We start from the raw sequence: 576,716 nt of genomic DNA, 5'->3' as shown, positions 1-576,716 counted from the left end.
TTAGGTATTTTCTAAGTTACTTGTAAAATTCAGTTGTGAATCCATCAGGATCTGGGCTTTTCTTTATTAGTTGCTTTGTTTATTTAACATATTTATAAATTCTTGGTTCAGTTTTGGTAATTCATGTGTTTCTATGAATCTGTCTATTTCCCCCTTATTTATCATCATATTAGAATACAAGTTTTTAAAGTAGGTATAGATGATTTTCTGGATTACTGCAGGTCTCTTATGATTGCAGTCTTTTCATTTATTACTGTGTGAGTTGTCTTCTCTTTTCTTTCTTTTTTTTGGTAAATTTGGATAAGGATTCATCAGTTTTATTTACTCTTTAAAGGAACAACACTTCAAGTCATTGAGTCTTTGTATTTGTCTCTAATTTATTAATTTCTGATGTAATCTTTATGATTTGCACCTTGTATGAATTTTTTGCTTAACCTGTTCTTCTTTTTCTAGAAGTTTTAGGTTCACCACTGCATCCCTATTTACTCTTGCTCTGTTTTCCTGATATGAGTATTTACTGCTATAAATTTCCCTCTTAGGGCTGCTTTCATTGTGTCCCACAAGTTCCAATTATCATTCAACTGTAAAAACTATTTAATCTCACCTCTGACCCATTGGTTGTTCAGGAGGATCCTGTTTAATTTTCATGAATTTATGAAGTTCTTGTGGTTTCTTTTACAATGGATTTTCAATTTTGTTGCACTATGATATCATAATATGTATGGAATAATTTTGACTCATTTTCATTTACTTAAGAATGTTCTATGAGCTAGCTTATGATCAACTTTGGAGAACTTCACACAGGCAGCTGAGAAGAATTTATATTCTATTTGTGGGGTGGAGCACTCTGTAAATACCTACTAAAATCATTGTTTTAAAATTTGACTCAGTTCTGACATTACATTATTGATTATTTGTCTAGTTTGTGTGCTTTTGTGACAGTGGGATGACATCCACCAGTGCAAATGTATTATATTTTTCATGCCCATTAGTGTTGTTTCATGCAGTTTGGTGCACTGGTGTATGATGTACCAAACTATTGTTCCCTTTACAAGGATGTAATTACATTATTTATCTCTCTTAATCAGTCCTGACTTGAAATTCTATTACTTTGTAAATATAATGATTAAACATGAGGGTTTTTTTGTTTCTTGCAACATGTAAAATCATTTCCTTTCCTTTGACTTTCATTCTATGAATTTATCTGTGAATTAAATATGATTATTTGATGTAGTATATTGTTTGATCTTGTTTCTTGATCCATTCTGCCAGTCTGTGTCTTTTGATTTGTGAATGGAGATCATTAACATTGATGGTTATAACTGATATACATTGATTAATCCTTGTCATGTTATTTACCTGTTGTTCTCCCACACACATTTATCCCTTTCTCTGTTTAATTGGTTATCTTGCCTGGTGGATTCCTTCTGTTGGGACTTATGGTGTTATGGTGCATGTTTTTTTTTTTTGTCTTAGATATGTCCTTCAATTCATTTTAAAGTATATGTTTGGTGGTTATAAATTTCCTTACATGTTTTTCGTCATGGAAGTATCTTATTCTCCATCAATTTTCAAAGATAGTCTTGAGTGATGAATCAATCCAGATTGAAGACTGTTATCCTGTAGAAGTTAAAATACTTTATTCCAGTCTCTCCTTGACTTGAGAGTTTCTCCTGAGAAGTCAGTTGTGATTCTAATAGTCTTTTGTTTATAAGTGATTTGTTTCTTTTCCCTAGCAGCTTTTAATATTCTATTCTTGTTTTGAATTTCTCAAATCTTGACAATGATACACTTGGCTATCAATTTAATTTTGATCATTGTTAATTGAAGTTCTATGTGCATTAATTATCTGTAAAATTCTTTTGCTCTTCTAGTGAAGGTTTCTGCTGTGACATCTGTAAGCAGCTTTTTAATGTTACATGTGTCACCTCTTGCTTTTTTTATTTACTCTTAATCTTAAATTATTCTTTGTTTCATCTAGCAATTACTGGATTGATTTCTCCTTTTTTTGAGAAACTTTGCTTTTCATGGTTGCTAACTGGGAGCTTTTCTTCTATAGATGAGATTCTGCTCTTCTACTGGCTTAATTTGTGTCAAATACTTTCAATAGAATTTAATCTGCATTTTGGATTCCATTTATTTCCTATATTGTTTCATGACTTCTATAATTTTCTCAAGGTCATCTATTTTTTGTGTCTGTATCTGCTGTACCATCACTATGTATGATCTTTATTTTGAACACAATCTCTGCAGTTATCTAAAAGATGACTTTTGGTTTTGTTTTTATCCAGAGCCTCATTATCTTTTTGTTACCACTTCAGAGACACAAGCAGGGAGGCTGTCAATCTGTCCCTCCTCCAATCTACAGGAACTCAGAAGCTGGCAGGAACCTCATGCATATCTTGTGTAGCTGAGCAGCAAGTAACATTCCTCCCTGGTTTGTCTTTGGTGAGGTCATGTCTGGGATTGCATCTTGTCTAAGTGTCTTCTCATTTTCTTTCATTTTTCAGGTTAATTTAGGATTATGCTTGTAATGGGTGTGCAGGTTAATTCTTGTAAAGTGCCTGTGGTAGATTGCTTCATTGTTAGTACTTAGTATCCTTAGTATTCTTAAGTAATGTCTACTTCTCTAAGGTATCTTTCAGGTATCTTTTTGGGTTTTAAATCTATTTGAAAATCCTACATCTTCAGTTTCTCTGATATGAGAAGTTGCTGCATCTTTGGCCCAATTCCTGGCAGTGTTAAAGAATTTTCTATGACTGTTAGTCAATCTCAGTCAAGGGATAGCATGGTGAAGTTATTTAGAACAATTATATCACTTTTGGCTGTAATGAGACCAATAGAGTCAAACACAACCTTACAGATGATCAACTGAGCTAACCATTATATTCCACTCTTAACCATATGAACAAGATTTTGGTTTATATAACAAATCAGAAAATTACATGCAATATTCAAGTCCTTAATACATCAATTTTTGCCTCAGGAGTTAAAACTAAAGTGAGGTAAGGAGAAAATAGATTAGTGGAATAAAAGGAAGAGATTAGATGTGAATTGGAGGAGAAAGGATCACCATGCTAACTTGGGCAAATTTGTGTAGAAGATTAGAGTGAAAGAAGAAAGGAAAAGAAAAAGTAACAGGATACTTAGAGCAGCCCAGAAGTGGGTGGGAGTGTCAGTGATTCCTTACCATCACCCCAGAAGAACCCAATAGCCAGCCAGCAGGAGTCAGTGGCCCTTCACCTAACCTGGTGGAGTTCAGAAGCCAGTAAGATCATTGTCAACACCTGCAGCCACCTACAAGAGATCATTAACTAGCCAATGGGAATGTTAATGACCCAGTCACCCACCAAGAGGAGATCAGCATCCAGTGAGACAATCAGTGTTACCTGACTCACAACCAGAAGATCTTGCAGCAGGACAGTAAACAACCCCTTCCCCCACCCAAAAGATCCCAGCAGCCATCCAGTGGAGATGCCAAGGACTGTTCCCTTTCATCTACAGGAACTCAGAAGCTGGCAGGAGCCTCATGCATATCTTGTGTAGCTGAGCAGCAAGTAACAGTATGAGAAACATCTTCCTCACACAGAAAAGTGCAGGAGTCTCATGCATATCTTGTGTAGCTGAGCAGCAGGCAACAGTGTGAACAACATCTTCCCCATACACAGAGAAGTGCAGCAGCCAACAAGTCACACATTATCCTTACCCAGCTAAAACAGTTCATCAATCTACAGTGGTCACTCCTCTACATCCAGAGGAGCCCCACAACTGGAGAGAAATTTGGCAGCCCCACCTCATTTCATGGAAGATCCATGAAGTCTTCCATTTCATGGAAGATCCACCAAGTAGCCATCTTGGTGGAGCATTTTTGAGCCCTCCCCTAACCTGGAAGACCTCAGTTGTCAGTGAGAGCATTGGTAACACCATTCCTTATGGGAAGGAGCCCACCATTTGGCAGAAAAGTCAGCAACCCCAATTCTCCCTCTGAGAGGAGAGGAAACCTACTAGTGGGAATTTCAGGGATTCCCCCCTCATACTCAGAGAAGCATAGAAGCTGGCAGGATAGTTGGCAACCCAATTCTTCTTGACATAAGGAGCACAGTAGCCATTCAGTGGGGACATCAGTGATCACACCCCTGATGCAGAAGAGCTCAGCAGCTTGTGGAATCAACAGCTAACCTTCATTCATCTTAGTATCCAGCAGGATTGTTAACAACTCCTCCATCCACCTGAAGTATCTTGTTGGACTGGAAGGAAGTTTAGCAACACTTCCTCCCATGCAAAAGGTCTCTTGTTTGGCCAACAGGAGCTTCAGTGACACTTTGACCTGCCTGGAGGACATCAGCAGGCAGGTGAGGACATGGGTAGACCTCCTTCTACCCAAATGACCTTTATGGGCCAGCAAGAGCATGGTTGATCCCTTCCTACACACCGAGGATACTTGTCTGGCTGGTGAGAGAATCAACAAAGCCACCCTAGTCAGAAGAACCCTGCTCATCCTGAGGGACCCCCAGTGACATGGATGGGTCTGGTTGCCTGGAAAATTAGAAATCACAGTAATAATATGACCTGTTTTTCTGTTCATCAATTGATGTCTCTCAGTTTTATGCTGTATATTTTTGCATTGCCTTGGAGCTGTGAAACTTGTATTTCATAGTCCCTTGTTATTTTTCATAGATCTTTCCTTTCATGATCACTGCTGTGGTCCTGCCTTCAACATTTGAAAGCATATTTTCAGTTTTGTAGAGGCATTTTGTGAGCTTTTAGTGGAATTTTAATTTCCTGAATAGCCCTTTGAATATATTCTATTTATTTTCTATATTTTTCCTTCAATGTTTCTAGCATTTTTCTATGTTCCTGTACTTATTTTATCATCTTCTATAGTTATGCTGACCAATTTTTTTAAGGGTGACATCAAAAAACCAAACAATAATAAATTCTGGAGGAACTATAGGGGTAAATGAACCCTTCTCCACTGTTAGTGGAGGTATAGACTTGTGCAATCTGTGGAAATCAATGTGAAGATTCTTCAAAAAACAAGGGATGTAGGTCCCATTCAATCAAGCTATTTCCCTACTTTTTCCAGAATAATTGAACACAGTATGCCATGATGACATATGTGCACCCATGTTTATAGCTGCACAGTTTGGAAATATTGGAAACAACCAAAATACTCACCAACTAAAGAATGGATAAAAAGATCCAGCCCAGAGGATGCCGGCCCTGCTGCCACCTCTCCCACCCAGGGCCCAACTACCACCGCTGGGGACAGAAGGAGCGCATCCAGCCGAGCGGAGGCCGGACCTGCTGCCGCCTCTCTCACCCAGGGCCCAACTACCACCATTGGGGAACAGCAGGTGAGCGTCCACCCAAGCAGAGGCCAGCCCTGTTGCCGCCTCTCATGCCCAGGGCCCAAGTACCACCTCTGGGGACAGGAAGGTGCACATCCAGCTGAGCGGAGGAAACTACAGTCCTGCCCTGAAACAGTGCAAATTGAGGAAGCTTTAGGTCTACCTGAGAGGAGCCTGGCAAGCCTCTTGTAATCCAGGGGCTGTGCTGCCCAAGGAGGGAGCTACTACAAGAGGAGTCCCAAGAGCTCAGGACATAAGAGTCAATTTACAACACAACCAGGGGAAACTCTGAAACAACACTTGAAACACAGTAATATAGGAAAATGACAAAATGAAAGACCAAAATGCAATTTCAAACACCCAACCCATCCCCCCAAGAAAGCATAGGAGCCATGTACATAGAAGAAAATACATGCCATATAACTGAAATACCTGAAACAATAGTAACAGAAATAAAGAAGCAGCTCCAGGAAGCTTTGAAGGAATTCAAACTAGAAATCGTATATCAGGTAAAAGAAGAAATAATAAAAGAAATGAAGGAGATGCTGAACATATCTAAAGAAGACACAGCTAAAAAATTGGAGGAACTAAACAAAAGTATAGAATCTCTGATGAGCAATATAGAAACAAACAGAATATATAAAACAGATGCAAAGAGATATACAGGAAATCAAAAGCAACATTGAACGTTGTAAAAACTGCCTGAATGAATGCGAAGATAGAATTTTGGACCTTGAAGACAAGATTGAAGCCAGTGAACAGTAAAGGAAAGATCTTTTAAAAATAACAAGAAATCAAGAAATAATAATACAACACCTGCAAGATGATGCAAAAAAAAAAAAAAAATAACATCAGGTTGATAGCGATAACCTATCCTTGGGATAACCTACACTTGATGAACAAGAAGGAGACAATACAAAGGATGTCAAGAGGATATTTAGAGAAGTAATTGCTGAACACTTCCCAAACACGAAATTGGAAACAGATATCAGGATCAATGAGGCATATAGAACTCCAAACAGCCATAACCAAAATAAAATTACAGCCAGACATGTAATAATCACCATTCCAGAAATCAAACAAAAGAATAGAATATTAAAAGCTATCAGAGAGAAAAGACAGATCACCTATAAAGGAAAACCTATCAGAATCACATCAGATTTCTCAACACAAACAATAAAGGCAAGAAGAGCATGGAGTGAAGTATTTCAGACCCTAAAGGGAAATGATTTCCAACCTAGACTGATGTACCCTGCAAAACTGTCCTTCAAAATTGATGGAGAAATAAGATACTTCCACGACAAAGAACAGCTGAAGAAATTCATGATCACCAAGCCAATCCTGCAAGGAATACTGAAAGACATTCTAGATACACTTAAGAAAAAACCACTTAACAAAGCAGACAATTAAATAGAACAGGAAGATAAAGATGCAACAGCAGAAATATAACATGTCACCAATAAACCTGCATATAACAGTTATAAGCATTAATGTAAATGGTCTCAATGCACTAATTAAAAGAAATAGACTGGCAGAATGGATCAAGAAACAAAATCCAACCATACGTTGTCTACAAGAAACCCATCTAACCCAAAAGGATACTCACAGACTGAAAGTCAAAGAATGGAAAACAATACTTCATGCAACAAGAACCAAAAAAAAAAAAAAAAAAAAAAAAAAAAAAAAAAGCGGGGGTAGCTATTCTGTTTGCAGACAATGTGAACTTCAAACCAATAGTGAAAAGAAGAGACAAATCAGGTCACTACATACTGGTTACAGGAAAACTTCAAGAGGAAGAGATAACTATCTTAAATATATATACACCAAATTCCAAAACACCCAGTTATATAAAACAATTAATATCAGAAATGAAAAACCAAATTAGCAGTAATACAATTATAACAGGAGATTTTAACACAACATTGACACCAATGGACAGATCAACAGGACAGAAAATCAGCAAAGAGATAAAAGAACTGAATCACACCTGTGAACAAATGAAATTGATCCATATACAGAGTATTTTGCCCAACAACAACAGAATACACATTTTTCTCAGCAGTACATGAGTCATTCTCTGAAATAGACCATATATTAACTCATAGAACATATTTTTAAAAATGCAAAAGATTGAAATCATCCCCTGCTTATCAGATCATAGCACTATGAAGTTAGTAATTAATGATAAAAGATACTGCAAAAATTCCATAAACACATGGAAACTGAATAACACACTATTGAGTAATCAGTGGTTCAGAGAGGAAATTAAACAATACCTACAAACAAATGAAAACACAATTACAATGTACCAGAATCTGTAGGATGCAATGAAAGCTTTCCTCAGAGGGAAATTTATTGCACTGAGTTCCCACATCAGGAAAACAGAGCAAATACAAATAAATAACTTGATACTACACCTCAAACAGCTAGAAAAAGAAGAGCAAGTCAAGCCGAAAGCCAAAAGAAGAGAAGAAATTATAAAAATCAGAGCAGAAATCAATGCAATAGAGACTAACAAAACAATACAAAGAACCAATGAATCAAAGAGTTGGTTCTTTGAAAGAATAAATAAAATTGATAAGGCCATAACCAAACTTGTCTTAAAAATGGGAAGAAAAAGCTCAAATTCATTCAATAAGGAATGAAAAAGGTGAAATCACTACAGACCCAATAAATATACAGAATATCATCAACACCTATATCAAAAACCTCTACTCTCAAAGGTTAGATAACACAGAAGATATAGACAGATTTCTAGAAGCATATGAAGTACAAAAGCTAGGTCAAGAAGAAGTAAAACTGCTGAATAACCCAATTTCTATTAATGAAAACAAAAATGTAATTAGGTCATTGTCTACAAAGAAGAGCCCAGGCCCAGATGGATTCACTGCAGAATTCTACAAGAAATACAAAGAGGACCTAATGCCGACACTCCTCAAATTCTTCAATGAAATTGAAAGGGAAGCAATCCTTCCTAAGTCATTCCTGGAAGTAAATATTACTCTAGTACCAAAACCTGAGAAAGACCCAACTGAAAAAGAGAACTACATACCAATCTCCCTAATGAACACAGATGCAAAGATCCTCAATAAAATATTGGCAAATAGGATGCAGCAAGTCATCAAGAAGATTATACACCATGACCAAGTGGGATTCATTCCAGGTATACAGGGAAGGTTCAATATATGAAAATCAATAAATGTAATCCACCATATCAATAGAGTCAAAAGTAAGAATCACATGATCATTTCTATAGATGCAGAAAAAGCTTTTGATAAGGTACAACATTCATTTATGATAAGAACCTTACAGAAAATTGGAATAGATAGTCTTTACCTCAACATAATAAAGGCCCTCCATGACAAACCAACAGCCAGTATCATACTAAATGGCCAAAAATTGAAGGCCTTTACTTTAAAATCAGGCACAAGACAAGGATGTCCCCTGTCACTGCTCCTATTTAATATAATACTGGAAATACTAGCCAGAGCAATTAGACATGAAAGAAAAATAAAAGTCATAAAGATAGGAAAAGAAGAAGTTAAATTATCACTATTTGCAGATGATATGATACTCTACATAGAACATCCCCAAAACTCCATTGAAAGACTCCTAGATATAATAAATAAATTCAGCAATGTGGGTGGATACAAAATCAATACTCAAAAATCAATAGCATTCTTATATACTAACAGCAAATCACAGAGAGAGAAAAAAGAAAAGCCACACCCTTCACACTAGCAACCAAGAAAATGAAATATTTAGGAATTACTCTCATGAGAGAAGTGCAAGACCTATACAGGAAAAATTGTAATACATTCAAAAATGAAATTGAAGATGATCTCAGGAAATGGAAAGACAGCCCTTTCTCATGGATAGGAAGTATAAATATTGTGAAAATGGCCATTCTCCCCAAACTGTTATACAGATTCAATTCAATCCTGATAAAAATACCATCAACATACTTCATAGATCTCGAGAAATCAATCCTAAAACTCATCTGGAACCAGAAGAGACCTAGAATAGCAAGGACAATTCTAAGCAGCAAAGACAAGGCAGGGGCATCACAAACCCTGACTTGAAGTTATACTACAAAGCAACTGTAGTAAAATCAACATGGTACTGAAATCATAACAGAGCCCAACACTAATGGAATAGATTAGAAGATACAACAACAACTACAAACATAGTCAACTACCTCATCTTTGATAAAGGGGCCAAACAGGTTCACAGGAAGAATGACAGACTCTTTAATAAATGGTGTTGGAAAAACTGGTTCTCCATATGCCAAAAACTAAAACTAGACCCATTCCTGTCACCATATACTAAAATAAAATCTAAATGGATCAAAGATCTAAATATTAAAACAGAAACACTAAATCTATTGGAAGACAAATTGGGTAAAAACCTTAAAGACATAAGGATAGGTAGAGAATTTATGAATTTATGAACAAGACTCAAACTGCACAGGAAATACTTCCCAGACTCAATAACTGGGATCACATCTTATTAAAAGGTTTCTGTACATCAAAAGAAATCTCTAACATAGTGAAAAGATAACCCACAAACTGACAAACAATCCTAGTGAACTGTCCCTCAGACAAAGGACTCCTGTCTAAAACATACAAAGAATTAAAAAAAATCAGACCCCCAAAATTCAAAGACCCCATCCAAAAATGGGCATTGGAGATCAATAAACAATTTTAAGATGAAGAAATACAAATGGAAAATAAATATATGAAAAAATGTTCAGCATCACTAGTCACTGGAGGAATGCAAATTAAAACCACACTGAGATTTCATCTCACTCGTGAAAGAATGGCCAAGATCAAGAAAACCACCAATAACAAATGCTGGAGAGGCTATGGGGTAAAAGGAACTCTCCTGCACTTTTGGTGGGAGTGGAGACTGGTGCAACCATTGTGGAGGTCAGTCTGGAGATTTCTCAGAAAGCTGGGACTGGAAGCACCATTTGACCCAGCTATTCCACTCCTAGGCATATTCCCAGAAGAACTGAAAGCATCATACCACAGTGATATATGAGCACCCATGTTTATAGCAGCACAATTTGTAACAGCCAGATCTTGGAAACAACCTAAGTGTCCATCAACTGAGGAATGGATTAAAAAGTTATGGTATTTTTATACTCAGCTATAAAGAATGATCACATTCAGACATTTATAAATAAACGGATGCAGCTTGAGACCATACTTATAAGTGAAATAAATCAAACACACCTGTATAAATACCAAATAGTTTCCCTAGTGTAAGAAACGATAAGAATACATGAAAGTACATGGTAATCATGATTCCCAGTCACACTGGTTTGAAGCCATATAATGTTTTCACTCATTATTTGGAATGGTTTTAATTTGGGTGTTTTTATTTTATTGTCTGTCATACTACAAATGACTATTTTGAAGAGAATAAGAGTGTAATAGCTAGTGCTGATTTAATATCTTCCTGTTTTGAAGCCCCATCAAGTTTTTGTTCATTTGTTTCCATTGGTTCTAACATGTGGTACCTTATTATATCTTAATGTATGTGATAGTATAAGCAAGTTTTTTATAGACAAAGAGATAATATAGAAATTGATGTTTGGTTTCTGCTAGCTGGTTCTAAATTCCCTGCAACAATTTCATTCTCTTGAATGGTCTCACACTGACTTGATACATTTGAGGCTATAGTATACGAAGTTAGACTCAAATATTTCAATGACAGAGTCACTGTGGTAACTACTATTAATGTCAAGCAATCTGGGGTGAAACACAATGATGATTAAATTTTTCAATTCTGACCAGTGTTGTTATATTGATACGTTCTTTTTTGTTAATCTCATTCTTCTCCCCCCCCTTTCTTTCCTTTTTTTAAAAAAAAATTAATTTATTTCTTAGTATCTTTTAACTGAGGGAAAATTAAATTAAAAATAGTGCGATAGATTATAGTAAATTTTTTGTTTCCCTATTAACCTGAATTGAACCCTTGTAGTGTTCTCCATATCTTGTTCTCACTGATTTTATTATATTGTTTCACTTAATAGTATCAAGGTTGAGGGTATAGGCAACTATTTGGAAGGCAACCAGATATTCTATGATGCCCGTTATTATTTGCCTATTATCTTCTTTGGAAGTCCTGTAAGCTCTCCAATGTGGTTTTATTGGTCTTATGTACAGTTTTGTTCAATTCTTTTATACTAGCTGATATAGGCTACTCTTTTTAGGATAACAAGAGGCATAATGGTAACCATTGTTGATCACCTAGTAATCCCCTCTTTATTTTTTTTTTCATTTTATCCTATGTCCACCCTCCTGATCTAAATGACTCTGTTTTGCTTTGTCACATTGGGTTTTTCTTTGGTCTGTCTTGTTTTGGTTTTTTTGTTTGTTTGTTTGTTTTTGTTGTTTGTTGGCCTTTTTTTCAATCTTTTTTCTGTCCCTCTCAAAGAAAAAGTTTTTTAAAACTGTGGAAGTAATGGAAACTAAAATGCGTGATTGTTAGTGTAAAAAAGAGAGGAAGGAAAGTGATCTCAAGGATATAACTGCAAGTTTATTTAAATGTATAGGAAAGACAACCATATTGCTGAGTTTTTCTTGGATCATTGAAAAGAACTGACTGCAATCTCACTGTATTAATCTCCACTTTGTATGCTTTAATTTTGTGATCTGGACAGCTGTTTGTAAGTTGACAATGTGTGATCTGTTAACTGGTGAATTCTTACTGTATGTTTTTTCTCTTGAAATTCTGTGTTGCTTCAAGCCTTTTATTGTCTTGCTTCATTTAGTTTTGTTTTTCTCTTTAAATAAAAAAAGAATGGATAAAAAGATGGACATTATTATATAATGGAGTATTACTCAGCTGTAAAGGATAAACTTGAGACTTTTATAAGTAAATGTATACAATTTTTTTCTTTTTTTATTTTATTTAAAAGGAAAAAGAGAAAAAAACAAAACAGTGTAAGGGTACAAGTAATACAGAACTACAAGAAAAACAGTAAGAAATCACCAGTTAATAGATTACACATTATCATCTTAGAGATAGTTGCTCAAGTCACAGTATCAAAGCATACAAAGTTAACATTCAAACAGATAGACTGCAAACAGTTGTGTTCAATGATCCAACCAAAAACATTAATATGGTCAGCTATTTAATACCCCTACACACACTTGCCGTTGTATCCTTTAGAGCACTTTAATGTATACAATTTGAAATCACACTCATAAAAGAAGTAAGACAGACTTCATTTTGTAAATATATGGCCTCACCAGAAGAAAAGAAAATGGAAGCGAGAATGAAATCCAAAATTTACAATACATTTTGGAAAATCAAAGAGAAACAAAATCCTCAAAAGAAAAGAACAACTGGAATAGAGAAAAGAGTAAAGAAAAAAAAGGGAGAAGTATATAGTAATATATATTACAGATACATACATACTTGTATATATATAGGTATATATATATATAGGTACAAAATAGACATAGATATACATATATGTGTTGTAGGTATAAAATAGAGATGTATACTGTTAATCTTTGTTCATTCTTCAAAAAGAGTTTATGCTTTTTTGTTCAGTTGTTTGATCATTTTTATGAGTTAATCTTGTAATCTGAACTACTTCAAAGGTAATAAAATGCAATATATTAACCAGTGTTAGTTTTCCATTTTGTTTTGAAATTATGTATATTGTTTTAATTCTTTTTTCATTTTAACATTAAAAAACAATAAAAGATAATCACAACCATTAGGCTAGAAACCACTTTCACGCTTATCTGAAACAAGATCAAACAATAAAGGAGACAAAAAAAGAAAAGAAAAACAAATGAGAGAGCGCAATTCAGAGATAGAGAAAGAAAAGAAAAAAATGCACTTTCAGGTTTTCCAGATTTGTTTCTACTTTGGATGGTAGACAATCTGTAGATACAGAATCAGGATTCATGTCAGTCTGTCCCAGCAAGCTGGCAGTAACTTTTTTATGGGGTAGTGGATAATCTCAGCAACCCTGCACTTTATGGTTGAAACCAGTAGCAGGAGCTGACCAACTACATAGCACCTTTGGGGCATCTGATGATAGTCTGATCCTTGCTGCCCACTAAATGGAACCAGCTGCAGTTGGAAGTTCTGATCTCAGCCATCCCTCTCAAATATGGCTCCAGGCCAATTGTTGTTTCCTGCTAGAAAAGTGAACCCTTTGCACTGCCATCCAGTGCATCCTCTAGGTACTCTCACCCCTTCACATTTGCTCTTCCCCTCCACTGGCATTTGTCCCTATGGAAGCTCCTAGGATCACCAACAATACTGAAACAACTAATTTCTTTTCATCTCCTGAATTTCCTTAGAAATTTACCTGATTATGTAGATTGGCAATTTGCTATATATATACATCTAACTTTATACTAGAACTACTGAAACAACCCATAGTCACCAACAAAGAATTGCTGAAAACCATGAGCTGTGGTCTAAACTCAGAGGAGCTGCATAACCATGAGCTCTAAGGAAACTGAAAGAAGCTAAATGATAACCCTGAATTGTCCATAGACCAATAAGCATAAATCAATAACATGACTACTGGCAGAATAAAATAGAAAGCCATTTTAAAAGTTCCAGTGAAAATTAATATTTGAAAGTTAAGATTAGACAATAACAAATGAGGTCTGGAGGACTGAATATCTCTGCAAGCAGGGAGGGATCACAGGTTCCTGAGGCACCTTGGCCTGTGGTGAGTGCCAAGCACAGTCTGCCCAAATCTCAGACTGTCCCAGACCCCCCAGGCTTCTGGGTGCAGTGAAGTGGAGCAGTGGGTTAGAGGCCACTACAGCCGCCTCCCCATCCCGGCTACACTTGGAGGTCTGCTGAGCTCCCGACGGGTGGGTGGGCCTACACTAGCCCCCGAGCCCAGCCGCGCCTAGCAATCGGTGTGCAGAGGAGGAGCTGGGCAGATCTGGAGGGCCTGCAAAAGCCCCTTCCTTTGTCTGGAGGACTGAATGTCTCTGCAAGCAGGGAGGGATCACGGGTTCCTGAGGCACCTCGGCCTGTGGTGAGTGCCCAGCATACTCTGCCCAAATCTCAGACTGTTCCAGACCCCCCACGCTTCTGGGTGCAATGAAGTGGAGCAGTGGGTTGGGGGCCACTGCAGCCGCCTCCCCATCCTGGCAACACTTGGAGGTCTGCTGGGCTCCCGACAGGTGGGCGGGCCTACACTATCGCTCGAGCCCAGCCGTGCATGGCCGTCAGTGTGCAGAGGAGAAGCTGGGTGGATCTGGAGTGCCTGCAGAAGCCCCTTCTTTTGTCTGGAGGACTGTGGATATCTCTGCAAGCAGGGAGAGATCACAGGCTCCTGAGGCACTGCGGCCTGTGGTGAGTACCCTAACCTGGCTGCGATTGAAGAGCTCTGGAGGTTCCAAGGGGAAGGTGGGTGCACAGTATCCCTGAGGCCTAGCTTGTCTGGAACTGCAGAGTTCTAAACAAGCAGAGGAGGGCCATTGGTTCTGCAGGCCGAATGGCTTGGGGTAGCGTGGTGCCAGAGTCTCAGTAGCTCCAAACATAGAAGGGGATTTTCAACAGATCCTGAGGAAGCTTTCAAATAACACTTGAAACACAGAAATATAGGAAAATGACAAAATGAAAGACCAAATTACAACCTCAAACCTCCAGTCCATCTCAGGAAACCCTAGGAGGAATGTATTTAGAAGAAAATATATCCCATCCACCTCATATATCAGACACAATAGCTACTGAAGTTGACAAGCAACTCCAGGCAGCTTTAAAGAAATTCAAACTCGAAATAATTTCCCAGATAAAAAAAGAAATGAAAGAGATTCTAAATATATCTAAAGAAAACACAGATAAAAAATTGGAGAAATTTAAAAAAAGATAGAATCCCTAGACGAGCAATATAAGAAACAAACAGAATACATAATGCAGATGAACAGAGATATACAGAAAATAAAAAACTCCACCGAAAGTTGTAAAAACCACCTTAATGAAAGTGAAGATAGAATTTCAGACCTTGAAGACAGGATTGCAGCTAGTGAACAGGAAAGGAAAGATCTTTTAAAAATAACAAGGAATCAGGAAACAACAATTCAACAACTGTAAGATGATGCAAAGAAGAATAATATAAGAATGATAGGGATTAATGAAAAAGAAGGAGACAACATAAAGGATATCAAGAGGATATTTAGAGAAGTAATAGCTGAAAATTTCCCAAGCATGAGATCAGAAACTGACATCAGCATCAGTGAAGCATATAGAACTCCAAATACTCATAACCAAAATAAAACTACACCCAGACATATAATAATCACCATCCCAGAAATCCAACACAAGAATAGATTATTAAAAGCTGTCAGAGAGAAAAGACAGATCACTTATAAAGGAAAACCTATCAGAATCACAGCACACTTCTCAGCACAAACGATAAAGTCAAGAAGAGCATGGAGTGAAGTATTCCAGATCCTAAAGCAAAATGATTTCCAACCTAGACTGATATATCATGCAAAACTATCATTCAAAATAGATGGTGAAATACGATACTTCCATGACAAAGAACAGCTGAAGAACTTCATGAACACCAAACCAACCCTGCAAAAAATATTGAAAGACAGTTTAGATACACAAAGGAAAAAACCACTAAGCAAAGAAAATAATTAAACAGAACAGAAAGATAAAGATGCAACAGCAGAGAGATAACATTCCTACAATTAACCAGCATTTAACAGTAATAACCATTAATGTAAATGGTCTCAATGCACCAATCAAAAGAAACAGACTAGCAGAATGGATCAAGAAACAAAATCCAACCATATGCTGTTTACAGGAAACCAATCTAACCCAGAAGCATACTCACAGACTGAAAGTCAAAGGATGGAAAACAATTCTTCATGCAGCAGGAATCCAAAAAAAGGCAGGAGTCGCCATTCTGTTTGCAGAAAGCGTGAACTTTAAACCAACAATGACCATAAAGAATAAAGAGGGTCACTACATACTCGTAAGGGGAAAACTCCAAGAGGAAGAGATAACTATCTTAAATATATACGCACCAAACTCCAGAGCACCCAGTTATATAAAACAATTATTAACAGAAATGAAAACTCAAATTATCAGTAACACAATTGTAACAGGAGACCTTAATACACCATTGACACCAAGGGACAGATCAACTAGATGGAAAATGAGCAAAGAAATAACAGAACTGAATCATACCTGTGAACAAATGGGTTTGATAGACATATACAGAATGTTCCACCCAACAACATCACAATACACATTCTTCTCAGGAGTACATGGATCATTTTCTAAAATAGACGATATATTAACTCACAGAATATATTTAAACAAGTGCAAAAGAGCTGAAATCATCCCTTACATGTTATCGGATCATAGCGCTCTGAAATTAGAAATTAATGATAAAAGATACTGCAAAAATCCCACAAACACAGGGAAACTGAATAACACACTCTTGAGTAAGCAGTGGGTCACAGAAGAAATTAAAGAAGAAATTAAACAATACCTAAAAGAAAATGAAAATGCAGATACAACTTACCGGAATCTGTGGGATGCAATGAAAGCTGTCCTGAGAGGAAAATTTATTGCACTGAGTTCCCACATCAGGAAAACAGAACAAATACAAATAAATAACTTGATGCTACACCTCAAACAGCTAGAAAAAGAAGAGCAAGTCAAGCCCAAAGCCAAAAGAAGAGAGGAAATTATAACAATCAGAGCAGAAATCAATGAAATAGAGACAAAGTAAACAATCCAAAGAATCAACGAATAAAGAGTTGGTTCTTTGAAAGAATAAACAAAATCGATAAGCCCCTAGCCAACCTTATTAAAAAAAGGGAAGAAAAAGCTCAAAGTCATGCAATAAGAAATGAAAAAGGTGAAATCACTACAGACCCAATAGAAATACAGAAGATCATCAACACCTATTTCGAAAACCTCTACTCTCAAAAGTTTGATAACACAGAAGAAATAGACAGATTCTTAGAAGCATATGAAGTACCAAAGCTAGATCAAGAGGATGTGAAACTGTTGAATAACCCAATATCTGCTAATGAAATTGAAAATGTAATTAAGTCCTTACCCACCAAGGAGAGCCCAGGCCCAGATGGATTCACTGCAGAATTCTACAAGAAATACAAAGAAAAACTAATGCCGACACTCCTCAAACTATTCAATGAAATTGAAAGGGAAACAATCCTTCCTAAGTCATTGCTGGAAGAAAATATTACTCTAGTACCAACACCTGAGAAAGACCCAACTAAAAAAGAGAACTATAGACCGATCTCCCTAATGAACACAGATGCAAAAATCCTCAATAAAATATTGGCAAATAGGATCCAGCAAATCATCAAGAAGATTATACACCATGACCAAGTGCGATTCATCCCAGGAATGCAAGGATGGTTCAACATACGCAAATCAATAAATGTAATCCACCATATCAATAAAGCCAAAAATAAGAATCACATGATCATTTCTATAGATGCAGAAAAAGCCTTCGATAAGGTCAAACATTTATTCATGATAAAAACTTTACAGAAAATTGGAATAGATGGTCTTTACCTCAATATAATAAAGGCCATTTATGACAAACCAACAGCCAGCATCATAATAAATGGCCAAAAATTGAAAGCCTTTTCTTTAAAATTGGGCACAAGACAAGGATGTCCTTTATCACCACTCCTATTTAATATAGTACTAGAAGTACTAGCCAGAGCAGTTAGGCAAGAAAGAGAAATAAAAGGGCTAAAGATAGGAAAAGAAGAAGTTAAGTTGTCATTGTTTGCAGATGACATGATACTCTACATAGAAGACCCCCTAAGCTCCATTGAAAGACTCTTAGATACAATAAATAAATTCAGTTATGTGGCTGGATACAAAATCAATACTCAGAAATCAATAGCATTCCTATACACAAACAACAAAATCACATAGAGGGAAATAAGAGAAACTGGACTATTCACATTAGCAAACAAAAAAATGAAATATTTAGGAATTACTCTTACGAAAGTAGTGAAAGACTTATACAGTGAAAACTATAATACATTGAAAAAGGAAATTGAAGATGATCTCAGAAAATGGAAAGACATCCCTTGCTCATGGATAGGAAGAACAAACATTGTGAAGATGGCCATTCTCCCAAAACTGTTATACAGATTCAATGCAATCCCAATAGAAATACCATCAACATACCTCATAGTTCTAGAGAAATCACTCCTAAATTTCATCTGGAACCAGAAGAGACCTAGAACCGCAAAGGCAATTCTAAGTAGCAAAGAGAAAGCAGGAGGCATCACAATCCCTTACTTGAAATTATTCTACAAACAACAGTAGTAAAATCAACATGGTATTGGAATCAAAACAGAGCTGAAGATAAATGGAATAGATTAGAAGATACAACCACAACTGCAAACACTCAACCACCTTATCTTTGATAAAGGAGCCAAGCAGGTTCACTGGAAGAATGACAGTCTCTTTATTAAATGGTGCTGGAAAAACTGGCTCTCCATTGCCGAAAACTAAAGCTAGACCCATGTCTATCACCATGTACTAAATTAAAATCTAAATGGGTCAAAGATCTGAATATTAAAACAGAAACACTAAATCTATTGGAAGACAAATTGGGTAGAAACCTTGGAGACATAGGAGTAGGTAGAGAATTCATGAACAGGACTCAAACCGCATGGGAAATACTTCCCAGAATCAATAACTGGGACCACTTCTTATTAAAAAGTTTCTGCATGTCAAAAGAAATCTCCAGCATAGTGAAAAGAAAACCCACAAACTGGGAAAAGATTTTAGTGAACTCTCTCTCAGACAAGGGATTCTTGTCTAAAACATATAAAGAATTAAAAAAACTCAGACCTCCAAAATTCAAAGATCCAATCCAAAAATGGGCATCTGAGATGAATACGCAATTCTCAGATGAAGAAATGCAAATGGCAAATAAATACATGAAAAAATGCTCATCATCATTGGTCATTAGAGAAATGCAAATTAAAACCACACTGAGATACCATCTCACTCCTGAAAGAATGGCCAGGATCAAGAAAACCAACAACAACAAATGGTGGAGAGGCTGTGAGGAAAAAGGAACTCTCCTGCACTGTTGGTGGGAGTGTAGACTGGTACAGCCTTTGTGGAGGTCTGTCTGGAGATTTCTCAAAAAGTTGGGATTGGAAATCCCATTTATTCCAGCTATTCCACTTCTAGGCATATTCCCAGAAGAACTGAAAGCATCATACTACAGTGATATATGTGCACCTATGTTTATAGCAGCACAATTTGTAATCGCCAGATCTTGGAAACAACCCGTGTCTATCAACTGAGGAATGGATAAAAGAGTTGTGGTATTTCTATACAATGGAGTATTATTCAGCTATAAAGAAGGATCACATTGAGATATTTATCAATAAATGGGCGCAGCTTGAGACCATACTCATAAGTGAAATAAATCAATCTCGCATGTATGATTACCGAATAGTTTCCCTAATGTAAGTAATGATTCAAATATATAAAAATATGTGGTAATCATGATTCCCCATTATGTGGCCTTGAAGCCTTATAAAATTTTCACTTATTAATTAGAAAGGCTTTATTCTGGGCTTCTTGATATGGAAATATTTGAAGCTATAGTATATGAAGTTTTATCCAAATATTTCAAGGAAAAAGACAGAGACTATGGTAACTACTATTCTTTAAAAAAATTACTTAGTTATTTCTTATGTTTATTTTAATTAAGGGAAAAATTTTAAAAATTAGGATATATAATAGTAACTCTTTTTGATTTCCTATTGACTTGTTTTGAAGTCCTGTAATACTCCCACGATCTTGTTTTGACTGATTAGACTCTGTTCCATTCTGTGTGATAGTATCAAGTTTGAGGGTATAGGCAGCTACTTTGAAGGCAATAAGATTCACAAAGATGCCCATTCTGGTTTGACTATTGTCTCCTTTGGAAGTCCTGTAATGTTTACAATGCCTAAGTTTTATTGGTCTTGTTCTCTACTGTTTTGTCCAACTTTATAATATCTAATGTGATAGACAATTCTTTCTAAGGAAACAAGAGACAACGTTGATAACCATTGTTAATAACCTTGTACTCTGTTCTACATCATGTGCTATGTCTATCCTTGGTATTGACTGACAGCTTTGTTTTGCCATATTTGACTTTATTCTCTCCCCCTCCCCCAAAAAAGTAATAAGAACTATGGAGTAATAAAATCCAAAATGTGTAAATTTTTTTGTAAAAAAGAGAGGGAGGAAAAACAAAAGAGCTCTAACGGATATAACATCAAGTGTGTTTAGGGGTGTTAAATAGCTGACTATATTAATGTTTTTGGATCATTGAACACAGCTGTTTGCAGTCTCCCTGTTTGAATGTCCACTTTGTATTCTTTGATACTGTGATTTGAGCAACTATTTCCAAGATGATAATATGTAATCTATTAACAGGTGATTTCTTACTGTTATGTTTTTTTTTTTTGATAGTTCTGTATTATGTGTAACCTTACACTGCTTTGTTTTGTTTTGTGTTTTTCTCTTTTTTCTCTTAAATAAAATAAAATAAAAATAGCATGACTACTGTAATTAGGCAGTCACTATTCATGCTGCTAAGTACCAATGGGAGCTAAAAAAAATTTGCAGTTACCCAACACACCATAAAGACAGTTTAGCATGTGTTGAAAACAGTAACTGTTTTGCCATTGAGTTGCAGTTCTGCTTGAGATACATATAAAGCCCACTACAGGAAGAAATACCAGCATGCAGTTACTTCTGCTTGCACAAACAGAAAAAAGTATTGTACAGATAGTCTATATGTTTTATCAAACTCAGAGAAAGTAAAAATAATAAACAGTACTTGTACAAAATAAATTCATCAGGAGGAAATTTGATATTGTTTGAATTTGTTTTTTGTTTATTTACTTGTTTGTTTGCTTCGTATCTACTAATTATCACATAGCATCTTATGTTCTTTGTTATTCAGGCAAAATCCCCAACACTTTCAACTGAAAGAAGGAAAAATTTGTCCTGGCTTAATATTTCAGAAATCTAAGTCTTTTCATGGTGAGTACTGTACTGTAAATATCTGGGTATAAGAAGATTAATCTGCCATAACAGAGTAAGAGAAAGATAACGGATGGGCCAAGGAGGGAAACTCATTCTTGCAAGCCATATGCACAATAACCTGCCTGTTATATACAGTTCCCATGTCCTCAGAGCAAAGACAGCTGTTATGATTGATACATTGTGTCAACTTAATAAATTTAGTTTATTGAGAGATTCAGCAGGAAGCCAGGATCCTTACTTTGTGAATATACTCATCCTATGCAAGAGGAAGGCACAGAGATTTTTTGAGTATTACAGCCACCCTGGAGAGGGTGTGGATGGGTTTTATTACAATATAAGGGAGGAAGAGGCTTGCTCTTCACCCTTTTGCTCTGGCTGCTACCTTAAAGTGTCATTCTAGTGCCATGCAACCCTTCTTGGAGCCAGCTGATTAAGGACTGAAATGTCCATAAACAGAGACTTAAATAAACCTTTCCTTCCTTAATTTTGAGTGTCAGGTGTCTTGTTCCAGCAATGACAATAAAGTAACCAAGACAACAGCTCTAGTATCCCCTTGATTCAATCATTTTTCAAAATCCATGACTATGAATCCATGTGGTTCTTTTCTGACACCTAAAAATAAACTACAATAAACATTCTTTCTTCTAACTACATTTCTCAAGTAACTCACCCTTTTTTCTTTTCTTTTTAAATTATTTTGATTTTTCACTATTTTATAACATTAAATTTACTGCATTCATTTATTCTTTCACTTCTCTGTTTTAATCAGGTATTATTTCAATCATTTGCTCTTCAACCCAACTTCTCTCATTTTCTATAATTTTTCTCTTCATTTATTTCTGCAAGTGTTTCTTTCCCAAACCACACTCTAATTTCAGTGACTTAACCAGATCTTCATGTTAAAATACATTTCAAGCTCTTTTTTATTTTGAGATAGTTTATTTTTAAATAAAGCCACCCAGAGTGGCTTTAAATTTGATATTCTCTTCTATAAGATTTTATAAAGGTCTATATGCCAAGTTGGTGCCACTATGTCCAATATTCATTCTATCTAATTTATGCTTTGCTTCAGATAGTTTTTTCCTTTTATTTGTTTATTGTAATTTCTTTTTATCAGTCTTTAAATTTTAGTGAATTTCTATGTTTACCACTTTTATTTTCTTAGCCTTGATTGTTGGTATCATCATACTTTCTGTAATTACTTTTTGATGTATTGATAAATTGGATTTGTTTATTTTAGGAATTGGCACTATTGCCTTTCTGTAAGCTACATTCAAGCTCATGACAGAACTACAAGAATACCAGCATGTTCTTTGAAATTAATCCATCCATTCCTACAGTCAAATTTAGAGAAATTTCTTCTTTGGTAACAACCTAATTCTGCTTCATGATTAGGGATTGCTTATAGCCCAAAATTTGGGACAGTAAAATCACTTTAACTACAAACTAAACCCAGATAAATGAAGTAAACATTGAATGTTAAATACTGCTTCTGAACATTTACTCTCAATAACAGCAGACAAATATGCTATAGACACACTATAAACACTAGACACACTCTAGAAATATCTTTAGCATAATGTGAACACAAAATAGAGTTGTCCTCTATTGACAAAATCAGAAAAGCCAACTCTACATAGTCTGGTCACTTATCTGAGTGACATCACTGTTAAAATTTTTACAAAACTTCAACTCATTCATGTTCTAAAATAATGTATTATATTTCAAATCCCAATAATTATGAATTATAAAGGCACAGAGAAAATATAACACAAAATCCATTGTGATCTGTGATGCATGCCACAGAATATACTTTATCCATTTCTCAGTTGATGATTATTTAGTTGTTTCCAAGATTAAAATATTACAAATAATTCTGCTATAAACTGAAGTGCACATATATCACTGTGGTATGATATTTTCAGTTCTTCTGGGAATATGGTCAGGTGAAGGATACCTGGGTCAAAGAGGGCTTCCAGTCCCAGCTTTCTAAGGAAATTTTAGACTGATTTCCACAGCAGTTGCACAAGTTTACACTCCTAGTGACAGTATAGAAGGGTTCTTTTTTCTCCACAGCCTCTCTAGCATTTGTTATTGGTGGTTTTCTTGGTCCTGGTCATTCTTACAAGAATGAGATAAAATCTCAGTGTTGCTTTCATCTACATTTCCTGTAGACCAATCATGCCAAACATTTTTTCATGTATTTATTTTCCAATGACATTTCTTCATCTGCGAAATGGGTCTTTAAATTTTGGGGACCTGATTTTTTAAATTCTTTATATATTCTAGATAGAAGCCTTTTGTTTGAGGCAGAATTGGCTAAATTTTTTGCAACACATAGGTTTCCTTTTCATTCTGTTGGAAGTTTCTTTTGATATGCAAAACCAGTTTAATAAAAGGAGATCTCAATGGTTGGTTGTGGTAAGTGTTTCACATGCAGTTTGAGTTTTGTTCATGAATAATCTGCATACCCTTATGTCTTCATGATATCTGCATACTTTTTCTTGGAGCAAATTTAGAGTTTGTTTTCATATTTACATCTTAATCCATTTTTATTTTAATTTGTTGCATTGTGATGGGCATGAGTCCAGTCTTAGTTTTTGACATATTGAGTGTCAGTTTTACAACACCATATATTAAGGAGACTATCTTTCTTCCAGTAAACATGTTGGGCCCCTTTGTCCAAGGTAAGGTGGTTGAATGTGTTAGTAGTTGTTGATACCTCTAATCTATTCCATTGATCTTGAGGTTTTTACTCCAGCACCATGCTTATTTTATCACAAAAAATTGTAGTGTAACTTCAAATCAGTGATTGTAATTCTGCCTGCCTTGCCTTTGTGGACAAGAATTGCCTCTGCTATTCTAGGATTTTCTGGTTCCAGATGAATTTTAGGAATGATTCCTCTAGATCTGCGAGGTATGCTAATTGCATTTTTGAGTGTTTTGTTTTTGCTTTTATTTTTTATTTGTTTGTTTGTTTATTTGTTTGTTTTAGGGTACTGGAGATTGAAATCATGACCCAGCATTTGACAGGCAGGTTCTTACGTCACCCAGCTAAATCCTCAGCCTCCTAATGGTATTTTGATTGGAATTGCATTGTCTTTATAACAGTATTCAGAAAAATGTACATTTTCACAATGTTTGTTCTTCTTATCCATGAAGAAAGAATGTATTTACATCCCACAGAATATATTATAACAAGAAATATGCTTCATAAATAGGCTTCATATATGAAAATACGGATGTATACATTAACCTTAGTGTATACATTCAAAAACATCAGAATAAGACAACATGGCTCGTTCAAACATTAATATTTCCATAGTAATTTATGCCAATAGTGAAGCATATGTATGCTACACAAAAAACTCAAAGGTATAATTAAAAAAATAAAGAACTTGATGAGTATTAACAACTGAAGCTTACCACACTTTTAAAAGGTAATTAGAATATTGTCTCAAATATTACACTCAGTGAATTTGAAAATATCTCAGAAATTGAAAATATCTTCCAATTTAATTCTGAAAGCAAATAATACCATGCCATCAAAATCAGATACACGTTTTACAATAACCACAGCTACAAATGTACTCAGTCACATCATTTTGACAAAGGGCCAAACATGTTAGTGGAAGAAAAATAGCCTCTAAAAAGTAGTGCTAGACAGAGGGGAGAACATGGAAGATAGATAACAACAGCTACAGAAGCTCTCTGAGATATCCTGCTTAGAATCCAGAAATGTTGCAGTGTGGTGAGTCCTAAAGAGGGGGAGATATACCCTGCCAACCCAGGAACAAACTAAGCTGAGAGAAACCAACTGGAAATGCAACCCCAGTGTTATGACCAGAACAGATAAAATCTCAGCACCAAAGAGGGAACCTGTGTCTCTGGAAACTGAGATTTGAATTTCCTGCTGCCACTGCTGCATCTGAATCAACATAACAGGGATAGAGATGTGAAAGCTGTGAGAGTGGGAATCGGGATGCAGTGAACCAAATTGAGAGCAGAACTGGCAGGGAGCCCTGCATCAACCTGTGGTGAATGAGAGGAACAGGAACCCCTTCATAGAAAAGGAGGCTCCAACAGAGGACATTCTGGAACTGGGCAGACTAGCCAGAAGAGCACTCTGCAGTGACTTCAGTCACATATTCCCCTCTCAAGCAGGATTGGTGGGGAATGCCTGACCTGGGTGATACCATGGACTAAAACCCAGTATGCTAGACCAAACCAAGTCCCTGTACCTGGTGGCGCACCCTAGCAGTGAGGCCTTCAGTAGGTTGACCTAGAGGGGCCGGCCCAGCAGAGGCTGTCCAGGTCTGTGTCTCCCTAGTACACTGCAGTGGGCAGGAACACCTAGGTGGTGCAACTCAAACTGTACCCCACAAAGAAAGAAAGAAACTGGGCCTCCTATATATGACTGTATGAAAGGAATAGAACATTTGAGAAGAGGAGGCAACAAGAAAGGGTCCTTGGCCCCCAATCGTGAGAACACTGATCCAGGAAAGTTAATGCAAAGGAGAATGAGGACAGAAAACATGCAATATCAGACATGTCACCAATAAACATAAAGCAATATCTCTGGAACCTTATAGACGAATTCAAAAGTGAAGTATTTAACAAAGTAAAGCAAGATATAAGTAGAATAGTTAGAGAAATGCTAAGCACCATCCAAGAAAAAACAGATGGTGGAATGGAAAAACAGAAAAAAGGTGGAGAATTGTTTGATGGAGAAAATAGAGAAAACATAGAATACATGATGCAGATTCAAAGAAATTACCAAGTAACTAAAAACTCATTTGAAAGCTAGCATAACACCTTGAAAGAAACTAAGGATAGATTATCTGAACTGGAGGACAGATTTGTAATGTGGAATCATGAAATGAAAACTTCTTACAAATAACAAGGAAACAAACAGCAATAATACAAAGGCTAGAATATGATAAAGGATCTATAACTTAAGAAATAAAAATATTAAGGAAGAAGTAGGGACACAAACAAATGAACTACAAAGGCTATTCACAGATATAATCCAGGAGAATTTTCCTAACTTAGTAAAAGGTAAAGATACTCAGATATATGAGGCATACAGGGCCTCAGCCATCTACAACCCAAACAGAACTACACGCAGGCATATAATAATCAAAATTCCAGAAATCCAATATAAGGACAGAATATTAAAAGCCATCAGAGACAAGAAACAGTTGACTTACAAGAGAACACTCATCAGAATTACAGCAGACTTCTCAGCACAAACCATCAAATCACAAAGAGCATGGAGTGAAATAATTCAACCTCTGAAAGATAATAACCCCCAGCCAAGATTGATAATCCTGCACAACAGTCCCTAGAAATTAATGGAGAAACAAGGTGCTTCCAGGATAAAGAGAAACTAGGGGAATATGCGGCCACCAATTCAGCTCTACAGAGAATACTGCAGGACATTCTAAAAGAGAAAAATAACAAGATTCCCAAAACAGGAACAGAGAGGCCACAATGAATGGAGTAGAAAGCAAAATAAAGAAGACAAACTGACAACTAATGACAGAAAAAGAGCTCAACAGAAATGCAGGAGAGAAGGTTGGATATAATTTCTAATATAGATGGCCTAGATACCCTAACTTCAGGGAAAAAATAGAGAATAGCAGACAGAATGGATCAAGAGATAGGATCCACTGAGAGGCTCTTTATAGGAAATATAATTAGCCTGAAGAAGGTTATATGGACCAAAATCAAACATCAGAAGATGGAACTTGATGTGATAGGGAACCAGAAAGTAGTAGGGGTAACTAGACCAGTATATATGGATAGGTTGAACAGAAGGGCTTTAAGAAATGAATAAATATAACTATAAATCAAGCCCAGGAGTGAGAAAGTTCAGAAACACTTTAGTAAATAGCAGGTTGCCCCCTAATACAAAACCGTGAGTGTTGGGGAGAGCCAAAAATACACAGTTCATCCTGGGGGAGTAAGAGAGAGGAATAGTCCTCAAAAAAAAAACAGCAGAAGATATAGCTAATAGTGTATCAGGAATTAAAACCCCTATTACTTGCACCACTATCCTTGGTTGGAGCTCATTCTGTCCTAGTTTGTATACAAGCATTGGATCTGAGGGGCACGGATGGCTGTCCATAACATAGGAGACATCTTTAATCCCCTATTAACTCAATCTGGATCCATGTATGACTTGTACTGTTATATCATGACTTATCTTAGTTAAATCTGACTTGTTTGATTGCTGCTTATTATTGACAGATTTTATTCAAAACCTGTAAGGTTGATGGCAACAAGTTGAGGACTACAGACAACTATACTGAAAATGACAATGACTATTTATAAAGTTGTATTTCTGTTAATTCTGTTATGTACTGATATGTTCAATTATACTTTATCTGATGAAATAGCCAATTCTGTTGATGATAACAAGAAACAGTGATCAGGATAAAACTCCTAATACAGCAGATTTATGTGTCTTTTTAGTTTTATATGTCTATAGGAAAAAGTTTAGCTCTGTCCTGCTTTCTTATGTTTTTCCTTCTGACATAGAAAGGATATAAATACATGTTAAAGCTTATGTAAAATCTCTAAACAGTTTATGCGCACTGATCTGATGATACATGATGAAATGAACAAAAACTTTGAAAGAAAGAGATTGGCACTGCAGTACCCAATCCTGATTCTGGAGTGTTCTGCTGTGAAATCCATCAATATTATTAATCTTTGTTCAGAAGGATTTTAACCTAATATGCTCTGTTAGGTCTCAACATAAATGAAGGTATGGATAAACGCATACATGTCTAAGTGTATAGGATTGAAAGCCATAATACTTAGTTTTTGCTGGATAGTTGAACAGAACTGTTTGCGGTCTCTCAGGTTGAAATCCCATTTATATGTTCCACTTGTGTACCTTGAACAACTATTTTTACAATATGTGTACATGAGCTAGTGATTTATTTGTGTCTATTTCTTTTATTTGAATGTATGTACTATTTCTGCCCATTTCCTATCTTGTTTTGTCTTTCTTTAAATAAAAATTATTTAAATAAAAGTAATTTAAATAAATAAATTTAAATAAAAATAGCAAAAAAAAAGTAGTGCTAGAAAACCTGCCTTTCTGTATGCCAAAACTGGGCCCATGCCTAACACCATGCACTAAACTAAAGTTTAAATGGATCAAAGATCTAAATATTAAAACAAATTTTGTACATGCAAATTTTTCCATGTTTCTTAGTAAACTGAATCTGTAGGGTCACATACATCTGTTAATAATATATTTTTATCTAGTGTTTCTAATTTACTGGAATATAAGTTTTCAAAAATAAGTTCTTATAATGTTCTGGATTTCCATGGTATATTTTTGTCATATGACCAGGAAAGAAATATTCAGCAAAATGCTTTCAAAAAGAATTTAATAACTCATTAATGAGAGCAAAGAATTTGAATAAAATTGATTATAAAATAGACATCCAAAATTGTTCAATACAGACAATAAAACAATACACCATATCAGGGAAATCAATGCTTACACTTTCAACTTTGAGTATAATGGTAATATGCAAAATAAACAGACAATAAGCAATCATTTTTTTAAACATTAATAAGCAAATGCTGACATTGAAACCAGAAAATAAATTTGTTTCAGAATAGATTAAAACAGTACCTATTATTCTACCTAAGTGAGATGCTAATAAATTTATACATGAAAGTTACAGTAGGACAACAGTGGGCTCTTGAGGGATCCATTGCAGATCAGATACCTTGCAAGCTTGAAGAAGACAGGCATGTCTTCTGTGACCCAGATTTCAAGACAAACAGCAACCACACTCTAAGTACAAGCCCCAAGGATTGATATTTTAAGTACATGTGAATCACCTTGAGGAATCTAGAAGTCACTAACACAACCCTTACAGGCAAATACTCTGTTCTGTATTTATACCTGCTTGCTATTTGATGTTCTTCCCCATTTGCTCCCAGTTGACCATAGTTCTGTCCTACTTTGTTGCCACCTGTCATGGAAGTTTTGATTTTCCCCATCTTGGACCTGCCTTACCTTTTGATTTTACTCTATAAAAGTCCCTAGAAAAGATACTCTTTGATACCCTATGTCTCCGTTTCAGACAGAAACTTTATTTCTCTCAATAAATATATTTCACCCTTGGGGTTTTTTTACTTAACTCAGTGTTGTAAGCACTTGCCTAACATGTGCAAGATCATGAGTTTGGTTTCAGATTAAAAAAAAGAATTTCATATACTTTATATTCAATAAAGAAAGTTACAAAAACTAAATGCCTCATTCAGTAAGAGAGTAAAAGATAGGAGAGGTTTTTGTGCCCTGTGACTAGCAGAATTAAAATTTTTCAAACAATTATGTTTGAAATTATGTATTATCAAAACAATGTAAAACTTCAATTATCACCAAAGTAGTAATAATATTATTCAAAGAACTTGAAAAAATAATAAAATTCATATTAAAACACATAGGCACAGAAAAACCAAAATAAAATTGATAAAAAACAGAGTGCTAAAATATCATAATGTATGATTTGAAAATGTGTGACCATAGTTACAATAGAAACATGGTACAAGAATACATGACTGGAATACAACATAGGACACACTCCCTTACAACACCCATGCAACAACATGCAAGATATCTGATTTTTTAAAATATGGCTGAAACATATTCAGAAACATAGCCTGTTTTAACAAATGGTTTTGAAATTTTTGGATGTTCAGATAGAAGATTGACAGTATATTCCTATTCATCATCCTGTACAAAAATCAATTAAAAATAATCCAAAGAGTAAAAAATAAGATCTAAATTTGAAACTACTAGGAAAATCCCAACTGGAACACTTCAAGATGATAGAAAATGACCCTCTCAGTAGAACTCCAACAACACAAGAAATTATAGTTGACAAATGATTACATCAATGTACACAACAAACAGTGAAAACGCAGCCTACAGATTGGAAAAAAAATGTTTGATGAGTATCCTGACAAAGCAATAACTGTCAGAATATTTAAAGACTTTTTAAAACTTGATAACACATGCTAAGTGAAATATGTCACATATACAAGTATTGCATGATTTAGCATATGTAAAACTCAAACTATATGAATAAAATGCAGAAAATTAAAAGGAAAAGAAGTTCAAATCATTCCTCCAATTATCTATCCTGTTGTTTCAAAAATAGTTTTATATCTATGCTAATTTTTTCATTTATGTTACTATTTTATTCAGAAGAATATTTTATGGTATTATATTTATTTTATTCTGTAGTGAATATCTTTTGTCTGAGTCTTGTACTTTAACTTCTTGATGACAATAATATACATAGTATAAACTTATTTTTTGTGCTGTTATGAAATTTGATATTATTGTTTCATAAAATAAAAAATGCCAAATAGGAAATCAATAAATAATAAATTCATTAAGCATACATTTCTCAAAACAAGTACAAAGTTATAAAAATTCATAAAATTTTAATGACCTTAAACATGAAACAAATGCAAAGAAAAGCTTCATCAAGATTCCAGAAATCTTGCTCCAGTTAAAATACTTGTTATCAACAGAAGAAAACAATATTGCCAATAAGAATAAATGGGCAAAAAGCCCTATATTTTGATTTTGAAAAATCCACATTACTGTAGCCACTAAGAAAGTCTCTATTTTGATTTCACAAAAATTTAATTATAGAGACTTCTTTCCATCCTGCTGTACCACTTCATAGCACACTATTAAAATTAAATTTGGGATATTAGAGATTCTTCCATTTATTTATTTATTTATTCATTCATTTATTTATATGTCTAATGTATTCTTAACATATAGGACACTTTCTAGCATACATCAGAAAAACAAAATCTATCAAACACACAAAATTTAAGTTACTGCCTTTGAATGAAGATAGAGCAAAAATGTCATGAGTCAGGAAACATCAGGTCTCTAAAAGTTATTACTAAATAAGAAATACATTTTTTATTCTCTTAAAGAAAGGAGTCCAATGAGAGTATTGTGATATTTACTAGTAAGACACAATAAACTTCTGCACAACCTTAAAAGCAAATATGTGTTAAGGCCATATATTCATAACTAGCAAGGATAACAACACAAAAATAATTATAGACAGAATTAGGAAATATATTCATAAATAGTTTTATTTTAGATTTTTCAAATTTCTATATATTTAAATAAGTGAGAAATTTGTGATTATTTGCTCCACTTTAATTGTCAAGTAACATATAATCAAGATAAATTGAGAAGTGCTATAACAGAAAGATTGTAACTCAGATTGTCTCCTAACATGTTTACATAATCCCACCTAAATTTCTATTTTGTTTACAGAATGCTGTCTTCCTTTTAATCCAGTTATTTACAATACAGCTGGAGAATGGTGAACTAATTTCAGTAGCTCATTTGAACCAAAGTTCCAAAGGAAAGAAGCAACTAACTAACATATGATCTTGCAAACAGAAAATTCTTTCCTAATTATTTATATTTGTACATTATTCATTTTGTATCATTTAAAAGGAAATATTCAGTTTGATTCTATGAAAATTATAGTTTTATAGAAGTAAAGAAAATTACATGAGAATTAGTATCACAATTTCATAACACACAAAAACATTTAATCATGAAATGGCTCTTTAAGCACTGAACATATTTTATTATATAAATGGAGAGCTGAACAATCTACTAAAATTAATTTCACATCAAAGACAGTAAAATGGCAAATTTTTTACTCAAAAGAATTATTTTTTACAAGTAATACAAAATTTAAAAAATAAACAGTAAGAAATCACTAGTTAATAGATTACATATTCTCATTTTAGAAATAGTTGTTCAAGTTACAAAATTGAAGCATATAAAGTGGATTTTCAAACAGTGAGAATGCAAACAGTTTTCTTCAATGATCCAAAAAACACTCAGTAATATGGTTATCTATCTTATACACTTAAACATATATGCAGTTATAACCTTTAGAGCACTTTCTTTTCTTTTCTTTTCTTTTCTTTTCTTTTCTTTTCTTTTGTAGAATGACAATTACACATTTTGGGTTTATTACTCCCACAGTTCTTATTACTTTTTTGAAGAGAGTAAAACAAAACACACCATATCAGAACAGAGTCAGTCAAATCAAAAGAATGGACATAATAGATAATGTAAAAACAAAATATAAGGTGATCAACAATGGTTACCATGCTGCCTCTTGCTATTTTAAGAAGAATTGGCAGTTATAATAAAATGGAACTAAACAATAAAGAATAAAACCAAAGCATTGGAGACACTACAGGACTTTAAAAGAAAATAATAGTCAATTGGAATGGGCGTCATAATCATTCTTATTGTCTTCACAGTTTTGCCTATACTTTTGAACTTGGTACTATCAAGCAAAGCAGAATAGAGGAAAATCAGTCAAAACAAGATGGTGAGGGCAATACAGGATTTCAAATCAAGTTAATAGGAAATGAAAGTAGGTTACTATAATGTATCCTGCTATTTTTATTTATTTTTCCCTTAATTAAAAAAAAGAAAAAAGTAAATAATTTCAAAAAGGGGGATTGAGATAAAAGAGGGCATAACAACAGAACAGCGCAGGTCAAAACATAACCATTTAAGCAAAATAGTGTTTCACCACAAGATATCCTGACATAAAAATAGTTACCATAGTGTCTCTTTCCTTGAAATCTTGAGTCTAACTTCTTATACTGTAGTACCAAACATATCAAGACACTATAAAACCATTCAGAGAATGACATTATTACAGGGTATTTAGAACCAATTAACAGAAAATCAACAATGATAAAATCCAGTAAGATACAAGCTTTTAAGACCAATGGAGACAGATGAATACAAGTTTGATGGGACTTCAAAATAAGATGATACTAAATCAGCACCAGCTATTATGATGTCTTGTTTTCCCCAAAATAGCTGTTCCTACCTACTGATCTTCTGTGCCTCATTTTTGTTGAGCTCTTTTTCTGTCGTTTGTTGTCAGCTTGTCTTCTTCATTTCATTTTCTGTTCCATTCATTATGGCCTCTCTGCTACTATTTCTGGAATCTTGGTATTTTCCTTTTTTAGAATATCCTGCAGTATTCTCTGTAGAGTTGAATTAATGGTTGCAAATTCCCCTGGTTCCTCTTTATCCTGGAAGCAGCTTGTTTTTCCATCAATTTCTAGGGACAGTTATGTCAATCTTGGCTGAGGTTATTATCTTTCAAAGCTTGAATTATCTCCCTCCATGCTCTTAGTATTTGATGGTTTGTGCTGTAATTCTGATGGGTGTTCCCTTGTAAGTGATCAGTTTCTTGTCTCTGATGGCTTTTAATAATCTGTTCTTATATTGGATTTCTGGAACTTTGATTATTATATGCCTGGGTGTAGCTCTGTTTGGGTTGTAGGTGGCTGGAGTCCTGTATGCCTCATACTTCTGAGTATCTTTACCATTTGCTAAATTAGGGAAATTCTCTTGGATTATTTCTGTGAATAGCTTTTGTAGTCCATTTGTTTGCATCCCCACTTCTCTTATGTTCTTAATTCTTAAGTTATAGATCCTCTTATCATCTTCTAGTTTTTGTATTATTGCTGTTTGGTTTTTGTTGTTGTTGTTGTTTTTTAACTAGTTTTTCATTTCATGCTCCCATATTACAAATCTGCCCTCCAGTTCAGATAATCTGTCCTTAGTTTCTTTCAAGCTGTTATGCCAATTTTTGATAGAGTTTTTAGTTTCCTGGTAATCTCTTTAAACCTGCTTTACGTATTCTATGTTATCTCTATCTTCTTCATCAAACAATTCTACCCTTTTTTTCTGTTCTTCCATTCCACCGTCTGTTTTTCTTGGGTGGTGCTTACCATTTCTCTAACTATTTGGCTTATGTCTTATTTCAGGTCATTAATAACTTCATTCCTAAACTTGTTTATGAGGCTCTGGAGATAGTGCTTTATGTCTATTGGTGCCATGTCTGCTATTGCATGTTTCTCAGGATTGGGGGCTGAGGACCTTTTCTTATTGCTCCCTCTTCCCATATTCTTTGTTCCTTATATTTAAGTGTTTATAGGAGGTGCAGCTTCCTTCCCTGTCAGCCACAGTCTGTTTGAATTGCACCAGCTAGGTGTTCCCACCCACTGCAACACACCAGGGAGATACAGACCTGGGCAGCCTATGCCAGGCCCACCCCTCCAGGTCAACCTACTAAAGGCTTCACCACTAGCATGCACCTCCAGGCACTGGGACCTGAGTTGGGCTAGCCTATTGGGTCTCAGCTAGCAGTGTCTCACAGGCTAGGCACTCCCCCCCCCAATCCTGCTTGGGAGTAGGATATGTGACTGAAGTCACTGCAGCATCTCATTCTGTGAAGTCTGCCTGGTCTGAGTATGTCCTCCACCTATGCCTCCTTCTCTATGGAAGGGTCCTGATTTGCTCACTCACTGCAGGTTGATGCAGGGCATCTGGCCAGTCCTGCTCCCAAAGCCTTCCAACACTTCCCATGCTCCAAGCTTTCATGCCTCTCTCCCTGCTGTGCCAACAGGGATGCAACAGCTGCTGCAGGTAATTCAAATCACAGTTTCCAGTAGTGTGGGGCTGGCTTCCATGCTGACACCTTATTTGTTCCTGCTGTATCACTGGGATTGTGTTTCCAGTTGGCTTCTCTTAACTTACTTCATTTCTGGGTTGTCAAAGAATATCCCCCCTTGCCTAGTGACCGGCACAGCCCCCCAATGAGACAGGAGACGCTCTTGTGGGTAACAGGTAACTGCCACTTTATTGAGGTGGGTTCTGGCTTATATATCTGACTGTGGCCAATCACAAGCTGCCTATCTCACTGTGGCCAATCACAAGCTGCCATGGAGTAAACATCACTAGTTGCCGCGGAGAAGTTTATTTGGAGAGGGACATAAACGCATTGCGGAAGCTGACTTGGCTCTTGGTCCTGGGCGGAGTATGTTGAGCGCCTGCGCCCGACATCTCCCCCTTGCTTTATAACTGACACAGGGTCTCCAGGGGTCAGTGCCCCTCGTGAAGTGTCACGCTGCAGTCATGACAGTGCCTCACTACTCGTTGGTGCTCTTTTGGAGGGTGCAGGAGTATTGTTTTATGAGCCCAACCCGCATGCTTATCAACTTGGAGACCGGGGTGTCTCCTGGCCAAGGACGAGACCCCCTGCGATGCTTTGCTCCACACCTGCGTCACGGAGCCATGCTGCCGGGCTTTGATCGGATTCCATGACCAGCAATGCTTGTTTGATACTTTGTCCCTATTCCTTTGTCTGCAAATCCGACAGAGCAGAAGTAGACTGCCGAATGAGGCAAGTGTAGCCATGGCAGCCAGAGCCCCTATTCCTGCCTATTTCTTTTATTGCACATGAGCTGGATCACAGGAAACTCGTCTGGGTCCGCCATAACTGGAACCGGTGTGAACTGGGATACCTGCATAACAACAGCTGAAAGTGTACTGTTATCCCAACATTGTAACATATAACAGGTTGTGGTGGAGCAATTTAGAAAAGTCATATTTGTGGTGTTTATGGTGGCCAGGGAGAATCCCCATAATATCTCCTGGGAGTATCCATCCAGGGTGTCACAGGTGGTAAACTGGAGGACCCTTGCCCAGATAGGGGTGCAGAAGGATCCCCGGGGCCTCTGAGCAGGGTTACTTTCTGAAATATTATTTTGAGAGTCTGAGGCCTCACTACTGGGAACTAAGCCTTCGAGGGTAACCATGAGGGTGGTAATGTTCATGGAATCCGAGGCGTCAAAGGTCTCTTATCCAGAGAGTAGTCTCGAGACGACCTGTATTAGCGCACCCTTAATCGTGGCGGGCTCGACTTGGGCCCCCTACAAGGGGTCAATCCAAGAGGAGAGGTTGGTAGTTTTTAGGGGAATGCATCCTGATAATGTAGAGGGACTGAAGCAAAGAGTGCTATTGAGGGAAAAGGAGGTGTTATACCAGTGACTTGAGGTGGAGTTAGCGTCTGGGATGCAGGGAAGATTGTGTCCACACCGAGAGGTGAAAAAGGATGGGGAGATGGGGACTAAGTGCTTGGACCGGTTGAGGGATCGGCCAGGCACGAACGATGTCCCAAAAGGTTTGGTTGGCTGCAAGAGCCGTACGAGATGCAAGAAGAAGGGGAAAAGGAGGCTACTAACCAGGGGAGTTGGCCAAGGTGCCATGGTTAATGGGAGTTGTGAGTGTACTTGCTTGGTCTGGCTTGTGAGGCTCCTGTTGGTTCCCCTGTTCTGTGGTTGACGTTTCCTCTGGGTCGGGGTCTGGGTTTCCTCTGGGTTTGCAGGGATGTATCAGGCATTCCGGGACCCAGACAGGTTCGCTGCCTTCTTCCTGCGGGAAGACACAGACCGCCCCTTTCACCCAACTAAGCACTGGGCTGGGCCTCTCCACACCCCATGCAGGAGGTCTTTCCAGCATACCCAACCATGTTTGGGTGTGACAGGGTTGGCATGTAGCTGTGCTGGTGTGGATCCTTGTGGGTTGATGTTTACAAAATTGTAAGTAAAGAGGGCGAGATTTAGTCTGGCCCTAGGTGTCGTGCCCTGGGCAATACCCTCCTTTTGTTTAGACAGAATAGATTTGAGGGTTTGATGAGCACGCTCAACTATGCCTTGGCCCTGAGGATTATAGGGGATTCCATGTCTGAGGGACACCTGCATTTTTTGGCAGAAGTCAGAAAATGACTTGCTGGTGTAAGCAGGGCCGTTGTCTGTTTTTAACTGCTTGGGTTGTCCCCAGGTGGCCCATGCCACCAGGCAATGTTGAATGACATGTCGGGCCTGTTCACCTGTCTCAAGGGAGGCGAACATCACTTGTGAGCAGGTGTCAATGGAGACATGCACATACTTGAGATTTCCAAATTCTGGGATGTGAGTAACATCCATTTGCCAAATGTGTCCTGGGAGGAGACCACGTGGACAAACGCCACAAGAGGGCGCCACATGACTAGTGACACACGTGGGACAGTCTCGCACTATCTGTCTAGCCTGCTCCTGAGTGAGCTGAAACTTATTCTGCAGAGTGCGAGCATTTACATGAAACCATGTGTGGAACTCTGAGGCCTGCCCTATGGCTGACAGAAAAATGTTAAGAGGGTGAGTAGCCGCATCGACCATGGCATTCCCGAGAGCTAATGGTCCGGGAAGGGAAGTGTGCGCGAATGTGGGCAGCGAAGAATGGCGCAGTCCTGTTTAGAATGAGTGTGTGGAGCTCTAGGAAAAGAGCATGGGCTTTAGAGGATTCCCTAATTGGGCCTGAAATTTCCAACACTTGTAAGGCGTTGACGACATAATGCGAGTCAGAGAGCAGATTGAAAGGTTGTGGGTACTGTTTAAACACTTCTATGATGATTTTTAGCTCTGTTAGTTGAGGTTGATCAGGCGCGAATTGGACAGCTACCGGTTGGTGATCTTGCACAAGGTAAGCACCAATGCCTGTTTTTGACCCATCAGTGAATATGGTAAGTGCATAAGGAATGGGTTTTGATGATGTGAGCTTCGGGAAGATTACTGGGTGTTCTTTCACAAAATGCAAGATGGGGTTATTGGGGTATTGGTTATTTATAGATCCTTCATAGGTGCACCTGAGGATAGTCCAGGAGTTTACACTGGACACCAGTATTTTGATCTGTTGTCGGGTATAGGGAACCTTAATGGAGTGAGGTGGATGACCGAAGTGTTGCATACATAGTTTAACACCTAGTGGCGCTAGATCCGCCACCATTTCTGGATAATAGCTGATGTTTTTGGCTGGTGACATTCTTGGGTGGATCCATAATAATAGTTGCTGTTGCATAAGTAAAGCAGTGGGTTGAGAAGCAGATTGCAGAATGCACAGCACAATTTGGACTCCCGGGGCAGCCCTCTGAAGGGTAGCCTTCTGAAGGGCTCGCTCCACTGAGCCAATGGATTCTCGAGCCTCAGGGGTCAGAAGTCTGGGTGACAACAGATTATTATCCCCTTTCAGCAGATCATACAAGGCTCGCAGTTCACTATTGGGTATGTTCAGGAAGGATCTGAGCCAATTAATATCTCCCACGAATTTTTGCAAATCATTAAGTGTTTTTATCTGATCAGTTCTATGATGTATTTTTTGGGGGGATATATGGTCCGGACGGATAACTGTGCCCAAAAAGGATTGAATTGTACCCTTTTGAATCTTTTCTGGGGCCATGACTAATCCGTGCCACCTTAGGGCTTGTGTCATGGTGATGAATGCTGCATCTAATTCAGCTTGTGACCTATGGGTAAGGAGGATGTCGTCCATATAATGAACACATTTGACATGCGGGTGTTTTTTCTTAATGGGGTCTAAAGCCTTATTCACAAATAACTGACACATGGTGGGGCTATTTTTCATTCCTTGGGGTAGGACTGTCCACTCATATCTCATATCTATGCCCTCTTGGTTTACTGTGGGCAGGATAAACGTGAATCTGTGGGTGTCCTCTGGATGTAGTGGGATGGAGAAAAAACAATCTTTAATATCAATAACAATAGTAGGCCAGTCTTGTGGTAGGGCTGTCAATAATGGTAAGCCCCATTGTACTGGGCCCATTATCTGCATTTGAGCATTTATGGCTCTTAAATCATGTAGGAGCCGCCATTGGCCTGACCTTTTCTTTATTACAAAAATGGGAGTATTCCAGGGTGACGTTGAGGGTTGGATATGGCCTAACTTTAATTGCTCTTGAATAAGTTTGGATGCGGCTTCTGCTTTGTCTCGTGGTAGGGGCCACTGATTTATCCAAATGGGGTCATTATAGACCCATGTCAATTTGAGAGGGGCAGAAGCCGAGCCAGTGACCTCCACTAAAAACCCAAACCTTGCCTCTGAGCATGTGGTTGTGCCTGGATGGGGAAAGGCCCTTGCAGGTCTTTGCCTAATCCTTTGCCTGGTTCATACCCTTGATTTTTAAGAATTCTCCTGGCTGTTTGAGAATATTCATTGCACAAGGTCAAGTCTAGGGCAGAGAGCACTTCTCTCCCCCATAGGGTAACTGGAAGCTGGAGAACATAGGGTATGAATTCTCCTGAGTGTCCCTCATTGTCTTCCCATTTAATTATCTGACTACTAATTTTAGGTGCATGAACTGATCCCAAGCCTTGCAGTGTTTGTTGTGCCGTCTGGGTGGGCCAGGTTAGTGGCCAGTCCTTTTCAGCTATAATAGAGCAGTCTGCTCCTGTGTCTAGCAGGATATTTTTCACCCATTGAGTGACGTTAGTATGGGGCACTCATCCAATCTAAGAACGAGGGCAGCAAAGGCTGGGTCTGATGATCCAAATCCTCTGTCTCCTCTAATACCAGACAATGATGGATAGTCCCCATGATGGCTGGGTAAAACTAGCATCTGAGCGATGCGGTCTCCTGCCCCTAAGGCTACTGGGCCTTTAGGAGCCTGCATCATCACCTGTATTTTTCCTGTGTAATCAGAATCTACAACACCCGGTAAGACTTGTATTCCTTTCATGGAGAGGGATGATCGACCAATTATCAACCCTACTGTGCCTTCCAGTAAAGGGCTGGACATATCTGTCTCTATGGCCTGTATCCCCATTTTCGGGGTTAATACAAGTCCAGTAGTGGCACAGAGGTCAAGTCCCCCTGAACCCGGAGAGGCTCTCCTCGGTTGACCTGCCCATGTTGGCATCATTGGCAGTGTCTGGTCTACCATATATTCTCTGGCTGGGTAGAAGTGGGCCCCCAATCCCGGTTTTTGGCCTCTCTGGGTTACGGCCCTTACCTGTGAGGGGCAGCCCATTTACATCAAAGGTGGAGCAGCACTCCGCGGTGGAGTGATTTCCCTTTTTACATCTGGGGCACTTTCGGTCTTCAGGAGGGGTGGGGGTTGTTCTCTTCCGGGTCCCCAAGATGGGCAGTCTCTTTCTATGTGTCCCTGTCTGCCGCATTTGAAGCAGCCTTCTTTCGGGCGGGCGCCATTTTGTGGTGCTGCTCTGCCTCCCTGACCTTCTTTAGTTAGCTTCATTAACATGGCTGCCAAATCTGAGTTGGTTAATGGCCCCCTGATCTCCCGACAGAGTTTCATCCACGCCTCAAGGGGCCTATTTTTGTATGGACTAATGGCAGAGTGACATTCTTTAGTACATTGCTCAAAAATGAGCTGCTTAATAAGTGGCATGGCTGTCTCAGCGTCCCCAAAAATTCCCCCTGCCGCCTCCATCATGCGGGCCACAAAATCTGAAAAAGGCTCGCTCAGGCCCTGCAAAATTTTTGTCAAGTGGCCTGAGACTTCTCCCCTAGCCGAGATCCATTTCCATGCTTGTATGGCTATTCTATTTATCTGTGCATACACCTCTTGTGGAAATATCAGCTGGTTATTGAGATACTGCCCTTGTCCTAATAACATATCCGCGTTCCAGGTGGCCTGATTGTTCCGGGCATTAGCTTGGGCCTGTTCTGTGGCAAGTTCAACATTCCAGGCTTTCCAATCAAGATATTGGCCTGGGCTGAGCACCGCCTTGCATAAACTGGCCCAATCAGCGGGTGTCATGGTGTTTGCTGCCAGGGCTTCTACTAGGGACAGGGTATATGCCCTGTTAACACCGTACATGATGCTGGCCTCCTTAAGGTGCTTTTTCACCTTTATACCTATAGGCAGGTGGGCTCTGTTTCCCTGAGCATCTACAGCAACCTGAAAAGCCTGGAGAAAATGGCCCAGGCCTCCTGGGTCCTCTCTTTTGACTTGATGCCAAAGGTCTTCCTGGAATGTCCCAGGGGACGTCTGGACCCATTGCGGGCAGCTACATAGCTGATGGCAGGGTTTCGGGTAAGCATGATAATCTGGCGGGTCGGGAGGTAGAGCTGTAGGTCTTATACAGGGTGGCCCTGGGATCCCGTACTCACTTTCATTGACCCATTTACTCTGAGAAATCATGGGTTGCAGCTCATTTATGGCCTCAGAGTAAGGCCCTCTCGACTGCGTATGTGTGACTTCCCCTCTTTTGGTGGTGTCTGCATCCGCCATTTTGTATACTTCTTCCTCCCCCTCATTATCTGACGAGTCCTCTGTTTCTGGGTTGGGTGTGGTCGCCTCGCCTGTGACACTGAGCTCACGAGATTGCTTGCAGGAGGATTCTGCCTGATGGTAACCAAGCGCCATGGCACCAGCCCTTATATGGTCATGACAAGAGGCGTCTGCGAGGCAGCTTCTCACTACTGCCCAAAGGGGTCTGACTCCTGGCTCCAGGAGGCCATTTTCTGCTGCAAAGTCAAGATCTCTTCCTAATTTATCCCAGCTGGGGATGGTAACGGACCCCGTGGGACCAAACCAAGGTGCTACCTTATCAACCTGATTGAGGAAGTTTTGAATTTGTTTTCGTTTCATTTGTAATCCCTTTTCTCTCAGTAAGTCACTTAAAGCAACTGACAGCGGCTGAGTAGCGGTGTTACCCATGTTAACGGGAAATTCAAGAGTTTCTTTTTATTTCTTTTTGTTTCCTTTTTTTTGGGGGGGGGGAACAACTTAATCCCCACGCCCCTTTACGGTACCCCCGTAGCCTGCCTATTTATGGCACCGGGAACTCTCTTTACGAGTTCCTCGACCCTTGCGACGCGTCCGCCCAAGGTTGCCTGATAGCCCCCACTATCTGGCCAGGCAGCACCCACTGCCTGTTGCATAGCCCCCGCTACCAACGTTGAGCAGTTTAACCTGTCAGCCCCCACCTGCCGCGTAGCCCCCACTATCGGCGCTTGACGGTTTTACCTGTTAACGTCTCTGTTCCGTCGGAGAGAGAGAGAGAGGGTGGGTCCCCATATGGGCCACCAGTTGACCGGTGCAGCCCCCCAATGAGACAGGAGATGCTCTTGTGGGTAACAGGTAACTGCCACTTTATTGAGGTGGGTTCTGGCTTATATATCTGATTGTGGCCAATCACAAGCTGCCTATCTCACTGTGGCCAATCACAAGCTGCCATGGAGTAAACATCACTAGTTGCCACAGAGAAGTTTATTTGGAGAGGGACATAATGCATTGCGGAAGCTGACGTGGCTCTTGGTCCTGGGCGGAGTATGTTGAGCGCCTGCGCCCAACAGCCTAGGACTTCCTGCCAGGCACCATTCCTGGATTTCAAGTGCAGTTTCTCAGAGAGCCTCCAAGGCTGCTGCTATCTATCCACCATGTTCTTCCAGACCACTCACAAGAATTATTATATCCCTTGTTCTGGAGTATTTTGTGAACCTATTAACAAAAATTCTCTATTCAAACTTTTAACTATAAAAAGAACATTCTAACAATCATGTGCTTAAATATTACTGAGTTACAAAAATGTAAGTAGAGTAAAAACAAGAGAAAACACTTTCTGAGCAGGAAAAAACATTTCTTATATTTATCTCTCAGACCAAATGATCCTGAAACTATCCTTTTGTCAATATACTAATTTATACAGGATTATGTGTATGACTTTACAAAATACTGCAAATTAGATTCAGCAAATTAGGAAAAAAGAATGTTGAGCAACAAAATGTGTAATGGCAAATGAAACAAAGTAATAATAACAAAATAACCTGAGCAAGATGAATCAATTAGTCTTTTTAATATTTTTATTTTAAAGATATTAAGATAAAAGAAGACATAACAAAGTAGATAAGAGCAGAACAATTTAAGCATCATGGTATTTCACCACAAGACAACCCAATATAACAGTAGCTACCTTAATGCCTCTTTTCTTGAAATAATTGAGCATACTTTCAGACACAATAGTATCAAACATAACAAAATAATATAATAGCATTAAAGAGAATAAAAGTATTACAGAGCATTCAGAACCAAATAACAGAAAATTAACAATGGTTACTATATTATCTCATTGGCCCTGAATAACTGAAAACATCATACCAGAGTAATATGTGTGCACCCATGTTTATAGCAGTATACTTTGTTATAGCCAGATCTTGGAAACAATCTAAGTGTCCAACAACTGAGGAATCAATTATAATTAATGTTGCAATCTTAGAAGATTCAAGTAATTTAACTATGTGGTGAAAAAAGAGAACATTAAAAGAAAGACAGAGAACATTTTCTCAATATTAGTCATCAAACAGTTGCAACTGTAATTTTTCAAGAGTGTTAGTGTTAGGGTTAACTTGTTACCTATAAATATCAGTGGTTTCCCTCTGCCTCTCTCATGTTAGTCTTTCCTCTTTCCCATTATATGAATTAGAATAAGTTTTCCTAAAAATTCTTTTGTGCCCACTCACCTTATTTACACTGCACAATTCACAAGTACATTTATAAATGCATGAACTAAAGGGAAACAATCATTTAAAGACACACTATAAATTATCTTGAATTAATTTATTTTGTCCTTTTTTGCCTTATTGTTTCTTTACAATGTTTTCTGCATTTGCTTAAAAGATTTGCCTTTATTGATAGAATGTTTATCTTTTCTTTCACTCCCTAAAGCATCTTAGAAGATAGCTTTATATCTTTAAACAAAATTCACGTCACAATTTACAATGTGATAGAGTTAGGATTAAAAAACAAATTTTAATTACTAAGAATGATACTCATTTAATTTTCATTCTAATCTCACATAGATAGCATTATAAGCTTTCTATGATTTTACACATAATAAAATTTGGGTAACACTCAATCATACCTCAATCTATACTCAAAATGAGTAAAAACCCATATGAATTTGTGGCCTAAATTTTAACTATTGATACATTATCTTTAATAAGTGTTTTCTTCACAAATCATTTAACTATGGAATATATATAATACACACATATAGATAATAGATGATAGACAGATACATGATAGATATATGCAAATTTATTCAGTATTTTTAAATCTTTTTTGAAAAAATATTAATTACATAGGGTGCATTTCAGTATTCCTTTAATGATTCAATAAAGAACATTTGTAAGGTATTTCTTGTACCTATATTTTAAATGGGGTTATATAATAAATAAATTAAGATACTACACTAAAGAGATATAAGAGCATCAACTTACATTTTAAGTTTTATATTATGTTTATGACCTATTATAATTATATTCAACTAGGTAATTTTGTGCATACATACTTTAGTATAATTATATTTACTTTCATTTCCTAGAATTCATTCCTCTACTTTCTCTGATTCCCTATGTACAAAGATTCTACCTCCTTTTACTTATCATCTAATCTTCAATTTGTTCATTAACTTATTTACTTTGTGGGTTTCTTATATCAAAGTAATCGCACAATGTTTAATTTTATAAGTATGATGTATTTCACTTAGAATTGTCATCTCAAAAGTCAATAATTTTCATATAAATGACTAACATTTATCCTTATTTTTGCCTGAGTGGCACTGCATTGTGTATTTATGCTACATGTTCTTTATTTATATGTAGATGCAGATGCAGGACACCTTTATAATCAGTTGTAAATTACACTGAAAATGGCAATTTACTGGCTAGTTTACAGTTCTCTTAGAGACATACATGTATTTTAAATTATTAATCAAATTAAACTGATAATAACATGAGAAAAATGAAACAAACAGCTAAAAGATTCTAAAACTGACACAAACAAGCAACTCAGGAATATGAATCAAAAAATAAGAATGCTAATAGTTAATGTGCAAAAAAAAAGCCATCATGCAAGTAAGCATTTATTCTATGTGGACTATGAAATATCTCTTCGGAAATCAGCTTATATGTAATAAAATATATTTTAAGAGTGCTATGTTATGCCATATATCCTTTACCTTGCCTTTCTTTTTTTTTATTTAAAGAGAAAAAACAAACTAAATGAAACAAGACAATAAGAGGCTAGAAGCAACACAGAATTTCAAGAGAAAAAACATACTGTAAGAGTTCACCGGGTAATAGATCACACATTGTCAACTTACAAACAGCTGTCCAGATTACAAAATTAAAGCATACAAAGTGGAGATTAATACAGTGAGATTGCAGTCAGTTCTGTTGAATGATCCAAGAAAAACTCAGCAATATGGTTGTCTTTCCTACACATTTAAATAAACTTGCAGATATATCCTTGAGATCACTTTCTTTCCTCTCTTTTTTACACTAACAATTGTGCATTTTAGTTACCATTACTTCCACAGTTTTTTTAACTTTTCCTTTGAAGAGGAAAAGAAAAAAGATTGAAAAAACGGCCAAAAAACAAAAAAACAAAGCAAGATGGTCCAAAGAAAAATCCAATGTGACAAAACAAAACAGAGTCATTTAGATCAGGAGGATGGACATAGCATAAAATGAAAAATAAAAAAATAAAGAGGGGGATTACTAGGTGATCAACAATGGTTACCATTATGCCTCTTGTTATTCTAAAAAGAGTAGCCTATATCACCTAGTATAAAAGAATTGAACAAAACTGTACATAAGGCCAATGAAACCACATTGGAGAGCTTACAGGATTCCAAAGAAGATAATAGTCAAATAATAATGGGGATCATAGAATATCTGGTTGCCTTCCAAATGGTTGCCTACACCTTCAAACTTCATACTATTAAGCGAAACAGAATATAATAAAATCAGTGAGAACAAGATATGGAGAACACTACAGGAGTTCAATTCAGGTTAATAGGGAAACAAAAAATTTACTATAATCTATCGCACTATTTTTAATTTAATTTTCCCTTAGTTAAAAGATACTAAGAAATAAATTAATTTTTTTTAAAAAAGGAAAGAAAAACGGGGGGAGACTGAGATAAAAAAAAAAGAATGTATAAATATAACAACACCGGACAGAATAAAAAAATTTAACCATCATTGTGTTTCACCCCCAGATAGCTTGACATTAATAGTAGTTACCATAGTGACTATATCATTGAAATATTTGAGTCTAACATCGTATACTATAGCCTCAAATGTATCAAGTCAGTGTGAGACCATTCAAGAGAATGAAATTGTTGCAGGGAATTTAGAACCAGCTAGCAGAAACCAAACATCAATTTCTATATTATCTCTTTGTCTATAAAAAACTTGCTTATACTATCGCATACATTAAGATATAATAAGGTACCACATGTTAGAACCAATGGAAACAAAAGAACAAAACCTTGATGGGGTTTCAAAAAAGGGTGATATTAAATCAGTGCTAGCTATTATGCTCTTATTCTCTTCAAAATAGTCATTTGTAGTATGACAGACAATCAAATAAAAACACCCAAATTAAAACCATTCCAAATAATGGCTTCAAACCAGTGTGACTGGGAATCATGATTACCATGTACTTTCATGTATTCTTATCGTTTCTTACACTAGGGAAACTATTTGGTATTTATACAGGTGAGTTTGATTTATTTCACTTATAAGTATGGTCTCAAGCTGCGTCCGTTTATTTATAAATGTCTGAATGTGATCATTCTTTATAGCTGAGTAGTACTCCATTGTATAAAAATACAACTTTTTTTTAATTTAAGAGGAAAAAGAGAAAAACACAAAACAAAACAAAGCAGTGTAAGGGTACACGTACTACAGAACTACAAAAAAAAACATAACAGTAAGAAATCACCTGTTAATAGATTACATATTACCATCTTGAAAATAGTTGCTAAAATCACAGTACCAAAGAATACAAAGTGGACATTCAAACAGGGAGACTGCAAACAGCTGTGTTCAATGATTCAAAAACATTGATATAGTCACCTATTTAACACCCCTAAACACACTTGCTGTTATATCCGTTAGAGCTCTTTTTCTTTTTTTTTTTTTTTTCCATCTCTTTTTTAAAACAAAATTTACACATTTGGGATTTTATTACTCCTTAGTTCTTATTGCTTTTTTTGGGGGGGGGAGAATACAGTCAAATATGGCAAAACAAAGCTGTCAGTCAAAACCAAGGATAGACATAGCACAAGGTGTAGAACAGAGTACAAGGTTATCAACAATGGTTATCAACGTTGTCTCTTGTTTCCTTAAAAAGAATTGTCTATCTCATTAGATATTATAAAGTTGGACAAAACAGTAGGGAACAAGACCAATAAAACTTAGGCATTGTAAACATTACAAGACTTCTAAAGAAGACAATAGTCAAACCAGAATGGGCATCTTAGTGAATCTTATTGCCTTCAAAGTAGCTGCCTATACCCTCAAACTTGATACTATCATACAGAATGAAACAGAGTCTAATCAGTCAAAACAAGATCATGGGAGTAGTACAAGACTTCAAAACAAGTTAATAGGAAATCAAAAAGAGTTACTATTTGTATATCCTAATTTTTTAAATTTTTTCTTTAATTAAGACAAACATAAGGAATGACTAAATAATTTTTTTAAAGAATAAGGGGAAGATTGAGATAAAACAGGACATAACAAAATAACAATAGAGGTCAAAGCATGACTGTTTCAGCAACCTAGTACCTCACCACCATATAACCTGACTTAATAGTAGTTACCATAGTGTCTGTCTTTTTCCTTGAAATATTTGGATAAAACTTCATATACTATAGCTTCAAATATTTTCATATCAAGAGGCCCAGAATAAAGCCTTTCGAATTAATGAGTGAAAACTTTATAAGGCTTCAAGGCCACCTAATGGGGAATCATGATTACCACATATTTTTATATATTTGAATCATTACTTACATTAGGGAAACTATTCGGTATTCACACATGCGAGATTGATTTATTTCACTTATGAGTATGGTCTCAAGCTGCGCCCATTTATTGATAAATATCTCAATGTGATCCTTCTTTATAGCTGAATAATACTCCATTGTATAGAAATACCACAACTTTTTTATCCATTCCTCAGTTGATGGACACTTGGGTTGTTTCCAAGATCTGGCGATTACAAATTGTGCTGCTATAAACATAGGTGCACATATATCACTGTGGTATGATGCTTTCAGTTCTTCTGGGAATATACATAGAAGTGGAATAGCTGAAGTAAATGGGATTTCCAATCCCAAATTTTTGAGAAATCTCCAGACAGACCTCCACAAAGGCTGTACCAGTCTACACTCCCACTAGCAGTGCAGGAGAGTTCCTTTTTCCCCACAGCCTCTCCAGCATTTGCTGTTGGTTTTCTTGATCCTGGCCATTCTTTCAGGAGGGAGATGGTATCTCAGTGTGGTTTTAATTTGCATTTCTCTAATGACCAATGATGATGAGCATTTTTTCATGTATTTATTTGCCATTTGCATTTCTTCATCTGAGAATTGCGTATTCATCTCAGATGCCCATTTTTGGATTGGATCTTTGAATTTTGGAGGTCTGAGTTTTTTTAATTCTTTATATGTTTTAGACAAGAATCCCTTGTCTGAGAGAGAGTTCACTAAAATCTTTGCCCAGTTTGTGGGCTTTCTTTTCATTATGCTGGAGATTTCTTTGGACATGCAGAAACTTTTTAATAAGAAGTGGTCCCAGTTATTGATTCTGGGAAGTATTTCCTGTGCAGTTTGAGTCCTGTTCATGAATTCTTTAGCTACTCCTATGTCTCCAAGGTTTCTACCCAATTTGTCTTCCAATAGATTTAGTGTTTCTGTTTTAATATTCAGATCTTTGACCCATTTAGACCTTAATTTAGTACATGGTGATAGACATGGGTCTAGCTTTAGTTTTCAGCAAATGGAGAGCCAGTTTTTCCAACACCATTTGTTAAAGAGACTGTCGTTCTTCCAGTGAACCTGCTTGGCTCCTTTATCAAAGATAAGGTGGTTGAGTGTGTTTGTAGTTGTGGTTGTATCTCCAATATATTCCATTGATCTTTGGTTCTATTTTGATTCCAATACCATGTTGATTTTACTACTGTTGCTTTGTAGTATAACTTCAAGTCGGGGATTGTGATGCCTCCTGCTTTGTCTTTGCTGCTTAGAATTGCCTTTACAATTCTAGGTCTCTTCTGGTTCCAGATGAAATTTAGGAGTGATTTCTCTAGATCTATGAGGTATGTTGATGGTATTTATATTGGGATTGCATTGAATCTGTATAACAGTTTTGGGAGAATGGCCATTTTCACAATGTTTGTTCTTCCTACCCATGAGCAAGTGATGCCTTTCCATTTTCTGAGATCATCTTCAATTTCCTTTTTCAATGTATTATGGTTTTCACTGTATAAGTATTTCACATCTTTCAAAAGAGTAATTCCTAAATATTTCATTTTTTTGCTTGTTAATGTGAATAGTCCAGTTTCTTTTATTTCCCTCTCTGTGATTTTGTTGTTTGTGTATAGGAATGCTATTGATTTCTGAGTATTGATTTTGTATCCAGCCACATTACTGAATTTATTTATTGTATCTAAGAGTCTTTCAATGGAGTTTAGGGCGTCTTCTATGTACAGTATATTGTCATCTGCAAACAGTGATAATTTAACTTCTTCTTTTCCTGTCTTTACCACTTTTATTTCTCTTTCTTGCCTAATTGCTCTGGCTAGTGCTTCCAGTACTATATTAAATAGGAGTGGTGATAAAGGACATCCTTGTCTTGTGCCCAATTTTAAAGTAAAGGCTTTCAATTTTTGGCCATTTAGTATGATGCTGGCTGTTGGTTTGTCATAAATGGCCTTTATTATATTGAGGTAAAGACCATTTATTCCAATTTTCTGTAAAGTTCTTATCATGAATAAATGTTGGACCTTATCGAAGGCTTTTTCTGCATCTATAGAAATGATCATGTGATTCTTATTTTTGACTTTATTGATACGGTGGATTACATTTATTGATTTGCGTATGTTGAACTATCCTTGCATTCCTAGGATGCATCCCACTTGGTCATGGTGTATAATCTTCTTGATGATTTGCTGCATGCTATTTGCCAATAATTTATTGAGGATTTTTGCATCTGTTTTCATTAGGCAGATCGGTCTATATTTCTCTTTTTTAGTTGGGTCTTTCTCAGGTTTTGGTACTAGAGTAATATTTGCTTCCAGGAATGACTTAGGAAGGATTGCTTCCCTTTCAATTTCATTGAATAGTTTGAGGAGTGTCGGCATTAGGTCTTCTTTGTATTTCTTGTAGAATTCTGCAGTGAATCCATCTGGGCCTGGGCTCTTCTTCGTGGGTAAGGACTTAATTACATTTTCAATTTCATTAGCAGAGATTGGGTTATTCAACAGTTTTACATCCTCTTGATCTAGCTTTGGTACTTCATATGCTTCTAAGAATCTGTCTATTTATTCTGTGTTATCAAACTTTTGAGAGTAGAGGTTTTCGAAATAGGTGTTGATGATCTTCTGTATTTCTATTGGGTCTGTAGTGATTTCTCCTTTTTCATTTCTTATTGCATGAATTTGAGCTTTTTCTTCCCTTTTTTTAATAAGTTTGGCTAGGGGCTTATCGATTTTATTTATTCTTTCAAAGAACCAACTCTTTGATTCGTTGATTCTTTGGATTGTTTTCTTAGTCTCTATTGCATTGATTTCTGCTCTGGTTTTTATAATTTCCTCTCTTCTTTTGGCTTTGGGCTTGACTTGCTCTTCTTTTTCTAGCTGTTTGAGGTGTAGCATCAAGTTATTTATTTGTATTCGTTCTGTTTTCCTGATGTGGGAACTCAGTGCAATAAATTTTCCTCTCAGGATGGCTTTCATTGCATCCCACAGAATCCGGTAAGTTGTATCTGCATTTTCATTTTCTTTTAGGTATTGTTTAATTTCTTCTTTAATTTCTTCTGTGACCCACTGATTACTCAAGAGTGTGTTATTCAGTTTCCATGTGTTTGTGGGATTTTTGCAGTATCTTTTATCATTAATTTCTAATTTCAGAGTGCTATGATCTGATAACATGCAAGGGATGATTTCAGCTCTTTTGCACTTGTTTAAATATGTTCTGTGAGCTAATATATGGTCTATTTTAGAAAATGATCCATGTACTGCTGAGAAGAATGTATATTCTGATGTTGTTGGGTGGAACATTCTGTATATGTCTATCAAACCCATTTGTTCACAGGTGTGATACAGTTCTGTTATTTCTTTGCTCATTTTCTGTCTGGTTGATCTGTCCTTTGGTGTCAGTGATGTATTAAGGTCTCATGTTACAATTGTGTTACTGATAATTTGAGTTTTCATTTCTGTTAATAATTGTTTTATATAACTGGGTGCTCTGGAGTTTGGTGCGTATATATTTAAGATAGTTATCTCTTCCTCTTGGAGTTTTCCCCTTATGAGTATGTAGTGACCTTCTTTGTCCTTTATGGTCATTGTTGGTTTAAAGTTCACGTTGTCTGCAAACAGAATGGCTACTCCTGCCTTTTTTTGGATTCCTGCTGCATGAAGAATTGTTTTCCATCCTTTGACTTTCAGTCTGTGAGTATCCTTCTGGGTTAGATGTGTTTCCTGTAAACAGCATATGGTTGGATTTTGTTTCTTGATCCATTCTGCTAGTCTGTTTCTTTTGATTGGTACATTGAGACCATTTACATTAATGGTTATTACTGTTAAATGCTGGTTAATTGTAGGAATGTTATCTCTCTGCTGTTGCATCTTTTTTTTTTTTTGTCTTCTTCATTTTTTATTGGTACCAGGGATCAAACTCACGACTGCCTGCTTGCAAGGCAGGCGCTTATGCCGCTGAGCTAAATCCCCAGCCCTGCTGTTGCATCTTTATCTTTCTGTTCTGTTTAATTATTTGCTTTGCTTAGTGGTTTTTTCCTTTGTGTATCTAAACTGTCTTTCAATATTTTTTGCAGGGTTGGTTTGGTGTTCATGAAGTTCTTCAGCTGTTCTTTGTCATGGAAGTATCGTATTGCACCATCTATTTTGAATGATAGTTTTGCAGGATATATCAGTCTAGGTTGGAAATCATTTTGCTTTAGGATCTGGAATACTTCACTCCATGCTCTTCTTGACTTTATCGTTTGTGCTGAGAAGTGTGCTGTGATTCTGATAGGTTTTCCTTTATAAGTGATCTGTCTTTTCTCTCTGACAGCTTTTAATAATCTATTCTTGTGCTGGATTTCTGGGATGGTGATTATTATATGTCTGGGTGCAGTTTTATTTTGGTTATGACTATTTGGAGTTCTATATGCTTCACTGATGCTGATGTCAGTTTCTGATCTCATGCTTGGGAAATTTTCAGCTATTACTTCTCTAAATATCCTCCTGACATCCTTCATGTTGTCTCCCTCTCTTTCATTAATCCCTATCATTCTTATGTTATTCTTCTTTGCATTGTCTTGCAGTTGTTGAATTGTTGTTTCCTGATTACTTGTTATTTTCAAAAGATATTCCCTTTCCTGTTCACTAGCTGCAATCCTGTCTTCAAGGTCTGAAATTCTATCTTCACTTTCATTAAAGCGGTTTTTACAACTTTCAGTGGAGTTTTTTATTTCCTGTATATCTCTGTGCATCTGCATTATGTATTCTGTTTGTTTCTTATATTGCTTGTCTAGGGATTCTATCTTTTTGTTTAGTTCTTCCAATTTTTTATCTGTGTTTTCTTTAGATATATTTAGAATCTCTTTCATTTCTTTTATCATTTCTTCTTTTATCTGGGAGATTATTTCGAGTTTGAATTTCTTTAAAGCTTCCTGGAGTTGCTTGTCAATTTCAGTGGCTATTGTGTCCGTTATATGAGGTGGATGGGATATATTTTCTTCTATATACATCACTCCTAGGGTTTCTTGAGATGGGCTGGAGGTTTGAGGTTTTAATTTGGTCTTTCCTTTTGTCATTTTCCTATATTTCTGTGTTTCAAGTGTTATTTGAAAGGTTCCTCAGGATCTGTTGAAAATCCCCTTCTATGTTTGGAGCTACTGAGCCTCTGGCACCGCGCTACCCCAAGCCATTGGGCCTGCAGAACCAGTGGCCCTCCTCTGCCTGCTCAGAACTCTGCAGTTCCAGACAAGCTGGGCCCCAGGGACACTGTGCCCCCACCTGCCCTTTGGAAGCTCCACAGTTCTTCAATCACAGCCAGGTTTGGGTACTCACCACAGGCCGCGGTGCCTCAGGAACCTGTGGATCCTCCCTGTTTGCAGAGATATCCACAGTACTCCAGACACACGTAGGCGCGGATGCAGGCACCTCAGTTCCGCCCAGCTCCTCCTTTGTACACTGATGGCTAGGTGTGGCAGCAAAACAGGCTGGGCTAGGCTGATAGTGTGGGCCTGCCCACCCGTCGGGAGCTCAGCAGTTCTCCAAGTGCAACCGGAATGGGGAGGCTGATGTGGAAGCCTCAAACCCACCTCTCCCCTTCACTGCACCTGGAAGCCTGGGTGGACTACAACAGTCTGGGCAGAGATATCCAGAGTCCTCCAAACACGCAGAGAGGCCGATGACGGCACCCCAGATTCGCCCAGCTCCTCCTCTGTACACCGATGGCCAGGCGCGGCAGCAAAACAGCCTGGGCTAGGCTGATAGTGTGGGCCTGCCCACCCGTCGGGAGCTCAGCAGTTCTCCAAGTGCAACCAGAATGGGGAGGTTGATGTGGAAGCCTCAAACCCCCCCTCTCCCCTTCACTGTACCTGGAAGCTGGGGGGACTCCAACAGTCTGGGCGGAGATATCCAGAGTCCTCCAGACACGCAGAGAGGCCGATGAGGGCACCCCAGATCTGCCCAGCTCCTCCTCTCTAAAAACACAACTTTTTTACTCATTCCTCAGTTGATGGACACTTAGATTTTTTCCAAGATCTGGCTGTTACAAATTATGCTGCTATAAACATGGGTGCTCATATATCACTGTGGTATGATGCTTTCAGTTCTTCTGGGAATATGCCTAGGAGTGGAGTAACTTGGTCAAATGGTGCTTCCAGTCCCAGCTTTCTGAGAAATCTCGAGACTGACCTTCACAATGGTTGCACCAGTCTACACTCTCACCAACAGTTCAGGAGAGTTCCTTTTTCCCCACAGCCTCTCCAGGATTTGTTATTGGTGGTTTTCTTGATCTTAGCCATTCTTTCAGGAGTGACATGAAATCTCAGTGTGGTTTTAATTTGCATTTGTCTAATGACTAGTGATGCTGAACATTTTTTCATATATTTATTTGCAGTTTGTATTTCTTCATCTGAAAATTGTTTATTCATCTCCAATGCCCATTTTTGGATGGGGTGTTTGAATTTTGTGGATCTGATTTTTTTTTTAACTTCTTTGTATGTTTTAGATAGAAGTCCTTTGTCTGAGGGACAGTTCACTAGGATTTTTTCCCAGTTTGTGGGTTTTCTTTTCACTATGTTAGAGACTTCTTTCAATGTACAGAAACTTTTTAATAAGATATGATCCCAGTTATTGACTCTGGGAAGTATTTTCCGTGTGGTTTGAGTCTTGTTCATGAATTCTCTACCTACCCTTATGTCTTCAAGGTTTTTACCCAATTTGTCTTCCAATAGATTTAGTGTTTCTGTTTTAATATTTAGATCTTTGACCCATTTAGATTTTAATTTAGTATATAGTGACAGGAATGGGTCTAGTTTTAGTTTTCAGCATATGGAGAGCAAGTTTTTACAACACCATTTATTAAAGAGACTGTCATTCTTCCAGTGAACCTGTTTGGCCCCTTTATCAAAGATGAGGTGGTTGACTGTGTTTGTAGTTGTGGTTGTATCTTCTAATCTATTCCATTGGTCTTGGGCTCTGTTTTGATTCCAGTACCATGTTAATTTTACTACAGTTGCTTTGTAGTATAACTTCAAGTCAGGAATTGTGATGCCTCTGCCTTGCCTTTGCTGCTTAGAATTGTCCTGGCTATTCTAGGTCTCTTCTGGTTCCAGATGAATTTTAGGATTGATTTCTTGAGATCTATGAGGTATGTTGATGGTATTTTTTATCAGGATTGCATTGAATCTGTATAACAGTTTGGGGAGAATGGCCATTTTCACAATATTTATTCTTCCTCCATGAGCAAGGGATGTCTTTCCATTTCCTGAGATCATCTTCAATTTCATTTTTCAATGTATTATAATATTCCCTGTATAGGTCTTTCACTTCTTTTGTGAGAGAAATTCCTAAATATTTCATTTTCTTGGTTGCTAGTGTGAAGAGTGTGGCTTCTCATTTTTCTCTCTCTGTGACTTTGTTGTTAGTATATAAGAATGCTATTGATTTTTGAGTATTGTATTCAGCCACATTGCTGAATTTATTTATTATATCTAGGAGTCCTTCAATGGAGTTCTGGAGGTCTTCTATGTAGAGTTTCATATCATCTGCAAATAGTGATAATTTAACTTCTTCTTTTCATATCTTTATGCCTTTTATTTCTCTTTCATATCTAATTGCTCTGGTTAGTATTTCCAGTACTATATTAAATAGGACCAGTGACAGGGGACATCCTTGTCTTGTGCCTGATTTTAAAGTAAAGGCCTTCAATTTTTGGCCATTTAGTATGATACTGGCTGTTGGTTTGTCATAGATGCCCTTTATTGTGTTGAGGTAAACACCATCTATTCCAATTTTCTGTAAGGTTCTCATCATAAATGAATGTTGTACCTTATCAAAAGCATTTTCTGCATCTATAGAAATGATCATGTGATTCTTACTTTTGACTCTGTTGATATGGTGGATTACATTTATTGATTTATATATATTGAACCTTCCCTGCATACCTGGAATGAATCCCACTTGGTTGTGGTGTATAATCTTCTTGATGATTTGCTGCATCCTATTTGATATTTTATTGAGGATCTTTGCATCTGTGTTCATTAGGGAGATTGGTATGTAGTTGTCTATTTCAGTTGTGTCTTTCTCAGGTTTTGTACTAGAGTAATATTTACTTCCAGGAATGACTTAGGAAGGATTGCTTCCCTTTCAATTTCATTGAAGAATTTGAGGAGTGTCGGCATTAGGTCCTCTTTGTATTTCTTGTAGAATTCTGCAGTGAATCCATCTGGGCCTGGGCTCTTCTTTGTAGATAATGACTTAATTAGATTTTCATTTTCATGAATAGAAATTGGGTTATTCAGCAGTTTTACTTCTTCTTGACCTAGCTTTTGTACTTCATATGCTTCTAGAAATCTGTCTATATCTTCTGTGTTATCTAACCTTTGAGAGTAGAGGTTTTTGATATAGGTGTTGATGATATTCTGTATATTTATTGGGTCTGTAGTGATTTCACCTTTTTCATTCCTTATTGCATGAATTTGAGCTTTTTCTTCCCATTTTTAAAACAAGTTTGGTTATGGGCTTATCAATTTTATTTATTCTTTCAAAGAACCAACTCTTTGATTCATTGGTTCTTTGTATTGTTTTGTTAGTCTCTATTGCATTGATTTCTGCTCTGGTTTTTATAATTTCTTCTCTTCTTTTGGCTTTGGGCTTGACTTGCTCTTCTTTTTCTAGCTATTTGAGGTGTCGTATCAAGTTATTTATTTGTATTTGCTCTGTTTTCCTGATGTGGGAACTCAGTGCAATAAATTTCCCTCTGAGGAAAGCTTTCATTGCATCCTACAGATTCCGGTACATTGTAATTGTGTTTTCATTTGTTTGTAGGTATTGTTTAATTTCCTCTTTAATTTTCTCTCTGACCCACTGATTACTCAATAGTGTGTTATTCAGTTTCCATGTGTTTATGGGATTTTTGCAGTATCTTTTATCATTAATTACTAACTTCATAGTGCTATGATCTGATAACAAGCAGGGGATGATTTCAGTCTTTTGCATTTTTAAAAATATGTTCTATGAGTTAATATATGGTCTATTTCAGAGAATGACCCATGTACTGCTGAGAAAAATGTGTATTCTGTTGTTGTTGGGCAAAATACTCTGTATATTGGTCAATTTCATTTGTTCACAGGTGTGATTCAGTTCTTTTATCTCTTTGCTGATTTTCTGTCCTGTTGATCTATCCATTGGTGTCAATGTTGTGTTAAAATCTCCTGTTATAATTGTATTACTGCTAATTTGATTTTTCATTTCTGATATTACTTGTTTTATATAACTGGGTGTTTTGGAATTTGGTGTATATATATTTAAGATAGTTATCTCTTCCTCTTGAAGTTTTCCTGTAACCAGTATGTAGTGACCTGCTTTGTCTCTTCTTTTCACTATTGGTTTGAAGTTCACATTGTCTGCAAACAGAACAACTACCCCCGCTTTTTTTTTTTTTTTTTTTTTTTTTTGGTTCCTGTTGCATGAAGTATTGTTTTCCATTCTTTGACTTTCAGTCTGTGAGTATCCTTTTGGGTTAGATGGGTTTCTTGTAGACAACGTATGGTTGGATTTTGTTTCTTGATCCATTCTGCCAGTCTATTTCTTTTAATTAGTGCATTGAGACCATTTATGTTAATGGTTAAAACCGTTATATATTGGTTTATTAGTGACATGTTATATTTCTGCTGCTGCATCTTTATCTTCCTATTCTATTTAATTGTCTGCTTTGTTAAGTGGTTTTTTCTTAAGTGTATCTAGAATGTCTTTCAGTATTCCTTGCAGGATTGGCTTGGTGATCATGAATTTCTTCAGCTGTTCTTTGTCGTGGAAGTATCTTATTTCTCCATGAATTTTGAAAGACAGTTTTGCAGGGTACATCAGTCTAGGTTGGAAATCATTTCCCTTTAGGGTCTGAAATACTTCACTCCATGCTCTTCTTGCCTTTATTGTTTGTGTTGAGAAATCTGATGTGATTCTGATAGGTTTTCCTTTATAGGTGATCTGTCTTTTCTCTCTGATAGCTTTTAATATTCTATTCTTTTGTTTGATTTCTGGAATGGTGATTATTACATGTCTGGCTGTAATTTTATTTTGGTTATGGCTGTTTGGAGTTCTATATGCCTCATTGATCCTGATATCACTTTCCAATTTTGTGTTTGGGAAGTGTTCAGGAATTACTTCTCTAAATATCCTCTTGACATCCTTTGTATTGTCTCCTTCTTGTTCATCAAGTGTAGGTTATCCTAAGGATAGGTTATCGCTATCAACCTGATGTTATTTTTTTTTGCATCATCTTGCAGGTGTTGTATTGTTATTTCTTGATTTCTTGTTATTTTTAAAAGATCTTTCCTTTACTGTTCACTGGCTTCAATCTTGTCTTCGAGGTCCAAAATTCTATCTTCGCATTCATTCAGGCAGTTTTTACAACTTTCAATGTTGCTTTTGATTTCCTGTATATCTCTTTGCATCTGTTTTATATATTCTGTTTGTTTCTATATTGCTCATCAGAGATTCTATACTTTTGTTTAGTTCCTCCAATTTTTTAGCTGTGTCTTCTTTAGATATGTTCAGCATCTCCTTCATTTCTTTTATTATTTCTTCTTTTACCTGATATACGATTTCTAGTTTGAATTCCTTCAAAGCTTCCTGGAGCTGCTTCTTTATTTCCTGTTACTATTGTTTCAGGTATTTCAGGCATATGGCATGTATTTTCTTCTATGTACATGGTTCCTAGACTTTTTGGGGTGATGGGTTGGGTGTTTGAGATTGCATTTTGGTCTTTCATTTTGTCATTTTCCTATATTACTGTGTTTCAAGTGTTGTTTCAGAGTTTCCCCTGGTTGTGTTGTAAATTGACTCTTATGTCCTGTGCTCTTGGGACTACTCTTGTAGTAGCTCCCTCCTTGGGCAGCGGAGCCCCTTGATTAAAAAAGGCTTGCAAGGCTCCTCTCAGGTAGACCTAAATCTTTCTCAATTTACACAGTTTCAGGGCAGGACCAGAATTCCCTCCGCTCAGCTGGATGCGCACCTTCCAGGCCCCAGCGGTTGTAGTATGGGCCCCGGGCAGGACAGGCTGCAGCAGGGCAGGCCTCCGCTAGGCTGGACTCTAACCTTCCGGTCCCCAACGGTGGTAGTTGGCCCCTGGGCGGGAGAGGCAGCAGCCACTTGGCTGGATGTGCACCTTCCAGTCCACAGCGGCGTTAGTTTGGGCCCTGGGTGGGAGATGCGGCCGCTGGTCCACCCTCTGTTCAGCTGGATGCGCACCTTCCAGTCCCCAGCGGTCATAGTATGGTCCCCAGGTGGGAGAGGTGGCAGCAGGGCTGGCCTCTGCTCGGCTGGACGCTCACGTTCCAGTCCCCAGTGGTGGTAGTTGGGCCCTGGGCAGGAGAGGCGGCAGAGGGCCTGCCTCCACTCAGCTGGATGTGCACCTTCCAGTCCCCAGGGGTCATAGTATGGGCCCCAGGCTGGAGAGGCAGCAGCAGGACCAACCTCCGCTATTCTGTACCCGTTCTTTTTTTTAATTTTATTTAAAAGGAAAAAGAGAAAAAACAAAACAAAACAAAGCAGTGTAAGGGTGCAAGTAATAAAGAACTAGAAAAAAGAAACAGTAAGAAAGCACCAGATAATAGATTACATATTATCATCTTAGAGATGGTTGCTCAAATCACAGTATCAAAGCATACAAAGTGGACATTTGAACAGTGAAACTGCAAACAGTTGTGTTCAATGATCTAAACAAAAACATTAATATAGTCAGCTATTTACCACCCCTAAACACACTTGCTGTTGTATCCTTTAGAGCACTTTTTTCCCTCTCTTTTTTACAAGAAAATTTACTGATTTACAATATTTGTGGATAACCTTGTACTCTGTTTTACATCATGTGCTATGTCTATCCTAGGTTTTTACTGACAGCTTTGTTTTGCCATATTTGACTTTATTCTCTTCCAAAAAAAGTAATAAGAACTAAAGAGTAATAAAACCCAAAATTTCCTTCACTGATATTTATCAATAAATTTATAAATTCTTCTTTATAGCTGAATAATACTCCATTGCATTGAAATACCACAACTTTTTTAACCATTCCTCAGTTGATGGACACTTGGGTTGTTTCCAAGATCTGGCTATTACAAATTGTGCAGCTATAAACATAGGTGCACATATATCACTGTGGTATGATGCTTTCACTTCTTCTGGGAATATGCCTAGAAGTGGAATAGCTGCAATAAATGGGACTTCCAATCCCAGCTTTTTGAGAAATCTCCAGACTGGCCTCCACAAATGCTGTACCAGTCTACACTCCCACCAACAGTGCAGGAGAGTTCCTTTTTCCCCACAGCCTCTCCAGTATTTGTTGTTGCTAGTTTTCATGATCCTGGCCATTCTTTCAGGAGTGAGATGATATCTCAATGTGGTTTTTATTTGCATTTCTCTAATGACCAATGATGATGAACATTTTTTCATGTATTTATTTGCCATTTGTGTTTCTTCTGCTGAGAAGTGCGTATTCATCTCAGATGCCCATTTTTGGATTGGATGTTTGAATTTTGGGCATCTGAGTTCTTTTAATTCTTTATATGTTTTAGACAAGAGTCCCTTGTCTGAGGAGAGTTCACTAAAATCTTTTTCCAGTTTGTGGGTTTTCTTTTCACTATGCTAGAGATTTCTTTTGACATGCAGAAACTTTTTAATAAGAAGCGGTCCCAGTTATTGATTCTGGGAAGTATTTCCCATGCGGTTTGAGTCCTGTTCATGAATTCTCTACCTACTCCTCTGTCTCCAAGGTTTCTACCCAATTTGTCTTCCAATAGATTTAGTGTTTCTGTTTTAAAATTCAGATCTTTGACCCATTTAGATTTTAATTTAGTACATGGTGATAGACATGGGTCTAGCTTTAGTTTTTAGCAAATGGAGAGCCAGTTTTTCCAGCATCATTTATTGAAGAGACTGTCATTCTTCCAGTGAACCTGCTTGGATCCTTTATCTAAGATAAGGTGGTTGAGTGTGTTTGTAGCTGTGGTTGTATCTTCTAATCTATTCCACTGATCTTCGGCTCTGTTTTGATTCCAATACCATGTTGATTTTACTACTGTTGCTTTGTAGTATAACTTCAAGTCAGGGATTGTGATGTTTCCTGCCTTGCCTTTGCTGCTTAGAATTGCCTTTGCTATTCTAGGTCTCTTCTGGTTCCAGATGAATTTTAGGAGTGATTTATCTAGATTCATAAGATATGTTGATGGTATTTTTACTGGGATTGCATTGAATCTGTATACCAGTTTTGGGAAAATGGCCATTTCACAATGTTTGTTCTTCCTATCCATGAGCATGGGATGTCTTTCCACTTTCTGAGATCATATTCAATTTGTTTTTTTTTTTTTAGTGTATTATAATTTTCACTGTATAGGTCTTTCACTTCTTTCAAAAGAGTAATTCCTAAATATTTCATTTTTTTTCTTGCTAATGTGAAGAGTGTAGTTTCTCTTATTTCCCTCTCTGTGATTTTGTTGTTCGTGTATAGGAATGCTATTGATTTCTGAGTATTGATTTTGTATCCAGCCACATTACTGAATTTATTTATTGTATCTAAGAGTCTTTCAATGGAGTTTAGGGCATCTTCTATGTACAATATCATGTCATCTGCAAACAATGACAATTTAACTTCTTCTTTTCCTATCTTTACCCCTTTTATTTCTCTCTCTTGTCTAATTGCGCTGGCTAGTATTTCCAGTACTATATTAAATAGGAGTGGTGATAAAGAACATCCTTTTCTTGTGCCTGATTTTAAAGTAAAGGCTTTCAATTTTTGGCCATTTAGTAGGATGTGGGCTGTTGGTTTGTCATAAATGGTATTTGTTATATTGAGGTAAAGACCATCTATTCCAATTTTCTGTAAAGTTCTCATCATGAATAAATTTTGGAGCTTATCAAAGGCTTTTTCTGCATCTACAGAAAGGATCATGTGATTCTTACTTTTGGCTTTATTGATATGGTGGATTACATTTATTGTTTTAAGTATGTTGAACCATCCTTGCATTCCTGGAATGAATCCACTTGGTCATGGTGTATAATCTTCTTGATGATTTGCTGCATCCTGTTTGCCAATATTTTATTGAGGATTTTTGTATCTGTGTTCATTAGGGAGATCAGTCTATAGTTCTCTTTTTTACTTTGGTCTTTCTCAGGTTTTGGTACTAGAGTAATATTTGCTTCCAGGAATGACTTAGGGAGGATTGTTTCCCTTTCAATTTCATTGGATAGTTTGAGGAGTGTTGGCATTAGGTCTTTTTTGTATTTCTTGTAGAATTCTGCAGTGAATCCTTCTGGGTCTTGGCTCCTCTTTGTAAGTAATGACTTAATTACATTTTTTATTTCAAGAATAGAAATTGGGTTATTCAACAGTTTTACATCCTCTTGATCTAGCTTTGGTACTTCATACATTTCTAAGAATCTGTCTATTTCTTCTGTGTTATCAAACTTTTGAGATTAGAGGTTTTGGAAAGAGGTGTTGATGATCATCTGTATTTCTATTGGGTCTGTACTGATTTCACCTTTTTCATTCCTTATTGCATGAATTTGAGCCTTTTCTTCCCTTTTTTAAATAAGTTTGACTAGGGGCTTATCGATTTTATTTATTCTTTCAAAGAACCAACTCTTTGATTCATTGATTCCTTGTATTGTTTTCTTAGTCTCTATTGCATTGATTTCTGCTCTGATTTTTATAATTTTCTCTCTTCTTTTGGCTTTGGCCTTGACTTGCTCTTCTTTTTCTAGCTGTTTCTGTTGTAGCATCAAGATAGTTGTTTGTATTCGTTCTGTTTTCCTGATGTGGGAACTCAGTGCAATAAATTTTCCTCTGAGGATGGCTATCATTGCATCCCCCTAATTCCTGAAAGTTGTATTTGCATTTTCATTTTCTTGTAGGTATTGTTTAATTTTTTCATTAATTTCTTCTGTGACCCACTGATTACTCAAGAGTGTGTTATTCAGTTTCCCTGTGTTTGCGGGATTTTTGCAGTATCTTTTATCATTAATTTCTAATTTCAGAGCGCTATGATCCAATAACATGCAAGGGATGATTTCAACTCTTTTGCATTTGTTTAAATATGTTCTGTGAGCTAATATATGGTCTATTTTAGAGAATGATCCATGTACTGCTGAGAAGAATGTGTATTCTGTTGTTGTTGGGTGGAATACTCTGTATATTGTCTATCAAACCCATTTGCTCACAGGTATGATTCTTTCTTTGCTGTTCTGTTCTTTCAGTTCAGTTCTTTCTTTGCTGATTATCTGTTTGGTTTATCTTCCCTTTGTGGCAATGGTGTGTTAAGGTTTTGTGTTATAATTGTGTTACTGCTACTTTGTTTTTTCATTTCTGTTAGTACTTTTTCATATAGCTGGTTGCTCAGGAATTTTATATATATATATTATATATATATAATATATATAATATTTATATATAACATTTATCTCTTCCTCTGGAAGTTTTCCCCTAACTAGTATATAATGACCTTTTTTATCTCTTCTGATCATTACTGGTTTAAAGTTTGCATTGCCTGCAAACAGAATAGCTACTCCCACCTTTTTGCGGGGTGCCTGTTGCATGTAGTAGTGTTTTCCATCCTTTGACATCCAGTCTGTGAGTATCCTTTTGGGTTAGATGGGTTTCTTATAGACAGCATATGGTTGGATTTTGTTTCTTGATCCATTCTGCCAGTCTGTTTCTTTTAATTGGTGCATTGAGACCATTTATATTAATGGTTATAACTGTTATATGTTGGTGAATGGTTGACATGTTATCTTTCTGCTGTTCATCTTTTTCTTTCCATTCTTTTAAATTGTGTGCTTTGTGTTGTTTTTTTAATTTGTGGTTTTTTTCCTAAGTGCATCTAAACTGTCTTTCAATATTCTTTGCAGGTTTAGCTTGGTGATCATAAAGTTCTTCAGCTGTTCTTTGTCATGGAAGTATCTTATTTCTCTATTGATTCTGAAGGACAGTTTTTCAGGGTACTTCAGTCTAGGTTGGAAATCATTTTGCTTTAGGATCTGGAATATTTCACTCCATGCTCTTTGAGGCTTTATTGTTTGTGCTGAGAAGTCAGCTGTGATTCTGGTAGATTTTCCTTTTTAGGTGATCTGTCTTTTCTCTTTGACAGCTTTTAATATTCTACTCTTCTGCTGGATTTATCGGATGGTGATTATTATATGTCTGGGTGTAGGTGTATCTTGGTTATGACTATTTGGAGTTCTATATGCTTCACTGATCCTGATGTCTGTTTCCAATCTGATGTTTGGGAAATTTTCAGCTATTACTTCTCTAAATATCCTCTTGACATCCTTTATGTTGTCCCCTTCTTTTTCATTAATCCCTATCAATCTTGTTTTTTTGCATCATCTTTTAGTTGTTGAATTGTTATTTCTCTATTCCTTGTTATTTTTAAAAGATTTTTCCTTTCCTGTTCATTAGCTGTAGTTTTATCTTTGAGGTCCGAAATTTTATCTTCACTTTCATTGAGGCAGTTTTTACAGCTTTCAATGGAATTTTTTATTTCCTGCATAACTCTGTGCATCTACTTTATGTATTATGTTTGATTCTTATTTTGCTGATCCAGGAATTCTATCTTTTTGTTTAGTTTCTCCAACTTTTAACTGTGTCTTCCTTAGATATGTTCAGTATCTCCTTCTTTTTTTATGTAATTTCTTCCATTACCTGGGAGGTTATTTCTAGTTTGCATTCCTTTAAAACTTCATGGAGTTGCTTCTTTATTTCAGTTGCTATTATGTCCAATATTTCAGCTGTATGGCATATTTTTTCTTCTATGTCCATTGCTCCTAAGGTTTCTTGAGATGGGCTGGAGGTTTGAGATTGTAATTTGGTCTTTCATTTTGTCATTTTACTATATTTTTGTGTTTCAAGTGTTATTCCAAGGCTTCCCCCAAGGTCTGTTGGTGATCCTCTTCTATGCCTTCAGCTCCTGGGACTCTGGCCACCCAGCTGGGTTGAGAGAGGGTCACTGGGGGTGAGGCATGCCGGCCCATGCCCAGTGCCCAGATCTGATGGTGCCTGCTCATCCAGAATTCCAGTGTCCTGCAACCACAGCCTGTAGTGGGAGGCCACTGCAGGCCTGCCCAGGACCCACCAAGCTAGTCCAGAAACACCCAGAAACCACAAAAGTCCTTCTCCAGGACTGAGTGAGGGTCCCAAACTAGTTGATCTCAGTGTGAAGTGCATGGGGCACTTAAGCCAGGCCACCCAGCCTCTGGATCAAGTGGCACCTGCTTACCTACTCAGAACTCCAGAATCCACCAAGAACTGCCAGGAGCACTTCAGGCCCACTCAGCACCTGCCAAACTGGTCCAGTGCACTGGGAAGCTACAAAGTTCCTTCTCTGGGGCTGAGTGAGGGTCCCAAACTGGTTGGACTTGGGGAAGGTGCACAGGGCACTTACACCAGGTGACCCAGCCTCTGGATCCAATGGTACCTGCTTGCCTGCTCAGAACTCCAGAGTCCACCAAGCACTGCCATGAGTGGGGAGGCCACTGCAGGTCCACCCAGGGCCCACCATGCTTATCCAGCACACTGGAAAGGCCACCCATTCCCTCCCTTATCCACTGAGATTCTGAATAGAATCAAATCCATGAGTAAATTGATATTTTTAGAGGATTTTAAAGTGTTCCAACCAAAAATATAAGGATGCACATTCTTCTTTGCTGCAAATAGGAGATTCTCTAAAATGGACCATATACTAATCCATTGAACATGCTTAAGTATAGGCAAAGGAATTACATAATCCCTTACATATTATCTGACAGTGGTGCACTGAAATTGGAAAATAAACTGAGAAAACTACACAAAAGCATGGAAATTAAATAACAAACTCCCAAACAACAAACTCCTCACTGATAAAACTAAAGAAGTTAAAAATCATCTAAATTCCAATGAAAATGCATATAACATGCCAGAAACAGTAAGATACATTGAAAACAATCCTAGTAGGAAAATAGATAGCAACAATTTCTCACATCAGGAAAACAAAATGAGCACAAATAAACAACCTAGTTCTACAAACTTCTAGAAAAAAGGCAGGTCCAGACCAAAGTTCATAGAAGGAAGGAAATTATAAATATAGAGCATAAATTAATGCAATTGAGACTAAGAAAATAATATAAAGAACAAATTAGTTTAAAATGTTGGCTATTTGCAAAAGCAGACAAAATTGCTATCAACTTTACCAAGAAATGTAATGGAAATTTTATAGTCATGCAATAAAAAATGAAAAGTGTTAAATTCTACATATCTTGTGTAAATTCAGAAGATATTCAATGTCTACTTTGAAAATCTTTACTTTCACAGGAGTAAAACACAAAAGAAAGGGGCAAATTCCTAGAAAAGATTAAACGATCAAAGCTGAGCCAAAAAGATACAAAAAATGTAATAATGTATCAGTTACTGAGATTGAAACCATAATTAAAAACTTACCAACAAAGGAAAACTAGTGTTCTGATGGATACATGCTGAATTCTTTAGAGAAGATCTAACACCAATACTCCTCAAACTCTTTGATTAAATTGAGAGGGAAGCAATTCTTCCTAACTCACTCTTGGAGGCAAATTTTACTATGATATCAAATCCAGACAAAGACACAACCAGAAAGCAGAATGACAGCCCAATCTTCCTCACAAACATCAATCATCAAGAACTCAAAAATTCAAATCATCAAGAAAATTATACACCATAACAGTGGAGTTTTTGCCAGGAATGCAGAGATAGTTCAAGGTATGCAAATCAATAAACATAATAAATCATATTAGGACCAGGGACTTAGCTCTTTGGCCTAAACCCCTGCCTAGCAAGTGCGAGGTTGTGAGTATGACCCACAGTAAGAAAAAAAAATACATCATATTAACAAAATCAATGACAAAAATCATGTGATCATTTCAATGGATGCAGAAAAACTTTTGGCAAAATTTGACATTCATTTGTTATGAAAATCCACAGAAAACTGAATTGCTATGCTGTAGCTCAATCTGATAAGAGCTATCTATAACAAATCAACAGCCAGCCACACAAAACTTGCCAGCTTTCATTATAAAAGTGGGAAGAAGACAAAGACTTCCACTATGTATTCCTGAAAATGTTAGCCAGAACAAATAGAGAGGAGAGAGTAATTTAGAGAAGATTCAACACCAGTACTCTGCAAATTTTTTGATGAAATTGAGAGGGAAGCAATTCTGCCTAATTCCTGGAGGCAAGTGTTACTATAATACCACTTTGTATTCCTAAAAATATTAGCCAGAACATACTAAATTTACTATAAAACAACCTAAGTAGAAATCTTGAAGAGATAGGAGGTAGCCAGAGAGTTCTTGAATAACACACAAATTGCTTGGGAAGTAGTCCAAACAATCAACAATTGGGATCTTATCCTATTAAAAAATCTTTGCACATCAAAATAAGTCACCAACAGGATGAAAAATAAATCCATAGTTTGGGAAATATTTCAGCCAGTTGTCCCTCAAAACACAGATAAAATTCAAATAAGCACTTCTCAAAGGAATAAATATAAATTTCAAATAAATACTGAGGAAATGTTCAGCATCAGTGGTCATTTGAGAGATGTAAATTAAACAACACTGAGTTTCCATTTTACTCCATAACAATGATTATCATCATAAAACCAAACAATAATAAATGCTGGAGGAACTGTAGGGGAAAATGAACCCTTCTCTACTGTTGGCAGAAGTGTAGACTTGTGCAATATGTGGAACTCAATATGGAGATTCTTCAAAAAACTAGGGCTCTAAGTCCCATTCAATCAAGCTAATCCCCTTCTTTTACCAGGATAACTGAAAATACCATGCCATCATGACATATGTGCACCCGTGTTTATAGCAGCAAAGTTTATATTAGGTAAGTATTGGAAAAAAACCAAATACCCATCAACTAAAGAATGGATAAAAAGATGTGGTATTATAATATAATGGGGTATTACTCAGATGTAAAGAAGGATAAACTTGAGACTTTTACAAGTAAAGGTATACAATTTGAAATCACACTCATTAGTGAAGTAAGTTAGACTTCATTGTGTAAATATGTGGTCTCTCCAGAACAAAAAAGTGGAAGAGAAAATGAAATCCAAAATTTATAATAAGTATTGGAAAATGAAAGAGAAATAAAGTGCTCAAAAGAAAAGTACAACTGGAATAGAAAAACAGTACAGAAAAAAGGGGAAAGTATATACATAATATATAGTACTGATACATACACATGTATGTATGTATATATATGTGTGTGTGTGTTTGTGTGTGTGTACAAATATATAAGTATATAGGTACAAAATAGACATATATATATATATATATATATATATATATATATATATATACATACACATATGTAGGTACAAAATAGAGATCTATACTACTAGTCTTTGTTAATTCATTAAAAAGTTTGTGCTTTTTTGTTAAGATGTTTGGTCATTTTTATGAGTAAACCTTGTAATCTGAACTACCTCAAAGGTAACAAAATGCAATATATTAACTAGTGTTAGTTTTCCACTTTGTTTTGAAATTATGTATTCTTTTATTTTTTTTCATTTTAACATAAAATATAAACAATAAAAAAACACAACCATGAAGACTAGAAACCACCTTCACACTCATACAAAACACAATCAAACAATGAAGGAGACAAAAAAAGAAAAGAAAAACATATGAGAGAGCAATTGAGGGATAAAGAAAAGAAAAATCATGCTTCTAGGTTTTCCAGATTTGTCTCTACTTTGAATGATAGATAATCTGTAGATACAGAATCAGTATTCATTTCAATCTATCCCAGCAAGCCAGCAGTAGCTTTTTGATGGGATAATGGATAATCTCATCAACCCTGCAATTTATGGTTGAAACCAGTAGCAGGGGCTGAGCAACTGACCATAGTACTTTCCAGACAACTGATGACAGTCTGATCCTTGCTGTTAGCCACTAGATGGAGCCAGCTCCAGATGTGAGTTCTAATCTCAGCCAGTCCCTCTCAAAGATGTCTCCAGGGGCATTATGGTAACCATTGATGATCACCTTGTATTATGTTTTTATATTATCTATTATGTCCACCCTTTTGACTTGACCAATTCTGTCCTGTTATGTCTCATTTGGTTTTACTCTCTTCCAAAAAAGCAATAAGAACCGTGGGAGCAATGAAACCCAAAATGTGTAATAGTCATTGTACAAAAGAGAGGAAAAGAAAGTGCTCTAAACTATATAACTGCATGTATATTTAAGTGTATAAGATAGAAAATGATATCACAGAGTTTTATTGGATCATTGAACAGAACTGTTTGCAGTATCATTGTTGGAATGTCCACTCTACAAGCTTTAATTTTGTGACTTGAACAATTATTTTTAAGATGGCAATATGTAATCCATTAACTAGTGATTTCCTACTGTTCATTTTTTTCTTCTGTAAATCTGTATAACTTGTACCCTTTCACTTTTTTTTTTCTTTTTCTCCTTAAAAAAAAAAAAAAGATTCATAGGTATATGACTGAAAAAAAAAAAAAAAAAAGAGATGTCTCCAGGCCAATTTCTGTGTCCTGCTAGAAAAATGAACCCTTTACACTCATTGCCAGCCGGTGCATCCTCCTGGTACCCTCATCCCTCCTCATTTGCTCTTCTCCTCTATTGCCATGTCTCTCTATGGAGGCTCCTAGGATCATCAACAATATAGAAATAATTAACTTAATTTCTTTTCACCTCCTGAATTTCCTCAGAAATTTACCTGAGTAGATAGATTGGCCATTCGCCACACCTCAGAGATGCAGTGTATATATCTAACTTTATACTAGCACTACCGAAATAACCCATAGTCACCAATAAAGAATTGCTGAAAACCATGAGCTGTGGTCTAAACTCAGAGGAGCTGCATAACCATGAGCTCCAAGGAAATTGAGAGGAGCTAAATGATAACCCTGAAATGTCCACAGACCAATAAGCATAAATCAATATAGGGACTACCATAACTGAGCAATCACTATTCATGCTGCTAAGTATCAATGGGAGCTAAAAGAAATTTGCAGTTGCCCAACACACCATAAAGACAGTTTAGCGTGTGTTGAAAACAATAACTGCTTTGCCACTGAGTTGCAGTTCTGCTAGAGGTACATAAAAAACCCATTATAGGATGAAATACCAAAGTGCAGTAATTATTACTTCTGTTTGCAAAAGCAGAAAAAGTATTGAACAGGTAGCCTACATGTTTTATCAAACTCAAAGAAAGTTGTTGGTGACCACTAGGAAGCAGTTCTGAGAAGAATTTAAATTTTACTAATTGGCTCTCTATGTTTATCAGTGAGTCTGTCCTAGGTCTCGGCCCCTTGCCTGGCAAAGGGAGTTTGATTCATAGTAATTGAACCTCTATAAATCACTGGTCCTGGCTGAGGCCTATAGTGGCCTGTGAGGCCAGAGATACCTCAAAGGGTAAGATAAGGCCACATCTGCAGACACTCTGGCTCTAACCCAAATTAACTAGCTAGAGACTACAGCTAAAAAGATTATTCCTACAGTCTCACTTCTACCATGTCTTCATGATAAGACAGTGCTACTAAATAGACTTGATTCATGACTTGGAGACATTCTTGAAGTGACTCACAAGGTCCTGCTCATTGCCTGCACTTTCCTCAGTTTCTCTGCCCTTTATCCTTGGTCCTAATATAAGTGGACTGATACAGAAAATCTTTTGTCTTAACTCTTAAAGTCTCAAGCTTAATCCTGGAGCCCTAAAAATCATACAATTTATTTCTTTTAATTAAGCCTCCACCATACACTCATTTGGGAGATCAGGAATCTAGGTCAAAACCCAATAGAAAGTAAAAATAATTAACAGTGCTTGTACAAAATAAATTCACCAGGAAGAAATTTGATATTCAGTTTTAATTTGTTTTTTGTTTACTTGTTTGCTTGCCTTCTACTAATTATCTTATAGCATCATATATTCTTTGTTACTCAGGCAAAATCCCCAACGCTTACAACTGAAAGAGGGAAAGGTTTATTTTGGCTTAATATTTCAGAAACCTAAGTCTTTTCATGGTGACTATGGTGTTGTAAATATCTGAGGGTAAGGAAATTAATCTGCCATAGAGAATGAGAGAGAATGGACAGGGCAGGGAGGGAAATACACCCTTGCAGATCATATGCCCAATAACCTGCCTGTTCTAAACAGTTCCTATATCCTAAGAGCAAAGACAGCTGTTTAATTGATACATAGTGCCAAGCTAATAAATTTAGAGCCTACTGACTGAGCAGGGACCCAGGGTCCTTACTTTGTGAATATCCTCATCCTATGCAAGAAAAAGCACATAGTTTTTTTAGTATTACACCCACCCTGGAAAGGGTGTGGTTGGCATTTGTACAATGTAAGGGAGGAAAAGAGGCTTGCTCTTCATCCTTTTGCTCTAGCTGCCACCTTTAAGTGTCATCCTAGAGCCATGCAATCCTGCTTAGAGCCAACTGATTAAGGACTGAAATGTCCATAAACAAAGACCTAAATAAACCTTTTTTTCCTTAATTTTGAGAGTCAGGAGTTTTGTTTCAGCAATGAGAAAAAGGTAACCAAGACAAGAGATATAGAACCCCCATGATTTTAGTAGTCTTATTGACATATTTAGTTTGAATTTAATTTATACTGGTCTGTCCACTCATGTCAGATTTGAGGGCACAGACATCTTGACCCAAAAATAGCAGGTTATACTATAGTAACTATCCTTACTTTCCTATTAACTTAAACTGAAATCCTACAATACTTACATGGTCTTACTATGACTGATCTTAATTGAACCTGAATCATAAGACTATGGGTTGGCCATGGCTGATTTTATTTGAAATTGGTATGCTTGTTAGTTTCAACTCTAAAAGTAGAGGCAACTACTCTGAGGATGACAAAATGTAAAGGATATCCATACTGGTATTAATTAGTAACAGCTCTCAAATCCTACAATGCTGTCAAAGTTAAGTTTTTATAAAAATAGGTGATACTATATTTAACTATAATAAGCCAGTGTTGTGGTCAAATCTATTGAAAATAACAACAGAAAACATAGTAACTGCAGAAGATCATCTATATTGTGATCTTATGTGTCTTATCCATTGCATGTTTTTCTAGGAAATTGTTTTGCTGTCTTGCTATGACTTGGTATTCCCTATAATACAGAGAGGATAGATATATATGTAGAAATTCACACATGGTTTTTTTTTCTTTTTAATTATTTATGGGAACAGATTATATAATGCAAGATGTAATGAACAGATACTCTGAGGAAGAGACGCTAAGAAACCTGAGGCTAATTTTGTAACATCATGATAGAAAATCTAGCAATACTATTGTTTGCTGATTAGAATGACATTGGACTGGTTTCTTGAGTTCAATTTCAGCTTATGTAGAGATGGGGACAGCTATCACAAAGAGAATGAGAGATGCGATGGTAGTTACTATTGTCTTCCCTAATTTGGAACTTGAGGACCTAAAAAGCCTCCAATGATTTGATTAGTTCTATAATATGCAATGAGTATATAAAGTGGGTGAAGATGGGGACAACTGTTTGTAAGAAACTAGAGACAGTTAGATAGACAATGAAGATCTCCAGTGGGCTTGCTGCGAAATCTGTATTTCTTTAAATTGGTTTTTTAACTGCTTTGTTCTGTTTTGATACATTTAATCTTTCCCTCTTTGAGATGTAAAACAAATGTGTAGGACTGATAACCATATTACTGAGCTTTTGTTCGATCATAGAACAGAAGGGTTTGTAGTGTCACTTTATGAATTTCATTCTAAATACTTTAATTCTATAACATGAACAGCTATTTCTAAGATGACAATGTGTAACTTATCAACCAGCAATTTCTTACCCTTTGTTTTTCTATAAGTTTGTATTATTTCTACCCTTTTTCTTTAATCTCCATGTATTCTTTTGTTTCCTTTTCCTAAAATAAAATTTTTTTAAAAAAGGATGTACAGGAGAATGAGTCATTATACCTGCTGATAAGAGATGGTTTCTCCCAGGGTGGAAGAGAGCAACTGTTTATGCTGCTGTTTATATGAAGAACAGAGCATTTTAGGACACAGAAATGAAACCGACACAGCTTGCTCTAAAATACCAACAGACTGTAAAGTCACTGCAACTTGCCTAAGAATCCAGCAGAAACTATCTTTCTGCAAATATGACTTCAGATTTTTGAATAGTACAAAGTGACTGGGACTTTGTATAAAATTCAAAAGGTTTCCAAGTCACAATAACAGTAATAGCTCAAACTGTCCAGTGATATAGATAAACCACAGCATCATAAGAAAGTGGGTATGGTGGCATAGTCTGTAATCCCAACACTCTAGAGGCTGAGGCAAGAAGATCAACCCAAGTTTGAGGCCACCCTCAGCTTGAACTATATAGCAAGACCCTGTCTGAGAAAATGAAAATTAACTCTTGATGCCAGCATTGCACTATGAGTCACTTCTGGCATCACACACTCTAGCTCCAGCCACCTCTAAGAACCCCCCCCCCATGACTACAGGCAGCTTTGAAGGAACATCTAGACTCAAGCTATAACACTAGATAATTCCAAAATCATCTATGGTTTATAGATTAGCTTTTTGTTATGTTTTCAGGAACATTTCTTTAATGTTATCTTCCAGCCTAACTACCTAGGTATTTATTTATTTATTTATTTATTTATTTATTTATTTCTAAGGCTCAAACCTAGGGCCTTGTTCCTGCTAGGCAAATTCTCTACCACTGAAATATATCTCTCAGTCCATGAACTACTTTCTTTATTAAAGGACTCCTCTATTCAGATTAACAGATCCTTTGTCTGAGGTTTCAGTTTATGTAGAAAAGTATCTTTTAGTCTCTTTTTAGGAGCATATGGGACTGGGTGCCAATGTTATGGAAGAAATGATGAGCTATCAATTTCCTCATCTTCTTCTTGTACCTCACCCTAATGTGCTATTACGCTGGTTAACTGAGCCAAGAGGTTCTTGTATTTAGCTTCTCCATAGAAGATGAGTTTATAACCACTATGTATGTAAACTTTGATGCAATTCTCTTGCGTTTGAGTCCTCATATTTTTAGTATATGCAGTATCTGATATTTCTCACTTCTAAGCCTTTTTTAGGTTTCTGCTTGATAGATTGACTTGCCTTTACTTTCCATTTCAGTCAGCACTTTTTATGCTCTGTTCAGTCAGCTGCCATTGCTCAATCTTTGTTTCTCAATCTAGACTATTATTGCTCTGGGTTAGAGATGTCAATGCCAGAGTTAGCATTTTTACTTTTTATTCTTCTTTTGGAATAGTTTCCAATAAAGGAGATGGAAATATCAGTCAGAGGTGGTTGGAGCTAGAGTGTGTAATGCTAGAAGTGACTCATAGTGCAATGCTAGCATCAAGAGCACTAGGATGTGAGTGCTACCCACCCTAAGTAGTCTGAATAAAATATAAGAGATAGAACTATGACTGTTCCTTGTTTCTTTGTTGTCTTCTGCCTGCCATGAACTGTTTCTCCTCTGTGATATCCCCTTGCCATGCTGATTATGGACAGAAACATGTACAAACTGTGAGCTAAATAAACACCCCTTCCTTTAAAAAAAAAAAAAAAGAACCCCCATGATTCAATCATTTTTCAAAATCCATGACTATGAGTACATGTGCTTCTTCCAGGATATCCAAACATAAATTATAATTCTTTCTTCTAACTACCATTTCTTAAGTCATTCATCCTTTTCTATTTTCTTTTTAAATTATTTTGATTTTTCATTATTTTATAATATTAAATTTACTGTATTCATTTATTCTTCCACTCCTCTTTTAATCAGATATTATTTCACTCCTTTGCTCTTCAACTCAGCTTCTCTCATTTCCTATGATCTTTCTCTTCATTTCTTTCTGCAAGTGTTTCTTTCCCAAATCACACTCTAATTTCAGTGATTTTTAAACAGACCTTTCTGTTAAGATATATTCCAACATCTTTTTTATTTTGAAATAGCTTCTCTTTAAATAGCTAACTTATCTAGGGTGGTTTTAAATTTGATATTCTCTTTTATTAGATTTTATAAAGGGCTATATGACAAGTGGTTGTCACTGTCCAATTTTCATTCTATCTAATTTATGCTTTCCTTCAGATATTGTCTTCTTTTTATTTTATTTGTTTATAATAATTTCTTTATCCACTTTTAACACTTTTATTTTCTTAGACTTGATGGTGATGTCATACTTTCTGTAATTACTTTTTGATGCACTAATAAATTGGATTTGTTTACTTTAGGAATTGGCCCTGTTGCCTTTCTGTGAGCTACATTCAAGCTCACCACAGAACTACAAGAATACCAGAATGTTCTTTGAAATTAATCCATCCATTCCTACAGTTAAGTTTAGAGAAATTTTTTCTTTGGTAACAACTTAATTCTGCTTCATGATTAGGGACTGTTTATAGCTCAAAACTTGGGACAATAAAGTCATTTCAGTTACAAAATAACCCAAGATAAATGGAATAAATGTTGAATGTTAAATACTGCTTCTGAACATTTACTCTCAGTAACAGCAAACAATTATGTTGTCAGTAGACACACTACAGAAATATCTTTAACATAATGTGAACCCATACTAGAAATGCACTCTAGTGACAAAGTCAGTGAAGCCAACTTTACAGTCTGATGTTTAAGCCACTCATCTGAGTGATATCACTGTTAAAAATTTTACAAAAATTCAACTCATTCATGTTCTAAAATAATGTTTTATATTTAAAATTCCAATAATTATGTTTTGGCATATAGAAAATCAGTTTACAGCACTATGTATTAAAGAGGCTATCATTCTTCCAGTAAACATGTTTGGCTCCTTTATCCAAGATAAGGTGGTTGAATGTGTTAGTAGTTGTGGTCATATCTTCTAATCTATTCCATTGATCTTGAGGTCTGTTTTTATCCCAGTACCATGCTTATTTTGTCACAGTAAGTTGGTAATGTAACTTCAAATCAGAGATTGTGATGCCTCATGCCTTGCCATTGTTGGCAAGGATTGTCTTTCTTATTCTAGGTTTCTTCGGATTGCAGATGAATTTTAGGAATGATTCCTCTGGATCTGTGAGGTATGCTAGTTGTAATTTGGGTATTTTGTTTTGGTTTTGGCTTTGGTTTTACTTTTTATTTGTTTGTTTCTTTGTTTGGTTTTGATACTGGGGATTAAAATCATGATCCTGCACTTCCCATGTATGCTCCATGGTTCTTAAGCCTGCCTACTCCAACTGCCCCACACCCATGCAATAACCATGCAACAACATGCAAGATATCTGATTTTTTAAGATATAGATGAAACATATTCAGAAATACAACCTGTGTTAGCAAATGGTTTTGAAAATTTTGGATAGTTATATAGAATTTTGAAAATATATTGCTACTCATCATCCTGTACAAAAATCAATTCAAAATTATCCAACAGTGAATAATAATATCTAAATTTGAAACTATTAAGAAACAGGAACATTTCAAGATGATAGAGAATGACCTCCCGCAACACAAGAAATAATAGTTGACAAATGTGATTACATCAATGTAAATAACAAAGAATGAAAACACAGCCTACAGATTGAAAATAAAATGTTGGATGAGTACCCTGACAAAGCAATAACTAGCAGAGTATTTAAAGATTTTTTTAAAACAACTAGAGAACACAGGCTAAGTGAAATATGTCACACATACAAGTACTGCATGATTTAACTTATGTAAAACACAAACTATATGAATAAAGTGCAGAAAACTAAAAGGAAAAGTTCAAATCATTCCTCCAATTATGTATCCAGTTGTTTCAAACAGTTTTACATCTATGCTATTTTTTTCATTTATGTTGTTACTTCTACTGTATCAAGAAGAATATTTTCTGGTATTATGTTTATTTTTTCTCTGTAAAAGACTATTTTTTGTCTAAGTCTTGCACTTTAACTTGAAGACAACAATACACCTGTTATAAACTATTATTGTTTTATTGTTTTATTATGAAATTTCGTATTATTGTTTCATAAAATAAAAAATGCCAAATAGATAATCAATAAATAATGAATAAATTAAGCAGGGATTTCCCAAAATAAGATTATAAAAATTGAAGAAACTTTTTTGAAGAAACTTTAAAATTTCTTAAACATGAAATAAATGCAAAGCAAAACTTAATCAAGATTCCAGAAATCTCACTCCAGTTAAAATACTTGTTATCAGCAGAATAAAACAATATTTCCAATAAGAATAAGGGGCATATTTGCTTTTGAAAATCCACATTAGTATAGCCACTAAGAAAGTCTCTATTGTGATTTCACAAAAATTTAATTATAGAGCCTTCTTTTCATTCTGCTGTACCACTTCATAGCACACTCTTAAAATTAAATTTGGGATATTACAGATTCTTCCATTTATATATTTATTTATTCATTCATTCATTCACTCATTTATTCATGTGTCTAACTATGTAGTTCAGAATGGACTTCAACTCACTATGTAGCCCAGTCTGGCTGTGTACCCTTGATCATCCTGCTGCTTTAGTCTCCCAACTATTGGGTATACAAATGTGTCCAGTCAAACCTGCACATACAGGTTTACTAATGTGTCGTTTACAATGCATTTGAATGGAAATGGGCTACATCCCTATCAACAAATTAATCAATAAAGAAAATGTTGCTTATATCATAATGAGCTTTTTAGCTTTGAAAATAAAATCAAGTCTATAGCAGCTAAATATTTCATATTAAAATAATTCAGATATGGACAAATAAGATTTGCTCTGATACATAGACTCTAACTAATACAAATGATACAAAATCAGAAATGAGACTATTTGAAAAAAAGATGTAAAAAGAAGTGTATAATGAAGTATAAGGAAAGTAAAGGAGATCTGGGGTGCCTTCATTGGCCTCTCTGTGTGTCTGGAGGACTGTGGATATCTTGGCCCAGACTTTTTGGGTCCCTCCAGGCTTCCAGGTGCAGTGAAGGGGAGAGGTGGGTTTGAGGCCTCTACATCTGCCTCCCCATCCTGGTTGCACTTGCAGAACTGCTGAGCTCCCGACGGGTGGGCCGGCCCACACTATCCCCAGAGCCCAGCCTGTTTTGCTGCCACGCCTAGCCATCAGTGTACAGAGAAGGAGCTGGGATGATCTGGGGTGCCTGCATCGGCCTCTCCATGTGTCTGGAGGACTGTGGATATCTCTGCATGCAGGGAGGGATCACAGGATCCTGAGGCACCGAGGCCTGCGGTGAGTACCGTAACCGGGCAGCAATTGAAGAGCTGTGGAGCTTCAAAGGGGCAGGTGGGCGAACAGTTTTGCTGAGGCCCAGCTTGTCTGGAACTGCAGAGCTCTGAGCAGGCAGAGGAGGGCCACTGGTTCTGCAGGCCCAATGGCTGGGGGTAGCGTGGTGCCAGAGTCTCAGTAGCTGCAAACATAGAAGGGGATTTTCAACAGATCCTGAGGAACCTTTCAAATAACACTTGAAACACAGAAATATAGGAAAATGACAAAACAAAAGACCAAATTACAACCTCAAACCTCCAGCCCATCTCAAAGAACCCTAGGAGCAATGTATATAGAAGAAAATATATCCCATCCACCTTATATATCGAACACAATAGCTAATGATATTGACATGCAACTCCAGGAAGCTTTAAAGAAATTCAAACTCGAAATAATCTCCCAGATAAAAAAAGAAATGATAAAAGAAATGAAAGAGATTCTAAATATACCTAAAGAAAACACAGATAAAAAATTGGAGGAACTAAACAAAAAGATAGAATCCCTAGATGAGCAACATAAGAAACAAACAGAATACATAATGCAGATGCACAGAGATATACAGGAAATAAAAAACTCCACTGAAAGTTGTAAAAACTGCCTTAATGAAAGTGAAGATAGAATTTCAGACCTTGAAGACAGGATTGCAGCTAGTGAACAGGAAAGGAAAGATCTTTTGAAAATACCAAGGAATCAGGAAACAAAAATTCAACAACTGCAAGATGACGCAAAGAAGAATAACATAAGAATGATAGGGATTAATGAAAGAGAGGGAGACAACATGAAGGATGTCAGGAGGACATTTGGAGAAGTAATAGCTGAAAATTTCCCAAGCATGAGATCAGAAACTGACATCAGCATCAGTGAAGCATATAGAACTCCAAACAGTCATAACCAAAATAAAACTACACCCCGATATAAAATAATCACCATCCCAGAAATCCAGCACAAGAATAGATTATTAAAAGCTGTCAGAGAGAAAAGACAGATCACTTATAAAGGAAAACCTATCAGAATCACAGCACACTTCTCAGCACAAACGATAAAGTCAAGAAGAGCATGGAGTGAAGTATTCCAGATCCTAAAGCAAAATGATTTCCAACCAAGACTGATATATCCTGCAAAACTATCATTCAAAATAGATGGTGCAATACGATACTTCCATGACAAAGAACAGCTGAAGAACTTCATGAACACCAAACCAACCCTGCAAAAAATATTGAAAGACAGTTTAGATACACAAAGGAAAAAACCACTAAGCAAAGCAAATAATTAAACAGAACAGAAAGATAAAGATGCAACAGCAGAGAGATAACATTCCTACAATTAACCAGCATTTAACAGTAATAACCATTAATGTAAATGGTCTCAATGCACCAATCAAAAGAAACAGACTAGCAGAATGGATCAAGAAACAAAATCCAACCATATGCTGTTTACAGGAAACACATCTAACCCAGAAGGATACTCACAGACTGAAAGTCAAAGGATGGAAAACAATTCTTCATGCAGCAGGAATCCAAAAAAAAGGCAGGAGTAGCCATTCTGTTTGCAGACAACGTGAACTTTAAACCAACAATGACCATAAAGGACAAAGAAGGTCACTACATACTCATAAGGGGAAAACTCCAAGAGGAAGAGATAACTATCTTAAATATATACGTGCCAAACTCCAGAGCACACAGTTATATAAAACAATTATTAACAGAAATGAAAACTCAAATTATCAGTAACACAATTGTAACATGAGACCTTAATACACCACTGACACCAAGGGACAAATCAACCAGACAGAAAATGAGCAAAGAAATAACAGAACTGAATCACACCTGTGAACAAATGGGTTTGATAGACATATACAGAATGTTCCACCCAACAACATCAGAATACACATTCTTCTCAGCAGTACATGGATCATTTTCTAAAATAGACCATATATTAGCTCACAGAACATATTTAAGCAAATGCAAAAGAGTTGAAATCATCCCTTGCATATTATCGGATCATAGCGCTCTGAAATTAGAAATTAATGATAAAAGAAACTGCAAAAATTCCGCAAACATATGGAAACTGAATAACACACTCTTGAGCAATCAGTGGGTCACAGAAGAAATTAAACAATACCTAAAAGAAAATGAAAATGAAAATACAAATACCGGAATCTGTGGGATGCAATGAAAGCCGTCCTGAGAGGAAAATTTATTGCACTGAGTTCCCACATCAGGAAAACAGAACGAATACAAATAAATAACTTGATGCTACACCTCAAACAGCTAGAAAAAGAAGAGCAAGTCAAGCCCAAAGCCAAAAGAAGAGAGGAAATTATAAAAATCAGAGGAGAAATCAATGCAATAGAGAATAAGAAAACAATCCAAAGAATCAACAAATCAAAGAGTTGGTTCTTTGAAAGAATAAATAAAACCGATAAGCCCCTAGCCAACCTTATTTTAAAAAGGGAAGAAAAAGCTCAAATCCATGCAATAAGAAATGAAAAAGGAGAAATCACTACAGACCCAATAGAAATACAGAGGATCATCAACACCTATTTCGAAAACCTCTACTCTCAAAAGTTTGATAACACAGAAGAAATAGACAGATTCTTAGAAGCATATGAAGTACCAAAGCTAGATCAAGAGGATGTAAAACTGTTGAATAACCCAATCTCTTTTAATGAACTTGAAAATGTAATTAAGTCCTTACCCACCAAGAAGAGCCCAGGCCCAGATGGATTCACTGCAGAATTCTACAAGAAATACAAAGAAGACCTAATGCTGACACTCCTCAAACTATTCAATGAAATTGAAAGGGAAGCAATCCTTCCTAAGTCATTCCTGGAAGCAAATATTAATCTAGTACCAAAACCTGAGAAAGACCCAACTATAAAAGAGAACTATAGACCGATCTCCCTAATGAACACTGAGATGCAAAAATCCTCAATAAAATATTGGCAAATAGGATTCAGCAAATCATCAAGAAGATTATACACCATGACCAAGTGCGATTCATCCCAGGAATGCAAGGATGGTTCAACATACGCAAATCAATAAATGTAATCCACCATATCAATAAAGCCAAAAATAAGAATCACATGATCATTTCTATAGATGCAGAAAAAGCCTTCGATAAGGTCCAACATTTATTCATGATAAGAACTTTACAGAAAATTGGAATAAATGGTCTTTACCTCAATATAATAAAGGCCATTTATGACAAACCAACAGCCAGCATCATACTAAATGGCCAAAAATTGAAAGCCTTTACTTTAAAATCGGGCACAAGACAAGGATGTCCTCTATCGCTACTCCTATTTAATATAGTACTGGAAGTACTAGCCAGAGCAATTAGGCAAGAAAGAGAAATAAAAGGAGTAAAGATAGGAAAAGAAGAAGTTAAATTATCATTCTTTGCAGATGACATGATACTCTACATAGAAGACGCCCTAAACTCCATTGAAACACTCTTATATACAATAAATAAATTCAGTAATGTGGCTGGATACAAAATCAATACTCAGAAATCAATAGCATTCCTATACACGAACAACAAAATCACAGAGAGGGAAATAAGGGAAACTGGACTATTCACATTAGCAAGCAAAAAAATGAACTATTTAGGAATTACTCTTGGTGCCTGGCCATAGGTCTGCAGAGGAGGAGCTGGGCAGATCTGGGGTGCCCTCACCAGCCTCTCTGCGTGTCTGGAGGACTCTGGATATCTCCGCCCAGACTGCTGGAGTTTCCCCAGACTTCCAGGTGCAGTGAAGGGGAGAGGTGGGTTTGAGGCTTCCACATCAGCCTCCCCATTCCAGCTTCACTTGAAGACCTGCAGAGCTCCCGATAGGTGGGCTGGCCCACACTACCAGCCTAGCCCAGCCTGTTTAGCTGCCATGCCTGGCCATAGGTCTGCAGAGGAGGAGCTGGGCAGATCTGGGGTGCCCTCACCAGCCTCTCTGCGTGTCTGGAGGACTCTGGATATCTCCGCCCAGACTGCTGGAGTTCCCCCAGGCTTCCAGGTGCAGTGAAGGAGAGAGGTGGGTTTGAGGCTTCCATATCAGCCTCCCCATTCCGGCTTCACTTGGAGACCTGCTGAGCTGCAGACGGATGGGCGGGCCCACACTATCAGCCTAGCCCAGCCTGTTTAGCTGCCGTGCCTGGCCATAGGTCTGCAGAGGAGGAGCTGGGCAGATCTGGGGTGCCCTCACCGGCCTCTCTGCGTGTCTGGAGGACTCTGGATATCTCCGCCCAGACTGCTGGAGTTCCCCCAGACTTCCAGGTGCAGTGAAGGGGAGAGGTGGGTTTGAGGCTTCCACATCAGCCTCCCCATTCCGGCTTCACTTGGAGACCTGCTGAGCTCCCGATAGGTGGGCTGACCCACACTACCAGCCTAGCCCAGCCTGTTTAGCTGCCGCGCCTGGCCATAGGTCTGCAGAGGAGGAGCTGGGCAGATCTGGGGTGCCCTCACTGGCCTCTCTGTGTGTCTGGAGGACTCTGGATATCTCTGAAATGAGGGAGGGTCCACAGGTTCCTGAACCATTTTGGCCTGTGGTGAGTAGCCTAACCCGGCTGCGATTGAAGAACTGTGGAGCTTCCAAGGGGCAGGTGGGCGCACAGTGTCCCTGGGGCCCAGCTTGTCTGGAACTGCGGAGTTCTGAGCAGGCAGAAGAGGGCCACTGGTTCTGTAGGCCCAATGGCTTGGGGTAGCGCAGTGCCAGAGTCTCAGTAGCTCCAAACATAGAAGGGGATTTTCAACAGATCCTCAGGAAGCTTTCAAATAACACTTGAAACACACAAATATAGGAAAATGACAAAACGAAAGACCAAATTACAACCTCAAACCTCCAGCCCATCTCAAGAAACCCTAGGAGCGATGTATATAGAAGAAAATATATCCCATCCACCTCATATATTGGACACAATAGCCACTGAAATTGACAAGCAACTCCAGGAAGCATTAAAGAAATTCAAACTCGAAATAATCTCCCAGATAAAAGAAGAAATGATAAAAGAAATGAAAGAGATTCTAAATATATCTAAAGAAAACACAGATAAAAAATTGGAGGAACTAAACAAAAAAATAGAATCCCTAGATGAGCAATATAAGAAACAAACAGAATACATAATGCAGATGCACAGAGATATACAGGAAATAAAAAACTCCACTGAAAGTTGTAACAACCGCCTTAATGGAAGTGAAGATAGAATTTCAGACCTAGAAGACAGGATTGCAGCTAGTGAACAGGAAAGGAAAGATCTTTTGAAAATAACAAGGAATCAGGAAACAACAATTCAACAACTGGAAGACAATGCAAAGAAGAATAACATAAGAATGATAGGGATTAATGAAAGAGAGGGAGACAACATGAAGGATGTCAGGAGGATATTTAGAGAAGTAATAACTGAAAATTTCCCAAGCATGAGATCAGAAACTGACATCAGGATCAGTGAAGCATATAGAACTCCAAACAGTCATAACCAAAATAAAACTACACCCAGACATATAATAATCACCATCCCAGAAATCCAGCACAAGAATAGATTATTAAAAGCTGTCAGAGAGAAAAGACAGATCACTTATAAAGGAAAACCTATCAGAATCACAGCACACTTCTCAGCACAAACGATAAAGTCAAGAAGAGCATGGAGTGAAGTATTCCAGATCCTAAAGCAAAATGATTTCCAACCTAGACTGATATATCCTGCAAAACTATCATTCAAAATAGATGGTGCAATATGATACTTCCATGACAAAGAACAGCTGAAGAACTTCATGAACACCAAACCAACCCTGCAAAAAATATTGAAAGACAGTTTAGATACACAAAGGAAAAAACCACTAAGCAAAGCAAATAATTAAACAGAACAGAAAGATAAAGATGCAACAGCAGAGAGATAACATTCCTACAATTAACCAGCATTTAACAGTAATAACCATTAATGTAAATGGTCTCAATGCACCAATCAAAAGAAACAGACTAGCAGAATGGATCAAGAAACAAAATCCAACCATATGCTGTTTACAGGAAACACATCTAACCCAGAAGGATACTCACAGACTGAAAGTCAAAGGATGGAAAACAATTCTTCATGCAGCAGGAATCCAAAAAAAGGCAGGAGTAGCCATTCTGTTTGCAGACAACGTGAACTTTAAACCAACAATGACCATAAAGGACAAAGAAGGTCACTACATACTCATAAGGGGAAAACTCCAAGAGGAAGAGATAACTATCTTAAATATATACGTGCCAAACTCCAGAGCACCCAGTTATGTAAAACAATTATTAACAGAAATGAAAACTCAAATTATCAGTAATACAATTGTAACAGGAGACCTTAATACACCACTGACACCAAGGGACAGATCAACCAGACAGAAAATGAGCAAAGAAATAACAGAACTGAATCACACCTGTGAACAAATGGGTTTGATAGACATACACAGAATGTTCCACCCAACAACATCAGAATACACATTCTTCTCAGCAGTACATGGATCATTTTCTAAAATAGACCATATATTAGCTACAGAACATATTTAAGCAAATGCAAAAGAGTTGAAATCATCCCTTGCATATTATCGGATCATAGCGCTCTGAAATTAGAAATTAATGACAAAAGATAATGCAAAAATTCTGCAAACACATGGAAACTAAATAACACACTCTTGAGTAATCAGTGGGTCACAGAAGAAATTAAAGAAGAAATTAAACAATACCTAAAAGAAAATGAAAATGCAGATACAACTTACCGGAATCTGTGGGATGCAATGAAAGCCGTTCTGAGAGGAAAATTTATTGCACTGAGTTCCCACATCAGGAAAACAGAACGAATACAAATAAATAACTTGATGCTACACCTCAAACAGCTAGAAAAAGAAGAGCAAGTCAAGCCCAAAGCCAAAAGAAGAGAGGAAATTATAAAAATCAGAGCAGAAATCAATGCAATAGAGACTAAGAAAACAATCCAAAGAATCAACGAATCAAAGAGTTGGTTCTTTGAAAGAATAAATAAAATCGATAAGCCCCTAGCCAACCTTATTTTTAAAAAAAGGGAAGAAAAAGCTCAAATTCATGCAATAAGAAATGAAAAAGGAGAAATCACTACAGACCCAATAGAAATACAGAGGATCATCAACACCTATTTCGAAAACCTCTACTCTCAAAAGTTTGATAACACAGAAGAAATAGACAGATTCTTAGAAGCATATGAAGTACCAAAGCTAGATCAAGAGGATATAAAACTGTTGAATAACCCAATCTCTGTTAATGTACTTGAAAATGTAATTAAGTCCTTACCCACCAAGAAGAGCCCAGGCCCAGATGGATTCACTGCAGAATTCTACAAGAAATATAAAGAAGACCTAATGCCGACACTCCTCAAACTATTCAATGAAATTGAAAGGGAAGCAATCCTTCCTAAGTCATTCCTGGAAGCAAATATTACTCTAGTACCAAAACCTGAGAAAGACCCAACTATAAAAGAGAACTATAGACCGATCTCCCTAATGAACACAGATGCAAAAATCCTCAATAAAATATTGGCAAATAGGATGCAGCAAATCATCAAGAAGATTATACACCATGACCAAGTGCGATTCATCCCAGGAATGCAAGGATGGTTCAACATATGCAAATCAATAAATGTAATCCACCATATCAGTAAAGCCAAAAATAAGAATCACATGATCATTTCTATAGATGCAGAAAAAGCCTTCAATAAGGTCCAACACTTATTCATGATAAGAACTTTACAGAAAATTGGAATAAATGGTCTTTACCTCAGTATAATAAAGGCCATTTATGACAAACCAACAGCCAGCATCATACTAAATGGCCAAAACTTGAAAGCCTTTACTTTAAAATCGGGCACAAGACAAGGATGTCCTTTATCACCACTCCTATTTAATATAGTACTGGAAGTACTAGCCAGAGCAATTAGGCAAGAAAGAGAAATAAAAGGGCTAAAGATAGGAAAAGAAGAAGTTAAATTATCATTCTTTGCAGATGACATGATACTCTACACAGAAGACCCCCTAAACTCCATTGAAACACTCTTAGATACAATAAATAAATTCAGTAATGTGGCTGGATACAAAATCAATACTCAGAAATCAATAGCATTCCTATACATGAACAACAAAATTACAGAGAGGGAAATAAGAGAAACTGGACTATTCACATTAGCAAGCAAAAAAATGAAATATTTAGGAATTACTCTTACGAAAGAAGTGAAAGACTTATACAGTGAAAATTATAACACATTGAAAAAGGAAATTGAAGATGATCTCAGAAAATGGAAAGACATCACTTGCTCATGGATAGGAAGAACAAACATTGTGAAAATGGCCATTCTCCCAAAACTGTTATACAGATTCAATGCAATCCCAATATAAATACCATCAACATACCTTATAGATCTAGAGAAATCACTCCTAAATTTCATCTGGAACCAGAAGAGACCTAGAATCACAAAGGCAATTCTAAGCAGCAAAGACAAAGAGGAAAGCATCACAATCCCTGACTTGAAGTTATACTACAAAGCAACAGTAGTAAAATCAACATGGTATTGGAATCAAAACAGAGCCGAAGATCAGTGGAATAGATTAGAAGATACAACCACAACTATGAACACACTCAACCACCTTATCTTTGATAAAGGATCCAAGCAGGTTCACTGGAAGAATGACAGTCTCTTTAATAAATGGTGCTGGAAAAACTGGCTCTCCATTTGCCGAAAACTAAAACTAGACCCATGTCTATCACCATGTACTAAATTAAAATCTAAATGGGTCAAAGATCTGAATATTAAAACAGAAACACTAAATCTATTGGAAGACAAATTAGGTAGAAACCTTGGAGACATAGGAGTAGGTAAAGAATTCATGAACAGGACTCAAACCGCACGTGAAATACTTCCCAGAATCAATAACTGGGACCACTTCTTATTAAAAAGTTTCTGCATGTCCAAAGAAATCTCCAGCATAATGAAAAGAAAGCCCACAAACTGGGCAAAGATTTTAGTGAACTCTCTCTCAGACAAGGGCCTCTTGTCTAAAACATATAAAGAATTAAAGAAACTCAGACCTCCAAAATTCAAAGATCCAATCCAAAAATGGGCATCTGAGATGAATACGCAATTCTCAGATGAAGAAATGCAAATGGCAAATAAATACATGAAAAAATGCTCATCATCATTGGTCATTAGAGAAATGCAAATTAAAACCACACTGAGATACCATCTCACTCCTGAAAGAATGGCCAGGATCAAGAAAACCGACAACAAATGCTGGAGAGGCTGTGGGGGAAAAGGAACTCTCCTGCACTGCTGGTGGGAGTGTAGACTGGTACAGCCTTTGTGTAGATCTGTCTGGAGATTTCTCTAAAAGTTGGGACTGGAAATCCCATTTATTCCAGCTATTCCACTTCTAGGCATATTCCCAGAAGAACTGAAAGCATCATACCACAGTGATATATGTGCACCTATGTTTATAGCAGCACAATTTGTAATCGCCAGATCTTGGAAACAACCCAAGTGTCCATCAACTGAGGAATGGATAAAAAAGTTGTGGTATTTCTATACAATGGAGTATTATTCAGCTATAAAGAAGGATCACATTGAGATATTTATCAATAAATGGGCGCAGCTTGAGACCATACTCATAAGTGAAATAAATCAATCTCGCATGTGTGAATACCGAATAGTTTCCCTAATGTAAGTAATGATTCAAATATATAAAAATATGTGGTAATCATGATTTCCCATTAGGTGGCCTTGGAGCCTTATAAAGTTTTCACTCATTAATTCGAAAGGCTTTATTCTGGGCTTCTTGATTTGAAAATATTTGAAGCTAGAGTATATGAAGTTTTATCCAAATGTATCAAGGAAAAAGACACTATGGTAACTACTATTAAGTCAGGTTATATGGTGGTGAAGTATTAGGTTGTTGAAACAGTCATGCTGTGACCTCTATTGTTATATTGTTATGTCCTGTTTTATCTCAATCTCCCCCTTATTGTTTTAAAAAAAATTATTTAGTCATTTCTTATGTTTGTCTTAATTAAAGAAAAAATTCAAAAAATTAGGATATATAAATAGTAACTCTTTTTGATTCCCTATTAACTTGTTTTGAAGTCCTGTAATACTCCCACGATCTTGTTTTGACTGATTAGACTCTGTTCCATTCTATATGGTAGTATCAAGTTTGAAGACATAGGCAACTACTTTGAAGACAATAAGATTCACTAAGATACCCATTCTGGTTTGACTATTGTCTTCTTTGGAAGTCCTGTAATGTTTACAATGCCTAAGTTTTATTGGTCTTGTTCTCTACTGTTTTGTCCAACTTTATAATATCTAATGAGATAGACAATTCTTTTTAAGGAAACAAGGGACAACGTTGATAACCATTGTTGATAAACTTGTACTCTGTTCTACATCATGTGCTATGTCTATCCTTGGTATTGACTGACAGCTTTGTTTTGCCATATTTGACTGTATTCTTCCCCCCCCCAAAAAAAAGTAATAAGTACTAAGGAGTAATGAAATCCAAAGTGCGTGAATTTTGTTGTAAAAAAGAGAGGGAAAAAAAAAAAGAAAAAGAGCTCTAACGGATATAACAGCAAGTGTGCTTAGGGGTGTTAAATAGCTGACTGTATCAATGATTTTGGATCATTGAACACAGCTGTTTGCAGTCTACCTGTTTGAATGTCCACCTTGTATTCTTTGATACTGTGATTTGAGCAACTATTTTCAAGATGATAATATGTAATATACTAACAGGTGATTTCTTACTGTTATGTTTTTTGTTTGTTTGTTTGTTTTGTTTTTGTTTTGTTTTGTTTTATTTGTAGTTCTGTATTACGTGTACCCTTACACCGCTTTGGTTTGTTTTGTGTTTTTCTCTTTTTCCTCTTAAATTAAAAAAAAAAAAGGAATTACTCTTATGAAAGAAGTGAAAGACTTATACAGTGAAAACTATAATACACTGAAAAAGGAAATTGAAGGTGATCTCAGAAAATGGAAAGGCATCCCTTGCTCATGGGTAGGAAGAACAAACTTTGTGAAGATGGCCATTCTCCCAAAACTGTTATACAGATTCAATGCAATCCCAATAGAAATACCATCAACATACCTTATAGATCTAGAGAAATCACTCCTAAATTTCATCTGGAACCAGAAGAGACCTAGAATCACAAAGGCAATTCTAAGCAGCAAAGACAAAGCAGAAGGCATCACAATCCCTGACTTGAAGTTATACTACAAAGCAACAGTAGTAAAATCAACATGGTACTGGAATCAAAACAGAACTGAAGATCAATGGAATAGATTAGAAGATACAACCGCAACTACAAACACACTCAACAACCTTATCTTTGATAAAGGATCCAAGCAGGTTCACTGGAAGAATGACAGTCTCTTTAATAAATGGTGTTGGAAAAACTGGCTCTCCATTTGCCGAAAACTAAAGCTAGACCCATGTCTATCACCATGTACTAAATTAAAGTCTAAATGGGTCAAAGATCTGAATTTTAAAACAGAAACACTAAATCTATTGGAAGACAAATTGGGTAGAAACCATGGAGACATAGGAGTAGGTAAAGAATTCATGAACAGAACTCAAACTGCACAGGAAATACTTCCCAGAATCAATAACTGGGACCACTTCTTATTAAAAAGTTTCTGCATGTCAAAAGAAATCTCCAGCATAGTGAAAAGAAAACCCACAAACTGGGCAAAGATTTTAGTGAACTCTCTCTCAGACAAGGGCCTCTTGTCTAAAACATATAAAGAATTAAAGAAACTCAGACCTCCAAAATTCAAAGATCCAATCCAAAAATGGGCATCTGAGATGAATACGCAATTCTCAGATGAAGAAACGTAAATGGCAAATAAATACATGAAAAAATGCTCATTATCATTGGTCATTAGAGAAATATAAATTAAAACCACACTGAGATACCATCTCCCTCCTGAAAGAATGGCCAGGATCAAGAAAACCGACAACAAATGCTGGAGAGGCTGTGGGGAAAAAGGAACTCTCCTGCACTGTTGGTGGGAGTGTAGACTGGTACAGCATTTGTGGAGATCTGTCTGGAGATTTCTCAAAAATTTGGGATTGGAAATCCCATTTATTCCAGCTATTCCACTTCTAGGCATATTCCCAGAAGAACTGAAAGCATCATACCACAGTGATATATGTGCACCTATGTTTATAGCAGCACAATTTGTAATCGCCAGATCTTGGAAACAACCCAAGTGTCCATCAACTGAGGAATGGATAAAAAAGTTGTGGTATTTCTATACAATGGAGTATTATTCAGCTATAAAGAAGGATCACATTGAGATATTTATCTCTAAATGGGTGCAGCTTGAGACCATAAGTGAAATAAATCTATCTCACATGTGTGAATACCGAATAGTTTCCCTAATGTAAGTAATGATTCAAATATATAAAAATATATGGTAATCATGATTCCCCATTAGGTGGCCTTGAAGCCTTATAAAGTTTTCACTCATTAATTAGAAAGCTTTATTCTGGGCTTCTTGATATGGAAATATTTGAAGCTATAGTATATGAAGTTTTATCCAAATATTTCAAGGAAAAAGACAGACACTATGGTAACTACTATTAAGTCAGGTTATTTGGTGGTGAAGTACTAGGTTGCTGAAATAGTCATGCTTTGACCTCTGTTGTTATATTGTTATGACCTGTTTTATCTCAATCTCCCCCTTATTCTTTAAAAAAATTATTTAGTTATTTCTTATGTTTGTTTTAATTAAGGGGAAAATTTAAAAAATTAGGATATATAATAGTAACTCTTTTTGATTTCCTATTAACTTGTTTTGAAGTCCAGTAGTACTCCCACTATCTTGTTTTGACTGATTAGACTCTGATCCATTCCGTATGATAGTATCAAGTTTGAAGATATAGGCAAGTACTTTGAAGGCAATAAGATTCACTAAGATGCCCATTCTGGTTTGACTATTGTCTTCTTTAGAAGTCCTGTAATGTTTACAATGCCTAAGTTTTATTGGTCTTGTTCTCTACTGTTTTGTCCAACTTTATAATATCTAATGAGATAGACAATTCTTTTTAAGGAAACCAGAGACAACGTTGATAACCATTGTTGATAACCTTGTACTCTGTTCTACACCATATGCTATGTCTATCCTTGGTTTTGACTGACAGCTTTGTTTTGCCATATTTGACTGCATTCTCGCCCCCCAAAAAAGTAATAAGAACTAAGGAGTAATAAAAGCCAAAATGTGTAAATTTTGTTGTAAAAAAGAGGGGGGAAAAAGAGCTCTAACGGATATAACAGCAAGTGCATTTAGGGGTGTTAAATAGCTGACTATATTAATGTTTTTGGATCATTGAACACAGCTGTTTGCAGTCTCCCTGTTTGAATGTCCACTTTGTATTCTTTGATACTGTGATTTGAGCAACTATTTTCAAGATGATAATATGTAATATACTAACAGGTGATTTCTTACTGTTATGTTTTTTTTTTAAGTTCTGTATTACGTGTACCCTTACACGTGTGTGTGTGTTTTTCTCTTTTTCCTCTTAAATAAAATTTAAAAAAAAAAAAGAAAGAAAGAAAGGGCAGCAGCCATTCAGCATCCAGGAGAACTGAATAATGCTCTCGGATTGGCTACGTGCAAACCTTTGGCCCCGTCCCCAGAAAAACAGCTCTGGAAGATACTTAGTTTGGCCAAATTGTGGAGATTTCCACAAATGATTATTAGTTAGGTTCTAAGGATAAATCTACCAAGGACTAAGCCCACAAATGACTGTACACGCGACTTGGTTGGGGTGTACTCTAGGAATTAAACCCAGAGATTTTGCATTGAACTATGCCCCCAAAACTTTCTTAAATTTTGAGTTTTGAAGCAGTGTGTTTCTCACTAAATTGCTGAGTTGAGCAGGTTGAGCTTGAACTTGAGATTTTTCTGCCTCAGCTTCCCAGAGTATGGTGATTACTGGCTTGCACCATTGCACCTGGTATTCTCATTATTTTAATTTACATTTCCCTAGTAATTTCTAAATGGTGATCTTTCTTATTGTCTTATTAGCCATTTGTATTTCACCTTTGATTAAGTGTTTAGTTAAATATTTTGGCCTTTTTAAATCGAGTCGTGGTACCTTCTTGTTGAATTATAATGGGTCACTGTATGGGTTGAGTATCAGTCTTGCCATAAATATGACTGGAAATATTTTCTTGTAGCATTTATATTTTAATTTGTGTAGTAATGTTTGAAGCCCAATTTTGAAAAGTCTAATGACATTAGTTTGTCTTTTTCTTACTCATATCTCATGTTTTTTTGCCTTGTATCTATATACGTTTGTCCCAGTCCAAGGTCACAAAGACTTTTTTCTAGCAGTATTACAATGTTAGCTTTTGCATTTAAGACTATAATTCATTTTCAGCTAGATCTTTTGTACTGTCCAAGTTTATCTTGTCATTTTAAAAAATTTTGATTTTTATTACTGCAGTGTTTGTAGTATATCATGATCACTTTCGTTGTGGGCAATTTGTATACATACATAACACATCAAATTCTTTTTGAAAATGGTTAAGCTTGTGTGTCTGATTGATTTATGACAGCACCACATGACTCTTGGAAGCAGCCTATGTGTCCATCAACAGATGAGTCATTAAAGAAAATCTGACCCTTATGCATGAAGAAATATTGTTCTGCTATAAAGAGCGATAAACTTGAGTCACCTATAGGATGCATCATGAGACCATAACTACAGTATAAATTTAAACTTAAATACTTGTGTGTGGCTATTCAGTTGACCCAGCTCCCTTTGCTGAAGAGACTCTACTGTTATTGTTGATTTGTCCTGGTACCTTTGTCAAAAATCAGTTTGTTTATATCAGGAATCTCAATTTTATTTCATTAATTTATGTGTCTGACCTTCTGCCAACATGTAACTAATTGATTTTCCTAATGTATACTATCAGAAACTCTTAAGTCCTACAATTTTGTCCTTTATGAAATGATTTTGTCTATTATCGGTCCTTTTTGTATTTGTATATACATTTTTAGATCAGCTTGTTAGTTTTAGTAAAGATTTTTATGATTCTGACAAGACTTGCATTGCATCTCTAGATAAATTTGGAGAGAATTGTCGTCTTAGCAATGCTGATGATTCCAATCCATAAACATGAAATGAATTTCCATTTTTTATATCTTCTTAAATTTCTTACTCTTCAATGTGCAAATATTTCATTTCTTTTGTTAAACTTATTCATATCCCTTTTGATGCTATTGTGAATTGAATTGTGTGCTTAATTTTATTTTCACATTGGTCTTCTCTAGTTATAAAAATACAATTTACTTTATATACTAAAAAAAAAAAGTAAAGGAGATCCTTGAAATGATTAAAGTGTGTTGTGCGGATATCACAATGAAACTCATTGTGTATAACTAATAGAAAAAATTGCTAAACATAAGAATTGAAGAAAGATGCTTTAATCATTGGTGATTTTTGTGGATAGTAGTATAATAACATCCTAATCATGTCCATCTCCAAATGCCTGGAACCTTACAATATGGACATCTAATCATAGTTGTCTTTGCAGACATAAATATAACTGTGACCTTAAATGTCTCAAAAACTGCCTTTAATATCCCACTGTGATCATATGTATCCTTAACATATAGAACATTTTCTAGCATACATCAGAAAAAGAAAAACTATCAAAGCACCCAAAAAAGAAATTATTCAAAGCTACTGGCTTTGAATGAAGATAGAGCAAAAATATCATGAGTCACAGGAAATATCAGATCTCTAAAAGTTATTACTAAATAAAATATACAGTTTTTTATTCTCTTAAAGAAAGCAAACCAATGAGAGAATTGTGATATTTACCAGTAAGACACAGTAAACTTCTGTACTACCTTAAAAATAGGTATGTGTTAAGGCCTTAAATTTATAACTAGCAAGGATAACAAAATAAAAATAATTATAGAATTAGAAAAGATATTCACAGATCATTTTATTTTAGATTTTTCAAACTTTTATATATTTAAATAAGTGAGAAATTTGTGATTATTTGTTCCACTTTAATAGTCAAATAAAATATAATCAAGATCAGTTGAGAAGTTCTATAGCAAAAAGATTGTAATTCAGATTGTCTCCTAACAAGTTTATATAATCATTCCTAAATTTCTATTTTCTTTCCAAAATACTTTCTTCCTCTTGATCAGATTCTTTAGAACACAGCTGGAGAATAGCAAACTAATTTCAGTAGCTCATTTGAGCCAAAGTTCCAAGGAAAGAAGGAACTCACTACAATGCGATCTTATCAATAGAAAATTCCTTCCTAATTATTTATATTTGCACATTATTCACTCTGTATCACTTAAGAGGAAATATTCAATTACATTCTATTAAAGTTACAGTTTTTATAAAAGAAAAGAAAGTTACATGAGAACTAGTGTCACAATTTTGTAACAGACAAAAACATTTAACCATGAAATGGCTCTTTAAGCACTGAACATATGTTATTACTTAAATGGAGAGGTGAACAATCTACTAAAATCAATTTCACATCAAAGATAGTAAAATAGCAAATTTTTCTCACAGAAATTATTATATTCCTTGTTCTGAAGTATTTTGTGAACTCTATTAATGAAAATTCTCTATTCTAAATTTTAACTCTGAAAAGAATATTCTAACAATCATGCATGTACCTAAATATTACTGAGTTACAAAAATGTAAGTAGAGTAAAAACAAAATAAAATCACTTTCCAAGCAGAGAAAAACATTTCTCATATTATCTCTCAGGCCAAATACTCCTGAAACTATTCTTTTGCTGATACACTAATTTACACAGGATTAAGTGTATGACTTTAAAAAATACTGCAAATTATATTCAGCAAATTAGGAAAAAAGATTGTTGAGCCCCAAAATATGTAGTGGCAAGTTAAGCAAAGTAGTAATGCCAAAATAACCTGAGCAAGATGAATCAATTATAATTCTTTTTAATTTTTTATTTTAAAGAGATTAAGATAAAAGAGGACATAAAAAAGCAGATCAGAACAGAACAATTTAAACAACACAGTATGTCACCACAAGCCAACCCAATATGATAGTAGCTATCATAACGTCTCTTTCCTTCAATTAGTTGAACAAAACTGCATATGCAGTAGAATCAAACATAACAAAACAATATAAAACCCTTAAAGAGAATGAAAGTAGTACATGGCATTCAGAATCAAATAACAGAAAATGAACAGTGGTTACCATATTATCATTATCCCAGAAGAACTGAAAACATCATACCACAGTGATATATGTGCAACCATGTTTATATCAGCACAATTTGTAATAGCCAGATCTTGGAAACAACCTAAGTGTCCAACAACTGAGGAATCAATTATAATTAATGTTTCAATCTTAGAAGATCCAAGTAATTTTTTTCTTTTTCATTTTTTTATCGGTACCAAGGATCGAACTCACAACCGCCTGCTTGCAAGGCAGGTGCTTATGCCGCTGAGCTAAATCCCCAGCCATCCAAGTAATTTAATTACATCGTGAAGAAACAGAACATTTTCTCCATGTTATTAGTTATCAAACAGTGGGCAACTGTACTTTTTAATGAGTGTTAGTGTTGTCATGTTGTGTTTGATGCTACATTATACGAGGTTATACTCGAATATTTCAATAAAAGAGACTGTTATGTCAGGTTATCTTGTGGTGAAACACTATGTTGCTTAAATTGTTCTGTTCTGACCTGTGTTATTATGTTGTTTTGTCCTCTTTTATCTTAATCTCCTTTTTTAAATTATTTTAATAAAAATAAAAAAGTATTAGCAGTAGGGTTAACTTGCTACCTATAAATATAGGTAGTTTCTCTCTGCCACTCTCATATTATTTCCTCTTTCTCATTATATGAATCAGAATAAATTTTCCTAAAAATTCTTTTGTGTCCACTCACCTTATTTACACTGCACAATTCACAAGTACATTTATAAATTCATGAACTCTGGAGAAACTATCATTTAAAGACACACTTTAAATTATCTTAAATTAATTTATTTTGTCCTTTATTACCTTACTGTTTCTTCTTTACAATTTTTTTCTGTATCTGCTTAAAAAGTTTGCCTTTCTTTTTGTTTGTTTTTTCTTTCACTCCATAAAAATTATTAGAATATTGCTTTATATCTTTAAACAAAATTCACATCACAGTTTACAATGTGATACAGTCAGTATTTAAAAAAATAAATTTTCATTACTAAGAATAATACTCATTTAATTTTCATTCTAATCTCATGTAGATAGCATTATAGCTGTCTATGATTTTACACACAATAAAATAAACAATCATACCTCAATCTATACTGAAAATGAATGAAAACCCATATGAATTTGTAGCCTAAATTTTAATTATTGATATATTATCTTTAATAGATGTTTTCTTCACAAATTGTTTAACTATGGAATATTTCTAATACACACATATAGATAATAGATGATAGGCAGATAGAAAGATGATAGATATACATACAAGTTTATTCAGTATTTTTAAACTTTTTTTGAAATAATAATTACAGGGTACATATTCAGTATTCATTTAATGATTCAATAAAGAAAATTTGTAAGGTATTTCTCATAACTATTTTAAATGGGGTTATGTAATAAATAAATTCACATACTATAATGAAGTGATATAAGAGCATCAACTTACATTTTAAGATTTTATTACCTTTTATTATGTTTATGATCTATTACTCAACCTAAGTAATTTTGTGCATACATACTATGGTATAATTATTTTTACTTCCTTTTCCATTTATCATTCATTCCCCTACTTTCTCTGATTACCTATATCCAAAGATTCTACCTCCTCTTTCTTATCACTTTATCTTCAATTTGACCTTTAACTTATTTATATTGTGGATTTCTTATGTAAGAGAAATCACACAATGTTTAACTTTATATGTCTGATGTATTTCACTTAGAATTGTCATTTCAAAAGTCAACAATTTTCTTTTAAATGACTAAAATTTATCCTTCTTTATGCCTGAGTAGCACTTCAACATATATTCATGCCACATTTGCTTAACTGTTCATATGTAGATGCAGATATTTATAATCAGTTGTTGTAAATTGTACTGAAAATGGCATCATTTTACTGTCTAGTTTATGGATCTCTTAGAGACATACATGTATTTTAACTTATTGTTTAATCAAATTAAACTGTTAATAACATGAGAAAAATGAAACAAAAAACAGCTAAAAGATTCTAAACCTGACACAAAAAGCAACTTGGGTTTATGAGTCAAAAAATAAGAAGTGTGTTAATACTTCATGTGCAACTGGACAAGATGGTGGGTCTTGAACTGGCCTGCACAGGTCTCACTGCTCCCTGCTGGGTTTGGCAGACTTTGGAGTTCTGGGCCTGCCAGCACCATTGGTTCCAGAGACTGGGCATCTGGAGATGGGTGTCCCTGCACCATCCCCTGAGCCCAGCTAGTTTGGGATCTTGCTCAGCCCCAGACCAGAAAATGCATGGCTTCCTGTTACACTAGATCAGCTTGGCGGGTCTTGAGTGGCCTGCCCCACACTCAGTGACCTCTAACTTTGGAGAATTGGGTGGCCAGAGTCCCCAGAGCTGAGGGAATAAGAGACGATTTCCAACAGGCCCTGAGAAAGCCTTGGAATAACACTTGAAACACAGAAACATGGACAAATAACAAAATGAAAGACAAATTACAATCTCAAACCTCCAGTCCATCCAAAGAAACTTTGGGAACTATGTACATGGAAGAAAATATATGCCATACACCTGAAATATACAACATAATAGCAAATGAAATAAAGAAGCAAATCCAGGAAGCTTTAAAGGAAGTCAAACTAGAAATACTCTCTGAGGTAAAGGAAGAAATGATGAAAGAAATGAAGGGGATGCTGAACACATCTAAAGAAGACACAGTTTAAAAATTGAAGGAACTAAACAAAAAGAATTCCTGGATGAACAATATAAGAAAGAATACATAAAGCAGATGCAAAGAGATATACAGGAAAGCAAAAATTCCATTGAAAGTTGTAAAAGCTGCCTGAATGAAAGTGAAGATAGAATTTCAGACCTTGAAGACAAGATTTCAGCTAGTAAACAGGAAAAGAAAACTCTTTTAAAATAACAAGAAATCAGGAAATAAGAATTCAATAGTTTCAGGATGATGCAAACAAAAACAACATAAGATGGATAGGGACTAATGAAAAAAGGGACAACATAAAGGATGTCAAGAGAATATTTAGAGAGGTAATAGAAGAAAATTTCCCAAACATGAGATTGGAAACTGATATCAGGATCAGTGAAGCATATAGAATTCCAAATAGCCATAACAAAAATAAAAATTCACCCAGACACATAATAATCACCATCCCAAAAATCCAATGAAACAATAGAATGTTAAAAGCTATGAGAGAGAAAAGACAGATCACCTATAAAGGAAAAACCCACCAGAATCACACCAGATTTCTCAGCACAAACAATAAAGTCAAGAAGAGCATGGAGTGAAGCATTTCAGATACTAAAAGAAAATGATTTCCAACCTAGACTGATGTACCCTGAAAAACTGTCCTTCAAAAACTGATGGAGAAATAAGATAATTCCGTGACAAACAACAGCTGAAAAACTTCATGATCACCAAGCTAAACCTGCAAAGAATACTGAAAGGCAATTAACATATACTTAGGAAAAAACCGCTAAGCAAAGCACACAGTTAAACAGAATGGGAAGATACAGATGCAACAACAGAACTATAACATGCCAACCATTAACCAACATCTAATAGTTATAGACATTAATGTAAATGGTCTCAAAGGACCAGTTAAAAGAAACAGACTGGCAGAATGGATCAAAAAACAAAATTCAAACATACACTGTCTACAAGAAACGCATCTAACCCAAAAGGATACTCACAGACTGAAAGTCAAAGTATGGAAAACAATATTTCATGCAACAGAAACTGAAAATAAAGCAGGGATAGCATTACTGTTTGCAGACAATGTGAACTTCAAACCAATAATGAGCAGAAGAGATAAAGAAGGTGATTACATACTGGTATGGGAAAACTTCAAGAGGAATAGATAACAATCCCAAATATATATATACACCAAATTCCAGAGCAACAAGTTATATTAAAAAAGTATTAACAGAAATGAATACCATATTAGCAGTAATACAAATATAACACACTTTAACACACCATTGACACCAAGGGATAGATCAACCAAAGAGAAAATCAACAAAGAAAGAACAGAACAGAATCACACCTGTGAGCAAATGGACTTGATAGACATATACAGAGTTCCATCCAACAACATCAGAATGCACATTCTACTCAGCAGTACATGAGGCATTCTCTAACATAGACCATATATTAGCTCATAGAATATACTTTAATAAATGTAGAAAAATTGAAATTTTCCCTTGAATATTATGGGATCAAAGCACTATGAAATTAGAAATTAATAGTAAAAGAGACTACAAAAATCCCACAACACATGGAAACAATAACACTGTTGAATAATCAGTGGGTCACAGTAATAATTAAAGAACTTAAACAATACCTACAAGCAAGTGAAAATACAAATACAACTTACTGGAATCTGTGGGATGCAATGAAATCTGTTCTCAGAGGAAATTTTATTGCATTGAGTTCCCACATCAGGAAAACAAAATGAATAAAAATAAATAATCTGACACTACACCTTAAAAATCCAAAAAAAAGAAGAGCAAGTCAAGCCCAAAGCCAAAAGAAGGCAGAATAATATAAAAACCAGAGCACAAATTAATGCAATAGAGACTAAGAAAACAATCCAAAGAAACAATAAATCAGAGTTGGTTCTTTGAAAAAATAAATAAAATTGATAACTCCATAATCAACCTTATTTAAAAAGGGAAGAAAAGGTTCAAATTCATGCAATAAGGAATGAAAAAGGTGAAATCACTACTGTATTTCTATAGAAATACAAATCATCAACATCTATTTTGAAAACTCCTACTTCCATATTTTTGATAACACAGAAGAAACTGACAGATCCCTAGAAACATATGAAGTACCAAAGCAAGGTCAGGAAGATGTAAAACTGCTGAATAACTCAATTTCGATAATGAAATAGAAAATATAATTAAATCCTTATCTACAAAGAAGAGGCCAGTCCCAGAAGGATTCCCTGCAGATTTTACAAGAAGTACAAAGAAGACTTAATGCTAACAATCCTTAAAATCTTCAATGAAATTGAAAGGGAAGCAATACTATCTAAGTCATTCTTGGAAGCATATGTCGATGTCGCTCCTGGCCTGCAGGAAGAACACGCGACAGATTCTGACAGTGTGCAACCTTGCCTTTATTTGTCTCCACGTGGGCCCCGCGAGGCCTCCTCTCTGTCACCAGCCCTTTCTCGCCGGTGGACTTTCTCTATCTCTCTTTGTGCTTCCTCTGTGCTTCTCTCTTGTGGCGGGAGAGGCATTTACTTTTATAGGGTAACAGTGGCCAATCAGTTCAAAGCACGCGATGCGGGCTGATTGGCTAACATCAGCTGTTGCTAGGCAGACTATCTTACAGAGCGGGTTGTTTAAGTCGCCAGCACAATCAGGGGGCAGGAAGCAGGCGCCAACTTGACTCACTCAATGGGAGGGGCAATCTAGCTCAGGCTCCGCCCCCACCCACAGGCCCTACGTCCGCCAAGTAAGGCGACCGGTGTCGGCGGCTCCCAACATCTCCCCCTATTTTATTTACTTTGAATGAATGTATGCATCGCAGCCCGCCCTGGATCGAGTGCAGAGGCTTATGCCCTGTGTTGAGGCCCACCGTAGGCCCTTGGCTTGGACCCTGGTCGGCCGTCCCCGGGTCCACCAAGGCCTTGAGACCCTCGTCCTTTTTCCAGGGCCAGGAGTGAACTGGACGGAACCTGGATGCACATAGGCATGCACTCATGCCCCTCTGTGCGATCCCCTCGAAGAGACATCTAGATCTGGGCAGATTCTAGTAATCCAGCGGCTTTCGTGCAGTATGGGGTAGGGCCTGGCTTAGGTCGAGTCGTGCTGGGGAGGCACGCTCTTAACCGTCATTGACTCACCTACCCTGCTGTGTAGTGTCAATAGGGAAGGAGTGCTGAAGACCCGCCACATCTAGACCCGGTCGTAGGCCAGTCGAGCGAGCCATGCGTAAGCCTGGGGGTCATTGTGCCCATCACGGGCTGCTGCCAGGGCCGCATGGGCAACCAGGCGTACTTGACGCCGGGCCGCCGCAAGGCGCCCATTAATAAATGATGTGACCCATAGGAGCAAGCATGGTCCTATAAGTAAGAGCAGAAGCAAGGAGCACAGGGGACCTAACAATGGTAAAATATAGGGGAGCAAGCCATTCCAGGCTCCCCAAAAGGGGTTGTCTTGTAGTTCTTTTCTTCTCTTTTCTAGGTCTTCTTGCAGTTTCTTTAATCGGTCTCGAACGATTCCGGACTTGTTGGCATAAAAGCAGCATCTTTCCTGTAAGGCAATACAGATACCTCCCCTCTCTACAGTGAGTAGATCTAGGCCCCTTCTATTCTGCAGAACAACCTCTGCAAGGGAATCAATTTGATCTTGTATCTCCTGAAGGGTTCTCTCAACTATAGACATGTCTTCTATCAATTGCTTGGATAACTGAGTATATTTGGTTAATGAAACTCCTAGGCCCGCAGTCCCGGCGGCCAGGGCTCCAGTTATCCCCAGACCAGCCAAGAGAGGTAAAATCAGTACATCTCTCTTATGTCTTTTTATAAAGGTGTCCACAGCTGGGATGGGCATGGGTTGGTCCCCAGGGACAATACCAATGTCAGGCAACAAGTAAGCTAGGCCACATAGGCCGGTCCAATTACTGGGCAGGTAGGTATAAGCATGACCATTGCCGCAAGCAAATACTTTGCCAAAGGGGGCACATAGCGGCGAGCTACTACTTACATTGGTTATGGACTCACACGAGGCGACTGCCAGCGCTCCAACAACAATATCATAACTATTATTTTGTGGGTACTTTTGGAAACAGGATGCATTAAACTGTCCCATAAACTGGACCCGAAATGGAGGCCCATGTGAGCAATTATAGGGTGTGCTATAATTGTAAGGTTCACTTTCATAGTCTCTAAACGGCATGGCCAGCGGCCATGATTCTCCCATCATCATACACAGCCAACAATCGGAGGCCAGCCCTGGGTCAGTAAGATTGAGTGCTTTGTGGGTAGCCTCTAATATGGATTCAGTAGCGAGGTCAAGGTTAATGCCTCGGGATTTTGGGCGTAGGAGTGGATGGTAATTGACTTCAGGGAACGGATTTAATTGTTCCCATCGCTCGATGACCTGTTCCTGCCGGTACTGGTCTTGGACCCCTCCACCATCAGAGATGTGAACGGGAGCGGTCATAGACCAACAGACCGTTTCTCCAACCTCTCCATTACAACCCGACTGCATGAATGGAGAACTGCCTACAGCAGCGGGAATATGGTTAGGGGCAACAGGGCTTTTAGTTGTAGTTAGCGTTGCCATCCAATAGGTTGTACTCTTAAGTTTGCATTGTTTTGTCTCTGTATAGCATGTAACATGCATGGATTCCTCAAACTTAGTGCAGGGACATGTGGCGAGATCACCAGGTCCTGAGGGACTCACCTTAGGCTTAAGTATGCACTGATAGGATGGTTGACTAAATCCTCCTGCAGTGGAGGGGTACACAACTGAGAATGCTGTTTTATCCCCACAATCGGTCCCTGGTCCTTTTTTGGCGCTAGGTGGTATACTGCTTACCGTGCCACCTCCGCAATCGCACGGACTGCCAAGAAGGCTCGTGCGAAGATCTATTCCAGAAGCGGGGCCCCCCAGCCCCGCATGTACCATACTTATCCTGAGGAGTGCTAGGACAACGCCCCCAATGAAAAAAGCAGCCTTTTTCGGGTTCATCTGGCTGTCAGGCCTGCTGCTGGTCTCCGGCAGGACAGGATTAGTCTTCAGTCGAAGGGCTTGTCGCACGCGTCAGTCTTTCTGGGACCCACAATGGTTCTCGTCCCGGTTCCTGCGGGAAAACACAAACCGCACCTCGGTTCCAGCTGACTACTGGATCCGGGCCCATCCATTGTCCCGTCAGGACATCTTTCCATTTTACCCATCCCTTATTGCTAGGAGATGGATTACAATGCTCCATAGCCGGGGGGTGGTTGTTATTGTTCAGGTTTAAAAAATTGTATGTGAATAGTGCCATGGATAGCCGTGCCTTTGGGGGCAGGCCCTGGCCTACTCCCCCTTTTTGTTTACATAAGATTTCTTTGAGGCTTTTATGAGCTCTTTCAATAATTCCTTGGCCTTGAGGATTATATGGGATACCATGTTTTAAGTGTACTTCCATAGTCTTACAGAACTCATTGAAGGCTTTTCCTGTATAGGCTGGTCCGTTGTCTGTCTTTAATATTTTGGGCTTGCCCCACGCGGCCCAAGCCGCTAAGCAGTGATTGATCACATTAGATACCTTTTCACCTGTCTCTGCAGTTGCGAATATAATATGAGAACAGGTGTCCATGGAGACATGGACATACTTAAGAGATCCAAATTCTGTCATGTGTGTGACATCCATTTGCCAAATATCGCCAGGGATCAACCCTCTGGGGTTAACCCCCATTGATATGGCAGGCGTGTGTGTGGCGCATGAACCGCACAGTCGCACGATGTCCCGCGCGTCAGCCCTGGAGATGCGGTACTGGTTGGCTAGCGTCCTGGCATTGACATGGAATTTGTCATGGAACTGACGGGCTTGCTCTATTGGAGATAACATATTGAAAATCCATAACGGGCGAGTGGCCGCGTCAGCAGCCGCATTGCCCTGTACCATGGGCCCTGGTAGGTGTGTATGTGCTCTTATGTGAGTGATGTATATTTTGTTGTGTCTATTTATGAGCAATGTCTGGATAGACAAAAACAAGTTAGTTACTTTGGAGGTTGGTTTAATTGGGCCTGCAGTCTCAAGGACCTGCATGGCATTGACAACATATTTTGAATCAGAAACAATATTAAGGGCCCCTGGGAACTTCTCGAGGACGGTTTGTACAATTTGTAGCTCCACCACCTGTGGTTGATCTGGTTCAAACTGTATGTTAACTGGAGGCATGCCTGAGACCACATAGGCCCCTATCCCGGTTTTTGACCCATCAGTATAGACTGTTGTTGCAGGAGTAAGGGGTGCAGGGGCGGTGATTTTTGGAAATATCACCGGATGTTGAGTAATAAACTGTAGTATAGGGTCCTTAGGGAACTGATTGTCTATCTCCCCAAGAAATACACATCTCAGGATGGCCCAAGTATCTATGCAAGCAGTCAGAGTTTTTATTTGAGAAGCGGTATAAGGCACCCGAATAGCGTGAGGCATGGAGCCAAAATGCTGGATGGCTCTACTATGTGCCTCCAGAGCCAGAGAAGCAACTGCTTCCGGGTAATGTTCAATAATCTTGGCAGGTGAAACCTTAGGGTGCACCCACAGAAGTGGTCCTTTCTGCCAAATCACTGCCATGGGCTGGGAACTGGTCTGCAACAAGCAGACCTCAAAAGGCTGTTCTGGGTCAATTCTCTGTAATGTAGCTTTGCTTAGGGCCTCTTCTATCTTCTTTAGAGCAACTCTGGCCTCTGGGGTGAACTCTCTAGGGGAGGCAATATCCGGATCCCCTCTCAGGAGATCAAACAGGGGCTTTAAGTCCGAATTAGGGATGTGCAAGTAAGGTCTGATCCAATTTATATCTCCCAGTAACTTTTGCATGTCATTTAGGGTTGTAAGATTATCTGTTCTGATGGTTACCTTCTGTGGAGAAATCGATGTAGGGGAGACTTTGGTACCCAAGTAAGTCACTATGTCTCCTCCTTGAATCTTGTCAGGGGCAATATGTAAATTAGCCTTTCTCAGGGCCTTGACCAGTTGGCCTAGCATATCCTCTAACCTATTTATGTCCTTCGCACTGATCAGCAGATCATCCATGTAATGAATGCACCTAACTCTGGGGAAGGCTTTGCGTAGGGGGGCCAGTAGGGAATCAAGGTAAATCTGACACATAGTGGGACTGTTGGCCATACCTTGGGGCAGCGTTATCCACTCGTATCTGAGATCAGGGCTTTCTTGGTTAATGGTGGGTAAGGTAAAGGCGAACCTATGGGTGTCCTCTGGATGCAGGGGGATTGAGAAGAAACAGTCTCTAAGATCTATAACATAAACTGGCCAGGACTGAGGGATGGCTGAGAGAGCTGGCAGCCCCCTCTGGACCGCCCCCAGGGGCTGCATCTGCGCGTTGACCGCCCTTAGATCATGGAGCAGCCTCCACTTACCTGATTTCTTTCTAATAACAAAAACAGGGGTATTCCAAGGGGAGGTTGATGGCTTTATGTGCCCTGCCTGAAGCTGGGTTTTGACTATCTCGGTTAATGCTAAAAGCTTCTCCTTGGGTAGGGGCCACTGAGGTACCCAAACCGGATTCAGGGACTTCCAAGTGATCTTAATTGGAGTAGGCAGGAGAACTTCCTCATCGGCCCCTAGGAAAAACCCAGCCCGTGTCTACCTTCCCTTTTTTCTACAGGTACGGGAGATGTCCGGCCCTGCAGGGTAGAGCCCAGGCCCTTGCCAGGGACATATCCCTGATTCTTAAGTATACTCTTGGCTTGGGGAGAGCAGGTGGATGTAAGAGTGACATCCATCTGAGTGAGGATGTCTCTTCCCCACAAAGATACCGGCAGCTGTAGAACAAAAGGTTGAAAATGTCCTTGGTGACCCTCCTCATCACACCAAGGCAGGGTCACGGCACTAACCTGGGGGGCAGCCACCATCCCCAACCCTTGGAGTGTGTTATCAGCTGTATTGGTGGGCCAGCTAGAAGGCCAGTCCCTCTTGGAGACAATGGAGCGGTCTGCCCCTGTATCCAGGAGTCCTGTTATATTTCTACCATTAACCCTGAGCGAGAGCATGGGTCTTTTATCAAGAGTCATATGAAGTCCTTCAAAAATTTCTCCAGAGGAGCCAAAACCCTGATCCCCTCTAACCCGTTGTCTAGACTGGAATCTCTCATGGAGACTGGGGAGCAATAAAAGTTGTGCTATCTTATCCCCCTCATTAATCACCATGGTCCCTACATGAGATTGGACCATAATCTTAATGTTTCCTGTGTAGTCTGAGTCTATAACCCCAGGGAGCATGGTAAGGCCCCGGAGGGCTGTGGAGGACCGTCCAATCACTAAACCAACTGACTTTTCAGGTAGCGGTCCTTTGAAGGTGGTCCCGACCACCTGAACGCCCATATCGGGCGCTAATAGGAGTCTGGAGGCGACACAGAGGTCCACGCCTGCTGACCCAGGGGTAGCCCTTGTGGAGGGCTGCCACCTTGTGTTGTCCTGTCTAGGGGGCGGGGGCCCGTCCGTAAGGAGGGCCCCCTCTGGCCGTTTTTTGGCTCCTGAATCCCCCTGCCACTAATACGGTTTCCCTGGGCATCAAAAACTGATCTGCAATCTTTCGCTTTGTGTGTTCCCTTCCTGCATCGTTCGCACACGCCTATTGGCCCTTCCCGTGTATTAACACTGTGCGGACAGTCTCTCCTAATATGCCCTGGTTCCCCGCAGCCAAAACATCCTTTGGGCTTACGATCTCGCTTAGGTCCAGAAGCATCCTTAGCTTGTGCTGTCGCGGCTACAAAGGCCGCCGCAAGCTTTGCTGCAGTCATCTGCCCTCCAATCTCCCTACAAATCCTAATCCAAGCATTGAGATCCTTGTTTTTATGCGGGGCAAGAGCCGCTTTGCACTCTGTTGTGCATTGTTCAAAAATGAGTTGTTTGATCAGGGGCTTTGCCACCTCTTGGTCTGAAAAAACTTTATCGCCCGCGTCTTGCATCCTAGCCACGAAATCAACAAATGGCTCTGTGGCACCCTGCACTATCTTTGAAAGGCATAATGAGGCCGCCCCCACACCGTTCACCTGTTTCCATGTGCGGAGCCCAATATTAGAGATTTGGTCATACACCTCATTGGGGAACTGAGTTTGGTCATCCCTATATTTACCTGAGCCCTGGAGCATATCTTCGTTCCACCTTGCATGCCCCCTGCTAACATTCTTTTCTGCTTGCTCGATGGCAAACTCGGCATACCAGGCTTGCCAATCAAGATAACTACCCGAAGGAAGGCATGCCTTGGCCAGCTGCATCCAATCACCTGGTGTAAGAGGCTGAGAGGCAAGATTCTCTAGCATAGCTATAGTATAAGGAGCTGTGGGCCCGAAGGTTGTGACAGCGCTTTTTAATTCTCTAATCTGTTTTATTTCAAACGGTTCCCAAACATTGCGCCCTTGGCCTGGGGCCATTTGCACAGGATATACTCCATAAAGACCGTAATCCATTCCTTGCATCGGTGGATCCCCTCCGGGCCATCGTTCACCCCTCCATAACCGCCCATGAAAATATCGTCCGCCCCGCGGCGCAGCATCATAAGACGGCGGTCGCGACAGAGTGGAACGGGGCGTCACTTCCTGTGCCGGCTGAGAGAAGGGCGGGTTCCCTGTAGCGGCCTCTCGGCGGGGAGCCACTTCTGGAAAAGAGCTCCAGGGCGGGGCGGATGGCTCTCTGTCTCCTCCCCGCCAGAGAGCGCTCAGGGGCCCTTTCTCCTCTCTCTGCTTTTCCCGGGCGGCGCACGCACACAATTCCAATTCACGGCGCAACTCGGCATAGGGGTTTTTGGCCTCTCGGCTTCCTGCCCCACCTTCTGGTTCCTCCTCGCTATCTAAGTCGGAGGACTCTAGAGCTTGGGTGTCCTCTATCTTTCCCTGGATTTTTTCCCCCTGGACAGATCCCTCCCGAGAGCATTCCGACTTTGCCTGCTCAAAAGCCTTGCGTGCGTCTATGATTTCCGCGTCTCTAACTGCTGACGGGAACCCCTTCCCCTCCCCTTCAAGGCACGCATGTATCATTTCCCACAGGGGGCGAATAGCCGGCGAAATATCCCCTTCCAGTTCCGCCGAGGCGAGGTCCCCGCCTAACTTCTCCCATGACGGCAGGTTTAAATGCCCCGTGGGTAAAAACCAGGGAGCTACCCTATCTACCTCTGCTATGAATAGTTCCAGTGTTTTTTGACCTACCCTGAGGTCTCTAGCTTTTAAAAGCTTTCTAAGGGCCTTTACCAAGGGCCGCGCCTCCGCGCTCGGTAAATTACCCATCTCTAACCTCTAAGGGCTGTAACTCACCGCGTGTGACTTAAAGAACCCGTCACCTACGCGTGAGCCTGAGGGGAGTCTAAAAGCCCTGTAGGTGCGTGCCACCCAGAGCCCAGGCTTATCCCCAACTCACCTGTCCGGCAGCACCACGCTGGAGTGTTGCACACCACCGCCGTGTCTCGGGGTTGATCAGTCCCCGTGCGGGTCACCAAATGTCGATGTCGCTCCTGGCCTGCAGGAAGAACACGCGACAGATTCTGACAGTGTGCAACCTTGCCTTTATTTGTCTCCACGTGGGCCCCGCGAGGCCTCCTCTCTGTCACCAGCCCTTTCTCGCCGGTGGACTTTCTCTATCTCTCTTTGTGCTTCCTCTGTGCTTCTCTCTTGTGGCGGGAGAGGCATTTACTTTTATAGGGTAACAGTGGCCAATCAGTTCAAAGCGCGCGATGCGGGCTGATTGGCTAACATCAGCTGTTGCTAGGCAGACTATCTTACAGAGCGGGTTGTTTAAGTCGCCAGCACAATCAGGGGGCAGGAAGCAGGCGCCAACTTGACTCACTCAATGGGAGGGGCAATCTAGCTCAGGCTCCGCCCCCACCCACAGGCCCTACGTCCGCCAAGTAAGGCGACCGGTGTCGGCGGCTCCCAACAAGCATATATTACTCTAATAACAAAACCTGAGAAAGACCAAACTAAAAAAGAGAACTACAGACCAATCTCCCTAATGAACATAGATGCAAAAATCCTCAATAAAATATTGGCAAGTAGGATGCAGAAAATCATCAAGAACATTATAATCCATGAAGAAGTGGGATTCATCCTAGGCATCCAGGGATGGTACAACGTATGTAAATCAATAAATGGAATCCACCATATCAATAAAGCCAAAAGTAAGAATCACATGATCATTTCTATAGATGCAGAAAAAGCTTTTGATAAGGTCCAACATTCATTTATGATAAGAACCTTACAGAAAATTGGAATAGATGCTCTCTCAATATAGTAAAGGGCATCTATGAAAAACCAACAGCCAGCATCATATTAAATGGCGAAAAATTGAAGACCTTTACTTTAAAATCAGGCACAAGACAAGGATATCCATATCACCACACCTATTTAATATAGAACTAGAAATACTTGCCAGAGCAATTAGACAAGAGAGAGAAATAAAAGGGGTAAAGATACAAAAAAATGAAGTTAAATTATCATTATTTGCAGATGACATGATACTCTACATAGAAGGCCCCCAAAACTCCATTGGAAGACTCTCAGATATAACAAATTAACTCAGCAATGTAGCTGAATACAAAATCATTACTCAAAAACCAATAGCATTTCTATACACTAACAACAAAATTATTGACAAAGAAATGAGAAGCCACACTCTTCACACTAGCAACCAAAAAAATAAAATACTTAGGAATTTTTCTCATGAAAGAAGTGAATGTCCTATACAGGGAAAATTATAACACGCTGAATAAAGAAATTTAAGGGGATCTCATAAAGTGGAAAAACATCCCTTGCTCATGGATAGGAAAAATATATATTGTGAAAATGGCCATTCTCTCAAAATTGTTATACAGATACTATGAAATCCCAATAAAAATACAATTAATATACCCCACAGATCTAGAGAAAACACTCCCAAAATTCATCTGGAATGAGAAGAGACTTAGAATAGCAAAAACTGTTCTAAACAGCAAGAGCAAGTCAGGAGGCATCACAAGCCATGACTTGAAGTTATGCTACAAAGCAACTGTAGTAAAATCAACATGGTACTGGAATCAAAACAGAGGTGAAGATCAATGGAATAGATTAGAAGATACAACCACAACTACAAATACATTCAACCACCTTATATTTGATAAAAGGGCCAAACATGTTCACTGGAAGAACGACAGTCTCTTTAATAAACATTTTGAAAAATTGGCTGTCCATATGCTGAAAACTAAAACTAGAACCATGTCTAAATTACTATGTACCATGTCTAAATTACTATGCACCATGTACTAAATTAACATCTAAATGGATCAAAGATCTGAATATTAAAACAGAAACATTAAATCTTTTGGAAGACAATTTGGGTAAAAACCTTGAAGACATATGGGTAGGTAGAGAATTCATAAATAGTACTCAAACTATATGGGAAATACTTTCCAGAATCAATATCTGGGATCACCTCTTATTGAAAAGTTTCTGCATGTCAAAAGAAATTACAGCATAGTGAAAAGAAAATCTACAAACTGGGAAAAAAATCTTAGTGAACTATCCCTCAGAAAAAGGGCTTCTGTCTGAAACATATAAAGAATTTAAAAACTCAGACCCCCAAAATTCAAAGATCCAATTCATAAATGGGCATCAAAGATGAATACATACTTCTCAGATGAATAAATACAAATGGCAAATAAATATATGAAATAATGTTCACCATCATTACTCATTATAGAAATGCAAATTAAAATCATACTGAGATTTCATCTCACTCCTGAAAGAATGGCCAGGATCAAGAAAACAACCAACAACAAATGCTAGAAAAGCTGTAGGGAAAAAGAAACTCTCCTGCACCATTGGTGGGAGTGTAACCATTGTGGAAGTCAGTATGGAGATTTGTCAAAAAGCTGATATTGAAAGTCCCATTTGTTCTAGCTATTCCACTTCTAGGCATATTCCCAGAAATATTGAAAGCATCATACCACCCATGATATATGTGCACCCATGTTTATAGCAGCACAATTTAATAGATAGATCTTGGAAGCAATCTAAGTGGCAATCAACTGAGGAATGGACAAAAATGTTGTGTTATTTTTATACACTGGTGTACTACTCAGCTATAAAGAATGATCACATTGAGATATTTATAAATAAATGGGTGAAACAAGACATATTCATAAGTGAAATAAACTCACATATATAAATACCAAATAGTTTTTCTAGTGTAAGAAATGATAAAAATACTTAAAAGGATATAATCATATATTGCTTTGAAGCCTTATAATGCTTTCATTCCTTAATTGAAATGGTTTTATTCTGAGTTGTTTGATTTTATTGTGATGGTATGAACAGCTATTTTCCAGCAAACAACACATCATAATAGCTAGTGCTGATTTAATATCATCTTGTTTTGAAGTGTCATCAAGCTTTTGTTCTGTCTCCATTGGTCTTATCATGTATCTTATTGGATTTTATTATATGTGATAGTACAAACAAAAATTTTTATAGACAATGAGATAATATAGAAACCATTATTCATTTTCTATTAGTTGATTCTAAATACCTCATAATACTTTCATTCTCTTGAATGGTTTTACATTATCTTGATATGTTTCATGCTATAGTATACGAAGTTGTACTCAAATATTTCAAGGAAAGATACACTATGGTAACTACTGTTATGTTGGTTTATATCTTGTGGTGAAACACTATGTTGCTTAAATAGTTCTGTTCTGAACTGTGTTATGTCCCTTTATCTCAATCTTCCTTTTTATTTTTTTACCTAAGGAAAAAAGTAAATGAAAAAAATAGCAGTATATATTATAGTAACTTATTTGATTTCCTATTAACTTGATTTGAACCCTTGTATTGCTCTCACTATCTTTTTTTTACTGATTTTACTCTATTCTGTTTTGTTTGATAGTCTCAAGTTTGAGGGAATAGGCAACTACTTTGAAGACAATAAGATTTACTCTGATGCCCATTCTGGTTTGACTATTGTCTTCTTTTGAAGTCCTGTAATGTCTCCAATGTTTTGGTTTTATTGGTTTTGCTCTGTACTGTTTTATTCAATTTTATTATACCTGATTGTATATGCAATTCTTTTTAAGGTAGCAAGGGGCATTATGGTAACCATTATTGATCACCTTGTATTCTGTTTTTACATCATGTGCCAAGTCCATCCATTTCAGTTGACTAACTTTGTTGGGGTTTTTTTTTTTTTTTTTTGTCTCATTTGATTTTATTCTCTTCAAAAAAAATAAGAACTGTGGAGTAATAAAACCCCAAATGTGTAATTGTTATTGTAAAAAAAAGAGGAAAAGAAAGTGCTCTAAAGGACATAATTGTCTGTATATTTAAGTGTGTAAGATAGATAACCATATTGCTAAGTTTTTGTTGGATCATTGAACAGAACTATTTGTAGTCTCACTGTTTGAATGTCTACTTTGTATGGTTTAATTATGAAACTTGAACAACTATTTCTAATATGACAATATGTAATCTATTAACTAGTGATGTCTTACTGTTCATTTTTTTTTGAAATTCTGTATTACTGATATCCTTTCTCTGTTTTGTTTTTTCTCTTTAAATAAAATTTTTAAAAAATAGTTCATGTGCAAAATAAACCATCGTGCCAGTTTGCATTCATTCTATGTGGACTGGGAAGTATCAATTCTAAAATCAGCTTGTATATAACTAAATATATTTTTATGAGTGCTATGTTATGCCATATAGCCTTTACCTTGCCTTTCAGGTATAATAAAATTTTATTAACAGTATAACCTTGAACTCATGGTTGTTTGGCTGATAGGCATTGTTCAGAATGTAACCAAGAACTGCTTTTCTTTCTTTTAACAGCCCAGAAACAGTGGGAAAGTATCCACTAAGAAACAAATAACACATCTTCAAGGAAAGTGAAAAACAGAGACAGTTTCAAAAAATTTAGTCAGATGTAATGACATACATAACACATACTTAAAATATGTATCTGAATATATCTGCATCTGCCATCAACTAATTTGCTGACAAATAGTTCCCAGTTATACTGATTTTAGCTATTAAACTTACGATTACACATAATGAAAGATAGTCAATCACAATACATTTTTTTAAGCAACACCATAATTTTTAAACTTTCATGATACAGGACTTTTCATACTCAGCACAATTTTCTTTCAGAAGTCTGATTTGGTGAACTAAATGTCATTGATAATATAAATGGAGCTCACACTTGCAAGAAATCTAAAAAATTCAATGTCTTTATGTTACAGACAGAAATTAAGTATAATCAAATGTGAGTGCATTTTATTCATATCATTTTTAAATATATTTATTTCATACATAATTTTATATCATTTTATTGTCCTTTCTGTAACTGTATTTTATAATCACATTTGAAAAGTTAGAGTGCATTCTATATTTCTGATTTTCATGCTGTAAAATTACTTCTTCAACTGGACAATAACTGATGTTACCAAGTTTACTTAAAGTGCATCATAATATGTATCTGTGCCTGTAGTTAAGTTTAACTATAGAATCAAAAGACTTCCTAGAGCTAAAACTTACAGCAGATATTTAGCAACTAGATGAAAACAATATCATCAGTCAGGATCTGCTATTTAAGAAATTAATTTGTTGCCTAAATGGAATAGAAAAGAGGATAAAAGAAAGAAGAATGTGTGTGTGTGTGTGTGTGTGTGTGTGTGTGTACTCAAGATAAATAACTATACTACTAGTATCTGTGAATTCACCCAAACAGGTTTTGCTTTTTATTTTCAATGCTTAAATCTTGTAACATGAACAATTACTTCCAAGATAACAAGATGAAATATATTAGCTATGACTAATTTCCTATTTTTTGAAATTCTGTACTTCTTTTTTGATTTATTTTTAAAATTAAAAAATCATTTTGTTAAGTATTAAGTAATAATATATTTTACAATAAAAGTCAAGTAAATATTTTCTTCACATTTTATATGTCAATATTGAAATTACCATAAAATATAAGTATAGGCAATGTTTTATCATATAAACATTACTCATCATATAATTGATACATGAAACTGCAAAATCTTTATATTAAACTAAACATACAATAAATGAATTGTATCCTAGGGAGAAAATGGACAATGTGAATTTGAAAATCTTTCCAAATAATTGAAAATTTAGCATATTATCTGTCTTTGTCTTCAGGTCAGCTTGATCTTTTGTAGTTCAGATATACTGCTTCAGGTTCTTGACTGAATCCTACAAGTTTGGAATATCTAGAACTAAATACCTATCACTCTAACTTCTTACTTTATTTTGGCAAATTAATTCATAGGTCTTGTGATCAGTCTGCATCATCAGTAGTATCAAATCATAGATAGGCTGTATAAGAAAACTATCCTTGCCTCCTGAGTCCAAATTATAAAATAACAAAATAGTAAATTGTACACTGATTTCTCAACTTTTAGAAACAACCTGTTGGCCAGGGATTTATCTCAGTGATTCAAGCACTTACCTGGCAAGTGCAAGGTTTTGAGTTCAATTCCCAGCACCAACAAGAAAAGAAACTGTTTCTTTAATCATTAATTTCAGCAAATAGAGTACAGAAAAATTTCATTTCTTAAGATTGTTCCCTAAACATGTTCATGCAACTTATCATTATTATGAATCCAGAAAACAGTGAAATGATCTGAGAACTGAAATTACAAGTTAACTCATTTTTTTCTGAAGAATAGCCCTATTCTTTTACTATCAACAGGCTTTGTATTTTATGGAGCATTAATTATACCAGTTTCTGAAAAGCAATAAGAAAAATATTATCAGCTCACCTTTCAGGCCTGATAAGAAATGAGGACCTGGATTCATTTGCCTGCCACCTGGGGGCAGCCTTAACTATGCCTGTGAGTAAAATATACTTATAACTAAGTCTGCTTATTACACAAGTTGGAATTAAAAATCTATGCCAATGTTGGTAGAACTTAGGTTTTAAAATTTACAAGATTACATGCTTTTCAACTTCAGGTGTTAAGAAAGACTTGAAAAGAGCATTAAAATAGAAGATGCTTTGTAAAATAGAAGATTCATTTTGTTTCATTTGTTATAACATCTCTCAGTCATCCTCATGTTGCAAACAATGTGATGCCCTTTTAAGAGCTAATTAGTAGTTCACAGTTAACATCATCCTATGTTGTATATTTTTATCAAGGATTTAAAATTACACCTATTCAAATACATGCAATTATTAATGCTCAGCCAAAATTAAAAGATGTTGTTGGATAATTCTATCTATGCTTCTGAATCTACTAAATTCAAGAATCTACATTTAGCTAACATCCCAGGATATTCCATTAAAATTATAGCAGCCATAAATGAAATGGATGCTATAATAGTTCCCCATTGAGAATTATCTTCGGCATTTAACTTCATGTCAGAGGGGTCAATTCTCAGGTCCATCTCTTAACCTGTGGTTTGCCTTTGAAGTGCTTTCACATAATGTTACTTAGGTCTAAAATTCATACATTTTACATTCAAATATGTCAAATTCCAGAAAATCTAATTCACTCACTCTTGCTTCAGGTACATGGGAGTAAAAAGTTTAAGTTACATATAAGCAAAAAAGATATATCTTCTTTTTGTAGAATAAACAACAGATACAAACAAGAACCAAGAATCTTTTTTTAAATTTTATTTAAAGAGGAAAAAAAGAAAAACAGAAAAGGGAGTAGTAATAATACAGAATTTTGAAAAAGGTATAAGAAATCACTAGTTTATAAATTACATACTCTCATCTTAGAAAGAGTTATTCAAATTACAAAACTAAAGCATACAAGGTAGACATTCAAACAATGAGACGGCCAACAGTTCTGCTTAATGATCCGACAAATCTTAGTAATATGGTTATCAGTCCTACACACTTGTTGTTTATCTTTAAAAGGGTAAGATTAAACATGACAAAACAGAACAAAACATTTCATAAGGAAGCAATTTGAAAGAAACACAGATTTCAAAACAAGTCCACTGGAGATCTTCACTGTCTATCTTATTGTCTCTAGTTTTCTTCCAAATTCAAGAATTTACATTTCCCATATTCACACACATTGAATACATATTGCATATTATAGAACTAATCAAATCAATACAGGATGATGAAGGCTTTTAGATCTTCAAGATCTGATATTGGGGAAGTCAATAATGACTACCATAGTGTCACTCATTCTCTTCATAGTAGCTGCCCTTATCTTTACATATGCTGAAATTGAACTTAAGAGACTAGACTAATATCACTCTGAACAGTGAATGATAGTATTGCTAGATTTTTATATCATAATGCTACAGAATTAGCATTGGGTTTCTTAGTGTCTCTTCTTCAGAGTATCTGTTCATTACATCATGTATTATAAAATCTGTTCCCATAAATAGTTTAAAAAATTCTTCCCACGTGTGAATTTCTAACTGTATATGTATCCTCTCTGTATTATAAGGAAAAGCAAATCATAACAAGACAGCAAAACACATTCCTAGAAAAACACACAATGAAAAAGACACATAAGGCCACAATATTAGATAGTTACTATAGATATTAGATAGTTACTAACTATATTAGATAGTTACTATGCTTTCTTTTGTTATTTTCAACAGACTTGTCCACATCATCAGGCTTAATATAATTAAACATAGTTATATAGCTATTTTTATAGAAACACAACTTTGAAAACATTGTAGGACTTGAAAGCTGTTAAAAATTAAAACCAGTATGGATATCTTTTATATCTTGTCATCTTCAGAGTAGTTGCCTCTACTTTTAGACTTGATACTATGAAGTATATCAAATTTGAATAAAATCAGCCAAGGCAAAGCCATGGTCTAATGAATCAGATTCAAATAAGATCAGTCATAGTAAGACAATGTAAATAATACAGGGTTTCAGTTTAAGTTAAAATGAAATTAAGGATAGTCACCATAGTATAACCTGCTATTTTGAGGTTGTATGTCTGTGCCTCAAATCTGATATGGGTGGACAAAATAAATCCAAACTAAACAGAGCAATAAGACTACTGTGACATTTAAATTCTGATACACTATTAACAATGACCTCTGCCTTTTTTTATTGTATCAAGGCTATCTATATTAAAGATTATAGCTTACCATCTCTGCCTCATATCTGCTATTGCACTTTATTGCTATAATTTGTCCACCTTACTCCCTCATTCTACTGTCTGCCCCCATTCATTAAGTTCTCTCTGCCACTGTTGCTGGAATCTTGGTATTCTTTCCTCTCTCTCTGGAATTTCCCTTAACACTCTCTGTAGGGTTGGGTTGGTGGCCATGAACTCCCACAGTTCCTCCTTATCTTATTTCTCCATTAATTCTTAGAGAGTTTTTCTGGGTATATCAGTCCTGGTTGCAAATTATTTTCTTTAAGGGTTTGGATCATTTCTCCCCAAGCCCTTCTCAGTTTGAGAGTTTGTGTTGATAAGTCTGTTGTTATTTTGATAATTTTCCCATTGTAGGTTAGCTGCTTCTTTTCCTTTAGTATTCTGTTCTTTTGGTGAATTTCTGGAATCTTGATTATTATATGGCTAGGTGTAGATCTATTTTGATTGTAGGTGGCTGGAGTTCTGTATGCCTCATTTATCTGAATATCATTTCTTTTTCCTATGCTTGGGAAGTTTTCCTTTAATATATCTGTGAATATTCTTTGTATTTCATTTTTGGTTGTTCCTGCTACCTCACTCACATGCTTTATTCTTAAGTTATGCATCCTTTTGCTGTCTTCTAGCCTTTAAATTGTTTCTTTCTGGTTCCTCATTTTTAAGAAGTCTTTTCTTTCATGGTCATATATCATAAATCTCTCTTCAGGTTTCAAAAGGCTAACTTTAGTTTTTATTAAGGCATTTTGCCAGTTTTCAATGGAGTTTTTAGTTTCCTGGTAATTTCTTTGGATCTGTTTCTTGTATTCTAGGTTATGTTTAAATTCTTCATCAGAGATTTCTCTTTCTTTTCTGATTTCCTCCATTCTTCTGTGTTCTCTTGTGAGTGGCTTATCATTTCTTTAATTAATCTCTTTATATCTTGCCTCACTTGGATCAGAAGTACAGTTTTAAATTTGTCTATGAGGCAGAGATTTCTCTTTCTTTTCTGATTTCCTCCATTCTTCTGTGTTCTCTTGTGAGTGGCTTATCATTTCTTTAATTAATCTCTTTATATCTTGCCTCACTTGGATCAGAAGTACAGTTTTAAATTTGTCTATGAGGCCATGGAGATATTTCTTTGTATCAGCTGATGCTGTGTCTAGTATTGGATGGTTACTGTGCTGGTTCTCTTCTGTATTTACTTCTCTTGGGCTTATTTTCCCAGGTATGGCAGCTGGAGATTTCTTTTATTTCTATCTGTTGTCATGTTTCTGGTTTCTTTCAGACTGGTGTGTCCTGGGGGTCTCTGGCCCTCTTCATATTGCTTAGGGCTTTTCTGTAACATGCTGACTGGAGTTTTTGCTGCCCTCCCCAATTTGCTGTTATCTGAGGTAGGCAGGGATGCAGTGGTTGTGCAGGCCACCTTCCAGCTTCTGTGCCAGTCAATCTGCAAGTTGGGCTGTACCTTGTGGATGTCACAGAGTTGCAACAATTTTGTATCTGCTTATTGGGTCCCAACCAGAGGTGTGGTTCAGCCTCAGCAGTTCCTGCCAGTTTTCTCTGTGCCAGGACTGGCTGACTGATGTCACCATGGCACAGGGCTATGTGCACATCCAAGCTGTCCTCTACCAGACCTCTCTGAACCAGGGGCAACTATCTGATGTCACTATGGCACTGGGCTCTGCCCAATTCCAAGATGTCCTCCACCAGACCTCTCTGCACCAGGGGCAACTATCTGATGTCACCATGGCATTCCAGGCTCTGCCCAACTCCAAGATGTCCTCCACCAGTCCTCTCTCTGTCACTGATGCTGCTGTGGCACCGGGCTCTGCCCTATTCCAAGATGTCCTCCAGCCAGTGACAAGCAGCCGTGGGACCCAGTCCCTAGTATTCACTGGGACTTAATACAGATCTTCCTCTTGGGTCCACTGCACACTGCACCGTGTGTCTTCACTGCATTCCCAGCACAGCATGAATCAGTCAGAAAACTGCAATGTCCTGCTTCAGACCTCTGGAGCCTCTCACAGTCTCCTCCAGTGTATCCAGGTGGCTTTGGCTACTTTGCAGAGCCCCAGGTTTTAATTTCCAGCAGTTGCTGAGAGCCAATACAGCTTTTCCCCTGGATCCACTGCTCACTATGCTACAACCTCCCATTAAGGGTCAGGAATTCGCAGGCTCCTGTTATCAGCAGCCACGGTCTCAGTATGACCTTAGATCCTCTGGGCCTGCCTAGTACAGCACAGAATGGGGCTCAGTGAGCACATCAGGCTTCAGCTCTCCAACCATGCTTTTACTTCCTCTTCCTAGTTTTATTTTTCCCTTCAGGGGCTGCCTTGGTTAATAAGAATCATGATTCATTAGTCTGGTCCTCTCCATATTGTCATATTCTAGCATCTAATCTGATTTCTCCACAGAGACTCTACACCCAGCCCAGTAGCAAGCCACCATTTTCTGTTCTCTCCCTTGAACAATTATTTATAAGAGGACAATATGGAAACATCAGCAAGTGATTTATTACTGTTTATTTTTTCTTTAAAATTATGTACTATTTCTACCCATTTTCGATTTTGTTTTGTCTTTCTTTAAATAAATAAAAAAGAAATAGTTGACTATAACTTCATATACAATAGTATCAAACATAACATAATAGTATAAAAACATTCAAGAGAATGAGAGAATCACAGGGAATTCAGAAGCAAATAACAGAAAACAAACAATGACTACTATATTATCTCATTTTCCATGGAAAATTTGTTTATACTTTCACACATAAGGAACAACATAATAGAGCCAATGGAAACAGAAGAGCAAGAGCTTGGTAGGACTTCAGAGGAAGACCATATTATATCAGTACTAACTATTATAATGACTTGTTTCCCTAAAATTAGCTGTTAATACCATCACAGATAATAAAATCAAAAAAACAGGAAAAACCCATTACAACTAATGAATGTGATCATTGTTAGACTTCACAACAATGTAATGGGGAATCATGATTACCATAAACTCTTATATACTCTTACTATTTCTTACACTAGGGAGACTATACCACATTTATACATGTGAGTTGATATATTTCACTTATGACTATGGCCTCAAGTTGGGCCCATTTATTAGTAAATGTCTCAATTTGATCATTGTTTATAGCTGAGTAGTACTCCATTGTATAAACATACCACTTTTTATCCACTCCTCAGTAGATGGACACTTAAGTTGTTTCCAAGATCTGGCTATTACAAATGGTGCTGCTATAAACAAGGGTAAACATATACAGCAGTGTTGTGATGTTTTCAGTTCTTCTGGGAATATGCCCAGGACTGGGATAGCTTGGTCGAATTGGACCTCCAATCCCAGCTTTTTGAGCAATCTCCAGACTGACCTCCACAGTGGATGCACCAGTCTACACTCCTATCAATGGGGAAGGAGAGTTCTTTTTCCCCCAAAGCCTCTCCAGCATTTGTTTTTAGTAGTTTTCTTGATCCTGGCCATTCTTTTTGGAAAGAGATATGAATCTCAGGGTTGATTTAATTTGCATTTCTCTAATGATTAATCATGCTGAACATTTTTCATGTATTTATCTGCCATTTGTATTCCTTCATCTGAGAACTGTGTATTCATCTCAGATGCCCATTTTTGGATTGGACCCTTGAGTTTGGGGGATCTGATTTTTATTTAATTGTTTGTATGTTTTAGATGAAAGTCCTTAGTCTGAGGGACAGTTCATTAAATTTTTTCCCAGTTGTAGATTTTCTTTTCACTATGCTGGATATTTCTTTTGACATGCAGAAACTTTTAAATAAGTTTACTGTGTGATTTAATTCCTGTTCATGAATTCTCTACCTATCCCTATGTCTTCAAGATGTTTACCTACTTTGTCTTTCAACAGATTTGGTGTTTTGGTTTTAATATTCAGATATTTGATCCATTTAGATTATATTTTAGCATATGGTGATAGGCATAGGTCTAGTTTTAGATTTAGAGCTAGGTTTTCCAGCACCACTTATTAAAGAGACTGTTATTTTTCCAGTGAACATGTTTAGCCCGTTTATCAAAGGTGATTGAGTGAGTTTGTGGTCCTGGCTTTATCTTCTAATCTATTCCATTCCTCTTCAGATCTGTTTTTATTTCAGTACCATGTTGATTTTATTATAGTAGCTTTGTAGTATAATTTCAAGTCAAGGATTGTGATGCCTCCTGCCTTGCCTTTGCTGCTTAGAATTGCCTTTGCTATTCTAGGTTTCTTCTGGATCCAGATGATTTTATGAGTGATTAATCCAGGTCTATGAGATATGTGGCTGGTATTTTCATTGGGATTACATTGAAACTGTATAGTAATTCTGGGAGAATGGCTACTTTCACCATATTTATTTAAGGGATGTCTTTCCATTTTCTGAGATTATCTTTGATTTCTTTTTCAGGGTATTATAGTTTGCCTTCTTTCATGAGATTAATTCATAAGTATTAATTCATTAATTCATTAAAAGTATTTCATGTATGTGAAGGGTGTGGCTTCTCTAATTTCTCTCTCCATGATTTTGTTGTTAGTGTATAGAATGCTATTGATTTTTGAGTATTGATTTTGTATTTAGCTACATTGCTGAATTTATTATATCTAGGAGTCTTTCAATGTAGTTTTGGGGGTCTTTGGGGTACAGTATCATGTCATCTGCAAATAATGATAATTTAACTTCCTTTTTTCCTATCTTTACCCATTTTATTTCTATCTCTTGTCTAATTGCTCTGGCTAGTATTTCCAGTACTATTAAATAGAAGCAATGATAATGGACATCCTTGTCCTGTGCCTGATTTTCAGATAAAGGTCCTCAGTTTGGGGCCAATTAATATGATGCTGGCTGTTGCTTTGACATAGATGGCTTTTACCATATTGAGGTTAAAGATCATCTATTCCTGTATAGACCATCTATTTTCTGTAACATTCTTATCATGAATTAGTGTTGGACCATATCAAAAGCTTTTATGCATCTATAAAATTGATCATGGGATTCTTAATTTTGGTTTTATTGATATGGTGGATTACATTTATTGATTTATGTATGTTAAACTATCCCTGCATGACTGGGTGAATCCCACTTGGTCATGGTGTATAATCTTCTTGATGATTTGCTGCATTCTATTTGCCAATATTTTATTGAGGATTTTTGAATCTGTTGGGAGGTTCTCTTGTTTAGATAGGTCTTTACGTTTAGGTACTAGAGTTATATTTGCTACCAGGAAAGACTTAGAAAGAATTGCTTTCTTTTTTATTTTATTGAAGAGTTTGAGGAGTATCAGCATTAAGTTTTCTTTGTATTTCCTGTAGAATTCTGTAGCTAATCTGTCTGCCCTGGATGCTTTTTTGTAGGTAAGGATTTAGTTACATTTTCAATTTCAATAATAGAAATTGGGTTATTTGGCAGTTTTACATCTTCTTGACTTAGCTTTGGTACTTCATGTGTTTCTAGGAATCTGTCCATTTTTTCTGTGTTATTGAATCTATAAGAGTAGAGGTTTTTGAAACAGGTGTTGATGATCTTCTGTATTTCCATGGAGTCTGTAGAGATTTCACCTTTTTCATTCCTTATTGCATGAATTTGAACTTTTTCTTTCCCTTTTTTAATTAGGTTGGCTACGAGGGTATCAATTTTATTTTTTTCAAAGAACCAACTCTTTGATTCATTGGATTGTTTTCTTAGTGTCTATTGCATTAATTTCTGCTCTGGTTTTCATAATTTCCTCTCTTCTTTGGTTTTTGGACCTGACTTGCTCTTTTTGTTCTAGAGATTTGAGTTGTAGCATCAGGTTATTTATTTGTATTCATTCTGTTTTCCTGAGTGGGAACTCAGTGCAATTTATTTTCCTTTGAGGGCTATTTTCATTGCATTCCACAGATTCCAGGAGGTTGTATTTTTACCTTCATTTGCTTATAGGTATTGTTTAATTTCTTCTTTAATTTCCCCTGTAACCAACTGATTGCTCGAGTGTATTATTCAATTTCCATTGTTTGTTGGGTTTTTGCAGTTTCTTTTATCATTAATTTCTAGATTTATGGCACTTTGATCTGATTACATGCATGGCATAATTTTAACTCTTTTGCATTTATTTAAATATGTTTTGTGGTTTAGTATGTGGCCTATTTTAGAGAATGTCCATGTGCTACTGAAAAGAATGTATATTCTGATGTTGTTGGATGGAACACCCTGTATATGTCTATCAAGTCCATTTGTTCACAAGTGTGATTCAGTTCTGTTATTTCTTGGCTGATTTTCTGTCTGGTTGATCTGTCCCTTGGTGTCAATGATGTGTTAAGTTCTCCTGTTATAATTGTGTTATTATTAATTTGATTTTGCATTTTTATTAATACTTCCTTCGTATAACCTGGTGCTCTAGAGTTAGGTGCATTTCTTTTTAAGATTGTTCTCTCTTCTTCTGAAGTTTTCCCCTAACCAGTATGTAATGGCTTTCTTTATCTCTTAGGATCATACTTGGTTTGAAGTTCACATTATCTGCAAACAGGATAGCAACCCCTGCTTTTTTGGGGGAGGGGGTCCTTTTGCATTTAGCATTGTTTCCCATCCTTTGACTTTCAGTCTATGAGTTTTTTGGGTTAGATGAGCTTCTTGTAGACAGCTTATGGTTGGATTTTGTTTCTTGATTCATTCTGCCAGTCTGTTTCTTTTAATTGTGCATTGAGACCATATACATTAATGGTTGTAACTGATATATATTGGCATATTGTTGACATTATCTTTTTTTGATGTTGCATTTTTATTTTTCCAATCTGTTTAATTGTCTGCCTTATTTAGTGGTTTTTTCCTATGTGTATTTAAACTGTCTTCAGTATTCTTTGCAAGGTTGTCTTGGTGATCATGAAGTTTTTCACCTGTTCCTTGTCATAGAGGTATCTTATTTCTCCATCAATTTTGAAGGACAGTTTTTCAGGGTACATCAGTCTAGGTTGGAAATCATTTTCCTTTAGGATCTGAAATACTTCACTCAATGCTCTTCTTGACATCATTGTTTGTGCTGAGAAGTCTGCTGTGATTCTTTAGGTGGTCTGTCTATTCTCTCTGAAGTCTTTTAATATTCTATTCCTATGTTGGATTTCTGTAATGGTGATTATTATACATCTGAGTGTAATTTTGTTTTGGTTATGGCTATTTGGAATTCTGTGTGCTTCACTAATCCATATGTCAGTTTCCATTCTCATGTTTTGGAAATTTCCAGCTATTACTTCTGTAAATAGTCTCTTGGTATCATTTGTTTTGTCCCCTTCTGTTTCATTTATCCCAATCAATTTTATGTTGTTTTTCTTTGAGTTATCTTGCAGCTGTTGGATTGTTACTTGCTGACTCCTTGTTAATTTTTAAAAGATCTTTCCTCTCCTATTCACTAGTTGCAATCTTTTCTATGAGATTTGAAATTCTTTCTTCACTTTAATTGAGGTGGTTTTGACAACTTTCAATGGAATTTTTGATTATCTGTATATCTCAAGTCTGCTTTATGAATTCTGTTTGTTTCTTATATTTTCATCCAGGGATTGTATCTTTTTGTTTTGTTCTTCTGATTTTTATACTGTGTCTTCTTAGGTATGTTCAGCATATCTGTCATTACTTTTATCATTTCTTCTTTTACCTGGGAGATTATTTCTAGTTTGAATTCCTATAAAGCTTCCCAAAGTCGCTTCTTTACTTCAGTTACTATTATTTCAGGTATTTCAGGTGTATGGCATATACTTTCTTCTATGTACATGGGTCCTAGGCTTTCTTGGGTTGGACTGGAGTTTTGAGATTGCATTTTAGTCTTTAACTTTTTCATTTTCCTTTATTTCTGTGTTTCAAGTGTTGTCCAAAGCTTCGCCTGGGGGTGTTGTAAATTTGTCTCCTATGTCCTGGGCTTCTGGGACTCCTTTGGTAGCATAGGTCCCTCCTTGGGCAGTGAGGCCCCCAGATTAAAAGAAGTTTGTCACACATAGGTCAGATAGGCCTAAAGTATCCTCAAGCTATGCAGCTCCCCACTGTGGCAGCAAAGTTCCCTGGAATGAAAGAAGGCCACCAGGCACAATCCTGCCAAGCCCAATCCCTCTCCCTCTCCATCTCCATCTCCTCCCTTTTACTGTCCCTCTCCTTTCCCCTCCCCCTCTCCATCTATCTGCTCCTCTCCCTCTCCCTCTCTCTCCTTTTTCACTTTCTAGTGTCTGAGGTAGTTTTACCCTTTTCATTCCTTATTGCATGAATTTAAAGTTTTATTTCATTTTCTTATGAAGGTTGGCTTGGGGCTTATCAATTCTTTTATTCTTTTGAAGAAGCAACTCTCTGATTCATTGATTCTATGCATTTATTTCTGTTCTATTCTTTGTTATTTCCTCCCTTCTTTTGGCTTTGGGATTAACTTGCTCTTTTTTTTCTAGATGTTTGAGGTGTAGCATTAGATTGTGTATTTGTGTTTGTTCTGTTTATGTGATGTGAAAATCCACTACAATAAATTTTCCTCTGAGGACTGCTCTCATTGTAACCCCCAGGTAAGTTGCATTTATATTTTCATTTGTGAAGATATTGTTTAATTTCCATTTAACTTCCTCTATGATCTACTAGTTGCTCAGTAGTATATTATTCAATTTCTGTGTATTTGTGGGGGGGGGGTTTCAGTTTCTTCTTTCATTAATTTCTAGCTTCATAGTGCTATCAGATAAAATGCATGGATAATTCCATTCTTTTGCATTTACTTAAGCATTTGCTGTGGGCTATTATAAGATTTATTTTAGAAAATGGATTTTGGAGACCTGCTGAGCTCCCGATAGGTGGGCTGACCACACTACCAGCCTAGCCCAGCCTGTTTAGCTGCTGCGCCTGGCCACAGGTCTGCAGAGGAGGACCTGGGCAGATCTGGGGTGCCCTCACTGGCCTCTCTGCGTGTCTGGAGGACTCTGGATTTCTGCGCCCAGACTGCTGGAGTTCCCTCAGGCTTCCAGGTGCAGTGAAGGAGAGAGGTGGGTTTAAGGCTTCCACATCAGCCTCCCTATTCCCGGCTTCATTTGGAGACCTGCTGAACTCCCAATAGGTGGGCTGACCCACACTACCAGCCTAGCCCAGCCTGTTTAGCTGCCGCGCCTGGCCACAGGACTGCAGAGGAGGAGCTGGGCAGATCTGGGGTGCCCTCACTGGCCTCTCTGCATGTCTGGAGGACTCTGGATTTCTGCGCCCAGACTGCTGGAGTTCCCTCAGGCTTCCAGGTGCAGTGAAGGCGAGAGGTGGGTTTGAGGCTTCCACATCAGCCTCCCCATTCCCGGCTTCATTTGGAGACCTGCTGAGCTCCCGATAGGTGGGCTGGCCCACACAACCAGCCTAGCCCAGCCTGTTTAGCAGCCGCGCCTGGCCATAGGTCTGCAGAGGAGGAGCTGGGCAGATCTGGGGTGCCCTCACTGGCCTCTCTGCGTGTCTGGAGGACTCTGGATTTCTGCACCCAGGCTGCTGGAGTTCCCTCAGGCTTCCAGGTGTAGTGAAGGAGAGAGGTGGGTTTAAGGCTTCCACATCAGCCTCCCCATTCCCGGCTTCATTTGGAGAACTGCTGAGCTCCCGATAGGTGGGCTGGCCCACACTACCAGCCTAGCCCAGCCTGTTTAGCTGCCGCGCCTGGCCACAGGTCTGCAGAGGAGGAGCTGGGCAGATCTGGGGTGCCCTCACTGGCCTCTCTGCGTGTCTGGAGGACTGTGGATATCTCTGCAACCAGGGAGGGTCCACAGGTTCCTGAAGCACTGCGGCCTGTGGTGAGTACCCTAACCCGGCTGTGATTGAAGAACTGTGGAGCTTCCAAGGGGCAGGTGGGCGCACAGTGTCCCTGAGGCCCAGCTTGTCTGGAACTGCAGAGTTCTGAGCAGGCAGAGGAGGGCCACTGGTTCTGTAGGCCTAATGGCTTGGAGTAGCACGGCGCTAGAGTCCCAGTAGCTCCAAACATAGAAGGGGATTTTCAACAGATCCTGAGGAAGCTTTCAAGTAACACTTGAAACACAGAAATATAGGAAAATGACAAAACGAAAGACCAAATTACAACCTCAAACCTCCAGCCCATCTCAAGAAACCCTAGGAGCGATGTATATAGAAGAAAATATATCCCATCCACCTCATATATCGGACACAATAGCCACTGAAATTGACAAGCAACTCCAGGAAGCTTTAAAGAAATTCAAACTCGAAATAATCTCCCAGATAAAAGAAGAAATGATAAAAGAAATGGAAGAGATTCTAAATATATCTAAAGAAAACACAGACAAAAAATTGGAGGAACTAAACAAACAGAATCCCTAGACGAGCAATATAAGAAACAAACAGAATACATAATGCAGATGCACAGAGATATACAGGAAATAAAAAACTCCACTGAAAGTTGTAAAAACCGCCTTAATGAAAGTGAAGATAGAATTTCAGACCTTGAAGACAGGATTGCAGCTAGTGAACAGGAAAGGAAAGATCTTTTGAAAATAACAAGGAACCAGGAAACAACAATTCAACAACTGCAAGACGATGCAAAGAAGAATAACATAAGAATGATAGGGATTAATGAAAGAGAGGGAGACAACATGAAGGATGTCAGGAGGATATTTAGAGAAGTAATAGCTGAAAATTTCCCAAGCATGAGATCAGAAACTGACATCAGGATCAGTGAAGCATATAGAACTCCAAATAGTCATAACCAAAATAAAACTACACCCAGACATATAAAGGGCACCATCCCAGAAATCCAACACAAGAATAGATTATTAAAAGCTGTCAGAGAGAAAAGACAAATCACTTATAAAGGAAAACCTATCAGAATCACAGCACACTTCTCAGCACAAACGATAAAGTCAAGAAGAGCATGGAATGAAGTATTCCAGATCCTAAAGCAAAATGATTTCCAACCAAGACTGATATATCCTGCAAAACTATCATTCAAAATAGATGGTGCAATACGATACTTCCATGACAAAGAACAGCTGAAGAACTTCATGAACACCAAACCAACCCTGCAAAAAATATTGAAAGACAGTTTAGATACACAAAGGAAAAAACCACTAAGCAAAGCAAATAATTAAACAGAACCGAAAGATAAAGATGCAACAGCAGAGAGATAACATTCCTACAATTAACCAGCATTTAACAGTAATAACCATTAATGTAAATGGTCTCAATGCACCAATCAAAAGAAACAGACTAGCAGAATGGATCAAGAAACAAAATCCAACCATATGTTGTTTACAGGAAACCCATCTAACCCAGAAAGATACTCACAGACTGAAAGTCAAAGGATGGAAAACAATTCTTCATGCAGCAGGAATCCAAAAAAAGGCAGGAGTAGCCATTCTGTTTGCAGACAACGTGAACTTTAAACCAACAATGACCATAAAGGACTTAGAAGGTCACTACATACTCGTAAGGGGAAAACTCCAAGAGGAAGAGATAACTATCTTAAATATATACGCACCAAACTCCAGAGCACCCAGTTATATAAAACAATTATTAACAGAAATGAAAACTCAAATTATCAGTAACACAATTGTAACAGGAGACCTTAATACACCACTGACACCAAGGGACAGATCAACCAGACAGAAAATGAGCAAAGAAATAACAGAACTGAATCACACCTGTGAACAAATGGGTTTGATAGACATATACAGAATGTTCCACCCAACAACATCAGAATACACATTCTTCTCGGCAGTACATGGATCATTTTCTAAAATAGACCATATATTAGCTCACAGAACATATTTAAGCAAATGCAAAAGAGTTGAAATCATCCCTTGCATATTATCGGATCATAGCGCTCTGAAATTAGAAATCAATGACAAAGGATACTGCAAAAATTCCGCAAACACATGGAAACTAAATAACACACTCTTGAGTAATCAGTGGGTCACAGAAGAAATTAAAGAAGAAATTAAACAATACCTAAAAGAAAATGAAAATGCAGATACAACTTACCGGAATCTGTGGGATGCAATGAAAGCCGTTCTGAGAGGAAAATTTATTGCACTGAGTTCCCACATCAGGAAAACAGAACGAATACAAGTAAATAACTTGATGCTACACCTCAAACAGCTAGAAAAAGAAGAGCAAGTCAAGCCCAAAGCCAAAAGAAGAGAGGAAATTATAAGAATCAGAGCAGAAATCAATGCAATAGAGACTAAGAAAACAATCCAAAGAATCAACGAATCAAAGAGTTGGTTCTTTGAAAGAATAAATAAAATCGATAAGCCCCTAGCCAACCTTATTAAAAAAAGGAAAGAAAAAGCTCAAATTCATGCAATAAGAAATGAAAAAGGAGAAATCACTACAGACCCAATAGAAATACAGAGGATCATCAACACCTATTTCGAAAACCTCTACTCTCAAAAGTTTGATAACACAGAAGAAATAGACAGATTCTTAGAAGCATATGAAGTACCAAAGCTAGATCAAGAGGATATAAAACTGTTGAATAACCCAATCTCTGCTAATGAAATTGAGAATGTAATTGGGTCCTTGCCCACCAAGAAGAGCCCAGGCCCAGATGGATTCACTGCAGAATTCTAAAAGAAATATAAAGAAGACCTAATGCCGACACTCCTCAAACTATTCAATGAAATTGAAAGGGAAGCAATCCTTCCTAAGTCATTCCTGGAAGCAAATATTACTCTAGTACCAAAACCTGAGAAAGACCCAACTATAAAAGAGAACTATAGACCGATCTCCCTAATGAACACAGATGCAAAAATCCTCAATAAAATATTGGCAAATAGGATCCAGCAAATCATCAAGAAGATCATACACCATGACCAGGTGGGATTCATCCCAGGAATGCAAGGATGGTTCAACATACGCAAATCAATAAATGTAATCCACCATATCAATAAAGCCAAAAATAAGAATCACATGATCATCTCTATAGATGCAGAAAAAGCCTTCAATAAGGTCCAACACTTATTCATGATAAGAACTTTACAGAAAATTGGAATAAATGGTCTTTACCTCAATATAATAAAGGCCATTTATGACAAACCAACAGCCAGCATCATACTAAATGGCCAAAAATTGAAAGCCTTTACTTTAAAATCGGGTACAAGACAAGGATGTCCTTTATCACCACTCCTATTTAATATAGTACTGGAAGTACTAGCCAGAGCAGTTAGGCAAGAAAGAGAAATAAAAGGGGTAAAGATAGGAAAAGAAGAAGTTAAATTATCATTGTTTGCAGATGACATGATACTCTACATAGAAGACCCCCTAAACTCCATTGAAACACTCTTAGATACAATAAATAAATTCAGTAATGTGGCTGGATACAAAATCAATACTCAGAAATCAATAGCATTCCTATACACGAACAACAAAATTACAGAGAGGGAAATAAGAGAAACTGGACTATTCACATTAGCAAGCAAAAAAATGAAATATTTAGGAATTACTCTTACGAAAGAAGTGAAAGACTTATACAGTGAAAATTATAATACACTGACAAAGGAAATTGAAGATGATCTCAGAAAATGGAAAGATATCCCTTGCTCATGGATAGGAAGAACAAACATTGTGAAAATGGCCATTCTCCCAAAACTGTTATACAGATTCAATGCAATCCCAATAGAAATACCATCAACATACCTTATAGATCTAGAGAAATCACTCCTAAATTTCATCTGGAACCAGAAGAGACCTAGAATCGCAAAGGCAATTCTAAGCAGCAAAGACAAAGCAGGAGGCATCACAATCCCTGACTTGAAGTTATACTACAAAGCAACAGTAGTAAAATCAACATGGTATTGGAATCAAAACAGAGCTGAAGATCAGTGGAATAGATTAGAAGATACAACCACAACTACGAACACACTCAACCACCTTATTTTTGATAAAGGAGCCAAGCAGGTTCACTGGAAGAACGACAGTCTCTTTAATAAATGGTCCTGGAAAAACTGGCTCTCCATTTGCCGAAAACTAAAGCTAGACCCATGTCTATCACCGTGTACTAAATTAAAATGTAAATGGGTCAAAGATCTGAATATTAAAACAGAAACACTAAATCTATTGGAAGACAAAATAGGTAGAAACCTTGGAAACATAGGAGTAGGTAAAGAATTCATGAACAGGACTCAAACTGCACGGGAAATACTTCCCAGAATCAATAACTGGGACCACTTCTTATTAAAAAGTTTCTGCATGTCAAAAGAAATCTCCAGCATAGTGAAAAGAAAACCCACAAACTGGGAAAAAAAATCTTAGTGAACTCTTCCTCAGATAAGGGACTTCTGTCTAAAACATACAAAGAATTAAAGAAACTCAGACCTCCGAAATTCAAAGATCCAATCCAAAAATGGGCATCTGAGATGAATATGCAATTCTCAGATGAAGAAATGCAAATGGCAAATAAATACATGAAAAAATGCTCATCATCATTGGTCATTAGAGAAATGCAAATTAAAACCACACTGAGATACCATCTCACTCCTGAAAGAATGGCCAGGATCAAGAAAACCGACAACAAATGCTGGAGAGGCTGTGGGGAAAAAGGAACTCTCCTGCACTGCTGGTGGGAGTGTAGACTGGTACAGCCTTTGTGTAGATCTGTCTGGAGATTTCTCAAAAAGTTGGGACTGGAAATCCCATTTATTCCAGCTATTCCACTTCTAGGCATATTCCCAGAAGAACTGAAAGCATCATACCACCGTGATATATGTGCACCTATGTTTATAGCAGCACAATTTGTAATCGCCAGATCTTGGAAACAACCCAAGTGCTCATCAACTGAGGAATGGATAAAAAAGTTGTGGTATTTCTATACAATGGAGTATTATTCAGCTATAAAGAAGGATCACATTGAGATATTTATCAATAAATGGGCACAGCTTGAGACTATACTCATAAGTGAAATAAATCAATCTTGCATGTGTGAATACCGAATAGTTTCCCTAATGTAAGTAATGATTCAAATATATAAAAATATGTGGTAATCATGATTCCCCATTAGGTGGCCTTGAAGCCTTATAAAGTTTTCACTCATTAATTAGAAAGGCTTTATTCTGGGCTTCTTGATATGAAAATATTTGAAGCTAGAGTATATGAAGTTTTACCCAAATATTTCAAGGAAAAAGACACTATGGTAACTACTATTAAGTCAGGTTATAAGGTGGTGAAGTACTAGGTTATTGAAACAGTCATGCTGTGACCTCTATTGTTATATTGTTATGTCCTGTTTTATCTCAATCTCCCCCTTATTGTTTCAAAAAAAATTATTTAGTCATTTCTTATGTTTGTCTTAATTAAAGAAAAAATTCAAAAAAATTAGGATATATAAATAGTAACTATTTTCGATTTCCTATTAACTTGTTTTGAAGTCCTGTAGTACTCCCACGATCTTGTTTTGACTGATTAGACTCTGTTCCATTCTATATGATAGTATCAAGTTTGAAGACATAGGCAACTACTTTGAAGACAATAAGATTCACTAAGATACCCATTCTGGTTTGACTATTGTCTTCTTTGGAAGTCCTGTAATGTTTACAATGCCTAAGTTTTATTGGTCTTGTTCTCTACTGTTTTGTCCAACTTTATAATATCTAATAAGATAGACAATTCTTTTTAAGGAAACAAGGGACAACGTTGATAACCATTGTTGATAAACTTGTACTCTGTTCTACACCATGTGCTACGTCTATCCTTGGTATTGACTGACAGCTTTGTTTTGCCATATTTGACTGTATTCTTTCCCCCCCCCAAAGAAAGTAATAAGCACTAAGGAGTAATAAAATCCAAGATGTGTAAATTTTGTTGTAAAAAAGAGAGGGAAAAAAAAAAAAGGAGCTCTAACGGATATAACAGCAAGTGTGTTTGGGGGTGTTAAATAGCTGACTTTATCAATGTTTTTGGAACATTGAACACAGCTGTTTGCAGTCTCCCTGTTTGAATGTCCACCTTGTGTTCTTTGATACTGTGATTTGAGGAACTATTTTCAAGAAAATAGTTGTAATCTACTAGCAGGTAATTTCTTACTGTTATGGTTTTTTGTTTTGTTTTGTTTTGTAGTTCTGTATTGCGTGTACCCTTACGCCGCTTTGGTTTGTTTTGTGTTTTTCTCTTTTTCCTCTTAAATAAAAAAAAAAGAAAAGAAAAGAAAATGTCCCCTGTGCTGCTGAGAAGAATTCTGATATTGTTGGATGGAACACTGAATACATGTACCAAGTCCTTTTACTTATAGGTGTAATTCAGTCCTGTTATTTCTTTGCTGAATTTCTGGCTAGTGGATCTGTCTCTTTGTATCAATGGCATGATAAGGTCTTTTGTTTTAATTGTGTTATTGCTTATTTGATTTTTCACTTATATTAATATGTGTTTTATATAGGTCCATGTTCCTATATTTGTTAATACATATTTAAGTTGTTTTCTCTTCCACTTGAAGTTTTACCCTAACTAATATGTAGTGATCTTCTTTATCTCTTTTAATCATCCTTATTTTGAATTTGACATTGACTGAAAACAGAATAGCTACTTGTGATTTTAAGTAGGGAGAGATTCCTGTTGCATGAAGTATTGTTTTCCATCCTTTGAGTTTCAGTCTATGAATTTCCTTTTGGGTTAGATAGGTTTCTTGTGTACAGCATATGGCTGGATGTAGTTTCTACATCCATTTTGGCAGTGTGCTTTTAGGGAATTGAGGCCATTTTCACTAAGGGTTATAAGTGATATACATTGATTTACTTTTGATGTGTTATCTTTATTGTAGATGCCTTACTTTTCCATTCTATTCCCTTGCTTAGTGGTTTTTTCCTATGTCTATGTGAAATTTCTTTCAATATTCTTCGCAGGGTTGATTTGGTGGTCATGAAGTTCTTCAGCTGTTCTTTGTCATGGACGTTTCTAATTTCTCCATCTATTTTAAAGAACAGTTTTGCAGGGTTCTTCATTGTAGGTTGGCAATCGTTTTCCTTTAGCATATGAGATACTTTGCTCCATGCTCTTCTTGATTTCATTGTTTGTGTTGAGAAGTCTGCTGTCATTCTAACAGTCTTTCCTTTATGGGTGATCTGTCTTTTCTCTCTAACAGCTTTTAATATTCTGTTCTTACTCTGGATTTCTGGATGGTGATTATAATGTGTCTGGGTGTAGTTTTACTTTGATTATGGCTATTTGAAGTTCTATGTGCTTCACTAATCCATATATCAGTATCCATTCTCATGTTAGGGAAATGTTCAGCTATTACTTCTGTAAATAGCCTCTTAATATCATTTGTATTGTTCTCTTCTTTTTCATTTATCTCTATCAATCTTATGTTGTTTTTCTTTATCTTGCAGCTGATGAGTTGTTATTTCCTGATTCCTTGTTATTTTTAAAATATCTTTCCTTTCCTGTTCACTAGCTGCAATCTTGTCTTCGAGGTCTAAAATTCTATCTTCTCTTTCATTGAGGCCGTTTTGACAACTTTCAGTGGAATTTTTAATTTCCTGTTTATCTCTTGGAATCTGCTTCATATATTGTTTGTTTCATATATTGTTCATCCAGGGATTCTATCTTTTTGCTTTGTCCCTCTAATTTTTTAACTGTGTCTTCTTTAGATGTATTCAGCATTTCTTTCATTACTTTTATTATTTCTTCTTTTACCTGGGAGGACATTTCTAATTTGAATTTCTTTAAAGCTTCCCAGACTTGCTTCTTTATTTCAGTTCCTATTATTTCAGGTATTTCAGGTGTATGGCACATATTTTCTTCTATGTACATGGCTCTAGGCTTTCTTGGGTTGGGCTGGATGCTTGAGATTGCATTTTACTTTTGTGTCTTGTCATTTTCCTATATTTCTATGTTTCAGGTGATGTTCCAAAGCTTCCCCTGGTTGTGTTGGAAATAACCTTCTATGTGCTTGGCTTCTGGGGCTGAATGGAAGTTGCTGAGTGTGGTTAAGTAAGGCCCACAGGACCTTCCATGCCACCTTCAGTGTTCCAGGAAACTGGGCCACCTCCTAACTACTATAGTTGATGGTCCAAATCTGTCCCTGGCCTAGACTAATAATGCACTGGAACTCACCTCATGTGCCCTCAGCTCCCCTGATTGAAGAAGGCCACTTTGTTTGGTCTAGTCCAGCCTGCAAAACCTCCCAAGCCTAGTCTAGTGTGGCTGGAAACTGGACAGGCACTTAATTGCTGGGAGACATGATCTTAAACTCCCCAGGTTAATGCTGCTGTGCTGGAACTCACCACTTGCAGTCCCAGTTCCCTGTATTGAAAAAAGACCACTGGACATAGCCCAGCCAGGTTAGGAAACCTGCAAGAGCCCCAGTCTAGTGTGGCTGGGAGCTGGGCAGATCCCTAACCACTGGAAGCAATGATCTTAAACTCTTCCTGGGCCAGTGCAGGTGTGCTGGAACTCACTTCATGCATTCCTGGTTACCTGAATTGAAAGAAGGCCACAAAGTATTTATTTACTTCAGTTGTCATCATTGAAGAAACCTCAGCAGTGTCATTCCCAGTCTCTTCCATGTAAACATGCTCTGCTTGGGTTGGAGGCCAGAGATTGTCTTTTGACCCTTTGTCTTGACATATTTTTGGTTTCTTCTGAACAATTGTAACAAGGTTTCAGGCACTTCCCAGATTGGCTACAGTTCCCCTGAAGCAAGATTTTGTTTTCCTAGCCAGTGTTGTCTACAGATATCTGATAGTGGGCACTGAGTGCACTGGTGTAGATTTGACTGCTGCTTTTCTCAGCCTGCTTTGGCTACTGAATGGCTGCTGGAATGTGCATGAGGATGGATCTGCTTGCTGCCTCTCTGGTCTGAGTTGGTTATCCATAGGAACCTCCAATATATCCGATTTAAATAAGAATGGTATGGCAACCACTACGTTTACCAAAAATAGATTTTTAAGCTTCATAAATACCAAGTCCAATTAACCAGAAATTTCAAATTCCCTTGCCCTTACATAACAAGGATAAAATCTAAGTTAACAATCTAGTTTCCAGTTACATTTATGTAACTACCAATCTGGAAAGCAAATGTTGATAATTAAGTCTATAAATTATGCAAAGTAATCTTTAGGTGTTTCTTTCTTCCCATAATCTACACAGAGCTTCTTTCTGCTTCTCTACGTGTCCTTGACCTACCTTCAAGGTCTCATCCTTGTGGAAGGTGGTTAGTTGCAAAATTATTAAGAGGGGAGTCCAGAAGATTATGGCAGATAGATAGCAGCAGCCTCAGAGGCTCTCTGAGAAACCGCACTTGAAATCTAGGAATGTGCCAGGCAGGAAGCCCCAGGCAAGGAGGGATATTCTTTGCTGACCCAGAAATGAACTAAATTAAGAGAAGCCATCTGGAAACACAATCCTGGTGATACAGCAGGCACAGATAAGGTCTCAGCATGAAAGCCAGACCCGCACCACTGGAAACTGTGATTTGAATTACCTGCAGCCTCTGTTGCATCCCTGTTGGCACAGCGGGGAGAGAGGCATGAAAGCTCGGAGAGTGGGAAGTATTGAAAGGAGTTGGGAGCAGGACTGGCTGGGTGCCCTGCATCAACCCTAAGTGAGTGGACCCTTCCATAAAGAAGGAGGCTTCAGCAGAGGACATAATCAGACCAGGCAGACTTCCTGGAATGAGAAGCTGCAGTGACTTCAGTCACATATCCCCCTCTCAAGCGGGACTGATGGGGAGTGCCTGGCCTGTGAGTCACTGCTGGCTGAGACCCAATAGGCTGGCCCAACTCAGGTCACAAGGCCTGAGTGAAGCAGTGAAGCCTTCAGTAGGTTGATCTGGAGGGGCGGGCCCAGCATAGGCTGCCCAGGTCTCTGTCTCTCTGGTGCTACTGTGGTGGGCAAGAACACCTAGCCTGTGCAATTCAAACAGACTGTGGCTACAGGGAAGGAAGCTGGGCCTCCTATACATGCTTAAATATAAGGGACAAAGAAAATGGGAAGAGGGAGCAACAAGAAACGGTCCTTGGCCCCCAATCCTGAGAAACATGCAATAGCAGATGTGGCACCAATAGACATAAAGTGCTATCTCCAGAGCCTTGTAGATTAGTTCAGGAATAAAGTTATCAATGACCTGAAGCAAGACATAAGCAGAATAGTTAGAGAAATGCTAAGCACTGCCCAAGAAAAAACAGATGGTGGAATGGAAGAACAGAAACAAAAGGGACAATTGTTTGATGGAGAAGATAGAGAAAACATAGAATACATAAGGCAGGTTCAAAGAGATTACCAGGAAACTAAAAACTCTATCAAAAACTGGCATAACAGCTTGAAAGAAACTAAGGGCAGATTATCTGAACTGGAGGGCAGATTTGTAACATGGGAGCATGAAATGAAAAACTTCTTAAAAATAACGAAAAAACAAACAGTAATACAAAAACAAGAAGATGATAAGAGAATCTATAACTTAAGAATTAAGAATGTAAGAGTAGAAGTGGGGACACAAATGGACTACAAAAGCTATTCACAGAAATAATCCAAGAGAATATCCCTAATTTGGCAAATGGTAAAGATACTCAGAAGTATGAGGCATACAGGACTCCAGCCACCCACAACCCAAACAGAGCTACACCCAGGCATACAGTAATCAAAATTCCAGAAAGCCAATATAAGAACAGAATATCAAAAGCTGTCAGAGACAAGAAACAGATCACTTACAAGGGAACACCCATCAGAATTATAGCAAACTTCTCAGTGCAAACCAGCAAATCACGAAGAGCATGGGGGGAAATAATTCAAGCTTTGAAAGATAATAACCTCCAGCCAAGATTGATATATTCTGCACAACTGTCCCTAGAAATTGATGGAAAAACAAGGTGCTTCCAGGATAAAGAGGAACAAGGGAAATTTGCAACCACTAATTCAACTCTACAGAGAGTATTGCAGGATAGTCTAAAAAAGGAAAATACCAAGATTCCACAAATAGTGGGAGAGAAGCCACAATGAATGGAGCAGTAAGTGAAATGAAGAAGACAAACTGACAACAAACAACAGACAAAGAGCTCAACAGAAATGAGGCAGAGAAGATTGGAAGGTAAGAACAGCAATTTTGGAGAAGACAAGACGTCATAATAGCTAGTGTTGATTTAGTATCATCTTGTTTTGAAGTCCCATCAAACGTGTATTCTTCTGTCTCCATTGGTCTTAAAAAGTTGTATCTTATTGGATTTTATTATATATGATAATATAAGCAAAAACTTTTATAGACAATGAATTTATATAGAAACCATGGTTCATTTTCTGTCAATTGGTTCTAAATACCCTGTAATAATGTCATTCTCTTGAATGGTTTTATAGTGTCTGAATATGTTTGGTGCTACAGTACAAGAAGTTATACTCAAAGATTTCAAGGAAAGAGACACTACAGTAACTAATTTTATGTCAGGATATCTTGTGGTAAAACACTATTTTGCTTAAATGGTTATGATTTGACCTGCACTGTTCTGTTGTTATGCCCTCTTTTATCTCAATCCTCCTTTTTTTAAATTATTTACTTTTGAAATAAGGAAAAAATAAATTAAAAATAGCAGGATACATTATAGTTACCTACTTTGATTTCCTATTAACTTGATTTGAAATCCTGTATTGCCCTCACCATCTTGTTTTGACTGATTTTCCTCTATTCTGTTTTGCTTGATAGTACCAAGTTCTAAAGTATAGACATAACTGTGAAGACAATAAGAATCATTATGATGGCCATTCTGGTTGACTATTATTTTCTCTTAAAATCCTGTAATGTCTCCAATTCTTTACTGTTTAGTTCAATTTTATTATAACTGCCAATTCTTCTTAAAATAGCAAGAGGCAGTGTGGTAACCATTGTTGATCACCTTATATTTTGTTTTTACATTATCTATTATGTCCATCCTTTTGATTTGACTGACTCTGTTCTGATATATCGCATTTGGTTTTACTCTCTTCAAAAAAAGTAATAAGATCTGTGGGAGTAATAAAACCCAAAATGTGTAATTGTCATCATACAAAAGAAAGAAAAGAAAGTGCTCTAAAAGTTATAATTGCATGTATGTTTAAGTGTATCAGATAGATAACCATATTACTGAGTGTTTTTTAGATCATTAAACAAAACTGTTTGCACTCTCACTGTTTGAAAGTCCACTTTATATGCTTCAATTTTGTAACTTGAACAACTATTTCTAAGATGAGAATATGTAATCTATTAACTAGTGATTTCTTACTGTTTATTTTTTTTAATTTTGTATTACTTGTACAATTTTTGTTTTTTTCCTTTTTCTCCTTAAATTATTAAGAGGGTGTGTAAATATCTATTGTTCTTTCTCATTATATAATGATATAGTGACCTCATAGTGGATAATATATTTACCCTCAATTGAATACATCTGAATAGGAGTCTTTTCCAAACTTAAGCCCTCACTTTGCTCCATTGCATCACCAGATTATTTTGTATCTATTGGAGGTAGGAGGGACAGCTATTTCTGCCTTTTTCTTTGTGAGCTTTTATTTCTGTTTCCTACCTGTCAGCTCTTTCTTTTAAATTTCAGTGTATCTGTAGCTCATTTAGTGCTTTTATTTATGTTTTTCCTCTCTCTTCATTGCAGCATTACCTTCTTTCCAATGTAACTTCTCTTGTAACTTTTTAACTTTCTTGTAAGAGTAACCAAAAACCTAATGAGGTCTCTACTCTCATTGTATATAACCTTACTTTACACATACCTCTGAGATAGTCATTCAGCTTCTGTAGGGGTTATGAGTGATTTTTTAAAATTTGCTTCTTCCAACTTAACAGGGTCATTAATAGGGAGCAATGAATGGAAGTCCTCAGTAAGAATGGTTATCTTATGGGCTTCAGCAAAAGGAATCTGGCATATTTATTGTTGATTCCATCTTCAAGATAGCTGGGATTTTATTAACGTCTATCTGACTGTATGCAAACTCGACCAAGAAACTAAAATATATATTACCAAAGCATGAACACTAGAATAGAAAGACAGATTGGAAAAAAGCAAGGACCAGAGGATGTTTTTAAGAGATTGGAATAAAAATTGTAACTAGCTGGCTTTTAGACTTTTCTATGGGGGAAGCTGTGTCAGTCAGCAAAGATCAATGGTTGAGCCCTCTTTTTTCCCCTTCGTTCCTCTCTTGATCTCTCTCCCTGCTTCCTGTACACCACAGCATGAGCCATTTCTCTTCTCTAATCCCTCCCACAGCCCCTGCCTTAGAGCTGGCCAACTGCAAACTAAAACTAAAACTATGAGCCAAATTAAGCCTTTCCTCCTTTAGGTATTCTGTCCCAGTGCAAGTAAATTAAGATATAATTTTTCAATTTTTACTTTTATTAGTATATGTTTTCAGTACATAATGGTTATCTCCATTGCAAGGAGGCATAATATGTCTTAATTCTTTTTTGTTACTCCTTCACCATGGCATCTCCAAGAATAAATTAAATGGAAAAACGAAACTGTTAGGATCAACACAAAAGGACCAATGACAAACTACCATTCATTAAAAGCCCAATTTATATATTCTTCTGAAGAAGTCTGTGACTTTAAAGATGCTTTTGCTATAAATGCAATGACTGGCGGGAGCGCGGGAGTTAGCGTTGCGGAGCCATAGCCGGCCAGCTGAGTGAAGGGGCCATTGCGGCTATAATGCAGCAGGGTGATACATGCATAAAACCCATTCTCAAAGTCATGAACATCTGCCCCATTACGACAGGGAATAGTCCACCCTGTTATCGACTTTTTGTGAGTGATGGAATCAACACTCTGTCCTCTTTCATGTTAGCAACACAGATGAACTCGCTTATTGAGGAAGAACGAGTGGCTACCAACTATATTTGCCAGATTGACTGATTTATTGCTAACACTCTGAAAGATGGAAGGAGAATAGTTATTTTGATGGAGTTAAAAGTTTTGAAATCAGCTGACATAGTCGGAGTGAAGATTGGCAATCCATTGTCCTATAATGAAAGACAAGGGAACCCACCGGCAGTTCCTTCTCCAGTTGCAGCATCCAGTCCACTCACCAGCAGGCCCCAGCAACAGAACAGGCGCTCAGAAGTGGGTTCCTCTGTACCAAGACTTACGGTGCCTTAAAGACATTTGGAAAACCCGGAAGGTTGGGACTCTTGCACCTTTCCAGGGGAACGCAGTCCAAAGTGGTACCCATTGTCAGCTTCACGCTGTACCAGTCCAAGTAGACTATTTGTGCTCGTGTTACCAACAAGACAGATCCGTATGCGGAGCAATTCTCAAGGGAAAGGGAAGCTTTTTTCTCTAGAACTAGTGGATGAAAGTGGTGAAATCAGAGCTAATGCTTTCAGTGATCAAGTGGACAAGTGCTTCCCCCTCATTGAAGTGGACAAGGTGTACTATTTCTCAAAAGGCACCCTTGCAGATAGCTAACAAACAGTTCTCAGCTGTTAAAAATGACTATGAAATGACCTTCACTGGTGAGACTTCTGTGGTTCCCTGTGAAGATGGTCATCATTTTACCTACAGTTCAGTTTGACTTCACAGGAACTGATGATCTAGAGAACAAGTCTACAAACTCACTTGTAGACATAATGGAATCTGCAAGAGCTATAAGGATGCCACTAATATCACAGTAAAGTCTAACAACAGACAAGTTGCTAAGAGAAATATCTACTTGATGAACATGTCAGGGAAAGTGGTGATTGCTGCTCTGTGGGAAGAAGATGCTTACAAATTTGATAGTTCTAGACAGCCTGTGATGGCCATAAAAGGAGCCAGAGTTTCTGATTTTGATGGATGGAGCCTCTCTGTGCTGACTTCAAGCACTCAGGATTGCAGTAAAAAAGTGATTGACCAGCAGAATGGATTATACTGCTGTGAAAAATGCAACTGTGAAATTCCCAATTTCAAATACCACATGATCTTCTCGGCAAATATCACAGATTTTCAAGAGAATCAGTGGGTGACTTGTTTCCAGGAATCTGCTGAAGCTATCCTTGGACAAAACACTGCTTATCTTTGGGAACAGAAAGAGAGGAATGAGCAGGCCTTTGAAGAAGTTTTCCAGAATGTCAACTTTCGATCTTTCACATTCAAAATCAGAGTCAAACTGGAGACCTATAATGATGAGTCTCAAATCAAGGCCATGGTGATGGATGTGAAGCCTGTTGACTACAGAGACTATGACAGAAGGCTGATCATGAACATCAGAAGAAATGCAGGAATGTGACGAGAGTAGCACTGATTGGGCAGAAGTTTGAAAACAGACCTGAAATGGAGCTGATTTCTTATAGTTCCACCTCACCCACCATACAGAACCTCAGTTTTCCCCTCTGCAAACAATATGGGCCAGTTGGTAAAGAGAGGATGGTGCACTCAGAGAGTGGTGTATCAGCCATGGGAGTCCACAGTGGGTTGCAGAGACACAATCCCTCCCTATGTCTTCAGGCTTCTGTCAATTTTAGTGAGATTTCATTATCTCTAAGCAGGAATTATGTCACAAGTAATTGACTATAACTCTACAAACAATGAAAAAATTATGTCACCAGGCTTTGCTCCTCCAGCAGTGACATATTCACAACTGGAGGCTCTGGGAAGGGGTAGTGGTGAACCAGTTCTGAGTGTTTCTCCAATTCAAAGGCACTCTCTTTCTAGAAGTTCTGTATAGTTGTTAATGCTTGGAATGGCAATAGGGTAGAATTATTAATCAAAGGCATATCTTCATATCTGAAGACTATCCTTCCATCAGGGTTTAATAGATTTAATAGACTGAATCAGATGGGTCTGATATTAATCAAAATTGTCTCTTCTGAGGATGGCTGATAAGCATAGACTTGCTGTCCCCTGGGGACATCAGACAACTACAAAGCATTGCTTGAGTTTTCCCTTTAATTAGTGTTGCATTTTGTTTCATGAATGTACATTTTTCTTACCTGTGCATATTTCTCGCATTTATGTTTTATTTCTTGATTAAAGGTATGTTAAAATGGAAGGGACATTGAAAGGACAAGCCCTTGTTTCCTGTGCTTTGTTTAATAAACAGTATATCCTTTTTAAAAAATGCAATGACCATTTGTCTACAGATGCCCAGTGGGTCACTAAAAACCAGGCAAGGCTTGACATTTTTGCTATTGAATTCTTGAAGATTATTACATTAAATAACAACCCTAGTTATTCGTCTACCACCTTGTTTTGAAAGCTTACATCATCATTGTTTTGGGTCTCTTTGCTATTGTTATATATTTGTCTTTTTTGCTTTGTGTTTTTTAACAATCTGTTTCATTTTGTTTTGGTTTTCCCTCTAGTACAGAAAGGATAGATATACATATAGAGGTTTATACATGCCTAGAACTTCTCTTAATCAGTTTAAGAGAAATAATTATATTATACATGAATAGCTACATTAAGAAAAAGAGACCTTATGGTATTTATTTCTGATTTCTATCATGCTGTGAAAACCAGTAATGCTTTTATTCTTTGTTTAGAGTGGTTTTAGTCTGCTTTGAGTTATTTAACTTCATCATATGTGAAGGTATGCACAGCTATTTTGAAGAGAACTGAGAAGTTATGTTAGTCATTATTGATTGTCCTACAGTCTGGTTTTGAAGGCCTGTTATGTCTTCATCACTCTGTTCTGATGAATTTTACACTGTTTAGTTTGGTATGAATACAATGTGTGTGAAGATATGTACAACTATTTATAAGAAAACAAGAGACATTGTTGTACCCAAAAAAACAAGGCTTCAAGATCTAAAAATGTGGCAAGATGTCTGTTTTAATAGAGAACTTTTATTTAAACTAGCACCAGTGGCACACTGCCGATGGAGTTTGCAAAGCTATGCAACTGGGTTAGAATTTTAACATATTTTTATAGCCCATTAATCTGCAAGGTGAAGAGTGATGTGACAGAGCAGGAATGGGGAAGGCCTTTGTTCCCTTTTGCTTGGGGTCAGAGACATTTCACAGTTCATGGTTAGCCCTTTCTATCCTTGCTCTGCTAATTCTAGGAACATTTGTATCTCACAAAGTGGACAAAGGGTGACACAGCATAATTTGTCTCTCACAAAGGGAAAACGTTGATACAACAAACAGGTTACTAAGGTGATGACATATACAGAACAGTATAGTGACATGTCAGTTAATCTGTAACTATGTGGTCAGTGCTCCAGGTACGTGGTTACTAGGGTAATAAGCATAGCACAGAATGACAAAGCTCTTTGTGTTAATAACAATGTTTTTAACTTTGCGTTTTAGCTTTTTTTTTAATTAAAAAAAAAGAAAAAACAAAACAAAGCAGTATAAGGGTACAACTAATACAGAATTACAAAAAAAAGGTAAGAAATCACTAGTTAATATATTACATATTGTCATCTTAGAAATAGTTGTTGAAGTTACAGGGTTAAAGCATACAAAGTAGACATTCAAACAGTGAGACTGCAAAGAGTTGTGTTCAATGATCCAACAAAAACTCAGTAATATGGTCATCTATCTTAACACACCTAAACACACTTGCAGTTGTATCCTTTAGAGCACTTTTTTTTCCTCTCTTTTTTACAAAAAAAATTTACACATTTTGGATTTTGTTACTCCCATAGGTCTTACTACTTTTTTTGGAAGAGAATAAAACCAAATATAACAAAACAAAGCAGTCAGTCAAAACAAAGGATAGGCATAGCACATGATATAAAACAGAGTACAAGGTTATCAACAATGGCTACCATAATGCCTCTTGCTTCCTTAAAAAGAACTGCCTATATCATTAGGTATAATAAAATTGAACAAACTAGTACAGAACAACACCAATAAAACCTAAACATTACAAGACTTCACTAGAAGATAATAGTCACACCAGAATGGGCATCATAGTAAATCTTATTGCCTTGAAAGTAGCTGCCTAGACCCTCAAATTTGATATTATGAAACAGAACAGAACAGAGTCTAATCATTCAAAACAAAACAGTGGGAGTAATACAGTAATACAGGGCTTCAAATCAAGTTAAGAGGAAATGAAAACAGTGAATATAATATACTCTGCTAATCTTTTATTTTTTCCCTTAATTAAAATATTCATAAAAGAAATAAATATTTTTAATAAATAAGGGGGAGATTGAGATTAAAAGAAGACATAACAACATAACAATGCAGATCAAAGCATGACAATTTCAGCAACCTAGTGCTTCACCACCAAATAACCTGACAATAGTAGTTACCATAGTGTCACTTTCCTTAGAATATTTGAGTATAACTTCGAATACTATAACATCAAACATATCTAGACAGTGTGAAACCATTCAAGTGGATGAAAGTATTACAAGGCATTTAGCTAACAGAAAAAGAACAATGGTTTCTATATTATCTCTTTGCCTATAAAAATTTTTGTTTATACTATCACATATTATAAAATCCAGTAAGATACAACATAATAAAACCAATGGAGAAAAAAGAGCAACAGTTTGGTGGGGCTTCAAAACAAGATGATATTAAATCAGCATTAGCTATTATGATGTCTTGTTTTCTTCAAAATAGCTGTTCATTTCATCACAGGCAATAATATCAAGCCGCCCAGAATAAAGTCAATCCAATTAACAAGTGGGCACTTGGACTGTTTTCAAGATCTGGTGATTACAAATTGTGCTGCTATAAACATAGGTGCACATATATCACTGTGGTATGATGCTTTCAGTTCTTCTGGGAATATGCCTAGAAGTGGAATAGCTGAAACAAATGGGACTTCCAATCCCAGCTTTCAGAGCAATGTCCAGACTGACCTCCACAATGGTTGTACCAATCTACCCTCCCACCAACAGTGAAGGAGAGTTCCTTTTGCCTCACAGCCTCTCCAGCATTTGTTGTTGGTTTTCTTGATCCTGGCCATTCTTTCAGGAGTGAGATGGAATCTCAGTGTGGTTTTAACTTGCATTTCTCTAATGACTAATCATGATGAACATTTTTTCATGTATTTATTTGCCATTTGTATTTTTTCATCTGAGAAGTGTATATTCATCTCAGATGTCCATTTTTGCATTGGATCTTTGAATTTTGGGAGTCTAAGTTTTTTTTTTTAATTCTTTATATGTTTTAGACAGAAGTCCCTTATCTGAGGAAGAGTTCACTAAGATTTTTTTTCCCAGTTTGTGGGTTTTCTTTTCACTATGCTGGAGATTTCTTTTGACATGCAGAAACTTTTTAATAAGAGGTGGTCACAGTTATTGATTCTGGGAAATATTTCCCATGCAGTTTGAGTCCTGTTCATGAATTTTCTACCTACCACCATGTCTTCAAGGTTTCTACCCAATTTGTCTTCCAATAGATTTAATGTTTCTGTTTTAATATTCAGATCTTTGATCCATTTAGATTTTAATTTAGTACATGGTGATAGGCATTGGTCTAGCTTTAGTTTTCGGCAAATGGAGAGCCAGTTTTTCCAACACCATTTATTAAAGAGACTATCGTTCTTCCAGTGAACCTGCTTGGCTCCTTTATCAAAGATAAGGTGGTTGAGTGTGTTTGTAGTTGTGGTTGTATCTTCTAATCTATTTCATTGATCTTTGGCTCTGTTTTGATTACAGTACCGTGTTGATTTTATTACTGTTGCTTTGTAGTATAACTTCAAGTCCAGGGATTGTGATGCCTCCTGCCTTGCCTTTGCTGTTTAGGATTGCCTTTGCTATTCTAGGTCTCTTCTGGTTCCAGATGAATTTTAGGAGTGATTTCTCTAGATTTATAAGGTATGTTGATGGTATTTTTATTGGGATTTCATTGAATCTGTATAACAGCTTTGGGAGAATGGCCATTTTCACAATGTTTGTCTTTCTATCCATGAGCAAGGGATGTCTTTTCATTTTCTGAGATCACATTCAATTTATTTTTTCAATGTATTATAATTTTCACTGTATAGGTCTTTCACTTCTTTTGTAAGAGTAATTCCTAAATAATTCATTTTTTTGCTTGCTAGTGTGAAGAGTGTGGTTTCTCTTATTTTCTTCTCTGTGATTTTGTTGTCAGTGTATAGGAATGCTATTTATTTCTGAGTATTGATTTTGTATCCAGCTACATTACTGAGTTTATTTATTATATCTAAGAGTCTTTCAATGGAGTTTAGGGGGTCTTCTATGTAGAGTATTATGTCATCTGCAAACAATGATAATTTAACTTCTTCTTTTCCTATCTTTACCCCTTTTATTTCTCTCTCTTGTCTAATTGCTCTGGCTAGTACTTCCAGTACTATATTAAATAGGAGTGGTGATAAAGGACATCCTTTTCTTGTGCCTGATTTTAAAGTAAAGGCTTTCAATTTTTGGCCATTTAGTATGATACTGGCTATTGGTTTGTCATAAATGGCCTTTATTATACTGAGGTAAAGACCATCTATTCTAATTTTCTGTAGAGTTCTTATCATGAATGAATGTGGGACCTTATCAAAGGCTTTTTCTGCATCTATAGAAATGCTCATGTGATTCTTACTTTTGGCTTTATTGATATGGTGGATTACATTTATTGATTTACATATGTTGAACCATCCCTGCATTCCTTGGATGAATCCCACTTGGTCATGGTGTATAATCTTCTTGATGTATTGCTGCATCCTGTTTGCCAATATTTTATTGAGGATTTTTGTGTCTGTGTTCATTAGGGAGATTGGACGTTAGTTCTCTTTTTTAGTTGGGTCTTTCTCAGGTTTTGGTTCTAGAGTAATATTTGCTTCCAGGAATGACTTAGGAAGGTTGCTTCCCTTACAATTTCATTGAATGGTTTGAGGAGTGTTGGCATTAGGTTTTCTTTGTATTTCTTGTAGAATTCTGCAGTGAATCCATCTGGGCCTGGGCTCTTCTTTGTAGGTAAGGACTTAACTACATTTTCAATTTCATTAATAGAGATTGGGTTATTCAGCAGTTCACATCCTCTTGATCTAGCTTTGATACTTCATATGTTTCTAGGAGTCTGTCTATTTCTTCTGTGTTATCAAACCTTTGAGAGTAAAGGTTTTTGAAATAGGCGTTGATGATCTTTTGTATTTCCATAGAGTCTGTAGTGATTTCACCTTTTTCATTTCTTATTGCATGAATTTGAGCTTTTTCTTCCCTTTTTAAAATAAGTTTACATAGGGGCTTATCGATTTTTTTTATTCTTTCAAAGAACCAATCTTTGATTTGTTGTTTCTTTGGATTGTTTTCTTAGTCTATTGCATTGATTCCTGCTCTGGTTTTTATAATTGCCTCTCTTCTGTTGGGTTTGGGCTGGACTTGCTCTTCTTTTTTCTAGCTGTTTGAGGTGTAACATCAGGTTATTTGTATTCGTTTTGTTTTCCTGATGTGGGAACTCAGTGCAATAAATTTTCCTCCGAAGACAGTTTCCATTGCATCCCACAGATTCCAATAGGTTGTATTTGTATTTTCATTTTCTTGTAGGTATAGTTTAATTTCTTCTTTAATTTCCTCTGTGACCCACTGATTACTCAAGTGTGTGTTATTCAGTTTCCATGTGTTTGTGCGATTTTTGCAGTGCCTTTTATCATTAATTTCTAACTTCAAAGCACTGTGATCCGGTAACATGCAAGGGATAATTTCAACTCTTTTTCATTTATTTAAATATGTTCTGTGAGCTAATATATGGTCTATTTTAAAGAATGACCCATGTATTGCTGAGAATAATGTGTATTCTGATGTTAGATGAAACACTCTATTTATGTCTATGAAGTCCATTTGTTCACAGATGTGATTCAGCTCTGTTATTTCTTTGCTGATATTCTGTCTGGTTGATCTGTCTCTTGGTGTCAATGGTGTGCTAAGGTCTCCTGTTACAATCATGTTACTGAGAATTTGATTTTTCATTTCTGTTAATACTTGTTTTATACAATGGATGCTCTGGAATTTGGTGCATATATATTTAAGATATTTATCTCTTCCTCATGGACTTTTCCCCTAATGAATATGTAATGACCTTCTTTGTCTCATTATTGGTTAAAAGGTCACATTGTCTGCAAACATTGTCTGCTTTTTTTTTTTTTTTTTTTTTTGATTCCTGTTGTGTGAAGTATTGTTTTCCATCCTTTGACTTTCAGTCTGTGAGTATCATTCAGGGTTAGATGGCTTTCCTGTAAACAGCATATGGTTGGATTTTGTTTCTTGATCCATTCTGCTAGTCTGTTTCTTTTAATTGGTGCATTGAGGCCATTCACATTAATGGTTATAACTGTTATATGTTGGTTTATTATTAACATGTTATCTTTCTGCTGTTGCATTTTTATCTTTCTGTCCTGTTTAATTATCTGCTTTGCTTAGAGTTTTTTTCCTTTGTGTATCTAAACTGTCTTTCAATAATTTTTGGAGCGTTGGCTTGGTGATCATGAAGTTCTTCAGCTGCTCTTTGTCATGTAAGTGTCTTATTTCACCATCAGTTTTGAATGATAGTTTTGCAGGGCACATCATTCTAGGTTGGAAATCACTTTCCTTTAGGATCTAGAATACTTCTTGCTCTTCCTGACTTTATTGTTTGTCCTAAGAAGTCTGCTGTGATCTGATAGGTTTTCTTTTATAAGTGATGTGTCTGTTCTCTCTGACAGCTTTTAATAATCTATTCTTGTGTTGGATTTCTGGGATGGTGATTATTATATGTCTGGGTGTAGTTTTATTTTGTTTATGACTATTTGGAGTTCTACATGCTTCACTGAACCTTATGTCAGTTTCTGAATTCATGCTTTGGAAATTTTCAGCTATTACTTCTCTAAATATCCTCCTGACATCCTTCATGTTGTCTCCCTCTCTTTCATTAATCCCTATCATTCTTATGTTATTCTTCTTTGCATTGTCTTCCAGTTGTTGAATTGCTATTTCCTGATTCTTTGTTATTTTTAAAAGATCTTTCCTTTCTTGTTCACTGCAATCTATTCAAGGTTTGAAATTCTATCTTCACTTTCATTGAGGTGGTTTTTACAACTTTCACTGGAATTTTTGATTTCCTGTATATCTCTACATCTGCTTTATCTATTCTGTTTGTTTCTTATATTGCTCACCTAAGGATTCTATCTTTTTGTTTAGTTCCTCCAATTTTTTAATTGTGTTTTCTTTAGATATGTTCAGCATCTCTTTCATTTCTTTCATCATTTCTTTTTTTACCTGGGGATTATTTCTAGTTTGAGTTGCTTGTTTATTTCGGTTGCTATCATGCCCAATATTTGAGGTGTATGGCATAGATTTTCTTCTATATATATCACTCCTAGGGTTTTTTGAGATGGGCTGGATGTTTGAGGTTGTAATTTGGTCTTTCATTTTGTCATTTTCCTATATTTCTATGTTTCAATTGTTCGAAAGCTTCCTCAGGATTTGTTGGAAACCCACTTGTATGTTCGCAGCTCCTGGGACTCTGGCACCCAGTTCCCCTAGGATGCTGGGCCTGTGGAACCTGTGGCATTGCCTGCTTGCTTAGAACTCAGCAGTTCCAAACAAGCATGGCTCTGGGGAAAGTGGGCACATGCTTAGAACTATGGAGTTCTAAGCAAACAGGGCTCGGGGGAAAGTGCGCATTGCACTTACTCCAGGATGCTGGGCCTCTGGAACTGATGATGCTCGCCTGCTTGCTTTGAACTCCACAGTCCTCCAGACACAGGGATGCAGATGCAGCTGCACCAGACCCGCCTAGCTGTTCCACTGCACCCAGAAAGTGTGAGGGTCCCAAACAGGCTGGGCTCTGGGGACAGTGGGCACCTGCCTGCTTTCTTAGAACTCCACAGTTCTCTGAGCACAGCCGATATGGGGAGGTGGATGTAGGTGCCTCAGACCCGCCTAGCTGTTCCACTCATTTTTTTTTAACACAACAACATTATGATAACTACTGTGGATCTCCTGCTTTGAAATCTGTATCACTTACTTTGTTTTCTTCTGGTCTGCTTTATTCTGTTTTCTTATGTTTGGTTTTGCCCTCTTTAAAATAAAAAATAAGAAAGAAATAGATTCATAAAGAATGTAAGAGTCATGGGTTTAGGGAAAACCCCACCATTTTAGAAGACCTGTGAGGGCAAGCATAGTCATTGAGAGTAGTCTATGAATCTATAGATAAGGAGTTTAAAGTTTAAGGTCTACTCTATATGCACTAGGAGGCTAGCGAAGTGGAATGATGTGTGATCTGAGGAAAGTTGTAAGTAGAGAAGAAAGCCTGCACAGGAGCAAAGCCATTGAAACCACAACTTCTGGGAGTGCCATACAAGTGGAATGATCCAAACCCTTTGAAGATCACACCTTTCTACATATTACATTATATGCTAATGATGAAGGTATATGACTTATTGTTTGTCTGATTAAATTAGCTTTGTAACTTTCAAAGAAAATAAAACCAAGCAAAATAAAATAAAATAAATCCAATCAAAGCAAACCAGTGTAAGTGAAATGGGGCTTCAAAGCAAGAATATAGGAAGTCAATAATGGTTACTACAATGCTTGTTGTCTTCAAAATAGGCTGGTAATAACTTCAGATATAGGAAAAATCAAACAAAATAGGACAGAATATAACTAATAAATACAAAACACTGAACATAATAAAGGACTTCAAGACTAGATAATAGCAAATCTAAAATGGCTTTCATAATAAATCTTGTTATTAGAGAAAACATAGTAACTATGGAAGATCATCTATATTGTGGTCTTATATGTCTTATCCATTGCATGTTTTTCTAGGAAATTGTTTTGCTATCTTGCTATAACTTGGTATTCCCTATAATACAGAGAGAATAGATATATATGTAGAAATACACACATGGTTTTTTTTTCTTTTTAATTATTTATGGGAACAGATTATATAATGCAAGATGTAATGAACAGATACTCTGAGGAAGAGATGCTAAGAAACCCGAGGCTAGTTTTGTAACATTATGATAGAAAATCTAGCAATACTATTGTTCGCTGATTAGAATGACATTGGACTGGTTTCTTGAGTTCAATTTCAGCATATGTAGAGATGGGGACAGCTATCACAAAGAGAATGAGAGATGCGATGGTAGTTACTATTGTCTTCCCTAATTTGGAACTTGAGGACCTAAAAAGCCTCCAAAGATTTGATTAGTTCTATAATATGCAATAAGTATATAAAGTGGGTGAAGATGGGGACAACTATTTGTAAGAAACTAGAGACAGTTAGATAGACAATGAAGATCTCCAGTGGGCTTGCTGCGAAATCTGTATTTCTTTAAATTGTTTTTTTAACTGCTTTGTTCTGTTTTGATATGTTTAATCTTAAGATTAACATCTTTGTTATGTAAAACAAATGTGTAGGACTGATAACCATATTACTGAGCTTTTGTTCGATCATAGAGCAGAACGGTTTGCAGTGTCACTTTATGAATGTCATTCTAAATACTTTAATTCTATAACATGAACAGCTATTTCTAAGATGACAATGTGTAACTTACCAACCAGCAATTTCTTACCGTTTGTTCTTCTGTAAGTTTGTGTTATTTCTACCCTTTTTTTATCTCCATGTATTCTTTTGTTTCCTTTTCTTTAAATAAATAAATAAATAAATAAATAAATAAATCTTGTTATTTTTGAAACAGCTGCCCATGCTGTCAGATATAATAAAATCAAACAAAACAAAACAGAATAAAACCCAACCCAATTAAACAATGAAAATGATCCAGGACTTCAAAATAAGAAGATAGAGAATTAATAATGACACCAACATCATAAGATCCCTCATAGATGCTATATTGTATACTATTATCCTGCAATACATGAAAAAACTACAAGGTTTAGGCTTACAAAATCAGTGGAACACTAAACAGTACAAAAATTAAATTGTATTGTACCTCAATAGCTATCATTGCAGCCTGTGTTTCTCTGGATCAGCAGATTGCTTACAGAGTAGCACTTCTTACAGAGTGGCTCTTCCCATCCCATGTGTCAGGAGTGGCTGGCATCTGGTTCTCCCCTCAGCATCCCACACATGATACCAACTCACAGAAAGGGCTTGGATTCTTGTTGGCATCTTTTTCTTCTCCCCAGAGTCCTTTTCATGGAAAAAGGCTGGTAGCTAGATCTCCCCATGGTGGCCTATGCATGGCACAGACTTCCAAAGAGGTTTGGCTTTTTGTTTTCTTTTTCCCACAATCTGAGAATGGTGCTGACTCACAGGAAAAGGCTAGTGTCTGGATCTCTTCCCAGTGTCCAAATATGGTACCAACTGACTAGGAAGGACTGGCTTCTTGTTCTCCTCTTCAGTCCATAAATTGTGCCAACTCACAAGAAAACATTATGTATTGATCTCCCTTCATTGGCCTCTTCATGGTGCCAACTCACAGGGAGGGCTTGGCTTCTTGTTGGCTTCTTGTTCTTCTCCCCCACATTCTACAAATGGTGCCAACTTGTGAAAGACTGGCATCTGGATCTCACCCCAGTGGCCCAGGCATAGTAGTAACTCACAGGGAGAACTTGGCTTCTTATTGGCTTCTTGTTGGTTTTTTGTTCTCTTCCCCCACAGTCTGTGAATGGCAATAACTCACAGGAAAAGACTGGAATCTGTATCTGCCCCCCCCCCCAGCACCCTGCACAAGGCATCAACTCAGAGGGAGGGCTTGGCTTCTTATCTCCTCCCCCACAGTCTGCAATGGTGTCTACTCATGGGAAAAGGCTGGCATCAGAATGTCACCCCAGTAGCCCATGCATGACACTGTCTCATAGGGAGGACTTGGCTATTTGTTGGATTTTTGTTCTCCTTTCCCAGAGTTCATGAATGGCACCAACTCATTGGGAATAGGCTGGCATCTGTATCTCCCCACAACAGCTCACTCATGGTGCTGATTCACAGGGAGGGTTTGACTTCTTGTTGAATTCTTTTTCACCCCACCCCCTACCCCACAATCTATGAATGGCATCAATTCATGAGGAAAAACCAGCATATGCCTCACTGAAATTTAAATATATTTTATTTCCTTACTTTCTATCTCTACCTTTCAGAATAGAAATATTTAACTTGTGGCATTGTATGATGGAAGTGTTTTGCTTTTTTTTTTTTTTTTTGGTACAAGAGATTACAGCTAATTTTTGGTCTTAAATCTCACAGTCAGAATGTAAAATTTTCAGCCATCCTGAAACTCAGGTGGTATCAATCATAAAAATTGTAGCCATGGTGGAATAAAAAAGGAAGTTTGCTGTTGCTGCCTTCTCTTCCATGGACTGATACTTCTCTGTGATATCCCTTTTCCTTTGACACAATTGACTGTTACCTAAAACATCTAAAAACTTAGAGGTAAAATAGACTCCCCATCCTTTAATTTTGGGATACAGATATTGTGTCATTGCAATGAGTATGATGACATTTAATTTTACATATATCCTTAATTAAAGAGGTTGTTTTTCCTCAGAGTACATTTTTTGTTACATTATTACATCAAATAGCTGTAAGTGTTTGAAGTTATTTCTGATTCTTTTATTCTGTTGCCTTGATCCACATGCCTGTGTTTTTCCAGTATCATGCAGTTTTAATTACAATAGGTTTATAGTATAACTTCAAGTCTGTCATTGTGACACTGCCTGTTTTGCTCTTGTTATTCAAGATTTCTTTTTGCTCTTCTGTGCATCTTCTGATTCCATATACATTTAGGATTGATTTTGCTAGCTCTGAGAGAAATTATCTTGCTATACTTATTGAGATAGCATTAAATCTAGAGGTTTTAGAACTATTAATATTATGATGATACTTTATCACTCTCTAATGTTTTCCTGTTATTCTTTTTCCAATTTTTGTAATTTTCATTATAAAGCTATTTCTACCCTGTTTATGTGCCTAAGTAATCTTTTTGGTGCCACTATTACAAGTACTATTTTCCTAATTGCTTTCCCAGTGAGTTTGTTGCTAGTGTATTGGAGTATTGTTGCTTTTTTGTGTTCATTTCATTTTATTACTACATTGATGATTTTGGTTATCAACTCAAGATTTTTGTTGCAATATTTTGTGTCTTGAATGTAAAGAACCATGTCAGATGCAAATAATATTTTCACTTCATCATTTGCTTCAGTATCCTTGATTGCTTTCTCTTCCCTGAATGCTATGGCTGATGTATCAAGGTCTATTTTCAACAACAGTAGTGAAAGTAACATCTTTCATTGAATATCTTTATTCCTAATTTTACAAAGACAAATTTCAGGGTTTTTTTCGATTTATTATACTGTTTGCACTATATCAGTGATTTCTCATAAATTGCCTTCTTTCAATTAACATAAAGACAATTGAGACCTATATTCTTAATGTTTTTTTAACAATAAATGAATGTTGGACTTTGTCAAAGACTTTTTTATTTAAGGAGAACAACAAAAAAACAGAAAAAGGGTACAAGTAATACAAAATTTAAAAAATAAATGTTTAGAAATCACCAGTTAATAGATTACATATTCTCATCTTAGAAATAGTTGTTCAAGTTACAAAATTCAAGCATATAAAGTGGATTTTAAACAGTGAGAGTGCAAACAGTTTTGTTCAATGATCCAAAAAAAAAAAAAAACCTCAGTAATATGGTCATCTATCTTATACACTTAAACATTTATGCAGTTATAACTTTTAGAGCACTTTCTTTTCTTTTCTTTTCTTTTCTTTTGTACAATGACAATTACACATTTTGGGTTTTATTACTCCCACAGTTCTTATAACTTTTTTTGAAGAGAGTAAAATCAAATGTGACATATCAGAACAGAGTCAATCAAATCAAAAGGATGGACACAATAGATAATCTAAAAACAAAACACAAGGTGATCAACAATGGTTACCATACTGCCTCTTGCTATTATAAGAAGAATTGGCAGTTATAATAAAATTATAACTGGCAAAACAGTAAAGAATAAAACCAAAGCATTGGAGACACTACAGGACTTTAAAAGAAAATAATAGTCAATTGGAATGGGCGTCATAATCATTCTTATTGTCTTCACAGTTTTGCCTATACTTTCAAACTTGATACTATCAAGCAAAGCAGAATAGAGGAAAATCAGTCAAAACAAGATGATGAGAGCAAAACATGATTTCAAATCAAGTTAATAGGAAATCAAAGTAGGTTACTATAATGTATCTGGCTATTTTTTATTTACTTTTCCATTAATTAAAAAGATAAAAAGAAAAAAGTAAATAATTTTTTTAAAAAGGAGGGGATTGAGATTTAAATGGGGCATAACAACAGAACAGTGCAGATCAAAACATAACCATTTAAGCAAAATAGTATTTCATCACAAGATATCCTGACATAAAAATAGTTACCATAGTGTCTTTTTCCTTGAAACTTTTGAGTATAACTTCGTATACCCCAAACATATCCAGACACTATAAAACCATTCAAGAGAATGACATTATTACAGGGTATTTAGAACCAATTAACAGAAAATGAACAATGGTTTCTGTATAATCTCCTTGTCTATAAAAGTTTTTACTTATCATATATAATAAAATCCAATAAGATACAACCTTTTAAGACCAATGGACACAGAAGAATACAAGTTTGATGGGACTTCAAAATAGATGATACTAAATCAGGACTAGCTATTATGATGTCTTATTTTCTCCAAAATAGCTGTTCTTAGAGTGCTGAGAGCCTGGACCTGAGTGCACTTCTAGTTTCTATGACTTCTTTTTACTGAGGGCTGCACAGGATCCTCGGACACACTGAAGCAACACAATGAAATTGCACAGAGGATTTCAGAAGAACATGGTGGATAGATAGCAGCAGCCTAACCACAATTGAAATCTAGGAATGGTGCCAGACAGTAAGTCCGAGGCAAGGAGGGATATTTTTTGCTGACCCAGGAATGAACTAAATTAAGAGAAACCATCTGGAAATGCAATCCTGTGCCTGATAGCAGGCACAGATAAGGTCTCAGCATGGAAGCAGGACCCACACCACTGGAAACTGTGATTTGAATTACCTGCAGCCGCTGTTGAGTCCCAGTCAGCACAGCAGAGAGAGGCGCAAAAGCTCGGAGAGTGGGAAGCATTGAAAGGTGTTGGGAGCAGGACTGGCTGGGTGCCCTGCATAGACCTGCGGTGAGTAAGCAAATCAGGACTGTTACATAGAGAAGGAGGCTTCAACAGAGGACATACTTGGACCAGGCAGACTTCCCAGAATGAGAAGCTGCAGTGACTTCAGTCACATATCCCCCTCTCAGGCAGGATTGGTGGGGAGTGCCTGGCCTGTGAGACTCCGCTGGCTAAGACCCAACTCAGGTCCCACTGCCTGAAGGTGCACCCTAGAGGTGAAACCTTTGGTAGATTGACCTGGAGGGGTGGGCCCAGTAGAGGCTGCCCAGGTCAGTGTCTCCCTAGTACACCGCAGTGATGGGAACACCTAGCCTGTGCAATTCAAACAGACTGTGGCTGACAGGGAAGGAAGCTGGGCCTCCTATACATGCTTAAATATAAGGAACAAAGAATATGGGAAGAGGGAGAAACAAGAAAGGGTCCTTAGCCCCCAATCTTGAGAAACACGCAATAGCAGACACAGCACCAATAGATATTAGCGCTATCTCTAGAGCCTCATAGAAGAGTTCAGGAATGAAGTTACTAATGACCTAAAGCAAGACAAAAGCAGAATAGTTAGAGAAATGCTAAGCACCACCCAAGAAAAAAAAGATGGTGGAATGGAAGAACAGAAAAAAAGGGGAGAATTGTTTGATGAAGAAGATTGAGAAAACATAGAATACATGAAGCAGGTTAAAAGAGATTACCAGGAAACTAAAAATTCTATCAAAAACTGGCATAACAGCTTGACAGAAACTAAGGACAGATTATCTGAACTGGAGGGCAGATTTGTAATATGGGAGCATGAAATGAAAAACTTCTTAAAAATAACAAAAAAAACAGCAACAATACAAAAACTAGAAGCTGACAAGAGGATCTGTAACTTAAGAATTAAGAACATAAGAGAAGAAGTGGGGACATAAACAAATGGACTACAAAAGCTATTCACAGAAATAATCCAAGAGAATTTCCCTAATTTGGCAAATGGTAAAGATACTCAGAAGTATGAGGCATTCAGGACTCCAGACACCTACAACCAAAACAGAGCTACACCCAGGCATATAATAATCAAAATTCCAGAAATCCAATATAAGAACAGAATATCAAAAGCCATCAGAGACAAGAAACAGATCACTTACAAGGGAACACCCATCAGAATTATAGCAGACTTCTCGGCACAAACCATCAAATCACAAAAAGTGTGGGAGGAAATAATTCAAGCTTTGAAAGATAATAACCTCCAGCCAAGATTGATATATTCTGCACAACTGTCCCTAGAAATTGATGGAAAAACAAGGTGCTTCCAGGATAAAGAGGAACTAGGGAAATTTGCAACCACCAATTCAACTCTACAGAGAATACTTCAGGATATTCTAAAAAAGGAAAATACCAAGATTCCAGAAATACTGACAGAGAGGCCACAATGAATGGGAGCAGCAAACAAAATGACGAATGACAAACTGACAACAAATGACAGAAAAAGAGCTAGATTGGAAGGTAGGAACAGCAATTTTGGAGAAAACAAGACATCATAATAGCTAGTGCTGATTTAGTATCATCTTGTTTTGAAGTCCCATCAAGCATGTATTTTTCAGTCTCCATTGGTCTCAAAAGGTGGTATCTTATTGAATTTTATTATATATGATAATATAAACAAAAACTTTTATAGACAAGGAGTTTATATAGAAACCATTTTTCATTTTCTGTCAATGGTTCTAAATACCCTGTAATAATGTCATTCACTTGAATGGTTTTATAGTGTCTGGATATGTTTGGTGCTACAGTATAAGAAGTTATACTCAAAGATTTCAAGGAAAGAGACACTATGGTAACCAATTTTATGTCAGGATATCTTGTGGTGAAACACTGTTTTGCTTAAATGGTTATGATTTGACCTGTGCTGTTCTGTTGTTATGCCCTCTTTTATCTCAATCCCCCTTTTTTTTATTGTTTACCTTTTTTCTTTTTATTTTTTAATTAAGGGAAATATAAATAAAAATAGCAGGATACATTATATAACCTACTTTGATTGCCTATTAACTTGATTTGAAATCCTGTATTGCCCTCATCATTTTGTTTTGACTGATTTTCCCCTATTCTGCTTTGCTTGAAAGTACCAAGATCAAAAGTATAGGCATAATTGTGAAGACAATAAGAATCATTATGATGCCCATTCTGATTGACTATTATTTTCTTTTAAAATCCTGTAATGTCTCCAATGCTTTGGTTTTATTCTTTCCTGTTTGGTTCCATTTTATTATAACTGCCAATTCTTCTTAAAATAGCAAGAGGCAGTATGGTAACCATTGTTGATCACCTTGTGTTTTGTTTTTAGATTATCTATTATGTCCATCCTTTTGATTTGATTGACTCTGTTCTGATATGTTGCATTTTATTTTACTCTCTTCAAAAAAAAGTAATAAGAACTGTGGGAGTAATATAACCCAAATGTGTAATTTTCATTCTACAAAAAAAAGAAAAGAAAGTGTTCTAAAAGTTATAACTGCATATATGTTTAAATGTATAAGATGGATAACCATATTACTGAGGGGTTTTTTTTGATAACTTGAACAACTATTTCTAAGATGAGAATATGTAATCTATTAACTAGTGATTTCTTACTGTTTATTTTTTAAATTTTATATTACTTGTACCCTTTTTCTGTTTTTTTCCCTTTTTCTCCTTAAATAAAAATAAATAAATAAATAGCTGTTCCTACCACCTGATCTTCTCTGCCTCATTTCTGTTGAGCTCTTTTTTTGTCCTTTGTTGTCAGTTTGTTTTCATTTCACTTTCTACTCCATTCATTGTGGCCTCTCTGCCAGTATTTCTGGAATCTTGGTGTTTTCCCTTTTTAGAATATCCTGAAGTATTCTCTATAGAGTTGAATTGGTGGTTGCAAATTTCCCTAGTTCCTCTTTATCCTGGAAGCACCTTGTTTTTCCATCAATTTCTAGGGACAGTTGTGCAGAATATATCAATCTTGGCTGGAGGTTATTATCTTTCAAAGCTTGAATTATTTCCTCCCACACTTTTTGTGATTTGATGGTTTGTGCCGAGAAGTCTGCTATAATTCTGATGGGTGTTCCCTTGTAAGTGATCTGTTTCTTGTCTCTGATGGCTTTTGATATTCTGTTCTTATATTGGATTTCTGGAATTTTGATTATTATATGCCTGGGTGTAGCTCTGTTTTGGTTGTAGGTGTCTGGAGTCCTGAATGCCTCATACTTCTGAGTATCTTTACCATTTGCCAAATTAGGGAAATTCTCTTGGATTATTTCTGTGAATAGCTTTTGTAGTCCATTTGTTTATGTCCCTACTTCTTCTTTTATGTTCTTAATTTTTAAGTTATAGATCCTCTTATCATCTGCTAAGCCTTTGTATTGTTGCTGTTTGTTTTTTGTTGTTGTTGTTGTTGTTATTTTTAAGAAGTTTTTCATTTCATGCTCCCATATTACAAATCTGCCCTCCAGTTCAGATAATCTGTCCTTAGTTTCTGTCAAGCTGTTATGCCAGTTTTTGATAGAGTTTTTAGTTTCCTGGTAATCTCTTTTAACCTGCTTCATGTATTTATGTTTTGTCTATTTTCTCCATCAAACAATTCTCCCCTTTTTTCTATTCTTCCATTCCACCATCTATTTTTTCTTGTGAGGTACATAGCATTTCTCTAACTAATCTACTTATATCTTGCTTCAGGTCATTAATAACTTCATTCCTGAACTCATCTATGAGGCTCTGGAGATAGTGCTTTATTTCTATTGGTGCCGTGTCTGATATTGCATGTTTCTCAGGATTGGGGGTCGAGCTCCCTCTTCCCATATTTTTTGTTCCTCATATACAAGCATATATAGGAGGCCCAGTTTCTTTCTTTGTTGGTTACAGTTTGTTTGAATTTTGCCAGTTAGGTGTTCCCACCCACTGCAGTGTACTAGGGAGACAGAGCCCTGGCAGTCTATGCTGGGCTCGCCTCTCCAGGTCAACCTACCAAAGGCTTCACTGCTAGGGTTCACCTCTAGGTCCTGGAACCTAGTTTAGGCTAACCTATTCAGTCTTAGTCAGCAGTATCACACAGGCCAGGCACTCCCCACCAATCCTGCCTGAGAGGGGAATATGTGACTGAAGTCACTGCAACATCCTGTTCTGGCTAGTCTGCCCAGTCCCAGTATGTCCTTTGCTGAAGCCTCCTACTCTATGGAAGGGTCCCCAATCTGCTCACTCACCACAGGTCAATGCAGAGCTCCTGGCCAGTCCCGCTCTCAACTCCATTCACCATTTCCCACTCTCAGAGTTTTCATGCCTCCCTCCTTGCCATGCTGAATGGGACACAGAAGCAGCTGCAAGGAATTCAAATTGCAGCTTCCAGTGGCACAGGGTCCAGCTTCCATGCTGAAACCTTATCTGTTCTTGGTGTATCACTGGGATTGCGTTTCCAGTTGGTTTCTCTTAATTTAGTTTGTTTCTGGGTTGGCAAAGTATATCTCCCCTTGCTTAGGATTTCTCGCCCAGCACCATCCTTGGATTTTAAAGGCAGTTTCTCAGAGAGCCTCCGAAGCTGCTGCTATCTATCCACCATGTTCTCCTGGAAGTCAAAAGACTTTTTTCTATATGTATTGAATTCATTGTGTACATTTTTTCTTGTTACATTTATGTCAATCATTTATATAAGTTTACTGATTTATGTGTTGAATGAATTTTGGTTCTGATGAAGACTTGTTGCTCACAGTCTATGATATAGATGGTTTGTCACATTATTTTTACCAGTATCTAAAGGATTTTTTAATATATATTAGAGAGATTGACACGCACTTTTTTACTGCATTCTTATTTGCTTTTGAGTTGAATAATGTTAGTTTCTGAGAATGATTTTGGAAGCGATTGTTCCTCTCATTTTATTACAAAGTTTAGAAGTATTGATGTTAGATCTTTCCTGTAGTTCATATAGAATTTGGCTGTCAGTGCATCAAACCTTTTTTTAATATGTAGTTTATTTTTAAATTTCTGCCTCAATTTACACAGTTTTTCAAGGGTTTTATAACTTCTTGGTTCAGATGTGGCAATTCATATTTATCTAGGAATCTCTCCATTTATTCTAAGTTGTCCAACCTTTTGTCATAATTTATGATGTAGCTAATAGTAAATTTCTGAGTATCAGTGATGTTCATTGTGATTTAAACACTTTATTTTTAGTTGCATTAAAGCACTTTTACCAAAAATAATACTTAGCCAGAACATATTCTGTCTTGAAAACTAGAGATCAAAATGCTGGCCCAAACTAGACTGTAAATCTCTTACCTACATCACTATTTTTTCCTATGGCTATTCTGTAAGGCAAGTAAAACAAAAATATACCAATTGGCTCTGATATTATCTCCAGTTTTCAAAGGTTATTAATTTCTGATTAGGTATTATATTTGAGGAAACATGGTTTTAGTCTTTTCTACCCTTCATTGACTGGATTGGTTAAGTGTTTAACTTAGTGATCCATTTGAAACAAATAGTTCTCCAGTCTGAGTGGCAGGGGAACCACTTGCACTAAGTGGCACAAGCAAAAGTCCAGCCCAATGAACTCCACCTCAAAGTGCAACATTGGCACCTCATTTGGAACCTGGTATAGCCCCATCCAGCATGCCCAAACAGCTGAGAAGTTTTAGTGTGTCATATGACATGAGATGAAGGCTGGTGTGGTGTACTCCATCTAGCTTGGCATACAACTCAGAACATGGTAGAATCTTGACCAGCAGCCTTAAGCAGTCGGGAAGATTTGGAGTGCCAGGGAGGTTGTACTCCAGTGTACTTACACCATTTGAGGACACTTCAAGTGCCACTAGAGACTTGATAAGGCCTGCCTAATGATCCCCACTCAGATAAAGAAACTCACTGCAGTACAAACAGACATACTCAACCCAGGAATCAACTGAAATCCTGCATTTGGCTTTTGCAGGGAAATATAAGAAAATGACAAAATGAAAAAGTAAAATGCAATCTCAAACCTCCAGCCCATTGCAAACAAGCCTAGGAGACATGGACATAAAAGAAAATATAAGCCATACTTCCAAAACTTCTGAAAGGATAGCACCTGAAATGAAGAAACAACTCCAGGAAGCTATAGAGGTACTCAGATCAGAAATAATCTCCCAGGTAAAACAAGAATGATAAACCTAATAAAAGAAATGCTGAACTCATGTAAAGAAGACATAGTTTAAAATACTGAGGAATAGAGAAGGAAACCTTGATTGAACAACATAAGAAAGAAATAGAAGGCATGAAACAGATTCAAGTGATATCCAGGAAATCAAAAATTCCATTAAAAACGCAAAACTGCCTGAATGAATGTGAAGACAGATTTTCAGACCTAGAAGACAATATTGTAGCTAATGAACAAGAAAGTAAACATCTTTCAAAAGTAACAAGTAATCAGGAAATAACAATTCAACAGTTGCAAGATGTTGCAAAGAAAAACAATGTAAGCTTATAGGTGAAACAAACAGAAGATGAAAGCACAAGTTATAAAAACACTATTTACAAAAATAATCATGAAAAATTTTCCAAACATGGGAATGGAAACTGATATACAGATAAGTAAATCCTATAGAACTTCCATTAACCAAAATATAGATAAATCTTATCCAGACATATAAAAATCAACATTCCAGAAATTCAACACAAAACAGACTATTAAAAACTGTTACAGAAATGAGGTAAATAATCTACAAAGGACAACCCACTACAATCACAGCAGACTTCTCAACATAAACAATGAGGTCAAAAAAAGCATGGAGTGAAGTATTTCCAATCCCAAAGGAAAACAACTTCCAACCCAGATAGGTGTGACCTGCAAAATTGCCCTTCAAAACTGATGGAGAAATAAGATACTTCCACAACAAAGAACAGCTGAAGAACTTCATGACCACCAAGACAACCTTGCAAAGAACACTGAAAGATTTCTAGATAGACATAAAAATAACTATGAATCCATGAAAAACAACAGAAAAAAAAACACTAAACAATGCAAACAATTAAACAGAGGAGAAAGGTAAACAACCAAAAGTAGAAAAATAACATGACAAATATAAGCCAATATATAAGTTGTAACCAATAATATAAATGGCTTCAATTCACCAGTTAAAAGAACTAGACTGGTAGAATGGATCAAGAAACAACATTCAAGCACATGCTGCATACAAGAAACCCATGTAGCCCAAAAGGAAATTCATAGCCTGAAAGTTAAGAATGCATAACAATACTTCAGGCAACAAAAACTCCCAAAAAAATGGCAGAGGTAGCTATTCTGATGGTAGACAATATGAACTTCAAACCGAAAATGGAGATAAAGATGGTCACTACATACTAGTTAGGGGGAAACTTCAAGAGGAAGAGATAAAAATCCTAAATTTATATTCATCAAATATAGGAGTACTAACCTTTATAAAACATATATCAATATAAATGAAAAATCAAATAAGTAATAACACATTTATAACAAGTGACCTTAACACCTGTTTAACACAAAAAAAAAACAGATCAACTAGACATAAAGTCAGTAAAGAAATAACAGAACTGAATAAAACTTGTGAGCAAATGAACTTAGTGACATGTACAGAAGTGTACATGTTCCATGAACATCAGAATATACATTCTTCTCAGATTCACATGGAATTTTCTCTAAAATAAACCATAAACTACCCCAAAGAAAATGCTTAAGTACATGCAAAAGAATTGAAACTTCCCCGTGCATATTATATGATCAATGTGGCAGGAAATTAGAAATCAGTGACAAAGAAAATTGCAAAAATTCCATTAATACATGGAAATTAAATAATACACTCAAATAATCAATTAGTCACAGAACAAATTAAAGAAGAAATTAAACTGTATTTACAAATAAATGAAAATGCAAATACAACTTACTAGAAGCTGTGGGATGCAACGAATCAGTCCTCAGAGGGAAATTCATTGCAATGAATTCCTACACCAGGAAAACATAACAAACACAAATAAATAACTCAATGCTACATATTAAACAGCTACAAAAAGAAGAGAAAATTGAGTCCAAAACTAAGAAGGGAGAAAAGTATAAAGACTGGAGCAGAAAGTAATGCAAAAGAGACTAAGAAAATAATTCAAAGAATTAATGAATTGAAGAGTTGATTCTTTGAAAGAATAAATAAAATTGGTAAGCCCCTAACCAAACTCATTATAAAAAAGGACAGCAAACACTCAAATTCAGTAAATAAAGAATAAAAAGGTGCAATCATTATACTCCCATTTGAAATACAGAAGGTCTTAAATTCCTACTTTTAAAAACTTTACTCTTATATGTTCAATAACAGAATATAAATAGATTCCTACAAATGTATGAATTACCATAGCTAAATCAAGAAGACACAAATCTGCTGAATAACCTAATTTCAGTTAATGAAACTGAAAATATAATTTAAACCTTACCAAAAAAGAAGTCATAGTCCTAATGGATTCACTGCAGAATTCTAGAAGAAATTAAGACTTGATTCCAACACACAGCAAACTTTTCAATGGAATTGAAAGGAAAGCAATTCTCCCTAACTCATTCTTGGAAGCAAGTATTGCCTTAACATCAACATTAGACAAAGACCCAACCAAAAAAAAGAACTATAGGCCAGTCTCCCTAATGAACATAAATGCAAAATCCCCAATAAAAACCTGGTCAACAGAATGCAGCAAATCATCAAGCAGATTATACATGAAGACCAAATGGAATTCATCCCAGAAATGCAGGAATGGTTCAATATATTCAAATCAATAAACATAATAAGCCAAATCAATATAACCAAAGGTAAAAATCACATGATCATTTAAATTGATGCAGAAAAAGCTTTTTTTTAATTTAAGAGGAAAAAGAGAAAAACACAAAACAAAACAAAGTGGTGTAAGGGTACACATAATACAGAACTACAAAAAAAAAAATAACAGTAAGAAATCACCTGTTAGTAGATTACATATTATCATCTTGAAAATAGTTGCTCAAATCACAGTATCAAAGAATACAAGGTGGACATTCAAACAGGGAGACTGCAAACAGCTGTGTTCAATGATCCAAAAACATTGATATAGTCAGCTATTTAACACCCCTAAACACACTTGCTGTTATATCTGTTAGAGCTCTGCAGAAAAAGCTTTTGATAAAATCCTACACTTGATAAAATCCTACTCACAGTAACCAAATTGGAGTATATGGTGTTTATCTCAATATGATAAAAGCCATCTGACAAACCAGCAGCCAACATTATACTAAATGGACAAAAACAAGGATGCCCATTATCACCATTCCTATACAACATAGTGCTGGAAACATTAGCCAGAGGAGTTAAAGAAAAAAAGGATAAAGACAGAAGATGAAAAGGTAAACTATCATTATTTGCAGATGGTATAATACTCTATATGTAAGATCCCCAAAATTAAACTGAAGGACATCTATATATAATAACCAAAGCCAGTAATATAGCTGGATACAAAGTCAGCACTCAAAAATCAATACCATTTCTGTACACAAACAACACCCACAAACAACAAAAACAATAGAAACCACATCCTTCACAATATCATCCAAAATAATGAAATACTTATGAATTAATCTAACAAAGGAAGCAAAAGATCTATATGATAAAAATTAGAATACTTTGAAAAAAAAATCGAAGAGGATGTCTGAAACTGGAAAGACATTCCTTGTCTTTAGAAAGGACGAACACTGTGAAAGTGACCATTATTCCAAAGCTGTTAGACAGATTTAATAAAATTCTAATTAAAATGTCATTAGCATACATAGCAGATCTAGGGAAATCATTGCTAAAATTCATTTGCAACCAAAAGAGACCTAGAATAGCAAAGGCAATTCTAGCCAACAAAGGCAAAGCAGGAGGCATCACAATCCCTGACTTGAAGTTATACTACAAATAAATAATTTGATGCTAAATCAGCATGGTACTGGAATAAAAATCAGCATGGTACTGGGATTAAAAACAGATAAATGAAGATAAATGGAATAGATTAGAAGATACAACTACAACTACTAACACACTCAGGTAACTTATCTTTGACAAAGGGCCAAACATGTTCACTGGAAGAAAGACAGCCTGTTTAATAAGTGGTGTTGGAAAAACTGTCTTCTCATATGTCAAAAAACAAAAATAGATTCATGCCTATTAGTATGTATTAAATTAAAGTGAAAATGGATGAAAGATTTCAATATTAAATCAGAAACATCAAATGTGCTGGAAGGCAAGATATGTAGAGACCTTGAATACACACAGGGAATTCAAAAACAAAAAACAAACTGTACAGGAAACACTACCCAGAATAAGCACCTGGGATCTTATCTTCTGAAAAGTTTTTTTTTTTTTTTCATTTCAAGAGAAATTCCAACAGAGTGAAAAGAAAACCCATGAATTGGGAAAAAATTCTTAGCCAACTGTCCTCAGACAAAGGACTTCTATCTAAAACATATAAAGAATTAAACAAAATCTCTCCTCTGGAATCCAAAAGTGGGCATCTGAAATGAATACATATGTGTCAGATGAATACAAATGGAAAATAAATACATGAAAAATGTTCCATAAGGTTGATCATTAGAGAAATGCAAATTAAAACAACATTCCTTAAAGAATGGACAGGACAAGAAAACAATTAATGACAAATGCTGGAGTGGCTGTAGTGGGAAAGGAAGTCTTCTATACACTGGTGAGAGTGTAAACTTGTGCAGCCACTGTGGAAATCAGGGATTTCTTTAGAAAGCTGGGAGTGGCTATCCCATTTGACCCAGGTACCCTGCTTCAGGGTATAAAACAAATTTCATACTACAGTGATATATGTACACCCATGTTTATAGCAGTACAATTTGTACTAGCCAGATCTTGGAAACAACCTAAATTCTCATCAATTTATGAATAGATTTATCAAAATTGTGACCTTTTTATGCAATGGAGTACTACTTAATCATAAATAAGGATCACATCAAGGCTTTCACAGGTAAATGGATGTGACTTGAGACCATACTCATAACTCCAATAAATCAAACTCATATGTATAAATTCCTTATTGTGTCCCTAGTGTGAGAAACTGGATCACTAAGCTAAGTGAAACTGAATGACTAAATAAGATCCAAAATGTTCTGTAAATTTTATGAAAGGGTAAGAAACTGCTACAAGGGGAACAAATAACCCAGATGGAGAAAGGGAGAGAAGGAAAGGAAAGTTAAAAGGTATAAGTTTGTATGTGTACACTTAAAATAGCTCATTGTACTACTCTATTTTTGGAACAAAATAGCTAACATTCATAGGATTAGATCAATTTTTCCTGTTTATATCTGGCATTCTGAGTAGCTCATTTGAAAATAGCTATGCAAAATAACAACCTTAGTGATGTTCATACCACCTTGTTTTGAAAGCCTATATTGTTATGGTTTTGGACTTTTTGTTATTGTTATTTATTTGTCTCTGTTATGGATTAAAAACTGTTTTCCCTATAATACAGAAAGTACAGACATACATGTAGAGATAAACACATTGGAAGAATTTTTAAACTATTTATGGGAACAGATTATATAATGCATGATGTAATAAACAGATACTCTAAAGAAGAAACACTAAGAAACCCAATGCTAATTCTGTAGCATTATGATATAAAATCTAACAATAGTATCACTCACTGTTCAGAGTGATATTAGACTAGTCTCATGTTCAATTTCAGTACACATAAAGATAAAGATTAGTTCTATAATGTTCAGTAAATATTCAATGTGTGTGAAGATAGGGACAACTATTAGGAAGAAAACTAGACTCAATAAAATTGACAGTGAAGATTTCCAGTGGACTTGCTTTGAAATCTGTGTTTCTTTAAATTGTTTCCTTATGAAATGTTTTGTTCTGTTTTGTCATGTTTAATCTTACCCTCTTTAGGATAAAAAACAAGTGTGTAAGACTGATAACCATATTGCTGAGTTTTTGTTGCATCATTGAGCAGAACTGTTTACCATGTCATTATTTGAATGTCACTTTGTATGCTTTAATTTTGTAACTTGAACAACTATTTCTAAGATGACAATATGTAACTTATCAACTAGTGATTTCTTACTCTGTTTTTCTGAAATTCTGTGTTATTTCTACCCTTTTTTCTGTTTTGTTTTGTTTTTTCTCTTTAAATAAAAAAAACTGGTAGTCAACTTAATATCAACTAGACTACATCATCAGGGCACTGACCATAGATGTTCCACCCCAGGAAAGTTGTAGAATAAACAGAGACATGGAGAAGGAGAACCTATACATTGAATCGCATTAAGGCATTGAGGCATTATAGGGTCTCCTACATGTTGCTGTTTGAGCCATTAGGTTCCCCTGGAGAAGCTCTGGTCCTCACATTGAGCATTGCTTCCTGGCTCCGGAGGAGAAGACATATGCCACTTGGTCTCCATCATGAACTCATCATGCTGGCTTCCTGGCATGTACTCAACTGTACTTATCATCAGAGGGTTTGGGGTCTCCATGTCATGGAGGGTGGCTATAGTGATTTTCAGGACAGCCTTGCTCTTTGTTGTGAGTGTTCCATCTTGATTCCAATATAAAACACTCAACCTACCAGCAAATCTCCTTCATTCGGCTGGCAGCTTCCACTGCTGACCTTTTGGCCTTCCAAGCAGGGATCCATAAAAGAGACTGGTGTGAGTCCTTGGGGGCTCTAGACTTCCAGTTGGACTCAGGGGAGGCATTGTCATGAGCTTGCATCTTCATCTGGACTCATGGGGCATTGCGGTGGGATTCAGACCCTTGGCTAAAAATTCTATGTCTTTAATGCTGTGGATAGATTTCCTGCATTTTCTTGTGTTAACTCTAAGTGACCATCATAAAAATAATATTACAATCTCCATATCCTGGTTCTCATTGTTCTCACAACCCCTGACTACAACAGTCTCTTTTGTTTATTGATTTTCTTGGGGGTTTTTTTGTTTTGTTTTGTTATATTTTGTTATATTTTTCCCTCTAATATAGAAAGGATAGATGTACATGTATAGGCTTATACATGCCTAGATCTTCCCCCAAGTAATTTACAAAAATTGATTTTATAACATATGATGGTGTCAATAGTTACTTAGGGAGAACTGGGGAGTTGCCAGCAAGCAGGCAGGCGCACACTATCCCCGGAGCCCAGCCTATTTGGGACCTTGCACCCTCTGGGTGCAGAGTGAGGGCTGGGCGTGTCTGGGGTGCCTGCATCCACCTCCCTGTGTGTCTGGAGGACTGTGGATTTCTCAGCAAGCAGGCAAGCATCACCAGGTCCAGAGGCCCACGGACTGCGGTAAGTGCCCAAAGCACTCAGCCCGAAGCCCAGACTGTTCGGGACCCTTGAGCCTTCCGGGTGCAGTGAAGTGGCTAAGTGGGCTCCAGGCACCTACATCCACCTCCCCATTCCGGCTGCACTTGTAGAACTGTGGAGTTTCGAGCAAGCAGGCCAGCGCATAGTGTCCTTGGAGCCCAGCTTATCTAGAATTACAGAGTTCTAAACAGACAGAAGAGGGCCATTGTTCCAGAGGCCCAGCAGCCTGGGGGAACTGGGTGCCAGAGTCCCTTCTATATGAATATAGAAGTGGATTTCCAACAGACACTGAGGAAGCTTTCAAATAACACTTGAAACAGAGAAATATAGGAAAATGACAAAACGAAAGACCAAATTACAACCTCAAACCTCCAGCCCATCTCAAGAAACCCTAGGAGCAATGTATATAGAAGAAATGTATGCCATACATGTCAAATATCATCAGAATAGTTACTGAAACAAACAAGCAACTCCAGGAAGCTTTAAAGGAATTCAAACTCGAAATAATCTCCCAGGTAAAAGAAGAAATGATAAAAGAAATGAGATTCTGAATATATCTAAAGAAAACACACTTAAAAAATTGGAGGAAATAAACAAAAAGATAGAATGCCTGGATGATCAATATAAGAAACAAACAGAATACATAAAGCAGACGCACAGAGATATACAGGAAATTAAAAACTTCACAGAAAGCTGTAAAAACCACCTCAATGAAAGTGAAGATAGAATTTCAGACCTTGAAGACAGGATTGCAGCTAGTGAACAGGAAAGGAAAGATCTTTTGAAAATAATAAGGAATCAGGAAATAACCATTTAACAACTGCAAGATGATGCAAAGAAAAACAACATAAGATTGCTTGGGATTAATGAAAAAGAAGGGGACAACATAAAGGATGTCAAGAGGATAGTTAGAGAAGTAATAGTTGAAAATTTCCCAAGCATGAGATCAGAGACCGACATCAGGTTCAGTGAAGCCTATAGAACTCCAAATAGTCATAACCAAAATAGAGCTACACCCAGACATATAATAATCACCATCCCAGAAATCCAATACAAGAATAGATTACTAAAAGCTGTCAGAGAGAAAAGACAGATCACTTATAAAGGAAAACCTATCGGAATTACAGCAGACTTCTCAGCACAAACAATAAAGTCAAGAAGAGCATGGAGTGAAGTCCCAGATCCTAAAGCAAAATGATTTCCAACCTAAACTGATATACCCTGAAAAACAATCATTCAAAATCAATGGTGAAATACAATACTTCCATGACAAAGAACAGGTGAAGAACTTCATGAACACCAAACCAACCCTGCAAAAAATATTGAGGGAGGTTTAGAAACACAAAGGAAAAAGCATTAAGCAAAGCAGATAATTAAACAGAACAGAAAGATAAAGATGCAACAGCAGAGAGATAACATGTCAACAATAAACCAGCATTTAACAGTAATAACCATTAATGTAAATGGTCTCAATGCACCAATCAAAAGAAACAGACTAGCACAATGGATCAAAAACAAAATCCAACCATTTGCTGTTTACAGGAAACCCATCTAACCCAGAAGGATACTCACAGACTGAAAGTCAAAGAATGGAAAACAATACTTCATGCAACAGGAATCCAAAAAAAAAAAAAAAAAAGCAGCAGTAGCCATTCTGTTTGCAGACAACGTGAACTTTAAACCAACAATGACCATAAAGGACAAAGAAGGTTACTACATACTCGTAAGGGGAAAAGTCCAAGAGGAAGAGATAGCTATCTTAAATATATATGCACCAAACTCCAAAGCACCCAGTTATATAACACAACTATTAACAGAAATGAAAACTCAAATTATCAGTAACACAATTATAACAGGAGACCTTAACACTCCTTTGACATCAAGGGACAGATCAACCAGACAGAAAATGAGCAAAGAAATAACAGACCTGAATCAAACTTGTAAACAAATGGACTTGATAGACATATACAGAATGTTCCACCCAACAACATCAGAACACACATTCTTCTCAGCAGTACATGGGTTGTTCTCTAAAATAGACCATATATTAGTTCACAGAACATATTTAAACAAATGCAAAAGAGTTGAAATCATCCCTTGCATGATATCAGATCATAGTGCTTTGAAATTAGACATTAATGATAGAAGATACTGCAAAAATCCCACAAACACATGGAAACTATATAACAACACACTATTGAGTAATCAGTGGGTCACAGAGGAAATTAAAGAAGAAATTAAACAATACCTACAAGAAAATGAAAATACAGACACAACTTACCAGAATCTCTGGGATACAATGAAAGGTGTCCTCAGAGGAAAATTTATTGCACTGAGTTCCCACATCAGGAAAACAAAATGAATACAAATAAATAACCTGATGCTACACCTCAAACAGCTAGAAAAAGAAGACCAAGTCCAGCCCAAACCCAACAGAAGAGAGGCAATTATAAAAACCAGAGCAGGAATCAATGCAATAGACTAAGAAAACAATCCAAAGAAACAACAAATCAAAGATTGGTTCTTTGAAAGAATAAAAAAAATCGATAAGCCCCTATGTAAACTTATTTTAAAAAGGGAAGAAAAAGCTCAAATTCATGCAATAAGAAATGAAAAAGGTGAAATCACTACAGACTCTATGGAAATACAAAAGATCATCAACGCCTATTTCAAAAACCTTTACTCTCAAAGGTTTGATAACACAGAAGAAATAGACAGACTCCTAGAAACATATGAAGTATCAAAGCTAGATCAAGAGGATGTGAACTGCTGAATAACCCAATCTCTATTAATGAAATTGAAAATGTAGTTAAGTCTTTACCTACAAAGAAGAGCCCAGGCCCAGATGGATTCACTGCAGAATTCTACAAGAAATACAAAGAAAACCTAATGCCAACACTCCTCAAACCATTCAATGAAATTGTAAGGGAAGCAACCTTCCTAAGTCATTCCTGGAAGCAAATATTACTTTAGAACCAAAACCTGAGAAAGACCCAACTAAAAAAGAGAACTAACGTCCAATCTCCCTAATGAACACAGACACAAAAATCCTCAATAAAATATTGGCAAACAGGATGCAGCAATACATCAAGAAGATTATACACCATGACCAAGTGGGATTCATCCAAGGAATGCAGGGATGGTTCAACATATGTAAATCAATAAATGTAATCCACCATATCAATAAAGCCAAAAGTAAGAATCACATGAGCATTTCTATAGATGCAGAAAAAGCCTTTGATAAGGTCCCACATTCATTCATGATAAGAACTCTACAGAAAATTAGAATAGATGGTCTTTACCTCAGTATAATAAAGGCCATTTATGACAAACCAATAGCCAGTATCATACTAAATGGCCAAAAATTGAAAGCCTTTACTTTAAAATCAGGCACAAGAAAAGGATGTCCTTTATCACCACTCCTATTTAATATAGTACTGGAAGTACTAGCCAGAGCAATTAGACAAGAGAGAGAAATAAAAGGGGTAAAGATAGGAAAAGAAGAAGTTAAATTATCATTGTTTGCAGATGACATGATACTCTACATAGAAGACCCCCTAAACTCCATTGAAATACTCTTAGATATAATAAATAAACTCAGTAATGTAGCTGGATACAAAATCAATACTCAGAAATAAATAGCATTCCTATACACTGACAACAAAATCACAGAGAGGAAAATAAGAGAAACCACACTCTTCACACTAGCAAGCAAAAAAATGAATTATTTAGGAATTACTCTTACAAAAGAAGTGAAAGACCTATACAGTGAAAATTATAATACATTGAAAAAATAAATTGAATGTGATCTCAGAAAATGAAAAGACATCCCTTGCTCATGGATAGAAAGACAAACATTGTGAAAATGGCCATTCTCCCAAAGCTGTTATACAGATTCAATGAAATCCCAATAAAAATACCATCAACATACCTTATAAATCTAGAGAAATCACTCCTAAAATTCATCTGGAACCAGAAGAGACCTAGAATAGCAAAGGCAATCCTAAACAGCAAAGGCAAGGCAGGAGGCATCACAATCCCTGACTTGAAGTTATACTACAAAGCAACAGTAATAAAATCAACACGGTACTGTAATCAAAACAGAGCCAAAGATCAATGAAATAGATTAGAAGATACAACCACAACTACAAACACACTCAACCACCTTATCTTTGATAAAGGAGCCAAGCAGGTTCACTGGAAGAACGATAGTCTGTTTAATAAATGGTGTTGGAAAAACTGGCTCTCCATTTGCCGAAAACTAAAGCTAGACCAATGCCTATCACCATGTACTAAATTAAAATCTAAATGGATCAAAGATCTGAATATTAAAACAGAAACATTAAATCTATTGGAAGACAAATTGGGTAGAAACCTTGAAGACATGGTGGTAGGTAGAAAATTCATGAACAGGACTCAAACTGCATGGGAAATATTTCCCAGAATCAATAACTGTGACCACCTCTTATTAAAAAGTTTCTGCATGTCAAAAGAAATCTCCAGCATAGTGAAAAGAAAACCCACAAACTGGGAAAAGATCTTAGTGAACTCCCCCTCAGATGAGGGACTTTTGTCTAAAACATAAAAAGAATTTTAAAAAACTCAGACCCCCAAAATTCAAAGATCCAATCCAACAGTGGGCATCTGAGATGAATACACAATTCTCAGATGAAGAAATACAAATGGCAAATAAATACATGAAAAAATGTTCATCATCATTGGTCATTAGAGAAATGCAAATTAAAGCCACATTGAGAATCCATCTGACCACTAACTTGTTTTGACTGATTAGACACTGTTCCGTTCTGTATAATAGTATCAATTTTGAAGGTATAGTCAACTACTTTGAAAACAATAACATTCACTATTATGCCCATTATGGTTTGACTATTATCTTCTTTGGAAGTACTGTAGTGTTTACAAGGTTTAGGTTTTATTGGTCTTGTTCCCTACTGTTTTGTTCAACTTTATAATACCTAATGAGATAGACAATTCTTTCTAAGGAAGCAAAAGGCATATGGTAACCATTGTTAATAACCTTGTACTCTGTTTTTACATCATGTGCTATGTCTATCCTTGCCTTTGACTGACAGCTTTGCTTTGCCGTATTTGACTTTATTCTCTTCCAAAAAAAAAAGTAATAAGAACTAAGGAGTAATAAAACCCAAAATTTGTAAATTTTGTTGTAAAAAAGAGAGGAAAAAAAGTGCTCTAAAGTATACAACTGTAAGTGTGTTTAGGGGTATTAAATATATGCCCATATTAATGTTTTTGGTTGGATCATTGAACACAACTGTTTGCAATCTCACTGTTTAAATGTCCACTTTGTATGCTTTGATACTGTGACTTGAGCAACTGTCTCTAGGATGATATTTGTAATCTATTAACTGGTGATTTCTTACTTTTTTTTGTAGCTCTGTATTAATTGTACCCTTACACTGCTTTGTTTTGTTTTGTTTTTTCTCTTTTTTCCTTTTAAATAAAATTTTTTTAAAAATAGTTACTTAGATGATAATGATACATAGCTAATTTTTTATCATCTCATTTTGAAGTCCAACAATGCTGCTATTCTTTGTTTTGATTGGTTTTATTGTTTTTTATTTGATTTTAATATACATGAGTTTAATATACAACATTTTTTTTTTTTTTGGTACCAGCTATTGAAGAGCTATTCTGAAGAGAATAAGAGACATTATGTTAGCCATTGTTGATTTTCCTATTGTCTGGTTTTACAGGCTGGTAATGCTTTCATTTTTCTGTTTTGATCAGCTGTATACAATTTTGTTTTGTCTGAATTCATTGTGTGTGAAGATATGGAAAACTATTGAAAGAAAACAAGTCAAATTATGCTATCTGCAGTTGATTTCTTGTCGTTTTGAAATCCTGTGTCGCTTGCACTGATTTGTTCTGATCTGCTTTGTTCTGTTCTCTTCTGTTTTGTTTTGTTTTGTTTTGTTCTCTTTAAAATTTTTATTTTATTTCAATGAAGATAAAACAAAATGGAAAATGAGTAGAAATAGTACATATTTTCAAATAAAAAATAAACAGTAATAAATCACTTGATGTATACATATTGTCCTCCTACAAATAATTGTTCAAGATACAAAAAGTGAAACATTAAAATGGGGAATTTAAACAGGGAGACTGCAAACAGTTCTGTTCAACTATCTAATAAAAACTTAGTAATATGGCTATCAATCCTATACACTTAAACATGTACACATTTATCCATATCTTCATATATTGAAATTAAATAAACTAAAGCAGACTAAAAAGGCTCTGAACAAAGATTACTAGTATTGCTGGATTTCACATCATGACACTCCAGAATCAGCACTGGGTACTGTAGTGCCTTTTTTTTTTTTTTCTTCAAAGCATTTGTTCACTTCATCATGTGTCATAAGATAAATTCTCATAAACTGTTTTTATGCAAGCATGAGTCTTAACATGTATTTCTATCCTTTCTGTATTAGAGGGAGAAACAGAACAAAGGAGGACAGAACAAAATATATTCCTATAGACACCTAAAACTAAAAAGACATATAAAACTACTGTACAAGGAGTTCTACCATGGTCACTGTGTTGCCCATTGTTATCATCAATAGAATTGGCTATATCATCAGTTAAAGTATAATTGAATATATCAGTACAGTATTAATAGAAATACAACTTGTAGATAGTGTAGAACTAGTACAAAAACTGGTAGTAATCAAATCAGAATGGGTATCATAGTGAATCACTGTCATTTTCAGTATAGTTGTCTATACTCTCTGACTTGATACTATCAATCTAACAGTTTTGAATAAAATCTGTTAATAACAAGCAGCAATAAAGCAAATCAGATTTAACTAAGATCAGTCATGATATAACAGCATAAATTATATAAGGATCCAGATTAAGTTAATAGGAAATTAAAGAGGATTGCTGTGTTTTATCCTATTTTTGGGATAGCTGTGTGTGCTCTTAGATCTAGTGCATGTATACAAACTGGGATGGAGTAAGTTCTATCTAAGCAGAGTGGTGCGAGTAATGTTGGTTTTAATTCCTGATACACTATTATCAATATCTTCTGCTGTCTTTTTTTAAGACTATTCCTCCCCTTTCACTCCCTCAGGGTGTACTGAGTATTTTTGGGTCTCCCTAATACCCTCAGTTTTATATTGGAGGGGCAACCTGATATTTACCTAAGTGTTTCTGAACTCTCTCATTCCTTGGACTTGATCTCTAGTTGTATTTCTTTACTTATTCAAGCCTGTCTTTCCAACCTATCCATAAATACTGGTCCAGTTGCCCCTATTACTCTCTGGTTCCCTATCACATGGAGTTCTGATTTCTCACATTTGATTTTGGTCCATATACCCTTCTTCAGGTTAATTATATTTCCTATAAGGAGCATCTCAGTGGATACTACCACTTGATCCAAACTGCCTGAGATTCTCTGTTTTTTTCTTCTTAATTTGGTGTATCTAGGCATCTATATTATATATCCAACCTTCTCTGCTTCATTTCTGTTGTGCTCTTTTTCCATCATCACTTATATGTTTACCTTCTTCATTTTGCTTTTTGCTCCATTCACTGGGGCCTGTCTGCCACTGTTCCTAAAATCCTTGTGCTTTTCTCTCTCTTTGGAATGTCCTGCAGTATTCTCTGTAGGGTTGGATTGGTGGTTGCAAATTCCCCCAGTACCTCTTCTCTTGGAAGCATCTTGTTTCTGCATTAATTTCCAGGAACATTTTTGCAGGGTGCACCAATCCAGGCTGGAGGTTATTTTCTTTCAGGACTTGGAATACTGTGCTCCACTCTCTTCTTGATTTGATGGTGTGTGCCAAGAAGTTTGCCATAATTCCAATGGGTTTTCCCTTGGAGGTGATCTGTTTCTTGTCTCTGACAGTTTTTAATATACTTCTGTTCTAATACTGGGTTTCTGGGATCTTCATTAAAACATGCCTGGGTGTAGTTCTCTTTTGGTTGTAGGTGGCTGGATATCTGAATGCCTCATACATCTGAATATCTTTTCTTATGTTTGGAAGTTTTCCTTAATTATTTCTGGGAATATCCTTTGTAGTTCCTTTGTTTCTACCCCTGCTACTTCATGCACATTCTTTATTCTTAATTTATAGATCCTCTTGTCACCTTCAAGCCTTTGTATTGTTACTGCTTATTGTATTTTATTTTTATTTAAAGAGAAAAAACAGTAAAAGAGTACAAGTAATACAGAATTTGAAAAACAGTGAGAAATCACTAGTTAATAGATTACATATTATCATATTAGAAATAGTTGTTCAATAACTGTGAAGACAATAAGATTCATGATGATGCCCATTCTGGTTGACTATTATCTTCTTATGAAGTCCTGTAATGTGTCCAGGGTTTTGGTTTTATTGGTTTTGTTCTTTACTGTTTTGTTCAATTTTATTATAACTGATGACATAGGCAATTCTTTTTAAGACAGCAAGAGGCAGTATGGTAACCATTGTTGATCCCTTGTACTTTATTTTTACATTATCTATTATGTCCATCCTTTTGATTTGACTGACTCTGTTCTGCTATGTCACATTTGGTTTTACTCTCTTCAAAAAAAAGTAATAAGAACTGTGGGAGTAATAAAACTCAAAATGTGTAATTGTCATTGTACAAAAGAGAGGAAAAGAAAGTGCTGTAAAAGATATAACTGCATGTATATTTAAGTGTATAAGGTAGATAACCATATTACTGAGTTTTGTTGGATCATTGAACAGAACTGTTTGCAATCTTACTGTTTGAAAGTCCACTTTATATGCTTTAATTTTGTAACTTGAACAACAATTTCTAAGATGACATTATGTAACCTATTAACTAGTGATTTCCTACTGTTTTTTTTCTGAAATTCTGTATAACTTGTACCCTTTTTCTGTTTTTTTTTTCTTTTTCTCCTTAAATAAAATTTTAAAAACAGAAATAGTTGTTCAAGTTACAAAATTAAAGATACAAAGTGGACATTCAAACAGTGAGATTACAAACCATTCTGTTCAATGATCTGACAAAAACTTAATATGGTTATCTATCTAACACACTTAAATATACATTGTTATATTCTTTAGAGCAAGTTCTTTTCCTCTCTTTTTTCCAATAACAATTACACATTTGGGGTTTTATTACTCCCACAGTTCTTATTACTTTTTTTAAAAAAATAAAATTAAATGTGACAAAACAAACAGAAGCGGTCAAAAAAAGATGGACATAGCACATGATTTAAAAACAGAATACAAGGTGATCAACAATGGTTACCATAATGCTCTTACTATCTTAAAAAGAAATGCCTATATCATCAAGTATAACAAAATTGAGCAAAACAATGCAGAACAAAACCAATAAAACCAAAACATTGGAGACCTTATAGGACTTCAAAAGAAGAATAGTCAAACCGAATGGGCATCATAGTGAATCTTACTGCCTTCAAAGTGGTTGCCTATAACCTCAAAATTGATACTATCAAACAAAACAGAATAGAGTAAAATCAGTCAAAATAATATGCTGAGAGCAACCCAGGGCTTCAAATAGAGTTAATAGGAAATCAAAAAAGTTACTATTATATATCCTGTTATTTTTTATTTTTCCCTTAATTAAAAAATAATAAAAATAAATATATAAATTTTTAAAAAGAAAAAAGGGAAGATTGAGATAAAAGAGGACATAAACAACACAGGTCAGAACAGAACAATTTAAGCAACATAGTGCTTCACCACAAGATAACCTGACATAATAGTAGTTACCAGAGTGTCTATTTCCTTGAAATATTTGAGTATAACTTTGTATACTATAGCATCAAACATATAAAGACAGCATGAAACCATTCAAGAGGATAAAAGTATTAAAAGGTATTTAGAGCTAGCTAACAGAAAATGAACAATTGTTTATATATTATCTTTGCCTATAAAAATTTTGTTTATATTATCACATATAAAAAATCCAATAAGATACAACATGATAAATCCAAAGAGACAGAAGAACAACATTTTGATGGGACTTTAAAACCAGATGATATTAAATCAGCACGAGCTATTATGATGTCTTGTTTTCTTCAAAATAACTGTTCATACCATCACAGACAATAAAATCAAATAACCCAGAATAAAACCATTTCAATTAATGAGTGCAAACATTTTAAGGCTTCAAAGTGATATAATGGGAAATCATGATTACAACATATTTTATGTATTCATATCATTTCTTACACAAGGGAAACTATTTGGTATTCATACATGTGAATTCAATTTATTTCACTTATGAGGATGATCTCAATCTGTGCCCATTTATTTATAAATATTTCAATGTGGTTCTTCTTTACAGCTGAGTAATACTCCATTGTATAAAAATACCACAACTTTTTTATCCATTCCTCAATTGATGGACACTCAGGTTGTTTCCAAGATCTGGCTATTACAAATTGTGCTGCTATAAACATGGGAGCACATATATCACTGTGGCATGATGCTTTCAGTTCTTCTGAGAATATGACTAGAAGTGGAATACCTGGAACAAATGGGATTTCAAACCCCAGCTTTTTAAGAAATCTCCAAACTGACCTCCACAACTGACCTCCTGGCTGCACCAGTCTACATTCCCACCAACAGTGCAGGAGATTCCTTTTTGCCCACAGCCTCTCCAGCATTTGTCGTTGCTAGTTTTCTTAATGCTGGCTATTTTTTCAGGAGTGAGATGAAATCTCAGTGTGGTTTTAATTTGCATTTCTCTAATGGCTAATGATGATAAACAGTTTGTGATGTATTTATTTGCCATATAAAAAAAGAACATAAGAAAAAAGATATAATATTTGTCATTTATATTTCTTCACCTGACAATTGTGTATTCATCTTAGATCCCATTTTTGGAATAGATCTTTGAATTTTGGGGAGCTGACTCTTTTTAACTCCTTATATATTTTAGACAGAAGCCTTTAGTCTGTTCATTAAAATTTTTTCCACTTGTGGGTTTTCCTTTCTCTCTGCTGGAGATTTCTTTTGACATGCAGAAACTTTTTAATAAGAGGTGATCCCAGTTATTGATTCTGGGAAGTATTTCCCATGCGGCTTGATTCCTGTTCAGGAAATTTCTACCTTCTCCTATGTCTTCAAGATTTTTAATAAATTTGTATTCCAATAGAATAGGTTCCTGTCTTAATATTCTGATCTTTAATCCATATAGATTTCAATTTAGCATATGGTGATAGGCATGGGGCTAGTTTTAGGTTTTGGCATATGGAGAGCCAGTTTTTACAACAACACATGATAACTTGACATAATAGTAGTTACCATAGTGTCTCTTTCTTTGAAATATTTGAATATAAAGAGACTGTCATTCTTCCAGTGAACCTAATTGGCCCCTTTATTCAAGAAAGGTGCTTGAGTGTGTTTGTAGTTGTGGTTGTATCTTCTAATTTATTCCATTGATCTTCAGCTTTGATTGATTCCAATACCATGTTGATTTTACTACAGTGCTTTGTAGTATAACTTCAAGTCAGAGACTGTAATGCCTCCTGCCTTGTCTTTGCTGCTTAGAACTCTCTTTTCTATTCTAGGTCTCTCCTCTCTTCAGATGAATTTTAGGAGTGACTTCTCTAGATCTATAAGGTATGTTAATGTATTTTTATTAGGATTGCATTGAATGTAAATAACAGTTTGGGGAGAATGGCCCTTTCCATTTTATGAGATCATCTTCAATTTCTTTTTCCAATGTATTATAATTTTCCCTGTAAAAGTCTTGCACTTCTTTCTTGAAAGTAATTCCTAAATATTTCATTTTTTGGGGTTGCTAGTGTGAAGGCTGTGGCTCCTCTTATTTCTCTGTCAGTGATTTGTTGTTAGTGTATAGGAATGCTATTGATTTTGAGTATTGATTTTGTATCCAGCTACTTTGCTGAATTTATTATATCTCAGAGTCTTTCAATGGAGTTTTAGAGGGTCTTCTTTGTAGAATATCATGTCAGCAAGTACTGACAATTTAACTTCTTCTTTTCCTATCCCATTTTATTTCTCTCTCGTCTAATTGTTCTGGCTAGTATTTCCAGTACTATATTAAATAGGAGCGGTGATAAGGTACATTTTTGTCTAGTGCCTGATTTTAAAGTAAAAGGCCTTCAATTTTTGGCCATTTAGTATGATACTGACTGTTGGTTTGTCATAGATGGTCTTTTTTCTTTTTTTTTTTTTTTTTTTTTTTTTTTTGTCTTTTTCATTTTTACCGGTACCAGGGATCGAACTCACGACCGCCTGCTTACAAGGCAGGTGCTTATGCCGCTGAGCTAAATCCCCAGCCCCCTGTCATAGATGGTCTTTATTACATTGAGGTAAAGACCATCTATTCCAATTTTCTGTAAGGTTCTTAACATAAATAAATGTTGGAACTTATCAAAAGCTTTTTCTGCATCCATAAAAATGTTATATGATTCTTACTTTTGTCTTGGTCAATATGGTGGATTACATTTATTGACTTACTTATGTTGAAACATCGCTGCATTCCTAGGATGAATCCCACTTGGTTATGGTGTATAATCTTTTTGATTTTCTGCATCCTATTTGCTAATATTTTATTCAGCATTTTTGTGTCTGTGTTTATTAGGGAGATTGGTCTGTAGTTCCCTTTTTTGTTGGAGCTTTCTCAGGTTTTGGTACTAGAATAATATTTGCTTCCAGGAATGACTTAGGAAGGATTGCTTCCCTTTCAATTTCATTGAAGAGTTTGAGGATTGTTGGTGTTAAGTCTTCTTTGTACTTCATAGAATTCTTCAGTGAATCCATCTGGGCCTGGGCTCTTCTTTGTAGGTAAGGACTTAATTACATTTTCAATTTCATTAATAGAGATTGGGTTCTTCAGCAGTTTTACATCTTCTTGACCTAGCTTTGGTACTTCACATGCTTCTAGGAATCTATTTCTTCTGTTTTATCAAAATTTGAGAGTAAATGTTTTTGAAATAGGTGTTGGTGATCAGTATTTCTGTAGAGTCTGTAGTGATTTCACCTCTTCATTTCTTATTGCATGAATTAGAGCTTTTTCTTCCCTTTTTTAAAATAAGGTTGGCTAGGGGCTTATCAATTTTATTTATTCTTTCAAAGAACCAACTCTTTGACTTGTTGATTCTTTGGGTTGTTTTCTTAGTCTCTATTGCATTGATTTCTACTCTGATTTTTATAATTTCCTCTCTTCTTTTGGCTTTGGGCTTGACTTGCTCTTCTGTTTCTAGATGTTTGAGGCATAATATTAGGTTTTTTTCAATTTGACTTCATTCTGTTTTCCTATGTGGGAACTCAGTGCAGTAATTTTCCACTGAGGACAGCTTTCATTGCATCCCACAGATTCCTGTAAGTTGTATTTGTGTTTTCATTTGCTTGTAGGTATTGTTTAATTTCTTCTTCAATTTCCTCTGTGACCCACTGATTACTCAATAGTGTGTTATTCAGTTTCCATGTGTTTGTGGGATTTTTGCAGTATCTTTTATCATTAATTTCTAATTTCATAGTGCTATGATCTGATAACATGAAAGGGATAATTTCAACTTTTTGCATTTATTTAAATATGTTCTGTGAGTTAATATTTGGTCTATTTTTGACAATGACCCATGTACTGCTTAAAAGTATGTGTATTCTAATGTTGTTGGATGGACCACTCTGTATATGTGTATTAAGTCCATTTTTTCACAGGGTGATTCAGTTCTTCTCTTTCTTTGCTGATTTTCTGTCTGGTTGATCTGTCCATTGGTGTCAATGGTGTGTTAAGATCTCCTGTTAGAATTGTGTTACTGCTAATTTGGTTGTTCATTTCTGTTAACACTTGTTTTATATAACTGGGTGCTCTGGAATTTGGTGCATATGTTTTTAAGTTAGTTATCTCTTCCTCTTGAAGTTTTCCCCCAAAAGTATGTAGTGTCCTTTATGTCTTCTGATCATCATTGGTTTGAAATTCACATTGTCTGCAAACAGAATAGTTACCTCCGATTTTTTTTTTCTCCCTGTTGCATGCAGTGTTGTTTTCCATCCTTTGACATTCAGTCTGTGAGTATCCTTTTTGGTTAGATGGGTTTCTTGTAGACAGCATATGGTTGGATTTTGTTTCTTGATCCATTCAGCCAGTGTGTTTCTTTTAATTGGTGCATTGAGACCATTTACATTAATGGTTATAACTCTTATATGTTGATTTATTTTTGACATGTTATCTTTCAGCTATTGCATCTTTATCTATCTGTTCTGTTTAATTGACTGCTTTGCTTAGTTGTTTTTCCCTAAGTGTATCTAACCTGTCTGTAATATTCTTTGCAGGTTTAGCTTGGTGATCATGAAGTTCTTCAATGTTCTTTGTCATGGAAGTATCTTATTTCTCCATCAATGTTGAATGACAGTTTTGCAGAGTACATCATTCTAGGTTGGAAATCATTTTTCTTTAGGATCTCAAATATATCACCCCATGCTCTTCTTGACTTTTTTGTTTGTGCTGAGAAGCCTGCTGTCATTCCAATATGTTCTCCTGTATAGTGATTTGTCTTTTCTGACAGCTTTTAATAGTTTCTTTTTTTGTTGGATTTCTGGGATAGTGATTATTATATATCTAGGTGTAGTTGAATTTTGGTTATGGCTATTTGGTGTTCTATATGCTCCACTGATCCTGATATCAGTTTCCTATCTCATGTTTGGGAAATTTTCAGCTATTACTTCTCTACATATCCTGTTGCATCCCCTTATGTTGTGCCCCTCTTTTTAATTTATCCCCATCAATCTTATGTTGTTTTTCTTTGCATAATCTTGCAGTTGTTTAATTTTTATTTCCTGATTTCTTGTTATTGTCAAAAGATCTTTCCTTTCCCATTCCTTGGCTGCAATCTTGTCTTTCAGGTCTGAAATTCTATCTTCACTTTCATTGAGATGGTTTTTACCACTTTTAATGGAATTTTTGATTTCCGGTATATCTCTTTGAATTTGCTTTATGTATTCTGTTTCTTATACTGCTCATCTAAGGATTCTTTTTGTTTAGTCCCTCCAATTTTTTAACAGTATTTTCTTTAGGTATGTTCAGCATCTCCTTCATTTCTTTTTTCATTTCTTCTTTTACCTGGGAGATTATTTCTAATTGAATTCCTTTAAAGCTTCATGGAATTGCTTCTTTATTCAGTTACTATTATTTCAGTTATTTCAAACATATGTCACGTGTTTTCTTCTATGTAAATGGCTCCTAGGCTTTCTTGGGATGGGCTGGATGGTTGAGATTGGATTTTGGTCTTTCATTTTTTCATTTTCTTATATTTCCATGTTTTAGGTATTGTTTCAAAGCTTCCCCTGTGTGTGTTGAAAATTGCCTCCTATGTCCTGGGCTCCTTGGACTCCCCTGATAGCTCCTGCATTGGTCAGCAAGGCCCTTGGATTAAAAGAAGGTTGCCAGGCTCCTCTCAAGTAGGCCTAAAGCCTCCTCAAGCTGCACAGCTCCCCACTCTTTGAGCAAAGCTCCCCAGACCAAAAGAAGGCCACCTGTCATGGTCCAAGCAGGCTCAAATCATTTTAAGCCCTATCTAGTGAGGCTGCAAGCCCAGAGGGCCCCAACCCTCTTCAGCAAAGATCCCATACTCTCCCAGGGATCAGATGTTGTGTAACCATCCACCTCCTTGTGTGGCAAAGCTCCCTGGGCTGATAGAAGGTCACCCCTGTGGCCTACGTAAATCTCAAACCTCCTCCGCCCTCAGAGGAGGGAGACTGCTCCCTCCTCTAGGTGGTGGAAGTAGTGCTGGTGCTCTCCAGGCTGAAAGAATGTCACAGGCAAGGCCAGGGCAGGTTCCTGCAGCTCAGCTTAGCTCCCTCCTCCAGACGGCAGAGCTGCAGTGTGCCCTCCAGGCAGAGAGAAGGTGGTCAGCAAGGCCCTAGCAGATTCCCATGGCTCAGCCCAGCTCCCTTCTTCAGGCAGGGTAGCTGCAGTGTTCCCTCTAGGCCAAGAATAGGTAGTAAGCAAAGCAGGAGGAGGTTCCCACAGCTCGACCCAGCACCCTCATCCAGGGAAAGCTGCAGTGTGCCCTCCAGGTGGAGAGAAGGTGGTCAGCAAGCCACTACTTGTTATTTTTAAGAACTTTTTCCTTTTATGATCCCACACTGCAATTCTGTCCTCTAGTTTGGATAATCTATCCTTAGTTTCTTTCAAGCAGTTTTGCTAGCGTTCAGTGGAGTTTTTAATTTCCAGGTAATCTCTTTGAACTTGCTTCATGTATTGTATGTTTTATTTTCTTTATCAAACAATACTCCCTATTTTGTGTGTTCTTCCCTTCTTCCAATTATTCTATTTATATCTTGCTTTATTTGGTTAAATACTTCACTTTTGAACACATCTATGAGGTCCCAAAGACATTGCTTTATGTCTACTGGTGCTGTGTCTGATATTGGATGTTTGATGTCCTTATTCTCCTTTACATGTACCTTTCCTGGTTCAATGTGCTTAGGATTAGGGACTGGGGACCCTTTCTTGTTGCTCCTCTTCTCATATTTTTTGTTCCTTCCATATTGGTATATATAGGAGGCCTAGCTTCTTTCTTTGTTGGTTACTGTTTATCTGAATCATGCTGGCTAGATGCTCCTGCCCACTGAAGTGCGCTAGGGAGGTACAGACCCAGGCAGCCTATGCTTGGCCCACCCCTCTGGGTCTGCAAATCTGCTGAAAGCTTCATTGCATTAGGGTACACTGCCAGGTGTAGGGACTTGGTTTGGGATAGCCTACTGGGTCTCAGTCTGGAGTGTAACCCAGGTTAAGTGATCCTTACAAATTCTGCTTGAGAAGGGAGCAGCTGGCTGAAGTCACTGCAGCCCCTTGTTCTGACCAGTTTGCCTGGTCCCAGAATATCATCTGTTGTTTATGGAAGGGTTTCCATTCCTGTCACTCAGTGCATGTCAATGCCAGGTTCCCCACCAGCTCGGCTCTCAGTTTGGTTTACTAGTTTCTGTCTTTAGTGTAAATGCATCTCCACTGAGTTGAAACAGCAGCAGCAGGCTTTTGGGTAGTTCAGTAAGTTTCTGCTGCATAGGTTCAAGCACAGTAGTGGCTGTGAGTTCAAGTGGCAGTACTGAGACTGTAGCTGTTCCAATATAGCACCAAAACTGTATTTTTAATTGGTTTCTCTCAGCTTAGTTTGTTCCTGGGTCTGGAGGGCCTCCTCCCTCTGTTTGGGACTTGCCATGCTGTATTATTTTTGGACTCTAAGTTGATTATCTCAAGGAGCCTCTGTAGCCTGCTATTATCTATCCACCATCTTTTTTGAGTCCTGTTCTCTTTATAATAATAATAAAAAAGAAATAGTCCTCCAATTCTCTGATTTTTGTGGTTTTTTCCCAATTTTTAAAATTTCTGGGGGCTGAGGATTTAGCTCAGTGGCATAATCACCTGCCTTGCAAGCAGGCAGTCGTGAGTTAGATCCCTGGTACTGATAGGAAAAAGACAAAAAAAAATTCTGCTCTTATTAATTCCTTCCTTGAACAAGCTCTGGGTTTGGATTGTTCTCAGGTTTTTACAAACAAGATGTATTGAAGACAACTATGAAGTGGCTCTGAGCATGACAAAATTAACTAACTGGCTTTCTGTGGTTATCTGTGAGTCTGTTCTAGGCTTGGGCCCCTTGCCTAGCAGTGAGAGCTGATTCACAATAAGTGAACCTCTATGAATCACAGATTCTGTCTGAAGTCTTTTGTGGCCTGGGAGGCCAGAAATATCTCAAAAGGCAAGACAAGGCTATAGCTGAATACATGACTCAAGCATCAATCAACTAGATAGAGACTGCAGCTGTAGAAATTACTCCTACAGTTACTCCTACCATGTCATCATGAAGATATGAAGGTTCACCTAAGTTGGCATGATTTATTATTTGGAGACATCCTTGAAGTGTCTCCCAAAGTCCTTTCCATTGCCTGTGCTTTCCTTAATTTCCTCATGCTTTGTTTTGGACCTAATAAAAATGGACACTTCAAAGACATCTTTGTCTTAGCCCTCAGAGTCTTGAACTCAGCTAAAAAGTTTTGAACTTCTTGGAGCCTTAATATGATACCACTTCGCATTTTATTTAATACCATTTTATTTAATCCTTCACCATCAACCCATTTGTGATATTGGAGATCTGGGTCAGGACCTTATAAAGATGCATCTTTTTGTAATTTGCAATTTATAATTTATGTATTTGCACTTTTTTCCTCACAGGGATAAGTATTGCTATTCATTATCATCACAAAATTGCTTTCATTGTGCAACACTGCTCTGGTGTGTTGTACTTGAATTATCATTTAATTCTAGGAAAGTATTATTTCTTCCTTGTTTTCCTGTCTGGTCCATTGTGTAATCAAGATAATGTTTAATTTTAATTCTAATATATTTGTCTGGTTTCTTTTTTTTTTTTTTTTGTCTTTTTCATTTTTTATTGGTACCAGGGATTGAACTCATGACCGCCTGCTTGCAAGGCAGGTGCTTATTGCACTGAGCTAAATCCCCAGCCCCATTTGTCTAGTTTGTAATGTTTCTTGTGCTTGTAGTTTCTAGTTTTTCTGCCTGTGATGAATAATATGAATAGATTCTGTCACAGAATTGTGGGCACCAGAAAAAATTTCTTCTTCTTCTTCTTCTTCTTCTTCTTCTTCTTCTTCTTCTTCTTCTTCTTCTTCTTCTTCTTCTTCTTCTTCTTCTTCTTCTTCTTCTCCTTCTCCTTCTCCTTCTCCTTCTCCTTCTCCTTCTCTTTCTCCTTCTCCTTCTCCCTCTTCTGCTTCCTTTTTCTCTTCTTCTTTTTCACCTTCTTTCTTCTTCTTCTTTTTTTTCTTCTCCTCTTCGTCTTCCCTGCCTGCTTCCTCCCCTCCCTCTTCCTCTTGCTCTTCTCTCTCTCTATCTCTCTCTCTGTCTCTCTGTCTCTGTCTCTGTTTCTCTCTCTCTCTCTCTCTCTCTCTCTCTCTCTCTCTCACACACACACACACACACACACACACACACACACACACAGCTTTTTGTAACCTGTGCCTTTGCTGAATTTCTGGAATCATAATTATTGTATTTCCAAGTGAAGATTTATTTTGGTTATGGCTAAATGGAGTGTATATGCCTCACTCATCTGCATGTCAGATTCTTTTCCCATGTTTGGAATTTTTTCCACCATTTTTACTGTTTTGGCATTTTATAGCATTTGTGTTGACTTCTGTTTTTTCTTTTACATGTACCAGACGACTATAGCTTTCCATATACAGATCTTTTATATCCTTTGTTAAATGGATGACAACATTTTCATTTTTTGCCATTGTGAAAGCTGTTTTTCCATAATTTTTCTATCAGTGAGTTTGTTGTTTGTGTATAGGAATGCTATTGATTTTTGAGCTTTGGTTTTGTATCTAGTTATGCTGATGAATTTGCTTATTAAATCTAGAAGTATTTTGGTGGAATTTTTGAAGTTTTCAACATAGAATATCAGGTCATCTAAAAATAATGATAGTTTAACTTTTTCCTTTTCTATATTTATTCTTCTTATTTCTCTCTCTTGCCTGAATACTTTACCAAGATTTCCAGAACTATATTGGATAAGAATAGTGATAGTAGAATCCTTGTGTTTTACTGATTTTAGAGTGAAAGCTTTCAGTTTTTGACCATGTATTACACTTTTGGCTGTTGGTTTATCAGATAGCTTTTATCAGATTGAGGTAGAGTGCATCTATTATTATTTTTATGGTATTTTTGTCAGGAATAAGTGTTGAAAACTAGTAAAAGGATTTGCTGCATCTTTTGAGATAATCATGTTACTTTTTGTCTTTGGCATCATTGATGTGGTGTATCACATTTTTTGATTTGCATATGTTGAAACATACAGTGCATTCACCACTGTGGAGGTCAGTCTGGAGATTCCTCAAAAAGCTGGGGTTGGAAGTCCCATTTGACCCAGCTATTCTACATCTAGGCATATTCCCAAAAGAACTGAAAACATCATACCACAGTGACATATATGCACCCATGTTTATAGCAGCACAATTTGTAACAGCCAGAACTTGGAAATAACCTAAGTGTCCATCAACTTAGGAATGGATTAAAAAGTTGTGGTATTTTTATACAATGGAGTACTACTCCACTATAAAGAATGATCATATTGAGATATTTATTAATAAATGGGTGCAACTTGAGACCATACTAATAAATGAAATAAATCAAACTCGAATGTATAAATACCATATAGTCTCCCTAGTGTAAGAAATGATAAGAGTACATAAGAGTTTGTGGTAATCATGATTCCCCATTACATTGCTTTGAATCCTTACAATGATTGCATTCATTAGTTGGAATGAGTTTATTCTGGTTTGTTTGATTTTATTAAATGTGATAATATGAACAGCTATTTTGAAGAAAACAAGCCATTATAATAGCCAGTACTGATTTAATATCATCTTACTCTGAAGTCCTACCATGCTTTTGCTCTTCTGTTTCCATTGGTTCTACCATATTGTATCTTACTGGATTGTATTATGTGTGATAGTATAAATAAATTTTCTATAGAAAATGACATAATATAGTACACATTGTTCATTTCCTGTTATTTTGTTCTGAATGCCCTGTAATATTTTCATTCTCTTCAATGGTTTTATATTATTTTGTTATGCTTGATACTATTGTATATGAAGTTATGCTCAACGATTTCAAAGAAAGACATTATGGTAGTTACTGTTAATTATGGGTTGTCTTGTGGTGAAATACTGTGTTGCTTACATTGTTCTGTTCTGATCTGCTTTGTTATGTTCTGTTTTGTCTTAATTTCTTTTTAAAATAAAAAAGAAACATCAATGCATTCTTGGGATGAATCCCAATTTCTCATACTGTATAATCTTCTTGAGGATTTTCTGCAGGCTTTTTGTTAGTATTTTATTGAGAAATTTTGCTTGTATGTTCAATAGGGAGATCATCCTATAGCTCTACATTTTGGTTGGGTCTTTCTCAGGAATGGATTAAAGCCATATTGAGAGCACCTTCATATATAAAGGATAATTTATATGATTTCTCTAATGATTTAGAGAAAATGGCTTCCCTTTACATTTCATTACAGTTTGAAGAACATTGACATCAACTTTTCTCTAAATTTCTTGTAGAATTGAGCTGTGAATTAATCAGTACATGGTTTTTTCTTTGCTGGTGACTTTTTAGTTATATTTTAAATTTCTATAACTGATATTTGGTTATTCAAATTTTTAATTCTTCTTGATTCAGCTTTGATAAATCATGTTTCCAGAAAGTTTTCTATTTCTTCTGTACTTTCCAGCCTATATGCGTAAAGATTTTTAGCAGTAGGTATCAATGATCTTCTGAATTTACAGAGGATCTGTAATAGTTTCACCCTTTTCATACATCAACACATCACTTGGAGTTTTTTCTTTCCTTTCCTTAATAAGGTTGGCTAAGGGTATATATTTTTTCAAAGAACCAATTTTTCAATTCATTAATTTTTCATGTTGTTTTCTGAACTACATTAATTTTTTCTCTGATTTTATAATTTCCCTCTTTTTATTGAAAGAAAAAATCAAAACAGTAAAAAGGGTAGGAATATTATAGAATTTCAAAAATAACAGTAAAAATTCACTAGTTGATAAATTACATATTGTTATCTTAGAAGTAGTTGTTCAAGTAACAAAATCAAAGCATAAAAAGTGGATAATCAAACAATGACAATACAAACTATTCTGTTTGATAAACTAACAAAAATTAGTATGGTTATTTTTATTGCACACTTAAACATATATACAGTTATATATTTAGAGCACTTTCTTTCCATTTTGTTATTACATCTATTCAGTGGCATATGCACCTTCCTGGCAAGTGTGAGATCATGAGTTCAATCCCTGGTACAAAAAAAATCCCCCCTTACTATGGGTTTTGGTCTTGATTTTTCTATATGTCTGAGTTACAGTATTAGGTTGTGCATATATGATCAAAATTAATAAAGAATGTCACTACATACCTTTAGGGCATGAGATAACAAATGTAAATTTATAAGTACAAAATTCAGGAGCAACCAGTTATATATAACACAAAAAAATTATAAAAACAAAAAAAACTAACATGAAAATACAGTTGTAATGGGAAACTTTAGCATACCGTTGTCTTAAAGAGAGATTAACTGGATAAAAAGCACAAAATAACACAGCTGAATCAAACCTGTGGACAATCGGTCTATCATGTGTTTAAAAAGTGTCCCACCCAACAAAATCAGAACACATTTTCCTCAGATGTACATAGTATGTTCTCTAATATAGACCACATGTTAGCCTTTAGAACATTGCAAAGGAATTGAAGTTACAACATACATGTTATCTGACCATAGTGCAATGAAATTAGAAATTAGTGGTAAAAGAAATTGCAAAAAATACATAAACATATGGAAATGAAACAACAACTTCCTGAAAAAGTAATCAGTCACAGAAGAAATGAAACAAGAACTAATACTTACAATTCAATTAAAGTTGAGATACCACATACCAGAACTTGTGGAAAGCAAAGAAAGTAGTCTTAAGATGAAAATTTATAACAATGAATTTTCACATCAGGAAAGCACACCCCCATTTCCCTGTCCTTTGTTGTTGAATCTAATAAAAATGGGTGGCCCAAAAAATTCTTTGTTATCCTGCAAAGTCTCAAGCTCAGCTAAAGGGTTCTGACCCTCCTAGAACCCTAAAATCATATCACTTGTCTCATTTTGTTTAAGCCTTCACTATACACTCATTTGAGAGATCAGAGATCTAGATCAAGAACCTATAGATAATCCCCTAGCCAAACTTATCCAAAAAAAGGAAAGAAAAACTCAAATTAATGCAATAAGGAATGAAAAGAGTAAAATCACTACCAACCCTGGGGAGATACAGAAGACAATCAATACCTACTTTGAAAACCTTTGCTATCATAGGTTCAATAACACACTTGAAATGGACACATTCTTATAAAAGCATGGGTACCCAAGATTGGATCAACAAGATATAAAACTTCTGAATAAGCCAACTTCAGTTAATGAAATTGAAAATGTAATTTAAAAGTTGCCACCAAAAAAAGCCCGGGTCCTGATGCATTCATGACTGAATTCTGCAAGAAATGTAAGGGAGACTTATTGTCAACACTCCTCAAATTGTTCAATGAAATTTAAAGTATAGAAGGATCCATAACTCATTCCTGGAAGCAAGTATTATCCTGATACCAAACCAGATAAAGACCAAACTGAAAAAAGAGAACTACAGATAAGTATCCCTGATGAACATAGATGCAAAACTCCAAAATAAAACATAGGCAAACAGAATGCAGCAAGTCATCAAGAAAATTATACATCACAACCAAGTTAGATTTATCCCAGGAATGCAGGCATGGTCTAACATACACAAATCAATAAATATAACAATACACCATATCAACAAAGCCAAAAAAAGAGCATCATGATCATCCCAACAGATAAAGAAAAAACTTTTGAAATATCACTCATTCATGAAAATAAAATCTACATAAAATCAGAATAGTTTTATCCTATTCTTATAAAAGCCATATACAAAAAGCCAACAGCCAATATCTTACTAAATGAACCAAAACTCAAAACTTTCACTATAATATCAGGAATAAAACAAGGATGTCACTATCACCACTAGAAACATTAGCGAGAGCAATTAGCCAGAGAGAAATAAAAGAAATAAGAACAAGAAAAGAAATTATCATTATTAGCAGATGACACAATTCTCAGTATAGAAGATGCCCCAAAATTCCACTGAAAGACTTCTAGATACAATAACCAAATTCAGCAATGTAGCCTGATATAAAATAAATACTCAAAAATCAACCGCACTCCTGTACACAACTCACTGAGAGACAAATAAGGTAAACCACACCCTTAGTAATAACAGTAAAAAAATTTTAAAATAACTGAGAGATCAGTCTAACAGGAAGCAAAACACCTATACTTCGAGAATTATAGTACTCTGAAAAAAGAAATCAAATGGAGGATTTTAGAAAATGCAAAGACATTCTTCTTTCATAGATATAAGGAACAAACATTGTAAAAATGTCCATACTACAAAATTATTATACAGATTTAATGCAATTCCTATCAAAGTACCATAAGATAGTTCACAGATAAATCATTCTTAAAATTAATCTGAAATCAGAAGAGACTGAAAACAGCAAAGACAATTCTGGCCAACAAAAGCAAGGCATGAGGCATCACAATCTCTGACTTTAAATTATATTATAAAGCTACTATGATAAAAATCAACTTGTATTAGCAAAAATAAATAGACTTGAAGATCGACAGATTAGAAGATACAAGGACAACTACTTACATATTCAACTACCTTGTCTTCAACAAAAGAGCTAAGCAAGTTCACTAGAAGAAAGATGGCTTCCTTAATAAGTGGTTTTAGAAAAATTGGCTTTCCAATTTTGAAAGCTAAAACTAGATCCATGCCTATTACCATGCACTAAAGTAGAGTCAAAATGGATCAAAGATCTAAATAATAAACAGAAACACTAAATCTGCCAGAAGAAAGAGTACATAGAAATCTTGATGACCTACAGGGTAGGCAGAGTTCATGATCAAAATCAAACTGAATTGGAAATCCTTTCCAGGATCAACAACTAGGACCTCATTTTATTAAAAAGTTTTCACATGTCAAAAGAAATCTCCAAATGAGTAAAAAGAAAATCTATAAATTGAGAGTAAAAAAAAAATCTTATCTGACTCTCCCTTAGACAGAAGACTTCTACTTCCTACCTGCAAAGAAATTTTAAACATCAGACTTTTTAAAATTAAGACATAATCCAGAAATGGGCATTGGAGAAGAATACATACTTCTCTGACAAAGAAATTCAAATGGAAAATAAATATAATCTAAAATACTCAACATCACTGATCATTTGAGAAATGCAAATTAAAATAACACTGAGATTTCATCTCATTCCACCAAGAAGGGCTATCATTAAGAAATAAACCAACAACAAATCTTGGAGGAGCTGTGAGGGAAAAGAAACTCTTCTCCATTATTGATCAGAGTGTAGACTGGTGCAATTACTATGGAAATCAGTATGGAGATTCCTCAGAAAATGAGTAATATTACTCCACTGAATTTCTGGGATCATGATTATTATATATCTGAGTATAGATTTACTTTGATTGAGGCCAGTTGGAGTAATATATGCTTACCTTATAGCAGGTCCTTTTCCCATGCTTGGGAAGTTCTCTGCTATCACCTCTGTAAATAGTCTTTTTATATTATTTATTTGATTCCTGAATTTTCATTGACACTTTTTTTAAATTTTTCTTCTTTTATTGTAAGGAGAATAAAACAAAACAACACAGAACAGAATGAAGTAAAGTAAAACAATACAAGAAACAAAAGATTTCAGAAAAACACAACAGGAAATCAACACTGACTGTCATAATGTCTTTGTCTTCTTCAAAACAGTTGTCCATGCTTTTGCACACGGTAAGTTAATACACATTAAAATAGTATAAAAGCCATCAAAACACAAGACTGAGAGCCTTAAAGGCTTCCAGCGCAGACACTGCAACATCAATAATGGATACCATAATGTCTTTTGTTTTCTTCAAAGCAGCCATCCATATCTTCATACATTTTGGAATAAAATAATTGAAGACAGACTAAAACCAATCAAAATCAGCAATAAAAGCATTTTTGACTTTCAAATCAAAATGATAGGAAATCATCAATTGCTACCATGGTGACTTGTTTTCTTCACTGTAGTTGTTAAACTATCACACATATTACAATCAATTCCTGTAAACTATTTAGGCAAAGTTTTAAACATACCTAAGCATACATCTATCCTTTCAGTAGAGAAAAATAAAATAACAAATAAATAACTATATCTAAGAGCCCAAAAGAGTAACAGTGTAGGCTTTCAAAAAAAAGAGGTAGGAACATAATAATTTTTGTTGTTCTGGATAGTTATATTCATGTGTTATTTGAATTACCAGATTTATTCATGCAAAATTGAACTAATCCTATGAATGTTATGTATTTCTTCAAGAACTAATAGAAGTAGTAGCACATTCATTTTAGTAATCTCAAGTGTATGTATGTGTGAATTTATATCTTATTTCATTTCAATTCCTTCTTTTCTCTTTTACCCTATCTGAGTTTTATTTTTCATCTTTGAGCAGATTCTTATCCTTTCACAACATTTATTGAAGATTTGTATTTTATTTTCTCTATGTGTCTTACACTAGGGAGACAATATGGTACTTACACATGTGAGTTTGATTTAATTCACTTATTAGGATGGTCTCAAGACATTTCCATTTTCCTATGAAAGCCTCAATGTGGACTTTCTTTAAAGCTCAGTAATAATCCATTGTATAAAAATACCACACCATTTTTATCTATTCCTCAGTTGATGAGCACTGGGTTGTTTCCAACAACTGGCTATTTCAAATTATGTTACTATAAACATGGATGCACATATATCACTGTGATATCACAATTTTAATTTTTCTAGGAAAATACCCAGGAGAATAAGAGCTGTATTGAACGGAACTTCAAATCCTAGGTTTTGAGGAACCTCCATACTGATTCCCACAGTAGCTGCAGCAGTCAACACTTTTCTCCAAAGCCTCACCAACATTTGTTATCAGTTGCTTTCTTCATAGCAGCTATTCTCTATAGAGTGAAATGAAATCTCGGTGCTGTTTTATTTGATACTTCTCAAATAAAGAGTTATGGTGAACATTTCTTCACACATTTATTTGAATTTGTATCTCTTCATCTGAGAATTTGTATTTATCTCAGATGGCTATTTTGAAATTGGTTTTTGAATTCTGGGTGCCTCTTTTTTTTTTTTAAATTCTTGTATGTTCTAGATAGAAGTCTTTTGTCTGATGCACAATTGACTGACATTTTTCCAAATCATGGGTTTCCTTTTCACTGTCTTGGAGATTCCTCTTGACATGAAAAAACTTTGTAATAAGATTGATCCCTATTGTTGATTTTGGGAAGTATTTCCCATGCAGTTTGATTGTTGTTCATGAATTCTCTGCCTACCCCTGTGTCTTCAAGGTTTTTAATTAGTTTAGTGCGTGGTGAAAGATATGAGCATAACTGTAAATGTTTGGCATGCATACAGCCAGTTTTTCCAGCACCATTTACAAAAGAGACTATCTTTCTTCCAGGAATGTGTTTGGCACCTTTGTCAAAGATAAGTGGCTTAGTGTGTCTGGAATTGTTTCTGCATCATTTAAATTCTTCCATTGATTTTTGGCTATTTTTTTTTCTTTTTCTATTACCATGCTGTTTTTCTAACAGGAGTTTGGTTATATAATTTCAAATGATGTATTGTAATGTTTTCTGCCTTTCCTTTGTTGCCTAAGATTGCCTTTGTTATGTGAAGTCTCTTGTGTTCCAGATGAATTTTAAGATTATTTTCCCTAATTCTGTGAGATATGCTATTGAAATTTTGATTGGGATTGCATTGTATCAGTATAACGGTTTCAGAAATAAGGCCATTTGACTATAATGTTTTTCTTATCCAAGGGCATAGTAATATCTCTCCATTTTCTACTATTCGGTTCATTCTCCTTTTTCACAGTACTGTAGTTTTCAATTAGAGATCTCTTTTACATCCTTTTTTAGAGTGATTCCTAGATACTTCATTTTTTGGAAGCCATTATGAAAGGTGGTGTTTCCCTGATTTCTTAGTTTGTTATTTGTACACAGGAAGGCTATTGATTTTTGTGTTGACTTTGTGTCCAGCACATTACTGAATTTACTCATTAAATCTATGAGTTTTTAGAGGAGTTTTGGAGTCCTTTTTAGAGTATCATGTCTTCTGCAAATAATGATAGTTTAACTTATTTTTTTCCCATGCTTATTCTTTTTATGTCTCTTGGTTAACTGTCCTGGGTAAAGTTCCCAGGACTATGTTGAATAAGAGTGAACACAATGGACATCTTTGTCTTGCTCCTGATTTTTGTGAGATAGATTTTAGTCTTTGTCCACTTAGTATGATCTTGATCATTGGTTTGTCATAGATGGCTTTTGTCAGATTGAGATAATAACCATCTATTCCAGTTTTCTGTATAGTGTTTTATGTCATCTATTGGATGGTCATATGATTTTTGTTTTTGGCTTTGTTAATATTACATTTATTATATTACATTTATTTATTTAATTTATTGATTGACATATGTTGAACCATCCCTGATTCCCTGAAGTAAATTTCACTGGATCATGGTGGAGTCTTCTAGATAATTTCATGCATTCTATTTTCTATGATCTTTTTGAGGGTTTTTGCATCAATGTTAATTAGTGATATTGGCCTGTAATTTTCTTTCCTAATTAGATAGGTCCTAATCCAGTTTTGGTAGCTGGATAATTCTTGCATGGTAATTCTTGCATACATCAATTAATTTGGGAGTATCTTCCCTTTCAATTTCATTAAGGGGTTTGAGAGGTAGTGATATTAGGTATTCACTATATTTGTTTTAGAATTCAGCAGTGAATACATCAGGGTCTGGCCTCTCCTTTGTAGTAGGTTTTAAATTATTTCTTTAATTTCATTTATTGATACTGCTTTATCTAGGATTTTAATATCTTTTGGACTCTGCTTTGGTAATTCATATGTATCTAGGAATCTGAACATTTCTTCTATATTTTCCATCTTGTTAGAATAGAAGTTCTCAAACTATGTATAGATGATCTTCTGAATTTCCACAATCTGTTATTTCATCCTTTTCATTCTTACCTGCATGTATTTGAATCTTTTCTTTCTATCTTTTGATAACTTTGCCTAAAGGTTTGTCTATGGTATGTAATATTTCAAAGAACCAACGCTTTTATTGATTCTTTTGTTTTATTTTTTATAGTCTCCAATGCATTAATTTTTTACATTTATAATTTCCTCACTTGTATGAGATTTTGAGTTAGCCTTCTCTTCTTTTTCTTGAAGTTTGAGGTTCAACATTAAGTCGTTTGTGTGCATTTGCTCTGTTTTCCTTATATGGATATTTATTGCTATAAACTTCTCTCTGAAGACTGTTTTCATTGTGTCCCATAAATTTCAGGTGTTGTATGGACTTTATCATTAAAATTAAAATTTATCTACTGTCTTCTGTGACATATTTTTTTGTTCAGAAGGATGCTATTTAATTTCCATGTGTGGTTTCCGAATTGGATTGCACTGTGATCTGATAGCATGTATGAGATGATTTAAAATAGTTTGTATTTACTTAAATGTATCCTATGAGCCCCAATATGTGGTCTGTTTTGGAGAATGTCCAGAATGTGCAGATGAGAAGAATGTGTATTCTGAGTCATAGGGTGAAACACTCTATAGACATCTCCTAAGTCCATTTGCTCAAAAGTTTGATACTTAGTTCTAGTATTTCATTATTGATTTTTATTTTTTGTCTAGTTGATCTGTGCTTTTGTGACAGTGGGCTGGTGATATTTCCCAATAAAAGTCTATAAGGCTTCTTTGATTTTCATGTTTGTTAGTGCTTTTTATATAATTCAGTGCATTAATATGTGTTGCATGTATATTTATGATTATCCTTTTGTTGGGTTTTTTTCCTTTACTAAGATATAGTGACCTGCTTTATATCTCTTAATCAATCTTAGCTTGAGATCATTGTTTGCAAATAGAATCACTATGCCTGCTTTTGTTTGAGTTTCTTTTGTGGAATATTGTTTTCAATCCTTTAATTTTCAGTATAAAGTTCTCTTTAAATTAAATGTATTCCTTTTAAGAAGCACATTGGATCTTGCTTCTTAATCCATTTTGCCCATATCGTGTTTTGATTAGTGAATTGAGACCATTAACATTGATGATATGTATTGACATATCATTGTCATGTTATTTTCCTGTCTTTCCCCCCTGTTTAATTGCTTGTTCTGCTTGATAATTTTTTTTCTGTTGGTGTTCTCGTGTTTGTGGTCTTATCTCTAATATATCCTGTAGGGCTAGTTTGGTGGTTATAAATTTCTTCAATTGTCCTTTGTAATGGAGGTGTCTTACTTCTCCATTGGTTTGGAAAGACAGTTTTCTGGGTTACATAAATCTTGGGTGGAAATTGTTTAAGTTTAGTGCTTGAAATACTCCACTCGAAGCTTTTGATTTGAGGATTTGTGTTTAGAAGTCTGCTATATCCAATGGGTTTTCTTTTACAGGTGATTGGCTTCTTTTCTATACCTGGTTTTGATATTCTGTTGTGCTGCATTTCTGGAGCATTGATTTTTGTATGTGTATGTATAGATATATTTTGGGCATGACTGTTTTGTGTTCCATGTGCTTCATTCATTTGTATATCAAAATCTTTTTGTCTGTGTTGGGAGAGTTCATATATTGTTGTTTGTTTCATCTTGTGGCTGTTGGACTGCTTTTTTTTACTATGCTATCTTGAATGTGGGTGGGCACACATGTACATGCATACTGGGAATCACACTGAGGAGGCTGCACTACTGGGCAAGCACTGTACCACTGAGTACATCCTTGGTCCTTGGTTGAAACTGCATCTACTACATCTGATTTTTCCATTTTCACCCTCATTTAATCTGTGTGAATGCTATCAATGAAAATTTTATTTTATTTAGGTTTTTTGATTCAGGGTCTTAAAATGCATTCCATGCTGGCCTTAGGCTCACTTCGTATCATAATGTTCCAGGTTGGCTTATCATTTCCTCTATGTCATTGTGCTCTAGATTTGTCCTCGGTGGACTGGGCATCTGGTGTTGCATTTTCCTTTTCTTGTTATTTTCTATTTTATCTTGCATTTTCTGTTGGCATTTGCTGATTTCTTAGGGCATATTGTTTCATCACTAATATCAAGGATGGCCCTGGAAAATGTTTGTTCCTCATGAATGTATTGTAGAAGTAGATGGTTCTTTGTCTTTATGACTGTCCCTAGTTATTTCGTTATTACTATTTTTTGTTTGTCCTGTGGGTACTAAACTGTGGTGATGTTTATGACCCTATACAATCACACAAGGAAGCTTGTGGTATTTAAGATGGGTCGGGGAGAAGAAAAATAAGTTGAGTATAGTAGAAACAAAGCTAGAGGGTAAAGGATGATCCCCCAAAGGATGATTTGCGATGCTGGAGGAGGCAGGAGAATGAGAATTAAAGAGAAAGTGAAGAAGTGCTGAAGTGAACCAGAAAAAGAAGTGATAGTGTTCACTTACATGTTAGAAAAGCAAGAGATGATCGAGGAAAGAGAAAAACAAAATGAGTAGAAGAAAACAAAAAGTAAGGTAAGAGATCATAATAGTGAAATGCAAAACAAGAACAAAAGGAAGAAAGCAAAACAAAACAAAACAAAATATTGAATTGAATTGAACCAAAGGGAACCTGTAGCAAGGAAAGGAATCTGTAACACAAAAAGGAAAGCCAGTCAGAGAAATGAAGAAAAATAAATGTAGCAAAATTCCTTTGGTATCCAGAGTTCAGTGGTCATGTGTAAGTCACATCCCAGAAATGAACTGCGTACTCTTGCCAAGTTTCCCATGTGATTTGTGCTGATATAGAGCTTATCTTGCCCAGTGGATATAGGGGTTGGAACTGGTCTTATGTTGTTGAAGTTCTCCCAAGGCCCTTTAATAGAAAATGATGGCACTGCCCACTTCTGTTCCCCTGTTTGTGTGCTGGAGAAGGTTGTTTCACCTAACGTACCAACTGATGGCTCGTATTCTCCTTCTGCTTTCGCTGGTCCTGACTGCTACCTGTACCCAAGGTCTGTTCTCTCTGGTGCCATCTGGGCTAGGGTGTGCCCATTAGGTTTTTTTGATTTGGCCTTTTTCTGATGTGGGCATTCACAGGTATAAACTTTTGTCTTAGGATCACTATGTTGAACTGTGGTATGTTTAACTGGCTTCATTGTAGAAATCGTACAATTTTAAAATTTTATTTAAAGAACAGAAGAAAAAATAATATAAAAATGGAATAATACAGAATTCAAAAAATTTACCACTACAAATTCACTAGTTGATACATTACATATTGTCATCTTAGAAACAGTTGTTCAAGTTACAAAATCAAAGCATAAGAAGTCAATAGATTTTCAAACATTGACAGTGCAACCATTCTGTTCAATGATCCAACAAAAATAGTGTAATACGGTCATCAATCTTACACACTTACACATGCAGTTATATACTTTAGAGAACTTTCCTTACCTTTTACTTTTCCAATACCTCTTTTACATTTTGGATCTTATTACTCTTTCAGTTTTTTTTATTTTTTACAGTAGAGAGACAATTTGATATTTATATTTAATGTGAGTCATGTTTATTTCACTTATGAGCGTAGTCCCATTTTGCCTCCATTTACTTATTTAGGCTTCAAGACAATCCTTTTTATAGCTGAGTAATATTCCATTGTGTAAAAATACCACATGTTTTTCATCCATTCTGTAGTTGATGGTCATTTTGGTTGTTTCCAAGATCTAGCTATTACAAATTGTGCTGCAGTGAGCAGGAGTGTACATATATCACTGTGACATGACCTTTTCAATTTTTCTGGGAAAATCCTGAGGAGGGAAATAGCTGGATTGAATGGAACTTCCAATCCTAGTTTTTGAGGAATCTCCATACGATTTTCACAGTCGCTGCATCAGTCTATGCTTACATCAACAGTGGAAGGTGTTCTTTTTTTCCACACAGCCTCGCCAATATTTGTTATCAGTTGATTTCTGGATGGCAGCCATTCTTTCTGGAGTGAGGTGAAATCTCAGTGCTGTTGTAATTTGCATTTCTCAAATGACCAGTGATGGTGAACATTTCTCCATGTATTTATTTTCCATTTGTATATCTTTATCTGAGAGTGTTCATTTCAGGTGCCCAGTTTTGGACAAGATCTTTGAATTGGGGAGGCTTTTTGTTTCTCAATTATTTATGTGTTCTGGACATAAGTCCTTGTGTAAGAGGTTGATGGCTGAAATTCTTTCCCATTCTGCAGGTTTTCTTTTCACTTTGTTAGTGATTTCTTTTGAAGTGTAAAAACTTTTCAATAATATAAGATCCCAGTTGCTGATTCTTTGAATTATTTTCCACGCAGTTTGCATTTTGTTGATGAATTCTCTGCCTACTCGGGTATGTCCAAGATTTTTTTTTTTTAATTTTACTTAAGGAGAAAAGAAAAAAAAAGCAGAGAAAGGGTACAAGTTATACAGAATTGCAGAAAAAAAATGAACAGTAGGAAATCACTAGTTAATGGATTACATATTGTCATCTTAGAAATAATTGTTCAAGTCACAAAATTGAAGCTTGTAAAGTGGACATTCCATCAATGATACTGCAAACAGTTCTGTTCAATGATCCAATAAAACTCTGTGATATCATTTTCTATCTTATACACTTAAATATACATGCAGTTATATAGTTTAGAGCACTTTCTTTTCCTCTCTTTTGTACAATTTGGGTTTCATTGCTCCCACGGTTCTTATTACTTTTTTGGAAGAGAGTAAAACCAAATGTGACATAACAGAACAGAATCGGTCCACTCAAAACGGTGGACATAATAGATAATGTGAAAACATAATACAAGGTGATCAACAATGGTTACCATAATGCCTCCCGATATCTCTAATAGAATTGCCTATATCGTTAGTTATAATACAATTGAACAAAACAATAAAGAATAAAACTGACAAAACCAAAACATTGGAGACATTGTAGGTCTTCAAAAGTAGATAAAAGTCAACGAGAATGGGCATTATAATGAGTCTCATTATCTTCACAGCTGATGCCTAAATTTTCGAACCTGATACTATCCAGCAAAACAGAATAGGGGAACATCAGTTAAAAACCAGATGGTGAGAGTAATACAGGGCTTTAAATCGAGGTAATGGAAAGTCAAAGTGGGTTACTATAATATATCCTGCTTTTTTTTCCTTTAATTAAAAGGATAAAAATAAAAAAGTAAATAATGGAGTGGAGATTGAGATAAAAGAGGACATAACAACGAAACAGCACAGATCAAAACATAACCATTTAAGCAGAATAGTGTTTCACCACCAGATAATCCTGACCTAAAAGTAGTTACCATATTGCCTGTTTCCTTGAAATCCTTGAGTACAACTTCGTATACTGTAGCATTAAGTATATCAAAACAATGTAAAACCATTTAAGAGAATGACAGCATTACAGAGTATTTAGAATCGACTAACAGAAAATGAACAATGGTTTCTGTATAATCTCCTTGTCTTTAAAAGGTTTTTGCTTATACTATCATACATAATAAAATCCAGTAAAATACAACCTATTTAGACCATTGGAGACAGAAGGACAAAAGCTAGATGAGACTTCAAAACAAGATGATACTAAATCAGTATTACCTATTAAGATGTCATTTTCTCCAAAATAGCTGTTCCTATCATCCAATCTTCTCTGCCTCATTTGTGTTGAGCTCTTATTCTGTCAGTAGCTGTCAGTTTGTCTTCTTCACTTTGTTCTCTGCTCCATTCGTTGTGGCCTCCACTATTTCTGGATTCTTTGTATTTTTCTTTTTTTTAGAATATCCTGCAATACTCTCTGTAGAGTTGAATTGGTGGTTGCAAATTCCCCCAGTTCCTCTTTATCCTGGAAGCACCTTGTTTTTCCATCAATTTCCAGGGACAGTTGTGCAGGATATCTCAATCTTGGTTGGAGATTATTATCTTTCAAAGCTTGAATTGTTTCCCCCCATGCTCTTCGTGATTTGATGGTTTGTGCAGAGAAATCTGCTGTAATTCTGATGGGTGTTCCCTTGTAAGTGGTCTGTTTCTTGTCTCTGACAGCTTTTAATATTCTGTTCTTGTATTGAATTTCTGGAATTTTTATTATTATATGCCTGGGTGTTGCTCTGTTTGGGTTGTAGGTAGCTGGGGTCCTGTATGCCTCATACATCTGAGTATCTTTACCTTTTGCTAAATTAGGAAAATTCTCCTGGATTATTTCTGTGAGTAGCTTTTGTAGTTCATTTGTTTGTGTCCCTACTTCTTCTTTTATGTTCTTAATCCTTAAGTTATGGATCCTCTTATCATCTTCTTGTCTTTGTATTATTGCTGTTTGTTTCTTTGTTATTTTTAAGAAGTTTTTCATTTCATTCTCCCATATTACAACTGCCCTCCAGTTCAGATAGTCCGTCCTTAGTTTCTTTCAAGCTGTTATGCCAGTCTTCGATAGACTTCTTAGTTTCTTGGTAGTCCCTTTGAACCTGCTTCACGTACTCTATGCTTTCCCTGTTTTCTCCATCAAACAATTCTCCCCTCTTTTTCTGTTCTTCCATTCCACCATCTGTTTTTTCTTGGGTGGTGCTTAGCGTTTCTCTAACTATTTTGCATACTTCTAGCTTCAGGTCGTTGATAACTTCATTCCTGAATTGGTCTATGAGGCTCTCTATATGGCGCTTTATGTCTATTGGTGCGGTGTCCGCTATTGCCTGTTTCTCAGAATTGGGGGCCGAGGAGCCTTTCTTCTTGCTGCCTCTTCCCATTTTCCCTGTTCCTTATATATGCAAGCTTATATGAGAGGCCCAGCTTCTCTCCCTGTCAGCGACAGCCTGATCGAATTGCGCTGGTTAGGTGTTCCCACTCACCGCTGCGCACCAGGCAGCCTACGCGGGGCCCGCCCCTCCCAGCCTCCGTCAGGCTCTGGGATCAGCGTTGGGCCAGCCTACGGGGTCCGCCGGCAGCGTCACACAGGCCAGGCACTTTTCACAAATCCCACCCGAGAGGGGAATGTGTGGCTGGAGTCGCCACCGCACCCTGCTCCCGCAGGACTGCTGGGGCCCAGAAAGTACGCTGGAGTCAAACTGTGGTGGAGTGTCAGTTTCTCTCACTCACCTCGCCACAAGTCAGAACATGCCTCCCTGCCCGTCCTGTTTTCGACTCCGTTCGCAGACTCCTGTTCTCAGAGTTTCCGTGTGTCTCTCTCCTTGCTGAGCCGATGTAGAGGCAGCCAGCCACCGCGCGGCAGGAAACCCAAATCGCGGCTTCCAATGGCGCGGGGTCCAGCAGAGGCTTTTCTGTTCCTGTTTTAGCACCAGGACTGCATTCCAAGTTGGTTTCTCTCAGCCGACTTCGTTCCTGAGTCAGCAGAGCATAACTCCACCTGCTTATGTCTCTTTAGTCCGCACCATACCTGGCTTCTGAGCCTAGTTTTTCAGAGAGCCTCCGGTAGTTGCTGTTATCTGTCCGCCATGTTCTCCCAGAAGCTATGTCCAAGATTTCTACATCATTTGTGTTCCAGTAGATTTAGTGTTTCTGTTTTAATATTTAGAACTTTCATCCATTTTGACTTTAGTGCATGGTGATAGACATGGGCCTAGGTTTAGTCTTTGGCATGTGGAAAGCCAGTTTTTCCAACACCATTTATTAAAGAGGCAAAAGTAAACATGTTTAGTCCCTTTGTCTAATATAATAAGGTGGCTGAGAGTGTCTGTGGTTGTGTTTGCATCTTCTGATCTGTTCCATTGATCCTCAGGTCTGTGTTTTTGCCAGTACCATGCTGATTTTTTATCACTGTGGTTTTGTAGTATAGTTTCAAGTCAGGAATTGAGAAGCCTCCTGCTTGACCTTTGTTGCCCAGAATCACCTTTTGTATTGTAGGTTTATTCTGTTTCCAAATGAATTTTAGGAGTGTTTTCTCTAGATCTATTAGGTGTGTTAATGGTATTTTGATTGGGCGATGAATCTGTGTAACAGTTTCGAGATGTGATTATTTTCACAATGTTGGCTCTTCCTAGCCAAGAGTGAGGAGTATCCTCCCATTTTATAATATTCTCTTCAGTGTCCTTTTTTAGGGTGGCATGGTTTCCAACATATAGATCTTTTACATTTTTGGTGAGGTTTATTCCTAGGTATTTCATTTTTTATATGCTTTTCTGAAAAGCAATGTTTCCATAATTTCTCTTGGTGAGTTTTTGGTTTGTGCACAGGAATGCTATTGATTTTTGAATACTGACTTTGTATCCAGCTTGCTGCTGAATTTGTTTATTACCTCTGGTAGTCTTTTAATGGAGTTTTTGGGTCTTCTGCATAAAGTATCATGTCATCTACAAATAGTGATATTTGACTTCTTCCTTTCCTATCATTATTCCTTTTATTTCTCTCTCTTGTCTGATTGCCCTGCCTAGTGTTTCCAGAACCATATTGAATGGGAGTGGTGATAGTGGATATCCTTGTCTTGTTCCTGATTTTTGAGTGAAAGCTTTTGTCCATTTAATATAGTGTTGGCTGTTGTTTGTCATAGGCGGCCTTTATGAGATTGAGGTATATACCATGTATTCCAAGTGTCTGTAGGGTTTTTGTCCTGAACAAGTGTTGGACTTCATCAAAAGCTTTTTCTGCATCTGTTGAGATGATGGTGTGATTTTTGTCTTTGGCTGTGTTATATTTATTGATCTGTGTATGTTAAACCATCTTTGCCTTTCTGGGATAAATCCCACAGAGAACTAACTTTTCCTTCTTTAATTGTGGGTATTGAGAGGATTTGGTCTCAGCAATGAGAGAAAAGTAATTAAGGTAGTCATTTTATTATGTCCAGTTTCTGTTCAGTTATATCTTGTTTGAGCTCACCAAGCATTTTTTTGATTTTAAAAAAAATGTTATCCTTTAGAATAATTACCTACTGGCTTTTAATTTGCTTCCTCTCAGTGTCTCATGGATAAGATTTGGGTAAGTTGGGAGTGTTGGGAGGCATTTTGTTGCCTTGTCTGCATAAGGCTTTTCTATTTTTTTTTAATCTCCCTCTCTTTCCTCTCTCCTCTCTTGTTCCTGTCTCCTTTCCCTTTTTTCTTCCCTCTTCCCCCTTCCCTCTTTCTCTGGTTGATTATATTTGAAAATCTTTTATGAATGTAAAGATCTTTTGGGTGTTTGTGTACCTTGAGTGATGTTCTCTAGATGTGGATATTATGAGCCTCTGCTTCTTTTCTTTTGGGATGGGATTCTGCATTGTACTTGGCTAAGTACCCACTTCTCTGGGAATGACTCAGTATTGTTAATGACAGAAAGGAAACTGGGTCATTAGCCTTCAGAGATAATTATTAATAATAACTTGTCATTTAATTTAATTTAATTAATAATAACTGTGTCATTTTACAAATCATAATAAGTTCAGCAACAATAATACAGCATAAAACAAAATGAATATTGATATATCATCAGAACCAATACTGTATCAGCCTTAACTATAGGAAAGAGATCTATAGTTATCAGAGAAACACTAAACTGTATATCAGCCAACTGTTGATATATTGTAAATACACTAAATTTAATAACTTCCACCACTAGCCATAGAACATACTCAACAGTAATAGCATATGTTTATGTATTTAAAGATAAGTAATGCTTAATGAATATAATTGTAGTTATATCCTGGGCGAGAAAAAAAATGAAAGATCAAAATTTGAATCAATTGAAGGCAATAAGGGAAAAGTGAGAAGAATATATTGTTAAATAGAGGGAAATTAATATTTGGTAAAAGTTAGAATAGAATAGTAATAAAAAAGAAAACCTTAAACAAAAAAGCTAAAAGGAGAAGAAAAACTCCAGAACCCTGATTACAGATCACACACACACACACACACACACACACAGACAGACAGCGTTTTGCATTTTAGCAGGGTTTCAGGCTTTTACCCTAACATCCAATAATATACCATAGTCATACATAGAAAATGTGTTTCCAATATTCACATAAACACTGACTAATCAAATATTAATGCACAGCAGATATCTGCTAAATGCAGTAACTATATCTGTGCTAACAACAGTGTACTACTGACCTATAATATCATAGAGTTAAGTAACTACATTCTTAAAGCTTAATAGTTATGCCAGTAAGGATAAAGGAATTCAGCACCCAAAGAATGAAGAAAACAATGTTTTGTAAAGAGAAAAAAATAATAAAAATGATGATACAGAATTTTAAAGACAGGATAATTAATAAGTTGTACTTTGTTAGCTTGAAATAGTTGACTGTGAGTATAAGAAATAGGCAATAGAAAATGATCAGACTGTGATAGTATTCTTTCTGATTATCAGACTAGTAGCATAACTATATGAATCCTTTGTTCTTTTCTCCTCTTCTCTATCACAGTTGTTTTATCCTTTTCAGCAGTTTCTTCCCCTTTCACTTTCACAATATCTATTACATAGTTTGGGTCTTATTTATTATTTCAGGTTTTTCATTGGGGAAACAATATGATGTTTACACATGCAAGTTTGATTTGTTTCACTTGTGAGTATGGACTCAAGTTGCATGTATTTATGCATAAATGCTCTGAGGTTATCCTTTAGCTGTCATGTAAAAATATCACATCTATTTTTCTCCATTCCTCAGTTGATGGACATTCGGTTGGTTCCAATATTTGGTAGTTACAAATTTTGCTACTTTAAGTATTGGTGGTACCTTGTTTTTAATTCTGGGAAGATACCCAAAAGTTGAATGGAACCTCTCATCCAAGTTTTTTGAGGAATATCCACATTGATTTCCACAATGGCTGTACAGTGTATACTACCAGCAATAGTGGAGAAGGATTCCTTTGTACCCAGCACTGCCTGCATTGTTAATGGATACTTCTTGATGATAGTAATTTTTCCTGAAGTGAGATAGAATCTAACTATTATTTTAATATACATCTCTCAAATGACCAGTGATATTTAACATTTTTCATTTCTTTACCATCTGTCTTAGTTATTTTTTACTGGTCGCTGAGACAAAATACTTGATGACCAAAGCTGGGAAAGAAAGGTTTATCTCATAGTTTTTGGAGGTTTCAATCCATACTCAGTTGGCTCCAAGACAGGGTGGCAGTTTATAGTGGCTACAAACAGCAAGGCAGAAACCTGCAAAAGGTGAGACACACCTTTTTCCAGCCATTAGGTTACATTTTGGCTCCACCCCTAGACCAATGTAGCACTCACACCCTCAATCCAAGTGCTAGACAATGAACCAATTACAAATGCACAGTGCAAATGCATGAGGCCTGGGGGCCACCAACGTAAACCATGACACTCCATCCCTGGTCCCCTTTATACAAAAGACAGTCCATCTCCAAGAGTTGTCAAAGTCCTAATAGTTTCAGCATTGTTGAAAAGTCGAAGTCCCAAGTCTCCTCCAAAATCTATGGCAAACTCTTAACTGTAACCCCCTGTACAAATGAAACAAAGTTAAACATTTTTGAAATGTAAAGACACAAGATAAACCCATTCCAAAAGTTAGAAACGGGAATATAAAGCATTGGAAACAAAGCAAGTCCAACATCCAGCAGGGTAAACATTAAGTCCTAGAGTTCCATGCTCAGCATTTGCTCAGCATTTGAAGCAATTTGGTTGTAAGCTGCAAAAGGCTCGGGGGATTTCACCCCAGGGGCATTTTTAGAGATTTCAGCTTCTGCAGTTTTTTTTTTTTTTAATCCTCTCTGTTTGCTTTTTGTAGCTTTTCTTGGATCTCCCATGTTTCTGGCTTTTCCAAACTTTTTAGGACTCCGTTGCACTTTTGGCTTTATCCTTAACATCTTTACAAATTGCCCTCTCAGGGGCACACTGCTTGGCCTTCCAGGCCCCTTGCAATCGAGGTGGAAGCTGCTTACCCTTATAATTTGTGTATTTTCCTTGCACCTAAAATCAGCACCAAGGTTTGCTGTCAGCTGGAGCAGTAGCCAGGTTTTTTTCTCTCTTGGCTGTAGGAGTCCATTGCCTGGATCTTTGAGCTTTGTGAAGAAAAGCTTCTTTATGTTGCCACCATTGTGGAACCTCATGTGGCCTCCATTGCTATCCTGGAGCATCGTGTTCTGCAGCTTTCTCCTCTAAGTAAAAAAATTTTTTTACTTTGCAATTTTAAGGCTGCAAAGGATGGAGACCTCCTGCTTCCTGACATGCTCTGTGGCATCTTTTTATCTCTCTGTTTTTCCTTAGCAATCAGTGTCTTAATTCTGTCTTTAGACTCCACAACTTTCCAGGAATTTTCCTTTTTGCCAAATTCACAGTGGTGTAAGTTTTCCTGCTGGGCTCTTATCTCTTGATTTGCAACATAAACTGTTGTACCCCCCAAAACAAGGCCCCAGGCTGCTTATACATTATTTTTTTTTTTTTTGGTCTTTTTCCTTTTTATCGGTACCAGGGGTCGAACTCACGACTGTCTGCTTCCAAGGCAGGCACTTATGCCGCTGAGCTAAATCCCCAGCCCTAGGCCCCACACTGTTATTCAAGAAAAAGAAAAAAACTGGGGCAGGACATCTTTTTTTTTTTTCTTAAGACCGGTTTTACTTAAGCTGGCACCAGCAGCACAGTGCAGATGGCAGATGGAGTTTGCAAACCTGTGCAACTGGATTAGAAGTTTGACAGATTTTTATAGTGATTAAACTGCTGATGTGATGAGAGAATGGGGAAGGTGTTTGTTCCCCTTTGCTTGGGGTCAAAGACGTTTTGCAGTTGGTGGTTAGCCCTTTCTTTTCTTAATTTATAGCCCTTGGTCTGCTAATTCCAGGAACATTTGTTTCTCACAAAGTGAACACGGCATCATTTGTCTCTCACAAAGGGAACAAATGTTGATACAGCAAACAGGTTACTAAGGTGATGACGCATATAGTATAGCGACACATCAGTTAATCTATAACTATGTGGTTGGTGTTCCATGTACTTGGTTACTAGGGTGATAAGCATAGCCCAGAATGACAAAGCTCTTTGTCCTAATAGCAATCTTTTTAACTTTGCATTTTAGCTTTTTTTTTTTTTTTTGGCACAACAAAAGTTGGCTAAAAGCCCCAACAATAGCCATGCCATAGCCTCAACATTTGACTGCCTTGAAATTTTTTTTCCAGATTAATCAGTGCATTGTCCTTTGTCTTAGTCTCAGGCAAAGTTTCTGGGCATGAGCAAAATGTAGACAAACTTTCTGCCAGGCCATAACATACATCGTGGGGAGTCCAATAGCCAGTGCAGACCTTCCCAACAGAAACCTCCCAAAACTGGTCTTTACCATAAAGTTTTTTATCACCCTTTGGTCTCGTGAGCTCTGGCTAGAATCTCCTCTACAGAACAGTGTAAGTTGCTGCAGCTCTATGCATCCAGGCGACATGTCCTAATCTTTTCAAACTCTGCCTACAAGCCATTTCCAAAGCCTCTCAAAAAACATAGGCTGGTCCAAAGGTAGTGAGTTATCTCAATTGATTGTTCACAGTCAGTACAGATTGAACTCCTTGTTTACTCTTCCCCCTACTACTACTACTACTGCACTTGACTCATCTTAAAAAAAAAAAAAAACCAACAACAAACCAACATAGTCAGGTATAGTCACAGCAAATGGCCCCACTCCTGGTACCAAATTTTGTCTTAGTTATTTTTTACTCCTCGCTGAGACAAAATACCTGATGACCAAAGCTGGCAAAGGAAAGGTTTATTTCTGACAGTTTTGGAGGTTTCTGTTCGTACTCAGTGGGCTCCAAGGCAGGGTGACATGGCGGGGCCACAGTTCATCGTGGCTACAAACAGCAAGGCAGAAACCAGCAAAAAAGCAAGACACACCTTTTTCCTGCCATTACATAACATGTTGGTTCCACCTCCTAGGCCAGTGTAGCACTCACACTCCCAATCCAAGTGCTAGAAAATGAACCAATCACAAATGTACAATGCAAATGCGTGAGGCCTGGGGGCCACCAACATAAACCAGAACACCATCTATGTTTCTTTTAAGAAATGTGTATTTATCCCAGATGCCCATTTTTGGATTGGGTCTTTGAATTTGGTGGGGGGTGTCTGAAGGACAATTGGTTGAAACATTTTTGCACTCTGTGGGTTTTCTTTTCACTTTGTTGTTGTATTGTTTTGATTTGCAAGACACTTTTAATAGATGTGGTCTCAGTTGTTGATATTTTGAAGTATGATGGATGCATTTTGGGTTTTGTTCAGGAACTCTGCATATCCCTTTGTTTTCAAGATTTCTGCATGCTTTCTCTTCCATCAGATTTACTGTTTGTGTTTTAATATTTAGACCATAAATGCTGTTTGACACTAGGTTCATGCATGGTGATAGACATGTGTCTAATTTTAGTCTTTGGCATATGGAAAGCCAAACAGATTTTTTTTATCTTTCCCCCAGTGAACATGTTTGGTCCTTTTTGATAAGGTGGTTGAATGTGTTTGTAGTTGTGTCTGAATCTTTTAATGTGCCAGTGATCCTCGGGTATGGTGGGGGTATTTTTGTTTGTTTGTTTTGGTTTTTTTTTTTTTTTTTTTTTTTTGGTTTTTGTTTTCCTAGTATCTGATTTTACCCCAGTAACTGGGTAGTGTTATCTTTGTAGGGATTGTGATGCTTCCTCCTTTACCTTTGTTGCCCAGGATTGCCTTTCCTATATATGTGTCTTCTGTTTCCAAGTGAATTTTGGGAACATTTTATCTAAATCTGTGAGGTATGTTAATGGTATTTTAATCAGGATTGTGTTAAATCTTTAAAGCAGTTTGGAGAGTGTGACCATTTCACTATGTTGGGTCTTCCTATCCTTGAGAAAGTGATATCTTTCCATTTTGTTATTTCTTCTTTTATCTTGTTTTTCCAGGTATTGTACTTTTTTGTCTGATTTCTAAATTGCCTTTTTTTTTTTTTTTTGGATGTCATTGTGAAGTGTTTAGTTTCCTATCCCTCTCAGAGTGTGTTTGTGTGAGTGTGTCTGTCTCTACAGGAATACTTTTGATATTTGAGTCTTGGTTTTGTATCCAGCTGCAATGCTGCATTTACTTACTAAATCTAGATTTTTTTGGTGAAGTTTTTGGGGTCTTTTATGTATAATACCACATTGTGCAAATAACAGTAATTTAATTCGTTCCTTTCCTATACATAGCCTTTACTTCTCTCTCATCTAATTTTTTGGCTAATATTTCCAGACTATTGAATATGTGTGGTAATAGTGAACATTCTTGGGGGCTGGGGATTTAGCTCAGTGGCATAAGTGCCTGCCTTGCAAGCAGGCAGTCATGAGTTTGATCCCTGGTTCTGATAAAAATGAAAAAGACCAAAAAAATAATAGTGAACATTCTCTTATTCCTAATTTTAGAGTGAAAGGTTTCAGTCCCCCCTCCCCCCCATTTAGTATGATGCCAGCTGTAGGTTAGCCTTAGATGGCTTTTACTAGATTGAGGTAAAAATCATCTGTTCTGATTTTCTGAAGAGTTTTTATGAATGAGAGTTGGACTTTGTTAAAGTTTTCTGTATATCTATTGAGATGATCATGTGATTTTTGTCTTTGACTTTGCTGAAATGGTGTATTGCATTTATTGATTATGTATGTTAAAACATCCCTGCATCCCTGGGATGAATTCCACTTGGTCATGATGTATAATCTTCTTTGTTTGCTGCATTTATTGAGAAGTTTTGCATCTGTGTTCATTAAAGAGATAAGACTGTAGGTTCTTCTTTTTTGCTTGGGTCTTTGTCTGGTTTTGGTAGTAGGATAGCATTGACTCCAGGAATGAGTATCCCTGACTTGCTTCCTTTTCAATTTCCTTGAAGAATTTGAGAAGTATTGGGATTAAATCTTCTCTAAATTTCTTGTAGAAGTGAGCCATGAAACCTCAGGACCTGGGCTTTTCTTTGTTGGTAAGTTTTAAATTATGTTTCCAACTTAGTTAAATGATATTGGATTATTCAGAATTTTTATATCTTCTTAGTTCAGCTTTGGTAATTCATATATTTCTAGGAATCTGACCATTTCTTCAGTGTTTCCTACTTTATTCTAGTAAAGATTTTTGAGGTAGGCATTGTGATCTTCTGAATTTCTCAAAATCACACTTTTTATGCCTTATTGCATGAGTTTGAGTTTTTTCCTTTTTAAGATAGATTGCCTCGTGCTTTATCAATTTCACTTATTCTTTCAAAGTATAACTCTTCACTTCATTAATTCTTTGTATGTTCTCTTAGTCTCAATTGTTTTAATATCTCCTCTGATCACTATACTTTTCTCCCTGTATAGGCGTTAGGCTTAATTTGCCATTGTTTTTCTTGAGGCTTGAGGTGCACCCTTAGGTTGTTTGTCTTTGTTTCTGTCCTTTCTTATGTGAGAATTCATATTGTAAATTTCTTCTGAGGACTATTTTCATTGTGTTTCACAGGTTGCTGTATATTGTATTTGCATTTTAGTTTGATTGTAGACATTGTTTAATTCCATGTAACCCATTAGTTGTTCAGGAGGGTGTTATTTATTTCCATATGTTTATCAAGTTTCTCTTTTTTGTGGTTTATTTTGCAATTAATGTCCAATTTTATACTATCATCAGATAATATGTTTGCTTTAATTTGAAATCCTTTGCATTTACTTAAGCATGTTCTGTGTGTTAATAATGTTGTATTTTAGAGAACATTCTGTGTGAAGCTGAGAATAATGTGTATTATGATGTTGGATGGAACACTGTGTCAGTGTCTACTATATCCATTTGTGTACAGATGTGGTTCAATTAGTTGTCCAGTTGATCTATTTGTGACAGTGGGATTTTAAGGTCATCTGCTACAAATGATGTTGTCTGATTCATTTTTCATGTCTATATTATTTTGTCTTACGTAGTTTGGTACTCCATTTTCAGTGCACATATATTTATGACTATTACCTCTTCCTCTTGATGTTTCCAGTGTAGTGTGTAGTTGCTTTATCTTTTGATTGTTATTGATTTGGTGTTTAAATTGTCTGCAAATAAAATAGCCCTGCTCTTTTTCCGGGTTTTTGTTGCATGGAATATTGTTTTCCATCTTTTGACTTTCAGTGTATGAAGTTCTAATTTAAATGCATTTCTTGTATATGGCATGGTGTTGGATTTTTAAAAACCTATTTTGTCTATCTCTTTCTTTTGATTGGTGAATTGAAGCATTTACATAGACAATTATCTTTGTCATGTGGAAAACAGAATTATATCATTAATTAATGGATGTTGAGGAAGAGAGAAAAATGAGATTAAGGATCACCCTGAGAAGCAGAAGGAATTTAATTCATTAGATAAAAGTAACAGAAAGAGAACACAGAAAAAATACAGAGAGGAAAAAAATTGGAAGAAAGGCATTGAAAGTAGAAAATACAAAAGAAAAAGAGAAAAATCCCAAAGTCCTAAATTCCAGTGAACAGAAAAATACGTTCTTTGAGTATCACTCTGAAAATTTATGTGTCTTTTTAAAGAAATAGCTTCTTTCCAGGATTTATAGTCTCCAAACCCATGGGGTTTTTGTTGTTGTTGTTGTTGTTTCACTAACTTTATGATCCATGTGCTTTTTAAGGTGCCCCTCATTGGTAAGACCTTTTGTTCCTATGCCACTGTGTATGATAACTGTTCAAGTCCAGGTATGTCCTTGTTCACATTTTAGATGGAGAAAACAAGTAGACCACTTGTCTCTACTTGATGTGTAGTAAATGGTTTGGGTTTCATGCGGGCTGGTTGACTTACTACCAGTACTTATTGTTCCAGCTAGTTATAAAAGATATACATACTGATCTTGGCCTCCTACTGCGAACAAAAGGGTCTTCCTGGACTAAGTTTTAACTCAGGTGTTATATGTCTAGTCCCGTTTCTCTTATTCAGTCATTTTATTAAGATAACACTAGAAATCCTGAAGTACAGTTGTGCTGTAGTGTTATGTGGGTCAGTTATAAGCAATTATCCCTGCCCCCAAATGACCTGAAAAAATTTCTCTCCATATGGCAGGTGCTGCACTGGCTTTCTTCTCCATCTTTGATCTGCCATAAAGCAGTCACTTTTGCAGTAAATCCACCTCCTGTTATGTGCATTACAGTAGCAATGACCTTTTGGTGCGTAATGCTATTGGGCTAGTCTTTGTTTCTCCCTAAGTTGCCAACACTCAAAAGGAAAGACAAGTGGGAAGGGGAAAAGAGAAAAGAAAGTAGATAACTGTTATTAATAGTAATAACTATTATTAATCTCTGTTGGTTCATCAAAAAGAATACTTTGTGCTTTCATTGGTGAATTGATCATTTTTTTTCATGCCTATATCTTATCTGAACAATTACTTTCGAGATAAGAATATGCGATATTTTAAGATCGGAGATAGTGTTAATTTATTATTTTGTTTTGAAATTCTGTGTCATCATTTTTATTCTGTGCTCATTAAAAAAAATGATCAAAAAGGCATGCAGACTACTGAAAGCACTCTGTGTGGGTATTATTAATCATTTAAAGTGCTCCTAATTAATGAGTGGTAGGTCCTATTTCACGGTCCCCTCCGGAAAGGTTTGTGTTACTGCCTTGACCGCACTGTTCACCTAGGGCTGGGGAAATCAAGGGAATCAGTTTGCTTGTCACTTTAGCACAGCCTTTATCACTTTGACTTTAATCTGGAATTGACATGGCTCTGTGCACTGCAGGCTCGGTGGGGTTGACTTTTTTTCTCAAGAGACTCCACAGGACCAGAGGTCAGAGACTGAGAACTAACCTGAACCAGGACAGTATTGTGCAGTCAGAGGCAGCAGTGAGAACACAAAATATTTTCCCAAGTGAGCCACCCCATAGTCATTGGCAGGCGAGTGAGCCAGAGTGGTGGTCCCATGGAAGAGCAGATGGAGGCTGGGACCACCATTTTATCTCAAAATGCTCCAGGGCTTGAATTCTAGCAACAGAGAGTCCCCACGGTGACTTCAGTGTCAACCTCTGAAAGCAGAAGGAGGGAAGGAATGTCTAGTCATAGTACACAACTGGTAGTGGACAACAGGCTGGCAAGAAATCAGCTGTGAAGTAGGGGATGGAACCCAGACTCTAATCAGTGAATGCCAAAAGACAGGTCTTAGCCTCGCATAGAAATAGAAGCAGCTCCCTGGCCTGGGGTGGCATGCGGGCACCGTGTCTCTGTCGTAGGTCCAAAGGCACAAGCAGGCAAGAAGCCTTGGCTGGTGGTGGCGCAAGGACACCTCCTCACCCTCTGCCCTGTGACGGGTGGCACAAGCAAGCAAGCAAGCAGCCTGGGGCAGCGCAAGAGCATCACTGCCTGCCTGGTGATCTATAGGCAAATGACCTTAGCTAGCTGTGGTCGAGACCACTCCCTTGCCCTACCATCAACTGTTGTAAGAGGATTCAGGGGTGTGGCTAGGATTAGCACCTACCCCCTCCCCCACCCCTGCAGTCATCTTTGTTCAGACCTGGAACAATTAGCCAAATTGCAAATTCTGTCTTTAACTAGGGAACTATCACTGAACTGGGGAACCAGAAGAATCTTGTAAAATAAGATGTTTTCTATTTTTTTTTTTTTTTTTTTTTGGCAGGGGATATGGTTGTATAGTTTTTGACTTTCATTGTTTGTTTTTTTTCTCTGTGCTGCCTGTTTCTCACCAGCCTTTGCACACTCTCGGAGACTTGTGGGTGAATGCACACTGTCTCTAGTCTTTTTGTTCTGCCTCAAAATTCTTTTGCTTTCTCCTGCAGTCTTTCTTCCCTGTCTTCTTCTCCAACTTCCCAAAATTTGGGTGATCACTTTTAGTCCTTCAACCTTGCTTCTACTGTATTTCTCCTCAGATGTTCCTGTGTTTGTCCCCTACCCCTCTTAAGTTCTCCTGCCACACAGAATAAAATTACCCTATTGAGGAGAAACCCACTGCACAAAAGTTCCTAGTCTGTGTTGCAGGATGTTATGTAACTGCAGAACTTTGTCCTATGGTTAGAGATACAAAATTACCCGTCACCACAGACTACCAGTTTCTACAAAACACTTGATGATATTGTTATCAATAATAATCAGCTTTAGCCAAGATGTCACACTTATAATCAATTGTTCAGCCTCGTAGGAGAACACTAATAATCTGGGGTCAGATTCATTCCCAAAGCCCGGTGCTAAAAGACTGGGTGCCAAGTCAAATAGAGAGCAACACATCATCCTTAATAAAATGAAAAGATAGCATCCTGGGATAGAAACAAATATCAACAACTAGGTACCCACAGAAGACATCGCAGAGGAATAAACACTTCCTAGGAAAACTTTGATACCAGTTATAAAGTTACATTTTACAAAAATACAAAGCACAGAAAACAAAAGTGTTTGTTTAAAAAAAAAAGTGCAGCATAGAAAAGTAATGGAAATCATGATTGGGCAGCATAGGAAAGAAGGAGAACCCGTGAAACAGAAGCAAATAGAAATTCAAGAAATTTAAAATTCCATCATAAGTTTGAAAAGTTATATAAAAGGAAGTGAAGATAGACTATCAGACATATGATACAGGATTGAGTTTAGCAATCATGACAAGAAAGACCTCTTAAAAATAGCAAGGGACCACAAAAAAAAAAAAAAAACAGTGACAAAGTGATGCAGAAAAGACTTAACATACGACTAATTGGAGCCAATGGGGATTCAGGAGTTGGGACAAATGCCATAAAGAACCTGTTCACACTGTGATTGCTTATATTGTTTGATCTGTTTTGCATGCCTGTATCATGTAATCTGAACAATGGTTTTGAAGACAACAATATGAAATATAGTGAGTATTATTAATTTCCTGTCAGCTTGTTTTGAAATCCTGTATTGTTCAACTGTTTTGTTTTGTTTTTATTGTTCTGTTTTCTTTTAGTCTCTTTAAAATAAAAAAAAAAAAAAAGAATCTGTTCAGAGAAGTAACAGCAGAAAACTTGTTGAGCACAGAAAAAGAAATTTACCTGCAGACAAGTGAAGCTTACATAACTCCAATTAGTCATCACCAAAAGATCAACAACAAGGCATATAATAAACAATATCCCAGAAACTCAACAAAAGAACAAAACGTTAAAAGCACCCATCGGGGAAAAGAAAGCATCAGCTGTAAAGGAAAGCTCATTGGAATAGTAGCAGACCTCTTAAACAGAAACCCTTAAGTAAAGAGAGCTTGTGGTTAAGTATGTCACACCCTGAAAAAAAAAATCTTCCAACACAGATTGATATAGTCTGAGAGTAACTGCAGAAATTCATGACAACCAAGCCAGTCTTATGAAGAGCTCTGAAAGATATTCTAGGAGAAAAGAACAAAGCCCACAATTGCAAGAGTACCAATCGGAAGAAGCCAGAAAGCAGAGGAAGCAGTTTAATCACAGGGGAAAGACAGGAAACCATCAACAGGATAATTACATGACATAAGCCAATAGGTATCACCAATAGTCATAAATGCAAATGCTTTCAGTTCACTGATCAAAAGACATAGACTGCTGCATTCAAGAAACATATTTGGCCAAAAAGAAATTCATAGACTACAAATCAAAGAATAAGAACCAGAAAGTCAGAAAAAAACCCAAAAGCAGTAACAAAAACCAGGGTAGCTGTCCTATATACAGATGGTGCAGACTGATCAAATGAGATAAAGAAGGACACTACATACTTGTTAGGTGAAGACTCGAAAATCAGGAGATAACAATCGTAAGTATGTATGAATCAAAAGAGCAACACCTACCTGTGTAAAACAAATGTTCACAGATATGAAAAATCAAATAAGGACTAACACAGTTCTAATGGGGAAATCTTATTATCCCATTGCCACAAACAGGTAAATAAAACATCAGCAAAGAAACATCAGAACTGGGCTGGGGATTTAGCTCGGTGGCCTGGCAAGCCCGAGGTCATGAGTTCGATCCCCAGTACAAGAACAAAACAAAACAAAAATCAGAACTGAGCCAAACCTGTGAACAAATGCACTAAGCAGCTGTCTACAGGGTGTTCTACCTTACAGCATCAGAATACACATTCCTCTCAACCTCTCATGGTATGTTCTCCAAAACAGACCATATACTATCCCATAGATCATTACTAAAGTGAGTGTAAAAGAACAGAAATGACCTCATGCATGTTAGGAGAGGATAGTGCAATGAAATTGGAAATCAATGGAAAAGAAACCACAAAAACTCTGTGAAACATGGAGATTAAATAACACCCTCCTGAACAACTAATGAGTGACAGATGAAATTAAAGAAGAAATTAAACAGTACCTACAGTTAAAGAGTAATATAGCCACAAAGTCATGGAACATATGGGATGCAATGAAAGCAGTCCTAAGATGAAAATTAATGTCAGTGACTTCTCACATCAGGAAGACAGAATAAGCTCAAATGAGTAACCTGACGTTGAACATCAAACTTCTAGAAAGACAAGAAGAAATCAAACCCAAAGCTCCTGTAAGGGAGGAAATAGAGATATGGGCAGAAGCTAATGCAATTGAAACTAAGAAAACAATATAATGAATCAATCAAAGAGTCGGCTCATAGAAAGATGAAATAAAATTGATAAGCCTTTATCAAAAAACGAGGAAACAAAAGACTGAAATTTATGCAAGTAGGAATGAAAGGGTTGAAATCATAACAGGTCCTGTGGAAACACAGAAGACCATCAGTACATGCTTAGAGAACCTTTACTCTAAGAAGATAGAAAACACAGAAGAAATGGACAGTTTTCTAGACAACTTGTGTATTGCCAATGTTGTCAAGAAAATATAAAAAATTCCCAATAAATCAATATATCAGTTGGTGAAACCAAAAGTGTGATTAAAAACCTAACAGCAAAGAAAAGCCTGGTCCCTACTGAATTCTACAAGAAATTTGCAGACAATCAAACGACACCACTTGCCAAACTCTGTAAAGAAATTGAAAGGCAAATAGTATTGCTAGAGTTGTTCCTGGAAGCAAGTAGTACCGAGATCCCAAAACCAGAAAAGGATCCAACCGAAATGAGAACTACAGGCCACTCTCTGTACTAGCATAGATGCAAATCTCCTCAATGAGATGCTGGCAAATAGAAGGCTGCAAATCATCAAGAAGATTATATGCCATAACAAGTAGGATTCATTCCAGGGATGGTTTAACATACACAAATCAATAAATGTAATACACCATTTTAACAGAACCAAGGGCCAAAGTCATATGATTATCTTAGTAGATGCAGATAAAAGCTTTTGACAAAGTCTAACACACATTCATGATAAGAACTCTACAGAAAATTGGAATAGATGGACTTTATCTCAATCTGATAAAAAATCATCTATGACAGACCATAGCCCACATCATGCTATATGGGCAAAAACTAAAGCTTTCACTCTAAAATCAGGAACAAGGCAAGGATGTCCACTGTCACCACTCCTATGCCGCATAGTTATGAAAACATTTGCCAGAGCAGTTAGACAAGAAAAACAAATGAAAGGAATGAGGATAGGAAAGGAAGAATTTAAATTATCTCAATTTCCAGATGGCATGGTACTCTACAGAGAATACCCCAAAAAATCCACCAAAGGACTTCTCGATTTAATTACTGGATTCAGTCCCATTGCTGAATATAAAGTCAGTACATAAAAAAATCAACAGCATTCCCATGCGCGCGCGCGCGCGCGCACACACACACACACGCACACACACACACACAAACCACAGAGAGAGAAATGAGGGAAATAATGCCTTTCATAATAGCATCCAAAAAAATGAAATACCTGGGAATTGATCTAATAATGAAGCAAAAGATCTCTACATTGAAAGCTGCAGTACTCTGAGAAAGATCAAAGAGGATATCAGAAAATGGAAAGATGTCGCTTGCTTTTTGGTAGCACGAACCAACATATTAAAGATGGCCATCCTGGTTGGGTACAGTGGCACATGCCTATAATCTCAGCCCTTGGAAGGCTGGGGCCATGGAGGATTACTGCAAGTTTGAGGTCAACTTGGGCTACAAAGTGAGTTCTAGACTAGCCTAAACTGCATAGTGAAACCTTCTCTCAAAACAAAACAAAAAAAAAAAAAAAAACCAAAAAAAACCAAGAAAGGATCATATTCCTAAAATTGTTAGAATGTTTCATGCAATCCCAATCAAAATACCAATAGCATACTTCACTGAATGAGATCAAAACATTGCTAAAATTCACTTGGAACCAGAAGAGACTTAGAATTACATAAACAGTTCTGGGAAACACAGCTAAAGCAGGGTGATTTAGAATCCCTGACTTGAAATAATACTGCAGAGCTACTGTAGTAAAAACAGCATATTAATGGGGAAAAAAAAGACCTGAGGGTCTAAGGAACAAATCAGAAGGAGCAATAACACCTTCACATAAACTCAGCCACTGTACCTTTGACAAAATGGGGAGACACTTTTCTGGAAGAAAGATAGCCTCTTTAATAAATGGTGGTAGGCAAACTGGCTTTCTACATGCCAAAAACTAAAACTAGACCCATATCTATTATTATCTACTAAGATAAAATATAAATGGATCAAAGAACTTAAATATTAAAACAGGAACCCTAAATTTACTGGAAGACAGAATAGGTAGAACTCTTCACAACATAGGTGAGGGCAAAGACTCTGTGACCCAAACATTGGCTGTGTGAGAAATGGTACAAGCCATCGGTAAATGGGATCTCATCTTATTTAGAAGTTTTTGCACAGCAAAAGTAATCACCATCAGAATGAAAAGCCACCCCATAGAATGGGGGAAAAAAAAACTTAGGCGGTTATTCTTCAGAAGAAGAACCGATTGATATACAGACCATATGAGGATGGAAAAAAATCAGAGATCCCAAATCCAAAAGTGGACAGCTGACACGAACACACACGTCTCAAAAGAAGAAACGTAAAGGCAGATAAATACATGAAAAAAATGTTCAACATCACATGTTGTTCAAGAGATGCAAATTCAAACAATGCTGAGATGCTGTCTCACTCTGGAAAGAATGGCTTTCACTAAGAAATCAACCATAACAAATGCTGGCAGGGCTGTGGGGAAACAGGAACCCTTTTCCATTGTTGATGGCAGTGCAACCACTGTAGAAATGAGTGTGGAGATTCCTCAGAAAACTAGGACGAGACATTTTATTTGACTCAGCTATTCCCTTCTAGGTATCTTTCCAAAAGAATTAAAACCATCATATCACATTTATAGCAGCGCAGCATGTAATAACTAAATCTTGGAGACAACCCAAATGTCCATTAACCAATGAATGGATAAAAAAAGAGGTGGTATTTTTATACAATGCAGGCCTATTCAACCATAAAGAAGGATAAACTGGAGACATTTGTAGCCAAATAATGGACCTTGAGATCATACTTTAAAGTGACATAAATTGTACAGACAGGTGAGGAGTACCTTGTCTCTCTGGTGTGAGAAACTGAAAGTGTAAATATGAAACAAAATGTATACTAGGTGTAGTAGTAGTTGTTCAAAGGGAAAGGAGACTTGGGATGGAGTTTTGGAAAGGAAAAGAGAAAAATGAGTGAAAGGCAAAGGATAAAATAGAAGCGAAGCTTTATAATTAAGGAGCGGAAGAAAGGTGGATGAGGGGATGAGAATGGAAAAAGATAAAGAGGAACTAAGAGGTATCACTTACAGATACAAATTCCCTACAACGAATGTGGTCACTATGCATATCTGGATTGTACCAGTAAATTCAACTGTAAAACCAGAAACTGGAATTCACAAACGTTTATAGTCTTTTCCAAAAGGCTGTCCATTTCTAAGTCGGCTGAGTCCAGATATAGTAGTAGGGGTTGCTCGCCTGGCATCTAGATGCAGTAACACCTACTGCAGATCAATAGCCTCTTCCCACATCTCTTTTCCTTTGTATCCACCTATCGTTGCCCAGAGCCAAGAAAAACACCGTGGATCTTGTGAAGTGGCATGCATAGAAGTCTACCATGGTGTCTACCATGATGAAGTGATCCTTACACATTTGAGGAAACAAGTAGATACTGAGCTCTGTGTGAGGTCCTTTTGTGCCCCCTATTTTTCTCATTCTGCAGTGACACTGACTTCACCTCTACTTTCAGGAAACTGGAGGGACTCATCCTTGCTTAACCTGCAGTGGGTAGCCTTACTGTCTTCCTCTGTGGCAAGGCCTGCTCAGAGAGTTAAAACTGATACAGATGCTCCTTAGAGCAACCACGATGATGTTTGGTTGATTACCTACTTATTCACAAGAAACCCCAGGGCCAGAATACTTGTACCACATTGACTTTCTCACTGTCCGGACTGGCCCCCTTTCTCTCCAGGTCTGATTTGCTCTCCCTTGTTATTCTGTTCAGTGACAAGGCCTCATTTGTTCTGTGTCAAGTCAACTTTGGCTCTCCCAATATCATACACATCCTGTATGACAGAGAGAAGAGACAGAAGAGGGAGACTACCATTATGGTTAGAGGTAGGTGCTCTATGACAGGATGTTTTTGTCTTGCCTGTGGTAAAAACTGACTTACCTGAAACCCATGCATACTTAGCATACATAACCTGCTTGCATAACCCTGGGCTTCTCCTATACCCTTACACACAAGGGCCTGGCCAAGCAAATGTGCCTCATTTCACTGTGCCTCTCTCACTGCCATGATGATCCAGTCATGGGCTCAGGGAAGCAGGGGCATAAGAACCTTATGTAGAGCTCAAGTGTCTACTTGTTTACCCAGCCCTATCTCACCATCTTCTCCAACCCCCTTCTCAAAGTTATATAAGCTCCCACTTCCCCAGTCTCTTCCTCAAAGTTACATAAGTTATCTGAATGCCAGGTGGGTTTTGACATTACTTGTTTTGTTTTCCTCATCTTCATTTAAAGTCAGACAAACACCTCCCAGAATGTGAGATTTCTACCAGAAGATTTCTTTGAAATATTTTGTGTTGTCTAGCAGTTTTACTAAGGTAAAGGGATGAGTTGTTACAGTTTCCTTCACGGTAGGAGTTGGAGAAGTGGGGTTCTCCATCCTGCGTGACCTGGTCTGCTGCATTTTCTGGGCTTTGGTGTTACACTACCCAAACAGTTTGAGAGAAAAACATAACTCAGCTATGGAATCCTCTTCCTTGTTGTTTTGTTTTATTCCACTCAGGTTGTGAGCCAATAGTCCTCTCTCACTCATCTCTCCTGTCTCAGTCTCCATCTTCCTGTCTGTTTCCATTTCTCTCTGTCTCTGTCTCTCCCTTGCTACTAAAAAACTGGCCCCAATTTCCCTAACTTAGTATATGATTTTTCACTTCCTCTGCCAAATTGGAAGATAGAAGGGAAGTGGAGAAGTCATTTTACTTTTGCTTCTGTGGTCAGTTTTACATCAGTAGGGAACCAAACTGCCCAGAAAAACAGACACCTTTCCATATGCTTGTCTGTCTAGGCACAGTACATTAAGCAACATTCACACACTCCAGACTCTTACTTTGTGCACCTTCATGGTCATAAGGGGATTTTCCAGTCACTTCCTTCTTCCCTCTTTCGTACACACACTTTTCCCTATGGGAACTTTCTTTTCTTTGCCTATGTCCTCAGACTCTTGGGCTCAGCAAATGTTTCAGAAAACACAGTCCTGGTGCATGAAAAGTATTTGCCAAAGACAGAAGGTGACATGACACCAATGAGGCAGATAGTTTGGGGACTTTTTATAATAGAGTGCAATTTATTGAATATTTATGGAAAAGAGTGTGTGTTGGGCAGCAAGAAGAAAGGAAGGTCCTCATATCCCAAGTCAGGAGGTGCAGACTCACATGCTAAGATATAGACAGTTTATGCTAAGCCACAGCTACCAGAACAGCACACAGCCTTTTTGAAAAAGTATCAGCATATTTAGGTGTCAGTTGAGAAACTGTCTGGCTGCCATAGCCAACACAACACACAACACAAGTGACTCAATGTATCAGTGACTCTGTTTCTCTTTTATGGCATGGGACACAAGCTACACGTTCACCTGACAGACAAAGTATTATTGCAGCGAGTGACTGCAATCACATCAGACTGAGCCAGAATGCCTACTCTCTGTGTTGTCCCTGTTAATTGTTTCCTTTGCTGTGGATGCTTTCTGGTTTCATGTTAACCCATTAGTGTATTTTTTCTTTGGTTGCCTGTATTTTGAAGCCTCACCCAAAAAAACATCATTGCCTGGGCCTATAGGAGAAAATGGTTTCCCATATGAGATTGAGCTCTTTCTTACTTGGTGGTGGTGGTGGTGGGGGTCGTTATGCTGAAGCCTCCAATGTACTGTAAGTGGTTTTTATATTTGGTGAGAGAGAAGAGTGCCGCTTCACCCTTCAGCCTATGGTTATGGTGCTGCTGTATCCCCAGCACGTCATTATATTGAGTAAAGATTGTGCTGTGGACTGCTTTAGGTGTTTCTGCTACTTTACCTATAGGACTTCTTGTACTCTACAACATTCCGTTTCAGTTCCTTTCTCTGGTGCATCACAGCTTTCGCTGTAGAGATCATTCCCCTTCTTGGTTAAATTTATTTCTATGTAGTTTATTTTTTTTTATGTAGATAGTAAATGGGATTTTAAATGATTTCTTTCACTTAAGGCAGTTCAGATAGGACAACTTTACTGGATTGGTTTACTAGTGCAAACATTTTTTTGTGACATCTTTATAGAGTTTTCAGCTTATAGGTGCATGCCATTTGCAAACACCAATCATTTCATCTCTTCCTTTGCAATTAAAGATACAGATCATTTATTCTTCTCAATCTCTTTGGGTAGCTGTTCCAATTTCATGTTAGCTGCAAGTAGCCAAAGTAAGCATGTTTGTCTTTGTCCACATGTTAGAGGAAAATGTTTCAACTCTTTCTCATTCAGTATGATGTTATTGAAGTGAGTTTCTTATAGGCAGCAGATAGACAAGTCTTTTTTCATCTCTTCCTTCCTTCCTATCTTCCTTTTTCCTTTCTTTCTTTCTGTCACAGTGTTCGAACTCATGACCTTGTGCTTGCCAGGCAGGCACTTACGCCACTGAGCTAAATCCTGGCACTATTTTTTTCATCATTCAGCCAGTATGATTTTTTGACTAGATCATGTAAGCTTCTTACATTCTAGGTAATCATTGGTGGTAAGGACTTATTACTATGGTATCTTTGTTTTCTAGTTGCTCTGCAGATCTCTTCTTTCTTTCAGTCTCTCTTTTGGTTAAGTAATTTTCTACAATAGTTTGCTTTGCTTACCTACTTTTGCTTTTTCTTTTGGGACCTGGAAATTGAACTCATAGCCTTGCACTTGCTAGGCATGTGCTTTTGCTGCTGAGCTGTATCTTGGTGCCAATTATTTACTTTTTTAAAAAAGGTTACCTATTACAGACTTGGCTTGTGATTACATGAGCTGAGGAATTTCCATTATTTTCTGAGGTTTCTATCAAAAGTTTGCTATCACTTTCATAGCTGCATTAATCTCCCTGCCAAGGGTTGCTTTCACCGACTCCAACCCTGCTTTCCTGCCTTTCCATCGACATGTCAGTACATGTTAATTCATTTTGTTGTGCACATGTCCTTTATATTTTTCTTCACTTTATGTGTACCCAGAACATAATTAATAGGTCAGTTTGTTTGCTAACAGTTATGTTTTCTCAGAGGACTAGTCTTCTTTTCATGTGTTTACCTAAGAAACATTTGTAACGTTTTGTGGAACTGACTTATGCAGAGTATATTCAGATACCAGTTGCACATGAAAGTTGTAATAAGCCTCAGTTACTCAGCGATGTATAACTGGTACACAGTTACTGTTATTTGAAGATAGGGAGATGTAATTAATGAAACAAATATATTCAGATATTGTGGCTGAGAAGTGTGCCACTTGGTCATGTGTCAGTGAACTTTGCATGAATGTAACAAACACCCGAGGGAATCCTTTTGCACACAGAAAAGATACATACACCTCTGGGGGGTTTTGATGTTGAAGTCCATGACTGTTTCTATTAGTGTGGATTTGGGGAGCATATCACAATAAGAGCATGTGATGAGGCAAGGTGTTTACTTACTGACCAAGAACTAAGAAAAGCTGAAAGGGACAGGGTTCTCTTCTCTTTCAATGGGATTTTAAATGATTTCTTTCCCTTATGGCAGTTCAGATAGGACAACTTTACTGGATTGGTTTACTAGTGCAAACATTTTTTTGTGACATCTTTATAGAGTTTTCAGCTTATAGGTACATGCCATTTGCAAACACCAATCATTTCATCTCTTCCTTTGCAATTAAGATACATCTCCCATTCTTGGAAGGTATCATAGTAGTTCTTACCTCTTTCAGTAGTTCCAAGCTTGGGCATGGCAGAAGAACAGGGGCCCATGGATAACATTTCTCTTGAAACTAACATTCTTTCTCCTTTCTCCAAAGATTTGTGTTCATGCAAAATGCAAAATGCATGCAGTCCACCTCCAAAAATCCCAAGGATTGTTGTAAGTGGGGAATAGAAGTTAAGGTCAGAATCCTCTATGAGACTGAAAGCAAATTCACCCTTGAGCTGCTGTGAAAACTGTAATAGAAGTTAACAGTGCATCCAAGGTCCTTGCCACAAGCTAAACATTTACATTGTAAAAGAGAACAGAGGCATAGTAATGAATGGTTGCACCAAGGGAAAGGCAAAACTTGGAAGGGCCACCTTGGACCTTGCTTATCTGAGGTCCTTTAGGCCTCTCTTTTGGGCTGTATATTTCTGGAATCTCTTAATTTTCTGGGTTTTCCATCAAAAGGTTTGCTCTCACTTTCACAGCTTCATTAATCTCCCCAACAAGGGGTTGCTTTCATGGACTCCAACCCTGCTTCCTGTTGTACTCTAAGAAAATGTTGTACTCCCTTCATTACTTTGTGTATTATTGCAAACCTGCAATGTGGCTTACCAAATGTGTTTTTTTATCCTTTTTCCCTAACTAATATGTTAAGTGACCTAATTGATATGTTGAGCAATCCTCTCCTCTGTAAAGAATTGCAAGAATCTCCCTAATTGATATATTAACCATTGTTGCCCTCTACAAACTACAGAAGTTGTGCTAAAACAAACTAACAAGGGTTGTTAATCACTGTTAGGCGCCTCTATTCTCCGCTAAAGAGCTAAAGAAAACTAGGATGGCCCACTAATTTGCACTTGTTTGAAGTAACTTGCTTGTGTGCAGAGAGATTTGCGTATGAGTTTAACCCTTTACCTGACCTTGACACACAACCGCTGTTTTCTGTTCTGTATGGTGCCTTATTGCCTCCCTCTCCCCTCACCTATCTATCTAGGCCATAAAGAATTTGGGTTTCTGGTGACCTCTTCCCGACCCAGTGATGATCTGTCATAAAATGAGCCTGCCCCAATTTTAAGAACTGTTTAGATTCAAAGAAATTACCAGGAAATACTATGGCCCAAACCCCAATCTGTGCTTTCCTTTTGTTCTGTATGCATCAAATGAGTTAGATATCAGATCTTTGTAAAACTTAAGTTTCAGCTTCTTATAACTCTTGACCCCTTTGCACCCACTAGTGAAAATGAGCTGTCCTGGGATAATTAACTGTCCACTTTCTTCTCCAAATATTGCTGCAAATGTGCCATTCTAAGATAATGTTAGTCTGTAGGATGGGAGTAATTTGACAAGCACCAGGAACTCCCGAGATTGTCAGAGCTAAGTGGACACCAATACAGTTTCCAGACTCGGGTCAACAAGTTTGATAGCTCTGCAGGTTTCTTTGTTTCTCCCCCCACTTTTCCTCGAGCTCTTTTTAAAGTCCTCCCTTCAGTCTCGGGAGACAGTCTCCAAATGGCTCCTGGAGACTCATCGCCAGGCCTGGAAATAAAGCCTTTGCTACCTAAATTTTCAGTCTCTTGCTTCCTTGGATTTTATACCGGGGCCCGAGTTATAAAATTTGGGGGCTTATCTGGGATGGAAGCATGACCCCAGACTCATTTCTGAACATCTGAAAGTAAATACTCTGGAGGATTTGTTTGGGCCATGGTCAATGTGTAATTTGGAGGGGACATCCTCAATTTGGCAGTGGGAACCTCTCAAGGACAAAGTCAATTGGTTTTTCGGACAAACCGTCCATCTGTGACTCTGCCCTGGGTGGGGAACTGCTCTGTTAGGAAGGGGATGCCCTTAATTTGGGGAGTGAAACCTCCCGAGGACAGAGTCAATTGGTTTTTGCCATTTGTGACTCTGCTCTGGGTGGGGAACCACTCCGTTAGTTAAATTTGTTAATTCCTCCAGATCCCAAAATCTGACTAATTTTTGAGCAAAGGCCATTTTGCTGCAGCTTGTCTTGTCTTGTATGTCTATTTGTGTGTCCATTTGTTCTAATTGTTCTCCTTTTGGTTACCCCAAATCTAACAGAACATTCTCTCCTAGGAATCCCTTCTATGAGCCCAGAACAAACTAAGGGATTTAGTTCAGATTATGTTCAGAATTTTTGGACTTTAGAATTGTTTGCCTGTTTAAATTTGTTACTAACTTAGGGGCTTGTTGCCCATTTCTGTTGCAGGATCCATATGGCTTATTAGATTCAAGGTTCATAATAATAAAAATTATTTCCCTGAGCTCACCAAACTGTGCAAGAAACACCCTTTGTTTGTGTCTTTAATGTTGTGGCGCCTTGTTTAATATGTAAGTCTTCAATTGATTGCTTGCAATCTCAGCATGCCTTTTAAAAGGAATATTTTTCTTTCTGGTTAAAATGTAAACATATGTGCACATATATGTGTATATTTATGGTTTTTAAGAATCATATCAACTTTACCAAGTGAAAACCAGGTCATACTGTAATTGAGCCAGTTAAAAGATTATGTTTTTTTTTTTTAAAACAGCATTTTAATGTGATAAAAAGATATAAAATAATTAAATATGTTTTAGACTACTAGAAGGCGACTTCAAGGGTTTTGTTCAGAGTTTTAATGTTGTCTGAGAAGAGAGAGAAAAGGTAATTGACTGGTAATACTAAAAAGGAGGGACAAAGAAAGTGGTTTATCTTCAAGTAAAAATGTATGGCTATGCCAGAGTGTGAAAGAAGATAAAACTTGGAGGTATATTGTAAGTTATAGAAAGCTCGAGATGATGTAAATTTTATTTGTCTTGGTTTATAGTACTGAAAACAACAGGTTTGACAAGAAGTAAATGTGTTCAAAATTTGACAGTATTAGATCAGTTTTGGTAGATTTATTTATAAGATTCTAAACCTTTGCTGCAAGGTGTTTCCATTAATATGAGATTATAGATGATAATAAAGTTAAGATATAAGTTCTTACATGTGCTGTGGACATCTGGGAGATTATATGGCACAATTTTGTTACCTATGAAAGAGCCTCTTTTTGTTAAGTATATAATTTCAGCAAAATGATGGCCTGCCACGTGGGACAAAAGGTGGTGTACCATCTCAAAAGGCCTGCTCTCTGATCTGGAATGCCAAAACCCTGTTTTCCTTTTGTCCCACCCTGATTGGACATCAAGAGGTAAGGAGGTTTCCCTAGTATCGCCAGTCGTTCTTTTTTGCAACTCAGTCGGCCCCACATGTTAGAAAAAAAAAATTACAAAGGTTTGAGAGTTTTGAGAAAATGCCCCTCAGCCAGTTGATAGAGATAGCCAAAAGGTCTTTTAAAACAGGGAAAAATTACCATCTACTAGGAAATTTGTCCGGTGTACCCGAGTCATCATAAACTGACTTAGAGTTAAAACTGTTGAGCAAATAGAAACAGGAGATTCCAGAAGTCTGGGCAGAAGACGACCCTCCAGGGCTAGCAATTAACCAGGTTCCCCTTCTGGTGGAACTCTTACCCCAAGCACGCCCCAACTGCTTGTGGCAATACCCGATAAGCCTGCAGGCCCGGAAAGGGATTAAAGTCCACATACAGAGGCTAAAAGACAATGATATTCTCATTCCTTGTGTCTCTCCCTGGAACATACCCTTGCTTCCAGTCGAGAAAGGACAAATAACTATCACCCTGTAAAGGATCTCAGAGAGATTAATAGATGAGTTCTGAGTTTATACCCAACAGTGCCAAATCCTGAGAACACCTGGTACTCTGTTCTGGACCTGAAAGATGCTTTCTTCACTTTGCCTCTTACTCTGGTGAGTCAACCCTTTTTGCCTTCAAATAGACTGACCCAGATACAGGGGTAAAAAAACAGCTGACCTGGACATGTTTACCTCAGGATTACAAGAACTCTCCCACTCTTTTTGATGAGGCATTAGCAAGAGATCTTTTGAAATTTAGGGAAGAACACCCTGAGATAGTGTTCCTCCAGTTTGTGAATGACTTAATAGCCTCAACCCCCCTCGCCCCCCAGAAGCTTGTAAGCTTGTCGAGAGGCAACTGAGGAACTGTTAAGGACTTTGGGGCAATTAGGCTATAAAGTGTCAGCTAAAAAGGCCCGATCGTGCTGTCAGGCTGTGACTTATCTGGGCTACAAATTGCAAAAAAAAAAAAAAAAAAAAAAAAAAAGGAGGACTTTGTCTAAAAAAGAGTCCAGGCTATATTGCAGATCGCATTCCCAGAAACTAAGAAACAGGTGTGCGAATTTCTGGGAGCTGTTGGATACTCCAGGCTGTGGATTCTAAATTTTACTGAAACAGCTCACCCCCCATATAGCTCCCTTAAAGGAAAAACTCACTAAACTGGACTGATAAATGTGAACAGACCTTGCACTAAAAATTCTGGCCGCTGTGGCAATGCTACTAAAAGAGGCTAAGAAACTCACTTTTGGACAGAAGATTTCTATGGTGACCTCCCACAGTTTAGACTCTTATCAAAACCCCTCCCGAAAATGTGAGTGCTAGAATCTCACACTTTTAGGCCCTGCTCAGGGGCCCAGAATCAGTAGTTTTCAAGACTTCTTCAGCTTTAAACCCAGCCACCCTTATGCCTGACAATGACCTGAGAAATTTTACAGATGGAAGCAGCTTCATCCAGAATGGCAGAGGCAGATGAGTGGCCAGGGCAGCGGTGACCACCAAAAGGAGGTACTCTGGGTTAAGCAGTTAGAGCCTGGCATCTCTGCCCAAAAGGCAGAGCTTATTGCTTTGACTGAGGTACTAAAACTAGCCATGGGAAAGAGGTAAACATCTATACTGATAGTAGATATGCTTTTTCTACTATACCTATACATGGAGCCATCTATTAAGAGCAAGGTCTCTTAACCTCGGCCAGATCTAAGATTTAAAAAAAAAAAAAGGCTCCACAGATCCTAGATTTGCTGGCAGCAGTCTGGCTGGCAGCAGATTGCTGCTATTCACCTAAGTAAACAATTTGGCAGATCAGGCCACTCAAAGAGTAACAGTCACATCAGAGGGGATGGGCCAGCCGAGAAAGTACCTGCTCTGATGCGAGTCTCTCCGACCTTGTCAGAGCCAGTCTACACAAAAAAAGACTGCACTGGTTGTTGCGAGCCATCCAACATATTCCATCCCTGTGACTAAAAGGCAAGTGCAAAATTTCTAGGAGCCACAGGACTGATCCAGAGTTTGGGATCCTGGCAGAGGCCTGTTGCCTATCTTTCTAAGAGACTTGATTCTGTGGCAGCCAGATGGCCACCCTGTCTGCAGTGATTTCCTCAGTGGCCCCCTCATAAAGAAGGCTTAAAAATTGACTTTTGGACACAAACTCTTGTTTCCTCCTATTCGCTGGAGACTCTCATCAAGGCCCCACCAGACCAATGGATGTCTAATTCCCAAGCCATACATTATCAGGCACTATTTCTGGAAACAGCGGCTTGAAACTCGGCTACTTTGCTGGCTGAGGATGACCCCTCGTTGCCTCACAATTGTACTGAGGTCATTGATCACCTCACGGGACTTCAACCTTATCTAGTGGATCAGTTACGTCTATCAAGGTAAGCGGGTTGTGGGAGCTGCCGTTACACAAAATCTTAGGTTCTATGGGAACAAATCTTAGAGCCAGAGACATCAGCATAGTGGGCTAAACTTGAGAGGCCTCAAGTTGTCTTTATCAAAAATGGTGTTTATTGTCTTCTGGGGTCAAAAGATTAAAAATGCTCCCCAAATTTGGACTTGCTGGCTGCCATCTAGATGCCAAGGAGAGCAGCTACTATCTGCTGTACAAGCCATTGGGCAGAAGATGATCTTGTTATATGAGAAAATAATTTGGCAAATGCCACCTTCCAAAAGACAGCCAGAAAGCCCCAAAATCAGTGGGGATTGAGATAAGCTTGACATTACTGCTGATCCCACCTACTTTTTTGTCAGAGCCCATTTGCACTTGAAAAGACCAGCATCTGGTAGCTCAACTTCCAAGAGATCCCCGGGGGCTAATATCAAGCTAGCCCAGTCTGTGAGCTTCAGATGCCTCAGTGCGAATTGGTAAATCCAAAAGTACTGCAACAGATAGAAACCACTGGTTATCGTGGGACTATGCCTAGAAAACACTGGAAAATAGATTTTACAAAAATTAAAAAGCCTGAACTTCAAGGATATAAGTGTTTACTTATAATGGTTGATACTTTCACTAGATGGGTAAAAGCATTTTCTACTTAGTGTGAGCTCAGTGGCTGTGACAGTATGGTGAGTTTCCCCCTTGGTGGGTGAACAGGAGCAGTAGCAAAGACTCAAAGACTCCCGCCCCTCCCCTGGCAATTTGTATGACTTTGGTAAGTCTGACAAAAGTGTGGGTGAGTTTTTCCTCCATGAAGAGGACACCAGGTTGATTGATGAGAGTGCTGACAAAGCCTCCCTGAACTGGGAGGAAATTAAAAGGGCTGAGGAGACACCCAATGACACAGCTGAGGAAAATACTAAAGCCAGTAAGTCCATTAAGAACAAGTACAGGACATACCAAAATAGGGGACATTAAAAGTCTTACACCTAAAATTTCTGAAAAGATAGCAAGTGAAATAAAGAAACAAATCCATGAGGCTACTGAGGAAATCAGTAGGAATAATCTCTCACCTAAAGACAGTAATGATAAGAAAGAGTTCTCGGTATAGCTAAAAAGATATACAGATAGAAAAGTACAGGAGCATGGCAAAATGATGGAAACCAAGAATAAACAATATAGAAAAGTAAAATGCAGGAAACAAATTTAAAGAGACAATCAAGAGATAAAATATTCTATTGAAAGATGACAAAACCACCTAAATGAAACAGGATAGAATTTCAGACCTTGAGGACAGATTGCAGTAGTGATTATGAAAAGAAATAACTTTTAAAAATAATAAGACAGGGTCAGGGATTTAGCTCAGCAGCATATGTACCTGCCTTGCAAGTGCATGGTCATAAGTTTGATCCCCAGTACCAAAACAAACAAAGACAGCATGAAGTGACAGTCCAAAAGCTTTAAGACAATGCATAGAATACATGCATACAGATTTATGCACCACAATTTGTAATAGCTAAATCTTGGAAACAACGAAAATGACCATCAACTGCAAAATGGATGAAAAAGATGTGGTACTAAGGAGAAAATGGCGGCTAACTAGAGGATCGGGCGGAGAGTCTCTCCGGAGAAATCATATTAAAAGCTAGAATATCACAACATGGAGGGGGCCAGACAAATGGATAACGATTCTTATTAACCAAGACAGTGCAGCTGGAGGATTTAAAGTCGTGCTGAGACTGTGAAGGCTGAAAACGGGAAGATGCAAATCCCGCGCCTTTAAATCAACAACTTAACCCATGGACCCAACAGGAAAAGCTGTGTTGGCTTTTGACTGCCCCGCTACACCAGAGGAGATTGTGAAAGACTCTCGAGCTCCAAAGCCAAACGCTGCTCCGCACTGTGCTGGGAGTGCACGCAGCGCGGATTTCTGACTGCTCCGCGCCGTGCTGGGAGTAAACGCCGCGCGGGTTTCCGACGTTTCCGCACTGAGCTGGGAGTGCACGCAGCGCGGATTCCTGACCGTTCCACCCTGTACCGGGAATGCACGCAGCGCGGATTTCTGACCACTCCGCACTGTACCAGGCGCTGCTCGGATTTCTGACTGTTCTGCGCTGTACCAGGAGTGCACGCTGGGCGGATTTCTGACCGATCCGCGCTGTGCCGGGAACGTGGGAAAGGTGGGCAGCGTGGACCCTGGTGAGTACTGGAGACCCTGCGACTGCTGGGGTTGGCCAGAGAACATCTTGGAACGGGACAGTGCCCGCCACCACGGAGACATCAATAACACAGAGTCTGGTGGCAGCCATTTTACAGTTGGGCAGAACCTACAGCTCAGTGGCGTCACTGAGCCCCCTGTAGGTAGGGCTAGTGGAAGGCATCTTGGAATTGGGCAGAGCCTGAGTATGTGTTGGCTTCAGCCTCATACAGAGAACTGGTGGGAGACATCTTGAGTTTGGGCAGTTCTGCTGTGCTGGTGCTCCTGACACAGAGAGGTCTGGAAGAGAACAGCTGAGATTTGGGCAGGACCCTGTGCCATAGTGACATTAGTCAGCTGCTTCTGGTACAAAGAGAACTGGCAGGAGATACTGGGGCTAACCCAAGCCTCTGCTTGGGGCCCAATAAGCGGATACAAAATAGTCACAACTCAGTGACAACCAGAAAGTACAGCCTAACTTAGGAACTAACTGGCACAGAGGCTAGAGACTAGCCTGTACCGCCCCTGCATCCCAGTCTACCCCAGATAACAGTAAATTGGGGAGGACAGCAAAAACTCAAGCCAGCACGCTTCTGAAAGGCCCTAAGCAATTCAGAGAGGGCCAGAGAACTCCAGGACAATCTGAAAGAAACCAGAAACATGACAAGAGATAAAAATAAAAAAAAATCTCCAGCTGCCCAACAGGAGAAAATAAACCCAGGAGAAGTAAACACCGAAGAGAACAAGCACAGTAACCATCCACTACTTGACACAGCATCAGCTGAAATTAAAAAGTACCTACATGATCTCATAGAGGAATTTAAAGCTGTACTCCTGATCCAAGTGAGGCAAGATATAAAGAGACTAATTAAAGAAATGACAAGCCCTGCCCAAGAGAACACAGATGGAAGAACTGAGGAAATCAGAAAAGAAAGAGAAGCATCTGAAGAAGAATTTAAGCGTAACCTAGAATACATGAAACAGATCCAAAGAGAAAATCAGGAAACTAAAAACTCCATTGAACATTGGCAAAATGCCTTGACAGAAACTAAAGATAGCCTTCTGAAACTTGAAGAAAGATTTAGGACATATGAACGTGAAAGAAAAAGCCTCTTAAAAATAACAAGGAACCAGAAAGAAGCAATTCTAAAACTGGAAGATGACAAAAAGATACATAACCTAAGAATAAAGAATGTGAGTGAGGAAGCAGGAACATCCAAAAATGAAATACAAAAAATATTCACAGAGATATTAAAGCAAAATTTCCCATGTATAGCAAAAAGAAATGATATCCAGATAAAAGAAGCATACAGAACACCAGCTACCTACAACCAAAACAGATCTACGCCTAGACATATAATAATCGAGGTCCCAGAAATCCACCAAAAAAACAGAATATTAAAAGCAGCCAGAGAAAAGATGCAGGTTACCTATAATGGGAAATCTATCAAAATAACAGCAGACTTATCAACACAAACTCTTAAGTCAAGAAGGGAGTGGGGAGAAATATTCCAAGTCCTGAAAGAAAAAAATATGCAACCAAAGTTCATATATCCATCAAAACTCTCTCTAAAAATTAATGAAGAAATAAGATACTTTCAAGACAAGGAGGAACTGTGGGAGTTCGTGACCACCAATCCAACCCTACAGAGAGCGCTGAAGGACATTACAGAGAAAGAGAGGAAGAGATATCAGGATTCCAGCAACAGTGGCAGAGAGGCCTCAGTGTACGGGGCAGACCATGGAATGAGGGAATAAGGTGGACAAATTATAGCAGAAAAGTGTAGTAGCAGACATGAGGCAGAGACGGTAAGCTAGTCTTTAGTATAGACAGCTCTGAAACTATATTTTAAAAAAAAAAAAAGCAGAGGTCATGGCTAATGGTGTATAATGATTTAAAAGACACAGTAGCCCTAGTGCCATATTTAGATTGAATTTAATTTGTTCTGGTCTGTCCGCTCACGTCAGATTTGAGGACACAGACATCTTGACTCAAAAATAGCAGGCTATACCATGGTAACTATCCTTACTTTCCTATTAACTTAAACTGAAATCCTATAATACTTACATTGTCTTACTATTACTGATCTTAATTGAATCTGAATCGTAAGACTATGGGTTGGCCATGGCTGATTTTATTTGAAAATGGTATGCTTGTCAGTATCAACCCTAAAAGTAGAGGCAACTACTCTGAGGATGACAAGTTGTAAAGAATATCCATACTGGTATTAATTAGTAACAGCTTCCAAACCCTACAATGCTGCCAAAGTTAAGTTTTTATAAAAATAGGTGATACTATATTTAACTATAATAAGCCAGTGTGGTGGTCAAATCTATTGAAAATAACAAGAGGAAACATAGTAACTATGGAAGATCATCTATATTGTGGTCTTAAATGTTTTATCCATTGCATGTTTTTCTAGGAAATTGTTTTGCTGGCTTGCTATGACTTGGTATTCCCTATAACACAGAGAGGATATATATATATGTGGAAATTCACACATGGGTTCTTTTTTTCTTTTTAATTATTTATGGGAACAGATTATATAATGTAAGATGTAATGAACAGATACTCAGAGGAAGAGACACTAAGAAACCCGAGGCTAATTTAGTAGCATTATGATAGAAATTCTAGCAATACTGTTTGCTGATTAGAATGACATTGGACTGGTTTCTTGAGTTCAATTTCAGCATATGTAGAGATGGGGACAGCTATCACAAAGAGAAGGCGAGATGAGTTGGTAGTTACTATTGTCTTCCCTAATTTGGTACTTGAGGACCTAAAAAGTCTTCAATGATTTGATTAGTTCTATAATATACACTAAGTATATAAGGTGGATGAAGATGGGGACAACTATTTGTAAAAAACTAGAGACAGTTAGATAGACAATCAAGATCTCCAGTGGGCTTCCTACGAAATCTGTATTTCTTTAAATTGTTTTTTTAACTGCTATGTTCTGTTTTGATATGTTTAATCTTACCCTCTTTGAGAAGTAAAACAAATGTGTAGGACTGATAACCATGTTACTGAGCTCTTGTTCGATCATAGAGCAGAAGGGTTTGTAGTGTCACTTTATGAATGTCATTCTAAATGCTTTAATTCCATAACATGAACAGCTACTTCTAAGATGACAATGTGTAACTTATCAACCAGTAATTTCTTACCGTTTGTTTTTCTGTAAGTTTGTATCATTTCTACCCTTTTTAAAAATCTCCATGTATTCTTTTGTTTCCTTTTCTTTAAATAAAAAATTTTAAAAAATGTGGTACTTTATGATAGAATATTACTCAGCAATGAAAAAGGATGATCTTGAAGTCTTTATAAGTAAATGGAGGCAACTTGAGATTATCCTCATAACTGAAATAAATCACTCACATTTGTAACTATAGTCTCTCTAGTGTAAGAAATAAAAAACGGAAAGAGTAATAAGATCTAAAATATGATATTGTAATAATAAAAAGAAAGTGTTGAAAAAGAAAGAACAACTTGTATGTGTACATATGCAACTGTATATTTAAATGTGCCGGATAGATAACCATTCTACGAAGTTTTTGTTCATGAAACAATAGTTTGTGCTCTCATTGTTTGTTAATTTTTTATGCTTTGATTTTATAACTTGAACTACTAAGATAACAATATGTAATATATTAACTAGTAATGATTTATTATGCTTTTGAGATTCTGCTTCATTTCTACACTTGTTTTGTTTTTCAAAAAATTTTAAAATTTTTTTGGCTGGCTGTTGGTTTATCAGAGATAGCTTTTATCAGATTGAAGTAAAGGCCATCTGATTTACTCTATGGTTTTTACCATGAATGAGTGTTGAATTTTAATCCAACATTTTTTTTTTTGCATTTGTTGAGATGATCATGTGATTTTTGCTTTATTTTGTTGATATAGTTTATTACACCTATTGATTTGCATATGTTGACCTTTCCTGCATTCCTGGGATGAATCACCCTTATTCTTAACATATAACTTCTTTGTGATTTGCTTTCTACATGTTAATGTTTTATTGAGGATTTTTCCTAAGTATGTTTTTAGGGAGACTAGTTGATAGTTTTGTTTTGTTTTGTTTTGTATTTTTACCGGTACCAGGGATCAAACTCATGATCACATGCTTGCAAGGCAGGCGCTTATGCCGCTGAGCTAAATCCCCAGCCCTTTATAGTTCTTTTTTGGTCAAGTCTTTCTCTCGTTTTGGGATAAGGGTAATTCTTGCCTTCAGAAATGAGTTAGGGAGGATTGTCTCTTGCAATTTCATTAAAGAGGTAAAAGAGTACTGATGTTAAATCTTCACTTCATGTCTTGCCTAACCCTTCTGTGAATCCATCAGGACTTGAGCTTTTCTTTGTTGTTAAGTTTTTAATTATTTTTTAGTTCATTAACTGATATTGTGTTCATAATTTTTGTATCTTTTTTAGTTTTCATAGTTCATGTATTACAGGATTCTGTACATTTCTTCTGTGTTTACCATCCAATGAGAGCATAGATTTGCAAAGTAGGTGTTGATGATCTTCTGAATTTCCCCAAAATCTGTAGTGATTTCACTTTTTTCATTTTATATTGTATGAATTTGAGGGTTTTCCCCTCTTTTTGATAAGGTTGGCTGAAGGTATATGAAATTGATTTATTCTTTCAAAGAACCAACTTTTCATTAATTCTTTGTTTTCTTGGTCTCAAATGCATGAATTTTTGCTCTGATCTTTGTAATTTCCTCCCTTTTGGGGGCTTGACTTGCACTTCTTTTTCTAGAAGTTTCAGGTGTAGCATTAGGTTGTTTTATAAATTTTTTCCTCTTAGGACTACTTTCATGCATTCCACAGGTTTGGGTAAGTTGTACTTGCATTTTCTTTTTTATTTTTCTTTAAAAAGAAGTGCTTTACTTTAGGTGGTACCCAGTGACACAGCCTGCATTGGAGTCTGCAGAGCCGTATAACCAGGTTAGGTTACAGGGGTAATTGTAGATATTAATTTCTTCTTTAATTTCATCTGTGATCCACTGGTTGTTGTGGAGGGTGTTACTTCCATGTGTTTATGGAGTTTTTTTATTTCTTTTGTAATTAATTTCCAATTTTGTTGGACTATTGTCAGATGATATGTTTGGGTAATTTCAATTCCTTGGTGTTTCCCTAAGCATATTCTATGGGCAAGTACATAGCCTATTTTGGAGAATGTCCCATGTGAGTTGACAAGAATGTGTATTCTGATGCTGTTGGGTCGGACACTCTAAATGTACACTAAGTCCATTTGTTTGCGGGTTTGATCCAGTTCTATTTCTGAAAAATAGGACAATTAATGGTAGAAGAAGAGCCAGAAAGAAATGTTATCTTACAATAAACAACACAAACTATTTTAGGTTCTGAGAGAAAACAGATATAAGAAAATACTGTAGAGTTGTGCAGATAGTAAAATTATCCTTTGCAAATGAAAAAGAAACAACAAACTTTCAGATATAAGAAAATCAAGTTAGTAAGACCTTGTTTAAAAAAACAACTAAATCATGTTCTCTAAGCAAAAAATAATAGTTTGGAACTTCAAGAAAAGAAACCACCAAAATATGTAAAAATCTGGGCAAATATGACAGACAGGGTAGTTAACTCATCTTGAGTTCTAAACCAAACTGACTACTGAACATAATTTTAAAAATTATCAAATGTCATATTATGCTCATTATATTAAAAAAATAAATAGCATATATTTAAAAAGTAGAAATCAGAAAGGAAAGGCTTCCATTGTTCAGTCCAAGTGGTTACACATAGACAAAAAAATATTTCAAAACATGTTGGATATAACCACTGAGAAAATCAAACAAAGCTATATGTACAGCATGTAATGAGTTTGATCCCTGGTACTGATAAAAAGAGAAAAAAAATTAAGAAAACATTACAAATGACAAAAAAACAAAACATAAAAATAATAGAATTTCTGCTGTAAGTCCTTAAAAACTCAACTTTACCTTCAATGCCCTTGTCACTCAAAACTTGTAACAAACCAAATGTGGTGTTATACATTTGTAATCACAGCTTTCTGTGGAAAGCTGAGGCAGGAAGAGTATAAGTTTGGGCTTGGTATGGATAATTTTGCACTGTTTTACCTCAAAGGAAATGACAAAGGAAAAAGGTTTGGGATGTAACTTATAAAAAAACACCAATTCAATTAACAGTATTGAAATAGAACTAAAAAACTGCCAGAACAGATGACAAAACATGACTCAGTTAAATAATAATGTGTTTTAGGCATTATAATAAGGCAAAAAATAATGTGTTTTAATTGGAGAACAACAGTAGACTTAAAGCATGCTGAAATAAAAGAATACAACAGCAATATTGGATAATTATATCAAATATTTAAATAATTCACTCCAATTTTATATAAGCTTCTCAGAAGTTAAAATCTTTTCAAGTAGTATACAAGCCAACATAGTTCACTCTCTTCATTTATATGCAGTACACTATTGGCAATCCTTCCTTGCTAAATAGGGCAAGAAAAATAAATGAAGTATTATAGGAAAAGAAGATATCACACTGGACTTAAAAAGTGACATCACTGTATACATAAAAAGTTCACAAGAATTTCTGAAACTCCTTCAGAATACATGAATTTTTAAGGTCCTAAGAGACAAATCAAATCATTATTCTGTAAACTCAAAAGAAAATGAAAAGCTTTGTTTATAGTATCTGCACAAGACACAAAATGCTGAGAGAAATCAATACAAATAGATAAATGAAAAGACATTCTATACAACAGATGTTAGTTTAATAAATATGTAAATTTTCTTGACAATATAGCAAACACTGCAAGTATATTTTTCTATGTGTTGTATGTATTATGATGCTGGAACCTTGTCAGATACATATCAATATGTTACACAAATCATTAAATTCCCAATAAAATTTTCGTGTGAATAAAATTTTATTCTAAAATTTATATAGAAATACTATAAAGTACTTTTTAAAATTCTTTTAGGAAAAACTAAAAAAAAGTATTAATATATTAGTAGAGCCTATTATGTAATGATAGCAATCAAAATAGTGTATTGACATACAGACATATCTATCCTGATATAAATATACATAGTGTATAGCGTACAGATATAGAGTAGAATAGAAAATCTCTAAAAGAAATAACTAATACAAGTATCTCCCCCACCTTTTTCTTTTTCATTTTAAAGTGAAAGTGTAATCAAATACTGTTGTAGTTACTGGGCATCTACAGGGCAAAAAGTAGAAGGAATAAATGAATCTTTATATAAAGCTCAAAACTAAACTTTTTTTAAAATTTCTGTATTGTTTTTAAAATTAAAATCTAGCAGTTTCTTTTAAACTTAAATTATGCAACAATTACATTAATCAGTAATTGTCCATTTGGTTATTTATCTCAGACTAATTAAACATAACTACACAAAATCTGTACAGCTTTATTCATAATCACTTCAAACTATAAAGACAAATATCCTTCAATAAGTCTTAGTCCATTTGGGCTTCTGTAGCAAAAGACTATGAACAGAAGAAATATTTTTTATAGTTCTGGAGGTTGGAAGTCTACTTCAAGGCACAAGCAGGTTTATTTTCTGGTAAAGACCCCTTCTGACTCAAACAGCATGTGTTTTTTCTGGGTCCACAGATGGTAGAAGAGACAAAGTAAGGATTTAAGGGCTCATTTTTTAAACCACCAACTTCTTGATGAAACTATCTCTTACCAACCATCACTTGGGAATAAGGATCAACAATTAAGACTATAACAATGTCTAAATAAATAGTAATATATCTATATCTACAAATAGAAGTATTGATATATGACATAACTCAAGTAACATCTTGAGAGAACCGTATTTTGTGACAATAAGATGTAATAGACTATATATAACTCTTGCTTAAATGTCACAAAGTTTCTCTTATATAAGAAGCCCATAGTAAAATTAAACAGCAAAATAAAAAATATAGCTAATAGGAGGGAGAGAGACAGATCATGTTCAGCGGAAAAGAGGATCAAGAAAAGGAGCAAGGGGAAGGTAGGAAAAAAAGAAGGTAGGAAAAAATAAGTAACAAAATAAACTGGGATGTTACATATAAGCATCAACTGTACACAAAGAATATAAACATCATGTAATGTAAACATATACAGAAAAAACTTGATATCCTTGAAATAAAATTATAGGAACAAAGAACAAATCAATATGCAATCAGGGACCTGAGATAGGATTCGAGAATGGAACAGAGTTGGAAGTTTCTGGAAAAATTCTGTATAGATTGTATTGTCACTGATATTGAAATAACTTTTCATGGTACTTTTGCAAAATCCTGCCATTGTGAGAAAAGAAGTAGTGTGTATATAACATCTCATTATTTACTTCCTGGTATTTGTGACCAATTATGTGAAAATAATGTTTTTAGTACTTGAATTAAACCTACAGCCTTCACATGGAGCTGCATTAATTTCTCACATTGAGCTACACATTGATCTCTTATTTTAAGACAAGGTTTTGCTAAGTCACTAAATGGCTCATGTTGGGCTATTACTTGCATTTCTTCTTCCTCAGCTTCCACAGTGCTGGGAGACTACAGACTTGTATCATTATGTCCAGCTATGAAATAAACATTTAACCACAACAAATGTATAATATAATGTCCTAATAAGATATTAAATTGACAGTTACCATAATGTAAAAACCTCCTTGAACACAAATTGACTTCTAAGCATTTAGCATCTCCAGTTTACTATTGTACAAGGTGAAGTACCACTGACACTGGAGCCAGCCCAAGTTTGAATCTTCATTCTAATTTTTCATTCCTTTGATTCTATAGCCATAAGATGAAGATTCACTGCAAAGCTAAACAGGAAAATATATGGAAGATTCTTTGCATAGTACTTCTCACAAATACACAATAAAAAGTAGGTACAGTTAAATCATATTAAGAATCAAGCTAAAAATATATATTTGCAAAGCAAATCATCATCTGAAATAACATCAGTGTACAAAATGGACTACATAAGTGCAAAAGAAGTGTTGTTTCAAGTTGGTAATCTGAGAACATTAAGTTAATCTTATATTCCAATTATTCTGCAAAAATCCCACGAACCCTCCAAATTCAAACATTTTCCCAATCATAACACGCTCTACCACATGACTAAAACTATATCTCTAATGTCAAAGAAACTTTGTGTTAACTCAAAAAGATCTGTTTGTTTCTATTTAATGTGATATAGTCACTTTTTAAACATTCTATCTCTTCCTTTTTTCTCCCTTTATTATCAAATCCCATTTTTAAACTGATTTTGTAAGTGATACTTCATCTATTTTTCTATTTGCTTATTAGATTAACTACCATTCTTACATCATAAACACATATGTCCTTCTGATTTCTTCGAAACAAATTAAAACTTCTTACATTATTTTTCAGGTAAATTCTCATCTCTATGTTGTCCTTTCTGGATTTTGCTGTTTTCATAAAAACCCACCTCTCCACTGGGAAGATAATTAATGGGATATATGGGCTTTTTTTCCTTAAAGTTCTTCCTAATCTCTATCCACATTATTCCATCCCATATTATTTATGTTAAGCCCAAACCAATTTTTTCCCTTGAACTTGTATCTTTAGAAATATGCCCCTGGTATACTTGTAATAGAACAAATCTGTGTTCAACCAAACATTCTGCAAATTTTCAGACATGGTTTTGTTTAAAACTAATCAACAGCTCTATTACTAAATGTGAGACTATATGAAAATCTAACAAAACTAGAGTCACTAGATTCCAAGTCTTGTTATCTGTTGACTCTCCCAATGCTTTAGTCAGGCTAATCTTCTTTTTGAATATAAGTCTGAGTTAACAATTGTATGATCTAGTTGCATCAATCATCTATACTGGTTGTAACCTAACTAAAAGTGCCACCATTCTGTTGTAAGCCCCATTATCCTGACTTGTGTTTTAACTCTTGTTTCTTGTGAATTACACCCCTTCCAGAACAGCAATTTGGTCCCAGAACTGCCGTGGGTTGTAAAACATTTGCTGGCCACTAATTGCAAAACACTTGGTCCCGGGACTGACTGACTCTTGGTTGTAAAACAGTTTGCAGAGATTAACTCCTTTTTGGTATAAGCTCCCTCCCTCTTCTCTTCTTTGCAACTTTTCCTTTTATAACCCCCGCCCTTTGTAACAACCTGGTTACATAGCTCTGCAGATTCCAATGCAGGCTGTGTCACTGGCTACCAGCTAAAATAAAGCACTTTTTAAAAAAGATGTCTTGTCCCATTTTTTAAACATCTTAGGGCATTTTGGGGTACTACATTTGGGGTCTCATTCGGGACTATCTCAAGGGCCCCTCCCCAAATTATTCACTGATCAGCTTAACATCTGTAAGTATTTCATTTTAATTTTAGGTTTTTGCCCATTTGGGTGTGCACATTTGTAGTAGATGAACCCAGTGTTCTTTCTGCACCAGAGTGGGATGGCCTCTGGGGGCTTTTTACCCATTTGTAATTTGGGGGCTTTTTGCCCATTTGAATTTGTCTTTGTTACTAACTCTGGGGATTCTGCCCATTTGAATTTGTCTTTGGTTTCTGTTGCAGGCTCCATGTGGCTTACTGCACTCAAGGGTTATAATAAATATTGTTTCCCTTTAGGTCACCAGACTGTGGACAGAAAAGCCTTCGTGTGCATGTTCAGTGTTTCCTTTGTCTTTTGTGGTGCCTTGTTTTGTATTTTTGTTTTTGACTGGTTATTAATAACTATGGGCCAGGTACCATCAGTGTCTTTTTTCCTTTAACCCTGGTCCTTAATCATTTTGGAGATTTTAAGGATCCTGCCCCAGGGATACGGAGAACCCATAAATCCTGAGAGGCTCTGTATCTTCTGTGAACTTGAATAGCCCACCAGGGTTTCTAACTGGCCGCTGGCAGGTAGTTTCGGTTTGTCCACAGCTCAAGCTATCTGACAATATGTTTTCAGTCCCCCAGCCCACCTGGATCAAATTGTTTGGATTTGACCTCATTTATGACACCCCCTCCTGGCTTAAAAGATTTCTAAAGACTTCTGACCATCAACTTGGAAATCCTTTACTCCTGGCACCTCTAAAGGTGAAACCAAAAGCAGAGCTGCACCTGATTCTCCCTGCCAAAGAGCAAGAACTCCTGCTGCCACCCTAGCCCCAAAATCTTCATCTCCAGAACCAGAGCCCCATTCTCACCCTCCCAGCCCTATCCAAACCAGGAGTTATCAGCGTTTGAAACTGCCCGACTCCTCCACAACCCCCACCCTCCTTCCTCTATGGGAGATTCTTAACCCTAAAGATCCCTCTGCCCCAAAATTTACCTACGTTCCATTCACTACTTCTGATCTTTATAATTGGAGACAGCAGAACCCCCCTTTTTCAAAAGACCCTCAAGGTATTATTTCTCTTTTTCCACTCATTGTCCCACCTGTCAGCTGATTTTACAGGTTCTGTTTATAGCAGAAGAGAGAGAATGCATTCACACAACTTGGATGAATAGCATTGCATGATCCTGATGGAAACATCCTCTAATCCAGAGTACCAGAATGCTAATACAACTAAAGGAAAGGAAGCTCTTGATTGGAATCACCTGTTGTTTTTAGAAGCCCTTAAAGGCACCGCCAGACAATCACCAATTTGTCCAAGGTTTCAGAGGTAAGACAATTGGCTGAGTCTCCCTTGGGGTTTCTGGAAAGATTACAAGAGGCTTATTGCATTCATACACCCATAGACCCAGTAGTACCCAAAAATGCAAGGGCTACTAATATTGCCTTCGTAACCCAAACTGCCCAAGATACTAAGTGAAAGTTGCAAAAGCTTGAGGGATTTGAAGGAATGCCCCCCTAACCAGTTATTAGAGACTGCTCAAATGGTATTCGACAACTATGAAGATCTGAAAGATCAGAAGTTGCCTAAGCTATTAGAGGTACTGACTGAGAAAGTTACCAAGCCAGATGTGAAGCTTCATCCACCTCTATGGAAAAATCAATGTGCTTATTGTAAGGAAATGGGACATTGGTGAAGGGATTGTCCTAAGCTCCAAGTTAAACTAGAGAAGGATGCAAAGACTCTGTTGTTCCATGATTAGGAAAGTCAGGGCTCTCATGTTTCCCCCAGCCCACACTAACTTTGACTGTAGGGGCCAACCCATTGATTTCTTAGAGGACTCTGGAGCCTCTTGTTTGGTTCTAACCCGACCTATAGGAATCCCTAATGGAAGAAAATTAAAGGTATGAGGAGCCACCAGAATAGCAAAGGTTTATCCAAAGTTTCAAGTTCAGCTCACCAGGCAAGGGCAAAAGACCATTTCCCATGAATTCCTTTGGGTCCCAGAATGCCCATATCCCCTGTTGGGTAGAGACCTCTTGCATAAACTAAAAGTTCATCTCAGTTTTGAATCAGCCACATTAGCAGTGCAAATGGGGAATGGCTCACCTAAATTCCTTGAAACCAAGGTCTTTGTCCTTTGAGGCTCTATATGGGAGACCCCTCTCCCTTCATTCCTGAGGGCAAAAGACATTTATCATTAAAAAGTCCTAATGTTTTTAATGACAATGAGCTGTTACACCACTGAATATAGGAAATTCCTGGGGTTTGGGCAGAACATAGCCCTCCCAGTCTGGCAGTAAACTAAGTCCCTCTGGTGATAGAGCTTACACCCCAGGCCACCCCTATTTGGCTTAAGCAATATCCTATCAGTTTGCAGGCCTATCAAGCCATAGCCAAACATATATTGAGATTAAAAGAACATTGTATATTAAAACTTTGTGTCTTTCCCATGGAATATCCCCTTGCTGTCTGTTCAGAAGCCTGGGATCCAGGACTACTGATCAGTGCAGGATTTCAGAGAAGTAAACAAAAGAGTTGTAACTCTTTATGCCATTGTACACAACCCCACACTCTGCTGAGCCTGCTGAGCCCTGAGCAGACCTGGTACTCAGGTGTTGGACTTAAAGGTTCCTTTCTCTACCTTGCCTAATACTCCAGTAAGTCAACCCACCTTTGCCTTTGAATGGACAGACCCCTCCAGGAGTGTCAGAGCAGTTAACTTGGACATACTTGCCACAAGGTTTTAAAAATGTGTCAACTATTTTTGATGAAACCTTAGCTAGAGATCTCTTGGCTGCAGAGAGGACTATCCTGATGTAACATTCTTACAGTATGTCTAGGCTTTAACTTATTAATTTTGCAGAGATCATTCAGCCTCTTTATGATTCATTGAGAGGAGCCACGCAGGACCCTCTAGAGTAGTCAGACTCTCAAGACCAGGCTTTTAAATAGCTGAAAATGCCAGACCTGCAAAACGTTTTCCATATCGATGAGAGGTGAAGAGTAGCAAAAGGAGTACTGACCCAGAGTTTGGGACCATGGCAGAGGCCTGTTGCTTACCTTTCCAAGAGGCTTGATAGCATGGCAGCCAGATGGCCACCTTGTCTACAGGTGATTGTCTTGGTGGCTGTCCTGGTAAAGAAGCCTCCTGGTAAATTAACTGTTAGACAGAAATTCTTGTCTCCTCTTATTCACTGGAGACCCTCATCAAGGCTCCACCAAACCAGTGTCTGTCCAACTCCCAAGTCAGGCACTATCAGGCAGTACTTCTGGATCCAACTACTATCAGTTTTAAGAAGACAGCAGCTTTAAAGCCCATCAAGTAGGAGACTGATGATCCCATCATACAAGGAAATAATCTGACAGATGCTACTGCCCAAAAAGTGGCCTTAAAATCAGTGGGGAGTGAGGTGCCCCTGACATTCTCCCTGAGGCATTGGGATGTGAACTTATCCAACAGAATCATCGGTCCACTCACCTGGGAGGATCAAAACTTGCTGCCCACTTTCAAGATCGTTTCTGTATTCCCCAATTAACAAAGCTTACCCAGTCTGTGAGCCTCAGATGCCCCCAATGTCAACTGGTGAACCCAAAGCAACAGCAACAAATAGAAACCACTTGCTACCATGGGATTATGCCTGGAGAACACTGGGAAACAGATTTTACAGAGATGGGAAAACTTGGACTTCAAGAGTACAAGTACTTACTAGTAATGATTGATACTTTCACTGGATGGGTCAAAGCTTTTCCTACTAAGTCTGAATCAGCCCTGATAGTAGTTAAAACGCTCTTGCATGAGGTCATCCCTCAATTTGGACTCCCCTTATTCATGGGGCCCAAGTCTTGCAGATTGACTGGAAACTCCATTGTACTTACCAGCCTCAAAGTTCAGGACAAGTAGAAAGGATGAACCAGACTCTAAAAACAGTAATAACCAAAATGGCCTTAAAAACTGTTGAAAACGGGGTGAGTCTCTTTCCTTTTGACCTCTTGCATGTGCAATGTACCTCCTATGTTGCTGGTATTTACACTTTTGAGGCTCTATATGGGAGACCCCTCTCCCTTCATTCCTAAGATTTCTGAAGAAATGCTAGCTGATTTAGCTAACCAAGATTTTATTAAGTCCCTCCAGGCCATTCTGACTTCCATCCATCATTTATTCTGACAACATCCTCCACCTGCAGCCTATCCTGAGGCCAAATACCCTGCTGCAGAACCAGGAACACTGGTCCTCATCAAACGACATCACCAAGGGTCTCTCAAACCACAGTGGGAGGGTCCCTACATTGTGATCCTCAGCACTCCAACTGCCATCAAGGTTGCTGGGAAACCTGCTTGGATCCATCATTCCTACTTTAAGCTGGTCCCAGTCTCTGAAAATGACAAGCCTACAGATAACTGGACTGCTAAGCCCTTTAAAACTTAAGATTGCCAAACGTACGTAATAGTCTTGTTCCTTTGCATTCTTCCTTACGGAAAACCCAGGGGTACATCTCAAAACCCTCAATATGGAACTTGGAAAATCACTGATTACATCACTGGTGAGGTGTTGGCAACCAACACCACCATCCATGGTGGTGTTTCATAGATTTATGTATGTTATTAAATAGGGCCCCAAACCCACTAAATATTGTACAAAAGACAGCCCTAATCCAAGAACCACAGACGGAAAAAATACCATTGTGGAAACCTAGAAAACCAAAGCAAATTACAATACATTGGCTGGTATCTCTGCCCCCAAAAACAACTGCCAGCTACTTATGTTGGAACTGGGGTGTTTAGAGATTATCACACTGAGAGGTGCTCACAGTCCATGGAGACAGAATATTTTTGGAGATACTGAGGTTGTGAGTCTATATGTCCTTGGTGGGGAAACAAAGAAGACTGCCACCTTTTCCTCATCCGGGAGACCCCGTCTTCCTGCACCCTCAATAAATGTAACCTTATGACTTTCAGATGCAAAACCCCAACTGACTCTGTTTGGAAAGTGGGATTCATTATGGTATTAGGTTATGGGTCTCTGGATATAACCCTGGGAACACCTTTACCATCCAGTTTGTTCCTGGGCCTATCTGGACAGCCCCTGATAGGCCCATAGGCCCACAATCTCCCCAACCACCTCAGCTTCCTCTCACTTACACACCTTCCTTCCTCTCCCTCTGATATCCCCGCTCCTTCCCCCAAAGCCACCAACCCCTTGCTATCTGTCACTCTTGTACCAACCCTGAATCCTTTTCTACCTTTAGACATTGCTTACTAGTTTCTCAATCTTAGTGCCCCAAACCTCATTATTGACTGCCCATCTCAACCACCGTTCTATATGGACACCCCTGTGACTGTTATGATAAATCAGGTTTCAAACTCCTATGCAGATGACCCCACTTTGTTGGTGGAGTGCTAGACCCTTGCTCATGCTGGACAATGTACAGGGTACACCAGGAACTTGTGTTTACTCTGCCTCCTACCTCTTGTGCACTTCTCCTTATGCCACAGTCTGTAATCTAACCTCTTCATCCCTGATTTATAATCTCCCTTATCCTGCTAATCAGCACCTTGTTGCTCCCAACAGAATCTGGTTCACCTGCACTTCTGGTATAACTCCTTGTTCCATGCATCACCTGTTTACCCAGCACCCTGAGTTTTGACTATTGGTTCATGTCTTTCCTCAAGTGTATTGATACTCTGGAGAAAATGGTAGAAGTCATTTTTTTTTTCCTAGCTTAAATCAAAGGAGCTCTGTCTGATTAAAGAGAAATCCTATGTTATACCAATAATTATGGGGAATTGGGATGGCAGGGTCAATATGTGTCCAGCCTAGTAATTGGTGACCAAAATTATACCTGAGTATAATTGAGTGCACTTATCAACCAAGATCTAGCCACTTTCAATGACTTTGTCTCTAAGCTGGAAGATTCCTTGAGCTCCCTGGCTGAGATGGTTTTATAAAACTGATGCATATTAGATCTCCGGTTCTTGAAAGAGGGAGGTGTCTGTTTGGCTTTAGGAGAAAACTGCTGCGTATAAGCCGAGCATTCTGGGTTCATCAGACAGAACATGGCAAGCCTTAAAAAGTGATTGCAAGAAAGAGAACAAGAAAGGCAGGCCAAAAAAAAAAAAACTGGTTTGAGCATTGTTTCTCTTTTTCCCCTTCATTAAAAACTCTTATAGCAGCAGTTGCAGTGCCTCTGTTAGTCCTTCTGGTCTGTGTAACTATTGGGCCTTGCATTATAAACAAATTAGTAAACTATGTCAAATACTGAATTCAAAATGTTATGATTTTAAGGACACAGGATATGAACAAATGCCCTTGTCTAAAGTTCCTTTCCATGAGCCAATGATTTGACTCACTGATTAAAATCAATGGGGAATGTTGTAACCTAACTAAAAGTGTTGCCATCCTGTTCTTTAAGCCTGGTTACCATGACCTGTGTTCAACTCTTGTTTCTTTTGAATTAACCCCCTTCTAGAACAGCAGTTTGGTCCCAGAACCAACTGACCCCTGATTGTACAACATTTGATGACCACCAATTGTAAAACATATGGTCCCAGGAATGACTGACTCTTGATTGTAAAATGTTTGCAGAGATTAACTCCCTTTTTGTATAAGCTCCCTCCCTTTTCTCTTCCTTGTGGTTTTACCTTACATAACACCCCACCCGCTAACCTAACCTGGTTACACAGCTCTGCAGATTCCAATGCAGGCTATGTTGCTGGGTGCCAGCTAAAATTATGCTCTTCTTTTTAAAAAACGTCTTGCCCCACTTTTTAAACAACATCTTGCAGTCTTGTTTTGGGGTAAAATAATACTCAATGGAAAAACTTTTACTCACATGGAAAGCAAGGTGTAACTGCGTATCATAACTGGGTTATCTTATCATCTGGGTTTTCTGAGAAACTAGTGTAGCATACCATCTGGGTTTTCTGAGAAACAAGTAAAGAAAATGTATTAAACATACATAAACATTTTGGTTTGGAGGAGTACTGGGGATCAAACCATGTGCTTGCAAGGCAGGTACTTATACCACTAGGCTATATCCCCAGCAAAGTTTTGAAAATACAAAAATCTTGCAAAAAATTCAACCATTTCTCAGAAACAGAGTACTCCTTTGTGCTGAGCTCAAGACTGAGCATACACATCTGCTGACCACATGCTAGTATTTTGAAGGCCTTAATTTGAAACCTACTTGTAAAAAGCAATTTACTTTAACAATAAAACATGGGTGTTAAAATATTTTATATTTACTTCAATAAGCAAGTTGAGTTATAGAATCATGGCACAGACAGAAATAAATCTTCATTAAAATGTACTGAAAAGTAAAAAGTAGTTATTTGCTAACAAAGAGAAAAGAATATGCTTGAGTTCTCACTCACCTGCTATTTGAAAACGAAACAAAAACCTTGATGATTTAGAGAATTTGTGGATTAGGATCCTTTTTTAAATAATATAAATTTATTTAACTGAAACATATTATATGAGTAGTCTAAGCAATTTTAGCCATCCAATAGTTAAACTTCTAAATGATGTTGATGCATCTTTCATTTCCTGTATGTTCACTTAAAGATTTAATTTATTTCTGAAAAGTATACTCTTTGTTGATGACTGATGTGCTTTTGAGGTGGTGTGGGAAGAACTGAAGAAAAAACCCAGGCTTTTCAACTAACCTACATCCTAGCTCTTTTAAAACTGCATTCATATTTTCTTTTGAGGTAAGATCTATCACTAACTACTGTTGTCCAGACAAGCTCACGCTTCAGATATTGTCTCAGTCTCCTATACTGTGGGAATCAAAGCCATGTGCTACCACACATACCTAAAATTTTTGTTTAAAGAAGTTTGCCTTCACTTTGTGATCTTTGGAAACATTTACATGAAATTTCTTAAGCATTAACATTACAAATATCTAGATTGATTTAGCATTTCTTTTAACCAAAAATTGCAGTTTTTTAAATGAAATTATACATAGGTGACTAATACCCTGAGGGTTTTAATACTCCAAAATAATATTAAACTGTAAAATATTTCAACATCTTTAGTCTAGCATGCCAAAGTATGTAAAAACCATTTTAAAAAATATATTTCATTAATGTAACCATCAGCATTTCAGCACATTGGATTGTAAACTTTCCTGTTATAAATTTATATAACTTCCACATCGGATTTTATAATTCTTCAGTAAAGTTTTCTGGAAAACTCTTAGAACAAGGGATAGGGTAATGATACAGATCAAAAGCTTTATAAAGTAGAGGTAGAAAAGCCAAGTATTATTAAATTAAGTTATGTGGTTAAAAAAATGTTACTCATATGAAACAAAAGCTTTCATAGAATTTGTTAAAAATTCACTGGAAACAAATTATTTAATACTATCATTGCAACCCTCTCTCACTATGTTGTACAATTAGAGAAGTATGGAATTTCTATGTCATCTAACTTAATAAATAAATGTATCTGTTCTCTTAACATAGAAATCAACAATTTGAATCTCTTTCACAAAATAACCAAATACAATTAACAAGACTCATTAAATTTATAAAATGTTCTCTTTAAAGCCTTATCTTTACCCAGTATTTTGCTTTGTACTATTTTATATTTGCAGTAGTTATTTACTGGCTACAATCACAATAATTGCAACTTAGTAAGTGAAACCAAACAACATTTACTTTAAAAATAAGCATACTTTTTTGTAAGCAATACTTCATACTAGGCACCTCAAAAACTACTGTAGATATAAAAATTCAAGCTTTGTATTTTTCGTATACAATTATATACTGAAGTTTCTATATATTGTACATAGGTATGTACACACATAAAATACATATATTCATTAGATTTGAAAAGTAACAAAAACTGGGTCTTTACAGAAGTTTTTTAAAACTGAAACAGTGGAAAACCCTTTAAACATTAAAAAGTTTTAATAAATGTTTCTGTACAATTCTAAACAGATTTATGTATACATACAAAATGTAACAGGAGTAGTGCTTAAAATTACAGAACTCCTTAGTATTTAACGACAAGTAAGTTTGGATAAAACAATATTCAATTCACAAATATTCTCAAGCAATAAATATGCATTTATAAATAGTTCAAATCTGTATCAATATTATAAACAAAAATCACAAATTGGAAGTTTATTTTTTATGCGTAATCTTTTTTGCAACTTGGTTATTAATTCTCTTAATTTATTTCAGAACCACAAGTGTAACCATCATAACCTTGAAATAGTACAGAAAAACTAAAAAACTGTCTCACCTCATTTTTCACATAAAAAAAAAAAAGTTGGTCAGGAAAAAAAAAATTTTTTTAACGACTGAAATTTGTTAACCATCTTACAAAGAATTGCCAGATAGCAAGTAATATTTTCCCCAAGAAAATTCTGAAAGACTAAAATACAGATGAAAATTAATCCATTTGCCTGGAAATTAGAAAACAAAAACAGGAAAAAAAAAATGAGAGGATGAGAAAGAGGCTCATCTTCAAGTGAGTCTAGGTAACACTGACATTTTGTCAGCTCTACACATAACATTATTATTTTTTAAGATACAGAGGGGACAGCTTTTTTAATACTAGTGTAGAGGAAACATCCTCTCTGTCCAGTTACCTGACCCTCTGTTTTTATAAACTTGCATAGACATAGCTTTGAGTCAGCAGTTTTATGAAACAGCTACAAAACCAGTGATACAGATATTTCCTGGAGCAGAAAGGTCTTGATGTTCATGGAACAGTATTAAGAAGAGGAGGTTGATAATGATGGAGCCTAAAAATAAAAATAAAGTACATAAATTATTTTGTTATTTATAAAGCCTAAAGAATATCTTATTGTGCTTGGTTACAAACAAGTAATTTATGAAATTTATGAAACACATTTGCTAATAAACTCTGAATTTCAACAGACTATTCTTATTGTCTAACTGGAACCAGTTTCTTGAGATTCTATACCACTCTCTTCATAATTTTTCTGTACATCAAGACCTACATCACAATTTTCAGAATACTACTATATTGACTTGGGCAGGGTGACAATGGAAAATGAACCCAGAGTCTTGTGCAAGAGGTGAGTAAGTTAGAGACCTACCCCATTTTTAGATTAGCGTGTGTGTGCACGCGCACATGCGCTAAGATCTCTTTAACTTTTCAGTCTGTTCCCAAACTTGCAGTCTTTCACTGTGGCTTGACAACTCGTTAAGATAACTTAGTGGGAAACAAAAGCATGGTAGGAAACAAAAATATAGTGGGAAACAAAAGTATAGTAGGAAAATAACTAAAAAACTTAAGTAACATTTCATTAGTAATTATTAATATATTACGTATTTTACATAGTCCACTGATGTTACTTCTTTACACAAGAGAACTATTTGATACCAGTTATTATGAACTAAATTTTCAGAGCAAAATATCCTAGAATAATACTAGCAACAACTTACAATTATTGCATATTCCATTTATAATTCCAGTGAAAGCCAAAAGTCACTGCTGGCCCAAAGAATCTGTGTTTGGAGTTTATTGAAAAAAAAAAAAGCCATGCCACTCATGATGGTACATGCCTGTAATCCAAATATTTGGGAGGCTGATGTAGGAGGATAACTGCAACTTTGAGGCCAGTCCAAGCTACAAAGTTAGTTCAAGAGCAGTTGAACTTCATAGTGAAATCCTGTCTCCCAAAAACAGCAAAATACCCCAACAAACAAGTACACAAATGCATTTATGAGACAAATTATTCTTAAAAATTTACATGAATTTTACACTCTTAATACAGCTCTCTTAGACAGTCCATTTCATGAATACTTATAGGACAGATTATATTTTAAACAAATATATTAACGTGGAAAAAGCAAACATTTTAAAACACAGATCCAGATCCATTTTTTTCTAACTATGTAATTATATATTTGTTATTAGCAAATTAAACAGTCATTTTACTGAAAAATGTTTTATCAGCCAGGCTAAATAACAGAAAGATCACTGTGACATTGTAAAAGTTAACTAAGATTTTGCAATGCAATTATTGTAACTACTAGTTAAAGACATTCTCATTCAGTGGGGAAAATGGTAACATTTAGCAGCTTCAAGTTCTACTGAGTAGTGCAAAATTTAAATGTATAGTTGAATTGAATTTAAAAAGTAGCAAGAAGAAAAACAAATACTGCCACTTCACAATTCAGATGACATTATTATACTCACATGCCAAATTTACTTACCAATGTAAACTGGTCATAGACTTGCATCAGATCCTCCATTTTATATTGTTCTAGCACCACAAAATTTTCCAAATTTCCACTTGTTTTTTGTGCACAATCTTGGCAATGTACTATGTAGGTCTTTTGTGAACTGCTTTCACTAGTGACAAAAAGCAGATTAAATACCTCCACCTAATGACATAAAAGAGAAAAAAGCAATCAATAAAGATAAGACTGGTACTTGACTATTCAGAAATTCCTCAAATTTCACCCTTTAAATATTTTGATTACAAAAGTTTATTTACTAATCACTGTTCCAATTAGAATGTGCCTGTGCCACTGGCCTTCAGACTTACTACTCTTTTCAGCCAAAAACAATTTAATACTCCTCATTTTTGATACTAGTTGAGCCCATCAGAACTAATTAGCAAAGATATCCTTATTAGGTTAATCTATATAGCTAGTGAAATATTTTATCCTCAGATGAGAATCAGTATAATAGCTGATTTCAATTTTAAAAAAGGTGACATAAAAGTATACATAAATTTATAACATTGAAAGTGAGAGAAGGAAAAACTTAGGAAAATCCAAAACAAATACAATTATCTGTAAGAACAGATACCTCACAGATACTGCAATAATGAGCAGGTTCATTGTTTGACCGTTCATGCCATATAACATCTTTTCCTGCTGCAATAAGAGCTTCTCTTAATGTCTGACAATGCTTTAGAATTTTCAGAAGACAATACCTATTTAGTGGTAGAAATTTCAGACAATTAAATACTGAATATTAAAACAATACACAAATTAAATTATGTATCACATATAACTTAAATCTAAGTTTGAAAGTATTCATATAATTTTTTCATTTATCACGTAATAGGCTAACAATATGAAAGATCAAAGTTAAGATAACTCACATTTTAATATATAATACAACAAACTCATACAAAAACATAATCCTAATTTTTGTTCTAATATAGCAAAAGGGAAAACTTTTGTAGGAGTAAACTGATTCATCTCTGAAAGAAAGGGTTTGAATTTCAGGTTTAAACTACTATGATTATAGAAGGGTAAGCCCTGAGGAACAGTATTACTTATATAATCAATTACAAAATTATTATGTTAGTCATTAAAGACACAGCAAAATTAATTTAATTACAGTATCAAAGAAAATGTTGTGCTAAAAAAAGCTAAAAGGCAAAGTTAAAAAGATTATTATTAGCAAAAAAAGAGCTTTGTCATTCTGTGCTATGCTTATCACCCTAGTAACCATGTAACTGGAGCACCAACCACATAGTTTAAAATTAACTGAAGCATCACCATGCTGTTCTATATGTGTCGTCACGTTAGTAACCTGTTTGCTGTGTAACCTATGTTCCCTTTAGAGAGACAAATGATGCTGTGTCAAACTTTTTTCCTTTTGTGAGAAATAAATGTTCCTGAAATTAGCAGCCCAATGGTTGTAAATTAAGAAAAAAAAGAGCTATCCACCAACTACGAAACGTCTCTGACCCCAAGCAAAGGGGAACAAAGGCCTTCTCCATTCTTGCTCTCATCACATCACTCTTTACCTTGCAGTTTAACTGCTATAAAAGTATGTCAGAATTCTAACCCAGTTACACAGCTTTGCAAACTCCATCTGCACTGTGTTGCTAGTGTCAGCTTAAATAAAAGCACTCTTTTTCTTTATAAAAAAAAAAAAAAAGACATGTTGCCCTGTTTGGTTTTTTTTTTTTAATAACATTTTGGGGCCTTGTTTTGGGGGTACAACAGAAAAACCATTATTTATTTCATCTGGAAATAGTAATCCTTCACTTGTATTAACAGAACTGTTATACATTATATCTTTCCCATATACTTTTACTAACAATACAGTGAATCCTCAAAAATAATGCTCCTTTTCCTATAATTTGCCATCATAACTTAGTTTCTGCACATCAAAGTGGCTTAGAACAAAGCTAAAGCAGGTAACTTGTAAGGTACTTCAGCTCTGAACTTACACTGAAAAGGTGGAAATGAGTTTAATGAAAGTGCTGTTAACAGTATTGCTGAACATATAATTTTCCTAGGTCAAAATTAGAATAAAATAAAAATTAAAAAGAAAGTGTGTGGCCAAGGATTTAGCTCAGCAGTGTATAAGTGCCTGCCTAGCAAGCACAAGGTCATGAGTTCAATTCCCAGTACCAAAAAAAAAAAAAAAAAAGACAAAGAAAGAAAGAAAGTGTACAATAGTTGCTACTTCTTGCTCACCAGGTTCAATCAGCAGGTTGTCATTAATGTAACAAATCATTATCTCATGATCATATGATCATAGTATGATTATACAGTACAATCATAAAACTTGTTAATTTCTTGATAGTTAATTCTGTTTAATCTATTCTGAAGATATAGTCAGCTAACTGCACTACATTCCCAGCTCCCAAAATAATCAAGATAGTTGGACTCTGGATCTGTGACAAACTCTTATAGTCAACCATGCTCAAAATACAACACATGGAAAGCTATCACATGTTTACAATAGTAACTAACTCTTTTGACAGTAAGTAACCACAAAGATCAACATAAAATAAAACAAACAAAACAACAGAAACATGACAAGGCAACAAAAAACCTCCCTAAATTCCCAGCTCCACCAATCCAATCTAGGACACTGCTAGGATCACAATATATTAGACATGCAAGTGAGTTACTTGAAAAAATAATAGAAAAAGTCAAGAAACAGATGAAAGACATGGTGCAAATAGAGAAGATATAACTAAGCAAAAAAGGAACAACCAACCAAAGAGATACAAAAATGTTCAGAAGACACTAATGAAATATGAAGTGAGCTAAACAAAATAATGTAACACATAAATGACCAGTACACCAAAGAATGAGAGGTCATGAAAACACATCAATCAAAAATTTAGGAGATTAAAAATCATATTAAACTTATGTGTGCAGCAGGTCAATTAATGTGAGGACAGAATTTTATAACTAGGAAAACTGATGCATTTAAAAATCAAAGACAAGATATCAAGAGAACAAAAGAATGAGTCAAACAGTGATAGATAAAGACTAACCTAGAGGTAACTGGAATAAGTGAAAAGTTAAAAGTCAACATAAATGTATATAAAATTTGGTGGGGATCACTACAAAGCAGCTCTAAGCAGGATATAAAATTAACTAATTGGCTTTCTATGTTTATATACAAGTCTGTCCTAGGCCTCAGCCCCTTGTCTGGTGACAGGAGCTGATTCATAGTAAGTGAATCTCTATGAATCATTGGTCCTGACTGAGGCCAAAAAATGGTCTGTGAGGCCAGAGATACCTCAAAGGGCAACATAAGGCCACAGCTATGGACATTTGGCTCAAACATCAATTAAGTAGATAGAGACTGCAGCTGCAGAAATTACTCCTATAGTCTCATCCCTACCATATCTTCATGATAAAATGGTTCTCCTAAATTGATGTTGTTTATTACTTGGAGAAGTTCTCAAAGTGACTCCTGAGGTCCTGCTCATTGTCTACACTTTCCTCAGTTTCCCCGCTCTTTGTTTTGGACCTAATAAAGGTGGGTGGTTTAAAAGTCTTTGATTTAGCCCTCAGTATCTCAAATTCAGCTAACAGGTTTTGACACTCCTGGAGCCCCGAAACCATACTACTTGTCTCATTTTATTTAAGTCTTCGCTATATACTCATTTGAGAGATTAGAGATCTAGGTCAGGACCCAATAAAAACTATTCATGATAATGGCAGAAAACATGCCAAAGAGAGGTAAAGAAATGCATTATCATATAAGTGAGGCATATAAATCCCAAGGAGTCATACAAAAAAGAACTTCTTTATGTCACATTACATGCAAAGTTCCAAAAATCCATCACAGGGACAAAAGTGTAAAAGCTGTTAAAGACAGGCAACAGGGCCTAGAGATTTAACTCAGCAGCATACGCACCTGCCTGTAAGTGTAAGGTTGTAAGTTTGATCCTCAATACAAAAAAAAAAAAAATCACTATTAAAAAGGGCTGGAGATTTAGCTCAGCAGCATAAGTGCCTGCGAGTTCCATCCCCAGCACAAAAAAAAAAAAAAAAAGCAGGCAACAAATATTGCATAAAGGTAAACCCATTAGAGTTATAACAGATATAAATACACAAACCTTTAAGGCTAAAAGGGCTCAGAATGTAGTGTTTCAAGTCTTATAGGATAACCCTGACTTACGTATCCTACAAAACTACTTTAAATCAAATGAAGAAATAACAGTTATTCCACCACCATCAAACTAGCATTACAAAAAATTCTCCAGTGTGTCTTGCAGAAGAGACAATGAAGCAAACAGTGTCAATAACTCAGGAGGGGGGGGCAAAATAAAATAAAGGATACACCTGGATAAATGAGCTACAAACAAAATACAAAAAATAAGAAAATCAAGAACAAGAAAATAATAGTGACAGGAAAACTTTCAGTTAAAAACTCTCAATGTGAATGGCCTCAATACTCTGTCAAAAGACACAGCTTGGCACAAGGATTCAGGAAGAAAACCCAACAAGAAACATTTAATTTAAAAAGATACAGAGTTAAATCAAAAGTTAGAAAACAATGTATCATGGAATGGAAAATGGGTAAACAGTAAGAATTACTGTCCTAATTTCAGACAAACTGGACTTCAAGCTAAAACTGATGAGAGGATCTAAAGAAGATCACTACATATTGATTAGGGAATAACTGACAGAGTTAATAATTACAAGCACATATACATCAAAGCATTCTCTCTTCATAAAACAAATAATAATGACCATGCAAAATTAAACAGACACCAACACAATTGTAATGAGGTACATCAACATCTTACTGTCACAGATGGATAGGTCAAGTACCTAAAATCAAAAAAGAAAGTAGAACCAGACCTGTAAACCAACACACTTAGTAGATATCTATACACATCTTTCTGAACAGCACATGGGCCTTTGCTCTGGTCTCCGGGTGCAGCTGCTCAAGTTACCTGCATGGTGCTGTCTCCACACTGTCCGGTTCGGACCACTCCGCAGGCTCCTGACCACCGACCGCCTAGTCCCTTACGCGCACCTCAGAGTTCTCATCCCATGAGCCCGTTTTGGCCACGCCAGCCCCTACTTCTCAGCTCCTCTCCCTCCAGCCAGCCAAGGCTGGCCCCTTCTGCTCCTCACTGCCCTGATGGCTATATTGACCTTTGGGCCTCCATAAAAGGAGGACAGAGGCTACATCTTGAAGAGCTCCAGCTACCTTCTGAGCCCTCATGCCATAGGCAACTACAGATCCCTTAGTGACAAGTACAGTCTCATTGGCAAGCCAGAACCCCGTGACGTGCAGACAATAAGAGGTGACGTGCAGACCAGAAGGTTTGAGAGATTACTGCCTGAAAACATTGTGCACACCAAAATTGAGTGTCTGCACCTGAGAGAGGCCACTGAATTCCTAGGCAGCTGCGGGGCATCCCCTCAGAGGACTCCTAAGAACATGGCTCAGTCCTAAATTTATGCCTTGCCCAGTGTTGTCTACTGTTCTGTGATTTAAAGTCATATTAAGATGAGGATAAATTTATGCCAAATTCTGTAAATAAATCTGTTCTTTGCTTTGATGCTGTGTTACAACTTCAAGTTTTCTTTTTTGTGATTATTTTAAGTGACAAAATAGAATATAGCTACAAAAGCCAAGGATTTAGCTCAATAGCATAAGCAACTGTCTGGCAATCTCCAGATCCTGAGTTCAGTCCTCATTATCACCACCCCCAAAAAAGAAATAATGGTGGGAAAACAAATTTTCACATGCTGATGTTGAAATTAAACCCTCTCATCTTGCACAAAACTAAACTTAAGGAAATAAACATCTAAATATTAGAGCAGAAACGTTTGAAGACATAGGTAACAAGCCAATACCGTCTCAATAAATTATCTGCTCAAAAAATAATACAAAGAAACAACAAAGGGAATCACTTCAAGGTAAAAATCCTTGGCAAAAACTACATTGTAAAGAGACAACAGAACAGAAAATACATTTTGCTAGCTACTCCTCAGATAAAGAATCAGTATCTAAGGGGCTAGGGATTTAGCTCAGCAGCATAAGCACCTGCCTTGCAAGCAGGCAGTCGTGAGTTCAATTCCTGGTACCGATAAAAAAGAAAAAGACAAAAAAAAAAAAAAAAAAAAAAAGAATCAACATCTAGTATATATAAAGTACTTTTAAAAATGAAAACAAAATAGAAAAAAATCTTTCTCCACAAGTTAGAGACCCAGTCAAAAAATGGCATCAGAAATGAACAGACATTTTTCAGATGAAGAAATATAGATGGTTAATATATGGTTAAAAGATACTCAACATTACTGGCCATTTTGTTACAGCATAGTTAGTTAGAAATACTATGAACAATCAGACAGGACTGAGCCCTCAAAGGAACCAGTGCAGAAAACCTAATACCTTGCAATCTTAAGAGGAGACAGACATTTCTGCTTCAGGCCAGACCTCAAAACAAAAGATAAAACAAATGTGTAACCACATCCTAAGTGTAAACATAAGGGATTGAAATTCTAAATAGGTATCAGTCACCTTGAGGAAGCCGTAAGTCACTTTCCCAACTCTTTACAGAAAGAGTTACTACCTTCAAGCATGCCCCTTGTTGCATGAGTCACTTCCTGATTTGTTCCAATTTAATCAGTTTTACCTGAAAAATTAAATCTTATTTGGTCGACCATAGTGCTGTGCCAACTCAGGCCCATCTTGTGACTTCTCATTTTCCCACCTTAGACCTATGTCACTTTGTTGTTTTATTCCATGAAAATCCCTAGAAAAGAGAAATTTTGGCAACCCACTTGGACCTCTTTTGTCTTTCCCAAACAGAAGAGCTTTCTTCTCTCAATAAATATATTTCACTCTTAAAAAAAAAGAGGGAAGATGAAAAATATACCCAAAAGTTAGCAGACAACAGAAAGACTAATAAAACTAGTGAAAAATAAGAAGATAGTACAAATGGCATTTAAAAAAAAAAAAAAAACCCTGTTTGTTCTACAAAAGGGAAAAGAATTCAACAGGTAATACAAAGCATTTAGAATCCCCAATAGCCACACTTAGAAACAAACTTTCTATCACACAGGGTAATAAAAATCCCAGAAGTCCAACAAAAATCAGAATCTTAAAAAGCAATTAGAAAACAAAGCAACAAATCACCCATTAAACTATACTTCTCACCACAAACCTTGAAGGCCAGAAAACCCTGGAGAGAAGAGTTTCAAACTGTAAACCTTAAAACAATTTCCAACTAGAGTGATATATCCTTCATAACTATGTTTCAAAATTGATGAGAAACAGGACTATTTTCATGATACAGAGTACCCAAAGAAATTCGTGACTATCAAACCAGCACTCCAAAAAATTCACAGGATACTTCAGAAAGAATCCATAAAGCCAACATTTACAAAGGGTCTAACCAGCAGTTATGTAGTTAAGCAGAACGGAAAGAAAGGGAAACAGTAACAGAACATTAAGGCAAAGACAGAAATATGTAAACAACCACCAAATTAGTAACCTCTCAATGTGAATGGCCTCTGTCGTAGACTGGTAACTGAAAGGGTTGTTGGCCCAGCCAAAATCAAAAAGCTCCTGTCTCCCCTGCCCCTAGAGATTTACCTGTAATTCTATATCCCCCCACCCTTCAGAATCTGCCCCTGGCAACAAACCTGTGCTAAGAGATACCTGTGCATCTCTAAAGGCCTTAGGGCACTGCCCTAAGCTTAGGCTACTTACATTTCCCTATATTTCCCCACACCACATGTCTGCGAGAGAGATCGCCAGATTTCAGTGGCCGGCGTGCCAGTCATTTCTCTCCGTGTTCTCAGAATAAAGGCCTCTTTTGTTTATACTTCTCATCTTTTGGAAATATTTTTCATCTTTTGGAAATAATCCTATCAGTAACTGGTGGTTAATTTAAACATGAGCTAATCTAAGTGAGACACTGAGCATGGATGGGCCACCTGAGGATTGTTGCCAGAATAAAAAGGAGAGGAGAGGAAGAGTAGTGTTGTAATTTCTCCTAAGTGGTGGTGGTATTTAGAGCTGTTGATTCTCCTGGAGGAATTTATCATCCTGGCTTCCCTCTATTATAACCTAAGCCCCCCTAACTATCCTAAGGTCTGTTCTAAGGTATAAGCCCACCTGCTGCTTCCCCTCCCCTTCTCCCTTCAAATCTAACTAGGTTAAGTTTTAACTTCCTAAAGACCATAAAACAAAGGCCTGAGGTAATAGCTCCTGACAACCCGGGTCTTCCCTACCCAAAAAGACCCGGTAGCCCGTCACAAGTTGTGTTAATTGCATTAGATTGTATTAGATTGTACATTCTTCACAAAAATAGCTTCGTTTGTATCACAGTAATACCTGTAACTTGGCCTTACTGTAAATGTGTGTTTTCCTTTCCCTCTGGGCAAAGGATTGATATGTTAATCAATGCTCTCCTCTGTAAAGAATTGTAAAATCTTACCTAATTGATATGTTAACTATTGTTGCCCTCTACAAATAGAACAGTTGTGGTGCTAAAGTAAGGTAACTAAGGTTGTTAATTGCTGTTAGACCTCTCTATTCTTTGCTAAGAAAAACAAGATTTCTTCTTATCTAAACTTGCTGGTATTCAGGGAGACTTACAATTCCCTTTTCTGCTTTGTAGTGCGTCACAACCCCATCCCCCTCCTTACATTGTGTGACCAGCAGCTGTTTGTGGATTTACAAGATAAAAAGTCCTGACTTTTAGCTGTGAAGTGCACAGTCTCCAAATTGGCTCCCGGAGACTCGTCACCAGGCCTGGATTTTACCTAATAAAGCCTTTGCTTCTCAAATTTTAATTTCTTGCTTTCTTGGATTTTATACCGGGGTCTGAGTTATCACACCCTCAGATGAACTTAGCTTTGGGGGAAGATCTCTAGCAGAAGCTCTTCACATTAGTTTCCTGATATGTACTTGGCTGTTCTCATCGTTGGAGGAGAGCAGGACCTCACTGTCACTGAGGATGCCTGTGGTAATATTTGGGAGAACTCTGGCCCTTAGTTTGAGCATTGCTTCTTGGATCCAGTGCCGAAGCCCCAACCGGCTAGCACAGATCCTTCACTGTGTTGGCACAAACATTCTAGCTTCCACTGCTGACCCTGGGGCTTTCCCACCTGGGAAAGACTTTCATGGGTTATTGTTGTGGGACTTGGGTTTTCAGTTAAACTCATGCACATTATTGCCATGGGATCTCAGCTGGATTTTCTCGATCTCTAGTGTTATAGACAGATTTCTTGCACTCTACGTATTTGACTCCTTGGGTGACCACTATAAATTATGTGTCCTGTATGTAACTGTTCTCCTTGCAACCCCTGACTACAACAGTCTCAATACTCTAGTCAAAAAGATACAGAGAATGGGTCAAGAAACAAAACCTAGGGGCTGGGGATTTAGCTCAGCGGCATAAGCACCTACCTTGCAAGCAGGCAGTTGTGAATTCAATCCCTGGTACCGATAAAAAAAAAAAAGAAAAGAAAGAAACAAAACCTAATAGTATGTTGCATACAAAAACACATTTAACACAGAATCTTAATTCATACATCTTACTGCTGGGTGACTCATTTTAAAATGTTATGTTCCCTTTGAATGAACCACACTGGTGTTAAAAGCCACCTGGAGAAGGTTAACCCAAAAACAAAATCACAGAGAAAATCAAAGAATGGGAAAAAATATTCCAAACAGAACTCAAGAAAAGCAAGTGTACTAAAACACTATTCAGAAGAAAGAGACTTCACATCAAAATAGTTTGTAAGTGCCAGAGAAAATTAGTATACTTTGGTTAAGGGAACAACCAACAGGAATAATAACATACATTCATGAAAGAATAGTGCGCCAAACTTCATAAAACAAGTACTAAAGGGCATAAAAGACTGGAAAAACATTAAAAACTAGATAACAATAAAAAAAGAAAGTACAAGTACTAAAGGACATATCAGACTAAATAAACATAAAAAACTAGAAACCTAAAACATTTTTTAAAAAACAACTAGTTGCAAAATTCAATATTTTTTCCCTGATAATAATGGGATAATAAGTACAGACTTCATCATGATCTGGTAAGATGCACATAATAAACCAATTACAAGTTTCATATTGCAAGCTTGTCCTCTAAAATCAGGAACATACACAAGGAACGTAAACTATACATACTGCGAACTATCTACAAAAATAAGGGTGAAGAGGTAGTGGGGCTGGGCTGGGAACATAGCTCAGTGGCACAGTGCCTAGTGAGAGAAAGAAAAAAGAAAGAAGAGACAGGGATTTGGAGTGGAGGGAATGGAGAGAGACAAGGAAAGAGGTTAGGTAAAAAGAAAGGGAATTGAGATGTTTTATGTACATGTACCAATTCCTCATGAGTAAAGTAAACATCACCCACCAGAAACATTTACTTCTAAAAATAAGCTAATGTATTTGTTAAAAACAAAACTTTAAAAGTCAAAGACAAAACTCAGAAACAAGACAAAAACATCATGATATGGTCACAAAAACAAATACAAAGATCAACATAGCTGAACAAACGTAGAAACAACCCTAAGCACATTCAATTACCTGAGCTTTGACAAAGAGACTGAGAAAATGCAGCACAGACATGGTAATCTCTTTAATGAATAGTACCAGGAAAATTGGTTATCCATGAGCAGAACACTGAACCTGATCTAAACCTGCATCTTTTATAATGTACTAAGCTACAATCAAAATGGATCAAACAACTAACATTAAAACAAAACTTTTAACAGGACCGTAAAACTCAAGACATAGGAAATAGGTAAGGGCTTTTTAAACAGAACCCAGACTACATGCAAAATAGTACTGAGAATCAAAGATGTGATCATATCAAATTACAAAGGTGCCTAGCAAATAACCACAGAATGAAAACCCAAATTTAGCACACAAAAATACTTTTCATAGCTACTCCTCAAACAAGGATATGAAAACAAGTCAACAAAATAAACTTCCTCAAATAAACAACCCTACTGAAAAATAGGCAAATGAACAGATACTTCATGGAAGTATATTTAATAAGTAAATAAATAAGTAAACAAACAAAAAGACATTCAAATCACTGGACATTAAAGAGATGAAAATTAAGAATACTAAAGTTCTTCCTTACCAAACAGAATGGCTGCCACGAATAAGTTATAAGAAATATCAGCCAGGTTGCTGGAAAAAGAAACCTACACTGTCTATGGGACTATAAAATAGTACAATCATTATGGAACTTGGTGTAGAGATTTCTAAAGAAACTAAAACTGAGACTCTTTGACCGAGCTATTTTCCGTCTATGTATTTGCCCAATAAGAGTTAAGGACATAATATTGCTGCAGGCAGTATTAGTTAGTCTGTGCATCCATATCCTATGGACTGATATTCTAAATAGTTGCCTATCATCCTGAGGAAATCAGAAGTCACTCTTCCAATCGCCTATGGAAGAGTCTTTCTATGTGACTCACTTCCCCATTTGTCCTAATGCAATCAATTTTACCTGAACTATTAATCTTGGTTAATCTGAGTTCTGTCCCACTTTATGTCCATCTTCCTTGTAAGTTCCCAGTTTTGCCCATCTTAAACTCATCTCACCTCATAATTTTATTGTATTAAAGTCCCTGGAAAAGACTAAGAGTCCTTGGCAACCTGCTATGGACCCCTTCTGTCTCTCTCGGACACTATCTTTCTCTCAACAACTATATTCTACTCTTAACGTTTGTTGTTCCTAAAATTATTTCTTCAATTTTAGAGAACACAAACTCACGCTGGACATAGTAGGTCCAGAGTTTCATTCCCCTATGCTAATACTGTGTTTTATAATAGTTACATTTTAGAAGTCACCTATATGTTGATCAACAGATGAATGCATAAAGAAATTGTAGTTTTTACACATAATGAAAAAACTATGTGGGCATTAAGAAAAATGAGTCATTTATAGGAAATGAAAGCACCTTGGGAAGATATCATTAAGTGTAATAAATCAGACACATCAGTTAAATATTACATTATTACTTTTATAAGAGAAACCCAAATGATAAAGAGCAAAAATTTAAAAAATACACACAGGAAATACATAAGTCTCAAATAAAATGTGGCCAAGATTTAGAGTGATGAAGAAGGAAAAAGCAGTAGGAAAAAAAAATCACTGATACGTCTTATACAATGTACCACTAATGTACTTAAAATAAAACAAACAATTGTATACTTCTCAAAATATTTCCCAGTATTGAGAATCAAACTCTTGTGAGGCCTTATACAATATACAGCCTACCAATTACAAGCAATACATTTTTAATAAGAAGAGGACTAGTTTTAGCAACAAATTCACCTTATTTAATGAAAAAAATGGTTGAAACAGTAAATTTTATGGACATTTTGTTACTATGTTCTTGCTGGATCATTGAACAGAAATGTTTGCAGTGTCACTGTTTGAATATCACTTTGTATACTTTAATTTTGTAACTCAAGCAACTATTTCTAAGATATATAACTTATTGACTGGTGATTTCTTACTGTTTATTTTTCTGAAATTCTGTATTGTTTCTACCCTTTTTATATTTTTTCTTTAAATAATAAAAAAGGGCAATACATACTAGATAATTCATCAAGAAAAGGTAACTGATAAACATATGTACTAGGGGCACCCATCTTCATAGAACAAAACTACTGAAATTAAAACATCAGGTAAATATTAGCACAATCATGGGAGATTTTTTAACAGCTCACTTTTGAGAAGAGTCACTCAACTAAATAAAAAAACCAATAAAGAATTTTCAGAACTGAACCACACCCTGAATACATATAGTTAATGAATATTAAGAGTATTGTAAGGGCTGGGGATTTAGCTCTGAGGCATAAGCGCCTGCCTTGCAAGCAGGCAGTCATGAGTTCGATCCCTGGTACCAGAAAAAAAAAAAAAAAAAAAAAAAAACATTAAAAAAAAAAAGGGTACTGTACTAAGAGTACTCTACAAAACAGTATATATTCTTTTAAGCAGCACGTTACTTTTTCTAAAATAGATCATATACTAGTCCTCCAAGCCTGCTTAAGTAAATATAAAAGAACTGAATTCACTCCATGCACACACTCTGTACACTATGATGGAAATAAAAATCAATGACAGAAAAAATTTTGGAAAAGGCAGAAGGCTCTGGAAAATTATGGGTCACAGCAAACTTGAAAGTTTCTGGAAGTTAAAGACAATGACTGTATAACTCAGTAAAACTCTGGAAAACTTTAAAAACAGTTTTAAAAGAAATTTCACTGTGATCAGTTATAAAAACAGATCAAGTCCAGATAACTATAAACAGCTCAAACTGAAAGTAAGGAAGGAAATCATGACGATGAGAATGGACATCAATGAAGTTGAGACTCAAGAAAAGACCTAATTCTTCAAAACAGTAAGTAAAACAAAGTAATTCTATAAAAGATTCACCAAGCAAAGAAAGAAAAGACTCAAATCCATGCAATTAAAAATTACAAAAGTGAGATATTAGAAAATAGAAAGATATTCCTTGTTCTTGATTAGGAAGAGCCAACATTGTGAAAATGGCTATACTCCCAAAACTGTTATATAGTTCAATGCAATCCCAATCAAAATAACATTAACACACCTTACAGACCTAGAGAAAAGACTCCTAAAATCCATTTGGAAACAGAAGAAACCTAGAACAGCAAAGGCCATTCTGGGCAACAAAAGCAAGGCAGGTTGCATCTTAATTCCTGACTTGAAACTATATTACAAAGCCACAGATCTGAGGATCAATGGAACAGATTACAACTATGAATGTACTCAGCCACTTGATACAGGCAAAGAGTTCAGGAACAAATTGCAAACTGCATAAGTACTCAAAGAATCAAAAACTGGGATCTCAACTTATTAAAAAGTTTTTGCACTTCAAGAGAAATCACCAACAAAGGGGGGAAAAAAATCCCACAGAATGGGAAAGAATTTTGGCTGGAGCTACCTCAGGATATATATTCTTATATTCAGGACATACAAAGAAAATTTAAATATGAAGCCCTCTAGATTCAAAGACCCATTCCAAAAATGGGCATCTGAGATGAATATGCATTTCTCAGATGAAGATTAATGATGGAAAATAAAAACCCAAAGAAATGTTAACCATCACTGTCATTTGAGAAATTAAGAGTCCTGAGATTTCATCTCACTCCCCAGAGAATGGCTGCTATCAAGAAATCAACTGATAACAAATGTTGGCAACACTATGAGAAAAATGGAACACTTCTCCAACTGTTAGTAGGAGTGTAGTCTGGTACAGCCATGTGGAAATCAGTATGAAGATTCTCAAAAAACTATGTTTGAAAGTTTTATTCAATCCAGCTATTCCTCTCCTGTGAATTTTCCCAGAAAAACTGAAAAGGTCAGGTCACAGTGATATATGCACTTATGTTTATAGCAGCACAATTTGTAATAGCTAAATCTTGGAAACAATCAAAATACCCAACAACTGCAGAATGGATGAAAAAGATGTGGTATTTTTATACAATGGAATAATATTCAGTTATAAAAAGGATGATCCTGGCATTTATAGGTAAATAGAGGCAACTTGTGACTATCCTCGTAACAAATAAATTAGATTCACATTTATAAATATCATAGTTTCTCTATTATTATCATAGTTTCTCTAATATTACAATGGAAAGATTAGTAAGATCCAAAATATATAATGGATATTGTAATGATGAAAGGGAAAGAAAGGGCTCAAAAGGAAGAACTTGTAGATATACATATGTAGCTATATGTACATTAAAGTATGCAAGACAGCTAATCATACTAAGTTTTTGATAGCTCATGAAACAGAATAGTTTATGCTGTCATTGTTTGACTACTCATTTTTATGCTTTGACTTTATATCCCAAATAAGTACTTTTAAGACAGCAATGTATAGTTTATCAACTAGAGATGATTTTTTCAATGTTATTTTTTTTGAAATTCAGTATATTTTTGCCCTTTTTTTCTATTTTGCTTTTTTTAATAAAAAAAATTATGAAAGTGAGGCTTAGCATGGTAGTGAACCCATGCAGTTCTAGAGCACAGGAGGATGAGGTAAAAGGATCACCGTGAGTTTGAGGCTAGCCTGGCCTACAGAGTGAGTTTAATTCTAGCTAGAACTATGTAGTAAGACCCACTCTGTCAAAAACTTCTTTTGCAAAATTGAAATCTCAATGGATTCTCTTGAAATGCTAAAGATAGAAACTACTATGGAAAATTATATTCCAACAAGTTATCAAATTTTGAAGAAGCAGACAGATTCTTAGACACATAGAAATTACCAAAACTATAACCAGAAGTCAAAAATATACTTATTAACTCAGTCACCACTGGTGGAAGCCAGTTGAAACCAGAAATTGAACAGACATGCAGGACTGCTACATGGCACAGGCAAGACAAGGTAACGACTGAGGATGTTGATCCTCCTGGACCCCTAAAGTCATACCACTTATCTTATTTATTTAAGCCTTCACCATACATTCATTTGGAAATTTGGGGATCCAGCCAGTTCCCTGATACACAATCACTAAAACTGACTCAATAATAAAAAAAATTTGTCATTTTTAAAAAGCCCAGGACCTGATCAATTCACACTTGAATTATGAAGTATTTAAGGATATTATATCACTAATTCTCCTCAAACTGTTCAAAGACATAGGGATAAAGTACTCCAAAGTTCATTTTGGAGTACAAAAACTAGTATCACCCTAATCCCCAAATTAAAGGTCAAATTAAATTGAAGCACTATTAGGCCAATCTCTTTAATGTAAAGAGATGAGAAATTGCCAACAAAATATTAATGACCAGAACATAGTACATTATCAAAAAAGATCATACGGGCTGGGGATTTAGCTCAGCGGCATAAGCGCCTGCCTTGCAAGCAGGCAGTCGTGAGTTCGATCCCTGGTACCGAGAAAAAGGAAAAAGACCAAAAAAAAAAAAAAAAAAAAAGATCATACAAAAAGAAACCATACAGCATGATCAAACAGGTTTCATTTGAGACATGCAAAGATGGTTCAGCATTTATAAGCCTATAAATGTAATACATTACAAAAACAGAACCAACATCAAAAATATATAAGCATATAAAAAGAAGCAGCAAGACTTTTGAAAAAAATTCCTAAACAACAAACTTCAAGGACATCAGATTTAGAAATATGATACCTGAATATGATAAAAGCTATTTATGACAAACCAAATAGCCAACATTGTGCTAAGTGGAAAAACTAAAAGCATTCTTCTTAAAATCATGAGCGAGACAATTATATTTGCTTGTGTTATTCAAGATAGTATTTGAAACATTGCCACAGCAATTAGGCAACAGAAAGATATAAAAAGAATGCAGACAGGAAGGGAAGAATTCAAATTATTATTATTTGCCAATGATTTGACATTCTACATGAAAGATCTTAAAGAACTCCACAAAATCTTAAAAGTAACCAGGATTTTGTTGTTGTTGTTTTGTTTTGGTACAGGGGATTGAACTCATGACCACGGGCTTGCAACGCAGGCACTTAAGCATCTGAGCTAAATCCCTAGCCCTGAAATCACAGTAGCAAGATAAAATCAGCACACAAAAATCATTAGCATTTGTGTACAACAACAGCAAATAGTATGAAAGTATCATTCACAGTTGCTTCAAGAAAAATGAATTATCTAGGGAATTAAACTAACCAAGGAACTCAAAATGAAAACTATAGTACTCTGAAGAGGCAGAATTGAAGAGGACATCAGAAAATGTAAAGATGTTCCTGGCTTCTGGATAGGTACAACTAATACTGTTAGAATGTCCATACTTTCCAAAGTGCTACACAGATTCAATATAGTACCAATCAGAGTATCAACAGCATGTTTTACTGATTTGATAAAAAAAAAATTTCTAAACTTCATATGAAGAGACTCAGAATAGCAAAAAAAAAAAAAAAAAAAAACTTTGGGCAATAAGAACAAAATAGGCAGTATAGCAATACTTACTTCAAGCTATACTATAAAGCACTAGTGATTTTTTTAAAAAGTCATTGTACTGGAAGAAAAACAGACATGTAAATCACTGAGACAATACTGAAGATACCGAACATATTCAACTACTTGATCTTTGACAAAGGAACCAAAAGTATAATGTAGGAGGAAAGATAGCCTTAACATGTGGTGCAGGGAAAACTGTCTATCTTTAGAAGCATGAAATTGAACCCTTATCTCTTACTGTATATTAAGTTAAAATCAAAATAGATCAAGGATGAAACAATAAAACAGAAACATGAGACTGGCTGAAAGACAAAGTAGGTAAAACAAAGACACAGGATAAGGAAAGAACTTTCTAATTGGAACCCCAATTGCAACATATAAACCACCCTGTATTGTTATTGAGAGTGCAACTAATACAACTACTATGGATATAAGTATGGAGATTTCTCAAGGAGTTAAAATTAGAGATTCCATATGATCTAACTATCCCCTTGTTTCCCAAACAACAGAAGTCATCACGCTACAGTAATATTTGCATACCAATGTTCAAAGCTGTACAATCATAATAGCTAAATCCTGGAAAAAGCTTGTATACCCATAAATAGATGATAATATAAACAAAATGTGGTATCTATATATAATTGACTATGACTTGATTATGAAAATGACCAATAGGAGATGTTTGTAAGAAAACAGATGCATTTGTAAAACACATGTTGACTGAAATAAATCAGGTATGGAAGCTTTAGTAACTCCAATCAATGCAAACATATGCCATAACAAAACTATAACAATATTAATAAGTATGTAAGAGGTGACAGGGACACCAGAGGGTGAGGGTGACGGACACATAAGGGAACTTGAAAAAGAGCTGTAACATAAACATATAACCACTCAACATGACTGTAAACTGCACGAACTGCAAAAAGATCCACCCAAGAAATATTCATTTTTGTCCAAGATCTTTTTTTTTTTTTTTTTTTTTTTTGGTCTTTTTCCTTTTTATCGGTACCAAGGATCAAACTCACAACTGCCTGCTTTTAAGGCAGGCACTTATGCCGCTGAGCTAAACCCTCAGCCCCTGTCCAAGATCTTAACAGCATAACCTTTTCATATATATTTTTACTAACTTGATATGATTACTTAATCAATTTCTAGAAAGTTTCATACACTTCCTAAAATTCTGTTCTGAGTCATCAATAGAATTACCCTTGTCAAGATTTTCATTACTTTGCTCCTCTAAACACTGCTGACTCTAGTCTTTATTTTTAAAATTGTTGCATACTTTGAAGTGTTTGCTATAAACACATCTCACTTTTCCTTCAGCAATAAAGCCTCAGTCTATTTGTGCTATGAGAGCAGAATTTCCAACCCTGGATAATCTAAAATAAACAGAAATTTGTTTTTCAGTAATGTTACAGCTTATGTTTAGATGTCTCCCACCAAAGCCTAAGCATTTATACACTGGGTTTCTTCAGAGGTGACTGGATCTGGATTGTGTAACTGATCCATGGTGCCTTGCTGGCATTAAGAATATATGATTATGGAAGGATCCTGAAGATGGCAGCTTGCTAGGTAGCTAGGTAGAAAGTCTCTCTGGGAAAAACAACTTAGATGCCAGAATTTAACAATATGGAGAGGGCCATGAGTGGAGAGGGATTCTCACAACTCCAGGAGGAAACTAAGGGAAAAGAAAAATAGGAAGAGAAAGGAAAAAATGTGGGTAGAGGGCTGGAGCCAGACACGCTCACTGAGCCCCGTCCTGTGCTGTGCTGGGAGCACCATGGAGTCACATAATCTGGTGACACTAAAGCTGTGGCCACCAGTATTGGCAGTTGGTGAGCCCGGGGCCCTGGGTGGGAGGATGAAGTGCAGCATGGAGTGGAGCTGCATTAATTCTCAGTGAGTGCTAGAAATTGGGTCCCGCGGCGGGTGTAGCTGGCTGGAAGACATCTTGGAGTGGGGCAGAACCTAGCACTGTGGTGTCATCAGTCAGCTGCCCCAGGCCCAGAGAGGACTGGTGGGATCAGTTTGGGCTGAGTCACACCCCTGGTTGGGACCCAACAGCCAGGGATGAAACTGTCTTGACTGTGTGACATCTGCCACAGCACAGCCTAAGTTGCTGAAGGCACTTGCCAGCTGACTGGCTCAGAGAAGAGTGGTTAGCTCACAGCCCCTGCATGTACCTCAGATAACAGCAAACTGGAAAAGGCAGCAAGCCCCCACCCAGCACACTTCAGAAAAACCATAGACAATATGGAAAGTGTCTGAAAGCTGCACCACACATCTGTCTGAAAGAAACCAGAAACATGACAAAAGAAAAAAATAAGAGAAAACCTCCAGCTGCGGACCCTGGGAAAATAAGCCCAGAAGAGGTAAATGTAGAAGAGAATCAGGGCAGCAATCATGCAATATTAGCCACAACATCAGCAGACATAATGAAATACCTTCATGACCTCATAGATGAACTTAAAACTGAAATTCTAATCCAAGTGAGGCAAGATATAAAAGATTAATTAAAGAAATGCTAAGCCCCTCTCAAGAAAACACAGATGGGAGAATGGAAGAACCCAGAAAAGAAAGAGAAACCTTTGGTGAAGAATATAAATAAAATCTAGAATACATGAAACATATTCAAAGAGATTACCAGGAAACTAAAACCTCCACTGAAAGATGGCAAAATGTCTTGACAGAAACTAAAGCTAGCCTTTCAAAACTTGAAGAGAGATTTACAAAGTGTGATCATGAAAGAAAAGACCTATTAAAAATAACAAGGAACCAGGAAGTAACAATTCAAAGGGTAGAAGACGACAAGAGGAACTATAACTTAAGAATAAAAAACAAGAGCAAGGAAGCAGGAGTAACCATAAATGATTTACAAACCTATTCACAGAAATAATTAAGGAAAACTTCCCAAACATAGGAAAAAGAAATGATACCCAGATAAATGAGGTATACAGAACTCCAGCCAACTACAACCAAAACAGAACCCACACATATAATCAATAATCCATAAGAAATCCATAAGAACAGAATATTAAAAAAAAAAAGAAGCCAGAAAAAAGCAGATCACCTACAAAGGAAAAATAATCGAAATTATGACAGATTTATCAACACAAAGTTTATCAAATCGAGAACAGCCTGGGGGGAAACTGTCCAAGCCCTGACTGAAAATAAACTCCAACCCAGATTGATGTACCCTAAAAAAACTGTCTCTCAAAATTAATGGGAGAAATAAGATGTGTCCAAGACAAGGAGGAACTGTGGGAGTTCATAGCCACCAATCCAATCCTACAAAAAATACAGAAGGACATTCTAGAAATAGAGAAAAAATTTCAGGAATCCATCAACAGTGGCAGAGAGGCCTCAATGAATGGGGCAGGCATGGAGAAAAGTGGACAAATAATAGTAGAAAAATAGAATAGCAGAGATGAGGCAGAGAAGGTAGGCTATATCTTTAATATAGATAGCCCTGATACACTAACAAAAAGAAACACAGGCAGAGTAGATGAGGAGGCAGGATCCATCGAGATGCTCTGAATTGGAAATATTCTCAACCTGAAAGAGGGTTAATAAACTGAAAGTCAAAGATAAGAAAACGATGCTCTATGTGACAGGGAACCAAAGAGAAATAGGGACAACTCTTCCAGCAGCCATAGATAGGTTGGAAAATTGTGACACAAAAGTGCAGTGTAGAACTACCCAGCTAGAAGGATGGAAAACCTTGTGGCCTTACTAAGTAAAGGAGTACAGCTCAAGATCAAGCTCAGGGGTAAAAAGGTTCAGCAACACTCAGATAGATAACAGGTTGACCCCTAATCTAAAAACTAAAGGAGCTAGTGGGACCCAAAATATACAAAGCACCCTGAGAAAGGGACAAGTGAGGAATTGCTTTAAAAAGGAAGGCAGAAGACAGTGTATCAGGATTTAAAAGCCACAGTCATCTTATTGCTCTATTCAGTTTGATTTTATTTTGTTCCAGTCTGTCTACTCATACGAGACTTGTACAGACAGCAATCCTAAAAATAGCAGGCTATACCATGGTAACTATCCTTAATTTCCTATTAACTTAAATTGAAGCCCTGTATTACTAACATTGTCTTACTATGACTGATCTTATTTGAATCTGGTTTGTTAGACTACTGTTTTACCTTGACTGATTTTATTCGAAGTTGGTATGCTTGATAATATCAAGTCTAAGAGCAGAGGCAAGTACTCTGAAGATGACAAGATGTAATAAGATACCCATTCCAGTTTATTAACTGCTTTTGAAGTCTGTCAATGTCTCCAAAGTTGTTTTATTAAACGTTATGTAATGCTACGATCAATTATAGTATGACTGATGATGTATTGAAAATAACAAGAGGAAGCACAAAACTACTGTAGATCACCTAATATTGTGGGTTTATATGCCTTTTTCATTTCATTTCATGTTTTTCTAGGAATTTGTTTTGTTGTCTTGTTATGATCTGTTTTTCCCTAAAATACAGAAAGGATAGATATACATGTACAGATTCACACACAGGGAGAATTTCTAAACAGTTATGGGAACAGATTATATAAGGCATAATGTAATGAACAGATACTCTGAAGAAGAGACACTAAGAAACCCAGTGCTAAATCTGTAGCATTATGATATAAAATCTAGCAATACTATTATTCGCTGGTCAGAGTGATATTAGTCTAGTCTCTTATGTTCAATTTCAGCATACATAAAGATAAGGACAGCTACTACAGAAAGAATGAGAGACATTATGGTAGTCATTTCACCAATGTCATGTCTTGAAGACCTAAAAAGCCTTTATCATTCTGTTATGATCAGATTCGTTTTATAATGTTCAGTATGTATTCAATGTGTGTGAAAATAGGGACAACTATTTGGAAGAAAATTAGAGACAATAACATAGTCTTTCAGTGGACTTGCTTTCAAATCCATGTTTCTTAAAATTGTTTCCTTATGATCTGTTTTGTTTTGTTATGATTAATTTTACCCTCTTTATAATACAAAAAGAATACATGATTATTAAATTAGTCCACTGATAGGTTTAACACTGCCTTAACCCAAATAGCCTAACAGAATATAAAAGGTCTCCCCCCCCAAAAAAATGCTGCTAACATCTTTTGTTCACTTGCTTCTTCTGCCTTAAGATTTTCTGTCATGAATTTTCTCTTCCATAAATTTTTCTCTTTTGTGATGCCTCTCTAACAGGCCAAGATGCCTCAGAGTTAGCCAATTATACACTGAAATCTTTAATTCTGGGTCTGATGAAGAGTTTTTGCCATTTCATAAGTAGGAAAGTCAGTAAAAGTGCATGAGAAAGGATTGTGGAGGAGAAAGAAAGTGTATACAACTCACTCTCCTATTACAAGTTCGGCTTTAAGTATTCCTCCAAAAGTTCACATTCTGAAGATACCTCAAATCCAACAATATTTGTATGTGGTATCTCTGGGTCCTGAATGTATATGAATACACAACAGTGAATTTATACCCTTTTCAATACATGGTGTAAAAGACATTGGTTATTCTAATGAATTTAGGAAAAATAATTATAGTATAACATTTCTATGAATCATTTCTTGAATAATCTGAAAACTAAGGGAAACCTTGAATGAATACTCTCTTTCACTTGTTTTCAGCTAACTTTACAAATGCAACTGAGCAATATAATATTAATTTGCTCCTATCTTTGACATTCTTGACCCTTGACATATGGATCATTATAATGAAGATCTAAATTATTCCTTGGATACTTGAAAGCTGTTTTTGTTTAAACTGCTGAGCTCACCTGGCCCTGCAGAGGTCTCCAGAAGGTGATGTTTTTGATATTAGATACTGAAAACTCCAATCTCAGATTGCTAACTGCTAACATTATAAGAAGCTCATAAAATATTATCACAAATATACAGACCACTGTTATCTTTGTAACCTACTTCACCCTTATTCTTCATCCCGTAACATCTTCCAAACTGTATCCTCACAGAAACGGATTTGAGAATTGAATCAACTATCTTCATGCTTGGTCACCCTGCAAATAACACTTTGTAGCAAAACTCACTGGCCCCTATATTCTGCTATGGGAAAAAATTAAAATTAATACTTTGTCAGAAATATCATCCATATTGCTTTCCAATTGTTCCTTATTAACACTTCTCTTCAAGCCAAGAGGGTGTATTTTTGTTTTTTTCCCAATTACTTTTTAATACCATTAAGAATTGATCATACTTCTTATGAAGCAACTATGAAAATCTGTAAAACAAAATCCATACCATATTCTGTAACTTCAGAAGACTTAGAATCTAAGAAAAAAGGTGACTATCATTTCTCCATATACCTTTCCCATTCCATTTCCCACCTTGAACTACTTTTCCTGTTCTTTTTTCAGTTGTCAACAATTTATGTGTTACATATATAACTGTTTTTAACTGTAAAATTTAATGTTTTAATATAATATACATTATTTTTAAAAAGTAAATTGGTAAAACAAAGCTTTAAGCATTTATCTAGCAGTTGCAGTAATAGAAATTGCTACAAAAATAAATGGAATAGGGGCCGGAGACTTAGCTCAATGGCATAAGCACATGAGTTTGATTGCCAGTAGCAAAATGAAAAACAAAAAATTAATGGAATCACATTTTAAAGTAACTTATGTGCTAAGATTAAAAATATAACTTCTAAAGAGAATATACAACTCCCATATTTTATGTTTAATATATGTGCCATGTAAGCATAACTATCGCAATTATTAAAAGGCAAAAGGTAACTTGCCATAAATTGTAGAGTAAGTATGAAGAAAACACTTGGTGACAACCATGACAACAAGCCATGTAAAACACAGGGAATTGTTTATTAAGAATCTACACAGAATTTACCTAGATACTAAATTTCAGGATCAAATGAAGATATAGACAGAAGAATTACTTAGCAAAATTGTGCTCATGTAAAATTCACAGCAACAGATTCTATAATCTTTAAGCTTTCCTGCCTCTCACTTTCAAAGTCTGTTCATTATTACTTGTTTTCTATTGTTTCCTTCCTCTAACAGCAATCACAACTGTCAGGTATAAGACTCTCTGCTCAGTTCTGGGTTAACGTTTTGGCTGAAGATCTGCATTTTCAATACCATTTTCTTACACCTCTATTTAGTTTTTCTTTTCTTTTTTGGTTCTAGAAATTGAACTTACAACTTCGTACTTGCCAGACAGTCATTGTGCTGCTGAGCTCTATCCCCAGTCCCTCTACCTAGTTTCAAATTAAAATATAGTTCTCATAAAAATGAAGCTGCTCAAAGCCAAGGCAGGAAGCATCACAATCCCTGACTTTAAGTTATACTGCAAAGCAACTGAGTAAAATCAACATGGTACTGGAATCAAAACAGAGCCAAAGATCAGTGGAATAGATTAGCAGATACAACCAAAACTACAAACACACTCAACCACCTCATCTTTGATAAAGGGGCCAAACATGTTCACTGGAAGAACAACAGTCTCTTTAATAAATGGTGTTGGAAAAACTGGCTCTCCATATGCTGAAAACTAAAACTAGACCCATGCCTATCACCATGTACTAAAATAAAATCTAAATGGATCAAAGATCTAAATATTAAAACAGAAACACTAAATCTATTGGAAGACAAATTGGGTAAAAACCTTTAAGACATAGGAGTAGGTATAGAATTCATGAACAGGACTCAAACCGCATGGGAAATACTTCCCAGAGTCAGTAATTGGGATCACGTCTTATTAAAAAGTTTCTACATGTCAAAAGAAATCTCCAGCATAGTGAAAAGAAAACCCACAAACTGTTCTTAGTGTACTGCCCCTTAGACAAATTGATCCGGCCTGCAGATCAATCAGTGGGGTATCCCTGGAAGCGGAACGGGGATTAAATAAAAGACATAGGGGAGACAAAGAGAGATGGAAGCAAGTCGAGATAATCCGATCAAGCCTCCGTTTATTCAGGAAGTGATCACATCTTTTATAGGCCAACGGTGGGAGGTGGGACAGGAAGAGGCTAGGGGCATGAATACAACAGGGCCATCATCACATCTGGGTATGTGACATAAGCAGGAGAGGATTATGGTTAATGTAGGCAGACGCAGTGCCCATAGGAGAGAGAGACCAGGAGGCAGCAATAGGCTGTCGCTCGGCTCCCTACAACAAAGGACTTCTGTCTAAAACATATAAAGAATTAAAAAAAAATCAGACCCCCAAAATTCAAAGACCCAATCTCCTCCCAATCTTTTTTATTCTCTCCATCCTTCACACAAATCTTCTCCTTTTCAGAAGTCAGTTAGTTCCAATTTTTCTATGTAGCATGCAAAAGACATGGCATTAGCCACAATGTCCTCAAGGTAATTGCATGTACCACTTCTTATCCTTCTACAGCTATTCTTTCCACAACTCACTGATAACAAAGAATACATAAAGAAGCTGTAATGAATGTTTGTAAGCCTGCATGGCGTACTTAGCCCACTGCTTGGAATTAATACTATAAATATTAATTAAATTACTGAAGCTGAATAGAGTAGCATTGTTGATGAATAAAAGTACACATTCCAGAAGGCGTTGAATGATTCTAGAAAGTCATGACAAAAAGAGGTATTAATTCCAAGCAACAGAAGTTAGAAGTTATATCAAAGTTTGTAAGCAACTATTAAAAACAATAAAAATGAAACTACTTCTGTGTTAAGTAGCAGTTAAATACAAATGCACTTGAGTTTAAAAAAGAAAGATCAATCATAGAAATATAAAGGAAAAATAATTCCAGTAATGTAAGTGGGAAAAATCCCAGAATTTATATATTCAGCTTTGAAATAATTATTAAAATACAGATAATGCAAATTCAGTTATTAAGAACTCTCCACATTTAAAAAAATAAGAACTCTCCATATTATGGAAGGCTAGACTTAATAAACATAAAAGATTTTCACAGCTACACCAGAATCTCAAGTTGTATAGGCTTAATTGTGTTTTCTGCTTTTCATGTAACATCCGGAAATACAGCGTTTCCAACAAATTCCAGATGTTTTTAAAATATAAATCAGAACTCATTTCCTTCATCTTCCATACTTAGTTCCCCAAAACTGTCCAAAATTAAGACCTGAATTTGTTATCTGATTTCTTCAATAAGTAAACTTGCAATCATTAATTTTAGCTGGACTCATATCGATTAGCATTTATTTGCATAGAATTTGTCTAGCTCTACTAGAATATGAATTCTGCTTGAGTTTGTACATATATAACGACATAAAAATTAGTGTATGACAGATTTCTAAGGGTCTCAAAACATTTCTTGACATCACAAGTTTCGTATGAATCTTAAATCTAGGCAAGTGGTGGTTAATCTATGTTATGTATGCTGCAGCACGTCATCTGTGTTACTGAAAACACCACAAGGTTTCCCATCATTGATCTAGACCAATGGTACAGGTCACTGCATTCCTCCAAAACTATAGTTGAAGTAATGGACACAATTAACAAGACCACCAAGCATGTATATGAGAAAAATGGTCAGTATATTAAATGAAAATATATTATTGTAGATTAGCATTTGCATAAATGCTCTTTAAATTTCTTTGCAATTGTAAAATACAGATTATTTGTTAGAACAAAATCTTGCATTTAGTTCTGTTATCAGAAAGCCAGAATCACTTTTTGATGATACTGGCTTAAAAGTTTGGAAATAAGTCTATCTCTTTTTAAAAAAAAGAAGTAAACAGATAAAAGATTCTAAAATGATTAAAGAACATTATTGGTTTATCTCTGAAGTGCAAAGTTCTGCAAAATTTCTCTATTTTCTTCATTCTGGTAGAAGAATTCAGCAAGAAAGAAAATGTAAAATATGATTTGAAAGAAGTTATGTGGCTATGTGGTAAAAAAATTATTTTAAATAGAATTTGAAAAAATTTCAAATAGAACTGCTAACAAGTGAGAAATTACAAGAACATATCTAATTGATAATCTAGTACATTTTTAATGAAAACTTTAAGAAAGGAAGAGACAGATTAATCAGGGTAACTTCATACTTTATTCAAATTTTTAAAAAATAAACATTAGTTTATATGGTAAATATATTCTAATACCACATTAATACTGATGTAGGCATACCTCTAAGATAACAAAAATGTAGGAAAACTGACAGCAAGATTGTACAGTATGGATCTTCTACTAGAAAACACAATTATATAGCTGGTTATGAATCAGAAAAGCTCTGAGAGCTCCAAAGTCTATGCTAGAAACTATACTACATGGATGAGGTAGGAGATAAAATAAAGAAGTACAATTATCATTGTATCTAAGTGTCCCACCAAAGCCTCATATACTCGTAGTTGAGACTTTTCAGAGGTGGCTTAATCTACAATGTGTGAATATGAATAAATGGTATGTGATAAATGTATCAGCCCTCTGATTAGCACAAGTCTGAGTGAGGATAACTGGAAAGCCCATCCTGAGTGTGGGGAACACCAAACAAAAGGCTTGTGGCCTGAATGGAATAAAAGGGGAACAAAGAAGCAAGGCTTACTTCTGCTTTTTTCAGGGGCCCACCAGTCTTCACCTTCAACTTAGTTTCTGTTTCCTGGCTTCCTTTCATTACAAACTCTTTGGCCTCCTGATAGGAACTTGAGGTGGGGGTAAGGGTACTGCAAGAGAATAAGGTGTAGCAAAATCTGGCTGGGGAAGTGCTGCCGTGTTAATTACAACAAGCTGGACACATGCACAGAACAGCCCCCAAAACCTTGCACATGGGCCTCTCACAAGAACATGCAGGAGTTTTCAATTGGATGCTCTTCAGCTTGATGTCAGCCTGAGCCTTCAGAGCCCAGCACCACCTTGTAGGACCATTATGTAGAAGTTTTCACAGGTCTTAAGATTTAGACAACATAAAAACACACTTGGATGCCTTGAAGACTGATGTAATAGGTTTGCACGATAGCTCACACTGTGTTTTCCAGATGCAGCATGTACTTTTTAATCTTTGTTCTTACCTTCTTTTTCTCTTTACTGTCCCAAGCTTACTGAGCAAAGTTGGTTTCTGTCTCTTTACTTTTACTTTCTTAAATAAACTTTGCCTCTGTTTTTTGGTTGTTTCATTCAATTCTTTTTTGCCTTTGAATGTGTGTAATCTTCCTGATTCAGCCTCCTAAAGATGGGCGTTACAGGCATGTGTCATCACACTGAGCTATACAATCGGCTCTGTGTTGAAGACAAGAAGAACGTGGAATCCAATTCTGGAGAGGCAAGCACCCCAAGCTCAGTAGCACACTGCTGGAAAGTCACTTTTTAGAAACAAATTACCAGATAAAAGTACTACCCTGAGATTTTTGGCCCTCAATTTCTGCCTGGTGTGCAGACAACCCTTTTTAAGTCTTCCCATCTGATTCTGCAGATGGAGAGTTTATCCTTTCAAAAGCTCGTAAAACTCAGCTGAGAGAACCTCCATGACCAGCGAGTTCCTCTCAGGAGGAAAAAGAAAACAAAGTGAGAAACTAGTCAAAAATGGTGCTTCTGTTTTACCATACACAGATCTCATTGGGGAACAGGTATAACTACCATATTTAAACACACAGGAACAGCTACTATTATTATCCTTGTAGCAGGAACAACTAATACCCTCATTAGGTGTTGAAGAAAAAGACCATAGTTTTTGCTGTTAACAACCTCAACAGTCAATACAATAGCTGTAAAACATACAAAAGAGTCAAAACAGTCTTGCATGTACTTGTTTATCATAGGTAGGGAAGAGAGAAAATCAGAGAAATGGGGTGAGCTCAGTGAGTGCCTGGAAACAACCATGACTAGCTAAGAGGAAGACAAAAGGCACTTGTGGATTCAGTGACATTTTGTAGCATGCATAGGGACAAGAAACAGAGCCAAAGTCTTCTCCCAAGTCTTCTCCTTATCTCTCTATAAGTCAAAACGTCTTCATTTATAAATGCAATGAGAAGAACAAACTGGTTAAAATTAGAGAACAATCTGAATAGCACTGAGAGTGTGCTTTAATTTTGTTTTTTAGTTGCATGATTTTTTCCTCCTTATTCCTTTCTTCTTTCTTTTCCTTTTTGTATACATGAAAAGGAAAATAAAGATTAACCACAGTATCTTAGTGCTTTCACAGGTACATCAGAGTAAGCCTCCTCAAATATTGTTGATAAACATTAAAGCAATCATTACTTTAGTAGATTATAGCTTACCTCAATCTCCATTTACATTCACTCACTTTTTATCTTTTCTTTAGCCACAAATACTTTCTCTCAAAACTCCCTTCTATCATCTCTTCACTCTAGTTATAAGTTTGGCCCACTTTCTTTTTCTTCTTTCCTACTCTCAGGTCTACTCCCTTTTCTACAATCTATTTTCTTCCTCTCATCCTTTACATACCAACTTACCCATCAGCAGTAATACACCAGTTTTTGCAAATAACTGAAAATCAAATTTTAAATTAAGTGATTGATTCCTGATTGGCCACAGGATGCTGATATAATCAGCAGTGCTTCCTTCCAAATAGATCTCTAAAACAGAAAAACAGAATTTTCTACTCTAATTGATCCCATACTTCACCACGAAAAAAAAAAAAAAAAAAAAAACAAAACAGAAACTTGAGAAAACAAGAAAATAAGATGCTTCTAGACATTCTCAAGTGCCCCAAAGCTAGTCACCTGGAAAATGACATGGAAGAAGGAACCAAACCAAATGATTAAAACATTTGAAGGCACAAAAGATGGAACGAATGAAAAGGTCCACTGGCTGTCCAGTATTATGGATTACACCCAGATATCTCCCAAAATCCTTGAGTGTTTATACATAGGTTTTTTGAGAAGTGACTTGTTCATGGACGGTGACTGGATCATGGATGTACAATATTGGATTAGTCCTCTGATGGACTTACAGATGGTTGCAATGTTGAGAAGTAAAATCTGATGGGAGGAGGTGGCTCCCCATGACTATAGTCTTGAGAACACCTAGATATTACTCCTCCCTTCAGTACTTGTTGTTTCCAGCCCAACATGCCATGAATTTCTCTGCTGTGCCACTCTCCTTGGAGGCAACCAATTATAGAGAAAACTCTCTACACAGGCCAAAATAAGACTTTCCTCTTTGAGTATGTTCTCTCAGTAATGAAAAAGTAACTGAAAAAAAAAGTAACTAAGACATCCAGCAAGCTCAAAAATGAAATAAAAAGAAACTTACTTGATAAAATGGAAGACACAAACAAAAAATTGGTTAAACCCATCAGATGATACAAAATATAAATGACTAACATGAGCAACAGCAGTCAATATAAGGACTAAGCATTAGAACTAGAAGACAAGGTTGTTGCTGCTGATTATTAACTCAGGAATGTCTTTTAAAAAAAACAGAGAGAGACCATAAAAAGAGAATCAAAGAGTGGATACAAACTAACATAACTGTGTGTAAAAATTCAGAGTATAGCTGTTATGCTTTGTGTCTAGAACCTCCAAAGTCTCTTTCATAAGCCTCTTATTACTCCACAGCTTCATGCAGTCATACGAGATTTTTGGAGGCGGCTACATCCTGAGTGTAAGTGTATGATTGATTCATGTGTGAAGCTGGCATCCAGCAAACTAGGATTAAGGGAAGGTGACTGCTAGATCAGTTCACTGATTGGATAGGCATCACTCTCATCTCAGTAAAATGGATGCAATATAAGGAACAGAAAGAGGCCTGTCTCCTTCTCACATGTTTTTGCTCTGCCACAGCCAGGAATTACTGCCCCTCTACCCTCTGTCACTTTGCCTCAGAGCCAGTCGATTATGGACTGAAATGTCTACAAAATGTAGGCTAGATAAACTTTTCCTCCCCTAACTTAGCTGTTGGAGATTTTGTCTCAGCAATGAGCAAAGTAACTAAGATAACAGCAAAAAGAGTATTCAGCAAAATCTTGACAGGATGACAGGAAACTTTCAAAGTAAATAAGATATAGAGTCATGGTCAGAAAAGACCTTTTCTATAACACATGATAGTTAAAATAACAGAAGTCCAGCACAAAGAACTTATAGAAGCAATAAAAGAAATACCATAGTTCACAATTCAAACACTGGAATGCTTGGAGTGGAATTTCTCAGGCCTTTCATTAAACTTTCAACTCAAAATATATCCTGGAAAATGACCTATCCTATCTGATATAGAAATAAAGACACAAAAAAGAACCTCAAGAAATTGTGAATATCAAGTCAACACAGCCAAAAAAAACAAAACAAAAAAAAAACAAAAAACCACTCAAATTCCACACAAAACAAATAAGCCACCACCACCAAAGAGTTGATTAGTTAAGGAAAAGGAAAACGTAATGAAATCAACAACAGAAAAACACAATGACAGGATACCTTAAATGTTGTAATTCTCAAGGAAAATAATTCTAACTCTCTAAACAAAAGGCATAGAAAGGTAAATTGATTCCAACAAAAGCCAACTGTATGCTGCGTACCAGAGACACCTGTCATCTCTAACAAAATACATACACTGGGGACTGGGGATTTAGTTCAGTGGCATAAGCGGCTGCCTTGCAAGCTCATGAGTTCAATCCCCGGTACCAATAAAAAAATAAAAATAAAAAATGCAAATACATACATACACTGAAGAATAATGGAAGGAAAACATTCCATGCAGCAATACTTGGAAAGAAAGCAGAAGTAGCTACCCTGTCTTCATAGATGAGACAAAGAAAAGTGGCTCAATACCAGTAAAGGGAATAATTGAACAGAAAGATAATTGTAAATATATACACACCAGATGCTGATGCATCAAACTTGATGAAACAAACATTACAGAACATATATACCAGGTAACAATCAACACACTCAAATTGCAGAGAACAATATATCATTACCACAAATAACCAGACCAAAAAAATCCGCAAAAGAAGTATCAGAGTAGAAATAGATCTTCGAAATATTAGAGTAGAAATAGATCTTGGAACAAATAGACTTAATAGATACATCGAGCATCCCATTTTAAAAAATTCTTTTTTTCAGCAGCACCTGACATTTCTTTCAAAATAGATGATACATTAGGCCTTATAGTACACTTAAATAAACATGTGAGAACTGAAATAATATCATGCATATTTTCAGATCATAGCACAATGAAAACAGAAATCAGTGGCAAAAAATAATTAACAAAACTATGTAAACATAGTTTTGGGCATTAAATAATGCACTCTTTTTTTGTCTTTTTCTTTTTTATCAGTACCAGGATCGATCTTATGACCACACACTTGCAAGGCAGACACTTATGCCACTGAGCTAAATCCCTAGCCCCAAATAATGCACTCATAAGTAATCAGTAAGTTACAAAAGAAATTTGAAAGTTCATGGAATCAAATGATGTTGGAAGCAAAACATGGTAGAAGCTACAGGACACAATTAAAGCAATCATAGCAGTAAAATTATAGCTGTGAATTCCCACATTAAAAAATAGTGATCCAAAATAAATAATCTAATGATATAACTCAAAGTCCTATAAAACAAACACTCAAAACACTCCAAAACCAAAACTTGTATAAGAAAGTTAATTATACAGAACAGAGGAGAAATTAATGTGATATAAACTAATAATATGACAAAGGATACATAAATCAAAAAATTGGTTCTTGGGGGATAAATAAAATTGTTATCTCCTTATCAAACTTATTAAAAGACAAAAGATCCACATCAATGCAATTAGTAAAGAAAAAGGAAAAATGACAATGGTTATTGTCCCAAACCACATGGTAATACAAAACTACTTGGAAGACCTATATTCCAATACATTGGAGAATCTAGACGAAATGCATAAAGTGATCCCAAGATGGCTAATTAGAAACAGGGGAGGTTCTTGGAGATTCTTGAAAAATATTTAGTAAAAAAATATACCCCACAGGAGACGCAATCACAACTAGAACTAGCAAATTAATCTCAATCAAAAACCATCAAGATCAAGACAAATAGTACCACTGCTATTCTGTATCTTTGCTTGAACCTTTTGTTGAGAAACAGACATTTTGGAAGCAATTCTAACAGCTGCAAGACAATATTATTGCAGAGGTCATATTCCCAGGATAAGCTCTTATCGCCTCCTAGCTGGAACAGAAAACTCATTTTGGGAGTAAACAGTTGTTGTGGCCCACGGCATCTATAAATGGCAAAGAGAGAAAGAAAGAGACAGAAGAGAGAGACAGAGAGACAGAAACAGAGACTGACAGAGACAGAGAGACACAGAGAAAGAGGAAGAATAAAGAAAAAGAAAGAAAGGTGCTGTCCATACTCAACAGCATTTTGTCTACCCCCAGCAAAGGAAGCCTCCTTTGCTCATTCTAGGCAGAGAAAGGTAAGCACACTGGCAGGAATGCGCAAGGGTCATATCCCTGTAAGCCCAAGGGAAGCACAGGTTGAGAGATTAAACAGTCAATCTAGAGTAAGTAGTTCCTAAAAGCCCTAAAAGATCTAATCTACAAGAAACCCCAAGCACCACTGTCTCCTTAGTCCACAGCCAGTGAAAAGGAGCTTTTGTTCAGGGGTGGCTTGAGATGAGTGCATAAATGACAGGGGTCAGCTGAGGCAGAGAACTTCTATTTATAGAAGTTCTCTGCCTCAGCTGACCCCTGTCATATATATATAATATATTACTTTATATATATAAAAAACAGGCAAAGACTCTTAAAAGGAGAACTAGACTTTGCCCAGCAGCAAGCAGAAGAAAAATGATAATGTTAGATGCTCCCCTGTCTGAGAAAACACAATCATCATGGCAACAGTTCAAAGCTGTGCCCTGATAATGCATTACCTCCTTCTTCCCAGAAGCCCTTATAGCTTCTCCCTCCCAAAAGTCCAAACTTCCTCCCTGTCAAAGCTCAGGCAGATAAAGGTTACTCAATCCCCTACACTTTCATGAAATAAATCAGCTTTCATCAGAGCCCTTCCCTTTCAGAGTCTATATCAAGCAAAAATCTGCCCTTTGTCTGCAGGCGGCCACCACAGCCTTCTTTGTGGTGACTCCTTCCATGCCCTACCTCATTAAAATCTCTTATCTAGTTGCCTTCTCTCTTTTAATATCCTGCACTGCTCTAGATGGAGTACAGAGTTCCACTCAATCAGATAGGGCACTGGGAGGTGATATATTGCTGGAGTTTTAGCTAATGTATTTCTTTTTTTCTTTTTCTGGTACCTGGGATTGAACTCATGAACTCATGTTTGCTAAGCAGACATTTATGCCACTGTGCTAAACCCCTCAGCCGTAGGCAATGTACATCACATCCTTCTCTTTCTAAATTTATACCGGTGGCTGGATCATGGAAAAGAATCAAAAAATAGGCAAGAACCATGCCTAAAGCCAGGATTATAGCAAGGAAGTACACCACCACTTCCAAGAAATTCATAGCCTTCACACTTCCAGGCAGGCACATAAGCACCTTGGAAGCATGGGAAAAATCAATGTGGCTGCCTGCAAGTGGGCTAACACTATGCCAGAATGGGAAACTATATGTATACTTTGGCTATATGGCATGATAACATGGCATGATAACAATTGGGAGGCTGCTTATCTGTTTTACTGCCTGTATGTCTATTCTTTCACTCCAATTCATCATCTTTTGGTTTTATCGTTCATTTTAAAAATTTTTCCTTGCATCCTCATTTTTGCCTTTTGTATAAATATTTTATTTTTTTACTTTTTTAAACTTTTAAAAAATTATCACTTTTTCTTTTTTAACTTTTTGTTGTGCTTTCTTGGTCTTCACTTTACTTAAACTTCTTTCTCTTGTATTCTATATTTACTCTTTCTTTTCTTACCTATCCTCTGTTTTCCATCACCTCCTCTCCTGGGTATAAACTCCTTCATTTGGTCCCAGAGCTCTGCTTCTGATCAGGTGAAGTGAAGGGTGGTCCAGCATGCAGCTGGAGTCTGGCATGGAGCTCTGTCATATCTCAAGAAGCTGTTCCCAGTGTGACTGGGATTGAACTGAATGAACAGTCTTGGCTATGTAGCTGTGTTCCAGAATCCACAATTAACCAAGTTGGTTCACCCAAAGAATACAAAATATTTCAAAATACAGTTAAGCATTGTAACACTCAGCAAGAACAACAAATTTAGCAACATAAACAACAAACAACCTTCTAGTACTCAGAAGGTTGAAGTATGAGGATCATCACAGGTTTGAAGACAACATGAATTAATAGTGAATTCAAGCTTTGCTTAAATTACATAAGAACCTATCTCAAAAAATAATTAATTAATTACTTCTGAAACTGGAAAACAGATCACACAGATTAGGAACAGAAGTGCATCAACAGGTTGATGCACCATACTCAATGCGCATAACCCATATGTGTTTAGGAACATGGTAGCAGATCTCATTAATTTGTACAATTAATATGTGCTATTATAATAAAAGTGAGGTAAGCACAAGTAAGTGAATTAAAACTAAAAAAAAAATCAATTAGACAAATAGTTCTTCAGCAAGATAAAGAAAATGGGCAAATCCTTAAGGAGGTTAGAGAAAAGAGAAAGAGACTATGATAAAACCAGAGATGATAAAAAAGATACTGCAATTTAAACAACAGAAATAAAATAGGTCAGTAGAGATTATTATGAATAACCATTAGAGATTATTATGAATATTATGAAAAATTGGCTACATTTAAAAACATATACATTCACCATTTTAAGTCATTAGTAAGGAATATAGCAATGTAATAATCAGCATCGAGACAGACTCATTCAATAAAAAGCATACCATCAAAGAAAACTCAGGGTCATATTGCTCCAAGCTGAAACATTTAAAGAAAAACTAATGCAACATGCCTTAAATTATTAGAAAACAGAAAATGACAGAATTCTTCCAAACACCTTTCTCTATGAGTACCTCTGTTATAGGCAGCTGAGTTAGTTTAAAATACTATATGCAATGAGAGTAGGCAAAGTCCTCCAAGGAGCCAATGCAGAAGTCCAGATATCTTGTAACTAGGAGGGGACAAACACCTCCTTAATGGGCCAGACTTCAAGACAAAAGATCAAACAAATCTAGGACTGATTCTCTAAATAGTTCCCTATCACCCTGAGGAAGTTAGGAGTAACCATTCCAACCCTCTAGAGAAGAGGAATTGCTCTCTAAGAATGCCTGAATTCTAAGTGACTTTTTCCCCATTAGTCCCCAATTTAATCAATTTTACCTGAATTATTATCTTACTGGCTAACCAGAGTTCTGTCTTACGTATGCCCAACTGCCTTGTGAGTTCCCAGTTTTCCTCACCTTGAACCAACTCACCCCATGATTTTACTCTATACCCTAGACAGTGAATCTGCACCATCCTGAGCTCTGGGTAGACTTTAAAAACATGTCTTCTGGAGTTCAAGGACCCACCCAGAGCCCAGCCACATTAGGCTGTGCTTGGCAGGTTTCAGGCCTACCCAGCACATGCCCAGTGACTTCTTACCAACCAGGAAGCTCAGTGGAGGCAAAGGTAAATTTGGGTGATGCTCAGCCCCGGGAGACTTTTAAGATCATCTCTTCTAAAACTCAAGGACCCATCGAGAGCCCAGGCACACTAGACTAGCCTTGGGAGGTTTTGTGGACCAATTATATGAAGCCCAGGGACCTTCTTCAATTACAGGATTTGAGTGTAGGTGAAGTGAGTTCCAAGGCCATTGGTTTTTGTCCTGGGGGAGCTTCAACCCATCATCCACAGTGGTTAGGTACCTTTTCAGCTAGCTGAAACACTGAAGGTGGCACTGGAGGGCCTGCGGGCCTAACTGGACAGGCTAAGCAAGTTACATTCAATCCCAGGAGCTAGGGCATGGGGGATGATTTCCAAACCATCCAGGGGAAAAACTGAAACAACACTTGAAGCATAGAAATATAGGAAAATGACAAAGTGAAACACCAAAATGCAATCTCAAACCTCCAGCCCATCCCAAGAAACTTTAGGAGCTATGTTTCTAGAAGAAAATATATGCGACACACCTGAAATAACTGAAAAAATAACAACTGAAATAAAGAAGCAACTGCAGGAAGCTTTAAAGGAATTAAAGCTAGAAGTAATCTTCCAGGTAAAAGAAGAAATGATAAAAGTAATAAAAGAGATGCTGAACATAACTAAAGAAGACACAATTTAAAAATTGGAGGAACTAAACAAAAAGGTAGAACAATATAAGATGGATGAGCAATATAAGAACAATATAAAAAACAAACAGAATACATAAGGCAGATTTAAAAAGATACACAGGAAATCAAAAATTCCATTGAAAGCTGTCAAAACCACATCAATGAAAGTGAAGATAGAATTTCAGACCTTGAAGACAGGATTGCAACTAGTGAACAGGAAAGGAAAGATATTTTAAAAATAACAAGGAATCAGGAAATAAAGATGACAAGAGGATATCTAGAGAAGTAATATAGCTGAAAATTTCCCAAACATGAGAATGGAAAGTGACATCAGGATTAGTGAAGCACACAGAACTCCAAATACTCATAATCAAAATAAAACTACACCCAGACATGTAATAGTCACCATCCCAGAAATCCAACATAAGCATAGAATATTAAAAACTGTCACAGAGAAAAGACACATCGCCTATAAAGCAAAAACCTATCAGAATCTTATCAGAATTCTAGGCAAAAACAATAAAGTCAAGAAGAGCAAAGAGTGAAGAAAAATGATTTCCAACCTAGGCTGATGTACCCTGAAAAACTGTCCTTCAAAATTGATGGAGAAATAAAATACTTCCATGACAAAGAATTGAGGAACTTCATGATCACCAAGCCAACCCTGGAAAGAATACTGAAAGACAGGTTAGATACACTTAGGAAAAAACCACTAAGCAAAGTAGACAATTAAACAGAACAGAAACATAAACATTCAACAGCAGAAAGATAACATGCCAGTGATAAGCCAACATATAACAGTTATTAATCTAAATGGTCTCAACATGTAACAGTTATTAATCTAAATGGTCTCAATGTGTAGGGAGCCACGCGACAGCCCATTGCTGCCTCCCTGCCTCTCTCTCTCCTATGGGCACAATGCATCTGCCTACATTAACCTTAATCCTCTCCTGCTTAAGTCACATACCCGGATGTGATGATGACCCTGTTATATTCATCCCCATAGCCTCTTCCTGTCCCATCAGCCCACCTTTTCCCTATAAAAGATGTAATCACTTCTGGAATAAACAGGGGCTTGATCGGATTCTCTCTTGACTTGTTTCTGTTTCTCTTTGTCTCCCCTATGTCTTTATTTAATCCCCATTCCCCCTCCAGGTACACCCCACGGATTTATCCGCAGGCTGGATCAAGTGGCGCCCAATGTGGGGCTCCTGGCACGGAGGAGTCAACAAGGGAGCCGTTTGAGAAAGCCGGCTTAAAGTGAAAGTGAATTGAACCAAAGACCACGGTGAGGAATGAGCAAACTAAATCAAGCATTAAAGCTAAAAGCAAAAGGACATTAAATCAAGTACCGAGGCCTGTGCGGACAACTACCCAACATACCGCCCGAGTCATGGTGAGTGAATGGAGACCCCATTCCCTTTCCCGGACATGGGGCAAGCATTGAACAAACACGAAGTGTTCATGGGAGGCCTTATAAAGGCATGAAAGACAAGAGGAGTAAGGTTAGTACAAAAGAATTGTTGCAGTATTTTCAATTTATTCATAAGGCTTGCCCTTGGTTCCCCTTACAGGGTTCTAGAGATACCAAGAGGTGGAAAAGAGTAAGAGATGCTTTAAAAGATTATTATAGGGTTTTTGGCCAGGAAAAAGGTTCCAGTGACCACCTTTGCATATTGGAATTTAATCTCTGAGCTACTTGCCCAGCGGCATGCAGAACCTCAGATTGAGGAGACGGTCGCACAAGGCCCTCTAAGCTACACAGCCTTATAGTGCCCCTAAGATGGCGCCTGCCTCTGGCAGGCCTCGTGGCACTCTTAAAATGGCGCTTGCCTCACTTTCGCCACATCAGCATGGGTCCCTCCCCAAAATTGCATTTCTGGTGATGGAAACAAACATACCTCCCCAAGATGGCACTGGACAGCCGCAAGACGGCGCAGATGCTGCGCCGCTAGCTCCGTCAGTCATTCGGATACATATGCCATTCACAGTGGCTGCTTTAAAAGAATTAAAGACAGTGGTTGCCCAATATGGCTTTACAGCTGCTCTCACTCTTGCTGTTTTAAATTCTCTGGCTGACGGCTGGCTTTGACAAAGACTGGCCCGAGTGACTTTATCGGGTGGGGATAATCTTTTGTAAAAAGCAGAAAATACAAAAAATTGCAGAGACCACCAGGCACAATACACAGGCTGGCAATAGGTGAGACCTTAATATGTTAATAGTGGAAGATGCCTATGCATGGAGAAAGGCTCAAAAAGAGTTTAATCCAACACTTTTTGCTAAACAGCAGTTACTCAAGCATGGAGAAAGCTGCCTGCAAAAGATAATATGAGCTCCTCTCTCACTAGCATTAAGCAAGGCCCAAATAAATCCTTTTCAGAGTTTGTTGATTGTTTGATTGCTGCTGCTAGTGGAGACTTTGGCCACGCAGATGCAGGCACTGATTTTGTTGAACAGCTGGCTTTTAAAGGCGCCGGCACCGTCTGCTGGGCCGTTATCAGACCTTGTAAAAATAGAACAGGCCTAACAGGATATATACACCTTTGCTGTGGCTGCTGCATTGCAAGGGTTTGCAATTGGACAGTTCTTGTCTCAAAGGCATGAACAGGACTGTTTTACTGTAGAGAAACTGGTCATTTTACAAAAAGACTCCAGAGACAGAGATTCCAATGTCAATTACTTTGACTCATTTAACTGACCGGAGTGATACTGGTCTAGTCTCTTAAGTTTAATTTCAGCATATGTAAGGATGGGGACAGCTGCTAAAAGGAGAATGAGAGACACTATGGTAGTTATTATTGTCTTCCCCAATGTCAGATTTTAAAAACCTGAGAAGCCTTCATCATCCTATAATGATTTGATTAGTTCTATAATATGCAGTGCATATGTAATGTGCATGAAGATGGGCACAACTGTTTGGAGGAAAATAGAGACAATTAGATAAACAGTAAAGATCTCCACTAGACTTGCTTTGAAATCTGTATTTAAATTGTTCTTTTTTAACTGTTTTGTTCTGTTTTGATATGTTTGGTCTTGCCCTCTTTGAGACAGAGGACAGGTATGTGGGACTGATAAGCATGTTACTGGGTTTTTGTTGACAGGTATGTGGGACTGATAAGCATGTTACTGGTTTCTGTTACTGAGCAGAACTGCTGGCAATGTCACTGTTTGTCGCTTTGCATGCTTTAATTTTGTAATCTGGACAGGTATTTCTAGGATGACAATGTGTAACTTATTAAATGTTGATTTCTTACCATTTGTTTTTCTGTAATTCTGTATTAAGATCACTATAAAACAAGCCAGACAGATAGTAAAAAATTGCCTTTCTTGTGTCATGCACCTCCCAATTCCACACTTTGGGGTTAATCCTAGAGGACTTATCCCCAATGCATTATGGAAAATGGATGTCACCCACATTCCTAAGCTTGGCAATCTTAAATATGTTCATTTAACTATAGATATCTTTAGTGGTTTCATTTATAACTTTCCCCAGACTGGTAAAGCTACCAAGCATGTTATTAGCCATATGTTAACTACCTTATCAGTTCTGAGATGCCCACAACAATTAAAGACTGATAATGGTCCAGTCTATGCTAGTTCTGCCTTTGCTCATTTCTGTAAACATCTTAATATTGATCATATAAAAGGCATACCTTATAACCTTCAAGGTCAAGGCATAGTTAAAAGGGCACATCTCTCCCTAAAACTCACTGTTGATAAAATAAAAAAGGGGGGAATGGTGCTCCACAAGAAGGACACCTAAAAATATTCTATCTCATGCCTTATTCATCCTTAATTTTTAAAATTTGGATGATTCTGGACAACCAGCAGCCATGCGTTTTTGGCATTCTGAAACACAAAAGCAATTTGCTTCTGTACTATGGAGATACTGCCTGATTAATTCATGGCATGGCCCTAACTCTATTCTCATATGGGGACAAGGCTCAGTATGTGTTTACTCTCAACAAGACAGAGAGGCTAGATGACTACCTGAGCGCCTTGTAAAACAAATAGATAGTTCTTCAAAGACCCCATGCAACATCCAGGAATAATGTCATTTCCTGAGACACAATCCCCTGTGTTCTATTACAGGTGACACAACTCCCCAGAGCGCTATGCTACCTACTCAGCTTTTTCCTTGAGCTGTACCACACCCATGGTGGATTTAGACCCCTGCCAAACGGACTACAACTGCTGACAGCCATGCACACAACCCCCTGTGACTGCAGAGGAGGCTCTTCTCTGTCTGGAGGGACATAAACCAGCCAAATAAACTGCATCAGGTGTTATGTGACAAAAACTCCAAGAAATAGAAGAAAGACTTCAACAGCAATAACAACAAATGGCTGCCAACCCCTTCTCCTCAATGTGTGTGTGTGGGGGGAGCTTTTCCCTTACCCAGTGCCCCTTTTGGGTCTCCTAACTGCCCTATTGCTTCTCCTGTCTGTGAGTCCTTGTATTTTTCAGGGGATTACGATGCTCATTAATAACCAGATAGACGTGTTTATGACAAAGCCCATTCAGGTACACTATCATCAGCTGGAGATGGCAGATCAACAAACCTACTGGGAAGGAATTCCCACAAATGGCCCATATGACAATGCGGCCTAACTGCTCTAGGGCAATGGACAGGCAGTCAGAGACGGGCAACTAGGACATGCATGTTAATTCCATCGGCCACCTAAGACAGGCACAGGACCAACTGCTGTTCAGCGAGCCCATGACAGGTAAGGCCTAGTTGGGTTCATGTAATGAGGTCCTTGACCTAAGATAGACGTTGTCCTCACAGGGCCTGCCATACTCCTGATTAAATAATATAGAAAGGGAGGAGATGTAGGGAGCCACGCGACAGCCCCATTGCTGCCTCCCTGCCTCTCTCTCTCCTATGGCCACAATGCATCTGCCTACATTAACCATAATCCTCTCCTGCTTATGTTACATACCCGGAAGTAATGATGACCCTGTTGTATTCATCCCCATAACCTCTTCCTGTCTCACCAGCCTGCCCTTTCCCTATAAAAAATGTAATCACTTCCGGAATAAATGGGGGCTTGATAGGACTCTCTCTCTCGACTTGCTTCCGTCTTTCTTTGTTTCCTGTATGTCTTTATTTAATCCCCGTTCCCCCTCCAGGTACACCCATGGATTGATCCACAGGCCGGATCATCAATGCACCAATTAAAAGAAACAGACAGGCAGAATGTGTCAAGAAATAAAATCCAACCATATGTTGTCTACAAGAAACCCATCTAACCCAAAAGGATACTCACAAACAGAAAATCAAAGGAAGGAAAATAATACCTCATGCAACAGGAACCTAAAAAAAATGTGGGGGTAGCTATTCTATTTGCAGATAATGTGACTTTCAAGCCAATAATGATCAGAAGAGATAACGAAGGTCATTACATACAGGTTAGGGGAACACTTCAAGAGGAAAAGATAACTATCTTAAATATATATGCACCAAAATCCAGAGCACCCAGTTATATAAAGCAAGTATTAACAGAAATGAAAAACCAAATTATCAGTAACACAATTGTAACAGGAGACCTTAACACATCATTGACACCAAGGGACAGGTCAACCAGACAGAAAATCAGCAAAGAAATAACAGAACTGAATCACACCTGTGAACAAATGGACTTGATAGATACATACAGAGTGTTCCACCCAACACCAGAATACACATTCTTCTCAGCAGTACATGGGACATTATTTAAAATACATCATATATTAGCCAACAAAACATATTTAAATAAATGCAAAAGAGGTGAAATTATCCCATGTATGTTATCTGATCTTAGCACCATGAAATTAGAAATTAATGATAAAAGCTACAGCAAAAATCCCACAAACACATGGAAACTGAATAACACATTCTTTAAGTAATCAGTGGATCACAGGGGAAATTAAGGAAGAAATTAAGCAATACCTACAAACAAACAAAAATACAAATACAACTTACTGGAATCTGTGAAATGCAATGAAAGCTGTCCTCAGAGGGAAATTTATTGCACTGAGTTCCCACACAGGAAAACAGAACGAATACAAATAAATAACCTGATGCTACACCTCAAACATGTAGAAAAAGAAGAGCAAGTCAAGCCCAAAGCCAAAAGAAGGGAGGAAATTATAAAAATCAGAGCAGAAATTAATGCAACAGAGACTAAGAAAACAATCCAAACAATCAATGAATCAAAGAGTTGGTTCTTTGAAAGAATAAATAAAATTGATAAGCCCCTAGTGAGCCTTATTTTAAAAATGGGAGAAAAAGCAGAAATTTATGCAATAAGGAAGGAAAAAGGCGAAATCACTACAGACTCTGTAGAAATACAGAAGATCATCAGCACCTATTTTGAAAATCTCTACTCTTACAGGTTTGATAACACAGAAGAAATAGATAGATTCCTAGAAACATATTAAGTACCAAAGCTAGGTCAAGAAGATGTAAACTGATGAATAACCCAATATCTATTAATGAAATCGATAATGTAATTAACTCTTTACCTACAAGGAGGAATCCAGGCCCACACGGATTCACTGAGGAATTCTATAAGAAATACAAAGAAGACTTACTGCTGTCCCTCCTCAAACTCTTCAATGAAATTGAAAGGGAAACAATCCTTCCTATGTCATTCCAGGAAACAAATATTACTCTAGTACCAAAACAGGACAAAGACCCAATTAAAAAAGAGAACTACAGACCAGTCTCCCTAATGAACACAAAAGCAAAAATCCTCAATAAAATATTGGCAAATAGGATGCAGCAAATCATCAAGAAAATTATTACACCATGACCATGTGGGATTCATCCCAGGAATGCAGGGATGGTTCAACCTACATAAATCAATAAATGTAATCCACCATATCAATAAAGCCAAAAGTAAGAATTACATGATCATTTCTATAGATGCAGAAAAAGCTTTTGATAAGGTACAATGCTCATTTATGATAGAAAATTACAGAAAATTGGAATAGATGGGTCTTTACTTCAATATAATAAAGGCCATCTATGACAAACCTACAGGCAATACCATAGTAAATGGCCAAAAATTGAAGGCCTTTACCTTAAAATCAGACACAAGACAAGGATGGCCCTTATCACCACTCTTAATATAGTACTGGAAATACTAACCAGAGCAAGTAGAAAAGAGAGAAAAATAAAATGGGTAAAGGCAGGAAAAGAAGAAGTTAGATTTTCATTATTTGCAGATGACATGATACTTTACATAGAAGACCCCAAATCTCCATTGAATGACTCCTAGATACAATAAATAATTCAGCAATGTGGCTGAATACAAAACCAATACTCAAAAATTAATAGCATTTCTATATACTAACAACAAAATTACAGAGACAAAAATAAGAGAAGCCATAACTTTCACGCTAGAAGCCAATAAAAAATGAAATATTTAGGAATTATTCTCATGAAAGAAGTGAAAGATCTATATAGGGAAATTTATAATACACTGAAAAAAGAAATAGAAGAGGATCTCATAAAAGACATCTCTTGCTCATGGATAGGAAGAATAAATATTGTGAAAATGGCCATTCTTTCAAAACTCTTAAATAGATTCAATGCAATCCCAATAAAAATACCACCAACATATCTTATGGATCTGGAGAAATCACTCCTAAAATTCATCTAGAGTGAGACGAGATCTAGAATAGCAAAGACAGTTCTAAGCAGAAAAGGCAAGTCAGGAGGCATCACAATCCCTGGCTTGAAGTTATACTACAAAGCAACTGTAATAAAATCAACAGGATACTGGAATAAGAACAGAGCCAAAGATCAATGGAATAGATTAGAAGAACAGCCACAACTACAAATACACTCAGCCACCTTATCTTTGAGAAAGGGGCCAAACATGTTCACTGAAGAACGATAGCATCTTTAATAAATGGTGTTGAAACACCTGGCTTTCCACATGCCGATAACTAAAACTAGACCTATGCCTACCACCATATACTAAATTTAAATATAAATGGATTGAAGATCTGAATATTAAAACAGAAACACTAAATCTATTGGAAGACAAATTTGGTAAAAATCTTGAAGACATAAGGTAGATAGAAAATTTCTGAACAGAAATCAAACTGCATGGGAAATACTTCCCAGGATCAGTAACTAGGATCATCTCTTATCAAAAAATTTTTGCATGTCAAAAGAAATCTCCAGCATAGTGAAAAGGAAACTCACAAAATGGGAAAAAATCTTAGTGAACTGTCCCTCAGACAAAGAAGTTCTGTCTAAAACATATGAAGAATTTAAAAAAATCAGATACCCAAAATTGAAAGATCCAATCCAAAAACGGGCATCTGAGATGAATACACATGTATCAGATGAAGAAATTCAAATGGCAAATAAATACGGAAAAATGTTCATCATCATTAGTCATTAGAGAAATGCAAATTAAATCCACATTGAGATGACATCTAACTCCTGGAAGAATGGCCAGGATCAAGAAAACTACCAACAACAAATGCTGGAAAGGCTGTGGGGAAAAAGGAACTCTCCTGCACTGTTGGTAGGAGTGTAGACTGGTGCAACCATTGTGGAGGTCAGTTTGGAGATTTCTCAAAAAAGCTGGGATTGGAAGTCCCATTTGTTCCAGCTATTCCTCTTCTAGGCATATTCCCAGAAAAACTGAAAACATCATACCACAATGATACATGTGCACCCATGTTTACAGCAGCATAATTTGTAACAGCCCAATCCTGAAAACTGTCCATCAATTGACAAATGGATTAAAAAGTTGTGGTATTTTTATATAATTGAGTACTGCTATGCTATAAAGAATGATCACATTGAGATAATAAAAAAATGGGTGCAGCTTGAGACCATACTCATAAGCGAAATAAATCAAACTCACATGTATAAATACCAAATCGTTTCCCTAGTGTAAGAAATGGTAAGAATACCTAAAAGTATGTGGTAAACATGATTCTCCATTATATTGCTTCAAAGCCTTATAATGTTTTCACTAATTGGAATGGTTCTGTTCTGGGTTGTTTGATTTTGTCTTTGATGGTAAAAACAGTTATTTTGAAGAAAACAAGACAATATAATAGCTAGTGCTAATACAATATCATATTATTTTGAAGTCCCATGAAGCTTTTGTTCTTCTGTCTCCATCAGTTTATCTTGTTGTATCTTATTGGATTTTATTATATGTGATTGTATATAAACAAAGTTTTTTATACACAAGGAGATAATGTAGAAACCATTGTTCGTGTCCTGTTAGTTGGTTCTAAATACCCTGTAATATTTTCATTCTCTTGAATGGTTTTACACTGTCATGTTGTTTTTGATGCTATAATATACGAAGTTATACTCAAATATTTCAAGGAAAGAGACACTATAGTAACTACTGTTATGTCGAGTTATCTTGTGGTGAAACACTATGTTGCTTAAATTGTTCTGTTCTGACCTGTGTTATTATGTTGTTATGTCCTCTTTTATCTTAATCCACTTTGTTTTAATTTTTGTAATAAAAAAAAAAGCCCCTAGAAAAGACAGAGTCTCTGGCAGCCTGCTCTGGATCCCTTTTGGGTCTTTCACATAGAAACTTTCTTTCTCTCAATAAATATATTCCGTTTTTAACCTTCATTGTTTCTAAAATTCATTCTTCAATTTTAGAGAACACTAATCACAGCAGCCATAGTAGGTTAGGAGTTTCATTTCCCTATGTCTCTTCCTTGTTTCTAAATCCAAAGCTGAGTTGAAAACATTCAGTAAAATCTCATAAAACTGGAAAGTGCCAGAGATTTAGCTCAGCAGCATAAGTACCTGCCTGGCAAGTACAAAGTCATGAGGTTCAATTCCTAACACAAAAAAAAAAAAAAAAAAAAAAAAAAAAAAAAAAAAAAAAGAAAAGAAAAGAAAAGAAAAGAAAAAGAAAAACTAAAGCAAAAAAATGTTTCACCACTATCAAGAGAGGTTTATCATAGTACTACAATGCTAATTAAATGCTGTACATAGACATTAGTAAATATGGTATATGCTATCATCTATATGAAAGACAAATGCTATTATGAACACCTTATAGTCATTTCAGTTGATGTTTAAAAAAAGACATCTAATAAAATTCAACATCTGGCAACAACTTCAAAAAACTAGTCTCTCACAGTAATTCACAATATAATAAGCTATCAGGCCAGGGATTTAGCTCTGTGGCCTAAGCTGCAGGAAAGTTCATGATTATGAGTTCAAACCCAAGTACCAAAAAAAAAAAAAAAAAAAAAAAAAAAACCCAAAAATAGCAAAATATAAGCTATTAGCCTATCTTATACTAAACAGAGAAACCTTGAATTTTTTTATACTACCTGAAATATAAGGGTATGCATTTTTATCGCTTTTATCTAATATGGGAAGGAAATCCCAGTCAGATCAAACAAGCTAGAAAAAAAAAAAAGTGCATATGTGTTTGAAAAAAAAATGAACTATCTCTCTTGGCGTACAACTTGATCATAAATAGAAAGAAAATCTTCAGTATTTCACCAAATGAATTTTGAGAATAAATGAGTTTAACAAAGTTGCAGAATATAAAATCAATACACAAGAGGGAGCAGCCATTGGAAATTATTGAATAAGGCAATCCATTTACTACTGCTCAAAAACAAAAAAACAAAAAACAAGAATAAATTTAACCAAAGAGGTCAGAGATCTATACAATGAAAATTTTTAAATTCATAAAAGAAATTACGATTATAACACAAAAATGCATTCATAGATTTCAAGAACCAATATCACTACAATTTACAATTTCCATGTAGATTACACATGCAGTTCAACTTCTATCAAAATACTACTGGCATTCTTCACAGAATTAAAATATACAACTATAACATTTATGTAAAACCATGAAACAAAATTTAAATGGTAAAGCCAGGTATACTAGTGCACAACTGTAATTCTAGCCCTCTGGGAGTTTAAGACAGAAAACTGAAAGTTCAAACTTTAATTATATATTCTGTCTCAATATATAAAATTTTTGTTGGGACTAGGGGTTTAGCTCAGTGACACAAGCCTGCCTGGCAAGCACAAGGTCCTGGGTTAAATCTCCAGTACCAAAACACAAACAAAGAAACAAAATGTTTCTAAAGGATTAGGTTGAAAACTTGGCATACAAAAAGGGAAAACATTTGATACCCAAAGCCATCTTAAACAAAAATATAAATCAGGAGTCATTACTGAAAGGTTCTTGCTCTAGTATAAATTAGTGTACAATTATGGCAGTGGTCTAATGTGGTGGAAGGCCAAAGCAAGAATGCCTCCCACTTCCTCCTTCATCTTCAGCCCTAATTGCAACTCCTCTTCCTGTTTGCACACACAGAAAATTCTAATCAATTCCTGGAGCATCATCAATGCCTACTCTAAGCACCACCTCCAGTCAAAGTTTATATATGTACAAGACCCATATTCTAAACAAGGGGACAGCTCAGCCACCATGGGTTGTGTGCTCCTTTCCATGTCCTCACTGCAATAAACCTGTTTGTTTTGTACTTTTATTCTTTATTGTGCAGAATACTCTTATCAATTACACTTCCAGAAGTCAAAACCTACCATGCAACTCTAATAATCAAAACTATATCATGCAGTAGGTTTGTGACACTCATCTTGTAAGCCCAGCTACAAAGGAGATGTCAAGCAAGCTCCAGGATAAATGTGGCAATACAATGAGATCTCAAAAAACAAAAACAAAAACAAACAAACAAAAAAACCCCCACCAAAACCAAAGTAATAATATAAAGTATAATACCACAAACAAAAAAAAAGACATAAAAGATGCAAAAAGAAAGAAAAACTCACTGAGACCAAGGTCAGAGAATGCAAAGCCTAGGTTAATATACACATATATCTATCTCAAGTAAATTTTTTGACAAAAGTTTTAAGGATATATTTGGGAAAAAGACAGTATTTCCAATAAATAATTATCAGAACATTGGACATTTATATGCACAAAAATGAAATGCAAACCTCTACCCCTCATTAGTTAACAACATCAATTCAAAAAAAAAATGAATTGGAGGTCTCATCTCAACCTCTAAAAGTGCTAGAAAGAAAGAATGGAAAGACTTCAGAATATTAGGATTAGCAAGGAATTTTAAATCAGAACCTATAAACATAGGAAAAGAAACAAAAATAAGCAAGTGGGTTTTCAGAAAACTAAAAACCTTATTATTTGGAAATGAAAAAAATCAGCAAAGTGAAATGACAACCTACAAAAGGGAAAGAAGCATCTGCAAACTCAAAACATCTCAAAAGTAGCTAATATCCAGAACTCGTAAAGTACTCCAAAAACTTACTAGCCAATAAATAAATAAATAAAATAAGTAAATAAATAAATAAACAAACAAACAATAAATCTACGTGGGAGACAATTCCAGGGACTCTCCTTGAATGTAAAACAACTGTTATATGCAGAAAGCTGCCTATGGTATTTCCTTCTTTCTTCAATTGGCTCTAGGCATTGCAAATAAGGCTAGTCCAGGTACTGATATGTAATCTCTAAACCATCAGACAGCATCTAGTTTCCTCACATAGTGCTCTTGGTAGAAGATAAGAGGAGCAGGTGGGGGTTAGAGCCATTAACTCCAGGCAGGGTCAATTGGGTATGTGCTTCAAGGTAAAGAGGCACAAAAATTTACATATGAGAACCCAAAGTAACAGCTTTCTAAAACAATTCAGTTGCTACTGCAAATTGTTCTTAACAGTATATCCTTGTTTCTACCATTTTGCAGATATGCTTTTCTCCCTACCTCACTAGCCAGCTCAAGTTACTCACATAATTCCTCACTGTCACTCACCACTTTCTTTACAAGGTAAGTCCTGGGACAGCATTAGGATCAGGGCCTTGGTCTGCACACCCTCATAAGGACTGGATTTAGGGACCCCTGGCTGCCCTTTACTTGGAATATGTCTTGGTGTCTTTACTCTCATGGTGGGTTGCATTGGTGATGGTAGATTGGAATTAACTTGCTGGGATTCCAATAACATATCAATGTGATTATAAATATAACTTTTTGGATTGTGAGGAAAACTGGAAAAGGGATTAGATGCTTGGATAACTACTCAATATTTGCGATTACAATAGATCTATATAGACATTCTCATTAATTTAGTCGAGATATAATAAAGCAATGTTTAGTAAAACTAATGATCAGAGAAGTATAACTCAAAACCATAATGTAATATCTAATCTTTTTTTAAAAAATACACAAGGCAAAGAGTGTTTGTGAGAATAAAAAGATGGACCTATTGCACACTGCTGGAAAAGTTAATCAGTACAACCAGTGTAGAAATCACTATGAATGCTCCTTCAAAATATAAAACAGATCTGTCATACATCCTAATTTTCTCAATCCTGGGCATAGGGTCAAAGAAAATAAAACCAGCATGTTGAAAAGGCACCTGAGTTTCCATATTTAATACAACACTCTTCAAAACAGTTAAGAAATATAAAACAATTTAAGTATCCCTCAGTTAATGACTGGATTAAAAAAATGATAGACATATGCACAATGCAATACTATACAAGCGGTGCAGAGGAGGAACTGGGCGGATCCGGAGTGCCTGCAGAAGCCCCTTCCTTTGTCTGAAGGACTGAATATTTCTGCAAGCAGGGAGGGATCGCAGGTTCCTGAGGCACTTCAGCCTGTGGTGAGTGCCCAGCACAGTCTGCCCAAATCTCAGACTGTTCCGGACCCCCCAAGCTTCTGGGTGCAGTGAAGTGGAGCAGTGGGTTAGAGGCAACTACAGCCGCCTCCCCATCCTTCCCCCCCCCCCCCCCGCGCTACACTTGGAGGTCTGCTGAGCTCCCAACGGGTGGGCGGGCCTACACTATCCCCCAAGCCCAGCCTCGCCTAGCCATCTGCATGCAGAGGAGGAGCTGGGCGGATCTGGAGTGCCTGCAGAAGCCCCTTCCTTTGTCTGGAGGACTGTGGATATCTCTGCAAGCAGGGAGGGATCACAGGCTCCTGAGGCACTGCAGCCTGTGGTGAGCACCCTAACCTGGCTGCGATTAAAGAGCTGTAGATCTTCCAAGGGGCAGGTAGGCGCACAGTGTCCCTGAGGCCCAGCTTGTCCGGAACTGCGGAGTTCTGAGCAGGCAAAGGAGGGCCACTGGTTCTGTAGGCCCAATGGCTTGGGGTAGCATGGTGCCAGAGTCTCAGTAGCTCCAAACATAGAAGGGGATTTTCAACAGATCCTCAGGAAGCTTTCAAATAACACTTGAAACACAGAAATATAGGAAAATGACAAAACGAAAGACCAAATTACAACCTCAAACCTCCAGCCCATCTCAGGAAACCCTAGGAGCGATGTATATAGAAGAAAATATATCCCATCCACCTCATATATCGGACACAATAGCTACTGAAGTTGACAAGCAACTCCAGGAAGCTTTAAAGAAATTCAAACTCGAAATAATCTCCCAGATAAAAGAAGAAATGATAAAAGAAATGAAAGAGATTCTAAATATATCTAAAGAAAACACAGATAAAAAATTGGAGGAACTAAACAAAAAGATAGAATCCCTAGACGAGCAATATAAGAAACAAACAGAATACATAATGCAGATGCACAGAGATATACAGGAAGTAAAAAACTCCACTGAAAGTTGTAAAAACCGCCTTAATGAAAGTGAAGATAGAATCTCAGACCTTGAAGACATGATTGCAGCTAGTGAACAGGAAAAGAAAGATCTTTTGAAAATAACAAGGAATCAGGAAACAATTCAACAACAGCAAGACGATGCAAAGAAGAATAACATAAGAATGATAGGGATTAATGAAAGAGAGGGAGACAACATAAAGGATGTCAGGAGGATATTTAGAGAAGTAATAGCTGAAAATTTCCCAAGCATGAGATCAGAAACTGACATCAGGATCAGTGAAGCATATAGAACTCCAAACAGTCATAACCAAAATAAAACTACACCCAGACATATAATAATCACCATCCCAGAAATCCAACACAAGAATAGATTATTAAAAGCTGTCAGAGAGAAAAGACAGATCACTTATAAAGGAAAACCTATCAGAATCACAGCACACTTCTCAGCACAAACGATAAAGTCAAGAAGAGCATGGAGTGAAGTATTCCAGATCCTAAAGCAAAATGATTTCCAACCAAGACTGATATATCCTGCAAAACTATCATTCAAAATAGATGGTGCAATACGATACTTCCATGACAAAGAACAGCTGAAGAACTTCATGAACACCAAACCAACCCTGCAAAAAATATTGAAAGACAGTTTAGATACACAAAGGAAAAAACCACTAAGCAAAGCAAATAATTAAACAGAACAGAAAGATAAAGATGCAACAGCAGAGAGATAACATTCCTACAATTAACCAGCATTTAACAGTAATAACCATTAATGTAAATGGTCTCAATGCACCAATCAAAAGAAACAGACTAGCAGAATGGATCAAGAAACAAAATCCAACCATATGCTGTTTACAGGAAACACATCTAACCCAGAAGGATACTCACAGACTGAAAGTCAAAGGATGGAAAACAATTCTTCATGCAGCAGGAATCCACAAAAAGGCAGAAGTAGCCATTCTGTTTGCAGACAACGTGAACTTTAAACCAACAATGGCCATAAAGGACAAAGAAGGTCACTACATACTCGTAAGGGGAAAACTCCAAGAGGAAGAGATAACTATCTTAAATATATACGCACCAAACTCCAGAGCACCCAGTTATATAAAACAATTATTAACAGAAATGAAAACTCAAATTATCAGTAACACAATTGTAACAGGAGACCTTAATACGCCACTGACACCAAGGGACAGATCAACCAGACAGAAAATGAGCAAAGAAATAACAGAACTGAATCACACCTGTGAACAAATGGGTTTGATAGACATATACAGAATGTTCCACCCAACAACATCAGAATACACATTCTTCTCAGGAGTACATGGATCATTTTCTAAAATAGACCATATATTAGCTCACAGAACATATTTAAACAAGTGCAAAAGAGCTGAAATCATCCCTTGCATGTTATTTGATCAGAGCGCACTGAAATTAGAAATTAATGATAAAAGATACTGCAAAAATCCCACAAACACATGGAAACTGAATAACACACTCTTGAGTAATCAGTGGGTCACAGAAGAAATTAAAGAAGAAATCAAACAATACCTAAAAGAAAAAGAAAATGCAGATACAACTTACCGGAATCTGTGGGATGCAATGAAAGCCGTCCTGAGAGGAAAATTTATTGCACTGAGTTCCCACATCAGGAAAACAGAACGAATACAAATAAATAACTTGATGCTACACCTCAAACAGCTAGAAAAAGAAGAGCAAGTCAAGCCCAAAGCCAAAAGAAGAGAGGAAATTATAAAAATCAGAGCAGAAATCAATGCAATAGAGACTAAGAAAACAATCCAAAGAATCAATAAATCAAAGAGTTGGTTCTTTGAAAGAATAAATAAAATCGATAAGCCCCTAGCCAACCTTATTAAAAAAAGGGAAGAAAAAGCTCAAATTCATGCAATAAGAAATGAAAAAGGAGAAATCACTACAGACCCAATAGAAATACAGAGGATCATCAACACCTATTTCGAAAACCTCTACTCTCAAAAGTTTGATAACCCAGAAGAAATAGACAGATTCTTAGAAGCATATGAAGTGCCAAAGCTAGATCAAGAGGATGTAAAACTGTTGAATAACCCAATCTCTGTTACTGAAATTGAAAATGTAATTAAGTCCTTACCCACCAAGAAGAGCCCAGGCCCTGATGGATTCACTGCAGAATTCTACAAGAAATACAAAGAAGACCTAATGCCGACACTCCTCAAACTATTCAATGAAATTGAAAGGGAAGCAATCCTTCCTAAGTCATTCCTGGAAGCGAATATTACTCTAGTACCAAAACCTGAGAAAGACCCAACTAAAAAAGAGAACTATAGACCGATCTCCCTAATGAACACAGATGCAAAAATCCTCAATAAAATATTGGCAAATAGGATCCAGCAAATCATCCAGAAGATTATACTCCATGACCAAGTGGAATTCATCCCAGGAATGCAAGGATGGTTCAACATACGCAAATCAATAAATGTAATCCACCATATCAATAAAGCCAAAAATAAGAATCACATGATCATTTCTATAGATGCAGAAAAAGCCTTCAGTAAGGCTTTTATTTATTCATGAACATTTATTCATGATAAAAACTCTACAGAAAATTGAAATAGATGGTCTTTACCTCAATATAATAAAGGCCATTTATGACAAACCAACAGCCAGCATCATACTAAATGGCCAAAAATTGAAAGCCTTTACTTTAAAATCAGGCACAAGACAAGGATGTCCTTTATCACCACTCCTATTTAATATAGTACTGGAAGTACTAGCCAGAGCAATTAGGCAAGAAAGAGAAATAAAAGGGGTAAAGATAGGAAAAGAACAATTTAAATTATCATTGTTTGCAGATGACATGATACTCTACATAGAAGACCCCCTAAGCTCCATTGAAAGACTCTTAGATACAATAAATAAATTAAATAATGTGGCTGGATACAAAATCAATACTCAGAAATCAATAGCATTCCTATACTCAAACAACAAAATCACAGAGAGGGAAATAAGAGAAACTGGACTATTCACATTAGCAAGCAAAAAAATGAAATATTTAGGAATTACTCTTACGAAAGAAGTGAAAGACTTATACAGTGAAAACTATAATACACTGAAAAAGGAAATTGAAGATGATCTCAGAAAATGGAAAGACATCCCTTGCTCATGGATAGGAAGAACAAACATTGTGAAGATGGCCATTCTCCCAAAACTCTTATACAGATATAATGCAATCCCAATAGAAATACCATCAACATACCTTATAGATCTAGAGAAATCACTTCTAAATTTCATCTGGAACCAGAAGAGACCTAGAATCGCAAAGGCAATTCTAAGCAGCAAAGACAAAGCAGGAGGCATCACAATCCCTGACTTGAAATTATACTACAAAGCAACAGTAGTAAAATCAACATGGTATTGGAATCAAAACAGAGCCGAAGATCAGTGGAATAGATTAGAAGATACAACCACAACTACAAACACACTCAACCACCTTATCTTTGATAAAGGAGCCAAGCAGGTTCACTGGAAGAACGACAGTCTCTTTAATAAATGGTGCTGGAAAAACTGGCTCTCCATTTGCCGAAAACTAAAGCTAGACCCATGTCTATCACCATGTACTAAATTAAAATCTAAATGGGTCAAAGATCTGAATATTAAAACAGAAACACTAAATCTATTGGAAGACAAATTGGGTAGAAACCTTGGAGACATAGGAGTAGGTAGAGAATTCATGAACAGGACTCAAACCGCACGGGAAATACTTCCCAGAATCAATAACTGGGACCACTTCTTATTAAAAAGTTTCTGCATGTCAAAAGAAATCTCCAGCATAGTGAAAAGAAAACCCACAAACTGGGAAAAGATTTTAGTGAACTCTCTCTCAGACAAGGGACTCTTGTCTAAAACATATAAAGAATTAAAAAAACTCAGACCTCCAAAATTCAAAGATCCAATCCAAAAATGGGCATCTGAGATAAATACGCAATTCTCAGATGAAGAAATGCAAATGGCAAATAAATACATGAAAAAATGCTCACATCATTGGTCATTAGAGAAATGCAAATTAAAACCACACTGAGATACCATCTCACTCCTGAAAGAATGGCCAGGATCAAGAAAACCAACAACAACAAATGCTGGAGAGGCTGTGGGGAAAAAGGAACTCTCCTGCACTGTTGGTGGGAGTGTAGACTGGTACAGCCTTTGTGGAGGTCTGTCTGGAGGTTTCTCAAAAAGTTGGGACTGGAAATCCCATTTATTCCAGCTATTCCACTTCTAGGCATATTCCCAGAAGAACTGAAAGCATCATACCACAGTGATTTATGTGCACCTATGTTTATAGCAGCACAATTTGTAATCGCCAAATCTTGGAAACAACCCAAGTGTCCATCAACTGAGGAATGGATAAAAAAGTTGTGGTATTTCTATACAATGGAGTGTTATTCAGCTATAAAGAAGGATCACATTGAGATATTTATCAATAAATGGGCGCAGCTTGAGACCATACTCATAAGTGAAATAAATCAATCTCGCATGTATGAATACCGAATAGTTTCCCTAATGTAAGTCATGATTCAAATATATAAAAAATATGTGGTAATCATGATTCCCCATTATGGGGCCTTGAAGCCTTATAAATTTTTCACTTATTAATTAGAAAGGCTTTATTCTGGGATTCTTGATATGGAAATATTTGAAGCTATAGTATATGAAGTTTTATCCAAATATTTCAAGGAAAAAGACAGACACTAGGTTAACCAGTATTCTTTAAAAAAATTATTTAGTTATTTCTTATATTTATTTTAATTAAGGGAAAAATTTTAAAAATTAGGATACATAATAGTAACTCTTTTCGATTTCCTATTAACTTGTTTTGAAATCCTGTAATACTCCCACGATCTTGTTTTGACTGATTAGACTCTGTTCCATTCTGTGCAATAGTATCAAGTCTCAGGGTATAGGCAACTACTTTGAAGGCAATAAGATTCACTAAGATGCCCATACTGGTTTGACTATTGTCTCCTTTGGAAGTCCTGTAAAGTTTACAATGCCTAAGTTTTATTGGTCTTGTTCTCTACTGTTTTGTCCAACTTTATAATATCTAATGAGATAGACAATTCTTTTTAAGGAAACAAGAGACAACGTTGATAACCATTGTTAATAACCTTGTACTCTGTTCTACATAATGTGCTATGTCTATCCTTGTTTTTGACTGACAGCTTTGTTTTGTCATATTTGACTGCATTCTCTCCCCCCAAAAAAGTAATAAGAACTAAGGAGTAATAAAATCCAAAATGTGTAAATTTTGTTGTAAAAAAGAGAGGAAGGAAAAAAAAAAAAAGAGCTCTAACGGATATAACAGCAAGTGTGTTTAGGGGTGTTAAATAGCTGACTATATTAATGTTTTTGAATCATTGAACACAGCTGTTTGCAGTCTCTCTGTTTGAATGTCTACTTTGTATTCTTTGACACTGTGATTTGAGCAACTGTTTCCAAAATGATAATATGTAATCTATTAACAGGTGATTTCTTACTGTTATGTTTTTTTCTTTTTTTGTAGTTCTGTATTATGTGTAACCTTACACTGCTTTGTTTTGTTTTGTGTTTTTCTCTTTCTCCTCTTAAAAAAAAATACTACACAAGCAACAAAAGGATAAAATTCTGTCATCTGCAACAACATGGATGGAACTTAAAAAAAGAAAATGATAATTTTATTTGAGTGAAATTAAGTCAGGAATACAATCTTCAGTACCACATAAGAATGGATCTATAGAGTCTAAAAGAGTTGCTCCCAAGAAGCTGTAAGCTGAATGATGACTACCTGCTGTGGGTGTTTTGAGATAGATAGAGGATGGATCAATAGATACTAACTTATAATTGGACAAAAGAGAATACTCTGCTATACTCTGTGTAATACACTACTGATAAATATGTACTGTACATGTCAAAGGGCTAGAAGATTTGACATGAAGAGAAATGATAAATCATTAAGGAGATAAATGTTTATTAAACTAATTAACATCTATAGAACATGATATAGTACCATATCGACAGGTACACATTTTATATTTTCATGATTAGTTTTAAAAATTATTCTAAAAAAACAAACTCACAAGAATACCAGCTGTGCAGAGTGGGTAATGTTTTTGCATAGCTCTGAAATTAATTTGCTATGGACTAAGAATATGAGAGTGTGACTATTAGCTACTTGTTTAAAGACTGAAATTAACCACAATTTTCAAAAACTACTAAACAACAAAAGAGGCAAAAACACAACCAACTGAAAAGAAAGAAAATACAAAGGAAGTTTAGAAATACTAAAAGCTTCAGAATAGAAAACAATAAAATGATGTTAAATCTCTCATAATTAGCCTTATTTACATAAAGTACATTTACCTACTCAAATGAATTCAGAAAGGCATTATGAATAAAAAATAAGATCCAGGGACATATTTTCTGTAAGATAGTTACCTTACTTTAAAAGTGACACACAGAGTAAAAGAATGAAAATACATATTTCAAACGAATGGTAGTCACAAGAAAACAATAAATATAAAAGTAAATCTCAAATATAAAATTGTGTCAAGGAAAAAACAGTAATTATATAGCAAGAAATCCATCCTGTTCAAGAGTAATAAATGTAAATGCACATATGCAGTATCAGAACATCTGAATACAGACAGCAAATATTAAAAGCTGTAAGGGAGAAACTGATAATACAATAATAGCATAATACGTCAATACCCTACAAGGGTATAAACAGGAAGAAACTGTGATTACAAGGACTTGAAGAACATTTTATAATAAACTAGTTTACCCTCCAATAGCAGAAAATGATACATTCACCCCAAATATATATAAATATATATTGATCTCAGGACAGGCATATCAGACCACAAAGAGGTATTAACAAATTTAAGAATGAAATGATTCTAAGAATTTTTTCTAACCAAAGCTACAAATTAAGAATGCAACTGAAAGAATGCAAAAATGTAAAAATAGTCAGTTTTGTTGAAAAGCCACAGGGTGAAAGTGCAAAATTAATGAACATTTGAGTATCTTGATACAAACAAATATAAAAACACACGATAACTAAATGAATTACAATGGAACAAAATAATTAATAAAGTTATAGCTGTAAACACTTATATTTTAGAAAGACTGTTCAAATAATAACTTACATCTCATGAAAACAAGACAAATTACAATGTCTTAATTTTCTTTTTTCAATTTAATTATTAGAACAAATAACAAATAGCTTTGAAATATTGTAAGTGTTTTAAGAAATGAGTTTTACCTGAGGATAGGGAAAATATGAATTCGTGGATTATTAATGCAAATGCATCTATTCTTTGTACCATAAAAATCTGAGTATTTGGAATGGAAAAAAATATTTTTAAATGTATATATGCATAAATTTTTGATAAGCTTTTGAACTACTCTGTCCTTTGATATCAATGTAAATCTTCAACGAATAAATACCAAAAAGGCATACCCCTCAAAAACTGGGACTACAATACTTATACAAGGTACTTACTTAATCATTTCAAAAAGTTTTGGATCTGAGATTTTGATATTTCGTGCCATATTCCAGGAAAGATGAACCATTGGCACTACTGACTTCACACTTTGCAATTTATTCCATTCATACCGTTCCACTGCCAACTTATACTGGCAGGCTAGGAGGAAAAAAAATGGATAAAATAACACAAAATAATACACAAGCAAAAGGAGAAAAAAAACTATAATTACATCTCAGGTGGTAATTCTGAGAAATCTTAAAACACTGCCCCAATATTATGCTTTAAAACAACTGTAATTTAAAACCATTACATCATATAAAAACTATTCACAAATTATGAGACATGATAATAGCCTGATTTTACAGCTTATATATTGAATTCTTTCAAAGCATTCTTGATTCTACAATCTGTTTTGTAAATGTCTAAACTGAGCACCTTAGGAAGAAAAAAAAACCTGCCCAAACTCAGAAAGTTAACAATGTTAACTAGAAGCCTTCCGGATCAAAGCTCAGATTCTTTACCTTTTGTGTATCAGTTTGAATACTAAGGCATGTTGTATGTCATGGTTTATGTCAGTGGCCTCTAAGCCTCATGCCTTTGCATTATGCATTTGTGATTGGTTCATTGTCAAGCGCTTGGATTGGGGTGTGAACTACACCGGCCTAGGGGTGGAGCCATGATCTGCTTTAATGGCAGGAAGAAGGTGTGTGTCTCTCTCTTACTGTTTCTGCCTTGCTGTTTGTAGCCACGATTAACTGCGGCCTTGCCATGCCGCCCAGCCTTGGAGCCAATTGAGTATGGATTGAAATCTCCAAAAACTGTAAAAAATAAACCTTTCCTTTCCCAACTTTGGGCATCAGGTATTTTATCTCTGCAACAAGTTAAAAGTAGCTAAATCGCTGTATAACCAATGTTGTAAAATAGCATGCCCAGGTTCCCAATATTACAAAAAATAAAAATAAAATGAGTAATGACTATACTTTACTCTTCTGTAATCTTTATAATTAGTGTCACTCCTGCCTCAGATTCCATGAGTGCCTGGAATATACTAATACTTGAAATTTGAATTTAATCACTGTAAGATTTCCCACTTTTAGTGAGTTATTTTCCAACTGAAAAGATAATACCTATGAGAAAGGATCCTTTAAAACATGAAAAATGTTACTTGATCATTTGAATTACCTGTCAGTGGACCAACATTCCAGGCAATATTGTTGCACCACCCAATAGCCTGAACCCAATGCACAGTGCCTGCATTTATCCACACCAAATCTCCAGGTCGCTGAATAAACCTATACACAGGAACATTTGCTTCATAAAGATCTTCAAGGTTGGGCCACCAAGAACTCATTAGGAAATTCAAATTATTTCTGGGAGTGAAAAAAAAAGAAAGAATGAATATGCTGATTTAATTGTTTTTAATGTTTTAAAAGTTGGGAAGATCATTTCACAAGTTTAAAATATGGCACCAACATCTACTCCATTAAATGCTCAATTACCAAATTGCTACAACTAGAACTGTTTTTTTAACAATAATGACTTCAATATAAAAGGATCAACACCAAGAATAATAAATTACATAAAAACTGGTTGAACTATGTCATACTACAACTTTCAACTTAATGTTCAAAAGTCAATGTTTCAAGTTACATTTTAATTTGTCAGTGACTTAACTTTTGTCTTAATGAGATTTTGATTCATTCCCAAACAATCTGCTGGTATTTACATGTGACCCATTAATCTGCACACATCAACTTCATTGGATTAACAAACACCCAGTACATTGGTAGACACATTACCACTTGTGTCTCGTGGGTTATGAAGGTATAAAGTCAGGTAACTATTCATAATCCCTTGTCCATTTCTCTCTCAAACTGCTTAACAGATCACCTTCCAGCCACCATAAACTATGCAGCATTCTTCTACCATTGGGATATTTCTACCCTGGAGGCTGTGGAAGATGTACAAATACATCTGAAACTATAAGATAAATTAAATCTTTCTTTTCAGTTTACAGGTATTACAAACTGAAACTACATTCTCATACAGTGGAAACACTAATTAACAACACTGATATATGAGAAGTGGGCTCATCGTTGGGCTCTATCTAACCAAGCTATATAAAAGACTTTGCATTGTTCTGTAGAATAACTTTGGAAAGGTGTGGAGATGCTGACTTCAGTACCCATATAATGTTGTAAGCAGAGCCTGATAGGTGATTCTTTTAGGAATCTGATATGAATATAGACAGGAAAGGCTAGACTCAGACAGTAAGAACAATTTTACTGGCAGTGAGACTAATAGCCGTTGGTGTTATTCTCTAGCATTTTGCACTTGTCTCCATTTGCCTAGGGTCAGAAACTTTGCAAGTAATTAACATTAAAGTCAGTCAAGTATCTGATTTAGTGGATGAAATTTCAAAATACCTCAACATTCAGATAACAGAAAGGGTAATACTGTTAGCTGTTTTAACTAGATTTTAAATGAAAATCAGAGGACAAGCAAAGCAGAAAAGAACTAAAACACTTAATTAAAATTGTGGCCCAAAAAGAAACACATGTAATAATGGGGTCAAAGAAGTATGGCTCCTAAAGAGTTTACCACTATTAAAAACAAAACAAGTACTTTGAACAAGGATAACAAAAAAGATGCCTTGAGGAAATCTCAGAAACCAGCCAAGTTCCCTCCTATTACAGACTCATAAGTGGAAAATGGTATGGTTTTCACTTATGAAGAGTCCCAAGAGGGAACTCACACCCTTCTGGAGCTCACATTTTTATCAACATGTGCCCAGGATGGTAGATATGCAGTTATAGGGCTTAAAGTTTATCCTGCTAGGTTTCAGTTTTGCTTTTCTATCTCTCCATCCCTCTTATTTTGGAATACTATGTAATGTTTAAAGTACCATGGCATTATATGTTTGTCATTTTTTTAGTGTTTGACAATTAAAGAGTCTGTGTTGAACCTCAGAATAACCTTAAGTTTTTGTTTGTTTTCTAAATGGAAAAAGCAATAAAAATAAAGATACAGAATTACAAAAACGTTACAGGAAATTGACAGTGATTAATACATTATGTACATTGTTGTTATCTTCAAAGTAGTTACAAAGATTGTAATATATACACATGCATAATTGATCAAACATGTTTCTTTTCAAATGAACTAAGGAAAATTCCGTGGTGTACATATTTTAGCTATCATATGTATAGATGATAGCTTTTCCTTTCCTTCTTTTCATCCTTTTACCCATCTTGGCTGTTTTTTTACTTTTAAGCTATTCTTTCCCTTTCACAGTATCATAGATTTTGGGTCTTACTTTTCCTGTTTCTTACACCAGGGAGACAATACATTGTTTACACATGTGGGTCTGGTTTATTTCACTTACAAGTATGGACTCTGATTATATCCATTTACCTATTAAAGCCTCAAGTTTATCCTTCTTGATGTCTGAGTAGTACTCTATTGTAAAAAAATACCACCTCTTTTTAATCCATTCCTCTATTCCACTATGGAACTGTTGTTTTTAGTTCTACACAGAATAGATACGTTAATAGATACGTTATTAAATCATTGTTACCTATCTTTTATTTGGCTTATTTATATTTTGGGTTTTCAATATAGGAGAAATCATTCAATATTTAAGTCTGTGTGTTTGACTTATGATCTCAAGGTGAATCTACTTTTTGTAAGATGATTACAGTTTATTCTTTACGGCACAGTAATTCTCTACATTACAAAAATACCACTTTCTTTATCCTTTCATCAAGATTCAGCTATTAGGAATTGTGTTGGTACATACATGAATGTGTAAAGTAACTATTCCAGAAAGATACCCGGCAGGGAACTATCCAGATCAAATGGAATTTCTAGTTTTAGTTTCTTGAGGAATCTTCACACCAATTTACCTAAACTGCTGCACTAGTTTACATTTCCACAAAACTGTTTAAGGGTTCATTTTTACCCTTCAGCCTTGCTAGCATTTGATTTCTAGACAATACATATTCTTTCTGGAGTAAGAGAGTATCTTAATGTTATGTTAACTGGTATTTCCCTAATGCAATGATTAATACTTTTAATGTATATACTTCACATTGGTACTTCTCTATCTGATTCATATCTATTCATTTCAGTAGTCCTTTTATTTTTTAAAAGAAAATGGGTCTGTTAGTTGGAGGGTGAAAGGACTTTGCACTAGGACACTACAGCAGTGGGAGGTGGGACCAAGGGTCGTTTACCTTGAGGTCATTTTCCCCACCCTGAGGGCAACTTTCCTGTGGTGCTTTTTAAGAGTTCAAATATATACATGAAAAGTATATACCTGTACATCAGCGATGCCACCTTTACGCACCACCCCAGACAAAAGCTATATGCATGCCCTCCATACCACGTGTCCAGCAAAGAAAGCAGACCCCGATGATTATGCAGTTTCACTCCATGTTTTTAGAATAAAGGCCATGTTCTCTCTATAACTGTGCAGAAAATCCTATCATTTGGTTCCCTGATGGGGAAAGGCAGTGTGAATGACTCCTGGGGTCCTCTCAGGTTGAGTCTCTCTGCCAATTCACAGACTGGACCTCATTCTGGAATTCTTCATTCTAACATGCAGGAGCTGCTCAACTTGTCACCGCTGGCTTGCAAACACCATCGGCCCAATTCATTTACCGTAGATGAGCCAACCTCAATCTGAGGGTTTCTCCATGACCGTGGGTCAGTCCCACTCCAGATTACCCATTCTGTCCCTGGACTGAGGTAGCAGTTCTCACTTTCCTTGGAGGCAGAACCATTACTGTGGTCCTCCGGGACTCCACCTATCCCCTTTTGGTGATGGCCAGGGGTTACAAGTTGGACTTTATATTGTCTCTCTTTGACCGAAGCAAAAATCATACCATTTGGTTCCCAACTTTTAAAAAATTCTTTATATATTTTAGGGGTCAGTTCTCTAAGAAATACTGTAGTTAGCAAAAATCATTTCCTTTTCTGAAGGTTGTCTCTGCCATTTATTCTTTTGCTTGCACGACAAAAGCTTTTAAATTTGATATGATCCCATCTCTTAATCCTGGGTACTATTTCTTATGCTGTTCAGCAAGATCTTTTTACACCTATGTCTAAGAGTTTTATGTATTTTACCATCCAGAAGTGCTTCTGTTTTAATATTTGTTCTTATGCATTTTGATTGTGTTTAGTACACCATGAAAGAGTTTGGTGTGGATTCAATCTTGTGCATATGGATAGCCAATTTTCTTGAGACATTTATGAAAACAGCTATCTTTCCATCAGTGTATATTTTTGGGTCCTTAGTAAAGGGCAAAGTATTTGATTTTTCCCAGGGTTATTTCCATATCCTCTGTTCTGTTTCATGGATCTTTGTCTCTTTTTGTGCCCATACCATGCTGTTTCATGGAATACACTAATGTAATCCATAAAAAAATGTAGTGAGACACTACTATAGATTAAGAACTGATGGTCAACTTAATGCAAGGTGAATTAAATCACTATGGTGCTGAGCACAGATATTCCACTGAGGAAAGTTGCCAGGATAAACAGAGATGTAGAGAAGGAGAAGTAAGACATTAAGGTGTTGAGACATTGTACAGGCATTGTGGATTCTCCTATGTATTGCTGTTTGCTGGAGAAGCTCTGGTTTGCACATCAAGCATTGCTTCCTGGCTCCAGAAAGGAAGATGTGTGCTGCTTCTTCTCCAGGATAAACTCATCACACTGACTTCCTGGCATATACTCAACTGTGCTTATTGTCAGTGGGGTTTGGGACCTCTGTGTCACTTATGACAGCTGTGGTGCTTTTCAGGACAGCCCTGGTTTTTGTTTTGAGCATGACTTCTTGATTCCAGTGTAAAACCCTCAACCTACTGGCACAGCTCCTTCACCCCAATGGCATAGCTTCCTATCTTCCATCACTGACTTTTGGGTTACTAATTAATAAATTACTAATTCCCAGCACAGATCTGTGAAAGAGACTCACATGAGTCCTTGTGGGCTCTAGTCCTCCAGTTGGACTCAAGGGAGGCTCTGGACATTGCTATGGGATTCAGGCCCTAAGCTAAATATTCTATGTCTTTAGTGTTGTGGACAGATTTCTTTTATTAACTTTGGGTGACCATCATAAAATAATATTATAAACTCCATGCCCTGATTTTAATTATTCTTCTCACAATCCCTGACTACAACAGACAGTTTACATAACACTTTTATTAAGAAAAAAATTTGTAGTCGAAATTATTTCTAAAGTTTTACAACATGCTCTTTGGTTTCTATTTGTTCTTTAGAAGTATGAAAAAGAATGTTTTGGAATATGAAATATTATTCTTTGTAAGCCTAGTTGTGAGCAATAAGCTCAAACATTCCCAAATTCAAAACCCAGTTGGACAATTTAGCAAAAAACTATTTTAAAAAGGAAAGAAAAATAAATAAACCCAAACTAAACTAAACAACTAAACTACATTTTAAAAATGAAACCAAGTAAAAATTGAAAATGGAGCTCAGTACAAAAGCCCTAAGCTCAGTCCTCTTATGTAAAAAAGAAGGTAAAGGTTTAAAAATAAGGAATAAAGGCTTTAGTGGGTATACAAAAGACTGGCAAGTGAAATAACAAATTATGTTTTCTCTAAAATTCTAGAATTGTGATTAAAATTCAAATGGCAGACAAAGTGGCATAAAGAAGGAAGAAGATATGGAAAACTTATAAGCATTTCACATAAATCTCAGCCCCAATTTACCTATACTACAAAATTTTTTAAAGGAGGAAAAAAAAAAAAAGAACCAAGCAAGATAAATCAATGAAAGATTAAAGATCAATTGGTTTTTAAAACTTCAAAACAGTTAATACTCATATGGTTAGGTCAATTTTTCATGTCCATATCTGGTCATCTAAGCAACTCTTTTGAATATAACAGTACGCAAGGGCTGGGGATTTAGTTCAGTGAAGTTGTGAGTTTGATCCCTGTTTCCAAAAAAAAAAAAAATTTTAACAAGGGTTAGGAATGTGGCTTACAGGGAAAGTAGCTTAATATGAAGGCCTTGAATTCAATTCCTGGTATCACACCAAAACAAAATTAAAAATTTAAAAATCACAATAAATAAAAAACAATATGCAGGATTGCATCTTTAGGTTCCTATCAGCCTGTTTGAAAGACTATACTATTATTCTTTTAAGGTTTTTTGTTGCTCCTGTAATAGTTGTTTGCATGTCTCTTGTTTTTTTTTTTTTCTGAGCTTTTTTTTTCTCTATTTAAAATAAAACTTCAAAACGGTGATTTCTGCATAGAATAATACATTCACTAAAGAAATTACTAATTTCAGGAGGCATAATCCATATGGAAGTAACATTATAATAAAAATTTTTATCTAGCATTTTAAGTTAGGAAAAATAAATCTTTTAATCTCAAAGTAATTAACAAGGATTTTTTCATATTACCTTTCATTTTAACCTTTTTTAAAATTTCAAAAAGAATAAAATGATACAGAATTTGAAAATAAAATAATAGGAGCTTAATATATTATGTATTATTACCCTCACAGTAATTGTTTGGATTACAATATTATAAGACCCAGATAAAATAAGAATTATTTTAACTTACTATTTTTGTGACTTCTAAGCTCAAATTTTTAGATGCTGCCCACACCTTTGTAAAATTATACTGTGCTATTAGGAAAACTTCAGCTTGACAATGGCCAGTTTCTGGTAAGAAATTAGAACAAAAGTACTACTTATAAGATACAATTATGAATTTTTTTCTGTACTTGAATGGAGATTTCCCATATTACATTTCTTTTCTTTTCTTTTCTTTTTTTTTTTTTTTTTTTACTGAAAGCTACCAGTGTCCAGATATCAAAAAATAAAAATAAAAATAAAAATACAGGCCAAATTAAAGTATTTATTGATAAATGCTAACTTAAAAAAAAAACAAAACCTCCTTTCTTAAACTGAAGAAACTGAAGAAACATAAATTACATAACAGATTTGAATATGGCATTTTTGGTAGTATGAAGTAAAACATGAGTTATTGTTAGAACCATAACAGCATACCATGTATTTCAGAGTTACAAAAAGTGATTTTGAGTATTTTCAGCACAAATACTAAATAACATTAGATATTTAACCTGAGTTGGTATATACAATATATGTATGTTTTGAAAAATCATTATGTACTCTGTAAATATTAATGGGTCAGTCTGTCACTACAGTCTATTCATGCTTGGATTGTAAAAAAGAAACCTTCCATATCATCAGCCTGTTCATGCTTGGGCTACAGGCAAAGAAAGTTCCCAAAACTGTGTAAACACAAAAGTCACCCTGGGCCAGGAGGGTACCTGATGATGACCATGTCACACTCTGCTACGAGCACCTCACTCACCTGCAGAGACCCCTCCCCACTAGAACAACCCTTAAAAACTTTTTTCCCAAGCCAAACAGCAGAGCTGTCCAAAAGGCAGTCCTCCCCCCACTCAATAAAGCTTTTTTCTCACAGCAGAATATCTGGTCTGGCTTCGCATGGATTTTGTTCCATCAAATATGTTTATATTTCAATCACAAATTTTTTTAAATTACACAAAGGAAATGCACAGCTGGGGATTTAATTTGGTAGCATAGAACCCTCTTGGTGTAGATAAAAACCTAGATTCAACTACCAGCATCCTCTATTTTCCTCTAAAAAAGTCACTTTGTGGAATATCCATATGAATTCATTTTGAAGTAAATCTCACAATGAATAATGAGAATTCTGTCCAATTTTTATCATATGTTGTAAGCATACAATAAATTTGTGACGTACTCATTTGCATATTCAACCTTTCTTACTATTCACTCTGAAAAACGTATGGAGTTGTTTTGTTATAAGACACTTATTTTAAGCTAAAAAACAAAGCTTTACATAAGATTATGCTATAAACAAACTACAAGGGCAATTAATTTCAGAGGTCGTGACATTTTTGAAAAACATATGCCTTTCTTTTTGAAGGACGTTTATCAAATTATGTATTAACATGTTGATTTTTATCTTAAGCATTTTAGAAAAATAATTTTCTGGGGCGGGGATTTAGCTCAGCGGCATAAGCGCCTGCCTTGAAAGCAGGCAGTCGTGAGTTCGATATCCAGTATCGAAAAAAAAAGAAAAAGACCAAAAAAAAAAAAAAAAAAGAAAGAAAGAAAAATAATTTTCCATCCCTTTGACTTGTATTACTATGAGAAGCTGGTTTCATTAAGTGTTTAACATACTTGTCAAGCATAGAAACTTTGAAATCAAATTATTTATTGCTACTTGGCAATTATGTGAAGAACAACAGCAGCAGCTTCATTTAAAAAGGGGGGTGGGGCTGGAGATTTAGCTCAGCAGCATAAGCGCCTACCTTGCAAGAAGGCAGTCTGAGTTTGATCCCCAGTACTGATTAAAAAAAAAAAAAAAAAAGCTTCACACTTTGTCCCTCCCTCACCACTACTTTCTCAAAATTATGTTTAAAAAGTGTTTAGTTCTGAAACATACTTTTCACAGAAGTCATTCAGAACACCCCAGTAATCTTCAGGCACAACAAACCATTCACAGTCACCTGGACCAATATTTATGTTTACAGAACAGAAGTTGTTCTTTTCTTGGTGACCTAAAAAGGAAAAGGAAATGAAAGCCATGAGTACACTCTAAATTCAGTGAGTAAATGTCGTGAAAAACAACTGTTAGGTTTTGAAAAAGAAGGAAAAATTCCACATAGAACAAGGGCAGCGAATTAAATAGCATCATTTCATCACTGATTATTTCTTTTATCTCCATAAACTAAAAAATATTATTTAAAGAATTAAACCAGGATGGTGGCTTATACCTGCAGTCCAGTGGACCTTTGTTGGAGGTTATAGAAAAAGAACAGCAACTTGTAGCCCAGTCTGGTAATTTATGAACTTAATAAGGCCTATCTCAAAATTAAAAATAGAAATGCCTGAGTTATAGATCAGTTTGAAGACCCTGAGTTCAAGAAGAGAAAGAAGGGACAGGGGTTTAACTCAGGAATTCAAGCACTGCTTGTTAAGTGCAAGGTCCTGCATTGGATCCTAGATACTCTACCAAAAAGATAAAGAAAGAGAAGGAGAATGGAGAGAAAGAGAGGAGAAGGGAGAGAAACAAACGAGAGAGGGAGGGAAAAAGGGAGAGGAGAGGGAGAATTCTGCTGTAGTTTCAAAATATTTCTGATAAATTCAACCTAAAACTTATGAATAAAGGACTTACATATAAAACTTACACTACCATAACCCTATTTTAAAGATAAAGGAAAGTTCTCAAGTGAAAATTAGTATCATGTTCTTTTATAAACTTCAGTTCCTATACTATCCAAAACAAAGAGAAAGGTGAATCCTCATTCCACACTCATTTGGAACATACAATTTATGTGCTCAAACTAAGTATTTTCAAACTTTCTGGAGCCTAAATGAAAACACACCTAGAATTCAACTATAAGAATTAAACTACAGACTTATCAAACAAACAAAATATCAAATAATCCCATAAACCCTTTCAATAAATTCCTGTGGTTAAGTAAACATGCTTATTAAATGTCTTCAGAATCGGGCAGTAACAGTTCTTATCAAAGGAGATGTTCAAAAATTCTACAAAATGAATTTCATAATGCATATTAATAGCCAGTTTTGCTGATATGGAATGCTAATTCTGAACCTAAATGAAATGAAATGTTATTTGCCACCACTCTATCAAAATTGTACTTGTTGCATTAAGAGATGAAAATTGTGTTAAAGTCCTTTTTATTTTTATTGCCAGCAATTAAAAATTATAGAAACCAGTTCCCCTGTTTTTATATGTTTCTCATTTTATTCCTTGACATTCAAAGTACAATGTTTACTATGCAGTCCTTTAAAGAACTGTTTGCTCACTCCTATAATAGAAAAGTTTTGAAATTCACTTCTTCAAAAAATAAGAAAATGGAACACATGAGAAAATAATAGTATATCATGTATTTTAAATGTCAATGAGATTTTTATTGTATATGGTTTATGTAAAGTAGCACATAATATAATCTGGTTCTTTTTCACTGGAAATATGGCAGTGAACTGAAAAATACTATAAGCTTTCAGAGAATGAACTAGAAAGTTATTGTCATACTTCTTCCTTCCTTAAATGACCCAGCATGATCTTTCTCAATTTAAGTTAATATATTTTTCTGCTATTATACATATAATTAAAAATACATCAGGAAGACAATAGCCTGAGCTCATTCATAAAAGCTATAAACACTTTTAATCAATGAAAAGAATGTTAAAAATTACCCTAGCTTTCTTAGTTACAAATGGGAAAATGTCTGTGTATCTTCAAATTTGATTGATTCTACTCTTTCAACTATACCAAGTATATTTTAAAAAAATCACCTGGTGTTCTACTCCCTGGAACTTTCATGTATAGTTGAACTGTATTCATACCCAATATAGGATGACCAACATGACTTAGAAGGTTTCCTGCTGATACAACACGCACAAAAGCAGGAAGTTTAGTCAGCTCATGTAACTGTAACTTCCATCTGCAATAAAACAATGAAGTGTGAATAGTAGTAAGAATTAACCAGATCCTCAAAATTCATGATTCAGTCAAAATAAGTGACACCTATAAAGGTTATCTTAATCAAGTGATATAAATGTTAAATTTTTTCCAAAGATAAAAAGTTCTAAAAGAGAAATTACTGAAATTCATACAATTTTATAACCTAGGAAATTACATAAACATTGTATTAACTTTAAATTTGTAAAAATTAGATTTGACTTCCTTCAGAAAGAAAAAGCCTATACTTTAAAAATAAGTTTGAAATGTTAATTTTTTTTTTACTTATGGATTTATGTTTTTGAGACAGGTGTCATAAGGTATTTAATGTTGGCCTTGAACTCACAACATGACCAGGCTGGCCTTGAACTCTGCAATCATCCAGCCTCAACCTCCCAAGAATCAAAATTACAAGACATGCACTGCAAAGTTAACTTAAAATTAAGTTAAGATTTTTAACCAAAATCTATATGCCAGTACAGGAGGGGAAAAGAAACAAAAACCAGGAATAGAAACAAATAGGAAACTAGATAATTCCCAATTCCATAAATCCTTTTTATTCATTTCATGGAAATAGCAGAGAAACTGGGAGGCTTACTTTTTCTTATCAGAGAGGTCAATGTTGGTCCCAAATTTTATGGTTTTAAAAGGTCCTTTCCTTCTCTTCCCAGAACTAAAAAGGTAAAAGAAAAAAAGAAGAAAGATAAGAAAAAGAAGAAGAAAAAAGACAATATTAAAACCATGCCTAGCAGAAAAAAGTACTGATAGTACCTAAAAATTACTTACATATCTGAAGACGTAGATTCATTATCTGAACAGTCTTTCAGTTGTGTTTTTCTCTCATTTTCTTCCTATAAAGAAAAATATCTACACACTTAGTATTCTCTAAGAGGCTAATTCTGTAATACAAATAAATCAATCAATCATTTGCATGACAAATAATGCCTCTGTCTTAAAAACAGATTTTACAGGTATATTCCATAAAACATATTTTCAGTTATCATATTAAATACATAGGAATAAAAATGAAAAGCTCCTTACATAATATTCAACATTCTGTATTACCACAAATTAATATTACAAAATTTATCTGGTCTAGCAGAGATTCCAAATGACAAGGGAACACCTCCTTTAAATGATGCCAAAGAAATTTAAAAGACAGCTAAAACACACACAATAATATGCAAAAACTGACACATTATCATCAAAAATATAACACTGAACCTCTATTTTAGTATTGAAAAAGATTATTTACTTTTTGCCTTTAGACTTTGTGCTACAAGAAGAAAATCTGTAGATTCTTAATTTTTTTCTAAATAGGAGAAAATAAAAAATTAAAAATCAGTGATGTATCTGACAATGAAGAAATGTTTATTAAAATGTTGGTACATACTGTAAATTAGCAGAAGTATGATGCTTCTACATATAGAAAATCCACACTTTATAAATATACAAACTAAAAAAATTCAGATCTTTTATATTTGGGTTTAGGGTTACTGTTTCTTCCTTGTTGCAACCATATTAACAAAATTAAGGATTTCAGAAAGAAGTTTTCACAAGCAAAGTCTTCCCAACATAAACATGATATTTCATTATCATTAAAGAAAATCAAATATTGAATATAGAAATGTTTTTTAATAAGGATATCAAGATTATGAGAACCACATAAAAGTGAACGTGAAAAACAGACTAATATCATGTGGAAAAATAAGCTCAGGATGAATCCCTACACAAAACAAAAACTAACACTATGTGGGCCAAAGATTTAATTCAGTGGTGTAAGAAGCATTTGCCTCATAAGTGCAGGGTCATGAATTCGATCTCTTGTACAAAAAAAAAAAAAAAAAAAAAAAGGCTAAAATTTTTATAAAATTTATAAATCTGTTCCAAAGGTTACTCAATAGTTTTTAGCATGCATAATTTTAAAATTCAACAAAAACAAACAAAAACATCAACTTTAAAACCTCTCTACTGTGAGGATACCATGAAAAAAGAGAAAAGCAAAGATAACATAGTATAGAAAAAGCATACGCCAAAAAAATTTTAACAAGAATATGCATAAAGCCTCCCTGCATCTCTCATGGGACACCGGGGAGACACAAGATGCCAGCCTTTTCGTCAGACTCAGTGCCCGTCTCAGATTTCAGGGGAGAAGAAAAGGATGTCACCAAGAAGCAAGCCCTTCCTGCAAATCTGCACATGCATAGACCACCAGGGGGACAGCCAGATACCAGCCCCTTCTGGTAAGCAACTAGGAAATAAGAGCCAACCCCAACCCCAACCCTGTAAGGGACAGCTGATTCAGAGAAACACAGGCTGCCATGATAGCTACTGAAAGGCAATTTGATACTTGCAGTGTTTGGTATTTCAATAACTATAGATCTAGGGACTATCCATAGGACAACAGTACTCAGTGTGGTATGTATGGGGGATCTTCATTTTCATTATTGTGTTTGGTTGAATTCTGTTTTGTTTTGTTTGATTTTGTGATTTCCAATGGCTTGGACAGTTATTTCAAAGATTACAACATATATTATGGTAGCCATTTTGGATTTATCACTGTCATATTTTGAATTTTTTTACTGCATTCACTTTTTGTTTTTATTGGTTCTATTCCATTCTGTTTTGTATAATTTTTACCATATCTGAAGATATCTGCAGTTATTTTGAAGACAGCAGGCAGTATTATGGTAACTGTTGTTGATTTGCTATTTGATGTCCTATGTCAGTCATACTGGCTTATTATTATTAGCTTTATCCTGATTTATTTTGCTTGGTTTTATTCTCTTTAAAATAAAAATAAAAACTTTTTTAAAAAATATACACAAAAACCTTTACAACTTAATATTAAACATAAATATTATAGTTAAAGAAATTAAATGCACATTTAATGAAATATGCAGGTGGGTAATATTTCAATGAAAAGATGCTTAATGGCTTGAAAATGTAAAAAGGAAAAAGACAAAAAAAAAAAAAAAAAAGAAGATATATGATTTGGCTTGTGTTTAGATATCCCCATCAAAGCCTCGTGCCATCATAGAAGGGTTTTTTACAGAGCTGGAGAGATGTAGTGTATGACTGATTTGTGGTTCAAATTAGGATTAAGGGTTCTAGGACTAAGGGTGTGAATGTTTTCTGTCTTAAGACTGGATAGCCTGGATATAATATAAGACAGTGGAAGAGGGTTGCAGCTAATTACTTGTAGCAGGTGACCAGCTTACTTGCTCTTGCTGCCTTCTGCTCACTATGGACTGTTTCTTCCCTCTAATATCCCTCTGACATGCCAACCTGCCTTGAAGCTGGAATGAACTAAGGACAGAAACCTCTGCAAACTGTGGGCACATATCTGTATTTTCAGGGGTTTTTGTTTGTTTTTGGGATCAAACTCATGACCCTGTGCTTCCCAGCAGGCACTTATGCTACTGACCTAAATCGATGGCATGCCTGTATTTTCAGCACTTGGGAAAATGAGGCTGAAGAATCTTCAGTAAGGTCAGGGTCTGCCAGAACTACAAAACTCTGACTCAAAACAAAACAAAAAACACAAAGCAAAGCAAAGCAAAACAAAACAAAACAAAAGCATCTTTCTTTCTTTTCCTGTGTGTGAGGTATTTTATCTCTGCAACAAGCAAAGTAAAGGTCTGGGGATCTATCTCAGTGGCATTTTGTTACTTCGTCAATTTGAGATATATATCCATGTCAATTTGAGAAGTTTAAAAATTTAACTAAGGGAACCAGGAACTTTACTTTTTAAGTATCACTAGCATGTACAAGAAGGGCATAGAAATAGTGTGAAGGGTCTAGTGGCCTTCATGGAGGATAGCCTGCTCACAATATAATGGGGGTAAAGAGTTTTGTGCTTCTGCCACCTTGAAGCACTGCCTCTGTGCCTTGCCACCCTACCTTAGAGCCAAATGATTACAGACTGAAACCTCTACAAACAGTGAGCTAAATAAACCTTTCCTGCTTTAATATTGAGTGTTGAGTATTGTGTTCTGGCAACAAAGAAAAATAACCAAGAGAATCACTAAAAATAACACTATATTATTCCATTTATTATTTATTATTATTATTAACACTATATTTTTCCATTTAGTGACATATCATTAGAAGGTTAGCCACACAAATATGATACAACATATGGCTAGCATGGAAGGAGTCCTGGATACAAAATCCAGCACTGTGTAGGTAAAAGTAATTGGTAAATTGTAGGCTGGGTGGGTTATTTAATTGAAGTAATGTTAAAAAAAAAAAACTGGGGAGAAGCTAAAAATGGCAGATCAGTACATAGCAAATACAGAGCCTCCCTAGAAGAAACAACTCAGATGCCAGAAGAAAACATCCTTGAGAGGATGAGACAGAGGGAGATGGATCCTCTCGACCCAGGAAGAAACTAAAGGGAAAAGAGCCAGTCAAATGTGAGGTGATGGTGCCACCATCAAAGCAGCTCAGATTCATGGCCACAGTGCTCTTCTAGAGCCACTTCAACATGCAATTGCGGCATGCTCACTGCCAGAGCAGTGAAGTCAGAGGCAGTGGTCACGCTGAAGTCAGAGGCCAGTGAACCCAACAGAGAATGGAGCTGGCATGGAAACCTGCTCTAACTCACACTAACTGCTTAGAGTAAGACTCTCCCACAAGTAAGGGGTGACCAACTGACAACATGTTGGAATTGGGCAGGACAGGCATAAACTAGGAACAGCAATGATCTTAGTTGATTATTCCTTTCCCAGAGCAGATTGGTTGGATGTGCTTGGCCTGTGTCACACCCCTGGCTGGGATCCAAACCAACTCCATATGCGCAGCACACACTAACATGGTTAAGGCCCCAGCTGGTTGACTGGCCTGGAGGAGAGGGTCTAGCATATGCCGCCCCTGCTTGCACCTCAATGATCAACAACAAACTGGTAAGAGCAGAAATCCCTAACCAACGCGCTTTGTTAGTAACAAAACCAACAAGGTAAGGGGCTGGGACCTCCACTATACACCTGTGTGGAAGAAGCCAAAATCATGACAAGAGAAAGAAATAAGAAAAAGTCCCTAGGCCCCAACCCTACAAATATTGGTACAGGAGAGGTAAATACAGAAGAGATTGAGGACAGCAAACATGCAATATCAGACACGGCTTCAGCGGACATAAAGAGATATCTTTGTGACATCATAGATGAGCTCAAAACTGAAATATCAATTCAAGTAAAGCAAGATATAAGAATAACAATAAAAGAAATGCTAAGCACCTCTCAAGAAGACATGGATGGAAGAATGGAGGAACACAAAAAGAAGGAAAGAAATGTTCAATTAAGAATATAAACAAAACCTAGAATACCTGAGACAGATTCAAAGAGATTACCAGTAAATTAAAAGCTCCATCAAAAGCTGGACAAATTGCCTGAAAAAAAACTAGAGACAGATTAACAAAATCTGAAGATGGGTTTGCAACGTCTGGTCATGAAAGGAAAGATCTGTTAAAAGTAACAAGGAAACAGACAATAACATACAAAGTCTAGAAGACAACAAGAGGATCTATAATTTAAGAATAAAAAATGTGAATGAAAAAGCAGAGGTAAAACAAAGGAAATACAAAGGCTATTCACAAAAATAATTAAGGAAAACTTCCCAAGCATAGGAAAAGGAAATGATATTCAGATACATGAGGCATACAGAACTCTAGCCAGCTACAACCAATACAGATCTATACCCAGATGCAATAATCAAGATCCCAGAAATTCATAACAAGAACATAATATTAAAAGCTGTCAGGGAAAAGAAACAGATCATCTATAAAGGAAAACCCATCACAGCAGACTTCTCGACACAAAACCATCAAAGCAAGAAGAACTTGGAGTGAAGTAGTCCAAGCCCTGAAAGAAAATAACCTCCAACCCACATTGATATACCCTGAAAAACTGTCTCTCAAAATTAATGGAGACACAAGATGCTTCCATGACAAAGAGGAGGTTGCCTCCCCAATCTAAAAACTGAGGGAGTTGGTGGGACCCAAAATGCGCAGTATACTCTGGGAGTGAAAGGAGAGGAACTTTCTCAAAAGGAAGGCAGAGGATACTGTTAGTAGTGTATTAGGATTTAAAATCCACATTACCTCAAGATTCTGTTAACATGGATTATATTCTGTTCGTTTGTCTACTTGTACTAGATTGAAGGGCACAGACAGCTATCCCAAAAATAGCAGGATATAGTATGGTAATCATCCCTAACTTCCTAATTAATTCAATATGAGCGCTGTATAACTTATGATGACAGATCTTATTTAAATCTGTTTTATTAGACTGCAGTTTTGTATTGACTGATTTTATTCGAATCTGTTATGATTGGCAGTATCAAATCTGAGTATAGGCAACTACACTGAAGATGAAAAGATTCACTAGGATACCCACAGTGGTTTGATTAATACTTGCTTTTGAAGCCTTATAATGTCTCCAATGTTTCATTTTTATTTATACTGTTATGTACTGCTATATTCAATTATATTGGCCTGATGATATAGACAATTCTATTGAGGATAACAAAAGACATCATAGTAATCACTGTAGATCACCTTGTATTGTGGTTTTATATGACTTTTTTTCAAGTTTTTCTAGGAATTTGTTTTGTTTTGTCTTGCTTTGTTTTGTTTTTCCAATACAGAAAGGACAGATATACATGTAGAGACTCATGCATGTGTAGAACTTAAGCAGTTTATGAGAACTGATTATATAATGCATGATGAAATGAAAAACTACTCTGAGGAAAAGGAGACACTATACTACACAGTTCTGATTCCGTAGCATCATAATATAAAATCCAGCAATACTGTCATTCTTTGTCCAGAGTGATTTTTAGTCTGTTTTGTTTTGTTTAATTTCAGCATATGTGAAGATACAGACAACTATTTTGAAAAGAATGAGACACTATGACAGCCATTGTTGACTTCCCTATTGTCTGACCTTGAAGTCCTAAAATGCCTTCATCGTCCTATTCAGATCAATTTTATACTATGTTGTTTTGTATGAACTCACTGCATGTGAAGATATGGGCAACTATTTGGAAGAAAACAAGAGACAATAGAACAGATAGTGAAGATCTCCAGTTGTCTTGCTTTGAAATTTATGTCTCTTACATTGCTTTCTTATGTTTTGTTTTGTTGTGTTTAATTTTACTCTTTAAAATTAAAAAAAAAAAAAAAAACAGGATAAGTAAGAGCAGCTAAAATGATGAATGGAATCCATGAGTCCTTGTTTTGGATCCTTGGAAAAAAATTGTTTTAAATTTTTTTATTTTAAAAAAGCAAAACAGAAAAAAGCATAGAATACAGAATTTAAAAAAAAACACACTGACACTAGTTAATATAGTGCATACTGTTATATTAGAAATAGTAGTTTCATAAAAGATGAACAGAGGATCAAACAATAACAGCACAAACTGTTCTTTTTGATAACTAACATAGAATTAGTATAGTTATCTATCTTGCACACATAAACATACAAACATTTATATGTGTACATCTCCATACATATATTCTTTTCCTTTTTTCCAGGAAAAAAATATTTTGAACTACCAGAAATTGCACACAACACCTGTGAACATTCATATAACTTTAACAGTACAGCAAAGATCCAAGAAAACTTAATGGTAAAATTACTAACAAATCTTGTTTTTATCCCACCTCTTCTCAGCCATACTAGACTGAGGCTCTGGAACAAACAATAACTTAGTTCTCTGTTTGCTCCCTAAAACTAAAAGATGCAAAGTGGACCTTATCTATGTAAATAACCTAAGAACTAACAAAAACTGGTCTCTTTTTGTTCAATATGAGTAACTTCAGACATTTTCCCAAATACTGAAAAATAGGGACAACTACTTATTAGTTCGAGGAAAGCAGTTTTACTACGATGAACAAGTTGAAGAAAATTGTAAGTTAATGTATCTTGTAAACAATTATGAAAAATATCAAGCTGGACTCACGAACATATAAAGAAAAGATTATATGTTGTGACCCATCAGCTTAACACTTAAGGATACTATACTGCATGAAGATCAATCAATTTGATACTATTGAAACATGAAGGAAAACAATTCAAATGTGATCATCTCAAAGACTAAAACCCTCTGTACGTTAAACAAAAAACTTCAAAATAGTAACCAACATAAGTGAAAAGCCTACAGCTAACAGCCAACACCAATGAAACATAATAATAATTATTGACTTAAGAACTAAATACTGTTAAGATATCAATACCACTCACAATAATGTAAATATTTAATCTAATTTATCACAATACCATTTTTTGTAGAACTTTAAAAATTCACCTTAAATTTCACATGTAATACTACAAAGTCTTAACTGTGAAACAGTCTTGAAAGAAGAACATTAGAAGTCACAGGCCTGTTTTCAAAATTTTAGTATTCAAAACTATCAAGCAATGGCATAAAGACAATGCAATTAGTAAAACCAAATACAGAACCCAGAAAAATGAATCTTTATATGTATGGCCAAGTGATTCTTCACAAAGGAGTTAAGATAACTCAGTAAGAGAAAATCTGTTCAAATGATAATAGAAAAATGATATATTGCTGGGGATTTAGCTCAGCAGCATAATTGCACACCTGGCAAGTCCGAGGTCATAAGTTCAATCCTCAGCTCCAAAACAACAAACTAACAAACCAATGACCACAAGTCAGGGCAAGTATTTTGAGGGAAAAATGGATATCCACATGCCAAAGAATAAAATTGATCCCTTATCTGAGAATATACACTAAAATTAAATCAAAATAAAAGATTCTGAAGTAGAAATGAAATATACTAAGTTCATCATATATATGACTAATATTAAATAAGTAAAATTTTGAATTAAAACAGTAATTTTAAACATTTTCTGGAGATCAGTGATATTAAAAAATGACAAATAGAAAACTTTCAATTATTGTGAATATCAAACTATAAAACTTTTGAGTTTTAAAAAACAAGAATAGCCAGGGATAAAAGTAAGACTGTGAGTTTGATCCCTGGCACCAAAATCCATTTAACAATTAATGGACATTTGGGTTGTTTTCAAAATTTAACTATCACACAAGCACAGGTGTGCATATATTGCTGTGGTATGATGTTTTTAATTCTTCAAGAAAATGAACAGAAGAGAGATTTTGTTGAGTCTAATGGAACTTCTACTCCTACTTTCAAAGAATTTTCCCTTGCCCTCTTTGATAATTTCTTTATTCTATTTCTTTTTCTTGTTTATTTTTCTCTTTACTTTTTCTACTGAAAACTTTTATCCTTTGATTTTAAAGTTTTGTCATTAATTTTTTTCCTTTTTAAAAGTCCTCTACTTCTCATCTTTTCATGTTACTTTTATATAACTCTGTGTCACTGTTATTTGCATATCATATCATATATCCTATCCTCTCATATCATAAAATGTAAGATTTCAAATTTTCTTTTTTCCTTCCTGTTTCCAACCCCCTATATTTTTAAAAACATGATCACAAAGCCTTGTTACTTTTTAGATATTATTAATTTGCCCTATAAAATTACCACTAAAGTGTTTTCTAACACAGGTTGTTATAACCTAAGCCCCCCTAACTATTGAGCCTTGAAGCCTGTTCTGTATAAGCACCGCCTACTGCTTCTCCTCCCCTTTCCCCTTCACATCTAACTAGGTTAAGTTTTAACTTCCCAAAAGGCCATAAAACAAAAGCTGGAGGTAATAGCTCCTGACAACCCCTTGCCCTACCCAGTGGCCCTTCACAAATTGTGTTAATTGCATTATATTGTACTATTCTTCACAAAAAAGCTTCGTTTGTATTATAGCAATACCTGTAACTTGACCTTACTGTATATGTGTGTTTTCCTTTTCCCTCTGGGTAAAGGATTGATATGTTAATCAACGCTCTCCTGCGTAAAGAATTGTAAAATCTTACCTAATTGATATGTTAACCATTGTTGCCCTCTACAAATAACAGTTGTGGTGCTAAAGTGAGGTAACTAAGATTGTTAATTGCTGTTAAGACTTCTCTATTCTTTGCTAAGAAAAACAAGATTTCTTCTTATCTAAACTTGCTTGTATGCAGGGAGACTTGCTTGTTAGCACAACCCTTACTCTTGCTCTTCCCAAGATGTGTAATCACCATTTCTGTTTGCGCCACACCCCCATCCCCTTCCTTACACAGTGTGACCAGCAGCTGTTTGTGGATTTACAAGATAAAAGCCCTGACTTTTAGCTGTCAGGTGCGCAGTCTCCAAACTGGCTCCTGGAGGCTGTGTCACCAGGCCTGGCTTAAAATAAAACTTTGCTCTCCAAATTTTAATTTCTTACTTCCTTGGATTTTATACCGGGGTCCGAGTTATCAAAAGGTGAAGACATACTGCTCACATTTAGTGCATAAAAGCTGTGGGTCAATACCTCAGTTGTCTTCACCTGCAGACTAAACTGGATTTATTCCCTAAGATTAAAGGAAGAAGCTCTCTGCCTGCAGGGCACACCGCAGCTGCCCCACCTCGAGGAGGGAGCTGGGCCGAGCTGCAGGAACTTGCTAGGGCCTTGCTGACCACCTTCTCTCTGCCCACAGAGCACACCACTGCTGCCCCTGCTGGAGGAGGGAGCCCAGCCGAGCCATGGGAATCTGCTCTGCCCTTGCTGACCACCTACTCTGCCTGGAGGGCACACAGCAGCCCCACTGGGAGGAGGGAGCTGGCCCTGTTGCAGGAATCTGCTAGGGTGTTGCTGACCACCTACTCTCTCCCAAGGGCACACCACAGCTGCCCCATCTGGAGGAGGGAGCTGGGATGAGCTGCAGGAATGTGCTCTAGCCTTGCCTGTGAACTTTGTTAGGCCTGGAGAGCACCAGCACTACTGTCACATGGAGGAGGGAGCAGCCTTCCTTAGGAGGATTGAGGCCTACCTAGACCATAGGAGTGACCTTCTATCACCCTGGGAAGCTTTGCCACCCAAGGAAGTGGATGATTACACAACATACGATCCCCAGGAGTGAATGGGATCCTTGCTGTAGGTGGTTGGGGGCCTTCTGGGCTTGCAGCCACACGTGTTTGTTCTTAGTGGGATTTGGGTCTGCCTAGACCATTCCAGGAGGCCTTCTTTCAGTCTGGGGAGCTTTGTTGCGAGAGGGGAAACTGTGCAGCTTGACAAGGCTTTAGGCCTACCTGAGAGAGGCCTGGCAACATTCTTTTAATCCAGGGGCCTTGCTGCCCAAAGAGGGAGCTACATTACCAGAGGAGTACAGGAACCGGACAGGTAGGACACAATTTCCAGCATGCCCAGGGGAAGCTTTGAAACAACACTTGAAACACAGAAATATAGGAAAATAACAAAATGAAAGATCAAAATGCAATCTCAAATGTCCAGCCCAACCCAAGAAAGCCTAGGAGCCATGTACATAGAAGAAAATACAAGCCATGTGCCTGAAATACCTGAAATAATAGTACCAAAATAAAGAAGCAGCTCCAGGAAGCTTTAAAGCAATTCAAACTACAAATAACCTCCCCCATAAATGAAGAAATGCTAAAAGAAATGAAGGAGATACTGAACAAATCTAAAAAAGACACAGTTAAAAAATTGGAGTAGTTAAACAAAAAGATAGAATCCCTGGATGAACAATATAAGAAACAAACACAATACATAAAGCAGATGCAAAGAAATATACAGGAAATCAAAAATTCCATTGAAAGTTGTAAAAACCGCCTCAATGAAAGTGAAGACAGAATTTCAAACCTCGAAGACAAGATTGCAGCCAGTGAACAGGAAAGATCTTTTGAAAATAAAAAGAAATTAGGAAATAATAATTAAACAACTGAAAGATGATGCAAAGAAAAACAATGTAAGCTTGATAGGGATAAATGAAAAACAAGGGCACAACATAAAGGACGTCAACAGGATATTTAGAGAAGTAATAACTGAAAATTTCCGAAATATGAGATTGGAAACTTACATCAGAATCAGTGAAGCATACAGATTTTCAAATAACTATAAGCAAAATAAAACTATACCTACACATATAATAATCACCATCCCAGAAATCCAACAAAAGAAGAGAATATTAAAAGCTGTCAGAAAGAAAAGAAAATCACCAATCAAGGAAAACATATCAGAATCACAGCAGACTTCTCAGCCCAAACAATAAAGTCAAGAAGAGCATGGAGTGAAGTATTTCAGGTCCTGAAGGAAAATGATTTCCAACCTACATTGAAGTATGCTGCAAAACTGTCCTTCAAAAATCAATGGAGAAATAAGATACTTCCATGACAAAGAACAGCTGAAGAACTTCATGATCAACACGTCAACACTGCAAAGAAAACTAGAAGACTGTTTAGATACACTTAGAAAAAAACACTAACAAAGCAGACAAACAGAAAAGATAAAGATGCAACAGCAGAAAGATAACATGTCAACAACAAACCAACATATGACAGTTATAACCATTAATGTAAATGGTCTCAATGCTCCAATTAAAAGAAACAGACTGGCAGAATGGATCAAGAAACAAAATCCAACCATATGCTGTCTACAAGAAACTCAACTAACCCACAAAGATATTCACAGACTGAAAGTCAAAGGATGGAAAATAATACTTCATGCAACAGGAACCCCCCAAAAAAGCAGAGGTAGCCATTCTGTTAGCAGACACTGTGAATTTCAAAGCAATAATGATCAGAAGAGATAAAGAAGGTCACTACATACTATTTAGGGGAAAACTTCAAGAGGAAGAAATAACTATCTTAAATATATATGCACCAAATTCCAGAGTACCCAGTTATATAAAACAGGTATTAACAGAAATGTAAAATTAAATTAGCAGTAACACAATTCTAACAAGGGATCTTAACACACCATTGGTACCAAGGGACAGACCAAGCAGACAGAAAATGAGCAAAGAAATAACAGAACTGAATCACACCTGTGAACAAATGGACTTGATAGACATATTCAGATGTTCCATCCAACAACAACAGAATACATATTCTTCTCAGCACTACATGGGTCACTCTCTAAAATAGACCATATATTAACTCACAGAACATATTTAAATAAATGCAAAAGAATTGAAATTATTCCTTGCATGTTCTTGGATCCTGGCATTATGAAATTAGAAATTAATGATAAAAGATACTGCAAAAATCCCACAAACACATGGAAACTGAGAAACACACTCTTGAGTAATCAGTGGGTCAGAGGGGAAATCAACGAAGAAATTAAACAATACCTACAAGCAAATGAAAAAACAAATACAACTTACCAGAATCTGTGGGATGCAAGGAAAGCTGTCCTCAGAGGAAAATTTATTGCACTGAGTTCCCACATCAGGAAAACAGAATGAATACAAATAAATAACCTGATGTTACACCTCAAATATCTAGAAAAAGAAGAGCAAATCCAGCCCAAAGCCAAAAAAGGAGGGGAAATTATAAAAATCAGAGCACAAATCAATGCAATAGAGACCAAGAAAAGAATCAATGAATCAAAGAGTAAGTTCTTTGAAAGAATAAATAAAATTGACTAGCTGCTAGCCAACTTTATTTTAAAAAGGAAGGAAAATCTCAAATTCATGCAATATGAAATGAAAAATGCAAAATCACTATAAAAATACAGAAGATGATCAACACCTTTTTCGAAAGCCTCTACTGTCAAAAGTTTGATAACACAGAAGACATAGACAGATTCTTAGAAACATATGAAGCACCAAAGCTTGGTCAAGAGGATGTAAAATTGCTCAGTAACCCAATTTCTATTAATGACACTGAAAATGTAATTAAGTCCTTGCCTACAAGAGCCCAGGCTGAGATGAATTCACTGCAAAATTCTACAAGAAATACAAGGAAGACCTAATGCTGACATATGGCAAACTCTTCAATGAAATTGAAAGGGCAGCAATCCTTCCTAAGTCATTCCAGGAAGCAAATATTACTCTAGGACCAGAACCTGAAAAAAACCCAACTAAAAAAGAGAACAATCGACCTAATGAACACAAATGCAAAAATACTCAATAAACATTGGCAAATAGGATGTAGCAAATCAACAAGAAGTTATACACCAAAACCAAATGGGATTCATCCCAGGTATGCAGGGATGGTTCAACATATGTAAATCAATAAACGGAATCCACCATATCAATAAAGCCAAATGTAAGAATACATGATCATTTCGGGAGATGCAGAAAAAGCTTTTGATAAGGTCCACCATACATTTATGATAAGAACCTTACAGAAAATTGGAATAGGTGGTCTTTACCACAATATAATAAAGGCCATCTATGACAAACCAACAGCCAGTATCATACTAAATGGACAAAATTTGAAGGCCTTTACTTTAAAATCAAGTACAAGATAAGCATGTCCCTTATCACCGCTCCTATTTAATACTGTACTGGAAATACTAGCCAGAGCAATTAGACAAGAGTGAGAAATAAAAGGAGTAAAATAGGAAAAGAAGTTAAATTATTATTGTTTGCAGATGACATGATAATCTACATAGAAGACACCCTAAACTCTATTGAAAGACTCTGATATATAGTAAATTAATTCAGTAATGTAGCTGGATACAAAATCAATACTCAAAAATCAATAGCATTCCTATACACTAACAAGGAAATCACAGAGATAGAAATAAGAGAAGCCACGCTCCTCACTCTAGCAACCAAAAAAATGAAATACTTAGGAATTACTCTCATGAAAGAAGTGAAAGTCCTATACAGGGAAAATTATAATGGCCTTAAAAAAGAAATTGAAGATAATCTCAGAAAATGGAAAGACATTCCTTGTTCATGGATAGGAAGAATAAATAATGTGAAAATGGCCATTCTCCCAAAACAGTTATACAGATTCAATACAATCCCAATAAAAAAGTACCATCAACATTCCTCATAGATCTAGAGAAATCACTCCTAAAATTCATCTGGCAAGAAGAGACCTAGAATAGCACACAGTTCTAAGCAGCAAAGGCAGGAGGCATCACCAATCTCTGACTTGGGAAGTCATACTACAAAGCAACAGTAGTAAAATCAACATAGTACTGGAATCAAAACAAAGCTGAAGATCAATGCAATAGATTAGAAGATACAACCACAACTACAAACACATTCAACCACTTTATCTTTGATATAGGGGACAAACAGGTTCACTGGAAGACAAACAGGTTCACTGGAAGAACTCTTTAATAAATGGTGCTGGAAAAACTGGCTCTCTATATGTCAAAAACTAAAACTTGACCCATGGCTATAACCATGTACAAAATAAAATCTAAATGGATCAAAGATCTGAAAATTAAAACAGAAACAGTGAATCTATTGGAAGACAAACTGGGTAAAAACCTTGAAGATGTAGGAGTAGATAGAAAATTCCTGAACAGGAATCAAACCACAAGGGAAATACTTCCCAGAATCAATAACTGGGATCACCTCTTATTAAGAAGTTTCTGCATGTAAAAAGAAATCACAGTATAGTGAAAAGAAAACCCACACACTGGGAAAAAATCTTAGTGAACTGTCTCTCCGACTAAGAGCTTCTGTCTACAACATATAAAGAATTAAAAAAAAAAAAATCAGACTCCCAAAATTCAAAGTCCCAATCCAAAAATGGGTATCTGAGATGAATACACACGTCTCAGATGAAGAAATACAAATGGCAAACAAATACATGAGAAAATGTTCATCATTATTATTCATTAGAGAAATGCAAATTAAAACCACACTGAGATACCATCTCACTCCTCAAAGAATGGCCAGGATCAAGAAAACCATCAACACCAAATGCTGGAGAGGCTGTGGGCAAAAAGGAACTCTCTTGCACTGTTGGTGGGACTGTAGACTGGTGCAAGCTTTGTGGAGGTCAGTCTGAAGATTTCTCAAAAAGCTGGGATTGGAAGTCCCATTTGTTCCAGGTATCCCACTTCTAGGCACATTCCCAAAACTGAAAGCATCATACCACAGTGATAAGTGTGCACCCATGTTTATAGCAGCACAATTTGTAATAGCCAGATCTTGGAAACAACGTAAATGTCCATCAGCTGACAAATGGATAAAAAAGTTGTGGTATTTTTATACAATCGTGTACTACTCGGCTACAAAGAACGATCACATTGAGATGTTTATAAACGGGCTCAGCTTGAGACCATACTCACAAGTGAAATAAATCAAACTCACATGTATGAATACCGAATAGTTCCCGTATTGTCAGAAATGATATGAATAGAGCCGGGCATGGTGGCTCACATCTGTAATCCCAGCACTCGGGAGGCTGAGGTGGGAGGATCGTTGCGAGTTCAAGACCAGCCTGGGCTACAAAGTGAGCTCAAGTCCAGCCTGAACTGCATAACAAGACTCCGTCTCAAAAAGAAATGATATGAATACATAAATGTATGTGGTAATCATGATTCCTCAATATATTGCTTTGAAGTCTTATAATGTTTTCACTCATTAATTGGAATGGTTCTGTTCTGGGTTGTTTGATTTTATTGTCTGTGATGGTATGAACCATCACATGTTTTGAAGAAAACGAGACATCATAACAGCTGGTGCTGATTTAATATCATCTTGTTTTAAAGTCCCATCAAGCTGTTGTTCTTCTGTCTCCATTGTTTTGTCATGTTGTATCTTATTGGATTTTATTATATGTGATAGTATAAAAAAATTTTATAGGCAAAGAGATAATATAGAAACCATTGTTTGTTTTCCATTAGCTGGTTCTAAATACCCTGTAATACTTTCATTCTCTTTAATGGTTTCACACTGTCTTAATATATCTGATGCTACAGTATACGAAGTTCTACTGAAATATTTCAAGGAAAGAGAGTCTATGTACTACCACTATGTCAGGTTATCTTGTGGTGAAACACTATGTTGCTTAAATTGTTCTGTTCTGACCTGTGTTGTTATGTTTTTATATCCTCTTTTATCTCAATCTCCCCTTTTCTTTTGTTCTTCCTTCCTTTTTATTTTTCTTTCTTTCTTTTCATTATTTTTTTAATTAAAGGAAAAATTTAAAAATTGCAGGATATGTCACAGTAACTCTTTGATTTCCTATTAACTTGATTTGAACCCCTGTATTGCTCTCACCATATTGTTTTGACTAATTTTATTCTATTCTGTTCTGTTTGATAGTATCAAGTTTGAGGATATAGGCAACTTACTTTGAACACACTAAGATTCACTATAATGCCAATTCTGGTTTTGACTACTATCTTCTTTTGAAGTCCTGTAATTTCTCCAGTGTTTCAGTTTTATGGGTTTTGTTCTGTACTGTTTTGTTCAATTTTATTATATCTGATGATATAGACAATTCTTTTTAAGATAGCAAGAGGCATTATGGTAACCATTGTTGATCACTTTGTATTCTGTTTTTACATGTACTATGTCCATCATTTGTTTTGACTGACTCCATTTTGTTTTGTCACATTTGGTTTTATTCTCTTCAAAAAAAGTAATAAGAACTGTGGGAGTAATAAAACCCCGAATGTGTAATTGTTATTGTAAAAAAGAGAGGAAAAGAAAGTGCTCTAAAGGATATAACTGCATGTATATTTAAGTGTGTAACACAGACAACCATATTATTAAGTTTTTGTTGGATCATTGAACAAAATTGTTTGCAGTCTCACTGTTTGAATGTCCACTTTGTATGCTTTAATTTTGTAAGATGAACAACTATTTCTAAAATGACAATATATAATCTATTAACTAAAAACTGTTGGAAAAAGGCAACAAATCACATACAAAGGTAAAATCATCAAAATTATTGCAGGTTTTTTAAAGTTGCCAGTTACTCATCTGCAGCATGTAGAGAATTTTAAAAACTTGACTCTAAATTTAAAGGCCACTCAAAAAATAGACATCTGAAATGAATCCACATTTCTCAGATTGAGAAGTACAAATGAAAAAAAACTATGAAAACATTGTTCAGCCTTTCTGGTCATTCAAGAAAGGCAAATTAATATAGCTGAGATTCCATTTCACTGCTGAAAGGATGTCTATATTGAAGAAATCAAGTAACAACAAACACTGAAGTGACTGAGAGAACAAGAAACCCTTCTTCATTTTTGCTGGGAAAATAAACTGGTGTAATATGGAGTTTACCCAAAAACTAAACACTGAAATTATATTTGATCCAGCTATTCCTTGACTGGGTATCTTCTCAGCAAAGTTAAAGATACTACACTATATTAATACCCATGACAGGTGATGTTCTATTACATTCATTTCCATGTTTATAATAACACATTTCCTAATAGCTTAATCTTGGAGACATTAAACGTGCATCAACAGATGACTAAAAAAAATATGGTATCTCACCTCCTTTTTCATGCCTGTATCTTATAATCTGTACAACTACTTTGAAGGTAACAATATGTACTATATTAATTAGTGGTAATCTTCTATTATTTTGTTTTAAAGTTAAGTATCATCATTTATTTAAAGTATAAAAGTAATCCCCTAGATAATGACACCATTAAAAAATTTTTAAAATGAGGTATTGTCATTTTAAAAAGGGTCTGTCAAAAATAAGGAAAAATCTGAGTCATTTGTATGAAAACAGATAAACCTAGAGGCCATAATGTTAAATAAATAAGGTACACAAGCTTAACATCACATGATTTCTCTTGCAAGAGAACTCCATTATTTTATAACTGCAGTGCCAAATAAAAACAGACAATACAAAATAGCAAGAGGGATCTTCAACATATAGAAAGTAACCTATAAGATAAATGGAGGAGAGAAAGACGCAGACAATAAGATTTTTAAAAAGTAGGTATGTGGGGGCTAGAGATTTAGCTCAGTAGCACAGTGCCGGCCTGGTGTAAGGTCCTGAGTTCAACTCCCAGAACCTCCTCCAAATAAACAAACAAATAAATAAATAATAGACAGGTGCGATTGTAAAATCTTGTATATATACATGAAGTTCTTATGAGTAATGCAATCAGCATGTACTACACACACACAATGCAGTTAAAGCTCTGAAGTACAAGGAAAGGAGGGATGGAGAAGAAGAAAGGATGAGAGGGAAGAGGAAAGGGTCTGAAAAGAAACAAACTCAGAAAATCATATGCATGTATCACATCATCACAATAAATGTAATCATTCACTATAGACATATAATAATTTTTTTAAAAAAATTAAAACTTCCCAAAAATAAAGGGATAATTTTATTTCTCTATGAACAATGTATTTTGTTTTGTATCAGCCTGGTTAAATGTTTAAAAGTTTAATAATATGTAAATCACAAGTACTTATAAACCATGTAAGTATATAACAGATAGATAGTTATAAAAGTAGTAAGTTCTGTTAAACTAGGAAGGAATGGAAAGAAGAAAAACATACAAACTTACTCTCAGTGATTCCTGGAAGGAAGAGGCCTGGTACTGGGCATATTTAGCAATTGTGGTATGAGATCTATTACTTTCATAACGCCAGATTTTCTTTGTTCCAGTGGGATCCCAATTTTCATCAGCTGGTTGCAACAACTGTGTCCTTACTTCTACCATATGTTCATTGTTAGCTTCTACCAATGTTTTGGTAGAGAAAAGTCCAAGATCTTCATAAATAAATAAGTTTCATTAATGAATAAAATTGAATGCAATATAATAAAAATTTCAAATTATTTTATACACATATTTATGGCATTCCAGATTCCCTTACTCAAATCAAACTTGCACTGCAGTCCTTGAATTTAATCACCATCATATGTAACATATGTACATATGTAACAAGTGGAACTATGGGTGAGGTTTATAAGCTGTATCAAATATTTTATGTATTTCATATTTGAAACTTTTTATGATTTAACCTATATCCTTCAAGATCTATAACATTTTAAGTTAATATAAAATTTTACCATAGAAGTTGCCAGTAACCAAATATCATTTATATGTGTTTAAAGAAAAGAATTTCTATTTTGAAATAGACAAAAATTTCAAAATATTGGTAAGAGGGCAAAATAGAGATAAAGGTAAAGGTAGGCAACTGTAAAGACAGGAAATACAGATAAAGACACAGCTTAGAGATAAACAGGAAACGATAAAGACAGATAGGCAAGAGAGAGAAAAAGTAACACTAAGGTAAAGTTTAAAAAGACTGAGACTAAATTGAGTTTCTAAAGTTGTCCTAGGGTTAAAAAATCACAAAAGAATGAAAGAGAGATGACAGGAAGCAGGAAGACAGGCCCCTCTTAAGTGGGATGGGAGCCAGAGTTGGGGTGGGTAGGCGTTGCTTTGGAAGTAAATGAAAAAAGGAAGTCAAGATGTGCTATGTACATATACCAGTTCCACAAAAAGAACATAAAAATTATATACTTCAAACATGTACCAATAAAATGTTTTTAAGATTAAAATAAAAAAGTTCAGCCTTTTTTTTTTAACTTACCTAACTTAAGTGCTCCAGCAAGACCACGTATTACTGTAACAGGGTTTTTTGGATTTATACAAAATTGATGTAATGGAGGAAAGAAAGCATCACGTTTATTTTCCAGCTGTAAAGTTAAAATGTTTTTTTAGGTCTCAGAAAAACGATTAAACATTTAAGCAATTTGAATCATTTTCTCATCAATCAGGCATTTAAAAGTTATCATGAATAATTTTAAAACTGAATGGCTACCTATGATGGCACTTTATTCTTAGGACGTTCAACTTAAAAATCATTAAAATTCTATATAAATTTCTCTTTTAAAAATACATTTGTATGTGATACATTTTTAAAATACCACTTATCTCACACAAATGTTCATATAAAATATTTTTAAAACAACTTAGTTATTCAGGTATTTCTTAAATGTAGTATTTAAGAGTACTTCCATTATTTCTTCAGTAAAAGGTGAAATGTATAATAAATAAATTTTAGGGGTTTTTAAAATTTTTTTTAATCCTTTTTGAGACAGGGTCTCACTGTGCCATTCAGGCTGGCTCACTTTGCAGAGCAGCTTGGTCTCAAACTTGCAACAGTGCTCCTGCCTCAGCCTCCGAAGTGCTGGGATTACAGGAGTGTGCCACCCAACTTAACTTAAATGTTTTTTTTTTTTTTTTTTTTGTCTTTTTCCTTTTTATCGGTACCGGGGATTGAACCCACAACTGCCTCCTTGCAAGGCAGGTGCTTATGCTGCTGAGCTAAATGACCAGCCCCTAACTTAAATTTTAAAATCAGCCTTTTCAAAACTAGTATGAAAATTAAAAAAGGATTAATTAGGACCAATCATATTTCTTGTATTTATTCCTTCAGAGTTTTTCCTTAATTCTTTCTGAGTTTTTATTTGCAACTCAGTATCAACCTTCTTTTGTTGTTTTGTTTTGTCTTATTGTGCTATGTTGTATTTTTTGATTTCTTCAGATTGAGCTTTGTTACTGGGCCTCAAACTCCAGTTCCCATACCTGAACAGTGTATACTACCATGCCCAATTCCAAACCTCCACAAGAAGTGAATGCAAACAAAATTTAATTGTGTAAGCTGTTAAAAGAAAATCTGGGAAAAATGAGAAAGCTGATTCTCCAAAATTCTCTCATATATAGAAGTTCATTCTAAGTATCAAATCTTTATTACTTAGATTTTGTTCACTTATGCATTCAAAGGAAAACAAAAACAAAACATAGTATAAATTCTTCAGGAGAAATATAAATATCATCTTATTTATCTCATATCAACTTTCTGTATCAAAGGGCTATACTTCTGAATTGCAAACATGTATTTAATTTCACATGAAAATTTTAAAAGGCATTAATGTTAAATAATTTAATAAAAAATACTCATCACTTCGTTATCTTTCTGGAAGTAGAAAAAATCTTTTACTACAAAATCATAAATTAAATGAATTTTCTAGGTTCACACAAATAGGAAGTCAGACAATATACCCTTGACTATATATATATATACCAAAAGCTCACACTGCAAGAAATATCTCTAGCATAAGTATCAATAAATATTTGGCAAAGATTTAAAAATTTTTGTTCATGAAATACTTCTTAAAACACCAATGGCCAATGAACTTTTCTGCCAGAAAATATTTTTCATTTTATTGACTACATTTTTCGCTTCATGATTAGTTAACTCTAAATATAATCCCAAAGAAAATATCTGACTGAGTAAGTCTGTGTTTCAATTAAATATTACAAGAAAAATGTCATAGGGCAACATTCAAAGAGTACCATTCATTTATCATCCTTTGGAATTTATGTATTTCTGAAATTTTCAGCCAGTGATTATTGTTCATTTCTGAAATGACATCTGTATTAACATAAACACATATCAACAATCTAAACACAGATAAGTTGGTTCAAACATTTGATTTACTTCTTTCTAACCAACTGAGACTCACATAAATACTTGGTGTAGGTGGATTCAACTTCTCCTTTGGCAATGGAGGATATGGTGAAGCTGGAGGTCGTGGAGGTGGACATTTATCCAACAGAATGTGATTATTAGACAAAACATTTTGACCTTGATTCCTTTTTAAACACAGAAAAAGACGCATAAAAGAAATCAATTATATATTTTCAAAACAGTAGGGGCTGGAGATTTAGCTCAGCGGCATAAGCGCCTGCCTTGCAAGCAGGCAGTCATGAGTTCAATCCCCAGTACCGGAAAAAAAAAAAGGAAAAAGACAAAAAACAAACAAACAAACAAACAAAAAAAAAAAACCAGTAAAACAAACCTAAAAATTAGGGATGGTATGTTAGCAATGTACCAACAGATAATCACTTTAAATTACTCAGATAAGCTCCAGTTAGAGAGAGAGAAACAGGGGGTGGGGGGAGAATAGCTAATATTTCAGGAGGTATTTCCATTTTTTTCTCATTTAACTAACAAAACATACTTTAGAGAGGACACAAACTACAAAATTCCTGTTACTCTTTAGAAGCACATAATTTCTTTCCTAACTCAAGAAAAAAACCTCAGTTCTAATTTTCTATCATATTCTGCTCTTGGATTTTCTTAAATGTTAAAATACTTGGTAAAATAAAAGTTTAAAAATAAATAGTAATGATCTCCTTTGGTCTAAACATCATAGCATTCCAAAATATTTTTGCAAAAGTTTCTAAATGCAGAATGTTCAACACTTTTATAATATCACAACTGCTTTTATATATAATTACCTAGCTAATAATCAGCAAGATTCCAAAATTGACAACTTATAAAGTGATAGTCCTCACTATTCACCTTTTCTGCACATAATTATCATCTGAACTCGTGGATATTTTTTATCTTTAGTAAAAAGCATATTTGCTAAATTATACATTTGCTTATTGAACAAAAATTACTCACTTGAAGACCTATTATGCTAACATCATTACAAATTTCTGTTGCAGTAACAATACTGGAATGTTTCATGTATGCTATGCCTGCCTCAAACTCAACAGAGTCGTCCTGCCTCATTCTAAACATGGTAGGGGTTGGAATGTAACACCACACTCAGCATAAATGTTCCTAAATTCTTAGCATTTTAAAAACGTCTGGGGGCTGTGGGTTTAGCTCAGCGGCATAAGCGCCTGCTTCGTAAAGCAGGCAGTTGTGAGTTCGATCCGCGGTACTGAAAAAAGGAAAAAGACAAAAAAAAAAAAAAAAAAAAACTTCTGAAAACCTCTCAAATTATTCAAATTGTCAAATATAAATATCAAAATTCAAAAACAAGTGATTAAAATCTCAAAGCAAAAATTTCTTGGGAGTAAGAAAATAATAGGAAATAACTATTTCCAAAAAGTATCAATAATCACATTTGTTACATAGTAATTTTATTTTGTCTTTTTTTTTTTTTTCTTTTTTTCTTTTTTATTGGTACCAGGGATCGAACTCATGACTGTCTGTTTGCCAGGCAGGTGCTTAAGCCACTAAGCTAAATCCCCAGCCCCCATAGTAATTTTTTTTAACTTTGCAGAAAACTACATATCAAAGCACAAATTAACAGTTCTTTTGGTTTACTTTAATAAGCAAAATTCTTAGGCCTTTTGTTTGGATTAATAGGAGCCTAGGCTTAGACTGCACTATATGCGTTGGTTAGAGAAGTAATATATTGTAGTCACAAGTCATCATTAACTACAAGAAATTGTGATGAATTTTAAATTTATGTATTTTGTATGAAATCCCTTAGTTCCCTAATTGAAAGAGTATAGATCTACTAAACTACACCATATATTTACCTAAAATACTATAAACTAGTATGTATGTTTGAATACAATGAGCCACCAAGACACACATACATTACGAACGACATATAATACCTCTTTAGCCTTTAAATTTAAATATAGAAATTGATCCTAATTTACAAATCCCACACAATATTAAGGAATAGAAAATATCTTGCTGATGATCTGACTGAAATACCTTCATTATGACAGTGTAGTAAGATTATCATAATCTCTACATAGTAAAGGTTTGCTATCAGTGTTGAATTATAATCAGCTATTTTTATATTTTAAACAGAATAAGATTCAGTTTCATTATAAAGCTTGTTTCAAACCTAACATATAATCATACATGACCAATAATAAATCAAACATATGATGATGGTCCCACGAGAGTATAAACAGCAGAGTGAAGTCATGTCTATGTTAAGAGTGTACTTATCAACTCTATGATGTTTGCATAACAGTAATCACCTAAAAATGCATGACTATAATAAATATTTAAAACATCGTAAAATATGGGTTAAGATTTTAAATGTAGCAAAAAAGTCCCTTATGTTAAATTATTTTGCTGTTTATCTCATATAGTATCAGCAACTCAGAGAAGGAAATAGGGATTGGCAGCAGAACTCTGTAATTTCTACAGTTGTACAATAGAAATTTTAAAATGAATTTACTCTCACAGGACAGTAAAGTAATACAAAAACAAAGACAGCTATATCTCAAAAGAAAAAGAAAATGATGAGGCATGCACGAGGCATAACTGGCCAAATATTAAAATTATAATTTTTTTTATTGGTACCGGGGATCGAACGCATGACCATGGGCTTGCAAAGCAGGCACTTATGCCGCTGAGCTAAATTCCCCAGCCCTCTAAAATTGTAATTTTAAATCTCAAACACAATGTAGTAATCATTCCCCAAATGAAGTTAAACAATAGGCACATGAGAATAACTGATTAGTAATCTTTAGCTATCCAGAGGGTGAAGCAGAACAGAGGTGAGGATAGACTCTTTAGGTTTTAAATTAAAACAAAATTCTTAAATGGATGAATGAATGAGAAGAGAGGAAGAGAAAGAGAGAAGAAGAAGGGAAGGAAGGAAGGGAGAGAGAGGGGAGGGAAGGGCAGAGGAGAGAAGGCAAGGGAAGGCAAGGCTGTTTCTGCCACCATGACTGGTAGTCCATCACATCTTTTCATTCTCCCTGCATGTCCTGGTTCTCCTGCTTGTTTTATAACCTTGATTTTTTTATCAAATAGATTGTAAAACTAATAAAAATGAATACTATGCAAAAATTTCATCTCAAAGCTGTTTATAAAAGATGTATTTCTCAAGGCAGGGATTTATCTCAGCAGCATAAGCACCTACCTGCCTGGCAAGCATGAGGTCATGAGTTCAATCCCTAGTACCAAAAAACATAAAAGATATACTTTTCATATTTCATTAATTATTATAACCACAACTTTCAAACCTAATAAAACTCCTTTTGAAACTGTTATGTTAGAAATGTAAGCACAAGGTATTTTGCTATACTTTAAAAGAAAAAAACTGTATTCCATTTTTAAAGAAAATCGTATTTTCAGCCTCCTGATCAGGTTAATATGCAACAGTTTTCACTTATCAACAAACTTTTGCATAATTACCTGCATGCCTTCAAAGCTTCTGTTGAATTGGAATATATAGATACAGACATTGATGGTATGATCTGAGGACTAGCCTTGTGGCTAAATACAGGCAAGTCAACTTTTGTAGAGCTCTGTAAGTTCTCCGGTTCTTCTCCATTAATTGTGTGTAATGCACTCTGAGTACTTTTAAGGCTGCTAACACCGTGTCTTCTTGCCTGCTCAGTGGAATCTGGAGAAGGTGTTGCTGTGGAAATGGCTGAAGAGAGTAAATTATCAGACTTTGCATGAATAGTTGGACAAATATTATTGACTTTTTCACTAGTTGCAATACCCATATTGTCATTGGCTTCTCCCATCAACAAAGTAGAGAGCTGAGGATTGTCTGCAATTATTAAATTTGGTGACACAGATCCTGTATGGTTATGACTAGAAATAGTAACCGCTGTGACTTGATGGACATAATTAGGAAGTCCTCTGATACCAGCACAGCTATTGGATGTGTCTCCAGCATGCCTGCTTGTTTCAGAACCCAAGTATCTATTTCCTGAAGACTTTCTCTCTTTGGTAAAGGTAATATCTTCTTGTCCACCTGAGGTAGCAAGATGAGAAGAGAGGTGACTGCAAGCATGGCTCTGTGGTGCTGAATTTCTAGGCAGCTTGTGAAGTCCATTCTGATTCTGAACAGCTGCTCGGAGATATTGGGTAGAGCCATTAGGAAACAGAGGTTGTTCATCATTAGGTCCTGCCAAATATGAACTTTGATCTTTATGAAGCCCCTAAATTTGTTTTGAAAAGAAACAAAGAGTATTGGTTAAGAAGTTAAAGCAACTCAAGACTGCATACATAGAACACTGAGAATTAAAATGTTAAATTACAGCAAAATCATCAAAAATAAACAACTAAATATAAAACTTAAGCCAAATCCTCAGGTTGTGAAAGTTCCAATAATTACAAAAGCATAGTATTTCTGAATAAATAATCTGTCCTAGATGATTAATTTGATGGCTACATTTATTAGAACGCTAAAAAAAAATGTCTTGCAGAATGTTCCAAAACTTTTAACTGTTCAATTATGATTATTAAACATTTTCACGTGAAGAAAAATATACCCTCTGTTTAAATGGGAAATACACATACCAGAATTAACAAATAAAGTCATAAATACATAAGCAATTCATTTATAGTAACTGTAATAAACAAAGTATCTTAAATTTTTAAATTCTAGTAAACCTGTAACATACTATCAATAAACCTCAAGAGCAAAAATACTAAATTTCTAAGGACATTTTTTAAAAAGCTATTTAAATTTTCTACCTTCCTTTTGTCTTCATGGAAAGTGAAATTTGTCAATAACACTCTCAAAAACAACAAACATAATGCTCAGAAATTAAATAAAGCTCAGAAATTAAATACCTAAGTGACTTTTAATTCTCTGAAAATCTATTGGTAGTATTCAAATTACCTTCTAATATTTTAAAGTCTGTGAACTGCAAGGCAATGTTTCTGAAAAAAATAGGAATAATCTTTAAAACTAGCTTTTTTTAAAATGATACAAATAAATCTGGTTTAGTGGTTGAACCTATAATACTAGCTATTCAGGAAGTGTGGAGGTAGAAAGATTGTTAATTTCAAATCAGCCTGGGCAATCTAGCAAAACTGTGGTTGAAAGTACCACAGTTTCTAAATAGAATTTTTTAAGCAATATGTAGCTCAGCACTTTTGGATTCAGTCCCCAGTATTTTCCACAGAAGAGTAAAAGAAGAGAAAAGGGAACCCTTAATAAAGAGAATCAGAATGCAAATTTGTGCTAAATGCTTAGGAAAAGACCAACCTTTCTCGTGATTTAGATACATTCTTTTTAGATAGATGTCATTTCGAAAAGGATGTAGCATGGAAACAAAAAGTTTACTCATAATCATCAAATTCACTCACAAATGATCAGAAATAAGTGAATAATTAGAGTTGACTAATTAATTATGATAGCATATTAAAGATTTTTGAGGTATTAATTCTTTCAGTGTAAGCCCATGGTGCAGTAAATTCAAATGAAGACTTGAAAATGGACTGCAATGTTGATTATATTCCTCAACCAAAAATAAAGGTCAACAATCATGTTACAAAAATTTCTAGTCTCTGGACTAAAATTGGCTTCAATAATTAGCTAACCATTAAATTATTATGCACAAAAGAACCCAGGTAAAAATTAAAACAATAAAACCAACAAAAAGAGACACATGCATCAGAGAAATCAGAAGTAATGAAAATGTGTTTTTTTAAAAAGTAGCTCAGAGAAAACAAAACAGAAAAGAGTAGCAATAAACTATATAAAATAAACAATTCCCAATCAAAATTGGAAAATTTGAAAATATAACCAAATGTTACGAGAAACAGTCCCAAAATTATGAAAAACATTAATACACATCTAAGAAATTTATTAAAACTTTTAAAAATACATTTTTTGAGAAAGGGTTCAGACTGCATGTCTCAAATTCTCAGCAATCCTCTTGCCTCAGGTTCTCAAATGCTGGGTGGGTTTACAGGCATGTAACACCACATCTAGCAGATATACTCATGAAACTTAAATAAAATAATCACAAAACTAATAAATAAAATTGCTAAATGTCAAACATACAAAGACAACCCAAAAGGAAGAAAGTACTTATCACAATTTTTGTAAGTGACTTACAGAGAATGCTTAGTAGTAAATTACCAGGACTGACACAGTCAAAAAGCCAAATAGGGAATCAAATGAGTACACTTAAGAAGCAAATGAAATAAAGAGCCCCCTCAAAAAAACATCTACTGCTGTAGTACAGCAACAATAAAATACTAACAGAAATCACACACAACAGGGGCTGGAGATTTAGCTCAGCGGCATAAGCACCTGCCTTGCAAGCAGGCGATTCTGAGTTCAATCCCTGATACCAATAAAAATGAAAGAGACAAAAAAAAAAGAAATCACACACAACAAATCATGTCACAAAAAGGGATTGTTGTGGGCAGCTGAGTTAGTTAGAAATATTATAAGCAGTGAGAGAGGGATAGGTCCTCAAAGGAGTCAGTGTATAAGCTCAGATACCCTGCCATAGCAGGGAGAACCAGACACCTGCGGTTGGCTAGTCCTCAAAAGACAAAAGATCAAACAAATACACCTATATCCTGAGACTGATATTCTAAATAGTTCCCTATCACCCTGAGGAAGTCAGGAGTCAGGATCCCAATCCCATATGGGAAGAGTCACTGCTCATTAAGAATGCCCACTTTCTAGGTGACTGGCTTCCCATTTGTCCCTAATGTAATCAATTTTAACTTAATCTATGAATCTTATTGGCTAATACAGTTATGGCCCACCTTATGCTAACCTTCTTTCTGAGTTCCCAGTCTTCCCCCACTATGAACCCGGCTAGCCCCATGATTTTGCTCTATAAAAGTCCCTAGGCAGGGGACAGTCCTTGACAATCTACTCAGGACCCCTACTGTCTCTCTTCAGACAAAAGCTGTCTTTCATTTATAAATATATTCTACTCTTAACTTCCATTGTTCCTAAAGTTCATTCTTCAATTTTAGACAACACAAACTCGTGGACACAGTGATAGAATTTTCAGTCCAGATAAAAAGATAAGAAATATAAAATAAAACTGGCCTTTAAGAATGTGGAGAAAGACTCCATGACCTCTAGGATCTGGCTTTCTCTCTGTCTGACATGTGGTGTGGGGGCAGACATGTAGCTTAGGTTTGGGGTGGTGCCTAAGGGGCATTACTGATGCACAGGTAGCCCATTGGAATTCATTTCATGCCACAGGTAAATTGCCTAGGGGCAAGGAAGGTGACCTCAAGCTACAGTCCCTTGGTTTGGCCTCCCACCACTGAAGCTTCCCATCCAGGGAATAAACCTTTCACATAGTAGGTCAGGAATTTCATTCCCCTATATCAAGATGAATATCCCTTGAAATAATTAAAGTATTGTCATTTATTTATTTTTAAAACAAGAATATAGTAATTGTAACACCATACTGTGTACTTGTAACTTAAAATGAAGTAATACATATAGTAATAACCATAGAGAGAAACTAAAACTCAATTTTTAATTTTATAGATTTTTAACACAAAATTTGAAACCGTTACATACGAAAGATTTGTTTCACAATAGATTGTTTCACAAATCACAGGTTAGTAGAAAAAACAAGAAAAGAACAACAATGTTGCCAAGACAAGTAATTATAAGAGACCAATGAGTAAAGCATCAGGGGCAAAACCAAAACACTCACATTACATAAAAACAATATCAGCATTGGGGAATGTAATCTTCCCCACAAATGGGAGAGATCTTCAAACTGGACAAAAACACAAAGATCTAATTACAGTCATACATTCTCTAACAATGAAAATATATTAAACAAATGGGGTCCTTATGTTTTCTTGTGTATGGTAGATGTTTTTATATAGGCTGATTATAATTTCAGTAGACGTCATTTCATGCTAGCTGCTGTACACTAGCAATAAGAGTTTCGTTAAGTTTGTGTTATGCCCAAATTATATGACCAAACTACCTGTAATACCCTTACTATTCTGTATGCAAGCTTTATTTTTTGGGAGACCTAATTGATACGTTAATCAACGTTCCCCTCTGTAAAGAATTGTAAGTCCTTGGGAACCTAACCTAATTGATATGTTATCTATTGCTGCCCTCTACAAACAACAGATGTTGTGCTAAAATAAGTCAACAAAGAGTTGTTAATTACTGCTAGACTTCTCTGTCCTCTGCTAAGGAAAACATAGGTCTTCCTCATTCCTTAGCAGATTTCCTGATCCATGCCCACATTGGAAAATGTACTTTCTACAAAAAGTCAGGAAAGTTTTCAGGGAGACACACAGCTTTTGCAAACTCCAACTACACTGTGTCCTTTGGCCAGGATAAAATAAATTGGCGTTGCTTTAAAAAAAAAAAATCTTTTTCCCCATTTTGGACTCAAAGAAGGGGGCTATGGGGGGCTCATTTCTGGATTACAAGACTACCAAAGTATTACATATTGGCTAAACCAATTTTATATGACCTGCTTCACAGGCACTGTTTACAGCTGGAAGAAACATTACAAAACCGTATGAAAGATATACGTTGTCTTCATGGAAATAGAAGTATGTAAAGTAAAGGGATTTATGGAGCAATGCAACTCATAGCAGCAGCAGAGATGCAAAGATACTCTTAGTACTTAAGAAAAAGGGAGACAAAAAGAAAGAAGAGATCTGCAGTGCAACTAGAAAACAAAGATATAACAGTAATAAGTCCTTACCCACCAATGATTACCTAGAATGTTAGAAGCTTACATGATTTAGTCAAAAAATCATACTGACTGAATGATGGAAAAAAATAGGGCCAGGATTTAGCTCAGCAGAATAAGTGCCTGCCTGGCAAGCACAAGGTCAAGAGTTTGATCACTGTGAAAGGAAAGAAGAAAAAGAAACGAAAAAAAAAAAAGAAAGAAGGAAAGAGAGAGAGAGAGAGAGAGAGAGAGAAAAAAAGGAAGAAAGAAAGAAAAGAAGGAAGGAAGGAAGGAAGAAAGGAAGAAAGAAAGTAAGGAAGGAACAAAGAAAGGAAGAAAGAAAGAAGAAAGGAAGGAAGGAAGGAAGAAAAAAGGAAGGAAGATAGGGAGAAACGAGGAAGGAAGGAAGGAAGGAAGGAAGGAAGGAAGGAAGAAAGAAAGAAAGAAAGAAAGAAAGAAAGAAAGAAAGAAAGAAAGAAAGAAAGGAAGAAAGGAAGGAAGGAAGAAAGAAAAAAGGAAGGAAGATAGGGAGAAACGAGGGAGGAAGAAAAAAAGGAAGGAAGGAAGGAAAAAAGAAAGAAAGGAAGGAAGGAAGGACGGAAGGAAGAAAGAAACAAAGAAAGAAAGAAAGGAAGGAAGGAAGGAAGGAAGGAAGATAGGGAGAAACGAGGAAGGAAGGAAGGAAGGAAGGAAGGAAGGAAGGAAGGAAGGAAGGAAGGAAGGAGAAAGAAAGAAAGAAAGAAAGAAAGAAAGAAAGAAAGAAAGAAAGAAAAAAGAAAGGAAGAAAGGAAGGAAGGAAGAAAGGAAGGAAGAAAGAAAAAAGGAAGGAAGATAGGGAGAAATGAGGAAGGAAGGAAGGAAGGAAAAAGGAAGATAGGAAGGAAGGAAGAGATGAAAAAAGACTTGTCTATCTGCTGCCTATAAGAAACTCACTTCAGTAACATCATACTGAATGAGAAAGAGTTGAAACATTTTCCTCTAACATGTGGACAAAGACAAACATGCTTACTTTGGCTACTTGCAGCTAACATGAAATTGGAACAGCTACCCAAAGAGATTGAGAAGAATAAATGATCTGTATCTTTAATTGCAAAGGAAGAGATGAAATGATTGGTGTTTGCAAATGGCATGCACCTATAAGCTGAAAACTCTATAAAGATGTCACAAAAAAATGTTTGCACTAGTAAACCAATCCAGTAAAGTTGTCCTATCTGAACTGCCATAAGTGAAAGAAATCATTTAAAATCCCATTTACTATCTACATAAAAAAAAATAAACTACATAGAAATAAATTTAACCAAGAAGGGGAATGATCTCTACAGCGAAAGCTGTGATGCACCAGAGAAAGGAACTGAAACGGAATGTTGTAGAGTACAAGAAGTCCTATAGGTAAAGTAGCAGAAACACCTAAAGCAGTCCACAGCACAATCTTTACTCAATATAATGACGTGCTGGGGATACAGCAGCACCATAACCATAGGCTGAAGGGTGAAGCGGCACTCTTCTCTCTCACCAAATATAAAAACCACTTACAGTACATTGGAGGCTTCAGCATAACGACCCCCACCACCACCACCACCAAGTAAGAAAGAGCTCAATCTCATATGGGAAACCATTTTCTCCTATAGGCCCAGGCAATGATGTTTTTTTGGGTGAGGCTTCAAAATACAGGCAACCAAAGAAAAAATACACTAATGGGTTAACATGAAACCAGAAAGCATCCACAGCAAAGGAAACAATTAACAGGGACAACACAGAGAGTAGGCATTCTGGCTCAGTCTGATGTGATTGCAGTCACTCGCTGCAATAATACTTTGTCAGGTGAACGTGTAGCTTGTGTCCCATGCCATAAAAGAGAAACAGAGTCACTGATACATTGAGTCACTTGTGTTGTGTGTTGTGTTGGCTATGGCAGCCAGACAGTTTCTCAACTGACACCTAAATATGCTGATACTTTTTCAAAAAGGCTGTGTGCTGTTCTGGTAGCTGTGGCTTAGCATAAACTGTCTATATCTTAGCATGTGAGTCTGCACCTCCTGACTTGGGATATGAGGACCTTCCTTTCTTCTTGCTGCCCAACACACACTCTTTTCCATAAATATTCAATAAATTGCACTCTATTATAAAAAGTCCCCAAACTATCTGCCTCATTGGTGTCATGTCACCTTCTGTCTTTGGCAAATACTTTTCATGCACCAGGACTGTGTTTTCTGAAACATTTGCTGAGCCCAAGAGTCTGAGGACATAGGCAAAGAAAAGGAAGTTCCCATAGGGAAAAGTGTGTGTACGAAAGAGGGAAGAAGGAAGTGACTGGAAAATCCCCTTATGACCATGAAGGTGCACAAAGTAAGAGTCTGGAGTGTGTGAATGTTGCTTAATGTACTGTGCCTAGACAGACAAGCATATGGAAAGGTGTCTGTTTTTCTGGGCAGTTTGGTTCCCTACTGATGTAAAACTGACCACAGAAGCAAAAGTAAAATGACTTCTCCACTTCCCTTCTATCTTCCAATTTGGCAGAGGAAGTGAAAAATCATATACTAAGTTAGGGAAATTGGGGCCAGTTTTTTAGTAGCAAGGGAGAGACAGAGACAGAGAGAAATGGAAACAGACAGGAAGGTGGAGACTGAGACAGGAGAGATGAGTGAGAGAGGACTATTGGCTCACAACCTGAGTGGAATAAAACAAAACAACAAGGAAGAGGATTCCATAGCTGAGTTATGTTTTTCTCTCAAACTGTTTGGGCAGTGTAACACCAAAGCCCAGAAAATGCAGCAGACCAGGTCACGCAGGATGGAGAACCCCACTTCTCCAACTCCTACCGTGAAGGAAACTGTAACAACTCATCCCTTTACCTTAGTAAAACTGCTAGACAACACAAAATATTTCAAAGAAATCTTCTGGTAGAAATCTCACATTCTGGGAGGTGTTTGTCTGACTTTAAATGAAGATGAGGAAAACAAAACAAGTAATGTCAAAACCCACCTGGCATTCAGATAACTTATGTAACTTTGAGGAAGAGACTGGGGAAGTGGGAGCTTATATAACTTTGAGAAGGGGGTTGGAGAAGATGGTGAGATAGGGCTGGGTAAACAAGTAGACACTTGAGCTCTACATAAGGTTCTTATGCCCCTGCTTCCCTGAGCCCATGACTGGATCATCATGGCAGTGAGAGAGGCACAGTGAAATGAGGCACATTTGCTTGGCCAGGCCCTTGTGTGTAAGGGTATAGGAGAAGCCCAGGGTTATGCAAGCAGGTTATGTATGCTAAGTATGCATGGGTTTCAGGTAAGTCAGTTTTTACCACAGGCAAGACAAAAACATCCTGTCATAGAGCACCTACCTCTAACCATAATGGTAGTCTCCCTCTTCTGTCTCTTCTCTCTGTCATACAGGATGTGTATGATATTGGGAGAGCCAAAGTTGACTTGACACAGAACAAATGAGGCCTTGTCACTGAACAGAATAACAAGGGAGAGCAAATCAGACCTGGAGAGAAAGGGGGCCAGTCCGGACAGTGAGAAAGTCAATGTGGTACAAGTATTCTGGCCCTGGGGTTTCTTGTGAATAAGTAGGTAATCAACCAAACATCATCGTGGTTGCTCTAAGGAGCATCTGTATCAGTTTTAACTCTCTGAGCAGGCCTTGCCACAGAGGAAGACAGTAAGGCTACCCACTGCAGGTTAAGCAAGGATGAGTCCCTCCAGTTTCCTGAAAGTAGAGGTGAAGTCAGTGTCACTGCAGAATGAGAAAAATAGGGGGCACAAAAGGACCTCACACAGAGCTCAGTATCTACTTGTTTCCCCAAATGTGTAAGGATCACTTCATCATGGTAGACACCATGGTAGACTTCTATGCATGCCACTTCACAAGATCCACGGTGTTTTTCTTGGCTCTGGGCAACGATAGGTGGATACAAAGGAAAAGAGATGTGGGAAGAGGCTATTGATCTGCAGTAGGTGTTACTGCATCTAGATGCCAGGCGAGCAACCCCTACTACTATATCTGGACTCAGCCGACTTAGAAATGGACAGCCTTTTGGAAAAGACTATAAACGTTTGTGAATTCCAGTTTCTGGTTTTACAGTTGAATTTACTGGTACAATCCAGATATGCATAGTGACCACATTCGTTGTAGGGAATTTGTATCTGTAAGTGATACCTCTTAGTTCCTCTTTATCTTTTTCCATTCTCATCCCCTCATCCACCTTTCTTCCGCTCCTTAATTATAAAGCTTCGCTTCTATTTTATCCTTTGCCTTTCACTCATTTTTCTCTTTTCCTTTCCAAAACTCCATCCCAAGTCTCCTTTCCCTTTGAACAACTACTACTACACCTAGTATACATTTTGTTTCATATTTACACTTTCAGTTTCTCACACCAGAGAGACAAGGTACTCCTCACCTGTCTGTACAATTTATGTCACTTTAAAGTATGATCTCAAGGTCCATTATTTGGCTACAAATGTCTCCAGTTTATCCTTCTTTATGGTTGAATAGGCCTGCATTGTATAAAAATACCACCTCTTTTTTTATCCATTCATTGGTTAATGGACATTTGGGTTGTCTCCAAGATTTAGTTATTACATGCTGCGCTGCTATAAATGTGATATGATGGTTTTAATTCTTTTGGAAAGATACCTAGAAGGGAATAGCTGAGTCAAATAAAATGTCTCGTCCTAGTTTTCTGAGGAATCTCCACACTCATTTCTACAGTGGTTGCACTGCCATCAACAATGGAAAAGGGTTCCTGTTTCCCCACAGCCCTGCCAGCATTTGTTATGGTTGATTTCTTAGTGAAAGCCATTCTTTCCAGAGTGAGACAGCATCTCAGCATTGTTTGAATTTGCATCTCTTGAACAACATGTGATGTTGAACATTTTTTTCATGTATTTATCTGCCTTTACGTTTCTTCTTTTGAGACGTGTGTGTTCGTGTCAGCTGTCCACTTTTGGATTTGGGATCTCTGATTTTTTTCCATCCTCATATGGTCTGTATATCAATCGGTTCTTCTTCTGAAGAATAACCGCCTAAGTTTTTTTTTCCCCCATTCTATGGGGTGGCTTTTCATTCTGATGGTGATTACTTTTGCTGTGCAAAAACTTCTAAATAAGATGAGATCCCATTTACCGATGGCTTGTACCATTTCTCACACAGCCAATGTTTGGGTCACAGAGTCTTTGCCCTCACCTATGTTGTGAAGAGTTCTACCTATTCTGTCTTCCAGTAAATTTAGGGTTCCTGTTTTAATATTTAAGTTCTTTGATCCATTTATATTTTATCTTAGTAGATAATAATAGATATGGGTCTAGTTTTAGTTTTTGGCATGTAGAAAGCCAGTTTGCCTACCACCATTTATTAAAGAGGCTATCTTTCTTCCAGAAAAGTGTCTCCCCATTTTGTCAAAGGTACAGTGGCTGAGTTTATGTGAAGGTGTTATTGCTCCTTCTGATTTGTTCCTTAGACCCTCAGGTCTTTTTTTTCCCCATTAATATGCTGTTTTTACTACAGTAGCTCTGCAGTATTATTTCAAGTCAGGGATTCTAAATCACCCTGCTTTAGCTGTGTTTCCCAGAACTGTTTATGTAATTCTAAGTCTCTTCTGGTTCCAAGTGAATTTTAGCAATGTTTTGATCTCATTCAGTGAAGTATGCTATTGGTATTTTGATTGGGATTGCATGAAACATTCTAACAATTTTAGGAATATGATCCTTTCTTGGTTTTTTTTGGTTTTTTTTTTTTTTTTTGTTTTGTTTTGAGAGAAGGTTTCACTATGCAGTTTAGGCTAGTCTAGAACTCACTTTGTAGCCCAAGTTGACCTCAAACTTGCAGTAATCCTCCATGGCCCCAGCCTTCCAAGGGCTGAGATTATAGGCATGTGCCACTGTACCCAACCAGGATGGCCATCTTTAATATGTTGGTTCGTGCTACCAAAAAGCAAGCGACATCTTTCCATTTTCTGATATCCTCTTTGATCTTTCTCAGAGTACTGCAGCTTTCAATGTAGAGATCTTTTGCTTCATTATTAGATCAATTCCCAGGTATTTCATTTTTTTGGATGCTATTATGAAAGGCATTATTTCCCTCATTTCTCTCTCTGTGGTTTGTGTGTGTGTGTGTGCGTGTGTGTGTGTGTGCGCGCGCGCGCGCGCGCATGGGAATGCTGTTGATTTTTTTATGTACTGACTTTATATTCAGCAATGGGACTGAATCCAGTAATTAAATCGAGAAGTCCTTTGGTGGATTTTTTGGGGTATTCTCTGTAGAGTACCATGCCATCTGGAAATTGAGATAATTTAAATTCTTCCTTTCCTATCCTCATTCCTTTCATTTGTTTTTCTTGTCTAACTGCTCTGGCAAATGTTTTCATAACTATGCGGCATAGGAGTGGTGACAGTGGACATCCTTGCCTTGTTCCTGATTTTAGAGTGAAAGCTTTAGTTTTTGCCCATATAGCATGATGTGGGCTATGGTCTGTCATAGATGATTTTTTATCAGATTGAGATAAAGTCCATCTATTCCAATTTTCTGTAGAGTTCTTATCATGAATGTGTGTTAGACTTTGTCAAAAGCTTTTATCTGCATCTACTAAGATAATCATATGACTTTGGCCCTTGGTTCTGTTAAAATGGTGTATTACATTTATTGATTTGTGTATGTTAAACCATCCCTGGAATGAATCCTACTTGTTATGGCATATAATCTTCTTGATGATTTGCAGCCTTCTATTTGCCAGCATCTCATTGAGGAGATTTGCATCTATGCTAGTACAGAGAGTGGCCTGTAGTTCTCATTTCGGTTGGATCCTTTTCTGGTTTTGGGATCTCGGTACTACTTGCTTCCAGGAACAACTCTAGCAATACTATTTGCCTTTCAATTTCTTTACAGAGTTTGGCAAGTGGTGTCGTTTGATTGTCTGCAAATTTCTTGTAGAATTCAGTAGGGACCAGGCTTTTCTTTGCTGTTAGGTTTTTAATCACACTTTTGGTTTCACCAACTGATATATTGATTTATTGGGAATTTTTTATATTTTCTTGACAACATTGGCAATACACAAGTTGTCTAGAAAACTGTCCATTTCTTCTGTGTTTTCTATCTTCTTAGAGTAAAGGTTCTCTAAGCATGTACTGATGGTCTTCTGTGTTTCCACAGGACCTGTTATGATTTCAACCCTTTCATTCCTACTTGCATAAATTTCAGTCTTTTGTTTCCTCGTTTTTTGATAAAGGCTTATCAATTTTATTTCATCTTTCTATGAGCCGACTCTTTGATTGATTCATTATATTGTTTTCTTAGTTTCAATTGCATTAGCTTCTGCCCATATCTCTATTTCCTCCCTTACAGGAGCTTTGGGTTTGATTTCTTCTTGTCTTTCTAGAAGTTTGATGTTCAACGTCAGGTTACTCATTTGAGCTTATTCTGTCTTCCTGATGTGAGAAGTCACTGACATTAATTTTCATCTTAGGACTGCTTTCATTGCATCCCATATGTTCCATGACTTTGTGGCTATATTACTCTTTAACTGTAGGTACTGTTTAATTTCTTCTTTAATTTCATCTGTCACTCATTAGTTGTTCAGGAGGGTGTTATTTAATCTCCATGTTTCACAGAGTTTTTGTGGTTTCTTTTCCATTGATTTCCAATTTCATTGCACTATCCTCTCCTAACATGCATGAGGTCATTTCTGTTCTTTTACACTCACTTTAGTAATGATCTATGGGATAGTATATGGTCTGTTTTGGAGAACATACCATGAGAGGTTGAGAGGAATGTGTATTCTGATGCTGTAAGGTAGAACACCCTGTAGACAGCTGCTTAGTGCATTTGTTCACAGGTTTGGCTCAGTTCTGATTTTTGTTTTGTTTTGTTCTTGTACTGGGGATCGAACTCATGACCTCGGGCTTGCCAGGCCACCGAGCTAAATCCCCAGCCCAGTTCTGATGTTTCTTTGCTGATGTTTTATTTACCTGTTTGTGGCAATGGGATAATAAGATTTCCCCATTAGAACTGTGTTAGTCCTTATTTGATTTTTCATATCTGTGAACATTTGTTTTACACAGGTAGGTGTTGCTCTTTTGATTCATACATACTTACGATTGTTATCTCCTGATTTTCGAGTCTTCACCTAACAAGTATGTAGTGTCCTTCTTTATCTCATTTGATCAGTCTGCACCATCTGTATATAGGACAGCTACCCTGGTTTTTGTTACTGCTTTTGGGTTTTTTTCTGACTTTCTGGTTCTTATTCTTTGATTTGTAGTCTATGAATTTCTTTTTGGCCAAATATGTTTCTTGAATGCAGCAGTCTATGTCTTTTGATCAGTGAACTGAAAGCATTTGCATTTATGACTATTGGTGATACCTATTGGCTTATGTCATGTAATTATCCTGTTGATGGTTTCCTGTCTTTCCCCTGTGATTAAACTGCTTCCTCTGCTTTCTGGCTTCTTCCGATTGGTACTCTTGCAATTGTGGGCTTTGTTCTTTTCTCCTAGAATATCTTTCAGAGCTCTTCATAAGACTGGCTTGGTTGTCATGAATTTCTGCAGTTACTCTCAGACTATATCAATCTGTGTTGGAAGATTTTTTTTTTCAGGGTGTGACATACTTAACCACAAGCTCTCTTTACTTAAGGGTTTCTGTTTAAGAGGTCTGCTACTATTCCAATGAGCTTTCCTTTACAGCTGATGCTTTCTTTTCCCCGATGGGTGCTTTTAACGTTTTGTTCTTTTGTTGAGTTTCTGGGATATTGTTTATTATATGCCTTGTTGTTGATCTTTTGGTGATGACTAATTGGAGTTATGTAAGCTTCACTTGTCTGCAGGTAAATTTCTTTTTCTGTGCTCAACAAGTTTTCTGCTGTTACTTCTCTGAACAGATTCTTTTTTTTTTTTTTTATTTTAAAGAGACTAAAAGAAAACAGAACAATAAAAACAAAACAAAACAGTTGAACAATACAGGATTTCAAAACAAGCTGACAGGAAATTAATAATACTCACTATATTTCATATTGTTGTCTTCAAAACCATTGTTCAGATTACATGATACAGGCATGCAAAACAGATCAAACAATATAAGCAATCACAGTGTGAACAGGTTCTTTATGGCATTTGTCCCAACTCCTGAATCCCCATTGGCTCCAATTAGTCGTATGTTAAGTCTTTTCTGCATCACTTTGTCACTGTTTTTTTTTTTTTTTTGTGGTCCCTTGCTATTTTTAAGAGGTCTTTCTTGTCATGATTGCTAAACTCAATCCTGTATCATATGTCTGATAGTCTATCTTCACTTCCTTTTATATAACTTTTCAAACTTATGATGGAATTTTAAATTTCTTGAATTTCTATTTGCTTCTGTTTCACGGGTTCTCCTTCTTTCCTATGCTGCCCAATCATGATTTCCATTACTTTTCTATGCTGCACTTTTTTTTTTAAACAAACACTTTTGTTTTCTGTGCTTTGTATTTTTGTAAAATGTAACTTTATAACTGGTATCAAAGTTTTCCTAGGAAGTGTTTATTCCTCTGCGATGTCTTCTGTGGGTACCTAGTTGTTGATATTTGTTTCTATCCCAGGATGCTATCTTTTCATTTTATTAAGGATGATGTGTTGCTCTCTATTTGACTTGGCACCCAGTCTTTTAGCACCGGGCTTTGGGAATGAATCTGACCCCAGATTATTAGTGTTCTCCTACGAGGCTGAACAATTGATTATAAGTGTGACATCTTGGCTAAAGCTGATTATTATTGATAACAATATCATCAAGTGTTTTGTAGAAACTGGTAGTCTGTGGTGACGGGTAATTTTGTATCTCTAACCATAGGACAAAGTTCTGCAGTTACATAACATCCTGCAACACAGACTAGGAACTTTTGTGCAGTGGGTTTCTCCTCAATAGGGTAATTTTATTCTGTGTGGCAGGAGAACTTAAGAGGGGTAGGGGACAAACACAGGAACATCTGAGGAGAAATACAGTAGAAGCAAGGTTGAAGGACTAAAAGTGATCACCCAAATTTTGGGAAGTTGGAGAAGAAGACAGGGAAGAAAGACTGCAGGAGAAAGCAAAAGAATTTTGAGGCAGAACAAAAAGACTAGAGACAGTGTGCATTCACCCACAAGTCTCCGAGAGTGTGCAAAGGCTGGTGAGAAACAGGCAGCACAGAGAAAAAAAACAAACAATGAAAGTCAAAAACTATACAACCATATCCCCTGCCAAAAAAAAAAAAAAGTAAAAATAGAAAACATCTTATTTTACAAGATTCTTCTGGTTCCCCAGTTCAGTGATAGTTCCCTAGTTAAAGACAGAATTTGCAATTTGGCTAATTGTTCCAGGTCTGAACAAAGATGACTGCAGGGGTGGGGGAGGGGGTAGGTGCTAATCCTAGCCACACCCCTGAATCCTCTTACAACAGTTGATGGTAGGGCAAGGGAGTGGTCTCGACCACAGCTAGCTAAGGTCATTTGCCTATAGATCACCAGGCAGGCAGTGATGCTCTTGCGCTGCCCCAGGCTGCTTGCTTGCTTGCTTGTGCCACCCGTCACAGGGCAGAGGGTGAGGAGGTGTCCTTGCGCCACCACCAGCCAAGGCTTCTTGCCTGCTTGTGCCTTTGGACCTACGACAGAGACACGGTGCCCGCATGCCACCCCAGGCCAGGGAGCTGCTTCTATTTCTATGCGAGGCTAAGACCTGTCTTTTGGCATTCACTGATTAGAGTCTGGGTTCCATCCCCTACTTCACAGCTGATTTCTTGCCAGCCTGTTGTCCACTACCAGTTGTGTACTATGACTAGACATTCCTTCCCTCCTTCTGCTTTCAGAGGTTGACACTGAAGTCACCGTGGGGACTCTCTGTTGCTAGAATTCAAGCCCTGGAGCATTTTGAGATAAAATGGTGGTCCCAGCCTCCATCTGCTCTTCCATGGGACCACCACTCTGGCTCACTCGCCTGCCAATGACTATGGGGTGGCTCACTTGGGAAAATATTTTGTGTTCTCACTGCTGCCTCTGACTGCACAATACTGTCCTGGTTCAGGTTAGTTCTCAGTCTCTGACCTCTGGTCCTGTGGAGTCTCTTGAGAAAAAAAGTCAACCCCACCGAGCCTGCAGTGCACAGAGCCATGTCAATTCCAGATTAAAGTCAAAGTGATAAAGGCTGTGCTAAAGTGACAAGCAAACTGATTCCCTTGATTTCCCCAGCCCTAGGTGAACAGTGCGGTCAAGGCAGTAACACAAACCTTTCCGGAGGGGACCGTGAAATAGGACCTACCACTCATTAATTAGGAGCACTTTAAATGATTAATAATACCCACACAGAGTGCTTTCAGTAGTCTGCATGCCTTTTTGATCATTTTTTTTAATGAGCACAGAATAAAAATGATGACACAGAATTTCAAAACAAAATAATAAATTAACACTATCTCCGATCTTAAAATATCGCATATTCTTATCTCGAAAGTAATTGTTCAGATAAGATATAGGCATGAAAAAAAATGATCAATTCACCAATGAAAGCACAAAGTATTCTTTTTGATGAACCAACAGAGATTAATAAAAGTTATCTACTTTGTATATATGTAATCTTTTCCTTTCTTTTCTCTTTTACCCATCCCACTTGTCTTTCCTTTTGAGCTGTTTCTTTCCCTTTCCCTTTGACAATATCTATTGTACACTTTAGATCTTCTTTGTCATTTTTTTTTTTTTTAACATCCAGGAGATATCTGTGACCTTTACACATGCAAGTCTGACTTATTTCATTTGTGAGAGATCCAACTCTGGTAATTTTTTTTTGAGATGCCAGATATTAGAAAGACTAACATTCCTCATTGGTACCAGGTTCAGTGGTGCATCCGGATAATCACAGCACTCACAGTAGATAGCATCACGGTTTCCGTGAGTTCAAAAACCAGCCTGAGTGCCATGGCAAAACCCTGTCTCAAAACACATGAATAAAGAAATAAACAGACAGACAACAAATGAATAAATACATAAGCATGTCAGATGGAACTAGGAAAATGTAGATTATGGAGAACTATGAAAAGAAGATACATCCTATATACACTGCTGTTCCCAACATTATATAAATATTAGAAAGACTGACATTTCTCATTTGGTTCTGTTCATGCTGTTAGAAATAACCAATGCGTTTTTCAGCATTCCTGTACCCACACAGTCAAAAGATCAGTTTACTTTTCACCTGGGAGGGCAACTGCTGTTTTTTCCAGTTGTTCCCATGGGCTATTTACACAATGCTACTGTCTGTCAGGGAATGCTGGCTCTGTTTCTATTTTTCACTGATAATGTCTGGTTTCATTATATTGGTAATATTATATAAATTGATGAAGATGCTGCTGTGTTGTGCAGCAGTCTTTGAACATATGTCCAAGAAAGAAGATGAACTACAGATTCCCTAAAATTCAAAAGCCCTAGAGTACACTGGCTGGGCAAATTCAACTCTTCGCCCAACAACGTGCCGACCTTTCTACTCCCTTTACTTGTTTAGCTCTAGGCCTATAACCACTACCTTGGTTACATAAAAAAGGGGCACACGGGGCCATCCCTCAACAAGAAGCACACAAAAAGGCAAGGATCTTCATAGCACAAGCACAAGACCTTGGCACCCCTTGAACAAGCAGGCCAGTGCAATTAAATGTCATTGGCATTGGCAGAGCAAATGATATGAGATGGATACTCTAGCAAGTACAAGTATAAATGGGACCCCTGGGCTTTTGGGTCACAGCTATAGAAAAGAGAAAAAATAGATACCTCCAATTTGAGCCACAGTTTCTAGCTGTACACATGCCCTACTATGGGTGGAACCCCTGAGACTCTCAATTCACTTCGTGTATTGGCCTTCCCAAAGACCAGGTAGATGACCTGTTTTGCAGGCCTCAAGCTGCAAGAGCACAGACCCTCTAAGTTATGTAAGTGGCACATACATTTACAACAGCAAAGTGTTCAATCCAACAGGCTATTTACTCCCAAACGGTGGGTTGTATTGGAAGAAATGGCTATCTCTGAAACTACTGCTCCATCTCAAGTGACTGTCCAAATGCCTGTGATCTTCCAGGTCCAAGACAGGATGATCCCAATACACAAAAATACTTGCTTCTGTACAGGTGGATACCACAGAGGAGAATGGTATCTCCGGACTGCTCATGTAGGACAAACTGCCTGAACATAGTGTGGTGTGAGGCAGGAGAAAATCAGAGCAACTACTGGGCACAGTTGACATCACCTTGGCTAGCTGTAACTCAGAAGGCCTGCATGACATGCTATCCAAGTTTGCAGCACTTTCATCTGCCAAATAAAGCCTCAGATTGCAAGCACAGAGAAAATGGTTTACGAAAGTTAACAGATACAACCCTAGTTTAACATACCCACCTTAAATGACTGGAATGAAGTCCCTGGAGAAACACAATGAATCTAAATATGCACACAACTGGCCTGCATGCACCTGGTGTCTATGGCTCTGCCCTGGGCCCTTCATCTCCAGATTGTACATCAAGATATTATGAGGGCTGAGGATTTAGCGCAGCAGTGTAAATACCTGCCTGGCAAGCACGAGGTCACAAGTTTGATCCCGGTAACAAGAAAAGAAAAAATTAAGATATTATGCTAACTAAATTGGTACACAGAAAAAGATAGTTACTGTTTTGAATGCTATGAGCACCAAGCCATGAGAAAGTGATAATTAAAAAGCGAGGTGGATCCCATGGCGTTGCCTCAGGGGTAAGGAGTTTCTAGCCTATCTAAACAGTTCCCACCAACCCTCTTGGGCTCTGGCTTCATGGCTTGTGCACTGAGTAGGTTAAAGGGAACCACAGAGTCCACTATGAAGCAGCTCTGAGCAGGATTTAAAATTAACTAATTGGCTTTCTATGTTTATCTGAGAGTCTGTCCTAGGCCAAGGCCCCTTGCCTGCCGACAAGAGCTGATTCATAGTAAGTGAACTTCTATGAATCGCAGTTCCTGGTTTAGACCTCTAGTGGTCTGTGAGACCAGAGAAACCTCAAAGGGCAAGAGAAGGCCACAGCTGTGGACACTTGGCTCAAACATCAATTAAGTAGATAGAGACTGCAGCTGTAGGAATTATTTCTACTGTCTCATTCCTACCATGTCTTCATGATAAGACAGTGCTACTAAACTGATATGATGCATAACTTGGAGATGTCCTTGAAGTGACTCCTAAGGCCCTGCTCATTGCCTGTGCTTTCCTCAGTTTCCCTGCCCTTTGTTGTTGAACATAATAAATAAAAGTGGGCAGTCCAGAGAAGTCTTTGTCTTAGCCCTTGGAGTCTGAAGCTCAGCTAAAGGATTTTGACCCTTCTGAAGCTCTAAAATCATATCACTTCTCTCATTTGATTTAAGCCTCCACCATATACTCATTTGGGAGATCAGGGATCTAGGTCAGGACCTGATAAGGAGCTACATCTCAGATCTGTAGTTAGCCTCTTGATCTGGAATGCCATTTTGCCACTAGTTACAGAAAACCCCATGAACTCTTTCTCACTGAAGGGAGCATACACGTGATGTGTTCCACTGCACCAGCTCCCAGCTCTGCTGCCACCACTGTGCTTGCTGGATAGTGAAAATTTACCATAATATGTCCTTATGAAACACTGATTTTCTTTTATATTTATAAAACTTCAATCTTTTGCTATTTATTGGTGTTTTCCCTTACAGCGTGCGCTTCTGAAATCCACATTTTTATCTTAAAATAGCACCTGTTCTATTAGCAAGAAAAAATGCTGGGTCTACATTTCTAACAAGAACACTAGTTTCATATATTACATGTCACACATGAAGGGAAGACCCAAACTGACACTCTCTTTGACTTTGGGAAAGATATTAAATTCTTGGTTTGCCTCCTTGAGCTTATGCTAAGAAAGAAAGCCCAATCATTATCATTACTGACATAATCACTCTGTCTCTACGCATCCAAGTGGCTATAATTCTACTGTGGAATCCATCCATAAGGTAGGCAAGTGCTTTCTCTGCTAACACACACTGCTAACACAATATTAAAAGCCCTCTCTGGCTCAGAAGTGGGATAGTGGGGGAGCAAGGGGACAAATCTGTAAGGGCCATGGAATTAAAAATATGGAATGTAGTTACTCTACTTGTCCTGACTATAGACAGCTTGGTAAGTGCCCTCTTGTCCACCAGGTGACCCTGACATACATCTCAAGTCCTATCACAAGGACAAAGTTGTTAAGGTAGTGATCTGAACATGTTGTGCTGGATACCATGTCTAGAGTGTTTGTTAACTGATGTTTAAACATGTTGATACTTCTCAGACAGATCCTGTCAACTATGATTAGGGGTGGCCTATTTTTATCTACCTTACCATGTGAGCACCTCTGTCCTTCCTTTGCATGTGAGAAACCAGCTGTTCCTACTGCACAAAACACACTTCTGTCCAGAAGTGCCCAATAAATTGCCTTGGTGCAATGTCAGACATGTCTGCTACTGTGTTTTGTCTTATTTAACTTTATTGTTGGTAGTCAGTTTTCATACAGTAGGATGATATTTTTTTCCAAAACACGGGAGAAAGTATTTCCAAATCACATGTGCCAAGGGCTCAACCCCTAAATACATAAGAAAGCCAAGCAACTCAACAGAAAGACAAAGCAAAACTAAAACCCTCACTGAACAAAAGAACAAACAGATATTTCTCAAAGACAGGTGAGTCTTTGAGCATAAATGGCCAACAGGTATAAAAAGAAAATACTCAGCATAACTTAACAATGTGAAAGATGCCAATCTAAGACACAGGGAGATACTACCCCACTCAAATCAAAATGGTAATTATCACGAAAGACAAAGGTAGTGTTGATGAGAATACAGAGAAACAGAAACACTTTTATCTTTTTTTTCTTTTTTTTTATCGGTACCAGGGATCGAACTCACGACTGCCTGCTTGCAAGGCAGGCGCTTATGCCGCTGAGCTAAATTCCCAGCCCCCAGAAACACTTTTAGACCATTAGAGGGAATATAAATTAGTACATCCACTGTGGAAAAGAATGACACCATTTCTAACTAGATCTATTATGTTATCCAACAAGACCAAGATGAGGTAGACACTCAAAGAAAGAGAAATCAGGATGCTACAGAGATAAATGTGTTCCCACGTTCACTATAGCAATACTGACAGCAGTCATGATAAGGAATGAACTCAGAGTCAACAAATGAAAAAAGATGAAGCACTTGGTTATATCTATACAACAGATTACTATCTAGTCATAAAAAAAAATAGGAAAAAGCATCACTTTAATCTGGAAATAATCTGGAAAGTGCCAAGCATAGAAGTGTCCCTGTCCTTCCTTCACATGTGAAGATTCTTGCATTTGCAAGAATCTGGAGAGCATTGTTGTAACTGAAATACGCCAGGCACAAAATGACAAGTCCTACCTGCTCTCACTCATATGTGGCTTTCTATGAACTTCATCTCCTAGGACAGAAGAGTAGGGTGTGATTATCAGAGGCAGAGATGAATTGGAGGGAGATGTAGTGGGGTAGATGTTAGTCAAGGGGCACATGGTTATAATGAATGAAAGGAATAAATTTCAGGAGATCTATTCACTCACTTAGGGAAGACACAGAGTATACCTGTACTCCGGAAAAGTGTAATGTGCCTACTATTTAGTCTTATCATAAAATTTGATGCCTAAGGAAGGCAATGTGCTTGTTAATTAGCCAGACATGCCCATCCATGATAATTATAATTATAATTCCAATTATAATTCTAGCATCTAGTTCACACTAAAAGGAAATGAGGTTTTCATCTACTTTTTTTTAAAGTTTGAGAATAAAAAAATTGCCAATATAATTGTTCATCATAGCACACTTAAAAAAAGTCAGCTTCACCCACAGAAAGCAAATTAGTAGTAAAAGTGAAGCATAATAAGTGAAATGAAATAGAAAATCAATAGAAGAATCAGCAAAACCATAGGCTGTTTTTCTTGATTAATGGAAGCTATAGCAATCTAGCTGTATACACACACACACACACACACACACACACACGCATACAAACACACACACACACAAAATGGAAGACTATGTCTAATATCAGAAATGAAAGGCTGTTATTACTATTAACTATGATGTTCACACATATACTTATATGTGTGTTATATAACTTGTAATCAAAAGTTTGGTAAACTTTGTGATGTACAATTTTATAATGCAAGTTCCTATATTTCACATAGGGAAAAGTATGTAATCTAAATAAAGTTGAATTCTGCAAACTGGGTCCAGAAACAGACACATATAACTACAGCTAATGATCTTTGAGAAAGGAACAAATGGAATACAGTGGAACAAGATGGTCCTTTCAACAAATAACACTGGAGCAACAGAACTCTCTACTGCTTCCACTCCAAAAGCCGAAAGCCAAATAAAACTACTACCCACAGATCTTCTACAAAAAGCACATTAAAATGGGTCATATACCTAAATGCAGGACTACGAACTTCCCGGAAGACAAAATAGGAGGACATTTCAATATCTTGGATTTGGAAATGACTTTTTCAGTAGAACAGCAGAAGCACAATACATAAAAGGAAGACCCGATAAACTGAACTCCAATCCCACTGATGTCCAATACAATTGATGTTAATCCCAGAAAATGTACAATATTGCAAGAAGTTAATGAAGGGTGAAACGCAGAGGTGGAGGAATGGGGAATTTTTATCCTTTCTGTTTAACTTTCCTCAGTTCTAAAAGAAATCCAATCCATGAATCAACAGCAATATATAAAAAGTTTCCAGAAGTTTGATACCGGTGGTCTAAACCAGGAGCATTCTACCACCAAACTGTATCACTGACCCTTATTTTTATTTGTTAACCTTGGACAGGGTCTTATTAGCTCCTGGCAGGACTTGAACTAGAGAAACTCCAAATTGGGAATCTTCCTGCTTCTGCCTTTTTCAGCACTGATTCCCTGGGCTCCTACCTCAAAACTTTAATGGCTCTACTTTCCATTCAGCTCTATAAAGCCCTTATAAAGACTAAAGTGTTCTACCTGCACTTTATCTGCCCTTTCTCTTTCTTCAACAGTAGTTTCTTCAGTAGTCTGCATCTTCAATATCTGAGCCCTCCTAAGGCATTTGTTGCTTACAGTTCAGGTCACATTTTACTGTAACTCATGGATACTGGAACTTTAGCAGCCTTTCTCTCCAACAAGAATGAATGCTTAATATCTGGTGAATTCAACAAAATTCAGGGGTAGCTGCAAACGTTGTTACTCCCATATACAAATATTCCCTGCCTTAGGATGAGGTTATACCCTGTTGCCCCGCCCCATCCTCAGTTAAACATACGGTGAACTGGAATGTCATTTAATCCTTTTTGCTTACTCAGCTTCATGGCTTACTCAGCATCGTGGCTCAGCGTAGCCTAACCTTCACAAACTATGTGCGTAACACCTATATTAGCATACAGTGGGGCAACATCATCTAATATAAAGTCTATTTTATAAAAAATTGCTGATTAGCTTATGTAATGTATTGGGTGCATAAAATTAAAAGTCAAATGACTGCATGAGTACAGGTGATAAGACAGTCTACAAGCAGGACAGAATACAAAATTTTAATGAAAAACAGTATCCAAAAAAAACACCAGAAATCAACCCAGTTCATTGTAAAGAACTGGTGGTTTAACCTCAGGATTCATGACAGGGTCTGTGAGCTACCACTGCTGCCCAGTTTTACAAGTGACTAGTAAACGGCACACTGCTACTCCAAGGAATAAGCAAAATTCAAAATATTCTTGCTACTGAATGTCTTTCACTTTTCCACCATCACAGTGTTCAAAATCTGAGTTGATCAAAGACTAAAAAATTGGCTATGGACCAGGGCGTGGTGGTGTTCCCCTGTAATCCCAGCACTTGGAAGGCTGAGGCAGGATGATCATTGCAAGTTCAAGATCATCCTGGAATACAAAATGAGCTCAGAGCCAGTCTGAACTGCATAGTGAGACCCTGTCTTAAAAAGCACCACCCACCCAACATGAGGTTGTAATGCCTTAATAATTAGCAGCTGGATTTGCGGGAACTGTAAAGCTTTGGTTCTGTAGTTCTTTTATTTTCATACTGTCTAACAGAATTTAAGAACGCATATATCTTATACTGAAATTGGTTAAGTCAGCACATTTAAGCACACCAACTGTTACCATGCAGTAATAGCTTCAAAAAAGTAAGTGCTTCAAATTCTCAAATAATTGTTTCTTAAAGTCAGTCCTCAAACACAAAAGCCACTCTTTACATTTTTATGCCTTATTTTTCTCAAAATAATCTAAACCAAATAAGTATAAACTATGTCATAAAAGCTGACATAAAGCTAGTCTTTTACCTGAGCAGAGTTCAACACTTGTTTTCTCCATGGCTCTCCTGCGATGCTGGTCAGGTTTACGCAGTTATGAGGTAGAGTATGTGTGTTTTGCTGTAGGTAAGGCACATTTCCATTACTTCCATTTCCCGTTATATAATTATCACCTACCAAAATAGTGTCTGTATTCCCTAGAGTTTTTGACGTGCTGAAAGGAACACAGCCTGCTGAAAAAGGTCCATTGGACAAATGCTTTTCAAGACAAGCAGGGCGAATTCCAGACTGAGAGATGCTAGGTGCTCCAGTCAGAGCTGTATTTGCTTGCTGGCTAGGCAAAGAATGTGCAGGCAGTGATGAGTCACATATTGGCCCATTAGGAATTCCAGTGGTCTGTGCCTGAGCAACTCCTGTTTGTCTCATCTTCAAAAACAAAAAAAGAAAACCTGCTCGTGTGATTTTGAAAACACACAATCGACACATTACAAAGTACATAATAACATCTCATCTCTCTGCATTAAAAAATACACTTTAAAACGTAAGGAACTATGTTCACTTTCAGATGTGACTCCTGTATAAAAAAGAAACCTATTTGATTTAATAGTCAAGAAAAGGGTTTCAACTTACGGATTATGGGTCAGAAATTTACATTCCTTTTCCCTCCATGGAATACAAGATTTCAAGTTTCTGTTTTATTACACTGGTGACAAATCCCTCAAGTCCATGGGCCAGTATAACACCAGCACCTCAATTTTAGGATAATTTGTTAATTGCTAAATAATGAAAATAAGTGCTCTGAACCCAGCCAAAATTTAATGTATATAAGCAATAAAATGCCAAGCACTGTTTTAAATTAACTTATACCTATTTTTCCTTAAGAAAATGTGCTCCTTATGAGCATTAAAAGCTTGAATATATTAATTATTGACTATACACAGAAACTAGGAGTAAACACTAACAACCTTTAAAATGGTGCTGTATTTACAAAACATTCAATTTGCTGATACATTTTAGAAAAAATAGACGTGCAGTACATACTTGTTGCTGCATTAAGACAAACTGATTTTCCAGCTGTTCCAGCACCAATCTCTGTGCTGAATTTAAATTAGCTTTATTTGCACGCAGCTGTTCTAAGTGCTAGGCGAAGGAAAAAGAGGAATAAAATCAAAATTTAATCTAAAAAAAGACTTTCTAAGGGCAACCTCGTAGTGAAAAAGAGTAGAAACTCACAGCCACTATGTGAGAGTAGATAGTACCCCTTTATCAGTGGTAATCAGACCCCAAACAAAGCTTTTCAGAAGCCTGAGGAAAGTAATAAAATCTAAACATTCATTGAAAAAAGTTATTTTGCATGTTTGGAAAGAAATGGGTTATGAAGGAATGAAATTTCATAGAGGAAGCTACTAAATACTTTGAGTACTGAAAACAGCAGAAAACAGCACAGTATGTAGTAGAATCACTGGAAAATACCTAAACGTCCAATGACCGGGATTTGGCTCCAGCAAGGTTATGTCCTATAGAGCCTTAGTTGGACCACTATGTAAACATAAGAGAACTAAAGATGAACTACACAGATGTGGAAACACTCACCAAGATACTATTTTACCATACAAAAAAGAAAGCCGGAAATTATATACTTAGTTTTGTGTACTTGTGTATGTATATATGTATATTTTAACCTACATTTCTATTTCAAAAACACACAAGAAAGGAATCTATCAGGTACACGTCACTCTTTGTACATTCACAATTTGTAATCACAATGTGTGTCAAAATTGCAAATGGAACAAAAGAAAAGAATGAGATAACTGGTGAACACAAACTTGTTCCTGCACTCTAGATGTAATAAGGTGCAAAAAAACTGTTATTAGCCATCTGTAGGAAAGGAAAAATAAGGAACCAAAATGAGTTTTACCCTACCTGTCAAAACATTCTATGTTTTTGCTATCGCCACACAAACACATTATGATTCCTATTACTCCTCTGGTAAATTTAAGCTCACTTTAATTGTAAATGTAGTAGTAGACTGTCATTCAGTTTCAAGGCTTAATAGCTGGGCTAGGGAGAAGGCTCAGTGAAAGGCCACAGAGTTGCTTGCATAAAGGCCTAGGTTTGATCCTTGGGTGGGGGGTGTGTGGAGAGGACAGAGAACAGAAGAGGAGAAGAGAACAGAAGAGAAGAGGAGATTTAACACCTAAAACGCTTAACCCTCACTAGTTCTGCTTTGAAATTATAAGATAATATGTCAACAGGATGTGTCATACCTGTAATTTCTGTGGTGTCAAACACCATGAATGAACTTGTTGCTGTACTGGATGATGTGAAGCAATCTGGCCACTATCCCACTTTTCAGAACCGTTCTGAGAACAAGTTATTAAAGAAAAGCAGGAATTTTGGTTAAATTTATACACTAACAGCTATGACTATGGAGACACTAAATAAGTAGAAACTGGAATATTGACATACACATACAAAGTGCTTTTAATCCTTTAAAATAATTTAAAACACATAATCAGTTTACAAATCCATTAATTTAGAAGAAAAGGGCAATATCTACATCATGTCTCAAAGAACTAGAAAGACTGTCCATTATTATATCCAGTGCTCAATTTACTTCAATAGAAGGTTGGCAAGACTATCAAAATTGCACATGCACCAAAAAGAAAGAATGAGATGACTAGTGAACATTAACTTTTTCCTGCACTCTAGATGTAATAAGATGCAAAGATTATGAGAAAGAGATATTGCTTAATTTTTTGATATCTACAAGCTTAAACTACTAAGACAAGTACAGTTTCAGAAGAGTTGGTTTTTCACTTTTATTGTGACTTGTCTGTGTGTGTGTGTGTGTGTGTGTGTGTGTGTGCGCACGCACGTATGTGTGCGTGTATACAGATACTGTACCTTTGTTAAACTAGGTGCTCTTTTCCTCTTGGCACAAGCAGGCAGGGGCCTTCTACTTGGCTAGAAGAAACCAAGTGTAGTGACAAGGACTAGTGTGAATTTAGTGTTTAGCTGAGGTCTAATAAAGATTCAGTATTTGAATCATTAGCTTTATGAGTCTAAGGATCACAGAAGTAAAACACACATACACACACATATACATGTATACACACACACACACACACACACACACACCACTGCATACAGTTTTTAGTTTATTCCCTAAAATTATAAATGTAAAATTCCTAAAATTATAAAATGTTGTAAAATGGTTAGTATTCAAAGTTATGTGAATATTATCAAATTCAAATACTGAAAATCAAAATTAAATGAATCATCAATGGAAAATGTTTACCTGTTTTAGGAAAGAAAACATGATTTTAATTCAATACAGTACTGCAGAATATCCCCTTAAATCTCTTTCAAATTGTACGAATACACAAAGGCTCTAATCCTGTACACCATGTTCCTTACTATATGCAAGGGAGTTTTATTTGATTTAAAATCCCTTTAAAAATGATTTTTATTTTTAAATTAAAAGGAGCTTAGCATGTTTAAAAGCCAGTGTTACATTTATTTAAGGAACTTCGATTACTGTAAATTGGAAAGAACCCCTTAAAGCTGGGCAGCTATGGGAGATAACCCAACTTCTCACCTGCTGTGCTGTGTTCATGGCACCCTGCCTGGAGGTAAGCTCTGCGGGTATTGGTAGGCTCCATGCCTCCTCAATACTAGGAAGTAATTTAGTTTTATTCTGGAGACTACTTTGTGGAAGGTTACACAACTGAGCCTAGGAAAAATTATGTAAAAAACAAATTTAACACAAGCCTATTTGAGTATGATCAAGTCCACTAAGGCTTCCTCAAATGTGACAAGTATTTATATTTTTACAAACATATAATTGTAATTTTGGGGATTTAGATAGACACTACATATAAAAAAGGCAACTGGAATACACCGGTGAGAACCAGAATGAAGCTCTGATTTTCAGTCATTTTGAAAATTTTATGCACAAGCAAAAAGCAGTGTTTGCATTCTTTAAAATGTGGTGACACCTTTAAAGTGTAAACATTGTATTGTCTCCCTAGTGTAAAAAACTGAAAGAGGAAATAACATCCAAAATGTACAACAGATATTGTGAACATGAAAAGGGCAGAAACTGCCCAAAAGGAAAGAAGAACTGGAATGCAGAAAACAAAAAAATGAAGTATGGAAAGGAGAGCGTATATATACGTGTATACATGTATACATATATACGCTTTCAGTAAGCACGTATACATGTATATACATGATAGATAATTATACTACTAATGTTCATCAAAATGTGTGTTCATTCTTTGAATGAACCTTCCACATAATTTTTTCATGCCTATATCTTGTAATCTGAGCAACTACTTTAAAGATAAAAATATGCAATATATTAACCATTGTTAATCTCCTAGTATTTTGTTTTGAAATTCTGTATCGTCAGTTTAGTTCATTTTTGTTTTAAAATAAAAATAGTGTAAGCAGAACATGAAAAATGCTCAGGTGTATGAATGTTGAACAGGTAAGTTAAACACCATGTGTACATGTATAAAAGAACACACCTTACTTTAAATAAAAAACAAAATACTATTGCAAAATATGGAACTAACATTAAATCATAGTTTTCCTTTTCCTGTCACTACAGGGAAATCTGTATCTTTTAAAATATGCTATTCAAAATATTACCTGTAAAAACTTAATTCTTGCTGCAAGTGTAGATGTGTTACTACAATCTTTGCTTCTAGTTGCATTCAAATAGCATTTAATGGCATCCTGAGGTTGATTGCAGGATTCATACAGAGTGCCCAAGTCCATCCAGGCTGCCACATGCCCGTGGTCCAATTGTACAGCACAAATATAAGCCTGCAAAGCATCCATGGGCTGATTCTGCTGCTGGTAGAGTACACTGGGAAGATAATGAATAATTTTTCAAAAATTGATGTGTCTTATAATGTCACTGTAAGTATGTCTTTCAATCACCCTTTGCATCAAATAAAATAACACGGTATATCTACCTACATTTATACTTATACATTTCTATATATTTATACATTTATCTATATGTAAAAGCTTACCCTATTGAACACCATGTATCTGCACTTGCTTCTGATTTATCAATAGACTGCCTGTAAGATATAAAGGCATCCTGAACTTTTCCAATACTCGAATAACACCTAAAAGAGAAAAAAATCTGTATGTACTGTATGTCTAAATAAAATCGCATCAATAACCTTAATTATTTGCCAAAAAGAACACAATATTCAAAGGAATAGGGGGACTAATCAACCTGCTACTGTGACATACATTACATATATATCTAAATTTGTATAAAGAACAACTTGTCAAAAATTGATGCACTTTACATTACTGCCCAGTAAGTTCTTCAGTGAGCCTATTCAGCAATTAAAACACTACACTACCGACATATGATACGCGCTATGTATCACATTATGTCTACATTTACATGTAATAAATTTTAAATATTATAGGAAGACAAATATTAAAATATTAAAATTAATGTTAAAAAATTGTACCCTGAAAAATAGCTCAAGTGAAAATAAATTTCGGGAGATAGATGGTAAGCCCACAGTGCCTTGCTGTTAAAGCTTGTAAATGATAGACCATGTTGTAGTGCTCAATACTACCTGAGTTGTAGTCCAAAATTTCCTCAGTCCGGTAATATTGGAGGTTGAATATACTACTTACATAGTTTGACCTTAGGCTTCCTGCATCATTAAGATATAGAATTTGTACGAAGAGTATATTACCTGTTGATAAAAACTTTTGTAATGAATTCAATTTTCCTTTCCTATCTAATAATATTTAGAATCACTATTTGTCATGTGTGTTACCTGTTTGTAAAGGAAAAAAATTAATGTATCACTACGAGCATGTTCTTCGCTGTTTACAAATTTATATTCTTACAGCACAGAATTCTCCTTCTGCCTCTCTGCCACTCTATTTCTGGTTTCTGTGTTTTGAAAAGTAATTTACTGGTAATATTTCACTTATAACATTGGTACAAAAATAGCAAGTGTTTTTCTTATTCTAATGACAGACGTTCCCTGAGTTGGCTGCCACACTTACTCAACGACAAATTTCTACTTTGTGTATTGTAAATGCCTAGGAGAAGAAAGATTAACACAGAAGACAAAGGGGAAGCCATCTCTTATAGGCTGAGAAGCATTTCATATGGAAAGCATCTCCTGTATGTGTAAACATGTATGGGTCTACTAATTGAAAACTTTAATACAGTCTACAATCAGCCTGCCATATTTTTGAAAAGGCAAGTGGCATGACCTACCCAAAGCTAATATAATATGTTTCTGTATCAATCATCAGTGTCAGTAAATTACGTGAGGTCTACTTCATGTTGGTATATGCATCTCAATCAGTAAGCTACCTGAGCACTGAACAGCATACTGATCAAGGACAAAAAATATCTCTAAAATACTGCTGCCACCAAATCCCAGTGTTCCTTGGTAACACCTGAGGTGCTCACCTGCAGCTTTAATTGCTTTTTGCAATGTTTAAATTTCCACAAACATGTCTTTTTTCCTCTGTGACAAAGCCATTACAAGAAATGAAATTGAAGGGTGTGGGTAAGAATAAGTAACAGTAAATGTTTTAAGAACAGATTACAGAAAGGTAATTTCTAGTATGATTATCCTTACTAGAAACATTCTGATACCTTCTAATAGAGAAGGTGGTAAAGTGACCTGTACCTTTGAAACCTTCATCCAAAAGAGTGAAAAATAAAACACATCTCAATGCTTTAAAGTGACATGAAAGAGGAAAAGTCTTCTAAGAATATATATGGCTATCCTCACTCACAAAAAATGTGGAATGACTGAAATTGTAAATTTTAAATGCTTCCTTTTAACATTTTCTTATCTTTTTTTAAAATTTTATTTAAAGAAAGAAAAAAAAACAGTAAAAGGGTAAAAGTAATACAGAATTTCAAAAAAAATAAACAGTAAGAAATCATAGTTAATAGATTACATACTGTTATCTTAGAAATAGTTGTTCAAGTTACAAAATTAAAGCATACAAAGTGGACATTCAAACAGTGCGACTGAAAACAGCTGTGTTCAATGATCCAACAAAAACTTAGTAATATGGTCATCTATCTTACACACCTTAACACACTTGCAGTTATATCCTTTAGAGCACTTTCTTTTCCTCTCTTTTTTACAATAACAATTACACATTATGGGCTTTATTACTCCCACCGTTCTTATTACCTTTTTTTTAACATTTTCACTAACTGCTGTGATTAAACAGTAAAAACAATCTTTTACATACATCATGAATGTTACAAGTAGTAGGGCAGAAATCTGGATTCTTGGGTTGAAAGCAATTTTGGTGGAAATAAAGGAGTGTTCAGAAACAAAAATAACTTCAGGGGCCACTGTCTATACATTCCCTTTTCTAGTAAAATGTTCTTTTTCACAGTCATTCTATCTACATTATGCAAAAGCTGTGTTAACAGCAGCAATAGTAGCTCAAAGGTCTACTTCATGTCTTTACTTTGCTACACAGACAACTTACTTGAAGCACTTTCCTGGTCAGTAAAAACGCTAAGACAATATTTATTTATTTATTTAACTTTGCCTGAAAGCTTTTAATGCCAAAGAAAGATAAAGTTTAGAATCTTAAATTCTACATCAAACATGTTAATCAGATTGTTTAATAAGCACAGAGGCATATGAGAAAAATTCTGCAATATATAATTGAGTTCCCAAGCATCTTTACTGTATATTAACAGATAATCAAATATTGTTTAAGGAAAAAACTCACCCAAGATTAGTCACCCTCTCAGGGAAATGTCTTACTAAATTTAAAGGAAAAATACGCATAGTATAAAAGTTAAACTTAATAAAGAAACTAAGTTTGAGGGGCTGTGAATTTAGCTCAGTGGCATAAGCACCTGCCTTGCAAACAGGCGGTCGGGAGTTCAATCCCCAGGTATCGATAAAAAAGAAAAAGAAAAAAAAAAAAAAGAAAGAAAGAAAGAAAGAAACTAAGTTTAAATGTAACTGCATGGCAAACATTTAGAATAGATTACCTTACAGAAATGTAAATGGGACAAAATGTACAATTAAAATCAACTGGGAGAAATGGATCCATAGCTCAGTTTACAGTGCTTCCCTAGCGTGCCTTTCAAAGGCCTTGGGTTCAGTTTCCACTACTGAAAAACAAACAAGTCAGGAAAATTAAGAATGTAATCTTGAAGGAAGTTATGTACTAAATCTAATCCATTATCTCACTATTTAATGAAAATTGAGACCTTAAGCAATTGATTGTGTTATGAGTGAATCCACAGATTGTCAGTAGCAAAGCCCGGAAAATTACCAGTTTCTTAGCTTTCGGTCTTGATTTTTGCACCGCACTAAAATATAGTGTGATAATTACAAGCAACATATGTATGTGGCCAAACATATAAATTCATCAGGATCTATCCAGTCAGCATATTTCAAAATCAATACTCAGAGTAAGCATACACAGGAAAAAATTCCTATGTTACAGAAACTTCCTATGTTTCATTTCTGCTTCCTACATCCATGTCTTTTCCAAAGTGAAATCTGCCAACCACAGCTGCAAGAAAATACGTCTCACCCTAAAAAGATACACAGCCAGACTACACAAAATTTTAAAGAAAAGCAAAGAAATTGCTTTGGGGCCCTGACCTGACACAGTTTACAACTCAGTAATGATTTTTTTATATCCCCAACTTAAGATTTCATGTAGAGCTGAAATCTAAGATATATGACCAATATGACATTTCCTCATTAATATACAAAATCATCAGGCAATATTATAAATTATCAAGTTTCCAAGGATGATGAGCTAGTTATCGTATAAAATATAAGGGTACTTTATGTTCTGTTAAGTAAATATGCAAACAAACCCCTCTGAAATCAGAACACAATTTAAACAGTGAACTAAAATTTACCAACCACTGCTAGCAAATAAAAGTCTTCAAATCTTTTTAAGGATTCTCCAATAATTAACAGTAATTCAAGTCAGATTAAGATATCTCGAAAATTAAAGTAGTGAAGTAAAAATATCTCAGGATCCACTCCAAAGTTATCTGCTTTTACCTCCCTGAAACCGCTGTTATATTTTAACATAAAAAGTCACTGTATGGTGTAAAACGTACATCAGCTCTAGGAAATCCAACCACCCAGTCTCACCTTCCCAGGAAATACCAAGACTGGCCAGAATTAGGGTCCATCTCCAGTGATTTCTGGAGATACTGAATAGCACAGCTTTCCTTGATTGCTTTGTCTTCTACTAAGTCCTCAGTATGATGCATCCAACCTATAATTTAAAAATATTATAAGTATTTACTCATCCAACTACCCTGCTGGTGTCAGGAATACCATGCTGGAGTAAATCAAATACTGTTTCAGTAATTTATTTTGTTACTAGCATCACAATTATCTAAACTGAAAACTGCCACAGGTAGCTGTAAGAAAGTCCACCTCATGATAAAAATATACAGTTAAAACTGTAGATTTTTAAGAGAGGAAATCTTTAATTGACTTGAGGCACTGAACTAACTCACCACTTAAAACTATAAATTCTGTTTCTAACATAGTTTTGAAAAATATTCATACATAATGACACATTTTGTTTTTCCTTTAAAGTCATCATACACTGGAAGAATTTTTTAAACAATCTATTAATGCAAATATTTTAAGTTAAAGGAAAGGTTTATATAATCAAAGCAATTCATTTCAATTAAACTAAAAATCTCACACAAAGTCCAAGCATCTTCCTCACAGTCATGGCTTACACAAATATCCTAAAAGTAAAAAACAGCATTTAATGGGACAACAAAATGGAATTCCAAGGCTCCCTATGAAAGAGTTCGGTGAAGAGTGAGTTCAAATAGCCAGAAAAATGGTAGGGCGTGTACCGCAGTGCATGTTGAATAATTTAAAACTATGTATAGACAAAGGGAAGATAAGAAAAGGCACTTCATTAGTAATTCAACTGAAATGTGAAAAAACAATTTCCTTTACAAAAATATTCACCTACGCAAAACTCTGCCTTATGGACACAGACATATTAGTTACACCCACAAGACAGTCAAATTACACGCAAGTTCAATGAAATCTTAGGGATTCTTCAGACCAAATATAATGAAAGAGAAAGCCAAACAAACTATTCCCAAATAACAAATAAAGAAAAGACAGAGAAACCTTAGCTAAGTTAACGGGAGAAACAAACATTTTACTTTGTATTATTATGTACATTGTTTATTTCATCCTCATTAAGAAAATATAACAAATCTTTTGGAGAAAAAAAAATTTCTTGGAGAAGGAGCTATTCTACAAATTTTAGAAGAAACACCTCCATTAAACATGCTATCAAGAAAACTATGAAATAAGAAGTTCAGTATTTACTAAGCCAAGTGAATGACCTTCATTCAATTTATTGAGAAATATAATACACACCAGTCCAGTGTTAGCGGATAGCATTGAGAATATAAAAGACCAAGCATGTCTGAAATACTGTGAGTAGGTGGATGACAAGATCGAGGATAAATAAATAAAATGTGGGAAAACATTTGAAAACCAAAGAAAAACTAATATGACTTACTAAAAAAAATAGTCATTTTAAGTTGAATCTCAAAATCATGAGATTTAATCCAAAACACAGATTTCCAAATGAAAATAAAGTTTTAACTAGAAACTGGATCCTAAGACAGAACCTCTCAGAGTCAATGTAATACAAAATAAAAATTAAGTCTTTATGTACCTAACTGTTGCAATACAGCTGCTTTTACTTGTGCAGGAAGATTTTCTGTCTGTAAAAGCTGTTCATAGGCTTCTTTGGCAGCATGATGCTTCCTCTAAAGAACAGAGGAAAAAATATTTAAGAGAAAACAGAAAATAAAATGGTGACTATTTAAGTAGAGACATCCCTGATTATAAACAATACATATATACTAAAAATCTAACTTACTAATAAAGAAGTGGTATGAAAACTAGAGAAATATACAATCACTCTTCCACACCAACACGGGTGAAAACAGTCACCCACCCCATAACTAAAACTGAAGATGCTCCACTTTTTATATTTAATGGCAGTATTTTCTCATGGCCACTTCTATGCTTTCAGTCACCTCTAGATTACACTGCTTGAAAATGCATTATTAGCCTAGAAACACTTTTGCAAGTAGAGGGTTATTAAGCAATAAAGCATGTGTCACTAAGTCTATGAATCACAGAGTAGTCAAAACTCAAATTTTAAAATACATACTTTCTGTTCTAGAAAACATTCTTGCAAAATATTTTTAAGTGTACATGTCATTAAAAACATTAAGTTTTTTCATTGATAGAATGTAGCAATGTTTATAAAATATTTAAGGTTAAAGAATACTTTTTAAAGGAATCTATTTGTGTACAGCTTTTCCTTAAAACATGCTTTGAGAACTAACATTGTTGTTCTGATCATAAAATTAGGGAACCCCTCCAAAAAGGAAAAACTAACAAATCAAGTAAGTATAATCTCAGTTCCTTAAGCAACTTACACATTTTAAGAGCAAAAAGAAGAAAAAAGTGTTACTTCAAGAATTAGCCATACACATCAACATGATTAAAATGGTGCAGTACAAACGGGCTAAAAGGACTGAAACAGAGAGTAAAAAGACTAACAAAAAAAAAAAAATAATAATGAATACCTGAGTAAAAAACAAAACCATCCTGAATAAGGAAACAAGTAGAGGAACAGACAATACCATTTTTCATCTGTCTCACACATATCCCCACCCCAGGCAAGTTAACAAAGCACTGCCTTTATATTTATGATTTTCATCTATATAAGGATATGCATAGACTAGATGGCTAGATAGATAAATTGATCGATAGATAGATCGATCCTTAACAAATATATTCTCTGTGTAAAAGGAAAAGCCTCAGATTATGAAATTAAGTTTACATGTACATAAATAATATTTTATCATTAAAACTTACAAGAGGAAATTTCATGGCCACTGGATAATATGAAGGGAGGTTACAAAAATCTATTCAAATGTAAAAGCAGTAGGTCCATTCAGAATTCTTTTAAACAGTCAAATAAGCGAATGGAAGATACCAAAGAGATATGAGACAGAAGAGGTTTAAGTTAAAAATTCAAATAGAGGTCCTAATGTCAAAAACTAGAACTAGAGGTCCCATTTGACCTAGATAAGCCCCTTGTTGGTGTTTTTGCAAAAGAATTTAAAGCATTACACCAAAACACAGCAATATGTGCATACCAATCTTTACAAAAACAGTTCGTAATAGCTAAATCTTGGATGCAGCCCAAATGTCCATCAACCAGGGAAAGTATACAGAAGATGCGGATTTTCTTTTGATCATAGTGCAGTACCTCTTGGCCAAGAAGAAGGAAAAAACTGAGACATTTATTGCTAAATAGATGGACCATTAGACTATACTGTTCAGTGAAATAAATCAGACACATGTAAATATCCCGATGTCTCACATACTCCCTGGTGGGCAAAACTGAAAATATAAATAAGAACAAAACTGTACAAGAAATATGGAGAAATGAGAAGAAACTGTTAGAAAGGAAAGATGAACTAAGGAGGGTGGAGATGAAAAGGAAAGTGAAAAATAAACAAAAGAAAGATAAACTGGAAACAAATTTGAAATAAGAAGGGGACAAAGGTATAAAAGGAGAGGAGGGAAAAGGACAAATCAAGGTATATTACATACAGGGACAAAATTCCTACGATGAATGTAATCATTGTATATCTAAATTGTAATAATAAACTCACTCAAATAAATTACTTGAGTTAATTTTCAGAATTTAAAACAAATGTCAATAATTACTTTAAGTGTAACGCGTAATATACTTTAAAAATATCAATAAATACACTTATACAATTAAAAGATTTTAACAATAAATTTAAAACTCAGATGTATTATGTAACTTTTATAAAAAATTCATTTCAAACTTAAGTATGAGGAAGGAAAATTGTAAATAACCAAAACAGCATGTAGCATGAGTGCAATTAAAAAGAGAAAAATAAAAGGTAAATAGTTTCAAATTCCATATCATGGAAACAGGGAAAAAATGTGAGAAAATAAACAAAAGCTTATAGCCATTAAAGGCATGGCAACCAAAGCATGAAAGAATATGGAGAGAGAACCTGCAGAGATTAAAACTTTCAAAATGTATACTGGGGCTAAAAGGATTGAAACACAGTATGTGGCCATACTCTTTCAAGTTCTGATATAGCCCACAACTTTAAGACAGGCTATTTGGGAATCTAAAATGGAAAAAAGGAAATTTTGAGGATCGCCTGGGCATTTTTAATAAGACTGTCCCTCAAAAATAAAAGGGCTGACTGAGGGTGCAGCTCAGTGGTGGAGCTCCTCTGGCTCAATCTACAGTTCTGCCAAACTTTCTGTTAGGAAACTTGTTAGGAAAGCCAGCTTATACTTTCAAAAAGACTTGTGTTCAATGAAGAATTAGGACTATAAAATTTCACTTCTACTAATTGGAAAGCTCCACGAAAGAGGAAAGGAAGACCAAGATATATCAACTACCTCCAAAGTGTCAATATACCTCACTAAGGAGACAATTTCAAGAAACACAGAGTCTTTTTGGGTGGCTTCTTTTCCTTTTTTTTTTGTTCTGCATTTTTTTTTTACTTCTTTTTGTCTTTGGGTCTGCAAAAAACAAACAAACAAACAAACAAAAAAACACCCTCTACTTGGCTAACTAAGCACAAACTTTTTTTAAAAATTAAATTTATTAGTACAATTTAAATACACATGATCATCATATTCATCATAGCTAATTTGTACCTATACATGATACACAGGGATCCTCTTTATTTTCCTTCCCTCCCTTTAAAACCTCCTTTCCTACTTATTTACAAAAGCTTTGTTTCCATTTTATCCTTCATCCCTCATGTTTTTCTTTCCCTTCCCTCTCCTTGGCCCTCCTTCCCATTTGAACCATTTTTTTCTGATTTCACAATATCTGCCACACATTTGGCCCTTATTTGCTCTTTCAGTTTCTCATGACAGAGAGACAACACAATATTACACAGAAATGTTGAAATTACCTCAATGAAGAGCGTGATCTCAGAGTCCAACCATTTACCAACAAATATCTCAAGATTATCCTTCTTTATCAATGAAAACTCCATTATACAAAAATTCACATCTTCTTAACTATTCACTGACTTATGGGCATCAAGGTAATTTCCAAGATTTAATCATTACAAACTATGCTCCTGCATCTGGCAGGGGCCCTAAGTGAGTCCAGGACCAGAGCATGTGCAGGTTGAAACCCAGCACACAGGGAAGCCTCTGAACTTTGCTCCCAGTGGTAAGACCAGGCCCCCAATCTGAAATCACCCAGAACATGCGGAAGGTCAAAGCAGGCCTAACTGGACCACACCCAGTGAACTCCAAGCAGCTGGCAGGGGTCTGGAGTCCAGTTCCAGAACATGGAGGGTGGGAAGGGGGTGGGTTTGAAACCCAGCACACAGGGAAGCCTTGGAATTTTGCTACAGGCAGTAAGACCATTCTCCATATCTAAAATCATCAAGGATACACAGGAGGTCCAAGCGGGCCTAACTGGCACATACCCATTGAACTCCAAGCAGCTACGTGTGCCTGCTGTCTGCCTTGGGAGCCAAAAGTGGGCCAGGTGATTCTCAGCACAAAGCCTTAAAACATTGCTTAAAACCCAGAAATATAGGTAAATGATAAAACAAAAGAGCAAACTGCAATCTCAAACTTCCAGCCCAACCCAAGTAAGCCTAAGAGACATGGAAACAAGAAAATATAAGCCATACACCAGAAATGCCTGAAATGATATCAAATGAAGTAAAGAAACAACTCTGGGAAGCTATAAAAGAACTCAAATCAGAAATAGTCTCCCAGGTAGAAGAAGAAATGATACATGTAATGAAAGAAATGCTGAACACATCTAAAGAAGACATAATTTCCCAAACATGAGAATAAAAACTGACATACGATCAGTAAACCACCTAGAACTCCAAATAACCATAACCAAAATAAAGCTATGCCCAGACACATAATAATCGACATCCTAGAAATCCAACATAAGAACAGAGTATTAAAAGCTGTCAGAGAAAAAAGACAGATCATCTATAAAGAAAAAACTATCAGAATCACAGCAGACTTCTCAACACAAACAATGAAGTCAAGAAGAGCATGGAGTGAAGTATTTCAGATCTTAAAGGAAAATGATTTCCAACCCAGACTGCTGTACCCTGAAAAACTGTCCTTCAAAATCAGTGGAGAACTAAGATATTTCCACAACAAAGAACAGCTAAAGAATTTCATGATCACAAAACTAACCCTGCAAAGAATACTGAAAGACATAGGAAAAAACCATAAGCAAGGCAAACCATTAAACAGAGTGGAAAGGTAAAGAACCAACAGCAGAAAGATAACATGTCAAAAGTATACCGATATATATCAGTTATAATCATTAATGTAAATAGTCTCAATTCACCAATTAAAAGAAACAGAGTGGCAGAATGGATCAAGAAACAACATCCAATCATACGCTGCACTCAGGAAGTCCATCTAACCCAAAAGGAAGCTCATAGACTGAAAGTCAAAGGATGTAAAACAATATTCCATGAAACAGGATCCAAAAAAAAAAAAAAATAGGGGTAGCTATTCTGCTAGCATATAATGTAAACTTCAAACCAAGAATGATCCAAAGGATAAAGAAGGTCAGGACATACTAGTTAGGGAAAAACTTCAAGAGGAAGAGATAAGAATCCTAAATACATATATGCACCAATTTTGGGAGCACCCAGCTATACAAAACATATATTAACAGAAATAAAAAGTCAAATGAGCAATAACACAATTATAACAGGAGGCCCTAAGACACTATTTCCAAAAAGGGACGTATCAACTAGACAGAAAATCACAAAGAAACAACAGAACTGAATCAAACCTATGAACAAATGGACTTAGTGGATGTATACAGAATGTTCCGCCTGCCAGCATCAGAATACACATTCTTCTCAGCAGAACCTGGAATGTTCTGTAAGACAGACCATATACTGGCTCAAAGAACATGCTTAAGTATCTGCAAAAGAATTGAAGTTATCCATGCATGCTATTGGATCATAGCGCCATAAAACTAGAAATTAATGACAGAAGAAACTGCAAAAATCCTACGAGCACGTGGAAATTGAGTAATACACTCTTGAGCAAACTGTGGGTCACAGAAGAAATTAAAGAAGAAATTAAACAATATTTGCAGGAAAATTAAAACACAAATACATCTTACTGGAACCTGTGGTATGCAATGAAAGCGGTCCTCAGAGGAAAATTTATTGCGGTGAACTCCCACATCAGGAAAACAGAATGAACACAAATAAAGAACCTCATGTTATACCTCAAACATCTAGAAAAAGATCAAGCCCAAAGCCCAAAGCCAAAAGAAGGAAGGAAATTATAAAGGTCAGAGCAGAAATCAATGCAATAAGGAAACAATACAAATAATCAATGAATCAAAGAGTTGGCTCTTTGAAAGAATAAATTAAATCGACAGGGCCCTAGTCAACCTTATTTTAAAAAGTAAAGAAAGGACCCAAATTTATGAAATAAGCAATGAAAAGGGTTAAATCACTACAGACCCTGGGGAAACACAGAAAATTATCAATACCTTTTTTAAAAATCTCTACTCTCCCAGGCTTGATAACACAGAAGAAATGGACACATTTGTAGAAACATATGAATTGCCAAAGCCTGGTCAAGAAGATGTAAAACTGCTGGATAACCCAATTTCAATGAATGGAATTGAAAATGTAATTATTTACCAACAAAAAAGGCCCAGGTTCTGATGGATTCACCGTGAAATTCTATAAGAAACTCAAAGAAGATTTAATGCTGACAATCCTCAAACCCTTCAAGGAAACTGAAAGGGAAACAATTCTAACTTATTCCTAGAAGGAAACAGTAATCACTCTAATACCAAAACCTGAGAAACACCCAACCAAAAGAGAGAACTACAGGCCAATTTCCCTTAATGAACACAGATGCAAAATTTCTCAATAAGATACTGGCAAACAGAATACAGAAAACAATCAAGAAGATTATACACCACGACCCAGTGGGATTCATCCCAGGAATGCGGGGATGTTTCAGCATACACAAATCAGTAAGTGTAATTCACTATATCAATAGAGCCAAATATAAGAATCACACCATCATTTAAATAGGTGCAGAAAAAGCTGATAAAGTCCAACACGCGTTCACATTAAGAATCCTCCAGAAAACTGGAACAGATGGACTCTAACTCAATCCAATAGCCAGCATCATATTAAATGGCCAGAAACTGAAAGCCTTTACCCTAAAATCAAGAATAAGACAAGGATGTCCATTATCACCACTCCTATTCAATACAGTGCTGGAAATACTGGCCAAAGCAATTAGACAAGAGAGAAATAAAAGGATAAGGATAGGAAAAGAAGAAGTTAAATTATCATAATTTGCAGATGACCTAACATTCTACACATGCATTATCTGCAGATGACATAACACTCTACACAGAACTCCATTGAAAGACTTCTAGATATAACAAAGAAATTCAGTAATGTAGCTGGATACAAAGTCAACCCTCAAAAATCAATAGTATTCCTATACATTAAAACAAAAGCACTGAGAGAGAAATAAAGGGAGCCATACCTTCTATGAGAGCATCCAACGAAATGAAATACTCAGGAATTAGTCTAACAAAAGAAGCAAAAGATCTATTCAGGGAAAATTATAATACCCTGAAACACAAAATTGAAGAGGAACTCAGAAAATGGAAAGACATCCTTTGTTCATGGATAGGAAGAACAAACATTGTGAGAATGGCCATTATCCCATATTTGTTTTACATATTTAATGCAATCCCAATCAAAATACCACCAGCAAACCTCACAGATCTACAGAAACCACTCCTGAAATTCATCTCAAACCAGAAGAGGCCCAGAATAGCAAAGGCAATTGTAAGCAACAAAGGCAAAGCAGGAGGCATCACAATCCCTGACTTGAAGTTATATTGCAAAGATACTATAATAAAATCAGCATGGTACTGGAATAAAAACAGACCTGAAGATCAGTAGAATACATTAGAAGATACAACTACAGCTACAAATACACTCAGCCACCTTATCTTTGGTAAAGGGGCCAAACATATCCACTGAAAAGGATGATAGTCTTTTCAATAAATGGTTCTGGAAAAATTGGCCATCCATATGGCAAAAACTAAAACTAGACCCATGCCTATCATCATGTACTAAACTAAAATCTAAATGGGTAAAAGGTCTAAGTATTAAAAAGAAACAATAAATCTGTTGGAAGACAAAGTATGTAGAAATCTTGAAGACATAAGGGTAGGCAGCGAATTCATAAACAAGCATCAAACCACACGTGAAATACTTCACAAAATCAGTAACTGGTATCATGTCCTATGAAACAGCTTTTGCATGTTGAAAGAAATCTCAAGTGAGGCCAAAAGAAAACACACAAATCGGAAAAAAATCTTAGTGAATGGTCCTTCAGAGGAAAGAGTTCTGTCTAAAATATTTAAAGAATTTAAAAGTATCAGATCCCCAAAATTCAAAAATGGGCATCTGAGATGAAAACACAGTTCTCAGATGAAGAAATACAAATAGCAAATAAATACATGAAAAAATGTTCAGCATCATTAGTCATTAGAGAAGTGCAAATTAAAATCAGATTGAGATTCCATCTCACTCCAGAAAGAATGGCCAGTAGCACGAAAACTACGAACAACTGCTGGACATGCTGCAGGGAAAAAAGAACTCTCCTGCACAATGGTGGGAGTGTAGACTGGGCAACCACTGTGGAGGTCAGTCTGGAGGTTCCTCAAGAAGTTGGGATTGGAAGTCCCATTTGACCCCACTATCCCACTTTTGGGCATATTCCCAGAAGAACTGAAAACATCATACCACAATGATATATGTGCAACCATGTTTATACCAGCACAATTTGTAATCGCCAGATCTTGGAAACAACCTAAATGCCCATCAACTGAGGAATGAATAAAAAGATGTAGTATTTTTTTACAATGGAATACTACTCTGCTATAAAGAATGATCACACTGAGATATTTACAAGTAAACAGATGCAACTTGAGACCATCCTAATAAGTGAAATAAGTCAAATTCACAAGTGTAAATACTGTATAGTCTCCCTAGTCTAAGAAATGGTCAGAATACATAAGATACAAAAAACTCAATAATTAGAGAGAAAGGTAAGAATCTGCTTAAAAGGGAGAAAATAACATATCAGGGAATATGAGGGAAGAAAAGGAATGGAAAAGAAAAGGTGTCTAAAGTTATATAGACACACTTAGGATAGCTAAGATGATTGCGCTACAAACTCTGTAAGTTCTTGGAACAAAATAGTTAACATTCATAGGATTGGAACAACTGTGTAATGCGCTACAAACTCTGTAAGTTCTTGGAACAAAATAGTTAACGTTCATAGGATTGGAACAACTGTGTATATTATTGCAGAGTGATCTGAGGAACTCTTGGAGCTCATTATGTAAAATAACAGCTCTAGTTATGCTCATACCACCTTATTTTGATTTTGTCAGTGTTCTGGGCTCCTTGCTATTGTTTATATGTCTTTTTCATTTTGTGTTTTTCTAGAAATTTGTTCTGTTTTGTCTAGTTTTTCCCTCTAATACAGAAAACATAGGTGTATATGTAGAGACTCATGCATGCATAGAACTTCTAAAAAGTTTATGAAAATCAATAATATAATGCATGATGAAATGAACAGCCACTTTGAAGAAAAAGAGACACTAACATACCCAGTACTGATTCCATAGCATCATTATGTAAAATCCAGCAATATTATTATTCTTTGCTCAGATTAATTTTAGTCTGTTTTGTTTTGTTTAATTTCAACATACATGAAGGTATGGACAGCTATTTTGAAGAGAATGAGAGACATTATGGCAGCCAGTGTTCACTTCCTTATTGTCTGGTCTTGAATACCTAAAATTCCTTCACCATCCAGTTCTGATCAGTTCCATACTATTTTGTGTTGTATGAATTCAATGTACGTGAAGATATGGACAACTATTTGGAAGAAAACAAGAGACACTAGGATAGACAGTGAAGGTCTCTAGTTGTCTTGCTTTGAAATCTGTGTCTCTTGCATTATCTTATGATCTGTTTTGTTCTGTTTAATTTTACCCTCTTTAAAATAACTGTGCTCCTATAAACATGAGTGCTTCTGTATCTCCACAGGATAGTGCTTTTAATTCTTCTGAGAACATACTGAGAAGGGAAACAGCTGGGTCAAATGGCACATCCAATCTAGTGTTCTGAGGAATCCCAACACTGATTTCCACAGTGGTCATACCACTCTATATTCCCAATAACAGTGGAGAAGAGTTCCATTTTTGCCAACAGCCTCACCATTTGTTATTAGTTAATATCCTGGTAATAGTCATCCTTTCTAGAATGACTCAGTGTTCTTTTAATTTGCATCTCTCAAATGGCTAGGGATGTCCTTCTTTATCTGAGAGATCTGCATTCATCTCTCAAATGATGACCACTTTTGAACTCAGAAGTATCTGATTTCTTTCATTTCTTTATATGTTTTAGATGTGAGTCCTTTGTCCAGCAAACAAATGGCAGCGATTTCCCACTCTTTAGAGAGTCTTACCACCAACCAAACAAATTTCAGTGTTTGAAGCAGGCACCAACCAAATTTCAAAGTTTGGAACTAGAGTTACAGAGGTATCTTAACTGCCTAATGGCTCCATATGTGGACTCTTCACTATGAAATCAGCAATGTTCTCTTAAAAATTTTTGCTCAAAGTTCCTAACTTTGCCCATAGTCAATTTACAACTTGAAAAATCTTGTATGAGCTGAAAGTGAGTCACATGTCCTGTCTCACTGTGGACATAAAGGGAGATACTTGAGTCTAAATTGCTCTCACCCCAGCAACCTACAGTGCTGTGTCAGTGCAGTAAAACATTTGCGACTGTCATTCTTTTCTTTCCATGTATGTAAATATGATAATATGATATCATACTGCTGGTAGAGATACCAGCAGTCAAAGAAAGAGGAAAACCATGAGAAGCGCAATACATGCAACGAAGTATTTCAGCCAGCATGGTTACAAATGTCTATACTCCCAGCATTCGGTAGCCTGGGGCTCAAAAAACACTGCCGTTTTGAGGGCAACTTAAGCTACAAAGTCAGTTAAGGCCACGCTAAATGGCATAGTGAAACCCTGTCTCAAGAGACAGAAGAAATGAAGGGAGGGAGGAAGGAGGGAAAAAAGAAAAGAAGGAAAGAAAGGAGGGAGAGAGGAAAAGAAGGAAGGAAGGTGGGGGACAAAGCAGAGAAACAAGAAACAAAAGAGAAAAAACACAAAAAGAAAAAGAAAGAACAAAAGCAAGCAAGCAAGAAAGAAAGTAAATTATGGGGGCCATTTGTTAAACTCCTGGAAAAATGCATTAAAAAATAGAATTGTGGGACCTGGGAGCCACTTGTTAGGCTTTCTATTATTTCTCACGGGAGAAATACATTCAGTATTATGGGAATGGAAACTGATGTATTGATAAGTGAAGCATATAAAACTCCAAATGGCCATATCCAAAATAAAACTACACCTAGATATATAGTAACATCCCAGAAACTCAACATAAGAACAGAAAATTCAAAGCTATTAGAGAGAAAAGACAGATCACCTATAAAGGAATGCCCATCAAAATCACAGCAGACTTGTCAGCACAAACAATGAAGTCAAGAAGACCATGAAGTATTTCAGATCGTAAAGGAAACCAATTTCCAACCCAGATTGATGGACCCTGCAAAACTGACACTCAAACTTAATTAAGAAAAAAGATATTTCCATGACACAGAACACCTGAGAAACTTTGTGACCACCAAATCAACCCTGTAAAGAATACTAAAAAATATTCTAGATAGACATAAAATTAAGAATTCAAGAATGCCAATAGGAAGAAATCACTAAGCAAGGTAAACAAACAGAAGGGAAAGGTAAAGAACCAACAGCAGAAAGATAGCATGACAAAAATAAGCCAATATATATCTGTTATAACCATTAATGTACATGCAATTAAAAGAACTAGACCATCAGTGTGGATCAAGAAACAACACCTATCCCTATGCTGTATATAAGAAACACAGGTAACCCAAAAAACAAACTCATAGATTGAAAGTTAAAGGATGGAAAACAATACTTCATGCAATAGGAAACCACCCCCCTCAAAAAAAGCAGGGGTAGCTATTCTGCTGGCAGACAGTGTGGACTTCAAACCGATAATGATAAAAAGAGATAAATTATATACTAGTTAGGGAAACCTTCAAGAGGAAGAGATAACAAACTTAAATATAAATGCACGAAATCCAGGAGCACCCAACTATATGAAACAAATAATAACAGAAATAAAAAGTTAAATAAAGAATAACACAATCATAACAAGAAACCTTAACACCTCATTGACACAAAGGGATGGATCAACTAGACAGAAAATCAGCAGCAAAATAACAGAACTGAGTCACACATGTGTACAAATGGATTTAGTGTACATTTACAGAATGTCCCATCCAACAATATCAGAATATACATTCTTCTCAACTACACAAGGAACATTCTCTAAAATACTCTGTATTCTAGCCCATAGAACATGCTTAAGTAAATGCAAAAGAATCAAACTTATCCCATGCTTGTCTAGTGATCACAGTGCCATGAAACTAGAAATCAATGATGAAAAAGATTGCAAAAACTCCACAAACACATGGAAATTAAATAATACATGTCTGAGTAATCAATGGGTTACAGAAGAAGTTAAAGAAGAAGTTAAACAAACACAAATAAAACTTACTGGAACCTGTGGTACACAATGAAAACAGTCCTCAGAGGAAAATTTATTGCAGTGAATTTCCACATCAGAATGAACACAAATAAACAACCTCATTCTACACCTCAAACATCTAAAAAAGAAGAGCAAGTCAAGCCAAAGCTAAAAAAAAAAAGGATGAAATTATAAAGATCAGAGCAGAAATCAAAGCAAAGAATCAATAAAACAAAGAGTTAGTTCTTTGAAAGAATAAATAAAATTGACAAGCCCTTGGCCAATCTTATTTGAAAAAGGAAAAAAAACTCAAATTCATGCAACAAGGTGTGAAAAGGGTGAAATCAATATAAACACTGGGGAAATACAGAGGATCATCAATACCTGTTTCGAAAACCCCCAATCTCATAGGCTAGGTAACACAAGAGGAAATGGACACATGCCTAGAAACACATAAATGCCTAAAGCTGAATCAAAAAGATGTAAAACTGCTGAATAACCCAATTTCAGTTAATGAAATTGAAACTGTAATTAGAATTTTACAAAAAAAAAAAAAAAAAAAAAAGGGACTTCCAGCAGAACATGGTGGACAGATAACAGCTACTACGGAGGCTCTCTGAAAGGCTCGGCTCAGAAGTCAGGAAGGGTGCGATGTAAGGATACATAAGCAGGTGGAGATATGCTCTTCTGACGCAGGAACGAACTGGGCTGAGAGAAAGCAACTTGGAATGCAGTCCTGGTGCTAAAACAGGAACAGAAAAGTGTGGAGGCTGGAGCCTGCGCCATTGGAAGCCACGATTTGGGTTTCCCGCCACGTGGCAACTGCCTCTACATCGGCTCAGCAAGGAGGGAGACGCGCAGAGGCTCTGAGAACGGGAATCTGCGAACCTAGTCGAAAACAGGACGGGCAGGGAGGCGTGCACTGACTTGTGGTGAGGTGAATGAGAGAAACTGACACTCTACCACAGTTTGACTCCAGCGGAGGACATTCTGGGCCCGAGCAGTCCTGTGCGAGCAGGGCGCGGTGGCGACTTCAGCCACACATCCCCCTCTCAGGTGGGATTGGTGAAAAGTGCCTGGCCTGCGTGGCGCTGCTGGCGGACCAAGTGGGCTGGCCAGACACAGATCCCAGAGCCTGACAGTGGCCGGGAGGGGCAGGCCCCGCGTAGGCTGCCTGGTCTGGAACTTCCTGGTGTGCTGCGGTGGGTGGGAACACCTAACTAGCGCAATTCGATCAGGCTGTGGCTGACAGGGAGAGAAGCTGGGCCTCTTATATAAGTTTGCATATATAAAGAACAGAGAATATGGGAAGAGGCAGCAACAAGAAAGGCTCCTCGGCCCCCAATTCTGAGAAACAGGTAATAGCGGACACTGCACCAATAGACATAAAGCGCCATATAGAGAGCCTCATAGATCAGTTCAGGAATGAAGTTATCAATGACCTGAAGCTAGAAGTATGCAGAATAGTTAGAGAAATGCTAAGCACCACCCAAGAAAAAACAGATGGTGGAATGGAAGAACAGAAAAAGAGGGGAGAATTGTTTGATGGAGAAAACAGAGAAAGCATAGAATACGTGAAGCAGGTTCAAAGAGACTACCAAGAAACTAAGAAGTCTATCGAAAACTGGCATAACAGCTTGAAAGAAACTAAGGACAGACTATCTGAACTGGAGGGCAGATTTGTAATATGGGAGAATGAAATGAAAAACTTCTTAAAAATAACAAAGAAACAAACAGCAATAATACAAAGACAAGAAGATGATAAGAGGATCCATAACTTAAGGATTGAGAACATAAAAGAAGAAGTAGGGACACAAACAAATGAACTACAAAAGCTACTCACAGAAAAAATCCAGGAGAATTTTCCTAATTTAGCAAAAGGTAAAGATACTCAGATGTATGAGGCATACAGGACCCCAGCTACCTACAACCCAAACAGAGAAACACCCAGGCATATAATAATAAAAATTCCAGAAATTCAATACAATAACAGAGTATTAAAAGCTGTCAGAGACAAGAAACAGACCACTTACAAGGGAACACCCATCAGAATTACAGCAGATTTCTCTGCACAAACCATCAAATCACGAAGAGAGTAGGGGGAAATAATTCAAGCTTTGAAAGATAATAATCTCCAACCAAGATTGAGATATCCTGCACAACTGTCCCTGGAAATTGATGGAAAAACAAGGTGCTTCCAGGATAAAGAGGAACTGGGGGAATTTGCAACCACCAATTCAACTCTACAGAGAGTATTGCAGGATATTTTAAAAAAAGAAAAATACAAAGAATCCAGAAATAGTGGCAGGGAGGCCACAACGAATGGAGCAGAGAACAAAGTGAAGAAGACAAACTGACAGCTACTGACAGAATAAGAGCTCAACAGAAATGATGCAGAGAAGATTGGATGATAGGAACAGCTATTTTGGAGAAAATGACATCTTAATAGGTAATACTGATTTAGTATCATCTTATTTTGAAGTCTCATCAAGCTTTTGTTCTTCTGTCTCCATTGGTCTAAATAGGTTGTTATCTTATTAGATTTTATTATGTATGATAGTATAAGCAAAAACCTTTTAAAGACAAGGAGATTATACAGAAACCATTGTTCATTTTCTGTTAGTCGATTCTAAATACTCTGTAATGCTGTCATTCTCTTAAATGGTTTTACATTGTTGTGATATATTTAATGCTACAGTATACGAAGTTGTACTCAAGGATTTCAAGGAAACAGACAATATGGTAACTACTTTTATGTCAGGATTATCTGGTGGTGAAACACTATTCTGCTTAAATGGTTATGTTTTGATCTGCGCCGTTTTGCTGTTATGCCCTCTTTTATCTCAATCTCCACTCCATTATTTACTTTTTTATTTTTATCCTTTTAATTAAGGCAAAAATAAATAAAAATAGCAGGATATATTATAGTAACCCACTTTGACTTTCCATTATCTCAATTTAAAGCCCTGTATTAGTCTCACCATCTTGTTTTTGACTGATGTTCCCCTATTCTGTTTTGCTGGATAATATCAGATTCGAAAGTTTAGGCATCAGCTGTGAAGATAATGAGATTCATTATAACGCCCATTCTCGCTGACTTTATCTACTTTTGAAGACCTACAATGTCTCCAATGTTTTGGTTTTGTCGGTTTTGTTCTTTACTGTTTTGTTCAATTTTATTATAACTAATGATATAGGCAATTCTTTTAGAGATAGCAGGAGACATTATGGTAACCATTGTTGATCACCTTGTATTATGTTTTTACATTATCTATTATGTCCACCCTTTTGAGTGGACCGATTCTGTTCTGTTATGTCACATTTGGTTTTACTCTCTTCCAAAAAAGTAATAAGAACCATGGCAGCAATGAAACCCAAAATGTGTAATAGTCATTGTACAAAAGAGAGGAAAAGAAAGTGCTGTAAAGGATATAACTGCATGTATATTTAAGTGTATAAGATAGAAAATGATATCACAGAGTTTTATTGGATCACTGAACAGAACTGTTTGCAGTATCATTGTTGGAATGTCCACTTTATAAGCTTTAATTTTGTGACTTGAACAATTATTTCTAAGATGACAATATGTAATCCATTAACTATTTCCTACTGTTTATTTTTTTTCTGTAAATCTGTATAACTTGTACACTTTCTCTGCTTTTTTCTCCTTAATTAAAATTTTAAAAAAAAAAGGAAGAAAGAAAGAAAAGCCCACATCCTGATGGATTCACAGCTGAATTCTACAAATTGAAGGAAGACTCAATGTCAATATTCTCAAACTTCTTTAGTGATACTGAAAGAGAAGCAATTCTCTGTAACTCATTGCTAGAAGCAAGTATTTCCCTAGTTACCCAAACCAAAGAAAGATTCACCTGAAAGAGAACTACAGCCAAACTCCCTAATGAACATCAATGCAAAAATTCTCAATAAATACTGAAAAACAGAATGCAGCAAATCATCAAGAAGATTATATACTATGATATAGTGGGATTCATCCCAGGAATGCAGGGATTGTTCAATATATACAAATCAATAAATGTAGTTCACCATACCAAAAGAGCCAATGATAAGAATCACATTATCATATCAATAGAAGAAAAAGCATTTGATAAAATCTAATTAAAACTCATTCATGATAAGAACCCTACCAAAAATCAGAATAGATTGGCTGTACCACAATCTGATAAAAACCATGTATGACAATCCAAGAGCCAGCATCATATTAAGTGGTCAAAATAGAAAGCTTTCACTCTAAAATCAGGATCAAGGCAAAGCCGTGCACTATCACCACTCCTATTCAATATAGTGCTGGAGATATTAGCCAGAAAAATTAGACAACAGAGAGATACAAAAAGAGTACAGATAGGAAAAGAAAAGGATAAACTATCATTATTTGCAGATGACATGATACTCTATATGTAAGACTCCAAAACTTCATTGAAACACTTTTACTTGTAATAACCAAATACAGTAATGTAGCTGGGTACAAAGTCAACACAAAAAATGAATAGCATTCCTGTATACAAACAAAAGCAGACTGAGAAGAAAATATGAGAAACCACACCCTTCACAGTAGCATCCAAAAAAAATTGAAGTATGTATGAATCAATATAAGAAAGGAAGTAAAAGATCTATTCAGTGAAAATTACAATACTCTGAAGAAAGATACTGAACAGGATCTCACAAAATGGAAAGGTATTCCTTGCTCATGGTTAGGAACAACAAGCATTGTGAAAATGGCCATTCTCCCATAATTGTTAGGCAGATTTATTCCAAGTCCAACCAAAATAGCATTAACATACCTCACATATCCAGAGAAATCTTTGCTAAAATTCATCTGGAACCAGAAGAGATCTATTAGTAGCAAAGGCAATTCTGGGAAACAAAGGCAAGACAAGAGGAGGTGTCACAATCCCTGACTTAAAGATATACTGCAAAGCTACTGTAATAAAATCAGCATGGCAGTGGAATAAAAACCAACCTGAAGATCAATGGAATAGATTAAAAGATACAAACTACAAACATACTAAGCCTTATCTTTGACAAAGGGGCCAAACATGTTTACTGGAAGAAAGACAGCCTCTATAGTAAGTGGTGCTATAAAAATTGGCTCTCCATATACAAAAACTAAAACTAGATCCATTCCTATCACCATGCACTAAACTAAAGTCAAAATGGATCAAAGATCTAAATATTAAAACACTAAGTCTGCTCAAAGTAGGCAGAAATCTTCAAGAGACAGGGGTCAGCAGAGAATTCATGAACAAAAATCAAACTGTATGGGAAATACTTCCCAGAATCAACAAAGGGGAATCTTGTCTTATTAAAAAGTTTTCTCATGTCAAAAGAAATCTCCAACAGAGTGAAAAGAAAACCCACGAGTTGGGAAGAAAATCTTAGTCAATGGTCTCTCAGACAAAGGACTTCTATCAAGAACATATGAGAATTAAAAAAAGAAAAATCAGGCCCCTGAAATTCAAAAACCCAATCCAAAAATGGACACCTGCGAATTGTATTTTCATTACTTTTCAGATGAAGAAATACAAATAAATACGTGAAAAAATGTTCATCATCATTGGTCATTTGAGAAATGCAAATTAACAGCATACTGAAATTCCATCTCAAGGCGCAAGTGTCTGCCTGGCTAGTGATTTCCAGTACCAGAAAGGGTGAGAGGGAGGGAGGGAGGGAGGGAGGGAGGGAGGGAGGGAGGGAGGGAGGGAGGGAGGAAGGAAAGAAAACAAAGAAGGGAAAGAAAGGAAAGAAAACAAAGAAGGGAAAGAAGGAAGAAAGAGAGAGAGACAGAAAAAGAGAAAGAAAAAGAAAGACAGGAAGGAAGGAAGGAAGGAAGGAAGGAAGGAAGGAAGGAAGGAAGGAAGGAAGGAAGGAAGGAAGGAAGGAAAGAAAAAGAGAGAGGGAGGGAGGCAGGGAGGGGAGAGGAATGGAGGAAATAATGGAGGGAGAAATAATGGAGGGGGAGGCAAGAAGGATGGAAGTGAGGATGGAAGTGGGGAAGGAAGGAAGGAAGGAAGGATTGCACCAATAACAAATGATGGAGAGTCTTGGAGAACAAGGAACTCTTTTGCACTGTTGTTGGGAGTGTAGAATGGTGCAACCACTGAGGAAATCAGTGTGGAGGTCCCATTTAATTAGCTATTCCACTTCTGGGCCTATTTCCCGAAGAACTGAAAACTCATACCATAGTGATACATGTATATCCTTGTTTATAGCTGCCGGTCTGTAATAGATAATCTTGGAAACAACCCCAGTGCCCATCAACTGAGGAATGGATAAAACAAATGTGCTGTTTTTATACACTGGAATACTACTTAGCTATAAAGTAAGATCACATTGAGGCTTTTATATGAAAATGGAAGTGAGACCATCCTAGTAAGTGAAAGAAATCAAATTCACACATGTAAATACCATATTGTCTCCCTTTGTAAGAAATTAAAAGAGAAAATAAGATACAAAATCTTCAGTAAATATTGCAAAATTGTAATAAACTACTCAAAGAAGAACAAATAACTCAGGACAGGGAAAAGGAGAAAACAAGGAAAATAAAAGAAATAAAATATAAATTCATATATACACAATTAAGATTACTAAGATGATTGTACTATTAATTCTATTAGTTCTTGGAACAAAACAGTTATCCATAGGATTAGATCAATTTGGCATGACATCTCATAATTTAAGTAAGACTTATGAAGATAACTCTGCAAAACAACAAAATTTGTTATTTCCCTACCAACTTGTTTTGAAAGCCTGCATTGTTATTGTTCTAGGCTCTTATACTTATTTGTTTGTTCTTTTGCTCTTCCCCCTCATAAAGGATAGATGTACATGTATAGGCAAATATATATGCCTAGACTTTCACCTAAAGGGCTACATAAATTGATTCTATTATGTGTGATAGCATGAACATCTACACTGAAGAAAATGAGACACTATCATAGCCACTGATGATTTCCTATCATTTTAGTTCAAAAGCGAATAATGCTTTTATTGTTGGTTTTGATTGGTTAGTGTGTTTTCAATTATTTCATTTAAATATGTATAAAGATACGGACAGCTGTTTTGAAGAAAACAAGAGACATTATGGTAGCCATTATTGATGTCTCTGGGTCTGGTCTTGAAAGCCCTTAAGGCTCTCATTCTTATGTTATAATTCCTTTTATACTTTTCTGATTTGTACTAAACTATTGTGTGTGAAGTTATGGACAACTGTTTCAAAGAAAACAAGAGACATTATGGTAGCCACTGCTGATTTCTTGCTTTCTTTTTCTGAAATCCTGAGGTATGTACATTGTTTTAGTCTGCCCTACTCTTTTTGTTTTGCTTTGTTTTATTCTCTTTAAAATAAAAATAAGTAGAATTTAAAAATAAAAAGTAAATAAAAAGATCAATGGAACAAATTCAAAGAGGGGGAAACACCTTCCAGAGATACTAAGCAATGCGAATTTTGACAAAAGTATCAAACACTTTCACTGAAGACAGATGAACTCTTTTGAGTAGGCATTGGAAAAACTGGCCCGGCACATGCCAAAAATTAAAATTGGACAGCTAAAAAAAAATCAGATCTCCCAAGTTTAAAGACCCTACCCAAAAATGGGCATTGGAGATAAATACAAACTTCTCAGATGAAAAGTACTGACAGCAAATAAGTATGTGAAAAAATGTTTAACATCACTGGTCACTGGAGAGATGCAAATCCAAACAACACTCCTATTTCACCTCTCTCCAGAAAGAATGCTGTTATCAAGAAATCAAGCAATAATAAATTCTGGAGTGGCTGTGGGGAAAAAGGACACCTTATCCACTTTTGGTGAGAGAGACAGTGGGAAGAGCCACTGTGGAAGTCAGTGTAAAGATTCCTCAAAAAAGTAGGATTGGAGGTTTTACTTTACAGCTATTCCCTTTCTGTATACCTTTCTGGAAGCATTAAAAACATCATGCCCCAGTAGTATATGTGTACACCTATTAAAAAAAGCAGCACAATTTGCAAAGCCAGATATTGGAAACAAGGCAAATATTCGTCCACCAAAGAGTGGATATTAAAAGATGAGGTATTTTTACTATAGTGGAGTACTGCTCAGACATAAAGAAGTATAAACTCATGGCTTTTTTAAATAAATGGATGCACTAGAGACCATATTCAGAAGTGAAATAAATCAGACTTGCATGTGTAAACACTGTTTTGTCATCCTAGTGTGAGAAGATGAAATATATACATATATAAAAGGTAGTTAAAATAATTACACTGATTTCTCTTAATTCATGGAAAAGAAAGTTTTGTGCTACTGTTTAACAATTAAGTTCCTATTTTGTACTGTGCTGAACTAACGTAAAGATAACAAGTATTAACCATGTTACACTCTATCTTGTTTTGAAATTTTGTTTTTATTTTCTCTTTAAAATAAAAAAAAACTAGTACTCAAGAGTCTGAGGTAGGAGGCTCACAAGGAATTTAAAGCCAGCTTGAACTATGCAGTAAATTCAAGACCAATCTGAATTACACAGAGATCCTGTATCAAATAAAAAGAAATGGGGGAGGGCCAAAAGAAAAGGAGTCCAAGATACTGCAGTGGTTACTCTGGCTTAATATTTATACTTACTGTAAACGTTTCATAGACATTTAGAGTTGAAACACTAACATGCACAAATTATCATAATAAATAAAAATTCATTTAAAATAATTCTTCCTAAATTAATGGACTAAACAATTTTAAATGAAAATAAACAAATATACCAAGGTTAGGAGAAGCACTTTGAAATATTTTATTTCTGGTTTTCATATAAGATAGTTACTGATTTTTAAATAAATTTTACAAAATAAAATTAATTTTAACATAGAAAAAAAATCCCAATTTGTGAGCATATCAATAATCTTTCAAAAAGAGTTGCAGAGAGTAGGAAGAGATGAGTAAAGAAAACCAGTTTTAATTTTTAAATAGTCTCTATGTTGGGTCTTCCAAAGATCTGTATTTATTGGTTCTATACCAATATCTTTCCTGACTGAGTTATAAACTTGTATCGCAGATCTATTTTACTTCTATCACATTATCTTGTATCTATGTTAGGAAGGAAATAATATGTCTCACAGATTAATACACATACAAAGTGCTTTTTCTACCCTGAAATAAATGTGTTATAATTCCAACTTAAAATTCAAAATATTCAGTTACTTATAAACATGATTTCTTTGTCCTTCTAGAAGTTTCTTTTCCCAGGTTTCTACCACAGACCTTAAAACTTTGCATATCTCTGTAGTAACACAATCTACCATGAAAAAATTCTAAAATTAGACTTTTAAAAACAAATGGCATACTTCTACTAGTTATTTCAAATAATTGGGAGATATTCCAATCATAGAGAAAAACAGAAAACACTCGCATGGCAATGCATTATTATAAAAATAAGTATCCTTTTAAAAAAAACTGGACAAAATACATAAAAAACAGTAAGTTTTGGTTTATGTGTGGATTTCTCCCCTCACCCCTAATATGCTCATGGTGACGGGGTAAATATTTTGGGCATAGCTGACTCTAGTGTGTGTTACTGATTCGTAATTCAATGTGGGATACAGGGTTCTGGAATAAAGGATGAGGGATTGCCAAATCAATCTACTGACTGAACTGACACCACCTGCATAAGGCAAAAAGGGCAGAACGAGGCTTGCTACACATTTTTTGCTCTTGTTGCTTTTGCTATCTTACACCCTCATGAATGTTTGTCCATATGCCATGCCACCCCCCACTTTGGAGCCACCTGATGATTAACTGCAACCTCCATAAACTGAGTTAAAATCTTTCCAATCTTAACTTTGCAGGCTGGGTACTTTGTCTCAGCAATGAGAGAAAAGTAACTAAGATGACCCATACAAGAAAATCATACTACATAACACTGCCAGCCAGTCCTGGTGGCATACACCTATAATCCCAGCATTCAGGCAGAAGGATCACCTGATAGTTCAAGGCCAGCCTGGGCTACACAGTGAATGCAGGCCAGCTTGAAGTACACAGCAAGACTCTCTTTCAAATCAGAAATAAATTAATAACAATGCTTCATAAGTAACAACATGTAGAGTGTGAGATACTACTAAAACCACTTTATATGTATTGAAAAAACCTTAAATTCCATTTATCTTAAATAATTTAAACACCAAACAGAATTTTAAGGATAAAAACTAAATGCATATAAAAGTATAATATGCAGAAATGTAAAAAAAAAATCTGCCATATATGTTACTCACTTTATTTCACATGCATGGATGAAAGTATTGGTATTTGTTAGCTCTTATATTTAAGAAAGGGAAATTAAAATACTTACTTGGATTTCAAACACATGTGCAATATGAAACTGAACTGTAACAGACCATGAAAAATATCAATTTCAATACAACTTAAGGTAGCAATTATATACAACCTAAACACAATGATCAAGTCAAAAATAGTAAAGAGGTACACTTTGAAATATCTTCATACATATTATTGAAAAAGTACTTTTACTGCAATTAGAAAAACTATGCTTCAATGCACATGTCTTTCCTTTACATTAAATTTCATCTTAAAAATTCTTTAAAAGGTCACAGGTAAGGGCTGAAGATATAGCTCACTGGCACAGTACATGCCTGAAAGAATGTGATCTTGAATTTGACTGCTAGCACCCCCCCCGCCAAAAAAAAAAAAAAAAAACCACACATGAAGATACTGCAAACAAATAAATTTTCTCTCAATTCTTCAAAATTAGATGATTTAAAACTAGGGGCTGGGGGACATAGTCGAGGGCGGTGGCATATGCCTGTAATCCCAGCACTCGAGGCTGAAGCAGGAAGATCACTGCAAGTTTGAGACTAGCCTGGGCTAAAAGATGAGTTAAAGGCTATCCTGAATTGTATAGCAAGACTCTGTCTCAGAAAGACAAAAAACAAAACAGAAAAGAAGTTCAACCAACTATACTGTAATGAAACAACTCAAAACTTAAAAGTTAGAATAATTTAGGTTTTTTTGCAGATCATCTCAATACTAAGTTCCTCAATGACTCAAGAAAAATGATAATAATACTGATCAATACAAATAAATTGCAGCATATTATTACAACTAGAGACCACACATATAAATTTTGTAGCCTTTACTTACCAAAACAAGTATCTTCTTTTGAGATTTCTATTTACAGTCAAACCTTTCAAAACTATAAACAAAATATGACTCTCTCTAAGAAACATCACAGAATCCATTGTGACTATCTCATAACATTGGTATTTTTTTACTACTCTTCTCTATTCACTCTACTCTTCACTCAAATAAATTCTTTCTTGATGCCATAAAGAAAATCCTCATAGAAGCTGAATAAAATTAACAATTATTAAACTTAGCTCTTATGACACTGTGGCTCAGTAAAGCCCATGGAAAGTACGGAAAAAGCTAACCCTTAAACATGTTCTTAAATTTTCTATTACATCCTCCTAGCTAAAGTCAAGAAAACTGTATTATATATCTGTAAATTCCATTTCGCAAAAGAGACAATGACTCAAAATTAAACTTAAGGAATTTTGTGGCAGGCTACTGCTTCATAAATATCAAAAATAAGTCATTTAAGTATAAGAACTATTTTTCCTTTCAATGTAAGTGAGTACTACAATATTAAAAAATACAACCAAATCTTCAGAAATACTATTACTCCTTTACCTACATATATTGATAATTTCCTCCCTTATCATTTTTTCTTCCTCAAACAGCTTTCCTTACCATAACATGCCCATTTAATAAAATTTCACCTTGACTCTGCCTCAGACTGGAGGAAAACTAGATTATATATTTTTTTTAAAAAAAGGCAAAACCAAGAATCTTATTTCTTCATATTTACATCAATCTACTGAAGATAAGAAAGAAAGGATGACTAGCCATAATTATTATCTTGAAACCACCTAAACTTACTCCAGATCTGTGGGCAGACCCAATGACAGACCTTACAATCCCATAAATACATTGTTATCTTTTACAAAGTAAAAACTCTTTATATTTCATGTTTAAATGTACATTCAAAGAAGAACATAACACAGAACTTGGAAAATGCTCATCACAGCAATTTTTAATTATACATTAAAATTCACAAATACGGACAAAGGTTTTTACATTAAGCTTTTCTCCAGAATACTGATATTAAAATTCTAGAATAAACATTATTATTCTAAAAGACAATCATATAAGGTTAACTTTCACATTAACAGATTCTTCTCAGAACTATTATTTGCTGTCATTTTCTTAGTTTCAAAAGCACTAATTTAATTTTAAATTTCTATGTCTCATTAATCTTTACAGTACTTTTCCCATGTTGTTTTTAACTTTGCTTTAAAAATGTGATTTTTGTAACATGAAAGGAAAAACACAAATCTTAAGACACTAAAGGGAGAGAAATTATTTTCTAATTAAAAAAGTGACAATACAAAAAACAATATTTTATAATAGTATCTGGAAAATAATATACTATGATAATATCTGGGGTACTGTATGCAATATTTACTACTGCTCTGTAGGAAAACATACATTTCTGGCCATGATGACAAAGCCTGTAATCCCAGTACTTGGGAGGCTGAGGCAAGAGAATAGCCACAGTTAAGGAGTAAGTTCAAGGTCACCCCAAACAACACAGCAAGATCCTCCCTCCAGGGGCTCGGGATTTAGCTCAGCGGCATAAGCGCCTGTCTTGTAAGCAGGCAGTTGTGAGTTCGATCCCTGGTACCGATAAAAAGGAAAAAGACAAAAAAAAAAAAAAAAGATCCTCCCTCCAAAAAACAAAAGATATTTCTACTGTTCCACTGTGTTAATTTTCTTAAATAAAAAAAGGCGCCCACATAAACTGGCTCTTAATAGTTTAGGTCACTGAATCACACACACTTGTCCCATCACTGGTCCAATTTACTAAAAGAAACAAACATAAAAATGTATTTGATACTGTCTTGCTCAGAAGAAAAAACGAGTAATATAATTAAAAATACTTACTTTCAGCAGTGGACAAAGTACAAGGATTACAGTCAATTAGTGCTAACTGAAAATGCTGTAAGAAGAAAATGAAAATATTAATACATTAAATTCATAGTTGCAAAAGGATACGTATTTCTAGTTCAGCCTCCCAAGGTCCTCAATAAGATACTGAAACTACAATGCACAACTAAACTTAGCACTCAAATAAAGTTATTACAATTTACAACTTGTTGAAATGTGAAATATTACAAAATATTTTCATGAAATAGTGAAAATTGAAAGAGGAAGATTTTATTTCATCCATGAAGTGTTCAAGATATTAAAACACTAATATTAAAAAATATTAAAATTCCAAATAACAAAAAAAAAATCCACTAAATTTTCTATCTTTGAGTAGAAAAGACATTAAACTTCAAAAATGATAAAAAAGACATGGTTTGCCTACTTCATCTTTTAAATTATGGAAAGTTGAGTTTTTTTTAGAACATGGAATTTATTACTAATATGAACTTCATTAAAAGCTTATTAGATAATTTTATGAAATGATAATACTATGTAGTAACATGAATCAAACATAACTGCTTTTACTAATTCCTCAATATCACTAAAATTTAGGTCACTTAAAACCTATAAAGCTATATCAAATAATCTTTATTTAAACATATACTTAAAATATAAATGTTCTTTTAAAATGTGTAAACTTACAAAAATAAAGTACGGGAATTAAAAAGTAAAACATTTATGGCTTTAACTTAATTATACATAAACCTAACAATGTGGACCTTTTGGAACTGTGTATAAACAGTGAAAACATCAGATATTACAATTCTAAAATACAATAATAAATTAGGACCCAAAAAAGAGGTATATTTGACATCTGTATTATGTATACTACTTAGAGGAAAATTGCCACCAGGATATTTTTAATTTAGTTAACTCTGTAAAATGCTCTATGAAATATTCTGGAAAATGTCTTTTCCTTCTCTCCTTCTCTTGCTTGCTTCCTGGCTGGCTGGCTGGCTGGCTTTCTAAAACAAGGTTTCACTCTGCAATTCAGACTGCCCTCAAACTCACTTTGTAGTCCTCTTGGACCTCAAACTCACAGAGAGCCTCCTAATTCAGCCTCCCAAGTGCTGGGATTCCACATGTCAACATACCAAGCTTTGACAAATTTTCAACTTTCAGGACAAAATGTGATTTTCAGCAATTGAAATAATTAAGAATGACAACTTTTAAAAAGTTATTTATTTTTTAATTTGTTAGCATATGACTGTACTACATTCTAATTATATTCATTATTGGGAACTGGCATATGTGTATAATATATCTCACTTCTTTTTTTTTAATCTTTTTTTTTTGCCAGTATCAGTTTCATTTATTTCTTTTATGTCTCTAACAAGTCAATGATAATTATTACCAAGACTAATGTGCCAAAAAACATAACAATCACGTAAGACAATTATATTAAATGATGATGCACTTTTAGATATATGGGCTATGCTGGACCATGATAGTTTTTCTTTCATGTGTATCCCTATTGTTAGTCTTTTACTTTGTACTTTCTTATAGATTGAATTTTTCATGTAAGAAACACCACGTGATACTTAATTTTTGTCTGAATTCATACAACACTATGTTGTCAAGGTACACTCATTCTTCTACAAATGACTCAAGTTTTTCTTACCTTATAATTAAATAGCACTGCAAGGTACATTAATATTACATTTCCTTTACTCATTCAACGACGGGCACTTAGATTTTTTCCAAAATTTAGGTATTTTGAATTGCACTGCTATAGACAGAGGTATCCATGTGTCATTGCACTATTATAGAAGTGATACATTTGGGGGAAGATACCTACCAGAACAATAGCTCTGCCAAATTTCTACTTCTACTTTTAGTTCTTTGAGGACTCTATATTAATTTCCCCATCCTGGTATTACAGTTTTCACTTCCATCAACAATGAAGAAGAATTACTGTTCCCCTATAGCCTTATCAACATTTATTACTATTGGAATTCGTGATCATAGCCACTCTTCATGGAGTAAACTATAATTTCATTATTCTTTTAATTTGCATTTCTCAAATGACCTGTGATGTTGAACATTTTTCAAGTACTTCTTGAACTTCTTTATCTGAAAATTCCTTATTCATATCAGAGGCCTATTTTTGACTCACTTTCAAGTTGAAAGGAGGGCTCATTTGTGGGGGGAGAGGATTTTTTGGAGTTTTTGGTTTGGTTTTGTTTTGTTTTGTTGGAATTAGGGATAAAACTCATGATCTCACACTTGCTAGACAAGGAGAAAGTCTTTTTGAGACAGGGTCTTGCTATGTATATCAGGCTGGCCTTGATCTCACTTTGTACCTTGAGACTGGTCTTGAACTCATAATGATCCTCCTTCCAACCTCCCCAATGCTGGGATTACAGGCGGGTGCCACCAAGCCCAGCTCTAGAGGTCTTATTTTCTGAGTTCTAATTTTTGAAGTGGCAAAAAATTTTCCCACTCTGCTAATCATGTTTTCATTCTGTTGGCTTTCTTTGCTATGCAGAAATGTGATATGACCCAGCTATTAAATATTTCCATTATTTTTTGTTTAACTGGGATTCTGCTCTGAAATTCTTTGCCTATGCTTGTTTTATCCATTTACATGGTATTCAAGCAAAGTAAGTATTTCAATTTAATACTGAGATCTTTGACCCATTCTGATTTTAGCATAGCACATAGTAAGAGAAATGGATCTAGACTCAATCCTCAAAATGTCGAACATATAGAAAGCCAGTTTTTCCAGTAGAATTGGGTAAAAAATCTATCTTTCATCTAGCAAAAAGGACCTGGCACTTTTGCCAAAAGTAAGATAGCTAATTTTTTTTTTTTGTCTTTTTCATTTTTATCGGTACCAGGGATCAAACTCACGACTGCCTGCTTGCAAGGCAGGCGCTTATGCCGCTGAGCTAAATACCCAGCCGAAGCTAGCTAAATATTACTCAATTCATTTCTGTTACCTTCCAGTGACCCACAAGTCTGCTGGATTTTTTGTTTGTTTGTTTGTTTGTTTGGTTTTTTTGGCAAATGTTCTGCTATTTTTAATCAATGTAGCTCTGTAGTATAACTGCAAGTACTAGATTGTGATGCTCCCTGCATTGGTCAAGTTACCCAGAATCATTTTTGCTGTTCTAGTTCTCTTCCGGTGCCATATGAATGCTAGGACCACTTTCTCCAGTTTTGTGAAGAACTTTATCAATATTTTGATTGGGACGGCATTTTATCGGTATGGTGATTTTGGAAGTAAAGCTATTTTGCCTATATTAATTTTGCCTGCCCAACAGCAGGGAATATGTTTCCACTTCTGATGTCCCCTTTGATCTCTTTACCAAGGATTTGTGGTTTTCCTTGTACAGCTCTCTTACTACCTTGCTACGGACAATTTCTTAGTATTTAATTTTTCTTGATGCTTTTATGAAAGCAGAAAGACCACTGGTTTTGGAGTGTTGAATATTTGTCTTGCTGTGCTAGTGAATTTGTTTGTTAATTCTAGCACTCTTTAGAGGGAGTTTTTTGAGTCAGCAATGTAGAGGATCATGCAACTTCCAAATAAGAATCTCTGACTTACGTTTTCAGAACTACATTGAAATATAGTGGTGATAACAGACACACCTATTCCTAATTTGAGAGGGAAAACTTTCAGATTTTCTACACTATGTTGGTCAATGATCTGTCATAGATGGGTTTATCCAATTAAAATGAAAACCTTTCAAATCTACTTTTTTAAGAATTTTATGGTGAATGGATGTTGGATTCTCCAAATGTTTTTTCTGAATCTACTGAGATGATCATGTGATTTGTTTGTTTGTTTTTCTTCTATTTTCTGTGGTATACTTACAGATCTGCATATGTGAACAATTCCTCCATGTATGGAATAAATCCCACGTATTCATGATGTATGCCCTTCTTGATGATTTGCTGCATTTTACTTGCCAATACCTTATTGATAAATTTTCAGACAGACCTTCAGTAAAGAGACTGGCTGTTAACTTACTTCTTTGGCTGAGTTTCTTTATTGTTTTGGACTCAGGATTATGTGTGACCCAAGAATAACTGTTTCTCTTCCTATGTCATTAGAGTTTGAATAATAGTATTGGTGTTAGATTTTCCTAAAGTTCTTGAGGAATTAGGCCTAACTAGTCAGCTATGATAAACTCCTCAAAAATGCTTAGCTGTACTCATAAAATAAGCTAGTCATTAATAATGAATTGAGTCAATATCAACATAACTAATTGACATAACTCAGTGAAATCAACCATTCTAGTAATTATTATCAGTATGAGCTAACTTAATCTCCATAAGAATATGGTTTCTGATATGTATGCTATTAAGTGTTCACATTTTTTAGACTGCATATTTATTGATTCAGCACCCTGTGCAGGGTAACCTGGCAACTCCAAAGCCTACTCTCTGTTTCCTATCCCCACAGACAAAGGGAAGAAGGAGCACCAATTAGCTGGACAACCAGGCTGTGAAAAAGAACAAAGCCTGGTAAATAAAAGTAAACAGAGAGGGGCTGGGGATTTAGCTCAGCGGCATAAGCGCATGCCTTGTAAGCAGGCAGTTGTGAGTTCCATCACTGGTACCAATAAAAAAAAAAAACAAACGAAAAAGACTGTGGCTATCTCAGCAAGCAGGGGAGCATCACAGTTTCCAGAGGCTCCGCGACCTGCAGAAAGTGCTCAGTGCACTCTGCCCAAAGCCCAGACTGTTCGGGACCCTCCAGGGTTCCCGGTGTAGTGAAGTGGATAAGTGGGTTTGAGGCATCTACATCCACCTCCCCATTGCAGCTGCCTTGGAAAACTGTGGAGTTTCCAGAAAATTGGCATGCACAACCTATCCCCGGAGCCCAGCCTATTTGGGTCTCCTGCACCACACAATCTGGGTGCAGAGGAAGGGCTGGGTGGATGTGGGGCACCTACATCCGCCTCCCCGTGTGTCTGAGGGACTGTGGATATTTCAGCAAGCAGGTGAGCATCTCAAGTTACAGAGGCCAAGCAGCCGGCGGTAAGTGCTCAGCACACTCTGCCCAAAGCCCAAACTGTTCGGGACCCTCCAGAATTCCAAATGCAGGGAAGTGCATAAGTGGGTGTGAGGCATCTACATCCACCTCCCTATTCAGGCTGCACTTGGAGAACTGTAGAACTTCCAACAAGCAGGTGGGCACACAGTGTCCCTGAAACCCAGCTTATCTGGAACTACGGAGTTCTAAACAGGTAGAGGAGGGCCATTGGTTCTACAGGCCTAGTGACTTGAGGTAACTGGGTGTCAAAGTCCCAAGAGCTGCGAACATAGAAGTGGATTTCCAACAGTCCCTGAGGAAGCTTTCAAATAACACTTGCAACACAGAAATATAGGAAAATGACAAAACAAAAGGCTAAATTACAACCTCAAACCTCCAGCCCATCTCAAGAAACCCTAGGAGCGATGTATATAGAAAAAAATATATGTCACTCACCTCAAATATCAGACATAATAGCTACTGAAATTAACAAGCAACTCCAGGAAGCTTTAAAGGAATTCAAATGCGAAATAATCTCCCAGGTAAAAGAAGAAATGATAAAAGAAATGAAAGAGAGTATGAATATATCTAAAGAAAACACAGATAAAAAATTGGAAGAACTAGATGAGCAATATAAGAAACAAACAAAATACATAATGCAGATGCATAGAGATATACAGGAAATTAAAAACTCCACTGAAAGTTGTAAAAACTGCCTCAATGAAAGTGAAGATAGAATTTCAGTACTTGAAGACAGGATTGAAGCTAGGGGAACAGAAAAGGAAAGATCTTTTAAAAATAACAAGGAATCAGGAAATAACAATTCAACAACTGCAAGATGATGGAAAGAAAAATAACATAAGATTGATAGGGATTAATGGAAAAGGAGGAGACAACATAAAGGATGTCAAGAGGATATTTAGAGAAGTAATAGCTGAAAATTTCCCAAGCATGCGATCACACCAAATTCAGGATCAGTGAAGCATACAGAACTCCAAATAGTCATAACCAAAATAAAACTACACCCAGACATATAATAATCACCAACCCAGAAATCTAACACAAGAATAGATTATTAAAAGCTGTCAGAGAGAAAAGACATATCACGTATAAAGGGAAACCTATCAGAATCATAGCAGGCTTCTCAGCACAAACAATAAAGTCAAGAAGAGCATGGAGTGAAGTATTCCAGATCCTAAAGCACAATGATTTCCAACCTAGACTGATGTACCCTGCAAAACTATCATTCAAAATTGATGGTGAAATACGAAACTTTCATGACAAAGAACAGCTGAAGAACTTCATGAACACCAAGCCAACCCTGCAAAAAATATTGAAAGACAGTTTAGATACACAAAGGAAAAAACCACTAAGCAAAGCAGATAATTAAACAGAACAGAAAGATAAAGATAAAACACCGTAGAGACAACATGTCAACAATAAACCAGCATTTAACAGTAATAACCATTAATGTAAATGGTCTCAATGCACCAATCAAAACAAACAGACTAGCAGAATGGATCAAGAAACAAAATCCAACCATATGCTGCTTACAGGAAACCCATCTAACCCAGAAGGAAACTCACAGACTGAAAGTCAAAGGATGGAAAACAATACTTCATGGAGCAGGAATCCAAAAAAAAAGCAGGAGCAGACATTCTGTTTGCAGACAACGTGAGCTTTAAACCAACAATGACCATAAAGGACAAAGAAGATCACTACATTCTCAGTAGGGGAAAACTCCAAGAGGAAGAGATAACTATCTTAAATATGTATACACCAAACTCCAGAACAACCAGTTATATAAAACAACTGCTGACAAAAATGAAAATTCAACTTATCAGTAACACAATTATAACAGGAGATGTTAATATGCCATTGACACCAAGGGACAGGTTAACCAGACAGAAAATGAGTAGAGAAATAAAAGAACTGAATCACACCTGCGAACAAATGGATTTGATAGACATATACAGAATGTTCCACCCAACAACATCCGAATACACATTCTTCTCCACAGTACATGGATCCTTCTCTAAAATACAGCATAGATTACCTCACAGAACATACTTAAACAAATGCAAAAGAGTTGAAATCATCCCTTGCATGTTATTTCATCAGAGCGCACTGAAATTAGAAATTAATGATAAAAGATACTGCAAAAATCCCATAAAGACATGAAAACTGAATAACACACTCTTGAGAAATTAGTGGGCCACAGAACAAATTAAAGAAGAAATTAAATAATACCTAAAAGAAAATGAAAATGCAGATACAACTTACCAGAATCTGTGGGATGCAATGAAAGCCTTCCTCAAAGGAAAATTTATTGCACTGAGCTCCCGCATCAGGAAAACAGAACGAATACAAATAAATGACTTGATACTACACCTCAAACAGCTAGAAAAAAAAGAGCAAGTCAAGCCTATCATCAAAAGAAGAGAGGAAATTATAAAAATCAGAGCAGAAATCAATGCAATAGAGACAAAGAAAACAATCAAAAGAATCAACGAATCAAAGACGTGGTTCTTTGAAAGAATAAAAAAAATCAATAAGCTCCTACCCAACCTTATTTAAAAAAAGGAAGAAAAAGCTCAAACTCATGCAATAAGAAATGAAAAAGGTGAAATCACTACAGACGCTACAGAAATACAGATGATCATCAATACCTATTTCAAAAATCTCTACTCTCAAAGTTTTGATAACACAGAAGAAATAGGTAGATTCTTAGAAACATATTAAGTGCCAAAGCTAGATCAAGAGGATGTAAAACTGCCGAATAACCCAATCTCTGTTAATGAAATTGAAAATGTAATTAAGTCCTTACCTACAAAGAAGAGCACAGGACCAGATGGATTCAATGCAGAAATCTATAAGAAATACAAAGAAGACCAAATCCTGACACTTCTCAAATTATTCAATGAAATTGAAAGGGAAGCAATCCTTCCTAAGTCATTCCTGGGAGCAAATATTACTCTAGTACTGAAACCTGAGAAAGACCCGACTAAAAAAGAGAACTTCAGACCCATCCCCCTAATGAACACAGACGCAAAAATCCTCAATAAAATATTGGCAAATAGGATGCAGCAAATCATCAAGAAGATTATACACCATGACCAAGTGGGATTGATCCCAGGAATGCAAGGATCGTTCAACATACGTAAATCAATACATGTAATCCACCATATCAATAAAGCCAAAAGTAAGAATCACAGGATCATTTCTGTAGATGCAGAAAAAGCCTTCAATAAGGTCCAACATTCATTCATGATAAGATTTTACAGAAAATTGGAATAGATGGTCTTTACCTCATTATAATAAAAGACCTTTAAGACACACCAATAGCCAGCATCATACTAAATGGCCAAAAATTGAAAGCCTTTACTTTAAAATCAGGCAAAAGACAAAGATGTCCTTTATCATCACTACTATTTAATATAGTACTGGAAGTACTAGCCCGCGCAATTAGACAAGAGAGAGAAATAAAAGGGATAAAGATAGGAAAAGAAGAAGTTAAATTATCATTGTTTACAGATGACATGATACTCTACATAGAAGACCCCCTAAACTCCATTGAAAGACTCTTAGATATAATAAATAAATTCAGTAATGTAGCTGAATACAAAATCAATACTCAGAAATAAATAGCTTTCCTATACACTAACAACAAAATCACAGAGAGGGAAATAAGAGAAACCACATTCTTCACATTAGCAAGCAAAAAAGTGAAATATATAGGAATTACTCTTACGAAAGAAGTGAAAGACCTATACAGTGAAAATTATAATACACTGAAAACAGAAATTGAAGACGATCTCAGAAAATGGAAAGACATCCCTTGCTCATGGATAGGAAGAACAAACATTGTGAAAATGGCCATTCTCCCTAAACTGTTGTACAGATTCAATACAATCCCAATAAAAATACCATCAACATACCTTATAAATCTAGAGAAATCACTCCTAAAATTCATCTGGAACCAGAAGAGAACAAGAATAGCAAAGGCAATTCTAAGCAGCAAAGGCAAGGCAGGAGGCACCACAATCCCTGACTTGAAGTTATACTACAAAGCATCAGTAGTAAAATCAACATTGTGCTTGAATCAAAACAGAGCTGAAGATCAATGGAATAGAATACAAGACACAACCACAACTACAAACACACTCAACCACCTTATCTTTGATAAAGGAGCCAAGCAGGTTCACTGGAAGAATGACAGTATCTTTAATAAACGGTGCTGAAAAGCTGGCTCTCCATATGTCGAAAACTACAACTAAGGGGCTGGGGATTTAGCTCAGCAGCATAAGCGCCTGCCTTGAAAGCAGGCAGTTGTGAGTTCGATCCCCGGTACCGATAAAAAAGGAAAAACACCAAAAAAAAAGAAAAAAGAAAAAGAAAACTACAACTAGACCCATGCGTATCATCATGTACTAAAATAAAAGCTAAATGGGTCAAAGAATATTAAATATTAAATATTTAAACAGAAACACTAAATCTATTGGAAGACAATTTGGGTAGAAACCTTCAAGACATAGGGGTAGGTAGAGAATTCATGAACAGGACCCAAACCGCACGGGAAATACTTCCCAGAATCAATAACTGGGACCACTTCTTATTAAAAAGTTTCTGCATGTCAACAGAAATCTCCAGCATAATGAAAAAAAACCCCACAAACTGGGAAAAGATTTTAGTGAATTCTCTCTCAGATAAGGAACTCTTGTCTAAAACATATAAAGAATTAAAAAAAACTCAGACCCCCAAAATTCAAAGATCCAATCCAAAAATGGGCATCTGAGATGAATACACAATTCTCAGATGAACAAATACAAATGGCAAATAAATACATGAAAAAATGTTCATCATCATTGGTCATTAGAGAAATACAAATTAACACCACACTGAGATACCATCTCACTCCTGAAAGAATGGCCAGGATCAAGAAAACCAACAACAACAAATGCTGGAGAGGCTGTGGGGAAAAAGGAACTCTCCTACACTGTTGGTGGGAGCGTAGACTGGTACAACTTTTGTGGACGTCAGTCTGGAGATTTCTCAAAAAGCTGGGATTGGAAGTCCCATTTATTCCAGCTATTCCACTTTTAGGCATATTCCCAGAAGATCTGAAAGCATCATATACCACAGTGATATATGTGCACCTATGTTTATAGCACCACAATTTGTAATCACCAGATCTTGGAAACAACCCAAGTGTCCATCAACTTGAGGAATGCATAAAAAAGTTGTGGTATTTCTATACAATGGAGTATTACTCAGATATAAAGAAGGATCACATTGAGATAATTATCGATCAATGGGCGCAGCTTGAGACCATACTCTCAAAATAAATCAATCTCGCATGTGCGAATACCGAATAGTTTCTCTAATGTAAGTAATGATTCAAATATATAAAAGTATGTGGTAATCATGATTCCCCATTATGTGGCCTTGAAGCCTTATAAAGTTTTCACTTATAAATTGGAAAGGCTTTTTTCCAGGCTTCTTGATATGGAAATATTTGAAGCTATAGTATATGAAATTATATTCAAATATTTCAAGGAAAAAGACAGATACTATGGTAACTACTATTAAGTCGGGTTATTCGGTGGTGAAGCACTATGTTGCTGAAACAGTCATGCTTTGACCTGTATTGTTATATTATATCCTCTTTTATCTCAATATCTCCCTTATTCATTAAAAAAATTACTTAGTTATTTTTTATGTCTTTTAATAAGGGGAAAAATTTTTTAAATTAGCAGGATATATTATAGTAACTTTTTTTTTATTTCCTACTAACTTGTTTTGAAGTCCTGTAGTACTCCCACTATCTTGTTTTGACTGATTAGACTCTGTTCCGTTCTGTATGATAATATCAAGTTTGAGGGTATAGGCAACTACTTTGAAGGCAGTAAGATTCATTAAGATGCCCATTCTGGTTTGAATATTTTCTCCTTTGGAATTCCTGTAATGTTTACAATGTTTAAGTTTTATTGGTCTTGTTCTCTACTGTTTTGTTCAACTTTATAATACCTAATGAGATAAGACAATTCTTTTTAAGGAAACAAGAGGCATTATGGTAAACACTGTTGATAACCTTGTACTCTGTTTTTACATCAGGTACTATGTCTGTCCTTGGTTTTGACTGACAGCTTTGTTTTGCCATATTTGAATTTATTCTCTTCCAAAAAAAAAAGTAGTAAGAACTAAGGAGTAATAAAACCCAAAATGTGTAAAATTTATTGTAAAAAAGACAGGGAAAAAAAGTACTCTACAGCATACAACAGCAAGTGTGTTTAGGGCTGCTAAGGCTGACCATATTAATGTTTTTGGTTGGATCATTGAACATAACTGTTTGCAGTCTCTCTGTTTGAATGTTCACTTTGTCCATCAACTGAGGATACTGGGACTTAAGCAACTATCTCTAAGATGATAATGTGTAATCTATTAACTGGTGATTTCTTAAACTATTTTTTGTAGTTCTGTGTTACTTGTACCCTTACACCCCTCTGTTTGTCTAGTTTTTACTCTTTTTGCTTTTAAATAAAATTTAAAGAACAAAAAAGAAAAAAAAAAAGTAAACAGACAGTGTTGGCAACTTAGGGAAAAACAAAGACTAGCCCAAAAGCATTACCCACCAAAAGGTCATTGCTACTGTAATGCACATAACAGGAGGTGGATTTACTGCAAAAGTGACTGCTTTATGGCAGATCAAAGATGGAGAAGAAAGCCAGTGCAGCACCTGCCATATGGAGAGAAATTTATTCAGCTCATTTGGGGGCAGGGATAATTGCTTACAACTGACCCACATAACACTACAGCACAACTGTACTTCAGGATTTCTAGTGTTATCTTAAATAAGTGACTGAATAAGATAAACGGGACTAGATATATAACAACTGAGTTAAAACTTAGTCCAGGAAGGCCCTTTTGTTCGCAGTAGGAGGCCAAGATCAGTATGTATATCTTTTATAACTAGCTGGAACAATAAGTACTGGTAGTAAGTCAACCAGCCCGCATGAAACCCAAACCATTTACTACACATCAAGTAGAGACAAGTGGTCTACTTGTTTTCTCCATCTAAAATGTGAACAAGGACATACCTGGACTTGAACAGTTATCATACACAGTGGCATAGGAACAAAAGGTCTTACCAATGAGGGGCACCTTAAAAAGCACATGGATCATAAAGTTAGTGAAACAACAACAACAACAACAAAAACCCCATGGGTTTGGAGACTATAAATCCTGGAAAGAAGCTATTTCTTTAAAAAGACACATAAATTTTCAGAGTGATACTCAAAGAACGTATTTTTCTGTTCACTGGAATTTAGGACTTTGGGATTTTTCTCTTTTTCTTTTGTATTTTCTACTTTCAATGCCTTTCTTCCAATTTTTTTCCTCTCTGTATTTTTTCTGTGTTCTCTTTCTGTTACTTTTATCTAATGAATTAAATTCCTTCTGCTTCTCAGGGTGATCCTTAATCTCATTTTTCTCTCTTCCTCAACATCCATTAATTAATGATATAATTCTGTTTTCCACATGACAAAGATAATCGTCTATGTAAATGCTTCAATTCACCAATCAAAAGAAAGAGATAGACAAAATAGGTTTTTAAAAATCCAACACCATGCCATATACAAGAAATGCATTTAAATTAGAACTTCATACACTGAAAGTCAAAAGATGGAAAACAATATTCCATGCAACAAAAACCCGGAAAAAGAGCAGGGCTATTTTATTTGCAGACAATTTAAACACCAAATCAATAACAATCAAAAGATAAAGCAACTACACACTACACTGGAAACATCAAGAGGAAGAGGTAATAGTCATAAATATATGTGCACTGAAAATGGAGTACCAAACTACGTAAGACAAAATAATATAGACATGAAAAATGAATCAGACAACATCATTTGTAGCAGATGACCTTAAAATCCCACTGTCACAAATAGATCAACTGGACAACTAATTGAACCACATCTGTACACAAATGGATATAGTAGACACTGACACAGTGTTCCATCCAACATCATAATACACATTATTCTCAGCTTCACACAGAATGTTCTCTAAAATACAACATTATTAACACACAGAACATGCTTAAGTAAATGCAAAGGATTTCAAATTAAAGCAAACATATTATCTGATGATAGTATAAAATTGGACATTAATTGCAAAATAAACCACAAAAAAGAGAAACTTGATAAACATATGGAAATAAATAACACCCTCCTGAACAACTAATGGGTTACATGGAATTAAACAATGTCTACAATCAAACTAAAATGCAAATACAATATACAGCAACCTGTGAAACACAATGAAAATAGTCCTCAGAAGAAATTTACAATATGAATTCTCACATAAGAAAGGACAGAAACAAAGACAAACAACCTAAGGGTGCACCTCAAGCCTCAAGAAAAACAATGGCAAATTAAGCCTAACGCCTATACAGGGAGAAAAGTATAGTGATCAGAGGAGATATTAAAACAATTGAGACTAAGAGAACATACAAAGAATTAATGAAGTGAAGAGTTATACTTTGAAAGAATAAGTGAAATTGATAAAGCACGAGGCAATCTATCTTAAAAAGGAAAAAACTCAAACTCATGCAATAAGGCATAAAAAGTGTGATTTTGAGAAATTCAGAAGATCACAATGCCTACCTCAAAAATCTTTACTAGAATAAAGTAGGAAACACTGAAGAAATGGTCAGATTCCTAGAAATATATGAATTACCAAAGCTGAACTAAGAAGATATAAAAATTCTGAATAATCCAATATCATTTAACTAAGTTGGAAACATAATTTAAAACTTACCAACAAAGAAAAGCCCAGGTCCTGAGGTTTCATGGCTCACTTCTACAAGAAATTTAGAGAAGATTTAATCCCAATACTTCTCAAATTCTTCAAGGAAATTGAAAAGGAAGCAAGTCAGGGATACTCATTCCTGGAGTCAATGCTATCCTACTACCAAAACCAGACAAAGACCCAAGCAAAAAAGAAGAACCTACAGTCTTATCTCTTTAATGAACACAGATGCAAAACTTCTCAATAAATGCAGCAAACAAAGAAGATTATACATCATGACCAAGTGGAATTCATCCCAGGGATGCAGGGATGTTTTAACATACATAATCAATAAATGCAATACACCATTTCAGCAAAGTCAAAGACAAAAATCACATGATCATCTCAATAGATATACAGAAAACTTTAACGAAGTCCAACTCTCATTCATAAAAACTCTTCAGAAAATCAGAACAGATGATTTTTACCTCAATCTAGTAAAAGCCATCTAAGGCTAACCTACAGCTGGCATCATACTAAATGGGGGGGAGGGGGGACTGAAACCTTTCACTCTAAAATTAGGAATAAGAGAATGTTCACTATTATTTTTTTGGTCTTTTTCATTTTTATCAGAACCAGGGATCAAACTCATGACTGCCTGCTTGCAAGGCAGGCACTTATGCCACTGAGCTAAATCCCCAGCCCCCAAGAATGTTCACTATTACCACACATATTCAATAGTCTGGAAATATTAGCCAAAAAATTAGATGAGAGAGAAGTAAAGGCTATGTATAGGAAAGGAACGAATTAAATTACTGTTATTTGCACAATGTGGTATTATACATAAAAGACCCCAAAAACTTCACCAAAAAAATCTAGATTTAGTAAGTAAATGCAGCATTGCAGCTGGATACAAAACCAAGACTCAAATATCAAAAGTATTCCTGTAGAGACAGACACACTCACACAAACACACTCTGAGAGGGATAGGAAACTAAACACTTCACAATGACATCCAAAAAAAAAAAAAAAAGGCAATTTAGAAATCAGACAAAAAAGTACAATACCTGGAAAAACAAGATAAAAGAAGAAATAACAAAATGGAAAGATATCACTTTCTCAAGGATAGGAAGACCCAACATAGTGAAATGGTCACACTCTCCAAACTGCTTTAAAGATTTAACACAATCCTGATTAAAATACCATTAACATACCTCACAGATTTAGATAAAATGTTCCCAAAATTCACTTGGAAACAGAAGACACATATATAGGAAAGGCAATCCTGGGCAACAAAGGTAAAGGAGGAAGCATCACAATCCCTACAAAGATAACACTACCCAGTTACTGGGGTAAAATCAGATACTAGGAAAACAAAAACCAAAAAAAAAAAAAAAAAAAAAAAACCAAAACAAACAAACAAAAATACCCCCACCATACCCGAGGATCACTGGCACATTAAAAGATTCAGACACAACTACAAACACATTCAACCACCTTATCAAAAAGGACCAAACATGTTCACTGGGGGAAAGATAAAAAAAATCTGTTTGGCTTTCCATATGCCAAAGACTAAAATTAGACACATGTCTATCACCATGCATGAACCTAGTGTCAAACAGCATTTATGGTCTAAATATTAAAACACAAACAGTAAATCTGATGGAAGAGAAAGCATGCAGAAATCTTGAAAACAAAGGGATATGCAGAGTTCCTGAACAAAACCCAAAATGCATCCATCATACTTCAAAATATCAACAACTGAGACCACATCTATTAAAAGTGTCTTGCAAATCAAAACAATACAACAACAAAGTGAAAAGAAAACCCACAGAGTGCAAAAATGTTTCAACCAATTGTCCTTCAGACACCCCCCACCAAATTCAAAGACCCAATCCAAAAATGGGCATCTGGGATAAATACACATTTCTTAAAAGAAACATAGATGGTGTTCTGGTTTATGTTGGTGGCCCCCAGGCCTCACGCATTTGCATTGTACATTTGTGATTGGTTCATTTTCTAGCACTTGGATTGGGAGTGTGAGTGCTACACTGGCCTAGGAGGTGGAACCAACATGTTATGTAATGGCAGGAAAAAGGTGTGTCTTGCTTTTTTGCTGGTTTCTGCCTTGCTGTTTGTAGCCACGATGAACTGTGGCCCCGCCATGTCACCCTGCCTTGGAGCCCACTGAGTACGAACAGAAACCTCCAAAACTGTCAGAAATAAACCTTTCCTTTGCCAGCTTTGGTCATCAGGTATTTTGTCTCAGCGAGGAGTAAAAAATAACTAAGACAAAATTTGGTACCAGGAGTGGGGCCATTTGCTGTGACTATACCTGACTATGTTGGTTTGTTGTTGGTTTTTTTTTTTTTTTAAGATGAGTCAAGTGCAGTAGTAGTAGTAGTAGGGGGAAGAGTAAACAAGGAGTTCAATCTGTACTGACTGTGAACAATCAATTGAGATAACTCACTACCTTTGGACCAGCCTATGTTTTTTGAGAGGCTTTGGAAATGGCTTGTAGGCAGAGTTTGAAAAGATTAGGACATGTCGCCTGGATGCATAGAGCTGCAGCAACTTACACTGTTCTGTAGAGGAGATTCTAGCCAGAGCTCACGAGACCAAAGGGTGATAAAAAACTTTATGGTAAAGACCAGTTTTGGGAGGTTTCTGTTGGGAAGGTCTGCACTGGCTATTGGACTCCCCACGATGTATGTTATGGCCTGGCAGAAAGTTTGTCTACATTTTGCTCATGCCCAGAAACTTTGCCTGAGACTAAGACAAAGGACAATGCACTGATTAATCTGGAAAAAAAATTTCAAGGCAGTCAAATGTTGAGGCTATGGCATGGCTATTGTTGGGGCTTTTAGCCAACTTTTGTTGTGCCAAAAAAAAAAAAAAAAGCTAAAATGCAAAGTTAAAAAGATTGCTATTAGGACAAAGAGCTTTGTCATTCTGGGCTATGCTTATCACCCTAGTAACCAAGTACATGGAACACCAACCACATAGTTATAGATTAACTGATGTGTCGCTATACTATATGCGTCATCACCTTAGTAACCTGTTTGCTGTATCAACATTTGTTCCCTTTGTGAGAGACAAATGATGCCGTGTTCACTTTGTGAGAAACAAATGTTCCTGGAATTAGCAGACCAAGGGCTATAAATTAAGAAAAGAAAGGGCTAACCACCAACTGCAAAACGTCTTTGACCCCAAGCAAAGGGGAACAAACACCTTCCCCATTCTCTCATCACATCAGCAGTTTAATCACTATAAAAATCTGTCAAACTTCTAATCCAGTTGCACAGGTTTGCAAACTCCATCTGCCATCTGCACTGTGCTGCTGGGGCCAGCTTAAGTAAAACCGGTCTTAAGAAAAAAAAAAAAGATGTCCTGCCCCAGTTTTTTTCTTTTTCTTGAATAACAGTGTGGGGCCTAGGGCTGGGGATTTAGCTCAGCGGCATAAGTGCCTGCCTTGGAAGCAGGCAGTCGTGAGTTCGACCCCTGGTACCGATAAAAAGGAAAAAGACCAAAAAAAAATAATAATAATGTATAAGCAGCCTGGGGCCTTGTTTTGGGGGGTACAACAGTTTATGTTGCAAATCAAGAGATAAGAGCCCAGCAGGAAAACTTACACCACTGTGAGTTTGGCAAAAAGGAAAATTCCTGGAAAGTTGTGGAGTCTAAAGACAGAATTAAGACACTGATTGCTAAGGAAAAACAGAGCGATAAAAAGATGCCACAGAGCATGTCAGGAAGCAGGAGGTCTCCATCCTTTGCAGCCTTAAAATTGCAAAAGTAAAAAAATTTTTTTACTTAGAGGAGAAAGCTGCAGAACACGATGCTCCAGGATAGCAATGGAGGCCACATGAGGTTCCACAATGGTGGCAACATAAAGAAGCTTTTCTTCACAAAGCTCAAAGATCCAGGCAATGGACTCCTACAGCCAAGAGAGAAAAAAACCTGGCTACTGCTCCAGCTGACAGCAAACCTTGGTGCTGATTTTAGGTGCAAGGAAAATACACAAATTATAAGGGTAAGCAGCTTCCACCTCGATTGCAAGGGGCCTGGAAGGCCAAGCAGTGTGCCCCTGAGAGGGCAATTTGTAAAGATGTTAAGGATAAAGCCAAAAGTGCAACGGAGTCCTAAAAAGTTTGGAAAAGCCAGAAACATGGGAGATCCAAGAAAAGCTACAAAAAGCAAACAGAGAGGATTAAAAAAAAAAAAAACTGCAGGAGCTGAAATCTCTAAAAATGCCCCTGGGGTGAAATCCCCCGAGCCTTTTGCAGCTTACAACCAAATTGCTTCAAATGCTGAGCAAATGCTGAGCATGGAACTCTAGGACTTAATGTTTACCCTGCTGGATGTTGGACTTGCTTTGTTTCCAATGCTTTATATTCCCGTTTCTAACTTTTGGAATGGGTTTATCTTGTGTCTTTACATTTCAAAAATGTTTAACTTTGTTTCATTTGTACAGGGGGTTACAGTTAAGAGTTTGCCATAGATTTTGGAGGAGACTTGGGACTTCGACTTTTCAACAATGCTGAAACTATTAGGACTTTGACAACTCTTGGAGATGGACTGTCTTTTGTATAAAGGGGACCAGGGATGGAGTGTCATGGTTTACGTTGGTGGCCCCCAGGCCTCATGCATTTGCACTGTGCATTTGTAATTGGTTCATTGTCTAGCACTTGGATTGAGGGTGTGAGTGCTACATTGGTCTAGGGGTGGAGCCAAAATGTAACCTAATGGCTGGAAAAAGGTGTGTCTCACCTTTTGCAGGTTTCTGCCTTGCTGTTTGTAGCCACTATAAACTGCCACCCTGTCTTGGAGCCAACTGAGTATGGATTGAAACCTCCAAAAACTATGAGATAAACCTTTCTTTCCCAGCTTTGGTCATCAAGTATTTTGTCTCAGCGACCAGTAAAAAATAACTAAGACAGATGGTAAAGAAATGAAAAATGTTAAATATCACTGGTCATTTGAGAGATGTATATTAAAATAATAGTTAGATTCTATCTCACTTCAGGAAAAATTACTATCATCAAGAAGTATCCATTAACAATGCAGGCAGTGCTGGGTACAAAGGAATCCTTCTCCACTATTGCTGGTAGTATACACTGTACAGCCATTGTGGAAATCAATGTGGATATTCCTCAAAAAACTTGGATGAGAGGTTCCATTCAACTTTTGGGTATCTTCCCAGAATTAAAAACAAGGTACCACCAATACTTAAAGTAGCAAAATTTGTAACTACCAAATATTGGAACCAACCGAATGTCCATCAACTGAGGAATGGAGAAAAATAGATGTGATATTTTTACATGACAGCTAAAGGATAACCTCAGAGCATTTATGCATAAATACATGCAACTTGAGTCCATACTCACAAGTGAAACAAATCAAACTTGCATGTGTAAACATCATATTGTTTCCCCAATGAAAAACCTGAAATAATAAATAAGACCCAAACTATGTAATAGATATTGTGAAAGTGAAAGGGGAAGAAACTGCTGAAAAGGATAAAACAACTGTGATAGAGAAGAGGAGAAAAGAACAAAGGATTCATATAGTTATGCTACTAGTCTGATAATCAGAAAGAATACTATCACAGTCTGATCATTTTCTATTGCCTATTTCTTATACTCACAGTCAACTATTTCAAGCTAACAAAGTACAACTTATTAATTATTCTGTCTTTAAAATTCTGTATCATCATTTTTATTATTTTTTTCTCTTTACAAAACATTGTTTTCTTCATTCTTTGGTTGCTGAATTCCTTTATCCTTACTGGCATAACTATTAAGCTTTAAGAATGTAGTTACTTAACTCTATGATATTATAGGTCAGTAGTACACTGTTGTTAGCACAGATATAGTTACTGCATTTAGCAGATATCTGCTGTGCATTAATATTTGATTAGTCAGTGTTTATGTGAATATTGGAAACACATTTTCTATGTATGACTATGGTATATTATTGGATGTTAGGGTAAAAGCCTGAAACCCTGCTAAAATGCAAAACGCTGTCTGTCTGTGTGTGTGTGTGTGTGTGTGTGTGTGTGTGTGTGTGTGTGTGTGTGATCTGTAATCAGGGTTCTGGAGTTTTTCTTCTCCTTTTAGCTTTTTTGTTTAAGGTTTTCTTTTTTATTACTATTCTATTCTAACTTTTACCAAATATTAATTTCCCTCTATTTAACAATATATTCTTCTCACTTTTCCCTTATTGCCTTCAATTGATTCAAATTTTGATCTTTCATTTTTTTTCTCGCCCAGGATATAACTACAATTATATTCATTAAGCATTACTTATCTTTAAATACATAAACATATGCTATTACTGTTGAGTATGTTCTATGGCTAGTGGTGGAAGTTATTAAATTTAGTGTATTTACAATATATCAACAGTTGGCTGATATACAGTTTAGTGTTTCTCTGATAACTATAGATCTCTTTCCTATAGTTAAGGCTGATACAGTATTGGTTCTGATGATATATCAATATTCATTTTGTTTTATGCTGTATTATTGTTGCTGAACTTATTATGATTTGTAAAATGACACAGTTATTATTAATTAAATTAAATGACAAGTTATTATTAATAATTATCTCTGAAGGCTAATGACCCAGTTTCCTTTCTGTCATTAACAATACTGAGTCATTCCCAGAGAAGTGGGTACTTAGCCAAGTACAATGCAGAATCCCATCCCAAAAGAAAAGAAGCAGAGGCTCATAATATCCACATCTAGAGAACATCACTCAAGGTACACAAACACCCAAAAGATCTTTACATTCATAAAAGATTTTCAAATATAATCAACCAGAGAAAGAGGGAAGGGGGAAGAGGGAAGAAAAAAGGGAAAGGAGACAGGAACAAGAGAGGAGAGAGGAAAGAGAGGGAGATTAAAAAAAAATAGAAAAGCCTTATGCAGACAAGGCAACAAAATGCCTCCCAACACTCCCAACTTACCCAAATCTTATCCATGAGACACTGAGAGGAAGCAAATTAAAAGCCAGTAGGTAATTATTCTAAAGGATAACATTTTTTTTTAAATCAAAAAAATGCTCGGTGAGCTCAAACAAGATATAACTGAACAGAAACTGGACATAATAAAATGACTACCTTAATTACTTTTCTCTCATTGCTGAGACCAAATCCTCTCAATACCCACAATTAAAGAAGGAAAAGTTAGTTCTCTGTGGGATTTATCCCAGAAAGGCAAAGATGGTTTAACATACACAGATCAATAAATATAACACAGCCAAAGACAAAAATCACACCATCATCTCAACAGATGCAGAAAAAGCTTTTGATGAAGTCCAACACTTGTTCAGGACAAAAACCCTACAGACACTAGGAATACATGGTATATACCTCAATCTCATAAAGGCCGCCTATGACAAACAACAGCCAACACTATATTAAATGGACAAAAGCTTTCACTCAAAAATCAGGAACAAGACAAGGATATCCACTATCACCACTCCCATTCAATATGGTTCTGGAAACACTAGGCAGGGCAATCAGACAAGAGAGAGAAATAAAAGGAATAATGATAGGAAAGGAAGAAGTCAAATATCACTATTTGTAGATGATATGATACTTTATGCAGAAGACCCAAAAACTCCATTAAAAGACTACCAGAGGTAATAAACAAATTCAGCAGCAAGCTGGATACAAAGTCAGTATTCAAAAATCAATAGCATTCCTGTGCACAAACCAAAAACTCACCAAGAGAAATTATGGAAATATTGGTTTTCAGAAAAGCATATAAAAAATGAAATACCTAGGAATAAACCTCACCAAAAATGTAAAAGATCTATATGTTGGAAATCATGCCACCCTAAAAAAGGACAATGAAGAGAATATTATAAAATGGGAGGATACTCCTCACTCTTGGCTAGGAAGAGCCAACATTGTGAAAATAATCACATCTCGAAACTGTTACACAGATTCATCGCCCAATCAAAATACCATTAACACACCTAACAGATCTAGAGAAAACACTCCTAAAATTCATTTGGAAACAGAATAAACCTACAATAGCAAAGGTGATTCTGGGCAACAAAGGTCAAGCAGGAGGCTTCTCAATTCCTGACTTGAAACTATACTACAAAGCCACAGTGATAAAAAATCAGCATGGTACTGGCAAAAACACAGACCTGAGGATCAACAGAACAGATCAGAAGATGCAAACACAACCACAGACACTCTCAGCCACCTTATTATATTAGACAAAAGGACTAAACATGTTTACTTTTGCCTCTTTAATAAATGGTGTTGGAAAAACTGGCTTTCCACATGCCAAAGACTAAACCTAGGCCCATGTCTATCACCATGCACTAAAGTCAAAATGGATGAAAGTTCTAAATATTAAAACAGAAACACTAAATCTACTGGAACACAAATGATGTAGAAATCTTGGACATAGCTTCCGGGAGAACATGGCGGACAGATAACAGCAACTACCGGAGGCTCTCTGAAAAACTAGGCTCAGAAGCCAGGTATGGTGCGGACTAAAGAGACATAAGCAGGTGGAGTTATGCTCTGCTGACTCAGGAACGAAGTCAGCTGAGAGAAACCAACTTGGAATGCAGTCCTGGTGCTAAAACAGGAACAGAAAAGCCTCTGCTGGACCCCGCGCCATTGGAAGCCGCGATTTGGGTTTCCTGCCGCGCGGTGGCTGGCTGCCTCTACATCGGCTCAGCAAGGAGAGAGACACACGGAAACTCTGAGAACAGGAGTCTGCGAACGGAGTCGAAAACAGGACGGGCAGGGAGGCATGTTCTGACTTGTGGCGAGGTGAGTGAGAGAAACTGACACTCCACCACAGTTTGACTCCAGCATACTTTCTGGGCCCCAGCAGTCCTGCGGGAGCAGGGTGCGGTGGCGACTCCAGCCACACATTCCCCTCTCGGGCGGGATTGGTGAAAAGTGCCTGGCCTGTGTGACGCTGCCGGCGGACCCCGTAGGCTGGCCCAACGCTGATCCCAGAGCCTGACGGAGGCTGGGAGGGGCGGGCCCCGCGTAGGCTGCCTGGTGCGCAGCGGTGAGTGGGAACACCTAACCAGCGCAATTCGATCAGGCTGTCGCTGACAGGGAGAGAAGCTGGGCCTCTCATATAAGCTTGCATATATAAGGAACAGGGAAAATGGGAAGAGGCAGCAAGAAGAAAGGCTCCTCGGCCCCCAATTCTGAGAAACAGGCAATAGCGGACACCGCACCAATAGACATAAAGCGCCATATAGAGAGCCTCATAGACCAATTCAGGAATGAAGTTATCAACGACCTGAAGCTAGAAGTATGCAAAATAGTTAGAGAAATGCTAAGCACCACCCAAGAAAAAACAGATGGTGGAATGGAAGAACAGAAAAAGAGGGGAGAATTGTTTGATGGAGAAAACAGGGAAAGCATAGAGTACGTGAAGCAGGTTCAAAGGGACTACCAAGAAACTAAGAAGTCTATCGAAGACTGGCATAACAGCTTGAAAGAAACTAAGGACGGACTATCTGAACTGGAGGGCAGTTGTAATATGGGAGAATGAAATGAAAAACTTCTTAAAAATAACAAAGAAACAAACAGCAATAATACAAAGACAAGAAGATGATAAGAGGATCCATAACTTAAGGATTAAGAACATAAAAGAAGAAGTAGGGACACAAACAAATGAACTACAAAAGCTACTCACAGAAATAATCCAGGAGAATTTTCCTAATTTAGCAAAAGGTAAAGATACTCAGATGTATGAGGCATACAGGACCCCAGCTACCTACAACCCAAACAGAGCAACACCCAGGCATATAATAATAAAAATTCCAGAAATTCAATACAAGAACAGAGTATTAAAAGCTGTCAGAGACAAGAAACAGACCACTTACAAGGGAACACCCATCAGAATTACAGCAGATTTCTCTGCACAAACCATCAAATCACGAAGAGCATGGGGGGAAACAATTCAAGCTTTGAAAGATAATAATCTCCAACCAAGATTGAGATATCCTGCACAACTGTCCCTGGAAATTGATGGAAAAACAAGGTGCTTCCAGGATAAAGAGGAACTGGGGGAATTTGCAACCACCAATTCAACTCTACAGAGAGTATTGCAGGATATTCTAAAAAAAAGAAAAATACAAAGAATCCAGAAATAGTGGAGGCCACAACGAATGGAGCAGAGAACAAAGTGAAGAAGACAAACTGACAGCTACTGACAGAATAAGAGCTCAACAGAAATGAGGCAGAGAAGATTGGATGATAGGAACAGCTATTTTGGAGAAAATGACATCTTAATAGGTAATACTGATTTAGTATCATCTTGTTTTGAAGTCTCATCTAGCTTTTGTCCTTCTGTCTCCAATGGTCTAAATAGGTTGTATTTTACTGGATTTTATTATGTATGATAGTATAAGCAAAAACCTTTTAAAGACAAGGAGATTATACAGAAACCATTGTTCATTTTCTGTTAGTCGATTCTAAATACTCTGTAATGCTGTCATTCTCTTAAATGGTTTTACATTGTTTTGATATACTTAATGCTACAGTATACGAAGTTGTACTCAAGGATTTCAAGGAAACAGACAATATGGTAACTACTTTTATGTCAGGATTATCTGGTGGTGAAACACTATTCTGCTTAAATGGTTATGTTTTGATCTGTGCTGTTTCGTTATGTCCTCTTTTATCTCAATCTCCACTCCATTATTTACTTTTTTATTTTTATCCTTTTAATTAAAGGAAAAAAAAGCAGGATATATTATAGTAACCCACTTTGACTTTCCATTACCTCGATTTAAAGCCCTGTATTACTCTCACCATCTGGTTTTTAACTGATGTTCCCCTATTCTGTTTTGCTGGATAGTATCAGGTTCGAAAATTTAGGCATCAGCTGTGAAGATAATGAGACTCATTATAATGCCCATTCTCGTTGACTTTTATCTACTTTTGAAGACCTACAATGTCTCCAATGTTTTGGTTTTGTCGGTTTTATTCTTTATTGTTTTGTTCAATTGTATTATAACTAACGATATAGGCAATTCTATTAGAGATAGCGGGAGGCATTATGGTAACCATTGTTGATCACCTTGTATTATGTTTTCACATTATCTATTATGTCCACCCTTTTGAGTGGACCGATTCTGTTCTGTTATGTCACATTTGGTTTTACTCTCTTCCAAAAAAGTAATAAGAACCGTGGGAGCAATGAAACCCAAATTGTACAAAAGAGAGGAAAAGAAAGTGCTCTAAACTATATAACTGCATGTATATTTAAGTGTATAAGATAGAAAATGATATCACAGAGTTTTATTGGATCATTGAACAGAACTGTTTGCAGTATCATTGATGGAATGTCCACTTTACAAGCTTCAATTTTGTGACTTGAACAATTATTTGTAAGATGACAATATGTAATCCATTAACTAGTGATTTCCTACTGTTCATTTTTTTTCTGCAATTCTGTATAACTTGTACCCTTTCTCTGCTTTTTTTTTCTTTTCTCCTTAAGTAAAATTAAAAAAAAAAATCTTGGACATACCCGAGTAGGCAGAGAATTCATCAACAAAATGCAAACTGCGTGGAAAATAATTCAAAGAATCAGCAACTGGGATCTTATATTATTGAAAAGTTTTTACACTTCAAAAGAAATCACTAACAAAGTGAAAAGAAAACCTGCAGAATGGGAAAGAATTTCAGCCATCAACCTCTTACACAAGGACTTATGTCCAGAACACATAAATAATTGAGAAACAAAAAGCCTCCCCAATTCAAAGATCTTGTCCAAAACTGGGCACCTGAAATGAACACTCTCAGATAAAGATATACAAATGGAAAATAAATACATGGAGAAATGTTCACCATCACTGGTCATTTGAGAAATGCAAATTACAACAGCACTGAGATTTCACCTCACTCCAGAAAGAATGGCTGCCATCCAGAAATCAACTGATAACAAATATTGGCGAGGCTGTGTGGAAAAAAAGAACACCTTCCACTGTTGATGTAAGCGTAGACTGATGCAGCGACTGTGAAAATCGTATGGAGATTCCTCAAAAACTAGGATTGGAAGTTCCATTCAATCCAGCTATTTCCCTCCTCAGGATTTTCCCAGAAAAATTGAAAAGGTCATGTCACAGTGATATATGTACACTCCTGCTCACTGCAGCACAATTTGTAATAGCTAGATCTTGGAAACAACCAAAATGACCATCAACTACAGAATGGATGAAAAACATGTGGTATTTTTACACAATGGAATATTACTCAGCTATAAAAAGGATTGTCTTGAAGCCTAAATAAGTAAATGGAGGCAAAATGGGACTACGCTCATAAGTGAAATAAACATGACTCACATTAAATATAAATATCAAATTGTCTCTCTACTGTAAAAAATAAAAAAAACTGAAAGAGTAATAAGATCCAAAATGTAAAAGAGGTATTGGAAAAGTAAAAGGTAAGGAAAGTTCTCTAAAGTATATAACTGCATGTGTAAGTGTGTAAGATTGATGACCGTATTACACTATTTTTGTTGGATCATTGAACAGAATGGTTGCACTGTCAATGTTTGAAAATCTATTGACTTCTTATGCTTTGATTTTGTAACTTGAACAACTGTTTCTAAGATGACAATATGTAATGTATCAACTAGTGAATTTGTAGTGGTAAATTTTTTGAATTCTGTATTATTCCATTTTTATATTATTTTTTCTTCTGTTCTTTAAATAAAATTTTAAAATTGTACGATTTCTACAATGAAGCCAGTTAAACATACCACAGTTCAACATAGTGATCCTAAGACAAAAGTTTATACCTGTGAATGCCCACATCAGAAAAAGGCCAAATCAAAAAAACCTAATGGGCACACCCTAGCCCAGATGGCACCAGAGAGAACAGACCTTGGGTACAGGTAGCAGTCAGGACCAGCGAAAGCAGAAGGAGAATACGAGCCATCAGTTGGTACGTTAGGTGAAACAACCTTCTCCAGCACACAAACAGGGGAACAGAAGTGGGCAGTGCCATCATTTTCTATTAAAGGGCCTTGGGAGAACTTCAACAACATAAGACCAGTTCCAACCCCTATATCCACTGGGCAAGATAAGCTCTATATCAGCACAAATCACATGGGAAACTTGGCAAGAGTACGCAGTTCATTTCTGGGATGTGACTTACACATGACCACTGAACTCTGGATACCAAAGGAATTTTGCTACATTTATTTTTCTTCATTTCTCTGACTGGCTTTCCTTTTTGTGTTACAGATTCCTTTCCTTGCTACAGGTTCCCTTTGGTTCAATTCAATTCAATATTTTGTTTTGTTTTGTTTTGCTTTCTTCCTTTTGTTCTTGTTTTGCATTTCACTATTATGATCTCTTACCTTACTTTTTGTTTTCTTCTACTCATTTTGTTTTTCTCTTTCCTCGATCATCTCTTGCTTTTCTAACATGTAAGTGAACACTATCACTTCTTTTTCTGGTTCACTTCAGCACTTCTTCACTTTCTCTTTAATTCTCATTCTCCTGCCTCCTCCAGCATCGCAAATCATCCTTTGGGGGATCATCCTTTACCCTCTAGCTTTGTTTCTACTATACTCAACTTATTTTTCTTCTCCCCGACCCATCTTAAATACCACAAGCTTCCTTGTATGATTGTATAGGGTCATAAACATCACCACAGTTTAGTACCCACAGGACAAACAAAAAATAGTAATAACGAAATAACTAGGGACAGTCATAAAGACAAAGAACCATCTACTTCTACAATACATTCATGAGGAACAAACATTTTCCAGGGCCATCCTTGATATTAGTGATGAAACAATATGCCCTAAGAAATCAGCAAATGCCAACAGAAAATGCAAGATAAAATAGAAAATAACAAGAAAAGGAAAATGCAACACCAGATGCCCAGTCCACCGAGGACAAATCTAGAGCACAATGACATAGAGGAAATGATAAGCCAACCTGGAACATTATGATACGAAGTGAGCCTAAGGCCAGCATGGAATGCATTTTAAGACCCTGAATCAAAAAACCTAAATAAAATAAAATTTTCATTGATAGCATACACACAGATTAAATGAGGGTGAAAATGGAAAAATCAGATGTAGTAGATGCAGTTTCAACCAAGGACCAAGGATGTACTCAGTGGTACAGTGCTTGCCCAGTAGTGCAGCCTCCTCAGTGTGATTCCCAGTATGCATGTACATGTGTGCCCACCCACATTCAAGATAGCATAGTAAAAAAAAGCAGTCCAACAGCCACAAGATGAAACAAACAATATATGAACTCTCCCAACACAGACAAAAAGATTTTGATATACAAATGAATGAAGCACATGGAACACAAAACAGTCATGCCCAAAATATATCTATACATACACATACAAAAATCAATGCTCCAGAAATGCAGCACAACAGAATATCAAAACCAGGTATAGAAAAGAAGCCAATCACCTGTAAAAGAAAACCCATTGGATATAGCAGACTTCTAAACACAAATCCTCAAATCAAAAGCTTCGAGTGGAGTATTTCAAGCACTAAACTTAAACAATTTCCACCCAAGATTTATGTAACCCAGAAAACTGTCTTTCCAAACCAATGGAGAAGTAAGACACCTCCATTACAAAGGACAATTGAAGAAATTTATAACCACCAAACTAGCCCTACAGGATATATTAGAGATAAGACCACAAACACGAGAACACCAACAGAAAAAAAATTATCAAGCAGAACAAGCAATTAAACAGGGGGGAAAGACAGGAAAATAACATGACAATGATATGTCAATACATATCATCAATGTTAATGGTCTCAATTCACTAATCAAAACACGATATGGGCAAAATGGATTAAGAAGCAAGATCCAATGTGCTTCTTAAAAGGAATACATTTAATTTAAAGAGAAATTTATACTGAAAATTAAAGGATTGAAAACAATATTCCACAAAAGAAACTCAAACAAAAGCAGGCATAGTGATTCTATTTGCAAACAATGATCTCAAGCTAAGATTGATTAAGAGATATAAAGCAGGTCACTATATCTTAGTAAAGGAAAAAAACCCAACAAAAGGATAATCATAAATATACATGCAACACATATTAATGCACTGAATTATATAAAAAGCACTAACAAACATGAAAATCAAAGAAGCCTTATAGACTTTTATTGGGAAATATCACCAGCCCACTGTCACAAAAGCACAGATCAACTAGACAAAAAATAAAAATCAATAATGAAATACTAGAACTAAGTATCAAACTTTTGAGCAAATGGACTTAGGAGATGTCTATAGAGTGTTTCACCCTATGACTCAGAATACACATTCTTCTCATCTGCACATTCTGGACATTCTCCAAAACAGACCACATATTGGGGCTCATAGGATACATTTAAGTAAATACAAACTATTTTAAATCATCTCATACATGCTATCAGATCACAGTGCAATCCAATTCGGAAACCACACATGGAAATTAAATAGCATCCTTCTGAACAAAAAAATATGTCACAGAAGACAGTAGATAAATTTTAATTTTAATGATAAAGTCCATACAACACCTGAAATTTATGGGACACAATGAAAACAGTCTTCAGAGAGAAGTTTATAGCAATAAATATCCATATAAGGAAAACAGAGCAAATGCACACAAACGACTTAATGTTGAACCTCAAACTTCAAGAAAAAGAAGAGAAGGCTAACTCAAAATCTCATACAAGTGAGGAAATTATAAATGTAAAAAATTAATGCATTGGAGACTATAAAAAATAAAACAAAAGAATCAATAAAAGCGTTGGTTCTTTGAAATATTACATACCATAGACAAACCTTTAGGCAAAGTTATCAAAAGATAGAAAGAAAAGATTCAAATACATGCAGGTAAGAATGAAAAGGATGAAATAACAGATTGTGGAAATTCAGAAGATCATCTATACATAGTTTGAGAACTTCTATTCTAACAAGATGGAAAATATAGAAGAAATGTTCAGATTCCTAGATACATATGAATTACCAAAGCAGAGTCCAAAAGATATTAAAATCCTAGATAAAGCAGTATCAATAAATGAAATTAAAGAAATAATTTAAAACCTACTACAAAGGAGAGGCCAGACCCTGATGTATTCACTGCTGAATTCTAAAACAAATATAGTGAATACCTAATATCACTACCTCTCAAACCTCTTAATGAAATTGAAAGGGAAGATACTCCCAAATTAATTGATGTATGCAAGAATTACCATGCAAGAATTATCCAGCTACCAAAACTGGATTAGGACCTATCTAATTAGGAAAGAAAATTACAGGCCAATATCACTAATTAACATTGATGCAAAAATCCTCAAAAAGATCATAGAAAATAGAATTCATGAAATTATCTAGAAGACTCCACCATGATCTAGTGAAATTTACTTCAGGGAATCAGGGATGGTTCAACATATGTCAATCAATAAATTAAATAAATAAATGTAATATAATAAATGTAATATTAACAAAGCCAAAAACAAAAATCATATGACCATCCAACAGATGACATAAAACACTATACAGAAAACTGGAATAGATGGTTATTATCTCAATCTGACAAAAGCCATCTATGACAAACCAATGATCAAGATCATGCTAAGTGGACAAAGACTAAAATCTATCTCACAAAAATCAGGAGCAAGACAAAGATGTCCACTGTGTTCACTCTTATTCAACATAGTCCTGGGAACTTTACCCAGGACAGTTAACCAAGAGACATAAAAAGAATAAGCATGGGAAAGAAATAAGTTAAACTATCATTATTTGCAGAAGACATGATACTCTAAAAAGGACTCCAAAACTCCTCTAAAAACTCATAGATTTAATGAGTAAATTCAGTAATGTGCTGGACACAAAGTCAACACAAAAATCAATAGCCTTCTTGTATACAAATAACAAACTAAGAAATCAGGGAAACACCATCTTTCATAATGGCTTCCAAAAAATGAAGTATCTAGGAATCACTCTAAAAAAGGATGTAAAAGAGATCTCTAATTGAAAACTACAGTACTGTGAAAAAGGAGAATGAACCGAATAGTAGAAAATGGAGAGATATTACTATGCCCTGGGATAAGAAAAACATTATAGTCAAATGGCCTTATTTCTGAAACTGTTATACAGATACAATGCAATCCCAATCAAAATTTCAATAGCATATCTCACAGAATTAGGGAAAATAATCTTAAAATTCAACTGGAACAGAAGAGACTTCACATAACAAAGGCAATCTTAGGCAACAAAAGAAAGGCAGAAAACATTACAATACATCATTTGAAATTATATAACCAAACTCCTGTTAGAAAAAGAAAAAAAAAAAAGAGCCAAGAATCAATGGAAGATTTTAAACAATGCAGAAACAATTCCAGACACACTAAGCCACTTATCTTTGACAAAGGTGCCAAACACATTCCTGGAAGAAAGATAGCCTCTTTTGTAAATGGTGCTGAAAAAACTCGCTGTATGCAAGCCAAACAATTACAGTTAGGCTCATATCTTTCATCATGCACTAAACTAAATTCAAAATGGATAAAGTTCTAAACATTAAATTATTTCAGAATATTAAAGAATACTTCAGAATATTAAATCTGCCTAAAGATAGAGTAAATAAAACAATTGAAGGCATTATTGTGAGCAAAGAATCAACAATGGGGAGTTCATCTTACTGAGAGCTTTTACTCGCAAAGAGAAATCACCAACAGAGTACAGAGGCAACCTACAACGTGGGAGAAAATGGTTGCCAGCAATTCTTCAGACAAAGAATTAGTATCAAGAACATACAAAGAACTCAAAAACAAATCGCCTTCACATATTTAAAAACCCAGTCCAAAAATGGACATCAGAGATAAACATACACTTCTCATATGAAGACATTTGGCAGCAAATACATATGTGAAAAAATGTTCAACATTACTGGAATTGAAGAGAAGCAAATTAAAACAACACTGAGATTCTGCCTCACCCCAGACAGGATGATTAATATCAACAAATCAATCATAACAAATGCTAGAGGGACTTTTGAAGAAGAGGAATTCTTCAGTGTTGGTAGAAGAATAGTCCAGTCACTCTGGAAATCAGCATAGAAATTCCTCAAAAAACTAAAATTGGATGACACATCTGACCCCACTTTCCCCTTCTACATATCATCCCAAAAGAATGAAAAACATCATAAGCCAACAATATATGTGCACCCAGGTTCATAGCAGCACAATTAGTAATCACTAGATCTTGGAAACCACCTAAATGCCCATTAACTAAAGAAAAGATTAAAAAGATGTGGAACTTCTATACAATGGAGTACTACTCAGCCATAAAAGAGGACAAACTTGAGACTTTTATAGGTTGCAACTTGAGTCACTCCTAAGTGAAAAAAATCAGATATGTATGTGTAAACAACATATTGTCTAACTAATGTGAGAAGCTGAAAGAAACAATACACATGTATCTGTATGGATATGTATATATGAAATATAGCTGAAATATCTACACTACTGATTTCTATGAGTTCACTGACGAAAAAGGTTTGCCCTGGTACTGTCTGGGCAATTGAGTATCTTATGCCCTGGATGTCTGATTTGGGTATGGCAATGTGCAATATATGTAACCACTGTTGTCCCTGATTGTCTTGTTTGAAATTTTTTTCTGTTTGAAATAGATTGATGTGGAGGTTAGGGAAATCAAACAAAAACAAATGTAGGAGGAATTGTGAAGAAAAAGGAATCCTTCTCCACTGTTGGATGAAGTGTAGACTGGAGCAACCACTGTAGGAATTAATGTGGCGATTTCTTTAAAAATTAGAATTAGGGGTTCCATTCAACCCAGCCATATTCCCCTTCTGGTTATTTCCTAGAACAATTAAAAACATCACACCACAGTGACGTACATTTGCCCATGTTTACAGAAACACATTTTCAATATATCTTATGTAAATCTTACAAACAATGGAACTGTCCATCAACCATGGAATGACTAAAAGACATAGTCTTTTTATACAACGGAGTGCTACTCAGTCATAAAGGATGAACTGGAGACTTTTATAGGTAAATGGATTCAATTCAAGACTATTCTCATAAGTGAAATAAATCAGACTCACATATGTAAACATCATGTTGTCTCCTTAGAGTCAGAAGCTAAAAAAGTAAATAAGATCCAAATTGTACAATATATACCCTGACATGGAAAGAAATTCTTCAAAAGGGTGGAGAAACTAGGATAGGTGAAAGAAGAAAGGAAGGAAGGGAAACACAAAAAAATTATTCAAGACCGTAAGACAATTATACTGTAAGGGAAAATGTAAAACTCTTGGTCTGACACTATATTAAGGGTTGGATATGCAGGCAAAGCCTATGGCGGAGTTAAGACTTTCAGCTAGCCTTGACTTTGCACCAGTTGCAACTTTAAAATAAACATAACCCAGCCAACTTGCTGTGCTAATGTGTCTCAAGAACTTATCACCCCAAAAAAGGCCCAGTCACAGACAATGATTCATTTTATTTGCTCACCCAAGCCCTTAAACTTCCTGTGAAACCTCTAGCTCAGCAGCATAAGCTGGCAAATGCTAGGTCGTGAGCTCAATCCCCAGTACCAAAAAAAAAAAAAAAAAAAAAAGAAACCTGCCCAAAATACATCTGCCTAACAACATGTAACAAAACATATGTAACCAATTATAATATAATCTGCTATCAGTTTTGTAGTTTCTGCTTGCCAAATGCATATGGTTCTGATTCTAAACCAGAGCTGATGACTTGGACCAACTTCCCACCAGCCTGCTACTCTTATAAAAAACAAATGGCTTTCCAAAGCCTTAGTGCAGAACGTTTCCACCCAGTTTGGTGCTGATTCAACAGATGCCACGTAATGCTAAGAAAAACAAAAATAATTAAAATAGGTAAAAAATCAGAAATCAAATTTCATGGCATTAATAAAAATAAAACCTTATTTGCAAGTTAATAGTATAAAAAAACTACCCAGGTATAGAGAAAAAAAACCTTACTTTAAGTTAGACATATACAGTCTTTTTGAGTTGGGGATTTAGCTAAGCAGCACAGTCCCTGCCTGGCAAGTATGAGATCTTGGGTTAAATTGAACTATACTCCTTTTAGACAAGTGAACATTTCAATAACAACAATAACAAAAAAGTGAACATTTGCACATCACATTACAGTTAAAACACCAGAAGTCCAACAAAATGACAAAATCTCAAAATCTTTTCCCTTTTTTACAGAAAACTAAAGAATCATTTTCAAAAACAATCACAATAGAATTACTACAGTCTTCTGAACACAAACATTAGTGAAGTGTTTCAAAGCCTAAAAAGGTAACACTGTCCAACTCCTTTGAAACTTTCTGGCAAGTTAGAAAACTAATGTTTTCCCATGACAAAGGTATATCAAAATATTCATGATTAAACTAGTATTACCAAAAATTCTCAAAAATATTCCACAAGGAAACAAACTTCAACAATACTAATTAAATCCAACAGGAGGAACATAGGCAGTAAAGTGTGCATTTAAGCCAAAGGGAGAAAATAAGAATATCAGGACCAGGGATTTAACTCAGCAGCACAAGCACCTGCTTGGCAAGTGCAAAGTTATAGGTTCAATCTCTGGTATCAAAAAAAAAAAAAAAAGATGAGGGGCTGGGGATTTAGCTCAGCGGTACAAGCACCTGCCTTGCAAGCAGGCAGTCATGAGTTCGATCTCCGGTACCGATAAAAACGAAAAAGACAAAAAAAAAAAAAAAAAAGAAAGAAAGAAAATAATGTAATCAATTCATGTCCTAATAGTTCTAATGTGAGCAATCTCATTCCACAATTAAAACACATAAATTAGTAGGATGGGACAAAGAAACAAAACCAAACCACATGTATAGTATACATGAAACATTTAATTCTGAGAAATTCACATTTTAAAAAAAAATCAGAAGACAGATAACATATGTATTTCATATCATATAATCAGAAAAAAACAGAAGTACCCTGCTTTGAAATACACTATATTTCAAGCCAAAACTGGTCAGAAGATGTGAAGAAGGTACTGCATATTGGTTAAGGGAACAAAACTGAAAGAGTAATTATGAAAAAGTAGACCAAACAGTAACCTACCACTTTAAAACACAAGCGATACTAGACATAAAAGACCAAATAATTAAAAATATAATCACAGTGAAAGTCCTCAATACCTCTGTCACAAACAAATGAACCACACAGACTAAACATTATACATTTTGCTTTCTTAAATTCATTAACTATTTTCAACACTCTAATGACTTCAAGTTCTTATTTTCTTGGTGCCCACAATGTCTTTTATCTTTCTTTGGATGTTCTACATATTTGTGGAATACCAAAGAATACCTCAAGGTATTCTTTGCTCAGAGAGTCATATTCCAAAGTGTTTCCTTTGGATTGAATTCTAGCCCTATAGGACCTCGAACTCACAGAATCTGAATTGTTGGTTACTTCTTTCTCTTTCTGATTCTTTACAGGGATAGCCATGCTTTTTTTCCCTTTACTTCCTCCTCTGCTATCTGAAGCTGGGAGTTCTTAAGCATATTCTGTTTCTACTAACTTTGGTCTTAGATGTAGGTTTTCCAGCTCCATCATCTAGACTCTTGCTTTGTCTCTTCGAATGTCTTCATGGACTTTATGTCTCTTTATTTTGGCTTTTTCTCTTATATTAAGTTCAAGTCTTCACTGGTTTACATTAGTTCTATTTTGTGTATGGTACACAAGGATGTTTTTTGTTTTTTTTTTTTTTTTTTTTTGTCTTTTTCCTTTTTATTGGTACTGGGGATCGAACTCACGACCGTCTGCTTGCAAGGCAGGTGCTTATGCTGCTGAGCTAAACCTCCAGCCCCCAGGATGTTCTATTTTTTGATGCTGCAGGGTCTTTGGTGCACATCAAATTTTTTAAGGGCTTTACTTTAGGAACACTAAGGACCCTTCTAAAAGTTTTAAGAGCCTTTCCACTATCTGATATTTGCTATAGAGTGCTCTTCCAGCTATGAACATCATTTATCTTTTCTTAAATATGGTCTAGTGTTTGACTTATTTTTATAGGGCTAGCTAGGGACTTTACCTTAGGTATTCATCGATATCCCCTGTTGTTTGTAACACTAATTTTTTAATGGCTGGATTCAGTATCTGTTCTGAAAATTCTCCAAAAGCTTTGATGTGTTAGTCATCATCATCTGGCATTTTGGAAGTGGGGGTGGTAGCCTTTGACATTTGAAGAGTCTTCTTTTACATTCACATTCTCAAGTCTTGTCCTGACTCACCTCTTTGTGCTTCTTGGAGTGTCCACTGGTTCTGCTGTAAAGATATGTAGAGCATTTTTGTGGTATTGCCAGGTATTTTCAATATGTGAAAGAAGAGCACAAAAAAATGGCATGTGCCAAAGGTATTATACTAAAATAATGTTATTTAAAAGTTTGTAACCCTTTATGTATGCCTAATCAAATAAAAGTACACAGAAAAATAGTTCTATTAAGCCTAAATAAGCATGAAATACTTGGCAATGAGTTCATCAATATTACCTTTCTTCTGCATAATTAAAACAATTCTAAATAATCCCATTTCATTTCAAAGCAGTTTGCCTACACAGTACTTGTCAATGAAGCACTTTATTAGAATTCAGCTAAATCTCTTCTCCACCAATTTTATTCTAATATTTATGGAAATTCCTGGCATTTGCTCTTTTTTTTGTACCAGGGATCAAACTCCCAACCTTGCATTTGCCAAGCAGGCACTTAAACTGCTAAGCTAAACCCCACCAACTGCTCTGTGGTGGTTTTTTTGTTTTGTTTTTCGGGGTATGGGTTTTGGGGTTGGGGTTGGCACCAGGAATGGAACTCACAACTGCATGCTTGCAATGTAGGCACTTACACCGCTGAGCTAACTCCCCAGACCTGCTTCTTTTTATTTACTATTTAATGTATTTCAGAGAACACACTCACAAAATACTACTGCATAACATAAACACTATGAAAATTATATCACATGTATTTTCTACAGCTAGAAATCAATCTGTGAGTGTGTTTTTGTGTCCGTGTGTCGCTCTCTCTGTATTGAGAATCAAACTCACAATCTCATACTTTGCTAAGCAAACATTTAGCTAGAAGAGAATTTAAAAAATCTGTAAGATAATAAGTGCAATATTTTCTGTTTCAAATTCACTGTCACCCATCATATGCCATTTATAAACATTATTCTCAATTTCTGAAATACCAACTCTGTTCCATTGTCCATACTATTATATTGGATATATTATACTATTATGTTGGATATATTAGGTGTACTTTATATATTAGGTAACTGTAACATGATCTAAATTAAATTCTTCTGTCTAGTTATGGTTTAATGTTTTTTACATGACATTCCTTTTATTCTTTTAAAATCTCATGAAAAGTAAATTAGTAAAGTATAATCAGTATTAAGAATCCAAAAAAGATCCGACTCTTGATGAGCCTCTAATAGATAATGGATGAATTCTTAGAATATAGCATATGCTAATACTGCAAGCTTACAGTGATATGGTTTCCATATTTGTTGGGAGCCGCGTCTGTGATAGCTCGCCTTGCGCGGCGGACGTGCGGCCTGTGGTAAAGAGCAAAGCCTGAGGTAGATTACCCCTCCCATCGAATATGTTAGTTTCCTGCTTACCGCGTAAACAACCCGCTCAACAATATAGTCTGCCTGGCAACTGATGATGTTAGCCAATCAGCTTGCCTTGCTTACTTTAACATGATTGGACACTGTACCCGTATATATACCGGTGCCACCCCTGGGCGGAAGAAGAAGCCAGGTAGAAGCCCAGAAGTAAAAGCCCAAAAGGAGCCGCGGAGAGCGGACCGGTAGAGGCTTTGGGGCAGACTGAAGCACAAAAGGAGCCGCGGGGAGCGGACCAGAGGAGGCTTCAGCTGGGAGAACCCAGGGCAGGCTATACGGAGAAGGAAAATAAAAAGAAAAGGTTGTCCACTACCAGACTTTGTCGTGTGTCCTTCCTGCCGGCCGGGAGCGGACATCGACACATATTGCTATATATATAAGACAGAGCTGAGTAATTAAGGTCTGCTAACATAGTGTTTCATGTCTACATGACAGACCATTAAGACAGCAGTATGACTGCAGTTCCCTGGAAGACAATATTATATTCAAAATGGTACACACTGTTGGTAGAATAAAGGACAGCTCATATAGCTGCATAAGATACAAAGAATTTTATATCTTGTCTCCCTGGACTCTGTCCTATACTCTCTTATATATATAATTTCAATCTATTCTTTTACTGCAGTAAGTTGTAAAAAAGAAGAGGAATAGTATACCCAAATATTTCCCCTAGGGATGAACAGAGTGACTGATATTTTAAATAGGTATCAGTAACCTTGGGTTGGGGAACAAACCTTGCCTAGTCCATTCCTTCCTTGAAAATCCTTGTCTTGCCACATGATTTGCTTCCTCATCTAATGTCTGTTTAATCAATATTAATCAATATAGTGACTATACTTGCCGTGATCTTACTGAGTCAACACAGTTTTGTCTCACTTTATACTATCCTTGTAACTTCCCACTGAATCAATATTTTCCTAAGCAACCATACTTTTAATCTTATCAGTAGACTATAGTTTTTTCCCCATCTGGAATCTGTCTAACCTCATGGATTTGCTTAATAAAATAAGCTTGAGAAGTGGGGTTATCAGGGAACCCAAATTCTAGGCCCTCTATCCTTTAGACAAAAGATTCCTCTGTGTCAATACATTCTTTCTACTCTTAACCTCCACTGTTCTTAGAATTCATTCCTCAATTTTTAAGAGCACAAATAATGTTTTGAACCCCTTAAACATTGTAGTACTTCTCTTATATTATTTGGAGATTCACATATCATCCCCATTTCATGTGCCCTATATCACTACCAGAATAGGTAATACCAATACAGAAAGAAATACATATAAATATATATGCATATTTTTATATATGCATGGATATAAGACTATTATTTGGCTAAAAAGAGTAAAAAACTCCTGTTTTATGGCAAAATGGACAGAACAAAAACACATTAAATCAAATAATCCAGACACAAAAGTCAAATACTACATGATCTCTCTAATATATGAAAGCTTTAAAGCAGCAACCAGAAGGCAAAAGAGTGATTAGAAACTGGGAAGGTTGTAGGGCCAGTGTCACACAGTTGATCAAAACACAATATATGCACATAAAAAAGCATCAAATTTAATATGAATAATTAAAAACATTAATAAAATAAACAAGCTTTATTGGACTACAAAATTTTTCATTAGCTTTTTTTGTTTTGCTTTGTTTTGTTTTGCAAGCCACTGACCTAATTCCTCAGTCCCTCATTTGCATTTTATACTTGAGTTCAAAGTAAATCTTACTATAAAATAAGACATATATACACTGCCTTTTTTGTTGTTGATCATTTTTGTTTTTACTTGTTTTTTATTTGTTTTTACTTTTTGTTTTTTGAGACACCAGAGTCTTCTACTCACTTGTTGCCTGATTAGCTTTAACTTCACAGTGATCTTCCTCTCTCAGCTTCCCAAGTGCTAGGTCAAGCATAAACCACCTTACCCAATTGCATGTAAAAATCTTTGAACACTAGGATAATCTACAGAAGACCTGTATTTGGAAAAGGGTAAACATCGTTAACAGCCATATGAGGGTACGGGAAAGAATGAACAGTAGTAACTCAACAAAAAGAAAACTGAATTAAAAATGAGGCAACTTGACACCATTCACAGACTGCAGGGGAGAAGAACAAGAAGTCAACAAGAAACTAAGACCATGCACCATGCACAGGCTGACTGAGGGACAGCCAGACACCAGCCCTTTCTGTGAGTCAGCACCATTCATGGATAGTCGGGGAGAAGAATGAGAAGTCAACAACAAGTTAACACCTTCTGTTAGTTGACATCATATGTGAGCTGACTGAGGGAAACCTGACTGAGGGACAGTTATGGACATAAGAGGAATCAATGTTCTCCTCACCCTTGTGGGCAACCAGCTGGTCTCTAATGATACGTGATGAGATACAGTTTAAATCTTATAGTGTTTAGTGTTTCATTGATTTTTCAGGCCTGAAGCTGATAGTCTAATCATCTACTGGAGGACAGCAGTGCCCGATGTAGCATTTATGCGGGATCTCCTTCTGAAGAAGCTATTGTTAATTCCCTGTTACCTTGTTTTGTAATCTTGAATAATTTTCATTGTTTTGTTAGATTAGATTTTATTGTGTTTTATCTTGGTTGATTTTGTTGTATCTGATGACAAGGGCAGCTTATTTCAAAGATATCAACATGTATTATGAAAGACATTTTGGATTACCTTGAAGTCCTGTATTGTATTCACTGTTTTATTTTTATTGGTTTTATTCTCTTCTGTTTTGTTTGATTTTACTATGTCTGAAAGTATGCAAAGCTATTTTGAAGACAAGAGGCATTACCAATGTTGATTTCCTATTATCTTGTTTTGAAATCCTGCGTCATTTACATTGTCTTGTTGTCTTGATTGGCGTTATTCTGTTTTATTTTGCTTGATTTTCTTTAAAATAAAATTTATTGAAAAAAGAGCTTTTACAAATGGGAAGGCAACAAGACTTGGAGGGAGCAGGTGACAAAAAAAGAATTAAGAGGTGTTATGTACAAATATGTACAAATTCTTTATTGTAAATGTAATTACTTTGTACTGCATAGTTGTACTAATTTATAAATGATTTTCTTCAAATAGAAAACCTGATGCCTAAACAGTTCTTACTATTTCAAAAAGTAATGCACTTGGATTTCCAGGAAGATGATGGAGTAGTAATGAGCAACTAATCAATATCTCCAAAGCTTAAAATCTCAGCACAGGAAAATAACAGGGGGAAGCAAAGAAGAGTGGGTATCTGGAACCTATGAAGGATTTGAAGGGAAAATAAGCATACAGAGAAATGGAAGAGACAGGCCACAAGGCAAAAATGTGAACTTTATCCATGGCTTCTGGTTTATAGTTCATGAGAAAGGAAGATAAAAATTACAGATTCAGTGAAAGGGACACCAGAGTTTTTCATCAACTGTTCCACCAGTGAGACAGACTAGTGAATGGTATACTACAAATAGCTAGTGAGTGAACCAGCTCCATGTGCCTTTCACATCTCCTAGGAAAAATGTGTAGTCAGATCTCATCTAAAAAGGGGTCAACTTATGCTGTGACTCTGAACAGAGGGGCCAACTTATTCTGGGATTTGATTTCAGGCATCACACTATTAAACTCCCCCAGTGACGAGATGAAGGACAGGCATGGAGATGTCTATAGTCAGACAGCCACAGCCAACTAGCAAGAGACACCAAAAATGTTTTAATCTAAATAATTCAGGATCCAACCCCTGAATGACCACAGGCCAAGTCCAACTTGAGTGTCCTTAAATTTGAAAGTCCAGAACCAAAAACTAACAGGTGTTGGCTACTTTTTTCTTATTGCTGAGGCAACTACTTGATACACAAGGTTAAAGGAGCAAAGTTTTACTTAGCTCACAATTTGTAGAGGTTTCAGTCCATAATCAGGGGCAACATTTCATGGCAGCAAAAGACAGCAAAAGCAACAAGAGCAAAAGGGAGGAAGGAGCACAGAGAAAAGACTCTTTCTGTCCCTTCTGTTGCCTAGACATCGCCTACCCTAGTACACACACCCATAATTCCACATTTGGCCCATGAATCAATCACAAATTCTAGATGCCTGCCCCTATGACGACTATAGGAGGCTGTGGGGAACAGCCAGACACAAACCATCATACAACTTTTCTCCCGCTGCCAACTAGCTGGCAATTCTTCAGCATGGATCTGACCTCTGACTACAAAGCAGAGTTACCACTTGAACTAGATATTCCCATAAAATAACCACAGGTTTAAAATCAGAGAGAAGTTTTTTTTCTTGGTTTTGGTTTTGTTTCTGTATTTTTTCAGTTATTGTTTCATTTTTTGGGTGTTTCTGGGAGTGTGAACACTATTTTTAGGTTTTTGTTTTCCTTTTATCCCCCCTTTCCTTCCATCCTTCTTCTTCACTGGTGACCTAATTTTTGAGGATGCTTCCTTTGTCTTTTAGCTTCCAATCAAATTTTCTTTTTTTATGTATATTTTTCCTCTTATCCCATTTAAACTTTTCCTGTTACATTAAAACGTTTCTACTGGATAGATAATTATTGTTTTCAATTTTTCTAATATACAAAGCATACTTTCTTTGGTTACATGAGGATGTATGATCCTTTAGTGAACACAAAAGTTAAATCTTATATTCTAAGTGAATGGTAGCAAATGAATGGGTAACACTCCCCAAAAAAATTCCTGATGTGCCTCAAATCTTGTTAAATAACTGTAAATATTATATGTATGGTTAAAGATAGCAAGTCTGTAATCACACTGTCTTTTTCCAGTCCGAGTCCTATGTACTGTATTACTTATTGAACTATTTAAGGACATTGTTGTTGTCATCAACTGTTCTTCATTGTACACAAATATCTAGATCAGTAAAGGCAAGTCTTTTAGAGACTAAGCACCCAAACTGCAACACAAAACACATTTATCAAAAATGCCACATTGGCTGTTATTTTTAGAAAATCCAACAGTTTTCTGTTCATATATTAACAGATAGGACTCTGCCTGTCACTGCAGCAACCAACATTGAGAGTCATTACCAATAACACAGTCCAGTACTAATGAAATGAATACTCAGCAAAACACACTGCAGTTTTTCTACCAGTAAACAAAGGATATATGATCATGAGACAGAATTAAGGGCCAAAAGCCTTCTATACCCAAAAGATCTCACTGTTAAAGTAGTCTTTAGTCTTTTCCTCCAGAGGTCTCCACAATATTAACAAAGCTACCTTCTATAAACAATTTACAAGCACCAATGCAGAAAACAAACAAAAATAGAAAAATAATAATCATGGAAGCAAAGTGAAACCCAAAATTCCAACTAACCTCAGGCAAATCCAGAGGGCACTGAGGTAGAAAAAAAATGAAATGCCACACTGCTGAATTTACCTAAAAGGTAGCAGGGGAAATAACAAAACAGATGAATATATCTCTTTATAAACCCAAAACAAATAACTACACAGACGTCTATGCAGGTGATGACCATACAGACAGAAACGGTTAGTGAACCTAAAGTAGATACACATACAGATTAAATTTTTAAAAAAGACAGAAAGAAAAGCATGCAAACCATGAAAGACCAATGAAGAAAGAACTGAATTTCATAAAACACACTTAAGAGATTAAAAGTTCTATTCAAAGCATATGCAGCAAAGTCAACCAAGGTGCACGAAGTACATTAGATCTAGAAGACAGGGTGTTGTTAGCAATTATCAAATCATTTAAATGTTTTTGAGTAGCAAAACACCACAAAAAAATCTATCTAGCAACCACCAAATGATGCAAGGAAGTCTACTAGAAGATATCACAAAAGGCATAAAAAAAAAATTTACAGAATTCATAGCAGAAAAATTTCCAAAAGAACTTGTCATTCGGGTAAGTGAGGCAAACAGGAAGGCAAAGAGTCACAATCAGAAAAAAAAAAAAAAAATTATATATATATATATATATATATATATATATATATATATATATATATATACCAACATATATAATAATCAGGATTCCAGAAAATCAACACAAGAACAGAATACTAAAGTCATTGGATAAAACAAATCACCTACAAAGGAAAGCCCATCAGAATCATAACAGCCCTCTGAACACATCCCTAAGAAGAACTGGAGTAAGGTATTTCAAGTCCTAAAGAAAACAACCTCCAACTCAGATTCACATACTGCACAAAACTGTCTTTCAAAAAGCAATTTTAAAAATTAGGTATTTGAATGAAAAAGAACTACTGAAAATTTATGATCGCCAAGCCAGTATCTCAAAAAATTTCTGAAGGATACTTAAGGAAGAGACAACTAAGACAATTCCAACAATCTTAACAGAATGAATCTACCACACAAGACAAACAATTAAACTTAAGGGACAAAAGGAACAAATGACAAGAAAGTATATAATGATAAAGATAAATCAATACCAATCAGTTATAACTGTGTGAATGGTATCAATTCACCAATCAAATGAAGCAAATTGGTAGAATGGATCAAGAAACAAAAAGCACTTAACTAAAAAAAAAAATTCATAGACTAAAAGTCAAAGGATGGGAAACAATAATCCATGTGACAGGAACCAAAAAACAACAGGGTAGCTATTTTGTGGACAAACTGGATTTTAAGCTAAGACTGGTTAGAAGAGGCAAAGAAGGTCATTACACATTGTTAAGGAAAGAATCCAAAGGGAAGAGATAATAATCATAAGCATACACATCAAAAATATTGCACCCAACTATACTGATACACAAAAACTAATGAATATAAAAATCAGATAACAACTTACTTATAGTCATAATGAGGAACCTCAATACCTATTGTCACAAATAGATAAGCTAGAAAGAATCAACAAATATCAGATCTGAAGAAAATATTTCAATAAATGAACTTATTAGTAATTAGTACACTATTATACCTAACTTATTATAATTAGAACACTATTCCACCTAACAACTAAATATTTATTCTTAGCAGTTAGGGACTGTTTCTAAAATAGACCACAAACTCGCTCATAAGACATGCTTAAGTAAATATAAACCACCTGAAATCATCCTATGTATATTATCAGAACATAATGCAATAAAATCAGAAGTCAACTGCAAAAAATACAAAAACCATGTAAACACATGGAAAGTATATAGTACTGTCCTGAACAATCAATGGTAAGAGGAAATTAAAGAAGAAATTAGATAGTTTCTAAAATTAAATGATGAAGCCAATATGACATATTGGAACGCATGGGTCCCAGTAAACACAGTCCAGTGAAGACAGGCTCAAATATACAACCTAATGTTAAACCTCAAGTTATACCAAAACAGGGCAAGTTATAGCCAAAGCTCGTACAAAGAAAGGAATTAGATCAGAGCAAGTCAGTGTAAATGAGAGACTAATTAAAAAATACAAAGAATCTAAGAGTTGACATTTAATCTTTTGAAAAGATTAAAAGAAACAGAAAAAACCTAAGCCAACCTTATGAAAACAAAGAAACGAAAGACTCAAACCCATGCAATCAGAAATGAAGAGTAAAATCACAACAGATCCTACATAAATCAAGAAAATATCTATTTTGCAAATCTGCACTACAGTAAGAGAACTACCAAGCAAACTACTTAATGAATACAGATGCAAAAATTTCTAATAAGATACTGACAAACAATGCAGCAAATCTTCAAGAAAATTATACATCATAACCAGAGAGGCTTCATCCCAGGGATACAAGGATGATTCGACTTATGAAGATCAATAAATGTAATATATAAAATTAACATAATCAAGGAAAAAAATCATATGATGATCTCAACAGATGCAGAAAAAGCATTTGACAAAGTCTACCTTCTATTCATAATATGAATCCTAAAGAAAATTAGGGTAGGGTCTGGGGATTTAGCTCAGCGGCATAAGCACTTGCCTTGCAAGCAGGCGGTTGTGAATTCAGTCCCCTGAACCGATTAAAAAAAAAAAAAGAAAGAAAGAAAGAAAATCAGCATAAAAATTCTTTTCTCATTCTGATAAAGGCCATGTATAAAAACCAACAGCCACAACATATTAAATGGTAAAACTGACAGAAACAACATTTGAGGCAAAGAAACATACGCAAGAATCAATGGAACAGAATTAAAAATGCAGAAACACCTCCAAATTCCTCAGCCACCTTATCTCTGATGAAAGTGTCAAAAACCTTCACTAGAAAAAAACTTCTTTTAATAAGTAGTGCTGGGGAAATAAATAAACAAACAAACAAATAGTTTTGGAAAAAATAACTTTCCATACTGAGGACCAGACTGATGCAGTATTAAGCAGCCTGCAACTAATGATAAACTGTTGAGGCCTATGTTGGTTAGAAACAAATTAATCTTAAAGCCAACAGCCAGAGCTAAGGCCAGAAAACAGCCTGTGAAGTTCTGGCACCTCTTCTTCACTTTACTGATGGTCTCTTATACTGTACAAAATGTTTTAAATTTGCTGAGATCCTAGTTGTTAATTCTTTGTAATATTTCCTGTGTCATTATGGTTTAGAAAGTCTTTGCCTATAACCTATGTCTTCTAGGGTTTTATTTATAGAAGACAATAACTCACACAATGGAGAAATATTTCCCCACCTATTCCTCAGAGACATGACTAAATCTAGAATAGAGAAAATTTCAAAAAATCAGATTTCCCCCAAATTTAAAGACTCAATCCAAAAACAGGCACTTGAAATGAGTAGATATGTCTCAGATAAAGAAGTAAAATTAGAAAATAAATACAGGAATATCTTGGTTTACAAATCCTTCTGTACACAAACAATTTCATTTTCAAACCAAAGTGCTTCACAAAACTTTTCTTCCATTCACAAACTTTACATGGAGTGACAAACACAATCATGGCCATCTTTCCAAAATCAAAAATGAATTCAGTTTATGAACTAAGCTACCACTGTACATGAACACAATGTTTAACATCACTGGTCATTTCAGACATGCAAATTAAAACAATACTAAAATTCCATCTCCCTTCAGGATGAATACCTGTTCATCAAGAAATCATACAGTAATAAATGTTGGTAAGGCTGTAGGGAAAATGAAACCCTTCTCCATTGTTGGTGGGTATGTAAACTTGTACAACCACTATGGAAATCAGAATGGAGAGGTTTTAAAAACATCTTAACTATGGGGCTGCAATTTACCTCAGTGGCATAAGCACCTTACTAGCAAGTGCAAGGTCATGAGTTCAATCCCTGGTACCACCAAAAAAAAAAATCTGAACTAGAGGTTTTTTTGACCCAGCCGATCTCTTTCTTTGGTATGTTCCCAACTATTCTCCCCACTATGGCACTGAGCTATGACTCTGGCCCTGTACTGCATTTGCATACCCATTGTTATATCAGTATAGTTTATAATACCTAAGTCTCAGAAACACCCCAATACTCATAATAAGATAAATGAATAAAGAAAATATATTTATATATGTCCCAAAGGATAAACTTGAGTCATTTTTAGGTAACTAGTGCACCTGACCATAATTTAAGTGAAATAAATCTATACACACAATGTAAGTACTGCATTGGTTCTCTTGTATGAAAAACCCAAAGGTAATAAATAAGGAACAAAATGGAGGGTAGATATTGGGAAAACAGTTTCAAAAAGGAAGGGGAGCAAAGGAGGAGAGAGCAGGGAGGAAGGGAAGGAAAAGGGAGTTTTTAAAAAGAGCAGAAGGAAAAAAGGAATATTTTTGTAAATGGAAAGGAGAGGAGGGCTTGAAGGCAGGATAAGAAAAAAGAAAAAAAAAGAAATAGGATATATTATGTACCTGTACGTATTCCCTATGATGAAGGTGACCATTATGTATGACAAATATATACAATAAAACCTTTTAAGAATTTTTATAATGTTAAAGTCCTGTTTCCACCAAATGTCATAGAAAACAAAAGTGGCACAAAACCAAAAAAACCACAATGTTTTTGAGAAATAAAATTTACACTGAAATTAGCACAGTAGATAAACAATAATGTACTAAATTTGCTAATATTTTTATACTCACCAAATGGCAGTACAAAACCCAGAGAATATTCTATCACTTTTCTATGATATACATTCTACTCTTAAAGTGAACAAGTTTTTACTGACACACATACATAAATCAATGATTAGTAAAACATCACTAAATCAACTCTCCTCTCACTGGGGGTACTCACTGACAAGAAAGTAATGTTTATGCTGAAATAACATCACCACTTCACGGTACCTTTTACTACAAAGGTCTCTAAATACTGAAAACCAAACAAAACAAAAAAATTTGTGATTTGAGAACATTAATATTGAAAACCTACACTGTATTTTGGTTTTTTTAATGTTTTGTTTCAGTATGGGAAACTGAACTCAGAACCTTCCACTTGCCAGGCAGGCACTATGCCATTGAGCTATAACCCTAACCCATACTGCATCTTCTATCCCAAAGTCAACCCCAATCTTTTTGCATTTTTAGGTCCTACATTTTCCATTTTATAAGACATGAGAATTTCTCTAATTCCAACACACATTCTCAATACCATATAATGTCACATACACAAACAAACACACAGAGAGAGGCTATCTGGGAAAATTTCAACTACCTACCTTTAAACTAGATTCATAGTTTGTGTTCACTTTGAACATAAGCCCAAGTCGTAAGTGAATTTCCTTGGCTCGACAAAAGCTAGGGTTAACATAAAGTACATCTTGAAATGCTTTAATTGCCCTGAAAAAAAAATACAAATAAATCATTGTCTTTAATACATGTATTTTACATGATATTACAGGAAATATTCGGTTGCCTACTTGAAATGGACATGCAATTTTATAAAAACAATACAGGCAATGTTTTTATAAGCTTAGAAAATAGGAAAGAGCTAAATGTGGAAGTGCACACTTTTAATACTAGGCACTGGGGAGGCTAGGGCAGGAGGATTACCAAAAATTCAAGGTCAGCCTGGATCACTTAGTTAGTCTGAGGCTATCCTGGACTACAATGGCAAGATCTTATAGCAAGAGACAAGTGGGAGATGATGGTTGAGGGGGAACAGAAGGAAAGAAGGACAAAGAGGAAAGGTGGAGGGCAACAGGAAAAGAGATCATTTCTTTTCAATTTTTCCAATTATTCAACAATACTTAAAGTTCCAATAAAAATTTTAGTGTATATCACTAATTTTAGAAATGAGTAATGCCAAGTATGGTGGCACACCTGTAATTCAGCATTCAGGAAACTGTGGTAGAAGCACTATCACAAATTCAAAGAATCTGAGCTACACAGTGAGATTAAGGAGAAAAGGGGGAGCAGTATTAGGAAAGTTTGTAAAGAAATGATTTCATGCCTGTATCTTGTGCTCTACTTTGAAGATAATAATACACAATGTATTAATCATTGTTTCTTTCCTGGTCTTGAGATTTTGTTTTATTTTCTTTAAAATAAATAAAATAATAAGACTGTTGATAATGGTTCTATTCTGTTCCACCTCATTCTACTTTTTAGAACTTTCATTTTTGCCTTTCACATTTTGGTTTACAATGTTTTTATTATCTTTAAGTAGATGTGATATAGAAAAAAGAGATCATCTTTATTTTTCCTATATAAGTTTTCCACAGTCTATTGCAGGGATGACAAATGTTTTTTAGAGCAAGTACGTAAACTGCAACCCAAAACCCACTTACACACAACTCATATATAGTCCTGTCTGTGGTTTCTGAGTTAAATTTCAATATTCAGGTTTAACTGTAGTATTGCTGTTTTACAGTAAGCAGTGGCTGTGAAAGCCTACTGTGGCATGTATGCCACTGGTTTAGTAGTATAATTTGTGGAAAAGACCATTCTTATTTCCACAACAATCCTGTGCCCTTTGTTTATAAATCATATTCATGATATTCTTTCTGTGTTTTCTCTACCAATTCAATCTTCATTGACCTAATAGTCTACCTTTCTCTTAATTTGTTATTTACTTTTTTTTAATTTATAAATTTACCATTTAATCCACAAACTTCATATAATTACTTTAAAAAAAAACAACAACAAAAACAAACCAGCAAACATAAAAACCAGTGAAACCAAGATACTATTTCAAAACCAGCACTCTTCCAGCTTCCAAATACAAGAGTTCTGAATATTATATATTCCAATTGAAAGAATAATACAAATTTCAGAAAACAAAGAGTTCACATAGCTGAATCATCAATCCTCTCTGGGACACACTGACTGCCTTCACAAGAAGGGCAAGAAGAGGGAACAAAGAGAGCTGGTGAAAATGAGGGAGAAGAAAAAAGAAACCCAGAACAGAATACAATCAAATTCTAGTGTTCCGAATCAACTTGTTATTCATTCATATGAACCCAATGTCCTGGAAAACATGCTTTCATTTTTTGTCTTGACCTAGAGCATGAATACAGACTCATTTTAATAGTAACTCCACATCAATAGGAAAGATTGTGGCATTAGTATATTCATTTATACTTTTGTGGAATATCAACAGTGGCCTTATCTCTGGACAAGCTTACAAACCATATTAGATTGGAAGCATAACTTAAATGGGTATGAAGACTCAAACGACAAAAAGGAAAGAAAAAAAGAAAGGGGGAAACCATCATGGGGATAGCCCTGAGCATACAAAAAACCCTAAGAATGCCAACAATTCTTAAATCCTTTTTTTCTTTTTTAGAGATTTCTTTTGACTTAAAATATGTTATTCTACAGGAACATGTCAGCTGTCAATGAAAGAATGTCACTAATACACTGTGGATACTTTTTGCAATATAAATCCAGTCTCCCCGGCCCCCAATTTGTTTTTAACACGGTGAACTTCAACCTAGCAATTATTACAATCCATGTTATAGTCTAAGGCTCGAAACACAGTTTAACAATTTTGAAACTGAATATAGAGTACAAACCAAATAAAATTTACATCCTCACAAACATTTCCACTTAGAACTGTGGTGACACTTAAACCTTCTGCATGGATCTCAGAGCCTTTTCCCACAGGTGCTTCTCTAGTCAGTGTTATCTTCACTTTCATTGGCTTTAGAGCGGCCTCCGGTTCTTCCTGTGCTAATGTGGCTGGAGCAGCCCAACAACTGCAGGAGTCAGAGGAGCTACAGCAGCTGCAGCTAGTCTTTTCCTTCTTAGGTTTTTTGTGCTTCTTGTGTTTCTCACTATTTTTGTGTTTCTTGTCCTTCTTTTTCTTCTTTTTCTCTCCACCCTCTTTTGATCAGAATTCCTGGCTGGTGATGGGCATGGCATTGTGGCTTTAGCCTTTTGGATGGTCATCTCTGTTGACCAGTTTATACAGGGCAACTGAGCCTGGACAGAAGCTGAAAGAGCGAGGGACTTTTTAGCTGTTGGCTCAGAAAATTCAGAAACAGACAAGAGGAAAAACCCCTTCTCACAAACTACAGACTTGGTAAGGCAGCCTTTTTTGTCTTCTGGAGTTCTGGAGGCTCTTCTGACGAGCCTGGCACTTGGTGAGGAGGACTGCTTCATTGGCATGACTCTGAGGTTTCTCTTCAAACAGAGGGAGGACTCGAGGACTAAGGAGCTGGAGGCCACGGGGAAGAAGAAAGCTGGCTGTTCAGGTGTGGTGAGCAGGCCTCCTACTAAGCGCAGCTTGGGGAGGACAGGCACTATGCACTGAGGAAAGAGAAGGAAGGGTCTCTGGGTGGCTTAGGCATGTATCTTGGAGGTGGAGACGGGGACACCTGGCATGTTAGCTACAGGGATGGCGATGTTCTTTCTCTTGGGTGGGTGGGCGGGGGGTGAGAGTAAAGCAATTCTCTTTGGAGTTGGAGACAGAGAGTATCTCCTCTAAATGGGAGGAGATCATTTTCTTGGGGAAGGTGAGTGCAGACCCTTCATCATCGGAGCCATTCTTCCTAGGGGCAGTGCGGGCTATGAGAAGGAAGAACTGGAGAGGGAGAGCAATACCTCCTGGTGGGTGCAGAGAACCTTCTCCACTTCGGAGCCTCTGTGGGGCGCTTCTAAGGTGGGGGCAACAATCAGGGAAAGGGAACTTCTCAGCTGCACTGGTGCCTCTCCACACTTGACCTGCTCCCACGGGGCTGCTCATCCACAGAGTAAGATGAGGAGCCAGAGGCGGATGTGTACGGCAGGCCCTATTGTCCTTTTTAGGGTTTCTGCTACACAAAATGGGCTGTAGCCGCTTGGCCACCTTTATCTTCTTCGGAATCAGATGAGTACTTCACCATTGGTGCTGGCGCTGGTGCTGGTGATCCTTTTTTCTCAGCAGCTTTACGTTTTGTCATGGTGTTCTCCATGGAGGCAAGCACTGGTCCACCAGTTGCGCTGTTGGAGAATGACGAAATTTTTGGTGGTGGAGCGACTGGAGGTGTCCCTGAAGGAGATAACCTAAGAGTTTCTCAACGAGGGCTCAAGGTCCTCTTGGGAAGTTTCTTTAGTGATAAGTAGGAACAGACGATAATGATGAGCTACTCCCAGACGCAAACAAGGATGCTGATGAGCGCCTTCTTCTTCCTAGAGATCTACTCCTTCTATGCCTCTGGGAAAGCAGCTTTCTTCTTCGAGGAGATGGTCCCCTTGGCATGGCCACCTTGTAGGTGAATCTGATCTTGATCTGCACCTGAGGTACCATTTTGGTCAAGTATGAAAAGGAGAGGCTGGGGATTTAGCTCAGTAGCATAAGCACCTACCTGCCAAGCGCTAGGTTGTGAGTTCAATTCCTGGTACCAAAGAACAAAAAAGAAAAAAAGAAACAAACTTTAAAAAAAAAAAAAAAAAAAAAAAAAAAGGTATGAAAGGAGAGCAAGAACGGGTCCAAGACCCTTATGTGGAAGGTAACCAAGTTCTAGGCCCGATTTTTTTTTAAAAATAAGAATTTTCTTCCGGAGAAGATTCTTTAGGATATAGCATGGGTTCAGGCTTGGGAACTTTCAAGATATCACTAGTAGATGTGGCCTCTTGTACTAAAGGTTCTTTTACTTTCACTGAAAGATCGGGGAGCTCTGGAGTTTTTTTCTTTCTTTTCTATAGCGGGAGTAGAACTCAGACTCGGATCTATTGAGGGGGAGAAAGAGAATGACTGTGCTTTCTCTCCTGACAGGAAGACAGTCTTCAAGGGAAAAGACATCTAGAATTGAGTCTTCTAGGGCTTTGAGGCTACTTTTCTTTTTGAGACACAATCTCACTATCTAGTTTAGGTTAGCGTTGGATTTACTGTCCACCTCAAGCTAGTCTCTAACTTGTGGTAATCCTCATGCCTTGGCCTGCTACACACTGAAATTATACCTCTAAATCACAATGAGCTTTTCCATTTTATACCATCCTGGTTATACTACTTTTAACAGTTCTTCATTGTTGGGAGAAATTGCAGCAGGAAACTGGCCACACAATACAGGATGTTGCCTAGCCATCCCAACAACAGAGAATATCTGGGGCAAGCCATGTGAAGAAGCTGTTTCAGCCCAAAGAATACTAAGCCCCAATACACTCAGGATGGGTCATAGCTAGGACAATTCGGTGTTAAACACCCATGGAAAGAACCTCCAGTTTCTTTCCTCCCATCTGGAAAGTAAACACCCCACCTAACCCCAGCTTTGTCTCTTCATTTTTCTCTTCCTCTCATGGTCCTGCACCCAAGAAACCCAAGGGGCCTGTGGTTTTCAGCACTTGCTGTGTACAAAATCAAGTGATAAAAAAAAAATTTTAATATATTTTGAACATCTTATCCCTTAAGTGATGTGAATTAACATTTTTCTCAAAAGTGAGTAGGCTGAAACATCTTTCAGTCCGTTGATAGCCAGGTTGATTTGGTTGATTGGTCTGGCAAGGTAGGTGTGCCCTTCCTCCCTCAACAGTTCATGTGCATCCCTCCAGAAGCTTTGTGCTCAGTTGAAAACAAAGTTGAAGACCATCCCAGATAGAGGAGGGCACTTCCTCAGTTAAGAGAATACAAGTTGCTGCACTCTGCTGATAGGACCTACAGACAAGCTCTTAAAAATGAGTATGAGAGATAAAATGGGAAAAAACTTTTTTTAAAAAAATTATTCTCCAAGCTGGTCCGATGGCAGTGGGTTATCAGAACTTATTAACATTAGTGTCACTAAAGTTGGTATACCACTCCCCTACTGCTAAATTTGACTGGCTTAAAAAAAAAATTATTCCTCCAAACACCTGAAGAATAACCATGTAGAACCTTAAATGTTTTCTATATAGTCCAAAAGATGTACACACTAGTCATACTACCAATTATGACAAAGTAATATCCTAAATATGTTTTTGATAATTCATTTCTATTTATAAACAGAGGTGTACAATGCATTTTTAGAGTCTGAACGAAACATACAGAAATCTTTTAAAGATGACACACTGAGTGATTTATCATTCACATCTATTAGCGGCTAACTATACAGTATTTGAGTATGTGCACATTTTAGCTTTACAGATTTTGTCTTTCCATCTATGAAGAATCATAAATTTTACTGTATGAGTTGAACAAAACCAGGTATACTTGTTTATTCCTCAACTGTAAAATGTCTTAAATAGAGTCATGGGAATTAATTCCAGTTGGCTAAAATGAATACATCTACATGCTCAGACTAGTTATATTAATGATGGTTTTAAATCATTATCTTCACATAGAACAAAATACAACAAATATACTATCTGGTATAACTCAGAATTTCACCTCGAAATACATATCTCTAAAAATTCTTATCAATACTATCATAAACATTTTCAGTATTCTGTACTCTTTCCAATCATAAGTGACCTAAATGATTTTAAAATATCAACATATAGGCAGTCAAATTAGGCTAAGTCCCAAAGCAGCCAGTGCAGAAGACAACATATCTTACAACTGTGTGGCAGAAAGGCACCTCTGCTTTGGGCCAACACTTAGGACAAAAGATAGAACAAATGCACCCACACACCTCCTAAGGATAATATCAGAGGTTCATATTCTAAATAGGTATCCATCACCTTGAAGAAGCCAGGTGACCCAAACCCTTATACGAAAAGCCTCAGTTTTTTTTCATGCCTACTTACTATGTGACTTGTTTCCCCATTTGATCCCAATTTAATCAATTTTACTTGAGCAATTATACTCATAATCTTACTGGTTGACCACAGTTTTCTCCCGTCTCACATGAAACTTACAATTTGCCATTTTTTCATTATATGACCTCATGCATTTGCTATATAAAAAAATCCCTGGAGAAAGCAAGGTCTTTGGTAATCCATTAAATACTCTTTCAGTCTCCTTCTTGGACAGAAGCTTTCTTTTCCTCCAGTAAATATATTTAAAATAAAACAAAACAAAATAAGATATCAATGTATTTGACAGTCAAGTTCAAAAGATGTTATTTTTCTTTTAATAAAGATAATACTTTATATTATTAGAATGGAAACCAAACCCCAAGTCTGGAAACACAATAAATGACTAAATACTTACATGTTCTATTTTTCCCATCCACAAATTTAAAGGATTAAATTTATAACTCCTCACTATAAAAGTTCAGAATTGGTTTTCAATATGCCTAACTTTACATAAAAGTACATGGTTTAAGGCAGTAAGGTATAAACACAGAAACAATTTATAAGTATCTGTAACCCAAAATTTGGTTATATAACAAGTAATTCAATATTCCCTGACTTGATAGGTAGTCCAAAAGCAAAACATTAAGACAAATAGCAACAAAAACTTTCAATTAAAGTTGAATATTTACTTCTGGGAGACCAATAATTGTCAATGCATATTTAGGAACTTTGTTATTCAAGGTAACCTAAACATGCTTGTAAATTTTAGCTATATACTAGTTTTTGTTTCATACTCAAAGATGGCATGGGGCCAGGGATATAGCTTAATGACCCAGCTCTGCTTGGCAAATACAAGGTCCTGACTTTGACAGCTGGTCCTATTTAAAAAAAAAAAAAAGAGAGAGAGAGAGAGAGACAAAGTAAAACAGGGTCTAAAGACTTTCTTGCACTTTATTATATCTTATATATTACAATTATAGGTAATTCTCAAAATGTAATTGTTAGTAGGATGTTAAAAGTTTAGAATCAATCTGTTATTAATAAGAAAGTAAAAATATATAATTAAATTACTAGTTGGTAGCCATGAGTATAAGGTGAAAAAATGAGGTATCAAACTGAATTTGAATCCCAAAGATGCTACTAAAAATGTATAGTTGTAAACATTACAATATTTCGTTACATATAATAATTTACTAGAAGAACCACTAATAAGTTAACTTACCAATGAAATGCATTATAGTAGAAGTACACCAAACCAAGACCATATAAAAAGGCAGCATTCTGTAAGACAAAGGAAGTTTTATTAAGTTTTATATGTAGCACAAGTAGTAACAAATGATATTTTTTCTTGTCATATTTCACAACATGCTTAAAAGAAATAATAAGTCAAACACGTAACACAGGCATCAATTCAGAAAAATATTTCAGACTCTTCTTAATCATCATGGTCTAGATTTTTAGTTTTTTTCTTCTTTCTTTTTTTTAAAGTCTAACAGAAGTCTCCAGACAAAGTCAAGAAAAACATTTAGAAATAAGAAAACCTTCAGGTTATTATGCTATTCAATTTTATTTTTAAGTTTTTACGCTGTACTCCATTCTCATTTGTAATACTTTTCATCTATTCTATTCTTTACTCTTATTTTACTGATCAATCTGTTTTCCCTTGCTGTTTTCCCGATTTTTCAGGTTACATACATACACACACACACACACACACACACACACACACACACACACACACACATTCACTCACGTGTGGAGAGGCTATTTATATAGAAAGTGAAAAGAAGACTAGATCACTGCTTTACCAGAACTGTCCTTACGGCCAGTGATTATAGCTCAGGGGGGGGGGGGGGCGCCTGTGCTTAAAGAATCCAAACAAAAAAATGACAAATATATCAACCATTTAACGGCTTCCCTCAATCACAAACTATACCTGCTTCCCTCTACATTCCTCCCCTTGCTAAACAAATATCTTAAAGCCTCCAACCTAATCTTTTACTTCAATTATAAATACCTTTGAATGACTCTAACCTTCCATATTTTTTTGCATATTAACATTTTCCCTATCTTTTTCCATCCTCCTGTTTTACTACCTTCCTTTTCTCCTTCTTTTCCTCATCTTGCTCAATACTACATACTACCAGTTAACAGTACAGTACAGGCTATAAGGAGCATTAATATAAGGAAGAAAATGGAAAAACAATTTTTAATACATGACTGATATATGCTTGGATCTGTTGATGATGATGTAACCAATAGAAATTCCCTCCTTACAAAACAATGGAACAAAGGATTAGTGATAGGGTTAAGGTTATTAAATTGAATAGGCTGAAGTGAATAGACTGAAAAAATACTTCTTTACAAATAAAGCCAAGAATATATACTTGGAAAATATAACCAAACTTCAGAGATTTTCATAACAGCAACAAATTCTCTTTATTTAACATAAACTCTCAAAGAGAAAGAGAGAGGAAGAGACTGTAGAGAGACACATATAGAAACAGAGACAGAGCGAGAGATAGACACAGACAGACACAAAGAAAACATGAAGAAAAGAAGTCTGTAACATGTCTTCAAAGATTTCAAACTCCCCCAGATCAGATCCAAAGGACATCAATGGGGAAAAAAACCAAACCAGACAGCTGAACTCCATTCAATGTTTTAAAAGGAAGCAAAGAAACTTGATAATGACCATAACAATACATAATGCCAAATAGAGGAACTAACAAAATATAGCTATGGGAGACAAATTACAAGAGTTGACCATTCCTGTTCAAAATAATACTAACAAATTTACCAAAGAATATGTGAAAAGGCCCTATGAAAATTTGCCATATGGAAATACTGAAAATTAAAAATTTTACAGAATACATAAAGAACAGAAATGACCTACGTGAAGAATTTCAGAAGCTAAGTAAAAAAAATGGCATCACATGATGATACACTCTAGAAAACCTTGAAAGAATAAGAAAACAAAAGCAATTCCTTCAACGTCTACTAGAAGACTAACAAACACATTTGAAATAAAAAATCTGTTTACAGAAATCATAAAAGAAAGCTTTCCAATATGGAGAAAAAACTCAAAATTTGGGTAATCAAGCCTTATTAAGAGAACATCAAATAATGGGAACGAAAAAAGAAGTTTCTGTGACACATTACAGTCAAAATCTCAGTACTATGCTGAGCACACAAGAGCTTCTTTGGCAAGTATGAGGTCATGAGTTTGATCCCCAGTACCAAATAAACAAAAAACAATCTCAGTAGTGTAACATGAAAAATCTTAGCAACTGTCAGAAAAATACAAATATAATCCTCAATTATAAAGGTAAATTACAGAAAACTTTTCAACATCAAATGTAACACATTCCCATTGGCTCTGACCACCAGTGGTACATATATGACTGCCCCATGCAGGACCCCATTCACATCAGAGCTGTCCCACAGTGTGACATGTATTCCACCCCCTAAAACAAAACCAGGGTTTTTTAAACCAGACTAATGTATCCTGCAGAATTATCTTTCAAAATTCATCAGAGAAATATGGACACTCCATGCCAAATATACCTTTAGAAAGTCATGAGCACCAAACCAACCATCAGAATAAACCAGAACAAAACAAACTCTAATAGTTTGCTGTACCGAAGAGACTCATTTAGTCCAAAAAAAAAATTGGTAGACTAAAAATCAAAGGATGGAAAACAATATTTCACATATCACAACTCAACAATGGGCAAACAAGGATAGCCATTTTTAATTTTAGAGCAAGTAAACTTTTAAGTTAAAACTAATTTAAACAGCAAAAAAAAAAAAAAAAAAAGCCACTACATATGAGTTAAGGGGAAAATTAAACAAGAAGAGACACGAAGTACGACTGTCAATATTGTACTTCTTCATGGAACAGGCAATGCTGGCTATATAAGATCAACACAATCATAATTAGTGACCTTATTACCCCACTCTCACAAACCGATCAACTAAATAAAAATTAAAGAAATCATACCTTGGAACCAATAGACTTACAGATATCTACATTCTATCATACTGTGACAGAATATCCATTGTTCCTAGCAGAACATGCCACTTTATCCAAAACAGCACATATTAATTGAAAAAGCCTTCTGAAATAAACACAAAAGAACTGAAATCATACCAAGTATACCATCGTATTATAGCATACCAAAATGAAATCAATCATAAAAGAAATCACGGTAATTGTACAACACTTGGATAGTAGGCTGAAAACTCCACTGATCATAAAAGAAACCATGGAAGGAATTAAAAATTCAAAAAAATCAAAACTGGGCACGGTAGTGCATGCCTGTTATCCCAGCACTTGGGAGGCTGAGGCAGGAAGATCATTGTGAGTTCAAGACCAGCTTGGGCTACAGTGATCTTAAGGCCAGCCTGAATTGCATTGCAAGACCCTGGCTCAAAAAATGAAAAAAAAAATCCAAAAATCAAACAGTAATCCAGTACAATATACTACGTCATATAGAAAACAATGATATAAGTCCTAAAAGAAAGGTTTATTTCTGTGAATGCTGACATTACAAAAATAGCAAACTCAAATTTTTAATGATGGACCTCCAAGTCCTAGAAGAACAACAACAGTCTAAACCCAAACCTACTACTAGATGAGAAACTAAACAATGAAGCAGAAATCAACAAAACTGAGAAGGAGGGGGATGAATATAAATGTGAATGAAAGCTGACTCTTCAAGAAAAGAAACAAAATTTGAAAATCAGTTAGTCCAACTTACCAAAAGACAGAAAGAAAAAATTCATATGCATGCAATTAGAAATAAAAGACAGAAGCTGGGCATGGTGGCTCATGCCTGTAATTTCTAGCACTCCACAGGCTGAGGCAGGAATACCATTGTGAGTTGGAGAGCAGCTTGGGGTACAAAGTGAGCTCAAGGCCAGTCTGAACTGCATAGAGAGACCCTGTCTCAAAAAAATAAATAAGTAAATAAATAAATGAGAGACCGGGGTAGGGAATATGCTCAGAGGCATAAGCGCCTGTCTTGCAAGTGTGTGGTCATGAGTTGGATCCCTGGTACCAATTAAAAGAAAAAAATGAAAGACAAAATCACAATAAATAATGCCAATATCCAGAAAATCATAACACAGGAGAATTCTTCCCCAACAAATAAGAGAATCCTGAAGAAATAATAAATTCTTAGATACACATAAATTACTCTGACCATTCCAATAACAGGCAATGTAATTTAACTGAAACAGCAATATAAATCAACTAAGAAAACCTCAGAATCTGAATTATCTAGACAAGGTAGAAAAAAGAGCAATTCCATAATGATTCTGAAAGGGAAAAGAGTACTCCAAACATATTCCTGGAAATTAACATTTCCCTGAATAGAAGAAATTGGAAATGGTTATGATTCTATGGGCAAAGACACATTTTCTTGATTGTTTTGTTTTTTTTTTTTGGTTACCCAGGATTGAACTCACAACCTCATGCTTGCCAGGCTGGTACGTAAGCCACTGAGCTAAATCCCCAGCACTATCTTGATTTTAAAACCAGAGAAGGACCCAACTAACAGAGCAAACTACAGACCAACCTCTTAAATGAACAGAAATACAAAAATCTTTAAATTAGAGAATGCAACAAATTAAAAAAAACTTATATCCTGGCTGAGTAAGCTACATTCTAGTCATGTGTGATCAACATATTCAAATCAATAAACATAATACACAACATAAACAGAAGAGACTTCTGTCAAAATCCACTACCCATTCATTCCAGGAGGGGAAAAAAAAAAAAAAACTTGAAAAAATAGGTATAAAAGAACCTAGAACAGTCATAAAAGCTAATGAAAACAAAGCTGAAAGCTTTCCATCTAAACATAGGAACCAAAGCAATTAGCCAAGAAAAAAAAAAAAATAAAAAGGATATGTACAAGTGTTGGAGACCACTATGAAGCAGTTCTCACCAGGATTTAAAATTAACTAATTGGCTTTCTATGTTTATCTGTGAGTCGGTCCTAGCTTAGACCGCTTGCCTGGTGACAGGAGCTGATTCATAATAAGTGAACCTCTATGAATCACTGGTCCTGCTGAGGCCTGGTAAGTGGCCTGTCAGGCCAGAGATACCTTAAAGGGCAAGATAAGGCCACAGCTGTGGTCATGGCTCAAATATCAATCAAGTAGATAGAGACTGCAGCTGCAAGAATTACTCCTACAGTCTAAATTTTACTGTAAATGTCACCATGCCATTCAGATGGTTCTCTGAAACTGACAAAATTTACTACTTGGAGAAATTTTGAATTGACTCCCAAGGTCCTGTGTTGCCTGTTCTTTCCTCAGTTTCCTCACCATTGTCTTAGCCTCAAGAGTCTCAAACACAGCCAAAGGATTTTGATCCTCCTACTACCATAAAAGAATACCACTTGTCTCATTTATTTAAGCCTTCACTGTACACTCACATGGGAGACTGGAGATCTAGGTCAGGACCCAATTTATAGGAAAGGAAAAACTCATATCACTATTTGGAAATGAAATGTTCTTTCCAGAGAAGACCCAAAAAATTACACCAAAAAAATTCTAGAATTAATACTCAAATTTAGCATGTAACAGGATACAAAACCAACCGACAGAAACCATAGCATTGATGCTGCAGCTGCCCAGCCTGGAGGAGGGAGCTAAGATGAGCCATGGGAAGCCTTGCAGACCACATTCTCTCTGCCCAGAGCACACTGCAGCTGCCCCACCTGGAGGAGGGAGCAGAGCTGAGCAGTGGGAACCTGCTCCGGGCCTGGCTGACCACCTTCTCTCTGCCCCGCCTGGAAGAGGGAGCTGAACCAAGCCTCAGGAACCTGTTCCAGCATTGCCTATATTCTTGGCCTGGAGAGCACCAGCACTACTGCCACCCCCTGGAGAAGGGAGCAGCCCTACTTAGGAGCTTTGACCTACCTAGGCCATAGGGGTGACCTTCCATCAGCCCAGGGAACTTTGCCAGCTAGGGAGGTAGATAGTTACACAACATTCAATCCCCGGGAGAGTTTGAGATTCTTGCTCTAGGTGGTTGTGGGCCCGCTGGGCTTGTAGCCACACTACATTGGGCTTAGCGGAATTTGGGCCTCCCTGAACAATGCCTAGTGACCTTCTTTCCATACCAGGAGCTTTGCTGACAGAGGGAGGAGTTGTGTGGATTAAGGAGGATTTAGGCCTACCTGAGACGAGCCTGGCAATGTTCTTTTAATCCGGGGGTCTCACTGCCCAAGGAAGGAGCTATGCTACCAGAGAAGTCCCCAGAGACCAGGACATAGGAGACAATTTCCAACACGGCCAGGGGAAGCTTTGGAACAATACTTGAAACAAGGAAATATAAGCAAATGACAAAACAAAAGACTAAAATGCAATCTCAAACATCCAGCCCATTCCAAGAAAGCTTAGGCGCCAGGTACATAAAAGAAAATACATGCCATATGCCTGAAATACCTGAAATAATAGTAACTGAAATAAAGAAGCAACTCCGGGAAGCTTTAAAGGAATACAAACGAGAAACAATCTTCCAGGTAAAAGAAGAAATGATTAAATTAATGCCAGAGATGCTGAACACATCTAAAGAAAACATAGTTAAAAAATCAAGAGGAACAAAACAAAAAGAGTTCCTGGATGAACAATATAAGAAACAAACAGAATATATAAAGCAGCTTCAAAGAGATATACAGGAAGTCAAAACTTACATCAAAAGTTGTAAAACCCGCTTCAATGAAAAAGAAGAAACAATTTCAGATCTCGAAGACAAGATTGCAGCTAGTGAACAGGAAAGGAAAGATCTCTTAAAAATAATAAGTAATCAGAAAATAACAGACCAAGTTGCAAGATGACTCAAAGAAAACCAACATACAATTGATAGGGATAAATGAAAAAGAAAGGGACAACACAAATAATAGCAAGAGACTATTTACAGAAGTAATAGGTGAAAATTTCCCAAACATGAGAATGCAAACTGACATTAGGATTAATGAAGCATTTAAAACTCCAAATAGCAATAATGAGAGCAAAACTACACTCAGACATATAACAATCACCATCCCAGAAATCCAACATAAAAATAGAATATTAAAAGCTGTCAGAGAGAAGAGACAGATCACCTATAATGGAAAGCCAGTCAGAATCACAGCAGACTTCTCAACACAAATAATGAAGTAATGAAGACCATGGAGTAAAGTATTTCAGATCCCAAAGGAAAATTACGTCCAACCTAGACTGAAGTACCCAGCAAAACTGTCCTTCAAAATGAATGAAGAAGTAAGATACTTCCATGACAAAGAACAGCTGAAGAAATTCATGATCAACAAGTCAACTCTCACAGAATATTGAAAAACAATTTAGATGCACTTAGGAAAAAATTACTAAGCAAAGCAGACAAACAGAACAGAAAGATAAAGATGCAACACCAGAAAGATAATGTCAATAATAAACCAACATATAACAGTTATACCAATTAATGTAAATGTATTCAATGCACCAATTAAAAGAAACACACTGGCAGAATGAATCAAGAAACAACATCCAACCATATGCTGTCTACAAGAAACCAATCTAGCCGAAAAGGAAACTCAGACTGAAAGTCAATGGGTGGAAACCAATACTACATGCAACAGAAACCCCCAAAAAAGTGGGCGTAGCTGTTCTGTTGGCAGATAATATGAACTTCAAACCAAGCACAATCCTGAGAGATAAAGAAGATCATTATACATTCGTTAGGGAAAACTTCAAGAGAAAGAGATAACTATCTTAAATATATATGCACCAAATTCCAGAGCACCCAATTCTACAAAGAAAGTATTAACAGAAATGAAAAATCATATTAACAATAACACATTTATAACAGGAGACCTTAACACACCATTGACAACAAGGGACAGATGAACCAGATAGAAAACCAGCAAAGGAGTATCAGAACTGAATCACAATTGAAAACAAATGGACTTGATAGACATCTACAGGGTGTTCCATTCAACAACATCAGAATATACCTTCTTCTCAGTGGTACATGGGACATTCTCTAAAATAGACCACATACTACCCATAGAACATATTTAAATAAATGCAAAAAAGTTGAAATTATCCCATGCATGTTATCAGATCATAGCACCATAAAACTAGAAATAAATGATAAAAGAAATTGCAAAAACTCCACAAACACATGGAAATTGAATAATACACTTTTGAGCAATCAGTGGATGTTAAGGGAAATTTGTTTATACTTTCACATGTAATATAATCCATTGGCTCTATCATGTTGTACCTTATTGGATTATATTACATGTGAAAGTATAAACAAATTTTCTGTGGAAAATGAGATAATATAGTAGCCATTGTTTGTTTTCTGTTATTTGGCTCTGAAACCCCTGTAATACTCTCATTCTCTTGAATGTTTTTATACTATTTTGTTATGTTTGATACTATTGTATATGAAGTTAAACTCAACTATTTCAAAGAAAGAAACATTGTGGTAATTACTATTAATTATGGATTGTCTTCTGGTAAAATATTATATTGTCTTACATTGTTCTGCTCTGTTATGTCCTGTTTTGTCTTAATCTCTTTAAAAGAAAAAGAAAAAAAACCAATAGCATCTCTCCATCAGTAATGAGCTCACTGAGGAAGAAATCAGAAAAATAACAGCAACAGTTCACAACAGCATTAAGAAAAAGTACTAAGTTAGGTGTGATGGCACATACCTACAATTCTAGCACTCCAAAAGCTGAGGCAAGAGGATTGTCTCATATTTGAGACCTGCCTGGCCTACGTAGTAAATTCAAGGCCAGCCTGACCTGCAGACTGAAACTGTCTCAAATAAAAAAGAGAGAAGAGAAAAGGGAGAGAGATAAAAGGAAGAAAAGAAGGAAGGGAGGAGAGAAGGAAGTAAAAAGAGAAGAGGGAGAAAGAAAGAAAGAAAGAAAGAAAGAAAGAAAGAAAGAAAGAAAGAAAGAAAGAAAGAAAGAAAGAAAGAAAGAAAGAAAGAAAGGGAAAGAGTGAAAAAGAAAAAGAATAAAGAGAAAAACAGAGACAGACTAACTTGGGGGGGGTTAATTTTACAAAGGAAATGAAAGATATCTACTATGAAAATGGCTGTACTCTAAAGGAATATTACCTTAGAAAACAGATATCTACTTTTCCCTGACAGGTAAAATATTATCAAAATGGCTATACTCCAAAACTAGTATACAGACTTAATGCAATCCAAAATCAAAAATATCAATAGCATTCCTCACAAAATTAGAGAAGATAATTGTAAAATTTATACAAAACCAGAAGAGACTGAAAATACAAAATGCCATCTTGCCAGGCATTGGTAGTACACACTTGTAATCCCACCAGTCAGGAGGCTCAAGTGGATGAAGGCTGTGAGCCAACCTGAGATACAAAATTGAGTTCAAGGCCAGCCTAAAGTACATACTGCACCCTTTCAAAAAGTCAAAGAAAGTAATCTGAAATATCAGGAACAAAGAAAGATGCATCACAATCCCTGATTTCAAGATATATTAAGTAGCCATGTTATCTATTAGGAAATACTGGTTGTAAATTACATATAAACATTGTATAGATGTGAAATAATTCTGTAAATCTACAACAGTTACAAAAATATGTTTTCAAGAAAGATAAAAGCCATCAGCTAATAAAATCTAAAAATGCTGAAAATAAATTTTAAGCAGAAAATGAAGTAAGAAATTAAAAGGTAAAACATTGTCCCCCATCCCACACACATATTAACAATATGGGACAATCATTCACACAGTCTCTTTATGGAAACTTTGGGATGTACAAGAGATTGCAAAATCTGACTGTAGCACAAAACTGACACTCTTAAGAAACCAGGGTCCTACTAAGCAGTCCAACTCTCAATGATCTGATTCATAGTTCTTTCACCTTGTGGACTACGCTATAGCTGGAAATGGAACTATCCCTAATCATCATCATTCAGGAACCAAGGGGAGGCAGGCCTTTGGGTAAGATACCTGGTAGATGCTTATCATCCATCTAACAGCAGGTTTTCACCAACGCAATCTATTTCCTATACTTTGCCATGAGAACTGCATGCCAAGATCTATGTACCGAAGGCTACATGGTACTGCTAGCAGATGGTAGAAAGTTACAAAAGGGCCCAGCAGTCATGGCCTGGATACCAAAAACTATGATGATCATCTCAGCAACTTATTAGAGTAATAGAAAATATATTAATAACATTTTAAAAATGAAAGGTTTTTTTTGAGACAGAATTTCACCTTAGTTCAGACTGGACTTGAACTCACAATGCAGCCCAAGCCTGGCCTTGAATTGGAGGAAAACTTCCTACCTTACCCTCCAACTACTGAGATTACGGGAGTGAACTACTAAACCATATTTAAAACACATATATCTTAAAGAAATTATTTTTAGCACTTTTAGTAGCCAAAAACAAACAAACCTAATACTCACTGAGTGAATGAGACCCTATGTTCAAAAGTTACTATGTATTCTCTAGTTCTACGAGATATGCTATTGGAATTTTTCACCAGAATTGCATTAAATCTCTGTAACAGTTTTGACAATACAGGCAGTTTCACTATATTACTTCTTCCAACCCCAAGAGCCAAGAAGTTTCTTTCCATTTTCTCATATCCTCTTCAACTTCCTTTTTCAGAGTACTGCAGTTCAATGTAGAGGTCTTTTACTTCCTTTACTTACCTGATTTCTAGGTATTTCATTTTTTCCAATGCTATTTATAAAAGTTGTTAATTTTCCTAATTTCTCTCTCAGTGAGTGAAACAATTCTAAAATTTCTTTCTGTTCAGAAGAGACATAGAATATCAAATATAATTCTGGGCAACAAAAGCAAGGAAGGGGACATCACAATCCCTCACTTGAAACTATAGTGTAAACTATAGTATATAGTATATTGTATATAGTATAGAGTATATAGTATAGTATATAGTATATAGCAAAAAAATAGACTGAAGATCACTGGAACAGATTAGAAGATGTAGAAACAACTGCAAACATCCTGAGCCACCTTATTTTTGACAAAGGTGCCAAAAACATATGGAAGAAAGACAGTCTTTTTTATAAATGGTGCTAGAAATACTGGTTCTGCACATGATAAAAATTAAAATTGGACATGTAGCATTCATTATGCATTAAACTGAAACTAAAATGGATCAAACATCTAAATATTAAAGCACTAACATTAAATCTGCCAGAAGACAGACTAAACTCTTAAAGACATGGAGATAGCACCTTTTGTGAACAAAACCCCAATTTCATAGGGATTGTCACAAATAATCAACAACTGGTATCTCATCTTACTAAAAAAGTTTGCACAGCAAGAGAAACCACCAACAGAGTAAACAGGCAACGCGCAGTATGGGAAAATATGCTTATCAGCTGATTCTTAGACAAAAGATTACTATGAAGAACATATAAACACCTTAAGGAACTCAGACCTCCCAAATATAAAGACCTTATCCAAAAATGGGATCAAAGATGAATACACACTCCTTAGGTGAAGAAATATAAATAGCAAATAAGTATGTGAAAAATGTTCAACATCATTGGTCATTCAAGAGATGCAAATTAAAACAACACTGTTATTTCACCTTTCCCCAGAAAAAAATGGCTGCCATCAAGAAATCAAGCAATAACAAATGCTGCAGGAAGCCTGGGGAAAAAGGAAACATTTTCCACCGTTGATGGGAATGCAGACTGGTGCAACCACTGTGAAAATCAGTGTGGAGCTTCCTAAAAAAAACTAGGACTAGAGGTCCCATTTGACACATTCCCCTTCTGGGTATCTTTCCAACAGAATTTAAAAACATCCTACCACAGTGATATATTTATATATACATCCAGGTTTACAGCAGCACAGTTTATAATAGCCAGATCTTGGAAACAGCCTAAATATTGGATGGATAAAAAAGATTTGCTATTTTTATACAATGGAGTACTACTCAGCCTTAAGGAAGAATAAACTACAGACTTTTATAGGTAAACGGAGCAAGCAGGGACTATACTCATTAGTAAAATAAATAAGACACAGAAGTAAATATCATATTGTCTCACTAGTGTGAGCTTAAAGTAACAACATCTGCATATGTGTACATACATATATATAAAAATATTTAAGATAGTTTTACTACTCATTTCTCTGAGTTTGCTGAAGAGAAAGATTTGTGTTGGTATTCTTCAGACAACTGAGTGCAAATGTCTTGTGCTCTAGGTGAATGATTTGGGATGACAGTGTGCAATGTATGTAGTACTATTGCACCCAACTGACATGCTTGGAAATTTTGTTGTAGTTTTGTTCTCCTTTCACCTTCTTCTTCTTCCTCCTTCTTCTTTCTTTTTATCCTCAAATAAAATGGATTTGAGGGAAAGAAAAGATATGTGCTAGTGTTTTTTGGACAATTGTAAGCAAATGTTTTCATGTTCTCTGAATGAATAATTTGAGAATGACAATGCACAGTGTATATACCATTGTTGCCCCAAGATTGACATGTTTTTGTTTTTTGTTTTTGGGTACCACAGATTGAACTCACAACTTAGTGCTTGCCAGGCAAGTGCTTAAGCCATCAGGCCCAATTAATGTGTTTTCAAATTATGTTTCTTTCTCTGTGTTCCCTCCCCTTCTGTCCCACCCCCTTATTCTACCCTCTCCCTCTTCTTTTCCCACCTCCCCTTCCCCTCTCCCGATCTCCCTCTTCCCATCTTGCTCCCCTTTGCCCATCCCTCTTCTCCTCCTTCTTCCTCTTCCTCTTCTTTAGTTTGAAAACAAGGATTTGAATCATTAATTAATTAACTGAAATAAAAAAGTGGAAAAAAAGTTATTATGCCTGCCGGGCATAGCAGCATATGCCTTTAATCCCAGCACTCAGAGAAGCTGAGGCAAAAGAACTCCCAAGTTTCAGAACACCATGGGCTATATAAGTCAGTTCAAGGTCAGTGTAACTACAGAGTCCCTATCTCAAAAAAATAAATAAATAAAATTTAAAAACTGTCATTCAGAAAAGTCATACTTTTTTGAAGCTTAAAGTACTTATTTCAATATGCATAATAAAGTAATATAAAGCAAGATTGTCAACTTTTTATTACCCAGTGATATTATGTAATGTCCAGAACATTTTTAATTGGCACAACTACTGGTTAAGTACTACTACACTATCTATATGGTTCAGGACAGGACTACTGCTAAACATCTCATATAGGAAAGACATTCACAAGCATTTTCTGCTGCAAGTGTTATTAACAATGCCAAATCTGGGGCTGGGGATTTAGCTCAGCAGCATAAGCACCTGCCTTGAAAGCAGGCAGTTGTGAGTTCCATCCCTGGTACTGATTAAAAAAAAAAGACCAAAAAAAAAAATTGCCTTATCTTCCCCTATTCTGCCTTGCTTGATTAGCACCAAGTTCGAAAGTATAGGCAAAACTGTGAAGACAATAAGAATCATTATGACGCCCATTCCAGGTGACTATTATCTTCTTTTAAAGTCCTGTAATGTTTCCAATGCTTTGGTTTTATTCTTTACTGTTTTGTTCAATTTTATTATAACTGGCAATTCTTCTTAACTTAGCAAGAGACAGTATGGAAACCTTTGTTGATCACCTTTGATTTTGTTTTTACATTATCTATTATGTCCATCTTTTGATTTGACTGACTCTGTTCTGATATATCACATTTGGTTTTACTCTCTTCGAAAAAAGTAATAAGAACTGTGGGAGTAATGAAACCCAAAATGTGTAATTGTCATTGTACAAAAGAAAAGAAAAGAAAGTGCTCTAAAGGTTATAACTGCATATATGTTTAAGTGTAAAAGATAGATAACCATATTACTGAGTTTTTCTGGATCATCGAACACAACTGTTAGCACTCTCACTGTTTGCAAGTCCACTTTATATGCTTCAATTTTGTAACTTGAACAACTATTTCTAAGATGAGAATATGTAATCTATTAACTAGTAATTTCTTACTATTTATTTTTTAAATTTTTGTATTACTTGTACCCTTTTTCTGTTTTTTTCTTTTTCTCCTTAAATAAAAAAAAAAAAATGCCAAATCTGAAAACCTTCATTATCTGTGTCACATAGCCAAACGTAGCCTTAACAGTTAACACAGAAGATAAAAATAGGGGCTGGGGATTTAGCTCAGTGGCATAAGCGCCTGCCTTGCAGGCAGGCAGTCATGAGTTCGATCCTCGGTACCGATTAAAAAAAAAAAAAAAAAAAGAAGATAAAAATGAAAACTTTACAAATTAGAAAAAGTTTACAAATTAGAAAAAATCAAAACTTCACGAATTAGACCATAGACAACACAGAAAGAGAAAAAGAACATGCCCAAATAATAAATGAATTAAGGTCTCAAAACTCTTATACTTTGCCAAAAATTTATTAAATGAAAAGGCCTCAATATTCCCATCATGCACAGAAATAAGAATAGATTATTTATAAGGTAAATAACTACTTACATATTGAAAACAAGGAAAAATATCTTATTAAAAGGAGAAAAACAGCTACAGAAAATAAACATTAAGCATTGGAAAACAGTATCAGAAAAAGCTGGCTTGCCAGCCATAGTGACACATGCCTGCAATTCTAGCACTGAGGAAGGCAGCTTGCTATAAGTTTGATGTCACAATGAACTATTAGTGAGACAAAGAAAGAATGAGACAAAGAGAGAGAGAGAAAGGAGGGAGGGAGAGAAGGAAAGAAAGAAGAAAATAGAGAAAAAAGGAGTAAATTAAGGAAGGCAGAAAAGAAAGAAAGAAAGAAAGAAAGAAAGAAAGAAAGAAAGAAAGAAAGAAAGAAAGAAAGAAAGAAAGAAAGGAAGGAAGGAAGGAAGAAAGAAAGAAAGAAAGAAAGAAAGAAAGAAAGAAAGAAAGAAAGAAAGAAAGAAAGAAAAGAAAAGAAAAGAAAAGAAAAAAAGCAAGCAAGCCAACTAGAGGAACACATAACCATACTTGGTGATTTTATGAATACTCTCTCCACAATTGATATAATTAAACAGAAAATAAAGATACAAAATATTAGACCAACTAAAAATCAGATTCAAGTCTGGCATAAGCCAGGCACGGTGGTACATGCCTAGAGTACCATAACTTGGGAAGCTGAATCAGAAAGACTACTGACAGTTTGAGGCCAGCCTCAGCTACAGAGCAAGACCCTGTCCCAAAAAAAACAAAAAACCAGTGATACACAACTGTAACCCAGCATTCAGGGAAGAAAGGCAAGAGAATCTTTGTGAGTTTAAGACCAGTTTGGGCTATCAAGTGAGCTCAAGGCCAGCCTGAACTGCATCATGACACCCTGTCTTAAAAATGACAAAAAGAAAAAAAAAAGGCCAGGGGGGCAGAGCAAAGGTGGCGGATAGGTAACAGCTGGCTACAGAGGCACCCTGAGAGAGTCAACTTAGAATTTAACATAATACAAAATAGGGAGCCCCAAACAGAGGGAGATGAATTCTCTCATCCCAAGAAGAAACTAAGGTGAGAAGAACCAATCAAACATACAATCCCAGGGCTACTATTGGAACAGCTAAAAGATCACAGCCCCCACCACAGCTGGCAACTTGCCAAGCCATCTGAGGTCCTGCAGCTTTGACTCACTGGAGGCGCAGTCACACTGAGGTTGGGGGTCGACCAGACAAACAAACAGCTGAGCCTGCATCAACCTGCGGTGAGTGATGGGAGTGCAGCCATTTCACAGAAAGGAGGGCTCCAGTGGATGACATTCTGGGACCAGGCAGAACTGGCAAGTAAAGGGGCAGCAGTGACTTCAGTCAGATGTTCCCTTCCCAAACAGGAATGGTGTAGTGAGCTAGGCCTAGGTCACATGACGTGGCTGAGACCCAACAGGTTAACTGAAATCAATTCCCCATGGCAGCGATGCACACTAACACAGTGAAGCCTCAGAAGTTTGACTAACCCAGAGAGGAGGCAGTGCATAGTAATTCAGTGCAGACCTCAGCACCTTGAATGATCCAGACGGGAGAGGGCAACGTACACTCCCCTGTCTGCAACTCACTAGCACACTGCAGTGGGAAGGGTCACGTAGCCAGCATGCTTCAGAAGAATTGTAACCAACAAATGGGCATACTGCAAGAAACAAAAAAAGATGGGAAAAAGCAATGTCCTGAGAACATTGACCCAGGACAGGTAAACACAAAGGAGAATGAAAACAGCAAACAAGCAATATCACACACAGCACCAGTGGACATAAAGAGATATTTTGGGGACCTAATAGATGAGTTCAAAAGTGAAATATTTAGCCAAGTAAAGCAAGATATAAGAAGCTTACTAAAAGAGATGCTAAGCACCCCTCAAGCATACACAGATGGAAGAAGGGAAGAACTCAAAAGAGAGAACCATTTGATGAAAAATATAAACAAAATATAGAATACATGAAGCAAATTCAAAGAGATTACCAGGAAATTAAAAACTCTATGGAAAGATGGCAAATCTGCTTGAAAGAAATTAAGATAGGTTGTCCAAACTGGAGGGCAGTTTTTCAATGTGGGATTATGAAAGGAATAACTTTTTAAAATAGCAAGGAAATAAGCATTAATAAAACAAAAGCTAGAAGATGACAAGAGGATCTACAACTTGAGAATAAAGAACGTTAATGAAGAAGCAAGGGTTCAAGCAAATGAACTACAAAAGCTTTTCACAGAAATAATTAAGAAAAACATCCCAAATGTAGGAAAAGGAAATGATATTCTCATGTATGAGGCATTCAAAGCTCCAGAGACCTACAACCAAAACAGAGTTATACCCGGGCATACAATAATCAAGATCCCAGAAATTTAATACAAGAACAGAATATTAAAAGCTATTAGAGACAAGAAACAGATAACCTATAAAGGAAAACCCATCAGAATAATGTCAGGCTTCTCAATACAAACCATCAACTCAAGAAAAGCCTGGAGTCAAATATTCCAAGCCCTGAAAGAGAATAACCTCAAACCCAGATTGATATACCATGCTAGACTGTCTCTAGAAATTAATGGAGAAACTAGATGCTTCTAAGACAAATAGGAACTTGGGAAATTCGCAACCACCAATCCAGCTCTACAGAGAATACTGCAGGGCATTCTAGAGAGAAAGAAAAGTACCAGGATTCCAGGAAGAGTGGCAGAGAAGACACAATGAATAGAGCAGAAAACAGAATGAAGAAGATAAGCAGACAACTGATGGCAAAAAAAGAGCATAACACAAATGAGGCAGAGAAGGTTGGTTATAATCTCTAATATAGATGGCCTTGATACACTAAATTAAAAAAAAAAAAAAAAGAACCACACATGGAGTAGATCAGGAGGCAGGATCCACCAAGATGCTATTTATAGGAAATACAATTTACATGAAAAAGTACATGGGCTGAAAATCAAATACGAGAAAACAATGCTCTGTCTGACAGAGAACCAGAAAGTAACAGGGCCAACTATTACTTTCCAACCTATCCACAAATACTATAGTATTTGTGGATAGGTTGGAAAGACAGGCTTTAATAGGTAAAGGAATACAGTTAAAGATCAAGTCCAAGAAAGATGTTCAGAACCACTTAGGTAAACAGCAGGTTGCCCTGGCCCCCACAAATTAAAACCAAGAGTCTTGGAAAGACCCAAATATGCACAGTGTACCCTGGGGAAGTGAAAGGGGAGGGAGAGTCATAAAAAAGATGGCAGCAGACTTCTGGGAGAACATGCCGGATAGACAGTAGCAGCTTCGGAGGCTCTCTGAGAAACCACACTTACAATCCAGGAATGGTACTGGGAGAGAAATCCTAAGCAAGGGGAGATATACTTTGCCGATCCAGGAACGAACTAAACTAAGAGAAACCAACTGGAAACACAATCCCGGTGATATAACAGAAACAGTTAAGGTCTCAGTGCGGAAGCTGGACCCCGCCCCACTGGAAGCTGTGATTTGAAATTCCTGCAGCCGCTACTGCATCCCAATCAGCACAGCAAGGAGAGAGGTGCAAAAACTCTGAGAGTGGGAAGCAGTGAATGGAGTTGAGAGCAGGACTGGCCAGGAGCCCTGCACTGACCTGCGGTAAGTGAGCAGATCAGGGTCCCTTACACAGAGTAGGAGGCTTCAGCAAAGGACGTACCACCCAGAACAGGATGCTGCAGTGACTTCAGTCACACACTCCCCTCTCAAGCAAGATTGGTGGGCAGTGCCTGGCCTGTGTGACGCCACTGTCTAAGACCCAGTAGGCTAGCCGAAACCAGGTCCCAGCGCCCGGAGGTGCACCCAAGCAGTGAAGCCTTTGGTAGGTTGACCTGGAGAGGTGGGCCCAGCATAGGTTGCCCAGGTCTCTGTCACCCTAGTACACTGCAGTGGGCAGGAACAATTCAAACAAACTGAAACCGACAAAGAGAAAAAACTGGGCCTCCTATACTCGCTTGTATAAAGTGAACAAAAAATATGGGAAGAGGGAGCAACAAGAAAGGGTCCTCAGCCCTCAATCCTGAGAAACATGCAATATCAACAGGGCACCAATAGGCATAAAGCACTATCTCCAGAGCCTCATAGATGAGTTCAGGAATGAAGTTAGTAATGACCTGAAGCAAGATATAAGTAGAATAGTTAGAGAAATGCTAAGTACCGCACAAGAAAAAACAGATGGTGGAATGCAAGAACAGAAAAAAGGGAAGAATTGTTTGATGGAGAAAATAAAGAAAACATAGTATGCATGAAGCAGGTTCAAAGAGATTACCAGGAAACTAAAAACTCTATCGAAAACTGGCATAACAACTTGAAAGAAACTAAAAACAGATTATCTGAACTGGAGGGCAGATTTGCAATATGGGAGCACGAAATGAAAAACTTCTTAAAAATAACAAAAAAACAAACAGCAACAATACAAAGGCTAGAAGATGATAAGAGGATCTATAACTTAGGAATTAAGAACATAAAAGAAGAAGTAGGGACACAAACAAATGGACTACAAAAGCTATTCACAGAAATAATCCAAGAGAATTTTTCTAATTTAGCAAATGGTAAAGATACTCAGATGTACACGGCATACAGGACCCCAGGCACCTACAACCCAAACAGAGCTACATCTGGGCATATAATAATCAAAATTCCAGAAATCCAATATAAGAACACAATATTAAAAGCCGTCAGAGACAAGAAACTGATCACTTACTGTGGGGGATGAGGAGTCACTTTGAAGGCCCTAGGGCCCCTCGGGACCTGCAGTAAACAATAGCCCCCGGTATGCGAGACAGAGGCGGGACAGGAATGCCTGTTCTCAGTGGGGATATTCCCCCCCTCTCTGAACCCATACTGTGTGACTTGCCTTTGTTTACACAGTCATGAGGAAGTGGCCGACCATCATTATGACATTAGCAACAAACATAATTAACAACATTCTTGGGCTAATGAATTTCCTCCTGGGTTAGAGGGGCTAGAAGAACTGATTGTGCTTGTTTGCTTCACTTAGTTTAGATAAACATTGTAGTCTGTCACATTGTAGCTTGTCACAAGGAATGCTTTTTCACTAGTTAATCGTCTGTGCTCTGTGAATTGATCCGGTTTACTATATAAGAATCCTGGAATAAAGCACAGTGTGCAGTGCAGTGCGGTGTAGTTGCAATTGCCGTGTTTCTCTTTCTTTTCCTCGCGCTGCACCCCCCGTGTCCCGATTGGTGTGTGTGTGCCTCTTCCCGGGGTTCAGAGTGCTCTAGACACTCCCGACAACTTACAAGAGAACACTCATCAGAATTACAGCAGACTTCTCGGCACAAACCATCAAATCACAAAGAACGTGGGGGGATAATAATTCAAGCTTTGAAAGATAATAAGTTCCAGCCAAGATTGATATATCCTGCACAACTTACCCTAGAAATTGATGGAAAAACAAGGTGCTCCCAGGATGAAGAAGAACTAGGGGAATTTGCAACTACCAATTCAACTCTACAGAGAATACTGCAGGATATTCTAAAAAAGGAAAATACCAAGATTCCAGAAATAGTGGCAGAGAGGCCACAATGAATGGAGCAGAAAGTGAAATGAAGAAGACAAACTGACAACAAAGGACAGAAAAAGAGCTCAACAGAAATGAGGCAGAGAAGATCGGATGTTAGGAACAGCTATTTTGGAGAAAACAAGACATCATAATAGCTAGTACTGATTTAGTATCATCTTGTTTTGAAGTCCCATTAAATTTGTATTCTTCTGTCTCCATAGGTCTTAAAAGGTTGTATTTTATTGGATTTTATTATATATGATAATATAAGTAAAAACTTTTATAGACAAGGAGATTATACAAAAACCATTGTTCATTTTCTGTTAGCTGGTCCTAAATACCCTGTAATAATGTCATTCTTTTGAATGGTTTTATAGTTTCCTGATATGTTTGGTGCTGCAGTATACAAATTTATACTCAAAGATTTCAAGGAAAGAGACACTACGGTAACTATTTTTTTGTCAGGATATCTTGTGGTGAAACACTATTTTGCTTAAATGGTTATGATTTGACCTGCACTATTCTGCTGTTATGCCCTCTTTTATCTCAATCTCCCTTTTTTTAATTAATTACTTTTTTCTTTTTATCTTTTTAATTAAAAGAAAAATAAATAAAAATAGCAGGATACATTATTGTAACCTACTTTGATTTCCTATTAACTTGATTTAAAATCCTGTATTGCCCTCACCATCTTGTTTTGACTGATTTCCCTATTCTGCTTTGCTTGATAGCACCAAGTTCGAAAGTATAGGCAAAACTGTGAAGATAATAAGATTCATTATGACGCCCATTCTAGTTGACTATTATCTTCTTTTAAAGTCCTGTAATGTTTTCAATGCTTTGGTTTTATTCTTTACTGTTTTGTTCAATTTTATTATAACTGGCAATTCTTCTTAACTTAGCAAGAGGCAGTACGGTAACCACTGTTGATCACCTTTGATTTTTTTTTTTTTTTTTACATATCTATTATGTCCATCCATTTGATTTGACTGGCTCTGTTCTGTTATGTCACATTTGGTTTTACCCTCTTCAAAAAAAAGTAGTAAGAACTGTGGGAGTACTGAAACCCAAAATGTATAATTGTCATTGTATAAAAGAAAAGAAAGTGCTCTAAAGGTTATAATTGCATATATGTTTAAGTGTGTAAGATAGATAACCATATTACTGAGTTTTTTTTGATCATTGAACACAACTGTTTGCACTCTCACTGTTTGCAAGTCCACTTTATATGCTTCAATTTTGTAACTTGAACAACTATTTCTAAGATGAGAATATGTAATCTATTAACTAGTGATTTCTTATTGTTTATTTTTTAAATTTTGTAATACTTATACCCTTTTTCTGTTTTTTTCTTTTTCTCCTTAAATAAAAAAAAAATGGCAGAAGATATTGTTAATAGTGTTATCAGGATTTAAAACTCACATTACTTGCACCACTCTGCTTACACAGATTTAATTTTTTTGATACATTTTATTCTGTCCCAGTTTGTGTACTTGCATTAGATTTGAGGACACACAAAGCTATCCCAAAAACATCAGGACATAGCACAGCAATCATCTTTAATTTCCTATTATCTTAATCTGGAGCCCTGTATGACTGACACTGTTTTATCATGATCAATCTTAGTTAAATTTGGTTTGTTTGATTGCTGTTTGGTATGGACAGATTTTATTCAAAACTGGTATGATTGATGGTATGAAGTCTGAGAGTGTAGGCCACTACACTAAAGATGACAAGACTCTATGATACACATTCTCGTTTGATTATTGCCTGCTTTTAAAGTTTTATACTATACACAAAGTTATGTTTTTATTACTGTTATGTACTGATACATTCAATTATCCTACGTCTGATGATACAGCCAATTCTACTGAAATTAACAAGAAACAACACATGGTAGAACCCCTTGTACAACAGTCTTATATGTCTTTTTGATTTCATGTGTTTACAGGAAAATGTCTTGTTTTATCTTCCTTTATTTTATTTCTCCCTCTAACATAGAAAGGATAGAAATACATGTTAAGACTCATGCATGTGTAGAATCTATTAACAGTTTATAAGAACTGATCTTATGACGCATGATGAAATGAACAGATACTTTGAAGAAAAAGAGACACGAAAGTACGCTGTGCTGATCCCAAATTGTCATAATGTGACACCCAGCAATAGTATTATTCTTTGTCCAAAGTGATGTTAGACTGCTTGGATTTATTCGTCTCAACATAATTGAAGTTATGGATTACGGCATGTATGTTTAACTGTATAGGATTGATAACCATATTTCTAAGCTTTTGATGGACAGTTGAACACAACTGGTTGCAGTATCACTGTTTGAATCACCACTTTCTATGCTCCACTTTAATATCTTGAATAACTGTTCATAAGAAGACAATCTGTAATCATCAACTAGTGATTTCTCACTGTTTATTTTTTCTATGAAAGTATGTATTATTTCTGCCCATTTTCTGTTTTGTTTAGTCTTTCTTTACATAAAAATTTTTTTAAAAACACACTAGAGTACCCAGTACTGATCATGGAGTGTCATAATGTGAAATCCAGCAATACTATTGTTCTTTGTTCAGAATAACTTTAGCCTGCTTTAGTTTGTTTAATCCCAACATAAATGAAGACATGGATAGCTGCATGTATGTGTAAGTGTATAGGATTGGCAACCATATTACTAAGTTTTGTTGGATAGTTGAACAGAACTGTTTGCGGTCTCGCTGTCTGAATTCCCACTTTATATTTTCCACTTTTGTATCTTGAAAAACTATTTGTAAAAAGACAGTATGTAGACATTACCTACTGCTTTCCTACTGGTAATTTTTTTCTCTGTACGTACATATTATTTCTACCCATTTTCTGTTTTGTTTAGTCTTTCTTTAAATAAAACTTTTTAAAAAGTCCAGCATAATAATACAAATTCTTTTCAACTGCACAATGTAACAATCTCCCAAAATACACAACATGCTATACCAAAACATGAGCATCAATAAATAAAATGTAAAAATGATTGAACTTTTCGATGACATTCCATTTTAATATGGAAATTTGCAGAAGCTCCACTTATGATGCTACATGTAGAAAGCATGACAAATATTATGTTTTTAAATACATCCAACTAAAATGTCAAAATTATTCTAAAGCTACACAGCATATGAAGAACACTGACAAAAGAAAATCTGTAGCATATGAAGAAAACTTTCTTCTTCTCAGCCATCCCTCAGTTTCAAAGGAGAACCTGCATTCAAAAAGGGAACAGTTCAAAATTTAAGGTCTTCTCCACTCTACCTCTCAATCAAAGGGTATACTAACTCCAGTGATGGATAAATCAACTACCCATTAAGAGGAACAGTCCAGGGGCTAGGGATGTAGCTCAGCGGCATAAGCGCCTGCCATGCAAGCAGGCAGTCGTGAGTTGAATCCCGGGTACTAATAAAAATGAAAAAGACCAAAAAACAAAAAACAAAAAAAAAAAAAAAAAAAAAAAAAAGAGGAATAGTCCAGAAGAGAGCAGCAAATGTAAAACTTTGCTGTTAAGGCTCCCATCAGAGGCAGAGGGACTTTACAGAAATAGTCTGAAAACAGGAAAGTCAATCATTCAATAACAAAAACTAATCTATCATTGTTCCAGACTCAAAAAAAAAAAAAAAAAGTGATAGCTTAGAAACTTAAACAGTGAGAGACAATATATCATCTATAGGCTCTAAAAACCTGGCAAAGAGGAGGCTAAAATTCAAAAAAAAAAAAAAAAAATTAAGTATTATTCGAATGTAAAAACACTACCAAATCAGTGGGTGATGTATTGAAATCTGATCTGCGAAAATGGTACGAAAAAATAATTTAAGTCTTCATACACTGCAGACAAATGTAAAATGGTGCAGCTACTTTGAAAACGTTTTACCTTTCCAAAAACTTTTAAAAGTTACTATCTTACCAAGCAACTTCAGCTCCAGGAATAGAAAATTAATACACTGTAATGACACTGTTGCAGATTTGTTCATAATACACAACAAGTAAAAATAAACAGCAATCATCTATCACTGGATGACAGAAAATATTAATATAGACATTTAAATACATTGTTGAAATGTACAAATTTCCACACAATGGAATTTATCTTGCTTTGCAAAGTAACATGCTCCCTTCAGCCCATATTCCTAAAGGCATGCTGCCACCTCTTTCATATGCACTGTTCCACTTCTGCCAGCTGCCTTCAGGGAACCCCCACCCCCTGCTCTTGGACCTAGTACTGCTGTTGCTATTCTGCTCCCACCATTTCTCCTAGAACCTTTCACTGGATTAACCTTGCTGGGTTGATGGCAGACTCAATAAACCCTCAACCAAACCTTAACAGGTACTAGTCAGTGTGCTGACTCACCCAACAGGCCCTGCAGGAGAAAAACAGGAGACTGGCGGTCCTACACTCTGTGGTATTCAACAACCAGATAAACATCGACCACACAGTAGGACTCTAAGATACACACTACTGACTTTGGTGACGACTCGGATTGAAAGATCAAGTGTTGACCCTAAAGATAAAAATGATTAAAAAAAAAATCTCAAACATCCAGTCCATCAGGACAAACCACAGGTGACAGTGAAATACAGGATTTTAAAGAGCACATACCAGAAATCTCTGAAAAGATAAAAAATATCATAAACAAAAACATTCCATCAAGCTATTCAGGAAATTAAATTTAAAACGAAAATGGCATTTTAATAAAGGAACTGCTCAGCATAGCCACAGTAGAAAAAGATTATTAAAAGCTACATAAACGTAGGGAACTGATTGAAATTTTACAAGAAAGATACAGCAAATGAGCAGAATCAAAGAAACAAGCTCAAAGAGAGATGCAAGAAACAAAAATTCTACGGAAAGCTGGCAAACCCATTTAAATGGAGCTGCAGATACAATTTCACACCATGATCTCAGTTAGCAATCATGATACAGTAGAACTTTTAAAAACAACAAAGCAGCATGAAATGGCAAGCCAGCAGCTTCAAGATGACCCCAAGAGAAACAATATAAGACCTACAGGCATCAGACAAGATGTAGGAGTCAATGCAAATGAGATTGGTAAACTATCCACACAAGTAATAGCAGAACATTTCCCCCCAAATATGGGGGGAAGGATCTGATACACAGGTAAGAGAGACATGTACAATGCCAAACAGTCACAACCAACACAAATCTACTCCCAGACATAAAACAAGTAGAATCCCAGACATACAACATGAAAACAGAATGCTAAGAGCAGTTACAAGAAAGACATAAATCATCTATGAAGGAAAACCCATCAGAATCACAGCAGACTTTCCAGTGCAAACCCTCAAGTTAAGTCGAGCTTGGAGTGAAGTATTTCAAGCCCTGACAGAGAACAACTTTCAACTCAGACTGATGTATTCAGCAGAATTGTCTTTCAAATTTAATGGAGAACAAGATACTTCTATGACAAAGAACATATGGAGAAATTCATGTCTGCCAAACCTTTGTGAGAAAAAAGGCTGAAAGACATACTAAATACACATTAAAATAACAACAATTTCCAGAACAGCAGCAGAAAGCAACCACCAGGAAGGGCAAGCAATTAAACAAGAGGAAAGAGCAGAAAACCAACAATAGGAACATAACATGACAAGGCTGATCTAGTATATATCAGTTATATCCATAAAGGTAAATGGCACCAACTCACCTATCAAAAGAAATAGCTTGACAGAATGGATCAAGAAACAGGACCCCACAATATGATGTATACAAAAAACATATATGTCTCTAAAGGAAACTCACAGATTAAAAGTCAAAGGGTGGAAAACAGTATACCATCCAACAGAAACCTGGAAAAAACCAGCAGTAGCTATTCTGTTGGCAGACAATGTGAAATTCAAACCTAAAATGATTAAAAGAGATAAGGAAGGTCACTACATATTTATTAGTGGGAAATCTCAAGAAAAAGACATATTAATGATGAATATATAGGTACCAACTACAGGAGCACCCAACTATATAAGACAAATAAAATGGATAGGAAAAACCGAATAGACAAGAACACGATTGTAATAGGAGAACTTAATACCACACTCACAAAGACATAGGTCAAAACGAACTAGACAAAAAAGGTCAAAAAGAAGCAAAATAAATAGCAGAACTGAATCAACCCTGTGGCAAATGAACTTACTAAACCTAGTAGATGTTTACAGTGTCCCACCCAACCACGTCAGAATGTACATTCTTCTCAGCTGCACATGGGACATTCACCAAAATAGGCCATATATTAATGCATAAAACATTCTTCAGTAAATGGAAAAGGATTGAAATTGTACCACGCATACTATCCAACCATAACACACTAAAACTGGAAATTAATGTCAAAAGAATTGCGAAACCTGCATAAACACATGGAAGTTAAATAACCTTCTGAACAACAAGTGGGTTACAGGTGAAATTAACAACAAATAAAGTAATCCCTACAATTCAATGAAAATGCAGAAACAACATACTGTAACCTGTGGGACACACTGAAAGCGGTCCTAAGAGGAAAACACATACCCATGAATTGTCGCATCAAGAAAACAGAACGAGCACAAATAAATGACCTAAAGCTACATCTCAAACTTCTAGAAAAGGAAGAGAAAGTCAAACCCAAAGGTCATAGAAAACAGAAAATCATAAGCATCAGAGCAGAAAGTAATGCAATTAAAACTAAAATAATAATAGTAATACTAAAAAATTCACAAATCAATCAGTCCGTTTTTTTGAGAGAAGAAACAAAATTGATAAACCTCTAGCCAATCTTTTCAAGAAAAAGAAAGAAAAAAACTCAAACTCATGCAACAAGAACTCAAAAGAGTAAATTCTACAGAGCCCATGGAAATTCAAAAGATCATGAATACCTACTTTGAAAATCTTTACTCACATAGGGTGGAAAACACAAAAGAAATGGACAGATTTCTAGAAATGTGTGAACTACCAAAGCTTAATCAAGAATATATAACAATTTTGAATGACCCAATATCAGCGACTGAAACTGAAAACGTGATTACATAACTTACCAACAAAGAAAAGCCCAAGTCCTGATAAATTCACGGGTGAATTCTACGTGAAATTTAGAGAAAATATGATGCCAATTCTCCTTAAACTCTTCAATCTAATTGAAAGAGAAGCAATCCTCCCTAATTCATTCCTGGAGGCAGGTATCACTTTGATACCAAAACCATAGAAAGACCCAACCAAAAGGGAGAATAGGCCAGTCTCACTAAGGAACACTGATGCAAAGATTCTCAAGATAATACTGGCAGCAAACAGAATGCAGCAGTTCATCAAGACTGTACACCACAACCAAGTGGAATTTATCCCAGAAAGGCAGAGATGGTTTAACATACACCGATCAATAAATATAACAGAGCCAAAGACAAAAATCACACCATCATCTCAACAGATGCAGAAAAAACTTTTGATGAAGTCCAACGCTTGTTTAGGATAAAAGCCCTACAGACACTTGGAATACATGGTATATACCTCAATCTCATAAAGGCCACCTATGACAAACAACAGCCAACACCATATTAAATGGACAAAAACTGAAAACATTCACTCAAAAAGCAAGAACAAGACAAGGATGTCCACTATCACCACTCCCATTCAATATAGTTCTGGAAACACTAGGCAGGGCAATCAGACAAGAGAGAAATATAAAAGGAATAAAGATAGGAAAGGAAGAAGTCAAATACCACTATTTGTAGATAACATGATACTTTATGCAGAAGACCCAAAAACTCCATCAAAAGACTACTAGAGGTAATAAACAAATTCAGCAGCAAGCTGGATACAAAGTCAGTACTCAAAAATCAATAGCATTCCTGTGCACAAACCAAAAACTCACCAAGAGAAATTCTGCTTTTCAGAAATATTGCTTTTCAGAAAAGCATATTAAAAAATGAAATACCGAGGAATAAACCTCACCAAAAATGTAAAAGATCTATATGTTGGAAATCATGCCACCCTAAAAAAGGACACTGAAGAGAATATTAGAAAATGGGAGGATACTCCTCACTCTTGGCTAGGAAGAGCCAACATTGTGAAAATGATCACATCTCCAAACTGTTACACAGATTCATTGCAAACCCAATCAAAATATCATTAACACACCTAACAGATCTAGAGAAAACACTCCTAAAATTCATTTGGAAACAGAATAAACCTACAATACCAAAGGTGATTCTGGGCAACAAAGGCCAAGCAAGAGGCTTCTCAATTCCTAACTTGAAACTATACTACAAAGCCACAGTGATAAAAAATCAGCATGGTACTGGCAAAAACACAGACCTGAGGATCAACGGAACAGATCAGAAGATGCAAACACAACTACAGACACACTCAGCCACCTTATTATATTAGACAAAGGGGGTAAACATGTTTACTTTTGCCTCTTTATTAAATGGTGTTGGAAAAACTGGCTTTCCATATACCGAAGACTAAACCTAGGCCCATGTCTATCACCACGCACTACAGTCAAAATGATCTAAATATCTACATGATCTACAGATCTATATATTAAAACAGAAACACTGAATCTACTGGAACACAAGTTAGGTAGAAATCTTGGACATACTGGGGTAGGCAGAGAATTCATGAACAAAATGCAAACTGCACAGAAAATACTTCAAAGAATCAGCAACTGGGATCTCGTATTATTGAAAAGTTTTTACACTTCAAAAGAAATCACCAACAAAGTGAAAAGAAAATCCACAGAATGGGAAAGAATCCTAACCAGCAATCCCTCAGACAAAGGACTTATATCCAGAGCATACAAAGAATTGAAAAACATGAACCCCACAAATTCAAAGGTCCTCTCCAAAAACAGGCATCTGAGATGAACACACATTTCTCAGATGAAGATATACAAATGGAAAATAAATACATGAAGAAATGTTCACCATCACTGGTCATTCGAGAAAGGCAAATTACAACAGTATTGTCATTTCATCTCACTCCAGGAGGCATGGCTACCATCAAGAAATCTACAGATAACAAATGGTGGTGAGGCTGTAGGGGAAAAGGAACACTTTTTCACTGTCGGTAGGAATTTAGAGTGGTGTGGCCACTGTGGAAATCAGTACAGAGATTCGTCAAAAAACTTGGATTGGAAGTTCCATTCAATCCAGCTATTCCTCCCGTAGGTATTTTCCCAGAAAAATTGTAAAGGTCATGTCACAGTGATATATGCCCACTCATGTTACAGCAGCACAATTTATGATAGCTTAATCTTAAAAACAACCAAAATGCCAATAAATCGCAGAGAGGATGAAAAAGATGTGGTACATTTATACATTGGAATATTACTTTTTGTTTCTAATCAAACAGGAAAGTTTGTGCTGTCATTGTTTGTGTATCCACTTTTATGCTTTCATTTTGTAACTTGAACAAAGTTCATTTTGTAACTTGCTTATAAGATAACATTACGAATTTATCAACTAGGGATTTCTTAGTGTCATTATTTAAATTCTATAATATTTCTATCCTTATCTTATTTTTTCTATATAAAAAAAAGCAAAAGAAATCAATACATTGTTATATACATCAAAGAATATAACTCTATGTATGTTTAAGTGTGTAAAATAGATAACCACGGTACTAAGTTTTAGATCATTGAAAAGAATGGTTTACACTGTCAAAAGATGAGTGTCTATCCACTTTTTATGCTATGGTTCTGTAAGTTGAACAACTATTTCTATGAGAACAAAATGTAATTTATTAACCAGTGATTAATTTATTAGTTTTTTAAATTTTATAATATTTGTTTTGCTTTCTTCTGTTTGGGTTCTTTTTTCTTTAAATACAAAACAGTAATGAGAACACTGCTGAACATGAATGAACACTGCACCAACTGGAATAAGTTCAATCAAAACACAACATATAATTTCATGCGTATTTTCCAAAACAGGGAAATATACAGGAAGTATACTAAATTAATGGTTGCTTAGGGTCTCATTCATAAAAAACAAATCATATCTATTTAAGAATAATGATGCACATTCTTAAGATAAAATCCATTATTTTTATGAGATTAGTTGGAGTTTTGTTTGATTTTGCTTTTTGTTTAAATAGTTTGATTGTAATGTATCATATCTATGTTCTGTTTTAAAACACAAGAAAATTACTAATTAAGAATAAAACAAATGTCCCAGCATGGGGTCACATTCCTGTAAAATCAGGGATGTTTGGACAAGTGGACTGCTTTCACTTCAAAGCCAGAATAGGATACAGTTAGCACAAGGTCACCCTGCATTACATGGTAACATTCTGTTTCAAAACATGAAACCAGAAAACAAACAAATAATAAGGAAAATTCATACAAAATGTCCATACGTAAAATAACTTCCATTAACTCTTGATTTTCCATGTCCCCTCCTTACAATTAACAATTAGAAATTACTACAAAAAAAGTATATATTAAACATAGATTATGCCCAAAACAGGAACTCAAAGTTGTACTGACCTTCCAGTAGTCAGCCTGTAAACTGTAGTATCGCTGATATGCAGATAATGCTATAAAAGGAAATATTTAAAACAGGTCAAACTGCATCCCAATGAACAAGGAAACATTATTAATTTTTTTTAATACATGTTGCCTAAGTTCCTAGTTTCAAAGCAAAAAATGACAAAACTAACCAATTTAAATTTTGTAGCCTACAAACTTAGGAATGGAGAAAGATGCTGAAATCTCACCCATGAACTTCCCCAATATAAAATCAATCCAACTTATCCTAGGAAATGAAACTGATGAAACTTATACATACTGTATTTTTCTTACCATGCAACTCACTTCCCAAAAGGCAAGTACCAAAAAGGGAAGTTAACAACCTGGCATACCTCCTTTCACACAGTAAAGGTTTCCTTACTTACTTTCAGTGTAAAGACTAAGAAAACCACCCCCAGTCCTCTAGATAAAATGTTCTCAAATCACAAAAAATACTTCCTGACAGATGCAAAAAGGGATAAAAGTAAAAGATGGGGACACACATATGCAAAGAATTAATGAACAATTTTTTTAAGTGAGGAAACTATTACTGAACAACAGACTCACAATCTCTGAATAAAATCTAAACATTTACTTGAGGTAAACTTTTAAATGCACATCACTTTAAAATCTGGATCCTTAAAAGAATAAAAACTTTTAAAACTGCAAAGCATCAAAGCAACGGCAAGCTAGACATACTGTTATACATTAAGAATTTTATGTTTTATACAAACTTTCTGTACAAACTTCATATACCTTTATAGTAGAACTATACATGTTATTTGTCTTTCATAAATTGAACCACAATGTAGTTTTAAAAAAATCTAAACTGGCAATGAAGAAAACTTGCTTTCTGAATTGTAAAATGACAAACACTACTTAGCCTTAAAATTTGAAAACAATCAATATAATAATATTCAAGAGACAGGACACATTAAGTCATGATATAAAGTATGTTTCAAGTCTGAGAACTTAATGACTAAAATACTTCTTTTTCAAAACCAAAAAGATTTCCAGGAAGATAGTGGTGCAGTTAGCAGCACAGAAAACAGCCTATCTGAGAGTGACCATCCAAATGCTGTAAAGAGAACCAGGGATTTAACTGGAAGGACACAGATTCTCTGGACACAGGGAGAATCTGAAGTGTGAACTGAAGCCAAAAGAGAATGAAAAGAAAACCTTCACCAAGAAGAGGGCTCCTTTGCCCACCAGACTCACTACATGAGATTTGTTGGAACATGGGTACAAACTGTCAAGATGACACTGGAGGCTGGCAACCCTGAAGGCCTCTGCAGAGAGACATGGCAGTGCAGGGGAACAGTGGACATGAAAGACTATACTGGCTGGCACTGTGGGCCTTGATAAACCAAGACTGGGTCACAGAAAATAATGTGGCACAGTGCTAAAGAACCACGGACTAGGTTAACCAAACAACAACTTCTCATGTCTAACAAACTAAAGAGGCAAGATTTTTCCAAAGACTCAAACCCAAAAAGCAGCTAAACCTGGAAGATATCTCAGAGAAGGAGTTATCACCTAGGTATCCTAAAATAAAGCAATAAAGCAACCCCACCATAGGCAACTTACAAGCATCACACCATGAACTAAACTGGAAAAAGAAAATAAATGAGAAGACGATTAAACAATATGTAATCCCAATTTTCCAAAGACAAAGTTTACCAAAGGCAAAACCGGAGGCAATGAGGTGCAACAATCCAAAATCACCCCCATCAGGTCTCTCTGAACAACAGAGCAATTGAATGAGGCTCTGGAAAAAATGAAATCAGAAAATAAACACCATGCTTAGTGATGTTACAGTAGACATAGACCAAAACAATAGAGAAGCTTAAGCAAATTACAGAAACGCAGCACAGAATGAAATGGAATCCATACAGCAGATTCAATCAGATATTGTTTGGTCCTGCTACAGGAGAGAGATAAGAGAGAGAAAACAAAGAAAAAGAGGGAGAAAACGAAACAAAGGAAAAAGGGAAGGAGAGGGGAGGGGAGGGGAGAGAAGGGGAGGGTAGCAGAGAGAAGGGAAGAGAAAGGAAAAGAGGCCTTTATTGCAGTCACAGGAGGGCTGTTAAAGAGATACAAGCACCCCCTGGAAGCATCCAGGGGAAAAAACACAGGCTTTATTTGGAATTGACACTGGGTAGAGTTAAAGGGGTGAATAGGGGAGCATGGCACACACCTGAAGAGCTGGCTTAACTTTTGACTTGCAAGAAGAACACGGGGCGGGGGGAGTAGTTTTGAAGGGAGGTGGCTCTCCAGTGCCATGTTAACTTGCACAAGGGAAAAACCCATCACAAACCAGGGGAATGAAAACTCCATTGAAAGTATTCAAGGTACATTAGGTCAATGTGAGGATAAGATCTCAGATATTGAAGACAGGCTTGCAATTAGTGTCTAGGAAAAAAAAGACTTCTCAAAAGTAGGGACCATGACACATCACTACAGCAGCTGCTAGATGAGACAAAATAGATGAACCTGAGGTTAACTGAAATCAATGAACCAGGAGGAAATACCACAAGTGTCATCAAAAAAAATGTTGACAGACAACACAGAAAAATTTTCTGGTACAGATAAAATAATTTGATATACAAATAACTGAGGAATATAGAATTCCAATTAGCAATGATTTTTTAAAAATCTACAGCTAGGCATTTCACAGTCAAGATTCTAGAAATTCAGCTGGGCGCGGTGGCTCATGTCTGTAATCCCAGCACTCCAGAGGCCGAAGCAGGAAGATCCTTGTGAGTTTGAGAGCAGCCTGAGCCACAAAGTGAGCTCAAGGACTGCCAAACTGCACAGAGAGACCCTGTCTCAAAAAGACCCCCCAAAAAGATTCTAGAAATTCAGCACAGGAATACAATCTTAAAAGCGGTTTAAACAGAAACAAATCACCTATAAAGGAAAGCCTATCAGACTCACAGCTGCCTTCTCAGCACAAACTCTCAAGCCAAGGAGACTTTGAAGTCAAGTACACCAAATTAAAAGGAAAACAACTTTCAACCTAAACTGATTTATCCTGCTACACACCCTTTAAAAATTGATGGAGAAATAAGATATTTCCATAACAAAGAACATCTGAGGAAACTTATGATCACCAAAACACAAAATGTTCTGAAGGACATTCTAGAAAGAGATAATAAGATGAGAGCTCCATGAACCCCAACAGAACGAATCCACCAGGGAGGGCAAACAATTAGAGGGAAGAGGAAAAAAAGCAGAGGGAGCCAACAACATGAAAATAACATGACAAGCATACATCAATACATATCAGTTGTAACCATCAGTGTTAATGGTCTTTTTTTTTTTTCTTTTTCGTTTTTATCGGTACCAGGGATCGAACTCACGACTGCCTGCTTGCAAGGCAGGCGCTTATGCAGCTGAGCTAAATCCCCAGCCCAGTGTTAATGGTCTTAATTCACAGTCAGTCATAGACTGACAGAAGAGATCAAGAAGCACGATCCAAAAATATGCTGCATACAAGAAACACATTTAATTCAAAAGAAATTCATAGACAAAGTCAAAGGATAAAAACAGTACTCCATGCAACAGGAACCCATGAAAAAGCAGGGGTAGCTATTTTGTTTGCAAACAAAGTGAATTTCAAACCAACACTGATTAAGAAAGACAAAGCTGGTCACTACATCATCATTAAGGGAACAATCCAAGGAAAAGACATTACGATCATAAACATATGCAACAATACTAGTGCACACAACTATGTAAAAGTTACTAACAGACATGAAAAATCAGGAGTCCTGATACAACTGTTTTGGGAGATCTCAATGACCCCATCACAAAAAGATAGATCAACTAGACAAAAAATGAATAATGAAATACTAGAACTGAATCAAACTTTTGAACCAATGCACTTACTAGAAGTCTATAGTGTCCCATCCCATGACATCGGAATACACATTCTTCTCAGCTGCATTGCATGGGATATTCTTCGCAACAGACCACATACTGGCTTATTGAATATGACATTGCAATGCACTGCAAATGCATGTCAAAGGAAACCACAAGAACTTCATAAATTTGTGGAAACTAAATAGTACTCCACTGAACAACCAATGGGTCACAGATGAAATTAAAGAAGAAATTAGCTTTTATAGTTGAATGATAATGACAATTAAGCGTACCAAAACCTGTGAGACACAATAAAAGCAGCCTTAAAAGGCAAACTTAAGAGCAGTAAATACATAAGCAAAACTGAGCAGGCACATACAAACAACTTAAATTTGAACCACAGATTTCTAGAAAAAGAACAGCAGGATAAACCAACAGCTCATACAAAGGAGGAAATTATAAAAATCAGGGTAGAAATTAACACACTGGACACTAAAAACTTACAATGAATCAGAGTTGGTTCTTGAAGGATTAAAAAAGACTAAATAAAACTCATATTCTAACAAGATGGAAAATACAGAAGAAATGAACACATTCCTGGATATATATATATAAAGTACCAAAGCTGAATCAAGAAGATATGACAACCCGAAGTAACCCAGTATCAATGAATCAAATCAAAGATGTAACTTTAAAAAACTACCAACCAATTAATTAATTAAATTAATTAATTAGATAAATTTTTAAAAGCCCTGTCAACAAAGAAAAGCCCAGGCCCTGATGGATTCACTTCAGAATTCTACAAGAAATTTATGGAAGACCTAACAGCACTATTCTCAAACTCCTTAATGAAATTGAAAAGGAATGCTCCCAAATTCATTCCTGTAAGCATGCATTTCTCCTAATTCAAAAACTAGTGAAGGGCCCAACTAAGAAAGAGAATTACAAGCCATCTCCCTAATGAACAATGCTGCAGAAAATCCTTAATAAGATACTGGCAAACAGACTGCAGCAAATCGTCAAGCAGTCTGTACAACATGAGCAAGTGGAATTCATCCCAGGGATGCAGACCCGGTCCAGTATACATAATCCATACATGTAGTATACCACATTAAGAGGCAAGGACAAAAATCATGATTGTCTCAACAGACGCTGAAAGCATGTTTGACATAGTCCAGCACCTATTCATGATATTTAAAATTTAAAAAAACGCTGCAGTAAATTGAAATAGATGATCTTTATCTCAATCTGATTAAAATCATCTATGACAAAGCAACAGCCAATATCATACTAAATGGGCAAAAACTGAAAGCCTTCACCGAAAATCAGGAGAAAGACAAGGATATACACTGTCTCCACTCTTATTCAACATAGTCCTAAAAGCTTTAGCTGGAGCAATTAGATGACAGAGAGAAATTAAAGGAATAAACATTCGGAAGGGAAAACTTAAAACTTTCATTTTTTACAGAAAATATGATACTCTACTTAGAAGACCCCAAAAACTCCACCAAAAGACTTTTAGATTTAATAAGCAAATTCAGTAACATACCTGGTTACAAAGTCAACAGTCAAAAATCAACAGCCTTCTTGTGCACGATTAACAAACTCACTGAGAGAAAAATCAAGGAAACAATGCCTTTTACAGTAGCATCAAAAAAAAAAAAAATGGGGCTGGGGATTTAGCTCAGCATCATAAGCACCTGCTTTGCAAGCAGGCAGTCGTGAGTTCAATCCCCAGTACCAATAAAAAAGAAAAAGACAAAGAAGAAGAAGAAACATCTAGGACTCAACCTAACAAAGGATGTAAAAGACTTCTACACTGAAAACTACAGTACTCTAAAAAAGGAGACTGAAGAGGATATTAGAAAATGGAGAGACATCCCATGCTCTTGAGTAGGAAGAATGAATATACTGAAAATGTCCATACTTTCAAACTGTTGTACAGTCAATGCAATCCCAATCAAACCTTGAACAGCATATCTCACAGAATTAGAGAAAACAACCCGACAATACATCTGGAAGTTCTTGAGACATACAGGGGAAAAAAAGAAGAAGCACAGATTATAGCAAAGGCCATCCTGGGAAACAAAGACAAGACAGGGGCATCACAATTCCTGGGTAGAAATTATACTATAAAATTACTGTAATAATAAGTGTGGTACTGGAGGGAATAAAAACACTCAAAAGATCAGTGGAACATTTTAAAAGATGTAGCAACAAATCCAGACACACTAACTTTTTGACAAAGGTGACAAACACACTCACTGGAAGAAAGATAGTCTCTTTAATAAACGATGCTGGAAAAGCTGGCTCTGCACACGCTGAAGATTAAAACTGGATCCTCATTTTTCATTAGGTACTAAGATAAAACTGAAATGGATCAAATATCTTAATAGTAAAATAGAAACATTAAATCTGCTGGAAGATAGAGTACATAAAACTCTTGACAACATTGGTGTAGGCAAAGACTTTATGTACAAGTACAGATTGCGCAGAAACTACTGCAAAGAATCAACAACTGGGATCTCACCCTACTGAAAAGCTTTTGCACAAGAAGAGAAGCCACCAACAGAGTGAAGAGACAACCTACAACATGGGAGAAAATGTTTGCCAGCTATTCCTCGACAAATGATTACCATGAAGAACATAAAAATAACTTTAAAAAACCTCAATCCACCCAGATGTAAAGACTCAATCCAAAAATGAGGATGGGAACACACTCCTCAGATGAAATAAAAAGAGCAAGTAAGTATGTGAAAAAACGTTCAGTATCATTGGTCATTCCAGAGACGCAAATTAACAAATTGTTGAGATTCCACCTCACCCTGTAAAGAATGGCTAGTATCAAGAAATCAGCTGTAACAAATGCTAGAGGGGCTATTCCACTTTTAGGCATATACCCAGAAGAACTGAAAACATCATACCACAGTGATATAGGTGCACCCATGTTTATAGTATCACAATTTGTAATAGCCAGATCTTGGAAACACACTGTCCACACACTGAGGAATGGATAGAAAAAATGTGGTTTATTTATACAATGGAGTACTACTCAGCTATAAAGAATGGTCACATTGATTTATTTATAAATAAATGGATGCAACTTGAGACTATACTAATAAGCAAAATAAATCAAATTTATATATATAAATAACGCATATTCTCCCTAGTATAAGAAATGGTAAGAGTAACTTAGATTTTATGCCATTCATGGTTCCCCATTATATTGCTTTGATGTCATAATGTTTTCATTCATTGGTTGGAATGGTTTTTTTCTGTTTTGTTTGATTTTATGTGTGATGGTATGAACAGCTACTTTGAAGCAAACAAGACATTATGGCAGGCACTGCTGATATACTATCATCTTGTTTTGAAGTTTTACCATGCTTCTGTTCTTCTGTTTCCACTGATTCTATCATGTTGTGTCTTATTGGATTTTAAAATGTGTGAGAGTATAAACAAATTTTTAAGGAAAATGAGATATTATAGTATCCATTGTTCATTTTCTGTTATTTGGTTCTGAATGTCCTGTAATTCTTTCATTCTCTTGAATGATTTTATACTATTTTTTCATGTTTGACACTACTGTGTATGAAGGTATGCTCAACTATTTCAAAGAAGAGACATTATGGTAGCTACTATTAATATCCAGTTGTCTTGTGTGAAGTACTGTGTTTCTTGCATTATGTTTTGATCAGCTTTATACCATTCTTTGTTGTTTCACTGTCTTTAAAATAAAAATAAAATTAAAATGTTTTTTAAAATGCTGAAGGGGCTGTAGGGAAAAAGGAACCCCTCTCCATGGTTGGTGCATATGCAGAGTGGTGCAACTACTGTGGAAATCTGAGTGAAGATTCTACAAAAAACTAGGAGTAGAGGTCCCATTAACTAAGCTATTCCCCCTTCTGGGTACCTTCCCAAAACAATTTAAACAAAAACAGCCTACCACAGTGACACATATATTAATAATAGCCAGATCTCGGAAACAGCCTAAATGCCCATCAACTGAGGAATGGATTTTTAAAAATACAGTGTTTTTATATAACAGAGAACTACTTAGGCATGAATAAGAGTAAACTGGAGACTTATAGGTAAATGGATGCACCCTGAGAACATACTCATTAGTGAAAAAAAAAATGTATGTAAACATCATTTTGTTTCATTACTGTGAAAAGCTAAAACAAAAAACATGTATATGTGTATATATAAGTAAATATGTATGTATATGTATATGTATATGTATATGTATATGTATATGTATATGTATATGTATATAAAAAAGTAAGATAGTTGTACTACTGGTTTCACTGAGTTTGCTGAAGTAAAACATTTATGGTGGTACAGTTAGGGCAATTGAATACAGCTGACTTTTTTCTTTAGGTGAATGATTTAGGGATGACAATGCACAATGTAATGTTCTACTTTTACCCCTGATTGATGTACTTTGAAGTTTTCTTATAGTTTTTGTTCTTCTTCGACTTCTTTTTGTTTCATTTTATCTATAAATAAAATTGATTTGAAAAAAATTTTTTAAAAAAGTGAGCATAAAGCCAACGGGTGCTATTTCATGCCAGTGATTCCATCACTCTGAAGAATAAGACATGAAGATTGCTGTGAGTTCCAGGTCAGGCTGGGCTGAAGAGTGAGTTGGAAGTCCCATACACAGTGAGACCGTGTCTTAAAAAAAAAAAGAAAAAAAAATTAAGACATAATTTAATGAAAGGCAACATATAGCACTGGGAAGGCTGAGACAAGAGCATCACCATGAGATTTAGGACTGCCTAGGCCAGTCAGTTAGCTCAAGACCAATATGGGTGATATTTTCTGTCACAAAAGGATACAGCATGAAAGAAGTCATTTTAAAGTTGGACCTCAGGCACATGTACAATAGAGCACACTTGTAATACAACACTCAGGAGGCTGAGGCAAGAGGATTGCTGTGAATTCAAGGCCAGTCTTGAAACATTATACAGCAAGATCCTATCTTAAAAAGGAAAGGAACAAAGGATTGTAGGAAGGAAGGAAAGAATAGCAGAGAAGGGAGGAAAAAAAAAAGACGGAAGAAAGAAAAGACAAATACAGAGACAGAAAAAGAAAACTAAAAAACAAAGAAGAAAACAGGACAAAAGAAAAAAAAAGTTGGGTTTCCTCAGGCTCTCAATCTGGCCAATAATGACTATGACATAAAAATATTTAATGTTTCATCATTTACAGGTCTCATACAACCTAAAAATTCCTTATTAAGTTTTTATAAGGATGACTAAAGCATAAACAGCCATCTGTCAGTGAGAGAAAAGGAACAGTTCTACACTGTTGGTAGTAGTGTAGACTGGTACACCACTGTGGAAATCAGTGTGGTGATTCCTCAAAAAACTAGTGAGAGGTCCTATTTGACCCAGCTATTTATCTTCTGAGTAGTTTCCTAGAAAAACTCAAAATGCCATGTCACAGTGATACATGCCCACCCATGTTCTTAACAACACAATTTGTAATAGCTAAATCTTGGAAACGACCAAAATGCTCATCAATTGCAGAATGGATAAAACGAAAAAGGTATGGTATTTTTAATACAATGGAATATTACTCCGCTATAAAAAAGGATAATCTTGAGTTTAGAAGTTTAACTGTGACACTCAGTAGGCAGCCAGGATTCTTGCTTTATAATTATCATCATCCTGTGCCAAAGGAGGGCAAAGAGATTTTGCGAGTGCTACACCCACTACATCTGCCCTGGGGAAGGTGGTGGGGCCTGTGTACAATATTAGCCAGAAGAGTTCTGTTTTCTCCTTTTGCTCTGCCTACTACCTTCAAGTATTGCCCCAGTGCCATGCCAAATTGCCTTGGAGCCAGCTGATTATGGACTGAAGGCTCCAAAACAGTAAGAAATATACTGTTCATTCCTTCATTTTGAGTGTCAGCTGTTTTGTCCCAGCAACAAAAGAAAAGTTACCAAGACCATCTATACAAAAGACCCCAAAAACTCTATCAACTTTACTAGAGATAATAAGCAAATTCAGCAGTATGGCTGTATACAAACTCAGTACTCAAACATCAACACCATTACTGTCCACAAACAACAAAGTCATTGAGAGAGAAATTATGAAAATGACACCTTTCACAATAGCAACCAAAACAATGAAATATTTAGGAATCATCCTAACAAAGGATGTAAAAGACCTGTACATTGAAAACTACAGTACTCTAAAAAAGATGATTATAGAAGATGTCAGAAAATGGAAAGATATTCCTTGGTTAGGAACACTGAGAAAATGGTCATATTTCCAAAACAGTTATACAGATTTAATGCAATTCCAATCTAAATTCCAGTTAACATATTTTACAGATCTAGAAAAGACATTCCTAAAACTCATTTGGAAGCAGAAGAGATCTAGAATAGCAAAGGCAATCCTGGGCAGCAAAGAAAGGCAGGAGGCATTGCAATTCCTGACTTCAAATTATACCACAAAGCTACAAAGATAAAATCAGCATTATACTGGCAAAAACACGGACCTACGGATCAATGAGGAACAGATTAGAAAATGCAAACTATAAAGACATTTAGCAGGGCCAAGAATTTAGCTCAGTGGCATAAGCACCTGCTTCATAAGTGTGAAGTTGTGAGTTCCAAACGCAGTGCCAAAAAAAAAAAAAAAGGCACTCAACCACCTTATATTTGACAAACAACCTAACCATGTTCACTGGAAGAAAGACAGCCTCTGTAATAAATGGTGCTGGAAAAATTGCCTTTCTACATGCCAAAGACTGAAAATAGACCTATGTCTATCACTATGCATTAAATTGAAGTTAAAATGGATCAAATACTTAAATATTAAAACAGAAATACTAAGTCTACTGGAAGATAAGGTAGATAGAAATCTTGAGTACATAGGTGAAGGCAAAGAATTCATAAAACACAAACCACAGGGAGGTACTTCAAAGAATCAATAACTAGGGTCTCATCTTATTTGAAAGTTTTTACACTTCAAAAGAAATCACCAACATAGAGAAAGAAAACCCACAGAATGGGAAAGAATTTTAGCCAGATGGCCCTTAAAGGATTTATATCTAAAATATATGAAAAACTGAAAAACATCCCCCAAATTCAATGACCCTCTCAAAAAGGGGGCATGTGACATGAACACACATTTCTCACATGAAGAAGTACAAATGGTAAATAATAATGAAGAAATGTTCAACAACATTGGTCATTCAAGAGACGCAAATTAAAACTGAGATTCTATTTCACCCTGGAAAGAATGGCTGCCATCAAGAAATCAAGCAATAGCAAGTGCTGCAATGTGGGAAAAAAGGAACCCACCACTGTGGAAATCATTGTGGAGACTCCTCAAAAAATTAGGATTAGAGGTCCCATTTGACCCAGCTATTCCCCATCTGGGTATTTTCTGAGAAAAATTGAAAATGTTACGTGACAGTGATATATGTGAACCCATGTTTACAGCAGCACAATTTGCAATAGCTAAATCTTGGAAACAATCAAAATGCCCATCAACCGCAGAATGGATAAAATTTTTTAAAAATGTGGAATTTTTGTATGATGAAATATTACTCAGCTATCAAAAGGATAGTCTAGAAGCTTTTATAAGTAAATGGAGGCAACCTGAGTCCATACTCATAAGTGAAATAAATCAGACTCACTTTTGGAAATATATTGTCTCTCTAGTGTAAAAAATAAATAATAATAATAATACTTAAAGAGTAATAAGATCCAAAATGTATAACAAATATTGGAAAAAGGAAAGAAAGTGCTCAAAAAGAAAAGACAGCTGGAATAAGGGAAAGGACAAATGATTGTTGAAGAAAGGAAATGATTGTATGTATATACATATACTCATATAACTATGTATATGTATGTAAGATAGATAACTATACTACTAATCTCTGTTAGGCCATCAAGAAGAACAGTTTGCATATCACTGTTTGACCATTTGATCATTTTTTATACCTAGATCTTGTACCCAGAACAACTACTTCTGTTCCTTTTTTTTTTTTTTTTTTTGGTCTTTTTCGGTACCAGAGATCAAACTCACAACCGCACACTTGCAAGGAAGGCGCTTGTGCCGCTGAGCTAAATCCCCAGCCCCTAGAACAACTACTTCTAAGATAACAGTAAGTAATATAATAACTACTGTTCATTTTGAGTTTTTTAAAATTCTGTATTATTTCTATTCTTTTTCTGTTTTTCTTTCTAAAATAAAAAATAGGGTTAATTACATAATGCAAATATAAATCAATCAGAAATTTAAAAAAAAAAATACATTACCTTTTGAATAATCTTCCAGTAACAGGTTGAAGTGACCTAACTGACAAAAGAAATCAGATTCCACTTTTCCATCTGTTTTTAATATTAAAGATTCGTAGCAGTGAACAGCCTAGAAATAAAAAATATGAAATTTTTAAAAATAAAACCCTAAACTGCATTTCATCCCTGAAAGAATACATATATTTACAAGTACAATCAACAAATTTCATTTTCTAAAATCAAATATTATTTGGTATATTATTCCTGAAAAGAAAGCTTCCCTAAATAATAACAGAGCCAGTAATCATGATCTAAATGCTTTCTCATCTTAAAAAAAAAGTACTGTCAAATGAAATGATCTAAAAGCACATTAGCATCACACATACAGATTTTAAATAAAAATGCAAAATCTAATTGTTATTTTATTTCACATTTAAACAACAAAACTATTCTTAAGGTAAAAATACAATCATATATAACATACTTCAAAGATCATACATTAAAAAAGTTTAACCATTCTTCAATACTTCTCCAGACCACATTAAAATAATATCTTTAAATACATTAGGTTAGATAAAAAAATATTGCTATAGTCATGCATGGTGATGCTGACCTATAATGACAACAGTTAGAGGTTCCAGAAGTGTAGACTCATAATTCTGGTACTCTAGAATTATAAAACAAAGGACTGCACATTAAACCTAGCCTGGACAAGGTAGTCCCTCATGAAATGCTCTCCCACAAAAAAAAAAAACAAAAACCAGATTGATGGTGTGCCTCAGTATGAAGGCCCTGGATTTAACTCACAATACCACCACAAAAAAATATAAATAAAAATCAGAGAGAAAAAGAAAAATAAAATATTTACTTATATCCTTCTATATTTAATATGTTTATTATAAAATTTAAATTGCAAGTATAACTCACTAGTACACTGCTACAAAATGGGCTATAAATAAAAACAATGCCTAACTCTCCACTGTAATTTTTAGTCATCAACTTTTAGAATATCATAAATTTGTGTTTCAATTGTGTAATACCTATTCTGCTTCATGCATACTACTCCAACACATTCTCTTACATTTTTTTAATAGAGTAAAGGAACACTTGCTCCTCATTCCAGAGACCTAGGGATTAGCAAGATCATCAGCCTCATGCCCCTCCTCCCTCCAAAGACCACGGACCACGGGGTCAACAGATCATTAGCCCCACTCTTCCTTGGCCTCACTCTCTTTCACTCCAAGGACCTAAGGGTTGTCAGGATCATCGGCCTCACCTCCCATCTAGCTCTACAGACCTAGAGGTCAATAGGATTGGTGACCTCACCCCTCCTACATCCACTGACCCAGAGGACAGTGACATTGTCAGAATCATAATCTTTGTTACTCCACAAACGTAGGCGCCAGGAAGATCATCAGTGATTCTCCTCCACCCACACAAAAGACCACAATAGCCCACCGACAACTTGCCACCCTTTCCACCACCTGCAGAACCTTAGTGGGTTGGTATAAGCCTCAACAAATTCTCACCCACACAGAAGACCTCAGTGGAGTTTTGATAATGTGGTTAGTTTCCCCCTCAAACAGAGGACCTTAGGGGGTACAGGGGAGCAGCAGTGAACTTGCCAGCTGTAGGACTTTGGCAAGTCTGGCAAGAATACAAGTGAGTCTTTCTACCATAAAGAAAACACCAGGTGGGTTAAAGAAAGTACACAACAAGACCTCCCCCAACTTAGAGGAAATCAAAAGGCCTTACAAGACACCTAATGAAACAGCAGGGTCCCAGCTCAGGTGCACACTCTAGTAAAGTAGATCTGGGTGCCTGTAACAGCCTGAAGCCATAGTAACGATAGGAACTAAGGGTTGACTAACATCAATATTCTTATGTTAGTCAGCCTAGGAACAATATAGGACTCACCCACTGGCCCTGTAGGAGGAATTCAGGTGACTAACCTCTCCCCTTCATTGTGGACCCAGCAATGAAGACAAATATCAATCACACAGTAGGACCATAAGACACACACAATGGACAGTTGTGGGATCATAAGACACACATGATGGACAGTGGAGACCAAAATATTAACCCAAGAGGTGAAAACAACAAAACAAAAAGGGAAATGTAATCTCAAATGTCCAGTCCATCAGGAACAAATACAGGAGACATCAAAATAGAGCACATTAAAAGTCACAGCATCGGGGGCTGGAGGTTTAACTCAACAGCATAAGTGCCTGCCTTGCAAGTGTGTGGTCATGAGTTTGATCCCTGGTACCAATAAAAAAGAAAAAGACAAAAAAAAAAAAGTCATAGCATCTGAATTTTCTGAAAAGAAGCAAGTGAAATGAGGCTAGGGAGGAAATCAGATTACAAATCATTTCTAAAGCAAAGAAAGAAATGACAATTTTAATAAAGAAGTAGAAGACAGGAGCATGGATAAATGATGCAAACCTTGAATGAACAATACAGAAAAGAAATAGAATGCATGGAACAAATTCAAAGAGATATATAGGAAGTAAAAAATTCAACTGAAAGCTGGTGGCCCTGGGTCGATGGTGGAAAATTCTACTGAATGAAGCTGAGGATAGAGTTTTGGACCTTGAAGACAGGATCACAGCTTGCAATCATGAAAGAAAAGAACTTTTAACCATAACAAAGGAGTATGAAATAACAAGTCAACAGCTTCAGGATGATGCAAAGAGAAACAATATAATACTAAAAGGCATCAGTGAAAATGCAGGAGTTAATGTGAATGACATCAGTAAGTCAGAAGTAATAGCAGAAAATTTCCCAAACAGGAAAAGAGTCAGATATGCAGGTAAGTGAGGCATACAAAATGCCAAACAATCACAACCAACATAACCTACATCCAGACATAATAATTAGGATCCCAGACATTCAACATAAAAACAGAATACTAAAAGCTATTAGAAAAAAGATACAAAAGAATCAAGGCAGACTTCCCAGCACAAACCCTTGAGATGAGCTTTGTTTCAAGCCCTGAAAGAAAACAACTTTCAACCCAGATTGAAGTACCCTGCAGAACTTTCTTTGAAATTTAATGGAGAAATCTACTTCATTACAAAGAACAACTGATGAAATTCAAGTCCACCAAACCAACCCAAGAAAGAGTACTGAAAGACATACTAGATAAAGAAAAAAATGACTAAAATTCTAGGACAACCACAGAAAGAAACTACCAGGCAGAGCAAGCAATTAAACAAGGGAAAAAAGCAGGAAACCAACAAGAGGAAAATACCATGACAAAGTTGAGCCAGTATCAATTATATTCATCAATGTAAATGGCCTCAGTTCACCAATTAAAAGAAACAGGTTCACAGAATGGATCAAGAAATAGGATGCTGTATACAAGAAACACACCTGATTCAAAAAGAAGTTCACAGATTAAAAGTCAAAGGAAGGAAAACAATATTCTATGCAATAGGAACCAAGAAAAAAAAACCAGGAGTAGCTATTCTGTTTGCAGACTATGTGAACTTCAAACCAAAACTGGTCAAAAGAGATAAAGAAGGTCACTACATGCTTGTTAGTGGAAAACTTCAAGAAGAAGAAATAACAATGATGAACATATACGCACCAAGTACAGGAGCACCCACTATATAAGACAAATATTAATGGGCAGCAAAAACGAAATACACAAGAACACAATTTTAATAGGGATCTTAATGTCCCATTGTCACAAAAAGACAGATCAACTAGACAAAAACTCAGCAAAGAATCAACTTAACTGAACTGACGGTGTGAGCAAATGGACTTAATAGATGTTTACAGAGTGCTCCACCCAAACATCAGAAAGTACACTCTTCTCAGCTGCACATGGGATATTCTCTAAAATAGGCCATAGAAGATTCTTTTATTTAAGAACATTTTTATGTAAGTGGAAAAGAACTGAAATTGTCCATAGAAGATTAGCCCATAGAAGATTCTTTTATTTAAGAACATTTTTATGTAAGTGGAAAAGAACTGAAATTGTCCTATGCATATTATCTGACCATAGTACAGTAAAATTGGAAATTAGTGGCAAAAGAAAGTATAAAACCTAAACATATGGAAATTAAATAACAACCTCTTGAGCAACCAATTGCTTACAGCTAAAATTAAAAGAAGAAATTAAACAATGCCTAAAATTCAATGAAACCAAAGATATAACATAACTTGTGAGACATAATGAAGGCAATGCTAAGAGGGAAATATATAGCAATGAACTGTCACATCAGGAAAACAGGATAAGCCCAAATAAACAACCCAATACTACACCTCAAGCTTCTAAAAAAAAAAGAAGTGCAAGTCAAACCACAACCTCATGAAAGAGAGGAAATTATAAAGATCAGAGCAGAAATTAATCCAACTGATTCTATAAAAATACAAAAAATTAATGACTCAAAAAGCTAGTTCTTGGAGAGAATAAACAGAATTCATAAACTTCTAGTCAATGTTATTGTTATGGTTTGTGTTCAGATGGCCCCCATAAGCCTCACACAGACACAGCTGAATTCAGCATTTGTGATTGGTTCACTGTCTAACACTGAGATTAATGGTATAAACACCACCTCAGAGGCAGAGACAACATACTGTAATGGTAAGAAGAAAGTGTGTCTTATCTTTTTGGCATGGTTCACTCTTGCTGTTTTGCAGTGGCCATGAACGGCGGACCCACCATTTTGCCCTGCATTGGATCCAGCTGAGTATGGACTGAAACCTCAAAAATTGTGAAATAAACCTTCTCTTACCTAATTTTGGGTGTCCAGAATTTTGTCTCAACAATAAGGAAAAAGTAACTAAGACATTTATCAAGAAAAAGAAAAAAAAACCTCAAATTGATACAATAAGGACTGAAAAGGGTGAAATTATGACATCCTATGGAAACTCAAAAGACCACGAATACTTGCTTTGAAAATCTTTACTCATATAGGGTGGAAAACACTAAGGAAATGGACAGATTTCTAGAAATGTATGAACTACCAAAGCTTAATCAAGAAGATATAACAAGCTGGGCTTGGTGGCTCACACCTGTAATCCCAGCATTCAGGAGGCTAAGGCAGGAGGATCGTTGCGAGTTCAAGACCAGCCTAGGCTACAAGATGAATTCAGGCTAGCCTGAACTGCTTTGAGAGACCCTGTCTCAAAAAGACAAATAAAAAAAAAGAAGAAGAAGAAGATATAACAATTTTGAACAATCCAATATCAGGTATTGAAATTGAAAATGTAATTAAAAACTTGCTACAAAGAAAAGCCCAGGTCCTGATGGACTCATGGATGAATTCTACAAGAAATTTAAAAAAGAGTTAATGTCAATACTCTTTAAACTCTTCAAGGAAATTAAAAAGGAAGCAATCCTCCCTAAGTCATTCCTAGAGCCAAGTATTACTCTGATACCAAAACCAGAGAAAGACCCAACCAGAACGGAGAACCTCAGGCCAGTCTCACTAAGGAACACTGATATGAAGATTCCCAATAAAATACTGGCAAATAAAATGCAGCAAATCATCAAGAAGATTATACATCACCACCAAGTGGTATTCACTTCAGGGAATGCAGGAATGGTTTAACATGAGCAAATCAATAATGTAATATACCACATCAACACATCAACAGAGATAAAAACAAAAATCACATGGTCACTTCAACAGATGCAGAAAAGCTTTCAATAAGCTCCAATGTATGTTCATGATTTTTAAAAAAACCTTCAGAAACTCAGAATACAGTGTCTACCTCAATCTCATGGAGGCCGTCTATGACAAACCAATAGCCAACATTATATTAAATGGACAAAAACTGAAAACTTTCACTCTAAAATCAGAAACAAGACAAGGATGTTCACTATCACCACTCCTATGCAATACAGTTCTGAAAACAAAAGCCAGAGCAGTTAGACAGGAGAGAGAAATAAAAGGAATAAAATAGCAAAGGAAGAGGTTAAACTATCACTATTTACAGATGATACAATACTATACTATACATAGAAAGATCCCAAAAACTGTATCAAAAGACTATATCATAAGCAAATTCAGCAATGTATCTGGATACAAACTCAGTAAACAAACATCAATAGCATTCCTGTACACAAACAATAAACTCACTGAGAGAAAAATTATGAAAATGATACCTTTCACAATAGAATCCAAAATAATGAAATGCTAAGGAATCAACCTAACAAATGATATCAAAGACCTATACGATGAAAATTGTAGTACTCTTTTTTTAAAAAAGGAGATTGAAGAGGATGTCAGAAAATGCAACAATATTCCCTGCTCTTGGTTAGGAAGAACACTGATAAAATGTCCATACTGTTACACAGATTCAATGCAATTCCTATCAAAATGCCAATAATATACCTTACAGATAGAGAAAAAAACATTTCAAAATTTCATTTGGAAACAGGTGTGGCCTAGAATAGCAAAGGCAATCCTGGTCAACAAAGGTAAAGCAGGAGGCACCTAACTCCATGACTTGAAATTATACTACAAAGCTATCGTGATAAAACCAGCACTTTACTGTCAAAAAAAAAAAAAAAGAAAAAAGAAAAAAGAAAAAAAGACTGGAGTATCAAGGGAACACATTAGAAGATCACCTTATCTTTGACCAAGGGACTAAACATATTCAGTGAAAAAAAGAAAGCCTCTTTAATAAATGGTGCTGGAAAAATTGTCTTTCCATATGCCAAAGACTGAAAATAGACCCATGTCTATCACCATGCACTAAAGCAAAAATGGATCAAAGGTCTAAGGTAGGTAAGAATCTTGAGGGGAAGGCAGAGTTCATGAACAAAATGCTAACTGCATGGGAGGTACTTCAAAGAATCAGTAACTGGGATCTCATGTTATTAAAAAGTTTTTGCACTTCAAAAAAATCACCAACACAGAGAAAAGAAAACTCACAGAATAGGAAAGAACTTTTATCAAGTTGACCACAAAAAACTTGTATCTAGAATATATGAAGAATTGAAAACCATCAGGGAACCCAAATTCAAAGACCCAATCCAAAAGGGAGTGTCTGACATGAACACACACTACTCACATGGAGAAGTACAAATGGCAAATAGATACATGAAGAAATGTTCACCATCACTAGTTATTTGAAAAATACAAATTAAAACAGCACTGAGATTATATCTCATTCCAGAAAGAATGGCTGTAATTAAGAAATCAACCTATTGCAAATGTTGGCAGAGCTGTGGGGAAAAAGGAACAGTTCTACACTGTTGATAGGAGGGTAGACTTAGTGTAACCACTGTGGAAATCAGTGTGACAATTCCTCAAAAAACTAGGATTTAGAAGTCCAAAGCAACCGAATATTTCCTATGTATTTTTCCAGAAAAATTGAAAATGCCATGTCACAGTGATATATACCCACCTATGTTCATAATAGCATAATTTGTAATAACTAAATCTTGGAAATAACCAAAATGCTTATCAATCACACAATGGATACAATAAAAAAGATGCAGTGTTTTAATACAATAGAATATTACTCAGCTATGTAAAAGGATAACTTGAGGCCTTTATAAGTGAATGGAAGCAACCTGAGACTATACTCATAAGTGAAATAATGACTCATATCTATTTTATAACAGACATTGTAATTAATGAAAGGGCAAAAAAGTGTTCCAAAAAACAGAAATAAGTAAGGGAAAGGAAAAAAGGAAGAAAGGAAAAGATTATATGTATGTTGGTAAATATATAAATGTATGTGTGTATATGTACGTTAGATAACTATAGTACTAGTCAAAAAGAACAGTTTGAGCTGTCATTGTTTATCAATTTTGTGCCTAGATTTTATAACCTGAACAACTGAGATAACAATATGCAATATATTAACTAGTGTTTATTCGCTATATTTTTTTTTGAAATTCTGTATCATTTCTATTCTTTTTATTTTTTTTTAATTCTTTTTTTTTTTTTTTGTGGTACTAGGGATTGAATTCATGACCTCATACTTGCCAGGCAGGTGCTTATGCCACTGAGCTAAATCCCCACCCCCTTATTTTGTTTTTTAAAAAAACAAACAGAATACCTAAAAGAAACAACTCTTCCTACTCCAACAGCTTGCAAAAAATAAAGATCTGATTAAATCACCAGAGAATAAAAAGTGTGTTCATGTAAAAATGATAATCAGAGATCTTGAGAAACTTATTCCAACTGAATCTTAACGCTCTGAGAGCAAATAAATGTATTTTTGTTTCTATTTTCAGATTTGAAATTGAACCCTGGGCCTCACATCTGCATACTAGGCAAGTCCTCTACTACTAAGAAATACCAGTAAACCATCTTCTACCCTTTTTTCTTTCTTTCTTTCCTATTTGCAAGAGGAAGGTCACTACATTATCTAGGCTGGCCTTGAAATTACAATTCTCCTGCCTCAATCTCCCCCAGTAGCTAGTACTACTATACACGCACTAATGTACCCATCACCTGATGCAAGTCTTTTTTTTTTTTTTATTTAAAGAGAAAGAAATAAAAAAATACATGGAGCAAAAGAAATGGTACAAATAATAAAGAATTACAGAAAAATAAATGGTAAGAAATCACCAGTTGATAATTTACATATTTTCATCTTAGAAATAGTTGTTCAGGTTACAAAATTAAAGTATGTAAAGTGACATTCAAATAGTGAAACTGCCAACAGTTCTGCTCAATGATCTAACAAAAACTTAGTAATATGGTTATCAGTCCTACACACTTGTTTTTTATCTTAGAGGATAAGATTAAACATATCAAAACAAAACAAAACATTTCAAAAAGAAACAATTTAAAAGAAATACAGATTTCAAAGCAAGTCCACTGGAGATCTTCATGTTTATCTAATTGTCTCTAGTTTTCTTCCAAATAGTTGTCCCCATCTTCACACACATTAAATACATACTGCATATTATAGAACTAAGCAAGTCATTACAGGATGATGAAGGCTTTTTAGGTCTTCAAGATCTGACATTGGGGAAGAAAATAATGACTACCATAGTGTCTCTCATTCTCTTCGTAGTAGCTGTCCTTATGAAATTGAACGTAAGAGACTGGACTAGTATCACTCTGAAGAGTGAATAATAGTACTGCTAGATTTTATATCATAATGCTACAGAATTAGCATTGGGTTTCGTAGTGTCTCTTCTTCTTCAGAGTATCTGTTCATTACATCTTGCATTATATAATCTGTTACGGTAAATAGTTTAAAAAATTCTTCCCATGTGTGAATTTCTACATGTATATCTATTCTCTCTGTACTATATGGAAAAAAATCATAACAAAACAGCAAAAGAAATTTCTAGAAAAACATCCAATGAAAAAGACACATAAGGTGATTTACCATAGTTACTACGCTTTCTCTTGTTATTTTCAATAGACTTGTCCACATCATCAGGCTTAATACAGTTAAGCATAGTATTACATAGCTATTTTTATAAAAACACAACTTTGAAAACATTGTAGGACTTGAGAGACGTTAATAATTAAAACCGGTATGGATATCTTTTATATCTTGTCATCTTCAGAGTAGTTGCCTATACTTTTAGAGTTGATACTATCAAGCATATCAAATTCAAATAAAATCAGCCAAGGCAAAACCATGGTTTAATGAATCAGATTCAAGTAAGTAAGACAATGTAAGTAATACAGGGTTTCAGTTTAAGTTAATAGGAAATTAAGGATAGTTAACCATGGTATAACCTGCTATTTTAGAGTCAGATATCTGTGCCCTCAAATCTGATATGAATGGATAGATCAGAACAAAATAAATTCAAATTAAACAGAAAGATAAGACTACTGTGACACTTAAATTCTGATACACTATTAACAATCACCTCTGCCTTTTTTTATAGTGTATCAAAGCTATCTATATTAAAGATTATAGCTTACCATCTCTGCTCCATGTCTGCTACTCCACTTCACTGATATAATTTGTCCCTCATTCCACTGTCTGCCCTGTTCATTGAGGCCTCTCTGCCACTGTTGTTGGAATCCTTGTATCCTTTCCTCTCTTTCTGGAATGTCCTTTAGCACTCTCTGTAGGGTTGGGTTAGAGGCTATAACTACAGTTCCTCCTTGTCTTGGAAACATCTTATTTCTCCATTAATTTTGAGAGAGAGTTTTTCGGGGTATACTAGTCTTGGTTGCAAATTATTTTCGTTCAGGACTTGGATAATTTCCCCACAGGCCCTTCTCGATTTGAGAGTTTGTATTGATAAGTCTGTTGTTATTTTGATAATTTTCCCATTGTAGGTTAGCTGCTTCTTTTCCCTGGCTGCTTTTGGTATTCTGTTCTTTTGGTGGATTTCTGGAATCTTGATTATTATATGTCTGGGTATACATCTGTTTTGGTTGTAGGTGGCTAGAGTTCTGTATGCCTCTTTTATCTGGATATCATTTCTTTTTCCTATGCTTGGGAAGTTTCCTTTAATATATTTGTGAATATTCTTTGTATTTCATTTTTGGTTGCTCCTGCTACCTCGTTCACATGCTTTATTCTTTTTTTGTTTGTTTGTTTGTTTGTTTGTTTTTGTCTTTTTCCTTTTTATCAGTACCAGGGATCGAACTCACAACTGCCTGCTTATAAGGCAGTAGTTTATGCCACTGAGCTAAATCCCCAGCCCCTACATGCTTTATTCTTAAGTTATGCATCCTTTTTGTCATCTTCTAGCCTTTGAATTGTTTCTTTCTGGTTTTTTTTTTTTTTCCTTTTTATCAGTACTGGGGATTGAACAAATTGTTTCTTTCTGGTTCCTCATTATTTTTAAGAGGTCTTTCATGATCATGTATCATAAATCTCTCTTCAAGTTTCAAAAGATTAACTTTAGTTTCTATCAAGGCATTTTGCCAGTTTTCAATGGAGTTTTTAATTTCCTGGTAATCTCTTTGGATCTGTTTCTTGTATTCTAGGTTGTTTAAATTCATCATCAGAGGTTTCTCTTTCTTTTCTGATATCCTCCATTCTTCCATCTGTGTTCTCTTGGGTGGGGCTTATCATTTCTTTAATTAATCTCTTTATATCTTGCCTCACTTGGGTCAGAAACACAGTTTTAAATTCATCTATGAGATCATGAAGGTATTTCTTTATTTTGGCTGTGTCTAGTATTGGATGGTTACTGTGCTGGTTCTCTTGTGTGTTTACTTCTCCTGGGCTTATTTTCCCAGGTTCAGCAGCTGGAGATTTTTTTTTTATTTCTATCTCTTATCATGTTTCTGGATTCTTTCAAACTGGAGTGTCTGGGGGGGCGTCTCTGGCCCTTTCTGTATTGGTTAGGGTCTTTCCAAAGCGTGCTAACTGGAGTTTTTGCTGCCCTCCCCAACTTGCTGTTATCTGAGGTAGGCAGGGATGCAGGAACAATGCAGGCTAGCTTCCAGCCTCTGTGCCAGTCAATCCACAAGTTAGGCTGTACCTTGTGGACATCACAGAGTAGCGACTATTTTGTATCTGCTTATTGGGTCCCAACCAGAGGTGTGATTCAGTCCCAGCAGATCCTGCCAGTTCTCTCTGCACCAAAAGCAGCTGACTGATGTTACCATGGTGCAGGGCTCTGCCCAAATCCCAGCTGTCCTCTACCAGACCTCTCTGCGCCAAAAACATCTATCTGATGTCACTGCAGCATCGGGGTCTGCCCAATTTCAAGATGTCCTCCACCAGTCCTATGTCACTGATGCCACCATGGTAACAGGCTCTGCCCAATTCCAAGATGTCCTCCAGCCAGCAACAGCAGCTGCAGAACCCAGTTCCTAGCACTCACCAGGACTCAATGCAGACTTCCTCTTGGGTCCACTGCACACTGTGCCACATGTCTTTACTGCGTTCCCAGCACAGTGCCTATCGTTCAGAAAACTTCACAGTGTCTGGCTTCGGAGCTCCAGAGCTTCTCGCAGTCTCCTCCAGTGCTGCCAGGTGGCTTTGGCTGCTTCGCAAGGTCCCAGGTCTCAATTTCCTGCAGTTGCCAAGAACCAATACCACTTTTCCCTTTGGATCCACTGCTCACTGTGCGGCATTAAAGGCCCAGGATTTGTAGACTCCCATTATCGGCAGCCGCGGTCTCAGCATTATCTTAAATCCTCCGGGCGCACCTAGTATACCGTGGAACTGGGATAGGTGAGTACATCAGGTCTCTCCATCCACACTTTTCCTTCCTCTTCCTAGTTTTATTTTTCCCTTCAGTTACCACCTTGGTTAATAAGAAACGTTATACATTCGTCTGGCCCTCTCCATGTTGTCATATTCTAGAATCTAATCTGATTTCTCCGCAGAGACTCTGCACCCAGTCCCCTAGCAAGCCGCCATTTTTCTACTGATGCAAGTTTTAATTTGAAAATTTATGTGTGTTTAGGAGTACTGACCACACAAACTTAGTAACTGTTTCCTTTCCATGAGACAAAAGTCAAACTCTTAACTTCAAAATATTTTCCAACTTTCTCAACTTTCCAAAATTTATAATTTGAATATAACATAAATTGTAGATTTAATAGGACACTCCAAAAAGAAATTCCTCTTGTTTCTAAGATATACAAAGGCACTCAAAAGAATATTGCCTATTCAAAAGGACCCAAGAACAAAAGAAATCATTCAATAAAGAATTACAGTGAGTTTCCAGTATTATCAAAGTCCTTTAATCGCCACAAAAGATTTGCTTAGATTGAAAACTAGTTTCTCACATGAAATGATTTCATTTTTTCTCTTTTCATGAAAAGAACAATTCAGTTACAGAACCCAAAGAATACATACCTAAGCATATATCCATATCCTTATGAGATGAAAGACCGTCTGCAGTGAAAATTACCTTGGACTGACTTAACCATCATTACAATAAATACAGTTTGAAAAAACCCTGAGCCAGGTGTGATGGTGTATAATTCAAGCTACAAAAAAGTCTGAGGCTGGAAGATAATTTAAATAGAATCTATGAACAGCCTGAGTAACACAAAAAGACACTGTTTCAAATAATGACCAAAAAGATTTTGTTTCAAATAAAAAAGAATTGAGATGTGTTATATGTCGAGAAATGTAAATACCATGTTTTACAAATGCATACCAAAAAAAAGCAATAAAATAAAAGAGGAAGAGAATCAAAGGATGGAGAGAGGGAAAGGGAGTGAAAGTAAAGGAGATTTTTTAAATGTTGATACATGTTATATAGTATGAATGTAGTAATTTCCCACAAGGAATATAAACATTATGTACTATACACATATACTAAAATAATATCAAAAATACAGCATGAACAATATTTTTAAAAAGACAAATTTTTAATCAAACATGAGTGTTTCAGTACCTACTTTTGGTCATCTATACATAAGCATACTATTAGCAAATTACCATCACTGAAAACAAAATCAGAATTTACTCTAAAATAAATTAGAGATACAAAATTTGTTTTGGCTGCTCTAGCAAACTAATAAGAATCTCAAAATTCTATCAAATTCTCTTGTCCCTATCTAATTATACAATCTTGGCCTCAGAAATAAATGTCAGTCTGAAATTTCACTGAACCACATTTCAAGTATCCTATTTTGTCTTCCCTTCAATCAATCTCTTCTTTTCCCAAATTACCACTTATAATAATTTATTAACAAAACTGTGCAAAAATTTCTATGTACATTTCCTTTAAGTAATTCCATTCATTTTAAGGTTTTCTTATCTGTCTTACTACCATGTATTTCTTTCCACAACAGTAGAAACACATTTATAGATATGCATACTAAGACATTAACTAGTTGAAGGCAATCTAGACAAGTAATAACGAAGCATAAAACACTGTACTTTTCAGGTAGGTTTAAAAAAGTTGCATAGAAATAAGAAAACATGGCTGGTCCAAAAGTAGTGAGTTATCTCAATTGATTGTTCACAGTCAGTACAGATTGAACTCCTTGTTCTACTCTTTCCCCCCTTCTCACTACTACACTTGATTAGTCTAAAAAAATAAAAAAAATAAGAAAACAGGGCCAAGGATTTAGCTCAGCGCCTTCCAAGCACACAGTTGAGTTCGATTCCTAGTACAAAAAACAAAAAACAAAAAAAAAAGAAAAAAACTATGATATAAACAACATAGATTAAACTATACACAAGGAAAAGACTCCTGTATGCACAAGAAAAAATTCTTTTACACTGTAACAAAGTGCAATGACTTGATTCTGAAAACACAATGACCTAACAATGCTCTATTAAATGAGTATATAAATTGGTATTGTGAACTAGGTAAATACAAACATAGCTATTACTTGGCTCAGTAACTTCATTTCTAATAATTTGCATGTGTCAAATTTTAAGGAAGTTAGCCAGGTGGGGGCTCATGCTTTTAATTCAAGCACTCAAGAGTCTGACACAGGACTGCTGAGAGTTCAAGGTCAGCCTGGGCAACATAGTGAGTCCAAGACCATCCTGAATTACATGGCAAGAACCTATCTCCAAAAAAAAAAAAAAAAAAAAAAGGAAACTTTTTTAAAAAGCTAAAATGTTCTTAACGGCCATAAAGAAGTCACATATATTAACATATACCTCTGATTCCATTATTAGACTAAATTCAAGGCCATAGTGATAGGATGAATAGTGAGTTCAAAGCTAGCCTGACCTACATAGTGGGGAGAAAGGGAAGGAACCCCAAACATTAAAAGTAGTTGTTAAAAAGGTAATTATTAATTACTAATTAGACTATGTTTGTAAATATAAATATTCTATGATTCTTTTAAAAAATAAAAACTATTGGTCAATCATAGTAGCATACATCTGTAATCTCAGCACTTGGGAGCTAAGACAGCAGAATCACTGCAAGTTTGAGACCAGCCTGGCCTACAAATTGAGTCCAAGGGTGGCCTGAACTGCATTGTGAAACCATGTACCAAAAAAGACAGAAACAAACAAATAAACAAACAAAAGGACATTATTTAGAATAAAAATAAAAGGACTAAATTATAGTTCTGAATGAATGTGTTAGTATACAGTTCCTGGTTCAATCTCCAGCATTAAAATAACAAAAACAAAACTAAAGTAAAAATAAAATACTATGTTGTATGTAATGGTACAGGCAGCTACTGTGAAGAAAACAAGAAACATTATGGTAGCCACTGTTGATTTTCTGTTGTCTTGCTTTCAAGTACTGTATCACTTGCACTGTTCTGTTCTGATTTGCTTTATTCTGCTTTGTTTATTTGGTTTTATGTTAAATAAAATAAAATTCTATGAATTTTAAGACAACTACTAAAATTCACAACTAAAGGCCACAAAGAAAACAACTGCTGAAGTTTTATATGTATATCAAAAGCAAAATAATGATACCAATCCAGCTGAAAAAGTATTTCTAAAAATTATTTAATGTGCACATGATATGTAACAAAAAAATATGTTGTAAGCCCTGCAATAACAAAATACTTCAAAAATACAATTAACCAGACCAGAAAAAAGACAAATTTAAGGAAGATGATGGAGTAATTAGCACAAAGAAAGAACCTCTCAAAAGCAGACACTATAATATAATAATACAAGGAAAAGAAGGAGGGAAGTGGGTTCTGTGGACCAAAAAAAGATCTTAAGCAAGAAGTGAAGCCCACAAAGAAAACAACAAGACAAATGGCTCCATAAAAGGAGTTAACCTGTGAAGACTTCTCTCCAAGCTGGAACTCACTGCACGGACTGATTCAAATGTGAAGACACAGGGTGACCGACAGCAAAACCAGAGGACTCTACAAGAGATGCAGGAGTGGAAAGGAACAGTGGATTTAAAGGACTGTACTTGCTGATAGTGCATGCTGTAAGACTTGCCAGGAGCCACACTGGAAAGGGACCAACTGAGCTCACGTTCAGAACTGCTGGGTCCATCTACTGACTCCTGACTAAATTCAAGCACACAGAAGGTACACTGACTACTACAAGCTGAATGGCTCTGGTTCAATCTCATGAACAGAAACTAACATGAACTTCAGGATGAAGGACCAGAAATTTAAAGGTTAAAAACAAGATGCTGTTTCCCAGCTACAAACAGCACGGGGCCTCGTGACTCATTCCTAACTCAGCCCTGCAGGAAGATCAAAGAAAACATCTGCAGCTGTGATATGCTCGGGCTGTGCTGTGCCAGGAAACTCAGAGATAGAGCCTGCCAATTACGCTAATCAAGGTTATGAAACATGTCAAACTCGAACCATACAGAAACCAGGTGTCCTAAAGATAAGTTGTGCAGAACAAGACAGTTAATTAACTCTGACCTGCTGGTCATCCCTTATGAGCTGACCAACCACAAATAGACCGCTGACTATCCCGCTCCAACTGCTGTGATTGGCTTCTGTAAAAAAAACGCTTACACTGCGGTTTTTCCCCCTTAAAAACACCAGCCTTGCCCCAACTCGGGGTTCTCCGTATCCACCTGTTTGGAGGACCCCTTGTGCGTGGAATAATAAAGACCCCTTTGTTCTTACATGAGAGCAGAGCCCTTGGAGTCTCCTTTGCAACAACGGTCATACAAGGAGAAATAAAATGCTGAATTACTGAGATGATCTACTTCCCCACCATAAAGCTACTGCTGGCTTGCTGTGAAAAATCAAGATGGGTGGACTCTGTCTTCATATACTGTCTGCAAGTAAGAGCTGAAACAGACCTGGAAGTGAACATTTTCTCTTTCTTTCTTTCTTTCTTTCTTTCTTTCTTTCTTTCTTTCTTTCTTTCCTGCATTATTTGAGTGTGAGGTAGTATCTACATTCTTGTCTTCTGTTCTGCCATTGTTTCTTTCTTCTCTCTTTCCCTTCTGCCTTCAACATCAGTTTCCCAAAGTTTGCATGATACCTGATTTCCTCTAGCCCTGTCTTTAACTTTTTTCTCTTCTATTTCTCTATTTTTTTTCTCCTATCCTCTTTTCAATTTTCTTCCTTAAGGGTAAACTGGTATACTCAGGCCTTATTGAGTGCATACTGTTTCTGGCTTATTGTAGAGTTTCTTCTATAACCATAAATCTAGGTAATAGGATGAAAGGTAGCAAATCAATGATTAGCTCAGTTTGCCATTTTCTAAGCCATATTTTACACTATTTTTATTGCTGATTGTACATTAGCCAAAGTGACATTAAGTGTTCTAACCAGCTGTTCTTCCGTGTATTGCAGGACTGAGGTAGCCTAAAAGTCATAGAAAATACTGTGGATCCATGCCAAAGTACCAAAAGATGGACCAAGCAGGCAAGAATTCCTCATCCTCAACAAAATGAAAAGGTAGGATCTTAGAAGACTCTATTATGGTTGACACATTATGTCAACTTGAGAAATTAGGAAGCATAAACAACAGACTCCACATGAAGCCAGGGTTCTTATTTGCAAATATCCTAATCCTGTGCAAGAAAAGGGCAAGGATATTTTGTGAGTGTTATACCTCCTCTGGAAGGAATAAAAGATGTTTGCTCTGCCTCATTTTGTTCTGGCTGCTATTGCCCCAGTGCCATGCCACATGCCTTGGAGCCAGCTAATTATAGACCAAAACCTCAACAATAAGCTAAATAAACCTTTCCTTCCTCAATTTTGGGTGTTGAGTATTTTATCTCAGTAACAAGAGAAAAGTAACCAACACAGACTCAAAACCCAAAAACCAGCTACACCTACAAGACACCTTTGAGAAGAAATCATTTCCTAAGAGTTCTAAATGCTACCAGTAGGACTACTCACTGTAGACAATTTACAAGCATCAAAACAGAAATTAAACTGAGAAATAGCAAATGAGAAGACACAACCCCAAGCATCCAGTTCACCAAAGATAAACCCAGAAAGCAATATGATGGAACAATCCAAAAGCAACCAACCTGGCCTCTCTGAAATGAAATGAAAATAACAAAGCAAATGAATGAGTCTCTACAAAAAAATGAAATCCATAATAATCTCTCAGCTACTTACAGAAATGGTAACCATAATGAAAAGCATGCTTAGTGACTCTCAACCATATACAGATTTTTTTAAATAAAGGAGCTTAGGAAAATGATGGAAGCCATGAAAGTGTAACATAGGAGAGAAATGAAATCCATAAAACAAGTTCATTCAAACAGACATTCAAGAGACTAAATATTCATTAAAAGTATTTACAGCAGAATTAGCCAATATGAGGACAAAACATGAGATACAGAAGATAGGTTTAGGGCTAGTAATCTTAAAAACAATATTAAAAATAGTAAGGAGGCAAAGGAATAAGAAAGGAGAGAAAAGGAAGGGAAGGGAAAGGGGAATAGGAAGGGGAAAAGGGAAAGGGAAGGAGAAGGAGAAGGGAAAAGAGCAGCCATGGTGGTACACACCTGTAATCCCAGCACTCAGGATGCTGAGGCAGAACTATCATTGTATGTACAAGGCCAGCCTAGGCTATAAAGTGAATTCAAGTGCAGCCTGAACTACAGAGTACAATCCTGGGGAGGGAGGGAAGGAGGGAGGGCAGGACAGAGGGAGGAAGGGAAAGAGGGAGGGAGGGAAGGAAGGAAATCAAGTTAGCAACTTTTAGGTGATGCAAAGAATAGCATAAGATTTGAGTAATGAAGAATGCAGGAGATATCACACATGAAATACAGGCATTACCACAGAAAACTTGCCTGCCAGGAAAAAAATTTTTGACATATAGATATAGAAGACATAAAAACAATCCATCATGAGAGAAAAAAAAAAATCTAGTCAAAGTATATCATAGTCAATACTCTAGAAATTCAACACATGAATAGAATCCTAAAATCAGTTAGGAAAAAGAAATCACTTATGAAGGAAAGCCCGTAAGAATCATAGGCTTTTTCTCAACACAAACTCTCAAGTCAAGGAGAGCATGGAATGAAGCATTTAAAGCAATATAATAAAAATAACCTTCAACCAAGACTGATATACTGACAAACTACTTTTTCAAAACTGATGGGTAAAGAAGACACTCCATGAAAAAGAACACTAAAGAAAATATACATGAACACAAAACCTGTGCTCCCACAATATGTTCTAAGAGACATTCTAGAAAGAAATAACAAGAAATAACATGAACTGTACTAGTAGGCAAGGGAAACAATTTAAAAAACACAGCAGGGGAAAAGAAGCCAACAACAGGAAACTAAGGTGACAAAAATCAGCCCACACATATCAGTTATAACCATCAATATTAATGGGCTCAATTCACCAATCAGAACACATAGACGGGCAGAATGGATCAAGAGACAGGACCCAACAATACACTACAAACAAGACACATTATCATTTAACTCAAAAAGAAATTCACACACTGAAAGTCAAAGGATAGAAAAGAAAATAGCATGCTACAGGAACTAGAAAACAGCAGGGTAACTATTTTATTTGCAAATAGTGAATTTCAAGCCAAGATTGATTAAGACAGATAAGGATGACTACTCCCTTATGAAAAGAAAAAAGAATAAGAACAATCGTAACAACAAATGCAACAAATATCAATGCACCCAATTATATAAAACAAATATTAACAGACATGAAAAATCAAATAAACCCCAATACAACTGTATTGAGGATTACAATACCCCACTGTCACAAAAACAAAAACAAAAATAGATCAAGTAGACATAAATCAACAATGAAACACTAGAACTGAATTAAACTTTTTAACAAATTGACTGAATTGATGTCTACAAATGTTCCATGACACACTGAAATACACATTCTTCTCAGCCACACATGGTACGTTCTCCAAAACAAACCACATACTAGCTCATAAAAGATGCTTAAGGAAATGAAAGGGAATTCAAGTTATTCCATGCATATTATTAGACCACAGTGCAATGAAATTAAAAATAAACAGCAAAAGAAAACACAAAAACTTCATAAATATGACAATTAAGGAGAGCTATACTGAATGACCAATGGATCGCAGGTGATACTAAAGCTATCAGACAGTTTTTACAGTTCAAGAACAATACAACATAGTGAAACTAAAGAGATGAAACTGAAATAGTTGAAAGAAAAAAATTTATACCATTCAACACCCTATGAAGAAAACAGAGTAAGTGCAAATAAACAATAGATGCCACTCCTCCCACAAACTTGCACTGCAGTTGATTACCCTTGTTGGATTGATGGGAGACTCAGTAACCTCTCATCCAAAAAGAGGACCTAGGCAGGCTTCTACCAGTGTGGTGACTTTGCCCTTAAATACAGGTCTTCAGTGGGTAGACAGGAGTAATAGCAAACATTCCTACACATGGAGGATCCTGGAAACCTTGGGAAGACTGTGGGTGAGTCCATCCTCCATACAATGAATATGAGGTAGGGTGAGGAGTGTGCCAATAAGACATCAATAAACCTGGAGAAAATTAAAAGGCCTTATGAGAACCCAAAGACACATACGGTCTCAACAGACACAAACACTAAGAGTTTCTCACATAAAGAAATGACAACCTTATTAAAGGAGATGCTCAGCACAGCTAGGAAGAAATAGGGGTGGGAAAAAGTACATGAACACAGATAAACTGATTGAAACTCTAAACAAACAATATAGAACAACATAGCAAAAGAGCAGAATCGAAAAAAGCTCAAAGAGAGATGCAAGAAACAAAAATTCTACGGAAAGCTGGCAAACCCATTTAAATGGAGCTGCAGATACAATTTCACACCATGATCTCAGTTAGCAATCATGATACAGTAGAACTTTTAAAAACAACAAAGCAGCATGAAATGGCAAGCCAGCAGCTTCAAGATGACCCCAAGAGAAACAATATAAGACCTACAGGCATCAGACAAGATGTAGGAGTCAATGCAAATGAGATTGGTAAACTATCCACACAAGTAATAGCAGAACATTTCCCCCCAAATATGGGGGGAAGGATCTGATACACAGGTAAGAGAGACATGTACAATGCCAAACAGTCACAACCAACACAAATCTACTCCCAGACATAAAACAAGTAGAATCCCAGACATACAACATGAAAACAGAATGCTAAGAGCAGTTACAAGAAAGACATAAATCATCTATGAAGGAAAACCCATCAGAATCACAGCAGACTTTCCAGTGCAAACCCTCAAGTTAAGTCGAGCTTGGAGTGAAGTATTTCAAGCCCTGACAGAGAACAACTTTCAACTCAGACTGATGTATTCAGCAGAATTGTCTTTCAAATTTAATGGAGAACAAGATACTTCTATGACAAAGAACATATGGAGAAATTCATGTCTGCCAAACCTTTGTGAGAAAAAAGGCTGAAAGACATACTAAATACACATTAAAATAACAACAATTTCCAGAACAGCAGCAGAAAGCAACCACCAGGAAGGGCAAGCAATTAAACAAGAGGAAAGAGCAGAAAACCAACAATAGGAACATAACATGACAAGGCTGATCTAGTATATATCAGTTATATCCATAAAGGTAAATGGCACCAACTCACCTATCAAAAGAAATAGCTTGACAGAATGGATCAAGAAACAGGACCCCACAATATGATGTATACAAAAAACATATATGTCTCTAAAGGAAACTCACAGATTAAAAGTCAAAGGGTGGAAAACAGTATACCATCCAACAGAAACCTGGAAAAAACCAGCAGTAGCTATTCTGTTGGCAGACAATGTGAAATTCAAACCTAAAATGATTAAAAGAGATAAGGAAGGTCACTACATATTTATTAGTGGGAAATCTCAAGAAAAAGACATATTAATGATGAATATATAGGTACCAACTACAGGAGCACCCAACTATATAAGACAAATAAAATGGATAGGAAAAACCGAATAGACAAGAACACGATTGTAATAGGAGAACTTAATACCACACTCACAAAGACATAGGTCAAAACGAACTAGACAAAAAAGGTCAAAAAGAAGCAAAATAAATAGCAGAACTGAATCAACCCTGTGGCAAATGAACTTACTAAACCTAGTAGATGTTTACAGTGTCCCACCCAACCACGTCAGAATGTACATTCTTCTCAGCTGCACATGGGACATTCACCAAAATAGGCCATATATTAATGCATAAAACATTCTTCAGTAAATGGAAAAGGATTGAAATTGTACCACGCATACTATCCAACCATAACACACTAAAACTGGAAATTAATGTCAAAAGAATTGCGAAACCTGCATAAACACATGGAAGTTAAATAACCTTCTGAACAACAAGTGGGTTACAGGTGAAATTAACAACAAATAAAGTAATCCCTACAATTCAATGAAAATGCAGAAACAACATACTGTAACCTGTGGGACACACTGAAAGCGGTCCTAAGAGGAAAACACATACCCATGAATTGTCGCATCAAGAAAACAGAACGAGCACAAATAAATGACCTAAAGCTACATCTCAAACTTCTAGAAAAGGAAGAGAAAGTCAAACCCAAAGGTCATAGAAAACAGAAAATCATAAGCATCAGAGCAGAAAGTAATGCAATTAAAACTAAAATAATAATAGTAATACTAAAAAATTCACAAATCAATCAGTCCGTTTTTTTGAGAGAAGAAACAAAATTGATAAACCTCTAGCCAATCTTTTCAAGAAAAAGAAAGAAAAAAACTCAAACTCATGCAACAAGAACTCAAAAGAGTAAATTCTACAGAGCCCATGGAAATTCAAAAGATCATGAATACCTACTTTGAAAATCTTTACTCACATAGGGTGGAAAACACAAAAGAAATGGACAGATTTCTAGAAATGTGTGAACTACCAAAGCTTAATCAAGAATATATAACAATTTTGAATGACCCAATATCAGCGACTGAAACTGAAAACGTGATTACATAACTTACCAACAAAGAAAAGCCCAAGTCCTGATAAATTCACGGGTGAATTCTACGTGAAATTTAGAGAAAATATGATGCCAATTCTCCTTAAACTCTTCAATCTAATTGAAAGAGAAGCAATCCTCCCTAATTCATTCCTGGAGGCAGGTATCACTTTGATACCAAAACCATAGAAAGACCCAACCAAAAGGGAGAATAGGCCAGTCTCACTAAGGAACACTGATGCAAAGATTCTCAAGATAATACTGGCAGCAAACAGAATGCAGCAGTTCATCAAGACTGTACACCACAACCAAGTGGAATTTATCCCAGAAAGGCAGAGATGGTTTAACATACACCGATCAATAAATATAACAGAGCCAAAGACAAAAATCACACCATCATCTCAACAGATGCAGAAAAAACTTTTGATGAAGTCCAACGCTTGTTTAGGATAAAAGCCCTACAGACACTTGGAATACATGGTATATACCTCAATCTCATAAAGGCCACCTATGACAAACAACAGCCAACACCATATTAAATGGACAAAAACTGAAAACATTCACTCAAAAAGCAAGAACAAGACAAGGATGTCCACTATCACCACTCCCATTCAATATAGTTCTGGAAACACTAGGCAGGGCAATCAGACAAGAGAGAAATATAAAAGGAATAAAGATAGGAAAGGAAGAAGTCAAATACCACTATTTGTAGATAACATGATACTTTATGCAGAAGACCCAAAAACTCCATCAAAAGACTACTAGAGGTAATAAACAAATTCAGCAGCAAGCTGGATACAAAGTCAGTACTCAAAAATCAATAGCATTCCTGTGCACAAACCAAAAACTCACCAAGAGAAATTCTGCTTTTCAGAAATATTGCTTTTCAGAAAAGCATATTAAAAAATGAAATACCGAGGAATAAACCTCACCAAAAATGTAAAAGATCTATATGTTGGAAATCATGCCACCCTAAAAAAGGACACTGAAGAGAATATTAGAAAATGGGAGGATACTCCTCACTCTTGGCTAGGAAGAGCCAACATTGTGAAAATGATCACATCTCCAAACTGTTACACAGATTCATTGCAAACCCAATCAAAATATCATTAACACACCTAACAGATCTAGAGAAAACACTCCTAAAATTCATTTGGAAACAGAATAAACCTACAATACCAAAGGTGATTCTGGGCAACAAAGGCCAAGCAAGAGGCTTCTCAATTCCTAACTTGAAACTATACTACAAAGCCACAGTGATAAAAAATCAGCATGGTACTGGCAAAAACACAGACCTGAGGATCAACGGAACAGATCAGAAGATGCAAACACAACTACAGACACACTCAGCCACCTTATTATATTAGACAAAGGGGGTAAACATGTTTACTTTTGCCTCTTTATTAAATGGTGTTGGAAAAACTGGCTTTCCATATACCGAAGACTAAACCTAGGCCCATGTCTATCACCACGCACTACAGTCAAAATGATCTAAATATCTACATGATCTACAGATCTATATATTAAAACAGAAACACTGAATCTACTGGAACACAAGTTAGGTAGAAATCTTGGACATACTGGGGTAGGCAGAGAATTCATGAACAAAATGCAAACTGCACAGAAAATACTTCAAAGAATCAGCAACTGGGATCTCGTATTATTGAAAAGTTTTTACACTTCAAAAGAAATCACCAACAAAGTGAAAAGAAAATCCACAGAATGGGAAAGAATCCTAACCAGCAATCCCTCAGACAAAGGACTTATATCCAGAGCATACAAAGAATTGAAAAACATGAACCCCACAAATTCAAAGGTCCTCTCCAAAAACAGGCATCTGAGATGAACACACATTTCTCAGATGAAGATATACAAATGGAAAATAAATACATGAAGAAATGTTCACCATCACTGGTCATTCGAGAAAGGCAAATTACAACAGTATTGTCATTTCATCTCACTCCAGGAGGCATGGCTACCATCAAGAAATCTACAGATAACAAATGGTGGTGAGGCTGTAGGGGAAAAGGAACACTTTTTCACTGTCGGTAGGAATTTAGAGTGGTGTGGCCACTGTGGAAATCAGTACAGAGATTCGTCAAAAAACTTGGATTGGAAGTTCCATTCAATCCAGCTATTCCTCCCATAGGTATTTTCCCAGAAAAATTGTAAAGGTCATGTCACAGTGATATATGCCCACTCATGTTACAGCAGCACAATTTATGATAGCTTAATCTTAAAAACAACCAAAATGCCAATAAATCGCAGAGAGGATGAAAAAGATGTGGTACATTTATACATTGGAATATTACTCAACTATAAAAAGGATGATCCTGAGGCCTTTATAGGTAAATGGAGGCAACTTGACACTATCCTCATAGACAAAAGAAAATGTAAATGTTGTAAATGTCACATAGTCTCTATAGTGTAAAAAACAATAAAAACTGAAAGATCCAAAATGTATAACAGACATTGTAATAATGAAAAGGAAAGTGCTCTAAAAGATATAACTGTATGTATAAATCTATAACCTAGATAACCATACTAAGTTTTTGTTTCTAATCAAACAGAACAGTTTGTACTGTCATTGTTTGTGTATCCACTTTTATGCTTTCATTTTGTAACTTGAACAACTGCTTATAAGAGAACAATATGAATTTATCAACTAGGGATTTCTTAGTCTCATTTTTTAAATTCTACAGTATTTCTACCCTTTTTTTTTCCTAAATTTTTTTTCTAAATAAACATTCTTTAAGTAAAAAAATAAAATGCAGAAGAAATTATACATTCCTAAACACACATGAATTTTCAAAGCTAAATCAAGATATAAAAATCTTTTTCAAAAAATACAACCAACCAAATCAAAGATGTTACTGAAAACTTCGAAATATAAAAATTTCAGGCCATGACATATTCATTAGTGAGTTCCATAAGAAATTTAGAGAAGCACTAACATCACTACTTTTGAAAGTTTTTATTGAAACTGAAAGACAAGCAATATTCCCAAAATCATTACTGGAAACAAGCATTTGCCTCATACGAGAACCAGAAAAAGATCCAAATAACAAATAGAACTAGAGTCTAATGTCTGTAATGAACATAGATGCAAAAATTTTCAATAAGATATTGGCAAACAAAATGCCCCAAATCATAAAAAAAAGAAAGTGTTATTTCTAAAATCAAGAACAAGAAATGGATATCCACTATCTACTCTCCTACAGTTGTGGAAACACTAGGCACACCAATTAGGCAAGAGAAAGAAAAAGAGAGAAAAATGATACAAAATCAGTAAGTTATGGGCTGGGGATTTATTTCAATGGCATAAGTGCCTGCCTTGCAAGCGCATACTCATGAGTTCGATCCCCGATACCAATGGAAAAAAATTGTTATTATATGAGGATGACATGATATCTTTCATAAAGAGTTCAAAAACTCCACAAAAGAAGAACTCAAAAATGCCACCAAGGGGCTGGGGATTTAGCTCAGCGGCATAAGCACCTGCCTTGCAACAGGCGGTCGTGACTTCGATCCCTGGTACCGTAAAAAGATTAAAAAAAAAAAAAAAAAAAAAATGCCACCAAAAACTTCTACATTTAATAAGCAAATTCAGTAGCACAACTGAATACAAAGTCAACACTCAAAAATCAATAGCCTTTCTGTACATGAATAATAAACTCACTAAGAGAAAGATTATGAAAATAATAGCTTCCATTAAAAGATAGGTAGGAAACACCTAACAAAATAATAAAACATCTCTACATTGAAAATTATAGCACTCTGAAAAGGGAGACTGAAGATGGTATCAGAAACTGGAAAGATATCCTTTGCTCTTGAGTAGGAAAAATCAATACAGTGAAAGTAGCCATACTTCTAAAATCACTACATAGATTTAACACAATCTTGATCTAAATTCCAATAATGTATGTCACAGAATTGGAGAAAATAATCCTAAAATTCATTTGGAACCAGGATAGACATATTAGAGCAAAGGTAATTCTGGGCAACAAAAGCAAAGAAGAGGACATCTCAATTCCAGACTTCAAATTATGCTACAAAGCCACTGTGACCAAAAAAAAAAAAAAAATCATGGTACTAACAAAAAAAATCAATCCCAAGGATCAGTGGAACAGATCAGAAGGTGCAAAAACAACCTCAAACATACTTAGCATCTGATCATTGAAAAAAGTACCAAACACATTCACCAGAACAAAGCCTCTTTAGTAAACAGTGCTTGAAAAAACAGGTTTTACACATGACAAAAATTAAAATTGGGCCCATTATTTATCACCATGCACTAAACTCAAAATCAAGAGATCAAAAATCTAAGTATTAAAACAGAAACATCAAATGTGCTAGAAGACAGTATAGGCAAAACTCTTGAAGACATTGGGTAAGCAAAGACTTAATGAACAAAACCCAGATTGCAAATAGATAGCCAAAGGAATGAATTAGCAATTGGGATCTCATCTTATAAAAAGCTTTGTACAGCAAGAAAAATCATCAACAAAGGAAGAGCCAATCCAAAGTATTGGAAAAAATGTTTGTGAGATGTTCCTCAAAGATTTACGATTGGAAAAAACTCAGAACCACCCAAACTTAAAGACCCATTCCAAAAGTAGGCAGCTAAGATGCATACATACTTCTCTGATGAAGAAATGCAAACAGCAAACAATATATTTGTGTTCAACATTACTAGTCATTTGACAGATATAAATTAATACAGTGCTGAGATTTCCTCTCATTTGAGAAAATATAGCTATTATTAGGAAATCAAATGCTTATAAGGCAGTTGAGAAAACGAAATCCTTAATTTTTGTGGGGAATTTAGACTGGTGCAACCACTGAAGAAATCAGTGTGGGGATTCCTCAAGAAACTCGACACTAAACGTCCAATTTGACCAGCTACTCCCCCTCTGAGAATCATCACAAAAGAAGTATAGCATCATATCACAGCAATATATACACACCCATGACTACAGTGGCAACTGTAATAGTTAAATCTTGGAAACAAGCCAAATGCTTATCAACTGGTGAATGGATAAAGAAATTGTGGGGAGGAGGGGGAAACAATGGATTACTACTCTGCCATAAACAAAGATAAACATGAGACATTTCTAGATAAATGGATGCAACTCAACAACATTATTTTCAAGTGAGATAAATTAGGCACATATGTAAATGAAACACATTTCTGGTATGAAAAACCAAAAGCATAAATAAGAACCAAAATGTATATAGGAATAAACTGTTCAAATGTGGAGGGGAACTAGGATGTGGAATGGGAAAAGGAATGAAATTAAGAGTATTTTTTTTAAGTGAGAAAAGAAAGAAAAAATAGAAACAAAGTTTTTGTAAATGAGAATAAAGGTTAAAGGGAAAGTAGGGGAATGGAAAAAATGAATTGTTATATCATGTAGAGGTACAAATTCTGTCAGTGAATGTGATCATTAACTATATCTAAAACATACTATTAAAATCTCATGTGAAAATGAAAAAAAAATTTTTTTTTCTTTTTTTGCATGCCAGGCAGGTGCTGTGACTCTGAGCTAAATCCTTGACTTCACACAAAAAAATTAAAATAATAAAAATAATCAACTATCTCCGGAGCCCAGCCTATTTGGGACTCCTGCTCCTTACCATCTGGGTGCAGAGGAAGAGCTGGGTGGATCTGGGGCACCTGCAATCGCCTCCCCCTGTGTTTGGAGGACTGTGGATATTTCAGCAAGCAGGCAAGCATCACAGGTTCCAGAGGCCCCACGGCCTGCAGTAAGTGCTCAGTGCACTCTGCCCCAAGCCCAAACTGTTCGGGATGCTCCAGGCTTCCGGGTGCAGGGAAGTGCATAAGTGGGTTTGAGGCATTTACATCCACCTCCCCATTGTGGCTGCCCTTGGAGAACTGTGGAGCTTCCAGCAAGCAGGTGGGTGTACAGTGTCCCTGGAGCCCAGCTTATCTGGAACTACGGAGTTCTAAACAGGCAGAAGAGGGCCACTGGTTGTACAGGCCCAGTGGCTTGGGGTAGTGCGGTGCCAGAGTCCCAGGAGCTGTGAACATAGAAGGGGATTTCCAACAGACCCTGAGGGAAGCTTTCAAATAACACTTGAAACACAGAAATATAGGAAAATGACAAAACAAAAGACCAAATTACACCTCAAACCTCCAGCCCATCTCAAGAAACCCTAGGAGCGATGTATATAGAAGAAAATATAGGCCATTTACCTCAAATATCAGACATAATAGCTACCGAAATTAACAAACAACTCCAGGAAGCTTTAAAGGAATTCAAACTCGAAATAATCTCCCAGGTAAAAGAAGAAATGATAAAAGAAATGAAAGAGATTCTGAATATATCTAAAGAAAAGATAGTTAAAAAATTGGAGGAACTAAACAAAAAGATAGAATGCCTAGATGAGCAATATAAGAAACAAACAGAATACATAATACAGATGCACAGAGATATACAGGAAATTAAAAATTCCACTGAAAGTTGTAAAAACCGTCTCAATGAAAGTGAAGATAGAATTTCAGTACTTGAAGACAGGATTGCAGCTAGTGAACAGGAAAGGAAAGATCTTTTAAAAATAACAAGGAATCAGGAAATAACAATTCAACAACTGCAAGATGATGGAAAGAAAAATAACGTAAGATTGATAGGGATTAATGAAAAAGAAGGAGACAACATAAAGGATGTCAAGAGGATATTTAGAGAATAGCTGAAAATTTCCCCCGCATGAGATCAGAAACTGACATCAGGATCAGTGAAGTTTATAGAACTCCAAATAGTCATAACCAAAATAAAACTACACCCAGACATATAATAATCACCATCCCAGAAACCAACACAAGAATAGATTATTAAAAGCTGTCAGAGAAAAAAGACAGATCACTTATGAAGGAAAACCTATCAGAATCACAGCAGACTTCTCAGCACAAACAATAAAGTCAAGAAGAGCATGGAGTGAAGTATTCCAGATCCTAAAACAAAATGATTTCCAACCTAGACTGATGTACCCTGCAAAACTATCATTCAAAATTGATGGTGAAATACAACACTTCCATGACAAAGAACAGCTGAATAACTTCATTAACACCAAGCCAACCCTGCAAAAAATATTGAAAGACAGTTTAGATACACAAAGGAAAAAACCACTAAGCAAAGCAGATAATTAAACAGAACAGAAAGATAAAACAGCAGAGAGACAACATGTCAACAATAAACCAGCATTTAACAGTAATAACCATTAATGTAAATGATCTCAATGCCCCAATCAAAACAAACAGACTAGCAGAATGGATCAAGAAACAAAATCCAACCATATGCTGTTTACAGGAAACCCTTCTAACCCAGAAGGATATTCACAGACTGAAAGTCAAAGGATGGAAAACAATACTTCATGCAGCAGGAATCCAAAACAAAGCAGGAGTAGCCATTCTGTTTGCAGACAATGTGAGCTTTAAACCAACAATGACCATAAAGGACAAAGAAGGTCATTACATACTTGTTAGGGGAAAACTCCAAGAGGAAGAGGTAACTATCTTAAATATGTATGTACCAAACTCCAGAGCATCCAGCTATATAAAACAACTATTAACAGAAATGAAAATTCAACTTATCAGTAACACAATTGTAACAGGAGACCTTAATACGCCATTGACACCAAGGGACAGATCAACCTGACAGAAAATGAGCAAAGAAATAACAGAACTGAATGGATTTGATAGACATATACAGAATGTTCCACCCAACAACATCAGAACACACATTCTTCTCAGCAGTACATGGATCCTTCTCTAAAATAGAGCATATATTAGCTCACAGAACATATTTAAACAAATGCAAAAGAGTTGAAATCATCCCTTGCATGTTATCAGACCAGAGCGCTCTGAAATTAGAAATTAATGATAAAAGATACTGCAAAAATCCCACAAACACATGGAAACTGAATAACACACTCTTGAGTAATCAGTGGGTCACAGAAGAAATTAAACAATACCTAAAAGAAAATAAAAATGCAGATACAACTTACCAGCATCTGTGGGATGCAATGAAAGCTGTCCTCAGAGGAAAATGTATTGCAATGAGTTCCCACATCAGGAAAACAGAACGAATACAAATAAATAACTTGATGCTACACCTCAAACAGCTAGAAAAAGAAGAGCAAGTCAAGCCTATCATCAAAAGAAGAGAGGAAATTATAAAAATCAGAGCAGAAATCAAAGCAGTAGAGACTAAGAAAACAATCCAAAGAATCAACGAATCAAAGAGTTGGTTCTTTGAAAGAATAAATAAAATCGATAAGCCCCTAGCCAACCTTATTTTAAAAAGGGAAGAAAAAGCTCAAATTCATGCAATAAGAAATGAAAAAGGTAAAATCACTACAGACTCTACAGAAATGCAGAAGATCATCACCTATTTCAAAAACCTCTACTCTCAAAGGTTTGATAACACAGAAGAAATAGATTCTTAGAAACATATGAAGGGCCGAAGCTAGATCAAGAGGATGTAAAACTGCTGAATAACCCAATCTCTGCTAATGAAATTGAAAATGTAATTAAGTCCTTACCTACAAAGAAGAGCCCAGGCCCAGATGGATTCACTGCAGAGTTCTACAAGAAATACAAAGAAGACCGAATCCCGACACTCCTCAAATTATTCAATGAAATTGAAAGGGAAGCAATCCTTCCTAAGTCATTCTTGGAAGCAAATATTACTCTAGTACTGAAACCTGAGAAAGACCCAACTAAAAAAGACAACTACAGACCGATCTCCCTAATGAACACAGATGCAAAAATCCTCAATAAAATATTGGCAATTAGGATGCAGCAAATGATCAAGAAGATTATACACCATGACCAAGTGGGATTCATCCCAGGAATGCAAGGATCGTTCAACATATGTAAATCAATACATGCAATCCACCATATCAATAAAGCCAAAAGTAAGAATCACATGATCATTACTATAGATGCAGAAAAAGCCTTCGATAAGGTCCAACATTCATTCATGATAAGAACTTTACAGAAAATTGGAATAGATGGTCTCTACCTCAATATAATATAGGCCATCTACGACAAATCAACAGCCAGCATCATACTAAATGGCCAAAAATTGAAAGCTTTTACTTTAAAATCAGGCACAAGACAAGGATGTCCTTTATCACCACTCCTATTTAATATAGTACTAGATGTACTAGCCAGAGCAATTAGACAAGAGAGAAATAAAAGGGGTAAAGATAGGAAAAGAAGAAGTTAAATTATCATGGTTTGCAGATGACATGATACTCTACATAGAAGACCCCTTAAACTCCATTGAAAGACTCTTAGATATAATAAATAAATTCAGTAATGTGGCTGGATACAAAACCAATACTCAGGAATCAATAGAATTCCTATACACTGACAACAAAATCACAGAGAGGGAAATAAGAGAAACCACACTCTTCACATTAGCAAGCAAAAGAATGAAATATTTAGGAATTACTCTTACGAAAGAAGTGAAAGACCTATACAGGGAAAATTATAATACACTGAAAAAAGAAATTGAAGACGATCTCAGAAAATGGAAAGACATCCCTTGCTCATGGATGGGAAGAACAAACATTGTGAAAACGGCCATTCTCCCAAAACTGTTATACAGATTCAATGCAATCCCAATAAAAATACCATCAACATACCTTATAAATCTAGAGAAATCATTCCTAAAATTCATCTAAAACCAGAAGAGACCTAGAATAGCAAAGGCAATTCTAAGCAGCAAAGGCAAGGCAGGAGGCATCACAATCCCTGACTTGAAGTTATACTACAAAGCAACAGTAGTAAAATCAATATGGTACTGGAATCAAAACAGAGCCGAAGATCAATGGAATAGATTACAAGACAAAACCACAACTACAAACACACTCAACCACCTTATCTTTGATAAAGGAGCCAAGCAGGTTCACTGGAAGAATGACAGTATCTTTAATAAATGGTGCTGAAAAAGCTGGCTCTCCATATGTCAAAAACTACAATTAAGGGGCTGGGGAATTAGCTCAGCAGCATAAGCGCCTGCCTTGAAAGCAGGCAGTTGTGAGTTCGATCCCCGGTACCGATACAAAAGGAAAAAGACAAAAAAAAAAAAAAAAAAGAAAGAAAAGAAAACTACAACTAGACCCATGCCTATCACCGTGTACTAAAATAAAAGCTAAATGGGTCAAAGATCTAAATATTAAAACAGAAACACTAAATCTATTGGAAGACAATTTGGGTAGAAACCTTCAAGACATAGGGGTAGGTAGAGAATTCATGAACAAGACTCAAACAACATGGGAAATACTTCCCAGAATCAATAATTGGGACCACTTCTTATTAAAAAGTTTCTGCATGTCAATAGAAATCTCCAGCATAATGAAAAAAAACCCCACAAACTGGGAAAAGATTTTAGTGAATTCTCTCTCAGATAAGGAACTCTTGTCTAAAACATATAAAGAATTAAAAAAAAACTCAGACCCCCAAAATTCAAAGATCCAATCCAAAAATGGGCATCTGAGATGAATACACAATTCTCAGATGAACAAATACAAATGGCAAATAAATACATGAAAAAATGTTCATCATCATTGGTCATTAGAGAAATGCAAATTAAAACCACACTGAGATACCATCTCACTCCTGAAAGAATGGCCAGGATCAAGAAAACCAACAACAACAAATGCTGGAGAGGCTGTGGGGAAAAAGGAACTCTCCTACACTGTTGGTGGGAATGTAGACTGGTACAACTTTTGTGGACGTCAGTCTGGAGATTTCTCAAAAAGCTGGGATTGGAAGTCCCATTTATTCCAGCTATTCCACTTCTACGCATATTCCCAGAAGATCTGAAAGCATCATACCACAGTGATATATGTGCACCTATGTTTATAGCAGCACAATTTGTAATCACCAGATCTTGGAAACAACCCAAGTGTCCATCAACTTGAGGAAAGCATAAAAAAGTTGTGGTATTTCTATACAACGGAGTATTACTCAGATATAAAGAAGGATCACATTGAGATAATTATCAATAAATGGGCACAGCTTGAGACCATACTCTCAAAATAAATCAATCTCGCATGTGCGAATACTGAATAGTTTCCCTAATGTAAGTAATGATTCAAATATATAAAAGTATGTGGTAATCATGATTCCTCATTATGTGGCCTTGAAGCTTTATAAAGTTTTCACTTATTAATTGGAAAGGCTTTATTCTGGGCTTCTTGATATGGAAATATTTGAAGCTATAGTATTTGAAATTATATTCAAATATTTCAAGGAAAAAGACACTATGGTAACTACTATTAAGTCGGGTTATTCGGTGGTGAAGCACTATGTTGCTGAAACAGTCATGCTTTGACCTGTATTGTTATGTTATATCCTCTTTTATCTCAATCTCTCCCTTATTCATTAAAAAAATTATTTAGTTATTTTTTATGTTTTTTTAATTAAGGGGAAAAATTTTTTAAATTAGCAGGATATATTATAGTAACTTTTTTTTTATTTCCTATTAACTTGTTTTGAAGTCCTGTAGTACTCCCACTATCTTGTTTTGACTGATTAGACTCTGTTCCATTCTGTATGATAGTATCAAGTTTGAGGGTATAGGCAACTACTTTGAAGGCAATAAGATTCACTAAGATGCCCAATCTGGTTTGACTATTATCTCCTTTGGAAGTCCTGTAATGTTTACAATGTTTAAGTTTTATTGGTCTTGTTCTCTACTGTTTTGTTCAACTTTATAATACCTAATGAGATAGACAATTCTTTTTAAGGAAACAAGAGGCATTATGGTAACCATTGTTGATAACCTTGTACTCTGTTTTTACATCATGTACTATGTCTATCCTTGGTTTTGACTGACAGCTTTGTTTTGCCATATTTGACTTTATTCTCTTCAAAAAAAAAAGTAATAAGAACTAAGGAGTAATAAAACCCAAAATGTGTAAATTTTGTTGTGAAAAAGAGAGGGAAAAAAAGTGCTCTAAAGGATACAACTGCAAGTGTGTTTAGGGGTGTTAAAAGGCTGACCATATTAATGTTTTTGGTTGGATCATTGAACACAACTGTTTGCAGTCTCTCTGTTTGAATGTTCACTTTGTATGCTTTGATACTGTGACTTGAGCAACTATCTCTTAGATGATAATGTGTTATCTATTAACTGGTGATTTCTTACTCTTTTTTTTGCAGTTCTGTATTACTTGTACCCTTACAATGCTTTGTTTTGTTTTGTTTTTATCTCTTTTTCCTTTTAAATAAAATTTAAAAAATAATAATAATCAACTAATAATAATTACCCAAAAGAAAGCAAACAAAGAGAAAAAAAGATGACCCATATAAAACTAAACTCATATAGTATCAATAATTATATTAAACATCACTGTATTAACAACAGAGACTGTCAGAATTTTTGTTAAACACAAATTTAGGTTGACAGGAGGGTAGGAGAATGAGAAAAATAAAAGAAGTTATGTCATTTATAGGTACAGAGTCCCCATGATGATGTGATCATATATGCACCTAAAATGTGTCCCCAAAACCATCTTCTTAAACAAATATTATACATATATGGGCTGGCATGGTGGCACATGCAGGTAATTGCAGCACGTGGCAGGCAGAAACAGGAGGATCACTGTGGGTTCAAGACTATACAGAGTTTAAAGCCAGCCTGGACTTGTATAGTGACACCATATCTCAAAAACACAAAAAAAGAACTCCAGCCAGATGTGCACATGGGGCCATGCTAGATCCAAGTCCTTCCTGCCACTCCTACGGTCTCTGCAGACCACTTTGTTCGACCTGGGAACTCCAGCCAGAGGCCCGCAAAGGGCCGGACTAGACTGGGCCCCTCGTGACACTCCTGCCATCTCCACAGACTGCCTCCTGGGATCCAGGAACTGTGCACAGGCCAAGACCAGGCCCCTCCCATGTTCCACAGTCCTGGCCACCCACCTCAGGACCTAGGAACTCCAACCTGTGATGCACACCCTCGCAGTTACCTGATGCCTTCGGGGAAACCCCCATCTCCTGGAACTAGCATTGCTGTTGATCTTCAGATCCCACACCTCCCCCCAAGAACCTTGGACTTCAATGGGTTAACCATGCAGTATCGAGGGAAGACTCTATAGGAACTCAGCAGGGTTCCATCAGTAAGGTGAGTTTGCCCCTAAAATAGGAATAGAGTTTGCACCTTCAGTGGGTAAAGGGGAGCAATACAAAAGCTCCCTCCAGAAGTAGGCTTGGCAAGTGGGTGGCTGAGTCCTTCCTCCACACAGAAAATATCACCATAGCTTGAGGAGGGAGCCAACAAGGCATTCCCCCAACCTAGAGAAAATTAAAGGGGCCTGGGGACATTCAGAGACACAGAAGGTCCAGACAAGACAAACACTATAAACAGGGAGACCTGTAACTCTGAACAACCTAAAGACATATTAAGAGCAGCTGTGGATTTCCATCAGTACTCCTAGGCTTGTAAGCCTAAGAAGAACACAGGACTCACCCAACAGGCCCCACCGCGGGAATTCAGGTGTCTGGTCCACCTCTTCATTGTGAGCCCAGCAACTGGACAAACATCACCTTTACATTAGGATCCCAAAATACACACTAACAACAGTTGACACTAATGGGATTGAAGGAACAAATATTAACCGGAAAGGGAAAATGGCAAAATGAAAAAGCAAAATGCAATCTCAAATATCTAGTTCACCAGGAATAAGTAAAGAAGACACTGAAATAGAGGATTTCAAAAGTAACACACCAGAAGATTCTAAAAAGATAGTCAGTGAAATAAAAAACAATCCCATGAGGCTACAGGGGAAATCAAATTAGAAGTAATCTCTCATGTAAAAACAGAAATAACCTTAGTAAAGAAGTTGCTCAGCACAGCTGAAGAAGAAATACATAAAAAAGTACAGGAGCATGGGAAACCGATTGGAACCTTGAATGAACAATATAAAAAACAAGCACAATTCATAAAACAAACACAAAGAGACATCCAAGAAACAAAAAACTCTATGGGAAGATGGTAAAACCATTTAAATGAAGCTGAGGACTAGAATTTCGGACCATGACGACCAATACGCAATTAACAATCATGAATGGATAGAACTTTAAAAAATAATAAAGCAGCATGAAATGACAATCCAGCAGCTCCAAGATGATGCTAAGAGAAACAATATAAGACTAATAGGCATTGGTGAAGATGCATTAGTCAATGCAAATAACATAACTAAAATATTCACAGGCGCAATAGCAGAAAATTCCCCAAATATGGGGGAAAAAACCCGATATGCAGATAAGTGAGGCATATAGAAAACCAAACAGCCACAACCAACATAAATCTACACTCAGACATATAATAATTAGAATCCCAGACATATGACATAAAAACAGAATAGTAAAAGCTGTTAGAGAAAACATACAACTTACCTAGCAAGCAAAGACCATTAGAATCACAGCAGACTTTTCAGCACAAACCATGAAGTCAAGACAAGCTTGGAGTGAGGTATTTCAAGTCCTAAAAGAAAACAGCCTTCACCTAAACTGATATACTCAAAAAACCTTTCATTCAACTTTAATCAAAAAACAAGATACTTCCCTGACAAAGAACAACTGAAGAAATTCATGTCCATCAAACCAACCCTAGACACAGTGTTGAAAGAAATGTTAGATAGAGATAAAAATGACCACAACCTCCAGAACCACAACCAAAACAACCACCAGGTAGGACAAGCAATTAAACAAAAGGGAAAAGCAGAAAGCAAACAACTGAAACATAACATGGCAAAGTTGAGCCAGCACATCTCAGTTATATCTATAAGGTAAATGGCTTCAATTCACCTATCAAAGAAAATACAAGGACAGAATGGATCAAGAAACATGATCGCACAATATGCTCTATACAAGAAACACATCTGACTCTAAAAAAGAAACTCACAGATTAAAAGTCAATGATGCAAAACAGTATTCCATACAACAGGAACCCAGAAAAAAGCAAGGGTAACTATCCTACTTGCAGACAATGTAAATTTCAAACCTAAAATGATTAACAGAGATAAAGAAGGTCACTACATACTCATTAGCGGAAAAATTCTAGAGGAAGAACTAACAATTATAAACATATATGCACCAAATACAGGGGCACCCAACTATATAAGACAAATACTAATGGACATGAAAAACCAACTACACAAGAACACAATTATAACAGGGGACCTTAACACCCCACTGTCACAAAGAGATAGATCAATTAGACAGCAAAGAAATAATAGAACTGAATCATACATGTGAGCAATTAGACTTAGTAGATGTCTACAGAGGTGTCCCACCCAACCACATCAGAACACACATTCTTCTCAGCTGTGTATGGGGCATTCTCCAAAACAAACCATATATATATATATATTGTCTTTTTTCTTTTTATCAGTACCGGGGATGGAACTCACAACTGCCTGCTTGCAAGGCATGCACTTATGCTGCTGAGCTAACTCCCCAGCCCCAACAAACCATATATTACCCCATAAAATATTCTCCTTTTTTTAATCGGTACTGGGGATCGAACTCACGATTGCCTGCTTGCTAGGTAGGTGCTTGGGCCACTGAGCTAAATCCCCAGCCTCCCATAAAATATTCATAAGTAACTGCAAAGGTATGGAAACTATCTTATGTGTAATATCTGACCATAGCACACTGAAATTGGAAATTGACAGCAAAAGAAATTGCAAAACCTGCATCAATACATGGAAATTAAATAACAACCTTCTGAATAACCAGTGGGTCACAGATGAAATTACAGAAGAAACAAAGCAGTACCTACAACTCTATGAAAAGGTAAAAACAACATGCTGCAATCTGTAGGATGCAATGAAAGTTGTCTTAAGAGGGAAATCTATAGCAATAAATTGTCATGTCAAGAAAACAGAATGAGCACAAATAACCTCATGCTTCATCTCAACCTTCTAAGAAAAGACAAGCAAGTTAAACCCAAAGCTCATAGAAGAGAGAAAATTGTGAAAAGCAGAGCAGAAATCAATGCAATTGAAACTTAAAAAAAAAAAAAAAAATACAAAGAATTACTGAATCAAAAAGCTGATTTTTTGATAGAATAAACAAAATTAATAAACCGCTAGCTAATCTTATCAAGAAAAAGGAGGAAAAAACCCATATTCACGTAAAAAGGAATAAAAAGGGGATATTACTATAGATCCCATGGAAATTCAAAAGATCATGAATACTTACTTCAAAAATCTTTACTCAGAGTGGAAAACAGAGGAAATGGACACATTTCTAGAAATGTATGAACCAAAGCTCAACCAAGAAGATATAGTAATTTTGAATAACTCAATATCTGCTATTGAAATTAAAAATGTAATGAAAAACTTGCCAACAAAGAAAAGCCCAGGTCCTGATAAATTCACAGCTTATTTCTACAAGAAATTTAAAGAAGATCTAATGTCAATACTCATTAAACTCTTCAATGAAATTGAAAAGGAATCAATCTTCCCTAAATCATTCCTGGAGGCAAGTATTACTCTGATACCAAAACCAGAGAAAGACCCAACCAAAAAGGAAAACTATAGGTCAATTTCATTTTAAAATATTAATGCAAAGATTCTCAATAAAATACTGGCAAAGAGTACAGCAAAGCATCACCAACAAGTGGGATTCACTCCAGGAATGCAGGGATGATTTAACATATGCAAATCAATAAATGTAATACACCACATTAACAGAGCCAAAACCAAAAACCACATGATCGTCTCTAATAGATGCAAAAAAAGCTTCTGAAAAAGTCCAACACTTGTGTAGAATAAAAGCTTTAGAAACTCACAATATACGGTGTTTACCTCAATCTCAAAAAGGCCACCTATGACAAACCAACAGCCAACATTATACTAAATGGACAAAAACTGAAAGCTTTCATTCAAAAATCAGGAGCAAGACAAGGATGTCCACTATCACCACTCCTATTCAATATAGTTCTAGAAATACTAGCCAGGGTAATCAGACAAGAGAGAGAAATAAAAAGAAAGATAGGAAAGGAAGAAGTTAATTATCACTATTTGTAGATGACCCAAAAAACTCCATCAAAAGACTACTAGAAGTAATAAAGTCAGCAGTGTAACTGGATACAAAGTCAACACTCAAAAATCAGTAGCATTCCTGTTCACAAAATACTCCAAAAGAGAAATTATGGAAATATCACCTTTCAAAATAGCATCTAAAAAATGAAAAACTTAGGAATCAACCTAAGAATGTAAGAGCTATATGCTGAAAATTATGCTATACCTAAAAAAGAGATTGAAGAGGATATTAGAAAATGAAAGGATATTCCTTGCTCTTGGCTACGAAGAACCAATGTTATGAAAATGGCTATACTCCCAAAACTCTTATACAGATTTAATGCAATCTCAATCAAAATACCATTAACATAACTCACAGATCTGGAGAAAACACTCCTAAAATTCATTTGGAAACAGAAGAAATCTAGAATAGCAAAGGCAATTCTGGGCAACAAAGACAAGGCAGGAGGCTTCTCAATTCATGACTTGAAACCATACTACAAAGCCAAAGTGATAAAATCAGCATGGTACTGGCAAAGAAATAGACCTGAGGATGATTGGAACAGATCAGAAGATGCAAAAACAACTACAGACACACTCAGCCACCTGATATTTGACAAAGGGGCTAAACATATTCAGTGGAAAAAGGATAGCCTCTTTAATAAATTGTGTTGGGAAAACTGGCTTCCACATGCCAAAGACTAAAACCTAGATCCATGTCTATCACCATACACAAAACTAAAGTCTAAATAGATCAAAGACCTAATAATCAAAACAGAAACATTAATTTTACTGGAAGACAAGATAGGCAGAAATCTTAGAGATTATAGGGGTAGGCAGAGAATTCATGAACAAAACACAAACTGCTGGGAAACACTTCAAAGAATCAACAACTGGGATCTCACATTATTGAAAAGTTTCTGCACTTCAAAAGAAATCACCAACAGGGTGAAATGGATTATTACTCAGGTATAAAAAAGGATGATCTTGAGGTCTTCACAGATAAACGGAGACAATGAGACTATCCTCATAAGTGAAGTGAATACGAATCCTATTTATAAATATCACATTGTGTCTCTATTGTAAAAAGTAATAAGAAATGTAGGAGTAATAAAACCCAAAATGTGTAACTGCTATTGTAAAAAAGAGAGAAAAGGAAACTACTTTAAAGGATATAACTGCATGCATGTTTAAGGGTGGATAGATTGATAAGCACATTACACATTAAGTTTTTGTTGATAGCTAAATAGAACTGTTTGCAGTCTCACTGTTTGAATGTCCACTTGGTATGCTTTAATTTTGTAAGTTGAACAACTATTTCTAAAGAGGACAATATGTAATTTATCAACTAGTGATTTCTTACTGGGTTTTTTGTTTGTTTGTTTGTTTTTTGTTTTGTTTTGTTTTGTTTGACATTCTGTATTATTTCTACTTTTTTGTTTTGCTTTTTCTCTCTTTAAATAAAATTTTTTGAAAAAGAAGATACTACTAATGCCAGTAACCAAAATGAAAAGTGGATTCAACAGTACTGCATGACAAAAAAATTTGACCTAAAATTAACAGGAATTAATGAAAAAAATCAGAAAATAGCAGAAACAGCATTTAAAAACCTGTTTATAGAAATAATTTTAACCTGGGCTTGGTGGCACAGTTCTGTAATCCCAGCATTCAAGAGGCTGAGACAGAAAAATCATTTACAAGTTCAGCACCAGCCTGAGCTACATAGGGAGCCCAGGCCAGCCTGAACTGCATAGTGAGACCCTGTTTCAAAATGACAAAAAAAGTAGGGGGCTGGGGACTTAGCTCAGGGGCACAAGCATCTGCCTGGGAAGACAGTGAAAATTTTCTCTTAAAGATGAAGGAGAAAAAAATCCAAATAGAGAAAAAAAAGATAAATGGTATCTTGGAATATATGTTTGACCAGACAACACATGAAGAATATGAGTCCTGTAAATTATTTGGAGAAATTATCCAGTTTCTAGGGTAACAAAATGCGGCAAATGATAAAGACAAAGTCAAGCAAAAACCATTCATAGAGCCATAAAGACAGAAAAAGAAACTACTTTACAAAATTTTCCTTGTATTCAGGTACTTCAGAAAAAAATAGAGAAGAAAACTGCTTGGACTCACTCATAAGGAATGTGCCATTTATTATACAGATATGCCAGCTGAAGAGTGTGATCTTCTGCTCAAAACACAGATTTCACTATATTCTATCCAACCATACGAGAACTGATTTTCTTTCCAGAGTGTACAGAAAAAGCTTACATTAAGGAAGATCTTGATCTTTGTATTCATTAAAAAGACATCAGCCTTGGGGACTGGGGATTTAGCTCAGCGGCATAAGCACCTGCCTTGAAAGCAGGCGGTCGTGAGTTCGATCCCCGGTACCGGTAAAAATGAAAAAGACAAAAAAAAAAAAAAAAAAAGACATCAGCCTTACAACACAGTGCCTTCCCCAAAAGGCAAGAAGCAAAAAATACAGAGACTAAAGCAGAAACAGAAGGACAGAGAACAATTTTTTTCCCTTTAGTTGTTTATAAAGGTAGTATTATACATTGATTTTTCTGTTTAAAAGCCATATTTAACACAAAAAGAAATTCAGATACTACAAATAAAGGATAAAAAACAATATTCCATGCAATAATAATGGGAAAAGAAGAGTAGCTATCCTATTTTCAAAATAGGATTTTCAAAACGGATCATAGCAGACAAAAATCACTGCACACTTGTTAAAGGAACAATTTAAAAGGAAGAGATAATATTATATATAGAAAGATATTATATATTATAGTATATCTCTCTAAATAAAGCCAGATAGATACTAGGTAGGTAGGTAGGTAGGTAGGTAGGTAGGTAGGTAGGTAGATAGATAGATAGATAGATAGATAGATAGATAGATAGATAGATAGATAGACAGAGATAGACAGACACACACAGAGACAGACTGACCCATCGAGTGACCAACCGAGCAAGCGACCGACCGACCGACCAAACACCAGCACACTCAACTTCATAGAACAAATACCACTGAACATAAAAGATCAGATAGCCAGGGATACTGGAGCACATCTGTAATCTCAACACATGGGGGAAGCTGAGGCAGGTGAATCACTGTGTGTTTAAGGGCAACCTGGGCTACATAAATGAGTTGAAGGCCAACCTGTACTACACAATTACATTAAGGACCTCTACACTGCACTACCATAAATAGATAAACTGGACAAAAAAAATAACAAATACCAGAGTTGGTTCTGAAATGGTAGATGTTTCTAGCCGTGGATACCCACATCAGAAAAACAGAGAAAGACCAAATACATAATCCAGTGGGACATGTTAAGGTCCTATAAAAACAAGAACAATCCAAATCCAAAGCTACTATAGGAAGGAAATTATAAAGAAAATTTATAAATAAAATTTCAAAGCAGAAACTAATATAATTGGGATATATAATATAATACAAAAAAGAAACACAAAAGACCAATAAATAAATGAAATAACTATTCAAAAAACAAATAAAATGAACAACTCCTTAGCCAATATTACCAAAAAAGAAAAAATGACCCAAATCAATGTAATTAGAAATGAAAACAATATGGGCACCACTGAAATCCAAATCAGTATGTACTTTAAAAACCTACATTCTAATCAATTGGAGAATCTAGAAAAACAGACTCCTAGTTATGCACAAATTACCAAAACTAAGGCCAAGAAGACAATTTTAAAAATCCTGGAATCACTGAAATTGAAGCTTTAATTTAAGAAAGAAAGAAGGAAAAGGAAATAAAAGAAAGGCCAACGGCAACTCTTTCAGGATCACTTCTATCTCTCAGGAGCTAGTCCTATTCCTCATTCCTGTTCCTCAATAAAGTTTCCTACTTTAAAAAAAAAAAAAGGAAAGTAAAAAAAGCCTACAACTCAATAGATTCACCACTAATTCTGCAAGAACTTTGGCAAGAAAGATCTAATGATAATCTTCAACTCTTTAGCGAAATCAAAAGTGAAAAATTACTTCCAAAAACTTGATTTTGGGAATCTACCATTACCCTGATTTCAAAAACAAAAAAAAAGAAAACTTAAGGTCAATCTTTTCAATAAACTTGAACGAAAAAAATCTTCAACAAGATATTGAAGTATAATAACAACATAAACAGATGCAAGGATAAAAATCCATCTCAAAAGATGTGGAGGGAGGTTTTGCCAAAATCTAGCATCCATTCATGATTAAAAGACCTAAAGAAAGCAACAGTTTACCTGAACCTGGCAAACCCAATCACACCAAAACTACAGCCAACAAATTAAACAGGAAAAGCTAAAGCTTTTGCTACAAAATCAGAATCTCTTAAAACAAAAATGTCCAAGAATATCGAGAAACAAGAATACCACCAATCCTGTTCAGTACAGTACTCAAAATACTAGGCAGACAATTAAGCAAGAAAAACACAGAAGGGTACATACAGGAAAGGAAAAATCAAATTATTATTATTCACAGATGAGACGATCCTTTACACAGACAATCCCAAAGAGTCCACCATGACTCCTAAAATAATCAGTTCAGTAATGCAGCATTAAGACAGCTAAATGAAATAAAAATTAATATATAGAGGGGGATTGGGCCCTCAAGGAAGTCTGCAGAAAAAAACTAAAGGAATCATACATGTAGGTGGAGGCAAAAGAGCCAGGCCTCAGGATTGAGACACAATAACCAGGCCAGCAAGATAAAACAGCAATTTCAGATTAAACTGTAATTAACACAACCTAGCAGGCACAGACAGACATCATACAGTACAGATAGGTGGGTGACCAGAACACCTAGGCCCATATATGCCCCTCCCTTCCCAAAAGTGCCTGTTCTTTCTCTGAACTCTAGCTATACAGCTTATTTTTCTGCTGGATCAATTAGTTAAGCAGTTATACTGTACTTCTACCCCGAGAGTCTGAATGTATTTTGTGCACTCACATTGCACAATCATCTTGTACCCACACTGTGACATTGCTATAACTCTTACCATGCACTGACAAAGGGCTCAGTAAACACCCACGCAATACCCCTCTTGGAAACCAGGAGCTATTCTCCTTATTTCCAACAAAACTCTACTACTTTCTTCCTTTGTTTTGTGTCTTTATTCCTGTTCACTAGCAGGACATAAAATTAATACACAAAAACCAACAGCATTCTTGCATACCAATAACGAATTTACCAAGAAAGAAATTAGGAAAACAATACTCTTCATAATTGCATGAAGAAAAATTAAATACTTGCAAAGGAATTTACCTAACCAAGTAAGTGAAAGTCTTGTACAGTGAAAACACAATACTCTCAAAAAAGAAGACAAGACATTATAAAGTGGAAGGATCCTCTCCTTATAAGTAGGCAAAATCAGAGCAGTGAAAATGCTCATGGTTCTAAAACTGATATACACATTTAATGCAATCTGAATTAAAATGCCCACATCATACTCACAGAATTACAGAAAACAACCTAAAATTTATATAGAACTGAAGTTGGGCAGAGGTGGTACACACCTGTAATGCCAGCACTCAGGAGGCTGAGGCAGGAGCACTGTTGAAAGTTCAAGACCAGCCTTGACCACAAAATAAGCTCAGGCCAGCCTGAACTGCATAACAAGACCTAGTCTCTGGGACTGAAGGTTTAGCTCAGCGGCATAAGCACCTGCCTTGCAAGCAGGCAGTCGTGAGTTCGATCCCCAGTTCCGATAAAAAGGAAAAAGACAAAAAAAAAAAAAAAAAAGACCCAGTCTCAAACACACACATAAGAGGAAATATCTCACTCTAAGTTAAAAGAGGAAAGGTTTATTTAAGCTAACAGTCTGAAGAGGCACCAGGAAGACTGTCCATTATCTACACCCAGAACTAGGTCCAATCAATCAATTGGTAAACTAATTCAGTAATCGCATATCCATAATCCCACAATCACACACTTAAACCCAGCATCACACACTCTAAATTCAGCCACCCTTGAAAAGCCCCACCTATGACTTCATGAAGCTTTGGGGGGACATCCAAACATAAGTCATAACAGATCTCCTTTTTGCAAGTAGTGCTGGGAAAACTGGCTATCTGCATGCAGAAGACTCTTACCATATGCTAACCTAAATCAAGATGGATTAAATCTCTAAATGTTAAAACAGAAAACAGTTTGTTAGTAGATAAAATAAATAAAACTGAAGATATAGGCACAGAATACAAACTGCATAGGAAGAAAAGCAAGAATCAACAAAATGGGATGATATCAAACTTTAAAACTGTCAGTAAGTAGACAGACGTTGAACTCAATTTGAGTGCTATTCAGTAAATTACTTCACATGGACAAAATAAGCAAGAAGCGCTTGTCAAATACGATTTTCTAAAAATCAATTATAGGCCATGGAGTTAACTCAGTGGCATAAGCACCTGCCTGGCAGGCACGAGGTCATCAGCTCAATCCCTGTACCAGCCCCCAAAAATCAATTATTAAAATGTTTTTTTAATTCCTCAAACTGCACTATAATTTAAACATGAGTAAATTGTATTATTAACTTCGAAGTCTTTAAGAAGATATATTAATTTTTAAATTTCTGACTAATTTATCTATGTGATAAATACTTATAATCTCAGCTACTCTTGGATAATGAAACGTAAGAATTTCAAATTCAAAGCCAGCCAGGACAATTTAGGATATCATGTTTCAAAATAAAATTTAAAAGAGATATAGCTCAAAGATCCTTGCATTCAATTTGCAGTGCCAAAAGAAAGGGAAGGAATGAGCTGAAGATTTGGCTCAGCAGGGCAGGTGCCTGTCAGGCAAGCATGAAAAAAACAAACAAAAAAAAGGAAGTGGAGGAAAGAACTTGGGATAGAAAGGAGAGAGAAAAAGATGATTTACGGTTTTTTGTTTGTTTGTTTTTTGTTTTTGTTTTTTTTTTGGGGGGGGGTGGTACTGGGGATCTCACGATTTGCGCTTGCCAGGCAGGTGCTTATACTACTGAGCTAAACCCCCAGCATATCTTATTTTTAAATATTTGCTTTTTTTGTTTGTTTGGTTTTTTTTGGTAGCAGGGATCGCACTCAAAATTGCTTGCCAGGCAAATATGTGCACTACTCAAATAAACTCCCAGCCCTGCATTTTTTTTTTTTTTAAGACAGGGTTTCACTATGGCCTTGATTTCAGTTTGTAGCCCAGCCTGGCTTCCAATTTACAGCATTCTTCCTGCTGCAGCCTCCCAAGTGCTGAGATTACAGGTATACACCACCAAGCTTGAAATATTTATCATTAATTTGTATTTTCATCTAAAAGTCATAACATTATAATGCAAATATGAATGTCATACATATTTTCACTGTATAGAATTTTAAAAGGGTAATTATAATGTTATAACTATTATAAGAATCTACATACAAGTTTTGTGCTTTTTTTAATAAAAAAGCTTTTTAAAAAAATCAAATCAGGGGCTGGAGGCTTAGCTCAGCGGCATAAGCGCCTGCCTTGGAAGCAGGCAGCCGTGAGTTCGATCCCCGGTACTGATAAAAAGGAAAAAAACCAAAAAAAAAAAAAAAAAAAAATCAAATCAGGGCTGGGGTATAGCTCAGCAGCACAAGAACCTGCAGAGCAAGCACAAGGCCCTAAATTCCTGGTACCCACTCCACCACACCCCGCAGTCTCAGAGAAAACGATTACTGGAATTAAAGTATCCTTCAAGGGATAAAACCTTTTTTTTTTTTTTTTTTTTTTTTTTTGTAGTAGGGACAGAACTCACAACTCCATGCTTGCAAAGCAGGCACCTGTGCTGCTGAGCTGAATCCCTGGCCAGATAATGCATTTTTAATGTCTAGAATAACTATGAAGAGACTTTCATTATGTATTTTAAAGCCTAAAAGTTTGTAAGTCAATACTTACATTCCTAAAACATTTAAGTCAAATTTATACAGACAATACAAAACTGAATATAAGAGGCATGATGGATGGCACATTCATGTAAACCCAGCAACTAGGAAACTAAGGCAGGAGGATCACTGCGAGTTTGAAAACAGCCTGGGGTACAAAGTGAGCCCAAGGCTAGCCTGAACTGAACAGCAAGACCCGTCTCAAAAGGGGGCGGGGGGGGGGGGGATTAGTAATGCAGACAAATCTTAAAAATTTTTTTAAATTCTTATAAATGCAAGGCAACTTTCTGCGAAAGTGGCAAGGTCTTATTACAAATAGTGCAGAGAAAAACTGTCTTGCAGAAGCATCTGAAAAATTAAGGCTAAAATATGAGGGTGCCTACTTAAGCATGTACAAGACTTAAATATATTAATTTATTGAAAAAACAGATAAATTTTAAGAGTTAATCCCAGCTACCATTAAGTAAAAACTGACCTCATCTTAGAAGAAAAAAGCCAAATTATTTTTAAAACTACCACAGGATAAAAATTCTAAAACCACCCAGGAATATTGCCACACGGCATAAGCTTGGCTACAGCAAGGTTGAGAGTCTGATTTCCAGTACAAAGAAAAAAAATTCTAAAACCAGTGTTGTCCAGTGCTCAACCAAACAAAAGCTGTTTCCTCTAGCATTGCTTTTAAACTTCCTTGACCATGGGGCTGGGGTACCGATAAAAAGAAAAAAGACAAAAAAAAACTTCCTTTACCAGAACTCCAGTTTATTCCTTCTAGCATCTAAATCAAATGCAAAGCTTAAAAACATATTGACTTAAAACTTTTTTAAACTTTCCAGGTAAGTATTTCACTGCTGAGATTCACAGGCAGCAATAGAAAATTACATTAAACAATGGAATACTATTCAGCTTTAAAAAGAAACAATTACTATATTCTGCAACATGAATAAAATTAAATTATAATAAACAAAAAAGCAACCCAACCACCACCCACAGAAAAAAATACAAACTGAAAGATCCCATTTTTTAAATCCAAGGAATGGAAACAATCTAAAACATCAAAAAGCAAACAGTATGAAGAGGTGAAAAACAAACTGAAAGTGTTTCAAAAGGCAAAATGTAAGAACTTTCTTAGATATACTAAGGGTTTCTTGTATACCTATGTCAAAAATTAAATATTATTTATACTAAAAAAACATAAGCAACTTTATTCTCAATCAGTGATATCACAAAAAGAAAAAATTTTTTAAACAAAAGGGGGATGGTCATAGTAAAGCACGCCTATCTATATTCCAGCACTTGGGAGGAGAGTCACAAATTCAAGGACGCCCTGAACTATTCAGTGACATCCTGTCTCAAAAATAAATAAATACATAAATAAATGACACAGACTTTTTTTTCCTTTTTGGTCTTTTTGACACAAGGTCTTGCTATGCAGTTCAGGCACAGTTGAGATCACTTTGTAGCCCAAGACTAATCTCAAACTTGCAATGATTCTCCTGCCTCAGACTCCCAAATACTGGGATTACGGATGTGCACCACCTTTCCTGACTTTTGCAAAGCTAATAATTATTATTGCCTATGTTGTATCATAGCTGGTCACTATTTTGCCAAAGAACTTGTTCACAGAGAAATTTTCACTTACATACAGTCTGATTTATTAGTCAGGTGGATTTACTGAAAAAATTATTGCAATATAGTTTTCTGGTCATTATCTGTGACTAAAACAGTAAAATAAACTACAGCTAAAATAATTTAGTGACTGTCTAGGTAGTGCACATTCCTAGTGGTCAGAAAGCTAAGGCAACAAAATTGTGAGTTCAAAGGCACTCTGGACAAAACTGGCAAAACACTCCATCTCAAAAAAAAGTGTGTTAAGCATGATTGCTCACTCCCATAATCCAAGCTCTCAAGCGGCTAGGGAAGAACTGCCTGGCCAGGCTACACAGTGAGTTCATGGACAACCAGACATGATGAGACCCTGTCTCAAACAAAACAAACAAAAAACTTAAGTGACTATACCAAAGTAAATGCAAATAAAAATCATGCAAATTGTCTTCATTAAAAAAAAAGTGACACATATAAACAGTGGAATACTATTCAAACATAAAATGCACTAACAAAGGTGGAACTGCGATCATGAAGTGCAGTAAGTCAGACACAGAAATATAGTATCACACAATCTCACTCATGTAAATTCCAACAAAATTAAATTTCCTAAGAAATGAGACTGGAATATTGGTTACCAGAAAAGCCTGTAACAGAAGGAGGAATAAGAATGTGTTGATCAAATGATACTAAATTACAACTGGCTAGGTGCAGAAAGCACAGCACAGTAATAACAGAAAACAATAATATGTATCTCAAAAGTAGAAAAACAAGACTTTGAAACTTTAAGGTTGATCTCTGAGGAGATATTTAGCCTTGTTTTAAAACTGCCCTATATATGTAATGAAATTACATACCATTCAATTTGTATAGCTTTTATGTTTTTATGTATTTTGTTTAAATCTTCAACTTCATAAAATTAGCAGCTTAAAGTACAGCTCAGAGTTATAGAACTTGCTTACTCTATGGACCTTGGACTTGATCACCAGCATCAATGAATAAAATCTCAAAAAAAATTATTTAAGAAACATTGACTTAAACTAGAAAAAATATGTAATAAACGTAATGGATTTAGCATTACATGATCCTACTTCATATACCAAGTGATATAAGATAAAAATATAAATAATTTTAATTACATATTTAATAGGGTGATAACAGAAACAGGTTCTATCATCTTTATGCAATTGTTTATTAGCAAGTTACCAACTGAATTACAATTAATAAACCAGCTTTAAAAATGTATTCAATTTTTAAATAATAGGCAAACATCTATTTTTTAAGTTGTAAGCAATAATATTTATTATACACCATGAAGTTCTTTAAAATCAACCGACTAAGATTTCTCTATCTATATCTCCTCCCTCCACCAAAGATCCCTCCTTTATTTCTCCTCCCACTATTTCCCGCCATCTTGGTTGATAGAAGCAGCCATTAACTAAATGACAGTGCCAACTTTTTCAGTCACACAAACAAGAAAACCTCTCCCATATCTCTTCAAATAGTCAGGAAACAAGATTCCAAAGAGAAAATAAGCCCACGCATTCATAAATAGCATTTGTAGAACTGTTTCTGTGATTGTTAAATCCAAACCAAAGAAGTAAACACTTAAAACTTCATGTCAAATACACACTGATCAGTATATATAGATGAAGCAATCAATACAAGCTCTCCATTGCAGTAAAGGATGCAACTTAGTTTTTCTGAGATGTAAGACAGCCTAGGTTAAAATTAAACATCACAACCGGATGTTAAAGAGTGGGAAGAAAATAATTGAGGGCAGGCAAGTCGTTAACTCTGAAAGCTATTCATTTCACTGTGATACAAAAATTTAAGGATTGTCGCCCTGAACAAAAATCCCTAAAAAAAAAAACAGACACCATGCAACTCTGGTGATACAAAGGTGTCTCAAGTTACAGGGAAGCATTTGGCAAAGTGGTAAGCGAGATGTTCTGCAGCAAGAAAGTGAAGGTAAGATATACTCAGAATGGCCTTTGAGCATTGTTGGCGACCACAAAAAACGCTAGCCCAATAGTGGAGTCGCAAGTCCTGGGAACAAACATCAAGAAGCGATACCAAAAATGACAAAGTAAGCTGTTAGACCCGCATTGCTGCCGTACCTTGTCCAGTAGAGTCTTCGTCCTGACGCCATCTTCGTGACGCTCCAGAAACCCAAACAGGGTGCTGCGGGGAGAAACACAAGCGGCCTGTTAACGCTAGCGAAAAGTCACTGACTTGTCCCTTCCCAAGTCGAAGAACCCGAAAGCGACGATTACTTGATAGGCGCCAAGGCGACACAACCTCCAATTGCCACCAGACAAGCAGCTTTCCTAGAGAGTGACGCCAATCGGTTTAAAGCCAAAAACTGCTTGTGACCGCGGACCGTACCTGTCCAGTTCACGGAGAGCCTCTCTGTCCTCGACTGTCAAGCTAAGAGATTCGCCTTCACCCTGGCCTTTCGCTTTTTCCGCCGCCATTTTCTTTTCCTCATTACCGAAGGCAGTAGCAGCGGCAGTAGCGAGCGACAATCCGCAGGATTTCATGAAAACGCAATAAATTTACAACTTCTACGTCGATACTCACTGAACACCAACACAGCTCTAAATGATATACTTAATCGCAGTTTGAGACTAAAACATCAACTTTATCACCGCCACGAAGTTGGTCGCGAAAAACTCCGAAGACGAAACCCAGTTAAAGAAGGGTTGCGAAATTCGACTTATCAGGTTACATCTTTGAGTAGACGGTGAAGGGAGGAAAACCGAAGCCAGCAATCCTGAACAGTCAGGAATGATTTCTTAGAATTACAAACTTAGCCCGCAAAAGTTGAAATAGTGTCACAGAGTCAACCCTACGGAACTGCCGTAACCTCTCCTCATAGCCAGTTAGATGCACCAATGGAAAAGCCCACTTTTTTCACATGACTTTTGTTGACTTACGTCAGCGGTGGTGCCACTAAACTTGCTAGCTGCCCAAATTGTGTTTCTTCATAACAGTAGGTACACGGAACCGAAGACCTGGCAGTTGTATGGGTATTTAGTAGACTGGTAAGATTTTGAAGAAAATGTGAACAGCCTTTAAATTCCGCTGAACTTAAGTAGAGAAGACTATAGAACGGTCAGGTTGGCACACTTCGTAGCTACGGAGGCCTCGCGGGGGGAAGGGTGCAGTGTACAGAACTACTTCCGGCAACTCCAACCGAGGGGAAGTGAGCTTTTCTTTGACCTGCCGGGGACGCGCGGGAGATCCTAGAGTAAATTTCCAGTGGTTCTCTGCTTTGTATATGCAGAATATTGCGAGTGTCAAGAGGATCGCATTGCGGGAAAGGACCTTAACGTTTCACCCTCAGAAGATTGACACTTTGAGGAGGAAGAGCAGAATACGGGTCTTGGCGAGAAGTAATTGCTGGCTCTAAATCTTGTCAGCACATTTTATTGGACCTGTGTTCGAGGCTACGCCACTCAGCCTTATCACAATGTGTTAATTCCCTCGGACCTTATCCAAAAAATACTATTGCCAATAGGATCTAGTTCTTGACTATAAATCTATACCTCCGACATTGTGTTAGCGCTTTTTTTTTTTAATTCTATTACCAAGCCAAATTGTACTCCTAATGTTATAGTCCCTTAGATTCTCTGAAACATCTTTTCGGTTTCCTTTCTTTATTCCATTATAATTAAATGACTTAAGAGATCTGAATTGCAACTAGCCATGTTAATTATACATTAATTATAACAGATAGTGAACTGTGATACAGCTGTCGCTTGGCACATAAACACATTTACATAAGATGACATACAAAATCTAAAATATAGTATTTTTCACAGTAAAGCTCACCAGTTTCATTCCAGATAGGTTACCTCATTTTGGAGGTACTCATTACAAGGTGATACACCAACAGAATTTCTTACAGATAATTTAGAAGTTTCAGTCAAACCCACAGTGCTTCTTTCAAGGAATGTACCTAAAAAAGGAACACTGATCTAAATTTAAAATGTAAAACTAAACTAGGCATACTAGAGCATGCCTATAACCCAGCACTTAGAAGGCTGAGGCAGGAGGATCAGTGTAAATTCTGCTATTCAAGATCATATTGAGCTTCCCAGTGATTTCAAAGCCAGCCTAATTATGTAACTAGACCTTATCTCAAACAACAAAACAAGCTGGAACTGCCTATAACCCCAACATTTGGGAGACTGAGGCAGAAGGGTCCCTGTGACTTTGAGGTCAGCTTGGGTTACATAGTGAGTTCAAGGCCACCTGAATTACAAAGTCACACCCTGTCTCAAAAGTAAATAAAAAGGTAAAACAAAAAAGATAATTGATCTGAAAAGACAATTTCCCAAAAAAAGATACAAATAGTAAAAGATGATGCAAAGATGCTCAGTATCATACATCATTAGTGAAATGGAAATAAAATAACAATACCACTTATAGCTATTAGAATAACTGAAAATTTTAAAACAAGATTTTGGTGAACATGCAGGATGACAGAACAGGAACTTTGGTTCATTGCTAGTGGAATATGAAGCTAAATAATGATGAAGATCTTGCTACTAAGTATATAGTCAGTTGGTGGAACAATTTAAGTTCATACAAACATATGAACATTTACTGTATAGCAATTTAAATCACTAAGAATTAAAGTCAACCAAGTTGTCCTAAGACTAATCAATGAACCCAGTAAATGTTAACTCTTTTTAAATAAATCCTTGTGAAAAGACAGCATAGTATACAATTCCATATGTATGATATTTGAAAATGACAAAATTCTATATATCAGAAACCAGAGTTTGAGGCCAGGGACAGCACAAGGTCATAAGTTTGATCCTCAGTACCAAAAAAAAAAAAAAAAAAAAAAAAAAAAGAAGAAGAAAAAGAAATAAAGAAACCAGAGTTTGAAGCAGAAAATAATTAAATAGATAAAATTTGGGGGAAGTGAAAGTACTCTAGTTTTACATTGAAATCATTTTTGTCAAAATATATTTTATTCATATTTTATTAAATAAATAGCCTTAATATCTATACACACACACACACACACACACACACACACACACACACTAACATACACAGGATGACCTGGGTAGCCCGCATAAGAAGGCATATCATCACAAAAGAGTATAGCTACACCATATATGTAGCCTCAGAGCTACAACCTTGGGGAAATGGGAAAGGAGGGTGCTGACTTTAGTAGTTTTAAAACTAAATGAAATTTATTAAAATATTAGCAAAAGAGACTACAAATAGCCTGCATATTGTTAATAAAAGTATTTCCTAGTGAAACTTTGTTGAGAGATTTTTGAACACTGATTTAATTTTACATGGTCTCATCAGACTTTACGTTCATGATTCAATTTGGGCTATACTGAATGTGTCAAGAAATTTGTCTGACTCTTTTAGGATATTTAAATTCATGGTTCCTGGTCATAGTTAAGAGAACTGGAGGCACAGTGTCAGCGATACTGAAGAGAGCCAAACAAATTCAGCATTGCATAGCATACAATTTATTAGGGGATCTTACAGAAACATGGCCATGGATGGCATAAAAACCATTGGATCTTTGCAGTTGGGATCTTAAAGAAAAAGTGATCACATAATATTGAAGAATAAGGTACAACCCTTAAACCACAACCTTATTGTTAAGTTTCACATATGGCTAATGGCTTTATCTACTTATTGTTTTCTGAGTAATTATATGGAGAAAAACCTCCCAGCATTACCCCCAGGAAATCAGAGTTGTTATAAGTCAAAGTGGCTATAGTAATGTCAAGTTATATCCATATAATTGTTCATGGTTGTCACAGTTTTTTGCATTTCTATACTTTATGTTTTAGTGTCCTTTTCTTTATACAGTCCCAACTCTCTTTCCAGTGCAGAGAATATGCTGAATTGATCCTGCATCAGTAGTTTTTTTAATTTAGCTGATAAACTGTAAAGTGTGAGATGTGCAGGTCTCCTAATACCAAAACCATACTATGTCCAGCCATCCTGTCTCTAGGCTCTGTCAGTCACCATCACCGGCACTATGCTCCAATACTTCTTAAAGACATCTGAGTATAAAATTTCTAAATTTCCTTAAATAATTAAATAATTATTGATAGTTATTTGACAACAATGTTCATAGTATCCTCCGGAGGAAAGCCTGAAGATGAAGGATGGGGAATATGTAGACTGAAAATTGAGAAAGTCATTAAGTCCTGAAAAGATACACAACTTGAGCAGAACTGAACATTAACTTCTCTCATTTCTGTCTATCTGTATTATCAAGTAGATTTGTTGGTTTTCATAGTATGAATAAATTCATTGAGAAAACAAAAAATATTTGCATGGAACCTTATGAATTTATTAACAGTTTTGAATAGCAACAGGTTTATTCCAATAAGATAAACCATCCTAGATACCTTTTTAATAAGCCTTTGCTTTCACATATATAAAAGGATTTTCCCCCTTTGATTATTATAAGAGGTCTCTAATTGATGAACTGTCGAAAAAGTTCTTTATGTAGTTTAACCATAAAAATCCTAGAAATACTTTCTATATTTATGTTGAAGAATGCTATTCTCTCAGCTATCAAACTTTTCCTCAAATAGTCTATTCTGGTATCTATAAGTATAATGAGCCTGGTATGGTGTGCATGTCTGTAATCCTAGCACTTGGAAGCCTGAGGCAGATAGATCCTTGCAAGTTCAAGACCAACCTGGGATACAAAGTAAGCTCAAGGTTACGCTATACTGCCTTTGAGACCCTGTCTCAAAAAGAAAAACAACCAAACAAAAAAAGTTTACTTTTCTGCATTGTTTCTGGTTTGTTTGTTTGTTTGTTTGTGTTTTGAGATATTTTGGGGTTTGGTTTTGTTTTTGTTTTGTTGTACCAAGAATATCAAACTCAGGGCCTTGTACTTACCTGGCAGATGTTGCACCTCTGAACTACATCTCCAGGCCCTTTTATACATTTTTTTATACATTTTTATTATTTTACATATTTGTTATATACAATGATTATGTTCATAATGGAAATTTTGAACTCATACCTATTTATATCTTTGGGTTTGTTCTGTTTGAGACAAGGTCTTACTATGTAGTTCAGACTGGCATTGAAGTCACTATGTAACCCAGGCTGGACTCAAATTTGTATCAGTCCTCTGGCCATTGCCTCAACAGTGCTGGAATTACAGGCATACTCCATAACAGCTAGATGCCTAATATATTTTATCATTTTGGGGAGGGCACCAGTAATTGAACTTATAGCCTTGTACTTACTATACAAGCTACTGAGCTATATCCCTTGCCCTGCGTAATATATTTTAATTATTTTTTGCCAATTCCCCTCCCCTCCCTCAACTCTTCTTTCTTTCTTTCTTTCTTTCTTTACTTATTTTTGTCTTTTTCATTTTTTATCGGTACGGGGAATCGAACTCACGACGCCTGCTTGCAAGGCAGGCACTTATGCTACTGAGCTAAATCCCCAGCCCCACCTCCAACTCTTCTTTCCCCTTCTCATTTACATAAGGTCTGTTTCTAGTAAATATTGGTATTTTATTAGAAAAAAATGAAGGCTGGGAAATTAATGGAATTTATAACATTTTGTGGGTCCCTTGGGATTTTAACATAATTAAACGTTTATGACTTTACTCTGAATTTTGTACTAGAAATCAAAATTAGGACCTCATTCCTGCCAGGTAGGGACTTATGCCATTGATCCAAATCCCTGGCCCAACTCTGAAAGACTTTTACATCTTAATTTTATTTATTGCACTTGTCAAAAATTCTGTTTCAGTGGCCATTTTTAGGAGACAGGATACATTCTCTCATTATTTACTGCTATGCTAATTTGAGGAGTTTTTGTAGATTTATAACATGTAGACTTATTACATTTGCTTCATTTTTTTCTCATCAGTAGTATTTATTCACATGAACAGTTTTACAAAAATTATAGCACTCAATGTTTAACACACACTTATTTATAGGAGGTCCTGAATAGCATGCTTTTTTTTGGTTTTTGTTGTTTGTTTGTTTGTTTTTGGCTTTTTGAGACAGGGTCTCACCAAGCAGTTCAGGCTGGCCGTTAGCTCACTTTGTAGCTCACACTGCTCTCAAACTTGTAAAGATATTCTCCTGCCTCAGGCTTGTGAGTGCTGGGATACCAGGTGTGCCCCACTATGCCCAGTGTTTGCTTCATTTCAATCTGAGAAATTTTATCATAAGTTAATTGTAAATTGAGAATTTTTTGCATTTGTTGATATTATTAAAAGAAAATTTTAACATTTTAGATCAATTAATTAAATTTAACATAATTTATATAAGCAAAAATTCTGAATTGTACAAAGTGGTTGAGAATTTCTTTACTTCCATGATAATTATGTGTATAACCAGAGAAATAATAAATGACACATAGAATTTACCTAGTTGGTGAAGTTTGCCTTCACTAGACGTAGCCTGGAAATGGCTATGGATTTGGCTTTCATTGGATAACACTCAAATGCTTCATTGCAAAAGTACATTCTTAGGTGTCTTGGTTACTTTTCTCTCATTGTTAGACACTAATGATGCCCAAAATGAAGAAAGGAAAGCTTTGTTTAGCTTACAGTTTTTGGAAGTTTCAGTCCATACTTGTCTAGCTCAAAAGCAGGGTGGTGTGGCTGAGAGCCAGTCACTCAAGGCTTCCCCAAAAGACAAGAGTAAAAAGGACAAAAAGGGAGAAGTATGCCTCCTTCCCTTCCTTATATTGTATACCTGGTCCCACCCCTAGATGGGTGCAGCACTCATATCTCCAATCACAAATGCTAAACTCAGCTGCCTCCATGAGTGATTGAGGCTTAGAGGGCTTTCCAAACACAAAGCATAACATTGGGTTAGATTACAACTGTTTGTGTAACAAGCTAAGTTACAAGTCCTTAAATCAGAGATCACACTAGGCCAAGTACTCTCAACCATGTTCAAACAAAGATTTAAGTCAAGCTTAACTCAGTTTAGCAATTGTCCCCCTTTTTTTCAACAAGGTCTCCCTATGTAGTTCAGGTTGGCCTTAAATTCACTATGATGCCCAGGGTAGTTTTGAACTTGCAGTGTTTCTCCCACGTGAGTCTTTCAAGTGTGAGTGTGTACCACTAAACCTGATTAATTGTCCTCTTTTAATTGTCCTGTAATTTAAGAAAACTTGGCTAAACATAGAAGTATCTTCATCATCATAATCTGTGATTTCAATATGGAATTTAATTGGGTTTCAATATTGTTTTACATTTATTATTCAAATCTCAGATAATTTGTTAGACAAAGAATGATTATATACAGGTAGTTAGAATTGTGAGTATAACACAGTTCTGAAAACCTAGAAAACATTTTCAACAGGAGTTTCCATAAATAAAACCTATTAAAATCAAACATTTCAAAGTTGAAGAATTAAGAATAGAATCCTCCAAAGTGGTACTTAACTTTGTGTTCTGGTGACAGCCACTGTAATATGAGTACCAACAAAAAAATATAAGATTGAAACAGTCAAATTTCCCATTCCCACAAACATACCATGTATTTTGTTTCCTATTGAATAATTTTCTTATTTATTCAGTGGTTTTTTGTTTGTTTGTTTGTTTGTTGTGATAGACTTAGCCACATGTTATATGATGGTCTTGTCCATTTGTGTCTGAGTTTGACTAACTATAAAATTCAAAAAATTTTCTAATTTATTAGTTAACTTTTAGCTCCATGGAATTTGAGAGATGTATTGGCACGTGCCTGTAATTCCAGCACTTTGAGAGACTAAGAGATCACAAGTTCTACCCTCCCTTAGAAAATATAGTGACTGTAAGAATCTGTCTCAAAAAAAATGTTTTAAAGTAGTGAGAATTCAGGTTGGTACTAAGGCCCTATGTATAGTTACCAGTACTACATAAGATATAAAATCATAAGTACAACTGGAACTCATTAATAACCATGAGTAAACCACACTAAAACCTTCTCTAAAGATATCTATTTGTTTTCATCCATTTAAAATGGGAACTAATTTCTCTTATTGACTGTGGGTAGGGATACAGTAGTAATTGAATGAATGTAGGATATCACTGATGTTAACCTCATGAACTAGCAATCAGTATTCCACTTCTATTTAGTATTTATGTGAAAAATAAAAATTTCATAACAAATTAAGAGACTAAGAATATTTAATACACTGTATCATTATATTCGTATTATAGGGACATATGCAGATTTATAACAGCACAATTTATAATAGCCAGATGTGGTGGCACACATCTATACCAGCCATGAATTCAAGGCCAACATGAACTACATTGTGAGATCCATGCTCAAAAAAAAAAAAAAAAGGAAAAAGAAAAAAGAAATTATGAGCTAATTTTTTTAAAAGGTAATTCTTTTTTAAAAAAAAGTTAATTCTTGAAAGCACCATGTATGTCCATCAACAAAGAATGAATAAAAAATATGGCTTTTCATTTGAGATGGTTTCACTTATAATAGTTCATATCGGCCTTGAACTTACTATGTAGTCCAGGCTGAACTCATAGCAATCCTCATCAATCAGGCTCTCCAGTGCTGGAATTACAGACCTAAACCCACTGTATCTGGTGTATTAGCTGCGTTGAACTCTGATTAAGAAGTCAAAGTAGGAGTCAGTCATAACAAACATAGGAATCATATACATAACAAATACATACATAACAAAGTAGGAGTCAGTCATAACAAACAGCAAAACCTTAACTATCCAAGCAAGAGGAGTAGAACAAAATAAGCCAATTTTATAGAGACCCAATATAAGGGATTAGAAGCTTGAAAATAGGGTCACCTAGTGTATTTGAACAATGAATAATTCCACCTGACCATAAATATGCTTATTTCCTAAAGGTACAATTAGATATTATTTCTTATGAGTTTGCTCTTGTACGTTACGTGTGTATAACCACACTATGAACTAGCAACCCTTCTTTTGGTCCAGTGACATTATATAAATAGTTGTTCATACCCACATAGATAAATATTAGTTTTCAAATGCATATTGCTTAGGCAAGAATCAGTGAATGTATCTTGTATAATCATCATTTGAACTGGTGATGCTACTAGCCTCATTGACTGGAATATTTATATACCTAGTAATCTGCAGCAATAAAAAATATGATGTTTAAAATACCAACTGTACTTTTCCAGTTTTCTTTTAGCATTTTAGTATTTTGGGGCAGGGGCACAAATAGGTACTATCACTAATTGAATAGCTTTTTGCTATCTTTTTGGCATTAGAACATAGACCTAACAAGTGGTCTGATTTCTTGCTATAGCATAGTTCTTGTTAAAATCCTGAGATTACAGATTTTCCTATATGGAAAGGAAAGAATTAGAACAACAGTAATTAGAATAGTAAGAGGAAAACATGAGACCTGTATGTTGCTAAAAAAAAAAAAAGTTGTAGCTCATAATCTTGGAAAAGTTAACCATCTATTACAATGCCTTCTGTATTTTGGGAAGAATTTTACTGGTTAACATTACCTAAAATTTTCCAGCAAGTGTACAGCTTTACAATTTAGAGAGCCCTTATAAACTGTGAGATATGAACTCAACGTTCAACACCCAGAAGCTTTATTACAATTTACCAAAAGGCTCAAAAAGTATGTGTGTGCGCCCGTGTGCGTGACCCAGGGATTGAACTCTTGACCTTGTGCTTGTCAGGCAGTCACTGTGCTGCTATGTTACATCTCTGGCCTGACTTTCTCTCTTTTTTTTAAAACAAAACAAAAGGCAATCTCACTTTGTAGGTCAGGCTAACTTATTACACAGCCTGACTGGCCTCAAACTAAGTACTTCTCCTCCTATATTTTGGGATTATGGGATATTAGCAAAAGTAGGCTTTCCTGAAGATCAATTCAGCTTCTAGTTCATAAGAAATCTGTTTGCTATTAGTTAGTAGCTGACAATATGTTTTTTTTTTACCTGATGAAAATATGCTCTGAAATAAGGCAAGAAACACTTTATAATAAAAAAGTATTAATAACTGCCTTTATCCTTCTCTCTTTTCCTTCTTTCATTTCTTTCCTTCCTCTCCCCTTCCTTCCTTCTTTCCTTTCTCCTGTACTAATATTGAAGCCAGAACCTTTATATTTCATCCCAAGCCATTTTCAATTTTTTTTTTTCCTAGCACCAGGGATCGAACTCACAACCTTGCACTTGCCAGACAGGCCCTTATGCCACTGAACTAAATGCCCGGCTGCCTGTTTTCAATTTTAAGACAGGGTCTTAGTAAATTCCACAAGCTAGATTCAATTTGAAATCCTTTTGCCTCAACCTTAGAAGATGCTGGGATTATACACGTACATCACCAAGTCTGACACAGATTGTTTTTTGCTGTTTTTGTTTTTGTTTTGTTTTCTGAAACAGGTTCTCACTATGTAGTCTAGGTTGGTCTTGAATTTATTGTGTATCTCAGGCTGGCCTCAAACTCATGACAATCTTCCTCTCTCAGCCTTTCTTGTGCTGGGATTATAGGTATGCACTATCATACCTAGCTGGTTTCTTCATTAGTTTTGAGAATTCTTACTTAGACCAATTGTATGATTAGATTTCTAGTAATTTTATTCTATTTATAGAATAACATGGGTTGAGGATATAGTTCAGTTGCATGCCTGGCAAGCATGAAGTCCTGAATTTGATTTCTGGTATCAAATCAAACAAAACAAAGCAAAAGCAAAACACTAAGAATAATGTAACAAATCAACATAAATAAAACTAAATGATGGCTTAGATTTATCACAGTTTATTCCTTTTAATTATTGTTTTACCATAAAATATCTTTAAAATATTTTGAAAATGCATTATGTGTAATTGGTATAAAAGCTAATAAAAATTTCTAAATTGCTAGACATGCAGAGTGAGTACAACTAATCAACTTGTGAATTGTGAGCAACTTACAATGCTTTTGTTTTTCTGAAATGTAACTATTACCTCTGATATTTGCATTCTTAATCTACTATCATGTCCGTTAGATCATTTTTACAATTTACTATACATTTTTTTAAAAACTAACATACTAACAGATGCTCCTTTTGGTCCAAATTTTGAGAAATTCGGATCAATGCAATTAAATACTATGACAACTTACATTCTTAACAGCTGTGTGGTTTTGTTTCCCACAAACTAGACTGATCTGCTTAAATAATTTTACTGCTATTTAGAGATATCAAATGTCAAGACATCACATTGGTCACATGGCTACAAAGTTACACACCTGAGGCTCCTTATTCAGAGCCACTCATAGGTAATGGGAAGTTCCCATTATTTAAAGCTCCTTGTTCAGAACTACTTATAGGTAGAAGTTCCCTGCTAACCATTTTTGTTGTTGTTGCTGTTTTGTTTTTTCCTTTTTATCGGTACCGGGAATCAAACTCATGACTGCCTGCTTGAAAGGCAGGCACTTATGCCGCTGAGCTAAATCCCCAGCCTCCCTCCTAAGCATTTTTTTCATCGCTAACATGGAACTGGGTACCTACCCCAGTCAGAGTTAAATGAAAGGGAAACACCGCCCTGTCCCCACCATACTGCTCAAGCTCCTGTGGCTGGGAAGGGATACTCTACTTCACGTTTAAATCTGTCGTTAAATGCTTTGTACATGCGGAGTGAGAATTCTTACTTAGACCAATTGTATGATTAGATTTGGGATAAGGGATGTTCAGATCCTGAACAATTTCTCTAATTGTCCATCGCTTATTTCATTGAATCATTTCACTTACTCTTTCAACATTCTGGGGGGTTTTTGATGTTGAAGAACGTCCAGATCTCTTCCCGTTAACAGATTCCCAATCCTTATAAAATTGCG

General features: G+C 36.2%; 2 protein-coding genes, 1 long non-coding RNA gene and 2 pseudogenes across 17 annotated transcripts; 2 read left to right on the top strand and 3 right to left on the bottom strand.

Moving 5' to 3' along the window:
* Positions 1-101,356: 101,356 nt before the first annotated feature.
* LOC134475118 (syncytin-1-like) lies at positions 101,357-108,808 on the bottom strand. The gene is made up of 2 exons (XM_063244509.1): positions 108,572-108,808; positions 101,357-103,289 (listed from the first exon to the last, which is right to left on the bottom strand). The coding sequence occupies exon 2, from the start codon at positions 103,175-103,177 to the stop codon at positions 101,378-101,380; it is 1,800 nt and encodes a 599-aa protein (XP_063100579.1). The 5' UTR covers positions 103,178-103,289; positions 108,572-108,808; the 3' UTR covers positions 101,357-101,377.
* A 32,009-nt stretch (positions 108,809-140,817) lies between these two features.
* On the top strand, positions 140,818-142,487 carry LOC134475106 (replication protein A 70 kDa DNA-binding subunit-like; annotated as a pseudogene).
* A 100,342-nt stretch (positions 142,488-242,829) lies between these two features.
* On the bottom strand, positions 242,830-565,770 carry LOC134475110 (histone demethylase UTY-like). Of its 15 annotated transcripts, XR_010046059.1 has the most exons (31): positions 565,293-565,770; positions 565,025-565,088; positions 513,719-513,827; positions 501,553-501,602; positions 471,297-471,355; positions 463,660-463,780; positions 415,598-415,652; positions 412,926-412,960; positions 390,479-390,572; positions 388,906-389,032; positions 384,784-384,882; positions 384,395-384,614; positions 383,337-383,471; positions 382,643-382,702; positions 382,003-382,098; positions 380,777-380,875; positions 379,766-380,161; positions 355,181-355,938; positions 351,735-351,864; positions 349,796-349,901; positions 348,763-348,968; positions 330,227-330,291; positions 330,039-330,113; positions 329,275-329,423; positions 327,392-327,506; positions 319,077-319,264; positions 317,909-318,050; positions 259,272-259,398; positions 258,671-258,841; positions 257,548-257,663; positions 242,830-257,229 (listed from the first exon to the last, which is right to left on the bottom strand). XR_010046059.1 is itself a non-coding variant. In XM_063244489.1 (30 exons), exons 1-30 carry the CDS (start codon positions 565,445-565,447, stop codon positions 257,200-257,202), a joined length of 4,236 nt encoding a protein of 1,411 aa, XP_063100559.1. In that variant the 5' UTR covers positions 565,448-565,770; the 3' UTR covers positions 242,830-257,199. The 15 variants fall into 15 exon arrangements, 13 of the variants coding, with proteins under 13 accessions (XP_063100559.1, XP_063100563.1, XP_063100570.1 ...); XM_063244489.1 differs by lacking the exon at positions 257,548-257,663; XM_063244490.1 differs by lacking the exon at positions 242,830-257,229 and having other exon boundaries at positions 257,255-257,663.
* Positions 463,781-470,841, bottom strand: LOC134475112 (serine/arginine repetitive matrix protein 1-like; annotated as a pseudogene).
* A 68-nt stretch (positions 565,771-565,838) lies between the features above and the next one.
* On the top strand, positions 565,839-566,603 carry LOC134475113 (uncharacterized). Its single transcript, XR_010046061.1, has 2 exons — positions 565,839-565,951; positions 566,194-566,603. It is a non-coding gene; the product is annotated as an uncharacterized LOC134475113 (long non-coding RNA).
* The last annotated feature ends 10,113 nt before the right edge of the window (positions 566,604-576,716 follow it).

The sequence above is a fragment of the Cavia porcellus genome, unplaced genomic scaffold (genome assembly GCF_034190915.1).
Source record: "Cavia porcellus strain 051 isolate PalLab524CR breed Dunkin Hartley unplaced genomic scaffold, mCavPor4.1 scaffold_61, whole genome shotgun sequence".
NCBI lineage: Eukaryota > Metazoa > Chordata > Mammalia > Rodentia > Caviidae > Cavia > Cavia porcellus.
The sequence above is the reverse complement of the archived record's forward strand: the minus strand, read 5'-3'. Positions and strand labels throughout refer to the sequence as shown.

Coding starts and splice junctions, on each gene's coding strand:
- LOC134475118 (XM_063244509.1), bottom strand. CDS start 103,177: ATGAACCCGAAAAAGGCTGCTTTTTTCATTGGGGGCGTTGTCCTAGCA.
- LOC134475110 (XM_063244489.1), bottom strand. CDS start 565,447: ATGAAATCCTGCGGATTGTCGCTCGCTACTGCCGCTGCTACTGCCTTC. Junction 384,615..384,783: donor GATACATGGTGTTCAATAGG/GTAAGCTTTTAC, acceptor TTATCTTCCCAG/TGTACTCTACCAGCAGCAGA. Junction 380,876..382,002: donor TGACACCACAGAAATTACAG/GTATGACACATC, acceptor TCCTTCGCCTAG/CACTTAGAACAGCTGCGTGC.